This window comes from Camelus dromedarius, chromosome 21 (assembly GCF_036321535.1).
Source record: "Camelus dromedarius isolate mCamDro1 chromosome 21, mCamDro1.pat, whole genome shotgun sequence".
Lineage (NCBI taxonomy): Eukaryota > Metazoa > Chordata > Mammalia > Artiodactyla > Camelidae > Camelus > Camelus dromedarius.
In genome coordinates this window covers 26,333,316-26,820,902 of record NC_087456.1, presented here as the reverse complement: position 1 = coordinate 26,820,902, position 487,587 = coordinate 26,333,316, and the positions used below count along the sequence as shown (strand labels likewise).

Sequence of the window (487,587 nt, the reverse complement as noted above, 5' to 3'; positions counted from 1 at the left end):
AGAGACCCAAGAGGGTCTACCAGAGAAGGCTGGGCGAAGGTTTGGAAACTACCTAATTTGGTTCTTCCAGGACAGTCTTTCTCCACTGCATTCTCACCCTCAGGTACCTTTTTGAGAATGGAGTCTGAGAATCTCAATGTGTCAAGTCCTTTCCTGGTGATTCCTATGTGCTCTGAGGTTTGGCACTGTTTTAGAATATGTCCTCAAAAAGATTCTGGAAAAAGACGGAATCCCAAATTAAGCATCTCAAGCCTCTCTAAGGAATTTGTCATAGCATTAGCATTAGTCCTGGGCCAATGGATTCTCAATGGGTTCTGTATCTCCCACTTCTGTGAGAATAGAGGTATGAGAGGCCATGGCGGTTCCAAGGTCTTGGCGGGAATGGCCAGTGGTTCCTGGTTGATTTCCATTCCACTAGTAAGAAATTATTGAGTGCAGGTGGCTGAATTCTGTATTTTTGTTGTTTACAGGTTTTAGCTGAATGGATTTTTAAAAACCTTATTACTTGGAGTCATAGCAGAAGTTTATTATTAAGAGTATGCCCATTGATGGCTATGAAATTAGAAAGATTATTTAATATCATTTCTCTTTATTGGGAACTGTTGGCAAATTAAAAATATGTTAACACTTCTGACTTTCTCCCCTCAACCAGAAGAGTGAACAAACAAGAACAACTTATCACTGTATTAGAAACTGGAAAAGAAAAAGTTGTCTGATTTAGAGCAACTACTGTGTACCAGACACTGCTAGGGTATTTTATGTGCATTATTACATTTAACCCTAACAACTCAGTGAGGTAGTTATTATTATTTCTAACTTAAGCAAAAAAGCATGAAACTTTTGAGATTAGCCCCCAAATATACAGAAGGCATTAGGGCTGGGCATTGACTCTAGCCTGGAGTAATTCCAGTGCTTGCACCATTTATGCCACAGAATGTCAACACAACAGACGCAGCTACTGGTACAAGTGAACCTCCTTGTTTCTAGTCAAACCCTATCATTCTTCAAGGAGCAGCTCCAATCCTACCTACCCATGCAGTCTTCCCCGATATTCCTTAGAATTTTTTTCTCTGCGCCATTCATTTGATACTTATGAGCATATTTAATTAGTTTCTCACATTTTAGAATTTCTGAGACTGGGATGGCGGCATCTTGCCACGGGTAGGGGATCATGGTTTATCAGCATTTTCTTCCTTCCTTCCTTCCTTCCTCTCTCTCTTTCTTTCTTTCCTTCTTTCTTTCTTCCTTTCCTTCCTCTCTCTCTTTCTTTCTTTCCTTCTTTCTTTCTTCCTTCCTTCCTCTCTCTCTTTCTTTCTTTCTTTTTCTTCCTTCCTTCCACTTAAAATTAAGGTGCATCTTAAACTTGATGGCATCTTAGACACAATGAAATATGGTAGATGCTGCTTTGATTTTGAACAGTCTGGACATGTCATATTAGAACTGTGTAGGAATAGTATAACCATGGCATAAATAACCATGGCAGACGTAGTGCTCAGAAATGTCCACGTGCCCCCTACTTCCTGCTGCTTCCTTGCCCTCCTCTTGGGCCCAGGCGACCAGTTCTGGCCAGTGGACCCTGAACAGAAGTGACACGTGTCACCCCTGGGTCAAAGCAGTTAAGTACCAGCATGCCTCTTCTCTCTCTCTTTCCCTGCCACAGCAAACTTAGGAGCCAACAGGTACTAAATACTCATTGATTTAACAGATTCATGGTAGTATGTACTTACCTGATAAGAGAAGATGGAGGCGCCTTCTGCCGGGTTCCTATTAAGCAAAGACTCATCACTTGACACACCCAACACTTTAAGTGGCAGTTGTGGGGTGCTGCCCCCTGTTCCTTTTCATCTCCATGCTCTTTATTATCTGTGTGCTCGGCTAAACTGCTACAGGCAACACTCTTTAACAATAACAGGGACTGGGGATGGGGGAGAAATCATCTTAGAAAGAGGAACACAAGAAAAAGCATTTGGTTTCTAGTATCTAAATGTTTGGTGAGATTGCAGACGTGACCAGGAAAGTAAAAGTTCAGAATGTAGAACTGTTCCTCTGAACTGGAAATCTTTCTGCCTCGGTCCACTTGCTTCTTGAGAAGCCTTTAGGATGGACTCACCTCCAGAACAAGATAACGCTCTAGCCTCACGGAAAGCTCTCGTCCTTTTTCAGAATGCAATTCTGAATTTACTTTTGGTATTGTCTCAGCAAAGTCGTGTTTGTGAATATGACTCATGGTATCTCCCTGAATGTCCCGGATCTGAAAAAGTGAAGAGAAAGACTATTTGCTTTTATGTAATCAGATTCCCTGGAATTTAATCCTATATCCTATTTATGGCTGAGCTGGCCATTCAGAATTAAAATGAACCTTTCATCCATGTGTATCATAAATGGGCATTTATCAGGATTATATGATTTTGCAATCCATCTGAATACGTAACCTGAATTTGTTTTCTTTCCGTTTCACTATGTAATTACCATGCAACAATAACAAAAGTGACATGTTTGAAGAACAGATAAAATGCTGCAAATTGGCCAGTAATGGTGATATTTCCTCATCTTCTGAAAAACCCATTTATTCTCTCTCTCAACAAATCAAGGCATTGTCAGCGCCTACTCATTGTGTGGCCAGAGGGGCTCCACCAATTTCTCGACGTGAGTGAGTCCTGGAATGCAGATGAGGGCGACTAACGAAGGCTTTCAGCGCAGGCAGCTGGTTTTTGCTTGCCTCAATTTCTAAATCATCCATAATGGGGCCAAGACCTCCCAAGCACTAAAAAGAGCGAGCTGACATGCTGGACAAACTGTTAATTTTTTCCTGAAGAAGCTGCTATATTGCACATCTGTCACTGCAGCGCAGACAATTACTCACTGAGTGGGGAAGAAATCTGCTGCTTGTTTCTAGCTGAGTTGTTAAGGGACATCATGGAGAAACACAATGGGATGGGAGTCAGGACACGCGGGTGTCCTGGGTGCTTGTGATTGTTTCCTCATTTTGGAAGGCTGTCCTGTGATACTAAAATACGTGATGCAGACCAAAATGTGTGGAAAGGAATCAGAAGTGGTACAATAAAAGGACAGGTATTTAAAGATGGGGGCGGGTCAAGAACCTAGCCTCACAGATTACTGACCCCTGGGCTGGCTGCTGAGAACCTAAAGACACTATGGTCATTGTTTTAGGAATATTGTGGTTTTGTTCTTTAAGTTTCATAGCTTTAATGTGTGCTCCCAAGGGCTTCACATCCACTTAAAAAATTGTTTTGTGAATTCCTTACCTCCTATGTGAAATGTGGGTTATCTACAGTTTCCACCATCAATTATAGTCTTTAGAATTAGATGAGCCACACAGCCATCTAACAAAACCTTAATTCCCCATCACCCCCACCAAAATCTTTTGCTCATCATAGCTATGAAATTCTGGGATTTGAAGAAATTCACCTCAATAAGAGATATAAGAATTTGTTTGCTTTCGGAAAGCTTTTTTTTTTTTTTTTGCATATAATGAGTTAGTATAGTATTTCTTATCCTTTCTGCTTTTATTAAAGAATGCTGCCTTCAGGAAGAAATAAACATTTTCTTAAAATTTAATAGGAAGATGAAAACTGGTGGAAAATAATTTTGGGTGTTAATTTTTTTGCTTGGGATGCTGTCATAATAGTCTTGTCTCTACTGTTTTGTAGCCAAAAGATCAAGTATTAAACACACATTTAAAATGCTAGTAATGTATTTTGAATATTCAAACTAAGGGAAAAAAAAAACTAAAGAAACACAAAAATCACCTTCAATTGTTACGTAAGTTCATCCTTGAAAGATTAAGGCGGAAACACAGGACATTCTGATCCTGCAAGAGGAGTGAGGTCTGTGAATCTGAGAATGATTTAAACTGTCTGACAATTCAAAGACAGAAGACAACTCTAATGTACAGATAAAACTAAAAGTGGCAATAGTAGATCATACTCCTGGCAGTTAATGGCACTGACTCGCTAGAGACAAATCTGGATCTACTTAAAATGTCAGGTGTGTAAAGTGATGAGTCTTTGCTTAGGAGGAACCCAGCAGAAGGCGCCTTCATGGTCCACTTGTCAGTTGAATATATATTACTGCAAGCCTGTTCAATAAATGAGTATTTAATACCTATTGGATTAAAAAAAAAATCTACTAACTCTAACAACTAACAACTCAGTTTTTTGGGAGAAAAGATAAAATTTTGTCGACTTAGTGAGATGCTTCCTACAGCAAACAGATCTCCACAATTTAATTTGTATAAAATAGTTAAAGGATCGGAGCATGTTTATGAGGCACAATTTCCCAGAAGGAAGTGGAGGGACCGTGACGCGTACGATGCTGACTGACATCTGGCAAGTTGTCAGAGAGAACTTGCACTTGCTGCTTCAGGATCAGAATCTTTGAATGGTGACAAACCTGAAGCCAGTTGGTCTAGTCCAGCTTCAGGGAAGAACAAAAACAAAAACAGGAAAATGTGGTAGAACAGGTCACAATCAGCTGTGAATAAATGAGTCAAATATGTTTACCATTTTTTTTCTCTAGATTTTTTTTTGGACAATATTGAAATTTTTCAGGGCTTAAAGATTAACAATGAATTTAACTGCACTGCTAAATGTTAATTGTCAATGGGTAGTAATTAAAAACATTTAAAGTCCTTCCACTTTATTTTTTTTTATTACTTTAAGAGGGAAACATTTAAAGCACAAAGACAGGGACTGCTTATAAATAACATTCTTAAACATTACATTTATTCTTTCATTCTTTGTTGTATTATTAATATATCTTTCTACCAAAAGAAAAAAAAATCCAAAATATTCTTTGCTAAACAAATTCATTTTACAATACCAATTTAGATCACTTTTTTTTTCTTAAAGAAAAAGTACAGGAGGAAATAGTTTTAAGAAGCATGTCAACAGTGATTTTTCTCTTTTGTGAAATATCTGCTCAAAACAAAAACAGATTGAAGAGAAGCAACTGTCAGTTCAATTAATTGCAAGAATATCAATTCACAATGTTAAAATAAACATATCAATAAAATGCAGTATTTTGCAATCATGTCTGTATATTGCACACATATGTGCCCTGTAAACACACCTATAAGTATACATCAGGCATATCATACCTTTAACCCTACTGTCTTATCTTCTGTTTGATGGCTACGGTATGAGTTATAAAAATCTATGTATTCAAACACTGAGATCAACTAATTGGTAAATTTCAGTTAGCAATGGATTTTCTTTTAAAGGGGTACCATAAAATTTAAAAATAAAGGCAAAGAAATTTGAGGGGAACATAGCCTTAAACATTAGGGAAAAAGAAGGAAAAAAGGAAGGAAGGAAGGAAGGAAGGAAGGAAGGAAGGAAGGAAGGAAGGAAGGAAGGAAGGAAGGAAATGACCCCAGGACACAATCTGGTCAATATCAACTATAACAAGTATATAAAGGCAAAAAGTTAATTTGCTAATACAGCCACGCTCAGCCTCTCTCGGCTGCTGCTGGGCAATGGATGATTTGGAAGGTAACGGAAAGGACCTATACACTCTAAAATTTGGAGCACAAGCATGTAATTTGACATGAGGCTTTAGAAACTGTAGACGAGTGGCTTTATGAAAGCGAAGAGAAAAATCTTACCATCTTTTTAAAGAGATATGATTGATACATTCTAAAGCATGAATTCCTTTGGATGCTTTGAGTTCTATGGGCATAGTAAGTGGTCAAAATTAGCTATTACTATATATAAAACATACATTAGTGAACTTCATACCTTAAAAGATGTCTGACTGACATTAAAAATTCCATTTTTCCATTGTGTTTATTTCTCTGATAAAGTTCCAGTCCAAGCAGGACTTTGGGTGTGCCGTGATTTCCCTTAAGGACTGGAAGGTGAGGGGATGCATGTGCTCCTGGTGCAGGTCTGCGTGAGCGCACGGGGCAGCCTGGGACATCGCCACTGCTCTGCTCTGAACACTGAGTCTCGGATTCGATCTCCTTAAACACTTCCTTAGAGCAAGAAATATTTTCAGTCGTCTGTGAACTACTTAGAGGACTCTAGATATCAAGATTGAGGCCTTTCTTCTATTGAGTGAAACTACAGAGATGAATTATCTGGGGAGGGCAGAGACAGAGCACACCCAAGCTCAGGGAGGAGGCGCTCAGAGGGGTTGTTTCAGAAGACTAGCACCGTCCAGGAGGACAGTAAAAAGTATTCATAAAGCTCAGTATTTAGTTGAGGGATTCCCTTGTGCTGCCTGCTCTGCGCTCTGCTCTTTCTCTGTGAAAAAGGAGTGGGCTAAGTCCTCCGGAGCCTGGGGTCAGTCTCACGATAACTTCATTGTGTGTTATTGGTAGCTCCAAATCTGGCTCTTCAAAATGCTAGGATTTCAGAAGATCTTCAGGCAATGGAATTAGTTAAAAAAACCAAAAAAACAAAAAACCCAAAACACTTTTGAACAGATCCTAGCTCGTGATACATGACCACAAAGAAGTTTTAAACCAAAATATAGACAATCTCCTCCAACTTTGACCCCTTACGTAGATAGAATGGGCATTTAACAAAAATCATTTTTTAAAAATGGCAAATTTCTAAGTAATGAACGTGTAGAAAATAATCATACAAAAGGGCTACTTCATCCAGCAAGAATGTGCTCAAAGAGCAGCTCACCTGGTGCTCTAGTTCCCTAACCAACCTGTCCTCTGACCACAATACCTCTAGGAAAGAAGATAATTCTTAAAAGGGACGTGTACTTTGGCAAATCACCAAGCCTTTCACATAGCAGGCTGACCTTCCTTTCCCTCACTGGCAGTACTTCCTTTCAGGGACCACCTGGGACAGCTCTACTACATGCACAAATCTCCTTTCCCCTCTTTAAAAAAGTCTTGGGATTTACAAATTTTCAAAAACCTATTAGAGGAGCACAAAGGAATTTTATCACCATAAAACGCCTCTGTATGATGGATGGTGCATACACGTTTGTCCAAGCCCATGGAATGTTCAACACCAAGAGTGAACTGTAGTATGAACTGTGGCTTTTGGGGGATGATGACGTGTCAATGTAGGTTCACCAGCTGTAGCAAATGTCCCACTCTGATGGGGGACGCTGTTCATGGGGATGCTGTTCATGGGGGATGCTGTTCATGGGGAAGGCTGTTCATGTGTAGGGCAGAGGGTGGCTGAGAAGTCTCTGCATCTTCCCCTTAATATTGCTGTGAACCTAACACTCTAGAAAAACAAAGCCCTTAGAAATGTGATTCACATTGTGTTATCTTGGCCTTTACTCAACCAATAAAGATCATTACAAAGAGAATATTAGTCCTTAAGAAGAAAGATGGTAACTAACCAACATCTAAACAGAGCAGTTTCAAATCCGACGTAGTGAAGCAGGTGATTCAGACATAGCAAGACCAGGCACATAATAAGAACGATTTGTTTGGCTTGGTTTTAAAGTACTGCTTAAATGTTAGAAAGGGCAAAGCTGTACCATTCTTTATTTATTTATTTTTTTGTTCACCTTGTAAATGGTCTGGATCATTGCTAGAAATCTGAATTCTTGGGAGAGCCATTTAAATCTTCAAATAAATTGATTTGATACTCTAATTTACTCCAATAGTTAAAATTTAAAATCAGTTTACTACAGTTGAGTTGCTCTTAAAAAAATATCACCCTTTGGGAAGAAAGAGGTAGAAGTAAGTTTGGATGAACAGAATTTACTGTTCAGTCATGGTGAATTTAAAAAATACACTTCTTTTCTTTCAATAATTATTTTATGTTTTAAATGAGGTAAAATTGGTAAAATCTGCATTAAAGTAATTGTTGAGGGCACTCTGGTGATCATAATGATGAGGTTTATTTTTGTCAAAATGTCAGAGGGCAACATTAATTGCTGTTTGTCAGCTGTGAACTTCATACTCCACTGTCCAAGGATTGAAGACGCCCGGGTGACACCTTAACAAAAAAAGCCAATTTCAGGGAATATGAAACTGACCAGCCTCTCAAACAAAGACTTGCTTGGGACTTCACTGCTGTGGTGATAGGTGTCTACGGTTACAACAGACGGGGATGACGTGAGACACAACCCTTTCCGGCCGATCCCATTTCAGAAACCTCTGGAGGAGCTCGGGTACCACATGCGCGCGTGCACACACACACACACACACACACACACACACACACACGAGTGAATCACGCTAAACCTTTAGACGTTACTGACGTATGAGATCAAAATAAATAAGAGAAACGAGCTGTTCTTCATACCTAGGAGCTGGAATCACTGAAAAATGTGAAAAGGTAAAGAAAGGCTTTTACTTTAGCACCATGACCTGTGATGAAATCCCATTTCTATCACTGCGGCAGGACTCGGCGCGGCGAGGAAGCTAGAGCGACAGGGGCGAGGCGGTGGCAGATTTGTGCTTCGAACACAGAAGCTATGTTGCGATCTGAGAACAATGGGGTAGATGCGAGTAGCAAATCAGACTTGTAAAACATCTCTCCTGTGCTTCTCTGCTTAGGCGGATTTTCCTGAACTGGGGGCAGTGGTGGCGGGAGTGCTTTTTGGTAGAGGAAATCCGAGTCCTAGCCCTTTGGGCCTCTGCACGGCTTGAATCGGCTCAGCGAGCCCCTTGCCGTCTCGCCCGAGGCCTGACCCCGGTGTCCAGCCCATGTTCTGCAGCATTCGGTTTCCAATGTTGGTTTCGAGGATTGGCTGGGCATTTTCTCCTACTAATCCTGAAATTACAAAATGACCAAAAAAACACATTAGTATGAACTCAGGTGAAGATACTCTTTAGGTTAAGAAAACCACATTTTCCTAAGGTTTTCTTTAGCAAGGCACCCGGGAGGGCTGTTTATTCATCTTTGGATGAGTGGCTTGGTGCAGCAGAGGGATCAATGGAAAGAGGGCTGTGGTTAGAGTCTCAGCTCTACCACTCAGGAGCTGATTAAGTGATCTGCCCTCTTTGGGCTGCTGTCTTCTCGTCTGTAAGACAGGCGTTAATACAAAGCAATCAAAACTCAGTTACCGGATCATTTCTTGTGGTTACTCTTCCTTGATAATTAAGGAAGTGATGATCAAACAAACTAATAGGAGAGGCTGTGTGGAAAGAAAAGGGATGAAGTTATCTTAAAACAACCTTTGTCTTAGTGAGAAGATATTCAGTGGAGTCTCCTCTACCAGGGCCTCCCAAAAAGGCCGCTGTAGGACTCGGAGGCCACGAACTTACAGGGCTAGTGTCTGCCGGCCATTCCCTCCCCAGGCCTCCAGGGAGACAGGTGGCCCACTTTCCAGAGGTCTGCGGGATGCCTGCGGCACACCAGCTCAGTCCTGGATCCAGTGTATTTCTGCTCTGAAATGTGGGCTGTGTTTTCCGAGACCGTCTGAGGGTTGAAATGGGAAGTTGTTCACAAAATCACTCACTACTCTCAAAGGCTTGAGTCAGATGGCTCTCTGATCCCAACCCACATCGTCCCTCCACCTCTTTCCCATCATCATCCATCTCTGATTTGGGACTGTGACAGCACTTTCGACACCCCCCCCCTCCACCCCCCAGGATGGGGACTCTTGGTCCTACTGCTTCCTCTAAGACTGCGTTTAGGATGGTGATATGAGGCACCAGAAGGATCCTTGAACACCAATAATAGTAACATAAATATTACCTACAGAGGGGACTACAGAGGACAGCACCTACACATTTCCACATATTCTCTGGTGTAAGTCTTTCACAGTGAAAAATAAAATGATAATAAATAATAAAAGAAATGTCAAGGTTGAAGTTACACTAGGTTTCATCTGTCCTTCTGGGGAACGGCAAGTGGGTTGTTCCTCATGATTCTAACTTAGAGAATCTTATACCTGCAAAGTGCCAAGGACGAGTTTTACAACTGAACTGATGAGTTTATAGCTAAAACCGAAGAGTTTTATAACTGAAACTACGGAGCAATCTTCAACTGATTTTTGAAAGACCTTTCTTGAACATTTTGATAGTCTCCATTTTTGGTGCATTTTAAGACCGAGAATAGGGTACACTGCTGCCATCTGCTAACTTCATTACAGGGCGTGAGAAGTGGGTTGCCGCAATAATGAGTTGGTTTTGGATTTGTCACATTGGCTCTTGGCTCACTGAAAACAAGTATCTTCACATGTAATAGAGAAAACCTTCAATTGCGAACTGCTTGAATGGCTGGTATCAAAGAAAAATTCTTGACTAACATCATTTGCCTCCTTCCTGACAAAGGCAAAATACACCTATATGAAGATTTTATATATATATTTAACTATAAAATATGCATATAAATACATATAAAATATAAAAAAATCGTCCTCTTACCAAATAAAACAAAACAAAGAGAAGCTTTTTGTTTAATATAATAACAAAACAGCAATTAAGTTTTTATTTTGGAATTATGGTAACGGTGACAACAAAGACAGACCACCAAGGCATCTGATTTTTTTCAGAACAGCTGCTGATCAGGTATGTCAGGTTAATGGTGTACTAGCATTTTGCCTTCTGTCCCTAATTTTTTAGCGATTGCCATGAATTAATTTAATTCCATCTATAAGCTAGGATCAGATCAGAGGCCTTAATACTGCTTTAGCCTGCACATCTGCTTAATCATATTTTTGATACACAAATGTTCAGGTATAAAATGTGTTTAATAGTTAAGAAAAAAAATATGAGGCCAATTTAAAACATCTCTGTGAAAACTGCTAAACTGTGGTCAATTCTCGGTTCTGAAGTGAAGAGCAAATAACCGATTCACTATTATAATTTAAAAATGCTGGTGTTTCAAGCATGGTGGCCCAGACGTGGGTACCCTAGTCCTCCCATGCTTGGTTTTCAGATAGGGAGAAAAGACTTCATTCTCTTTCTTCTTAATGCTGGTTTCATTTCTTTTCTTGATAAAAATGAAATAAAATAAAGCATTATCTTTAAAATAAAAAAAAGAGTATTTAATTTCTCAAATGCTAAATCTTTCCCCATAGAAACACAGATTCCCGAAACAAACAAAAAACAGTGGCTTTTCTATACAACTTAAAAAAAAAAAAAACAGATACATCATTTTTCATGGAAAATGACTCTAGAGTGAGATCTACTGTTGGTCTCTCATCCTTCTTTTATGAGATTAAGACATGGGAGTGGAACAGCTCAGTCTCAGCACAGCATCCAACAACCATAATTTCCTTTTCTTTGGCTCCTGGCGGTGCTAAATCCTTTAAGTCCTTTCCTAGGAGGCTCTCCTCCTGCTCGGGCAATTTTAGCAATCCGTAGCCTGCTAACCCTTCCGCCAGCTCCCGCTCCCGGCCCCCTTTGTACTGGGTCTCTTGTATCTATTACAGCTGAGTCAGTCCTTTCCCCCTCAAATCTTCCAAAGAGTATTGTGGATGGTAATTCACTTGCGTAATTGGCTCAAGAGATGAAAATCTTGTATCGGCCTCTCTTAGCTGCTAATCTATCCAGCTGACTGCAGGCCTAATTGGCAGCTTGTTTAGTAATTTGGCTCCTAAAGTGTTGTATTGATGTTGGATAAACAGCCAATGGAAGGGGAGGTGACACATGCTGCTTCCCACATAACAGCGAGGGCACTCGCTTCAGGCCCGACCCCGTATTCAGAAGGCTTTTCATGGTCTGTGCTCCGTCTTTCGTCCCGTCCTCTCTCCCCATCACTCTACCAGCCAGCTGAAGAGCAGGGCTCCTGCTGTTATTGTTTGTGATGTCATTAAAATTGCAAGTTGCAATACTGTCCTCTGTTCTCAGTAACTAATTTAGGGACGTGGATCTTTGCTGTTAAGAAACAGCACTGAGCACAGTTTGAGACGTGGGCAAGTGGTAGGTGTTACTACTCTGTCAAACGTTTTAACTGTTTCATTTTTTAATATGGAAAAGCCTAATTCAGACCATTTTACACTCTGCAAAATTGCAGATGTTTTTCATGTGAATTCTGTTAAAATCAGTTCAAACAGTTAACTGCTTAAAAATACAAGGCACTTAATTTTTTTTTCTTTTTTTTAAAATTGAAGTATAGTCAGTTGCAATGTGTCAACTTCTGGTGTACAGCCCAATGTCCCAGTCATGCATATACATACATATATTCGTTTTCATATTCTTTTTCATTAAAGGTTATTATAAGATATTGAATATAGTTCCCTGTGCTCTACAGAAGAAATTTTTTAAAATCTGTTTTTACATATAGTGGCTAACATTTGCAAATCTCAGACTCCCAAATTTATCCCTTTCCACCGGTAACTGTAAAATTGTGTACTATGTGAGTCTGTTTCTGTTTTGTAGATGAGTTCATTAGTGTCCTCTTTCTTTTTTCTTTTTTAGATTCCACATATGAGTGATACCATATATTTTTCTTTCTAAACAATGAAATGTAACATTAGGTTTTTTTCTTCCGAAGTGATTAAAAACTTTGTACAGTTGAGAATGAAAGACATGGTCTGTATTGACATGTTTGGAGAAGGGAGTGTTTTTATTAACTGATGTTTTGGTTATACCGAAATATATTTCTTCTGGAATGATTATGGATCAAAGAATAGTGTTTTCAAAAAACTAAAACAAATCTTAAAACTGCATTGGTTCTGAAGGCACACAGGGATGTTTCTTTGCTATAATATAAAGAAGACCCTTCATGGTTTACCTACCACGTACCTGGCATGTGGTTTACTTGTTAGGCATCTGACATTTCACCATCTAAATTCCTTATTAACAACTGTGCAAGGGAGGAATTGTAATGGGTCTCAGAGAGATGAAGTACTTGACTGGTACCACATAGTGAGTAAACGGCTCTTAAGTTCTTCTCTTTGTCTTTGCTGTTCTGAAGTTTTACGATAGTATGACTTCATTTATATTTACTGTTTCCCCGTAAAGACTTCTGTTTTTTGAGTATGAAGATTCGAGTTTATCTTCAGTTGTAAAAATTCTGTCATTATCACTGAATTCTGTCTCCATTCTCCTGGAATAGGATATCTCCCTATTCTTCCTACTTTTTCTGGAAGTTTTATCAGATGAGTATTGAACTTCATGCTCCTTCAGGTACCTTGGTTATTCTCTTATATTTCCCATATTTTTATCCCTTTGTGCTTCTTTTAGGTAGTTTCTTCAGATCACTCTTAAAATTCTCTGATTTTTTTGGCTGTGTCTAATATGCTCTTCAACTCATCCAGTGAGTTTATCATTTTCAAGATTTTTCATAATAAATAAAATAATCTCAAAATTCTACATGGTTCTTTACCATATGTGTCTTTCCTTTTTCCAGTTATTCCCTTTCGTTTCTGCATCTGTTTTTATAACTAATTCTCTCAGTTTTGATCTGTGAGGTCATCTTCTGTAGGTTTCACTTGATTCTTGAGGCTTGAGGTTGAAGGCAGGCACCACTAGAGTGGTTCCGCATGTGCTTCAGAGACCAGTTTTTATGATCATTTTTGGCTCAGTGTAATTTTAAACCAGAAACTCACGTGAGGGTAGGCTCTTGGTTACAAATCTTCAGAGAGCTTTCTACTTGGAGACCAGACACCCGGTTTTTTATTTCCCTTTGCTTGTGGGTGAGTTTTGTTTCTAGCATGCCCTGTTCTGAAGGTAGAGCTTTTCAGAGGTTCTGGATTGATAAGGAGCCTTACACCCAGCTCCCTGGCTTGGTTCTCCTTCTGCGAGGGCACAAACCAACCTGTCTCAAGGTTTCTGAGGCTGGAATAGGCATGGGGGCTGCTTAGGACCATTTCTCTCTTTCCTTCCTGTAGTCACAACTATGCATCTAAAGAGAGAGTTTTTTCTCTTTAGATGAAATGTCCAGGAGTATTTTTATTAAGCATTTCCAGGAGTATTTTCAAACTGTTTAGTCATAAAAGATTATAAATATGAAAATAGTTGGAATAGCAATGATTTTCTATCTAATATGTGTGCTTATCCTCTGTCTAAGTGTTTCTTGTACCATATGGCAATGGAGGGCTGTTGAAAACTCTGAGACACATAACTGAAAGGTAGTCTGGTGGTCCATAGATCCAAAAGGGGGAGAGATATATATTACCTAGGCTTTTGATATGTTTGGATATAGTTTGGTTTCAAAATTAATAACAATAAGCCACCCCCCCTCCAAAAAAAAATCTGCCTGTTTTAAAATCCTGGAAGAGATAAGAAAACCTATAGTGGTCAAAGAAATCCAGCAATAAAAGAAAATAAAAATGTAATTATTGATAAGATAGATTTGGACAAATGAAGAGATACAGCACCTTGAAAAGGAGCCTGGGTACCCCAAATATCTCCTAATGATGCTCAGTATGACTTTTAATTAAAAGTTCACCTTTTCCAGTCTCCCAAGGCAATTGAAATAAAAGCAAAAATAAACAAATGGGGCCTAATCTAACTTATAAGCTTTGGCACAGCAAAGGAAACCATAAACAAAACAAAAAGACAACCTATGAACTGGGAGAAACTATTTGCAAACAATGTGACTGACCAGGGCTTAATTTTTAACTGTATAAACAGTTCATACAACTCAGTAACAAAAAACAAACAACCCAATCAAAAAATGGGCAGAAGACCTAAATAGACATTTCTCCAAAGAACACACACAGATGGCCAACAGGCGTATGCAAAGATGCTCAATATCACTAATTATCAGAGAAATGCAAATCAAAACTACAATGAGGTATCACCTCACACCAGTAAGAATGCCCATCATTCAAAAGTCCACAAACAATAAATGCTGGAGAGGGTGCAGAGAAAAGGGAACCCTCCTACACTACTGGTGGGAATGTAATTTGGTGCAGCCACTATGGAGAACAGTATGATGATTACTTAAAAAACTAAAAATAGAATTACCATTGGATCCAGCAATCCTACTCTTGGGCATATATCCTAAGGAAACTCTAATTTAAAAAGATACAAGCACCCCAATGTTCATAGCAGCACTATTTAAATAGCCAAGACATGGAAGCAACCTAAATGTCCACTGACAGATGACTGGATGAAGAAGATGTGGTGTGTATAAACACACACACACACAGGAATACTACTCAGCCATAAAAAAGAACAAAATTTTGCTATTTGCAGCAACATGGAAGGACTAAGTGGGCATTATGCTAAGTGAACTAAGTAAAACAGAGAAAGACAAGTATATGATATCACTTACATGTGGAATCTAAATTAAAAAAAGATACACATGAACTTACTTATAGAACGGAAAGAGACACATAGGCATAGAAGACAAACTTATGGTTGCCAAAGGGGAAGAGGGAGAGGGATAAATTAGGAGTTTGGGATTAGCCACATGACTATATATAAAATAGATGAGCAATAAGGTCCTACTGTACAGCACAGAGAACTACATTCAATATCTTATAATAACCTATAATGAAAAAGAATGTGAAAAAGAATAAATATACACGTATAACTGAATCACTATGCTATATACCCTCCAGAAACTAACACAACATTGTAAATTAATTAAACTTCAATAAAAAAAGCACCTTTTAAAAATCTTCACCTCTTATAATTTGCAACCTGCCTTTATTACTTTATATATTCCTAAAGATTATTTTATTATTGAAATATTAGTAGGAAGCAGAGGAAAAAAACAGAAAAGTCACAGAAAGCTGCAATGCAACCTTTTGCCAAGAACTTACACGTCATGAAGGCACAGTTACCCCGGAGAAATGTATATACCGAAATACTGACCTTCAGTAGGCATCTCTCTGCATAATTTAAAATGTAGAGAAAAATGGTCCACTAGTTATGATGAATATTTTCCCTATGAAAATATTTCAATGAAAGCAAAATAGCAACAGCAAATACTGTGGATAGCAATGAGTTTATTACTACATAGTGGACAAAATATTTTTTTAAAAATGTGGTAGCCACAATATCTCAATAAACATATTTAAATCTTTTTACTATCAAATCCTCAATAAGCTATGACTTCTACCAAAAACACAAGACCATAACCAACATTGCTGATGGCCTTTTAAAAACGTGTTGATAATATTCCTCCTATCTTTGCTCACTGCTTTTCTTCACCTTTACAGATGACATTTTTCAAACTATAAAATGCATTCTCCTGGCAAACCTTATTGCTTCAACAGTTCTTGATTTTATAATAGTTTAAGTCTACATCCTTAGCAACTGAGACATCCACTATCTTTTGGTATGTGACTTTGAATGAGGCAGAGAACAAGCCATACATTTAAAAATCAATACCTAACCTTATCAATATTCATTTTACTGTGTCAATACAAAATACAAAGGTGAAGAGCAGTAAATAAGCTAAAGCACTGAAATAAATTCGGTGTTCCTGTCACAATTAATAAATGTTAACCGATAACACTGCTGGCTACTCTACAGCCTTAAAAGGGACTCAAATTGTGCTTCGAAGTTACTGTTACAACAGGGCGAGTAAAATTTTCAATACACCAGCAGGTAAAGATGATCAGATTTGGCGTTATTAATTTCACAGGGGGCTTTAAATCTTTTATACGATATTATTTATTATAAATACAATATAGAAGTGTTGATCTTTAGCATCTTAAATTGTCGTATAAACCCAGTTTGGGATGTTCAAGTGCCTAAGTATAGTTTCCTGACAATTTTTTGCCAAATCTTGTTCAAAACCTGCTGTTTGACCACATAATATTTCATATATAAATCAGAAGGGATCGTTAAACAACATTCAAGCTGTCAGCCTTTTAACTCTTATTCCCGACTGCATATGAGAGTGTTACCTTCTCCTGTATTTTTCCAGCTTAGACTGAGTGCTGACTAAAGGTAGAAGGAACTGTGAAAATATATTTTAATTTAATGTGTGTTTTTTAAGGAAGTCTGCAAGGGCCTCTAAAACAGTCAGAATAGTTTCTTTAATTCTACACGCTAACTCCAGTTCAGAAGCTTGCAAATAGGAGACTGTTATGTGACTGACTATATTCCAGAATTTGAAAACCGTAATTTTCAGAGACAAGATGATCTAGGATTCATAACCTCATTATCAAAGTTTATTTATGCAAAAGCATTTCCGACTTGAGTCTTGTGTTTGGATGATAATCTTCACCTTAGAGTTCATTAGTTTTAGAAGATACTCTTTAAAACTGAGGACTTTTCAATAACCTCATTCTCTTCCTCTCTGAGAGGACCAGTTATGCGCGGATTTAAAAAAATGCGCTGAAAATGAGTAATATAAGTCTCCTACTCCAATACTATTTGAGTAATTACAAAAACGCATTAAATTTCTATGAATTATATCCTTTTAAGTAAAAAGTCCAGTAATATAATCAAAATCTTGAGTCTTATGGGAAGCACAACAGTTCTGAAATGTCCCAGCCGGAATACGCTGCCGTGAGATTATGAATGTTTTAGGGTAAAGTTTAATGTTTATACCCACATTCCGTATAAATGACTTCCTCTGATGCTACTGAGTTGTAACATCGAAATCACCTTGTAGAAATAATTATATTATCCTCTCCCCAACTATTAGGCATTTTCCTCCTCACTTCACATATGTGCAGAGTGTTCGGACCTGACCCGGACACTCTCTCTTCCTTATTGCTGGCTCTGAGGCACTTCAGTCACATTCCTAAGACTGTTCTTGTACTATTTCTGCCACCAATGTTTGAATCATTGAAAGATAAGAGAATTCAGGGGACCATTCAACCGGAATGGGAATATTAAAGAGTCCTACACTTGCCTTGTGAAAGACTTAAATTGAAGAACTTATGACATGTATTCGATCTAAAAGTGGCTCTATGTTCCTGTAAGAAGAGATATATTTGAAGTCCTCTAATGCATGTTCTGTATTTCTGCACAGCAAATTTAGATACATCTTCTACAGCACTTAAGATACATAATAGTCTGTATAAATACAAACAAATTATATAAACTGCATAATAGTCTATATCCACATATATGATTGCATAAAACATATGGAATAAGGTGGTCTTTACATATATATTCTTACAGAAAGGCCATGAGTATGTTGTCATGAAAAGAACATGGGTTTAGGCGTCATGCAGCTGTCGGCTTGAATCCTCCCTTTGCCCTTCAATCATTATGTCCTCTTGGGTAGCTAAGAAGAACCTAACACTCTGAATCTTCATTTTGTGGGCAAAGTGGTGATAGTAACACCTATGTTATCAAGTTGCTGCAAAGATAAAATCAAATAATAAGGTTCTGGTACCCTATTAAGTGGTGAATATTATTCTACATAAATACAAACACATTCTGCACACAGGTGTTTCCTACTTCCAAATTCTGAAAATTCAACAAAGTCGAGGATGAAGATCAGATGTTACACTTACAACTACACGCAGAATTTCACAATGTAGCACTTTATGTGGATGGAGCAACTGTATTATGGGTGCTCCAATTTTAAGTTATTCTTTAGTTTTTCTAGTGCTGAACTAGTAGGGATAGGTCTCCTAAATAGAGAATTTAAGCTTCACATCTTTTATTTCCTTTGAAATCATCATGTCAAGAAATACCTATGTATCTACATATATCTGTATCTCTCTATATTTCCTTCCCTTCTCACTGCTTACTCTCCTGTTGATATGAATCTTATTTTCCTATTCTATAATTAATCATGGAAAAAAAAATCACTCTTTCTATAAAAGATTTACCAAATGAAGTTGAGAGAGACCATTTATAAATTTGAATGGTTAAGGATCCCAGGCAATAAGCCAATGTTATAATAGCAGCATTGTAACTGATCAAGTATCTACACAGAAAACATTTGCTCATAGTTTGCGGCATCACAAACCCATTACAGTTAATTGTTGCTTATTCCTATGTGGGTGTCTACATTTTAATGCCCAGTTGGCTCCATCCGATCACAGGTTTTTATTTCTACCTCCCTTACAACACTGCTCCTGCATGAGATTTTGCAATGCATGCTAATCTTATTCATATAGTTCATTACCAAGCGTAGGAAGGCTTCCTGTCCCCTCTGGTATAATGACCTCTCTGTGCTCAGCACTTGTGGTTTTCCCTGGACCATGCTCAGTAGAATGACATGCTATTAGAATGATGTGGTTTTTGAGGTGGAAATGATGCAAATTTTTTTAGTCTAATGCTAACCTGTCTAAGTCAGGAAAGATGGATCTCAGATTGCTGCACACCTGGGACTGGAAATCAGATGGCCACATTCATGGCCAGGTGGCCGCCTACTACAACATGGGCCTTGGGTTTTGAGGCTGCTTCAATACTTTCGAATTCTTTACTATTTGTCTCTTCTGGGGTGATTTACCTTTTCATCTACTTATGCCTTGTTTTCCCAACAAGCTTGTAACTTTCTTGAGGCCAAAAACACCACCTCTGAAGTTTTTGTATCCTTTAAGACCTACACAAAGTCTTGCATTTGGGCAGGTGTGTAGGAGATACTTTTGTGATTGCTGCCTGAAAAACCTACACAAGGAACATACAACACATCCAGACACCGAAGGGAAATGATCTGCTTTTTTAGTTTCTTGGCACTGTGCCTCGTCCTCAGTGCAAGTGATTAAGGATTATCCGCATTTTACTCTGGATGCTTTATGAACTTTGTAGGTGTGCTCTGCGCAGAGCCCTTGTCTTTTACCTGTGGTAGTAGGTCCAGGCAAAGGTGCAGCTTTTCTTCTCCGTTTGATATCTCCCGTGCATAGGGATCCTAAGTGCATGCTTGTTTGCCTACAAGTAATTATCAGAAAAAACTATTAACAAAGGAGGGGAAAAAAATGACACATAAATACACAGCTTGTATAATCTGAACCTAAATCAAAACATTCTCAACAAAGATGGAGCGGCATAGTAAAACCACCAATCTTGTTTATATCGAAACATAATTACGTTTGTTGACAAGCGTTCAGCAGCTAAATGCGCCATCATAAATTGTTACTGGAATGAATAATATAAAAGGAATGCTTTTTAATTTTCAAAACTGGCAATCTTTCTGGCTCAACATAAAATCAAGCACTGTTGCTTCTGACAGGAAAATAGCTAAGATTAATTATTCTAAAGAGATCACAATATTGTTGCTAGGTTATCAATTGGTTACTAATGCTTTACTGTCAGAACAACATATATTACAGGAAAAGTATGATCAATTTCTTTCAGGATATTACGCAGCAGTGAATTCTCTCGGAACATTTAAAAATAAAAGGAAATAGTGATGTTCTTCCTTATAATTCACATGATTAGAACTCTTTAGTTAATTATGTATTAGCTAGGTGAGGAAACATAATTTGATTGCATTAATGCTGCTCTACTGATACTAAACGGGGCAACATGATATAGGATAACATTTCAAAGACATGTTGTATAAGAACTGAGAAGCAGATCTGCCAATTTTGAAGCTAGTCAGGATTAGATTGTTCTGTCTAATCATGGACCCCGAAATTTAAGAGTTTTGGAAAAATTAGAAATGGCTCAATTGGAAATCAAGACAAACTGAAGAAGAGGGAAGAGATTTAAAAATCTTCAAATTTTTCAAGCTATAGAAGACTGTGTGTTCATTTCATGGATCATAATCCCTGAGATGGGGTTGGGATAGTGTCCCGGGATCATGAAGCAGAAATAAACAAAGCGTGTTTATTAGAAAGCATTTTTTTTTTTTTAGTAATTCATGGAGATGTCTGGTAATATCCTGAAGTTTTATAGAACCCAATTTCAAAACAAGATTATTAGAGAAAAATTTAAAAGAAAAAATTAATTCAAGTAAAACTCAAAATATATACTTACACACTTATACTTAGGTGTTTAAATATAATAAAAAATTGGAGCTGGGTAGTAAAATTACTTTAAATATAGATTCTTTCTATAATGCACAAAGTAAAGTAAAATTAATGATCTGGCTAATCCAAGAAGTATATATAACCAAAGAAATATACTGTGAAAATCTATCAACATTGGTAAAAGCAAACGAGTTTTGTCTAGTTCTCTTCTCTTTGTATTGAGTGCATACTGTTTCTCTTTTACAGAATAAATCTTTATTATTATTAAAATATTTAAAAAATTAGTTCATTCAATAAATGACTAACTTTGCACAAATACGTACACATATCTATGTCAAAATGTTTATTAACATGCATGACTATAACATTTTTATTGGATTTTGAGGTGCAGTCTTGGTTTATAATGCCAAGAAAACATAAATGGTTACACATCGATTTTTCTAAAAAACTACATAGAAATTAAAAAAAATTTAAATCTCATCCTTTTTATAAAACACATCTTTTTTATAAAAATTAATAAATTCACTTATTCAGCAAGCACTTACTAGTATCTACTACTGATCAAGCATGAGACCCCATAGTGATGGTGCAAATGAGGAGAGTAGGAAAAAGGAGACGGAAGATACAAAGGAAATGGAATCTTCAATTTTTATTACTGGAAGAGTTTTAAGTCCATATGGGGAGATTAAGTCATAAATACATGAAATAATTAGGGACAGTGGTGGTAATGGCCGGCACCATGAACTTTATAATCTATTACTAGAGATTACATAATTCCGTCCTTATAACAATCCTAAACATGTTTATTGAAAATACCATTTTTCTTTGTAGGGAAAAATCTGTGCTTCCATGGAAAACCATACTTCTAGAGTATGGCTCTGTAGTCACCTGATTCTGCTTCTACGGGAGCTATTTGACAATTCTTATAGAGATCTGAAAGCAGTGGGAATAATTCTTGTCTATTGTAATCCAAATGGATTCTGTCCTGAGGAAGGAGGATCCTCCCTTCTATGGAAAACCCAGTTTGCATCCACCTGCACATTCCTTCAATATCTTTTACTCCATATACATTTGTGCTTCTTTGAACCCATTATAACATCTGCCTGGTTCCCTCATTAATCAATGAGTTAAATAAAATCTCACACACACATTCACTTTACATAAGTAAAAGAGACACGACTTTACCCTTTGGTACAAAATTATCCTTTAATATCTCTGATCCCTCTTGCAACCTCCCCCTAGGAAAAGGCTGGAGTAGTTTACCTCCTGCAGAGCATCTGCCAGACAGGCTCAGATACCAGAACTAGCTGAGGAGGAGGGGAAGGTAACATTCTGAAAAGGGGAATGAGGTAGGAATCTGAATTCTGCAGTGTGGCTCTTCTGTCATCGAGCTGTGAAAACCAACGTACGGACTATCTGCTTCTGATCCTCTTGTTAAAACATAATCTATATTCTTAGATTAAGCCACTGCTGGTCAGGTTTTCTATATTTGTTGCTGAAAGTATTTCTAAATGATAGAGTTTGTTCTGTTCAAAGACTTTTGAGTAGCTCAGGATATCTGGGAAGCACTGTTTACAGAAAGAACTGTATAATATGACGGAAGAACACTGGGGCTAGACCACATACGCCCCATGAAGGATTTGGAGTTTATATCTGATGTGGAGGCATTCAAGGTCATTTAGCAGAATAAAGTTGGGCAGATTCATGGGATGCAGATGAGCTGGTGTTGAGAGGGTAACTAGGTTTGTGAACAGTCCAGACACACAGTTCCTCCCAGTTCATTTTTCACTATTATAATTAGGAATAATACAAAAATGCCACGCAATGAAACTGCTCTGTGTTAACATATCTGAGTAAGGAGGTGGGCAGAGGTGAGAAGGCAGTCAATGAAAAGTCCTAACTCTGGATTATTTTAAAAACTAAGCCAGTCTTTATTACTTTTAGATTTATTTAAAGTTCAAACTAAGCTTTAAAAAAAGTAGCCAGGAGCATCCTTCTTAAGAAGTTTCTTTTTGGAAATAATTAGAAGTATTTGAGGGTCCAACACACAGGAGCTGCCCAGTGATGACTATTAATTAACATGGCTGGTTTCTACATCATCTTTGCACTAGTTGTATGAAACTGGAGGCTTCTCATTGCTTGAAAAGTCACTCTCCCAAGTCAATATTGCCTTTAAAACTTTATTAATTTTGTATGCTATTAAAATTTATGAGGAAGGCCTGTTTACAAAGATGGTGAAAAACAAAATCCAAGAACAACTCCTCCTTCTAAACCTTTTTCTCATCAGCAGGGCTGAAAACTCCCTTCTGGCTATCTTTACAGAACAAGTGGAATATAATGTTTTTATTCAACTTCCCTCCCCCACCCCAACATAGTTACATTAAAGGAAAAAGAGACAAACGTTCAAGGAGAATAAAGTTAAAGTTAATAAAGTCAGTACCCTGAACCCAAGACCCGAGCCATAAGAAAAACAGCGAGCTGTATTTTCAGTAATTCTATCAAGAATTGACTATCTGCTACAGCGCATCGAGAGATCTGGATTATTGATCAGTAAGATTACCTCATTTAAGTGTGTCCTCCCCCCTTCCCTTCAGACAGGTGCAATGGAGTTGCTACAAATAACTTAAATAAGGCCTACTCTGTTCTTTAGTTGTCACTCTTAATGTAAAACAGAGCAGTTATTTTTTAATTTAAAATCAATGAATGTCTCAAAGGCAGCCTAGGTGCTTTGGTCTAAATGAGTCACTTGTCTTTGCAAAGCAGAACACTTGGATTATTATTCAAGGTGAGAGATGGCAGTTTTGGTTTTCTGTTCTTTTTTGTGTGTGTGGTGCGGTGTTCTGAAGAATGACAATACACTGTCCTGAAACAGACCCGACGCTATTAAAAACTTAAGATCCTTCAGTAACTGTAAGGAAACTACCAGTAATGCTATCAGTCTGTTTATTTCAGTTAGAGCATGTGCTTGGATGAAGAAAAGGAAAGAAAGTCAAAACCTGATCCTTTTATAACTACTGACACCTTAAAATACTGGGGATAAATACACACGTATCTTTCACTGGGGAGGATAAAGAAATAATGCTGTTTCCTTAGGGAGTGATAAGCATTGTCACTTAGTTATGATTTGAAACATCGCTTCCCATGTACTGATTCTGAGAATTTTCCCCTTAAATATAAATAGAAAGCAGAGCTCAAAATGAAATCATTTTGTTCTGCTTTTGAAACAGACTTTGCTTGGTTTATTCCATCATCTTTAAATGATGTGGTGGTAGGAAACAGAGCATCTTATCTAGGGGGAAAAAAGTTAAAAAAAAAAGATAATAATAAAAAAACAAAACAAAACAAAACAAAACAGAGAAAGACAAAAAATCCTACCACCTTGCCTGAGAACTGGGCTCCCGACATGGGCTGACAAGGGTGAAGCAGGCAGTGTCAAACGCAATAACATTAAAGAGAAGAAAACAGGAACTTGTCTCCTCCCTGTACACGCACATTTACAAACAGAGGCTTTTCAGAGAATTAGGCCTAGTTAAAGCTGCCCCCTGGATAAAATGTGTTCCCAAGCAGCCTCAGACAAGCTGCAGAGGGGAGACAAACAGATGTGACTATGGGCCCTGGCATTTGGCAAGAACACTCACTGTCAGTTAGAAAAATATAAGCCTGGACAGGGCATCAGCTGCACAGAAATGAAGCGGGTCTGTGGTGTCACTGGAGGAGCAGGCGGTGGAAATCCAGCCCTACGTGAGCCTCCCCTTCTAGATCCAGATTACCCTCTCTGCCCCCCCGATATTCGGTGTCAATACGTCTCAACATATTAACCGAACGGGAAAACACCAGCATCCAGCTCCCTCCTTCTGAAATGCACGTTAAGTACCAAGTCCCGTTGAGCATAAATGTTTCTTAACTACCAGGATCGCATTAACTACCATTGTTTTCAATGGTGGTGTCCTTCCAGGCCCCTTCTGCTGCATGAAGAACCCTTTGCATTTGGTATCGTTGATCACACCCTGCCCGATTCTTGGTTCTGGTGCCTTCTCTGTCTGTGGCTTTGGTCATCGGACTTCATATTCTGTCTTAAGCCCATTTCCCCTCTCTCTGGAACAGTCCAGACCTCAGCAAGGGGTAGTTTAACACAGTGCACTGAATGCAGTACTTGTGTCCCGGTCATTGGGCCCTTGCTCTATTCTGGACGTATCCTGTCCCATCATAAACCTCCTGACAGCTGAGCTCTTTCAGATTTAGGTCACTGCCTGGACTTCCCCAGATGCTAAAATGCCTCTCTCTAATGCTGCGGGCTGACCTTGTCCAAGCGTCAGCTGCTGCCGGCCCCCACGCCTGTGCACTGCCTACCTGCTGGGACAGTTCTTTACTCTGCGTCCATTAGCCTGCCATTCCCTGCTGTCTGAGGCCCCACCCGGCTTGGATACAGTGATCGGCCTGCCAGTGTGCAGTCCCTCTCAACAGCTTTAGATGGATCTGTCCTGACAGTGCCTCTTCCATCTCATCAGAGTTCAAGTCCAGACCTACCTCTTCCTAATCTGCTTTATCCTGTTACAGGTAACAGGCGGCTGCTGCTGGAAGTAATGTTTACTCCGTTTCCTCTGTGCCAGGCTGTGCGACAATAAGCACTTCCCCCCCCGGAGCTCCCGGCGAGTGTGAGGGAGGGGCGGCTGGATGTCAGGAGGCTCCTGGGGAGCTCGGGGACCGGTTTCACTGCCCCGCCAGCCGCCAGCCGAGGACTCTCTAGGCTCCTCAGAGCAGAGCCAGTGGTGGCTGAACAAGGACAGAGATGGAGGAGAAGAGGGGAGACTTCAGGTGGTCCAGGAACCTCATGAAATCACCTGCAAAGGGTGTGTCGGCATACTTTTTTAGCAAAAGGGTCCATGATTCTTATCTGATTCTGAACCATTAACAGACATTAATACTAGACTCTGTAGATTTACACCAAATTAGTATTCATAATCTAAAATAGAAAATATCTATCTTAGAGCTTCTATGGAATGTTTAAACCATTCTGTACACACAGGCCACCTTTTCTACTTATAGCATCACAAACAAGAGAATTTAATAATGTAAGTTAAAAAAAAGCCTCATCCAAGTATCTGCACTTATCACATGTTGTCTCTAAAATGCTACCCTCTTCCTTCTGCTTATCCGGCTTGACTTTCTTCATAATACCCTAAATATTTCCAAATCAATGACCATGCATAGGTGTTTGGAGAAAGGGATGTTAAACTGTGCCACAAAATACTGGTGGCAGGGGTTGGGGGAGGGTATAGCTCAAGTGGTAGAGACTATGCTTAGCATACAGCAGGTCCTGGGTTCAGTTCCCTGTACCTCCTTGAAAAATAAGTAAATAAGTAAACCTAATTACCTTTCCCCTCCTAATGTTTTTTTTTTGTTTTGTTTTGTTTTTTTTTTAATTCTGAAGGAAAAACTGAATCCAAAATACTGGTGACGATCATCTCAGTGTGATGGCATTTTGGGGGAATTTCCTTCTTTATGCCTCACACTTATATTGGACTTTATTTTTACAATGAGCATGGGACAATAAAAAGTACAAATTATAACGAGATGAATTGGAAGACAGCGAACAACAGAATTAATAACCGTAAGCGGTTTTGGCAGCAGGAGGCATTCATCGTCAAAGGCATGGTGGGGCCGTTCACGCTGCGGACGCCGAGGTGTCAGAGGGAGCCGCGGTTCTGAGGGCTGATCCTCCCGACTCCCTGGCAGCCTCTGTGCCTCTGATGCAGCCATGTCTGTTTTCCCAACTAGTTCTCCAAAAGAGCCAACCTGTCACCATACTTAAAGTTTGAGAAGGATTTTTCCCAACCTTCGGCATGTCACTTAAACTCTCTTTATCTCAGTTTCTTCACCTGCAGCAACTGTGATTAGATTAGTATTTACCTCAAAGGTTTTTCTGAAGATTTTATTTAAAAGGTCATTCGTGTAAAACATCTGGCTCAGTGCCTGCACAAAGTAAGGGATCGACAACTGTCAGCTATTCATTTTACTATTAATATCACCTCCACCTTACAGATAAAAAGCCCAAGGCACAGAAAAGAAAAGTGATCTACCCAGGATCACACAGTCCAGGGGACGTGATGGTATATATAATACAGCCAGAAGAACGCCTACTGTGTGTTAGGACTAAATAAATACACGACAGTATAAGCTCACTACATTGGAACACTATTGATGCGCTACCGTAAGGGTATAAACGAGGGTCATTTCTAAACAACAAGTAGGTGTTTTCTGGGTAGTTAATAGGAAGGTTAAATTTTTCCTTAGTGTTTGATTCTGCTTGCCTTAAATGTGTCACAGCACGTAAGAATAAAGCACTCATTTTCATTTCAAAAACTTGCTAAAAACCCACGAAAGTCTTGCCAGTCTGAAACCCACTTGACTTTCTGAGGTCAGCCCACTGCCACAGGTGTTCTCTAGGCCACCAATCGGCACCTCCCACTTCAGAGATGCCCTGCTTCCTCCCTGCAATGTGTTCCGTGCTTTACCTAAAGCCCTGAGGCTCTGTTGTTCTAATGATATCATTTCTTCTGGGTGTTAATAAACACACACTTCAATATCCCTAAACAGCTCATTTAAATGCTTCTTCTTTTTGTACCTCCTCATTACTCTAAACAAATGGGACCTGAAAGGTGATGGTGGTTGCTTTATGCAATGCAGGTAGCTTTTAGAACATTCTGAATGTATGTGAATAAGGAAATTCTCACATCTGGAGAAAAGATAATCTTTTTAGAGAGCAAATTATCCAGGAAGGTTTCTAAAAGTCTATTTGGGAGAACTGCCATTACATCTTAGCTTCCATGGTACTGATACCATGCTTTCCATGTTTGTTTAATTCCTTCAGATTTTGTTTGAAGGAACTGCTAGTCACCAAGTCCACGTCTACGGGCTAACACATGAGCAATGTGTTCTGCCCACTTGAAAAAACTTTCTTTCCATGTTTCCTAATTCCGCCATCTTTGAGAGCCTGTCCTTTCTCCCTTCAAAGTTCTTCCAGCGCATTTTAATCACAATGTTCTTTCTCTTCTTTAAACTTTCCTAACCTCATTATCTTTCCAAGTGCTTTTTCTTTATATTTCTCATCAATCTGTGCATAGGTAGCTCTGTCATTACAGTTATCTGATTGCATGACCTCGAATTGCTTTCAGATTAGAGGGGCTTGTCATTTAAAATATACACTGGAAACAACCTGAAGCCAAGTACCAAGTCTAATTTGCAGAACTTAGTTTTGCCTCCATCATATATTAGAAGCACAATAAATGTTTATTGAGCCAAAACAAATCAAACTACTGTAACAAATGTTGCCTGAACATTTCATTCGGCAATCAATCATGCATTTTCTATCGTTAACACTTTTCTTAAACTGTTATTTAAATTCACTCAAAGACACTTACTCAGCAATTAACAAAACTTGACTATGAATCACATTTTACTAGATGTTAAACAAGGAACAGCAAAGGCAGCCCCTTCCATCAAGGGGCTCAGAGCCTAACGCAGGAGACACACATGAATAAGGCATTACTATACGGTGTAATAAATCCACACAGCGATAGGAGCAGGCTACCCTTTGGGGAAATTGAGGAAAATTCATTTCGCCTGAGTTCAAATTTTGATATTGTCTCTCCAAGCAGATTCTAAGATATTTGAGGCATCTTGGAGTATTCTTTTATTCTTCACACCATGGCACCCAGGACATGGCAGGCTCTTAGTAAACTGATATTGAGCCAATTTGCTGGATTCCTAGCTATTAACTCTACATTTCTGGAATCTGAATCTTAGTATATACAGTTTCAACAATAAGTTCCTTCGAATTTTCTTTAAAAATGGTAAAGCTAGTGTTGACCCTTAGGAGAGATTAATTACCCAAAATAAACATAATTCTTTTGGCTATCTCCATTAAGTGCAAGAAGGTATGGGTCTATATTTAAAAATTGGGATGTTGATCCTGATAACATCTTGCATCTTAACATTAAAAAAATAAAACCCATCAGATCAGACTATAGATTCAGATATAACCCCACATTCTCTCTCTGGTCAGACACTATGAAATGTCTCTTAGGATGGCCTTTGGTATTGCTGCCATATAAAATAATTAATACAATTATGGGTATTTCTAATATTCTTAACTTTTTTGAGTGAAGTCCATGTATTATTCATTTTCCCCTCCGCTTCATCCAGTGCAGCATATCTGAGTATGCTTGTTGAACTGATTTTTTTTTTACTGTGTTCTCCAGTTGGCTATTTCTGACTCTAAACCAAGCTTTACGTGCAGCAACATTTTGGAGCAGAAGTGCTGAGCTTCTTTCGCCAGCTTCAGGGAATGATGGGAGTTAGAAGGGCAGGGCAGAGATCACATTTTATTATTTTAAAAATTATTTTGTATACATGTCATTTTCTTAAGTCTTAGAATTTGTTATCTGAATTACCAGGAATATCCAAGCTTACCGAGTGTCAGCTATATTATGGCTATTATGCCAAACATCTCCATAGACTTTATTTTGTTTAATCCTTACAAAAACCACTACAAGGTCTGAAGAACCTGAGGTCCAGAGAAACGGTTCCTTGTCAAAGATCACATAAACAGAAAATAAAGTTCTCATATTTGAACCAATGAATGCTTGCCTCAAAAGAATCATTTTCCCCCCTATATCACACTACTTCATTCAACTTAGTTTATTATACTCCATTTAATAAACGCCTACTGAAACTGTAACGCACCCCATGCCCTATGCCATAAAACAGGGTTGAGAAATAAAAAAGATACAGCTTTCATTTGCTAGGGGTTAAAGTCTACCGATCATGTGGGAAAATGATTTCAATTCCAAACCAGCATGTAAGGCATTCTAGGCCCCTAGCTGGGAGCACATGTCTGAAAAGGCACAAATGCCTGGAGGTGCCCATGTGAGAGGCCGTATCTGGGGCTCTGTGAGCAATTCAGTACGGCGGGAGCCTGGACATATGAAGCAGTGGGAGGATATGATTTCTCTTTGTCTGCATCAAGTGCTAATAAATTCAACAAATCTGTCCATTCACAATTATTTTAAATTCTCTAGAAAAAAAAAAAGAATGAAGCTGCCTGTTTGATTGAATTAATCAGTGTATCGACTAATCTGATGACTGAATTCAGTGGGAAATGCCTGTCCATAATGTTTTGTAAATATAATTCTTGATTTGATCACAGCTATAGACAGAAGGTTACTGCTCTAATCAAGGGATGGAGTCAAATATAGATCCATTTCCAACAGATCCAACTTCCAAGCTCTGGAAGTGGAGAGGTTTTGATCATTCAGGAGTCTACAATTGACTCACATGGTTGGGTTGGCAGACACAGGCTTAAGACTGAGCTCAGCTTTGATTTCTGTAAAGTGTCCTGTCACTTTGCTTGTCGGGAGGTGACTTAGGGTCATGTCATAATTCTATGTGCTGTAACGTACATTTGCCGAGTATGACTACTGAAGAGCAAGGGAAAATATGGTTTCCACTTGTACCTCCTTATGGAGGCTAATGAGGACTGGATAGTTCAATAATGGCCAGGACGTCTTAAACTTCTGAAAGTTGTAAGGAGTTATTTCTACCTTGGAACATGTCAGGTAGCGTTACCGTTTAACGCAAACTTACTGAATTTAGGTTCCATTATTGCTTATTGGTGGAATTCAGCTGGGAATCTATGACGCAGTTAAAAATGCCACCTCCTTTATGCTGCCTTTTCTGATGGCCGTTGCCAGAATAATCCCTCATTCCTTGGAGAAAATAGTGTTTTCTACCATAAACTACAGCTATGCAGGCACATGAACTAATACTCCAGCTAGACCGTGTATTCCTTGAAGACCGTGGGGTCCACATCTGATTTACTTTTTTAAGTGAATTTCCCATAGCTCTTACAAGCCTCGCCAATTCAGACACTTACTAAATAGCTATTGAATGAAATTTAACAGGGCGTGCCAGAGTTTTTATAGTAACTTGTTTTAGGATAATATTTTTATTGAGGTTCCAATTTCTATAATAAATAAATGCTTACTTATGGAGATAGAAGACTTATTTGGGCCGTATCTTGGGCTTCCGGATATAAATATCTGCAAAATCAAGCTTGTACGTGTAAACCAGCTTTTAAAGTCCATGCGGGCACCTTGATAGGAAGGTGTTTTCCTTTCTACGTAGTTTTGCATTTCACTAAGTGAAACTTTGTGGAAGGAGTACTTTCAGTTCCTCCTCTTCTATAATAGTTTTTGGCAGATGAGTGAATGTTATGTACATAACATTTTTTCAGATTTGTTAGTAAACGTTTACTAGACTGTGAAATACACTGTAATAGCTGGGCAAGGCACCTGGAAGACTGTGATGACTCCACGAACCCTAATGTTCAATAATCAGGAGGAAGAGCACTTCAGGATTCTCCTAATTCATTTCAACTGGAGTTCCCAGCTGGCGTGCACTAGATAGGGATCGTTACAAATACATTTATTTATAGAATTAAAACTAAGTGCACTGGACTAAAACCAAGGCTAGTACTGCAACTAAGGAGACAGTACAGTATTGCATGGCTATATGTTCAGATAATGTACATACAGTACAAGGACCTAAAAAAATGGAGAGAGATAAAAACTGTATAGGAAAAACAGAATGAATTTGTGGACTGTCCTAAAGGTACTATCAGAGAAATGATTTACTTCAAATTGAATGGGAGAGGGATGAGAAGGGCAAGGAGGTTCCTAGCTTACTCCAGCAGTGCGCAGAGCAGAGGACTGACTGCAAACTGCCCCCCTCCCACCCCCAACAGGGGAAGGGGACTAGGGCTGGTCACCTCTGCTTAATGTAAGGAACCAATTAATTTTGAAAACTGGTAACTAAAGAGAAAGGATCAAGTATTTGTCATGTTTTTCCTACATATCTGTGTCTCAGAGTAATCAAGTATTTGAAGAGGCTAAGTTTTAAACAGAAGTAATCCAATTAATAAACCAAAGTGAAATGACAGAATTAATACACCACCATTCTGTAAGCCTTAATGAAAGAATCTGGGCAATGACCTTTCTGGCTGATAAACCACAGAAGGAGACATGGAAGGGGGGAAGTACAGGCCACCACCTCTGAAACAGTTTTGCCCAAACAAAACAACAAAACTGAATCTGAATCTAATCGATTCTCTAGATTGAAATGCCCATCACAGAAAGCACAAGGGACAGAGGAATATGTTAAATGACACCACGTGGATAAAATCAGCAACATTCCTCAGATGTAGGAAACTACACAGGACAAACAACTTGACCTCTTCAAACAAAAAATTTCAAGGAAAAAAACAAAGGGGGAGGAGAGTTCATAAGTCAACGGGAACTTGAGATATATACCAACCAATTTGAACAGATCTCATTTGGATGCCAATTCAAACAATGTGTAAGAGAAAAGATCATGAAATAACTGTAGACATCTGAGTATCAACTGTATAGAAACACACACATATACATACATTCATAGACATTGAAGAATTATTGCTTTTTTAGTAGATGTGATAGTAGTACTTGGTTTTTTAGGAGGCTGTTGTTTTTGAGAGAAACATACTGATATATTTCAGTTGAAATAATACGATAGATGGGCTTGGGGGTAGGGATATAGATGAAACAAGGCTGGACACACATAGTTACCTAAGCCCGTTGATGCGTACAGTGAGTTTATGTTTTTCTCTGTATTTCTGCATATGATGACATTTTCCAAAATAAAATATTGTTAAAAACTGCTTTTACTATCTTGGAATTATAAGTGAAAAGGCATCTTTTCAACTCTTACGACTGCCAATTTGAAGTCATTACAGGTTTGTCACATCTTAGTGAGATTTTCCATGATTTGTAAGTGATCAAATCTGAAATTAAATTAAGTTATCCATGAAGCCTATGTCATCTAGTCTGTATACACCCCTGGACTATAACTTGATGTAAAAAGATGACAGAAATCCCTGTCTGAGGTTTATTGTCCTCAGAAAGGATAGTGCATAGGTTTTATTCCATCTTTCTAATTAGTAATTTAAGCATATGTTCAGCATTTAACTCTAAATGTTTGCCTTTTCCCCAAGCTCAAAGACAGCTGTCCAAGATTTGAATGCCAGAAAACATTTAAATATCAACATCTGTTGAATTATGTTAATTTAGTATAATATAATTGGGCATGAGTTGGAATTGATCAAAAGTATATGAAATAAACAAAGGTAAATTCCCAACAATATCTTAGTATGCAAACAAATCATGACAGAGCGACGAAAAAATGTTTCTACAGAGAAGGGGCGAGGAAAAATACTGATCATAAAGAAATTGATTCGTTTAAAAATATAGTTCTAACTCTGTGAGTCTTTATTTTGTGATATTTGAATTTATTTTTAAACTGGCTCATCAGTGAAAGGTAATTAAAATTAGCTCAAACAAGCGATAGTTAATAGTTTAATATTTGAATATATGTACAAATTATTAGATGAAACATTAAAACACTCTAATTACCTATATATGCACTAATATTTTTAGATTGCAGGTGATTCCTGTTATATTTTGAGCAGTTACATACCTCAAAATCAAGAGTTGATGTAATGTCTGTTCTAGAAACACAAAATAGTATTTTAAATTGAATGTGTTTTCTATGTGGCAGATGGATTGACTAAATTTATTCTGGGGACTGTAAGATGTGAATTATCAAGTAGTGGCCTTGTTCATTGTATTGCTGATTTAGGATATTAATTTTTATAGCAATTTTCTTTAACAAGTTAGGAATGCTTGCTGTTTTGGGAGGTATTCTGGCACACGTACACACTGGATGAACAGATCCCCAAACGCCCCCCTCACAGAAGTTCTAACCCAGGCAGCAGGAGCAACACAAGCTGCTGTGACACGGCCCTGCAGGTGTACCATCACCATCTCCCGGGGGAACCGTCTCTGGGAGTTGAAGGTTAGTTCCATGTCTATGGCCATTTCATCAAAGGCCCAATTTGCAGAGTGCCAACTGTGAAACAGACACCTGTCCTAAAGGAGGTGGACTTCAGACGACCTATTTATTTCAGCCACGGGTCACTGGAACAGCTTTCACATGCTAACTATTCTCCATTATTAGTGACCACGGCCAAATTCACCTGCTGTTCCAGAGGTGAGAGACTGCGCATCCTTTAAGTCATTTGAAAATACCTAGTTCCTCTGTCAGATTTCAAGAAAGAGAGGACATGGTAATGAATGTTTCACCAGGGAGCACTTGATTGCTTTTTTGTTTACCACACACTGGACACATTACGTAACTTCGAAATGGCAAATCCTTTTTTTTTCCCCTGTGTGGGATATTCACATTAAACCAAAAAGCAATCTCTTAAAATTCTAGCTGACTGACAATTAATTTTATTTAGTGTAATCACAATTTAAAATAATTCTCTATAATCATTAGTTTATAATTATGTCAAGGAAGTTAAGAATTTCAGGATGCTAAAGGCACAGGCAGCAGGGGAACAGACTTTCTGAGAATAGAGCCTTTTTAAAATATAACGATTTGGTCATATAGAGTAAAACAGATTAATTAAATTCCTTAGAAAGCATTTCTGTTGCATATGTGGTATGTTTCCAATTATTCTACTCTAAATACTTCTATACCTAGAAGCTATTTTAATTAAAAAAAATTAGACCACATATGCAATTAAATGTATTCCAATTAAATAAATGTGGAATATATACATTCTACTTACAGGGAATATGTGAATACTTCCCAATTGTTCATTCACACATACAGATGAATGAATTAAAATAATCTAAATGACACTTTTGAGTAAGTTTTTTTTTAGAACAATAAAATTTAATGCTAATTTTAGGTTTGGAAAAAAATGATGAAGGACTAGAAATTTTATTTTTAAAATCAGTATTTAAAAGCAGTTGCAAGCCTATTTTGGAATATAAAGTACACAAAATACAAACTGTTGAGTGATATAACTTGCTTTAAAATATGATGTTGAATCATTAGTTTTGATATGACAAAGGATTTGTTTTAAATTAAATCTTAAATTTAATAACATAGAATAGATAATTCTTATTTAAAAAATTAAAATAAAGCATCACTTACTTCTGCTGATAAATTTAATTTTGTTGCTACACTTCTGTGAAAAGCAACACTAACCAAATACAGTCCATGTCATTAACCAGTACTCTAATGAACAGTTATCTTATTCCAATTTATTAACAGCTGCTCAAAAATGTAGTAATTAATAGTTTCATTTATTTTTGGCAAACGTGCAAAATGACAAATAGTTTTGTATCTGTTGCAAATTAGGTCTCCTTCCCAAATAACAGATGACACTATGGGGAAGACTGAGCAAACTGAATCTTTGAACATCTTTGGGTCTTTAGAAGATCAAATAAAGAACAGCTGTAATTCTATTTGTTACATCTGCAACAAAATACAGTGACTTGTACCACAACATGAGAACAAAATGTGCTCTGTATTAACGTAAATAGGAATCTTCTTTCTAACCTGATGGAAGAAGGCTGATACGTGTTTTTGTTTTAATTCTCTGATTAAATCTGTTGCCATTTTTTCATTTTAGAAGACCCTTTTTACTGCTAATCAGGCAAGAAGGGGACAGGAAAAAAAAAAGTTTATTTTTCTTCCTCACTATTAATTGATAACATAAGAAATTAAGAGCACAAAGTATCCAGGGATTATCAAATCATTTGACACTAAGTAGATGAAAAATGTAATGCTTCTAAAAATTAAGTAAATTAACAAACACATGTTTCTAAAAGACATTCAAAAATGTTAAGTAGAATTGAACAATATTGGCAATGAAAATGTTTTTACTTGATTTCAAATTACACATCATACTGCTAGATAATTTAGCCTTGGTGCGTCACAAAAATAAATGACAAAAATCACCTAAGTAAGGAAACAGGGCAAATTAAAAAAAAACAAAAAGAAACAGATCTAAAAGGAAAGACCTTACTATGACCTAAACTCAATGAAGTTGCTATAAACTATCAATCTCCTTGTATGGATTCTTAGAACAATAAAGAATAATCACGAACATGAAAGTATGCTGAAAAAGCAGGATCTTTGCAAGAATGGCTCATCACTTAGTATCAGGCATTGCTTAATGTATGTTTTATACACTTTCAATTGGAAAGGCTGTATTGAGCTTTCTGGTGCTAACCAAAGGTTCTGATATGAGAAACAATGTGAAACTATTTAATTGTAATTTTAAATGAAATGAAGGGAGAGAAAAAGATCTTTCGAATGTTGAGAAGTATAAAATTCTATTTAAATATTGAAATAAAAAAAAAAGGTTTGGATATCAAGTCTGGAATTTAAGAGAAAGAGATACATGATAAAGAAATAAAGCCAGATGTCAGCGGTACTTCTATTCATCACTCAGGTGCACTGCCCCAAAGGTTTAGCTTGAGAGTGCGTGTGTGTGTGTGTGTTTGTGTGTAGGGCACACAGCAGGAAGTCAAATAGGTAACAGTAAACTAAAACTATCAAGAAATAGTAATATAAGCATGTAATTTAGGTCAACACGGGAAGAAATGGCTAAAAGAGCTGACAGCAGTTTTCTTTGGAGTGTGACGTTAGAGAATGGGGAAAAACAGGGCTGAGGCCTGCTGTACTTTGTCGTCTTACAGAATGATTTGACATCGATATGATGTACCAGAAGACTGTGATAAAGAATTATATTTAACAAACGTTTAGGAAGCACACAGATGGAAACAACAATACAAAACTTTTAATAACAGCTAATATTTAAACTCTTACATCTTAACTGCTTCATAAGCATTAACTCGTATTCCTTGTGACGTTATTAGATAAGTACCACCATTTTCTTTATTTTGCAGATACGTAAATTGAGGGACAGAAAGGCTAAGTATTCTGTGTAGGATTCCTCAGCTAGTGAGTGGTGAAGCCGAGCTCAGCAGTCAGGTACTGTAATGGCAGAGGCTGCACATAGAGGCCAAGATAAGGGCTCAATCAGTGCACTCTACTGCCATAGAATGTTTCATCCTACAAATATTTTATGCATCTTAGGTTATTTGATATTTTTCTTGTTTTTCTGAGGAAGGCCTGTATTGCTATGAACTTCCCTCTTGGGACTGTTTTTGCTGCATCCTGTAGATCTTCTGTGGTTGTGTTTTCACAGTCACATCTCAAGGTATTTTTACGTTTCCTCTTTGATTTCATCATTGACGCGTTACTTTTTTAGTAGCATGTTGTTTAGTCTCCACGCAATTACACACCAGGATATAACACAACATTGTAAATCAGCTATACTTAATCAAAAAATACTTTACACAACAAATATTTATTGCCTATATAGCAGGCATTGTTTCTGGTGCTGGGGATACACCAGTGAGTAGAGAGAGCCAAGATCTTGCCCTCAGGAAGCTTAAAGCTAAAATTCTTCTAGCAGAGGTCTGTTGGTAGTAAATTTTCTTAGTTTTTGAAAATTGGAAACAGTTTTCACTTTATCATCAGAAGATGTTTTTCTAGATACACAGTTCCAAGCTGACAGTGTATTCTCACCCAGAACTCTGAAGGTGTGTCCACTGTCTTCTGGTTCCACTATTGCTACTCAACCTGATGATGTCTTTCCTCTATAGTAGTTCATCCTTTATCTCTGGATTCTTTTAAGATCTTTTTGTTTCTGGTCTGCTACAGTATACTACTAGGTGTGGATTTCTATGTATTCCACTTGGTATTCATTGTGCCCTCTGTATCTGTATCTATAGATTTATAACTTTCACCAGTCTCAGGAATTCTTAGCCAACATCTCTTCAACTTCATGTTTTGCTTTGCTTGGTTTTCAGCCTTCCTATGCTCTCCATCAAGGCCTCTGATTAAATACATCTTTGATCTTTCTATGTCTCTTAACCACTCTTCGTTTTTCCATCTCCTTATATTTGTATGCTATGTTCTGGACTATTTCTTCAGATATATCTCCATTTCACTAAATCTCTCTCCAACAATCACACGTCTCATTTTTAACAATTGTATGTTTTTGATTCAATTATGTCTGATCAATTCTAGCAACGATCTGATGCTTGCTCATTTTCTTTCTCTAAACATGTCATCCATCGCTATTTATAATCTATATAAAATCTATATAATCCATACTTTATGATTTTAGGATCTGACATTCTTAGGGGCAACTGTATTAGTTTTATGTTGACTATCATGGATGGTCAGTTTATTATATTTGACAATTTTGACAATTTTGCTAGACTGGATTTAAGTTCGCTTCTGTGGATACCTAGTGGGGTCTCAGTTGGGGTTAGTCTTTACAACATGCAGCTTTAAAGCTACACTGCTTGCTGGGGAGTGTTAAACACAGCAGCTAGCACACTAACAGTGGGAAGCCATGAGATGCAGAGGTGGTTGCTGAGGTTGATTATGTTGCTAAACACTGAGTAAGTGTAAATTGCAGTAGTTCTGATCAATACTCATACAGCCATTTTCCCCTAAATAAAAATGAAGTCTTTGGAAATACCACATGCAAAATCTGAAAATGTATTATCTAAAACAATAAACTGGGGCTAATTCTTTCTATTAAAAAATATATATATAACATTGGTTCAGCAATAGAAAATGAGTAAGAAGCCAGAAGCACTGTTAAAGAAGAGTGTATTTTCTACATACTTATTTATGTACTATTAGAATATGGATGTTGTTCTCATTAATTTAAGTACCATTTAAGTTTTGTGGAAAATATTAATTCTATTTTTTATAATTAAAAAATAAAACAATTAGTCTAAATGCTGATCAAAAATACGTTAGTTAGGGGAGACATAAATTTTTTCTTCTAAAAATTCATTCTTTATTTTCCATCAGCTTTAAAAAATACAAATAAAATGGTATCTTCCTATTCATTACTAGCAATCCTGACATAGATTCTAATAAATACATAAAATATTTTAAGCTGGCACTTTAGAACCAAAGGCACCCCAACAATAACTCACCATATTCATACTGGTATTGAAAAAAAAGTCACGTGATTCAATAATCAGAATGAAAATTGATTTTAAATTGCTTACCTGCTGGCTGTTTTCACAGAACAGTTTTTCTTGTGTCCTCTTTCAGCTCGGTTATCTCTCAGAAGCTGATGCAGCCAAAGTGTTAAGACAAAGTTGTAGAAATAAAAATATTTTCATTATATTATTTTGGAAGTAGAAAAGTATTCTTCTTATTCAAAGGGACACTGTTCACCTGCATCACTTTTTTTTAAAAAATGATTTTTCTTCAAACAAAGACAACTACTTTTGCTAGAGATGCCACTGACACACTTATAAAAATGTTAGTAAGAGTTGTTAGTGCTTTCCTGATGGCTAAACTGCTCTTACGGTCACCTAATACATAGCCCAGAGCTGGAGGCCTGGAATCTAGTTCTAATTCTGGTTCTCTGGAGTGGTCCTGCTTAAAGTAATGTAACCTCTCTTAACCAAATATTTCTACCATTGCATTCAGCTATGACTTTTTTGAAGCTCTGTCACCTACGATGACATAAAATACTTTCTCTGTATTTACTGGCCTAACATGGTAAAGAAACCCACTTAAAACACTCTTTTTCAAAGAAATTATTAGCTTGGAAATAAATAATTAGAAAAAACATATATTTGATTGCCTCCTCAAAATGCCTCACCATCCACTTCCCTTCACACTTGCTTTACCCTAACTAATTGGAAAGGAAAACAAAAAACAAAAAACAAGGAGTCAATATTTCCTATCATATGTGCATTCAAACTGTAGCTTATCTTTTTTATGCAGAAATGCGATTATATGCAAGACTGGGCTAAAGTGAAGTTGTACAGCACATCAGGGGCTAACTCTAACAAAAATAGGAATCTTAGACGCAACAGTGCAGGAGAGAGCTGGGTTCTAGTCCCAGCTGTGTCCGTAACTAAAACAAGTCACTAGGTTTTAAAAACGGGTCTACCATTTACAAGCTGTGTAACATCTCTAAGTCCCAGTCCTGGAAAGCAGAGGTAACGAGAATGTCCACCTGTGAGACTGCTGTGAGTATCAAATGAGAAAAACCACGTCAAACACTTAGCACTACGGCCGGAACATAGAAAGTGCTGAGTAAACGGTTCAAATGCTAGAATTATGACTTTAATTAATAGGCCTGGTTGTCAGTGGCTTTTTTCTGACCAGTATCAAGAACTTTTAATGAAATAACTGCTTTGAACTATTTAATGACATCATTTAGAATCAATTACTAGCCATATCTGGCCATCTTTGAGAAGGAACAGAACTTAAATTAGATCACAGAGAATGTGGTTAGATCATTATTTCAGGAAAGTCTTAACTAAATAAGTCTACCTTAAATTTCTCTTAAATATCTATTTCTTTCCATCTTCACTACCAACATCCTAGTCCAGACCATCATTTTCTCTCACCTGTGCCAGCCTCTCCAGTGCCTCCCTGCCTCCAGCCTCTCCCCGATCTAACCCATTCTCCACGCTGCAGCCAGTTTCTTAAACTAGATCTGATTACATTATTCTTTTCACATAAACCCAAAATCTTATACAAGGCTCTTGTGGCCCTTCATAATTTGATTGCATTTCTACACTCACAATTTATTATGCTTCCTCCTACCCCCAGCTCTAACCTCCTTACTTCTAATATCTCAGCCATTCTGAACTGTTTGGTGTTGAGTGTGTACCATATTCTTGCTCATCTCTGGCCCTTTGCTTCAGTTATTCAATCTCCCTGTACCTCCAAAGTACAATACGGTGTCTGGAACATTTTTAGTGCTTAGTAAATATTTGTTGAATGAATGAATGAATGAATGAAATAAAGAAAAAAGGAGTGAGCTCTAGTATCTGACATGTAGCTGAAGCCGTATCTCATTATTACTACTTACAGAAAATAGCAACAACTTATCCTAAGTCCATTAATCTGAAAGTGTTTCAATTTAGAAACACTTCGTACCATGAAAACTAAATTGTTTCTGAAATTAAAAAAAATTAATTACTTTGGCATTTCTAAGTCTAGTGCCTTTGGAAAAAAATATATACAAACCAACATTTGTGACACAGATAGCTAGGGGTGACATGATAAAATCTCTACCTCTGCCTTAAATTCCTAGTAGTTAACTTTTCTAATTTTTAGATAAAAGACAGATATGTGAACACTATTTCTGATATTTGTGTTAAAGCAGTTTAAACAAAGAACTCAAAATCCCAAACATAATGTTCTGAAATAAGAAAAGAATTTTACAGTTTAGTTTTAAAAAATGAAACTATAATGACCAAAATAAATATTAGGCTGTACCTACTAGGTCTGGGTAGTTCTCATCCGCCACCTGGATGAACTTAAATGAGCAACTTCCCTGAACTCTGATGTTAGAGCTCCTTCTATTAGATTCTTTTCTTTTCTTCCTCAAATTTATAGTTTTGATGGGCTTTGTAAACAAAAAGAGACAAATATTGGAATTATTTAATACAAAGCATCTATATTAAAAAAATCATCATAAAGTCACCTCACTTTATCAATAAAATTATAAGTCTAGGTGTAACTTTGCAAATTTAAAATCCGGCTCAGATAAAAAAATACAGAATTAGATCTCAGGGTCAGGAGTCTAACAAGTTAATATGGGAACCTAGATCTTCCAAGCGGTAAAGATGAAAAACTTAATCTAGAATGTTATTAAAAAAGAAAACATACGTTTGTATCTGAAAGGTTCCCAACATGCATCTGCTCTGCCCCAAAGAACAACAGCAACCAAAAAAAAAAAAAAAAAAAAAAAGGTGGCAGGGCAGGGGGTGAGAGTGAGAGGGGGAGAATCAGATCAGGAATTCATGATAAAAGACACGAGAATCCTTGAGCTCTTCTCTGACAACAAGTAGTTCATCAGATTTTAAGAAATTCTCCGTTCCTCTCACTGCTAACTTCTCCTGTTTCCTTGGACTCCTATCAGTGTCACAAGTGAGGTCAATTTTCAGGGTTCTGACTCAACAACGTCAACTCTGATTAGTAACAGAACTTCTTAATATGGTGCGAAGTGCTTCTTACCTTGCAACTCTCAGATTGCTGGACTTAGGCCAAACGGAGATACAATTCCCTTATTAGTGACCTGCAGATGTATATTAAAAAATGACTCACGTAAGAATTACATCAACGTTCATCAACACAAAACCTAGAACAATGTGAGGTTTACAAGGTTTACACAATTTTAAAAATTGCTGAATGAAGTCAGGAAGAGAAGTGTTCCTTGTGGATAATGGTTCTTCCTGTTACAGAAAGGGAGCTGAGAATTTCTGTGGCTACTCATGATATCTTAGAAAGATTATTAAAAGTTTCAAGTTGCTAATACAGGAGGAAGAAGCAAGGAGCAGACTTCTTATTCCACAGCAGCCCTTTTTCTACCACCTGATATTCAGAAAGCACTCAATCTCAAGAGTTTCCAGGTAACCTCTCAAATATCTACAAAAGAATTTCAAGTCTCTCCACACATGGCCTCTCAATGTCCTTATTTTAAAAGGAGAATTAAGTAATGCCTAAACAATGATCTGTCTTAAGATACTTATAAACTCAGTCAAGAGGTCAAACCATTAAGATACTCAAGGAGGAAAAGCCTCAGAATTAAAAAAGATGAAAAACTGAGGCTTCATATTGTAGTAGGGAAGAGTAAATCTGATTCCGTATTAGATCTGTTCCTTTAGCTCTAACCCTGTGCTCTGGTTCTGCACCTGCTGCCTACAGCCTACACAGAAATATACAGAACAGCCTATTCTCAAAGCTCTGACCTTTGAGGGTATAACACTTTCCCATTTACATAAAGATAAAAAGTTGCAGAATAGAAAATAACATTTGTTTTATTGGAGGTTTGCAGGGACACCATGATCTGACCTAGGTGGACAGCTGCAAAACCAAAGGATTCCAACACCAAGAAGTATGCAACAACCAGCTACACCCCCTCCCCTTCTTAGTATAAAAGGAGCCTGAATTCTGACTTGGGGAAGACGGTTCTCCAGGACATTAGTCTGCCATCTTCTCGGTGCTGACTTTCTGAATAAAGTCGCTATTCCTTGCCCGACACCTCGTCTCCCGATTTACTGGCCTGTCGTGCAGCGAAGAGAATGAGTTTGGACTCTGTAACATTATAGCTGGACCAACTTTCACATTTGTCTTCTGTGGCCTCTATAGTGCCCTCTCTGTGGTTTTCTCAAACATTTATCAACATACTATAATTACTGCTTTCCTGCCCCAGATTTTAACCACCTCAGAGGAAAAGCTACATTGTTTTTACAAATATCTCTTTCTGTAAAAATAGAGAGTACCTGATAGATAACAGCTGATGGATAATAGTTATTTCCTAAACGTGTATGAGAGAACTGATAACTATGTGTGGTGTAACTGGAAACGGGACCTAGCACTAAAGAACAGAAAGAGGGACCATGAGATGGGGGAAAGCAGTGAGGGCTGGGGTTTCACAAGTGGGATTAATATTATCATTTCTTTACATTGATAAGTTGGTATGGGGAAAAATAAAAGGTGATCATGCATGCTGACCGTCATTCATTCAACAATATACTGAAGGATTTTATACTTCTTCGTGGTCTTGCCTTTTGTCACTGGCACCTAGGTTTAGCCAATAGTTTACTGTGCTAAAGATAGGTCTAAGTTGAAATAAGAAATTTGTATTCCTCAAAATGGGACTACTGTGCATGTGTGTTTGAATACATACAGATTTGTGTGATTATTCCTCATTATTCATGGATTCTGTATTTGCGAATTCACCTATTTGCTAATATTTGTAACACCAAAATCAATACTTCTGGTGCTTCTGCAGTCATTTGCAGACATCAGGGTGAGATAAATTTGACTTCCCTGCAGTGCACGTTCTTGGCTGAGGACTGACAGAGTGATGTCTGTCTTGTTACAGTTTTCATACTGTAAACAAGTGTCTTTTTCATGATTCATTCAATGCTACTTTTTTTTTCTTTTTCTGCATTTTTGTGTTCTTGTTTCTATCTTCCTTGTTTAAAATAGCCCCCACGCATAGTGCTGAAGTGCTGTCTAGTGGTCCCAGTGCAAGAAGGTTGTGATGGGCCTTATAGAAAAAACATGTGCATCAGATAAGCTTCCTTCAGGCATAAGTTACAGTGCTGCTGGCCGTGAGTTCAGTGTTAATGAATCAATAGTATGTATTAAAGAAGGTGTCTTTAAACAGAAACACACCTCAAACAAGGATTATGTATTGATTAGTTAATGAAAACGTTGTGACCAGAGGCTCTCAGGAACCGAACCTTGTATCTTCCCTGGGAGCAGTTTTTCAGCATTTGCGACCTTAAGTGTTCTTATCAACTTTATAGAACACAGCCACCACAAATAACAAGAATCAACTGTATTCATTAACTAATCACCAATCGAGTCAAGATAAAAATCTGAAATGGTATATCAAAATTTAAGCAAAAGGCTAATTCAAAAATTTGTTTCAAAGATTTAAAAATTAAAAAAAAAACTGATCAACTTTCTTCTCTATATGCTGCTAGCTCTTTGTTAACGTTTAACTGCAGAAAAAGAGTTTGGCTGGAAGCAACTGGTTACACTATAATCTAAAGCACAAATTTATGACATCGATTTAGTTTCTCTCAAATTCTAGAGGGTAGAAAATAATCTTTAAAATATCTGATTTTGGGATGAACTATATCCTGATGTGACTTACTAGTAGAAGCAGAATCTTACTGTAAGCATTTTAGACAGAGGGCATGAGCCATTCGGGAAAGCACGAAGTCTAACTTTTTATATTCTGAATAATGAGATAAATACATTGCAGATATAACAGCCTAATTTCTCAAACTTTAGAAATAGTGGTATATATTCTATTATTAATGTGAGAAATATATTCAAAGGTGCACATCATTCTCATGGAAAAAGGCAAGTTTATTAAAAAAACCCATTAAAACTGAATTCACATAGTTTAATTAGGCTCATGTGTGTTAAGAAATACAGTATAGTTTGTAATGAAGTATTTGGCACTTTCCTTCTGTAAGAAAAATGAGCTATGGGATATATAACCAACTACAGACCTGCTGCCCAGCTTAATAAAACGTCACCAATACATATAACGATGTGACCAATTACCATCACCAAGCCCAGTTCCTTCTTCATCCACCTACCTACCTACCCCTCCGAAGAAATGATCCCTATGGATTTGAGGTTGTTCATTCGCATATATTTAAAGGTATTTCTTACATATTATATTATGGACCCACTTAAAAAATAACTTTTATAATCCATAATGAGAAAAAAAGCAGCTTAGCAAGAATGCAAAGCCTAAAACATATATGCTTTAAAACTTATCAAAATTTTAAGCCCTAAATTATCTTACCATGCTGCAGAGAGAGAGAACTAGTACATTCAACAAAGAAAGCAGACTACTTATTTTATGTGTAAAGTTAACCCAAATGAATGTCAAGTTCTCACTAAGTCAACTAATCATTGTGCTGCCATGAAACACGTAAGAAATTAAAAAAAAAAAAAGCCCACATCTCATCTAGAAACATAAACTTGTAAGAAACTATTATTACCTTCTACACTTCAAAAATAAAAGTATTTCTCTTGCTGGCTAATCTTGGTTAATAGAAAGGAATTTTTTTAAACATACGTACTATTTTGGTAACTTAACTTTGCGAAAAACTGATATAAATGGTGAAGTCCTACAAACGGGTGAATTCCCGAGCCTTTCCATGGAGGTGACATGTGTGACCAAGGAAGGGGGCAGTGAGGGAGAACTCTGAGGCTTACTGAGGACCCTTCATCTGGTCAGTGCACCAGCACCAGCACAATTAACTCCTTTTTATGTAAACTGGGATTTATAACCTTTCTCATAAAGCTGATCTACTACTATCTTGAAGGGAGCTAGTTAAATATTTGAAAGACTGAGTAATTTCCTTTTGGATTAGAATGTTCCTTACCTGGCCATGCTCTGTCCTAGCCCCAGGGCTAAACCAATGGCTGCAGAGGAAAGAGAAAAGGAGTTAGCAGGAACCTCACTAAAAGCACATGCTCTCATATGATCTGCACGTGCTGTAAGAAATATATTTGCCATCAGCAACAAAGCCTTAAATATGCTGTATTCTAATGGATATTTCATGTAATTCTAGACTTACACCAATTTTGACAGAAATATAAGAGTGCTCATAACCCAGTAATTTTCAATTTAATAAGCAAACTCAGAATTACATTTCCATTTAATTATGCTAACATAAACTGCTGGGACTCTATTCATTTTATGAATCAATTCTGGTTGTAAAATTTACAAATGCTATCATTTACCACAACTTAATTATAGCATCATTACAACAAATTATGACCTTTTGATTGTTGGAGTTTTAAAAAACATTAAAAATACAAGAATATTATGTCCACTGGCAATGCCCCCAGGAACAATCACACAAAGCCCTTAATGTGAACAAATGAACAAGTTCAGTAAAGTTACAGGATGCAAATTCAAGATACATAAATTTGTTGTGTTAATATATACTAACAACAAATTATCCAAAAGAGAAATTATGAAAACAATTCCATATACAACAGCATCAAAAAAGAATAAAATATTTAGCAATAAATTTAACTGAAGAGGTGAAACATTGATACACCAAAACTACAAAACATTGATAGGAGAAATGGAAGAAGACACATGGAAAGATATTTTGTGTTCATGAATAGGAAGAATTAATATTGTTAAAATATCCATACTACTCACAGATACCCATACAATCCACAGACTGCAGGGAACCATTATAAACATTCCAATGGCATTTTTCACAGAAATAGAAAAAAAATCCTAAAATTTGTATGGAATCACAAAAAATAGTGATGAAGAAAAAAGTTGGAGGTATCACACGTCCTGATTTCAAACTATCTTCAAACTATATATGCTAAATATATACACTGTATTATAGTAACCAAAACAGTATGATATTGGTTAAAAATAAGACACACAGATCAATGGAACAGAACAGAAACCATCAACAAAACAAAAAGGCAATCTATTGAATGGGATAAAATATTTGTAAATGATTGCAAATCCAATAAGGGGTTAATATCCAAAATAGACAAAGAACTAACACAACCTAGTATCAAAAAAAAAAAAAAAAAAAGGAAAAAAGAAAAAGAAAAACCACAAACAATCCATTAAAAAATGGTCAGAGAATCTGAATAGACATTTTTCATTGGAATATCTGGCCAACAGGCACATAGAAAGATGCTCAGCATCACTAATCGTCAGGGAAATGCAAATCAAGGCCACAATCAGATGTCACCTCCATACTTGTCAGAATGGCCATCATCAAAAGACAAACAACAACAAATGACAAGTGTTGACGAGGATGTGGAGAAAAGGGAACTCTTGTGCACAGTTTGTAAACTGGTGCAGCCACTATGAAAAACAGTATGGAGGTTCCTCAAAAAATTAAAAATAGAACTACAATACAGTCTTAACGATTCCACTCCTGGGTGTTTATCCAAAGAAAATGAAAACACTAATTCGAAAAGATATCCTCACCCGTGTGTTCATTGCTGCGTTATTTACAATTGCCAAGATATGGAAGGAACCTAAGTGTTCATCAATAGATGAATGAATAGAGACGATATGGTGTACAAACACACACACACACACACACACACACACACACACACACACTGGAATACCACTCAGCCATAAAAAGAATGAAATCTTGCCATTTGCAACACATGGAGTGGGCATTATTCTAAGTGAAATAAGTCAGAGAAGGACAAATATCATATGACTTCACTTACATGCGTAATCTAAAAAACAAAGCAAATTAACAAACAAAACAAAACAAAATCAGAGTCCTAGATACAGAGAGCAAATGGGTAGTCACCAGAGGGGAGGACAGTGGGGGCTGGGTGAGATAGGTGAAGGGGATTAAGAGGTACAAGCTTCCAGTTATAAAATAAAAAAGTCACAGGGATGTACTACACAGTAATAAGGCAATAACTTTGTATGGTGACAGACAGTTACTAGACTGTGGGGATCAATCTGTAATGTATATAAATGTTGAATCACTATGTCGTACAACTGAAACTGAAAGAAAATTGTATATTGCCTATGGTATACGGTAATGAGCCAAAATACGTAACTGACTTCAGGTTTTCCAACAAATATGTATTTAGAAGTAGAATTAACACCTAGAAATGTACCCAATAACTCACAAAAGCCAAAGCTTTACTTTTTTGGAATGATCTAGTAAATTAGTTTCTTTTATTGCTAAATGAAAATACATTCTGGTCCCTTCAGTTCATGCTGTGCAGGAGCAGAGGGTAGAGAATTAACGAGAAAAACAATCATTTACTCTTCCTTTCAGTACTTTAGAAAGGGTTGTGGGAAGAAGGAAGGAAGGATGGGTGAGTAGGAGAGCTTGATGCTACTTAATGTAATGAAACTTTAAACGTTTTAAGATACTATATGAATTTCAATTGCACGTGCATTTCAAATTCTATCCCAAGTAAAATAAAAGAATGACCATTTAAAAACCTTTCTTTAAATTTCTTCCATGGGTTTCATTAAATTTGTTCTTGCACTGCTGTCACTGGTATACAATATTTACTTTTTTTTAAGGTAGATACAAATTAAACCACTTCACTAGCAACACCTACCAATTTCCCAAAAGGAAGATGCAGAATGGCCCAACAAGATGATAAAAATACAATGCATACTCACTCATGGTGATGAGAATCTGGGGAAAAATGAACCATTCTCTTATTACTGACTGGCCCAGGAGTGGTCACCTGAAAGCAGATTAAAAACCAAAAATAGGTCACAGTTGAGTTCGTAAAAAGGCAGTGAATAATAGGGACATTTTCATTTGAGGACATCCACTCTGAAATGGAGAATAATTCTCAAATTCTCAAATTCTAAGGCACAACTTCATGGACCAAATATATAATTTAATTCCTGGTAAGAATACACTGCTTATTTTAGTCTACCGTAGTTTCTCCGTTAGAATTTTAAGACTATTTAAAAAGTGCCATTATAATAGAAAAACCCCATCTTTCCTAAGAACTAGACCACTCTCATTTCTAAATACTGTATATCTGCAAATATATTTAATTGTATGGAAAAAAAAGAGCTTTAGTTAATTAGATTGTCTTGAGAAGATGATATTCCCTAGGACCAACATATTTGTAGCTAATTCCTAAATGTAAAAAACATGTATTCTAATGCATACATTTAAATGCATACAGAAACTTAAGTCAAGGAAATAGCGAATCGTCCTTTTTATAGTTTTTCCCATAAAGTTAGGAATTCTGTGTATTTACATAGAACAAAATGTAATTTCATTTAAGAGAAAACATTTTATTCCTTTATTTCTAAATAAAATTAAAAATCTGATGAAGAATTAAAGGTTGGTTTTTTTTCTAATAGTGTAAGCTATTCCCAGAGCTTTAAAAATTTTTTTTAAGAATTTTTTTTTTTTTAATTCACAACTTTCTTATAGAGAATTCTCAGCTGGAACATAAACACAGCACCTTGCAAGAATGAATCTACCATCACAATGGACAGGACAGAAACTTAACAGCAAAAGGCTTTAAGTCATGCTCTGCCATATTACAAAAAAAAAAAAACAACAACAAAACAAAACTCTATAGTTCTAGAAGTGCCACGTTAACCTGTAGAATCAAAAAAGGTACAATGAGGCAAAAAGAAAAAAAAAACCCTGAAAAGAAATGAGCATTTTCAAAAACGTATTTCATCTTGTATCACTTGGGTAACAAGGATGCCAGCACACACTGAAATTCCAAGAAATGCAAATATTGCAAATATGCACAGATGATGACATTAATAACCCTACGGTTTGAGCACCACAGGTAAACATGTGGCCCAACTCCAGGACTACATCCTGCATGCATCTCAAAATGAGGTTTTCATGCTATTCCAGCGGGCATCCCTGGAACACAGTAATCCATTCTCTACACTGTGGCTCTGAGAAAAGCCCACTGTGCCTATGTCATGCTTTGTTAGAGGTCCATGATCACATTATCTCATGGTGGACCTGACACTTTTATTCAGTTTACAGTATGTTCTATGTACAGGCAACTTATTTCCTTTGCCAGGGCTGCTGACAACCTTTTCCACACTATATTAATCTTGTTTGCTGACTTTATCTTGGTACAAATATCAGAAAACTGAACTTTTTATCTCAGAGAAAGAATAAACAACGTGTTGACAGAAGCAGAAGCTATTTTCAGGGCTAAAATTGCTTGTTTACCCGAAGCTATACTTATGGAAAAATGTTTAGGTCTTTCTCTGGCTTGAAATACATAATCTGAAATTTAATAAATGAAGAAATTTCACATACACCCATGTGATAAATTGCCTGATGAAAACAATGCAACTGAAGACAATAAAACAGAATTTATAACGAATTTATACCACAATACAAATGTAAGCTTTCAATCTAGTCAGAAATAATCATACTACATATTTCTCAGAAATCATGTATATAAACTATAAGCAAACTATAAGCTCAATTCAATTGCTACAAATAACTCACAAGAGATTTACAATATCAAATGTACATGATTAAATGACTCTACGTATTTACTTAGTACCTGGCCCTTTAAAAAAAAAAAGAGGTGAATCTCCTTGACTGTTATATCAAGTCAATTTTGGTTTTACTTTGAAAAATATGCAAACGAGCATAATTTAGAATTTTTTTAATGAAATAAACACTGAGCTCCACACATGATGATCTTCCTCAGGTCAATTACACTGGTCTGTCTTAAGAGTAAGATATTCTTACAATGGGATCTTCTGCTACTTTAGTGACACCCTTACCAAAAATCTGAGACTAAGGTCTTAATACAGAATTCAGATTGTGGAAATCAGGACTATACTGAAGTTTCAGTATATTTTAAACTTGAAAACATGTTTTTAATGTGATTGATAATTAGTAGGTATTTTCAAGTACCATAAAGTGTCAAGAAACATTCTCATAGAATTTCTAAAACTTTGTAATTCGAGGTTAATCTTCCTAAAAATAAAATGAAGCAATTTAAAACATGTGGTCAAAGTATTAATTTCCAGTAAACAATTAAGTATGGTGATTATTTTATCTCCAAGGCATATTATTTTATGCCTTCTAGTTATTTCAGAAATGTCTTAAAAAGAACAAATTTAAAAACTCATATCTCTTTAAATATCCAATAAGATTTTCACATAGAAAAAGTAGATTTTATTTCACAAGCTTAGATAGGAAACAGGTATTTTGTTCTTCACGAGAGATAGCATCTCCATAGTCCAATTCTTGTTATTTCTTAATACGTGGGAGACAATCATTTATGTAATTAGCCAATATTTACTGATGACAATCTTAAACATCACACTATATGCCCTGAATTTTTATGATTCATTTGTTAAATGTTACTACATCAATAGTAATACAATAGACTGCAACCCTAAATAAAGTAGGCATAATTCATTTCATTATCTATGTTCACTACACAACTTATTAAATTTAAAAAACCCTCAAAGTTAGATAGGAATGAATGGTCTCTGGATAATACAGTGTTTACATCAACTTCTAGCTTTATTAGATTGTGAAATAAACTATAATGCTAAAAGACCACATGGGTCTCAGATTTTACCACTATTATTTACAATCAAGTTATCAACCTTAGAAAATAAGAATGCAGTAGCGATAGATGAAAATTTAATAACAGCTGTACAAGTACCATTATCAAAATTTGTAAGATCAGTAAGTACGAATGTAAGGGAAATTCAGCCTAACGATTTCAATGACAAAAGACTGATTTTTCTCAATTTTATTAGATCCATTAGAAGAAATTTCTTATTTTTTCCATCATTGATTTATTAACACTGATTTTATGACTTTCCGTTAAAGACAAACATAAGAGTTGGTTTTATATATCATTTTCATTTTATTATTATCAAAGCCACTGTGTCCCATCCCATTCTTCTACAATTAGATGGCTGAATGAAGTACTTCCCAAATCAGATAAACTCATCTGAGACACAATGGTCTTACAAGATTAATTATGAGCTTGTTCAATATGGATGATAGCCTACTTAGATTCTTAAGGAGTAAGAGTCCTTCTGTAAATTCATGGCGTGTCTCCAGACAAGTACAAGAAACCACCATCCTTTCTTCCCTGCCTCTAGCAGAGCCATTCTCCTCCAACTTTTCTCTCACTTACAATTGTATTTTATTTGCTTTCCAAATGCTATTCTGCTTCAGTGCCTACACTGACAAACACTTGGGGTGGCGGGCTGCCATTCAAAAGAAGGCTTTGCAATCTTGTGAGACCTGGTCAATCAAATCCACCTGGCCTCCAGGCTAGGGGGAGACACTGCCTGAGCCTCCCCGCCAGTTTGTCAAGACCCAGAAGTTTCCTGCTTTTCTAAGGACCATTATTAATTTGACTCAGCTTCTTTGAAGAAAGAAACAGGTCTTTAAAGTTTAGCAAGCCCTGCACAAAGCCCCCTGGTACATTCAACAAATATGCCAGTCAAATACATGTGACAGATATTAGGGAAAACAACTCAACAAAAAGAGGCCTAAACCCTAGGGGTAAAAAGTAAGGAGAGGAAACCAAAGAAGTGGAAGGAAACTTACTGTCGCTCCTGTTCTGTACACTTATCTTCATTAAAGAACAAGCCCAAGAAAATAATATTCTAAATAGTTCACAGTAACTGATTTTAATTCATAGCTGTTGACATGAATGTGTGAAATGTCGTCTATCTTTTAATCACATTCAGAAGAATACAGAAAGATTCTCTGAAAGTATTTCAAATGAGGGTAGCTGAGATTTCAACTGGTGCTCCAAAAACTTGTTACAAGATAGGTGGGAGAATGAATAAAGTATTTTGTGGTGTCATATATTCTCATAGATAATATTACAGAATGGCCAGAATTCACAAAAGGCACAATCTATTTGGGGATGGAAAACACTCAAGAAAATAACATTAGAATTACTTTTAAAGCAACATACAAAAAAGTAAAAATTACTTTAAAATTACTTTTAAAGCAAATACAAAAAAGTGACAATTCAGGTAGCATTATGGACATTGTTTGTAAGATTAAACGGAAACAAAGTGGTTGTCTGATTTAAGAGGAGTAAGGGGGAAAAATCACCTCCGAGAAAGGAGTTGTATGCAGTTTCTCTCTCCTTGCTCCAATTCATCTTACCAACTCGCCAAACTCAGCTTTCTAAATCGCTGCTTTTCAACATGTCAGTTTTCTCATTCCAGAGCCATCCATAGCTCTACACTGAGAGCAAAATTAAAACTAATGAGAAATGCATTCAAAGCCCTCTGTAATCTGATCCCTGCTTCCCAGTGCGATCCTTCTCTCGAGCTCCTTAAGCAGTAGCTGACTGCTCCTTGTTCTAAACCCCAAACTGCTCTACTTGATACAATTCAGTAAGTATTTACTAGTTCCCTGCTGTGTATGTAAAATAATGCTTACATGTACTACATAGTAAGTGGTACACCGTTCCCATTCAGTGGGGTGATTTCAGTTATATTGCTATATTGAACAAATCTTTTTGAAATCATGATAAAGTCGTCTGTAAGGGACTCCTCTAATTCCAAGGTACACTTTTAAAAAAGAAAGATCAGTAAATAATTCATGTACTAATTCATATTTCACCATCATTTGTTTAGATTTCTATTATAGACCATGTGAATTTATCCAGTAGACTATGAAAAATCCTCTTCACTGGCTACAAGAAACTAAAAGATAATAGGTGTGTGCAGAATGCCTGACGTGTGTGGCATAAGGTGTTAGACATGAGGGAGAGCTCACTGTCAAGTCCTTACCTGCCAGGAGTTCTAGCTTTAGACAATGTCTTCCTGGAAGGAATATTCAGGAAGGAAGACGATCTATTTCTGAGGACAACTGAATTACCTGAGATTTCAAAAATTGTTGTACCAAATACTAAATTTGTACACCATACCTTGGTTTTCCAACTAAGAAAATGCCTCAAAATTTGGGATTTTATAAAATCTGGAATCTTTACAGAATGATGTACCTGGTTTTCATCATGATTCGTATCTTTAAGTACACCAATATTCACAAATAGTCTTGCTCCTGCTAGCAGAGCTCACACTGGTAAGACTTGTAGGGGAGACACCTCTTCTTAGGATCTGTGCAGCATCTACCATTCATAGCCTCCATGTTTTCTAAATTATATTGCAATAGAAGTAACACAGCGAGTGAATCCGATGCTTTTTAGGTTGTCAGGGTTTAAGGTCCCACATTGATCCATTATATTTTTACTAGGCGATTTTTAATCTTTCTTGGAAGGATGTAGCATGAACAAACGAACAAAGAAAGTGTCATAGTGACTACCCACGACAGAACAAGAATTAATATAATTAGTAGAAATATTACTGTGATTGACGACAGTCGTATTGCTTATAGGACTTGCCTGCTCATAAGGTAACTTTTTTGCAGGCACGGTGGCTGAAGTGCAGACATCATTATCCTCAGACACTAGATGAAGAAACGAACACCCACTGAGTTGAGGGCACATAACACCCGGATTGCAAAGACTAAACAGGGCTCGTCTTGAACCTAAGTTGTCCTGTTCACAACCTACTACCTTTTCCCCTACAGGGGACCACACAAAGGAGACCATACACCAAAACAAGTGTTTTCTGTATCTGGCGGTTTGCCACAGGAGATGCTCGCCTGAATCTGGAATATAGTTCCGGAAAATCTTCAGCCTAGAAATACACATCCAAGGACATTCTGGTCTTTCCTTGTAACTTCAGGGTAACCTATGGGCTATTTTAAATATAGGCAAGAGTGAGCATGGCTGCTCAAACGGGGCTGTCAGCACATGTTAAGGACAGACTAACAAGAATATCAAACGGCTCCACTACTGGTCATCACAGCCAAAGCAGTAAAACATTTAAAAACTGCACGAGAGAGGAGCAAGCAACTCATGATGCGACTATGCGACAGGACCTGGAAAATTAGAGAACTTGGACTGTTCTTTTTTCCCTTTAAAAGCAGATAACAATATAAATGTGAGATTACACCTTCAAACCAGAAGGGTTTTATGAAGAATCAAAAAATCACAGGTAATAAAGCACAGAGAAGCACACGGCTTTCCTTTCAATTGAGGATTAGCCTTTCTAGCGGGGATCGTAGGTGTCAAAGGAAGGAGGCTAACCTTTCAGCTGCCAGCATCACATGAAGGAGTGGCTGAAGACAGACTTCAGGCAATCCGGAAGTAATCTCAGCACAATTTCAAGCAATAATAGCACATACACACATCTCTTTAAAAGAATTCTCAAAATGCAAGTTTTCCTATGCTGATTAAGGTTTAGAAGTACACATACATACATACGTGTGTATATATATGACAGTACTAGTGATTCTTCTATTTTCAGTCTAAAACTTAACAATGTAATTGTTTCAAATCTTCACTTCAAACAGTTTTCCCCCTATTAAAATAAGTCAGCATTAATAATTAAGAATTTAGAATTATTGGCCTATTAGAATAATAATACTTCTAATTATCAAGTGCATAAATTCTCATTTCTGGTCTACACTAATAATGAATGATCTAAATGTTAAAAGATTAATCACTATGTAATTAAAAAACAAATACATCAACAACTTTTTTTCCACACTGTTCCATGGTAATACTTATTTTTTTGAGTAAGAAACTAAAAATTAACCAGCTTAGAATGATGGCCAATAGTGATTAAAGAAAGAGTTTCACTTTGCCGTCCAGTTTTAGCAGCAAGCTGTGAGTGGCCTCTGCTGGCTGACCAAAGGCTTCCTAAATCATTCACCTATGATGCTTGCAATATTATGGGCTTCAAGAAAATAAGGATGTGTCCAAATATGTTTATACAAAATCCACTGTGCATAAAGATTTGCCTTTTGTAAGAGTAAATGCCAAAGTGATAAACAAAATGTGCCTAAGATGATGTAAAACCTTTATAATCTCATCCCTCTGCAACATACTTGGATTACACTCAAAATCTATACATCTTCTAAAATTCTAATTTATAAGCCATAAGAGTATAAATGTGGATTATCTTAATTGAATTCATACCAAGCAATTCACATCTACATTTAAAAATAAATATTTTCTTGTGGTTCAGTTTACACATCCATACACACACACACACACACACACACACACACACACACTTTTTCTCAAAATTAAGTGTATATTTAGGTTTGGCAAACTGACTTTTGCAAGGAAATACAAAGAAAGACTGAATTAAACATCTTTTAAAAAATTGGTAATTTAAAAAAAGCAGTAACATTTTTAATGGTTTATGAAGATACTATCCTGGAAACACAGTAAAGCAAAACAATTTTACAGATTTCTCTGTCATTGCACCTATGTTTGGCTAGAAGTAATTTCATATGCAAAACTTAAAATAGCAATTAAGAACTTGAAACCTGACCAGTTATTAACTAGGTAATCTTAATTCAGTAATCATAACAGAGAAGAAAAAAATGTTTCCATTTTTGCTTGGCAGTTTTCTATTAATAAATGTCTCCTGTGCGTGATAGAATTTGTGATTTTATTTATCTATTTAAACATACCATTATATATGATTCACTTCATACTCTGCTCAAGCTATCCACTTAAAATATGCCCCATTAAGAATTATTATCAAATATGCCTAATGATGTCAAAAGGTGACCACATTTATTTTAAAAAGTTATTGTTCTCACATGTGACAATATTCCAGTATATTTCAACCCTCATTTCAGAATTCAGTCCCATTATCTTGCCTGCTCAAAATTGTTCACAGGGTTAGCTAGCTGACATATAAGATAACCCTCCATCTCACCAGACACCGCTGGGATATGACACACTGACCCACAGTAAGCCCTTATTATTAGCCTGAAATATATAGCACGTAATGTAGCTCCTGCCAGGGAATTTGTTTATAAAAATCCCTTTATCTCTCTGGACATTCAAAAACGCTTTTTGAAAATTATGTTCAACTATTTAAAGGAATTTCAAACAATAAATAAAAATTCTAATGGATGCTCTGAAGCCTCCCCTCCCATCTCTCCAAATTCTGCAGAAGCTTAGAAAAAAAAAAAAAAAGAGTCACATATACAGAAAACAAGCTACAAAGGGCTTCCTTCCTGCAGCTTAACTTACATAGAGTCTATTATATTAAGAATAGACTTAAAAACAAAAAGGATACTTAATAATTCCCATTCCTACTGAGAATTACAACACACTGAAAGGCTTGGTACATGTAAGAAGATTTTTTTTTTTGGTAGTAGAAGAGGTCAAGAGGTAACATAGCAGTGAAGATAATTACAATTTAAACATGATTGATAATGTAAAAAATTATTAAGATAGAACAAAATTTTAACCCCAAACATTAAAAATTTTATGTTCAGAATATAAGCAGAATAGGAAAACTTTTCAGTGCTTAGTTATAAATTTCTTAAATTATTCTGATACTTGCAAGACATGATCAACATTTCAGGAGCTAAAATTATTTTCTTTCCTCATTAATTATTTGATAATTTATCACAACATTATCAGTGGTGCATAAGCCCTTTTGAATTGCATATTATTTTTCTTAGTTTGCAAACTGTTTTTATATACTAGCTTATTTCATAAGCTAGCTGAAACTGACAGTGATGTTGTACAGAGCTTAAATTTGCATCAAAAGAAAAAAAATTATCGCTGGTTTTGATGTTTAAAAGATTGCTTCTAAGAATACCAAGGATATACTGATAGTAATTTATAAGAAAAACACTGAGAGTCTCCACATTGACAAATGGATTATCTTAATATGGTTTATATTTAGCAAATATATTTTGCTAAAATATTATATTCCACACTTAAAATATTATATTCTACAAGCTGTTTTCCATAAGCAAGTTGCAAGGAACCACCCAATCTTGTGTAATGCAGCTCAAGATCTGACTACCAGACTTTGTTAATTGCACTAAAACATGTCTATAACTTAAAACACACACACACACACACACACACACACATATAGCTGTTACTTGAGAAAGGAAAAAGATTACAAGTACAAACATATGCAAACTGTTCTTTAAGGTACAAATAAATGAGTGAATGAATGAATTAAAAATAAACCAAATTATTAGTTAATAAATAACAGTCAAATCTTAGGATATTGCATACTATCTGTCTCAATGAATGGCTACACAAATGACAAATAATAACCTATAACCTTTAATATCCTTTGGCCAGTATGTTATTTCAAGTAAAAATAAAAAATCACAAAATCAGACCCTCATGATTGAGGCATATTTATTAATAGAATTAACTTTAAGTTGAAAGAAGTAAATATCTAGCTTAACTAGGGTTGCATCATAAAATCAATCAGCCAGCCAGACGTGGTCACATGAGGTAAGGCCCAGCCAACAAGAAGCATGTCAATTACTGAGTGGAGCCTCTAAGGGAAGTTCTTTCAGTGGAATTTACTAGCTGGCATGTACCTTTGTGCCCTTCTTTGTACTTCAGGTTGCCTGCGATGTAGGCAACAATATCCATTTTTTGACCAGGACTGAAAGACCAAAAGAATCAAAGGTTTCCACCCTGCCATCGTTCATCTCAATAACGAAGCCATCACATGCCTTCTTGTGACATGGGGGGAAAAACAAAACAAAACCCTCTTCTGTTCAAGACATCATTCTTTGAACATGCTGTTACATGCATCAGGCTCAATCCCTAATTAATAATAATAAAAAAATAACAATAATAATGCTAATTGTATCCATTAAATTATACATTTTTAAATCCAAAAAAAAAAAATACACGTTATTCAGTGGGTTAGAAATCCACAAAGAGAGAGGAGATATTGAACATCTATTTTATATGCCTAGCACTGTGCTAGGTGCTGTAGAAAATTCTAAAGAACTGTCTAATACAAACCCTGCTAGCAAATATTTTACAAACTTAAAATACATGAAACCAATAAAGACAAAACAACTGCTAAACTGTGTGCATTTAGTCATAACTGCAACAGCCCGTTAAAACAAGAGAGATCATTAAAGCCTGACTTCGCCCTCGTTTTTTTTTGGTGGAGATGAGAGAGACTTAAAGTGACTGCTGGAAATGGGAAGAATTTAAGCTGATGGAAGGAGGGAAATTCTACGCTAAACAGACATACAAGGTGTGGATCAAAAGGGCATTCAGACTGGAAATGAAGAAAAAAGCCTGACTAGACTAGAAGTCTGATGCACATAAAAGTTGAATAGGTAATAGTTTCAGAAATCTAGGAATTTGGTTCATTCTGTAAAACAGTCTATGTTCAAGTCTCCAAAAATGGAGGTAGATTTTTCTGGCTAGCTGATACTGTCAGAGTCCAATAAGAGAAGGATGCTTCAGATCAAAGTGAAACACACCAAAAAGGAGACGGTATTTTCATATTTTAAATCGCTGTATTTTCACCTCCAGTTAATCCCAGTCCCTGGTGCTTCTGGGTTCCTATAATCAAGAGCCTGGGAGATGCAAGCAGTTTCCTCTTCATGCAGCATGAAGAGGCAGCCCCTTCTGCCAATGGTGGCTAGGCCTTACGGCTCCTGCCTTCTCGCTCCTGTAGAGCATGGAACGAGAACTGAGGCTGTAACATATTAACCACTATTCTAACTGCCCTTAATCCTGTGGGGTAGGGCAGGGGACAAGACCAGACAAGTGTGGAGGAACTGAGGATTGTCTGCTTAGCTCAGGCACAGTTGGAGAGGAGGCAAGTCTCCAGGAGAGCCCCACATGTGAGCTGGCACTCTACCCAAACTCAAGTAAATAGACAGAATGCTACATCTGTGGAAAGAGGGGGTCAGATGGATAGCCTGAGAGAATGCTACTGGTCCCCCATGGCTTGAGTGTGCTAGACAGGCAATCCAGGAGTGTCAGTAACCTAATGGAGGGATCGGTGGATTTAACACAGTCTGGGGACCCAGAGAAGCACAAGGACCTGGAGATCAGAGACCAATGGCTGGAATGCATGGGCTTCAGTAATGGGTACCATCATGGTACCTCAAACGCCAAACAGAACCAGACTTACGTAAGTGAATGAACTGCCTTAGTTCAGATCAGACCAGGCAGCCAGAGGTCAGCGAGGACCAAAGAGTAGTGCATGGACAGCAGGATGCGGTATGGACCCAAGGTCCTCTCCTCCATAACTCCCGGGGCACAAAAACTTCCTACCGCCATCTCGGAGAGAAGCCGAACGGAGGGGGAAGAGAAACGCAAGACCAAGCATTTGTTAGGAAGAGACTAAGCTGCCCGAGGAAATAAATACTGAGATACAGTAATTGGCAAATCTGTTTCACTTCCTGACTCCTGCACCCCCCACCCATACACCCCTTGCCCCTACTGACCCCACACCCAGTACTAGTAAGTGAAAACTCATGAGAAATAGCACATACAGTAAATAAAGAAGCTATATTTTCTTTGCCCCACTGCACTTACAAACTGACATAAACTCTTTAAATATACTCATGAATAGAAGAATTATCCTGACATTAGAATAGATGGAAATCTCTCTATGCGATCCATCAGGAAGTAGGAAAGCATTAAATACTTGGCTGGTTTGAGCTTTTTTATTATTTTACAGCAAAATTCCACACAATGTATATCCTGTTTTTCAACCTGCAAGTTACAAAATCAACTGTGACAAAGACATCACTTTCATAATAAGATTAGAAAACAAAGCACTATGGAGTCCTACCAGTAATTCTTGCTGTCCATGCTGGGATCGCAATGGGATGTATCATCCACTTGGTTTAAAACAATAAACTAGAATATAGAGATTTCATCCATTTTCTCTTTTTCTCCAGTATAAAGCAGTTCTTAGGAGCAGAGCAGTGTAATGATCTAAAGTGTGGGCTACGGGGCCAGATCCAAATCCTGTTTCCTCTATGTTTCAGCTCTGTGTCTGCCTCAACTTCCTCATTTATAAAATGGGGATAAAGTCATACCTGTTTTATAGACCTGTTATGAAAATTAAATGAGATCATCTGTAAAACACGTAGATCAGTGTATCACTTATCATCATTTGTATTATCTCCAAGTCTAATGCAAGATACAATCTCAATAATAAGATGACACGACAAATGTTACAACAGATGCATGTGAGAGTAAGGAGCTTTTGTAGGACTGGTGGGAGTTGGGAGCAAGGGGGGTGTGCACGCAGAGCAACGGTGCAATGGGAGATGTTTATTATTGGGAGCAGCAACCACTTTTCAGTGAATTATCTGAAACAGTGAATTACTTGAAACAATTACTTGAAACAACTGAGCAACTGTTCCTCATGAGTATATGAGAAACACTGGTACATATTTAATATACAAAACACACCAAATTATAAAGGTTACTTTACAAATTAAGTTAAAACCACAAACAAGGTAGCCAGTCTACATCACAAAATTTAATTCAGTAATTTCCACAAAGACATTATTAGTGATTACATAAGCTGGTGCTTTTCTGATGCTTTTCAATTAATGTAAAGGTCATGAGTTGAAATGAAACAGAGTTAAGTATCTTATCTAGAATAATGGTCCTTAAATTGAATGTTTTACAGCTGATTTGCTGTTCTTGGCCAATTCTAAGGGCCTGAGAGAAACCTGAACTGGCAAACCATTCGAATAAATATTATTAAAGTCATAAAGGAAATGTACCTCCCCCATGCCCTAATTCAAACACACACACACATGCACACACATGCACACATGGTTTCTTTGATCCATACACAACAGATATATCTTCTCTCTGCACTCTGGATTCCTGTATTTCTTTTTATCTTTTTTATATCACTTAACAGGCTGCCTAATGTTAGAATTTATATGTTTGTCTCCTCTACAGGAATACATGTTTCTCGAAAGCAGTGGTTACCGTTTAATTTACTGTTGTATCACCAACAGAACCTGGTACGTTTGTCTACACTGAACCATGTGCTGAAGTAATCAAAAGCAAAAATATTGTTCACGACAGCTGATCAGGATTTGGTGATAGTCATAAAACTACCCAGTGTATACTCGAAAGAATTTACAAACAGATTAAATACCATAGTCTTTCAAAAATCTGGATATTTTGTCTCAGAAGCCACATTGCCATCTGTATAACTGAAACTATTCTAATACCAGTTTCATAAAATCCAATAGTACAAAAAACAAAACTTAGCAGGAAGTATGCAGAGAATCAACTGAAAAAGGAATATGATTTACTAGGTATTTTGTGTAAAGAATAGCTCACAATTTTTAAAATACAGAAAATGAAAGAGATGCTAAGGCTATCTTTAATGAATTCCTGGAACACTTTCACTCAAGTTGGTCAGGAGTAATAAAGAAAACAGAATGTCAGAAAAAACAAAGAAAACTACTCCATTATCTTTCTGGGGTAGCCATACTATTAAACAAACTCACAGACAAAAAGGAGGCTGTCGAGTGTTAGCATATACTCTGAGAACGTGGCAGGATATGCTCTTAAAGTTCATCCTGGGAAGAAGCTATCCATAAAGCCATGGTAGCATCTAACCATCAACACAAGGAACCACTAGCTATTCTTGAATTGCTCCCAGAGGTACAGACATTAAACCGCATGGGATCTGAAACAGTATCTTCTAAGATGGGCAGTTTGTGAAACACTGACATGACATTACTACAACCCAACTGTGGGACTGGCTACACAACCAGAATGCCAAGTAGCACGCTACACCGGACTGTGAACAAGTCCAAGTGCAGGGATACTGTTTTCTTCTTTTTTTTTCATCCTCTGTGATGAACCCAGTTTGTACCAAGTAAATAGTATCCCTTATTATCGATTTCAGCAAACACTGATTGAGCACGTGCTCAGTGGTGACTCTTAGAAGCTGCATGTACAGTGTTTCTACTGCTCACAACTCCGCAAGATTCTATTACCTCAAGCTCATTAATGAGGCTCAGAAAGATGAAACAACCCCCCTAAGACCAACTGCTTAACAAGTAGCAGAGCCACTATTGCCAAAAATGTCTGATTCATTTTCTCAACAAGAAAATATGGAGCCGGGGAGAGGGTATAGCTCAAGTGGTAGAGCGCATGCTTAGCATACACAAGGTCCTGGGTTCAATCCCCACTACCTCCTCTAAAAATAAAAATAAGTAAACCTAATTACCTCCCCCCTAAAAAAAAAAAAGTAAATAAAAATAAAATTAAAGGTATTAAAAAAAAAAAAGAAAATATGGAACCTTTATAACATGCCCTGGTCAAAGAAAAGGAGGAGATATCCTGGTGAACCAGGCTGAGGAGGGCCCTGCATTGATCTAGGCCGTGCAATTGGGTCTAGGGAGACACAGTGAATTAAAAACAAGCAAAAATATAAGAATACTAGATTGGTGGTAAATTCTATGAAAGAAATAAATAAGGAGAAGGTGGTGGGGAAGTGGAACCCCAGCTGAGCTGAGTCCTGAGGGGTGCGATGGAGCAGTCAAGCCAAAGGGAGGAGGAGTGGGAACATTCCTAGTCAAAGAAAATAGCACAGAGGAAGCAGGGAAGAGATGCTCAAGGAGCAGAATGAAGGTCGGGGTGTCCAAGGGAAGACCAGTCTGGCATGAGGTCGGAGAGTAGGAAGGAGCCAGAACACACATTGTTCTGAGAGGTGGTGCTCATTTCTTTATGCCAGCAGGTCTCAAACTTCATACTCTTAACAATGATGGAGGACTCCATAGAGTGGTGGTTTTACCTACTGATATCTGCTGAATTGGAAATTAAAACTGCTTTAATTTTTAAACCCAAGAATATATAATACACTTCCTGGAGACTCTGGGAGATACCACCATATACTTGTGAAAAGATGAAGTGAAAAAGACAAATAATGTGTTAGTATTATTATGAAAATGGTTATACCCTTGTGGACCCTCTGAAGGAGTCCAGGGGATTCCCAGGGGTCCGCAGATCACACTTTGAAAAATACTGCTGCGTGCCACTGTCATCCAAGTGTGGTCCTCAGGTCAGGTGTATCAACATCACCTGGGAACCATCACCTGAGAATTACACTAATTAATGCACGTCAAATGCTCGGAAGAATGCCTAGCGCATAGTAAGGACACAATAAACGCCGGCTACTATTAGTAGTGGTACAGTCTACATTTTACAGCCCCAATCTGTTTCACCAACGGGCTTGCCACGCCACCTCAGATCTTGCTGTCAGGGCTAGTCACTCCTTTGTTGCTGGTTTTTAGTTCCAATCCCCTGACTGAATCAATCCAAATGGAAAAATAACTTTTTTTTAGGTTGTTACCTCAATGTCTAGTATCTACCTACTTGGCTTGAGTGGGTGGGTTCTTCACACTGGGGTTACAGTCTGCTGAGGAAAAAGTTATTATTTTCTCTTTGGGCTAATGTGTAAAATTAAGTCAAAGCCAAAAAGGAAAGATTGTTCAAAATGCATCTTGTGTATCTAAAAGAAGACCCCTAATACTTGTTGAATGAATGAACGGGCAGCCGACTTGGGTTTTAGGTGGGTATTCAGTGCACTTGGAATTGGAACTAAAACCAACAAGGAAAGAGTAAGGGGCCTAACACAGGCCTAACAAACTCTAGGACTGAGTCACTTCATCGCCTCTGTTGATTTCAGATTTCGGTTTTGTTTTTTCCTTCTTTCTTTGCGTGGTTTAATGCAAACCCTGTAGAATTTTATGTTTGCAGAGTTAATCAGTATAACTCCTTATACAATTAATAAAATTTCAAACCCAGATGTCTATCATTATGCATGAAAAGATTTCTGGAGGGTAGATATAATTAAAGTATACATACAATTTGGTAGTTCACGACAATGATGCATCAGTATAAACAGAAACCAAAAAGCAAAGAAAACCCTGCCAAACAGCAAGACAAAACAAAACCATCATATCTCCACACACTTATTTCTTCTAATGCAAACGATCTCTTCCTGTGTTTCCAGAGTCGTATCTTTGCCCTTCATTCTGTCCTCTGTGTACTTAAACTTTCTGGAAAAGTACATCAACCCTTGTAGCTTAAATCATCATCTTTTTATTGACTGATCACACATATATAGCCACCTCTCATCTGAAGTTCCATGCGTCCAACAACCAGTCCCACTCTTCCAGTAACCCTCTGGATGTCTCTTTTTACAAATGCTATAATCACCTTAGATTCATTTTATCCCAACAGATTCATTATCAGCCCTCTTAGATTAGCTTCTCTTCATGAAGTTCAATTTTTTATATTTATTGTTTACTTATTTATTTTTGGCTATTAGACATTTTTCTAGTCTCACAAATGAGGAAATGTGGGACTCATTTAACTAACATCACGATATGGAAGAAACAAAGAATGAGTACTTTGCAGCAGGGATGAAGTGATCTTGGCTAGGCCACATACTAACTATGTCACCTAGCTAATAATTTCTCTGTGCCTCAGTTAGTCTCATCCATCAACTGGGCCTAATTCTGATCCCACAGGTTTTCTTTAAGGATTCACAAGAGAGAAAGCTGAGGAAAACAGGAAGCACATCACTCTGGCACAAAGCAGACATACACACACAATATTTCATCAAGACTTTATGCCAGGAACTGTCACTCATACTTCAAATTCATTATAGCCTCTTATTTCGTTTTTCTTTTATCTGCACTGTGTCTTTTAGACTCTCCATCTATCCAAACCTTAGCTACACGGAAGGCCCAATTCCCTGCCATGTTCTACAATGCATTCCTCATTTATACCAGCCTACGTTTTTCTCCTCTTTGAAATCATATCGCAATTATGGAAAATACTATACAATTTTGAGTTTAACTGCTGGCTTTCTAGTCATTAGGACGGTGTAGCCTAAATGGCAACCTCTATCAGTATACTAAATCCTTAATCAATGACTGTTCTACAAAGAAAAATGAGTGAGATGTATGAGCTTTGATAAGTCACTTCAGGTCCCTGGATCTCAATTTTCTAATCTGTTTTTTAAAAATTCAGTATTTTCTCTAATATCCTTTACATCAAAAGCATTCTGCCATTCTAAGTTGAGTTCTTAGATTATTTTCACAGAGATTAGAAAGAAAAGAAAAGGAGTCCTTTTTGGCTTTTTCCTTCTCTCTGAATTTCCTCCATCCTTTGTTCATTCCATTAATAAACACTTACCCGGCCACATTAAATACATGCTTACCTTGCTGGATAGCAAATCCCTCAACAGTAGGGCCTGTTTTAATTATTCTTTGTACCTGGGGTTACTTAAGAAAATAAATGGCACATAGTAGGCATTCAACGTATATTTGTTAAATTGAAATTAATTAACTTAAGAGGTTTGAGATGGACAAAGAACAGATAAGGCCATTTGCTTTGTAGAGAACATAGGAACTCTCTCTACAAAACCCTGTTCAGTGACCCCCACACCACCTTCTCACTACTATAGTATCTTGACATTACTCAAAATATTAAAATGTAGGAAGTCAAATAATCATCACCACAATAAATGCAACCAATTCAAACTTATATACTAATGGTGGAACAAAAGAGTCAAATTCATCAAAGTACAATTAAATCATTTAGAACTTCAATGTCCATTTAAGTTAAATAAGAAAAAAGGAAATGTTTAAATTAATAGGGTAAATACAACTTTCTCACTTATTTAATAATTTGGATACTTTCAAGAATTTCAACTTGACAATGATATAGGAATTTCATTCTTCAAGAATTTCACCCTTGCAATTTAATTTTTTAATTAAAAAATTTTTTTAATTAAAAAAATTTAAAAAACCAATAATCAGAATATAATATCTAAATACTTTGTAGATTTATTTCTTTCAAATGTGAACACTGGGCTCTAGTCACATAGACTTTATGTCTCCCTTATCAGGACCCTCTGTTTTCAGACTGTATAAGGATGACGTAAATATAAAAGCATTATCTTAGCCCTACCTTTTCATCATAAGACAGATTGATTCTGCCTTAGATGGACTCATGTAGGTATAAATAACTGAAAAGTCTACATCCTTAAAAAAAATCGAACTAAAGAAGTTTTGCAGGAGAATTTATTCGAGTCCCAGAGGCATCTGATACAGTCATTCATGATTCTGTAGCAGCTCTAATGTGGGTCACACACATGGAGCAAGTTCTTAACAAAAAACTGAGCATTCATATCTCAATGTCATCCCTAAATGCCATTACAACAATACTGTTTATGATTTGGAGATTCTATACATTTGGGGTTAATGTTACTAAAATAGTATTTTTATGTGGTGTCAAGTTTATTTTGGAGGCAGAATTCACTTTATAGCCATAAACTCTGGTCTTGTGTTTATAGAATCACTAATGGCCTAAGGGTCACTTAATATTTTTAGTTTTACTTTACTGGATTTTATAGGGAACATAATATGCTACGTTACATTTTCCCATTTGCAGTCCATGAATGTCTCAGGACAAATCTCTTGCAAATGTCGAGGGTCTACTGTAATTGTTTCCAGTCTGCCCACTGAAACTTAGCAAACGGGTAGTACCCTGGCGTTTCCATTCTGACAGTGACTTCGGTTGGAGGATTAATCGCCAAGAAGAGCAGAAGAGCTGAAGCTTAACCGTTAAGATGGGCATAAATCCTAACCCACATCATATGCTTTTTTACCAGTTGGCTTTGCAGGTCACTATGGGCCAAGTTATGCCCATCATCACTATACTTAGCAGTGTTGGACCCTAATTTTTCACACTGTTATGAAGCTATGCTAACAAGAAGCATGGGTATTTAGGGACAGACTCAAGCCCACGCCTTGGGCTGACTACCATCACTTCTTCCTTTATCAAATCACTTTCTAGAACTCTCTGCCCATCTAGAGGCAGACCAGAAGGTTTATCAATATGGACAAGATTTGCAATCTGGGGAGTGAATGTGGGTAGGGTGAGGGCATGGGTTAAAATTGAGAATTTTTGTGTGGTGAAAATTGAATAGTTCAATAGGTGAAAGTTAATAAAATTCATAATTCTCCCTAGGAAGACATTACAACAGATATTTTTTTCTTAGCAATTCAGAAAAAGAAAAATGACAAGTGTGAGTTCAAGTATAATATAAAGGCTAATTTCAGAATAAGAAGCATCTCAATACTCCTCCAAAATGTAACCTCTATGTGGAAATAACAGTTATTTTTTCAGTAAAAAAAAAAAAAAGCATCATTAATTTTAAATCAAGGAACAGTTTATATTTTTAAAACAGTATATATTTGTTCCATTTAATATGTGGAGATGCTATCAACAAGATTGAAACAGACCGACTACTTGAAATTTGAAAAGGGCAATGTCCACAGTGTTCCCCTGATACTGTAACAACGGCAGGTCAAACTTTTGTTCCTCTTGTCCTACAAACAATTTTCAAGCCCACGCTCAATAAATAAATTTGGTTTCAGCACTCCCAATCAGGGCCGCACAATCCCCTCAGTAGCAGACCTATGATAAATGGACTTATTTTCCCAAATCAAACACTTGAATTTAAATTCAGATGAGTTAATGCAAAGGTCAACATTGTAATCAGTTCTTTTGATCTTTATAGAATTTCTGGAGTAATACATAATAAATCTGAAACAAGGCAATTTGCAGCTCTGTATGTGTGGCTGGCAATAAAAATCTTAACGATCAGAGCCTTTATGTACTTAGGGAACGTTTTATAGTAATGGCCATGGTGAGAGCTTCAATGCATGGGAAACAATGACAATAGATAACCCTGGGAGACTTGATTTCTTGATTGTCTCTACAATTTATTTTATATCCGTATTTATATAAAATCTTAATGAATGCACATCTCTGCTCATTGTGCTTTTTGAAACAGTCCCTACTTTTTATATAAGCACCTAGTTTTGAGTTATATGTTGAACATAAAGATTGCTAAGGATAAAAATTAACATATCAGACTCAACCTAAAAAGTTTCCATGCTTAAATTAGAATTACATTTCCTTGGTTTTTTTTTTTTTTTTTAAAGACTGATAAGGAAAGTACAAACACAAAGAGGTTCAGGTGCTTTTTAAACTGAAATTTAAGAAAGGAAGGAAGGAAGGAGGGAGGGAGGGAGGGAAGGAGGGAAAGGGGAGAAAGGAAGCAGGAAATGGAAAGGAGAAAGAGACAGATGAACAGAAAGCAAGTGAAAGGACCCACAGCTAATGCCACCTCTATGACTGGCTACTGGGTGCCACTGGGTATGTGGCTTCAAGCTGTTCCCTCCCCTCATGTGGCTTAGAATCATCTAATAACAATTTCTCCCAAAGCATTAGAGTCCCTGGTTTTTCAGCAAAACACTACATGATTATGGGTAGAATAACATGAAGTTTTATATTGATAGCAGTGACGAATAAGAGCCTGTTTTTTTCATTCTTTTTTTTTTCCTTTGGTAATACAGTGGTGATTACTCCTCTCTAAACAGTAAACCCATTTTGTCAACATTATGACAATAAAGTGCACAGTGCCTGCACCACACCGCTAGTCTTTTGATTCTGACTCTAGTTCATGAGGATACCTTGAAACATTCTGGTGATAAAAGGGTTTCAATGAGTACTTTATTTACTTAACATTCAAGATAAGCCTTTAATGAAATGGATAATATAAAAAAGCATTCTGATTTGTAGCAGTGAGGGACCTACTGTCCACAACATTTGAAGCACTTATCCTCAAGGACTATGTAGCTGAAGAAGAAATTATTTTTCAAAAAGCCTCCAAGTGTCATTTAGTATGTGAGTTTCCACAATCTCTCTCTTCAGACCATCCCAGAGGTAATGACCCCCAAATCCACTCTTGTTGTAGCTTCTAACAATGAGGCTGAAATAGAGTCTCCCACAATGAGTTACGGTAATTTGATTTTCTGGCGAGACTCAACAAAAATATCGGTATTAAAGAGGCCAAGCTGTCCTGTGTCCTCGGGGCATGACACTTGCGACTCTTAACTGACCCAAACGCTGCACAGGGTTTGGCTCCAATGCTGGAAATTTTGCAGTTTGGAGGCCAATATATCCACAGCTTCTGCAAGAAATTCTTTCCTTGATAAGCAGATCGGATTCAAATCCACCAGCTCCTTCTGCACACCACTGAACTGTCATGACTTCTATCATTCTAAGCTTTGATCTTTTAAGACAGAGAAGAAAAACGTGACTTATGCTGAAAATTCTATCAATTTCTTCCAAATTCTGACTTTATTTCACCAACAGACCTACACTGCTTTGTTAATCTCTGATTCCACTGAACTCAAGACAATCCAGCAGTAAGAAATGACTGGGTTTCTGTCTTCCTACGACAACTCCGCAGCTCTCTGGTTTTCTTCCCCTGCAGTTTCAAATTTACAGTATACAGATGTCCTGTCATCGTAGTTAAAAAGTGCAGGCTTGAGAGTCACTAGGGGTCTGACAAGTTGAGTCTCTCACTGCCTGAAAATACAAAAAGTCCTTGGTCTGAGAAAAGGGATCATTCCATTTTTCTTTCCCCATCAAGTTTCTACCAGGCAGTCTATATTAAGAAAACAAGCAAACAAAAATCATGAAATTTAAGCTTCCATATTTTGTTCAACCTCATAATTATGTACCTTAGAAACTGGCAATAGTTAGATGCTCACATACAGAGACAATCCAATTCTCTTCTTAATCCATGCAAATATTTATTTATCCCTACTATGTGTAGGAAAATGGGTTGAATAACTCATTACAGCACATAATAATCTGACCTGCAAGTTCACTATACAAACCTTTCAGGTAAATGATGCAGTGGAAGTGAAGAAGATCCAAGTTTCATTTGAATAAAATGGTAAAACCTCTTTCATAAGTTCTATTTTAGGTATTCCGTCTGGGCAGAGGGAAGCAGTTTCCCATATAAAGACCAAACCTCCTGAGTTTTCTTACTAAGCATGTCCTATGGTCCAACTATATCATGCATGCTCAAAAATGATGTAAGAACTTTCTTTCTGGTAAAAAAAAAACTCTAAGGGGGGCTATATATCCTGAGGTCAAGAGAGTCTAGATTATACATATAAGCCTTGTTTCTTAAGGTAACACTGGCTGGTTTTAGGCTGATGGTGGTGAACATCTCCTGCTTGGGTAAAACTATCTATTTCTTCTTCTGACAGTAGTACCTGGTGTTTTCCGCATGAGAACACCCTTCTCCCAGCCTTAGAGAACGAGGTGCGGTGCGGCTGCGTCCACATCCCCAGTCCACACCTGGACAGTCACGGTTTCCATCCCATGTCTACTGTACTCGGTTCAGAGACGTGGACATGACAGTCCAAGTCATGAAGAATCAATTCTAGGATATTTTTGGAACAATCTGGAAGAGAAGATTCCTCTTCGAGGGGCGAGGGGGAGTATTCCAGAGGTAAGCGATAAGCTTCCGGTGTTCACAGCCGTTCTGCCTCTGTAAGCTGGGGGGCCTGCCTGAGGACGGAGTCAGCCCAGGGAAAGCAGAGCCAGGGGTGATAGGAGTTAGAGTTGGACCCAACGCCACTGCCGCGGAAGCCTCTGGGTCCAACACTGTATTTTCTGAGCCAAAAAGTTTCCTTCTTCTTAAGAATAAAGCAGGCTGAATTGGGTTTCTGTTTCTTGCAACGAAGAAAGCTTTAAGGATTAATACTAACTTCCTAAAGTGGAAATGTCTGATGTTGCCGACGGTCCAGTCTTCTCCTCCAGATTCGCCAACATGGTCTTTTACTCTGCAGGCTTTTCTACCTTTCTTTAATCTTCAAGTGTTTCCGTTCTCACTGGCAGCCCAGGGCAGAACTACGCAGTGATGTTAGAGAGAAGCAGCCATCTGCACGTCTCACTAAAAGGGTAAGCTGGCGCAGGTGGCAGCTGGGGACAGGAAAGGGAACTGGTACTGCTGAGCACCTGCCGCGAGCCACTCGCTGCTTGGCTTGCTTTATGTACCTCGGTTCATGCCACGTTATTTCCTATCTGTGTAGTTTTGGGAAGGAGAAAGACGCAAGGACGAAGAAATAGCTGGTCAGAGACTACCACTGATCAAAATTCAGGACAGTGATGGTTAGGTGTGTCAGCTCTGAGTCAGCTTTAGAGCTATGTCTCAGACGCTGCGTCACTGCAAAGCATGATAATGTGGTTGCTTTTAATCCTCTCTATGGCTTGGTTTCCTCACTTATGATGGAAAAGATGCTTTAACCCGACTTACAGGAATAGTGTTACATCAAAACCAGTTCAGCCCACAGCTTCACTGGCCATGAACAGGACAAAGACGTCAAAAAGTCAAGAAGAGCCACAATTACAACAGAGGAAAGAAACCAGATCAAGGCATGATTTTCTCAGCTTCACTAAGATTCTGTTAGCTCTGTAATGAAAATGGGCTGAAGTTAATACTTAGGATGTTAATACATCTTATTTGTATTGAGTATGTATAGTTACACTTGAGGACCTGACACCAAGCAGAACCCCACAGGGCCCTTCCAAGTAAAAAGGCCCCCAGGCCCCCGCCTCTTGTTAGCAGAGAAGCGAGGTCTCCCAGGCCTCCCCGAGTCACAAAGGAGCAGGCTCAAACAGTTAACGACCAGGACAACAGAGTCAGAGTCCCTTGGTGTCTGATGCACATCTGAGTTGTTTTACAGACAGTGTAACTCCCACCAGAGGGAAAAAGCTAACTGCATGATGAGCAGACTGCAGCCACTGCATGAGCTGCTCCACCTTGAGCAGGACTGAATCTACAGCCGGCACAAGTCCGAGGACTGGTCCCAAGACAAAACGGGGTCAACACTATCGCTCATCATAATCTGTATCTTTGTGGGCATCAGAGTAACTGTGGCTTGCCCTGCCCCTATAGTAAGCAGGCAACTAAAACTGTCAGCAAAGAGATGCTATAGACCCATGTCGGTATCCTCCACTCTAAGAATAAGGTGCCCTATGTCAGCATGAAGGAGTTGCAAAAGATGGATCTTCACCCATAATCCGGTAGAAATGGAATGATGACTGGCAGTGGGGATTTTTGTAAGCAGCTCTCAGCAAGAGGCCTTTTGTCTTGTCACATTAGCAAAGCAATATTATAACGAACCTTTACACCAGATGCCCCCAGGCTTAATTTAACCTCTAACCCAAGCACAACTTTCAAATCTTTCGATCGCACAATGCCATGCCTAACTTGTTGATTCTTTTCTTAGATTAAAGAATTAGAAGTGAAGAATAGTTAACAGATGACTAGATCTTTTCCCCAGCTTTCCCTTCAGTAATCTTGCCAGCTGTGTGTGTGAACAAGATAGCAAGAAAGAACAAGAAAGACCACAAGGAGTCACCAAGCCTGCACTCAGCAGGAGATGGTGAAGAATCTGACCGTCCACCTCGATGATTAACTGAGTTATCTTCCCCTTTTTCCCCTTAAAAACTTTCACGGCCGAGCAGAATCTTCAGAGTTGATTCCGGGACACAAGTCTGCCTTCTCCCCAGGTTGCCAACCTCCTGAATAAAGCAATCTTTCGTTTTCCAACCAACATTTGTCTCTTGAGTACCAGCTTTCAAGTGGCGAGCAGCTGAACCTGAGTTTGGTAACATAACTGTCTTTATGAAGTTCTGAAAAAATGAACTCCAGGTATTCTTATATTAGATACTTGAATAATTACATGTGCTGCAAACACTAAGAGACACCTGCTTCTCTGTATCTATGCAAAATAAAAAATAACAGTTGTAAAAAGAATACTTTGGATATTTCCAGCCTTTATAAAGTGGATTTAAGAACTTACTCATTTAATACAATTTTTATGGGACTTTTTAAAAATTTTTTGACCTAGATTGGGAGAGATCTCAGTTTAGTGATGTTCCTCCATTCTCTTTAAAATACAAACAAAACAACACTCTAAGAAGTTAACACCTGAGGAAGTCTAGCTGCCAGGTGCAAATAAACATGTGTCTTTGAATACAACTGCTTGTTCTTTCCCTCTTTCTACACAACCTTTATCTAATAGTACCTAAACACCTTCTTTCAAATTATTTAAGTTTGGGCTTAGTTTCTTCAGGCCTCTTCAAACAGCTCTCTGATCTAAGGCCAAAGTCTTTCAGTTCAATCATAGAACCATTTACTGAGTACCTATTATGGACCAGGCACCATGATGTATTAATTCAGCTCAATTAATGACCAAATGATAACTGGTAATGCGGATGAATACTTTAAGGTTTTTTTCAATTTAATTATAAATTTTTATTTCCCTTAAGGGTAGAGACTTTCTTCCCCCAGATATCTTGCTGCAAATATTAGAATATGTATTTGAAGACTGTCAGTCATGTCTAACATTTGGGAAATGAAGATGGTAAATGTTGCTTTGGGATGAAAATACTCCAGAAGCATTTAATATATTTCTGCTATAGCATCATATAGAAAGATCAGGATCCCAAGAGAAAACTTCATTTGATTTGATATCTTCCTTTTCCATCTTTGACCTTATGATACAAATGAATGGTTTCTTCCACCCGAATTACAGTTCACAAAAGACGGTTCAAAGAGAAACAATGAGACACTTCTGGCCTCTTGTCATTTGTTCACTAATTTGTTCATTCATCACTCAACAAGCATTTACTGGTCACTCGTATTGCTTAGTAAGAGAAATCTACGCAGAGATACGCATGAGGATAAACAAGGGAAGAGTGTATTCAGGTAAATCGAGGTAAGGAGTATACAAAAAACCTAGAAGGATTTCTTAACCAGCAAGTGAATCTAAGAACTAACTAGTCCTATGCAAATTTAGAGGAGTTCAAAACAAGGGAAAAGTTTCATGACTGAAAACTTTCATTGCATTTAGGTTCATAGGTTAGCTGGGTGCAAAACAATCATGCTTTACTTGGATGCCAATTGCTTTAAATTATGTGCAAACAAAATCAAACCTCATTTCCTTCTGATTAGTTCTTTAATGGGAGAGCTCTGCAAGGCATAACTGTCTATTTCCAGTTCAGTTTCCTATCTTCCTAAATGTCCATCTCAAAATGCCTCTTTCTTCTCTCCCTGAATACTTAACATGTTCCTATTGTACCCCCACAAATATCAGACTTTGAGGAAGCACAGCTTAGTGGCAAGAGCCTAGGTTCTGGAGCAGGAAGACAAGAACCTGTTAGCTGGACAGGGAGTGAGTTTTTAATCTCTCTAAGCCTAGGGTTCCTCAATGATTAATATCTATTTGTTTAGGCTGTGATGAGGATAGAAGACATGTAATTACCTAGCTAAAAGGACCAGCCATAGAGTTGATGTTCAATAAAAGACAATAATAATAATGATGCTAATTTCTATTATTTCATTTATATACCAAATATTTATGGATACCTGCTCAGTGCCGGGTAGTGATTTGACCGTAGGGACACAATGGTGATCAAAGTAGACAGTCATTGTTCTCAAAGTTGCCATTCCCATGAAGGGAGATCAACTATAATCACGTGAAAAAAAAATCTGAGCTACTGTTAAATATGAACAGATTATTAACTGTAATTCTTTTTAGTGAAACATATTCATCCACAATGGAAAGTCAAATTTTCTTGTTACCTTCTCAGTTTAAAAAAATGACTTAACAAAAATCTGATAAATAAAATGTGTTTAATAACTTGTTTTGGAAATAGAAACCCACAAAATAAAATTTATTTCCAAAAATAAGGTATAGCTTACTTTGTACCGGAAATAAACTAATTTTACAAATGTGACTTTAAAGCCATTTTTACTTCTATTGGCCAGTCAAAAATGACTGTCTGCTTTGTATAATCTTAGTGAACAAATATTTTCACTGTGAGCAATAAAATGTGATATTGAACTGTATCTTTGTAATTATATATTATACTACTATAATTATTTAAATACATGTAGGAAGGCAAGTAAAACTGTGATAATTAAAATATGCAATTACATGATTAGTAAGTGTAACTACATAGCATACAATCAGAGATGTTACAGAGAATTTTTGCTTACATGGACAGATAATTTTTCACGTACTTCTATGCTATATTATAAATCTCTAAAAAGATTCATAGTTTGAAATAATATTTTATTTTAATTTAAATCATTCTAGAACCCCCAACTTCTTAAGAAAATAAAGTAAAGAATTTTTCACTAATCCATACTAAAATAGAGAAGCAGGGACTAGTCAGGAGTACAAATCTAGCAGGTCAGACACAGAAAAAGATGTATGGTCAGGAAACGAAGTTTGCTCTTTGTAGGCTGTGTGGGCGTTTCCACTTGGTGCCAATGTTACCAAACAGCAAATGCAGGGTCTCATAAATTAGTCCATTTCCCTCTCATGTCAGTGAAAGAAGGGGTCTCTCTAGGTCAGTGTTCCTGGAAGCACTAGCATCACTTGGGAACTTGCTAGACATGCAAATTCCCAGACCCTAACCCAGACCCACTGAATGAGAAACCCGGAGGGCGGGGCCCAGCCAGTCCTGGTTCACCCCGCCATCCAGGGGAAGCTGACGGACAGAGTGAGCGCTCTGCTCCAGGTGAACGAAGTCAAAGCATCAAGACTGCTATTCCTTTCTGCTGTAACCTTGAAAACCGCGCCCCAAAAGCTCCCTTTGCCAAGTAGTTTAGCAATCTGAGCCATCAACTGAGAAACAAGAACACAAATGTAATTCTATGTTGTATTTGGAGCAATCATGTCTAATGATTTTTAAAAATGTTGTTTCGGAAATCATGTTAAAGAATTCATATTCAATAACGCAGTAAAAGGCTGTGAGAGAAGTGCTATTATTAACACATTTTACAAGGGGAAAACGAGGGTTTAGTTAGAGGAGTTTCATAACTTGTATACATGGCCAAGTGGCTAGGAAATAAAATAGCATGTTTGAAGATCACGAAATAACTACAATCATTCACTATCACCCACTTTCACTAATTATTTAGTTTTCAGTTAGCACAGTCTTAGATGACATTGGAAATATTTCTCAGCATTCAATGTTAAGAGCTTTCTTAAGAAATTAAGATCAATTCTTAAATAATATCTCATTCTCACATAACTGACACACCCACAGCCCAAACTGATGTGTATGGATAAAACTTCACATACTCTTTAGTTTCTGAAACAACCTGAACTAAAGGACCCCCTTTACACACACAGAAGACACAAACACATTGCTGTCCTTAGATTCTTAAGCAGGTTCATACAACGTATCCATACACATACTTAAACTCTTCTAAGTGTGGTCATATCTTTTAACTTAGTAACTTATTGAGATGAAGGTGTCTGTGGCCCAGTACAAACTCCTTACTCGTGCACCTGTTCCAGAGGCAGCAAAGGTAGTGAAAGAAGCCACAGGAGGGCAAAGGGAGAGGAGTCCACGTTCAACAGGGAATTTCAGCTGGACAGTGATGAAAAGTCCATATGTTACAGTGCGACCATAAATTATGTGAGAACGAATAGTCAGGTCGCAAAGGAGTTCCAAAAATAGGCTGAAACTGCTCATGGTCCAAAAACAAATTGCCTAAATTCCAATATGAGAAAAGAGTGTTCTTGACACATATTTTCATGTGGCCACTACTGGGTAAGGCTGGGTCTACAGAGATGAAATACAATATACTTTAGCTTTGAAACTGTAAGTTGTTATTCCATCAAGACACTAAAATGCACAGAAATCTGCATGAGTCGGGTGCCTCAAGGCTTACAGATTTATTATGAGGGCAAGACAAAATGAATGATGGCATGTCAGCTGGCCTGAACCCTGGGAGTGAACCTGCATTTTGGAGAAATGCAAACTTCAGAGGTCCTACCTTTTAATCATCTCAGGAGTTAAAGTGAATTTGAATTATATAATGATCGGTTTATCTAAAAAAAAAAAATATATATATATATATATATATATATATATATATATATATATATATATATTTAAGTGATAATAGGAATATCCTAAATCAAAAGCAAGAGAGCTTAAAGGATTCCACTGTCTATTATTAACAAGTTCATTTGTCTTAAAGGCTGATACCAGATCTAAAATGGTCAGAAATAGCCCAATGACGTTTTTCCTTAATAGGTGGAAAATAAACAGGGATTAAAAAAAGGTAATAGAAAACATACTAAGAGGATGCTTAGGTCTTTATTAAAGATGGCTGTGTTTAATAGAAAGGGAAATCAATCACCTAAATCTGCAGCTCCTAAACCTGCAAATGTTCATTTTAAGAACATCATAATCACAGAAGAGACAATATACAAAACACATAATTAGATGGTCTTCATAAATGAATGCTCAACAGACTATATTTTAAAAACTGGATACGCCTCTAAGGGGTAGAACAATCAATCCAAGAATAATATTATATTGATTAAGCTTATCACAGAGCTAAAATGTTGAAGGATCAAAGTGAATATGGCTTTATTTGAAATCAAACAGCATTCAGTTGTCAATTTTGACAGAAATGCCACAGGCACATTATTAGATTATATTTCAACAACCAGGTATTTAGGGAATATTAAGTGATGCTTTAAAGAATAATTTTAAAGTTCCAACAAATTTTTGCACTACCTATATTATTGTTTTGAAAATTAAAAGCAGTAAGTTGTATTATGTTGAAGGAAGTATATGCTATTATTCAACATAAACTCAGGATTCAGGACACAGATTTCAGCTGTGATTCAGGTCATATTAAAACTATGTTCTTATTTGGAAAGTCATTTGTTAACAACAGAAAACCGAAAAGTAACCAAAAGCTTTCAAACAGGGTAAAAATGTTATATTGCACTACCAAGAGAGAACCAAGCAGTGTAAAGCCATATTGTCCCACAGCATGAAGTGATCAGATACCTGCCTAAAATGATGGACAGCTCTGGCCTAGTGAACAGGCAAAAAAAATCCCATTTACTCTCATCCAGATGGGACCAACTGGACGCTTCAGCGCAAACAACTCATCCTTCTTCGGACCTTCTTGTCCAGCTCCGGAGCTAGCTCCAGCTGATAATGATGAATATCAAGGCTACAGTAAAGTGGGCGACAACAGAAGCCTTGTTATAGCTGCCAGTCTTCCGGTCTTGTCATTATTACACATTGAAGATTTATTTGAGTTTACTGTTGTGCACAGGGTCTAGCCATTTGCAATTCATCACTTACTACAGAAAGTTCAAGATAGTGGCTGAAGCTATAATTGCCACCTCCACCTGCTTCTGGAAATTATGAGGTCACTTAGCTAGGGCAGCCCAGTCTTCACTGAGCCCCAAAAGTCACAGCAGCCTTTAGGATAAAATACTGAGGCCCTCTCTTCACTTGAGCATCTCCTGAGATCACATTAATAATGCTACATTGCCTGGCAATTGATTAAATTGTATCTACAGTACAGCCGGCTCTTTGGCAAACCCTAAAAGGTTACAGCTATAGGAAAGAAAGAATGAAACTATTAGAGCTGCCACAATTTGAACATTATTATTATTGTAAATGCTACAGTTACCATGTGTTTGATTTAGGAATATACAAACCCATTAACAAGGCACATTTCTTTTATTTAATCTGATACAACCTTCTTATATCAGATACCAAACTAGTCTAAACTGCAAATCTGTTTTGGAAGCAGGTGGAATATAAATCCTACATAAATTTTTTAAAACACTAGCACTTAGGTAGAATTGGTAGGAGAGCTAAAATCACAGGTAAAGACATCATACTGTTTCTATTCAAGATATTTAAAAAAAAATCCTCATACATTTGGGATACCAGTATGTTAGATGAGTTTGACTCAGAAAGAAAAAAAAAAGGCCATAATAAAAGTAACCATTTTTATCTTTAAATTAAGGCTTTTCTCCTATATTTATTAGTTTTATTTTTTTAAAGATAAAAGCTTTTTAAATTTTACCTCCAAAATTGTTGGAAAACTTTCTGAGAGCTTTTGCTTGTACATTCAAGGTTTTACCGCTTCAAGGAGTAGAAACTTACATGATTTCCAGTCTTCTAAAATGTATGATTCACTCACCAGTGTACAGATGTGGCTTGAAAATTTATGACACCTGAATCTTTTCATACTTGGTATTATGCCACTGCTGGGTTTCTACATCCTCACTGTTAATGGATTTCTAAAACCAAGATTTATTGAGATAGGTATGTTTTTTGTTCCAGGTCCTCTTTTAAAAATCAACTTGGCAAGTAATACAGAAAAAAAGGTAAGCTAGCATCATAATTTAAAATAAAACCCTAGCTATTTATAAAGATTGTCTATATCTTATTTTATTCCCCAGAGTCTAATGATATCCAATGATTTCATTTTATAAGATTATAGAGGAATCAAAGTTCTAAGTGGAAAGTTTCTGTCTGAAAATTCTTTACAACTGGTTTCATATATACACAACCATAGCACACTGAACACAAGGTCAGCCTGAGGGGACATATTCCCCACTTTGTTCCTAATTCTCTGTCAGGGTATGAAGGTTTGGATGCAATGATGCATTTTCACTACCCGGGGTTTGGTCCCATTTTGAGTCTCACCCAGACTCACCTCAGCAACACTGTGAGGTGAGAAGTGGAAATGCTCATGATACTTCTTAATCAAATTGTTCCTCCAAAACCATAACCATAGCATCACTAAGGTAAATTAGCACTTCTGTTAGCTGTCCTGGGTTGTCACTGCCTGGAAGGCTGCAGAGATCTGGATGCTGAAAGCCATTCTCCTCCTCAGTTTCTCCCTTGTTTGACCACTACCTACCTATTCTAACAGCTGATAGGAAAAAAGCCAGATGGCCTGGCAGGAAAAGTTCACAAGCTAAGATACTTCTACAAATGTGATGACTAACAGAATAATAAATTAAAGAAGTCTTTGCTATCCACCTCATTTAGAGAATCTTCATGATTCAAAAAAGAGACACTTTTCATTTGCAAATCAGATCCAGCAAATAAAACTCATATTTTGGTTAGGTGTTAGCTAGGGCACTCAGCAACAGAGATGGGGGGCTGGAATTCTGATTATGTTACACAGATTAATTACATATGTTTGTTAACTAACATCTGCACTTCACCTAAACATTTATGAACTCCTTTCACGTCCTGTATCCCATTACAATCTTGTAAGGTAGGGATTACTATGATACCCATTTTACAGAAGGAGAGACTGAGGCTCAGAGAGGGAAAAGTTTTTCCCAGAGTCACACCACTGGCTAAGTGGTAGAACTGGATCCTGATCACAGGTCTTACTCCAAATCCTTTACAGGCAGAACAAAAGTCATTCAATTTGAAAATCCTTTGCTCTTTCCTTCCTTACACTGAAAAGATTTTGAGAGTATGCGACGAACGGATTTACAACTTTATATTTTCTCCAAGAAAGCTTATCGGTCCCCCCCACCCCAAGAACATAAATCTAAACTACTAATGCAACAGAAACAAAAACATAGAAGAATAACATACATCGTTTTGCTTTTTTTTATAAAAGCTGTGAAATATAGTTTACATGGTTTATATTACAAAAACACATGACCAATTTATGGAACAATAACCCAGGCCAAGAACTAGAATGTTAACAAATTCCAGATGCCTTGGTCTGCATTATCACATTTACATCTTCCCCCTTCTCCTGAGGTAACAGCTACCCTGAATCCTGATTAAACCATTCTTTCTTATTCATTAGTTTTACTACCAGTTTATGTATCCCTAAATGGTATTGTTTAGTTTGCCGATCTTTGAACTTCATATAAATGGAATCATACTGTATGTATTTATTATTCTACAACTTGCTTTTTCCTTCCTGTGTTATATTTTGAGATTTATTGATGTTGATGCATGGAGCTATAGCTCACTCATTTTCACTACTGACACAGTATTGGATACTATACTCAATGAATATACCATAGTTTATCCACTCTCCTGCTAATGCACACTTATAAGTTTTTTGTCTAGGTTTTCATCTTACTACATCTACTACTGTGAATACTTTTGTATCTGACTCCTAGCACCAAGTGCAAAAGTTTCTCTAGGGCATACACCTGTGGGCAACTGCAAATTCATGAGATACGCACTCTTTGCTGGCTACTGCCTTTTTCTAAAATAGTTATACCAGTGTACACCGAGAAGCAATGTTTCTGGGACCCCATGACTCCTTACCTTGCTAACAACTTGTGTTGTCTGTTTCCGAGTTCTGCCCGTGTCATGAGTGAGAGTTTGTATCTCACTGTGATTTCAATGACAGTTCCAATATCAAACTGCCCATAACTATACCTAAGGTATTATTTTGAATTATAAAATTTTTCAGTATATGATATTCATGCTGTAAAATAAGCAGAAGACAAACTTTACTACCATTTAACAAGTTAATAAGCTGAAGACACAAGTTAATCTGCAAAATGCTTCTGAATCACAATCCACATCTTAAGATTCCCAAACTGATGATTTTCTAATTCACTGACTTTTTCAAAGCATTTTCCTGTTATCTCAGCATCTTGAACTTAAATGGTACTGATGATATATAATGGCTTGAGATTATTGTGGAAAAAGCACAGACTTTGGAGTCACACACACAAAAATGATTAGAAACAGGGCTCTCTCAAGACTGGGTGCATAATCTTGGGCAAGCCATTTACCTGACTGAGCCTGAAAGTCACCTGACTGGTACACTGTGTATCTCTACTATCTTTAAAGGGTTTCTGTATGTAGGAGGTAGTATATTTAAACATGTAGCACTGGGCCTGACAGGCAGTAAGCACTAAATAAGTTATATATAAATTTTAACACTGAATACATATGGCTCAGATGTCTTTTACAAATAGGGTTTAAAATCAGACGTCAAATGTACAAATTTAAATTATCTGCTCTTGTGCTTATGTGCACAGTAAGAGTCCTTACGATGACTAAATGCATCCAACTGACTATCAGAAAGTCAAGAACCAACCTAAGGACTCCGACAGCCATCCTGACATGTAACTGACATTCTTTAGCATCTCTGCTTTTAAAAATCAAACTCTGGTGTCTGTCCTGTTTAGAGTTCACAGATTCCACCCCCATCAAACCCCAAAGACATTGTGGGCTATCATTAAAAGTAAACAAAACAAAAGACCACAATTCATCAACACCTATGCAAAAGCCTAGCTTCCTTTCACTGCATCTAAGTCTACCTGGTGGGAATCAAATCCTGTTCATCAAACCATTCAGTCTCTCTCAAGCACGTCTCCCTCCTCGCTTCCAACTGGCCGTTCTGCCCAACACTGCCACAGTAATATGTAAAAATCGTATTAATTTGAATAATTTAACAATTAATTAAAACTGCTCCAAATCTTGAAAGTTACAACAAAAATCCTATGAAACCAGTATAGTTACTTAAGAGCTGAGAAAACGGACAGATGAAGCAGTTAAATGTCATCTCTGGCTCATACAGCTTTAGGTTTATTTGAACTCCAGAACTGGAACCAGATCAGCTAACGCCTCGCACACCTCCCAGCCACCACGATAGGCCACGAGGTTATTATTCTAAACTGTAAACTTCTCTTATCTCCCTGCTGAAAATCCTTCACAAGGTGGTGAGAACTGATCTGATTCTGGATATATTTTGAACATACAGAGCCTTCAATGGCGCCCCTCTCCCTAAGACAGGAACAAATTCCCTTTTCTAATTCTTCACTGAGAGCTGGTTACCACCTTGCCCGAGTCCTATTCCTCACCATCTCCCACTTCACATTCTCCTCTCTGTTCTTAACAAAGGACCGTCCTTACCTTTATGATGAACACACGACGAACATACAGACTGGATTAAGAGAATGGAAAAAAGGGAAGTTAGAAAAACCTGACAGCCAAGCAGGATGAAAACAAGAGGGAGTGGGGTCCCCAGAGAGCCCAAGCTTGGGGGTGAGTGAGGCTGAGTGAGGGCAAGTGAGGCCACGCAGAGGATCTGGCACAAACCAGACACCATGCTTGGCCAAAGGGAGAACCAGACAGCGAACGCGAGCCCAAAAGGGAGTGAGAGCCGAAAAGCAGGCTGGCAGCACACTCGCCAGAGAGTCAGAGGTCGAGGGACACAAAGACCCAGAGACAAGAAGAGGTCTACACTCCCCAGTGTTCAGTGCCTGGCCTGCCTTTTCTTCTTTCTCCCACCTCCTGTTCCCGGTTACTCCTGCTTGTCTTTCAAGGTTCGGCTCTGAAACCTTCTGCCAAGTTCTCCCCACACCCACAGGGGGACACACACACCGCCGTTCTGCTCTGCACCCCAAAGGATCCTGTCCCCACTGCGCCCCCGCACTTAGCAACCGGTTTCGGAAATCTCCCTAGGGCTTTCTTCAGCATTCAAATGCAGGTTCCTTAGGAGGGCTTTTCCCCTCTTTAGTCACCAGCGTCTTGCTGATGGTAGGTTCAGTAAACTGACAGATTCTAGTTTTTCAATTTCTCTAGCAAATGTTTTTCATAGAGAAGATAGAAACACATGGTCCTAATCTCACTTATCACACACACACACACACACACACATTTTCTCAAACACATTTTTCTTTAATCAATATTCAGTGTTATCAAATAAATCATTAAATGATTGTATAACTCAAACATTCTAAATCTAATGGCCCAGCAATCATGAGCCATGGTTTCTGCACCTGCTGCATTTACAGAAGAGTTTCTCTACTGTCGTTGAAGGGACAGATAATTCTTTGCTGTGGGAGGCTGCCCCGTGCCTTTCAGGATGTTTAACAACATCCCTGGTCTCTCCCCACTGATGCCAGCAGCACCACCAATCCCTTGTTTTGACAACCACAACTGTCTGGTCTCCCAAGGGGGCAAAATTGCTTGTGCTTAAGAACCACTGACGTCTAGTAATTTTCATTTTCTTCAGGCACTAATCAGTTTACACTTTCTCTCCATATAGGATAGCTCCATTTTAAGACCCTAAATTTAAACCTGACATAGACTGTGGTATGGGCTTAGGAGACAGGGTAGGGGGAAAAAGCTCAATTAGCCCAAACTTCATTTCAAAAGGCGAAGAAATACCAGAATACCAGAAGTCTGAAAAGAAAGTTTTAAATGTGTCACTAGGTATGGTGATGGACACTAACTAAACTTATTGTGGTTACTGTTTTATAATATATACCTAACACTAACATGTTATATGTCAATTCTGTCTCAATGAAAGAAAGTTTTGATACCATGAGTAATTCCATGCACTTTTGGAAAAAACAGAAAGACACCAAGTGTGCACTATTTACACCTTTTTTGATAGCTGCAGTTTTCAAAGTCATTTCTGCGATACACCTGAGTTTTTCCTTGCAGGCAGAATCAAACTAGACGTTTAAAATGACAACCCAACATGGGGGTAAATATCTGCATCTGCTACGAAACTTAATAAAAGAATCACAGACACCACTGCTTTGCTGACAGGAGGAGCTTGATGTCATTAGAGCCGAAGAAAAGGTTTATCGAAAGACATATGCACAGCAGTCACCATAATAAATCTACATTTGGAGAGTAAAAAACTGAAAAATACGTGGCATTTCAAGCAGAGGGAAGATTTACGATGACATTTGTCCCTGGCATGGGTAGGTGTTTAATGCATTTCATGCAAGCCCACCGTGTTCGGCTGAAGTCCTTCTCTTTCCGTCCACCCCCCCCCCCGCCATTTTTTTTTAAACTGCATTACTTTTTTCAAATTTTTGATCTGTGCCAAGTTCATTTCCAGACTGGATCTCCACAGACTGGTATATACTTCCTCTTCTGCCAAAGGTCTTTCCCCTCCCCGTTTTCTTCTGGGAGAACTGCACGCATCTGGAAGGCCACTGAGAGTTTGAGTGGCACACCTGCAGACTGACACCCACCAACTGCAACATCATCTTTATTCTTGGCCCCTGACAAGTGTATGAGACAGAGCAGAGTGATGACATGGGGTGCTCAGCTCAGACACCCCTCTCCTGCAGGGTATGGTTACGTCTTTGCTTTGCTTTGCTTTGCTTTGCTTTTGAACTGTCCCAGAGGATCTTTTCAGGGCAGTGCCAAGCCCTTAATTAGGACAGAAAATTCCTCTTTGAGGACTGTTTCCAGTTTGGGTTTCTCCAAGCTGGAATACTGGAATTTCAGAAAAGAATCCACCTCTTCTACCAGGTATGCTGAGTCTGGACCCTTCCTGGGCGTACACCTGTTCCCCTCCACACAGGGGAACTCCGGCCACGCCAGTGCGCTGGGAACTGGATGACTCCGGCAGCTCCCAGTGACTGGAACATGCTCCAGTGTGGAGGGAGGGGACGAAAGGTCTGGAAATAACACTGCAAAGTGGCATCCAAGGATGCCTCTTTTTAAAATATATATATGCATTTTATACTAACTTTATCAGCAGCTGCAAACAGAGTACTAGTAATAATGTTATATGGAGTAAGTAGAGCAGACTATTTTATAATTTTTAAAGCAGTGGAAATTTTCCTAATAAATTCTTGCTCAGAACCCTGAGGCTGAGTGAACTGCTCTGACTGGCGGCAGGCTGGATTCCTACCCCCTGCCGCTTCCTGGCACCTTTGTTAGGCCTGGGGCAACTGAGGCTCCGGGGAACACAGCTGGAAAACCACTAGGACAGGAAAACACTGATCAAGAAAACGTCAGGCCTGGTCTTAGGAGCGTTAATGGAACATAACAGATGAGAGCAACAAAAACGGACTTAGAGCCAGAAGGCTGGTAGGCGAACCACAGGACCACGTTTACTAGCTGTCTAATCCTGAAGAAGTGGGTCAACTCACCCACCTGCCAACTCACCGACCTGCCGTTTGCTCATTAATGAACTCGACAGACGTGTAAGCCCAAAGCCAGGATCTGATCAGGATCAACTGAGTCACTCACTAGCAGTGTGATCCTGAATAAGCACTTCTCCCCTCTGTACTCCAGTTTCTTCATCTGTTAAAAACGGAGGACACGATCCACCTCCCATGATTATTGTTTAACGATTCACTGAGATACTAGGCATATACACAAATGGGAAAGGTTGGCTATTCCTTCTCCTGTTTTCTAGCAGTAACCTTTCTAGACTTTTATAGCATTTAAAATAAAAGTATTATAAAATATTTCACAACACACTGTTTTTGTTATAGTATTAACCTTTTGTTATTACTGTTACTGATAATGACCCTGGTTCAGTTGCTAAGTTGTTATGGGGTTTCCACTGAGTTCTAGTCTGCCCTTAGATTCCAAACTGTCCCCATTTATCTGTTTTTGTTTGTTTTTAACGGAGGTACTGGGGATTGAACCCAGGACCTCAGGCATGCTAAGCATGTGCTCTACCACTGGGCGTATGATACCCTCTCCCCTGCAACTTATCTGTTCTTGACTGTCAAACTTAAGCTATCCCATAGGGAAGGGAACCTCCCCTTTCAACTACTTTTGTTTAATAATCTTGGCTGGAATTCCTTTTCAGAATTTCACATTAAGCCAGGAGATTCTCCAACAGAGCAACAATTTGTCCATTTATCTGACTATAGTTACACAGCCGCTGAGTCTCTTCTTTGAGACAGTAAATTACGTCTAGTGTATCTTCAGGAACATCAACAATCACAAAAAGTAGTTACACCATTCAACCCTTCAGATTTTTACTAAACAGAAAATTTCACAGTATGAAATGCTGCCTCGTGGACGGAGTCACACACAGTTAATAAGACTGGTTCTCAAGTGAACAAACATCCTTCTTTCTACAAAGACCTACTATGGTAGTGAGACAGAAAAGACTAATCAGCACAGCCTTAGTATCCAAAAAAGGGGAAATAAATATGAATTGTAACTCAATTGACTAATGAACAAAGTGATTTTTTCTTATTATTTGAACTCTGACACTCAATTTTCAATACCTAAAAAAGCCTAAATTTCCAGAAATTAAAGAAATAAAACAAATACATTTTGACTGAACATAAATGACAATGTTCTACAAAATAAAAAGTAAATTAGGATTGCTATCTCCTTTAACGACAGTCTATACACATGTCAGAAGAGTGAAGAGAGATTCAAAGAAGGAAAAATGAAAAGGATAATTTATTCCAGAGTAATTTACAGATAGAAAAGAATGTTGCAAATTACTCAAACAGTTCAAAAAGTTTCTTTAATACCTTACTTGAAGTCTGATAAAAAAAAAATCCTCACTTAAAAAAAGGGTAACATTATTTGCAAACTGAGCAAGAGAACCCGATGATAGCCATATATAATCAGTTGTCACCTTGCAGCTCAATTAGCCCTCATGTAAAAACGAGGCATGTAAGGAGAAATGAGGTTTTGACATTATCTCTGCCAGCAAGATAATTACACAGCCTTCATTTAACAGTAGGGCAACACTACTGTAGCAACAAATTAACTCAGCTCCATTTGCAATTCATGGTGTGTTTTCTCATTTAATACCATTTGTCTTACCCCAAGTGAATGTTTCCATTAGTTTTCTCTAGCACAGCAAATACTCAGTTTGACTCCACACATTACATCACTGAGTCGATGCTTACCTCCCAGCAACTCTTTGAAAGTATATTCAAAATGCGACCCAATGTCCCGTTTGTCCATTTCAGCTACAATTTTTCTCTGGTTTCTGGCCAAATGTTACAGTAGGCGTATCTGTGTTCAACAATCAAGGACATAAAGTTCCCTATGCCTACAATTGATTTTAGAGGAGTTTTCCCTTTTCATAAAGCAAAGTCAAGAAAGAAAGAAATAAGGCTAAGTTCTAACCTGGGTACAAACATATATAAGGTTATTAATATATTTTTAAAAGACATTTTAGGAGAGAGAACTTTTTAAAAATGTTAAGTTTATATATATAATAACTTAAACAGATGAATCTGTAACTGTTTTATTTGCCTTTTCATATTTTACATTAAAAGTTTTCCTTGGCTTGAATTTAAAAGCCACTCTATGCCCATAAAAGCAGGGATGACTGGGGAAAGTTTTTTAAAAAAAGGAAGAGAGGAATGTTTAAAGGGTCATGGGCACAGAAAATAGGAACTCTATGTCATGAATAGGCCTGTCATTAAATTTTACGTTCATCTCTAAAAGGTAATACTAATTTGACTACTGATTCATTATTTGAGATTTTATATACCGAATTATTCACTGCTGACAATACAAGAGGCCCTAAAAGTCCTAAGAATCCTCGAGTCCCTAGAATTGCTTTAGTCCAAGAAGACACACCTATACAACGAATGTTGAGCTTCAAGCAATCAAATATACCAAGTCAACTGCATTTACTTATAACTAATGTATGTTAGTAGGAAAAAGAAGACAATTTAACTCTGTGTTATATGTGAACATATAAATACTCCAAAATAGGGAATTGCAATCTTTAAAAATAAACAGTCACTATTCTGCATGAAATTTAAGCAAATCCTTGAGGGGAAAAACAATACTTTCAAGACTTTGATTTCATTTATCACAATAGTGATTATCAAAAATACCTATGGAAAACCACACTGTTTTATACTCTCAAAGAATTAGAAACCAAAAAAAAAAAAAGTTTGCACTTCAAAGTTACATTGCTAAATGGTTACTTTAACATTATAAACTAGCAAATAAGTGTCCATGACATATTAGTTTTCTTTTTTTTTTCTTTAACCTTTAAAATAATTCACCAATAGCTCCATACTCAAGTACCGTTCTAAGGAATAGATTTAAGGCCTGAAACATAACTGATAAACAAGATACATAAAAAAGAAATTTTATGTCCTGTGTTTTTCTGTGTGTTCTAACCAGCCTTACATCTCCAGTCAAAGGGATACAAGTGAAAGCAGAAACACAGATGGTAGTGCAGATAAGTACTATGGAGAAAAACAAAGCAAGGCCGTGAGATGGAGAGCTGGGACAGGGTGGTGTGATTTTTTTAGAAAGAGAATGCCTCCAACAGGTGCAGGTGAGTGGGAAGTATAGCCACTGGAAGAACGTCACAGGCCGTGGGGACAGCTAGGTTAGGGGCATGAAGGCAAGGGGACCGGTGTATCTGTAGAGAAGTGAGCAAGGAGACAAGGAGGTCAGAGAGGCTGGAGGGAAGGTTGGGGTGGGGAAGGGCTGGGCGGATGTAAGGTCTCGTAAACTCCTGTAGGACTTCTGCTTTATTCTAGTGAGAAAGGAGGCCACCGGAGGGTTTCGAGAAGAGTCATGATGTGAAGGGACTTACTCCAACTTGGTCACTAGAAAAAACAGCACCACCATGTACTGTTCTAAGAAAAAGCTCCAGGAAGAACAGCGGTCAAACTTTAATGTTAAGCCTAGTCAGAAGTTTGGCAACACACACTTCTAATTAGTTAAGGAATCGGTTTGATTTTGAGAAAAATACTAGAAGAAACTGTATCTGAAAAAAGAATATCTTCTTCTGTAATTAAAAGTTTTCTGAATAAAAAACACGATGAATATTTTCAATAAGTAAGCAAATTTTACAAAGCCAACATTTAAGATACTGGATCCAATGAGCTCAGGCTTTGAAAGTACATGTACGCTACACGGAATGAAACCAAGGAGGAGCACAGAACACGGGCACAAACTCATCCCAGTACCACAGGGCCGGCAAGAGCCCAGAATACACGGGGGCTGGTGAAAATGCTAAAGGCAAACAAGACTGGGAGCCTAATTTACTTCTGGCAATGTTTGAAGCAAGAAAAGTGAACAGAAAAGGTACAGAATCACTGCTTGGAGAATTGGTATGGATGACAAAAGGAAGGTGGAATTTATTTCAAATCCTTTTTATCTTCTCCAAAAGAAAAATGGTCTTCAAACTAAGGAGGTTAGGAGACCTACTGCTAAGAGAGAATTAAAGTCCAAGAGACAAGAGATATTAGAAGAGAGCGCCCAATTCTTTTAATAAGTCAAAATTCTGGGCTTGAGTACATTAAACTGGAAGGTATTAAACACACTTTTGTATATAATTTCAGAAGTAAATTGAGGAAATCTTTTCCAAACAGGAAAAATGGCGTTGAATTGTCTTAACTAGACTGAGTTTAAAAACTGGGGAGTGAAAAAAGTACAGCTGGAGCATAAGAGACTGAAAGAGTTAATGTTTAATCAACTAGCAAAATTCTAGAATAAAATGTAAAGCTGCTTATTTGTGAGATGAGGAAATGCTCTCCTCCTGCCTCCCTTCTATGCGTGGCTGTCAGAAAAAGGCAATCAGTAAGAATCAACAAAAGTGTACTAAGAACATTCCATTTTTACATTCTTTCCTGTTTTCTATCTGTTTACTGTGGGCAGCCAGGTCAGTGGATAGGAACTGTACTTTAGAAGTAGTTTAATGTGAGCATGACTTTAGACAAAGTGTCTTCCGAGGTACCACTGGGGACAAGACAGGGTAATGCGATGCATTTTAAGCTAAGTTATCTAAAGAACAGCAACGAATGTCTCAGATTAGCCTCAAGGGAAGATCCTGGTAACTTACACTTGGCCATGCCTTTAGGAGAGTTCAGTTATTATTAAAACTAACAACGTGCATTTCAACAAACAAATATAAAACTCATATTTAGATAAGAACAATCAGTGATACACAGTGTGGTGAAATCTTCTTGATTGTTAATCAAGTACAAAAGACCTAAATCTTTCGGTTTCCGGTGGTTATTGACATAATAATAAAACAATTGCTCAAATCAGTGTAATCTTTTGATGTTTCAAGGGAGGTATAATTTACTGAGCACCTACCACGTGTCAGGGACTTGACTAAAAATGTACCAGGTGCTTCATTACAGGCTATCTAATTCAGTCTTTACAACAAGCCCAAAAGGTAGAAATTATCATCGCCATTTTATACATAAGGATAGACTTACAAAGGTTCAAGATCAATCCGCTGATGGGAGCCAAGATCTGTCCAAATATGAGGCTCATACTCTACTCAGTACCGTATCTTAATAGACAGAGTGTCCTGTCCAGCTCAGTGTACTCTGTAGAAGGAAAATCACATACGTGGGTCCAGGAGGTCTGGTCACACGTTAATGTGTGTAAAGAAGGAGATAAAGGACCGTGGGAGAATCATGGAAATCGCTGTGATGTAATGACGTCTTAAAGTTAGGAAAACAAGTGTGCAGTATGGAGAAAATAAATGAAAAGCTACAGAAGAAAAATACGCATTTCTGACAGCAGAACCCTATAAGAGAATGAACGTAAGCTCTGGAACTAGGCAGACTTAGGTTCAAATCTTGTGCCTGGGACTTAACCAGTTATGTGATTTTTGAGTAGATTATTTAATCTCTTTCATCAGTAAACACATAGGCAACGATATTTACCTTGAAAAGGTATTTGAGCAATAAATGAGATAACAAATACGGCTCAGAACAGGTCCTAGAAAGGGAAACTGGTGTTCTTTCCTCTTCCCTTCCCCAGCTCAGATGCCTCTTCTACTCTGAATGCTTCTATAAATATTGTACTCTAGGCCAGAGAAAGAAGAAATGTATTGTTTTTAAACTAGTTCAAATTGCCAGGATCACATAAATATTCAGATACTTCAGATATAATCCTGGAACTGCATTTTCTTTGCATCTATAAAATGTCAAGAGATTTACAAACTAATAATCAACAAAGTGATGATAAGTGGAGGTAAAACTCTATTACATTCTTAAAGACTTAATGAGGACCTAGGAAGAAGACAGTTATCACTAGGGGCTAACATAGGTGCACTGAGCGTAAGTCCTGCCAAGAGAATGGCATTTATTTCACTGGCAATGTGACTGTCCTGCAAGGAAGATGGTAAAAATATGGCATATTGTAACATCAAAAGGGGATTTCACAATGTCTTTAGTAGAATTTTTTGTATTAAGAGTAAACTCTGTGGCTGGTAAAGAGTTTAGTTAGGTGGAATTATAGAGTTAAGTAACTTTTGGTAAAGAAAATTAATTTAACAGATTGGAATAAATTTGCAAAGGAATTTCCAATAGCAGCTATACTTGACTTCTTCTGGTTAGTCAATAGCATTATCAAACTACTGGAATGAAAAAACAGAAAGCTTGTTTCTTAAACTTAATGGTACAAGACCACAGGAGGTGGCAGAAGAAAAGCAATATCTACACACACACACACACACACACACACACACACTCAATGCTCTAGAGAAAATGGGAGAGCTCTACCTTGACAGAAGTTTGTGTAAATCAGAGGTACTAGTTACAAATTCAAAGATATGCTCAATACAATGTTAGCTTAAATGTGATGTGACAGATCTCCTCTCTAGCTCCCAAATGAAGCATTTTTAGGCTGTTTTAAAGTAATTCATGTTCCTCTTCCAAGAGCAAAAGAAGAAAAATATCCCATGAATCTAATGGCATTTTACTTCTGGGTACCATATTTGAAGGACAGTAACATACAAGCACATTTATAAGAGAACAATCAGAAAAGTGAAAGGGCTTGGGAAAACATGAAAAATAACTAGAAAGAAATGAGCTGATCTAGAATGAAAAAGATAAGATGTAAAACTGTTTCAAGTATTGCCGTGTCTGTAATGCGGAAACTCTTAGTTCCTTTCATTAGGTGAAAGAACTGAGGCTTAGAGAAATTACACAGATAGCTAAACAGAAGAACCAGAATTTAAATTCAGGTCTTATGACCTTATTCTGTGTAATCCCAGAAGATGAAACTACAATCAACTATGTTGTGAAGACAGATTTCAAGTCACTATAAGGAAGAAATAAAAACAAAACAAAACTTAAAGTCTTATCTTATCATGTACAGAGTTTCCATGAAGCCTGGACACAAAGGCATATATATATGTCATTAAGAACAACTTTAATCTGTAAAAACATGTCTTCTGTGCTCCCAGACTTCATGGACACCTGGTATATGCTGAACCACCATCATACCAGCAGTTCCGTAGTCCCTTAATCTGCACACGACTCCAGTGAAAACACAGAATTGTACAAAACACTAAAATAACTTGCCCAAGGTCTCAGAGTGAATAAATCAAAAGCCAGAATTCAATCACAAGTCTTCTTGATTCTTTCTGCTATAGTTCTCCACACTGAAATTACCCAATGCTTTTTAAAAAATACCAGGAGTTCTGATTTAATTGATCTGAGATGAGGTCAGTTGTTGAGACTTGGACACGACTTCCCAACAGCTGGGCACAGATATGGCCACACAGAGAGAGAAAAGCTAGTTTTCTAGGGGAGGGGAAGGGGGAACAGTGAAAAATGAGAAGAAAATAGCCAATAGAGTGTTTAAACATCTTTATAAAAATAAAATCCAATGCAACTTTGTATCTGCTTAATCCGGACAAAATCCAGACATCCTGAGATCCAAAATATCAGGAAGTGCAAGAAGAAAGGCAGTCTGACACTAAAGTTCATGACCTACTCATCTAAAATATGCTTTTTAAACAAATAAAGTGACACTTTTAAAAGTCAAATACTGTAAAAGATTACTTGTCTTTTGCACAAGTGGCAGATCTGTTATCATTCTCATCATATTGAAAGCTTATCCAACAGATGCCCTCTCTGTACCCTCCAAATAGCTCTTTGTGCACTCAAAATTAACCCCACTATCACAGTGTTTCTTGGATTAACCAATGTAAGATATTTGAAGAGGGTCTTTGTTGTTGTAAAATGAGAAAAGTTGCATTAAAAGCATTAAAATAATTGTGGTCACTTGGAAGAAAAAAATCAGCAAAATACAGTGGCAGCATTTTATGTGAGCCATTCCTTACAAACAACTAATACAGTTTTCAGCTCTGTAATTAAAGAGATATTCTTTAAAATTGGGAAGTAATGTTAAGTTGAATGTCATCCCCTTTCTCCTAGAATGAATGACCTCTGATAAGTATCTGAACCATTTAAACACAAATACACATAAAATGTGATTTTTTTTTTAATCCAACAAACACGAACTTTGCAGTGGTAAAAGCAAAGCAAGAACGATTTTCTAAATTTAATTAAAAAGAAAAAGACAGAGCTGACAAGCAGAGGAGTTGTCTCAACAAACTTTACAAGCTAGATATTAAAAAAAAGGAGTGTCATTTTTTGTTATAAGAGCCCAAGGTGACTGCTTATGTTTTGAACTGCTAGTTAATTCTAGCTGGAGCACAAATCTTGTCTTCTCTCGTAATTAATTCTCAGTGTCAAAACCGCTAGATGTCCTTTTCAGAATCAACCTATCCTGGCTGTTAATTATATTACAGAAATATGTTCAAATAATGTTAATGGCCTGATTCTACTGCTCACAGAACAAGTTATAGGTAAGGCTCAATTAATGACTTAGCTAAATATGTTTACTTAATTATTTGGCAGAGAACATGAGAATGATTTGCTTTTCATAAAAATGATACCCAAAGAGATGATTAAAAGAAAAAAAAGAAATACATACAGTCTGGACAAAAGATAGGAACCACTGATTGAATATTAAGACAAATCCTGATTATTCTTACAAGTATGCATCACTGAAGTATTATTTCAAATGCTGAGAAAGTGGACAAATAAGAGAAATACAGTGACCAAGAAGAAGTCTTTTGAAGAGCAGCAATACAAAGTATGCCTTTTAAACATTTTTACATATTCTATCAATCACAATGGCCTTATTGCCTCAATGGTCCATATTTCCGTAAGCCCCAACCCAGACAGTGCTCCAGAAGCTGCCATGGAAATTTAGATGGAAACCAAGAAACCCGTAACTGCCCCAGGGAGAGCCCGGAGCTGACACAGTTGACTTGGAATTCCCCAGAGCCCCAAGACTAGTCTAAGTCCAGGAAGTGCCCTTCCACTGATGCCTGTGATGTGGAATGACATTCACTGACTGCATTTAATTTCTGGATGATTTATCTGCCTGTGGATAGCTGGCCTGTAACTTACTGGAGTGAGACAAAACAATAAACAAGAGTAATCACAGACCTTAAAAGAGAGAAGGGAAAAAACAAAATTGAACATTTCTGAGCATCTATGAGGGGTCAGTCATGCTGCTGGATACTTTACATATGATATATTCATCCAGCTTCTCCCATAAACAATAATAATAATAATACATTATTATTCCCATTTGCAAAAGCAGAAAGGTTAAGTAAATTGTCATTTATTGGCTCAGTCAATAAATGACGGGTCCAACCAGGATCTGAGTCCAGGGTCTTTTTGGCTCCAAAAAGCATGCTTTTATCTAGCAATGTATGAAGAAAAGCAAAACTCAAGATGACACTCAGGAGTAAGAAAAATGTAAAATTCAATCTCATATACACATACTCGGAATGTAAATGATGATTCCCCCTCCTTTAATTTCTGATAAATTTACACACATGTTTAAGAGTCTGGTACTTAACATGTGTTCTGTTTTGTTCTGTTATGTTTTTTTGAGGTCCGAGGAGTGATTGGATTTATAATGACTTCTGCACTTAGAAACATAACATTTATATGTCAAAAAAAAAAAAAAAAAAAAAAGAGAAAGTCTTCAGGCTTTCTGATTCTTACAAAGGATGAAACAAAGACATAAAATGCTTAAATGTCTTGCCTGAAATCACACCACTTGATTTTTGCAAAGCTGGGATTAGACCTCAGATCTGACCCATGGTCCTCTTCTTTTCTTTCCATTACAAAGTGCTGGGATTTTTTTTGTTTTGTTTTGTTTTTCTCCAGCTTTGGAAAAGGCTGCAACTGTTAGGTATCATAAATATATGATACAACCATGAGAATATCCGAAATATCCTCAAAATGAGCACATTCAATCACTGTCTTAAAAAGAAAACCAATCACCTGGGCTTATTTCAGTTTTGTTTTAAAAAATAATCAAATGGCATTAAGAAAAATACAAAACTAGGTAAGCTGTCTTAACCAAAATAAAATTTGGATTTATTGGTCAAAATTCCAGGTGGCTGCGATTTAAAATATAACTGATGTAAAAGATCAATGCATTATGACATGAGCAAACTGTTACTGATTCTTTATGTGCTTCCAATTTGATTGCTTTGGCCTTCCAAACAAACACATGGAAGTACCAGAAACCTATTAGTATGATAATAGAGCCTCCCTCCTGGATGTGTACAATCTCTCTGCCTGGAAGATAACAAACAAACAAACAAAAATCAGTGTCAAGATCTGCCCTAGATTTCGGTACAAGAATATTTGAACTAATTTAAAAATGTAAAATTTTAAAGAATTTTAGGATAATCAGATCGCCTCTTCTATCTTTAGGTCCTTACAGAAATCCACTTCTATACGTCTTAAACGGCAATGGCTTGTTATCTTTTAACCTACTGTTCCCATTTTAGTTCCTATTTTTTTCAAAATTTCAATTTTAAAAAATCCAAACTTAGCTTTAGGTTATTATCATCTACTACTATCAAAATTACAGTTGAGTATATTGGGTCCTATTACATACAGAAAATAGCACAGTTGATAGGAATACATTTATTAATCAATGTTATGAGCAGGGAAACTTTGAATATATAAAAGGTACATACACACTTATACACAGATGAATATATACACACATATGTACACATACACACATTTATACACATCAATATTTGGAATGCTTTTGCTTGCATTATATACCTTCCATCCTCCCAAATCAAAGTAGTTTAATAGTTTAAAATGCATTTTCTTGCTATGAATACATATTGTTCCTGTCACACGGAATGAAATTAACTAGAACAATCACGACAAGCTGGCTGGTAATAATTCAATAATCTATTCAAAGGAAAAGGATACTTTCCCAGAACTTAATATTATTAAATCATTCATGTTTCATTATCACAAATTATATAATAAAATACTGATTACAGAAAGAAGATGGGTAAGAAGTCTTCCTTCCTTTGTTCAACCTATGTGACTTTCAAAAAGAAATACATGTACCTATCTAAGCAAATGAGGTTCCCAGATTTTTATACATCCTATTTAGTCCATTGTAGCAGGCCACATAATTCACATGCAGAACTATCCCCCTTTGAACTAAATGAATTCTGTTATAATGGAGAGTTGAGACTTGAAAAAATTGCTTACAGTCGCACATACAAGTGAAAAAGATAGCTAAGTCTAAATTAAGATGTTGGCTATGAGGTTTCCAATAGGACCTTGACATGACTGGTGACCTACTCATGACATGATCACACCAGCACGGATTTGGAATTCTATTAGTATTACCAGAGGAAAAAAAGTCAGGGAGTCATCAAGAAAACAAATCTATATCTTCTACTCCATCAGCCAATTACTGTTGTTAAAGTGGAATTAGATGGGTATTGACAATGCGAAGGGGATAAGGATTAAGCAGATGACTGAATATATTGCAAGCAATGGTGATCATAGTTTGGATTTTTAGCACTATTTTGTTTTTGTTGCACACAGTTTTTAAAAATTCTAAAACAGGAATGTACAAAGTAGATTAACCACTGCTAATATTATGCCTGACAAAATACAAATTTTATTTGCTAACTGGATAATGCACAAATATTTTTCCACAAGGTACTGTTTTATAAAAATACATACTCAATAGCTTAGCAAAGATTTCACAGAAGTCTGCAGCTGTCTGAAAATAAAAGACCCCTGGAAAGATAAAAGATTTTTTAAACTTGCTAATATGTTAAGGTAAAAAATTCTTCAACTGCATTTTGAAAACTGTATCTTCTCTTAAAGAGTAAGGATAATACAACTCAACTGATTATAGCTATTATACAACCACTGCAGGAGGAGGCAGTATAGTAATCCTTCAAGTGTGATCTTTGACTTTAGAGAGACCTAGTTGCAGGTCTGGGCTCCAAGAGGAAATTACTTTACCTATGTCTTAATTTCTCAGTCTGGAAAACTGAGCAGTAATACCCATGTACGTGTTTATTATGAGGATTAAACAAGTGTGCTTGTGTTAAAAACTTAGCATAGTATTAGATTACTGTTAGCTTTTGCTATTATAAAATGTGCTATATTTTTATTGAACTCAGCCAGTTATTCTGTCTATAGATAAAATTCAATTTTGTTCATGATGATTTGGAATTCCTCAGGTGCTAAGTGGACAAAGTCAAGGAATTCATAAAAGCATTGGTTATCAATGCCAAGAGACTATATGCAAACTGGTTTTATTTTAGACCCAAACCACTCCTCTACCCAGAAAAAAAAAATCTAAAAGCATTGGGCAGATGTGATTTAACGGTGCGCCTAATTTGCAAAATAATATCATCAAGACACAAAAAATAGTTTTGGTGCTTTAAACAGAATTACTTCCTCTATAGCCTGATAGTCCACTAATTCCTGGTTAAAGTTTCTGCTACCATTTTTTGCCATTTCTTCCTGTGCCAAAGTTTTTACCCATTTACACACTATGCTTTACTGATTGAATAACACTGTCACTTTCCCCTTATCACATAATTCACATATTTTGATATTAAATATATAAATTACAGCCTCTGTCCTTTTAGGTTAACTTTAGATGGTATATAATTGATATGAGTATTTTTATACCAGTCTAAAATACCTACGTAAGATGTAATCTAATGAATATATCAGTGAACTTCGTGTTTACCACCACTTGATGCTACCATTTTCTGTTTTATTAGCGTGGGAATATAGAATGAGTGACCCTCTACTGAATGAGTGAGGGGCTAATGAATGAATGAATGACCATCTTAAATATATGATAACTGATATTCTGGGCTAGTCAAATTGTGTAAACAAAGTTTTCACTTATAATATCAAAAGGTGAGTTTATTCATATGCATACTTAGAAATTATGGTGAATAATACCTAAAAGTTTTAAACCCTCATGAAACTTTTGCTTCCAATGAGCTGAGGTAACTTTGCTTCACAGTCTGATTTTTTAAAAGGTGTAAGCTCTCTTAAAATTTACAAAAAAGTATATAAAGGAGCACAACTTAGTTCTGTGATTCAAATAAAATTCAAACAATAATATATTTCACAATAACATTATAAAAAATCCTAAGAATATATGTTTTAAAAAAACAGTAACAAAGAATGCTGAGGAAGTAGTAAGGAATGTCAAGGTTTCCAGTGGCATTTCTTCATGTAAGAGAAAAATTACAAGAAAAACTAAGAGGCATGAAAACGTGTTAAATAAATTGTAGCTTTTTAAAAAATAAAATTCTCATCAAGAGTGAAAAAGCAGAGAGATGCCCAAACACAGACAAGAAAAAAACCTCCAGCAAATCTAATAAATTTAACTTGCCCTGCCAGATCTTTTCAACTTATTGGAAAATTCGCTTGACTTAATATTGACACAGAGATGCGTAAATCAATACATTCAGAATGAAAGATATATTTTAATTTAAAAATGTTCAAACTGCAGCAGTAAATCTATGCACTTAGCACATAAAAATCATCAAGAGTTTGAATGCTGAGACACAGTACTGGGGCTAACCAACACCTAAAGGTGAATGCCAAATTCTAAATTTTTAACATTAAAATCACTTTTTATGGTATGTGAAAGGCAAGCTTTACAAAATTTACTGAAATCTATTTATAAGCAACAGATAAGCTGAATTTCATTGAAAAACCATCAAAGCCTGCAACCAGGGCACCACCTATCTGCTGTTTATAAAAAGTCCCATTTTTATATACAACTAGCAAGCTGTTGTGGTGTTTCCAAATGAAAAGAGACAAATAAAACAAATTTAAAAAGTATTCCCTAATCTCAGTGATTTTCTAAGCAGTCAAAAGCTTTAACCATGCTATCCAATATGGTAGCCATCAGCCATAAGACATGGCTATTAAATTAAGATATGTTAAATATAAAATACGTAACAGATTATGAGTACAAAAAATGTAAAATATCTCATATTCGATTTTGCTAAAATAATTTTACTATGACATGTATACATTGTCAGGGTACAAAACCAGAAATAATCACGTGTCTCACTTAGGAATGTATTTCATAAGAAAGCCAGACAAGCACAGGAATATAGTTTCTCTACTGCCTTAAGCAAATGTATTATACGTGCACAAGTTTAATTTGGCCAATGACGTCATAAATCTAAATGATCTTTAAATAGATTGGTAATCCCTATCACCCACATACTGCCTACCAGATACTATAAAAAGGATGGAAAACTAATAATCATAATTCTGATCACCGGTAAAATAGCCTTTCAACTTACAAATGTGAAAGTTAATAGGGAAATGTTACAGTCTAAAAAGTCCGTTTCAAACAAAAAAGAGTTAAGTGCTTATATTTACTGAAGTATATATGATGATAGCCAAAATTTCCCAATCATCTCAAAATCACAGCAAAAATATGGGCTTCTCACATCCTGCCTATAATTTCTCTTTATAATTAGTATATAACTTTGCCTTCAGTAATCATTCTTTTACTCTTAGCATCTTTCTCCTTTAAAATCTTTTCCTTCCCCAATTATCGTCTCAAGCTTTGCTACTTAAAAGAGTGGTCCTCAGACCAGAGGCAGCAGCATTATCCAGGATCAGGTTAGAAATGCAAATGCAAAGCCTCGAGCCCCGCCCAACACCTACTGAATCAGAGTTTACATTTTAACAAGACCCACCCCCACCATCCTTCAAAATCTGTCCAGACCAAATTTAAGAAGCACTGCTCCAGGCTGGCTGGAAAGGATTTCTACCTTCCCAGGTGGTTTCTTTTGTCCATGTCCTTGACAGGTCTTTATTGGTCTTCAGGTTAACAAGGTTACAAAACATCTTAGAAGCGACTGATTTCAAACTTTCATGTTACAGACAGGCACACTAGCAATGTGTATTAATACCTAGCACAAGAACCTTGCATAAAAAGGCCTTGATAAATGACAAGTTGTAAGACAAAGGCAAGAGGAGAATTTGAACTAACAGAGATCAAGGCCTTACAGAAGTTCACACAGCTCATTAGTTGCATGCTGATTCCAAGGTCCAGTGCTCGGTCCAATACACGAGGCTACAATAGCAAGATAGGACCAGAGTTGAGAAGAGATTCCAGTTCTCCTCACCCTTATAACTGGGTGTGTGTGCACACACGGGAACACACACGCGTGCCTAGCTCTGGAGTGCTTTCAGTGCAATGGATTTAACAACTGAAAGCAGAAAAATTCAGCCTTTACAAATACAGCATCTGTTTTTTCAGCTTAAGGCCAAATCTCCTTTTCTACATTCTTTGATCATCTTCGCTTCTGTCAAAATATAGCAGAGGTACCTGAGAGGTGGGAATCAGAAAGTAATGGGGAAGGGTCACGTGAGGTAAATTTAAAACACATACACAAATGGCCTGAGCTGGACTGGGCATTATTCTTTAAGATGCCACTATTCATTTTCCCCTATTACTTGTCTTTTACATTCCTCTTCCTTTTTGTCACCTTCTTCCTGTTCCATTGCCCATTCATTGCTCCTTTTCTTTAAGGAAAGACAAATTTGAAAAGTTACTTGTACATTGCTTGACACTCTTTGGGGAGAAAAGCACTACATAAATTATTACAAATCATAACTCACTGTTCTAAAGTGTTTTAAATTTTGCACCACATATTTTTATAAAGCATTTTCACATACATTTTCTTAAAGCTACCATAATACTGTAACGTCAAAATGCTTTTGATAATGACAGTGACTATGAAGACTAACTCTATATAAGAGCATTCTCTGGACGTGGTAAATCTGTTTACATTTTCTCAATTAATAACATACTATGAAAAGTCGTAAATGAGAAAAAAAAATTTGGGCAATAAACTCAAAGAACAGCAGAAAAGGAATACCATGGTTTTACTTTTAAAAAAACAAAATACCCAGTATTAAAATTGGTAAAAAAAAATTATAAAGCTAAAAAAATGTTTTACATCAAAATACTGTGAAACTAAAAACAATGAATTATATCATGTCTTATCAAAGACCAGATGAAGGTGGCAAATATGTAAGCTATGCATAGTATAACCAGCCAGAAAGTCATTAAACAGAGACAACCTTAATGATTAAACAACTGGCTTTGTGAGGGATGGGTATAGCTCAGTGGCAGAGCACATGCTTAGCATGCATGAGGTCCTGGGTTCAACTGCTAGCACCTCCATTAATAATAATAGTAACAAAAATGAGAATAAATTTATAATAATAAATAAATAAATAAATAAATAAATAAATAAATAAATAAATAAATAACTGGTTTTGTTACTTGTTCAGCCTTACTCTAACATCTGAGGATAAAATACACTTAATTGTGATTCATAGGAGCACCTGAGCTTGCAGGATTTATCCTACAACACAAATACAACTACTGAAATACACCATTCATTGTAAGCACACAATATACAGATAACTTCATTATAAAAGCTTTTAAAATTAGAATTTTTCAGTCTATAAACTCCTTCTTGGGTAGAATGCAGTAAATCATGAGTAAATTAAAGAAAACTAGCATCTCATAAATAATCACTGTTAAGTTTTTAGATTACTTCCATTAACAGAACAGCAGATTAAACACAGTTAACTGGAAGACAAGCCCAAAGAAATAACCCACAATGTGGGACAGAAAGACAATGAAGTGCAAACTAGGAGAAAAGGATTAAGAGACATGGATAATATAATAAGAAAGTGCAACACAGGTCTGTCTGGAATCCCAGAAAAATACAAGACTCACAGTAAACAAAAGAAAATATTTAGATAAGGGCTGAAATTTTTTAGAACTAGTTGAGGACAGGAATTACCAGACATAGAAAAGACAACAAAGTGGGTTAATAATTTCACATCTATACATCATGTTGTCTAACTACAGAACTCTCTCATTAGTCTGACAACTGATTTCTTAAAAGCAACAGTGAATGCCAGAGGACAGTAATGGAGTATTTCCCAAGTGCTGAGAAAATTATTTAACCCAGAATTATATAGACAGAAAAAAAATATTTTTATAAACAAGAGTGAAACGAATCCAGTTACAGGTTAAAAACAGCAAATTTATCAGTTTTATAACTTCACTAAAATATCCTCTAAGAGCATACTTGAAAAGGATCTTGCAAGGAAAATATGACATGTAAGACAAAATGGTAAGAAAGAATCTGATAAACCTGTTAAATCTAAATCAACTGTATATTAATACTAACGTCTAATTCATAGATTTATAAAACTGAAAAATTTGAGAGCAAGAGAACGTTTAAGTTCAAAGAAGTGTGATCAAAATGAGTGTTCTAAGGTCCTTGTATTGTATTGTCAGAAGTCCTGACATTACTATCTGGGTACCTTAAATTTAACACATAGCTGAGAACTCAGTATTTCTTAAACTAGCCAGGCATTTTCACAAGTCTTTATCTTAAGTTATGCTGAACTGAAGGCCTTGGCTTAGAACTGGATGGTCTGTGTTTGCTTGCAAAAGGAGTCCCTACAAAGAAATCCATGTCCATCTTCACAGGAAGCCCCTGTTAATTCATTCAATATCCTCACTGATGTATTAAGCTCCTACGATGTGTCTGAAGAGAGGGGCAAACAAGACAGACAACAGTCCTGGCCCCTACACGCGTACATGCATTCTAGCAGCTGGAGAGAGCAGACAAAAAATAATAATAATTTCAAATTATGTTAAGTGCTATAAAGGAAAGACAGAAGGTCTTATGAAGGAAAAGAGTTAAAAGATGGAGGGATATTGTGTCCAAGATTGCATAACAGTGGTGAATCAAACAAAGCTTCTTCTGATTCCATATCTCCTGATCTTCCTACCATACACCCTTCCAATTTTTTGTGCAAAGACTCAATCAAAGGCACAGCTCAAACACCCTTTCGATGCCCCCTAGTAGAAGCGATCATTCTCTTCGTTCTGATCTCGACAGTGCAACTGGTTTACACCTCTGTTGTGGCACTTACACCTTTTCTCTGCTGTGTATTAGTCTGTAATCCCAAACGACTGAAGGCCCCTTAAGGGTAGGGACATGTGTCATTCAGTGCTTTGGATTTCTGGTACCTGGCACATGGTATATCTCAGTATCTTTTTCTTCATCAATAATCATTTTAGTTTTAAATATGGTCCAAATAAGTACTATACATTTATATAAACTATATCTTCTTCAATGAAAGAGATGGGCATGCTTTAAAAAAGACAACAGTAAATAACAAAGTACAAAATCAAATTACCATAGTAATAACATGATGGAGATGATCAAAAAGGAGCTGAAATCTTCTAGAGGGAGAAGAATAATTGTAAAATGCAGAAAGGAAAGGCAAAGACTAGAATGAGGAAAAGGGATGTGGCCATAGGATATCTCAGAACTACCTCGGCGTGATTTTCAAACTGCACGCTGTCCCCCACTGTGGAGGCGGGGGGACTGAGCTATGAACTCCTGCCCATGGTTAAGAACTGCTACCAGTGTGAATCATCATACTGAGGTAGTGCATTACTACCTCTCAGGTATATTGGGATGGAGTAAACATCTGGCACCACCAGGCTAGAGGGTACATGGAGCTAAAAACCTAGCTGCCTTCTGTATAGAGGTAAGAAGTGAAAGGCATTAGAGCAAAAGAAAAAGTATAGATAGAAGAGATCTGGTTAAAAACAAAGACAAACACAAAACAAATATGAAAATGCCAACATCTACGATACAGAAAAAAGAGAAGACAGGTAAACAGGCAGAGAGGGAAAGCAGTTTTCACTAGAGGACCAAAAGAGAAACTATGGCCTATATGATTTTTTTTTTCAATCTCCTGCTTGCTTATTAGGAAAATAGCTTAAAATGCAAACATCTCATTTCCCACAATATACATTGAAACTTACCCATTTAAGTCATCCACTCACCCACTCACCCTCCCCAAACAAAGTTCATTAAGTACCTGCAGCACGCAAGGTTTTGTGGGGATGCAATGATGCTGTACTCGGCTTAGGCCTGGATAAGGGAGATGAAACACGAGGAGGCAGATGTATTTGGCCAGTAAACAGCTGTTTTTTTCCCCTTTTGGCCACCAAATCTTTAAAATGTTTTGAATGTGAATACCTCTAGCTCGGGAATGCCCTTCCTAGTGTGCAGCTACCTCCTTACCACTGAGCTGCTGCTCACAAACACGGATCTATTACCCGCCTGGCGCCTGAAGGCACCTGAGCTTTGGACTCCTGAAGTTAATGAGTAATAATAGTGCCTTTACAGTTCACAAAGTCCTATTACATACCTTATTTCATCTTATCTTTTATTATCCCTATTTTAAGGATGAGGAAACTGAAGCTCAGAAAGTGATTTCTCCAAGGTCACACAGCCAGTAAATCATGGATCCAAGAGAAATCATTCTGATTTCTGGTCCCATGTTTTCTGCTCGCACTGTACCAGTAGTGGCTAAAACATGGTTCTCTGCGTCATGAAGTGATGGCAGTAGGGATGGCAGGAGAATGGCAGGAGTGATGCCTTCTGGCAGGGAAATTTTCAGAAAAGATTTTAACGAAAATGTATTTTGATGAACGGGCAAGACTTCCACAGACTGATGTGAAACGTGCGGTGTTTCAAATGGTAGTAACAGTAGGAGCCAACTGACAGGAGCTGGAAAGTGCCAGACACATTCAGAACACGTCAAGTGTGGGGAATTAGGTCAGGAAGGTGGAAAGGGGAGTTGAAGTCCTAATGGCAAAGACCTAGAACAGGAAGAATTTTATTGGATAAACCAAGGGGAGACACTAAAAGGTTTAATGTTAGAAGTCAAATGGGTCCCAGAGATTACATGGAAATTTGAAGAGAGCTGATGATGCAGAGAAGGAAAGCAGAGAAGGAAAGATTAAACAAGGAGACCACTTAGGCTACGTCAATGGCCAAGAGACTGACTCGAGAATTGGAGAAAAATAAATTACTAATTGACCTCCTTGAAAACATTCCTTTTGCTTGAAAATGGTTAACGTTTCCCTGGCAACTCCTAAAACTATGGTTAAAAAACGTTAACAAAACTTGAGTCTCTAGCATGAATTCACATTCAACTAGAACGATTAGGGAGAGGCAGGTGGGGGAAAACAGAAAAGGACGATGGACTAAGACTCAGCCGACTGCCCCTGGCACTGCCCCTTAGTAGTTATGTTGGTCACTTATCTGCTCAGAACCTTAACTTCCTTGTTCGAAAGGTGGGCATGACAACTCTGATGTCCTCTGTAAAACTGAAGGCTACCATGCAAAGGTGACAGATGTGATCTTATTGTTACAATCTTTCATAACTGACAGCAATAAGAAAAACCCTAAACACTTAAACAATAAAACAACTCTGTGTCATTAACCAATGTTTATACAACTACCAGAGAAATACCACTAAAATCTATTATTGGTATTTTAAAAGAAAGGCATAAGCATTTCAGTGTATCATTTTTTATTTAAAAGGACATGATTTGATTTACTTTCATATTTAATGTAATGTGAAAATCAAACTGGGAGGTACACATGAGTCAGAGATTATTTTTAGGGTTTTTATAGCTAGCTAAATTTATTAAAACCTCCAATTTGTTAATATAGAAATTAATCTGGTAAGTACAAATGAGTAACACATTTTATATTAAAGAATCCATATATCAAAAAATTAATAATTTCACTGCTTAAAAAAAAACCACTATTTTTAGATGAACAAGTAAGACCTGTAATTCATGTCTGATCTTTGCCTTAGAAAACATCTGTTTTCTTCACTGTAGAGTTAGCCCAATTAATGAGTTCTATTTTAGCTATTCTGGCTATACAAATTACCTTTTTTAACTGCTAAATTATGGCATCTTAAAAATTAGCAATGACACAAATTTGCTAGTGAGTTACAGGTTTGATTCAAATTAATGTCACTGTCATTTCTAACAGTATCCATTCCAAAAAATCTATTCTAGAATTTTAGTTGATATAAAAAGTACAGACATACCACCAAGCCTCAGAACATGTTCATTGTAAACACATCTTTGTTAAATTTGTGGGAAAGTAAACTGATTCTCATTTTCATTTTTAAGTCATATAATAGCACAGTGGAGGTGCAGGTGGAAACAAAGAGAGATACCAACCTGACTTCACTGTGAAATGAGTAAAGAAAGGTATAAAATTAAAATGACAAGAGTCAGTGTTCACCACCCAGTATTTGAAACATCTAATTTAAGTCTAATGATAATATTAAGAGTATAAAGAATGGAAAATGCTCATGCATCAGGTATTAAACTAAAAAACAATACTGACTATACTGTACAGTGTGTATGAAAAACCAGTCTGATTTCACACTTAGGATACATTAAAAAAGAACAATCTGAAAATGTATACATAGAGAAATGGACACACTGTAACTGACTATACTTCAATTAAATATATATATCTATATTTTAAATAGATAGATAGATAGATAGATAGATAGATATCTTAAAAAGAAAAGTGTATCTGGAGATGAAGGGGAAGACCTCTGTGTCAGACATAGACAGAATCCAGACACTTTTGGGTTACTGCTATCAACAGAAAATAAAAGCAGGCTCCTAATATGATCCATATCTGATACTAAACCAAATGGGTATTTCCTCTTCTTTGTATCAAATACTTATATGAAATCATGGCACTACTCCATGTATCTCTTTTTCCCCCCTTTTTGACTCATAAATGGATCAATGACAACAATCATCTAACAACCTCCTGAGTGCTTGTTTTATGAATCTGGCCCTTACTCAAGAAGTTAGACTGAAAAGTCTTTTAATCCCCTTCTGAAAAGAATTTACTGGATTGCATTTAAGTTCAAGTTCAAGGGTATTAAAATGTACAAAGGAGAGTGAAAAAGGTGCTAGGTTATAGATTTTAACTTCTTAACTAGAAAACTGACTCAAAATAGATTTTCTAATTTACAATGAATCAAAAGAGAAAACATTAGACCATAGCAAAAGTGGCACAAATGTATCAAAAACCAAATGAATAAACATTTGAGGAGATTTATTATTAGAAATTGCAATAAATTTTGGAAAGATGAATTGATTTTAGTTAAAAGGTATAACTGACAATTTATTGGGCGGGAAGATGCATTATTTTCCAATTGTTATCCATCTACAGTAAAACTGATTTGTGTCCTATTGTATTTTATGGAAAAGGAGAGTGCAACTTTCAGTGATTTAGATTAAATGTATTAATCATAACCAGGCACTGTGAACTATATATCTACTATTAAAGAAGATTTTTGACATTTAATTCTGTAGCAATATTTTGGCTCTGTACCACTCTTCCTAAATCCAATTCCTGCTACAGTTGGCAGATTTCTCCCTTTTAATTTTATGAGGCTTAAAGTAGCATTTAACCACCCATGCGGTAAATAATGCGGGATTAGAAATATTTAGTGTTTTGTTTCCCTTTCAAGAGTGGTAATCCATCAAATCCAAAAATGTTCTCTAAAATTTTTCTATATTTTTGGCAATCTCTAATATATGATATCATAAAAACTATAAAATTAAATAAAATGCATTACCCTAGCCAGAATAGATCTGCTTTTCTACAGAACTGTGTTAACCTAAAAGAGCGGATAAAGATCACTTTGAACAGAAACATGAATCCTTATTAAAAAAACAAAGTAAAATAAAAAATATGTATAAAACATGATACGTGTACAGAATGTTTTAATTTTATTCCCTCAGGTAATGAATCTTAATGACTGAAATAATTTCTAAGCAGTTCAACATTCAATATCCATCTAAGCCATATACTATTGCAGGACAAAGTATTAGAGTTATACAGGAAGACAATTAGTAAACACCTAGATGGGCCAGGTATTTGGCTAAGTGTTCCATAAGTGTAAAAATTTTAAGTTTAGTACATCAAAAGATGCTCATTTGCCCCCACCATTAAACCTGAATTCATAATTTTTCCATACAAGTGAGGCACAAGGCAAAAACAAATTGATTAGCCTATATAAGTTCATATTTCCAACAATAATTTATAATAGTAACACAGTATTTTTACGTTTAATATGTGAACTTAAAAATATTTAAAACTGCAATCAAAAAATATATTGTTATTAAGTGAAAATATCCACCAGAAGTAAAACTGACTTTAAACTAAATCAAATTCCAAGTTTTAAATTTTAATTTATGTGAAATGTTAATTTTGGTTATTAATGAAACCAACTTATTACAATAATCACACTATAACTGCATGTGGTACTTTAAGATATATCACAGTAATAAAGTAAACTGTCAAATGAGTAATTATCTGTATTTAATCTATATATAAAACAAATGGCCCAGAAATGAGTAAAGTCTGTAATTCACTCAAGACACACTGATGCCATATATTCATGGTTAGAACATCTAATTTCTTCATGCATATTCATATCTTAATTCACTTTTAACAAAGTTTATGAGCATGATTGTTATGAAAATAAGTGTATGTCCTCAAAGTGTCTAAATGAAATCAAGAATCACCTACCAGCAAAAAGAAAATACGAAAGGAAAATACGCGTGTTTGCACACACGCGTGTGTGTGTGTGTGTCCTTTTTTATATATGAAGTGTCTGCTTTGCCCTTCTCGCCCTTCACATTGCTACACTGTGGAGCCAGGAGTTATATATTGGGAAAAATAGAAGCAAAGAAAACTCATCCAGTCAGCGAGGCAGCCAGCATCTCTGAGGAGCATTCCAATGGAAAGGAAAGGCATTTCAAGAACAATCATATGATACCATATATATAATAATGTGTTAAAATGTGTTAGTAATTTATACAGTACCTACAACCATTTGCTGAAGAAAGAGGTGACTCAGACTGTGTTCAATCAAGGAATAAGTTAGATGAATTGGCTTTTCCTATAAACAGATAATTCCAAAGACTGGCCTGTACTACTGTTTTAAGATGCTAAATGAGGAAGAGCTGATAGGAGGGATGGACAGCAAACTGACAAGATGGAATCTAATACATTGAAAAATAAAACATACATCCAATTCAACAGATTCAATGTGATTAACCAAACACGAGTAGTTATTTACCCACCATATTCTGTTCATTAAATTGACTAAACTATGCGACTAAGGTGCATTATTTTAGTGGGGCACTTGGTCTGTGCAATGTTTTATAAATTGAAAATTAACTGTAAATATATTTTTTACCCTTGCAGGGGAGGCGGTATAACTTGATGGCTAAGTCTTTAGGGAGCGGGCCACAGGGCCAGAGTTAAAATCCTGACAATACCAATTATTAGCTGTGACCTTGAGTAAGTCATTTAAACCATTTGTCCCTGTTTCTGGCTTATAATATGCAGAGGAGAATAATATTTACCTCAATAGGTTCTTTTTTTTTTTAACATTAAATGAATTAACATACATATAGGTATTAGAACACCACCTGGCAAATAATAAGAACTCAATAAATGTCAGCTAATACAATTAATAGTGATCAAATATTTCTGTCATTTAATATTAGTTACATAAAATAACTTATAAAATTATTTAATATACTAAAATGAAATATTATGCAGCCAAACAAATGAATAAAAAAAGAAGTATAGTTTATAAGTTCTCAGGCTTTTTTTAAAGTTTAAAAATCAAGGTGTAGATTAACAGATACTGTATTTGCACAGAACAATCAGAAACAGGGCAAAGACTTTTCACTGGATAATTTTTGTCCTGTTTGTCTTTTAAAACCTGTGAATCTAGATAAACAATAAGATCCTACTGTACAGCATAGGGAACTATATTCAATAGCTTGTAATAATCCATAATGAAAAAGAATATGAGAAAGAATATATATATATACACACGCACACATATATAACTGAATTACTACACTGTACACCAGAAACTAACACAACATTGTTAATCAACTATACTTCAATAATAAATAAAACAAAAACAAAACCAAAAAAAACCTGTGAATGTATTACTTTTTTAAAACAATGAAAATCAAAAGAACACTAGGTAGGACTTCCCAGTAAACATAATCCATTCACCATACATTTCAGCTGCCTCTCAAAGCCCCACCAAATGACAATAAACAATAAAAAGGTGTAACTTCACAAGGGCAGAGCACAGGAGAGAAGACACACCAGACAATCACAGAAGATACGACCAAAGAGACATGTGGTCACTCAGCTCTCCCTAGCACAGTGGGGTATGGGAGGGTGGCAATAAAAAGTAAGCTGACCTAAGCAGCTGACTCCAGAAAGGTTCAGACATTAGAGGCTTCAGATACTTCTTAAACAAGGAATTGGTGGAAAATCTATTTTTTTTAAGTTGACCCCTGATCCCAATCGTTAGCCACACAGTCATACTATGTTACCAGCCCTACTCTATATCCCAGCAGAAGCACAAAATGTATGACAGGACAAGTCAAACTAGAAAGAGGACATACCTATGGGCCACGTGACATCCCTTGACTAAAATTAAGAGAATTCAGTGTAAGTCTGCAGACCGAGTGCTCCCTGTCCTCTGCTTTGCAATCAAAAGATTGGTGAGTGGGGTCAAACACTAGACCACCCCCCACTCTACATGCCCTGAGGCGGGAGATTACTTATTAGATTATTTCCAAGGGCAATCCCTGTGGATAGCAACATTTAAGGATTCCCCCAACCAAAAGGTGAGCATCTGTACACTGGGCATCCAGTCAGGTTTTTAGTGCTGTATCAAATGGAATCTTACCTGTATCACATCATGAAGCACATAAAAAGACAAATTAAAAACAATGAAGAACTTAGACATTCATACTGGTAGGAAAGGATGTTACTTTAGGTTGCACTGGCAAAATAACGCGTGGTCGAAAACTCCCTAGAAAACACAGGGTAATACCCAGTGAGTCCCTGTCAGCATTTTAAAAATCCTTAAGCACATACTGTGTGTGAGGAGCTGGCCTCCTGTCACCGGGGTGCTACATGTAGCTGGGGATACAACACAAACATAACCAGCTGAGTAACAGGATAGAACAGAAAGGCCACCCATTAATGAACAAGCGTGGCAGAGAGAGTAGGTGCAATGCTATTTCAGAAGGTGGAGTAATCTCTGAAGTGTGTGGAGTTGGGGAAGGTTTTGAAGAAGAGGTGTAGTCTGAACTGCCCCGGAAGGACAGCGATCTGACAGTAAGAAGAGGGGCGCGTTTTTGTGGGCAAAGGTAGAGAAGGAGTGAACGTGGTTGAGGAAGGGGAAGCTGAAGGAGGGGTGGCGATGCTGTGAACCTAAGACCATCTGGAAGGGAGTGGAATGTTACAGGTCATAGGTAATCAGTGAAGGAAGGAGCAAACCTCAATGTTATGGTAAAGGTGGCGAGAACTAGTTTTTTGGCTAGGGTATAATCATGTTTTAAAGATGTTTACTTGGAACTACATGTGATACAAATTAGAAGGAGGAAAACCGGAAGGAAGAGAGACCAGGGAGGAGACTGATGTATAATCAAAATGTCAGGTTATGAGTAACACCAGGGCAGTGAGAGATGAACATTGGAAAGAAGGGGCTAATACGACAGATAGAGAAATACATAAGACTCAGACGTGTCTAGATGTGGAAAGAGTGGAGGGAGACAAAGCTAACACATAACAGTAAAATTTTAATTGAAGGATGAAAAACCACTTAGGCTCAATGCTTCCCTTAGCAAACATTAAGTCTCTTTTCTCTCGCTCTCCCTTCCCCAATTATTTTCCCTAACCAAACTGTAAGGTACCTGGTGACAAAAACTTATCTTACTTACTCTGTATTCCCTACCCTTCCCACAATGAAGGCATCAGAAGCCTTCATTACATATGTGTACAACTGAAACCAAGAAATCTATGGCTGAAAACACAATTAAGCAGGACATCAAGTTTCTGAGTCAGTATAACATATACTTATTTATTCATCCAACAGATGATATAAAATACTCCTTAAAAACATTTTCGTGGATCAGAAAATTAGAAGAATCTATCCAAGATATATGTAAATGAAAACAGAATGAGATGAAAGCTAATAACTAATTAGGTTTCAAGACTGTGTAGTTTTTTTTAAAGAAGTATTTCTAGATCACATATTTTAAAATCCATACAAATCTGAAAGACTTTAAAGAGATCAAGGTATATGCCAATAAATATTACTACAATTATACCGACCTAAAGATAAACCCTCCTGCAAGTTCAGAATGGTACTGACCTGGAACACTATAATGGTGAACTGTCTATAACCAATTTTCAGATCTAAATGTGAAATTCTAAGAGGAAGATGCTCTACTGTTAATGGTGGTTATCACTTCTTTCAATCATCAAACGTCTACTTTATTTCTCCATTAAGCACCGTTAAATGTTTTAGACAACTGTGATTTACCAATGAAAAAAAATTTACAAGCTTTATGGGCTCAAAATAGTTATAAATACCTGTTGGCATGAATCTCTGGTTGGTCAGAATCCTGCTGCCTGGATGACAGGCAACAAATATCTGGTTCACATTTGCTAACTATAGTGCAGGGAACTCTTTTTATTTATAAAACTTCTTTGTGAATTCTCCGTTGTTCAAATTGACCTTCAGTTGGAGGATTTGCAGGTGACTTCAATATGGAAAGCACTTGTTAAGTATTATTTGGAAGTGTTCCACCCATCATTGATTTTGAACTTTTCTCATATTAGATATCTGACATATATGAAGGCAAATTAGAAAACTGAGTTTTATAGACCATCAGAATAATTCTATCAGCAACATAAGAGGTAGAAAACCAGAGTGGGAGCTTAGAAGAAAGTGAAATGTTTGCAGCATTTTGGTTTCCCTGATTCTGATGAAAAAAAAAAAGAAAGAAAGAAGGAAAAATATTGGGAACTCTGTCAATGTCACCACAATTTTAAAGGGCAACAAGGAATGGAATCTAAAAGATAATACAACTGAATACATATACAAAACAGAAACAGACTCACAGACATAGCAAACAAGCTTACGGTTACTAAAAGGAGAGGCAGATGGGGAGGGATAAATTAGGAGTATGAGATTAACAGATACAAACTACTATACACAAAATAGGTAAGCAACAAGAATTTACTGTACAGCACAGGGAACTATATTCAATATCTTATAATAACCTATAATGATAAAGAATCTGAAAAAATATATATAATAACTGAATCACTCTGCTGTACACCTGAAACTAACACAGTACTGTAAATCTACTATACATCAATAAAAAAAAGAATCACAAAAGGATAATCAGCGTGATTCTACTTACATAAAGAACCATAGAGGAAAAGCCAACCTATTGTTTAGGAATACAGTGGCATGCCGAAATCTTTAATGTCCGAGGGTCGAGATACACAGAGGAATTACAATGTCTTATTTCTGAAGGTGGCTGATAAAGACTATGGGCATTTGATTTTCTGTTTTTCTGTAAACTATACATTTATACTACCTATTCTCCTATCTCTGTATGATATAGTTCTTAATAAAAATCATGCCACACATCAAAAAAAACCCAAAAAAACAAAAAAACAAATGCAACAATCAAGTGGGCCTTGAGTCTCCATTTATGGAGTCAGACAGTTACCAATCAGTAGTCTTAATTTCCAAAGAGAGTATTTAGAACATATTGCAAAGGTTTCTTAGGAGACAAAAAAGAAAACTTTTAAATGATAAGCATCATGATCTTTATAAGAAGTATTTTTTTTAAAAACCTCACATGTTTTGTAACCCAATGTTTTTAAGGAAGTTCATTAAGAAGCTCATAGATGATTTCCTCAAAAAAAAAACTAACCTTAAAATAAGCCATTTCTTTACTAATAAAGTGAATAACCTAAGAATTTGTATGCAAATACCAAAGTGAAAAAACGAGAAGAAGAAAGTATGGCATTTCAAGCATCTTTAAAAATGTATTAAAAAGCCTGGTTGCCCTGCACATTATTTAAGCCAGAAAAGCAGAATATTGTAATATTACAATGTTACATTTTAGTACATTATGATTTAATCTAAAGTAGAAAACTAAAACATTATATAAATATTTGGCACCTGCAAACTTTCTTTCAATTAAACAAAAAAATTCAAAAGCACCAGAAGTAATAATGTGCTTTATAAACAAAAGTGTCTTTCTTTTGCCATTTGCAGACCCACCTATAGTGACATTTAGAGCTGCAGTCAACCTGGTCAGGAATCAGGAGAGATGTCTAGGACATATTCCACCTCCTTGAATGAACAGGTATGAGTAATGCACACCCTTGTTTCTTTCCCAACATTATTAGTAACAGCAAAAAGAAAGGCATTACATGGACCAAGGCTGAATATTTTTCCAGCCTGCACATCATACAGTCTCCAATCACCTTCACATCCCGTAGTCTGCTGTTACATGACCCTGTTTAATTTTCTCCATGGCCATTTTTATTTACTCACCCTCCTTCTCCAATCAAGTTTATTTTTACTCACTAAAACAGAAGCTCCAGGGAACCCTGTCTGCCTTGTTCACAACTGGAACCCCTAAGGCCTAGGACGGTACCTAGCATATAGTAGGGGCTGAATAAGGATCTGCTGAATGAATGGATACTACCCAGAGCCAATCAGAATATCAGGTCCGGTAACAATAAAGGCTTCAGTCTACTGTGGATCCCACCTACTGGGGGAACAGGTAGAGAGCTTTAGGTTTGTGATACAGTTATATGCTCTATACAGCTGTCCACGTAATCTTTCAAAAGACAAATATGATTATCTTAACCCCTTCCCTGAGATTCCATCAGTTCACATGCATTCCCATGAACCACAAAGTCTGAAATGACCTAACTCGTGCCTACCTTGCCAACCAAGCCCTGTCTACAGCATACTCTACATAGGCATACCTTATACTTGACCAACACTGGATTCAGTTTCCCGAATATTCCATGCTGTTTCAAACTTAAACTTTGCCCATCCATGCTTTTCTTTCCGCCAACTCCACCCCCAATGAGTTAGTGAGCTCCAACTCATACTTGCGGTCCCAGCTAAAAGCTCTTCCTCCTGTGTGCAGTCTACTCAGAATTTTGCCAAGTTCCATTAGAATGTGGAGGGAGGGAACAAGAGAAATATAGAGGGTGCCATCATAGTTGAACTGAAGTAGAAATGTGACAGCTACTAGGCATGTTGTACAAGATTGGAGGGATAATGAGGAACTACAGAAGACAAGCAGGGAGAACAGGTCTAAAAGGAGAGCAAGGAAGCAGACCTGAACCGGACGATGTTAAGGATCAAGAAGAAGGTGTCACAAACTACCTGAGAAACCAAGAGAAGGATCAGAATGAAGAATGTGGGTCTAGCCATTAATCTGCTGGAAGCAGTAAAATGATTTAATGATCATTTTTATTATGGCACACACTTTGTGCTCACTATTCAAAACAGCAAAGAATGCTGCCAGGATTTCCAACACCATTTTGTAGGAAGGAAGGCTCTTTTTATGAGAAGAATTTATTTTTATTTATTAGCAACATGACAAAAGAATAAAAAAATGCAATCTGAGACTGCAGTAATTTTGGCTTGTCAAAGGAAAAAGAAAAGTGAAATGTAAAGTTGTAAACATTAACCTACGTTATAGGGCTATTCATTGCATTAAATGAATTGAAATATATAAATAGCACTGAGAAGTCTCTGGCACACAGTAAGCAACAACATAAGTGCTTCCTATTTTTACCAACATCCTCTTTGCCAGGTTCCAGATTTCTGAAGCATCACAAACCAAACAACAATATATGAAGTCAAGCCAATTCTAATACTAAGTTATGAGAGAAGCAAGCACATGGATTTTAAATATATGGGGAAAAAAGTATATGTGGTTAAATTTGGTAGTATTAAAATACCAAGAATGGACATACGTTCATGTGATTTTTCCTAAAGAATTTTTAAGACAAAGTATGGAGAAGAGAATAAGCATTTAAATACTCGTTGAATGAATAAATGAATACATTAAAGTATGTACATACTATTTAAATTTGTATATTTTATTCTACGTTTAATAAAGTATAATAACACTAAATATTGATATTAATATTGATACTATTTTAGTGAAACAGAATAAAAAAATCATTAGATTAATATTTTCAAATATTGATTATGGGTATTAAATTTATATGACACGAAATAAAAAGCTGTGAATAATTACATCAAAATAGAGAATTTTAAATCAAGCAAGAGACACTGTTAAAATGTCTTTTGTGAAAATATTTATTATGAATCTATTATGCAGTACTCTTCTATGATAACAAAAATCTACTCTATCTTAAAATGAATCTTAAGAAGAAATATCAGAATCTGGAGCTCTAGTTGACTTCGAGGTAAGATACAAACTAAATCATTAACATGCAGTAATGGATCAGAATATACGTGATATATATTTAGAATGTAAAAAATTCTAAATATATATTCTTTTTGTATTCTGCAAAGTATCCAAAAATGCTTTAAAGATACAAACAAATACCAATTCACAGAGATTATAATTAAGCATTTAGCTAGTGAATTCCATTGAGAAATACTAGATAACAAGTTGGCACATGGTAAAATTACAGTGGAGGACATATGCTAGGTATATTTTTAAAAATCACTTAAGGTGTGTTTTCTATTATAAAAGTTCTCCTTTATCTTAGACTAGGCTGAGAGAAAAGTTTATGCAAATCCCTCCGTTAAACCAAATACATTTAAAATGCCCCTCCTGTTGTAAAAGGCTGTAAGTCAGACTAGTATTCCTACTCCAGTATCCTGAGAAACAGTAAAACAACAGCTGAGTATGGTGTACAGAATAAATCGTTATGGTATCATCAATATGCCACTCACGAAAATTTGTCTACTATGACTTCACAAAAGGAGAAAAAATATAGTACTCCTTTTCTTTTACAGAATAAATTGACTCAAGATTCTGAACAGATATAAGCTACTGCACTGTTGAATATAAACAGTATGCTTACTTGTCCAGCGTGACAATTTAGATTAAGGATTGATGTTCACATTTTTTTCTGATATTTAAACCTGATAAACATATAAATAAAAAGTCAATGCAATCAGATTCATTTTCTTTGACAGAATAACCACCACCACTGTCCTTTTTCTCATTCCCACCATACAAAAAACTGGACTGAAACAATTACAAAATCTTAAGATAGAACCTTATAACCCTTGTGTACAATTCTTTATGTAATATTTGTGTTGGATTTCAAGTACTATCCTTTAAATGGAGCCATTTATTTCCTGATCTTTCAACAGACTATGCAATTTGAATGCTAATTTAGATAAATGTAATACTGTTGAGACCATCAGTTTTAAGAAAAAGAGGAAGATAACGATCTCTCACCTACAGAACACATGGATTAATCAGAATGCTTAGGGGTAGCATATCCTGGCTAACTTAAGGGCTATGCTTATATCAGGTTAATTGGATTCACTTTGCAAGTACAGTATCCCAAAACTGATTCTGGAATGGATCACTATTCTGAAGATCATTATTCTGAATTGTACTTGATGCACAAATTCTGGAAATACAGGAGATTCACACTGAAGTTCCTGGACAATGGCCCCAGTGTATTCTTTGGAATTAATTATTTGCTTAATTTTCCTAAAAGAGGAATATAAGAGGCTGGTTAGCTGGGCTCCAATAAACGAGTGCCTTATTCTAACAGGACAGCAGTAGGTAATTTCTCTCAACATTAAATTCTTAGAACTCTATCTGCATTCTCCCTTCATGTACATGGACAAAATTATTTCTAGGAACAAGATAGCTCTTTACCAAAACCTCCTAAATGGTCCCGGTCTTCCTACAAATAAATAGCTTAATGACTTGCAGGGAGAGTGTGGGGGTAAAGGAGAAGTGTTTAGAAAGACAGGTGTTTTAGTTTGCAAGTAAATTTTGAGATTTAATGCGATGGCCGTCAATCTAAAATTCATTCAAATTTATTCTTCACAGACCATATTAAAGACAAGGGCTAGCTCAAATATAAATGAGGTATAAAAGAAACATAAAAAGGCTGCAATCTAAAGCACTTTAAATATTAAATATAAAGGGATATTATATATAAAATATGAACAGATAAGTTTTAAAGTCAAAAATTCTGCACTTTGACCCCATAATACAAATGTTCTCCACATCATGAGCTTCTATGTTTAATATATTTAATAATAAGTATGACTATCATTTAATATACTCTATGTGTCACAGTGGGTGCTGGGACCATTATGTAAACATAATCACATTTAATCCTGACAACACTTCAGCAAAGTAATTATTGTCTCTATTTAACAGAAAGAGAAAATGATGTTCAAACTGTAATTACAAGTAAAAACAATCAGAGTAGGGATTCATCAACATCTGATTTCAAAATCTGTGAATTTTCTACACTCTGCTCTTCTACAAACTAGAGTCAATCCTCACTCCTATTTGTGGGTCCTACATATGCAAATGTGCATGCTCACTAAAATTTATTTGCAATCTCCAAACCATTACTCTTAGTGCTTTCACGGTCACTCGTGGACGGGGGTAAAGCAGTGAAAAACCTGAGTCACTCGAGGCACACGTGCATTCTCCACCGGGGTTAAATAAGGGAACACTCGCTTTCTTGTCTCAGCCCTAGTACTGTAAACAAGTGTCCTTGTTGTGGTTTATTTAGTGCCACATTTTCCACCTTTTTGTGCTTACTGTTTTGTCTTAAATGTTCCCCAAGCATAACTGCAGTGCAGTGCTTGAGTGTTCCCAAGCATAAGAAGGCTGCGATGTGCGTTATGGAGAAAATACATGCATTAGATAAGCTTTGTTCAGGCATGAGTTATAAGGCTGTTGGTCATGAGTTCAATGTTAATGGATCAACAATATACATTAAATAAAGTGATTTGAAATATAAATATACATAAAACTAGGTTATGTGCTGATCGACTGATGAAAATGCTGTGACCAGAGGCTCACAGGAACCTAACCCTGCATTTCCCTTAGGAGCAATGGTTCAGTATTTGTTAATTCACTGCTCCCACCCACTTTATAGAACATAACCATGGCAATTAATGAAAAACCTGATTGAAAAAATTTCCGCCCAAATGTTTACATTAATATTTCAGTAGAAGATTCTCCTTCTGTCATTGCCTTCAGAGATCATTATCACACTTGTATAGTCATCACCTACCTGCTTCAGAAAAAGAAACACTTTGCTGCCTTTCTGTTTAATCAGTTGCAGCTAACACGTGTCTGACTCTGCTCAGAAAACCGATCTCTCTTAAAAGCAAACTGGCTTTCTGATGTGAAAGTCTTATGGAAATAAAATTCACTTCTTATTACTGGAGATCATAGTTATTGTTCAAAGATGATAGTTCTGTGAGATCATGATTTTTAAGACTAGATTGTTACATGCAATATGGACAGGTTGAGCAACAACAACAAAAAGCTTAGCACAGGAATTTAAAGATATCAGCACAAATTGGAACTCTTACCTTTCTTGCCCAAGTCAGATATTTTATTGAAAAAAAAAAAAAAAAAGATTACAGTACTTAAAAATCCAAACAAGGACAATTCAGGATTGAAAGAAAGGAAACCTGAAGGAACCCATTGTCTTCACTAAAACTGTAAATACAAAAAAGGTGGACCAGGAAAACAGTTTATGGCCTAATGCACTAGTTCCATGATAAACACACATATATAGTATATCTCCATCAAGTGAAACTTAATCACCTTTTTTACAATTTAGAGAGGGAAGGCAGCTTTTACTATGGTTAAGCCATGTATCATCAAGACCATGAAGCTAGCCTATCAGTTGTAATAGCTTCTATAAAATACCACAGTGAGACTGCAATAAGCCTAGAAAATGGGCTACAAATCCCAGCTATGCTCAAGCAAGCAGTGAACCAAAAATAAAAACAGGTAAAACTGAACCAAGAACTAGATAGCATTCATCTAGATTCATGATTGGTAAGGCAAAGTTCATAGGCCAAGGTTTTAAAGTGACTTATTCAGATCTAAAAGACAGTCATTATACAAAATAAAAGCATTTATGTAATTCAGGAAAAAAAAATCATGACTTTTCACTTCAAAGGACATAGCACAAAAAAGCTTACTTACAATTACCAAGTACTACATTATTGTACCTCTAAAATATCACTTTAAATATGCAAAGGTAAAGAGACTCAAAGTTGCACTTTATCACTTTTAATCTCTCCAGTTTAGACAAGCAATCTAAAAGATGTCACACGTTCCTGCTTAATACATTTGCTGAAATCTTTCAGACTGTAACAACTTTAGGTAAAGAAAATGTCAACTTTAAGTTTCTTTCCCAATCATCATATTTAAATTAGCCATAAAATGCTGAATTAACAATCCATACAATAATATAAAAATACACATATTTAATAATCACAATTTTCATTGACTATTGGACTTAAAATATGAATAAAAATATGAATCATTTAAATATAACCATTTTGAAGAACTCAAATGGCCTGAATGTAATCTAGTGTCTAAATTATACCATCAATAGGAATTTACATTTTCCCTTCTGTTTGGTGAAAATGAGCTCATGCAAGTATTTTTGACACTCACAGTGACACACAGATCTGTCATTCTAAGGATTTGCAAGAAGCTCTCACTTTTAAACAAGACAATATGATTCAGAGTCATACAGTATTTGTTGAAATACCAGCTTTCACATGATTTCAATATGCTATAAGCCAAAATGATCATTTTGATTGGTTTCAGGTATCAGACAAAGAAGATAATTTAAAAGGTAAGAGTAAATGATTCCACTAGCACAGACTAGTTATCACTGTGACTAGCTTAAAATTAGGATGATGTTTTTTCCAAGTACAATAAAAACTATACTACAAAATACAATAGGTTTGCAATACAGAGCAGGTTATCCAAGTAGAAAGCAAACTTGAACAAAATACAAACTCTTAGCAGACTAACAACCTTACCTACTACTCATCTTAGCCCTTGTTAAAATACCCTGAGTAAAATGCAAATATTTAAATAATGCTGGCTATGTAAGATTTCTCTAAAAATGAACCATAAATGTCAATGCATCATGTTTTTTATTTACAACAGTCAGATATGTAAAAGTGAGCTCTTTAACCAGTCACAATATAAACATTTAGGAATACTTATGTGAGATCTGGAAGCTTTTAATTTTCTAGCTTTTGTTAGCATTTTGGCAAAGCAAGTGATACATAAATGGTTTCAATGTAAAAAAAAAATCATAAAAGAGAAAAATATAAAAATTTACAGTAGTTTCTACCCACCCTGGGCCAACCTAGGTCCCTAGAAAGCCTCCCCAACCAGGTTCACTTCTGACTAAAGGAAGAATGCCAGTCCTCCAGCAAAAACAGCCCCATCTTTTCATCAAAGAGGCTCTCACTGCAGTGATATTCCTCCAGGGGAAGAGGACAGGAGCCAGGTTCCCTCGAATGTCATTCCCCAGATGTTCAAAACGTAACTAATTTATTAGCATTAGAAGATTTGGTTTATAGGGGAATCTCACTGGTCCAGTTTGTAGCCTACAAAAAAATGGATTATTTTTGAGTATAACATTAGAATATAAATAAAGGATGAGGATGTGGCTTTTTATTCCATAGAAATGGATATATTTCCAAACATGACAATTAAACAAAAAAAGCATGCCTACCATTGAAGCTGGGGTCCCTCCAGATTTTTTAATATTCTTGGAAGGTATTCCATGAAGGCGACTGAGTCTAGCTTGGAAACCTGGAAAATCAAAGGCCTCAATTTAAGGAGAGTCAATGATCACTGGAGCGTAGAATAAGATCCTAGCACATCAGAATTTACTGTAGAGCACAGGGAGCTATATTCAACATCTTGTAGTAACCTATAATGAAAAAGAATATGAAAAGGAATCTATGTATAACATATATGACTGAAACATTATGCTGTACACCAGAAATTGGCACAACATTGTAAACTGACTACACTTCAATTAAAAAAAAAAAAAGTCAGTTGGAGGGGGCACATCTTGAACAGTAGTGGAGAAAAGGCAAAACTCACACTTAAAAGATCTGAAGCAATGCCTATGAGGGTTAATGGAGCCAGCACACAACTGTCAATTATTTAAACACTGAGGTATTAATCAGGGCTTTTCTTTCCTCCCAATTTATTTTTCTGTCATTTCAACATTTTCACCACGGGCCTAGCAAGAAAGCAAGACAATCTTTCCAATAATTTGAAAGCATGGTAAGTGCGGTAGTTGAAATACTGGTCAACATGTTTTTACAGCATCTTGCATCAAGAGTCTTTCATTCCCATGCAGGGCATCCTTTTTCAATGGCTATTCCTAGACTGACCACAAGTGCCAGCCAGCTAGGCAGTGCTACTGACCTCTTCTTCCCGGATGTGACATGAGGGGGAAAGAACCAGTTAAGATACTTTCAAAGACAGGATCTGCTAGATTTGTGTCTAGCTCGGTAGGATCTTCCTTCTCCCACCAGGGAATGACTCCAGTGATGCCACACGCTCCCCCGGATTCCTTCTCGTAAAACCAGTCACTCTGCTCATCGTCACCTGTGCAAATACAAGAAATCCCCCAAAGATTCAGTTTCATCATCCAAATAAACACAGTTGTCAGATTCAGATTTAAAAAACACAAGACAGCAATTAAATCTGAATTTCGGACAAATGACTCATTTTTAATATAAATATATAGTACTTGTACAAAATTTTCAGTATATGTCCAGATACTAAATGGGACATACTTATACTAAAAATAATTTACTTATCTAAAATTCAAATTTAACTGAAGATCCTGTATTTTATCTGGTAATCATCTATATCATCGCCAAAGAAAACTTTTTACTCTACGCCACAGTTTCACTTAAGACGTGTTTTTTTTTAACACTATAACAAGAACTGCTATCAACAAAAACATAAAATGTTATGTTTCAGAACCAATTTAAAAACGTGAAGAACAATAATAAACTGGTTAATCCTTTGGTAAAACCCATAGGGAAATCCATTTAAGTTACTACCCTTTCCACATTAAGGAAAAACAAGCCTTAATCTCCTGCCAGGAATTAAAAGGTATAAAATTGTAGAACCCATTCTTTGCAGCCAATAATGGTATATAATTAGCTTAATTTCATGATTTGTATGGAGTGTAAAAGGGGAAACAATGGTGAACAGATGTGACTAAATGAAATTAATCCGATTAAGTTCATTAAGAAATAGTTGTGAAAAACTTGATTTTAAATGAAAAGTGACATCACAGAGTTTAAAGAGAGACTATGCTGGACTACTACAAGCAAGGAATTTTTAAAAAGGAATTCTATTTGTAGTAAGTTTGACTTTGGGAATACCCATGAGTGCAACGGAGTAACAATCAATTTAAAATTCAGTTTGAAATACGCCCTTGGTGTGAATCAACAGTATTTTGTATTTTTTTTAAAAAAGTAATAATAAAGAGATGTATAAAGAGACAAAAATACCAGAGAAATCAGACTGTTTTGAAAAATAAAAGACAAATCACATTTTAAATATGATCTGAGATTTACTAAAATCTTCATGATTCTTAGAAAAACTACTAATTCTGGTTTCCAAGAGGATCATCACAACTGCCATAACTTTTTGCCTTTACAGAAGGTTTTTGATTTCCAAAATCTCTTATTACAAATGTTTTAAAATGCAAACTGAAAGAAATCTTTGAAATTCAACTGAAAATGATTTTATGGAAAAGAGCTGTATTTCAAATTATGAGGGCATGAAAAATTTAAAGCATTTGGAAAACCAAAGTTAGCAGTTTATTTCAATTGAGGAATTAATAAAAATTATTATTTTTTTTAAAAAATAAGCACAATTCAAAGCAAATATATATTAGCACTTTTATTGAGAGTTATATTAAAATTCACACATCAGATATAAGCATAAGAAAAGGCAGGGAGTCACCTGAAACAGTCTATTCAAGATCTCAACTCCAACTGAGACAACACTATCACAGAAAAATGTTTTGATGTGATATACAACTTTATTTTTAATAGGGAAATCAAATAGCTAAAGATTAAGACTGGGCTCTGAAGTCAGACCAATTAGAATTCTAGTGTTTTGTAACACTGGGGAAGTTACTTCAAATTTTTTAGCCCAGGTTTCATCATCTGACAAAAAAAAAAAAAAAAAAAGTGAGGGAGGGGGGATCTCCTAGAGTTGTTTTAAGAATAATGTAAGACGGGGGCAGGATATAGTTCAGTGGTAGAGTGCATGCTCAGCATGCATGAGGCCCTAGGTTCAATCCCCAGTGCCTCTATCAAATAAATAACCCAATTACATTTTCCCCCAAAAAAACTTAAGAAAAAAAGAGAATAATACAAGAACTAAAAGTAAATTAAATGTAAAAAAACCACTTAGGAACGTGAAACATAAAAGGCTCACAATAAATGCTAACAGGTTATTCTAAGCCATTCAGTGTTTCTCAAAGGCTTATCGAAAAGTTATTTTTAAAAGAAGTTTTTTCACTTCATTTTATTACCAAATTCAGCATTTACAATATAACTTTAGATAGACACAGGTATTTTAAGAATTTAAGTATATTATCAAGTTAGGCATGCTTACTCTTAGCCCCAAGGTGCTAATATATTTCAGCAAAATCTCTTGACTTTAAGAAGTCTATGGTCTTTAAAAGAGTCATGTACCTATTTATCTGGGGCAAATGGCTTATGGGTAAACAAAAAGGAATGATAATTTAATTTACTTTACTCATATTGCCTAGAGGAAGAATAGACTAAGGAAAAAACTGTGGGGCAGCTACTATCTTGTCCTTTTTTCATAATATCATTAAACTATTTATAATTAAAAAAAAAATCTGGATTTTTTTTCCCTTAGAAATTACTGCTTTCCTCTAAAGAGCTCAAGAAAGAAAGATAACACTTGTGGTAAGTATTTGTATGTTGCCTCCTACACCCTTATTAAGGTTTTCATATTTTATATTGGAACAGGTAGTTTCAAAATAATGCCATGTTAAAGTGTGAAAAGCTTCAGGAAAGTTCAAAGACAGAAAAGATGTAAGTTGTAAGTCATCACTGTTTAATAGTATACAATTCTGAATTCATGAAAATGGTCTAATGACTTACAAACTGGATAGGATGAATAAATGTCACAGCTGAATAAAAATGACAAATGACTTGCAAATCCACCTTTATTAATGCTTAAACAGAATTAAATACATTAGGAATCAGGTGGAGAATAAGAACCAGGGTCTTGTGAACTTGCTAAAAGAGACAAAAATGGAAAAGACGGAGGTATGTAAAGCTTTCTCAAGGAAGATAATCCTTCCTTAACATTATTAGCTTCACAGACTAGCTTTCAGAGATAATCAATTACATTAGGTTAGAAGACAGGAACTAAACCCGTCCACCAAGTGGTGTGTGTAAGGCAAATGGATTGCAGTCCTCAACTTAGGAAATAACTAACATTGAGCACAACTTCAAAATGAAGGAGTTTTTCCCAAAGAAATTTAAAAAACAGCATTTCAGTACCTTGTCTTCCCTCATCATTGGTAAACAAACCAGCATCAGTGCTGCTGAGACTGCTGGAATCACTGTAATAGGGAAAAGAAAAAACCAGATCAAAAGAACAATTGATCTCTCAGTCGTACAATTTTAAAGAGACATGGCAGCTCTGAGATGGAACTTAAGCCTGACAAAGATCTGAAAGAAAATAAGATGATTTTTTTTAATCAAACTGCAAATATCCTGGTTCCATTAACTACAGAGCGTATTATTTTTGGCACATAAAACCCACAGGAATCTAATGGGACTCTGACAGCAAGCCAGATGTGACTGCAACGAGGTGCTGACACAATTGATGCATTTTATTATCTGCCTTCATCAAATGCTTTCTGCTCCTTTCTTATTCCATGCAATTCAGCTTGAGCCCTGAACACCACTGCTCAATAAAATAGGGAAAGTCTCAATCAAAAGCAGTCTCAGCCTTTCTTCAGCACATGGAATAAGAAGGGGCGGGGATGGCATCACTTTTCATAACCACAAATATTCGGGAAAAGACATTACTTAAGAATACACATTCATAACAACTCTATCACTTGGCAAGGAAGAAAAAAGTTTACAATGGTAACAATTCATTAATTCAAAGTTAAGGTCCCTCTGAGCAAAAAATGAATATTGCCAATATTAAGGAGGAGGTATACCAAAAAAAAAAAACCACACAAAAAAACAAACAGGTTCTCATGACTTCCACAGAAGTTCAAGAATGTGATATAGAGTCAAATTTAATACAGAAATGAAAACAGAATGGTAAATATTCGACTGACATGACTAAACTGTCACCGTTAGTTTGATGAGAAGCAATGCTTCTATGAGAATCTAATTAGTTAAAAAAAAAACAAAACAGGAGAACAAGGTCAGTTAATAAGAGGTTTGGTCTCTAAAATATATTGAGTGATGTTCTTAACAACTCCCATATACTGTCTTTTTACTGTAATTCTTAATTCTAACCAATCAGGAAATTGCCCCAGGTTATTTTTAAATTATAATACTTTTCCATTAACAGGGAGAACTCTGTAATCTTATTAAAATAAAAAAGCATCCTAATCTGTTTTAAAATATTTCAATTTAAAGTTTAGGATTCAAACTATAGATGAAATTCTAAATCCACATACCTTTCCTGAGTTTAAAATATCACTTCAGTTTTTGTTTGATTTTTTAAAAATAAATATAAACAAAAATAATTTAAGTGGCACATTTTCCCAATGAATTCTGAATTAGTACCTTTTTCTTTAACTTTCTTCAAACGAAATGAATATATAAAAGTCCCTGTACTGCACAAGTGTTAATAAACACTTTTCTAAGAGCACCACATCCATATGTATTTTCTTGTTTACAAACACATATGCTCTTCCATGCACAGTGATGTCAGAGTTTTAAAAAAACACTGCAGAAACTTTCTCTGTCTGCTATTTAGCTGTCCAAACCACTATGGATTTTTATTTTTATCCTGTGACTGAGGAGTGATTTCCTGACTGTGCCCATCAACACAATTCTAATAAAGGGCCTTATACATATCTTGGTTTACATTCTTTTTCTGAAAACCTCAAGGCAAAATTATTTAAAATTCATACTTTTGTCACATTTTAGAAAGGTACATTCTAAAATGCCTAAGAGGGATCTAGGGAAGCACTTCAAAATCAAACATTTTAATATTTTTTTCAATTAAATGAATGACCCTCCACATTAAATACAGGTCAGTTTAGGTCTGGCCACAAATTAATTAGTTTTTCACAGCTTTCAGAAAACAGATTTGCAGATAAAGGATTGTGAATCTATGTGCCTTTTTTTTTTTTTTTTGGTATGATGATCTTCAAATCTGAGTTCAGATTTGCCTCCTCTAGTCTATTTCACATACAGTCAGGTTCATCTTTTCAAAACATAACTTGTTGACTAAAAAATGGTATCCTGGATGGGATCTTAGATAGAATAAGGACATTAAATAAAAACAAAGGAAATTCTAATAAAGTATTGATTTTTGTTAATGTGTCAACACTGGCTTGTTAATTCTGACAACTGTACCATCGTAATGGATGATATTAACCACAGGAGAAACTGGGTGCAGGATGTATGGGAGCAGCCTACAGAAACTCTGCATTATCTTCGAAATCTTTCTGTAAGTCAGAAACTATTCGAAAAGAAAGTTTATCAAATATACAGGTGCGTGTGTGTATGTGTGTATAAATAAGTCTTCTATTAAAAAATCTACATTTATTTCACATTTGTTGGATTAAATTTAGATTTCAAAGCTTTCTATGGATGGGTCCCACCTAAGTTCTGGCCATCCCCATCTCTTGTCCTTCTGTTTATATTCTTCCTTCAAGTGGTAATCCATCTCCTCTCTGTTTTCTCTCTACCTGCCACTCTTCTTAACAATGTAAGAAAATCAGAATTCCCTCCCTAAGACCAGCTCTTCGTCCTTAACGATCCTTGTCCTACTTTGAGATATTTCTACATGTGCTTTAAACAACATGCTTCTTTATTTACATTTCATCTAATTGACATCTAGCTAGTTGCTCCAAGTCTATCATGTAGTAGTTAGTGTGTTCAATAAATCAGAACAAGAATTTAAATAGAAGCAAGGCTTTTCATTTTCAGCAGCTGATGCCCACTATGGCTTACCTCCAAGGATGCCTCTTCCAACTTTTTTTGAGTATGACTTTCATAGCAAGTATTTGGAGAATATATTCCATGAATGCTTGTTGAATTAATGCATGTATACCAATCCCAATTCCCTGCCCCAATCTGTTCTTTTTCTGTATTTTCTGTTCTTGACATCTGGCATCATCCGAGAGTCCCCTTTCTCATTCACCTTCCCAAATACACGTAGCCAACCTTCCACTGACTCCAACTCTTAAAACTGCTCTCATATTTTTTTTCCTCTACTTTCACCACCATAATTCACCCGTCTTAAGGATGGACTGGAGGTCAGCCAAAACTAAACAAAATACTGTTGTCAAGATCAGGTTATCTTGATAAAATGTAAATTTAACTGAGTTTTCTTCACTGCTAACAATTCTTCACTGGCTCCCCATTACTTGTATGATGAAATACCAAACGCCATAGCACGTAGGCCTTCAAAACGTGCTTGTTGCTCCAGCCTCGGCTCCCACTTTGTACTGCAGTAACGATCAACTACATACACCTCTCCACAAACATCACACTTGCTCCTTGCTTCACACGGCGTGCCTCCGCACAAGCTATTCCCGCTACCTGGGAATGCCCCGCCTTAACTCCTCCAATATCTGAACAAGGCTGTAAATCACAGCTCCTTTAGGAAGTTTTCCCTCCTTACTAACCTTCCAGTCAACACATTTCATTTTCATCATTTGCTTGTTTGGCTATTCCAGATTATGAGACTGTAGAGAACAGGGCCTGTCTTATTAGTCTTGGTACTGTGAGTAAGTAAACGTGGGTTACTCAAATGTTAAATCACACACAGAGTGAAGTAGTTTGTTCTTATTGATAAATCAGTTCCAAGGAAATACAGAGCTTTTTATAGTAGGAAAGCTTTGGAAGCAGTCTCTAAAAATGCTTATATTTGTGAAGCTACTTTAAATATTTAGCAATATTCCCACAGAAGCTATACGCACCTAACTCTTAAGTGATAAGAAAAAAATGGTTATACAGGTAAGTTTAAAATAAGAGGGAAAAAATTTTAATTTATTCAAGAGTGAAAACATTCTTTTTGAAAATTTATACCTAGGCTGTTGACTGCTGGGTAGCCTGATCATACCTAATACTCATATTTTTTGCAATGAAAAGAAATGAGGAGAGTATCATCTCACTTCTAGTTCGGGGTTACGTGGCTGCCGATAAAAGGCAGACGTCAGAAAAAGGAGGGGTTTGCAGGATCAATCCAGAAAGCAGGTAATCTGTGAGTAGTCCAGAACTGAGTACTTATCTCCACTGCCAAAACCCTCCTTCCCACAGCAACTGAGCAAGATAATTACTTTTAAGTCAAGTTGTTTGGTCCTCAGTCACAATGGCCCAATACTAGCAAACAAATAATTCTCATTCTGGTATAATAATGACAATTTTCCTAGAAGAAAAGCAAGTAACATAAACTTTGCAAAATCTTCCTGAAACATCTGAGTAATTTGACTTCTTTAGAAAAATTACATTAAGTAGCAAACCATCTCTAATAAAAACTCCATTCCATAAATCCATACCAGGTCCTACACATATCTGCAATCACTTCTATAAGGGAAAATATATATATGTATATTAGACTCACAGCTCACAATCCACATGATTAAAATGATGCCAGCCCTACAAATTAAAAACCAAGTACTCTTTCTCAGACCATTTTTAAAGAATATTTTTTTCTTGACCATAGTTCTGCATTTGATTTTAAGGATGAACAGTGTCAATATTTTCTCATTCCTGCAAGTAGCATTAGTTCCGTGGAAAAAAAGTGACCACTTACCTTGTGATGCTATCAAAATAGTCCTTAACAACTATCATTGTGGTATACCTGCTTTCTAGAACAGACAGATTAGACTAACTGCCCAAGGATCATTGCTTCTTCCATTTGTCTAAAGACAAGATCAGGAGTTTCTAGGCTATAAACTGGGTTTTATAATTCAAAAGTGATCAGAATTCCTAGCAATCTACAGACTTCTTAAAATATCTAGCCACATACATTGCAGTGGTACCAACTTTTGACTCTCAGGAATCAGAATAAACTGATGAATTGTGACACTAAAAATCACCAACAGCTAAAGCTCTATAATTAAACAAATAAATAATTATAAATGCAGCTCTAAGAGTTATAAATGAGCTGTTCTTCAAAAGCGCATTCTTCCCCATTGAAAATCCATTTCCTTTTCTTTGTAGCTGAAAATTAAGTCATTATAACACAATCAAAAGACTGTATAAATCAAATAAGCAATTTTGCTTTGTGCTAAACATCGTAAATTATAAGTAAATATAACCATGGTTAAACAGTAATATCACTACACTATAATTTATAATTATTTTAAAATAGAATTAAAATCCAAAACACATTCAACCCCACGCCCCAGAGACACAAATTTTTACATTTAGAGAATGGAAACGTCACCTTTCACTCATGAGTTCATCTGAGACCTTTTGTTCTTCATACTCCATTTTGTCCTTACTGGTCTGGCTTATTTCCTCACTTTCTAAAACTACGCCTTCATCTTGGATTTTTGGTCCTTGTCTAACTATTTTCAGTTTCCTTTTTTTGACCTTGTTCTTGGTGAACTCTTGGTACTGGTACGCTCTGTTATCATTGTCCATGTCCTGATCTCTGGAGCCTTCCAGGGGCTGGGTCATGGTCCTTTTGCTGGCGCTGTCCTGGGGCAGGTCCACGGCCATGCGCTTGACCTTCCGTCTCCTGCGCAGAGTTCGGTTCCCGAGGCTGTCCACGGCGAAGTCCGACTCGTGCCACAGAGGTCTTTTCCCCCGCACGTTATTATTCAAGTTGGAGGATGGCCGGCGCTTTGCCACCAACATCTGGTCGTCAGAGTCACTGTGATCCTTCTTATTATTATTGTGATTCTCTCTATAGTCCTTGCTTGGTTCTTCTAAACTAGAATCAGAGCCTTCGCTTAGGCAGTGACCCGTCTCCCACGGGTGATGCACGTTATACGACCTTCGTTTTCTCCCCCTCCGCTTCCTCGCCTGGCGTTTCAGAGGGCAGGATATACTTCTAGAATGGTCTCCCGTTTCAGCAAAGCCACCTCGAGCTTGCTCTGAGCTCTCCTCCAACGCTGAGACGAGATCGTGAACAAGTTCTTCCATGGTTCGACTGAAATGCCTACGTTTTGTTAAAGAGCGAGAGAGAAAAAAATTAAATAGTCGGTATTAACTGTATTAACCTAATTTATTATAGCAAATAATTCACTCTAGAATTAAGAATTATTATAAGGAAATGTTTAAAACTGCTTCATTTTCCTATCCAAGATATCACAGTTTCAAATATTCTGATTCATTTTTAAGCTTTTTCTTGTATCAGTTCTTTTATTAAACACAGGAATTACTTCCAGATAGAGTAAGCATAATATCAGCAATGAAAGATTGGAGTAATTTTACATTTTTACTATCTAATTATGGAAAAGTTCTTGCTGCTTAAATCACCATACTTTGGCCTGCTCCTGTCCTCTTCCTAGGTCAGAAAGAGAGTAGAGAAACTTCTCAATCCCCCTGCTACCCAACTACACATACATACCTACTAATTTCTAAGTAAAGAAGGAAACATCCAACCCTCTACTCACCACATGCTCTACCCAGTCACTGCATGATACATGAGGTAGACAGAAAGATAGGCAGATCTGTAATTTATGAGATTTGTAATATATTGGATTATAATATTTAGGAATATTGTAATATATGGGAAAAGAAAGTTTAACCAAACACTAGGCATATATTTAGGCCACATGAATCTCATAACCCAGTGAAACAGAAATTATGTTCATATTCAATCTGGAGTCCCACTGGTCTAAAATGGCCCATCATTTTTCTTACAATTATTCTGAAGCAGTCTCCTAGGCCTTTAGAAAAAAAAAAACTGAACTATATTAGCAGTGAGAAAATCATCCAGGAGTCAGCAAGGGTAAACATTAGTATTTGTTGGGAATATTTATAAATTATATGGATCCCTTCCAAAGCCAACTTCCAAAAATTCTACCTAAGTTGTTGGGATACAGGGCTTAGGCCCTTGATTTTATTTTTTAAACATTACAGGTAATTCAAATATGCAGCTTTCTTTTGAAGATCGTAAACAATCATTTCTTACACTGAGTTCAGAAGCACCTAGGATCAAAATATTCTCAATTATAAAGGACTGAATAATTTCTAGAGTCTACAGCGTAGGTAGACACATTTTTCTGTAAAGGACCAAATAGAAAAGAGTTTACACTCCATAGGCGTGATGGCCAGCCATAGTTTGCTGACCCCTGGTCTATTCAGTCTCTACTCTATAATTTCAGGCACTCACAAGTTCCCTAAAACAATGGTCAACTTGGTCATTTCATTGAAAACAAAGACACGTTGTGATTTGACAGGATTTAACATGTACAATAAAAAGCACATATACGGCTTCTAACACTTGAGTACTTATTATGTGCTGGGCCCATTTCTCAGTGTTTCATATGCATTACCTCATTTCATTTTCACATAACAACCCTATAAGGTGGTAGATGATATACAAAGGGACAGAGAAGTAAGGGCAGCTTGCCCAGAGGGACACATCTAGGAAGTGGTAGAAACAGGGTTCAGACTATGGCAATCTAGTTCCGGAGCCTGAATGCTCACCCAGCTGTAGCCAAGAACAGCTACACGATCCCAATAGCCAGTTTGCATTATTGTGTATGATTGATTTAACAGCAAGAGATACTATTTATTGTTGAGACATATTTAATATACATGAGTGTAAAGCCAATGACTCACAGTTAAGCATTCTATTCTTTTAAACAGAAAAAAGGGATGGGAGACCTGAGTGAACATAAGGCACTGGGCATCAGTACAGGTGGTAAGAGTGAGCTGAACTCCGAGAACCAATGAAGTAGTCATCAGTAAAATGCACTCTGAGCAGTTAAGTAACAGGACAGTTAATGAGGGTTTCTGTTTTCCAGATCTATCTTCTTTGACATTCTGAATGAATAAACAAAAAGCCTATCTAGACCCATATTTTTCAAAAACATGGTGATTCAAATATATACTTTAAATGAACTAATGAACTCTGGAGGGCCACTAAGATTTTTTTTTTCCTTTAATGGGGTTCTATATATTACTCAGGGTCCAGAACACTGCATTTATTGAAAGAAATTATATCACATAGGAATTAGCATTAAGCTAATACAAGGGCTACAACTCTGACTACAATGATAAGCCAAATGGGTCTTTCTCCATTACCTAAATGTTAATAATTGCCTTTTTGTTTTCTCTTTATTGCAATAAATATTTTGCTCTTTTCCTTGAACACTATTTCTTTGGAGGAAATGAAATTTGAGAATTATCTCTGAATATAATACCCACCTTCAAAAAAATTCACTGGAAGCCAGTTTAACACATACTACAATAAAGATCCTCTGTCTAAAAGAAGACTCTACCGCCTGGTTCTGGAGCAATTTACTTTTTGAAGAGATAATTTTCTTATCAATGGGTGAATGACTAGCTCTAAATAGTAATATGAAATTAACTCAATGCACGGATATAATCTCCAACTAAAATTGTGGTTATTTTGGAAGTTACAGTTAGTACTTTACTTTAGATGAGAAAATTTGGTGGTCCTAGCATTAGAAAAAGGTTATCACATCAGATTTAATCCACTGAAGTTTGATACTATTCATTTAACCTCATTTAAATTAATCCATTAGTACTGCTGTAACTAATGTAGAGTAACAAAATATAACCAATAATTTTACTAAAAATGAAAGCAAAATCTATTTAATTTTATATTGTTTTACTCAAGAAAAAAATAAAATATATTTTAAAGATATTTTAACATGAAGACTCTAATTTATTCCATGATATGATTCAAACATGAATCAACTAAGAAACTTTTTTTAAAAACCTATAAAAACACAAAAAGAACATTTAATTTAAGTGACATTCAGAGTGCAAATCACTTTTTTCCCTTTAGTTTCAGCTAACCAGAGTCCTGCAATTCAATCTAAACCAAAACTCCAATAAATGAGCCAGGATTATTTCAGTTAGTCAAGCTGCTTCGCTTATACCTCTCAGGTAAAACTGGCAAAAACTCGCCTCACAGAAATAAAGTCATTATAAGAGACCATCACGTGATCAATAGCTCATTTATTTCCTTTGCCTTGGCAGTTATTGAAGACCAATGCCCTGAATCATTTCAACCAAAAGATATTGTCTTAACTAAGTCCTTTCCTACTAGAGGCAAAACTTGAGAATATATAACTTTTCTGTACAAAAATCTATGCTGATTAAGCAGCCATAGTTTTAGTTTGAATTAGAGAAAAATCCAGTGAATTACCACTTAGTTAATTTGAAACAATTTCCCTTTAGTGGAACTTACTGGAAATGAAATCTTCGGGGAATAGTTTATGCTGAGTACAACGTCTAAGATCACTCGCTAATAGTTTTCTTACACTCGTCCAATGAACAGAATCAAATTATAGTCCCACTATTTATATACAGTTGGATGTTGTAAAAGGAAATGACTTCAGTAGATAAGCATTTCATTTTTTCAAGTGGTATTAGATTATGCTGAGCAATATAAAATGTATGATCAACCCAGAATTTGATATGACAGTTTCAGGTGAGAATATTTGGCCAAAGGTAAAGTTTGTTTGTTTGTCCTCTTCTAGGCAATACTGGACACCCAGTAAAATCAGTGACTTGGCTCTCCTTGGCTTCCTTAATGCCAAGCTCCTATTAATTCAGAAAAAGGCCTTCCTGAAAAATGGATGTTCTAAAGCGAGGAAGATCAGTTAACGTCGAAAACACTGCACTGAGTTTTAGGCTTTTTTCTTTTCAAGTGTTTTTGGTTCAAGAAAGAAGAATCAGGAAGCTGCCCTAGTCCTAAATTACCGTTCATACGTCCCCAAAGAACGGGCAAGATGACTGATGATGAACCAAGGGCTCTCAACTGGCAGCCAACAATGCAGCGGCAAGTACAGCAGGAACTGAAGCCCCAGAAAGCCCAGAAAACAGATTCCCCCAACACCCAACAATGGACTATTCTGTCAATGACTACTACTTTTTTGAAGCCCGTATTAGCAATGACCACTATTTCTAAAAGGGAAAAATATAGCCTATATAGAAAAAAATCAGTCAGGGAATAATTTCCTTGCCTAGATACTGATAAAAATAACTATAACAAGAAGATAGACATGTGTGTCTACTGAAGAAACCCAAGTTCATCATAAAACATAGAAAACAAAAAACATAAAAAAATTTTCCAGTACAACTAAAGGGTAATTGACTAAAGCTATCAAATACCTAGCTAAGGAAAAAAAAATCAAATACTCCTTATCATCTCATACATGGGAAAATTCTCATCTTCATCTTTGGACTATCTCTCCCACAAAATTAAGTCATTTTAGAAGTGGAGTGCTAAAAATTACCTGCTGCTAAATACAATTGTTTAATTGGCTTCAAAAATTTAAGGGACTAGCCATTTATGTGTTAAGTTTTGTATGGATCAAAATTCAGTATATACAGAAACACTGAACTAACAGTACACAGTCAAGAACTACGCTGATGAGTGTATGACTATCACAAGCTTAAGAAGAAAACAGTCTTGGAATTAACATGCCTTGATATTCATGTTAGTGCTTATTTAAGATAAGTAAGGTTGGTTGGTCCTAAAAGCATATAGCAAACAGCCAAACAGTTCATATTAAAATGAACACACAATAGTGTAGACTGTGACAGTGGGTGTCTATCAGCAGGAAAATGATAAGCCTCAAAGATGCCACATCAAGGGCTAAACTTTATGACTAATTTAACAAAATACGATCCAAAAGAATTATCTTAAGTTTGATTAAGATTTCTGCTGCTCATAGGACTTTATGAATTTCCTTCCTTAATGGTAACATTATTTGTCAAAGTAAGTCCTTAACTCAGCCGAGTAACCTATTAAGAGATTGTATCTTCAATTTTCTCCTTTTATTTATTTTGGCGCAGATCATCTTAGGAACTTAAGAATAACTCTAACATTAAATGGTAACACTTGAGCTAGTTTAGAAATGCCTTGACCTATCTATTTAAAACATTAATCAGAAGCAATCTTTTCTCTCTTTTTGAAAAAAGCAGCAAGGGGGTGCAGGAATCTATCTTATTCTGAAACATGTAAATGATTAATTATAACTTTACATTGACACTAGGCAATAAATATGGAATAGAATTCTCTGGGGGTGAAAAAAAGGCTGAGAGGACACTGCAGAGAACATGAGCTTTAAGACTCAAAGCGAAAATTTGGAAGCTAATTGTACTATACTCAACAGCCATAAGACCTTGGACAAATTACTTATCTTCTGATTCTGTTTATTCATCTAAAAATGGGTACTTATGTGTGAGAGCTGTTATTTCACCTTTCAACAACCTCTACACACAAATAAGAGGAAATTGTCACTGAAATATCAAATCATGAATCCTGAGTATATAAAAATAAAAGACCCATCAACCTCTCTGAGTTCTTAAACCACTCTGAATGAGGGACAGAGAAGAGATAATAGACATTTGCAAAAATCTTGCATACAAGTTCAAGAAATTCATGTGCTTTCTGAAAGACTTTAATGAATTAAAAAAAATCTTAAGAAAAAAAAAAGTAATGCTGTGTATCTGACCTATGCCTATCCTAATAATATACAGGTATAGGGAAAAAAAGACGAAAGGATATCATCCTTCCAAAATAAGAGTCACAAGTTTCACCACCAAACAGAAGAGCTCATTTTCCATAATGGAAGCAAAAGCGCTCCTGACTTGAATTTAACTGGAGGTGCTGCTGGCAGCTGGTTCTTTGTCACTTTTGTCACCAGGGGACACTCAGAAAGCTCTCTTTCTTCCTTACTCTAGCAACTTGACAAAAAACAAATCCTTCATAGCTTTAGGGGGAAAAAAATCTAATTCCAAATAGTGCTTTAATAAAGCAAGCTCATTTATTATTTAAGTTTGAAGAACACTCTTTTGATTTTCTTTTTTACTTCATTTAACAGCTTTAAGAGTTATTCAAGCTTCTTTCCTTATACTCTGATCACTTTCAAAATGTAAACTATTGTTTTTAAAAATGGCCTAGGTGAAATAAAGTCAAAGTCTAAAACAAACAAAAATAATTTGGGTCTACAAAAAACTCATTCCAATTTTTATATTTTAAAGAGCATCGAGGCAATGTTCTAATACTGAGGAAGTGAGTCTCGATCATTACTCCTACTTGATGAGTACTCAATATTTATTGAATATACAATATATTCTAAATTCCTGGAATAGGAATGAAAAGGAAGACAACTGAATATTAATTATATGTGCCCAGCATAATACTTGACAGACAACAGATGTTAAAAAAAAAAAAGTCTGCTGGATGAACAAACCAATGAATGACTAAATGAACAAATAACAAAGGGAAAATAAGATTTGGACAATCCAGATTTCAAACTGAAACAGAAACTTGATTTAAAACAAATCCGACAGTATGGAATTGTGTTCAAGACAAAAGATCAAAAAAAAAAGCAGTTATTTAAAAAGCATATTTTCACTCTGCAGTTTTTCCAGACGCAAAGAAAATCAAAATACTAAATAGAAATGAAATTATAGAAGAAAGGTCCAGGATCAATAGTTTATTTTTAACGTTTTTTTTTTAAAAAGCAAAGCCACATAAAGTGAAATAGATACTAGCGCTCAATATATCAATGATTCAATAGTTTCATTATCAAGAACTAAACTTTTAAATTTTTAGTTCAACCTTTAAAATCTTTCCCCCAAACCCCTCAGAAATTGGCTTTAAATATAAATATAAATCACTAATAAAGTAAAAAGTAATAAAGAAAAGTGTACCTAAATTCTAAATGTGATTTATCCATTAAAGGAATCAAAATTTAAAAGGCAGGTTAAGTACTGAAATAGATACTTTTTGGACCCTACTTTCAAAACTGTACGTGAATGAGGAAGGGAACATAGACATTCTCAGTTATAGTCATCTTATAGAAGTATAATATGAACTACTTACAAGAATAATTTGAACATTTTAAAAAATATATTCATTTCCTAATGCACAAAAAAAACATAGAATTTTTATTATTTAATTGTTTAAAGATTTTCTTCTTTAGGCTTTTAAATTATAAAATAAAATATCAGTTCTACTTTTTAGAAAATGACTAAGGAAGAGATAAATCTTCTACATTTACCCATGTGGTGCCTAAAAATGGAAAAACCTTGATATTGGAGAAAAAGTTGAAGTCAAGACGGGAGTTATATGTATCAGAAATTCTAGACTGGTTAACAAATCAAGGCATAACTTTCTAGTTTATATATTCCTTGTGATACTGTATCTGATTTAGACACATAAACAGTATACCAGGATAGGTAAGAATTTTTTTTAGATAAGTCGGAATCATACTACAAATAGGGAATTTGGGTAAGTTATTTAAACTATATTTGCTCCTGTCTCACCATCTCTAAAATGTAAAAAAAAAAAAAAAAAAAAAAAAAATGATAGCATCTACCTCAAAAGACTTACATGAGATGATACATGGACTCAAAACCTGGCATCAAATAGCGACTTAGTAGCATTCCTATTGGCCCTGGGATTTCGTCATTGGGGTAAAACACAGATACACAGTACAGTACATGTGTGATCAATTAATGAGAAAGAAAATTCCTTAAAGAAATTTTGAATAACGAGATGATTGTGCAGATAAACTAGAAAATAAAGGAACCAAATTTCCGGAATACACTCATTCTGCCAAATTAAGCCTGATTTAAGAATTTCATTCAAAAGCACTATTAAGTGTCAGGCACTATGTTATACTCTGGTGCCACAAGAAAGGATGGATTCCATGCCAAGAAAAATAGAGAACTGAAGGAGAGTTTCTCCATATAACAAAGAGGTACCTAACCATGATTTGGTTACAAGGTGGAATGGTGAGGAAGGAGTTGAAAAAGTCATATCTTTAAATTAAAAAGTCATCTGTCCTACAAATCAGTATCCACCACAGCAAGAGCAGATCAATCTACACAGCACATTTTGTTATCCTCCCTTAACAAGATGTTGAGTGGTGAAATACTAAGAAAGGTATCCTGGGGCGATGGAAATGTCCTGTATCTTGTTTTGTGTGGTGGTTACACAGTATTTACAATTGCCAAAACTAAAAATACTGAACACTTAAGAACACTGTGTTTTATTTTATGCTACTTACAATACCATTAAAAAAATAGCTCAATAAAAAAAAAAAAAAGTACTCCCTACTTCTCTCACTGGAAAGTGTGAGCATTTAAAAGGAGCATAACCAAGATAATGGCTATAATTCCCTGTGCTACATAATATATCTTTGTTGCTTATCTATTTCATTCATAGTAGTTTGTGTCCCTTAATCCCATGCCCCTAATCTGCCCCTCCCCATTATCTTCTAATAACTTTAAATGGAGTATAATCTGTAAAAACACTGAATCATGTTGTAAATCTGAAACTAATATAATATTGTAAATCAAATACATTTAAATTTAAAAATTAAAAAAAATTAAAATAGCACAATCAAATGTATATTCATTATAAGATGAACTACAGAATGATCTGATCTCATTCAAAACATCTTAGGCAAAATATTCTTTTAACTTTTCAGTGATAGGTGATGCAAAAGAAATTCTTTGAGATCAAAGACTACTAGAATCCCCGAAATTCTCATTTGTTGCAGAATCCAGAAATGGACATACATATTTCAGCGGCATTTCACCTGTTGTTTGAGAATAGTCAGTGGAAAATGTGTTTTTTTTTCACTGCTTGCCTTGGGTATACTTGAAGAAAAAGGGCTTGGGAGGAAAAAAGGACCGGAACTACAGCGTTTTCAACTAGAAATCCAAAACCCAGCTTCTAGCTCTAGGACTAAAGGATGCATGGCAAAGTATTCTGTGCCTGTGATAATCTTCTAGTACAGGGCTGTCATAGGATAAGTGTATTAATTTGTCAGGACACTTTGAAATGTCGAAACAGTTTATTACTCCAAAGTGGTGTTGGTGATGATACTGTAGCCAAACCCCACATTTAATCCTGACATTTGTATCTCCTTAGGAAACACTCATACACATCACTTGAACTAAAAATGTAATGTCCAAGGGGCAGATAAAGGTAGATTACTCCGCCTACAAATAACTGGGTGGGAGAGCGACGTCTCCCCCACTACTAAACTTCCAGAAGTCTAGATTTCTGGGATTTCATCTTCCAAAACACCTGGTATAATCTAATAAATTTAAAAAGGGAAATGAGTAAATAAGGCCTATATTGAGATACGCTCTTGTGTCCCTCGTCTTGTCAACAATCAACGAGGAAATGAATTGCTCCTGGGGTACAGAAAGCCTTACTCCTAAATTATGGTGGAGTGGTAGACAAGCACTCAGCAAGCACTGACTGTATTCCTTCACAAATCTTTAGCACACACCTCAATGCCTTCCTCAAACTGCGTCCATCCCTGGCACGAGTGAGAGCAAGGCCTCAGTGTCTTCAGATCCCCCATCACAACTCCCTCCCCATTCCATTCCAGGTCCAGCGGCCTCCGGCCATCACACCCTTTCCTGAGCTCCCATCCCCAGGGCCGCCAGCCTCACCAGCTGTTCCCGGCGGCTGGAGCTCCGATCGGTTGGCGCCCGGCGGCCCCGAACATTAACGACACCCAGGAGCCTGGCCTCGAGGCTCAGGCCCAAGAACAGACTCCAACTTCCACAGCACCAGCGACTTCGCAGGAGCACTTCAGCATTTTGAGCTGAGCTTCCGGAAGCAGACGGGAGGCGGAAACCGGATGCCCGGAGCAACCATTAGTTCTCCTCCCCCCTCATCACCTCCTTCTCCTATAATCTCCTCTTTTTACTCAATGATGAGACAGAGGCCAATCATCTGACATTTTTCACGAGCAAAATTTCGTCGTTTTCTCTCTAGTGTTCCGGAAACTGAAGCAGTGCGGGGGAGGAAACGTGGAGTAAAAGAAAAGTTGAAGCCCCCGGGGTTGCGCCATGGTTTAGCCCGGTTGCCTAGGAGACCGAGAGTAACAGCCGCGGCGAGCGCGGCGCGCGGAGTGATGGCCACGTTAGCGCGGCTGCAAGCTCGCTCCACGAGTATGGGCCAGCAGTACTACTACAGGAACAGGTAGGCCTCCGCTCGGGGGGGCGCGCCGGGGGTGTTCCTCAGCCCGGTGTTCCTCGGCTGGAGCTCCTTAACGAATTCCCCAACTCAACGAGTACCACCGACTTCTCTTCATAACTTGCCGGCTGCAAACATCGTCGCAAATTTTAAAGTAGTGTTAGCACACAGAGGGGTTATAGATATAGGGGGCATGGTTATCAGCTGGGGATGATTGAAGTAAAAGCCCAGAGTAAGTAACATTGTACAATGAAGTGGTGGGTTTTTTTTTTTTTTTTTTTTTTTTGCATCATCACTTCTCAATTTGGTAAAACCTACGTCCTCCCTGTTGAAAGTTTGATGGTCTCACTGGAGTCACCCAGGCTCCTTAGCTGGGTGAGCTCAGAATGTCTGTCATTTACCTGGGGATCTGAGCCTCCATTATGTCACAAATGCCATTCAACTCAACTGTTCTGTGACTCATTTGTCTTCCCAAAGTGACCGTATCTAACCTCTTCTAACGAGGTAAACATTATCGATAAGTGAATTTATAAAAAAAAAAAAAAAAGGGCGAAGGAAGACACTAGCAGCCGTATCCACCTCTCTACACCTAACCTTCTCACTCAGGAAGAGGTTCATTTTAGCAATGGCCTTCTGGCAGCAATGCCCCAGGAGATGTTCCATCTTAAGAGAAACTCCAACAAAAGTGAATTGGGCAATAGTACAATACAGTGGCGTGTCAGACCAATGGACAAATATGTCAATAAAACACAATCCTTCTGAGCAGTTCTTATTCTAACATTTATCTCACCTTCTGTATTCTTAGAGCACCGTGCACCTCTCCTACAACAGTCACCACAATTTAATTTTGCATTCTGTTGAGAGATAATACATGAAATATGTATATATTGTCCCTCTTAAAGTAGAAGTGGGGTTTTGCTCATTATTATTTTAGTCTCCAGTGTCTGTCATAGTTCCTGATACATCATAGCTGCACAATAATTATTTGTCTAGTAATTCCATAAATGAATCTTTCAATCAGTCATTGGCCCTGGTTTACATAAATGTACTAAAAATAGCTAAAGATAGAAATTATTTATTTATCACATATATTATCTATAATTGTAAGTAAGTTATGTGGCGGATGCTCTATTTATGGCATACATATCTAAAAGAAATAAAATCCATTCATTTTATGTTCACAGACTAATATAGAATATAGGCATTTAAAAGATTATTGCAATGGAGTAAGCAGGAACCCGAAGGGAAACAATTGACGTTTCTTGGGGTCTGATTATATGCTGGGCAGTGCACTAGGAACTTTTTCATATAATACTCATTTGATTTTCACAACTTTACAAGTTAATGTATTCATACAAGTTAATGTGTTCATCTTTATTTTTAGAGCTTGAGAACAGTGTTCTAGAAAAACCTGGTGAAGTGCCACACAATTGCAAACAGGTCGTTTTTTTCCTACAGATTTCAGTGTTACTCTTTGTCCCCATCTCCTGGTTTTTGACAGTGGGTACAGTTCCCCAACACTGGAGATTGCTTGGAGAAAAAAACTAGGGCCATGCAAAGGTCGTGATGAGAATAGGCTAGCATGCCTTTTATTTCATTTATTATTATTCATATTTTCAGCATGAAGAAATGTATCTAAAGATCACGAAGGAATCAGAATTCCCAAGTTTGCCTAGTTAAAGAACAAAGCAAATATTGAGAGCTGTAGGAGCAAAAACCATAAAAAATGTTAATATATGAAAAAAATAAACAGGCAATTTCCTTAAGAAATTATCATCATTTCCCATTTGTTATTGACTAGTTAAGTTCTTTGCAAACTTCAGTGTACATCAGAATCCCCTGAGGATCTCATTAAAATGAAGATTCTGATTCAGTGGGTCTCGGTTATGGCCAGTGAATCTGCATTTCTCACTAGAGTTCCAGTTAGGCCCAATTTTGCAAAAATAAAGGGAGACATTGTGGGGAAAAAAAACCTGTGTATCTAATTCTTAAATATCCTACAAGTTATATATTTATTCCTTCTTTACATGAGGCAAGGAGAATGAGTTTCAGATAGATTGGAAACTTGTATGAGGTCACACAACTACTAAGTCTCAAAACCAAAAAACCTACCTCTAAGGCTTAGGCTCTTCAATACCACACTGGACAAGATTTCCTTCCCACTACACTGGTCTCATGAATTAAGTGACAGGAAGTATCAAGATCCAGAAACCCAAATAGCCTGAGCATGCTGTTCCAAATCCACTAGCATGTAGGCAATAGAGTTGGAGGAAACAATTTGACTCTTCTTGGTTTGTTTTAATGTCTTCCTTCTATGTTGGTACCAAGACAGTGGCAAAAATGTTTCTACCTAACATCTAGCATTGGAATGCCTCTGAAGTTAAAAGATGAATTTATTGGGGAAAATACACTATTACTAAGTGCTTGGATTGGCACCTGAGTCCTCCAGCGCTTCTCTGCCTAACATAGGGAGAAGATTTGGAACTCCCAAGAAGTGAGATGCAAATGCAGTCATAGCTGATGTGATGAGAGAGCTAAGGGGCCTGGGTAGGTTTGCACATTTTCAGACTAACCCAAATGCCCTGGAAAGTTACTCACACAAGAAATGTTTGGTGGGTGGTCAGGTTTTGGTCTACTCATCAAGGAGGCTGAATATTGTGTCGAGGTTGTTACAGGGTGGCATAGAGATATGCAGTTGTTATTTGACCAAGTACTGGTCTTTTTTTTTTTTTTTAAACTTTCACTGTTAATTTCTAGTGTTATTTCTGTTCTCTTTGTGGCTTATTTGTCATTTATGCTATCCCATTTGTGGAAAGAAGAGTTTGGTATGTGTTCATTAATCATATTATTAATTTTCCCAGTTTCCTTATTTAAATTTTGTCTGGTTAATCTGTCAAACCCCAATAGCAATGAGTTCAAAATGTTCCTCTCCCACTGGCTTCCACTGAGTCTCCACTGAGTGGCATCTTTTATGTTATGTTATTTAGCTTCTATGTGTGTACTGGTGTGTCTCTTCATTATTGGCTATATATTGGTCATTTTTGAATGTGCAAAGTATTTCACCTTTGGGTCCTACTTGTAATTTTAAAAAATTATTTTTATTATTTCTTTAAACAGATTTAATGTAGTAGCATCCAACTTGTAGTATTAATATTGATCTTCCTTTCTGTGACATGAGTTAATTGTATCATTTTGTATATTTATCTTCACAAGCAGCACATTTTAGGGTTTTAAATGATTAGAGCCCAGGAAGGTTGTGATGGGTTAAATTCATTATTTTGATGGATATATAGGTACTTCAGATGTTCATCCTATTTTAAGCTGCTTCTTAATTCTTGTCCCTCTTCTGCCATGACTTCTCATATATAAGCTGTATTTTATTTTATTTTAGATTTTAATATTATTCAGAGGGAACTTATTTCTAACATTTTTTCTGGGAACTTAATGCACTCTACTTAGATTCTCAATACTATATTTATGAATTAAATATTCTTTTATTAATTAAATGCTGGCAGAGCAGTGCTATGAGCTAAGGAATGTTCTGGGTATTGAGGATATAGCAGTGAACAAGAAAGTCATGAGGGAAACAGAACAGAAATAAACTTACATGTAATATTTTATCTTGGGGTGATTTTAACCAAAAAGAATAAAGCAAGGTAAGGTAGGCAAAGAGTGAGTAAACATCCTGTTTTAAATAGAGTGGTCCAAGGGCCGCTCCTCTGATCAGGTGATATTTGAACAGAGTCCTAAAAACCGTGAATGAGTAGACCTCCTAGATAGATTTCTAAGGGAAGAGATTTCAGGAACTGAAGCCACAAGTGCTGTAGTCTTGTTGTCAGAAGCCTGCATGAAATAAACATTGGAGGACAGGGTCAGACACCAGGTCATTTGCGAGTTTTAAGCTGTAGTAAGGATATTGGATTCTATTCTGATTAAGATAGGACGTCAGAGGGGATTTTCAACAGAGGAGTGACATGATCTGACTTCTGTCTGCAAAAGTAATAAAGAAAACTCTGACTTATTTTTAAATTGGATAGAGCGTTTTGATTTTGTTTTCTTTTTTTCTGCTTTTCTCCTCCAGTCCCATCACCTAGTCCCAAAGCCAGTGCCATATGTTTTACGTTGATGGTAGTGTCTACCATATTGTCTTTCAGTTTTCAAGTTTCATGTATTCAAACTAGTCAATTTATTTCTCTAGCTTTGTGGGGTTTTAAGCTATCTTTGAATAGTCCTTCCCAGCCAATGATTATGAGAAAATTCTCTGTATTTACTTATGATATTTTTGAAGTTTTATTACACTTTCCTTCACTCTTTATGCAGTTGTATTTCTGTCCATGTATTGTATAAGACCTTAACTTTTTCTATAGAAATATAATTGTCCCAACACCATTTATTGAACAATCCACACTTTCCTTACTAGTTTTAAATGTTCTAAGGTAAATAAATAAAAGGGGTAAAAATTGCACAGGAAGAACTGAAATTGTCTTTATTCATTGAAAACACAATTGTATGCATACAAAACTCTAAACCACCTACAAAAAATGTTTTGGAAATAAAAAGTGAATTTAGCAAGGTTTCAGGGTAAAATTCACAACACATACAAATCAATTGGTTTTTTTTAAATATATATAATAGCAGTGGGCACTTAACAATTTTAAACTACAAAAATAATACAATTCACAATAGCATAAAAATGCATATGACTTCATCTATTGACCCAACAGAAATATCTCATATACACAATTTGTGTATAAGAGCATTTTATGCATGGGGTCATGTATAAGGGCCTTCATTAAAGCATTATTTCTAACAGGAAAAACACAAGACTTGTATATATTTGTAACTAATCTTGCTAAATAAATAAAGGCATACGCACATGATGGAATATTAAGTAGCAGTTTAAAAGTGAAATATTTTATACATAGTGACAAAAATCTCTGAAACAAGTGGAAAAAGAGGCTGTAGAAAATGCTTAATACATTTAATGAGAAATTTGTATGTATAAATACATAGCGAAACAAAACTATGAATCTGGACTCATTTAACAAGCTGTTAACAATGATTAGATTTTGAAAATTGGAGGATACGGGAGGTTGAAATGGAATCAATTTTTTTCTCTATATTTTGCTGTATAGTTTAAAATTTTGTATTAAGCACTGGGTATTCATGTATTGTTTGTGAAATGAATAGTAAATAAATAGGAAAAATTTTGTTCTGAAACAATAATTTGGTTTTGAAAAGATAAAATTAAACATATAGAGTAAGTGTCCATGAAGATGTAACTGGTATAAAACTTGCTGTCCCACCATGAAGAATTAGAAGACTGAACAAAATATATGAAAATTATTTTTAGACATTGATACAACAGACAGTGCAGGATTAGAATCTCTGAAAGAAAGGAAACAAATGATATATTAGCCAGATATTTACCCCATCTCTATTGCTGGGGGTTAATTTCTGAATAAAATCCAAACTCTCAACAGCATAGCATTCATGGTGTCCAGGATCTATTCATAAATTATTAGTAGGGCAAAAATGTAACAGACTGAGACCTACAACAAGGAGGAAAAAAATCTGTTAATAAATACAGAACAGAAATACAAAGATAGTGAAATCAGCAGACAAGGATTTTTAAATAACAATTCAAAACATGCTTAAGGACTTAAAGGAACATCTGAGCATAATGAGAAGTTAAGTGGAATATAAAGAAGAAGCAAATGAAACTTTCAGAGATAAAAGAACACAATATCTAAAAGAAAAAATCACTAGATGGTCTTAATGTCATATTAAAGTGTTGCAAATAAAAGATCAGTGAACTTGAAGATATATCAAATACATATTATTGGGTCGAGTGTTCTATAAATGTCAGTTAGATCAAGTTGGTTGATAAATGTTCACGTTTTCTTTACTGTTTTTAATTTCCTATACAGTTGTCCTATCAGTTATTCAGGGAGATGTGCTGAAATTTCCAGCTATAGTTGTGGATTTGTCTATTTCTTCTTTCACTTTTGTCACGTTTTTCTTCATTTATTATGGAGTTTTATTATTGGGTGCATACGCCTTTAGAATGATAATATCTGCTTGCTAGATTAACATTTTTATCAGTATAAGATGATTATCCTTATGCATGATAATTTCCCTTATTTTTAAGTCTACTTTAAATATTAAAAATATATTTTAAACTATGAAAAATATTCAAAGAAATTAAAACAATATTGAGATGCTATTCTTCTGTGTGTGTGTGTGTGTATACACGTATGTAATCTCAAACTTACGTGAAAGTTGTAATATGGTACAGAGAGACTTCTTTCAAAAAATAAATGGGGTTAGGTGGCTATCTGCCAACCCACTGCCTTCCAAATTCTTTTTCCAAATAAGGATATTCTCTAACCACAATTCAACCATCAAAATCAGGAAATTAACATTGGTGTATTTCTACCATCTAATCTTCAGACTCCAGTCAAGCTCTGTCAGTTGTCCAAATAATGTTATGTATAGCAAAAGGATCTTGTTTGTCTTGTCTCTTCAGTTATCTTTAATATGGAACATTTTCTCAATGTTTCTTCAATTTCCATGACCTTGACACCTTTGAAGACCACAGATCAGTTATTTTGTAGAATTTCCCTCAATTTAGGTTTGTCTGATTTTTCCTCTATTAGATTCAGGTTATGTACCTAGAGCAAAATATCACGGAAGTGATGATCTAGTCTTCTCAATGCATCTGCCAAGTACTGCACAATTGTGATTTGTCCAGTTAGTGATGGAGTTCATTGGGATCATGTCACTAAGGTGTCATCTGCTATACTTCTCCACTATGATGTTCTTTTTTCCTTTGTAACTAGTAGGCATTTTTTAAAAGCAGGTAATTTGAAGCTTTATATGTATCCTATTCCTCATCTGAATTTCAATTTTTTATTTTCTCATTTATATCATCATAAACTCATATATATTCCTATTTTAGTTGATTGGTTAAGATCTATTCCTTTTATTATTTATTTTCATGCTGGCATTGTCCCAGACTTGTTCAATGGGAGCCACTAGGAGCTTTCTCTTTGTCCTGATCCTAGTAAGAGTTTCCTGCTTCCTGACACAAAAAAGTTCAGTTTTAGCTTTTACTCTTCCTGCCCCAGCTCTGGAGTTGCCCGTTTTTCAAGGAGCCCTTGTTTCTTTTAGTAGATGCCTGTGCCGTTGGGTGTTGCTGTTCTCAGGCCCTCTCAAGAGGGAACTAGAAAATATGTGCATGTGTGCATCTGTCCAGAGTTTATGTCTACATTTATCTATCTATCCATCCATCCATGTAGATATTGAAATCCATGATTTACATTGACAACTCTGTTTCAAATCCAGCATGACAAGGTTCATTCTAGTTTTTTTTTTCTTTTCCTTTTCTAACTGAGAAACCTGGCTTTCATTATTTTTAATGTATTCACTTATTTGACCAACCCCTCTGTATGTAACCAAACTCCTTTCACCATAATTGCTTTCCCTTTTAGGGATATCTCTTCTCACCCAGTGTGGGGTCCACCTCTCTATGTGAAACCTTAACCTCCCGGCCAACTTGGATACCCTTTTCCTCACTCTTGGGCTCTGATTCCCTATGCTGTCTGCCCTCCCACCTTACCCTTTTCTCGCCTTTCCTCAACACCTAAAGCCAGGCCTCTTCTCCATGGAAATAATCTTACTCAGACTGTGACACCCTACCCCAGGTCGCACCTCCCCCCACCCATATGGATGCCCATCTCACCCAGCACTGGTGCTGGTTCCCCACACTGACCCTGGGGTCTTCCCCAGCCCTGCCTCTAGCACAGATCTTTACTCTCCTTGCCCACTGCTGACTTCTTTAGGACTTAATTATTCAGGAAATGAAGTGAAATGAGAAGGAAGATGAAGAAAAGTAAATATAAAATATTCTAAAAATTCACTCACAATATAAATCTGCAGGACAAACTATGATAATTCCTACTTTACGATCTAACGCTTATATATTTATGACCTATGTTTCACTGAGCTGTGAAATTATAATAATAATAATGGAGACTATTAATGGAAAACAAAGCATGGCTTCTGCCTTCTAAACTGTCATCCTATGTATCGCCATCAAGTAGTTGTTGACCTCTTCTTAGTAACATGGGTGATAATCAGAACACAAAGTGGAAATTAAGCGTAATTCCTGCCTTTACGGAGCTTGAAATCCTTAAGACCTAGTAGTGAAATGATATGGGAAAAATAATTATTTTACACATCAATATATCTTATAACACAGGACAGCTAATATTGGAATTTTATTCCTAATGTCTAAACTAGCTACAACTTACATGATAATGAGAAGGAAAGAGTATTGGGTTTTTAATCTAGTATTTATTCAGGAGCTAAGGTCAGACTAAGCACAGTACGTTGATGTGTAAAATGCATAATTTTTGCATATTACTAGAAAAATACTTAACCACACATTTTTTATTTATCATCAGTTATTTCCTGGCCTGTAATGATACACATGAATATAGTGTTGGACAGGGTTATAGTACTTCTTTCTAGTTGATGATGAAGTGACTGGAAACTTCCAGCTTTTTCTCGATGTTTTATTACATTCCTGGTAGTACTTTTGGTCTTTCATCATTATTAATTCATTTAGTATTCATTGTGATAATGCTGATCATAATAAATTTATTTCAAATTCATGTAGATGTCATATTTTATTCACTGCTATAGGATTTTCATTATAATTTGGAACTAATTAATATACCATTAAAATAAAGTGTTACCCACATTTTTCATTTTAAACATAAAATGTCTAGCAGTTCATGACATATTGTATGAGTATTCAACATCCCAGTGGTAACCCAAGTATCTGTAAATTTCATTTTTAAGCAGTTAAAAAAAAGGGCAACAGAAAAATGTATATAGAAGTCAAATTTCAGCACATAAATTGAAACTTGGCAATAATTCAACTACTAGTTATTGTAAAACATTTCCATTTAATTTAATGTATAGTTCTAATTTAATGTTTACTTCTTATTAGCATAATATGTATGCTTTGATTTGTATGTTTAAAAAAAAACAGAGATTGTTAATAACTCCAAAAATAAATTACTTAATCTTCTTCTTGACTAGGTATATTATATGTTAGCATTATTACCAGGAGAGTTTAAAAACCTAAACTCAAGACAGATTAATTTGATTGCTTATCTTCTGCATTTCTTATGACAATTATAAGTAAGGGGTAAGCGCAAACTAATACATTAGTTAAAAAGAAGTGTATTTTTTCCCTTCTTTGTAAAGATCGTCAGTTGTTGTTGGCGGTAAAGGAGAGAAAAATGTTTTTAGTAATTTAAATAGAGCACAGTTGACGGTTGAACAACATGGGTTTGAACTGCCCGGGTCCACTGATAACTCAGATTTTTTTCCAACAAATACATACTACAGTATTACACAGTCCCTGCTTGGCCGAATTCCTGGATGCGGAACCGCAGATGTGGAGGGTTGATTGTAAAATTATATGTAGATTTTTGACTGCATGGCGTGTTGGTGCCTTTTAGTCCCATGCTGTTCAAGGGTTAACTGCATATTTAAAAATGAAAAACAGATCTACTATAGTCATATTAAATGTTAATAAATAAGGGTTAAATAACCATGAGAAGCCATTTTATCCCGTTATCAGGAATTTGACTTTACATCAGCCTTTTTTGAATGAAGTTTTTCTGTCCTTATCTTCTTTACATGCTGTCTTCTTTGAATTGCCTGCTCCAGCAGACATTGTGTCGCTTTATCTCTTCTATGTTTGCCCTAAATGACATTTTATATCCTGCTCTAGAATATCGTGTGATAAGATACTCTAAGGTGCTAAGGTAAGATGTTAAAAGAAACATGAAAGATTCCCGCTATCCGTGCTACCCCTTGAAACATTGGCCTTGTCTGCATGACTTTTTCATGGCATTTGGCACTGCTTAGTCGTGGTCTCCCTTCCTGATGCCTTTCCATTAACTTCTACAGCACTGCAGAATACTTGTCACTTTTACCAGGACCTTTTTTCCCCCTTATTTAACATCTTTCCCTATAAATGTCCTTGAACCAGAGACAGTTAAACTTTGGAGGTGTGCGGTCCTAGGCCACAATAATGAGATTCAGGGAGTCTAATATCCCTTTGTATTATACACAAAATTGTGAAACCTAGTTAAGAACCTTGCCATTTAGGTTGTTCTTATTATTTTAGTAGTACAATGATACATCATTAAAAAAATAAAATTCTTGAGTCATCCTGAGTGTCTTTTCGTGCTTTTTTAAAAACCCATTTTGTAAATTGAAGTTTCATTAAAGACACTTCAATGCCATCTGTTAGTTTCTTCAGTACTTTTCATGTTTTTCAATGTACATTGTACCCAAATTTCTATAAATAAATAACTTTGTACGTAAAAGTAATATCTCCTCTTTCCAGTTGCCTTACAGAAGAGTCAAAGTCATATATTTTGCAGAAGTAACTTTAATCAGTTAACTGTTGAGAACAAAATTCTAAATGTGTTTACCTTTTTTGGAACAGTGATGACATTTGACAGTAAAATTTAACACAGGTAACCATTTGTCAACCCTACTTCCAGCTTTTTGGCTAAAGAGACTTGCTTTCTGAAATTTTAAGGACCTTGATTGTTTCAGTGTAATTTTCCCTGAAGTACACATTGGCACTCGCAAGATGGTTAACTGCAGGTCTCAAAAGTGCAAATGTACCCAGAGCGCAAGGCAAGAGCTTTTAAAGGTGTAAGTCGTTTGTATTGTCTGTTCTGTACATTGCCTGTCTTTGCTGCTTTTCATTTGGGTTTTTCATTTTTTGAAGTTCCTTTTCTTTCCCTCAAATGCAGTGACAAGAGCACGAAGTCTTTGGTTTTCTCATTTATGGAATTCCCAGTGTATGAAGACAAGACAAATTTTAGAAATGTCCCCCACATCTGTCCTGGAATTTATCACTCTCATTATAGTTTTACTAAATGTGTATGTGTCTGCATCTCTGCTGAACATCCCTGATGTCTTGGGAGTTTTTCACTTTTCTGTATGTGTTCAGAGACCGAATGGTTTCCTTCCAGCCATATAGATGAGTGCCTATGGTACTGCATTCTCACAGTACTTGGTATAGTGAGAAATTTTGGGTTTTTTGGTATGGATGTTGGGTTTTTCCATATCTTCATCTTTCTGTCTATTTTATTGTTTTAAGGAGATTGGTGCTATTTTATGCCACAATGATTCAATATTTTATTTAGAAAATTTTACATGCATTTTTCCTCTTGCTCTTTTTTCCTTGATGCTTCTTCCCTCTTACTTCCCTCCTTTCTCCTTCTCATTCTTCCTCTCTTCCCCTTTAGGGTACATGATGGTTAAGAATGCCACCCCTGGAGCCAGACTACCTAGAATCAAATACCTAGAATCAAATCTCAGCTCTTACACCAGTATGTGACCTTGGGCGTATCGCTACACCTCTCTTTGCCTCAGTATCTTCCTCTGTCAAATATGCACATTAATTTACTTCATACAGGTTTTGAAAATGTTATATATGAGTTAGCAGAGTGGGATGTAAAAATGCTAGGAACAGTTGGCATATAAAGTATTAATTTGTTTAAGATATAATTATTCTTTTCTCTATTTCTTACAACAGACTCTTTCAGATTATCTGCCTGTCTTTTACCCATAATCAGCCCAAGATTCAAGTTCCTAGGGGCATGGGGCCACCCGTGGGGTCCTCAGCAACTCTGTCATCCTGAAATGGGGAGAGATTCCCATGTTGTGAAAGGTGCAGTGAGGGAAGCGTGCAAGTGGCATTCTTCACAGGGATTAAGTGTGCCAGTCGGCATGCTGCTCCCCCAGAGGATGCAGCTCTAGGAAGACAAAGGTTGAGTGTCAGAAATAACGTCTATTATCTTGGCGGAGCCACTGCGAAAGCCATGTGGGCCAAAGATTACTGCCTTTTGGAGCTTAGTTTGGTGGAGAGACCCTCATTAAACAATTGCACATGATGTGTTATATATTATGAAGAGCTATGAGGGTGTGTAACGGAAGCCTAATGTAGTCTGGGGTTTCAAGGAAGGCTCCTTGAGGGAAGGACTTAAAACTGTTCTCTCCCCCACGTGGAGTATAATTTGAGCCAAGAATAGTTTATACATGTTTCTGCTGTTATTTTGTACATGCAGTGTAAACAGACAGCAATAATGAAACTTTCTTCTCCCAGTTGTCCAGTGTGCCCTCACACACTTCATTATCTCCAGCAAATTTTACCACATTGTTTGGTAATCTTATCATGGTGCCTTCCATTATCCGGTAAAGTGAGCGACTCTATTCTCTTACGCAGTTTTTTTTCATTTTGTGTTTATTTATTTATTTTTATTGAAGTTTAGTTGATTTAGAATGTTGTCTTTGTATCAGGTGTACAACAATGTGATTCAATTATATGTATGCATATATATATTCTTTTTCATATTCTTTTCCATTATAGGTTATTACAAGATATTGAATATAGTTCCCTGTGCTGTATATAAAATAGATAAACAGCAAGGACCTCTTGTGTAGTGTTACAGTTTGTCCTTCACTTCCACTACACTTTATGCAACCTTACTAATTGGCACAATTTCTCACCGTGACTCTTTGCATCTGGGTCACCGACTTGATGCATCATTTTTGTTCCTCTCTTTGGATCCTTTTCAGTCAGTCTTTCTAGGTACCTTTCTCTCCTGCTTACCTGGTAGATAAGCCATCTACTTGTTTCTTCAGCTATTTGTCACTGACAGTTTAATTGCTAATCCTGTTTTCTTTCTCAGCCAACTTCATAGCATTATTTGAAGTATTTTTTCCCATTCTGTTTTTGTTCTAACTGTATAGACTTAGTGAACTCTATATATTTAATCTAACATACAATGAAAACAAATAAATAACATGTCTCAGAAAACAAATTCTTGAGGGAATTTTTTAAAAAGTAGAAAAATAAGTGACTAGTCATTCTTTATTCATTTAACAAACATAAAGCGCTAATTTTGTGTCAACCAGTGTTTTAGGAGAGAAATTACTCTGTATTCCACAGTAACTGGCCTAAGCAATATGATTTTATCAAATGGGGATGGGGGAGAATTGTAAGGACTGATAAAATTAAAATGGAGATCTGTCTTGACTAAACCTTTTCTTCCTGTAAGTCAGTAAAAGCTGAAGACTGAATTTCTTATCTCCTTATAAGGCCTGTGGCCTTGCCCCTTGCCTCCTTTAAGAACTCTATCTAGAATAGGCAAGATGATGGATTTATCTTACTTAGAGGCAGTTCATTTAGCTGATGCAATGAGTGAACTATGCAAGCATTTTAATCTTGCATGATATGTGTAGTGGCATTTAAACAATAAATTCAAATAATCATATTTTTAAAATAATGACAAAATACCGCATTGCTTTTTAAATTTCCTTATAAAAACCACTGGTGAATTAATTAGTTGCAAATAGGTGATTATAAAAATTAAAAAAGTAAAGCTGTTGAAAGCACATGGCCTCTTAGAGAAAGGTTAATTTTTAAAACACAGATCATAATTTCTGAAATACTTTCTTTATTTAGCATTTTAATGTTATTTAAAATGACATTTGAATTATAATTATCATTTTGGAGGAAATTAAAAATTAAGTGTAAAGGTTGATATGCTTTAGAATGATGTTAGTCACTAATGAAATGCTTTAAAAAATTTTTTTTAGTGTTGTGGATGTCTTTCGGAAAAAGGAGAATGATGCAGCAGTTAAAATCCAGAGCTGGTTCCGAGGATGTCAAGTTCGAGCATATATCAGGTATATTGATTTTGTCATGGAAACTTCAGATAATCATAAAAATAACACTCCTTAGAAAATGTAATTTATTCATATAGTTCTCATCGCAAATAATTTTTTTTTTATTTTACTTGTAATGAAGTTAATAAATTGCATGTCTTTTAAAGATATAACTCTTTTTGGACATATTTTCTTATGTATCAAAAAAACTAAATAATATTGGCTGTGTCTCTTCTAAAAATTATGAATGTCCTAAGTGTACTTGATCAGATTATCTTCAAGTTCCATAGGATGTGACAAGTGATTGCAGTTGTATTTATAGCAATGAATTCACTGACTAGTAAGAAAGAAAAACAAAACGAAACAAAACAAAGGAACCTATTCCAGTCCTTTCCAACATGTTGGATAAAGGCGAATGGTGAGTCCTTCCTAATGCGGAGAGACTGAATGAGTCCTTTCAGACTACAGAGAGTGAGTCCTTTCTGATTACAAAGAGACTGAAGTTTATCCCTGTCTTAATTGTTTCCACTTTTTCTTCAGTGCTTGAACTTTCCTTCAAATTCTCATCAATTCTGAAAAATATTGCCCTGGATAAGGTAGAGGAAGAATATGACTGGTCCATAGTAACTCAGATGGTGAGCTAGGGATTATGCTGTATACTACCTTAAATTAACTAGTGGGAGCCAGACATGCATATAAAAGCATGAAGATGAAGGGTTTTTAGGGAGTAACTATACAAACTAGGAACATGGCAGCAAAGAGAGTATTTTCTAATTCCGCAGACTAAACTGACATTAGATAGGATAGACTGAGTAATATAAGAATGAAAAAGGGACGTGCTACTTGACCTCACAAATTATTTCAGAGCACTTATAGTGAGTCACATCCACGGTGCCTGCCTGATTTCTCAGCATGTCACTATGACCTGTTTTATAGTCTTTTAAAAAATATCTTTCAATATTTCATTGCGTTCTTCTTTTTTTTTTTGATTTGTTTATTTTTATTGAAGTAATTTACAATATTAGTTTCATAGTGATTCAAAATTTTTATAGATTATGCTCCATTTATAGTTACAAAATATTGACAATATTCGCTGTGCTGTACAATATATGCTTGAAGCTTTTTATGCATAGTAGTTTGTACCTCTTAATCCTCCTACCCCTGTCCAGCCCTTCCCTGCCCTCTCCCCACTGTAACTACTAGTTCATTCTCTATATCTGTGGGTCTGTTTCTTTTTTGTTATATTTATGAGTTTATTTTTCAGATTACACATAAAAGTAATAACATACAGTATTTGTCTTTATCTGATTTATTTCGCTAAGCATAATACCCTCCAGATCCATCCATGTTGTTGCAAATGGCAAAATTTCATTTGATTAGTATTTTAATGTAGAGATAGATGGATGGATGGATGGAAAGATAGATAGGTAGGTAGGTAGATAGATAGATAGATAGATAGATTAGACAGATAGATTGATCAATTGATCGATCGATCTTTATCCATTCATCTGTTGAAAGACAGACAGGTTGCTTCCATATCTTAGAAATTGTAAATAATGGAGCATTGGGGTGCATGTATCTTTTCAAATTTGTGTTTTTGTTTTCTTTAGATATATGCCCAGGAATGGATTGCTGGATCATGTGGTAGTTCTATTTTTAGTTTTTTGAGGAACCTCCATACTGCTTTCCATAGTGGCTGCACCAATTTACATTCCCACTAAAAGTATGTTAGGGTTCCCCTTTCTCCACATCCTCAACAACATTTGTTATTTGTGGTGTTTTTGATGGTAACCATTCTGACAAATGTAAGGTGAAATCTCATTTTGGTTTTGATTTCCATTTCTCAATAATAATTATTAAGCATCTTTTAATATGCTTATTGACCATCTGTATGTTGTCTTTAGAAAAATGTCTATTCAGTTCTTCTGCCCATTTTTTAATCAGGTTTTTTTTTTTTTTGATGTTGAGTTGTACAAGCTGTTTGCAAATGTTGGATATTAACACCTTAACCATCATATCATTTGCAAATGTTTTCTCTCATTCAGTAGATTATCTTTTCATTTTGTCAATGGTTTCCTTTACTGTGCAAAAGCTTTTAAGTTTGATTAGGTCCCATTTGTTTATTTTTACTTTTGTTTCCTTTGCCTTAGGAGAGACAGATCCAAAAAATATTGCTATGATTTTATGTCAAAGGGTATTTTGCCTATGTTTTCTTCTAAGAGTTTTACATTTTTCAGTCTTACATTTAGGTCTTTAATCCAGTTTAAATTTTCTTTTGTATGTGGTGTGAAAAAAAGTTCTAATTTTATTTTTTCACATACAGCTAGCTGTTCAGTTTTCCCAGCACTACTTACTGAAGAGGCTGTCCTTTATCCATTGTATATGCCTCCTTTGTTGTAAATTAATTGACCATAAGTGCATGGGCTTATTTCTGGGCTCTCTATTCTGTTCCATTGATCTATGTGTCTATTTTTGTGCCAGTACCATACTGTTTTGATTAGTGTAGCTTTGTAGTATAGCCTGAAGTCAGCATGATATATTCAGCTCTGTTCTTTCTCAGGATTTTTTTGGCTACTCAGTCTTTTGTGTTTCCATAAAGTTCAAAAATAAAATTATTCTAGTTCTTCGAAAAATGCCATTAGTATTTTGATAGGGAATTTTTGGCTTGCTAGTGGATAGGGCCAGGGACCAGCCAACCCCAGGACTGGTGCTGGCCTCCTGGTGGGTGGGTGGGTTGGGTCCAGCTGTGGGGCTATGGTTGTTCTGGGGCTAGTGTCTGCCCACTGTTGAGTGAGGCTGGCACAGAGGCTGGAACAGATTCACTGGTAGGTGGGGCCAGGGCCCAGGGGGTTCTGGGGCTGGTGCATGCCCACTGGTGGGCAGAGCTGGTTCCAGAGCTGCTGGCTGCAGGGCCCTGGAATTCCCAGGTCTGGTGTCTGTGCACTGTTGTGTGCCCTTGGGTTCTGAGCCCTCTGTTGTGCAGGGCCCTGTCTAGGGGCTGCTGTAGGCGTGGGGGTGTTCCAGCAGCCTATTTGCTGTTGGATAGAGCTGTGCCCCCTCCCAGTTAGTTGTTTGACCTGAGATGTCTCAGTACTGGTGCCTACAGCCTGGCGGGCAGGGGTGGGGCTGGGTCCTGAGCCTAATAAGCTAGAGGGAGGATTCCAAAATGGCATTTGCCAGCACTGGTGTCCATGTGGTAGAATAGGATCCCCAGGATGGCTGCTGCCAGTGTCTGCATCCCCAAAATGAGCTCCAGCTGCCTCCTGCCTCTCCAGGAGGCTCTCCAAGATCAGCAGGTGAGTCTGACCCAGGCTCCTTTCAAATGTCTGCTTCTGCCCTGGGTCCCAGAGCGTGTGAGATTGTGTGCACCCTTGAAGAGTGAAGTTTCTATTTCCCCAAGGCCTCTGGCTCTCCCAAAAGCAAGCCCTTTGGCCCTCAGAGCCCAACATTCTGGGACTCGTCTTCCTGCAGCCGGAACCGCAGGCTCTGGAGCCCAGGGTGGAGCTCAGACCCTCGCTCTTTGGGTAAAACCCCTGCAGTTGTGATCCTTCTCCCACTTGTGGCTCGCCCACCTTGGGGTGTGGGCTTTGACTAAGCTGCAGCTCCACCCCTCCTACCTGCCTCGTCGTGGTTCCTTCTTTGTTTAGTTGTTGAAGGTCTTTTCTGGTCTCTTTCATTGATAATTGTTCTTAAATAGTTGTAAATTTGGTGTGCTTGTGAGAAGAGGTGAGCTCAGGGTCTTTTCTACTCTGTCATCTTGGGAGATCTCTCCTGTTTTATAGTCTTAACATTCAGAAATATTTTAGAGAATTATTATTAAAGAGGAATTAAAATTTAAAATGTTTAATCATAAGCCCCAAAGAAATATTGAATAATTATCTATGGCTTTTTTCTATTTCTAGGAATGATTAATACGATCACAGGATGATAACTGTCTTACTGTTTAAAAGTATATATAAACTCAGCTTTGAATTTGATTTCTTGAGTTGTCAAAGATATATTCCAGGCAAAAATTTAAGATATATTACTGTTTCAATGAAAGCATACTAATAAGCATGTTTTTCACCCAGGCACTTACACACAGTAGCAACAACCATTCAAAAATGGTGGCGAGGTTACCTAGGCAGACAACGTTATCAACTCATTGTCAAGGTAAATATTATGAAATTTACACACGTTAGCATCCAGATTATACTATTTGTTGTAACTTTTTCACTTCACTCACATCTGCATGTAGTTTTGAAGTTACTGATAATATTTATATAAGAACAAAATTGGGTTTAATATTTAGAATACGACTTCTGAGAAGCCTTTCCTGATTTTTTCCGTGCAGAATCGATGACTCATTTCTTTGTACCCAAACTATATCAGACATGTTATTTTTATTACAGTGCTTTTCACAGCGTATGCATTTGTATGTACTTATTTGTTGAAGATTCTCTCTACTCCTAGATGATGCGCTCCTTCAGAGTAAACACTGTAGCTTGTTCATTTTTGGACGACCAACATTTAGATTAATCCCTGGCCCACTGCAGTTAATAAACATTGGTTGAAGTGCCCCAAATTAATTCTACAAAATAACAACATAAGGGAATTATTCTCTGTGCTACTTATCATTCCCTTTGATTGACTCTTGGGATTTTTTGAAGCTTTACCTTAATAAATGTAGCAGTCTACAATCATCTGTATCCACTGACTGACTTACAGAAGTAGGTGATAATATGCCAACTTATACTTTTGTTAAGAGATTTAGGAAATTAGGAAAAAAAAATTCTTTTGATAATGGAATGAAGTTTCTAATCATTCGCCTACTTTGCTAATTTTCTGACTTGTTACTATGTTTTTTCTGTAGTAGTTTGAGCTTCACTTATTCTTTGTTAGGTGCATCTAAGTGAACAGAGAGGAAAAAGAAAAAGTAAATAAGTAAATGATAAGAGTTCACTTTTGGTGAGAAAAACTTAAAACATGTTTAATTAATACAGGGACCTCTTGGAGGAAGAGGGTAACTGTGTGTAAACCACTATTTCCAAATTTATTCTGCATAATTTTTTTGCATGATAGCTATATACAATAATAATAATGCCATATAGTGTATATTAGGTTATAAAATGAATGGTATAGGTTAGTGATCTTAAAACTAATTTAGTAACAGAACTCCTCCTTAACTAAAATTTAGCAACATTTTTAGCCCTGTATGTAAAACTGGTACAAACAGCACAGCTATTTTGGAAGCCGAGGAAATGCAACTGCGTGGTCTCTTTCCATGTTGCATCTGTTGTTATATTGAGCCACCAGAACATGATCTGAAAGCTACTGATTTAATTTGCTTTTCTGGGGAAGGATCACAAAAATCTAATGATATTAATTGCCTGGGAGGGTGGGGACAAGAACAAGTACTTGAGGAATAAACATAGGAAATAGACTTTTTACTGTAATTTCTTTGGTAGCTTTTGAATTTTAAACAATGTGAATATGTTATCTGTTAAATAAATTAATTAAAAAGGCAAGTCAATTTAAAAGTTACTCCCCCCACCAAACACGCATGGGCAGATAATATGTGCTCAGGTGGGAAGTTAATATCATCTCCAAAGTTCAAAGAAATGAGCCTTTAGCTGAACCGCAGGGAATTCAGTAGAGTGGAGGCTGGGGAGAGGGAAGGAACAGAATGGCATGAATGAAGTTTCAAAACTGGGAAAGAGCCTGGTGTACTAGTTCATGGTGAAGATGTTGATCCAGAGGGCTCAGAGGGTTTGAGGAGCAGCAGAAGGTTGGTAAGGAGCTGAATGTGACTTTCATACAATAATTTCCTACATTTTTAAAGGACTTTGTTGAAAAACATGTTTTACATTCACTGTTTCGTATTTTCCAGTAACAGTTTGTCAGGTAGAAAGTGCAGGTGTTTTATCTTCATTTTACAGATGGAGAAATGGAGGATCAGGGAGATTAAAGTGTGTGCCTGAGTTCTCAGTTCCTCCTGACTCCTCTAGATCCATATGCTAACTACTTACTACAGCTCTTCCTGGGATGTCCCTGAGGCACCCCAAATATGTTCCTCCTTGCATATTCCTTTATTCAGGTACATGGTACAACCATTTCACTGGAAATCCAGTCGTCCTAGAAGGCCCATCAGCTTCTTTTCCCCACTCTGTGCCTCTTATCAGTTGTGAAATACTTTGCATTTGCCTGCATACAAGTGTCTTGTTTCCAACCTAAATGTCATAATTTTACTCCCACGCCTACAGTCCTCACCATAGCATATGGTATAAAATTCACACTCTTCAGCATGACCTGCTGGTTTTTCATAGTCTCATGATCACTTCTTATCTAACCTCATTTCTTGATACACCTGAATAAATGTACTCTGGCCATGTTCAACCATTTGCCAAAATACGCAGCGTCTTCCAGGATTTTAGCAAATGCTGTTTACTCTGCTTGGAATGCCCTTCTTCACTCTGACCTGCCTCCTGTTGGTCTGAATCCGACTCATCAAGACTTTACTTAAAGATTATCCTTCCCTTATGTCCTGAGGCTGAGTGAGGGATGGTGGGAGACTGCAGATGTTAGGTGCACCTTCCTTAAGATTTGCTCCTGTAAGTGGGTGCGCATCACTGTAAAACATTTGTTTATTTACATCTCATTTAACTGGGAGCTCTGAATGGCAGTGACTGTTCTATTAATTATTTCTCACATATACGGTAAATGTCACAGAGAAAGCCTGCAGAACTTTTTGCTAACTGGATAAATTAATAACTCACGGGGCTCTAAGTTGGAAGACCCCACCATGGTCAGCATAGCTGGTGATGAGAATCAGTTTGGGCCAAAATTATTCACTACCCCCTTTCTTAGAAAGGACTGATTAAATCCATCCCATTGATTTTGGGCTAAACCATGTATTGTGGGCCATAGCCACATGGAAATTTAACCTGCATATAATGTGAGTGAGAAATAAAATTTTTGTCTTATAAGCTACTAAGATAGCTGCATTTTTGTCTTGGCAAAGCTGATTAATGGTTGTAATGACAAGAAAAGCATAGATTTTATAAGAAACATTCTGAATGGGACACTCAGTGAAACTTATAAAAATGTTTTGAGCTTTTTGAGTTTGTGGTGATGTTAGGACACCTCCATGTGGTGGTATCTTGTAAGGCGATTTTGCTATCGCTCAGCAGAGTGTCTGGTAAGTTCTAATTAGCACTGAACAAATGCTTATTAAAGTGAACTTTTAGATTAAGAGGCAGAGCTGGAGATAAAGATCTTGGAGCCATCATTATAAGATGACAGGATTTTCTACCTGATGGAAAAGTATCCGAACACTGGAGCAGAGGGCCAAGAATTAAGGCTTGTGGAATGCATAAGGTAGGATTCAGGCAGCGGAAAGGGACTTATAGGTAGATAACAAATAGAAAAGCAGAGATGCAGTATCTCTGATTTAGGAGAGGAGAAAACTATTAGAAAACTTAGAGTTGTCAACAATCTCAAATGTGGCAAAGGTCAACACAACGTGAACTGTGAAAAGACAGAAGTCCTAGGATATCTTTAGATAGGTTCTGTATTTTTAGACGGCCTCCCTCAAAATTCTGCTGGACCAGAATACTTCTATCCAGCTTTTAAATAATTCTCACAGTAACACCAACTGGCTTATCTAGTCCTACAGTGTTATGCGTTCTCCACCGTGTTGCCCTCACTAACCCACGATAGCAGAGCCATTCCAGCTTTCTTTTATGATCTCTTTCTTGCTTCCTGGATGACTGCTGTTATTGTTTGTTTTAATTTTCCACCTCCATTTCAGGTCTTCCTGCTGCCTTTCATGCCGCAATATCTGGCAACATAACCCACATTTGTCCATCTTAGGGGTCAAAGATTGTTGATTCACAACTTGAAAATCTTTCCCTGTTAGTGAGGATGTGCTCTGATTCATCTTCTTCTTCTTTTTTTTTTTAATTAACAATGAATTTCTAATCACATGGTTGTGTGCTCAGTATACGTCTGTTCCATACCTGCTGAATTCCTGCTATAATTTTACTGCAACCTGCTTTTCCCATTTGAGGTCAAATGGTCCTACTGTTTTTGTACCCTTCTTGTTTCCAACTGTACAATGTTCTTTGTAGCTTGTCCTTACTCCTTGCTTTATTTCATAAACGGTGAAGTGAAAATAGTCATCTCCCTAGGCAATAGTGCTGGAAAAAATTTCAAATATTTCATCTGCCTCTTTTGGAAAACTTTGAACATTACCTAAGTGAATTCATCAATAAAACCTATACAGAACAGCCGTATACATCTTGTTATCCTTTTAAATTTCCTTTTTTTAAATTATATTTTACTATTACATAGTTTATATTATGTTTAATAACAAATACACTATTTTTTGCCATCACACTGAGGGCAGCAAAGCATAAATGCTACCCTATAAACATGATTAATTCTATATGCATTATTATGAAATAAATATTAATATAACTATAGTTCTAAAAAGCTCAATGTTACTTTTTAAACTGAGGTCATTCAGTGAATAACATATATGGCAACCACATGAACAAAATTTAAACTTTTTGTTAAAGTATATGACTAGCCTATGGTAGAACTATTTAATTTATAAAGATAATTCGTATAAAATAGATTATTCTTCAAATTATAAAATAATTTATTGCTGAAAAGGGTCACAATATTTATATACTTCTTATCATTTTACTGCTCTGCTTATGAAGTTTTCATATTTGATTAGTATTTGAGAGAGTAGCAATGGAAAGAAATTGTATTAACTTTAAATGGAACCAAGGATACCATCTACTATCAAATCCCATTATGTGTTGTCATCATAAATACCGGCTGTTTTTTTTTTTTTTGGAATGGATAGTAAAAATACGTGAAATATCAGTTATTATTTTTAAGATAGTGAGATTGACAGGGTTGCTTGTACAGAACGTTTTTATTTCTCTTTATTAGATGAATGACTGTTCCTTCTGTAGCCCAGCTCCTTTTATAAATTTCTTTGTACAGCTTCCAAATGAGTTATAAGTTAATAAGGCAGCATTTATCACCCTTTAGTGTTGTAGCAGAAAACTGAAACATAATATATTTTTCCCCCTCAGGATCATCTGGCATTTTAAATAAATACCAAAGGCTGGATAACTTAAGACTCCGACTTCCTAATATTAATTTAAAACTTTATTAGCATATTTTAAGTATATGAATTCAGATTTAGTGCACCTGTGTTTAAAGATTATATTAATAACAACTGAGGAATCATATTATTGGCTTTTGATTTTTTTTGTGGAAGAAGAAAGGTTATTTTAAAAATCAGCTGTTGGTAATAACCAGATTAGTATCAGTAGCCAGCAAACAAGGCAAAGCATGTGCACAAAATACTCATGATTATTTGATAATAAATCATTTTAATGATTACACTCAAAATTATGAAATGAGGATGGCACTAATGTGGAAAATAACAGAGGTGCAGACTCTCCAGATCTGATATCCATATGCACATGGCTTCTAAAGGTTCCACTGTCATCACTTTAATGAAAATATTCCCTCTGTATTGCCCAGTCCAGCAAATAAAGCCAGTTGATCTGGTCAAGTTTATATAGATGTATTACTCAAATTTACTATAAATAGGGATTACTGTAAATGTTCTGTTTTTGAAAATGATTGACCATTTGCTCCTTGAAACTCATCTTTTCTTGGTTTCCAACCTGAATGCTCCACAAAAAGGAAAGATCAATTAATTTATGGCATGCTCATGTAGCAAAATACCATATAGCCATTGTATATACAAATGGGACAAAGAAACTCAACATTGAGGAAAAGGTACCAGATTTGTCTAAACTGAGATGGAAAAGCCATTACTAGAAATTAAGCCATCAAGGATTTAAGGAGAGGAATTTGCGTAAGACTTTTAAGAGAGTAACATTTCTGGTTCACAAGGCCTGGAAACATGGCTATAGGATGTAGAAGTCACTGAGACTGAGAAAGGTAGGCAATTGTGAGATTAGGTAACTGAGTGTGTTCTCTACATGAACTTGAAGAGTCTCAAGATAATGCCAGGAGTTGTGGTGAAGAGTAAGACCTTTAGCTTGGTGTCAGAATGTTTAGGACATATTATTGGAGCAGGGCAGGGGGGAGGCAAAGAGGCACAGGAGGAATGTTGGAGCATGTAACTTAGAGACCCAAAGAGGTAAGACAACGCCAGGAAGGAGGAGAGAGTGAACAGTGAGTTCTTTTGCTCTTTGGGGTTTTTTTTGGGGGGGGGGTGGTTTTTAAGGGAGTATTTCCTACTGGTTTGAAATGGTTTTATCCACTGGAGCTGAGAGAACGCCAGCTTTTTATTCCAGTTGCTGGTACTTGCGATGGGGGAGAAAAGGTGATTTCCCCTATAAATGCTTCAAAGGAAAACAGGAGAAGAGAGGATTTGGACAGCTAGAAAAGAATTAGAAGACATTTCAGGCAAAGGGAGTAGTATGAACATGGAAGTGAAGAAGAAAGGATAGTAATTTGATCAGATTCAGGTTTATAGGAGAGGGTGGTGAGAGATAATTGGAAAACAAAATTGGGACCTGATTGTGGTGAACTTTGAATATCACTTGACCTCTAAGAGAGCGGGTCTCATTTATTTCCCCCCTCAACCTCCACTGTAGTTCACCTGATAGAAAAAAAACTCACATATGAGTTGTGCTCCCATCAATAATCATGGTCCAATCCCACTGAATAGCAGCCCTGTCTAAAAGGTCCACATGAATATTAACCACTCAGAAAATTGTTTTTAAAAGGAATGCATCTTCCATAAAAAAATTTCAGAAGCCTTCTAAAAATTGAGCTAGGGGACATGACAAAGGCCGTACAGCAAGCAAAGTGGTTGACTTAGTGTTCCAGTGCTGTTTTTCATCCCAGGAAGTCTTCCTACTCTGTCTGTTGTAAATATGACGTATCAATTCTGTTTATCCTTGTCTCCCTCTTTTCTTTCTCCTGCTCCCTCTCTCTTTTCTTTCCTTCATTTATTCAACAGGCATTTGGGGAACATCTATAATTGAGCATCATGTTTTCATGACATTGAGACTGTCATCTTTCATGCTTGCTTTTCACCCCAGATCTTTTGTCTTTCCCTTTGAAGGAGACGTGGTACCTTAATGATAAAATAGGAAATTAGCATATAGTAAGGAAATTTTAAGAAATTTCTCTGCTGATAAATTACAGTGTGTGCTGTCATTCTTGGATATGTTATTAATATTTGGTACACTTTGCTTATCTAATTCCATGGAATGGAAAAAAAACTTTTTGGACAGAATCCTAGAAAATATTAAGAATGAGGGTTTTTTATGAGCTATAATTTAACTACTCATGTAACAAAAAAAAGTATTAAGATAACAAGTAATTATCACTGCTCAGAATGGAAATACAGAGATTAGATGAAATTTTACATAATTTTAAAGTGTCCACATGTGTCTTGTAGGTAGCTTATAGAGATGCGTGATTCATATTCACAAATGAGTTTTTAGTGTTGTTTAAAATTGTGATAAAGTGTAGCATAAAGCTTATCATTTTGACAAGTTTTAACAGTGCTATTCTGTGACATTCAGTACATCCATCTCCCAAACTTCTCTGTCATCTCAAAGGGAAACTCTGTACCCAGTAAACAGTAACTCCCCGTCTTCCCCCAGTGCCTGGTGACCACTTTTCTTCTTTCTGTCTCTCTGAATTTGACTATTCCAGGAACCTTATATAAGTGGAATCACACAATGTTTTTCCCACATGTTTCAGTGGTTCTTTCAAAAGCATCTTGGGCTGGAGAATTGAGAATAAACATCATAACACCAGTCTGTGCTTCACATAAGTTTGGTAACCTGGAATCAAAGTGCTTTTCCACCATTTAACTATAGAATTTGAAATTCTTACACTTAAAAGCTATATCTCTTTCCTCTTTGTTCAGAATAAAATTTAACCTCTTACACACTTTTAGCTACAAAATGTGTAACAGTGGTAATCCCTTTCCTAATGACCATCGAATACGTCCCACACGCCTTAAATACTTTATGTTATTTTATTCTTCACAATAACTCCATGAAGTATGTGATGTCCCATTTCTTAAGGACAGAAATCAAGACTAGGAGACTTCAGGTAATTTGTTCAAGCCATGCAGCTGGTAAGAGCAGTGTCAGGAATTGAACTCAGGTCTGTGGCTTGAAAACTCATGAACACTCACTGCTGCTAACAACAACAATATGAAAAAAAGATAATAAACAGTATCTTTTCCTGAACCCAACTTTCTCAAATATATAATTTCCAAAATGTTTCTTCTGTATAAAAATATACAATGGTTATATATGCTTCAATATGACTTGAGGAAATACAATAGTTAAGTAAATATTTTAAATTCACCTCATACACCAAGAATTACGCCTTGCTTGCTATAAGGAAGAAAGAGAATTTAAAATGAGGTAACATCATTGTGTTCATTTGTAAATAACATATTGCAGCCAACTGTTTCTTAATTGCTCAGACTGTTGATAAATAATCCAGCCCTGCTGCTCTCCACAGACAATTTGCTTTGGATCAGATCAGGCAATTCAAACAATACTAATTACAGTGCAACCCTTTTATATGAATTCCTGTTTGTTGCAGGGAAGAAAACCCCTATCTCAAAGGTTAAGGCATTTATCTCTGATTTTTGCTGAAACATAGTGGCTATTACCTAGGCTCAAGTTATATTAGTCGAATGAGTTTTGGTTAAATAAAAATGGATAAAGTTGTATTTTGCGTGGAAAAAATATGTATTTCAATGTTTATTGCACTGTCATGAATCATGTTAATTTTATCTTTTTAATTGAAAGAACAGATGTGGGAGTTTTATTTTAAGCAGTATTTTCATTGAAATAAGCTATGTTGCTAAGTGATTATTTACTATCACAGAGATTTGTATTTTAATAGACAAATGTGTCTCTACTAGGAAGAAACCAAGACTTTAGGAGGTCTTCATTATATCAGGGGATTTGCTGTAACATGATATCATTGTATTTATGATTTGATGGTGTTAAAATGAATATTAAATGAAACAAAACTCCCAAGGATTGCTCAGGAGGCAGCTGAGTACATAACATTTTGTACAGATGGTTGGAAGGCACAATTTTGCTCCATCACTGCATCCACATCCTTGAACGATTTCGACTGAAGACAGCATTTCTTTGAATTTTTCATTAAACCAGACGTCTTGAAATATGAATTCCTTTTATGTTTCTGTGAGTTTTGGCTAAAAGAACCCCAGTGAATAAATCATACAATACTACGTGTCACCAGCACTTGTGAATATTTCTGCTTTGTTATTCTATTCTCAGTAGAGCACCATTGATTATCAAACTCAGCGGAGAGCATTTTATGATCATATATCTCCATTAGCTCCTAGTTTGACTACCATAGATTTTTCTGGTTAAGCCTGCATTATGTATTAGGAAGCCTATCCCTTCAATGCAAAGTTTGATTTCATTTTTCTAAGCCGAGAACTCTTATTATGTATTATGTATAAAGATTCTTATCTTTTACATGTAAAAATAGCCTGCACTGTCTCTGTGTAAAACTGAAATTTATGCCATCTTTTTTTCCCCTTGATTCACAGTTAGCATATTATACTATGAAGATGAATCTCTACAATGCAATGGCTGTCAGGGTAAATATTTCTTCACTTGTTAAACAAATGAAAAGTCAATTGTGCCCTGAATTCGCTTTTAATAAAATGAGCAAACCCGAATAATGCAAATTTGATTGATATGCTAATGGTAAAGAGAGAAAAGAGTACATCGTTAAAAAGTTAGTTATACAAAAGAGTCTTGGCAGTATTAAAAATTAGAGTAAAATGTAAAACATGTAATTATCAATGCTTATGTTTTAGAATGTTAAATATCTCTGAGCCATGACTAGAGAAAGAATGTAAATATTAATGAAGCAATGTTGGTTTCCATATGTCATATAGAATATTGTAATAAATAGATGAACATGGTTCTGGAATGTAAGATTCCTGCCCAGTACAAATCAATCAGAAGTTATTCATACGATTTAGCAGTAATGAAGTCAGTTTCCAGCTTAGACGTTTTATTTATATCATTTCTGTGCTCAACTTTCATATGTTATTTGCCAAATAGGAAGCTGAATTTAGTGATTGTGAGGCTTCCTTGGTTTCTGCACAGATTTTGGGAAGAGCCGCAACAAAAGTATTATTTCTTTTGCATCAGACAATATGATGATAGCTTAATTGTGAAGCTGTTATAAATGGGAAAATGCTTAAGTGAATTTCATTAATGTTCTTAAAACCTATGTTGCCTTATTATATTCTCTTCCCTTAATCTATTATTAGTTCTTACTTCTGCTAAGCATAACAGATTTTGTTTTGGGTGAAGCAAGGTCGTAAAAATACCTTCTGAAAGTCTTGTGTTGAACACGGCAGTTAAATTAACATTATTTTGATGACTTAAAATGCTGCTTTGGGAAGGGGTTTTCCTCTATAGGTGTGAGTGTGGGAGACTATCCCAGGGACCATCTCCAGGATCTGTTCACTGCTCTGTGCTTCTGTAGTTTAAGGGGAAAAAACAGGAAGAAGTAGATCTTTTTTCCTCCTTTTCCTGAGCCAGAGGCTGATATCTAGCTGCACTGGGCTACTTACCTTTTTTAGAAATATAGTCATATAAGAAAATAATTTGTTTTTTCTCTTTTAATGGGAATACTTGAGCTTGAGTCTGGGAATTTAGGAGATTCTGATTCTCTGTATAGCTCTGCCAGAGACAACCTCTGAGCCTAAAACAGTATTAGAGCTTTTCTTTTCTGCATGCCCTTTGTCAGATGTGTCTGCAAAGTAAAAAGCTGACGGAGACCCAAAGCAGCTGATGACCAAGGGCTTTGATGTCCCCACAGATCACCAGAAGGGACAGAGGGACAGGAGACAGGGTTCGAAAAACGCATTCTCCTGTTTATTATTTAGTCCCAAGTTTTGTATTGAATTCTGATCTGGCTAGAATCATCAAGATTCCTTTTACCTTGACTACGCATGTCTAAGAAACCACATTAATCCAAGCCACTCAGAAGGCAGAGTTTTTGACTTAGTCCAACATCATGCTAAAAACTGTTTCCTTTGCCCAGCGTCACCTTGTCTTTGGTCAACATCAGCAGACAGTGCTGAACTCTACCTAATTCCTGCGATCCTAGAAAACAGCAAAGTTTGAAAAATCTCCCTCGGTCCAACTCTTTTGTGTTTCTGAAACAGCTTACTGCAAAAAAAACCACCCTTCCCCACAGGACTTAGATAAGAGGCATGGGTGACCCCTTGTTTACTTATGACAAAGCCAGACACAGTCTCTGAATTTCCCATTCTTTACATCATAAATGATTACATGAATTGCTTGTCTCCATCGATCAGTTGGAAAAACATGTTTTTAACCAAACTCTGGTTAAGTTTCTGTCTTTCCCCTAGATCTATGAATGTAGCCAGCACATAGCATCTCCTTATTACCTCCTGAACATGGGCTGGCTTCAGGTTAAAACATTCTCTGAGCTACCATCTGATTATGCCACCCTGTCATCCCACTTCCCCTCATCAGATTCTTTCCAGCCTTGTTCATACCTTTCAATAAAAGAAAAACTCTTTTTGCCTTATTTTTGGCATGTTTGCAAATCTTGCTGTCGAAGATTCTCTGTATTGCAATAGCCCACCTCCATCTATTGCAATAGTCATCTGCCCCCTTTTTCTTACAGTGATTCTTCCAAATCAAGTCTCTCCTTGCTATGTCCAGATTTGTTTTTTATCTGACACAGGAGAGAAGAGTAGAGGTGGGAATGCACTGGTCATTAAAGTGAAGGGAAGGAAGACTTGAGCATTTCCTAGAGGTTGAAATGATCCACTGAAGATACTCGGGAATTTTTGGAGGCTTAATGGAGTATGTAGTTACTACTGTAAGAAATTTATAATAGAAACACTACTCTAACAAAGATGTTCAAAGACTTCCTTTAGAGGTTTGAATGAGTTAATTTGGTAGCTTGGTAGTGAGGAATCATCAAGTTGGATTAACTTGGTGTTGAGGAATCAGGAATGAAGCCCACTTGCATAGAAGCTAATGTGATTGCCTAAGAAAGTTTTTTTTTAAATTTTGGGTGTTTTTTTTTTCTTATTTATGTATTTATGTATTTATTTAGTTTTGGAGGGTGAGGCAATTAGGTTTATTTATTTACTTACTTATTTATTAAATGGAGGTGCTAGGGATTGAATCCGGGACCTCATACATGCTAAGCATGCACTCTACCACTGAGCTATACCCTCCCCCCAGCAAAGATTAATTTTTAGCATTGGTTAATTGCATGGCAAGAACTGAACTTATTTGTAGGTGCACTTGGATAAACCTATTTGTAAGTGGATTTTTTGCAAGATGGTGCTCTGAAAACTTTGCTCGCTGCGGGAGTGAGAGGCTAAAGAGACCAATGTGTGGTCCACATACCTTCATGCTGTACATATCTGAAGATTGCAGCCCTACCTAAAGACCAGCAGCTGAGCTGTTTCTTCTAACAGATACAACTCTGCCTTGTCAGTTCAGAAGCTACCAAGTAACTTTGTTCGAAAAAGCCACCCTTTAAGTGATTTAAATATGGGTGGCTATGAGTGTACAAGAGGGAGAATTACTGAGAGAAACAGATAACTACCAAAAATCTATATGGCCATCAATATTCAGCCAGATATACTTTTATATATGTACCTAAACCATGCAGTCGAAGAGAAAGAAACTTTTATCTTACTTTGGCTCATAAACTGAGCCAGTCGCAAATTATATGTCTGACTATTGACTCCTAGCATGACAAATTATATTCAGTTGTCAAAGAGGTAAATGGAGCATTTCTGAAAAGAGAAGAAATTTTGAAACTTCATTTTTAACTTATACATCTTAAATAGATATCACTTTTTTATATAATGAAGAATAAATTATATGTGTGTGATTGTTTAGTGTAATAGGCATTCATATCCAGATTTGCTGTATTTTTTTTTAAAGGGTCACCTTTTCTCTAAAGACTTTATGATCCCCCCACCCGTGTGGGATAGATCACTGTCTTTTTTTATGTCCCTGTTCTACCATCGATACACTTCTGTATAGAACCTGTAACATTTTATTATCCTTACTAATTTACATGCCTGTATTTGGCACCCACATACACTGTAAGTCCCATGGGTCCCAGATCCTCTCTTCTTAGTCTTTGTATCTGGCTTATAGTAAGTGATTAAAGAGATGTCCCTGAATAAATCAACGAATGTTGGTTCATTCTTTTCTAAATAAGGAGTGAAAAAAAAAAGTCACTTGTTTTCAATACTTTTTATCTAAGTCCCTTAGTGCCCTTGTTGGAAATTATTTAAGCCTTTGCTGGGAAAACTTTAAGGCTTTTCCGAATAGTTGAAAACACTTGAGGCTAAGTGGCTGATGAACCGGACACGGGAAGGTGATATTTGGTCAGTGCAGTTTACACGTGAGTGGAAGACCTCATAAGCTTTGGGCCCTTGCCAAAGTGTTAGAAACACATACAGACTTGAAGGAATTTTGCTGTGAACAAAACTGCTATCAGAACCCACAGGATGCCTGTACAAAACCCCTGTTACTGATTTGTAGCTGGGCCCAGCGACAGTCAATTAATACAGCAATAAATTGCTCAGTAAATTTTTATCTTAGCTCCTGGGGCCCCATTCCTCCTGTTTCTCTGTGTGACACTTTATTGCCTTTTTGGTCTTTAATTTGAATTTACTCCAGATTAGGATTCTGCTTTTCCTCTAGCATCTTGGCTACTCCATTGTGGATCTCACTTAAATTTGGCCCCCAACTTTTTTTTTTCCAGTTCTTACTCTTTGAACAGCTTTTAGTATCGTATGCAGATACCATGAGCTGATTCATTTGCTCAAGTTATTTCTCTCCCTGTCCCATCTAGATGTACAGCTGTGTATCTTTTACAGTACGGTGTGGAATGGACCCTCTATCCCTCTATTTTTTTTATAGTGTTTTTTTTTACCTTAAATTTAAGTATAATCTGTTACAGTGTGTTGGTTTCTGGTGTACAGCACAGTGTCCCGGTCATGTATGTACATACGTATATTTGTTTTCATATTCCTTTTCATTAAAGGTTATTATAAGATACTGATTATAGCTCCCTGTGCTGTACAGAAGGAATTTGTTTTTGTCTATTTTTATATATAGTCGCTAACATTTGCAAATCTCAAACTCCCAAATTTATCTCTTCCCACCGCCTTCCCCCCAATAACCATAAGATTGTTTACTATGTCTGTGAGTCTGTTTCTGTTTTGTAGGAGTTCGTTAGTGTCCTTTTTTTCTTTTTAGATTCCACAGATGAGTGATATCATACAGTGCTTTACTTTGTCTTTCTGGCTTACTTCACTTAGAATGATCTCTGTTTCTGATGCTAGAAAGCATCTCCTTGAGCACTTGGGTGTCACTTCAGGCCCTCCAGTCATGGGGCTTAGAGAGTCAGTTTCCTGGCAGTAATATAAAGATGAAAGGCAAAATTACTTTATGGGTTGAAAGCCCATTAAAAAATATGCCCAGGTAGCAAAAAAAGTGCAGTTCAGTGTTATTATTTCATCCACTAGGTCTTTCCATCCAGTGAGGTCCCTTACTTGTTTCTTTCCCCCAAAACTTTGATGCATAGTTCTCAGTATTTGGTATTTTTATCTTGTTTATGGCTTTTGTTTACTGGCTGACTCCATCTAGGATGAACCATCTTGTATAGAGTGGCACATATACCTAATTCTTCCATTTCTAGGCATATAGACATTCAACTTAACCTGTATCTTTGAGGCTCCCACTTCCCCAGTAGAATGGTTCCCAATTCTCACACGTATTACCTGAACAAGAATGGATACAGCTGGTACCTACCTTAGTCAAACCAGCTGCCAGGAAGAGTGTGTGTCTGTGAGGCATATATGCAAGGACAAGATGGCAATACCACAGGTTCCCAAAAGTTGATAAGTCAGAACCATTGATAAGTAAAAAGAGTTAGCAATTGCACAGCAGTGACCACTCTCCAGGCACCATTCTAAATATTTTAAATATTTTAACTATTCCCTGCAATTCTCATGACCAGCTCACTGAGGCAGGCAGGTATCATTATGGTTCCAATCTGAAAGATGAGAAAATGGAATTGTAGAAAGTTGTCTTGCCCAAGGTCACACAACTAGTAAGTGACAGTGTTAGGAACTGAGCCCAGGAGGTCTGGTGCCCATATTCCTGTTATTTCTGGTCACCTGCAGTCTTACCTTCACTTCTAGTCTTCTTTCCTTCTCTCAGAAATCTAGATAAGAGCAACTATATGAACCCTGGGTCAAGCCCTTAGGGAAATTTTATTACTCACACGGTGGTTTTCTTGGCAAATGGACCCCATGGCCCTGGTAATTCATGAGTATTCTTACTGATACAGTCCACTCAGGGAATTCTAAATTCAGTGATAATTAGTAGAAATGGGTACGCAAACTCTAGTCTTCTCATATTGCATCAGGATTTGTCTTCCATCATAACCCCAGATGAAACACCTTTCTGGCTACAATTTTAAATGGCTATTTGTATAAGATATAGCAAATGAAAAAACAGAACCTGTCATTTCTTTCCTGTTTGGAGTACAAGGTGCAAATCACATAGATTTTTCTGATCCAAGAATTTCAATTTGGTTGTATTTGGACCTTCACCATGCCCATTTTGGACCCTGGAACATTAATGGAAGAGAAAAGGAGACTCTTAATTTCATTAAAAACTTTAGAAACCCCACAAAATTTTTACCAGCACTATGATTTTTCAACTGTTGACCCCTTTCTTTATACATTAACTCTTAGAATATACTGGTCTTTAATAAGCTCAACTTAATGGGGATATATAATCTGGCACAGACTTTGGAAGTTAACAAAAGTAAACTCTCTGAAAATTATTTATTCCTTGCAATGCCTGTGGAAAGCCTCCTTTGGGTCATCTCATACATCTTGAATCGCATTTGCTTGCCTGTCCTAGGACAACAGAAATAGTATCATATGAATGCAGATTTTGAGAAGTGCTAAGATTTGGTACCTTGGAGATCTCAAAAAATAATGTTCCATCAGACTTTTTCTTCTCATTTTCAAAGGTCTTTGAGGAATGGAAAATGATAATAATCTAAAACTTACAGAGTTTTAAAGAACTACAGATGTAATTGATTGTTTCAGGTAGAAGTCCTTTTACCCTGGAAACCTTGTCCACCTTATTGATCACATATACTTGCTTTTTAAAATTTTTTAAAAATTTAAGTATAGTCAATTACAATGTGTCAATTTCTGGTGTTCAGCACAATGTCCCAGTCTTGCATATACATACAAATACTCATTTTCACATATACTTACTTAATGATATTCTGCTGGAACAATGGGAGTCTCAGATGACCCTTTATTATTGCAGTTATTTTGAATAATTTAACTTGAAATTAGTGCCCCTAAACATTTTAGTTCAGGTAAGAAATCCTCACTTTAAGGAAAATAAAAACTGTCATAACAAGAGGACCACTAGACTAAAAGATCACTTAAAATAATCAATTTGCAAAATAACCATAACTTTATTGGCTCTTTCCTCTTAGAGCTCTGAATTTATGTAATCAAAATTTTTATTTACAAAAATCAATATAACTCAAAACATCAATTAACTATTTTCTTTTGTTTTGCACTTGTGTCTGAAGTATGAAAAGTGTAAGATTATATTGTAGCTTTAATTGAAAAATGGTTAAATATGTGTCAGATAAAGACCCATCTCAGTCTCCTATTTATAATCCTATTTTCATATTTACACCACAATGCAGTAGTTATGTTTAGAGCAATGACTCCAATATTAGATAGACATAAATAGGTAAAATAATTCAGGAAAAAACACTGATATTCTTTGATATACTAAATATTATACGAGGTTCTAGGAATACAACATGAATAAAACACAGTCTTATTCACACAGAAGAAAGTATCCCAAAACATCAGCCTAAGGAAGAAGAGGGGTAGATAAGCCCTACCTTGTGCAGAATGATAAACATTTAGATGTTCCATCACTATGCAAAATAATATTTCTTCTCTCCCCCTACTACCTCTAGTACTAATATCTTTGTGAAATGATGAAAGAAATTGTAGAGAAGGGAAGTATAAAGTCAAGTAGAGTGGGGAAACAAAATATTGAAGAGAAAAAAGTTGCATATGGAATAATTATCCAAAACCTAACTAACCATATATATGTATGTTTTTGACATGATAGTAACTTGACATCAATAGTGAAAACTTTGACATTACTGTTTTTAAGCACCCTGTCTTTGAAAATTTAGTAAACTCACCTTTCTGTGCTCACTGTATGGTTTTCTAGAATGTTGAACATTCTAATAAGTGAAAGTCTAATTATGAATAAGAGTCCTATTTATATGCTCTCATATGCATTTAGAGCATTAGTCCTAGATAGGTTATTACCTGTGAATTTGTTTTTTATGTTTTGATTTTAATTCTAGGTGAGAAGATTTTTTTTTCTCTCTTTTGATGATATTAAGATTACTGTGAATTTTGAGGAATAATAATAGACTCAACGGAGGGAAAATCTTTTCTATGAACAGATGGCTGATATATCATGGTTTTGCCATTTATTTTAGTGCTTAAAATAAACATTATTTATAAGACCACTTACATTTTGATGTTACTTAATGAGGAATATGCATCATTGATTTGACTAGCTTAAGAGGTCATTTAGAACTTGCCCGTTAACAAGCTGTAATCTGCTGAGCACACAATGACTTTGTTTAAAATTATCTATTCAGAGCTGATCAATGACAATAATTGTTTTATACCAATCACTTCTGAAAGTTGCTAATTACTTTGAAGGGCATGAATACTAGCCGTGTGCTTTGGAAGTCATAACCTGCTCACCTTGAAATTAAGAAGAATGTTGTCATCATGCTGCTTCTTGAAAGTACTTTTTTTAAAAAAAAATTAAAAGTGTCTTCACTAGTACTGGGATATCAACAGGAAATTTAGGCAAAATTTAAGATGTCATTTGTTCCTATCACAGGAAGTATAGTCAGAAATCAGCTATATTGTATCTTTTATCAATTAGCTATTGGTCAAATTGGGCTCCCTGTAACGTAAGAACATGCACACACTCTTTCTCTTCGTGGAGTACGTCTGACAGACGTTTTAGTGGGTTTTGGAGTGAGAGAACTAGGTGTATTCTCTGTCCTTTACTTTCTTACCAGTTATGTCATAACCTTGATCAAGTTACTTAACCTTAGTTTCTTCATTTTTAACATGGAGATCATGCCCTATTCACAAGGTTACCATGAGAATCAAAGCAGTTAGCATAATACCTGGTACATTCATGGAGCTCATAAACTTTAGATTCTTTACTTCACTGGATGATAGCATCATCATCCACTCAAATGCCCAGTTTCTTTCAGCCTTTTTATTCACTTACCTCTAACAAAACCCTCTGAAGTTTGGTTGATTATACTTTAACGTGGATGAGTTTTAATTTGTTATCTGACCGTCACTTACCTATTATGAGCTTTAGTACACCATTGCAAATACCCAGATTTGTCTTGAAAAGGAAAGTTAGCCTGCCTTTGGGTGGGTGTGTAGGGAGCTGGGCTGTTAGGAGGGTCTCTGAGAGCACGATGGTTGACGCAGCGAGTGCGGCTGGTGCTGTTTCTAGTAGCTGCTCAGTTAAAAGTGGCAAAAAGCGCACGCCACTGGGTTTTGTGAGCGCCCTTCCTTCTGACACAGATTCTGCAGCCGCTTTCCGAGTTTGCTCTTTCAGCTTCTCAAAGCGGGCAAAGCGCCATCTTCTGTCCTTCCTTCTCAGCTCCCCAGCGTGCGTCTTTTGTGTTTTCGGACCCATTTAGTCTTATTTTACTTAGAATTTAATGGTGTTTTCATGTGATAGGCAGTCTGTCCCTCCACACTATTTGATATCCTACAGTGTCATGTTGAAGGTACAAGACAACATTTTGTTTAAAGATTTTGATAGTACTGAATTTAAAAAAATATATTAAAACCTTTGATTTTAGTGATACCAAGTACAATTTTCAAGCCAGTTGGTTATGAAAAATAAAAAAATCCATTTGGTCAGGAAGTGGAGGTAGTAGGAATTGGTAAAGCAAATTTTTAAACTTTCAATAGTTAATTTCACATATAGTATTTGTAAAACAATGATAAGTATTATAAAATAAAGTATACTAATTTAGAGTATGTTTTTGTCTTTATAACATTTTATAATAAATCTTTTGAGTACAATTGATATTTGGACATAGATATACTGTTATTTTAGTGGAGAAGCCTGAGACTTTGATAGGCGTTATCTGTCATTACCTTGATTCTGAAGAACTATTAATGGTTTTGCTAAAAATGTTCACTGGCATATTTTATCTTTTGATTTCCTTCAATAGATTCAGAGGCGATGGCGAGGCTATAAGATTCGGAAATACTGCTTTAATTATTATTATTTGAAGGAGTACCTGAAAGCTGTTTCAGAGACCAATGATGCAATTCGGTGAGTGGTATAATCACTAGTCCACTAGTGAAAATTTTAGAAAAGTTACTCAATAGATGTTGATCATTATCATACTTAGGAATACTTTCTAAAACTAAGTGATATTTTAAGCAAAAATTTATTGTTACAATAGAGCTATATCATTCTATTTACCAAAAAAATTTATTTTTAACTATCTTGTACTCTTGACTATAAATTAGATTATTTATGTGTGTAATAAGCCTACCTTGGTACTATGCAAATAGTTCAGGTTCAGTAAAATTACCTCATTTTGAGGTGGATTTATCTGTAAAATGATTACATAGATGAATCCTTAAGTATGACAAACCTCAGATGTATTGTGAGAAACATGTTCAGTAGCAAAAACTTGCCTCTCAAAGAAGAAAATGTTAAGGAACATATTAAAATGGACTGCTTTACTGTCAGTTTTTTTTTTCCTTCAAGCACATAGAAAGATAACACCTGGATTTAGGCCTTAATGATGAGTCTTCTGTAGATTTATGCAAAGTAAAGTTACTGCAGCACTATTCAGTCAGATTTACCAAAGCTCTATGTACTAAGTTTTCATGTTACATCAAAAATCGCTAGTTTTTTTCTTCTTGTAATGTGCTCCATTCTAAAAACATATGTGACCATATGCTTATAATAGATTTAGATAAAAATGAAATAGTAATGAATCATAGTTGGTATTTATGCCATAGTTTTACTTTCAGTTTTCACCTGCATTATCTCATTTTACTCTTAACATTTTTCAAACTAGAGATAACAATTGACAATAAGTTGTTAAGATAAAGGTGTTGTCTGAGACCCTAAAATTATATACATCATAAAATATCTAAACGCTAACTCCCCAACTTTTAAATTTCTCACATATGTGACGTGTATGAAAAGGTCTTTGGAGATTAAGTATGGGAAATTTGTGAAGTTGATTTCTTTGGAAACAGCAATAAAGATTTGGGGAGCTTGGAATAGGATTTAGTCAGTGAGCGAAGTTGGAAAACTCAGAAACATGTGGGCCGTAGGGGACTGCTGTTTAATTTCTTCCTAAGAAATCCAATGTTCTAGCGATGGGCTGGCTATCTGCAATTGGCAGGCTTGAGCTTGTCAGGCGGAAGGAGCTAGTAGAACATGCAAGAGGGAGAATTTGAGCTGGACTGGGGTTCAGGGGAGGCAAGAGAGGCCCTTAAGACATGGAAATTGAGGAGGCACTCACTGTCAGGGTCGTGCAGGCGACTGCACTTTCCCAACCCCGAGAGTGTACCTTTAAACTCTGCATTTTAGAGTCCTCGCTTGCTTCACCTAGTTCTATCCCTGAACAGGAGAAGGGACTCAAGGAGACAAACACGTGCAAGGTGGTTTTGGAAAGGCCTGTTTCTTTTGTTCATCAGGTTTTTCCTTTTATCCTTATTTCTTCCTGATTTTACTAGGAATATCTCTAGCCACTAGAGAGCCTGGTGTATCGGTGCTCACAATTTGGTTTAGCCTGCTGGTCTTTATCATATTACAAACTTACTCTTTTGATTTATACTGGTCTTAGAATTTTTAAGGCAGAAGAGAAGTTGAACGAAACAAATGCTTTCCCATCATGTACTGAAATAAGATGATATTTTTCCTTTTTGACTTATTGACATGTTATAGAATGTGTTTTTATTAATAGACATATTAATATTAAACCATCATATACTAGGAATATATCTAACAAGGCCATTCATTGTTAATTATCCTTTTGATTTATTACTAAATAATATCAATATTTTACATAGGATATTTACATTCACTTTTATAAATGGAGTTACTTATAATTCTCTCTCTTGCATTGCAATTTACAGATATTGTTATCAGATTTTTGCTGTATTTATGAGATGAGTAGATTATATGGCATGGGGATTATTGTACTGAAAAGGAAAAACACTCCTCTGTTTTCTGTGTACTTAATACTCTACCCTCAATACTTCTGGTCACAAAATGGGTTTTTTATACCAAGCAATTCTCAGACTCAATTCGGATGCCCTCTACCTGGAGAGAGCATCAGATCCACAGGTTAAGGACTCAAGTCCCACAAGGCCTGTCCCCCGCAACCCTCAACTTCAGATGCCAATCGCATATCGTAGGTCCCCAGGTTATCCACAACTTTATGTCCAACTTGGCTACAAATCAGAGATTCCCAGGACGTCCTCCTCAGCTTCAGTCATTTGCTAGAATGGCTCAAGAACTCAGGAAAACAGTTTATTTACTAAATTAAAGGTTTATTATAGAAGAATACAACTCAGGAATAACCAGGTGGAAGAGATGACCAGTGCAGAATATGGAGTGGGGGGGGGGCATGCAGCTTCCATGCCCTCACTGAGCATGGTACCCTCCCAGCACCTCCCTGTGGTCCACAAGCCAGAAACTCTCTGAACTCTGTTGTTCGGGGATTTTTATGGAAGCTTCCTTATGTCGATACGATTGATTATATCATTGACCTTTGGTGATTAGCTCCACCTCCAGCCCCTCTCCCCCAACAGAAGTCGAGGGGGTGGAGCTGAAAATTCTGATCTTTTAATCATATGATTGGTACCCCTGACGACCAGCTCCCAACCTGAGGGAGTCCCCAGCTACCATTCATCTCATTAGCATGAAAAAAGACATATTACTTTGGGGGAATTCCAAGGCTTTTTGACCTGTGTGCCAAAAACAGGGATGAAGACCAAATATATATTTCTTATTATGAAACACAGTATCTACAATTATATTAGTATTTTATAGGATGCTTATATCCACGTTTGTAAGCATGATTCATCATAATTTTCTTTCTTGTCTTGATATCAGGTTTTTTCTTTATTTATTAGTTGAATAGATTATATGGCATGAGGATTACTGTTTTTAGAAGTTTAAAAGAAATAGTTTATAAAATTAACTGGGCCCTAAACCCTTTTGGAGAAGGCAAATCTTTCACATTTCCAAACCTCTACTCAGGTTTTAAAAAATATATTAAAGTCAGTTTTATTTATTACCAGATAACTATTCATCGATGTTTCAAAATATACTGATGTTATTTACAAATATTTTAATTAAAATAGTTCTTGCCTTGTTCCATTTCTCATTTCTAATTTTGCTTCTTAAAATTTTTGTCTCTTTGGTCTCAAAATTGTCAGACTTACCTATTTTATTGCTAATTTTTAAAGAACCACATCTCAGATTTTTGTCTTTTTTTCTCACTTTTCTGTTTCCTAGTTAAATATATTGTTTTTATACTTTAAAAACCCTTTATTTCTTTATTTCACAAATAATACATGTCCATTGTAGAAAAATTGAAAATACAGGTAATTTAAAACAAAATAAACAAAAACTCGTTTATGATCCCATTGCTCAGAAATAAATACTTGTAACATTTTTATGTGTGTTCTTCCAGACCTCTGCCACTTCTTGGCTGTGTGACCTTGGGCAAATTCTTTAACTTCCTTTTTCCTAAATTGCGTTATCCACAAAGTGAGGAAAATAATAGAATTACTACATAGATTTCTTATGAACATAAGTAAGTTAATACATGTAAAATGAATAAACAGTACTTAGTATATCCTATGCACTAAATAAATATTAGTTTATTAATTTATTCCTATGCTTACATGTAAATACCTTATAAAAATGGTTAAATACAATGTATTATGTGTGTCTCAATTAACAAAATATTGTGAATATTTTCATGGTAATAAATATACCGATATCAACATTCATAATAGCTTTAAAAAATTAATTCCTTATTATTGAAGTTGTAGGTGTTCCCAGTTTTTGCTGTTTTAAGCATTTCATTATTTTCTTTTTGTTACTTAATATGGAATTTCTTTTAGTTCTTGCCTTACACCTGGTTTTCAGACAGCTGCTGTCTTGTATCCTCACCTGGGGGAGAAAATGTTCCAGCCTCTTTCTCTTGTAAGAACACTCATCCCATCATGAGGTTTCACCTCATGATCTCATCTAAACCACTTACCTCCCCAAAACTCCACCTCCTAATACCATCGCACTGGGGCGTAGGGTTTCAATATATGAATTTGAAGGTGGGGACACAAACCTGCAGTCTGTAACAATCGCTGCCCCACTCACTGCCTTTGATCATCTGGCCTTCAAGGTTTTGTGAATATTTTTCCTGCTTTGGGAATGCCCCTGTGTTCTCGATCATTGCCAGGCCATGTGCACTCCACCCTGGTCTCTGGCTTTATCACTCTTTTACTGCATGCTCTCATGCAGTCCAAAGACAGCACCACGGAGAGGGCTGAGTCCAGAGAAGGTGGGCCCAGAGAGTCTCCTACATATAGACACAGACCGTCAGAATCAGCCTTCTCCCGTAAATCTTTTGTATTGCGCCCAGCACACAGTCCATGGAACTCTACAGACTTATGTTGAGTTACCCTTTATAGTATTTGGTATCTTTTTCTGGTAGCAAAAATCATTTGGGACCATTCCAGTTTATCTCAACAGAGGGTCGACAGTGAGCCTCAAAGTGAAATGGAATCTCCATTTCTTTTCTCCAAGTTTTTTTTTTTCTTTTTCACACTCCTATTAAATTGCTTAAAACTTCCTCAGTGACCCACAGTGCATATACCATGAATATATTTGGTAGGTCCTCTTCGTCAGGCTACATAAAATTTCTTTCCCAAGGTCAGGGACCCATAAAAGGTCTGTTCCTATCTTTCAGATTTTGTCTTAAATGTCACCTCTTTAGGGAAGTCTTTTCTAACTCCCTTCTTACTCTCCTCCCGCCTCCACTACCCTCCACCCCCAACCTCCGCCCACGTATACATCCGTAATTCTTGGTCGTTTTCTTTCTTGGAACTTATTCCATTGTAAGTGGTGTGGGGTTTGGTTTTGTGCTTCAGTTGTTTGCATAATGCCTAGCTTGCCTCATAACTGCCCTCCTCCTAGGCTCTACTACAGTTCGGAATGTAGTAGGAACTCAAAAAAATAAGTATTGAATAAATCATGTTGTAGATTTGAGGAAGCACATTAAATCTCACTGCACTTTCCTGTTTAAATTTGGAGCCCCATGAGAAATAAGACAAAATGATAGGGCATATGAGAGAACAAAATATCCCATTTGTGACTGATAAAGCTGATTGTATAGGATGCTAAAGTATAGGATAAAGCTGATGACATAGAATGTTTATGTGGACAAACAAGTGGCTCTTTGAATGCCGAGAGGTAGACAGACTTCCCCAGCCAATAGCTCAGCAGTGGGCAGCCGTCTCCTCCCTGCAGCATCAGACCCTGGCCCTGCCAGACTCTATGCCTGCTCCCACCTGAGTCCTCTGAAGGGGCGTGGGCCAGGCTTCCTATAATAGAATAAACATACCCCCGCATGAAAGAAACAGGAGAGGGGAAGTGTCCCCTCACTACGACAAGTAACATCTATGTCAGTAAACATAAATTTGTCTCAATTTTCAGTGCTTATAGTGTGTATGGGTATGATATTTATACCATAATTTCTTTAGGCAAATCTTTCCTATATTGATGGACATTCAATATAACATTCCTCCGCAGAGGTTTTTTGCATGTGTACTGTTATCTTTTTTCTGCATAGTGTTATAAATGGGACTTTTGCATGAAAATTTAAACATATCTTATAGTTAGATGCATATTATCCCATTCTCCATCCAAAAATATCAAATTATATTTCTATCAACAATGCATAGGCATTTCTGTTTCCTTCCCGAAACTGGATTTTGGCTTTTTATCCCCACCAATTTAATAAAGTGAACAATTCCATCTAAATTTTATTTAATTATTTTTTACTTTTTAGGAATTTGAATATCTTATATTGGCCATTTGTATTCTTTAATGACTTGCCTGTTTATATTTGTTCTATTTGCCTATTTTATTTTATTATTATTATTATTCATAATGGATTTGTAAAACTCCCTTTGTGTGCTAGGGAAATAAACCCTTTGTTATCAGGGATGCAATTATCTTCGCTTGTTTGCTGTTGTGTTTCAAACATATTTATGGAGATTTTGAGATATGATGACTTTTCAATTCTTTCCAGTTATATTTCTCAGTAATTTCTTTTTTGATGTCTTCTTTCATGACTTTTAAAAACAGTCATCCATATTTTGGCAATTTAGGGTTTCTTGTGTAACTTTTAAGATTGAATCCATCTGGAATCCATTTGATATAAGTAGGAAATTTGAAATCAAGCTTAAGATTTTTTTAAAATGGCTAGCAATTTATTCCAATAGCATTTATTAAATACTTCACTTATCTCTCACTGTCAAGTGCCACCTTCTCACATACGAAGTCCTCACATGTACTCAGGCCTGTATCTTGACTGTCGATGCCATCTGATCTCTCTCTCTCTCTCTCTGTATTCCTGTGTAGTATTTGTATAGTATTACATGGCTTGAGTAGCTATACGTTACTTTTATTTTTCAGCTGTGGCTACTTTCATTTAATTTTCATACAACTAAATAGTCATTTTGGTATGTCTCAAAAAATGGCAAGTTGGGATTTTTAAATGGATTTAAATTAAATTTGTAGAGTTTTGTAGGGAAAAATGACATTGCTATTTTCATAATTTGAGTTTACCTGCTAGGGAACGAGATATATCTCCTTATTCATGTGGATATTTTTTAAATGTCCATTTGTAAAATTTTGTTATTTTCTTAATACAGGTCTACATATTTTTTGTTAATTTTATTTCTAGGAATTTCATATTTTTCTGTTATATTTGCTAATGGTGTATTTTCTAAGTTTTTATTATTTACATGGAGGAAAGTAATCTATTTTGTGAGTAATTTTACACCTTACTAAAACCTCTAATTGGATCTCAGAATTCTTGTACTTTTTTTTAGTACTTAAGCTAGATATTGATGGTTGGTTTTCTTGTTCATTCATTCAAGTCTCTAATGACGGAGGGTCAGCTGGAGCAGTGGGCAGCTGTGCTCTGGCCACTGTCCCCAGGTCCTGACTGGCCTCCTGTCACTGTGGAAATCGATTTCACGAAGCAAGCTCAGCGTGAAGTCCCACCGCTCGCAGACTCTTTTCTTCCTTCAGTTTACTTGATTCAGCAGCTGTCAGGCTACTTTTCCCAGTTCTCCTCCAGCCCAGTTTTGCCATCAAGTCCCAGCTCGGTCGGAAGTTCTGATCAACCAAAAGAGAAGTTGTTTGGCTTCAAGTTCTCTCCTTTAGTCCTGCACCCAGTCATTCCCAGTCTTCGTCCCTCTTGGTTGGGGCACTTATTACGCTCTTCAAACGTGTTCACTCATTTCCCACATACACTGACTTTGTGACTGAGGAAGATACCCTGCACTTGTACTTTAACTTTAGTTGATATGACAGATACTCTTCATTTATTCAATTTCTAGTTATTCTCTTGAGTTTATGATGAGGGTTGTGACCGTTCCTTGCTTTTTTTCATGTATTTCTGTTTCTTTTTGTTCATTTGGCTGATCTCAGAAAGGCAAAAGAGCATACATTGCTAGAAAAAGCACACATAATTATTTTACCAAGCGCTCAATATTAACTTTTACTGTTATGGTTTCTTTAAGTGTGTGTCATTTCTTTACTTTTATTCAATCTTACTCTTTCTTCAAGGTGTGGAATCTAAATTGTTTTGCATGTATAAATGCATTTATAAAGTCTTTTTTAAATTGTTCATATACATGGCTTCTTTCTTAATAAAAGCAGTTTTATTTTAACCCTTGATTATAGTATTATTCAGATATGAAAGTTTTACCTTTATAATAATGTTAACCATTTTTCTATTTCCTGTTGCAGTTCTTGGCAGTGTTCATTGAAAAAAAGTCTGTATATAAGTAAATGTTGATGAGAATGCACAAATATTTTCAAGATATCATATATTCTTCCATGGTTCATAAATATTTGTTAAGTTCTATGTTATAAATTTGGAGAAGCCGCATCAGACTTTCAAAAGTGTCAAATTCTGATCCTCTTAAATTACATAATACCTTTTTTTTATATATTGTTCCATGTTTTACAATAAATGTATAATTAAGCAAACATTTACAATAATATTCTGAGATTATCTGAAATGCCATTTCACACATTTTACGTCCTCATAGGCTAAGACATAGATGAAAAAGCAGGTGTAGAGTCTTTCCAGACCTCAGCATGAACTACCCATTGAAAACACTAGGGATCAATCCTTTAATCAGATAGTGCTATTGCCACTCAAGCACATTATAAATTGGTAACATATATTGAGCACTTACTGTATACCAAGTACTGTGCAAAACCCTTTGCTCTCATTATTTCCTTCCATTTTCACAGCAAACCTGTGAGGTAGATATTAGTACCTACTCTTACACTTCAACTAGAGATATTTTAGTTTTGCTTCATTATGCCTAGGACTTCCCTCTAAGGATTATTTTAGATTCTTAATTGGGATGGAGATATCTGTATAGATGTTTGATAAAGAATGAATAGTTACCTTAACATAAGGCTAAATATAGAATATAGATACTGAATTATTTCATAATCATTTATAAAATTAAATAAAATCCAGAGTCCACACGAAGAATAATTTCTGTATTATACTACTTTTCTCTAATAAAACCCATCTGTTTCCTTTTTGAGAGAGATTTTATTTTAAAGCTCGTCAGTAAGACCATTTATTTTTACTTAACAAATTATTTAAAGTTAATGAAAACAGTGGTAGATTTTCCAATTTTGATATATGAAAGACAGTCGAATCATGAAAAAGTGGCTGTTTTGTAGATACATTTGGTAGGTGAACTGTCAGGTAGCCTCCATAAGTGGGCTGTCATGTTATTTCATCTATTTTTATTATTTGAACTCAAATTAACTCAGCAGTTTCACAGTTTATCTCTCGTGAATCTGAACGGTTAAGTGGGACAGAAGAAGAGGTGCAGTTCCATTAAGCCCTAGCACAGCACTGGCTGTCAGGTGAGCCTTGTTATGCTGTCCATCCTCATTTAACTATCCCACAAGATCTCTTAATGAAGTTAAGCCCCAAGTTCACTCCAATAATTCTGTGGCAAGAGTTTGTGCAATGTAACAATTCATCACTTGTCAGGAAGGCACTTTTAGTTTATACATTTAATAAGGGCATCCTCTAGCTTGGTTAATTAGAAGTGAACAGTTTGCATATTTACTAAATGCAGAGTGTCATTGCCACCACGGCCTATTGCCTACATGAATTATTTCTCTATCTGCAATAAACAGCTGGGTAATTATTACTGCCATAATCAGATAAATTCCCTCTGTAAGGCTTTTCTTACATGGCAATTCTTTGAACTCATCCAAAGCTGAACAAAATTTATGAACTCCAGCAGCGAGGCCACTTTTTCATATGATGGTGTCCCTGTTCCCTATTTCAAGGACATAAGTAGAACACCATAGGTATTGTGTAAATAAAGAGCATAAATATGATTAAAGATAACATTTCAATGAACCTCATTTTTAAAATATTATATTTTGATCTCAGCCAACTAAATGATCGCAGTTTGGCTTTATCGAGTTGAATCTGGATGACAAGCTCGCTCAGTAGGGCTGGCTTAAGACGTAAAGAAATAAACTTTTGTTTCCAAGAACCAAATTAGCCTGTAATGTTAACTATACATATATAATTTTTTTCCTATAGAATCATTTTGTATATGAAGCTACAATAATTATAGCAATTAATTTGGTAGAATTTAGATAATAATGCACTAGAGTCTCTAACTTAAAATACAATGTGTGTTCTTTGCTTTAAAAACAGTCTGTAACTTGTTAATAGTATTATGTTAATTAATGTTAATTATGTTAATTAATGACATAACCCATATAATCACTTTAAAATATGGCATGATATCAACTATTTGATCATAGCCTTTTTACATGTCATATTCTTAACAAGATTGTACTACCTTTAACAATTTGCTATTTCAAAACATTTTTTAAAGCAAAGTATATAAAAAGAAATAAAACCCTTTATTCCTGAGATAGAATGAATAAAAGGAAAAGGCATGTTATGTTGCTTACATACATATATTTAAATGTTTTTCAAATTTTAGTCCTTATACAATTAATTTCAAAAAGTTTACAAAAGATATTTATGAGTAAAAGAAATAAGGACCACAGTAAAGTAAAATACAGAATGATAACTCTAATGGTGTGACTGATCAGGTAATGTGGTTAGTTAAGTATATTTCATTGTCAGAATGGAGAAAACATTACTGCATATGCCAGGAAACAGCTTTTCTAGAAGCTTCCAGAAATTTCACATATAATATGAATCCGCAATAGGAGACACTGGGTAATGCAGTGAACAGTGGCTTCTGTAGCTTTTTTTTTTTTTTTTTTTTAACAGAAAAAGACTCTCTCAATTTCAGGTCTCTTTTTTTGTGGTGATATTTGAGGGGTTGGGGAGAAGCCAGAATGTAGCATTAAGTTGTTACTCATTTGAAAGCAAGGAACTCAAATATGTTGGTTTGTGGACTTAGCCTCATCGTTGTTCAACTCTGAGAGATGGATGGATTGCAAGTTCTTACCTCTCACTTATCCTAGCTGATCTTTTGGTAGGAGATGGATGGAAAGGTGTTCCTTTTTTTTTTTAATTCTGTATCAAGGACTGATAATGCTGTTTTTTTTTTTAATATTGCTGATTGAAAGTAAATATATACAGTGGAAATCAGATTTGGGTACTTGATATCTTAATAATAAACTTTTTCAATCATAGTTGAAGATACGTTTAAGCTGTTATGAAAATACATTGAGAAAATGTAACCATTGCTCAAAAATTATTTAAAGTGACATCCAGTGAACTATTTGGACTTCACCTTATTTGACCTCTTTGAAGCACATGACAATGTTGGTCACTTTTTTCTCTAATCTCTCTTGTAACTTAGATTCTCTGATGCCACCCTCTCCTGGTTTCCTCTCTACTTTCCTGATTGTTTCTTCTCCATTTCTCTTGTATACTTGCCTTTATTTGCCCGACCTTAAATATTAGTATTCTCTCTTTGATGCACGAGCCTTTTCACTCTATATCCTCTGGACAGTCTCCTCCACTTCAGTGACTTCTTTTACCACTTGTATTCTGATGATTTATTTATCTGAATATTCTCTAGCCCAGAATGTTTTTTATAAACATTTATTCAAATGCCTGCTAACACTGCCACTTGGACATCCACAGACAATCCAAGCTAAGCATATTTATAGATGAAGTAACTATGCTTTTCCCAAACCTCTTCTTATGGTAAATTGAGCCATTTTTCTTTTTGGTGCCCAAGCCAGAAACATGGGACTCACACTAAATTTCCTTTTCTCCATTCTGCTGATGACCAAGTGCTATCATTTGTTTTCCCAGTCCTCTATTTTCACTCTTCATCAAGCTGTCCTTCCTACTGCAGCCCAATGATTTTTCTAAAATACAAATTTGATCAGTATAATCTGTTGTATTCCCTTCCTTTTAAGGGTTCTATAGTAAAAGATGACTTAAAGATCCTAGAAACATAAAATATATACACTAGGGTTACATTTCAGAGTATCTTCTTGGCGTATGAATTAATCAAACCGAAAATAAATACTTATATTCTTAAATAGTTATAATGCTTAAAAGCATGGATCTTTGAGGAAAAAATGTTAACACATCTCTTAGTTAATGTATTATTGTAGAATGGGAGTTCCTAGAGTGTACCCTTAAAGAAAATCCCTAAAAACCCAGAAATTTTGTGATAAAGAGGAAATGTATGCAATAGTGTCATATTACAAAAGCAGTGGATTAAAAGAGTTTCACTTTTGAAGAAATTTTTTTTCACTACTCCTTTGTAATGCTTTTCAGCTTTTTCCATCTTGTTTTTAATCTATCCATTTCTTCTCTCAGGAGTGACATTGATTAGAATTGGGAAAGAAAATTACCCCAGTTTCTCTCTCTCTCTGTTCTTTCTACTACTGTTTTGTAATCTCTTCTTATCCTGCCTAACAATACATGGGCTAGGGAATCTGGCATTCATATGGAAGTTATATCCAAGATCAATTATAAAATGATTGGTCAATAAATAATTTCCCCAACTCATTAGATAATTTTCTGAAGTTACATGTTATATTCTGCTTGAAAATACGTTGGCATCATCTAACAGTAGGTTATTGCTTTATAGTAGCATCAAGATTAGTTTAGAGATGTCCCTGATCTGTATTAAGTGGATTGCATGCAAAAACAGCCACAATTATTTCTGCCTTAAAATGAAGTTAGCACATTTTAAATGAGAGACAATGTGTGACTTTGGAGTAAACACAAAGTAAGTAAGTCCTTGCAGTCCTCTTCACATGAAGTGGGAACTTTAGCTTCTCAACTCTGAACTCTACCTGAAACAAAACTTCAATAGCTTGAGCTTCATTCTCCGCAGGTGAATGAATCACTGTGAAGATTCATTCTCAAGGGAGACAGAATGTGATGTGCCTTGATCTACCTTTATGCAGGAAAACCCCCATGCGGGGACTAAAAGTCACCATCTGTATATCATTTCATTTCACAGAGAACCGGAACCTTGTTAATGACACCTGCCCCTTACCAACCTCAGTAGAATGTTGTGGGATGAATTGATGTCTATAAAGCACTCGGAGCTCCTGAAAATAATGTACTATGTCAATACATTTTATTATTTTGCCTATTATTATACCTAACTGTCACTCTCAATTATGTGACATCATATCTATTAGATGAAATTTTACTTCCTTTTACAGAAACTATCCAGAATAGCAAAAAGAAAAGAGTTTTCCAGTGAAATATGTGCATATTTTTAGAAAGAATACTATAAAAAATTCTTTTCAACTAAGTTTATTCAAAAGAGCCAGAAGAAAATAAAAATGATTTTCATGAATGATCTTTGAATAGCATCTTACTGCTTTTTAAAATCATGCAAAGTAGGTAAATGAAATAATGGAGCAATTGGATGATCCCTTTTTATGATCAGAGTGGAGTCATGGCATTGTAATTTTATAACATTGACCATTATCTTCTTTTTGACCTTTTTCATTCTCAAAATATCTAGTCTATAGAGTGCAAATTCACTAGCATTACCCTTAGAGAGCCCAATCACCCTTGGTCAGGAATCTTTTCTTCTGCTCCAAAGGGCACCGTGTCCCCCTTTGCTGTTGACGGATCAAGTCTACCAAAGAGAGCTGGAGTTTCTTATGAACAATCCAGCCTCGTTTCATTACCACTCCCCTCGGTAACAGCTCCCTCGCTTTAGTGAAAGCCTGCTCATTATTCAGTTCCCAGCTCCAACGCCTTTTTCTATCCTTCTAATTAGAAGCCCGCTCTCTGAACTTAAGCACCTTGTGCATTTCTTCCTAGATGTACTCTGTCTATTTTATTATTTGTTTGTTTGTTTGTTTATTTAATTTGCAAGCTACTTGAAGACAGGGACTGGGCTTTGCACAACTTTATTTCTTTTAGTATTTTAAACATACTTACGACTGCCTGACTGAATAAACAAATGAGGATTAATTTTCTTCATGATATTAACTCAGAGTAGGTTAGATGTTTTGAAGAGAAACTGATCTATACTGCAACAAAGGATTTTCAAGAATAACTAAAAAATGTTTAATGAGAGCACTTTTCTAAATGTTTCCAAAAAGTGAAATTCTCAACTCTAGATTTCAGATTAGAGTGTGAAGTTCAGGAGCAGCGTGAGTGCTTGAGTGTTAAGGACTGTGTGCTACAGAGTGCTTGCTTTTAAACTGTATTTTCTCTTTTTAAAGCACTGTTGTAATGAAATTTGCAGTACCTGTCCAACAGTTCAGGGCCTAGGTAACCAAGTAGATAAAATAAGTGGTTTCAATGATTGGACTGACTTAAAGTGAAGCTTTTATTTCAAATGAAAATGTTTTGGATGTCTTAATGACTTCCAGATCACCTGTTCTAGGGTTTTACCAGTCTCAAAATATTTTTGGATGCCACACACCAACTCCAAGCATGCGATTTGTTTTATTTGTGGTTACTATTTTCACTTGTATTTTAGGCTGAGCCTTCCCTTTTTTCTTTTATTGTCTACTTATTTGGTTACATTAATGTGGACTTACTGAGAGCTGACAATTATTAGAGATAAAATACAAGTACATGCAACAAATTTAACTAAAGTACTTTAATGTCATAACATACCACAGCAAAAACTAATGCTATTCAGAATTTTTATTTTCAAGGCTTCTTACAACAGAAGGGTATCACTGACTTTTTCTGCCATCAAAACAGAATGTGGACTCCAGAGAACTGTTTAAATCCATTTTCTTAGAATTATTTTTTCTTAAAAATGGTGCAGATGATGGTTTTCTGCTTTTATTTGAGAAATTATGGAAAATTAGCATTTTCTTCTGAAACTTGGGGCGTTTGTACTTTTAAAGCAAACTCATTATAATTTTAAAATTTCTCTGTCAAAATTATGATTTCTGTGAAAGTATTGTGATCTACCTATCCGGTCTCCTTTGTCATATTTCATACTGTTTTAGCTAATATGGGGACATTCATATTAAGATCATTAGCTGAATATAAATTTCATCTCTTCATGATGTCATCCTAATTAGTAGAATCAAGTCATCTTACATCCTCAACAGAGCTGACATTCTCCTGGCTGTATACTGGTGCTTCTCAAACGTTAGCAGGCAGGAGGTTGACTCGGAGTCCCACCCCCAGAATTTCTCATTGAGTCAGCCTGGGGTGGAGCCTGAGAATGAGTATTTGTAGCAGTTCTCGGGTGAAGCTGATGCTATTGTTCCAGGGACCTCACTCTGAGAACCACTGTTCCTGGCAAAGAGCCAGAGTACGGGTTCTAACCCCCTTCCCAAGAGACACTTTCTCAATGCAGCTTCTTCCCTCTTCTAATTAAACCATCAGACGTGATGAAATGTACTAGTAATCGGCTGAGAAATAGTTAAAAAGGAGGCTAGCCCCTAGTGTGTACAGGTATTAGGCCAAATACTTTGGGAGGGGCACACCAGTGAGTACAACCCTCACCTTCTGGACCTCCGCACGTAGCAGGGGGATGCAGAAGTGGTGCATGATTACAGGTGGTACCTGCTGTAGGATGCAGCAGACACATGAAAGGGAAGTGAAGGGTTGTGAGAGTGGGAGCAGCTAGAGAGGAATTAGTGTTGAGGGGACCTAGAAGCCTTTTTAGAGGGAAAGGTAGAGATTCCTGTTTTGTTGTTGTTGTTGTTGTTATTCTGGACTAGAAGAGAAAATAAACATTTATAAACACATTTTTTGTACTGTCTTTTGAAACAAATAAAATCAAACAGAATGGCAAAATATATAGCTTATTTCTGAACAGCATAGGTGGTTATCTTAATAATTGTTCTTACGGTAAATAAAGTATTACTGAGTCTGCTGAACAAATATTGAATGTGAATAATTCAGTCAGTGATATATAGAAGGAGATAATTCCCAAGTTGTAATTATGAGTATGGGTATTTTTCATCTTATAAATATTATTTGTTTCTGAAAATAATTTAATTTTTAAGCAGAGTGCTTCTTTTTCCTCAAAAAATAGTTTATGAAAATAGACAATTTTTCTTCTTTGGCTCAGACCTTAGACCAAATCAAGAAACAATTCAAAAAGAAGAGTCGTTATGACAAGAGAAAGAAAATGTGCAAGGCAAGAAGACATGAATTATTGCATGATAGGAAATAATCATTAGCTTTCATTTGGGCTTAGAACTGAGTAGAATCATGTGCTTCTTTTTGTAGTCACTTCTCTTACGTTGTCATCATCATTCATATACACAGACTTCCATCCTTACATGGAGACAATAGAGTTAATTCTTTACAACAGGAACTATATCCAACGTAATGGTCCTGCTGTCCAGGATTGTCTTTGTAAAAATCTATTAATTTATTCATTCAAATAGACATGGACAAAATAGCCATGGTCTGTATAGAGTTTGCAGTCCAGTGGGTGAGACAGATTAAATAAGCGAATATATGCATACATACATGGTTATAAACGTTAAGTTCCATAGAGGAAAAAACAAACTTACAGTATTATAAGTAAGACTAACAGTGAGAGAAAATTCAGATTGCTGTAAAAGGAGTTCAAGACAGAAAATACAATGTAAGTGAGGGTCCTGAGGTAAACTGTTTGCTAGGAAGTGAAGTAGGGTCATTGGGTAAATTGTTTGCTAGGGAATAAGGCCATTGTGACCAAAGCATAGTAGTCAGAGGAGAGAGTGGAATAAAGCAAGATGGGGAGATAAGCAGGGCCCCTCCAGATCGGAAAGGCCTTGTGGGTTTTTTTGTTCATTTGTAGTTGCCTTGGGCTAATTAACTTTTAAGCATCTTTTCAGTTTCAGTCTCTTTTCATACCTCAGTATGATGTACGTTAAAATTCTTTACATACTCAAAAACTAGCAAGTGGAAACCATGTGTTAAGGAAGAGAGGACATGTGTGGTGCAAACGCAAAACTGTGTGTCTCCTGTGGTCACATAAAGCTCCCCAGTTAGAACATTATGATTTGAGGATGAAGAGTAGTGACAGTTCATTTAAACTTTCCCCAAACAGAGCGCTTTTTCCTTTTGTGGACTTTCGGAAAATAATATGGATACTACAGTATTCAAAGTTACCCTCTCAGAGAAAAAGGTCTATGGATATTTAAATAAAATATTGGATAGTGGGGTGGGTATAGCTCAGTGGTAGAGGACATGCTTAGCATGCAGGAGGTCCTGGGTTCAACCCCCAAGACCTCCATTAAATTTTTTTTTAAAGTAAATAAAAATATTTTAAAAAAAATTGGATGGGGCAAAATGTATCATCTCAGTATTGCATTGTGCTAAGAGGCATGGATTTGGGTGTCAGACCTAGATTCAGATTCTGACTCTGCCCCTTTCTAGTGTGAGGGTTTGGGTGGAGCTTGAACCTCTGAGAATCTCATTTCTTGATCTATAAAATGGGAGGGGTAATATCTGCCTCACAGGGCTGTGAAAGGATCAAACGAGGGAGGGTATACGTCTTAGCCAGGAACCTCTTGGAAACGAAATATAAGTCAAGGATTAAACTGCTGATGCTTTATTTGAGTGCTTCTAGCCCAGGGCAGTGAGGGTGAGGAAAAGGGGGGGTGGAGCGTCATAGATGGAAACAGGCTCTGAGACGACGACTTGGTTCATGAGTGTTCTTTGGGAGCACCTTGGGGAGTAACATCTCAAAGGGAGTGGCAGAGGAAGGCAGGGAGAAGCTGAACTGCATCGGAAGTCTCAGTGCGTCTCAGGGAGCTCTGGGGTTTGGGTGGGCCTTTACAGTAGTGCCACACTGACACAGAGTATGGGTATGGGTCTGTGTACTCCTTCAATTCCCAGTCATTGGATGCGGCTTGGGGGAGAGGGTGACAAAACCTGGTTGGGACAGTTGATTTTCCCCAGCGGTATGCAGCTTGATGGCGGCTGTAAGACGGGGCTTTGATCCGATAGCGAGGGTGTGACATGATGAGCTCCGGCAGCCCTGGCCACTGCTTCACATCACGTCCCATAGCAACTTCACCTAGCGTGGCCTGTGTGCCTGCTTTCCTTAGGCACACAGGTGTCCCCCCGGTTTGCAAGGAGACCTCTCAAAGCAGCACGTGGAAGACAGAAAAAAGGGAAATGTATTTGCATGGCTCTCTTCTGTCTCCCATTTCCCACTGGTCAAGGTTTACCCCATGCCTCATGGCTCTTAGGAAGCCAGATTCCGTGCTCTGCACTCTAGAATTTCATCCACAAAGGGCACACTAATCAGGAGACAGAAAGGAGGAGATCGTTGAGGGGATTTAAGAAAGCATGAAAGACACATTCAGTTGAGTAGATAAAGCAGGTAGACCAGGACCCAACTTAAAGGAAACGTTCTTTAATGGAGCACCTTACGATGTGCCAGCCACTACTCTGAGTGCTTGACCCAGATTAATCTGTTTGATCCTCACAATAGCTTGGTGAGGAAGATGATACTGATACTGCATTTGCACTTTGCAGATGAGGATATTGAGGCTCAAAGATGAAGCAGCCAGTAAGTAGCACAGCAGAGATTCTATAACCAGGGGTCATTTCAGAGTCTGTGTTGTCTAACTGCTCTGTTATGTTGCCTCCAAGTGGCTATTATTATTTTTATTATTATTATCATTATTAGAATATGTAAATATTTTATTATCTTCTAAAAGGCGTTAGCAAAATATATTCAAATATGTAAAACGCTTTACAAAATTTTCAGTAATTTTTACCTTTATTTTTAAACTAATATCACAAAATGTTTTGTATACATAAAAACTGATGCAGAAAGTCTTGGAACCTATCCAAATTTCTTTAACTATACAGAAGAAAACAGGATCATAAAGTAGAAGAAAATATGTGTGAGTCATTGACTAAGAATATCTTCTGCATGGTATTTCTTGTATAAGGATGACTACAGCCTGATATGGAGTTAGAGAATCTGCAAATCTACGGATTCTAATTCCATTCCTGCCATTGACTGATTCATTATTCAGACTAGGTTATTTGATCTCTTTATGTGTTTCCATATTTGTAAAATAGAATATAGAGTTATACCTATAAAGTTATACCTGTCCCATAAATATCACAGGGTTTTTTTTTTTTGAGGATAGAAATAAAACAATACACCTGAAATAAAAAAACATATTCATAACAACCTGAAACTCTTTGAGAAAATGTTTTAAGTGTTTTAAAAGCATTCAAAAAATTGCTGGATTAAAAAATAGGTAAATTTTATATTTTTGTAGGGAACCCTAGTTACGATGGGTATCCATCATTTATCTTTAATGGGCTCATAATTTTTGCTGTATCCTTTACACTAAACCATAGCCTCATCTGTATTGCTATAACAAAAGCATGTAATTCAAGGATAAATAATTTATTCAGCGTCTTCTACTTGGTCATTTAACAAAGAATATTTAACATAAATATGATTGTGGTATTCAGTACAACTGTATACTTTCAAGTAAGGCAATAAATAAGCTAGGAACATAAGATTGATTTTTTCAATAGTTGTATGAATTTATCAATAATTTTTGTGTTTTGAAATTATCCCAGATTATTTTTTCTAGTGTTTTGTGAAGTTTCTTGAATTTATTTTTAGGGCTTTCCAATTCCTTCTAGGTTTACTCTGTGTTTTCTTTATATACTGGAAACTGACATTCTTGTACACCTCTCTGTTTCAGTTCTCCTAGTCAAACTCCCCAAGTACACATTGTTTTAATTTTACATTTCCATAGCCTGAAAATGGACTGTTTTTACTACTTCAAATAATTTCCACTCCTGATTTTGTATCCAGGTCCTGTTTATGTCCTTGTACCTTACCTGTTCATCTGTGTTCAATTTTATTGGGCTTTTTTTCTTTCTTATGTCAGATCTCTTTGTAGATGTGTTTTTTAATTTTTGTGATTGCTCAGAAAATTACTCTGCTTATCTTTGGAGTAACATAAAATTGGATACATGCATATCTGAGTAATTATCCTTACCGTGGCAATTCATTGGTTATTTTCAATTATCTTAAAGACTTCTAAGAGGAATTGTAGAAGAGGTATTTATTTTTTTATATAATATCAAAAGTAAAGATTAAAATTCATAATGTATCCACTTTTTTACGTAACATATGATTGTTATATTTTCCTGGTAAAAATTCTCATTTATTCATATGTAACTGTCTTGGAATTTGTACCTTAAGGACAAAGAAAGGTCACCAGTCCCTCTAACTCCTGGTTCTTTGTCAAAAATGGACACAATTAATGAGGTTTGTTTGGTACAGAACAAATTCTCAGACACAGATAGAGATCCTTTCAATGGAAACAAATTTGTTTGGCTTTACCAGGTTACTTAGCGATTAATAATAGCCTTGAGATGCAGGTCAGAAAGGTCATTGTGCCAGCTTGCCAGCACAATCTAAATGTGCAGCCAGCCCCACTCTATGGGTGCAGAAGCCCCCAAAATACTATGCATAAAGTAAAACAGGCTATTTTCTGATTCCTTTTTTCATATTAATAAGCAATTTTCAAGAGAAGGATGGCAAAATGAGGGCCATGCCACTCCAAGTAATTCATTTATTTTGCAATTTAATCTTATGTTGAAAAAAAGTAGGTCTGCTGCAATAGCATAGCATGGTGATTTTTAAACGTCAGTGTGTTTCATAAGTAACCTTGTATGGAGTATTGTATTAGCCTTTAACAGAAAATTGCAACAAAAATATTTCTAGTCATTGAAGTAGAAGTGAGAATCTTTTTTTTTTTTTTGGAATTTCCCCCTCTACTTTCCCTTGCTATCTTTGAGGGATGCGCTCTGATGATTTTGCTTGAAATTGTACTTAAAGAACTAGACACTAAGTTACATATCTATTTTTTAAAAGAATAAAATACCATTTCCAGACATTATTTTAACATGAGTAATTAAACTTGTTCTATGAAAATAAAAGATGTATTCTTCCATAATTTGATAATGTCTTATTCTATTTAGCAGGTATTTTTCACATAGTATATATTAAGAGCTTATTTTTTTGTTTAAATTTCTTAGATACACACAAATTGCTGATGAAAAGTTTCATTATTTTAATGGAATTTGTTATACTTAGAAAGTTGTGATCTTATGCACCCAATTCAGCTTTTATTCTAATTTTTGTTATAATTGAACAAAATGTCACCCTTTCAAGTACAGGATAATATGTCACCTTGTTGATATTATTTGAACTGTTAACTGAAAAACCTTAGAATAAATTAAGGAGATGTGTAAAAACCCATGACAGTTTTTAAATTGGCCTATTAGTATATAAAATAATTAGAGGTTTGTAAATACAAAATTTAAAGGAAATCAGTCACTCAGATGTTTTCTCAGGACATTAAAGTGTGTCCAAAATAGTCACCCTTCAGTCAAAGGAAATTATAGCGCAGTAATTCTCTTACTTTGCATTTGATAGATTTCCTTAGCTATTGAGCTAATTGTAAGTAGCATTTGATTTTCAAAATTTAACCACTGAAAAAATCACTTAAATGCTGTTTGAAGATTACAAAGATTCACCTAGAAGGTGCCAGTAAGATCGATTACAGCAGTGATTTTGATGGATGTGGGTGATGGTTGCTTCTCAAAAACTTGCTCGCTTCTCTTCAGTGACTTCAGGATCATGAATAGCTGCACACTTTTCCGCTGCAGGGAGGCACTGGAGGAGTTTGCAGAGATGAAGGACAGAGAGGAGAAGAAAGCCGACCTCGAAAGGGAAGAGAAGAAAAGAGATTACCAAGCCCGAAAGACGCATTACCTCCTGAGCACAAAGCAGGTAGGTCTACCTGTCCCTAACGGCTTGTGTCAGCCGCTTGGGTCCCCAGCCTGACAGAGATAAACTAGCAGGCTGAATGGGACATGACTTGTTGAAAAGCTATCACAGAGACACTACTTTGAGTTCAATTTCGCACCGCTGTGTAGGCGCACGCAGGCACCATGACTCGTCTGTGACAGTGGCTTCATAGTGGCCCCCTGGGGCGAGGCTGGCAGAAAGGTCCAAGCCAGCAGGGTGCTAACACAACACGAAGCGCATAACTCCGCTTTCCAAACCCATATTGAGTGGCTTCCTGGTGTGCTGGGACTTGATCAAGAACCAAGAAGTTACTTAGCGGAGGCTGCTTTCGTGTTTCCTCTGTCAATTGAGCTCAGGTTGAAACTAAAACCCTTCTTTCATCTTTTCTAAATTCCGATGCAAGTCTTCAAGTACAGTTTTTCACAAAACTGCTTGAGCAATCACGTGTTCGTATAGAAATATAAATGTGGAATTTGGAATACTTAGAAATGTCTTGTCTGATATGTGATAATATTTTAGCACCTCAGATTTGTCATGGTTGCCAAATATGTTGCATGTAGAATATTCTGCTCACAAAGAAGTATAGTTTAAAAAAAGCATGAATTGGGGGGGGGGAGTTGAGATGTACTTTGTTACTTGAGCTGTAGGCAGGAAAGTAGCAATTTCTTGGTTTGTATTCTTTCTCACGGACTTCAAGTCCAGTGTCAGAATTCTGGCTGAGTGACGTGTGCAGATGTCCTCAGACAGGGGCAAGTCAAGTCCCAGGGGTGGAGGGTGAGATCTGAGACTGAATGCCATCCTCAGAGGCATCCAAATTCAAAACCGCATTAAGTACTAGGCTGGCAGAGTACGTTTGGAATACAGACGTCCTGTGCCTGTGGCCTCTGTTTGATAGTCTAAATGACAACACTGTTAATAAGATGGCTATCTTAATATTTACTTGAATTTGGATAGCTCAGTTGTCTTCATTTAACAGGCAAGGAAACTGAAAATCAGATAATTATGTGACTGGTTTATAGGCACAAAACTAGTAGTAATAGCTCTGATATTCAAACCAAGGTCTTTTGATTCTAGATATTTAGGCAATAATTTGAAGACAATTTTTAAAATCAAAAAGTAAAAGTATTTTCACTTTTCATTATAAAATCCATAACAATGTAAACATTTTAGTTGTATGATTAGTGGGCTACATTTTAAAAATTTAAGTACAAAACAAAAGCCAAATGTGAATTGAGTGTTTATTTTGAAATGCTCGTTTCAGTTTTAACTCTCAATCTATGCAGGTATTTAAAAATTTACTGAATAAATATTCAAATCAAAATAATTTTTATTAGAAGTGTATTAGGACAGAAAAAGTTTTGTTGAGCTACTTAAAAGGAATAATTCTAGCAGTATTTTAGCAAAGAGAAAAACACTATTTCATTGGTGATTTCAATAATTATGATGTTAGTGTAGTTTCTAGAATATTGATTTTCATATTAAATTTTCATAATTCTACTATAGCTTAACTTAGACAAGTTGAAATAAAACATTAATTCAGACAAATAATGCTCCAGAAAAGGTGAAGAATTTTGTAAGCTAAAATTATACTTGTGAATTCATATATAGATAATAAATTAATTCGTGTTATTCAATGTATAGTTTTAGGATGATTATGTTGATATTACTAATATACTGACAACACAGTTTTTAAGTCAGTTTTAATCCTGTTTTTAGTACCAATCTGATGTATATCTTAAAATAATTCTAAAATCTATTACTAATTTTTACTGATATTAGTTATCTCATCTTTATGCAAGCAAATATATTAGCACTAATAGGAATTACACAAGTAAATAACCAATATTGCAATGAGTGAATTAATAGACCCCTCAGGGTTTTATTAATTAAAAAGTTCAAGTCATATTAAAGCACCTTTTATATATGTTTATTTCAATCAGAAAGCTGAACATGGGTAACTTATTTGCATAAATAATCAATCACCATTTACTAGTAGTAATAAGGTTAATTTGTTGCTACAGACATAATAGGATTAGTCAATTATATTTCCCTGAAAATACTGTTTGTTATGCACCCCATCACCTGTAAAACAGGATTGGGTTTAGCGCCCTTATTAAATGAACACATCAAAAAAAAATCTTTGTCCCTGTAAAAGTTTTATGAAAAGAAAGGTAATTTTAGTTGATTTGAATATGTAAAATGCGAACACTGCTTCCATTTGTAAATTTAATTTATCTTTCTGCAAAGATTGATTATTTAATAAAGTTATTTATTTTGATTCAGTAACCAGTCAAACTAAATCTAACACACATAGGACATATTTCCTTTGAAGAAAATCTCATTTGCAGATTTGTTTTATTCCAAATTAACAGACTTTCATTCCCTTGTCCTTGTTCTTGGGTAACAAATTATGTTGTCTGCTCCACCTACTGGTAGATATATGCAAAGGCCTATTGTTGGATTCATTAAAGGACACTGCCTCTGAAGTGTTGCCAGAATTTTTCAGCATCCTCCTGGAGATGAGCAAAATGACAGATACAAATGCCAGACTCAAGCTCTAAATCAGAAAAACGAACATTTAGAAATCTAGGTTATTATTTAAAATTATACACATCAATAGTTTCCTGATTAGTGAGCGTATTACCCTGTTTTTTAAATTTCAATGTGCCAATAAAAAAGGATAAATAAATACAAAATATACTTATAACTCAGTATATTAAAACTATGTGTATTTTATTTTAGTTTTGGCATTGCATATTTATACATATTCAAATTAAAACTGAAAGCTTATGAAATTAATTAGAATTTATACACATTTTTTGTGGAAGTAATTTTCATGTGATCTTCATATAATATATTCTATCTTATGTAATTTGCAATGTTTTTCCTTTAGTTGGTACGTCATATTTTCTCATCAACACTGAGATGACTTTCAGCTATTTATGATTCTTTTAAAAGACTCCATACTCTGATTAATATTGATAAAATTTTATTTTTAACTACTTTAATTTTTAGAGAAACAAATGGTTTCAGCTACTTTCTTTTCAAAATGGTATGAAATCACACTCATATACAGAAGGAAAATATCAGTTTTAAAAAGTAAATTTGACATACCAATAATTAATTGGCAGTCTGTTGATATGGACCACATCTTTATAAAACAAATCTTTTAAGAGGAAAAAATACATAAATTAGGAAATATAGTAAGTCCTCCAAATCATTTATTGCCCTCAACTCTATTTTTCCAGTATGATAAGTGGGAAGATTCCATGCCTTACCTATATTAAGTACCTAATATGTGATTGCTCGCTTTTAATTTGAGATGATGAAGTAACAGAAGAATTGTAGCCTTTCAGTGTGCATCTGCCTTCTGTGTGTGTGTGTGTGTGTGTGTGTCTTTGTGTGTGTCTTTGTGTATATGGCATATTTGGAAAGTACCTTTGGAGAGCCGTCTCATAAGGAATTGTCCTCAGGCAATGGTATTCCACAGCAGTGGTTAGGTAATTCAAGTGTGATGTCAAAACATACACCTGTAATAACTCTCCCAGGTTCATTTTAGACTTCTTGATTCTTATCTCAAAACCACTTTATTTTTTTACTTCAAAACATTAATTTTGTTCCTTCCTAATTTCTCCTGGACTCTCTTTCTCATGTGGGTTTATCACCATCCAGTTATCCTTCTTGAAAACACCAGCATTCTGGTTCTGTACTGCTCCTTGAGTTACCTTCAGTGTTCTTTTTACCCTTTCTCTAAAATGACTTAGAATTATAAGAACATCAGAACTGATTCTGAGTGTGTTCATGTACAAAGATAGAGAAAAACTAGTACCTGCATAAAAAAGAGTGAAGCAAGCCAGAACATATTGTAGATTTCTATGGTAGCTTCCTGTGACTAGCACAAAGCACTTTTAGTATATTTATCCTCACAATATCCTATAAAGTAGCAGTTATCTTTCTGGTGATGGAAATGCTATTGTTTGGAATTCATTTTCCCTCTGGACACTTGGCAGATTTATTCTTTCAGGAAAAGTATGTAGTAGATAAAGATCTGACCTGCGATCTTTGGGTCCGTAGTTTAAGAGGCAGGTCTCCAAGTTTGGTCATTTGTTCTTGGCCCCAAGTGGACAGTCCACATCACCAAATCATCACATAATTAGTTACCGTTGGCGATCTCTGTTCAGAAAAGGCCAAGGACTGAACTACCCTGGAGAATGAATTAGCTATTAACTTTTACATTTTATTTCCTTCCTCTTTAACATTATAGTTTTTATTATCCTGTAACGTATGAAAGGGATAAAATTGTCCATTGTCAGTACTCTTTGAAGAGACAGATGAAGTGGTTAAAAAATTATCTTATTGGGTCCCCAAAATGACTCCCTTTTCTGCTCTTCTCTCCTTGCCATCATTTAACCACCACACATCTAAGAAATGGACTCAAAAATGCGGATAGACATAAAAATAAAATCAAAATTAATTAAAAGCGAGATGACTTAGGTATAAAAGTGCCGTAGTTGCTTTTCTTCTATATTTTTTTTTCTTTTCAGTAAGGCTTCATTTAAAAAGTTTTTTAAAAATTACTTTCTTTTCCGTAAGGCTACATTTAAAAAGCTATTTAAAAATTTTTTTCTTTAGCAAACACATATAAATCTCTCCCTATACGTATGACCTGGGGCAGATTCCTGTGTTGTGGGGCTTGAAGCTTATTCATCAGTACATATATTCATTTTCATATTCTTTTTCATTAGAGTTTTAATAGAAAATTCAAGGCAGAAAAGATTTAGGACAAAATGTGTAACAGAAGTAGTTTCCATTTCCTACCTCGGTGTAAAAATATCCCTCCCTTCCCCTTGTATTCCAGCACAGCGTATGTTAAATTGCATTGTATACATTTTACATAAGGCAGTTGATAGCTAGTTAGTATAGACTTATTTCTATTGGTTTTGTATAAAATTAAGGTTGCTGGTAAGTTAATTACAATCAATCATCAATTTCTTCATTGATTAGAGAAGAGTGAGTTTGGGGAGGTTCCTTTTGATATCACTATTTATATTAATAATATAATGAAATCCAAAACCTAGATATATGAGGAAGTTACACCATGCTCTAAGTAGACCAGGTGCAATCACTGGGTCTGTAATACTTTGTAGGTTTAAGATTCATTCCTGTTACTATGACTACTTTTCTATTTTCAGGATGCTGCAGAAATACTTTAGATTAAGAGCAGTTAGATGCTGTTATAACTGACACATAATGAGGAGGTGGGGTTTGTCAGCTCATGATTCATTCTCGCTCTTCTGTGAGACCACAAGAATAACTTTATAGAGACAAGCCCTACTCTCCCTAAATCCTTAATGTTTAATTCACTCTTTGGGGCTGGAAAACGTCAGCAACCTTTCAACACAGTATCTGGGGCCAAATTTTAAAACCTTAGGCTTTACATAATTCATCTTCTTTCTTCCCTTCTCTTTCCTCCTTTGTTCTTCCTCCATACCTCTTTCCCCAGGCCTTAAACCCTATCATCAAACACATTATACTCTTCATACTAAAACTAGGGACATAGGGAGAGCAACTATACTTTCAAATGTTTCCTTAAAATTAACTCTTAACTAAGTCAATGATTAAGATACTCAGTCACTGACTAATGTTGCTGATTTGGTCATTAAGATAACCATAAAAAACATGAATATTTCTTAACTTTTGAGTTTAATTTATGGTCCAACACGAGAAATCATCTACAACCTAAGGTTTTATGCAATATGAAGTAGGTAAATGTTTTAAAAGATGTAGGAAAGTTTGCTCAATATTTTATGTATTTATTACAGTCACAAGAGAAACAACTAAAGAGAAATTACAGTTGTTTATTTTAAAAAAGTGTAAAATTAGCTTCATTTTGGAATGACAAGCATGGTTTTAAGTACGTTACTGTAAAGTGGCAAGTTTCCTGTATAGCTTGTCGATTGCTGTTTCTGCCTGCTGTTATCTTTTGACAGTTGGGGGTATTTCAGTCAAAAATGAGTTCTGTTGCCCACACGGTATCATAGCAGACAGTAAAATAAAGGAGAAGGAAATGGAAGGAAGGTGTGGAGAAGAGAGAAAAGGGAAAAATTTTCTCTTTATCTGAATCTGTGAATATCTCTTGTTCCTAAAATTAATAAGCTGCATGTCTTAATAGCTATTATTATATTGAAAGGAAATACTGGCTAAAAGGATGTCTCTTGCTTGGTTTGGAGACAAGTTATGTTTTCAAGATGCTTAGTCTCCTTAATGAGTTGAATTTCAAATTTTTTCCTTAAATTTATTTGGCTTTATTTCCCATTTACTTTTAAATTAAACCATAGATAGATAGATACACATACGCATATAATTTCAGTTCTAATATCCCACTGAAATAAACTGTGAATCATTACAATAATATAATTTTGTTGTAATCCCATTCATTATTTCTATTTATGCTCTATGTGCATAAGTTAACTTATGATCATCTATATTACTCTTGAACTCACTTCATTAAGATGATTCAATGTATTTCACCTGTATTCTGAATTATATAGCCATACCAAAATCAACTTCTCTGTCAACTATTATCTGAATGCTTTCCCTGACCTTCCAAGGCAGTCATTCCTTTTTCTCTCCCTCTATGTCTTAATATAACTTTTACCATTGGTATTATGGTTACAGCTACTTCTGTCTGATGTAGGTGAATTCATAAAAGAGAGCAATCGTGTCATTCTAATATCCCCAATTTCTAATACCAAAGTAATATCAGTTGACGAAAAAATAGTTTATATACATGTCTCCTAATTCTGATTTATAATAATTTTAGATCCAAAATAAGAAAGATAGCTTTTATTTCGATCTGTTATTTACTAGCTCTTTGCATTAAAAAGCTATTAAAAACGATTATTTTGAAAACTATAATAATTTTTAGTAACTGATCTCTATATTGCTGAATATACTTTATGTTGTTTTTTAAAGGACAAATCTTATATACAATGAAAAAGCATAGGGGAAGCTAGTAATTTTTAAAGTTCCTTATGTCCCAAATCAGATCAGTTTATACTACTAGATAGGGTGGAGCTGAAATTTAGACAGATCTGGCTGTCTTCAAAGCCATCCTTTCTCTTTATGGTATGGTTTGAAGGGGGCGGCAAGGGTCCTATCTCAAGAATATTTTCCTGGATGATGGCTGAAGTCCCATCTGTAAAGTTCTCTTTCTCTGAAGGTATCTGGTAGACAACATATTCAGTATCATTAGCCTTTAATCCTGTGTGAATGAGCTAATCAGTTCCTTTAAACATCAGGAGGCAGACAATTAAGTCTAAGATGCAGGGTCCTCTCACAGAAAGGCAGGCAAGCCCTCCTGGGCACTCCTGGGAGCTTTTAGACCATGCGTTTGTCTTGTTAGGAAAAGAGCCATGCAGAGAGGAGTAAGGCTGGGTACTTGTCATCTATTAAGTATTTTCATCTTTAGGGATCAGCTGAAATTCTGAAACCACAGAAATCCTGTTCAACACTGAGTTACACATTGTTTTGTGATCATATATTATTTAAGATCAAGAGATAGCTATAAGAATACAAATGTCTTTGTTATCTCACTCTTGACCTAACTACTAATGCTTCTTTCAATTAATGAGTACTCATGTCAGTGCAAGAGCTGGGCTTGTTATGTCCCAGATGATAAAACTAAAGCTGTATTATTGGTATGTTCAGCACCATCTGAGATGGCAGTCTGGTTAATGGCAGAAGTTAGGCACGGTATTTGCCCAAGCACTGTTATGGAAGAGTCAGGGCAGAAACTTGGCTGAGAAGGGGAAGGGAGATGACAAAGAGCCCAATGCCTAAACCCACTTTTCCCTGCCCGAGTTCCAAAAAAATTTGAGAGAAAGACAGAAAAAGCAGATAGATGAAGATCAAATGTATTAGTTTTATTAGTAATGAAAGCTGAATTGGAAGTTTTACAGTAGTGAGCTTGCTTCTACTTAATTTTATAATTAAGTCTACTTCTCAGTCATAAGCAAAGCAGGAAAACTGAGTCTATCCTTGTAAATCTTAAAGCACATGGGGACAAAGGATGTTTGGTTTCCCATAGATGGGCTGACTTTTAAGAAATGGAAGGAAAGGACTAAACTAGGCTGGATCAGCGCCTTTCCTGATGTGCCAAACTGAGAACTCACTTCTTCCTTGATATAGTGAAGGGCAGAGAGAGGCCAGTGAAAACATGAGGAATAGGAATATATACTCCCGCTGATTAGCTTTATAGGTTTGATGAAGAAACAGTGTTACAGGAAGATTTTTAGAAAAGTAGAAACTTACCTACAGCCAGCATAGTACTCAGTGGTGAAAAACTCAAAAGCTTCCCACTAAAATCTGGGACAAGACAAGGATGCCCACTATCACCACTCCTATTCAAAATAGTCTTGGAAGTCCTAGCCACAGCAATCAGGCAAGAGCGAGAAATAAAAGGGCTCCAAATTGGAAAAGAAGAGGTAAAAGTGTCACTATATGCAGGTGATTTGATACTATATATAGAAAACCCTAAAAGGTCCACACAAAAACTACTAGAAATAATCAAAGAATTCAGCAAGGTAGCAGGTTACAAGATTAACATTCAAAATACACTAATGATGAATCAACAGAAAAAGAACGTAAAGAAACAATCCCCTTTAAAATAGCACCCAAAGTAATAAAATACCTAGGAATAAATCTAACCAAGGAGGTGAAAAGTAGAAACTTGTACATGTTGACAAAAGAGCTTCTTGCAGAAGAAAGCTGGAAAATACAGGAGAAATGAAATCACTGAATAAGCAGAGACCCAGAAAAGGTGGGAGAGGATGTGACGCAAAGCACAAAGTCGTAGGCTGAAGCAGATGGAACGAGAACCGACTCTAAGTCAGGAAGGGAACGGAATATAAGTGCAGGATGGTATATGGGTACTTTTGCAGGGAGGGGTTGAGGTTGAAGTAATTAATGTTTGAGGACTTCAGTATTCTGGTTGATCCCTTAAAATACTCCTGAGAAGAATCAGAAACAGAGGGTTGTTTAGTGGCTCTGAGGGACCAGCTGGACTTGAAGTCCACAGATAATGTCGTCTCCAGCCTGCCTGGTTGTATGGTTTATTCCATCGGTATCGGCAGCCCGAGCTCGGAAGCATGCAGGATAATAGTAACAACAGCTAACATGTATTGAATGCTTCTGACTGCTTCACATGAATTACCTCTCTTAATTCTCATATACCGCCCTGTAAGGTGGACAATTATCCCTAATTCATGGATGAAGCACAAAGAGGTAACGCAGGGACCCAAGGTCGGTGTTAGTATGTGGTGGTCTAGTTCCAGGGCTCGTATTCACAATGTGTACATGATACTACCTCTTTTAAAAAGTTAGCATTTATTGAGAACTTATCCTTGTGTTAGGCACTGTTCGAAGTGCTTTAGCTGTATTAACATATATAAACTTATACATGACCTGATGAGATAGTTCTGTTATTTCAGAGGAGAAACCCATGGTACAGTGACGTTAAACAATGCAGGTCAAGATCACAGAGAAAATAAGAGAGAGAGGTGGGAATTCAGGTTTAATTAATTAATCACTAAGCTATACTGCATAAGTTGAATGGATTCCCATCTGGGATATGGCCAGGTAGATATGACAGGATAGTGGATGTTAAGACCCTGAGTAATTAAAATAATCAACCATGTGACTCAGATTAGTAGGGGGCAATGTGAGGGCAAAAAGGAGATAATAGATTAGGAAAAACTTGAGGGATCCCTCGACTTGAGAGCTTTAGGAAATCAGTCTTATGGTTAGCAAAAATAAGAATGTGAGAAAACGAGTAGACTACAAAGTTGTGCTCAGAGAGTGAGATACTGATGTTTAAGTCTATTGAATTGTTAACACAGAGCAGTTCTGGATGATGGGGGTGTGTGTGGTGTGGCTAACACTGTGTAAGGGTGAAAGTCAGTGAAGATGAAGGAATCGAAGAACGATAAACTGTTGGGATGGTCGCCCATCTGTATATGAAATCACCTAAAGTTATGCCAGAACACCTTGTAGAGAGGAACACTGAACTACATACGAAAGGCTGTCATGAATGTGGGGAGTAACCAGCTAGTCTGTGTATAATAACCACAAGAGGTGGGGGGCAAAAGAAGAGAGATTCAGATTGCAAGAGGGTGAATGAATCCTGGTTTGCAAGTGACACTGGGGACCCGAGATGATGCAAATCTATCCCTGGTCATTGAGATACAGGGGGATGCTAAAGTGTTTGGTCAGTGGGGCTGCAAGGGAAGTGGTGCTCTAGAGGAGAAGGAAGCTTCAGTTACAATTTTAAAAGGCAGAGAATGTGCTTACTGAGAAGTTTGAGGGCCTGGGGAAGTGGTTTAGCCTGGACAGGAGAGGGGGTCCACAGGGCAGGGCTGAAAGGATTATAGGCAGGGGAATCAGGGCTGCTGGAGAGAGTAAAAGAGGAGTTGAGGGTGGGTGTACTAGAAGATATGAAGGAGAGCAGTGATTAACTTAGCAGAAATTTTTTGGGGCAGAATCAATTTGACCAAAAACCACATAGATAAGTAGTTGCTTGATCCAGCTATCTCCTGTTCCGGGAAGACTTAAGTTGCTGTACTTATTCTTCATTTCAGTTGTAACAGACTGAAAGTGAATTATGGATTAAAAAGCATAAAGGAGGTATTATTTCCTCAAATTTTGGGAAAAAAATACATAAAAACTTATCAAAAACAACCCAATAGTACACCCAAAAAAACAGAGACTAGACTATTATTCATTTTAGACCAGATCAGTTTTTTGATCAAAATATTGATTGACTGACTTCTTTTCAAAAAAATTACTTCTCTGCTAAAATTATACTGTGGCCAAATAGTGTTACCTTCAGAATAGTGCTTCCCCCCACCACCCCCTGCAGAATGGTCTATTCCCAGAATGGGTGTACATTCATGTCAACATGAATTTCAAGTTTTTATAATTATTTATAACCTTATAACCTATCCAGGCTATCACTCAAATGAAAACACAGGAATCATAGCCAAATCTGAAGAAACTGCCCAGGGAGCAAACAAAAGAGAAGGTAGATGAAGTCATACTGGTGGCGGTGGTGGTGGTGGTGGTGGAGGGCGGGGTTGGCTGCACCCCTAGATAAATTACCTAAGCAAGAAAACAAGCAGCTTTCATCCAGTTCTTGCAGGGATCAGTAAAATAATGACCTGGCATTTACAGATAAAGAGATAAAGGAGTTTTTTAATGGGGAAGGTTTCCCAGAAAGTCTTTTACATGAAATCTTTCTCAGGTAGTCTTTCAAAATGCAATATAGTTAAAGGGAGATCCTGGCTAGGGGAAAATATATATATTCTTTCAGGTCCAAGATCTTCTGAGTCATCATGAAATTGCTGTATTTTGGAAACTGAAACCCATCTCTACTTCTTTTTCCTTCCTCGCATTTAGTGAATTATGATACGATTTCCACCATAGGAACAGAGTCGGCTTCTGCAAAGGTCCCCTGTCCCCTTCTAATTACCATTGCAGTTGTGCGTAGCGTTCTCATGCTATTCCACCTCTGCCTGGCATCTGATCCCAGTGACCTCCTCCTGGAAACCATCTTCTCCCTCGTGTTCTGCCTCCTCTCCCTCTCTGTTTTCCTCTTTCCAGTGCCCTTCGATCCATGAGCGTCTCTTCTCCCACCTACTTGCTATATATACACACTCCTAAGACTTTTCCCTAGGAAAAAAATCTCAATCTTTATTCTCCCCCTCTGTGACTCCATCCATTTTCACAGCTTCAGCCATTTTTATTCAGAAAACACTCCAGTTGCTGGCTGTGACCTCTTTCCCAAGTTCCAGACCTACCCTGACAACAACACACTGGACCTTTCAACCTGAATGCTTTGTGGGAAGTTCAGTCCTAATAACCCCCAAACAGAGGTTAATATTACTCTATAGCTGGTTTTCTTGCCACCTCACTGCTGGAGTTCTAGAAGCAAGCTTTTCTGTAACTCCACATTCTCTTATCTTCTTCTTAATTAACCTGTTATCAATGTCTTTTGTCTCTTTTCCTATAAAGTGTTCCCTAGTCATGTCATTCTTCTGTTTCCACTGCTCTTTTTTCTTACCTCTGAATAAGCAAGCTTCACCTTCTTTACAAACTTCTGGTCTTATATTACTTACTTAGATAAACATGGGTTGTCTAGTCTGAGCCAGGTATTGAGGTGGGTAATAAACCAGAGTTCTCAATTCTTCTTTAAAAACAAAACTAAACTAATGCCCAGACACACACCTAAAAGATTCTGATTGAGTTGGTCTAGGGTGGGGCTTGGACATCAGTAGTTTCCACGTTCTCCAAATGACTATAATTTGTAGCCAGAGTTGAGAACCACAAACTTAAGTATGTAAACATCAAGAAAATGGGTGCTATGCTTATCCAGATGGATCTTAAATTCTAGCTGGGGAGACAGACATTGAAGAACAAATACTCAATATATATGTATAATTAAATGTTATAAGTGCCATGAAGAAAAATGAACAGGGAACTTTAAGAGAAGGAACATGGTAGGACAATGTGTCTGGGGTCACCAAAGTTCTTTTTAAAGGAGTGATGTTTAATGTGAATTTTTAAGGGTGAGTATAATTTGGCCAGGCAAGGAAGCAGATGGAAGAAACATTTTTGATGAATTTGAGTCATGGAAGAGCCTGGCATGTTTTGAGGAAATGAAAGAAAGCCAACATGGGTGGTGTGTGTGAGGGATGGTAAGAGTGGCTTACATGAGCTTGGAACAGAAAAAAGGACTTAGTTGAGAATACATTCAATTTTCTTAGGTGCATCGAAAAGTCATTTATAGTCTTTTAGGGACTAAAACAATTTTTTTGTTGTTTGTAATTATTGTTCTGGCTTCCCTGTAGAGAGTCAGAGGGGTTCAAAACAGAGCAGATGGACAGAGACTAAATGTAAGTTTGAAGCTTGAACAACGGTGGTGGCTATGGATATTAACAGACGCCTATGGGTTGAAGATATATTTTGGAGAAAGAATTCATAGAATTTTTTGGTGGGTTGAATATAAGGGGTGGGGAAAGATCACTTATCATCGAGGATGATTCTCAGGTTTTTGGCTTAAGAAACTGAGAGCTGGTGGTGCCATTTACTTTTTTTCTAATAAAGTTTGTTCTAGAGAAGTATTAGGTTCACAGCAAAATTGAGCAGAAGGTATAGGTATTTCCATGTACCCCGCACCCCTGCACATTTCTTTATCTAGATTTGCATTTTCTGGACATTTTATATAAATGAAATTATACAGTATGTGGCATTGCATCTAACTTCTCTTATTAGCATAATGTTTTTGAGATTCTTCCATGTTATAGCAGGTATCAATATTTCATTTCTTTATTGTTGACTAGTGTTCTATTCTGAGTGACTATATTCAGTTAATTTATTAATCTGTTGATTAACATTTGGATTGTTTCCAATTTTGGCATCTACAAACAATGCCTCTATAAACATTGGCATACAAGTCCTTGTGTGGGCATATATTTCCATCTCTCCTGTACAGATTCCCAGCAATGAGTTTGCTGTGTTATATGTTAAGCATGTGTTAAACTTTTTTAAAATAGGCTTTTTTTTTTAAATCAGTGTTAGGTTCATAGCAATTTTGAGCAAGACGTTGCCGTATATAGTCAGTCCTCCATGTCCTCAGGTTCTGCATCCATGAATTCAACCAACTGTGGATTCAAATATCCAGAAAAAAAAAATCCAGAAAGTTCCAAAAAGCAAAATTTGAATTTGCTGTGCACAGGCAACTGTTTAAATAGCATTACAATTATTTACAAGTATTTACATAACATTAGGGATCATAAGTAATCCAGAGATGATTTAAAGTATACAGAGGGAGGGTGTGTACAGGTTATATGCAAATACTATGCAATATACGCAAATATTTTGATATCCATAGGTTTGGAAGGTTGGATCTTGGAACCAGTCCCCTGAGGATACTGAAGGACCACTATACTCTCTACACGCCACCCCCCCTCCCCAAGTCATTGTCAACTGACGTCCATAGTTTATATTAGAGTTCACTCTGGGTGGAATATTCCACTCCATTCTCATCTTGCTCGTATGACTTCTGAGGAAATATTGGATGTAATTCTTATCTTTGCTCCACTATAAGTGAGGTGTTTATCCGCTCTGCTTCTTACAAGACTTTTCATCTTTGCTTTTTGAAGTTTGAATATGATATGCCAAAGGGTAGGAGTTGTTTTTGGCATTTATCCTGGTTGGTGTTCTCTGAGCTTCTTGGATCTGTGATTTGATAATCTGACGTTAATTTGGGGAAATTCTGAGTCAGGGTTACTTCAAATAATTCTCCTGTTCCTTTCTTTCTTCTCCTTCTGGTATCCCCATCACATGGATGGTATACCTTCTGTAGTTGTCCCACCATTCTAGGACATTCTATTACATTTTCATCAGAGTTCTTTTGCTTTGCTTTTCCATTTTGGAAGTTTCTGTTGACATATCCTCTAGTTCAGAGATTCTTTCCTCAGCCATGTCTAGTCTACAAACAAATCCATCAAAAGCATTCTTCATTTCTGTTTTTTTTTTTTTAATCCCTGGCATTTCTTTTTGATTCGTACTTAGAATTTCCATATCTCTGCTGATTGTGCCCGTTGTTCTTGCATGCTGTCTACTAACATTAGATCCCTTAACTTACTAATCACGGATATTTTAAATTCCTGGTCTCATCATTCCAACATCCCTGCCACATCTGAATCTGGTTTGGATGCTTGCTCTGTCCCTTTAAATCATGTTTTCTGCCTGTGTTTCCGCTGGGTCTATTTCTGTGGGCTTCATGCACCAGTAGGGCTGGCTAAAGAGTTTACCTTCTAAAGGAGAGGGTGAAAATCAAGAGGTTCCCTTTCTATGTAGAATTAAGTGCAGTCTTGCAGCCTTCTAGAATTTTGCCCCAGTTTATCTTCACAAGCTCATCTGACTATAGCTTCATGCTTAAACTGGCCAAAGTGATGTTCGCTGAACAGTGGCCCTATGTTTTCCCACAAATATGTCTTTATTTTTACTTTTCCCTTAGCCTAGACTATCTCTCTTCCTTTAGAGCAAATCCACATACTTTTCCCACAGTTTTCTAAAGGATGCATACCTTTACCATAACCTTTGGTGAATACTTCCTTTACAACAGTTATTACAGGACACTTATACTGCAGGTCAGTTATGTTATTGCCAATCACAAAATCATTCTCCTAATCACAGCCTCCCCCACCGCCAAGAACGGCTTGATGGGAGTGATCACTTTTTCTTCATCTCTGTACCCACCTTAGAGCCAAGTGTGTCTTTCTAAGTTAGTTGATGCTCAGTATTTTATTGAATTAAATTAGTTATATAGAGGATGGTGTCTTATTCAGATTTCTCCATTTTAATCAACATTTCATGAGAATATTGTAACATACCTTAATATTGATTAGGATATCAAAACGATTTACAAAAATCATTTGTTAAACTAATAAAGCCGGCTGCATCTGGGGTCTACACTTAACATGACCCCTCTATAATCTGACTGAAGACACTTTAAAAATTTATTTTTTAGTGAAGTGAAAGAAGAGAAAAAACATTTGTTAGTCAATAATAGTTTTTTTTTAAATCTCACTTTAGATAGATAAATATATTCTCTATGAATCCTTAATGTTTCCATGGAATTGTTTTTCCTCCTGGAGTGCTATATCTGCGGGTTAACATGACTATGATCTGTATCTGAGGAATGACCCTGTTTCCTTTCGGTTCTCAGCAAGAGTAATCGAATGTAGAATATCTTACTAAACACTGGACTGTGACAGTGTGTTAACACTGACTATCTCCTAACAGCAGGGCAATTATTTGCTGAGTGGGGTTTTTATAAATCCCCTGGCACCAGTATGTCCTGATAATTATGATGAAGTGCACTGGTCAGTGTTGATTCAGCAGTCCCTACCCCAGCAAATATTTCATTCACAGTTCTTTGGCCTACTTTCACTTTTCTTGTTATTCAGGGTCTTTACTATGTTCTGTGCTTGCCTAATGTCTGATTTTTTTTTTAAGCATGTTTTATTAAAACTTAGAACCAACCAGACATATTTTAGCCAGCCGCCCTTTGAGAACTGCTTCTCTCTCACAGTATTCTGACTCACAGGGCAAGAAAATTCTATTTCAATTTTGTTTCTTTTTGTGGCCATCAGTGACTCCCATTTGCTGTGTAATTGTATTTGCAAAAGTAAAATTTGAATTTTCCCTCCCACCCTATCTCCGTAATAGTTTTTCATTCCTGGAATAAGCAGTTACTTTGAAATCATGAGAAATTACTGTTTCTCATCTGATAAAATCTGAAATTGAAGCACCGGTAATGGTGCTATGGAAGTGTAATGGTGCTATGGGAATTACAGGTGTACACGGTCCTGTTTCAGATTCCTTTTATTTTCCAGAAACTTGTGTTTAAAGTAAACCTCAATAACAAAGAGAAAAGGGAAAAAAAATTAGACTATGGCTTCCCCCAGGCAATTACAAAATAAAGGTCAGTATGTGAGTAGAAAATGACCGTAAAAACATTCTTCATGAAATAAAGCAGTGGCTGCTCCAAACATAACGAGTATATACGTTTGTTTTCAGATCAGTTGCCTTTTTAAAGGACTTTCTCGTACACTGCTTCAGTATAAGAATAGAAACTAAGAAGAAAAGAGCCAACTGGTAGATTGTTAGAAATATGGAATGGTTCAAAATATTGATGTAATGCTAAGGGTGACTGGGTAACAAATGGTACATTTGCTTGTTGTTCAACCTGACATAATTAATATTCTAGGTCATGCTTAAGTTCCCATGATGGAAGATCTGAAGGGGGGAATTCAAGAAAAATATATATCTATTATATAACTCATTGCCTTTTTTTTTTTTCCCCTTTTGACGAGTCAGAATCATAGCCTTTAAAAAAAATCAGTGCTTTCACACCTCATTTGCCGTATTCACCATTGGGCCACCAGTCAGCAGCCGGGCCCGATGCAGGGAGGTCAGTAAGAAGCTATTAGCAGAGTCCTCTCCTGAGGTTTCCTGGGTCTTATTGAGTTGAATGTTAGCATGACAGTACTGCAAATAACTCAGTTGTAGGCTTCTTTTTTTTTTTTCTTTAAACAGTTAGCACAGATTTCCCCATAGTGTTGGTCACTCTAGAAAATTATTGCTGAAAATGAAGTCCCAAAAGCTAGCTTGGCAGTAGCCCTTGTACGTTGTGAAAAAATGTGAAAACGGAAAAATATGTCATAGTCCCTGAGGGTTTACTTTGTCTTCTGTGGCTGATAGTAATATTTTTAAAAAATCAACAACAAACCATTATTCACAAGGTGGCTTGCAAATTAATGAAATACAGCAACTGAGATGAGAGTTAAGGTTGTTTTATTTACTAAAAGAAATAATAATTAAATGAATACTGTATTAATAGAAGTATATTTACTTCCTGTAGGGATTGAGGGGGGCTGGACTGTTTTCATTGACAAAAGTTAGCCAAAGGTATTCAATTAATTTCTAAAATACTGACACCTTGAAGATTTTAAATGATATATTTTAAATTCAATTAAAATATATTTTCTATCTATATGTGATTTAAATTGCAAAGAGAATACACATGAGGAGGTCTCCATATAGGTTGCAAAATATCATTTAAGAAAGCTATCATGTCTACCGATCTATTTGCATTTCCCATCTAGCCTGTGTATACATGTGCATGCAAATGTGGAAAGAGATCAAAGATTTCTAATGGGGGGAAAGTTAATAGCAGGTAGCAGTTATTCAGGTGGATATTTTTAAATGATAAATTATAATCTAGTTCAATTGTATGCATTTTACCATTTTAATTTGTAAGTTTGGAGAAACATTAAACTGGCTTCAGTTAATTAGATCATCGCTAAACAGAAAGGTGTTCTGTTACATCTCTTTCATAGACTATGTAGATTTCATTATGTTTGTGTGTGAATAGCCCTTTTAGTATCATATTTATTGTTTTTTCTCATTACATTTGACATATCCTCATCTTAGAAAATCACCCTAAAAATCATCTTAAAAATTACCATTCACTTCAAATGTACTATCCACTGAAAGCTATTTTGAATACCTGTGCATATATTTTTCTTATATTAACGTAATTAAAATATCTGTTTATGTATCCACCTTGTTCTATATTTAGTATCATAGTGAGATAATGTTAACATGATACTAAAAATGGTTTATACAATGCCTGTAACACTTTCAACACTTTTTTTCTTTTATAAATTGTATAGGGAAAAAAAACTCAAAGAGCAAATTCAAAAGTATTTTTTTAAATAGGCAAATATATTTAAATTAAATAAATAAATGAATTAAACTTTGTTTTATCTAATAAAATTCAGTCCCCAATTATAGCATAGAAAAGTTGAGTTGGAGATGAGTCAATGGGTCTGTGATAATTTAGTTCTAGATTGCAATGTATTCAAAAGCAAATTGAAACTGAAGTGTTAAGAAAGATAAAAGGAGTATAATCTATAACTTTGAAAGAAGTCGATAAGAGTTTAAAATAAACCTCAAACATTTTACTAAGATATTTATGTGGTTCTGGAAAGTAAGAGTGAAAGAGAGACTTTATGGGCTTTTCTGAACGGTGCATTGTTGTTCTAGATAAGAACTGAGCATTCATTTTTTGAGTGTCTGCTACGTGTCAAGCACTTTTGCTAGGCCCTACAGATGCAAAAATACCTAAAACAGAGTTCCTGTGCTCCAGCTGCTTGCTTGGGCAAGACCGGCGCACACAAAGATAATTAGGAAACAACATGAGAGGTACGGTGACAGTTGTCCCCAGGTTGCTGAGGAAGCATTAGGGGTCAGACACAGAATCTAGTCTCGGTTATTAGATGGAGCTTCATACTTACTGAGCTGGTAGACTGGAAATAGAAAATTTTCTAGGGTAGGTTTTCCAAGACACCTATCGTAGTTAATCATAATACTTTGGAACTGCTTATTCCGTGAAGTAAATATAACAGCCAGAAATACTTATGGATATGATGGTGGCAGAAGAAAAAAGCACATTTTTAGGAAAGACAGGTTTAATGGATACATTCCTTACATTAGAACGTCTGCAGAGCAACCAAACAAGTCATACTGTCCTTTAAAATATAACTTTTCTTCATGAATATGTGTTTGTATATATGAAAGCACAAAAAATAGTTCAATGCAGTTTGTATATTCAAACACCATTGAATGTTTCAGAAAATGGAATGCGCGAAACTTGAATGTATTTATCATGAATTTATCATACACACATCTATTGAACCCCTACTGCACAGCAGGCACTGGTTAAATAAGTCTTGACTATTTTGATGCAATGTGTGACAAGGTCAATGATAGAACAGCAAAGGGAATGTGACACTATAGAAGTACCCAACCTAACCACATGAATGCAACTCATTAAATATGGGATGTTATTTTGAATGATTTTATACACACATACACACATATATACACATGTATGTATGTATAGATGTGTGTGTGTGTATATATACCAGTTTATTATTATAAAGTAAAGAACTTAAAGTGGCTGCCATTTGTTGTATAATGAATATTCATTCAAATAATCAAATATTTAAAAATTCTTACTTTGTACCTGCAACTGGTTCAAACATTTGAGTTTGTGTGAGTGAATGCATGACTTACAGATATGGTTAAGCATGCATATACACAGTTAATGGTTAGAATACAAAATGAATACCTTAAGGTCATTCTGGGTTTTTTCTTCTTAAGTACAGTTTAGTTATATAAAACTGTTATATATAGTTATATAAACATGTGTGGCAAATAGAAACTACAGCTCCACATTTTTTAACATGTTTAGTCTTTAACTATGAATGATTCTGAAACCGTTGGTCTGAAGTGGAGACAAAGTGTGAGTATTCCATAATCTCTTTGGGCAAATCTGAAGTCCACCTCTAGTTAAGAATGAGAGTTGTAGTTTAAAAACAAAGTGCAGTCCTTAAACGTATTGTATGTTTAGTCCAGTGTTGTACATGTTGTACATGTTGTAGTTAAAAAAAAACTTGCAGTCCTTCAACATATGAAAATTTCTATAGTACAACTTTATCTTCCCTTGGTTTCAGGTGAACACTGAAGGTAAAAATTAGAATTATGTTGCTTTTCCTTAGATTCCAGGTATATACAACTCACCATTCAGGAAAGACCCTGACCCGTGGGAGCTGAGGTTACAGAAGGCAAAGCCTTTAACGCACCGAAGACCTAAAGTTAAGCAGACGCACTCCGTCAGCCTTAGCGACTGGCTGGCTTGTACCAGTGCCCGGTCCTTTCCTCGGTCCGAAATTCTGCCACCCATCGATAGGAAACCATGTCAGGTACTCACTAGTCCTGTATGAGAATTCTGGCAGTGATTGTATTCTTGCTGGGTTTTTTTGTTTTTAAATTTACTGTTGTTTTGTTTTGTCTTTGTGAGAAGGAAGAAAGGAAAATAATTTTTTTCCAGAATCTAATTTTAAATAATAAATATGAAGTACATGTAAAATAGATACCAAAGAAATAATTAAGTATTTCCTTGGTATTGAATTTTATCGATTTTGAATATGAGGTTAGCATATAGGATTGGGGCTAGGATCTAGCCTTTTCATGTAACACTATTGTAATAACAGTACTTGTTATGACCTGTTGTTGCTAGAAAACCCTTACGCATTATCCAATTTATGTAATTTAACCTCTCATCTGATGATTCATATAATTACATACAATTGTAAACATAGTTTGGAGGGGAGTAATTTTAGAAGTATAAGTTAGAGAATGAGAGAGGACCCAAAACAATGCAAGACCCAAGCAAAGGCAGATAATCTTCACTGTGGATCGGAGAAGAGCAGGATTGGCCAGTGACTTCCTAGGGTGAAAGGGTGGAGTGGGAGAGGTCAGGGATGATTGTCACTGTCCTAAAGGCAGAGAGAAACACTTCTATCATCCCCATCAGTATTTAAACTGGACTAGACAACGGCCACTAGGTACATCCACCGGGAAATGGACTGATTTTGGTGCACACAGCCAAGCTCCCAGAACTCCCACCTATGAGCTTCCGACACGGGCTTGCCTCTGTGTGTCGGCTAATAAATTAGTCCAAAGCCAGATGCTTAAACCAACACACATTTCTTTTCTCATGGTTTCTGTGGGTCAGCGTTGTAGGCACAGCACTGTAGGTACCTCTGACTCAGAATCTCTCATGAAGTTGTAGTCAAGGTATCAGCCAGGACTGTGATATCATACAAAAGCTCAGCTGTGCAGATCCAGAGCTTAAGGGCTCAGTCCCACAGGACTGCCCCCACATTTAGCATACCAGTCACAATTTCCAGGTCTCCCCTACTTCTTACTGACCAGATGTAAATGGAGGGTTATCATGATCCCATCCTAAGGTTTAATAATTTGCTAAAATGGCTCACAGATCTCAGGAAGAGATTTTATTTACATTTACTGCTTTATCATAAAGGATGCAACTGAGCAGCCAGATGAAGACGTACATAGGATAAGGTTCAGAAGCATCCAGAGTGCAGGTGCTTCTGTCCCCATGGTTTTGGGATGCACCACCATCCCAGCATGCAGATGTGTATTTCATTCAGAAACTCATCAAATCTCCTTGTTGCAAGAGTTTTTATAGCCCTTAATCTCCAGGCCCACTCCCCTCCCTGGAGATCAGAGTTGGGACTGGAAGTGCCAGACTTCTAATCACTTGGTCTTTCTGGTGACCAGTCTGTCCGAGGCTATCCAGGGGCTTCACGAAGCCTAAGTCACCTTACTAGCATAAACTCACGTATAATCTTGTTATGAGTAACAAAGAATACTCCTATCATCGGGAAATTGCAAAGGTTTTAAGAGCTCTGTGCCAGTAACCAGGGGCAAAGACTAAATATATTTCTTATTATATTACAATGGTGTATATATATAAAGACACATGGAAAAAAATATATACATTAATATACATAAAGATACACATGCATATATGTATGGAATATACATACTTCCATACATCTGTATGGAAGATTTTATATATGTGTAAACATACACATATACATACACACACGTATGTATGTAGACACACACATACTCGTAAAGTACATTTCTCTAACATTCCACAAAATAATTGTCCCTCCTGATTGTTTTCTTTCCCTTTCCTTCTTTCCCTGTCTCCTTCCTTCCTACCCTGGTCCTCCTCCCTCCCCACCAACCTGTCATATCCTCTCTTCCTTCTTTTCCTTCTTTCTCTTATCTTTCCTTTTTTCTCATTCTTCCTTCACCCATCTTCTCTTCTCAGCTTCTCTTATATTCCTTTGACTTCTTCCTTTCTCCTTTTCTTCATTGTTTTTTTTTTTCCTTCTTTCTTTTCCTGTTTTCACAGGAAGGGATTTTTAGTGTCGCAATTTTCTTTGACTGAACCACATTTCCTGTACACTACCCAATAATGAAAAGGTACAAACATCATTGGGAACATTTGAAATTATACATGCAGCAGTCAAAGTGATAATAGTTATACTCTATCTGTACTTGAGAGGTGAATTTTTTAAATGTATAAAACAATAACAGCAAGTTTAAAAAATAACTACTATTATCTAAGCTTTGAGAAAAGTTTAAAATACAAGTTGATTAGAAAGTAATGTGGGTTATTAAAAATATGGAAGAATATAAATAACTTTACTATTATCTAAACTTCGGGAAAAGTTTAAAATACAAGTTGACTAGAAAGTAATGTGGGTTATTAAAAATATAGAAGAATATAAATGTATTTGGCTCTTCTAATAGGACTTGATTGTAGGCAAAGAAAGTCAAAGACTGGAAAACTGTAGCTAAGAGTCCAAGAAGACTTACAGGTTCAGGTTGAATCCTGGATGGTCTACACATTTTAGGATTTAATATTTGGAAGTGAGTACAATGAGCAGATCTGAATTTTGAAGCTTTGTCCAAAATTTGGGATGCCATGTCACTCCAGGCATGACTGGTGTACATGATCACTTGAGATCTAAAAGAGCCTATCAAAAGAAATAGAAATCAGTAGAAGCTTTGGCATAAGAGAACCCTGACAGTAGATGCCAAGTTTGCTAACCAGGAAGGTGGTCAAAGGGAGGACATTAATTGTCTAACATGTAAATGTATGGAGCAGGCACTGAAAGACAAAGAGGTGGACATTATTAAAGGAGGATTGTGATCACGAAGATTATAGAAGAGTGGGTCTATTTTTATTCTAAATTATGCTGCTCAGGTAGCGTTCCTCCTCTCTCATTTCCTAGTCATGTTGGAAATGGCAAATTCCGAACGAGGAGCGGAGTAAGCCTACGAAGGGGCATGTGTTACACGGATACACCAACAAAGGTTCAAAGGTAGAGCCTGGCCACCGAGAAGACCGTTACTCCTCGGAAGTGCCGGCCTCTTCAAAGTCATAGCCTTGGCCATTTGCCCGTGTATTTGATGCTACTGTTGTCCATAATCTTTTTAAACTCCTCTGGAAACTAAAGGTGATAGTTTGATGCTAATAATAATAAAGCCATGAGTGCCACTTTTGAGTATTCACTAAGTTCTAGGCACCGGGCTAAGAGCATTAACTGCTATTGCTCTGCATACCTTAAAGGCAATTTCGTAAGATAGTTTCTATTCCGTTTTACATATGAAGAGAAAAGGTCTAGAGAAGTAATTTGGCTCTGGGTAACACAACCAAATATTAATTTTAAACCACAGAATCTGCCAAAGTGAAAGAAAAAAAATCTATAAAAATATTTGATTTCTTCATCGTCAACTTGGAATCATATTACTGTATCTTTAAAAAATAAAGTTCCAATAAAAATCCATTAACTACTTTCAAATATAGCAGTCCTCCTGTCCAGCTGTGAAGAGTACTAGATGATACTTATTTGCCATTTGTGTTATTTACGGTCCGTGACTTTTATGGTAACTGGTTCCTATTATTGGTTTCTATTAATGTAAAACATAAGTGAACATAAATGAGGCGTGAATCGTTTCTTTTTATTAGCCCCACAGTCTTCACCCAGTGCTGGCAGTAACTCCAGCTGTGGCTTGTTAGTGATAACCTATTTAAAGAAGAGATCTTTAAGGATAGGGAATATGATTAGAAATCTTTGTCCATTTTATATCACTTCTGTCCTGCACAACGATGGTGGTGAAAGCAAGATGTAATGAATGGCACAGCAGCACCTCGGGCCACCTGTGACCGGTATTGTGCTTCATCTGATACTAACTAGACAACCAGCGGATGCTAGTAACTATGATAAGTAACTACTAATTTAAAGGTAGGATATGTTGTAAACCACCCCACACAGTTACAGCTTAGGGACTTTCCTCTGCTATGTATTTGTGTCATCAAATGGTAGCTATTGTATTGGAGTTATTAAGCAATAGAATTTAGAATTTTAAATAAGGAACACTTAAAATAATTTAAAATATGACTCTTCTATATTTGGGGGCGGAACCTGTTAAATGTAAGATTTGACACTCACCTAAAAGCTTTATTTTTTATTTTTTTAAATTTTTTTTTTAATTTTGAGGGGGATAATTAAGTTTGTTTGTTTGTTTGTTTAGCAGAGGTACTAGGGACTGAACCCAAGACCTCATGCATGCTAAGCACACACTCTGCCACCGGTCTGTACTCGCCCCTCTAAAATCTTTATTTTAATTAAAAAAAAAAAACTTGCTGTCCCATTTCTATTTATAGAAGGGCTCTTTGAATGCTGTGCCTAGGATCTTTTAAAATATTTTTGCTTACTCAAAAAAGGAGAGAATTTCTTTTAAATTAGAAGATACATGCTTTTTTAAAATTAGAAAACAAAGCAGCTTTTATAACTACAAGTTTACTAGTTCTAGAGTGAAAACTCTTGATGTAAGTGGGGAAGTGTTTGCTTAATTTAAAACGTCTTTAGTTTTAAACGTGTACTTGCGTGAGCGTTTCTGGAAGATGTGATGCTCTTCCCTCCAGTGCTTTCAAATTCAAAGAAGAACAAATTGTTCTTTAAAAATAATTTAGCAAATACTACTTCCTATTCTTTGTTAGGTATTCAGTAGCCTTGGTCATAAATAATAAAATATTCACCTCATCCTTTCTCGTCAGGGTCCCTTCCGCCCTGTCGCCGAAGTCCTGGAACAGCGCTACCGGCCCCTGGAACCGACGCTGCGGGTGGCAGACCCGCTGGACGGGCTGAAGGAGGCCAGACGGGAGGTCCAAAGGCAGGAATGGGCGCGGAATGTGAATGACAACATGTGAGTTCTTAGCTGAGAAAAGGTAGCTGCACCGCGTTGGGTGCCTTAACTTTTTTTTAACATTTTCTATTTCCTAATGTAGAGAATCTTTTATTTGTGAGAAAAGGTAAAGCCACCCCAACCTATTAAGAAGCAACCATTTTTCAATATTCAAGTGTTTTAGATAAGGTTGATGTTGATGATGTGTATATATATGTATATATATATAAGGTTGATATGTGATGATATATATATATATATATATATCATACACACACACATACACACACACACACACACACACACCAGTTACTCAAAGGGAAAAAGAAAAGAATGAATAGCATTTCAAGGTTAAGTGACCACCATCCATGCATCTGTGAAGATAGTTTCCTTAATTATCTAGTGACGTATACAGACTTGTATACTGAATCTTCTAAGTCAAGATCCAACAGAAAACATTTTTCTTCGTATGAACTAAATTATTTGTATACATTGATAGACATTGTAGTTTTAATAAATCTGGTGCAATGAAAGAGGTTAGTTTCCTTACTGCTGAGGAAGATGACTGAGAAAGATAAAGGCCAATCTGATAGCATATACAGTTTTAAATTATTGTATTAGCATCATTGATTTGGGTCTCAATTTATACATCTTTCCCTAAGTCACTTTCTCTCTCTTCAGGCATTTGTCATCAATAGTTACATGTAATTTATAAACAGAGCACTTAAAATCTAGAAATGTCTTAAAAAATGATTTTTATCCTATAATGTTATAATTATCTTTATAACATATCTTATAATAATTACTTATTATTATTTAGTATATATATTTATTTAGTATATAATTATATTATTATAATATAAATTATTATTATTATAATTATTTAATATAATGTATTATTATAAATTATTATATAGTAGTCAACTATCAACTACAACATATAAACTGCAGTTACCTATCATTTCAGATTATACATTTCTGTACATATTATATATTTCTGTACTAGTCGTATTACATGTTATCTAATAATAATTTATATCATAATAATTCCAAAATATATTAAAAAGTATGTTTTGTTATATAAAGAAACTAGAATTACCTCTTATCCAGCACAGTAGGTTTTGGATAGTTTTATCAGTCAGAAGGGATATATAATATGCTTTATTTCAATCATGCATTTTTGAAGAGACTCTTGAAAAATAAAAATTTTTGAGCAAACTCATATGAAGATAAAATTGGCAAGGGACTCAAGTAATTCTTACAAAGTTTCTCATTTTATAGCAGTTACTCAAAGTAAGATATTAGTTATAAAGTATTCAGCAGATTCTTTCAATAATTGTCAAGTTACCTAACATAGCATGAATAAGAAAATAAGAAACTTTTTTTTTCCAATGAGTTTGAGTAGGTAGATTTATTTTACAAAGAGATTATAGAAGATTAATGCTGCTCAGACTTAGTCAAGCAAAATATGCAATTTAGTGATGAATATCTGAAGTTACGTTACTTATAATTATTTTTCAATTTTCAGTGATGTCAAGGTTTATTAACTTCTCAAACAAATAATTGACCACGTTGATATTTCCACAGAAATCATTGTGCATCAAAGATACTGAAGTATCCCTTGATTAGCCTAGAAAGAGCCGATACCAGTGTTATCCCCCCAAAAAGGTGCTCAGCCTTCACTTTGTGTGGAGTACTTGTAAATATCTTCACCCTTTGTAGTGTTGCTGATGACCTTTTACCCTGAACTTTCAGACTGAAAAGGCTTTTAGGATAACCAACCAATGAGGAGCAAACCAAGCTGGGAATATCTAAAGAAGTTGCTTATAGATTTGAAGCCATCATATTTTTAGCAAACCGTCTAAGCAATTGGTTTTAACAACTAGCCTATGGATGACTCACTTTTCAGAGAACTGAAACTATTGTTTTGTAGCTTCCTTCTGAAACCATTTTGGCTTCAAGGCCAAGGATTTGAGGGTTTTTTTGTGGATAATGGAGAACTATTTAGGGCTTTTGAGTAAGAGGATGTTATAAAAAGAATATGAATCTGGGAGACACATGTACCCGAGAAGAACTGTGCAGCAGGGGAGGAAACGCGTTGGGAGAGTATTGCAGTGCTCTGGGTGAGCAGTAGTAGGAAAGAGCTAGAGTGATGGCAGGATTCAGGAGTCAACTCTTTTTCTTTACTCTCCTCTCCTTTCTATGCATGATCTATCTGAGTGATCCCTTCTGTTTGAGAGACTTCAGCTACCACCGCTGGGACAATGATTTCCACTCTGAAGTCTCTAAGATCTTTCTCCTACACTCTCGATTTATAGTTTCAGCTGCCATCTTTGTGTGCACCTCCCCCAGATGTCCCACCCTCAGTACATCCCACACTAGCCTCCTCCTTTTGTCTTGAGTTTGAACTGCAGCACCAACAGTCTGCCCACGGTAGGGACTTGGCAGTTACCCCGTTACCCTTCTCCGAAATTCCACTGGTCCCCAAATCCTGCCTATTCTACCTTTTAAATATCTCTCAAATTCAGCTTCTCTTTTCCTTTCTACTACCGATTTAATTTAGGATTTATAATATCTTCTTTTAATTGCTATAAATCCTATCTGATCTGCCCAGTCTTGCTCACGTTCAGTGCATTTACCACAATAACACTAAAGAAATTTAAGCATGCTATTATTCAGCTAATATACTTTTTAATGGCTTTTTATTAACTCCAAGATAAATCTTAATTCTTTGTTGGATGACCCAAGGCCCTTCAAGATCTGAGCCAGGCTTATTTCTACAGGTAATGTGCTGCCACTGCCCAATAGAAACTCTGGGTCCAGAGCCACTGAACTGTTTTCATTCCTTTCTCTATCCGTGTTCTCTTCTGCTTCCATTAAGAAATTTCCTACGTCCCTTGGTTTACCCAGTCTGCTCAGATCCACTTAAAACCATAAGAAAGGATTTTTCTTTACTTTTGGAAAAAATGGAAACAGCAACACACATATATTTTAGGGTTTTTCAGAGAGCATTCTAAGAAATATTTTCAGATGTAAAATGGGACCATGCAAGTTGCCTAGATGAAGTGGGGAAGGAAGTCATTATTGCTAAGAGGTGGAAGAAATGGAAGGCCACAGCACCAGAGCTCTCAAAGTGAATGTTTAACTTACCCACTGAGGTGGCAGAAATGGAATGGAATGGTTGCTCATTAATCAGATGATATCAACTTCACTAAGGTCTTATGAGAGGAGCTAAGATCGTTTATGTTTATACCTTCTATTAATTGCAGACACCCTGGCTCAATACAGGAGACTGTAATTATACAGACTATAACTGTATCCAAAATGGAGTGGATTTAAGACATTGCCATGGAAGTCGGCACCAGGCTGTGCTCTGGCAGGCGGAATAATGGCGCCACACAGAGTCCACACCCTAATGTTGGAGCAGGCAGATAGCTAGCTATGAACAGAGAAAGGGGACACGGGCCAAATGGCAGGAATTGGGCAAAAAAAGGAGAGGGTCATGGAGCCAAATGCAGGAAACCATATATCATGTAAACAATAGGGGTCCCTGGGCAGACAAAGAAAAGCAGGAACCTCAGGGCTGTTGAGTGGTCACACATTTTGGAGTGACAGGTGGCCTGAAGGCCAACAAAGAAAGATGGGAAAAGGCAGGAATGTCCACTGTCTGAATGTAACCTTTTGCTCATTATGCCCTCATTTCAATAAAATTAGCCTTGCAGATTAGAAGTACCCATCATCCACCAACGCTGTGACACTTCCCATCCAGACTAAATAAAGACAAAAATCTCTCCTCCTCCCCAATGAATATTCTACCCATTCATTTTTACACTCTGTGTAAGCAACTTACCAAAGAAACGCAGGGCAGCCACTCACCTGAGCCTGCTCACTCTCCCCTTGAGAGTGTACTGTCTATCCCTGAATAAATCCCCACTTTACTTTCTTAACCTCCGTATCCATCTTGTCTCTGAATTCTTTCTGTGACAAGACAAGAACCTAATTGACGGCCACACTAATCCCAGGAACTTGTGAATATATTTCCTTATATGATAAAGTGGACTTCAAAAATGTGATTAAGGATTTAAAGATGGGGAGATTTCCCTGGATTATCTGGATGGGACCAATAAGAACATGGTTCTTAAAAATGGAAAAAGGGATGTAGAAAGAGATTTGACTACATAAAAGATCAGGGTGATAAGATGTGAAAAGGACAGCTCATCTTTGCTAGTTTTGAAGATGGAGGAAGAGGCCACGACCAAAAACTGCTGGCAGCCTCCAGAAGCTGGGCAAGGTAAAGAAACAGATTCTCCTCTAGAGTCTTTGGAAGGGGTGCAGCTCTCCCAGTGCCTTGATTGTAGCCCAGAGAGACCCATTCCAGACTTCTGATCTCCAGAACTCTGAGACAATAAATTTATATTCTTTAAGCCACTAAATTTGTAGTGACCTGTTATAGCAGCAGTAGAAAACCAATACAAGTGTTCTTCAAGTCAAAGAGCTAGCTTTCTAGATCAGACTTTGGTGTGTAGATTAATTATAAACCTGAGCTAAACTTGAGGGAAGTCCTTTGATCTCAAAAGATTCAAGATTCTTCTGTGGGTCTGGGCTATGGACATTCAGAGGATTAAAAAAAATATGGCCGTAGCCTGGGCTTTCCTATGAAAGCTGACTTAATTACATTGTAAGGATATTATATTTTAATTGTGTCCAGGCTTTCTTAGGAACCTGAGTACAGACAGCTCAACAGCCATCTCTACATCTTTTTGAAAAGAGGTGTTAATTTTCTGATGGTTGTTGTAGGAGAGGCAGAGTTTTGCTTCTGCCCACTTAGGGTCTTCAGCTGGCTTGAGGACTAAATTGGCATTAGATAAACAGGAGAAAAGCATACAGATATGTTTAATATAATTTTTACAAGACACCGGGGCCCCTCCTAAAGAAATGAACACCCAAAGAAGTGGCAAACCCCAAGTGCTTATATATTACGTTGAACAAAGAGAAGGAATTGTAGAAAAGTAACAAAACTATATGGAGAGTCCAAAGGAAGGTAAAAGTTATTTAACAAGATCTGTTTGCACAGAATTCTCTGTGCCTTGGCTTCCCGTCTCTGGTGACAGGAACGTTTCTTCCCTCCTGGTATAGGAAAGGCGTCTTTCACATGGGAGTGTCATCTCCTGATTTTAGGAAGGAAAGGGGAGGTGAGATCGCTCTTCTTGTACTGTTTTCAAGTACCTTTAGCTCGAAATAATCCTTGGCCAAAGTGGCCTTATTTTGGGGGTGTGCCATATTCTGCTGCCTTCATTATTCAGAGTAGGTGAACAGTAGGTAAATGAAACAGTTTTTTTTTAATTTTTTTCTTTTTTGGTTTTTTTTGAAAAGTGTTTTTTTGTTCGTTTGTTTTGTTTTGTTAGGTTTTCTTTTGGCGGGGTGGTGGTGGGGGGAGTAATTAGGTTTATTTATTTCTTTTATTTTTAGAGGAGGTACTGGGGATTGAACCCAGGACCTTATGCATGCTAAGCATCGGCTCTACCACCTGAGCTATACCCTCCCCTCTAAACAGTTTTTTTTTTAAAGGGCATTTAAAAACTGCCATATATATACATGAGACCTGGTTATATTTATCACCGAGAACAGTGATAAGGAAATTGAACGCATCTCAAAACTTTTTTGACTTGCGTGATTTTTCAATGCTTCAGACCTTTCCAATTTGCATATTTTCTGAACTGTTATTGTATTATGATAAATAGGGATTATCCTACGTTTTCAGATAATGTTTTCTTAACAATTCAACTTTTATTTGTAAGTCTTCCATTTATTTTAATTACTAGCACAGTGTGCAACATTTATTAATCAGCAGAGCCTTTTTAAGTTAAAATACTAAATTAGCTAACCCCATTAACACAGAATACTCCAAACAAGCAGTAATAGGAGAGGTAGTTACTGTGCAAATCGTATTATACATGCGGGTGCTCTAGGGCACGGTTAAGCGTGATTACCCTCTTTTGATCCAGTATTCCTCTGCCTCTCCCAGCTAATTTCCAGTGGAAATTTACAAAGTGCTGCCTTCATTTTTCCAGCTTAATTTTTCTAATGAAGTTCTGGTACTTTATAGCACTGGGGATACAGATAATAAGCCTGTGTATAATTAAGAAGTTCTAGAATTTGTCTGCAAAAGAGCCCTTTATTACTTCGGCTGTATAGTAAGAACTGTGCTCTCTTTTTGTCCACCGTTTCCTTGAAAAAGATGGCTTTTTAAATAAATGACGACAGAGTCCTAGAATTCTGTTCTTACAGACATCTAACTCTAAAGAAGTTTAAGATGGATACCATTGGCATAATGATGATAACTTGCAGTACTTTTCTGATGACATGAAAATATTATATACACTTGTGGTGTATGCAATCAGACGAGTCTTAAAAACACATCATTAGTCTTTTTAGTTAAGTTTTATCATTTGCTAAGAATTCTTCCTAATACGGTGGCTGACATATGCTAAGTAAAGTTTTGCCAATTAACTTTTGATCAACTTACGAGGCTTGTGGAATTTCTTTCATGAAAAAAAAAAAAAAGATGGTCATCTCGTGCCGTACTCACATTCTTATATTGGTTTGGCATTTACACATCACAGACTTTCCTATTGCAGTTTAGGGTTCAAAAGTGTGTTGGGGGTCAGAAGAGACTTGAGGGCTGAACAGAAGTTTGCTAGGCAGAGCAAGCAGGGTGGCACAGAGGAGGTGACCTGGACAGAGCCGTCTCTATGGCAACAAGTGCATAGATCATGGGGGTTTCCATTTGCCTTCTGAGGTATCTTGTGACACCTAGCTCAGAGCTTTGGTGCCTCATGCAAAGTGGCAGAGATGAGATGGAAAGTATACGTGGAGGCAGAGGAGAAATGAGCACGCGTACCATGATAAAGTGTGTGGACTTTCCCATATAAAAGTGTAAAACCATCGTGATGTTTTATTCACTGGAGTGAAAGGGTCAGATAGCTTAGAAATACCACTCTACCAGCTCTGTCCATGGTTAAGAAGTGAGAATCACTGGGGACAGAGACCAGTAGGGTACCGCTGCGATAGTCCAGTTCAGAGGACTTGGAATAGAACAAGGAAACGGGGAGTGGAAGGGAGGAGAAAGGCTGAGAGACCACTTTACAGTTAGAATCCTGTAAACTCTAAACCAGAATTCGGAACCATATATACAGTGTTGGTGGTGTGGATGGTGTGGATGGTGTGGTCAGGGGCATAGGTGCCTTTAGCATCACTGTCTTAGAGCTTTCTTAATTGTAAAGAACAAAGATCTATGCAGCGTAACTCAAGAAGTTAAGGGTGTGTTTAAAAGATGCACTGAAGAATCTTAGAGAAATAAAAGGAGCCAAAGAAAACCTGGACTAAGGTGACTCTTGGCGGCTCCAAGGACATTGTTTTCTCCCTCTACTGGCATCTCTGCCCTTCCCTGCATTCCCGCTTCCTGTCTTCTTCCTACTGACTAGCTTTCTCTGCAGACTCATAGTTTCTTTCCCATGAATCTTCAGCTTGCCCTTGGTTATCACGGCCACTCAGACCTGATTCAGTATAACCTTCTAGCTCTGGAACACACAGCTAAATCTGTTTTTCAGTTCAAATTCCTGAAAGAGAATCTTTTTTGCTCAATTCATATTATCAAACTCGCCCACACAAGTTGTAGGCTGGAAATGCAATTAATACTTAACAAATACGTGTTGAGTTAATGGACATGTTAAATTAATGTATAAATGGATCACAAATGTGGTCTGGGGAGAGTGTGTCACATTGTATCAAATACAGTGTTTTATGAAAGCATGGCCACGAGCAAGGACTTCCTCAGACTGAGGGGTGCAGAGGCAGGAGGGTCCTCTAGTGCCTTGGCTTGGTGGCTTCTGACTGAGGTGACTGGCTAGGTAGTGATGTCTTTACTTAAGGAAAAACAATGTAAGAACTATTGGCTTGACAGGGTGGAGGTTTGGGATATGAGTTTAATTTGGGGGCAGCTCTATTTGAGATATCTGTTGTATGACTAGGTAGCTATTCCTACTGAGCATTTAAAAATACTAGTCTTGAATTAGAGAAAAACATTGTATATAAAGAAAAAAATTAGAAATGATCAGAGGGGATATTTAAAACCTTGGTGGTGGAAAAATCTCCCAGGGAGAAACTGTCGAGAGAAAAGATGAAGTACAGATTTCTGGGAGTTGCTTTAACATTAGGACAGTGGTTCTTAATTAGATTGCTTACCTAGTATCACCCTGAGGTTTAAAATTATATACATGTGCATTCCTGAGTCTCAATCACATCTATTTTGACTCAGTAGGCATATGTTTTTGAAATATATGCCCATGTGATTCTAATGCACGCTTCTGGTTAAAGTAAGAGTCATTAATTTGAAGTATTGGCAGAAAATGATGAGTCAGTCAGAAAACTGAGAAAGCAAGGAAGAGTACCCAGAGGGACTGTGCAAATCAAAGGAAAAGAGGATCCACTGCAAGGGCTGGATGAACAGCTTGATGCAGAGTTCAAGTTAAATGAGGACTAAAAAGAATGTATGAGATTTGGCTGTTGGGAAGGCATTCATTGATAGCTTTTGCTTCCTCCTCTAGCACCTGGCTCCTATTTCTCCCATATTCTTAAGGATCTCATAAAACAGCCCCTCAAATTCTTTGTCCAGCTTCACATGTACCATGTTTAAAATTTTACTTTACCCATAGTGATACATATATTTATATGTGTTTCTATGTATTTATTTATATATGTATAAAAGATTTTAAATTTGTATTTTAAACATTTAAACTTACTTTTAAAATTTAAAATATTAAAATGTAGACATATTAAAATATTAAAATAGGACCAGTATCATATAGAGATATACATATATATATCAGCACCACTTTTCTAGAATTTAATTTTAACCTCACTTTAATATTCCATTTCTCGAATCTTTATGGAATTAACATCAGATTAAGCCACCTATATAGTATAGAATCTATATTCTTCTGTTTTTAATGTCATTTCCGTGTATCTTTGCTACATTCAGAATTTCTTAAGAATAACTAATGATGATTTGGTGGTCTCATCCCAGGCCCTGCTCAGTAGTTTGAGGGAGATACAGTGTATCTCGGTCAGAGACGTTGAAGTCATTGGCAGAGGCAGATGTTCACTTACAAGTTCTAAACCAGAGGTTGCAAACTAGTCGTTTCTGCGTTGCATACAGCTTCCAGGTGTGTTATATTTGGATCCCACAATTTTCTAAAAATTATATTGATTGAAAAGTCATTAAAATGGTAATTATATCTTTTAAAAGTCTAGATTTTTCAGTTTATGTTAAAAATTACGAGATCTGGAAACAGCAGGCCCACGGTCTCACATGGCAACAATTGATTAAAGCTTGTACTCTTGGTTTTTACGTCTGGCTTAATATGTGCTACCTGCCTGGCCCTTCCAGACATAGAAATTGGAGACTCTCATTTCAGATGATAAACTCCTCACAAAAGAGCCCAGGGTTCATACAGGACGCTTAGCACAATGCTTGACAAACAATAAGCTTTCAACATTTTTTTTTACATATGGAGCTTGAGCTTGGACTAGGTTTGTTTGTTTTGTTCTAATCTGTCTGATCACCAAAGTCATTCTCATTGAAACAGAAATCAAGCAAAAAGAAATGAATTCAGTTGTGACTTCTCTGTGATCTTTATGAACGCTACTCTAGCAGTCCTGGTATTAGGGCAGCCGTTACTTCCTTTTCTTTTTTTCTGACTCAGAACAGCATTTTCCAAACTGTGTCTCTTGATCTGTTTCTGGAAGATGTTAATGAGTTTTTTGTCAAATAAACTTGGGAAAAATTACATTTAAAACAGTTGTACTTTTTTTTTTTGGCATTTACAGGGCTTCTCAGTCTTAAATATATTTTTATTTGGTGTGAACTTCAAAGAGAGGGCATATAATATAGAGCATTTTGCAAACTTACTCACTTATTTATTCAACAAATATTATCACAACCTATGGTGTGCCAGGCCCTTATTAGGTACTGGGCACAAAGCAATGAACAACAGAGAAGAGGTCTCCTGGCTTCATAGAGCTAATGGTCTGCCTGCCCATGGAATCCCCACATCCACAGATCATGGTTTGGAATATGCTGCTCTGATATAACTCAACGAAGAACATCTGAGTTTCCTTAGCAATTTTTTTTTTTAGTGTCAGCTTATTTTATTCTTGTACCTTCTTAAGGATAATTGTACATTTCCCACAGCCTTATTTTTCTCCTTAAGTATATCTTTATATCAATTAGACAAGTCCTTAAAATATCTGAGCTTAAAACATTTAATGTTGTAAATGGCCTACTAAAAGAAGAGCCTGTATGAATGCTACTAAGCTGGGGCATTTAAATTTAGTATCTTTCAGGAGAGATTTTTTTTTTTTTTGGTAATTTTTTCACAATCAACTAGTGGAAAGTAAGGACAATTTTGCAAAGTATGTATCAGAAAGTTGTTGCACCGATATAATTAAAGAACTGAGTCAGCATGCCTGGAGATTGTTAATAAATATATCCAGGGAATTCTATTCCTCTTAAGCTAAGAAAAATGTAAGGAGAAGGGCAAAATATGTCTTTCCATTTAAATTTAAAAGCTTGTAATATAAGCGCACTGTCCAGTTGAACAGATAATCTTGCCATTTGCAGTCTTTATGTCTAAGTGTTATATTTGTATCATGACCCCAGGGGAACAACTTGTGTTACTGATAATGCTGCTTAAATACTTTATGAATTTTAAACTTCTACTGTGAATTCTACTCTAAGTATGAAACACTTTACGTATCAAATGCTTATTGCAATGGTTACGTTAAAATCTCAGTGAAGGCTGTCCTCATTTATAAATGAAGTCTGTCTGATTCCTTTTTCAAGTCGCCGCTCATTTTATGAATATCTCTTCAAACAAAATTCTAGTAAACTAAAACATCTTGATACATGTGTAGACTGTGTTTGGAAATCTCTCTATTGGTATTAATGAGCTATTAAGTTTATCTGGAAATTTGGATTGTTAATACATACAGTGAAAATACTTTTTATTTCTCATATTGAAAGTAATAAAAAGAGACTTTTTATTTGCCAAATTTATTCTAAAACTTACATTATCCTGTATTATAAGGGAAAAAAAAGAAATATTCAGTATTTTATGGCCCTTTTTTTATGAATTGGATAGTTGACCTGTCTTTTTTAAGAAGGGCTAGAATTATTCAGTATTCATTTTAGCCACTTTTATTGAGATATAATTTACATGCGACACTGTATGTGTTTGTGTACAGCACAATGATTTCACTTATATATGTATCATGAAATACTACTTATTCATTATTGATTCATTATATTAAGCCAATATTCATTATTAATTACACATACTACAAATTTAAAATATATCTCATCCTATTTCAAATATAATTGACACAAATAATTTGTATATTTCCAGTTATGTGGTTTTTCAAAATGCTTTATCTTAAATTAAAAAATGCTATAATTGATTAATGAAACTAAGGCATCTGACAATGAGACCAGAACTGAACTGCTTATACCTCAGCCTGCAAAACATTAAATTGACTATTTCTGTATTAAAACAATGATTAAAATATTAGAGTCTAATAGAATACGTTCTTTATGAGCAGGTGTACTTTTATGATAACATGAACATTTTTGTTTGTTGATTAGTTTACTAGATTAAATCGACTTGCTTTGTTCACATTTTCTCTTCTAATTCTTTCATCTGCTCCTTTCACACTTTTATACTAAGTGTCCTTGCTTGTCAGATGAAGTTTTGTAGACCAGAGGGAATTTCCTCTGGATGGGAGAGAATTCCTTCTCCTTAATTATCCCATAGTGGATTTTTTTCCCTCCTATTCTCCTTTTTTTTTTTTTTTAAACCCCCAATTAAATAGCTGTTCTATTTTGAGCATTACAAAGCTCTTAATCCTTCTCTCTCCTTTTGCAAGTATTTCAGATGGACCTTTTAAGCAGAGATCCGGGGGTGAATCACAGCGCTTGACTCCTGTATCCCTGGGTAGACACGTCTGCCCTTCCAGGCTTGTTAATGATTGAAACAAGAGGGGCTGTTCAGACACTAAGAGCTTTGTTAATGCAGCTTGTGATTTTTTTCAGCTTGTTCTACAGTTCTGTTATAAGAGCAAAAAAAATAGTAATTGGCATGTTTCCCCACTCTGTGTAGCATATACAGTAAAACTGATAATTGATTTTTCTGAGAGAGTCTTTGGTCATTTATTACCTCAGTAGTTAACAAATAATAGCATCTTAGGGTCGGTCTTAAGATAGAAGTAAACTACTGCTTGAACATATGAAATTCAATTACTCGAATATTAAGACAGTAAAATTCATATGACTTTATTTGCTATACTATCATCTCATTACATTTTATTGTCTAGAAAGTGTAGGGGGCAGTTCAAAACTTGGAGACTAAATAATTTTATACGTAGTCTGAGATGATAGAAAATTATTTGTTTCTGTTTCTTTTTTCCCAAATGGAAAGAGTAAGTGTATTAATAATCACTTACGATGTCAGAATCCTGTATTTCATTTTAGAATTCATAAGGAAGAAAAGAAACCTCTTCCACTAAAAAAGTGGGAAACGTCAGACAAGTTGGGTGTCACAGGATCACACAGCATACAACTTAGCGCCATGGTTTTTAGAGAGACGGACAGAACACAGGCCACCCTTCTTTGATCCCCAGTGTTTATTAGCTTTTGTCATGCTGTGGTCAGTCTGCCCCCAGGGAGAGGGGCAGCACAGAGTCCCAGTGACGGTGACAGAGTTGGCTCTAGCATCTGTGAGGAAAGGATAAAGTACCTGGGGACAGTACTCCATGGAGATGTTGGGTAAGGTGAGCGAAGACTGCTACACCTGCTCTGATAGGAGCCAGTGTAAGTACCCTATAAAGAGCAGCCTTCCTAGTTTTAGAGCCAATGAACTACATACATCTAAGACCGCACATATGGGCTCCAAGCTTTTCCCTCTGAGCATGTGCTTCTGCTGGTTCCCTACTCAGTCCTCTTTCTCAATTTTCATTCAAGTAATGACTTGTTTGTATATACCACTATATCTCCACATTGTATTTAAGACATTCTGCCAGATCTTTGATGTGATTATAAAAATTAATAGGCAAACTCATATCATCTTCTTCTTTAATATAGTATTCAGTTAATTGAATGGAAAGGTGTTTGCTACAAGCATAAAGCACATCCGAATATATATTTAAAATTGGTAAAAGATACCATTTTAAAAGTAAAATTGGTAATTATCTAAAATTTTTATTGTAAACTCAACTTGAAGTTTAGGACTTTCATAGCTGTTTATAGTTTTATAGAGAAAATTCTATTTGAAAATTAAATAATTTCTTCTTAATTTGAAGATAAGTATTTAAATCATATTTCTAAAACATCTAAATATTTTTCAGTGTGTATACATACATATGCATACCTATGTGCACTGAAGGAAATACGTTACATCTTACTTTTTAGTGCAACATTATGGCTCAGTGAAAGTAAAATTAATTCATTTACAAAGAAATACCTAAGTCTTTCAGCTTTGTCTTCTCAGCTATCCAGTCCCTTGAGAAAGCAAATTTTATTCAGACACAAAAGAAAAATGTACTATTAAAATGCAATTCAGAAGTGATAAAAACTGTAAATGCAGCAGCCGGCTCACAGCACCTCCTTTGTGTACTCAGGGACGCTGGGGCCACATTAATTTTGTGTGTGTGTGATGTCCATCCCGTGTGCAAATTAGCACTGGAAGGACCATAATCTGTCTTATATGAGAGCTCTTTTCCCAAGAGCATATATAATACATGCTTGTGTAGTTTTGTATAATTCAAAGCTTTGTGTTCTGTTTATTTTTTATCTCAAATAGGATTAGAGAATATTTTCTTAGGAAAGATATTTGAAAAGAGCTTATTAATAAACATTAAAAAGAAATTATAGAGAAGTGTGAAAACTGATGAAATAACACCACTTGTCTTAAGCATATTATTTTTTAAATAAATTTATGAATATAATGGCCAAAAATTTTCAATTGAATTGAGATTGAAAAAAATCCTTCCTTGTGTTAATTAAATGAGATAGTATATGTGAAAATATCAGCATGTGCTAATAAATTTGTGCTCAATAAATTTGTTGAACCTCAACTTTATTTTTTCAGTCTGAATCTCAAAATATTTTTCTTAGCAGAATATTTAATTGAGCTGTATATGCTTGTTTCCCAGAGCTTGCTTTCTTTCCTCTGTTTCTTGTATTTAAAAACAGGATCTAGCTCTAATTTCATTGATACTATGTCTCCCTTGATTATAGTAATTAAATTTTTCTGACGATTACTCCTGTCTCCTACATTATGTATTTCCTCTTGGTTATCTTTTATGTTTACACATGTGTTTTTCTTTCATGTTGGTAGTTCCCCCAGTTGATAATTCATTCTTAAATTCATGTTCAAAAGGAGACTCTAAAAATTGTATTAAAAAGTGTATCTGTGTGTGAGAGTGGTTTTTTGACTGATAGACTTTGTTACACTGTTGATATGACCTTTTCGTTAAGAAATCTCCAAGTACTGGTGTTTGAAGTTCTTTCTCTGGGAGCTCTCTGTATCTTGTGAGAAATACAGTTAGTCTTCTGAAATCTATGAGTCCAGCTGCCAGTTCACTTAGAGATGAGCTAGGGTAGAATTCAGTGAGTAGTCTTTGAATTAAAATTTGTATATTCCATTTGGTACCTTACTTCAGCCTTCCATAGTATCTGCTTTCCCTGAGACCAGAACTCTCTGGAATAGTTTTCTGAGAATACACTCTTTTAATGGATACATGAACTGTGAGAGGAACCTGGGGATTTAATTATTCTTTGCATAGACTTTTCATCTGTTTTCAGCTTTATTCTTCACTCTCTCCCACTGCAGTAACTGTAGCTTCCATTCTGAGCTTCTCCAGGATTTTGCAGGACAAATGGTCTTACTTCTTGGCATCTCCCTCTTCCAGAACTTAGATTTCTTTTTTTTAATTTTCTGTCTACTTTCTATCTGCCAAAAATGTGATAGCATTTTCATCTTGACTCTTTTCTTTTGTCCTCTTTCTTGTGAGTTTATAACTTTTTTTTAGCTCCTTACTCTTATTTCAGGTTTTGGTGAGGGATTAAACAATTCACCAGGTTACATTAAAATACATCACAATAGTAAATGTCCTGTGAGTTTGTATGGGTTTTTAAATTCTCAGTTTTATGTTGATTATAATGCCTTAAATGTAATGATGGTGGTGATGATGATGATGATGATGATGATGATGATGATGATGATGATGGTGGTGGTGGTGGTGATGGTGGTGATGGTGATGAGGGTGAAGAGGGTGATGATGGTGATGATAAGAGCTTCGACAATAAGCTGCTCTGCTTTAGCATCCTCATTATTTATTGAACACTACTGTTTTCAGCCTCTATGTTAAACTTTGTATATATTAAGTTGTTCGTTCCTTACAACTTCCCTATATGGTTGTAAAATCTCACAGAGGTCAAGTAATAGCATGAGGGAACACAGGTAGCAAAGACAAAGCTAAGATGTGAATATAGCTCTAACTGACCCAAAAGCCTCATTATCCATAACCTGTACCAAAAATGTCTTCATTATTTGGGTGCATTAAGATTTGAAGAAAGTCCGTTTCAATGAGAGTTGCCTGTGCTAGCCGTCATTTTCATCTGGGGATACTATTTTAAAATTAATGACATTTTCACTTATGTGATGAGTTTTGAATTACGTGGCATCATCAATTAATAAACTTATTATTGAACATTTTCTATATTTATTTAGAAAATGTTTGAGACTCAAAAAATACTGTGAAGTTTTACTATCTCCACTTGCAGTAGAAGATTCATCAAAGTTAATAGCAGAGGTAGTCAGTGGCAGAGATTAAAGTGAAAACCTGGTATTCTTATGTGAAGCCATGTATTATTTTCACTATCATTTACTGCTTCTCTAAATTCTTTTTTAATAAAACGTCTCTAGAAATCAAATTAAGAATATCAATGAAATGTTCTTTCAGGTTTTTGCCGTTTTCTTCCTACCATAAAAATAAAAAGTACATCCCAACACTGCATTTATCAAGCAAGTATGGTTCTGATTCTTATGGAAGGCAGCATTTCCGAGATGAAAATCCTAAAAGATGGATCTGTGACAAGGTGAGTTGATGCAACATTAAAAACAAAATGATGTTTCTTTTAAAAGGCTAAAAATATGCAGTGATTACAGCAAATATTAGAACTAACACCTTCATGGGTACAAAATTATTTATAACAATTTTATGTGAAGATGGTGATGCTTATATCAGTAGGAGATTTAGGGGATTTTTTGGGTGGTGTTGTGGGGTTTTTTTTAGTGTTCTATTCTTGTGTTTCATGGCTCAGCTACCCTATGATCAATGGCATGGATCATTAGCTTTGGCAAAGCCAATTACGGTCAGAGCATGAATCTGTGGTCACAGAATAGAGTTAAGCTAACTCTCAGGCACAGAGATCAGTGTTGGCCTGCTTTCTCTCAATCTAAGTGTGTATGTAGACAGGTAGATATAGGAAGAAAGGGAGGGAGGGAGGAAAGGAAGGAAGGGAGGAAGGGAGGAAAAAAGAAAAGAAAGAAGTAGATAGAGATATAAGTAATAGCCTATCTATTTATATGATATAGAAAAGAAGAAAGCAAATAGATATTTATTTTCTGATTCCAGAATAGTATTTCTTAGTACTTAGATAAAAGGGTCTAAATTGGGAAAATGCCAGTGTGTCTTAGGCTATAGGAGGTGAAAAGGAAGGTACTAACTATGTGTTTAACCTATTGTCAAGCAGTTAGAAACTATAACTCAATAAACAGCAACACCACGTAGATAAAATGAAGGGGAAAGTGATTTTCTGGAAAGGGGGTAGGGCCACCGAGTTCCATATACTGCCCAGACCTATTGATCTAGTAATCATTTGTCAGTATTCATTGACACAGTCGTCTTCCAAAAAGATTTAAGGCACCTTACCAAAAGGTCATGTGGTCTAAAAATGTAAATAAGGAGAGATGGTCTTAGATGAGAAGAGCATCTATGCTTACAAAATACCGGGGGGGTGGGGGGGAGCGTGACTGGTGGTGAGTGACAGGAACTGCAGCTTGCAGGTGGCAGAGATGAAGAGACAACAAGTTCAGAGGCATCCTCATTACGCCAGAGGGAGAAACTTGTTCAGTCTTTAAGAAGAATGAAATCTTTCTTTACCAAATTCTAAGGAAAATTCTTTTCTTAAGGATATTGTAAATATGGGCTTACCATAGGGAACTCATGCTGAGGAGTAACTTGGATTCTTCAGAAAGTGCCTTTATCTTTTGCAGCTACTAAGTCATTTTTGTTTAAATGGTCTTTTAAAGCACTCAATGGTAATTCCATGGCATAAAGAATATATACAATAAGTAGTTCAATCTGCTTTACTGATTGACAACTCTAAAAGTTGATGACGATGTTATTTTACAAAAATCCACAGTAGAACTATTCTAGGCATTTGTTTTTACCTCATGTGCAACCATTCAGAATACAGGTTAAGTATGATTTTTGAATCATTTAATTTCATATTTTGAATGTACATAATATGATCTACATCTCATTTTCTATTTGACATAATTTTTGTTTGTTTTTATGCTTGCCCCATTCTATTTAATTCAAGGAAGCACTCAATTCTTTAAACTATGAATGACTTATCTTAGGACATTAAGCTACTTCAGAGTAAGAAAGATCCCTTTGCAGATGTTCCTTTTCTATAATAATATGGTACTTTTTGATTTTATGCAACAGGTTTATTCATACATTCTGACATGTTCCAAGACTATGTGTTTATCTAACTAGAATAAGCAACTAATAGAGACTCTTGGATACTCACTAAAAAATAAGAATAATATATTTTATTGTTTTGGAGGAATTATTTTGTGCCTCTGTATACTTTTAGGAAGTACACATACTTGAAAAGTTAATGACAAATAATTGTTCTTGTAGACCCTGAAAAACTGAGGGAGAAAAGTGTAGGGATTCTTTAATTCTTAATAAATCGTTAGTCCACTTACACAAAACCAGGTGAAAAAATACTAAATACAAATTTACATTTCCCCCTTCCTTAGTTCCTTCTTCCCCCTTCCTTCTGATCTCTTCAAATAACCAATTAAATAAACAAATTATTCTTCTATATAGCTGATATATTCTGCACAATACAGGGGTAGTCATTCTGTCATTTACACGAAAGTATTTTATACTTTGATTTGCTGTTAAATTATTTGGGTAAGACTTGTTCCCAATAAATTGCTAAAAGCAGGCTTATTTTTCTTTATTTTTTATAAAACTTTGTTTCTTGATCTTGGAGATCTGAGACCACAGCTTATTCATTATTAGGAGATTAAAGACAGTTTTAGGGATTTGTTGAGTTCAAAATGTGGAAGATGGAAAAGACTAGCATAGTCTTATGCTTCTTCTATTCAGAAGATGGACTATTTACAAATATTTAAATGCATATAAGAGTTAGTTGAATGCAGTAGATTGATGTCAGCTAAGAAAGAGCTCAATTAAATATATTTGATTCCTGTTATCCACTCTTTCCATCATGTTTTAAGATTGTCTACATGGAGAATTGTCTTTCTCTTCTGTCATCTTTAAGCATGGAGGTTATAATTTTGAAATGATTTGTTACACAGTTGTGATAAAGGGTATCAGTTGAGACAAAATCAAATGTTTCCTTTCTCTAATCACATTCACTTTAAATCAATACTGAAACATTATTTATTATTTTGTTTTATTTTTAATGCCGTTAATACAAAGAACACTATACAAAGACATCACAAAGTCAGCAGATTGAGAGCAAATAATGTTTTCTGAAAGTCTGAAAATCAATAATGAAAAATAACATGTATCATTTTTGAAAGGATGGAAGTCAATCCTAAAATAACATACATCTCATGTAACTTACTCTTATATTTCTTATCTATTTGTAAAATGCCCCAAATTAAATTGTTGGAGTCTAGGTCTGTGTCTTAAATGGTCAAACTTTTTTTAAGTTCAGGGAAATACTTTGTATGTATAAATTCTTTGCTGTGCTGATCTCAATATTTAAAACAGAAATGAAATTAAATAAGGAGAATCTATCAGTCACTACTAATTTAATCTATCTGGCTAGGTCTGAAAGAGTTGGACAATAAAAAATTCGGTATGCTAAAAACATTCTTTTGATTGTCAAAACATTCACATACGTTCGTATTTACTGAAGCAGAAATGATACTTTAAGGCCTTTATCTGCATTAAAATGAGTATCATATGCATTTTAGACAACTGGTTTTAATGGAACCATTTCATGATTTTCCTTATTTGCAAAATTCAAGAGGAGACTTTTAAGATGGTTCGTGTTGATAAAGCCTTCCCTCCTATGCCTTATTATAGGTGAATTACAACAGTTGACAGCCCTTTTTTGTTATTTTCATGTGCATTTTGGTCCCAAACAGGATTTTATAAGCTACAAAGCATAAAAATATCTAGTAGTCCAAAGAATTAATTTAGAGAACCTAAGCATATTGCACAGAACATAAAGTTGACCTTTACCGTCTGCGGCTTTTGGAATGGAGTGGGATGTGGAACACATCATGGATTTAATGTGGCACATCGCTGTCTGCAGAAACTTGGGTGGGACTGTGACTGCTTGCCCACTGCACCCGGTGATTGAATCTGCTGTCACCAGCATCCTGATAATAATGAACATTCAGCTTAACGACTGTGATTATGATTATGATAATTGATGTGCAAGTGCAGTGTGTGCGGATCATCCCAGCTGAACTGTACAGCAGAGGAACATGCCTCAGTTATGGATAATTTTACTTTATGCATTGATTGGGATAAAATACGCCTTTCTATTTCAACAGACCAGCTTCATATAATTTTAAGAATCTTTCTGCACATGCTGATGGATGATGATGTGCTGGCTGAAAACAGCCCCTTACAGTTGTTTGTTTTGTGTTGTTTCATTTCATTAGTGAATGTAAACAATTAAATAATTAGCTGTAATTGAGGGAAAATATTTTGCTTAGGAGGATGGCCTTCAATAATCAATTATTCAGTTTAAGTGCTTTTTCTGTCTCTCGCACGATATCATCTGGGACTGAATTTCTTCAGTTTCCTTCGTCTGATTCCCTTTGTATCAGTCCACCTGAGGTCAGTAGCCTTCAGGAAAAGTATAAGCTTATATGATTTTTTATTATAAGTTATAGGATCATTTGTTGTGCGTATATTTATGTATATACTCTATTATGCATTTAATTTGACAGAGCCAAATATTGAGTTACATTATTTATTAAAAATAATGTTTAACCTACAGAATAGTTTAGATGTGTAATGTTAAGATATATAAATTTACACTGACTTTGCTCTTCAATCAATTTCATTTTGAATAGGTTTGTTACATTGTGTAGTAATTTTCAATTAGAGTTTTTAAAATGGGTTCAGAAGAGTTTCTGATTTGAATTTTAACTTGTGAATGAAAATAATGTGTGCAGTGATGTAGCCAAGATTTTCAGACCTTGTGCACACCAAGCACGTGCTCTACCACTGAGCAATACCCCCCACCCACTATGGAACACAGTTTTAGAAGAAGCATGGTAAGCTATTTTTAAAAAGCCTTTAGTAACTACAAGAAAGTCTGAGGTTGAGAGGTCTCCCCATCAGATTATTAATAACTGTACAGCTCTAGAGAGACTATGGCAAACATTTCCTTCTGAGGTCTGTAAAATTTACATCACCCCAGGTAAGTTGCTTGCCCTAGATGTGCAGCTGTACACTGTGGTGTAGGACAAAATCTGCGTTTGACACAGAGGTTTTATAGCTTGCCTATAAAATTTTCTTTCTGAAAGTTTTTAGTCCCAATGTGATTCCTGAACTTTATGAAGAATTCCTCTTGAAGTCTGTCTCTCTGTATGTGTATTGTGGGATTATTTTAAAGGGGAATGGTTCTTGCCTAAGATATGCTTATAAAGTCCTTTTAATATTGAAATAATTATTTGTTTCTTTTACTACGTTATTGCAGTGTAAATTTCTCTTGAAATTTGTTCTTATATAATGATGATTTAATTTTACATTTTCCAAAGAGGGGAGGGTATAGCTCAGTGGTAGAGCACATGCTTAGCATGCACAAGGTCCTATGTTCAATCCCCAGTACCTCTGTATAAATAATAGACAAATACATTTAAAAAACTAATTACCCCCCCCAAAAATTTTTTTTTAATTTTTGAGTAAGTAAATAAGTTTTAAAAAATTTTACATTTTTCCAAATAACTGCTGAGTTTTCTTAATACTGTTTATCATTTTTCATTTTTAACAATTCTATTATTTTTATTATTCACTTCATTTAGTTACTATTTTATTTGCTTTGGGATTTTTTGCAAAATCTTTATTGTTTTATATTAACTATTCCTTCATGAACCAAACTTTTGTATATTGTATATACATTTTTCTGTTAAATACATTTTTCTGCTTTTAAGGCTTTTTTTATTGAAGTATAGTTGATGTACAATATTATATAAGTTACAGGTGTACAATATAGTGATTCACAATTTTTAAAGGTTATACTCCATTTATAGTTATTATAGAATATGTGCTATATTCTCTGGGTTGTACAATCTATCTTTGTAGCTTATTTTACACATAATAATTTGTACATTTAAAAATGTATCTCGATTATGTGTCAAGGTGATACAGAATACCAGAATATTATTTATGAAAATAATAATACAGTGAACTCTCCACCTGGCTTAGAGAGAGACCATTCCTGTGGCACTCAGTGATTCTATCTGTTCCATAACATAAAAGTTCAGGATGATCAGCAGATGCTGATGGAGAATCTGCAACAACTTATTCAGATCTAGCTAAGATAATAAAGATGATTACACTAAGCAACAGATTTTCAGTGTGGATGAGATATTCCTTATATTGGAAGAAAATGCCATCTTGTATTTTCATAGCTCAAGAGGAGAAGTCAGTGCCTGGCTTCAGATTGTCAAAGGACAGGCTGACTCTCTTGTCAGGGGCTAATGCAGCTTGTGACCTGAGGTTGAAGCCAATGCTCATTTACCATTCTGAAAATCCTAGAGCTGTCTACTCTGCCAGTGCTCTCTGAATGGAGCAGCAAAACCTGGATGACAGCACTTCTCTTTACAGCATGGTTTACTGAATAGTGTAAGTCCTCTGTTGAGACCTACAGCTCAGAAAAAAATTCCTTTCAAAATCTGATTGCTCGTTGACAATGCACCTGACCGCCCGAGAGCTCTGATGAAGATGTATGAGATTCATGTTGTTTTCAGGCCTGCTAACACAGCATCCATTCTGCATCCCATGAATTGAGGAGTAATTTCGACTTTCAAGTCTTAGTTTTTAAGAATACGTTATGTGAGGCTATAGCTGCCATAGAGGGATCTTAGCAACGTAAATTGAAAACTTTATGGAAAGAATTCGTCATTCTAGGAGCCATTAAGAGCATTTGTGGTTCATGGGAAGAGGTTAAAATATCAACGTTAACAGGAGTTTGGAAGAAGTTGATTCCAGCCCTTGTGGATGACCTTGAGGGGTTCAAGACTTCAATGGAAGAAGTCACTTCAGATAGCGAGAGACTGTAGTTAGACGTGGATCCTGAAAGAGTGACTGAATTGCTGCAATCTCATGATAAAATTTAAAAGGAATAAGGAGTTGCTTCAATGGATGAGCAAAGAACCTAGTTTCTAGAGATGGGAGCTACTCCTGGTGAAGATGTTGTGTAGATTGTTGACATGATAAAGGATGTAGAACATGACAGAGTTAGCTGATAAAGCAGTGGCAGGGTTTGAAAGGATTTACTCCAATTTTGAAAGGTCTACTGTGGGTAAAATGCTATCAAGCATGCTATTGAGAAATCGTTCCTATGTACATTGCGTTTTTAGACATAAAGCTATTACACACTTAATAGGCTATCGTATAGTGTAAACATCACTTTTATATGCACTAGGAAACAAAAAAACGTGTGTGACTTGTTTAATTGCGATACCCACTTTATTGTGGTGGTCTGGAACCCAACCTGCAATATCTCTGAGTTAAGCTTATATTTAGAAAGTAATAATAAAATCACATTAATAAATTGAGTGAGCCCTGGATGATTAAAATATTAATTTGCTTTTTATTAATTTAAATTTACTTCCCTTACTATATAGTTCTTGTTTTAATTTTATAAAAACTAAATATTGAAATTTAAATATAGTAAATATCTAACTTGTTCCTTCTTTCTTATTTTTTTATTTTAACTTTTTTTAAATAATTGAGCTTATTTATTTACCTTTTTAAAATGGAAGTACTGGGGATTGAACCTGGGACCTCATGCATGCTAGGCATGTACTCTGCCACTGAGCTACACCCTCCTGCCTTGTGTTACTGCTAAGGCAAATAGATGAAAGCTTACTGTCAAGTCAAATTTTAATTTATAGATAACATTTCATATCCTTTTGTATCTTCCAGCTGATTTTATATCAGAATATAAAAATAGAACTTTGAAGATTATTTTTGGTAAATTTCCAAGTTATTGCTTAATTTTTTTAAAGTCTCACAAAAAGGCAAAGGGAGCCACTAGCAACACATACCATAAAAATAAAGGGCAATTCAAATACTTCCCTTAATTGTGTTTCCCTTAATCACTTCATATCACTTTACATACTGTGCACCACAGAGTGTTCAGGACTCTATTCATGGGTTTCACGGACTGGATTTCCTGTTTGAATATTCATCTGAATAGACTGTTCTGTTGTGAAAATAGTTATTTTGGATTTAACTTATTTTAACATACTTAACTGCATATTTTCCTAATTATCCTAAATTTAGTATGTTTTATTTTAAAAGCTTCCTTCGTGGTCTTATTTAACTAAGCATTCATATTCACCTTAAAAAAGTGCTGGAAGCCATCCTACCAGACTGATTTTGAGAATGCTACAATTTGTGATTTCTGTTACGTAAGTGCCAGATTGATAACTGCGTTATTAACTCTGGGTTAATTTACAAGTTACTTTTCAGGTGGCTATTATAAGGTTATGAACTATTAGGGAAAAATTTAAATCTGCCAGCATGTTAAAAAGTTTAACAACTATGAAATAGTAGAGGACTAAAAAGTGATAACTTGATAATCTGGGCAGCAGCTGACTTCAAGGAGAGCAATTAAATACTCTAAAGGTACAAAAGTAGTAAAATTACTTCACGTTGTGATTGTAAGGATACAAATCTTGACCTTACTTTCTTATTAAATCGATTCCAAGAGCAATTTGCAAAGAGTTTGCCCACAACAATTGGAATATTTAATAAAACCTAATTTTCCTCCTCTGTAATTCCTCCGTTGGAAAATGTGGTCCCTTGATGATGATCTCGAGCTATGAAGAATAAATGGATTTTAAAGAGAAAATTAGATGGTACTTATTGTGCTGTCTAACTAGCAATGCATTGTCATTTGTCTGTTGTATTATAAATGTCTTGCTTTCCCTATCTTCTTCTTTTAATCATGTAACTCGCCTGTAAGCAGCATTAGAGAAAAAAATGTTGCTGTGTTACTCTTTCAGTTGTTTTATTTGCTTATCCAAAGAGAGCTCCCACTTTTTATGTCCAATGCAAAACTCTTTTGACTACTCTCTGGCACTCGGTCTCTTCTAAATTCCTTCCAGCCACGCAGTCACTTATATGCCAGATACCAGGGAGACACACTAGTTTTCTCCCTCTCCTCCTTGGGAAAGCTTTTCCAAACTATATCCATCTCCCAAGTGAAGTTATATATGACTGGCAAGTTTAGTATTTAAAAAAAAATTAAATTGTGATATAACAGTTATATCCTAGCCCAAGATTAATTTTCTTATGGTAAATAAATTTCTGTGTATGTATTCAGTGCTTTATTATTCTTATTATATATTATTTCTGAATATGTTTTTGGTTATGAATCTAATTATTTGTCATTAGAAGACTGGGCTGAAAGCGTGTCTGTCCAAATTTCTTTGTAGCTCACCAACTTACTGCCATATATCAGTATGACATTTATTATAGCAATAATGAAGAACAAATAGCATTAACCGTTTACATTTTTCCTTCACTTTATGTCGTGTGTGCTATTTTAAGAAAATGATTTCCATTTTTGTCAACATATTTCATGGAAACTCATTTATATTGCTAAAGTCTATAAGCCATTAAAAGGTTAAAGTATTTTTTTCAAACTTGTATTTTTATGAGAAATAATACAAACTATTTAAATTGAAACTATACTTGTTTGAATATGATTTTTGAGACATTGCATATTGTTTTGCTAATTGAATTCAGAAGTATCTGTCACTTATGTTTTGATATTTAATATACATAAATAATATCCAAATAGTGGAAGCAATCTAATCTGCAAGTTACTGCAATATCCTTTCTAGTTCTGGTAGCATAATTAAGGAAGTAAAAAGTACCATATGTAAAATTTTGTTATACTTAGTTTTGAGAGTAAGTTTCCATATCATGGCTAATGTTACTTAAATTTCAAAGTACAGTAAAATGCTAAAAATATTCCAGAAAAAAGATAAACACATTGGTAACTAACACACATGCTTTTTCTTTTTACCCCAAAACATTACTGATAAAAATTTCCCATGCTTCACCTTTCTAACATTCATATTACTGATCTATAATAGATAAAATTGCTAACAATAAAAAAGGATCTGAAGTTGCATGAATTTCTCAGATTGAGAGATTTTCAAGTATCAAATGTTAAGTATTGGCATTCTATTAAGAAAATCATCTCAGAATGTAGCTACTGTGTCAATATAAAGTTATGACTTAATAGCATTAAAATAATGGTAAATTTAAGGATTGACTTTTGCTAACATGGTAACAAAAAAATAAAGTGCATTTTCCTAAATACACCTACTTCTGACCTGACTCAGAACTCTTTCTGCTATGATCTCAATGTTTGTGCCCCCCCCCAAATTCATATGTTTAAATCTTAATGCCCAATATGATGGTATTAGGAGGTGGGAAACTTGGGAGGTAATTAGGTCATGAGGGTGGAGCCCTCATGAATGGGATTAGTGCCCTTATAAAAAAGATTCAGGGAACCCCAGTCCCTTCTACCATGTGAGGATATAGCAAGAAGTCTTGACCTGGAAGAGTGCCCTCACACAACCATGCTGGCACTCCAATCTTAGATTTTCAGCATCCAGAATTGTAAGAAATAAATTTCTTTTGTTTATAAAAAAAAGTGCATTTTCAAGAAAGCTTCATTCTACTATAGGGTAAAATATAGCTTAAAATATAGCCTCAATAAAGTCTGTTACTCCAAAGCAAAGAAATACACTTCTTTTCAAATATTTCCTCTCTTTCCAATATATATTTTTTAATTTGGGGGAAATAAATATTTTCATTACTATTAATATATTGTGACATCATAGGTGATGACAGTATACTTCTTTTTATTTTATGTAGTCAATTAAATTATTTTTAATGATGTAGTCAGAAGGATAGCTATCTTAAGAACACATTAACTGGATTATGTCTGCTGCATATACTCAAGGTTTGTCTTTGCCCTGTTGAGCTCACTAGTCCTTTTCTGCAAACTAGGAGCACACACTCACATTCAGGAAAGGCATCATTAGATGGGGTGGAAAGGAGAAATAACTGAAGAAGTAACTCTTTTATATTGCAATTACATATAGAAGTGTTGTTCTATTTATGATGAGTCTTTCCATGGAAGTATAGTTAACAAGAGTGATGCAAGGCAAAGAGTCCATTACAAGTGCCTGTTACCTGATTGTGGGCTGGGACATTTGTGCTCAAGACCTGTCCACCTATACTCACCAGATCACTAAAATAGGTCAAGTCACTAACTTTTTTCTACTTAACCACATGGTTTTATTTTCCTTCGTAGGAAATCATTTTGCCTATCTCATTTCTCATATTTATTTTATGTGGGACGTTTGATTTAAAATATAGAGTGGCGTTTTATAATTGCCATCTTACATTTAAGTCTTTAAGCCATTTAGAGTTTATTTTTGTATGTGATGTGAGCCAGCAGTCCAGTTCAATTCTTTTACATGTAGCTGTCCAGTTTTGCCATCATCATTATGGAGGAGGCTGTCTTTTCCCCTTTGCAATTTTTGCCTTCCTTGTTATAGATTAGTTAATCATATGAGCAGGAGTTTATGGGTTTATTTCTGGGCTCTCTATTCTGTTCCATTTATCTATGTGTCTGCTTTTGTGCCAATAACATACTGTTTTGATTACTGTAGCTTTGTAGTGTAGCTTTAAATTAGGGAGCATGATACCTCCAGCCTTGTTTCTCAAGATTGCTTTGGCTATTCAGGGTCTCTTGTGTTTTCACACAAATTTTAGAATTATTTGTTCTAGTTCTGGGAAAAAATGCCTTTGATATTTTGATAGAGATTGCGTTGGATCTGTGGATTGCCTTAGGTAGTATGGCCATTTGAACAGTATTAATTCTTCCAATCCATGAACATGGTATATATTTCCATTTGTGTTGTCTTCAATTCTTTCATCAATGTCTTATAGTTTTCAGAGTACAGGTCTCTTACCTCTTTGATTAGATTTATTCTCAGTATTGTATTTTTTGATGCAATTGTAAATTGGATTTTTTTTTTAATTTCTCTGATAGTTTGTAATAACAAATAACAAAGTGTATGGAAATGCAACAGGTTTCTGTTTATTAATTTTGTGTCCTGCAAACTTACTGAATTTGTTTATTAGTTCTAATAGTGTTTTGGTAGCATTTTTAGGATTTTCTATGTATAATATCATGTCATCTGATAACAGTGAAAGTTTTACTTCTTCCTTTCCAATTTAGATGCCTTTTATTTATTTTTCTTATCTGATTGCTGTGGCTAGGATTTTGAGTACTATTTTGAATAAAAGTGCTTCTATTGAGATGCTTCTATTGTGATGATCATATGATTTTTATTCTCCAATTTGTTAATGTGGTGTACCACGTTGGCTAATTTGCATATATTGAACCATCCTTGTATCCTTAGGGTAAATCCTACTTGAGCCTGGTGTATGATCCTTTTAATGTATTGTATGCTCTTTGTACAGTCTTTAGCAGGTTTTTTTAGATCTGTTTCCTCAGGCAAGGGAAACAAAAGCAAAAATAAACAAGTGGGATTATGTGAAACTAAAAAACCTCTTGCTTAGTGAAGGAAGCAAAAAGGCAGCCTACTGAATGGGAGAAGATATTTGCACAATATATCCAATAAGGGGTTAATATCCAAAATTTACCAAGAACTCATACAACTCAACATCAAAAAGTGAGACAATCTGATTTAAAAGTAGGCAGAGGACCTGAATAGACATTTTTGCAACAAAGACATACAGATGGCCAACAGGTACATGGAAAGATGCTCCACATCACAAATCATCAGGGAAATGCAAATTAAAATCACAATGAGATACCACCTCACACATGGCAGGATGATTATCTTCAGAAGGATAACAACAACTGTTAGCAAGGATGTGGAGAAAAGGGAACCCTCATGCTCTGTTGGTGGGATTGTAAATTGGGGCAGCCACTTTACTGCTCAAAATTGGAGATTCCTCAAAAAAAAAATAAAAATAGAACTGATCCAGGGTGAAATAGGTGAAGGTGATTCAAAGATACAACCTCCAGTTATACAATAAGTAAGTTATACAATAATACATTACAGGGATGTAATGTTCAGCATAAGGAATCTGGTCAATAATACTGTAATAACTTTGTATGGGACAGATGATTATTAGGCTTAATGTGGTGATTATTTAATAATGTATGCAAGTGTCAAATCACTATGTAGTACACCTGAAACTAACATAGTATTACACATCAACTGTATTTCAATAAATATTAAGTAAATAAAATACAGAGTGGCAAAGTAGGTTTTCAGTTTAATTCTGGAGAGTGCTGCTTTCTTCAAAAATAATTTTAAGAGTTTAAATTAATAATTTGATACTTCTTTTTGATATCTAACTTTCAGAGAATCGAATTGAAGCTATGGGCCTTCTCTGTAGAAAAAAGGGCAAATACACAATGCACACATTTGCATGCTATCATTTTGTTTTATTGAAAATCAATTTCCTTCACAGAACAAGTAAACAAAAGTTTTTGTTAACAAATATTACTCTTAAATATCTATTTTTTTTAAAATGTGGAAATGAATAACAAATTTTGCAGGTAAAGAAATGAAATTGTATAAAAGTAAATTTCAACGAAAACACTACTGTTTCTACTTGAGTTAAAAAGTTGAAATGTTAGGGCAGACTTTTAATATGGCAGTGCACTTATCTTTGACATCAATTTGATTTCAGTTTTTTGTTCTAACGGCAACAAATGTTGAAAGTAATTCTAGAATGTAGTGTAAAGTAGAACCAGAACGCTCATAACTTGCTTTGTCGGAGAACAAAGGTCAGGGTAAGGGAATATAAAGGTCTTCTGAGAATCTCTATATTGAATTCATGTCATTTCATTTCCTTTGTCTTTAAATCCATTGAGATTATGTGTTTTGGAGTCTTCATTATCAATATAGTCTGTGACAACTGAAAGTCACGAATCCATGTATCATTTTAGGGACACTGAAGCAGAAAGGAACTTCAGCAGAGATTTGTAATGTTCCTGGATGTTCAGAGATTTCTCCCTATGCAGAAATGAACAAATTGTCATTTTCCACTTCAGCATGCTGAAGTTCTTCATCCGGAATTAGAGAGTTGGCATAATTATCTTCCAATAATCTTATTTTTCAGAATGAGAGCTTATTCAAAAGAATTCATGACTTTTCAGCATCATGCATACTACAGCAGTGGTGCATTAAAGAATAATAGTAAAATTATCTAAGCAATCCAATCTGATTGAATTCCTTCTTATCAGATTGCTTTAACCATGGCTTCCCATTTCTCCCAGATATTTTGGAACTTCTATTTAAAGTTGACTCCTTATCTTCAAGACACTATTTCATATCCTGCTCTCATTTCCTTACAAAAATTCTCTCAAGTTGACTACTGAAAAGGAGTATGGAAGCCTCCATTCAGGACTTTTGGGCAGCATTTTGGCAGTAATTCATGCTCATTTAGAAAGTGATCAAGGTGGCATGTGGAAATTTTTTCATCAAACAGTTAAACCAGATGTGTTTTCAAGGAGTGCAGATATTGTGCCTACTTGGGAAGTTTCCAGATTTTCTCCCCAGTTGAAGTTATGCTCAACAAAAGAAATCTTAATCATTTTGAAGACAGGAAAACAGCCTATATGATCTCCAAAAAGGGGCTCACAAAATAGAAATTTTTCTATCATAATGTCAGTGGGACCATACCAGACCAGATTCATGAGTCTGTTGCTCTAGGACACATCCTGAATCATGCTAGAGGAAAGTGTTGCCTCTGTTGTTTACCCTATGACACGTTCTAAAATATCAACTGTTTGGGAGAGAATGAAGTGTTTGTTATATTTAACGCTTCTGTTCTAAGTCGCAAATCAACGGCATTTCTTTTCCTGCGGCGTGGTTTCTCCCCTGTGGTATGCGGCTTCATCTCTTTGCATTATGAATTGTTTCCAGGCAAAGATCTTTGGATGGAGCAAATCATAGTTTGGTTAACTTCCAGCCTTCACAAATCAAGCCGCGTTTTGTGACAAAAAAGCCCCATTCTCTGAAGTACTTTTACAAGTGGCAGAAGTGCTCCAGCTGTATTTAATTCATGTTTTTAATGGTGAAATCGTCACTATACTAGAAGTTATTTATTTTCTGTGCTATTTTATAATCTCTCTCTCTCTCAAGACAATCTAAATCTCTCTCTTTGTGTTACAATATTAAGGTGAATGATTTCAACACAATTTTGAATATACGTAAAACTATAAGAGTTATTTTGAGTATATCCTTCACTGTTTAAAATTAAATCAAAGATAAATAGTAAAGATATAGAATTATGGAAATAAAATAAACCATCCCCACATTGCAATACCCAAACAGAAATAAACTCTGTAATATCTTTTGAACAGCAAATGGCTTGGCAGGCTCAGTTGAGATTAGTTTTCTTAAGACTTTTGTGTGGCTGTTTAGAGTCATGAAATTTAGCTATTTTGGTTCTGAGCATATTTTCTGAGATTTTAAGAAGTAATTTGATGAAAAGATCAAAAACAACAATATGGCTAAATTAACCACAGATTTACCAGATAAATAAGTGTGTTTAATATGCCTAGCTAATTATGTATGTATTATAGGCATGAATAATAATAAAAAGTATTTGCTAACTATACTTCACAGATACTAAACAATCAGAATGGTTTCCGAGGTTTCCTGATGGGATATATGGTGACTTCTTAACTGCTTGATTGGGAAGGCTGTTTGAGGTAGTGCCTGGATTGGTAGATACTTATTAACAGACATTAAAATAATGAAAGCATTTCCAAAGTGTGTTAATAACCAGTATGCCCACACTGATACGTGCTGGCTGGATCTCACTTCTCGATACAGTGTGGATTTTGCTTTAATCATGCATCCCTGCCCTAGGAATGGGCAATATCTCTCTGGCCCTGAGTGTGTCTATTCTGAGTCTCCACTATGTGCATGACTTGTTGATTTCTTAGGTCTTACATCAGCTTCATTGATTGTTAGGATTCTTATAATCTACTTGCATTCCATCAGTGTCCATTATATTAAGATAGAAGGACTTTTTATTGTAAGGAGTTGATTCAGCTGCTTTTGCATCTGTTCATATAGATCCACTGATTGTGTGTGTAACTCCATAGAATTCCAGAATTGCTCTGTTCACCACATAGCAGAAAAACTACTCCAAGAAGGCAAGCTCCGCATTCTCTAAGTTTGTGTTGTTTGATACAACAGCCAGGTGGCTATTGAGCACTTGATATGTGGCTTCTCTGAATTGAGATGTGCTGTAAGTGTAAAATACCCTGGATTTCAAAGATGTAGTACCAAAAAAAGTAACACATTCATATTTTTATATTAATAACATAGTTACACTGACAATAGTTTAGACATATTAGGTTAAATATTTTATTGTCATGCAATTAATTTCACCTATTTTTTGTTACTATTTCTAATATGGCTACTATAAAATTAAAATTACATCTGTGGCCCATATTGTATTTCTATTGGACAGTGCTGCTCTAAATGATACATCTAACCAAATATCTGGGATAACAAGGCCTTGATTTTAATGGAACCTGTGGAGAATTTCATTCTGGAGACTCAGACAAGCGTTTTTTTTTCTCTGATGTTATGTTTTTTCACTTTAAAGCTTTTTCACTATGATGTAGTGAATTTGAAAATACCACCAATTTCTTTGGCTTTCGATACTTCCTCCACTAAATTAGTAAATTCCTCCTATGAGTTCATTCATTGCAGGTCAGTTAAAGGAATGAGTTTTTAATTAATTCATTTATTTTTATTGAAGTATAGTCAGTTTGCAATAGTGTGTCAGTTTCTGGTGTACAGCATAATGTTTGTCATACATGCACATATATATATTTGTTTTCAGATTCTTTTCATTATAGGTGACTACGAGGTACTGATTCTAGTTTCCTGTGCTATACAAAAGAAACTTGTTGTTTACAGGAGTGAGTTTTTTAGACAAGATACATTAAGTGGAAATTTTTGACTTAAAAATAATCATCTGAATGCAAATAATTAAATGATAATCAAATCAAGGGATTAGAAATTAAGGCTTTGGTGAAATTTTTAATGACACGGTAGCTATATCCTGTTGATTTTGGATTAACTTTGCCTATGGCCAAGGAACTGAAAGAAATCACTTCTGTTCCATGGACACTAAGTAGGAGTCCCTTCCTACCTCTCTTTTAATTAGATTTCATGAATTTTTATTGTGAGAAATCAGGGTATATTTCCTTCATCCAGGGATAAGGTTATAATGCTATGTTTGCAAATATAAGTAAAACGAACATGACTTTATAGGTTGGTTAAAACATTTGTAGTCCTAGAAGATTTGTAAGCATATTTAAAAGATGTCACTATACAATCATAGAAATACATGAAGCCACTCTTTAGCTGATCTATAGTTAAGGCAGGAAGCCATGACTTGAGGCCAAGTACATTAACAAAAATTCTCAGTATTTTAGAGTTTCTTTTAAAATTCTGATACAAATAAATAGATGTGAGTCTTGGACCCAGAAAACAGGAAGAAAAAATCAATCAAAAATACCCTGGATATTAAAGCCGACTTTGTGCTGTAATGTGAAGCTACTTGATTGAGTAGTGTGGTGTCAACCATATCTTTCTTCTAATGCTAAAAGTAATGCACACAGACAGAGTGACAATCACAGCACAGCCTCCCATCAGCAATAATTAATCTTTTAGTTAACAGAGACTAGAAAAGCCTCTCATCAGCCTCTTCTGAATTCTGAGGGACCCTGTTTTTTGATGTTTGCATTCTGAGGAAAATTGTCCCCACCAGTTCTAACAAATTGAAACACCAGGCTAATTATGGCAGCTAATGAAGTGTGTGGAATGGTCACAGCTTGTCGTGAAACTGTTCCTTCAGCTTGGATTAGAGTTTCATCAATCACTTTTTTAAACTGATCCAGAATTGCTTCTGCCCGGCGCTTGGCATTTTTAATGCTGTTTCTGTAATTGGTTTTTTCCCTAAAGCTTAGACTGTTTTTTGAAATATTAGTCTCAGGACAGGAGTTGCAAACTCTAGTTTATAAAAAAAAATTTATTAGTAGTGATATCAACTGATCAAGTGGTAGAAAGCTAATAAAAGGACCACCAAAATAAAATTTGATATACTCTTTCTATCCTACTAAAGGTAGCAATAAAACATATCTGTGTATAATCTGTGTATATCATTTTTTCAAATGTATGTATAATACAATATAGGAGAATCATAGTTGGTGGTTCCACCAAGAGTTTCTGTGAAATTAATATGTAGATGTTAGTTTCTTGTTAGAGGAGGATAGCTCTCCATTTGTCATCCAACTTTGTTTTAGAAGATGTCTACATTTTGCATTGAGCCCAGCATTTTGAAGCATTAAACCAAAGATCTCTAAATTCGCAGTTAAATCACTCTGCGTAAATCTGAAGTTCAACTCAGAAAATCTTGTTTAAAGTTTTGTTTTACCTAGGAAAAAGGAATCAATTATTTTGCAGGTGTGACTGCAATTTTTAAGTAATTAAATCTCATTTTTAATGTTAAGAGTTCATCAAAGCAACTACTGAGCACCCAAGATGTGTAGAGTACTACCTCGATTCGTAAGACAACTCAGTGAAACGGAAGTATTAAGTTCTACTCACATAGGTTATGTCCTTTGAAGTGATATGAAGAATAATTTTGGATGTTTTCTCTCTTGCTGTTCCTTTTTTTTGGAGGCAGGCTGTATGAACAGCAAAGTTGCTATCTATCTTTCAGTCCTCTTTATTGATAAATTATCTCAAAGTTAAAATTGTTGTTAGCAAACTGACAGGTATTTAGAAAGAGCATTAGGTGTATTTTCACTTTCAATTATCAGAACTAACATAGGATGTTGATATTAACATTTCCTCTCATTTTACAGATGGAAAAATATGAATAAATAAAGCTCATCATTGCCAAAGACTGGGGTATTAACCATTTATACTTCACTCTCTCAACTAGTTCTTTAAACCTACTTTGTCCTATTGTATGCCATCTTCTAAGGTTTCATCAGTTCTTTCCAGATACTTAGAGGATTTACTGATAATCATATTATAATAAAATGGCAGAGCTGGAGGTCATGTTAAAAATAATTTAGCTCTGCTTTATGAATTAAAAGAGAAAATATAATTAATATAGAGACATGTATGTGTTATATAGATAGTCACATATATACATACATATTCATGAAATATTAAAAATGTATTACTATTAATTTTTGAAGTAAATTTTCTTTGCATTGCTATAATTCTTTTACATTGTTTTTTGGTTTAAGTGATAGAATATTGCACTAACCATGCAATGTTTTTTATGAATCATCTGCTAAACAATATGCAGAAGTGAAATAATGTACAAGATAAAGTTTCTAAATATGTTTGGTTATTTACCTTTAGTTTTTAGTCAAACATTAAATTATTTTCAGGGATAAGAAGGGAAAATTAGGAGAGATCAAGAGAGAATGATAAAAACACTTATGGTAATAAATATGCCTCTCAAAAGGATTTTGATTACATTTGCTAAATTATGGCACTTTATTTTCTCAGAAAGAATCATATAAAATTTTTAATTATGAAAAAATTTACACATGTCTACAAATGTACATACTACAATACTTAGGTACATAAAGAATAGCAAAATATATTGGTTCCACTTTGATGGTGGGTACATGACACATTTATAGTTTAAAATATACATAAGTGATGTCATACTTTGTGTATTCTTTTTTTTTTTTTTTTACATTTTTTTATGGAGTTATAGTCTTTTTAGAATGTGTCAAATTCCAGTGTGGAGCACAATTTTTCAGTTATACATGAACATACATATAATCATTGTCACATTTTTTTTTTCGCTGTGAACTACCACAAGATCTTGTATATATTTCCCTGTGCTATACAGTATAATCTTATTTATCTGTTCTGCATATGCCTGTCAGTATCTACAAAGTTTGAACTCCCAGTCTGTCCCTTCCCACCCTCCTCCCCCTTGGGAACTACAGGTTTGTATTCTATGTCTGTGAGTCTGTTTCTGTTTTGTATTTATGTTCTTTTCTTTTTTTTTTTTTTTTAGATTCCACATGTGAGCAATCTCATATGGTATTTTTCTTTCTTTTTCTGGCTTATTTCACTTAGAATGACATTCTCCAGGGACATCCATGTTGCTGCAAATGGCATTATGTTGTCGGTTTTTATAGCTGAATAGTATTCCATTGTATAAATATACCACCTCTTCTTTATCCGGTCATCTGTTGATGGACATTTAGGCTGTCTCCATGTCTTGGCTATTGTAAATAGTGCTGCTATGAACGTTGGGGTGCAGGTGTCTTTTTGAAGCAGGGTTCCTTCTGGGTATATGCCCAGGAGCAGGATTACTGGGTCGTATGGCAAGTCTATTCCTAGTCTTTTGAGGAATCTCCATACTGTTTTGCACAGTGGCTGTACCAAACTGCATTCCCACCAGCAGTGTAGGAGAGTTCCCTTTTCTCTACAGTCTCTCCAGCATTTGTCATTTGTGGACTTTTGAATGATGGCCATTCGGACTGGTATGAGGTGATACCTCATTGTAGTTTTGATTTGCATTTCTCTGATAATTAGTGATATTGAGCACTTTTTCAAGTGCCTATTGATCATTTGTATGTCTTCCTTGGAGAATTGTTTGTTTAGGTCTTCTGCCCATTTTTGGATTGGGTTGTTTGTTTTTTTCTTATTAAGTCATATGAGCTGCTTATATATTCTGGAGATCAAGCCTTTGTCAGTTTCATCATTTGCAAAAATTTTCTCCCATTCCGTACTTTGTGTATTCTTTTGAAAGTATTTTTACCTCAACTCTGACTTTATATCCAATGATTTTGCTAAATTCCTTAATAATAATTATAATTTGTCTAGATTTTTTCTACATGCAAATTCATGTTTCTGTAAACAACAAAAGTTTATTTCTTCCTTTCCAGTCATTTCTACTGTCAAGTGAATACTTTTACTATTTTTTCAATAAACATGTTTTACCTACTTTATCATATTAAAGACATTTACTTTGTTTCTATTTTGCTAGATTATTATTTTTAAAATCGTAGTAAATATTAAACTTTATCAAATGCTTCTGTTTCTATGAGATGATCACATGATTTTTTTCTTTATTTTGTTATCATAGTGAATTACATTAATTTTCCTTTTAAATGTTAACCCAACCTTCTACTCCTAGCATAAACTCAACTTGATCATGAGATGTTATCATTTTTATACATCACTGCATTCAATTTGCTAATATTTTAAATATTTTGCCTCCTGTTTGTGAAATAGATTGGTCTCTAGTTTTCCTTTCTTATAATGAGTTTGTCAATGTTTTGGTATCAAGGTTATGGTGGCCTCATAAAACAATTTGGGTAGTGTTTCCTCTATTTCCAATTTTGGAAGAATTTGTGTAAAAATTTGCTGTTTCTTCCTGGAAAAATTCACTAGTGAACCATAGTGGGGTGTTCTTTGTGAGTAGGTTTTATGTATTGATTCAATTATTTTAATTTATGTAGGACAATTCAGAATTCTATTTCTAATTGTGTCTATTTTGTTAAGTTGTATTTTTTTCAGAATCTGACCTATTCATCTTAGTTTTTCTTTACTGGCAAAAAATTGTTCCTGATCTCCTTTTATTATATACTTAATGCCTGAGGCATATTTAATGATGTCACCTTTTTCATTTATGATATTGATTATTGTTTTCTTATCAGTCTTGCCTAGAGATTTTTCAATTTCATCTGTCTACTTATAAAACTAACTTTTTTACTTTGTTGATTTTCTCAAGAAAATGATGATTTTCTATTTCATTAATATCTACTTCTTGTTTTTTCTTTCTTTGACTTCGTGGGTTTAATTTGCTGTTCTTTCTGTTACTTCTTGAGATAGATAATTCATTTTCAACCTTTGTTTCTAATATATGCATATAAAGCTATAGTTTTCAAAATATGGATTTTGTGACAAGTTATGGTCATAAATTTCAAAATGTTTTCTATTTGAACTCATGTTTTATTTATAAATATATAGTTGAATTTTCTCACATTTGGAGATTTCCTAGTTACAGTTTTTAAAATTTAATTTAGTTTAATTTCTCTATGGTCAAAGAATATCCTCTGTGAATTTAGTCTTCTGAAATTTGTTGAGAGTTGTTTCATGGCCCAAGATACGGTCAATTTTGATAAATATTCCAAGTACATTAAAAAGGATATATTTTTTGCAGTTAAGTCTGCCATTGTAGTGCTAAAACAATCACAGCCCATACAAAAAAGAAGGGGCATGACTATGTTTCAATAAAACTTTATTTAAAAATTAGAAAGTAGGCTGGCTTGGGTCTGTAGGCTCTGTTATCTATATAGGGTATGAGAGCTCCCCTTCCTGGTCTCCAAACTCTTATTTAACTGAGGTTTCTGTTAATTAATTTCTTACACATAGCACAGAGGCCCAGCATGTGGTGAGTCTTTGCAGAACCAATATAAGGCATAGCCTACAGCTTGGTCTCTGTAGCTTAGCAATTTTGTATTCTCCATTCATTATCCTGAGCCCCCCTGAAGAGACAGACATTTCTCTTGAAAAAAAAAAACACTGACCCAAAAGAAATCTAACTTTAATGCTTGTGATAAAGTCAAAAGAAAGTAAGGAGATAACTGAGAATTATCTGATATTTGAAAGCCTCAGAAGACTTGCTAGTATATCTGTCTGAGCCCCAGATCCTTTTGTGACGACTTTTCAGTTCAACCATGAACATTGACATTAGCACTATAGTTGTTACTTACAATTTTCCTCCTACATTCTAAGCCGGTTCTTCCATGTGCTACTGATGGTAGAGATGGCAAGGAGTTTTCTCAGGCTCTAAGTATAAGATTTCTTGGAAGAGGACATTTTTTTCTCTAAGCTAATTAACTAGCCCCCATGATGAATAAGAACTTAATGGAACATTGTGAGGTTAACATCTCCTAAATCATATTAACAGTTTTGAAAATGTGGATAGACCCTAACCATATGGTAGGAGAGCAGACAAGACTAATTAAAATACTTTACCATTAATTTCCAAGCTCTTGGAAACTAATGGGTTTCTAGAAATATCATTAATGATAACTAACATTTATACCATAATCTATAATAACTAAACATATGTCAATATAAGGGATATATAAAGTATTATGCATTAATATCCTAAACTACATTGCTAAATAAAGAATATTTGCATAAAAGAAATCTACAACTCATAATTATTTCAGTCTAGCATATTAATATTGCATTCATGATAAAGTAGAGTTTTAAAGTGGCTTTTCAATATGAAACAATTCGTATAATTCTTTTCCTTTGTTTTCCTAAGTAAAGTGAATTTATACTTATCAAAATTTTACTTCATATCATTGAATAAAGTCAAGAGCTTTCTGGCTATTATTTATTTGTTAAAATATAGTATGAATTACCTCTGAAAGATTTTGATTTGTTTGGAACTCTTTTAATCTATCAATCTTAATTCAGGGATGTTTTCTATTAATAATTCATATTAACCTTCAAGTTACTATGTTAATGACCCAGCAGACTGTTTTAGCATGTTCAGAACCAAATCTGTACTACTTAAAGCTTAATGCTATGTGCTTCCTACTTTTATACTTGTTTTATTCTTTCTTATATTGAATCTGTTTACTATTTCTTATCAAAAGGATTTGTTAAATAGAATAATAATTTAACCAACATTATAAGAGTTGTTATCTACTTAACAGTTCTAAGTTTCTCAAGTGTTCCTAAGTATCAACTGCATATAATTTGTTTACTAAGAATAAAACGTATATTAATGATTTAATTTTAAAAGTACAATTAAAAAGAGGTATCAACGAATTAGCAGTTATTATTTAATGGCCATGGTGAGAAATAGTTCTTTTTCACTTTGTTTCTGATAAATTCTTAATTGCAGAACAAAAGTGGTATAAGTCAAGACAATAAAACACAATTGAATTTAACTTTATTCAAGAGTTTTTTTCCTCTTCTGTTGTGTGATTAGGCCAACAGTAGGTTTCAAAAGGCTGTAATTATTTAAATTGTTCCATTTTTATATCTTCTCAGTCTTTAAATAATTTTATATTGTTTAAAAATAGCTAATAATATGTTAAATACTGAGATTAAATTCTCATATTTACCATATGCCAGTTTTATTTTAAATGACAGTTTTTCACTTATAAACCTTAAATAAATTAGGTGTTATATGTAAATGTTCTGCAATAAATTGTACTTTGCATAGCAAAAGCAAATAAACATTAGTTAGTATTTTGAATACCAAAGTATTTTACCTGCACATGTTTTTTAGTTCAGACTCAGTAAAGTTCAAGGGCATCCAGGTATGAAATAGCTTCTCAGCAAATTTACATTGCTTTCTTAATTTGATTTAGTTGGGGAAAAGGACACTAGTTCAGAAAATAGATCATCATCTTTAATAATTTTGGTTCAAATAAGACATAAAGTAGTGTACATAGACTAGTTAGCATATGTATAATTTTCCCAAAGCTTGTAAAGAGAGTTGGCATTATAAAATACATTAATTTCCATTGACTATCTTATCTGCATTTAAGTATGTTTTATTATATAGACTTGCTTATGGGAAGCATTGTTAAAATGCTCAGAAAGGGAAATATGGCAAAAAGCAACATATTAGAAGTCATATGTTTAGGTTTTTAGAATAAATGTAACTACATATTTTATGTAAATGATAAAAGAAAAAGACATCAATTACTGAGAAGAATGAAGTTGATAAATAATTGTCCAAGGAGAAAGGAAACTTAATTCTAGGAAAAGTAAATATTTTGATGCACTAATTATTTTCTACAGTATTTATATCAAACATGGACATAGTTTAAGTGAAGTTAAGTAAATTCAAAGATTTATAATGTAAAGTGGCATACTCGTGACCCACTCCTCTCGCTCTTCATGTCCAGTCCTCCTTTCCAGAGATCACCACTTTCAACTCTTTTATCTTCTAGCTAAATAATATACTAACTCTTGATTTTTCAGTTTTAGATGGTAGCCACTGACATTCAACTATGGAAGATGAGAATTCAGCTCTTTTATATTATTATCTCCATGTTTTCTTGGAACACAGTTACAAGTTTTAAGCCAGCAAATAGTCAAACTTTTTATTTTTTTAACTATGGAAAGATTGTTTCCTATTAGACTAAAACATGTTCTAAGATGATGTTTCCTTCTTGTACAACTTCCTGTATTTCCTGAAGTTAATAATTGCCATTTTTCCTCATTTGCCCAATTTTCTTTCACACCTCTTGGCAAGATTCCCCCTCGCCTGTGACAGCCTCTCAATATAACTTTTATTTCTGAAAATTCTCTCTCACAAGTAATTGCTATTGATTAAATATAGAATTTTAAGTTGAAACATGTGTCCACTCTGTTTTAAGCCATTGTTATCTGTCATTCTGCTTTGGGACATTTTTCTTGCATTCTTTCCTAATTCTTTTCTCTTTGTTGTCTCAGAGATCGAATTCTCTGCACGGATTCTCAACTTTTATTTTTTTAAATCGTACATTTCCTATTTCTATTTCATTGTCCTTTTGTTTTACTTTCCAGGAGAGTTCCTTGATGTTAAATTCAAATTTTTCTAATCAAGTTATTTTTTTCTACTTTCACATTATTAATACACTAAATATCTTTTTAATTAAAAAATTTTTAGTGGCAGACTATAGTCGATTACTGGATGCAGTATCCCTTCTAGTGTCCCTTAGAAAGTTTGTTTTAGATTTTGACAGTACTTTGTTCTGTTTCTTGCATTGTCTCAACTTCATCTAAATTGTTTTTGTTGTTGTTGATCTATTTCACTGTCTTTTTGATTGGAGGTTTTTCTGAAGCATCTGTTGATCTTTGGCAGTTCCTTCATATTTAAAAATGAGGCACTGAAGTGACTTTCACTGTAGAAGTGACCTTCTGTGGAGGGGCCGCTACTTATGGCCATTTCGTTTTTCCAACAAAAAGTTCTCTAATCCCCTGCCAGGTGTGCCAGTATCCGGGGAGCTGGGAATGAGGCGGGGTGTAGGGTGGCGTTCCCACCATTTAGTATGAAGATTTCCACTGAGTTCTCAGTGTAGTGCCTGACCCTTGCCCTCTGCTATGCCTGGATGCTCCAGTTTTCATTTTTCAACTTTTTCCCTCAGATAACAAACCACCTGAACCTGGGGGGAGAAGGGAAGAGAGGTTCCTTCAGGGGAATTTGGGGAGGGGTCTTGGAAGTTAAGTGTTCCTTACAGAGACTTTCAGCCAAGCCTTGTGCTTCACCTTTGCCTTCTGAGATACCTGAAGATTTCAGTGCCTGAGGGGTCTGGGTTTGGGTAGGAAGAATAGGATGGGATTTTATTGGTATCCTCCTCGCCCAACAAAAAGGTGGCTGTCCGCTGTTCCCTTTACGTCTGGCACCACTCCATATCTGTTTCTCAACATGAGTTACAATTTGAGGTCATTGTTGTCTCCTGTTTTCATTGAAGACGTCGTTTTGTAGAGTTTTATACTTCTCTATATTTGGGGGTGCCATTTCAGAGAATATAAAATAGGGCAAGAAATTCAGTGCTCTTCCATCTTAAAACTAGAAGTCATCGAAACGAATAATTTCAAAATACAGGTCTATACAACCTTTTATAGCAAGGCTTTTGAAATAATAGTGTTACTTCCAAAAATATAGCAACCAGAACATTTTATTCATACTGATAGGTTTTCATTTTCAAGTATTTTTGAATGTGATAGATGGAGAATACAAACACAGAAGGCCTGGCTCCTACCCTGGGGACCCTCACCCTCTAGTGGGGAGAGGAAACATGTAGGGGAATTACTGTCACAAACAGGAAATAGGAAAAGGCTTCAAGCAAGGTATGATTATGCACCAAAATCGTTCAATGCAGGGCAGTTTAATTTGCATCTGAAGAGAGAAGGGTTTCCAGGAGGAGGTAGCATTTTTATATGAGACTTAATGTCTGGGTAGAACTTGTCCCTAGTAAGAGCTTAATAAATATTTGCCGAATATAATTAATACAGTTCAGCCTTGGTGGTTTGACATTTTTCTTTCCACTTCTGTTAATGGTAAATGTTCTTTACTTCAGTGCGGTGTATCAGCAGCAATCAGTTTCACTTATTCTTGTCTTAGTTTTCCTGGGAGGAATTCACAAAAACATTTCTGTAGAGAAAACTCAGCACTCAGTGACAATTATTGATATATCCTATAATTACCAAAAAAATTCTTCCTGTGAGAATTCCATCACATTAATGATGCATGTATATTATTAAGAATTAGAAATATTGAGTAATAAAGCTTCAAGTTCACATGTTCCCAGATGTTATTTTGGGGCTACAAAATTAGCCATTTTTCAAGAACATAAGCAGTAATTAGAAATCTTTCATAATTTCTTTCAGAAACAGCACTTGATTTTCTTTCATTAAAAAAAAAAAACTTGTAAGAAGAAAACTGTGTCAGATCTGTTGATGTTTTTAGAGCTTGACAAAAATGAAGCATAATTAAAATGAAATATTTGTTGCATAAATTAAACTGCAATTAATATGTTTTCTGTTGCTGCTTGAAGGATAAGATGAAAATGGTGTTGCTAGCAGACTCCCTGCTGCGAGACTAATTTCTTGATTTTTATACCCCACATTATCACACACAGTAGAAGAGTAAACCAACAAGTAGAAAACATCATAGTGGGAGACGGGAGATAAAGCGGCTTTTATAAGGGCAAGGCAATATTACTTTTTTATTTTAAGATCTGATTACTAGTTGATCTTGAAGGTGAGATTTGTACTTTCAGAGCCATTAAAATAAGTAGCGAATTGCCCCTCGTTTCAGTTAGCTATGCCTTTAAATTATGCATTATGTTGTTTCAGGATGTTTGCTTTTTCAGGAGGTAATTAGAAAATGAACAACACATGTTGTGCAGAAGCCCTCCCCTCCCCAGCTATCCAAGGAATAATAAGTCCCACCACAAAAACTTAGATGCGAACAATTTCAAGAAAAGTGGAGAAAAAATACATTATGTTAGTACTTCTCTTAGAGAAGGATCACTTTTTTCATACAGAAGCCCACAATCGCAAACAAAACAAAATAAAACAAAACACAACACAGGCCTTAACGACAATTCGTTACTGCTGTCCTAAAAAAACTCTCCAGCTGCCACTTTCCCAGACAATGCGTCAAGGATTATTTCTATGTGAATTTTTTTTTCCTGGCTGATTACTTTTTGACATCAGACACAACTTGTGGTATCATTGAAAGAAATAGGTAATCATCATTAATAGTCTTTATTTCTCCAAATGTCTCTGTTGGGCAGTGAAGCTGGAGGGATAGAAGTGCATGAGTGGGAATTAGAAATTATGGGCGCAGCCCCATTCACTGGCTGAACCATGGCACACCTGACCCTCGGGGGCCAGGGTGGCGTCAGTTCCCCTTGTCTGTGGGTAAGGATGTGGCAGCACCTGCTGAAGTCAGTTGGTGGAGCTCTGTTTATATACAACAAAGCCAGGGCGCCCCTTTCGGGCTGCCCACAGAGAAAAGGCTGTGCTTTTTCACTGTTGGAGGCTTTCTGCATTCTGCACTCTCAGTGCCAAACACACTGACAGGTTTCAGACACGGGGAAGTTTTGCCCTCCAAAAACCTTTGAGCAGATACATTGACCTTTCTTTGTAAGGTAGCTTAGCAGGTTTTGGTTGCTTTAGTGACACGAGTGTTGTAGTGACAAAATTGGTGGCTGTAGTTACCCTCTCACAAGTTACCCTTGTTCATGCCAGTGTCACCTCAGAGCAGCCTTTCCTGACCACCTGATTTGAATCTCAAGCCCTGTCTCTAACTCCGTCGCCCTTCTCTCCTACCCTGTCTTATTTTTCTTCGCAGCACTCCTTATTACTTGAATTACTTATTTGCTTATTATTCTCTGCCCACTAGAAATTTAAGTTTGAGGAAGACAAGGTTTTCTACCTGACACTCATTGCTTTATCTTCACTGCCTGGAATAGTGCTTGGCATAAATAGATACTCAATTAATATTTCTTGAAAGAAAGGATGAGTGAGTGAGTAAATAAATGAATGTTTGGAAGCCAATTCTTCTAAAAGGGCAGAAAGAAATTAAACAAACATAATTCCTGGTGGTAATATGCAAATCTAGGTTTAGTAGAGAGCTGTGAGAATTCTGTTTATTAAAACTTCATTTATACTTCATCTTATGTTTCCCAGAAAAATTATCCTGAAACCTGTTTCTTATAAAACTGAAATTTCAGTTTATAATCTGTAATGTTTAGTGTTCATGAAGAGTTATTTATAACCCACCCTGTAAAGAATAGTGAAGTTATTTTGAATCCATTAGTTCATATTTGTATTCATGTTCTCCTTCATTCATTCACTGGTTCAGTGTTACTTGTGTCCTAGGAGGCATGATAGTTGTAATAGTTGGATAAAATATGCAAGTTCATGTAACAGTGAGTGTCCTGACAGAATTCGACTATGTAACAGGTCGATTCTTGTCCTTGTGATGGTGGTGTTCTCTGAAATCTCTGGGAGCACTCAATCAGCAAATACTGAACCTTTGCTCCTAAGGGAAATGCAGGGTTAGGTTCCTGTGAGCCTCTGGTCAACGTTTTTGTCAGCCAGTCAATACACAACATTGTTCACGTACGTTTCTATAGAGAAAATATATTTAATATGCATTGTTGATTCGTTAACAGTTAACTCATAGCCAACAGCACTATAACTTAAGCCTGAATGAAGTTTATCTAATAAACATGTTTCCTCCATGAGGCACATAGTAACCTTCTTGTGCTTATGAACAGAATGAACTGGTCAGACGAGAAACCCCATTATTCATCCTTCCGTTTACACATCCGGCCCACCATTTCCCACTTGTGCTTTTATAACCAAGGCTGTAAAGAAGGCAGAAGAGCATGAACTAAATAAGAAAGAAATAGATAAAACTATTAAGGAAAAGAAAGATATATAGAAATGGAAAATAATTAATAGAAACTCAAATGTATAATTTCAGAATTTAGAGGTACCTAGATTTAAATAAAAATAGGAATGTGTGTATACTGAAGTCAAATATAAATGACCTTTGAATAAGCAACAATTTTGGATCATTCATCCACTACTATTTTGTTTTAGAAAAGATATCTGAGAGTTTCTTACTTGAAATTAGCTAACACTAGTATTTGCTATACAACAGACACTGCTGTGTTTTATTCTTATGAACTCATGTAATCCTTGTGAACAACCCTGTAAGTAGGATGTTATTATTTTTATATTATTTCATCTCCGTCGTTCAAATGAGGAAACAAGCACTATAGAGGTTAAATAAGTTGTCCAGGGTCACAAACTCTTAAAAACAAAGGTGGATTTCAAACGCAAACCCAGCTGGCTTGGCTCCAAAGCAAGACTGCCTCAGAACAGAAGTCGTAAAGTTTTCAAACAACCCTTGCAAATACTATCAAAGAGACTCTGAGCATAATGTAGTATACAAATGAACTTGGTTTCCTTTCTGGGTTCAGATTGACAGCACATCATCAACTCAGTGTCAGCTAAAAACGGTTTCTTTGGAAACATATACAAAAGGTTTAATTGAAAGAAGAATAATAAATCCTGAATTTAGAGATTGAAAAGAATACAAATAATAGAGAATGCTTTAGGATGTTTTCCTGAAAACTCAGAGTGAACAGAAAGAGAGTAACTCCTGCAGCTCTTAGCCATCGCCCCGTATGTTCTTTTGTCAGATCAGTGGAGATGTTTGTCATCCCAGAATTCTCTACAGATACTGAGAGCCAAGTTCGATCATGCAGGAATGACGCCAGGCGATCTGTTCAACCTGCCTAGTAGCTCTCGTTCGTCGACTATGGAAAACCCCAGGTGCTGGCCAGACTTAGCTGTGGTCTTACTTGGGAAATATTTTCAGTTAAAATAAACTTTAATATGCAGCAAATTTCTTGCTACCCTCCTTTTTTGTTGTTGTTGTTTTAGCTCTAAGAGAAAAATCTTTGCAATACTTTAGACCTACTTATGTAAAACATTTTTAAGCTGAGCAATACGTGCGTAACCTTCGATTTCCATCCTGTCCTTCTAATCTCAGAGGTTTTGTCTGCTATAGCATAACTACTCCGTCCTGCTTACCAGCATTGAAGCTGGTTGCGAGTATCTGATGAAAAGCCTTAAATAACTAGATAAACAGTACAGCTGCCAACCTCAAGTAATCTTACACTTAGGGGGTGAGTGGCCCAGGAAATTTGCTCTTTGTCATTTTGACTTGGGTTTGAAAATGGACCTGGGCTGCATTCCAGCTCAAAGAGCCATTCACTCCCAAAGAGTCCTAAATTGTCCCAAGGAGCTCATTTTGGCAGTGGATTATTTGTGTTTGGCTGGGCATCCTAATAGCAAAAGCTGTCTGCTCTGGCAAGCAAAGGCTGTGGCAGGATTTAGAATTACCATCCCCAGTGTTTTTTTCTTGATGAGGTTATTTTTCAGAAAGGCAGTCCCCCACCCCACCCCCACCCCCATTTAAAAAGTGACAATGCACCAGTGTTGTGCAGGTGGTTTTCGTCAGCTCACCACTAGCTTCCCATGGCAGCGTGGCCCATTTTGTGTATTCAGGGCACATTTTAAACAAATAAGAACAAGCACCAGATCTTTTCCAAAACCAAAGCTGTCTTAATGGCATATTCACCTCTTCCTATGTCAGAGGTAACAGTCATTGGTTGACTAGGGCCAAGTCAGAATGTGAAGTTTTAAATTAAAAAAAAAAAAATATATATATATATATATATATATGAATGATAAAGAATTTGTGACTTTCTTTTAGGGATGTGGAGTGTAGGTACTTGAAGAGTCAGTCCTTGTTGATCTACTCAACTATAAATGTATTGTCTGACTCTCCCATTAACCTGTGAGGACTTCTGGGAAGACACAACTAAGTTTTGGTTACCGTTAGTTGGAAGCGAGCTAACGTATCGCTGACACACTGCAGATGCTCAGGTGTTAGTGGAGTGCACAGGTGAAAGGGTAACACAGAAGTAACTATTGTTCCATTCATTATTTTAGAGGAGCCCGAAAGTAAGTACACAAGAAGATCCAAAGGAGTGAGGGAAGAAAACAGTACAATTTCTATTTATTTTTACCTCATTTGTATGTTACATAACACAGCATTTTACTATTATCTTGTAATAACTTTTAATGGAGTATAGTCTGTAAAAATACCGAATCACTATGCTGTACATCTGAAACTATTATAATATTGTAAATCAACTCTACTTCATTTTTTAAAAAGAGGAAAAATTAAAAATAAATTTTAAAAAATATCCAAAATGATCTATTATATTAAAATTAAAATATAATTAATAAATATCAAAGTCTAAACTAAGATCATTTGAAAAAAACTAACCTTTTCATTTACATTTTTGAAACCTAGGTTAATTAGTTACACGTGTATATTTATAAAACTTACACCACTCACAGTTCTAGACTTAACTGTTCATCAGGTATCGACATTAGATAATCAGTATCATACGTCACACATATGCCTAACTTTATACATTCAAATTTAGGACTAATATGAATTACTTACTATTGCAAAATGTTCCCAGTATGTCATGTGTGACTGTTGCAAATACTATGTTGATTCCTGAATACCTCTAGAATCACAATTTCAAATAAAAAGAAAGCAAGAATATGGATTTCAGCACCACAGGGAAATAACACTTCATTCTATAGAGTTCTATTGCATTCATGCTATCCAAAAGGAAAGATTTTATTCAGATTAATGGATTTGTCTTTTATCTAAGCATTTTTGTCACGCACATTCTTTTCGTCCTCCTGGAAAGCAGTGTCTGTTACAACCTACCGTCCTTCATGTCACTTGGGCTTAGTCGCTTTTGTTTGGTAAACACAAAGCAACCCAAGGGCCGTTTTCCCCCCAGGCCAGGATGACATTATTCAGAAAAGCAGATATTTAAGGCTGGGGCTGTTGGACCAGAGTGGAGAGCCAGATCCCAAGTGACAGAGGTTCCTGCATGTCCTTCAGTACATTTATTTTCTGTGTGTTGGTAAGATATGAACCCTCTAAAGAGGGTGGCCCTGGGCAGAGTCCTCTCCTTCCAAGGTTTTCTTAAGGGGAAAAAAAAAAATCCAAAATCATTTCCACTGAGGCTAGGCCTCCTTTACAAAGGAGAAACATATACTTTTATACAGTCCGACCATGTATTTACCATATCCGCTGTTGATTTAGTCCTTTACCTCTTTAATGACTTTGCCTGGATAACATGCATGCAAAGCATTCATTTCTGTCCTCAGTCAAATGCTGCTTCTCTGGTTACTCAACGAAAAATGATTTGTCATCTCTTCCCTGAACTTCTTCAGCATTTGTTTGACTCAGTTCTGTGATACGTACCACAGGTGGCTGACTGTTACAATTTGGGTCTAACATCTTTCCCTTTTCATTCATTCAGTCAACAAATATTATTTTGCTCAAAATAAGGTACCTCATGCAGGACACAAAATAAATAAATATATGGTATCAAAGAGTGCTAAACGCCAGAAAATAAAACCAGTTAAAGTGATAGAAAGCTTCAGGGGTGCTGTTTTGTGTCCAGGTGGTCTGGGAGGGTCTCTTGGAAGACAGATGAGGTGAAGGGAGGGAATGAACCGTGGGAATAACTGGAGAGAAAGCCGTCTAGGAGCAGGCATCTCCAAGTATAAAGACTCTGAGAGCCAACGTGTGCCGTAAACAGAAGTTTTGCCGGAGACAATTAAACGAGGGGAAATGTAGAAGAAAACTCAGGTCAGAAAAGGAGCCAAATGCACCATCATCAAAGTCAAGGTAAAAAGTGTAGATTGTGAGCTCTGTGGCGACAGGTGGCTGTGTGTGTCCAGGAAGCCACCCGCAGCTCTGAAAAACTGTGTGTTTAAGAAAGAGTCAGTATATCTGGCTTTCAACTGATAAAACTTATCTGCCAATTTTGCTTTATTTGAGGGGATGATGGAAAATTTGAACTGCAGTTAACTGATCTCTGTCTACCAATTTGACATAATATAAAACATAACAAAAGTAATACAAGAAGTCAGTAAGATCTCTTTGGTAATCGTTGATCTTCTTCCTCCTAGGATTTCCAAACTGTATTACCATCATTTGATCTCTTCTCAAAGTATGGAAAATTATATTCAAAAGCTGGACAAATTGTGTAAAGGTATGCATTTTTGCTAAAATACACTTCCAACAATACTGTATTTAATTTAACGTAAAAATCGAATGAGACTGGCTTAACTATCAGGCATTTAAAAAAACATGCTATAGTAACATTTATATGTAATATAACTCCATATATTTATCTCATGCTAGTCTAATGGTTTTGAACATTCAAAAAACATATATTTTATCTTTCAGATCTCCAAAATGAGCTCAAAATATGTTAAGAAATAAAACTGACAATTAACTGAAATACTCTTTCCCTTTAAGTTAATTAATATAATAAATAAATAGTTTTACATAATATATTGAAAAAGTATTGATGGTACTCAAAAGCTGGACTGTTTCTTTTTCAATATGTGTGTTATTTGAAGTGTGAGGTGCCTTGAAGGGATTCCAAATACATACTGTCTAAGGTCTCTGGTGACCAAAGTTTATAAACTACAGAGCAGAGATACTCACATAAAATGCAAGATCACAAAATAAACCCTCAGTGAATGCTGTATCTAATAACGAAGGCATTTTAGAGTAGAGAAGTGATTATAAATAAGGGAAACTCATGGAGGTTTTCTGATGTTTTCAGCCAGATTTAAAGGGGGTATTGGATGAAGACAGAAAAGATCACTACAGTTGAAGGAAAAGAGGCAGGAATGAGAAGTCAGACTAGTTAATTTCCCAGGGATCCTCGCACACGAAGAACCAGGGGGAAAATTCTGGTCCATTGGAAAGAACACAAAGCAGATGCAGGCAACTTAACGTTCCTTAGATTTAGTTAGTATCTCCTCTCCCCCATTTATAACTTTGGGCGCTTCAACTAGAAGTTGGTATGTTAAACGCAGATAACAGTAACCACCTTTTAACTCCTCCAAAGGAATGTATGAGGGGAAATATGAAATGTTCTGAGTTAATGGGGAAACATACATATAATGCCAAGTGGAATGACAGTTTCATAGGTTTAGAAAGTGTCATTACCGATTGGAGCATTTATGTAGTATTTGTGACTCGCAGCATGAAGTCGTCTAAATAAAATCTGTCATAGTTGTGTGTGACTTCAGACTTCAAATCAAAGCTAGTATCCTGTTCATAATGGGGAAAGATTGAAAACAGCTTGAAAATTCATTAATATATGTTAAGTTAAATAAATGATAAGACAAGTAAAATGCAATATTACGAAGACATTAAAAATGTTAACATAGACCTTTCCCTATTAATTTGAAAAATGCCTACAATATATTTCTAAGAAAAGAAAACTGGAATCAAAGGAAACTGTATAGTCTGATTCCATTAAAAAATGTATATGTGTGTATACACATATATAATGTGTACGTAGGTACAAAAACACACTTGCAAGTGCTCATTTGTGCGTTACATATGTATGTATACATTTGTATAAGGCACACATGTTAATGGAAGTGATCACTTGTTAGTGAGATTATGGATACCTTTTCAGGGAATACTTCTTTGTAGACTCAGTTTTTGAAATTTTTATCTAATCAGACAAAAGCAAATTATTAAACAAAATACTCCAATAGGAACTACTTGCTTTTCTCTACCAATTACAAAAACATCTTGACTTTATTCAGTCATAATAATTTAGAGGCAATTATCTTTTTTTCTGAAGACAAAATAATGACTTGCTAAATTATTTATACGCAAGACAAGGATGAGTAACAAATGTTTCGCGTTACTTTTAATTAAAAGGAGTGCACAACGCACAGATAGAAATATGTGACAGGCATTTTTAAAAACTCTTTGCTAACTCTTCTCTTGGATTTTTAACTATTTTGTGAATTGAAAATATTATCAAAATGTCATCTCCTCCTCTCAGAAAGGAAATTGATGTGGAGTGTTTAATTTTAGTAAGTGAAGGGAGCAGCCTTAGCAGAGGCTCTGTTAAGATTTAATTTCACCAAATACAACAGAGTGCTTTTGCTCTTTGCAAAGAAGGCCAGGACAGGGACGCTCGCACGCAAGTGTTGAATAAAGAAGCCGGGATACTTCTGAGAGCTGTCTATTTGATTGCATCAGTTTCAAAGTAGTTCATTGCTTCCCTATAATTCACCCGACACTGCCTCACACACCCATACCACACTTTCCCATCAGTCAGATTAGAAGCAGTGATGCCTTGATCAGATTAATCTTCCTTCCCTTTAGCATGTCCGAGTTTAGGATAAACAGAGCCCACACCTACCCATCTTGATTAATGCGCTAAGACTTCAGCCACTGAAATTGCTCAGAGTGAATTGGATTTTAACCACACACACATTTAAAACATCTGCTCCCTGATGAGGATAGTATATGATCCCTTTTAATTTCTTTATTTTTCTGTACAGTCGCTGTTGGAACTTTTGATAGTTTCCCAAAGGCAGCCGTGTCTCAATAGGAATGTGCTAGATCCTGTCAGGCCGCTCTGCCATCTTTTCTCCTCCATTCATCTTTCCAAGCAGAAGAATCTCTTTAAAGATTAGAGTGGAGAAAAATTAGCACCCTAAGGTGAAGTCATTGGTTTGGCCAACAGCAGTGTGGGTTTTCTTGCACTAAGTGTGTCTCCATTTTCTCACATTCTTCTTTGCAGTGGGCTTTGGCCCAGGCTGTCATTCTGCTAAAAAGGGGTTCAATTTTTTGAGGCCGGATGAGATGAGTTTTAATGGAATTATTTGTTATGCATGAAAAACAATGTCCTTGTTTCCCCCTTTTCATAGGAATTTGGTATATTATGACTCAAATAGCTGAGAAAAAAATTAAAATGAAAATAAGTTTGGTCAGTACCTGAACTGGGAAAGGAGTGAAATTCCATTGTCTTTTCCCGGAGGAAATAAGGTCTCAGCATCCGTGTGAGGAAAAGGAAGATACGCGAGGGGAGAGTATTAATCAGACATATAAGCTGTATACGTGCTTCTCGGGGGTTACATTTTTAGTACAAGAAGAAAAATTTTTATACCTTGTCATTCAGTTTGGCACTGTATGAATTTATAACCCTTTTCAGTCTAGTCTTGGTGAATTATTGACAAAAAAAACAAAACAAAAATCAAAATAGCTGTAGTATCTTTCTCCTTTGAAGAAAGATGATGTAACAGCCCACCTGCCTCTGGAAGGACATTCTGCTGTGTTGCTTTATGACTGAGGCAGGCGGGCTGAACTCTATGTGACCAGCAGCTCGCACGTCGACGTTGTTCGTCGGGACCTGCAGCGACGGAGACAGGGATCAGAGAAGAGGGTAATTTCAGCAGGGCAAGCAATGAGGCATCCCAGACTTCTAGCGGAGCTAGCTCTGAGTGAGGAATATTTGAACGGGGAATTTGAGAACTCATGTTATTGGGCTCTTTTTCTTCTTTCATTTTACCATTTTGTTTTTAGAAAACAAGACGAAACGTAAAAATGAGGATGCAGTGTGAAGTGAGTGTTACATAGAAGACCCCACTGCCTGGAACCCTGGATCCTACCTCCATGGCTGCTCAATGACCTTGACACAAGTCTCTAAACCTCTGAAGTGTTTCCCATTCTCTCTTTCTCTCCCCGCCGCCATCTGTCCAAAGAAGAAATTGGAACCATCTCTGGTTCATTCAAAGCTCCATACGGTTCTAAAAGGAAAATACAAATGAGGATCGTACAGAAAATGCACTTAAACCATACTTTTTATTATGATTCAATAAACTATAATATTTTATGGCTGATTACTCATGAGTTAATTACAGGGTGAAAACTATATGTAGTGTGTGTGCATGTGACTAGTAAATCCTCTCCTATGTGTATGCCTAAAAGAGAGAGGTGTATTATATGCTCACTAAAAGATAGATACAAGATGTCAATCAAAGCGCTATTTGTTAACAGCCAAAAAATTAGAAACAACCCAATTTGCTACCAGCAGTACAAATGATAAGTAAATTGTGGTATAATCATAAAATAAAATTCAATAAGAAAAATTAACACTACGTTCCTCTCAACAACATAGAACAATCTCATAAATGTTGAGTAAAACCCACCAGACATAAGCATACATACAAATAAATTCATCCATTAATTTAAAGCGAAAAAATAGACAAAACAAATGTGATAGTTTGGGATGAAACCATAGTGACTGATAAAGAAGATGTGGTATATTTATACAATGGAATACTACTCAGCAATATGAAAGAATAAAATAATGCCATTTGCAGCAACATGGATGGACCTGTAGATCATCATTCTAAGGGAGTAAGCCAGAAAGAAAGAAAAATACCAAATAGTATCACTCATATGTGGAACCAAAAAAGAAAGAAAAAGAGAAAAAAGAGGGCACTAATGAACTCATCTACAAGAGAAATAGACTTGCAGACATAGTAAACAATCTTACAGTTACTGGGGAAAGGGGGTGGGAAGGGATAAATTTGGGAGTTTGAGATTTGCAAATATTAGCTACTATATATAAAAATAGGTAAAAAACAAATTTCTTCTGTATGGCACAGGGAACTATATTTAATATCTTGTAGTAAACCTTAAAGAAAGAATATGAAAACAAATATATGTATGTATATGCATGACTGGGACATTATGCTGTACACTAGAAATTGACACACTGTAACTGACTGTACTTCAATTAAAAAAAAAAAAAAAGGAAAATAGCAAAATTGGGACTGGACCCAGGTCTAGTATGAGTCGTCAGCTCAGGCTCTTAGTTGTTGCATTAGAATGATGTCCCTCGTGATGGTGGTTAACAGTCCTCCAAAGGCCACGTGCCTTTGTCTCCTGGCCAGGAAACAGTCTGGAAACCAAGAGTCCACCAATCTACAGATCAGTGTGGTGATGGTGATCTCTTTGCTGTATTTTTAAAGGTCCAGGCCCAGCAAAGTCAGCCTATTTCCTTGTGCCTCTGTCATGAAGGAAGAAAGTGACTTTTTTTTCATTGTAGTGAATTATTTCATTCTTGTAAGGCAGAGCAAAAAGACAACAGCAAGAAAAGAACCATGAAATCTCATTTGGGGATAAAGAAAACAATTGTTTCAAATAGTATAGAATTGTATATAAGTAAATGTGTGTGTGTAATAAAAATGTAGCGTATAATGAAAACATTTGAAATATCTCAGCAAAAAAAAATCACACAGAGAAATTCTGTTTCCCCCATCTGGTCTCAAGCCACTGGCTTATTATCCCACAGCACCCCCCCTTTAAGGAAAAATAAGCAGAAATAAAGAGAGCAGCTCAGAGTCAAGAAGAGAAAAAAGAGAGAATAACATATTGAGAACAGAAACTGCAGTCTAACTAGTGCCTCCCCCCCTTCATTACCATCCTTCCAAATAAATCTCCCTGCTCCTCTTGAGCTGGCAAATAAAAAAATCAACCCACAAGATATATGTGTGTGCTTCTCCTGATGAGCATCACCATCCATCTCCAGGACGTCCCACATGCCAGTTTGAAGATGGGCTAGAGGGAGAATTAAAGACTTCGGAAAGTCCACAGCATAATCAAGAAGGCTTTTTTCTTCCGACTACACAGCTTTCATCTCTGTCTTGTGTTATTTTCTCCCCATCTCCTTCACTCTGTGGCAAAGATCCTGATTGCTGATGGGACGTTAACTGATCATATAACTAACCTTTCAGGGCAACCGGTTGATTTCAAATATATGGCACAAATGCCTTTGACAAGTTTCATTTTGGCAAGGACGGTTAATTCATGTATATCCACAGTCACCTATTAGATTCCTGAATTCTGAGATTTTAGAAGATGATGTCCAATTTCAAATGTAAGTTTTTAAAAATTTCAAATTAAAAAAAAAATCTTTTAAAGTACTATGGTGGTGGACAGACATTGCCTCAGATTGGGGTGGAATTTCAGTGAAAGTACTAAATAGATTAATTTATCTCAAATGGTTGTTTTTCTTTGTTTTTAGTCCCAACACAAGTCCCCTACTCTAGGAGGTGATTTTTCATTGTTTGAGGCTAGATGACAGATGGTAAGTTCCCTCAAAAAATTATTCTAACTTCCCTCGCCTGCTGGAATTCTTGCTAAGATATCCTTACCCCTGCCTGAGCACTTCAAAGTCCTGGGAATAACTGCCCCTCTCGAGACAGAGTTCCATTTTGGACTTTGAAAATTATTTAAGAATTCTTCGTTACACGGAGTTTGTGATTTCACTTACTGGTACTAATTTGGTGCTTTAGAATTAGTCGATTCCCTTTTCATATGGCTGGCCTTCGAGCATTTGGAAAAGATCCCGAGACTCACCTGAGATTTCTTTCCTCTGTGTCAAGTATCCTCAGGTTCCAGAACTTCACTGTCTGGTGGTTTTTCCCCCTCTCTCTCCAAGGCAGATACTGCTAGTTACAATCTTCATTTCTACTGACCTGAGCTCAGAATCCTTCTCCACATGGCTCTCCAGACAGCCACTAGGCCACTTGAGTTGGAATGTGAGTTGAAACCTATTTACCATCCTTGGTATTTTGGTTTCAATGCATTACAGTTCAGTGAAGATGGAGATGGGGAGTGGATTAAAACTCTTTAATAATTTGAACATGCTCTAGTTTGGGTACAGGTCCAAGGCTGATGTCAGTGTTTCCTCTACTTCAAATTAAATTAAGGAATTATATAGGATGTCAACTATGCCCTTGATGATGCAGATTCCATTAAAAAGAACCGTTTCTGAGCAGATCACTGGGACCAAAATACCCGTATTTGGCATGATCCTCAGTGCTTCATTATTAAGAGAACAAGGCAATAAAAGTGAGTGACTGAGTAATATCTGTAAACATTATGTTAGAACTTCTGTTTGGCTTAATTTAAAAAATGATTAGCTAGCTTTGTATTCATTTTTATTCAAGTCCATATATTTCACAGCTTGTGTCAGACACCTAGAATCCAGAATATCCTTGTTTGACAGCAATATGTGCATTCAGTTCATGGCAGGCTTCACTTAGGAGTGCTCTTTCTTTATAAAATACTTACAAAAGGTTTTCAGAAGAAAATATTGCTTAGAAACCGAATCTCCTTTTACACTCATCATCACCTTCTGCCAAGAGAACTGGAGAATGTCCTATCTTTGTTGCATGAGATCAGACGCATCTACTGCCAAACTTCGGAGAGGCCACCCAGAGTACATGTTTCTCCATCTGTCAGCACCAGGAAACCACTGACATTTTATGGATGGAATAACCATCAATACAATTCTGTGGCGCTTTCTCTGGGTGCAAGTTTTGGGGAAGAAGTTAGGATGTGCACATATACTGCCTACCTGAGACAAATAGTGTTAAACTTGTTACATTTCAGTATTTTTTTAATAATCAAGTTGCTTTCAAATAATAACAAAGCACTTCATTTCTCTCTGCTTGACCTATATTCTATATATGCTGATGGCACAGACTGAATAAACATCACACATCTCTGCTTATGGCTAGAATTTGCTGTAGTAACAATTTCCTTAGAATGATGGACCAAATGCCTTTGCTTAATAAGAATGGAAAAACTCTTACTTAAATTAATCTTCCAGGGAAAATATTAAAAAAAAAAAAATAACTCCAGGGAGATTGTTAGGTAGATAAAAGAAGGCCCTGGTAGTGAAATGGGTGAGAATTCTTGATGAAGAGTCCTGTTGACTCAGAGAATGTTGGTGCCGCGTTAATCTTGGGGAAGAGCCTGGTTCAGGGGGGGAAGATGATTAATTCTGAAATAAATTCACTTTGAAGTGAATGCATGATGGTCTTGTAGAATGTGAAGTTACGAGGTTGTGGTAATGGTGAAAAGTCAGGACCAAAAATATAAATTTTGGCATCAATCAGGGTATAGATTAAGTCTGAGTCAACAACAGGGAATTAGTTCACCAAACTGGTTAAAAATGAATAGAAAGCTGGGAAATTAAGCCTAGGAGAATAGAAAGGAAAGGGGGAAGAAACTGGAGTAATAGTAGAAATCTTTTTAACGGTCACAGAAGCCTAAGGAAAAGAGGGTTCACAGAGGCCATGATCATCAGCTTCAAACGCTGCCTGTGAACGTGATGTCAAGTGGTTAGAGAGAGAAAGTGCAGCTGAACTGACTTTCCTTATCCCTGACTCCTTCGTTTGTTCCTGGCTTCATCCAGTCACCAAACCATTCTCAGTGATTTTTGTAACGTGCTGCTCTTCGTGGTCATAATTAACTAGGTCACCGTAGCAGGGCATGAACTTAGAAGGGCTTCTGTGGAAGAAGTGTGATGGTTGCATCGTCTCTGTCTCCTCATGGCAGCTGTCAGCTACTGAGCAGAGGCTGAGGAGGAGTACTGGTTATGGAAGGAAGTCTGTTTCTGTGTAACGCTACTTGACTGTATAAAAGTAAAGTTTAGGACTTTGGGATTATTCATATAATACCATGATCAACTGTGCTAACTAGCCTAAACATTTGATTGAACTTGCATTGTACATACTGATTGATTGAAAGCTAGTTTATTGCATTTGAAGAAATATATGTTTCTACAGAAAGAATAGAGTTCCTTTTAAAAATTGGTTGTTACCTAAAGAAGATGTGGTGTGTGTATATATGTCAAGTGGACTATTACTGAGCCATAAAAAGGAATGAAATAATACCATTTGCAGCAAAAGGGATGGACCAAGAGATTATCATATTAAGTGAAGTAAGTCAGACAGAGAAAGACAAATATCGTATATGTGGAATCTAAAAAAAAAAAGTATAAATTTTATTTACAAACCAGAAATAGATTCACAGACATAGAAAAGAAGCTATTGTTACCAAAGGGGAGAGTTGGGAGGGAGGGATTAAATTAGGAGTTTGGAATTAACAGATACACATTACTATATATAAAATGGATAAGGACTCACTGTGTAGCACAGGGAACTATATTCAATTTCTTGTAATAAGCTATAGTGAAAAAGAATCTGAAAATATATATATATGTATAACTGAATTGTTTTGCTGTACACCTGAAACTAACATTGTAAATCAACTACACTTCAATAAAAAATAAAAATTTATAGTAAAAAAATAAAAATTAAAAATAAAATACACAAATAAAAAACAATTGGTTATTACCAAAGAGGAAGAAAGAAAAGGCAAACATGCAGAATGTGATTTCTTCCAAGTGACTAGTTTAAGGTGAGCCTTTTGCTCCTTGGTTATGATGTTGATCCATCTTGTGAAAACTGTCCTCATGAACGAGACAGAAGGCCCAGTAAACTCTTCCCCTTTTTGTTCCCCATCGTGGCTCTTCAGTCTTGCACTTGAATGCCTGTTCATCATGCAGAGATCAACTAAATTCTCGGGAACAGATGGTGTTCCCGGTACCACCACCTTATCCTTCTGTAGTTCCACGGCTGGCAAGGCCAGATGCATTAACATCCTGAAATTAAACTTTTCACCAAATTCTTGTAAGTAAGCAGACATTTTATTAATACGGACTTCTGGATGTGGAACAATACACAGAGATGATAGATTAGAAACTCTAATTAAAAGCAACAGTGTGGAGGAACTGAAGCAGTGGGCTCATTCTGAAAATTCTGAAAATTAGCATATTTATATCTTATACTCTTTGAGTAACAAAACTGAGCCAAGAATAAATGCATTGTCAGGGGGTCGGCCAAATGACCATTGCGTGCTTGTAACTTGCATTTATTCTCAGAAATCTAAAACTGTCTGTGGCTAAATCCAGCAAAAATAGTATATAGTATATTAGGTCTCAGGAGCGTTTTTTAATTTAGGAGAGAAAAACTGAGGTGCTCTCAAACTTCCCTGAGGTCCACTGATGTTTCATCATCCAAAATTCACTTTAAAAATCACATCTAATGATATGCTTATATTACAGGAACCTGGCGAGCTTAATGAGGTGCTTCCCCTACAAGAATTAGAAAGAAAATATATCATCTATATACAACAAACTAACACCACCCCAGAGCAGAATGGAAATACCCAAAGCTACCAGCTGGCTTCATCTGGGTCATTCAAGTCACAATTCAAATATCAGTTTTATCAGCTAGACCTTCCTGGACCACCAACCATCTCTACCCCTCCAGCCATGGTTACTTCAGCACTGCTTCGTTCTCTTGATGGTTCTTGTTCCTACCTGATGTTCATTTGTTTGTGGAATGTCTTTCCCCGGAAAGTATTCCTAAGAACTGAGATGTGTCTGTCTTGTCTCTAATGGAATCTTAGCCCCTCAAACGATGTCTGACACTTACTAGGCACTTATAAATAAATAGTTGTTGAATAAATGAGTGGATGAATACAGAGGAGGTGGATGATACCTGGGCTAGTAAGTCTGCCCCGTAATGATGTTTAATGTATTAATGTGTCTAACCCTTACGCAATAGGTTAGTTTGAACATGGAGGCACAGAGGCAAAAGCTTATGGTGTTCACCAGGAACTACCCAGAAGAGGGGGCGCCTGGTCATCACATTGCCAGCAGTCCTACAAATGACAGGAGTCAGGTAGGCTGTGCTTTTTGCCCTTAGACATCTTTCTCCATCTTTCCTCCATGCAACTCCTCCTTCCCTCACTCCCTTCCTTATAGGAAATATAAAAATGTACTAGAGCCTAATTTCCTGGTTCAGTCTTTTTTTTTTTTATTGAAGTATAGTCGATTTACAATGCATTAATTTCTGGTGTTCAACATAGTGATTCAGATATATATATTATATATATATATATATATATATATATATATATATATATTCCTTTTCATATTCTTTTTCATTATAGGCTATTACAAGATATTGAATATAGTACCCTGTGCTATACAGTAGGACCTTGTTTATCATGTATAGTAGTTAGTATCTGCAAATCTCAAACTCCCAACTTATCCCTCCACTCCCCCATTTTCCACCCTGGTAACCATAAGTTTGTTTCCTTTGTCTGAGTCTGTTTTTGTTTTATAAATAAGTTCATTTGTGTCATCTTTTTAGATTCTACATATAAGTGATATCATATGGTATTTTTTTCATTCTCTTTTCTTGCTTCACTTGGTATGACAATGTCCAGGTCCATCCATGTTGCTGCAAATAGCATTATTTCATTCTTTTTTGTGGCTGAGTAGTATTCCATTTGTGTGTGTGTGTGTGTGTGTGTGTGTGTGTATAAAACATCTTCTTAACCAGGCATCTATCGATGGACATTTAGGTTGCTTCCATATCTTGGCTATTGTAAGTAGTGCTGCTATGAGCATTGGGGTGCATGTGTCTTTTCGAATTAGAGTTTCCTCCTGATATATGCCCAGGAGTGGGATTGCTGGGTCATAGAGTAAGAGTCTACTTTCAGTTTTTTAAAGAATCTCCCTACTGTTTTGCATAATGGCCGCACCAAACTACATTCCCACCTGGGTTCAGTCTTGCCTCTCCTACTTACAAGGTGATCTTGGGCAATTTACTCAGCCTGTCTCTGCTTCACTTTCCACAAATACAAAACAAGGATGATCACAGTCCCCAAATATGCTTTGAATATTGAATGAAGAAATACACGTAAATACCTCATGTGTAGTTCAGCCGGAACAGCGTCTAACTGCTCTAGCTCATAGTAAACATTCAGTAAATGCTGACTGTTATAATTTATCTTCTGCTGATTTCTGCTTCTGACATACAGTAGAAACGCAAATATTTGATTTACTTTACTTGAACCTATTGTTTCCAAGGTCTACCACCTTTTGCTTTAATGACCTATCAGTTTTTTCCCTTGTCTGAATGTGTTCTGTACTTATTTTTCTCCCTTTAAGTGTCAGGATGTGCCATCTGGTTCTATTGTTTTAGCGTTTGGTGAACAATCCTAATCCACTACATCCGTGCTCTTATTTCTTTTTAATTCAGGTGCATCTCTCCACAGCCATCTTTTTTAAACCTCAGTTCACACAGAAGCAACTCTAAATCTGCTACTTTGCCTAACTATTTTCTATCCAAGATGTATATGGTGGGCAGAATTCTAAGACAGCCTGCAAAACGTCCTGCTCCCGCGTGCCTGCACCTGGTATGATCTTCAGGGGTGTGACTTGGGTGATTTAGGTAATGCTATATGGCATAGTAGGGACAGTACACAGGTTGGCCTGACCTAATCACACGAGCCCTTTCAAACAGAGCTCTCTCTGGCTAGTCACAGAGCTAAGTGAGATTCAGAGCATGAGAAGAATGTGGTGCATTGTTGCTGACTTGAAGGTGGAGGGAAAGATGTGGCGAGGAATGTGGGTGGCCTCTAGAAAGTGAGAGGCCCAAGAAGGAAGCCAGCAAGGAAATTAGGGCCCCTGTCCTACAACCACAAGAAACAAGTCCTGCCAACAACAAGAATGATCTTGGAATTTGATGCTTCCCCAGAGACTGACTCCAGAATAAAATTCAGCCCGGCCAGGACCTTGATTTCAGTCTATGATTCCCAGATCAGAAAACCCAGACACACTGTCCCATGTTTCTAACCTACAGAACTTCAAACTCATGAATGGGTGTTCTTTTAAGGCCCTAAATGTGTGGTAATTTGTTACCCAGCAATACGACACTCATATCATGTGTTTCCCTCGAGGTGTGCTGACCAAGTCTGTATTGATTATTACAAATGCAGCCAAATCATGGTTAAGTACCAGAAACACTATGAGCCTAAGCTAGCATCGATCCAGATTACCGAAACAGAGGAAACTCGCTATCAAAGGGCTAACAGGAAAGAAATTGACTTCAACGTCCTTCACGTTCCTTTACAATCAACCTAAATTTCAACTTATTTCTGAGATTTTAAACATTTAAATATGTAATACTCTTATAATTTTTTGAATAGAGTGATTGTAACATAACCATGTAAAAAGAATACTCTCTATTAGTAAATTATTGAATATGTCCAAAACCTGGCATTATTTTTCTTCATTAAATAAGGCTTTAGATAGGTGAAGGTAATTGATCAAACAAGCTGTCTATTCACACAACAGTTTATAAATAAACAATATTTAAACCCATTTAAGAAGATTTGCAATTAACCCAAGGTCTGGAAGAAGTCATCTGTTTCTGCCTTCTTAGGATGCAAGTACGTTTCAGCCTCTGTAAGTCTCTAAGGCATGAGCTCTTACAGGCTCACTCAGAAGGTGCTTTGGGGGATATGCCCACATCATTCCTGCCATTTCTGCTCCTTCAAACCTTTATTACAGATGTCAAGGAAATTTGAAGATTTTTCAGATGTCTAATCTGCCTGTCATATTTAGACTTCGAGAGGTTGAATTTAGACACCTTTATTTCACCCTATATTTGCTCAAAAGAAAAAAAAAAAAAAAAGCCCAGGACGACAGCCGCACAGAGACGGAAGATGGAAAAGGGCAATGAAAGTGCTTTTAGACTTTGGTGAGATGAGAGCGATTAGAAGAAGAAAGGAGGGGGAATGAGATCACTTTCCCAAAGCTTTACGTGCTCTCTGATATAATGCTCTCCAAAGAGGCTTGTACAGTGAAGTCATTTTGGCTTTGGTGTTTTGTTTACTGAAAGCCATGGATTTGAAGTAGCTTTCTGAATAGAGCTCCATAGAAATACATCAATAAACCTGACCTGTCATTTAGAGTAGCATTTTTAATAGCAGGCTTGGAGAGGGAAAAAAAAACTTACAGATTACATAGCTACTTTATTTCATAAGAAAAAAAAATAAAAGCAATTATGCAAGCCATCATCCCTGTGATATAAATTACTTTGCAATGACTCATAGAAACCAGAATGTATCAGTCATGGTCCAATCAGGATACAAAACTACATAGTAACTTGAATGTGGAAAGTTAAACACAAAGAATGAGTAACTCTAACATAAGATTGGAGTCCCGAGGGCTTGGCTAGTAAGAAGTACAGGGAACTCTAAAGAATATGGGAGTAGCAGACAGAACAAGCAGCCACTAGCCCGAGAGCAGACACACAGCATCTAAGGAGGAGCTCCTGACTGCTGGGACTTTTGGAGGACAGGGCTGTGGCTCACTGAATGGCAGAGAAGTCACTGTGGTGATGCACCAGCAGAACTTGCTGTAAATCTATCCTTTAGGGTGCTGGGAAAAGCTCTTCAGAGAGTGTCTCTCGAGCCCCTCTGCTGCAAAACTGCCCGGGGTTGTGGGGGATGCCTGGGGGATGTTGCTGCCTGGGGGAGCTGCTGGCTGCCGCACGCTGCAAGAATCCGGCCCTGGAGAAGCTGCAGTGCAAGAGCTGGGTGCTATGAAAACTGCACACACTGCAGAAGCCAAGGACTTTTTACAGCTGCCCATCCTCCAAGAACCAGATGTTGAAGAAGCTGCCTGCACTGTACACTATAGGGGTCTGGCCAGGAAGAAGTCGCACGCGCTGTGGAAGCCTGAGGCTGAAAGGTCTCCGGAGCCAGGCCCTGGAGACACCACCCCTGCTGGAGAAGCAGTGTACACTGCAGGATCCTGCCCACGGAGCCCTCTAGACCAGGGAAGGAAGCCCCTTCCTCCCGATGTTTCTCTAGTGCCCTCTACTGACCACACTTAACATCCGGCCCACTGACAAAATGTTTCAAGAACCCAGATCTATTTTCATAGGTTAGGCAGGGAAGGTGGAGGTGGAGCTGAAAGACAATGGACTGATAAGCTGCTGAATACATCCTTTAAGCAACCCTATACTTGGTGTAGTGTTATTTCATCTGTGAAGGAGTTCTCTCTGATGCTTGGACCTGAATGCTTGGGAGTTTTACCCTCTATTAGCACCTCCAACCATCTGAGAATGTTCACATTTTTATTGTCATTATTGTATTTATATAATAGGCTGGTGAATCCACCCAACTCTTCACTTTCTTATCTGTTAACGCAGACCTACCCCATGGCCCAGGTTGAAATTGTCTGTAAGTGATCATAGGTCCAGGGTCCAGGTGACACCAGGTGCCAGCTTCTAGTTGTCCTTTCCCAGTGGAGTCTTGGGGACAGCTCTTGTTTTTCCCAGCAACAGTGTGTGCCAACACGCCGGAGTATTGGCAACCAGAAAAGCTCACTTGAGACTTGCTGTCCAGGGTCTTTACTGGGGGTCAGTTTCACAGACAAGGCTGACCGCCAGGTAGGGGACCTTACTCTCCAGCCCCTCCAGAGGTCAACCTGATACCATGTGGCCCAAGGTCTCCAACATAAATCACATTGTTAGCATGGTGATGCTATGCTAACACAAAGTGCCGTGGCTCAAAGCCCCTGGTACATAAGGATAGTCTCATCAGGCAGGACACTCCACGGGCTTATAGGTCATGTCTCGAGAGTCTAGCCAGACCCAAAACTTCCCTTGAGATGAGCAGAGTGTGGACAATGCTGAGTTAATCCGCTACTGTTTATCATTTGACCTCGGTCTTTGCCTAGTTGCCTTCATCTATAAACGAAGGCAAGATGGACCAAGGGAACTCCTCGCTCTAAAAGACGGCACTGATTTAAGCAACACAGCAGCAGAGTAAGCTGTAAAGACCATTCTAATTCCACGGGCTGCCCACCAGTGTGCAAAGCAAAGGCACTTTTTTTTTTTTTTTTTTTGGTATATTTCTTACAATTAGGTAGCAGTTCTCTTTATCTTTGCAGTCAGCTGGTAATTCAAGTGGCATTTTTTTTTTTCAAGCCACACTCCCTTCTGGCCCTTCCACCCCGCCTAAAATCCCCGCCAGAATCTCTGGAAAATGAGTGCCTCTCAGGAGACTTTGAAGATTAGTGCAGGCTAATTGCTGCTGGAGAAGTAGTGTTTAGCAGCTGTTTAAAATAAGAAGAGAAAGGGAGATGGGTTTATTTTGCAGTAAGAAGAATTTAGGTTCAGTTTAAGGACGATTGGCTAAGAAGAACATGAAAAACTAAAATAGTTATCAGGTTGATGGAGTCGCCTCGTCTAGAAAAAAAATCAGAACATGAATTCCTTTATTTTTCCGGACAGCTCAAGTTTCGATCTGACCTTACAAAGATGTCAGGGTCTTGGGGGGGGGGTTGTTGTAACAGTCCTGAGTTCAGAAGCTAAGCCACATCCAAAATAAACTCAGCAGATCAAGCTGCAAAAACAGACTAGAATGTGTTAGTAGACAGAGCAAATTTACATCTCTTCCCATTTCAGTTTAAGCTCAGGTTGAAGACGGATTAATTTTGGAGTGCTGTACTGAGGTTATTTGGGATGAGAAATGCTAGAACACAGAGGTAAGTTTTGAGCTGGTATTCCAGCTCCCTGCAGGAGTCCAGGGAAACCAAAATGAATTTGAAAGCCCCCATGGCCATGCCTTCAGAGAAGGAGATTTTCTACTCAAAGAGCAAGGCATTCGGTACCTAGTTGAGCAGGTAAGTTTGACTCAGCACCGGTCAAGGCCAGTTCACATCCACTGCGTGCCATCTCCTTCCCCTTGATTGGTACTTCCTTCAGTGGTTTCATAGAGTGGCATCTTTACAGATGGTGTAGGAGTCCGTCACAGGAAAGCATCACTCCCGGAGTGGACTAGCACAGTGGATCACAGAACATCATCATGGAATGTGAGAGGCAATGGCCATTTCACAGTTTATGTAATTCTAGAACAATCCCATTAAGTTAAGAGCTCATTTATTAGGAAAATGAAAGAGAGAGAGAATGACAGGATCTAACCAGGGAAAATTTGCTTTTGGTCTAAGCAAAATTAGCATTAAAGCCACTAAAGGTAAAGTTCAGGACACAAAACAGACCATCAGAGATGCACGGAGCAAGAAACAGTGAATATGTTCTTATTATGAGCTAGGTGACTAATTTTTAGAAGTTGGCAACTGCTACAAACGGAGTGTGAGTGTCCCCCCTTCCTCCCAACTCAGGTGTTAAAACCTGTTCCTCAATGTGAGATGATATTTGGAGGTGGGGCCTTTGGGGAGGTGATTAGGCCATGAGGACAGAGCCCTCATGGGTGGGATTAGTGCCCTTCTAAAAGAGACCCCAGACAGCCCCCTTACTCTTTCCACCATTTGAGGACCCAGCAAGAAGGCGGCTGTCTGTGAACCCGGAAGCAGGCTCTCACCAGACGTTGAATCCGTCATTGCCTTGATCTTGGACTTCTCGACCTGAAGAACTGTGAGAAATAGCGATCTACTGCCTAAGTCACCCAGTCTGTGGTATTTCTGTCAGAGCAGCCCAAAAGGACGGAGACAGCACACCCCCTAACCAGTCGCATGAAACAAATATCATGGTTTAAGGATCAGAAAAGTTTCCCGGTTGTCCTGACCTCGTGCTCCCTGGGGTCCAATTATCAGCAGCACCCGTGTGGCACCTGGAAGACCGTTAGGGATGCAAACCCAGGCCGCAGTGTAGACCTACAGAGCCAGGTTCTGCATTTTCACAGGGCCCTTGGGGGATTCACATGCACATTCAAGTTTGAGAAGGGCTGCTTGCAAATGTGGCCAGCTGCCTGTTTTTGAAGTCGTTTTATGAGTCAGCCTTTTCCAATTATGTACTGTCCACGGCTGCTTTTACAGGACGATGGAGAGATGAGTACTCGGGACAGGGACGGTGTTGCCCACGAAGTCTCAAATCTTTACTATCTGGCCCTTCACAGAAAAGATTTGCTGCTCCCTGTAGGTCTAGAATATTATTTCTCAGCTTTTTTGAGATCGGAAGGAAACTATCCTTTATTACCTGTGATAATGTAGGCTTTTAGATGTAAGTTTTATACCTTTCTTACTTTGAATTTTCATAATAATCATTTTTGCAGATTGAGTGAACAATTTGTTCAAGATCCCATGACTAGTTAGGGGTGGAACCAGACCTCAGACCAGGTCTGTGTGACCCCAGGGACTGTGATCTGTTCACCTGCACCACGACTTGCCCCACAGGAAGTCGGGAGTCTCGGTGTTTTGCTTAGCCAGGGGTTAACCAGCCCTGGGAAAGAGAGTTGATTTTGCCCTGACTCGCACATGATAGAATTACTCCAGAAAGTCCATTTCCCAGCCCAACCTAAGAAATCTCTCTGCTGTGCGGACCAATAGATGGCAGGTGTGCCTGAGAAACCAGATTGAGGACAGAAGGAGACTTGGAGGGCTTCTGGAGTCAGAGCTCAGCTGGGCTCTGCCCTGATGGGCTCCTCCGGGCATCTGCACTGACCAGGGCCCCCGTCTCCCAGTTCCTACTGGAGAGTAGAGCCTGTTTCACTCCTACGTTCCCTATTTTCAAATTCCAGTGATTGAGTTTCATGATATCAGCTGTGTGTTTCAGAGAAGTTCCCCAGTTGTGGCGAGCAGAATCACTTACTCAAAGCACTAGAAGTAAATTAGTTCATGATGGTCCCTGCTCTCCAGAAACTGACTGTGCACTCAGTTAGAACTAAGAAGAAGTGGTGTTGACAATGGAAAGCAGCGAACACTGTCTTCGAATCTGGAGCCTGGGTCCACCTGCAGGACTAGAAGTGCACACACAGCTGTGAAGAGCTTTGTCTTCATCCTTTGGTCCAAGTATCTCCCCCCACGGTTGTTTGTTCTCTCCTTTCTTATTTAGCCTCAGTAACTCCCCTAATCTACATACGGTCACCTCTCAGGTCTAGGAGCACTACTCTTTTCCCTCTTCTTTCTTCTCATTCTTCTTCTTTTAAGTCTTCAAGATAAATGGAAGAAAGAAGATTAAAAGTAATTTGAGAATTTTTGCATTGCAGAGTAAATAATGCAGAAATATTTTGACTGATTAGGTCATCATGTTTTCTAGATTCGAGTGCAAAGCACTGAACACCACGGACCACACTGCACACTTTTTAGAAGCTCCTAAATTGCCCTGCATGCAGAGGGTCATGGATACGTTTTCTTTTCCTTTTCCAAGCCCGGAACTTTAGATAATAGCGTGCCCAATGGCCGAAGTCAATTTGCAATGTTCTTGTGTTGTTTTCCTGTTCTGAATGCAACTCTCAGCTTTCTACCAAGACCACAAGACCCTCAAAGCTAAGTAGTTTACTAGTATTCTTGGAGTAGCCCTCTTTAATATTTGCTGGGCTCCAAATAAAATTCTTGATTCTTGTTTGAGAGACGGCATTTCTGGGCCCAAACACGGTTCCATGTGTAGAATAAACACGGAAGAAACCTTTGCTGTAGAATCCCTTTGCAAAAAAAAAATTAAAAACAGAAGCACAGCCCAATGAAAGTCAAAAAGATCTGAGACTCCACGCAGGATGCACTACACAGGAAATGGGACCTTTTTATGAAAATGGCCCACAGAGCAGGGTTTCTCGTCCCCCACGGAGGTCCACGGGCGTCCCTGGCTGGCCTGCCATCCTCCAGCCCACACTTGTCCCGCTGCTCTTAGAGACCATGTCAGCTCAGATCTACCATCTCATCAGCATTTATGAATATGTATTGTTTGTTAGCTACCAATATACCCCCCCCCCAAAAAAAAGCTTTATTCCAAACAATGTTGACGTTAACTCGGGCTCATGACTTCTTCCAGACACCAAATGTTCTGGGCAGCCAGATGGTAGCCTGATCTCAAGGTTGGGGAAAAAAAAATTGATGGGCTTTGATTTCCATGTACCTTTCTGCCCGAGAGTCAATAGAGAACTTTGCAGAAGATTTCACTGTAAAGGAAGGAGGGTCGAGAGACAAAAAACAAAACAAGTGTCTGTCCTTCCTGACATCCCCAGCAGCGGCGGGCCTGCTGTTCTAAATATGTAGCAACCTCCACAAATGACAGTCTAGTCCTCATGCTTAGCCTTGAAGACATTTATTAAAGGACTGTTTATTGCAAGGGCTTGTGCAGTGGGAACTAAAGAGACATATCTATCCTCTGCCTTTGGAAAAATTACCCTAGGTAGGGTCATTTATTTGTTACGTCCAATAAGTACGTCTTGGGTGCCTACTACCCTGTTCTATATACACTGAAGGGAGAGCAGAGAGAAGAGTAAGCCCAAATTCCTAATCTCATAGAACTTACATTTCAGTGGGAGAAACCATAAAGAATTAGTACAGATGAACGGTGCGTGAGGAGGTGCTAAGGGGTAAGAAGGGGCGAGGGGAAAGGCTGGGGTTTGACATCGATGTCAGGGAAGTTCTGCCTGGGAATGCCGAGGCTCGGAGTCTGCCGCCTGAGACCTCCCTGCGGAGATGACTGGTTCAGGAACAGGTAAGCGCACAGATAGGACAACGGAGAAAATCAGAACAGCAAGAAATGGGGGGGCAGGGTGGGACAGCAGACACCGGCCTCGTATCAGCCAGGGTGTTAGCCAAAGGGGCAAGTGTCAGTGTCGGGCCGGCACTTAACGATGATGGTGTCAGAGAGGAAGTGAGATTGGAGGAGCTCCTTGAAGAAGAGAAGGCTGATGTAATCTGACCACATTGTAGAGTTTCTCTGCAATAATAATTTTCTCAGGACAAAGAGAGTGTCCTTTCCATGGAATACATCAGTTGAGGCTTTAAAAGGCAGCAAGGTAAGTGCACACAAGCCAGTTCCCCCTTTCCTTACCCCCCACCTCCGTCCCTTTCTCTCCCTGCCCCTCTCCAGGCCTCAGGGAAACCAAGCAGGCTCTTCTTAGGTCAGAAGATAACAAATAATAGAAACAACTTGCTATGTCACATACTCTCAATTCTCCTTCTGCAAAGCCAAAAGGGACCACAGAATGTTCCCCCTTTGACGACAAAATGTCGATCTCCATTATCAGCTGGTGCTAGCTGGGTGCCACTCCTGTCTCCTATTGCTGGGAGGCACATCTGGCTGTGTGGCTAGGACCCCACAAATCATCCAGGAAGTTCATTTTTATTAGGAGCTTCTGCTTAATTAAGAGATGCACCATGCTCCATCAATCAGCTTCTGTTGCACTCGAGTCATCTGCAGTCACTACACCACGGATAGATGTAGTTCTGGTGCTTTAGCAAAAAGGAGAGATCTGGGGCACCCTGGCCCCAAAGCCAAGGGAGTGATGTCTGGCAGCTGCAGCACTGCTGTGGCCATTCCTTTAAAACTAAGACTGCGACTACAGAGGCAGAGAGTGGGTGACACTTTGAGCGCCTTTACTCCTCAAAGATGTGAACTTTGATTCATTGGACCAGACGCCTGTTAGATACAAAGTGCTTTAACACGTTCATATTAAATACTCAGTTGTATCCAATAAAGTGAACTCTAGTGTTTCACTATTTAGGAAAAGTTCATAGTGCTAGATATGCAGAATCCCATGAGGCAGAGTAGACGGACAAGAATGGAATGCTTATATATGTTTAACTCTTTTGCCCCCATTTAGATGCCTTATTCAAGGTAGGGCTCTAAGTCAAAACTGCTCTTTTATAGCATCTTTTCCAAAAAAGGTTCCAAGTACAGTCTATTCTCTTTTTTCATGGATTCTGTATTTGTGAATTCACCTACTCGCTAAAATTTATTTGTATCCCCATGATTTTGACTTGAGTTTGATTGATACTCCTGACCCTCTCACTCTCATTCGTAGATGTGCTCAGAGAGTGGACAATTGGGGTCACTCGATGGTTCACCTTCCCAGCTGAGGTAGAGCCAGGTGAAGCTCTGCCTTGGTTCAGCTCTCATGCTGAGAGGTGACCAGTAGACATGACGAGATGGGGCGGAGCAGTGCAAGAAGTTCCCGCTCAGGGGCCAGCCGGCCAGGTTTTGAGTCCCAGCTCTGGCACCTGTCAGTGGAGTGCCTCAAGCAAGTCACTGTAACGCCCGGAACCTCCTTTTATCTTTCGTATAATAAAGAAAATAGAATGTATCAGAATGAGTTGTTTTAGGACTTAAGATAATAACCTATGGGAGACATGTGTCTATATACGTACATATTTCCCCTAGGAGCAACGGTTCAATATTAGCTAATTCACCGTCTGTAATGACTTGATGGAACGTAACCACCATAAGTAAGAACTGACTGTATTATCTTCCACTGGTGAATGAGAAAGGCAGAAATTTCTCATGTTTACATTAAAAAGACATCTTGATAAGGAAAATATTCATTAAAATTAATTCTATAAGAAAACACAATTTTAAAATTGGCAAAAATATATAAACGGACACTTTAAATTAAAGATTTAATGATGGCAAATAAGTATATGAAAAGATGCCCAAAGTCATTTGTCATTAGATAAATGCAAATTAAAACCACAATGAGATGCTACTACACACCTATTGGAAGTATTAAAACCATAAAAAGTGACAGTACCACATGCTAACAAGGATGCAGAGCAATGGGAACGCTCATTCACTGACAGTGGGAATGCAAAATGGTACAGCCAGCCTCTCTGGGAGCCAGTTTGGCAGTTTCTTACACAGTTAAACATACACTTAACATATGACCCAAAAATCCCACTCCCAAATCAATTGAATTTGTTTTAAAGTAAGTATATTCACCCAACTGATTTGAAAATAGCCAAGTTATCTTTCAACAAGTAAATGGATGGCACAGCCATAAATGAAATACTACTCAGCAATTAAAAAAAAAAAGATAACATGCAACAACATGGATAAATCTTAAGTGTATTTTGCTAAGTGAAAGAAGGTGAAGCCAAAAGGCTAATTCCATTTATCTGACATTATGGAAAAGGGAAAACGCTAGGAATGGTTTCCAGGGAACAGGGGAAGAAGGGTTAGATATAATACAGCCACACAGGGGAATTTTTAGGGTCATGGAAATCTTCTGTATGATACTGTGTTGGTGGAGACATAACTTTATGGATTTGTTAAAACTTGTAGAACTCTACATAACAAAGAGTAAGTCTTTCTGTGTATAACTTGAAAAAACAAAATCAGCTAACATGTTGGGAATCCCAGGATAGAATGAAGATTGTACCTAATTTTACTGTTAAGTGTATGGCACAATAAAATGGTATGCGGTAAAGGAGCCAATCTAAGTAAACAGGAAAATGGTGTTTTGACCGGACACTATCAATCTAAAGAAAAAAAAAAACCTATGTATAAACAGTATACTCTGGTCGATAAATTTTTTTCTCATAGGGGTATGGGTAGGGGTTATTAATTCTGAAACTAATCTCCATATATAGGAGGGCTGGACAAATAAATAAACTAGAGTTAATGGAAACCAACTTTCTCAATGTTAGAGGAAAAAGTTACAAATAAACAAGCAAGGAGGAAAGGCTAGAATAATGCCTGGGGTGGTGGCTTAGAGTTGGAGATATCAGTATGATTTATTTAACATGTATACAAATAGATAAACACAGTCATAGAAATATCTGTTTATACGTGGATTAGTATGCATACATATATTCTAGCTCTGTCTCCTGACACAGCCTTGAAACAATGATAGGTCGGTAGCAACGAGCATACCTTCTGCCCATATCTTGGTTTCTAAACAGCACTCTCAGATTTGCAAATGTTAGCCACTATATATAAAAAAAAAAAGGATTTTAAAAAAACAAGTTTCTTCTGTATAGCACAAGGAACTATATTCAATATCTTGTAATAACCTTTAATGAAAAAGAATATGAAAGTAAATATATGTATATATATGCATGACTGGGACATTGTGCTGCATACCAGAAATGGGCACATTGTAACTGAGTATATTTCAATTAAAAATAGATAAATAAATAAAAATAAAAAATAAACATCACTCTCAAACAAAAGAAACCAGGTACTCTTGGAGAAATAGCTAATTCTAGGCTTGAGAAAAAAAAAATGTTTTTGGACCATGTCAAAAAAAATAGGAGTCAACTGGAAAGAGCTCCTAAATGCCAAAACTAGAATGATTTGAGGGAAAAAGTAATAATCATGATGCTGGGACTATAACCAAGGAATACAATACTTATACACAAGTGCATACTGATATAATTACATCAATGGGGAAGAACAAGCAAATCTTTCTTATAGAAGAATCTAAAGTAATATGAGTAGACATTGCCCCTTCCAGGAGATGAAGCTTAATCCCCTTTCCTTCTGTTGGCTGGACGTAGTGACTCATTTCCAAAGAATAGAATATGGAAAGGGGAAAAAAGTAACTTTACAGTGGAAAAAATTGGCAGACACCACCTTAACAAAATATTCAAGATTAACATCACCTGTGGTAATTATATGGCTCGCATGTCCTCCCTGATAGATATGTACGTTCCCTCTCTGGTAGTCTTTCCCCAAGCCCTCAACCCCATTATAAAATAAAAGTGAGGGACATTCTATAAAATTCTTGATCGGAACCCTTTAAAACTGTCAAGGTTATGCAAAAGAAAGAAAGACTAAGAAACTATCACAAACTGGAGGAGACATGATAAATGAGTGCACTGTGGGATCCTGAATTGTAACAGAAAAAGGACATTCGTGGAAAAACCAGTGAAATCCGAATAGTCTGTCACTTAGTCAGTGGTATGACATCAGTGCTAATTTCTTAGTTTTGACAAATGTACACAATTATGTAAGATGTTAACATGAGAGCACTATTTAGGCAGCTTTTCTGTAAATCTAAAAATTGTTCCAAAATAAAGAGTTAAAACAAACACATACATACATACACACATAAATCGTGTAAGATGTTATTACAAGTTGTTCATTTTTTGAACAACAGAGGAGATCAAAAGAAGGGGAGAAAGGAATCAAGATTGTTTCTCCTAATCTACAAATTCTATTCACATGTTCTCCACTTTAATTTTATAGAGGAAGGAAGACACAAATATAAAAGATGAAAAATAAAGGAGAAAGGGAAGAAATCAGAATGTAAATATAATTAAAACTTTCAGAACTGTACAAGCCAGAGGTAGTTCTTCCTAGCGGCTCAAGTGTCAATATGATCCAGAAAAACCGAAATAATGAAAGTCAACAAAACCATGAGTTTCTCAGAATCTGTCTGGAAACTCTAACGCTGAAACACTAACTTCAACAAGTCCTGCTTTGGCTATCATTGACCTGCCTCCCAAGTTCTGTTTATTCACAGAAAAAAGGTTGAGCTTATCTCCCAGAGGACCGGATACTTTGGATCAGAATGGCTATTTTTGTTTTGTGACTATTTAATTACAAATGGTAATATTCCAGATATTTTCAGGGCGGCACAAGTCAGTGATAACATCACGTGAAGAAACAGCCAAAAAATGTGATGGAAAGTCTGCAAAAAATGACATGAGTCTGTCCAGGGTTAAATTTCGCCTGTGATACATTTGGCACAAGTGTCCATAACAACATGGCCACTTAGTCCAATATTCATCCATGCTGAGTGGGGCTAAGCCGTCTTCAAGGCATCCCAACACTAAAAGGTCTGCTGGGAGAACTGTTCCCTGGAGGCCAACGCACAGTTCACTTGAGAGGAAAATCGAATTCTCTTTAGGTCCTTGAGCAGCAAAAAGATGTCACACTAACCCCCTGCATTCTTTCAATAATGAGGAAAGTAAGTTGAAGTAATACTGTGCAGTCAATGGGAGGCTGCGTTGTCAAAAATCCACGGGTCATGCAGCAAGGCCCTACTGTATTCACTATTCAATATCTTGCAGTAACCTATAATGAAAAAGAATATGAAAAGGAATATATCTTTTTGTGTATGGACGACTGAAACGCTATGCTGCTCACCAGAAACTGACCCTGTACACTGCACACTGACTATACTTCAATTAAAAAAAATAAAAATAAAATATAATTTTTGCAAAAGGATTTCAACTACCCGAAATAAATTAATTAATTAAATTAAATCAGAAAAAAATGCATAGGTCAACATTTTTCCCTGATGCTTTTTCACGTTTTACCCTCTACCCATTTTATTATGATGGTGGTTATTTAAAGGGCTCAATGCACTGTATGGAAAATGTAAAAAAAAAAAACCAAAAAAAAACAGCAGCCAAACATTGAGTAAATATTTTTAATAATATAAATAAAAGGTGTTACATTGTTTTGTGTATATCATTATGTACATTCTTTATTATAATAAAGACATGAAGGAAGTTTTATACCAGCAGGGCGTCATCTGCTGGTATAAACGTCACCCCGTTTATTGTTAGGGAGAATTTTTTCTCTCATCGACTGTATTAAAAAGCTTTGTGACTTTGAGGGTTAATATATATAGGTGGTATGATGTAGCCTTAAGCTTCCTCCACTTGCCACTCTTTGCGAATTGAGTTGGATTATGTCATTTCCTCTGATGCCCTATAATGTAGCCTTAAGAATAATGACCCTGCAGTGTGGCTCTGCTGAAAATAGCTTTTCCAGTGCCAGAAAGAAGTGATTCATACTTGGCATATGAGCCATTTCTGGAAACTGCCAGAACAAAGAACAGAGATAATTCACTAAGGGGCTCCATCATCATCCAACTCAACGTGGAAACGATGGTACATCACTAAATACAAACATTCCAATGGTTAGATTTACATTTATGCATGTGTGTGTAGGCCAGGTTCCTATCTGTTTTGCATGTATATATTCATACCACAGATGCGTTTATATGTACACATATAGTATGTATTGGTTCTAAGGGCAGAGATGCAGCAAGTTGTAGGCTACAGTTATTCCCCATTCCTTAATTGTAATTATGTGGTCTGAGATAGTTTGAATGACACCAACCTGAAAATAGAAGCTTGGTTGAAATTATAATTCTGCCACCATACGTCATTTTGTTCCCGGAAGTTACTAAAATCACACACACACACACAAAAGGCATACATGGTGGTCCTGCCCACTTCTACGTCAGCCACCAACTTTCAAGGAGCTTCTGGCCACCAGGATTGAGTGACCAGTACTTCCGGTGACAATGCTTCCCACCACTTCTTGGACAGGCTGCATCCTCCGAGCCCAGAGACATTCCTAGAGAACGTCTTCTCAGCAGTGTCTTACATACCTCACTGGATGACTCAGTTATCATATTTCTCCTTGGCTATGTGTCAAACTGCACATTTATTTTTCTTAATCTTTTCTCAAAAATCAATTCTCTGAGCGCTTAATCACTTTTATTGATCTCAGTAGAGTTTTCTCTAATCTGATGGCACCGATCTGCTCCTGAACTACTTTATGCATCTTTACCATTCCACCTGCAGCTCCAGCTGGGTACCACATAGTATAGATGTGGAGAATGCCAGCTAATTTCTGTCTCACACACCATCCACTTCCCACCATTTTGTGAGACTCAAAAATACATTATAATTGAAACCTAACAACCTGCTGCTTGCCCCCCGTATAGTGTCTTCTGTGGATTTTTCTAAATCAGATTCTGCTATGAACGTGGCCTCCCATTACCAACTGTTTAGTGCACTTTCCAGGTCACGATTCTCTGAGTGTCCAAGGCCCCATGTCTAACTTTCAAGTCATAATTCTACTTCCCATCTCTTTTCTAAAATTCACTCTATGTCAGCTGAAATTTTGAAAAACTGCATTGGAAGGGGACTAAAATACAGACCTTTTTTTCCCAATTATAAATCTCCTGTTTTGCAAAGATGATAAGCTAGCTCTACATGCAAAGAATTCATCTGATAAGCAGCATAGATTACCTGGCAGATAACACAAGAATCTCAGGTTCATTGTTAGGTCACTGGATTGTGGGATCTGGGGGAGGGGCAAGTAAAATTGTAGACTCCACCCCGGGGGTAGGATTGATGAGAAGTTGTGCACGATGATGGTCGCTGCCATTTCCTGAGTGTTTGTGAGGTATCAGCTGCTACTCTAAGGGTTTTCCATGTATTTCACTTAAACTTAAAGCAAATATTGGTGAGATACACAATTATTATGGCTATTTTTACAGATGCAGGAACTAAGGCACAGAAACACTTAAAAACATGCTCAAGTTCAGCCTGTGTTATTTACTAAGTTGGCAGAGTGTGGGATTCAAAGCCAGCCAGTCTGCTAAACGACCTGCAGATCTGTTCATTTTTTATTTTTTATTTTTTTATTTCTTTAAAAATTTTTTATTTATAATCATTTTACAATGTTGTGTCAAATTCCAGTGTAGAGCACAATTTTTCAATTATACATGAACAGATATATACTCATTGTCACATTCCTTTCTCTGTGAGCTACCATAAGGTCTTGTATGTATTTCCCTGTGCTATACAGTATAATCTTGTTTATCTATTCAACAATTTTGAAATCCCAGTCTATCTCTTCCCACCCCCCACCCCCTTGGCAACCACAAGTCTGTATTCTATGTCTATGAGTCTATTTTTGTTCTGTATTTATGCTTTTTTTTTTAAGTGTCCCAAACAAGCAGAAGATCCAGGTAGAGTATATATGATGTATCTTCGCTAGCGCTGATGATCAAAAATATGTGTGTGTGTCATATTCCATTGTATAAATACTCCACAACTGCTTTATCCAGTCAACTGTTGGTGGACATTTAGATTGTTTCCATATCTTGGCTATTGTAAATAGTGCTGCTGTGAACATTATGCTGTACGCCAGAAATTGACACAACATTGTAAACTGACTATACTTCAACTTAAAACTGTGTGTGTGAAAAAAAAGAATGTGTGTGTGTGTAAAACTTCCTTTGAGAGTCAGCAGTGTTATGTCAACTAAGGATTGTTCAGGGAAGCTGATAATTCTGGTAGGAAGACACTTCTAACTACACGTGATGTTTAAGGAAAAGCTTTTCTTTGATTAACTTCTTCCTAGTAAACAACAAAAATTCAGTACTTTATTGAAGCCTCCTTAAAAATTCTTCCCCTGGAGATTGACATATTGACTCTCATCCAAAAGAATATTCTTATAACTCTCCTAGATCGTCACATCTTTCTCTGTGAATTTTGCTTCATTTTTGTGCATCGAGTTTCTTCACCACTTGTTTGTGCAAATCAACCACAGAGGGAGGACAAAAATGTAGCTGGAAGGGATCAATTCAGAGGGAAAAGCAGTTGACCATCAGGTTCTTCTCAACCTCTGGTATTCCCTTTGGGGTTCACTGGAAAAGCAAGAGTGAGCCCCCATCTCCCGATCCTAAGGGAGGCCAGCTCAGTTAAGCTAAAATCAAATCCATATTCATCAAGTCTCCCCGTTTGGATCACTTATTATGTTAAAACAAAAAGGAGCCTTGCAAGGAGATTCCATTTATGTTCCGAGGGACATAAGAACCATTCTTAAAATATGAACGATTCTTGCAGTGAATTATTAGTGGCAACCTCTGGTCAGATCTCTTAGAACTGTTCCAAGGAACTAAAGATGAATTTCCCATTTCTCATTCCCAGAGTTTAGAGGCCTACAAGAATGAGTTTTTTAAGCTATGACTTACTGCCTGTTACTAAGGGATTCTGGCTGTGTCAATAAATTTGTTCACAGCTCTAATTGTGTTAATGAATTGAACATAATTAAACTTACAACATGTCATGAGTTTCTTCTGGCAGAACTCAGTAGATTTTTAAAAAAAAAAGATATCTCAGTGGGAAAACAAACAAACGTGCTGCACAACTTCCGCCGTTGTGCATATAGTCTCCGTGGAGAAGAGACTGAAATAGGGGGTTCTGAAATTGACTTTTTGATGCATTTTCCTCTCTGAATAAAGTTTATTCCATTTGCAGTGAGCATGACCTGTCCTTTGATTAAATTTACTAGGTCGCAAACTCCCTTAGAACAAAAAGTATGTATTATTTTAACTTTATCTCCAATACTTAGCAGAGGGTCTATTACATAAAAACGGATGGTGAGTGATTGTGGCCATGAAAACAAAGTCACTCTAAATAGTTCCGTCTGGGGCACGTGGAGGGAAGAGAATCAATATTTATTCGGTCATCTCCTACTGCTGGTCACTGAGCTGAGAGTGCTAGCACTCAAAATTGTATCTAATCCTCACAAAACCTGCTGAAGGAGATACAATTCTTCCCATTTTATATGTGAGGAAGTTACTTAAAGAGGTTGAGTAACTAATCTGAGCTCAGATTTAAGTAAGTGGGAGATTTGGGATTCCACCCACATCTGTCTGACTCCAATACTGAGCCCCTTCATGACCCCACCACCACCACTGTCCTTAGAAAATCATGTGTGGGGTAGGTGTGCTTGTGGGGCCACTGGCTGACAAACATGCTCCATGAAATTTATCAAGAGTTCTCTGGCCCCAAAAACTTTGCCTAATGATTTGCCTTCACCTTAATCATTTTTTTGAAAAAATAAAATTAGTCGGCAATTAAGAAGTGCGTGCAGCTTTTCTTGAGATATTTTATTCACACGTTGTCTTCAAAGTTAAGCATCATGTAAAAATTTTATTTACAAACCAGAAATAGACTCAGGGACATGGAAAACAGACTATGGTTACCGAAAGGGAAAGGGGTGGGAGGGGTAAATCAGGAGTTTAGGATTCAGAGAGACACACTATTATATAAAAAATAGATAAATGACAAGGATATACTGTATAGCACAGAGAACTATATTCAATATCTTGTAATAAGCTATAATGGGAAAGAATCCAAATATATATGTATGTATATGTGTACCTGAATCTCTCTGCTGTAGACCTGAAATTAAATTGTAAATTATTGTAAATCAACTATACTTCAATAAAAAATAAAATTAAAAAAATGGAAATAGCAAAAAAAAAAAGTTAAAGATTGTGACTTAACATTTCTTTTCTATCTGCTGCAGCACAAGGCCTCAGTCTCGCACACCTCAACTGCTTAGTAGGTGCTTACTGGTGACAAATGTCTCATTTGAATTGTTACTTTACGAGAAGCCACTGCCCAAAGAGCACTGCTTTTAACTTACGAGGCCTAAAAGCTTGTTTGACAAATAAGGAAAGAGAAGTCAAGACCCAGACAGTATTCATTACTTACGGGCATGAAAAAGGGAAAATCCCCAAACCTCTGGTTGAGTCAGAAGATTTATAGCCACTTCCGTTTTGCCAGAACCATTCACAAAAAAATTTTCGCGGGGTTGAGTTTTAGCTGTTTTTTCTAAGAGTGAAAAGCCTCAAGTCAGAAAGAAGAGAAAAAGAAAAGAAGCAAAGGGTCTAAAGGGTCCAGATAAGATATAAGAATCTTAATATTTATTTACAGTTTGTAAGTTTCTCCAGCGTGCTCCACCCTATCGCCGCCTAATAAGAGCAGCCCCGTGAGGAGGGCAGGCTAGTTACCACCGTTCTCATTTCAGAGATGCAGAGGTAGAAAAATTTAACATTGTACTTGGTTAACTCACCCCGCTTCCCATAGCACCCTCTGAAGGTGAGTCTGCAGTCGTGGATGCTGGGAAAGTGCTGAGTTCCAGGCAGGCTAGGACCACAAGGTGCAACACACAAGGCAGACAACGGGCCCCAGTTCCTCCAGCAGATCCACCCCAAGAAAGCTAGGACGGGTTGCAAGGAGCTTGGGGACTTCCGTGCACTGGGAGAGGCTAAAAGAATGGGAATGTAAAATGCATAATTGAGGGCAGATCAGATGGCAAAACAGCTCAATTCGTCTAAGGAGCCAAGAGAAATGATACAAATTAGACAAGCAATCAATAGCCGCAGATATCCAAGTGAATATTGCTGAGCCCAAATCTCCAGCATATTTAATTCTGTCCTGAAAAGCTTTCCTTTTGTACAAAAACAAATGATACTTTTTTTTTTTTACCGGTTTCTTTTTGAGGACCTGTAACAACAATGCCTCAGTTTTCATCAGCATGCCTTTTCGCATAAAGTCCAGTTAATCCTCATTATTTACCGATTCAGTATTTGTGAATTCAACTACTCACTAAAATTCACTTGTGAACCCCAAATCAATTCTCATGGTGTTTTGTGATCATTTAAGAACACGCACAGAGCGGTGAGGAATTTGGGTCACCTGCATTTAGACAAAGTGACAGTTCTGCCTCCTTGTTCCATATGCTGTAAACACGTGTTCTTTTCATGGTTTATTTCGTGCCACCTTTTTTCACCTTTTTGTGCTTTTTTTTTGACGAGTTGGCTGTTTCACATGGGTCCCAAGTGTAGTGCTGCCGTGTTGTTTAGTGTAAGAAAGCTGTGATGTACGTTGTGGCCATAGGCTCTCAGGAACCTAACCCTGCATTTCCCCTAGAAGCAAAGATTCCGTGTTTGCTAATTCAGTGTTCCTGGTGACTTTATGGAACATAACTACCACAAATAATGAGAATCAACTGTACATTTTCAGAGTTGGTTCAGCGAGGGTCTAGCAGTGAGAGTTGAAGCTGACTGGTAGCATGGCATATAACGGACACTCAACAAATGTTTTAGTGAATGAATAAATGAAGCTGAAGAACTTGCTCTGTGTGGCTTGGGAAAGATGTTAGCTAGAATCTATACCAACTGGGCTGTTAACTTTCAGACTTTCATCTCAGTAAATAATATTTAGTACCAATTTATTTCTAACTGTTCTGCTATCCTACAAAGTACACTGGGAAATAAAATTAATAAAATGAGCATTTCCTGCTTGTGCAGAATCAGTTAATGGCCTTGGATCTGTGAATGAATGGCAATTTGTAAGCCTAAATGAGATGGACAGCTTAGATGATACAGGTCAATACTGAACAGCGAAGTGATGCCCAGTCATCCGCAATGATGCAAAAGCATCGTCCTCATGGCAATGACTGATGACTGACTACCCACACAAGCCTATGTCATTGCATGTGAAGGCAGAGATCTCCTAGGGTCAGAAAGCGTGCCCTGAGACTTCTCTGCCACCTTATTCCTCTATAGTCACATAGGAGCTTGAAAAATATTTTCTGATTGTGGTGAGAATAAATAAGTCAATAATGGTTTCTGCTTGGAAGTTGTATACAGATAATGGCTGGTGAGTTCAGTATTCAAAGCTGCATCTCTGCCTGCACTCAAATAACATGCTTCTCTGTGCCGGTTTTTAAGCACTTTCTCTTGTGTATAGGAGATGGAACAAAGTGTGGGCGGGGAAGGGGTGAGTGTCTCAAACAGTAGGCTTTCAAAGCAAAGTTTGGGCAGGAGGGTTGGGGATGGAAAGACTTTCCCAGCAGAGGCAGGGAAGGGGAAGCTTGGGGGATATTTGGGAACAGCAAACGTCCTCAGAGAAGAGTACCTGTTCCATTAGAAAGGAATAGTAGTTTTCAACGTAACACTTTGTGATGATGCTCTCCCCCGTTTCTCCAACTTCAATTCCAGAAGGCAGAGTGAAACCAGCACTGGCCGTCAAGCTGCTAAGCCATGAGTCTGAGTTCCAGCTCCACTGTCCACTAACAGCATCTCTGCCTCACCTGGGATGCTGTGAGGAGTCTAGGAGAGAACACAGGTGAGCGTGCTTACGAGGTGCTGTACAATGTCCCTGCATTCTGTAATTCCTACTCTGCGTCTTCGAGAGCCCTAGGGGACGACTGGGACAGGTGTCCTGTCATGCTGAACAGTGTAGACTTTTTGGGGTGGGGAGGAGTGGCAGCAGGGAAAATTCTGCCAAGCGGCCAGCAGCCTGAAAATGTGCCCTGTTTTTGGACATTCTTTCACTTGTGTCTACTCCAAGGGAAGTTTCCTTCTCTGCGAGCGAGAGCCAGTCTGTCACCTTCGCTCAGGCACCCTGCGCTCACCGTCATGTCCGTCACACATATGGCGCCTGGCGGGGGGCACCTCCACTCCGAGGCCCTTTCTGGAGAGCATCTGCTAACCCTGCCAGCCTGATGCCTTCCACCCTCAGCATCACCTTCTCCCAGGTTTCTTGCTGAATCAACCAATTAGCTCGAATCGTCTCTGACTGCTTTGAACTGTGTCTTGTTAAAACATGGGTGGATGGGGACCTGGTGAAGTCCAAAAGTCGCTTGGAGAGAACCAAGCCCCCTCATGCAGCCCTGGTGCTGGAATCTCTGTCTTCTGCTTAACGTAGTTAGAGGTCTCTGCGCTTAAGTTGTCAGCTTGACTTGCGGAAGTATCTCTGTAGGGGTTCTGGGCAACGCCTTCACAGAAGCAGTCCTCAGGCCATTTCCTCTGGGATCTTTCTGCGACTTAAGAGCTAAATGGCATGATTTATTTGGAAAAAAAAATAACTGACTCTGAGCTCAAGTGATCAATGATATTTCACAGATTATCTTTCCTTTAGCAGCTGAACCTCAGCTCAGAGAATCCCTGTGACAGTCCCGACACCCGTGCCCCAGAGAGTCAGATACTCACACTGAAGTTTCAGCAGCTCTGGGTCTGATTGCTGATAGGATTGAAATTCCTCTGAGACAACAGAGTTCCTTGCACGTTCCCAAGGAAGGTTGCCATCCGGGTACCCTGCCATTTTGCAAACCAGGTGGAGATGGGAAGCAGAGATGTCCTGTCATTCTTGCAAAATCTACCAAAGTGACCTGGCATTTTGCCTTCTTTGGGGTTGTCTTCCTGCCCTGATTCCAAATACTTGTTTCAGTTCCTATAATTCTATTGAGGAAAGTGCAAAAGCTAAGTAGGAACTTAATATTAAGGGAAGCCAATAAAAAACATGCTTTATATAATACGTGAAAAACTTCCACAAGCTCCAGAATGGCCCCTTGGAGGTTATTTAATCTTTATAAGTGAAATAGTTCCGTTCATAGATTATTGTTCACCACTAGTGATGTTTGTTCTTCTCCTTGAGAACTATTCTGGGTTGTTCCACGTGGGATGTGTACATAGGCGGCACCAAGCAAGTCTCTCAGTCAGTTGCTCCTGCAAACCCCTGAAACTTCTACCAAGGGAACTTCCACCAACACAACACAAACAAAGCCTGCATTTTTAAGGGTGACATCTGCCTTAATTACTTGCAAATTGCTTTGATATCACAGGTGACATCACTAAGGGGCTGAAGCAAAAATTAAGATAAACCAAGATTTTCTCCATAGATAAACTATTTCTCCTGACCAAGTGGATTATTTTAGGTTTGTTCGTGCAGTGTAATTAGTGCATATGGTCTGGCTGTGAGGAAATAGCTCTGGCCTCCTAACTTATTATTAATTAGGCTCATTAAAATGCAAGTAAGAGAACGTTGCCTAGGTAAACAATACCTTATGTCAAAAAGTCATTACTTGACGAGAGCTAGTCTTCCTAACTAAAGTCATTACTGATATTTTGTGGAGGGTTTTTTTTTCAAGGCACCGTGGGTGCCAGTTAACTACTTCTGACTGACATCAAGGACAGACGTGCAGAGCTGGAAGGAGCCAGTGGTACCGCACAGCAATACTTTTCACATCATTTCAAAAGACGTCTGGGGGAGGTTAAAGGTTGACAGCCCAATGACAGGCCTTCTTCAGCCGCCGTGGTGTCGCAGCAGGAGTGTGTCAGGAAAATTTCCTCGGCCCCTCTGAATTTCTTACATGTTCACAGTTCTCTTCCTGTCTCCCAAGTAGGGAGGGATTGGCAGCTTCGTGACAAACACCCGGGAAAGAGAAATGTGCATTATCCCGGTTAGGAAGCCGGGGGGTGAGGAGGCAAAGACACCTGAGTTCAAGCGGGAAGTATCTCCTGATATTTTGCCAAATCGGAGGGGACTGCAGGCTACACTGGCCCAGGGGGACCTGGCCCACCGGCCTTATGTCCTTGCTTTTTGGGCACTTTTCCAAGAAAGTGGAGAGGTTAGTGGTGGCCTCTGCCCCTTAGAAATGAGGCTCCCCTGCCTCATAACTCAGGAATTCGCTTCGCTGACTTGATGGAGGCCTTCCCAGTCTGATGAGCACCAGACCACTGGCCATAGGCCACACCAGATTTGAAAAATGAATGTTGGATTTGGAGAGCGCCCGGCTTCAGTGGCAAACAGGCAGCAGGATCCCGGGGGATCTTAGAGCTCATTGTCCCCCAGGTCTGATCTCTCTGGGGTTCTTTGTTGGAAAGCAACAGAAACAGCCATCCACACGCCAGTGAACTCCTAGAGTTCTAGAAATGTTCCCCTGTCTTTGAAAGTCCACGCACGCGTCGGTATAAATCACTACCGGGATGCAGGCTCTGGTCTAAATGAATCAAAAGAGGCTATTGACAGATGCTGAAATGAGTGTCTACCTTTAACACCGGGTCAATTGATAAGTGTCTGACCTAGACTTTTGACTGACACGAAGAGCTGCCAAAAAGAAATCATCTTTTACAGTGATGACAACGAGGCAGCAGGAGAGGAGAGAGAGGGAAGGGAAACCCAGAGGAAGCCCTCACTCCCTGGCCGACACACTTGTGTCTTCCCAGGCGCTCCTCAGGCAACCGCACGACTGGATAAAGGAGTCCAGTTAAATCGGTGAGTTCCAGGAATGAAACTCGGAACAATCGCAAATCAAATAGAACACCCTTGCTGATATTATGTTACATCTCTATTTCAAAATTATTAAAACAAAATTCAATTTAAAGCGAAGTTTTCCTATGTGAGCACATTGGAAAATTTACAATCTTTAACAAAAATGTGCACTGGGATGTGAGACTGGTCCAGGAGCACCCTGATCTGTGCTGCTCCGGTTTCAGGATGTGGACATATGACTTCTCCAAGAAGGATGTCGTTAAGTGTATCCTATTTCTGAAATCTCCTTTATCCTGTATTTTAATTCAACTAATATGTGCAAAGCTATGTCATTTAGGTGCCTTCACATGTCCACAAGCTGTGATTTTATTGCTCAGTCTTTCACTTTTGAGTTGTGAGGCTGTGTCCTGACAAACAGCAAGACTCCATTGTTAAACCCTGGTGCTACCCGAACCCAGACTGCCCTTTTCCCAGGGGCTGTCGTTGCCGCTGCTCCACGGAGATGCCTCTTCCCCAGCCAGATCCTGTGCCCCCATCTCTCCCGCTGACTTCTGGTCCTCATCGCAACCTTGTCAGGTCAGCATTATCACCACTGCTTTACAGCTAAGGAGCCCGTGGCTCAGAAGGGTGAAGTAATTGTCCCTAGGACATGTACTTGCTTTTTAATATAATTGCTTTTTAGGCTGGGGGGCAGGGTGGGAAGACTTGAGTTTAGACTCTGCCATATGGCAAGAGGGGCCATGAAAATGTGTAAATCAGGAGAATGACAGGGTCGAATTTTTGCTCCAAAGAGATTCTTCCAGCCACAATGTGGAGGCTGCCAGAAGACAGTCCCAGAGGGAGAAAGACTTGTTAGCAGCTTAAATAATGGACATGAGGCCTGGGGTTGGAAGGAGGGTTCCAGGGACTGGTATCAGCAAGGAACGGTCCACTTTCCCCGCCACGTTTTATCTCTTGAGTGTGTTCTGATCGTCGGTCCACGCCATGCCTTTTCCCTGCTCCCCATTTGACAAGACCAAGAGACTAGAATATAAGGAACCACCAAAGCAGTCAGACTCTGAGGACCCACAGAGGCAGATTCTCATGAAAACAACCTGGAAATTACAGAAACACAGTCAACCAAGGATTTACTGTGTGTGTGGGCGTGCACGCATGTGTGAGGGTGGGGATAAAATTGGGGAGGGAGCAGAAGGGCATGAGAAAGGTTCATTTCACTTTTCAGTTTCTTTCCCCCTTACTTCAAGCCTTTGGTGATATTTGTACTTTTGGGAACACACCAGTGAAATTATGTGTAAAATTTACCACAAGGAAAACTTTCAAGAAGAATAATATAAAAGAACAAAGCTTTCAGGGTCCTGGGGTGGGGAGGGGCTTCACACTGGGAGCAACAGCACAGACCGAGCTGGAGACAGACAGGCTGGGGAGGGGGGGTCCTGCTCCTACACACACAGATCCTCAGTCCTTGGCTGTCTGTTTCTAAAATTAATGTTCTAGGAAACAAAGGCCAGAATCTCACTGTGCAGGAGGAGCCCAAAGACTAGGGAAGGCGATTTCCAGGCTTGAAGGGGAGAGGGGGTGTGGGAGCCCCGGACCACGGGGTGAGCGGCCACTAGAAGAGCCCGTGTTGGAAAGCTCCATGGTCACTCCTCCCCTCCGTGTCCTGTCCCACAGCTCTGACCCCTCGGGACTGTAGCGATGGGCTCCATTGCCCTTGGCATCCTGTTGGTCCCCCTCACAGAGTCCTGGCACAAAGCCGGGGAAGGAGGAGAACGAAGCCACAGTATGAATTTTCCTCGTTCCCCACAAGTCATCTCTGCAGAAGGTCATGGTTCTTCTCAAGAAGGCCATCTCTATAAGACTCTCCCAGTAACTTCTCTCTCCTCTCATCCTTGTGAGCCTAGAGGTGCTGACAGTGCTGTGGCAGCTAACCCCTGAGTCTTAAGGTCTCCCTCGTGGTCCTACAACCATCACATTCCTGTGATTCACTCCTTGTAAATCTCCCTGGGCGGCCGTACCATCTGTCCGTTGCCCATACAGGGCTCCAGTATCCACATCGCCTCCTTGCATTCCCCCCAAATTTACTCTGTTTCCATATGGAAATCAGACAGGGCCACAACAAGGGTGAGTTCTGGAGGTCAAAATGTCCAGGCACTTCCCTCCAGCGGCGCAGGTGTCAGCAAAAGCCCAGACTTCCCTGGTGCCCGAGAGTGTGAGCCTGGACAGCTTGTTACTTAATGCCCACCAGCACGTATTATTTTGTCTAATTCTTACAACACTCCTCTAAGGTAGGTATTCTTTTCCTCCCATTTTATGATTCAGGAAACTGAGATGAAGGTTAATAACGTGTCTGAAGTCACACAGTTAGTGGCAGAAATGAAAGTGCCCAGGGTGGTAGCCCCGAAGTGCGTGGGCGAAGCTGGCAGTCCGTGAATGTGGCGGAGGCCGGCATGACTTACAGGGCGCTCCAGAGACGGCTAGTCCTTCGGTCTTCCAAAGTACGAAGAGCTTTAAAACAGTTGTTCCACATGGAATGGTAAGTCCCTGATGACACCAAGGCTGGCTGTTATAAAGGCTTGCATATCTAATTGTGGCTTCACATCTCCGCTTGGGAGTCTAAGGGGACCTCAACCTTTCCATGACCCGAGGGAAACTCTACACCACCCTCACCCCACTGCAGACCTGCTCCTCCTGCAAGCCTCCGTCCCAGGAATGGAAACTCTGTGCTGGTGATCATCTCCGACCCCTCTCTTTCCCTCCCACCACTCACTCATCCTGTCTGTGGTGGACTGAATAGTGTTCTCCCCAAGTCCATCAGGAACCTCAGACTGTGACCTTACTTAGAAATGGGGTCTTTGTAGATGTAATTAGTTAAGGACAGAGAGGAGACCCCACAGGATTAGGGTGGGTCCTACATCCAGTGACGGGAAACCTTGTGAGAAGAGGAAGGAACACACAGAGACACAGAAGAAGATGATGTGAAGATGGAGGCAGCGATTGGAGTTGTGTTGCCCACAGGCCCTATGAAGTCTGGCCCTGTGGCCTCCTTGGCTTCCTCTCCTAATCTGTTGCCCCCTTCTCACTCTTCTCCGGCCACACCAGCCTCCATGCTTCTCCTCTGGCATCAGGTTGACCCGTTTCCAGCGCCTTCCAGCCTCTTGCACTGGCTGCTGCCTTTGCCTGGACGCCTCCACTTTCTGAGTTGCTCAGGGCTCCCTCCTCCATTCCCTTTAAGCTTTGGCCAGAAGTCGCCTTCGCGACTATTTTAAATAACATCCTCCCCCAACACACACACACTTCCTTTCTCTCATACTCTGCTTACTCCCCCTCAGCCCATAGCAGTCATCATATTCTAACATACTTGAGAATGGACTCACTCACTGTGGATAACGACACTGTCCGTCCCGCCCCGCCGCACACTAGAGCGGAAGCTCCGTTAGTGCCGATGTCTTCATTTTGTTCATCCATTTACTCTGCATACTTAGTAGGGTGCCCAGAACATAGAAGGTACTCAAAAATGTTTGTTGAATGAATACATGAATGAATGAATGAGGGAAAGAGAAGTAGTAAAGGAGGATCTTAGATGTCAGGGTCTGGATTATGTAAAGGCTTTTAAACTCTGGGAAGGGTTTAGATTTCATTGTGAATGAGACGAATGACAGCACCTAACAGGGTGAAGTAGTTCATCCTTTCTCCACTACCTGTGGAGTTAACGCGGCCCAGTTTTCTCCGCCTCTGAACAGGGGCACTGGAAGAACCCTGAGAGCTTATTGACAGCATCTTAAAAGATCCTCATATGTCAGCTTGCTTCATATATATATATCTGTCTACCTGTCTCCAAGAGTTTGTGTATTTGCCTCAGGGGTGATAACTAGATAATTAGTTAAAACCTTTGAAAAGGATGACAAATTTAGGAGCCATGCAGAGAACCGGTAAGCAACTCTTCATGGCCAGGGAGGAGACTCTTGCTTTATTTGTAATCAGAAGGGTTCAAATGACAGTTTAGGGAAAGGAGCAATTAGCTTCTGCACCACATCGGTATTTGGCAGCCCTGTCCGGCTCCCTGGCCTGTGCCCCGCAGTAAATGTTGTCACTCGAAGACAAGGCTGTACTTGGCCAAAGACATGTTCGGTCGTTGAGATTCGTTTCAGACTTGGCTGACATCTTTTTCTGTTTGTTCATAAAACATTTGTGCCTTTGTCCCAGAGGGGGGAAAATTACCTTTTAAAGGCCTCATCTAACTTTCCTTGGAGCTAAAAAGGTCCATTTTCCTCGGAGCTAAAAGGTACGTCTCCAGTGAAATTTGTTATCATTTTCCTCTTCTGTTTTCGGGCTGCAAATTTCTTATCAAAATGCTTCCCTGACCTTCTCCTTCCCTCTCCATCACACACTGACACATCGAAGCCTACATTTGCGTCTTGCATCACCTCGGGAAACTCATGGCTAATTTCATTATTTGGGAGAGAAAAATGCAAATGAAGCCAGACAGCTGGTGCTTTCCTCGCGGCTGAGAGTGATGGAGGGGCCAAGGCCCACCTCATCAGAGGCCCTCACACGCTCCTGCTCAGACAGGCCCTGGAGGGGGAGAGCAGAGAGGCTGCCGGAGCAGCAGGAACAGATGGCCAGGAGGGGAATGGGCTGGAGAAGCCCAACTTGCCGGAGCGACTGGGTAAAGGGGGAGTGTCGGTCGCCTGGGCGGTCAGCTGGAGCACACAGGACACAGGACGGTCCTCACACACTGCCACTTACTTAAGGGCAAACAGAGCCCAGGATGCTGGCTATGGGTGTCGTCTACTGGCGGCAACCGGATTCCTCTTTTGTGGCCTACATGGCCCTGCCTGTGTCATTTTCTGCGTCTGTATTCTCAGCATTGGCCCTGTCCCCAAAAGGAGTGGCTAGAGATGGAGATAAAGAGGAAGGAAGGCGGAGTGAGAGCCCATTTCTTTCGCCAGGAATGAATCTCAGTCTGCAAAACCCAAGCATACAGGACAACTGTTATTTTTCTATCACTGAACTTGATGTTGTTTTCTGGTCATGCCCTGATGGAATGATGGGCACTTTATTTCATGCAGCATTCTCCCTTCCTCTAGAGTTCACTGAGGTATGGAGACTAGGACAGTCCAAGGGAGGGCATTAGTCCTTGTGTCACGTGTCCACAGGGCTCTCTGCTGAGACATCCGTCATCCCCTTTGGCCTCTTGTCATGAGTCCACACAGTTTGCTGCTGATGAGGCCCCACAGGCTGCTCCATTTCTTCTTCTCACGTCCAGGTCCTTCTGGCACCCACAGCTCTCAGGGCCGTGCCAGGCTGGGGACACTCTGTGGGCTGTCTCAGGCTTTTGTCACTCGGGTTCACAGGGATCATTCTGTTCCTGCCTTTTTTTCCTCAAAGACACAAGTCAGGAGGCAGGTTCCACCAACACCCACACACCCTTCACTTTCCTGCTTCACTTTGTGCTCACTCTGTGTCGTCCCAAGATTTCAATCAAGACCTGCACTCAAGGAAAAAACAAGAAAACAAGAAGAAAAACAAACAAACAAAAAACACCCTAAAATACAGTGATTGATATTTCAAAGGTACTTATCACACAGAAAAGAGGAAAAGACTGGCATGGAGAATGGGGGCCACCAGCCAAGTCTAATACAAGTTTCCTTGACCTATTTGGTTAGCTGATGGGGTGTCTGAGGTTGGGGATGGCCACCTGGCTCACCCCACAGTCCCTGGTACCATATACTGGCTCAGAGGCCCTTCAGGTCCTGGGGATTTTGATGACATTCTGGTCTGGGGAGCACAAGGGGGTTCCCATGCTCCAATTTGCACCAGGGTGGGTACCTAAAATCCTGAAAATATTGAACGCAGCTCAGACTGCAGGGACAGCATCATTGGGAAGTTGGGAGACAGGAAGGGAGGAGGAGCTTGAGGCAGAGATTCAATCACGGCCTTGAAATCATCCCACTGACTACAGAAAGCCTGGAGAGGCCTGGCCAGGGACCCATAATCATGCCTTTTCACTGCACTGAGCTTTTCACCTTTCGCAACACTTTTGCTTTGGTTGTCTTGCTTTGTGCTCACAACACCTTTGTAAAAATAGGGTTGTTTTCAAGGCCAGGATCAAAGCAAAAGTGTTAAAAGGTGTAAAAGGCCCAGTGCCAGTCCCTAGTGGCTCAGCTCAGCTTCCTGGGTCTCCTGATCCCCAGGTTGGGTTCTCTTCTTGCCCCCTCCCTCCTGCAGCGCACCAGGATGCCCAGTAAACTTTCTCGTCTTCCCATTACATTAGTTTGTAGGACCTCCTCGTGTTGGCATGATCTTATCTCACCCCGTAACTAGTGAGAAAGTCCTTCCTGGTCCCTGATCCTGGATCCTCAGGACAGGAATGTACTGCACCCATGCTGAGTCCCAAGGTGGCCTTCATTCTTTCCATCTGCTAAACATGCTTTGAATGGCTCTGGTCTGAGAAACTGACCAGGCTGCTGGACATCAGCTCCATTTGGTCTTTTGTAGGAACAAGGTAGGAATCCTCCCATTTCTTTAATCCTTTTGGAGCATATGCAAAGCATAAATGCTGGCAGATGTCTTTAGATGCGTACCGCAGTTTCTGTAAAATGATGCCCCATCCCACAGCGAAAGGCTTTTGGTCCCTATGAATCCTCCTAATATTCAAGGGGAAGGAGAAACGGAGGCACAACAGATGTCTGGGCTCAGGGAAAAGAGCCAGAGTTTGCAAATTCAACGATCTTAGTTTTGGTATCTTTTTCCTTTTAAATACTTTTCCCTCTTTCACACAGTTTTTTGCCCTATCGCCTAGGATGCATGTTGACATGAGTTACCATATTAGCATCATCCACTTTTTCCAGGTGAGGACAGAGAGGCACTGAAAGGTTAAATAGCTTGGACCCTCGACCGCTGCACATCAGGGCCAGTCCGAGCTGCGCTCATTGGCTTTGAACCTCCCTTGTAGGGAAAAGCAGCTGCGCAAAGTTTTGTAAATGCGGTAACAGAATGTGTTAACCACTTCCACGTGACTTTTAAAGTAAATGTCAGCCTGCATTGTAACAGGGCGCTAACAACACGTTAGCGGTTCTCAACCTCATTTAATTCACTTTCCCAATCCTGACGTTACTGGGATGCCTGCAAGGACGGCCACGTTCAGTGAATTACTCGCCAGCTGGGCCGTTTATTTCTTCGATTCTCCCCTGCTGCCTCCCTGGGTGGTTTTTGAAGTTTAGTTATCGCTGTGCTTTCTCTCGCATGCTGCTGTCCCTGGGAGACTGGAGCAGCTGGTTTACGGAGTAGTCAGATCTGCATGTTCAGGTCACTGTGGTAAAAGTTGGTCCCACTCTGGCCTGGTCACCCAGGTTCCTCTGCGCCGCACCCCCCACCCACGCCCCGGCCCCCACCCCTTCCCTGCTGCTGTGCCCATATTCAGAGCTGAGACCACGGGCTGCTGCTGGCTCTGCACCTCCCTTGTCTGACACTGTTAGGGGTTGAACTGTGTCCCCCCTGGCCCCCAGATTCATATGTTGAAGTCTTAACCTCCCTCCTATTGACCTTATTTGGAAATAGGATCATAATAGACAGAATTAGTTAAGACGAGTTCCTACTGGAGTAGGGTGGACTTGTAATCCAGTAAGACTGTTGTCATCAGAAAAAGGGGACATTTGGACCCATAAACAATCCCACGGGGAGAACTCTGTGTAACGATTGGAGTTATGCGACCACAAGTGAAGGAGCTCCCAGTGCTGGGAGAAAGGCTGAGAACAGACCCTCCTCCAGAGCCGTCAGAGGGGACATGGCTTTGATCTCACACTTCTGGCCTCCAGATCTGAGACAGCACATCTCTGTCGTTTAAGCCACTCATTCTGGGGTATCTGGTCACGGCAGACCTAGGAAACCATAGACACTGTGATCTGACCCGCACTACCCCCATTCCTCACGCCCAAAAAAAGCCTCTGAAAGAGCCCCACGCAGCCAGGGAATCCCTGGAGCTCTGGGATCCAAAGGTGGGCTCTCTGCCCTCTTGGCCAGTGCCCAGTGCTGGAGTCTCTTGAAAGAGGGAAAATCCCAGAGTTACCTGGTGGGGCTCTAGAGTTTTAACCTAATTACATCTACACTGGCTTGCACTGGCCAGTGTAGACTCCTGAGGCAGTGAGGGACTTGAGGGAACACCATGGCCATGCCCTCCTGCAGCCTGGAGCCCCTGCACACTTAGACAGTGAGACTCTATTCTGCCTCCTGCCCAAGGTGGTGCAGGCTCCTGGGTAGCAGTGCACGGTAGTTATCATTACATTATTTTATTAGGCCCATTACTAACAACCGTAATAACAATGACATCAATAACCACCACCACAGTGACTCAGCCATTTAAGAGCATTAACCACATGTCAGGTCCATGCTTTATCTCACTTCCTTGCTAGGTGATCTCAGGCAACTCATTTAACCTTTCTGTGCCTCAGTTTTCTAATCTGTAAAATGGGGTCAATAATATATAAAGCATTTTAATATGTCAGCTATTATTATTATTAATATCATAGATGAGAGAGGCAGGGTTTTCCCACTCTAAAGATGAAGAAACTGAGGCTAGGGAAGGGTAAACAACTTACCAAAGGTCACCGTGAAACAAGTGACACCTGTTACCACCTCCAGAGGAGGAGCCCCATTGCTGGACTTGCAGGTCTTGGGGACCCCAAGAAAGACATGGCTTACACCAGCACCAGATGGAACAACCCTTCACAGAAGAGACAGAGCAAGATCATCTTCAACAGCGAGCACTGGTCCGCCATGGCTGTTGGGTCCCACCCTGCAGCCAACGGGGGCCAATGGTTGCACACATCCCTCTTGTGCTACAGGTGGAGGATCCTGTTTCCTCCCCGACAGGAACAGATAGAGCAGTGAGGTTGACCAGATGCTATATGACACCCATGAGTAAGCAGGACAAAGAAGGAAGCATCCAGTCTGGAACAGCGAAAGATACTCCCCAGACAAAGAGATGTGCCCAGGACCTGTGGGCTCTTTATCTCTTTGTAAGGAGATGTTCTGGGTCCAAGGCACGTTCTTACACAACAATACATGGGGTCAGAAGACTGCATACACATGACTTCCTTTCCCAACATCAGGCAACTAGAAACTAACAGCCTGGACTTGAACTCAGATCATTTTTCCAACCATTATATGTTGACTTCTTATTGTGTGGGAGGCAACATGCCAGGCACTGTGAGGTCTACAGAACTTTTTCAGACACACAAGTCAAGCTCTTCCCCCAGAAGTTTACAGTAATGGAGAAAATAAAGTTATATTCACTAAATAAAACAGTTTTTTAAAATTATAAAATCTCATCCTTTAATAATATATTCAGCATCTGAATGTGGAGAATCTGTTAGTCGCAGGTACCACACCAGGCACTGGGACACAATGGCTCGAAGAGCATCCTTACCTGCAGAGCTGACTGCAGATTCACAGGGCAGCAGGCAGGCAGGGGAGTGAGTAAACACAGCTGTGTGTGGGCACTATGCTAGGCCCAAGAGATAACAATTGAAAAATTTTAAAATTAGCAAATAAAGAGATATATTGCATAAAACAAATTGCTTGTTGAACTCAAATCAATCTGGCTTACATAAAATGAGTATTTTAACTTATGTAACTGAGACAATCAAGGGTTAGATCTTGCTGTGGGCAGGACTGTATTTAGAGACAAAATCCTTTTTGTGACTGATGAGAAGTGGGTTTCCACCGCCTCGTATCTGCAGCCATGGATGGTGTGTGTAAGGGAAATGCACAAGGATGTTTATATGGTCCAGGGTCCTCAGAAAATGTCCACAGGCTTGAGACAGAAAGGAGGTCAGAAACCACAGGCCCTTAGCAGCCTTAGAATCACTTTTACCAGCCCTGGTGGGCATTTAAAGTACTGGCTTACTCTTAGTCCTCAACGGAAAGCGAAGCTAATTGATGTTAGACGCTGAATCTCGTGGCAGACAGACAGCTCAGGTAAAAGCTCACACTTGTGTATCACTCAGGACACAGAGATCACACGAGTAACTGAAATAAACCTACTAGTAGAAATTTATATTGTTTGCGATAAACCGATAAAGGACAATTGGAGGGTTCCTGAGGGAAGGAAGGAATCGCCAAGTTAGAAGTTTGAGACCAAGATGCTCCATTAAAAAACAACAGTAGAAACATGTTTAGAGAAATACATAGACGATGCAGATTTCTCGCTTTTTAAAAGGTTCCCTTTCCACATTTCCCAAGGAATTATCGCTGTGGTTTTAAAAATACAAGGCTGCCTGCGAAAGCTGGGTACCAGACTCACTGGCACCCGGGCGCCGCGGGGGCGGAGTCAGCCGCCGGATCCGCCGCGCTCCCTGCCGCCCCGCGCGCATGGCCAGCCGCGCAGACGCCGCCCGGAGAGACAGCGAGAGGGCCAATTAGTGCAAGCTGTGATGTGGGGCTGCGTCCTCCGAGGACCAAAATCCCTCCCCGTTCTCTTGGCAGAGGCCACTGGAAGGGCCGTCAGATGTCAGCAGCTTTCCATCACTCCTGCCCGGCCCCGGGGGGAGCTTCCCGGGCACCTGGCCCCCTCAGCCTCGCCGCAGTCCCTCACCAGAGCCCCCACCGCCCTCGTGCTGCGCAGTCCTTCAGAGCCCGTCCTGGAATTGGAACCAATTGGATAGTGGTCCTCTGCGTTCTTTTCATCCAAGGCAGGGCTCTGGAAGTGAAGGGAAGCACTTTCATGAAGTAAACATATGGCTTTCTGGCCTTTTGGCAGAATAAGGAAATACCCCTCACATCCTCGGCGCCTCTTGTTTTGAGAGCATCGGAATGAAATGACGCATGTTTGTTTCATGCTTGCCCACGCGCCTGTTCATTACACCCTAAAAGATGAATTGCTTTCTAACTTTCCCAGTGTGGATAGATGATCAGATCCTGCAAAACTGTATACGAATCACAAGATACAATAGGAGATGCTATACGTTTCACATACCTAAAAATTGTTTTGGTGGGGAGGTATAGCTCAGGGTACAGTGCATGCCTAGCATGCAGGAGGTCCTGGGTTCAATCGTCAGTACTTCCGTGAAAGTAAATAAATAGATAAACAAACAAACAAACCTAATTACCTCCCGCCCCCAAGACAAAACAAAACAAAAAATTTTTGAATTATTTTAAGGAGAACTTGCTTTGTACAAAAGATTCCCTCTGTAGTATTTGCTGACAGGTAGATAACCGGATGACTAATGGTGTTTTTTTTCCCCCTTTGATCAGCTCTTCATTTGGTTAATTTCATTTGAACTGAGAAAAGGACATATAATCCAACAAAGCCATGAATTCAAAAGCCTTTTGACAAGCTCAAGAATATATTACATAATTTGGTAAGCAACAAACTCCTTTCCTAGTTACGGCTTGATTAAACCAACAACAAATTTATGCAAGCATTTCAGCTGTTTTGAGAGGTGAGGCAGTTCAGAAACTCCAGGAAGCAAAATCAGGAGGCTGGTATAGAGTAGATTGTCCAACTCTGCTATAAAGGAAAATAGATACTTCAAAGTAGTGGGTGATCTAAATGCAGTGTTGCATGCTGCAACTTGGAATGCAATATTTATGGCTTTTTTTTTTTCTCCCAGGCAAGATAAATATAGATCTAGATATATCTTATAGTGTCCTCTGAGGGACAAGAAAAGGCACAGATCTTGACCCCAACTCTGTCTAGTTCCCTAACTCACATAAAGTGACACTAACCATACAAGAAAAGACAAGTTTGAAAAGTACGTATGAATACAACTGGTGACATAGGAATTCGGTGATAAATCAGATACGCACAAAATGGCCAGCTTTCCAACTTTCCAGTCTTGTATTAATGGACCTCATCCGCTCCATGGCCTTAACCTCCCCTCCATTTCAGGAACCCACTTTGCCTGAAATACTCAGAACTACTCCATTTTAGATGTATTAACTAAAATTCACCACTCTCTTAGCCCAATTTTCTTCCTCCCATACTATCCTCTGAAGGAGTCCTTAACCCCATCTGTCTCCTTAAGCCCCTCTGCCTTCACTCCTTTCTCTCTCTAACCAAGTTCTTTTTTTCCTTTGTTCAATCCTATCTGACCTCTGCCCTTGCCCCCTTGTCGAATGCATGCACAGAAACCGTAAAACTTCAATCCATAAGTAAAATATTTAATTGAAGTACTTGCCTGTGACCTTTCCTGATTTAAGCAGCTGGACAGACAGTCAACTACAGCATTAGAAAAGCCGTCATGGATGAACAGCCCCGGTTTTTATCTGTTTTGTTCAAAAGCCTCAATCCAGGTATGAGATAGGAAAAAAATGGAGAAGACATGTGATCATTTAGAATTTACTTTTTCTTGCTGACCTCCAAGAAAAAATTCCAGCTGGAGAGGAGAGAAAAGGAGGATGGAAAGGAGAGAATGAGATTTTGAGTGTGTCTTGGGAGAGGCAGAGGTAATAACTCCCTTGCTTTAGGTATTTGGGGATCTGAAGGCAGAGGGTAAGTGCCCAATTTCCATCAAGAGCCCTAGGAGGGCGTGAGTCTTGCATGGGTGCCTTACAACCAGAATGGGCTCAGGGCAGTTGAACAGTGATGTCTGAAGGGTTCTAGGGAGTAGGGAGAGGGCTGAGCAGGGAGAGAGTCTCCTGAAGCCCCCAAGTAGCCAGAAAGCATTTAAAATTTCCTCTGTCCCTACTAGCCCAGGGAGAGCTGTGAAAGCTGAGTCAGGCTGGTAGAGCTTCAAGGGCATGTGCAACCAGTGTGAGAGAGGCTGAAAAGGAAGAGACAGCCAGGACCAGCCTGGAAAGGCCAGTCATTATCTCTCAACAGAAGCCAAGTGGAGATGACACGCCTGACAAACAGATGGGGGTGGGGGCAGATGAGTGAGCAGAGCTCAGAGGATTCTTATACTTGGTGTGATACCATAATGATGGATGAAGGTCATCCTATATTTGCCTGAATCCATAGAGGGAATAACACCGGGAGTGAAAAGTAAACTCTGGACTTTGGGTAACCATGACGCACCAGTGTAGGGTCATCAGTTGTAATCCGCCCTGGTCAGGGATGTCAGTGTGGCTATACACATGGAAGGATGGGCATATGTGGCAAATCTCTGTACTTTTCTCTCAATATTGCGGTGACCTAAAACTGCTCTAAAAAAAATAAAGTCTTAAAAAAAAGAGAGAGACAGTTGGGAGAAGTTACGTCTCAGTGCAGCACAACATTAAACTGAAGGCCCCAACTGTTGACCAGACACCCCACCTCCACTGGAAGGCTGCCATGACCCTATGCCAGCCCCAGGAGCAGGAGGAAGGAAGGCAAAAGTAAATCCCCAGTTTGCCGGAATTTGGAGCTAAAATGACCATGACTTAACAAATGAGCAAATTTCACTGAGTTTACCTGGAATGATCAGACCAAGTTTCCTGCCAGGAAAAAGGAAGAGGGCATTCAAGATACCAACTGTGTTTAGCTATAGAAAAAAAAAAAAAACAAAACAAAACATGCCTCGTCACATGCCAGCTTTGGGGACTCGAATCTGTACTTACTACACCTCATGGTCTCTGATGCGCTCACTGACCCTTCTACACCTCAATCTTCTAAATTCTCTGCTTCTGTTCCCAGGCTGCTGAGCCCTTGGGGGGAAAAGAACATCCAGTGAAGGAGGCTGAAGTGCTGGGAGGTGAGGAAGGTGGGTTTTAAGGTCTACCTTCCTTTGATGGGCAGGTTTTGACAGGTGAAGGAAGGAGGGGCAACAAAGTCAGAACAGCCGTATGGGAGGTTACAATTCACAAAAAAGGCATTTTGTATGCATTATTGCACTCAATGCTCACGATAATCTGGGAGGGAGATAAGCACCCCTTTCTGCTGTGGGTCATGACATGCAGCCTATCAGCAATGGAGCCGAGACTCGACACTGCTTTTCTGACTCTAACTCTCACGTTCTTTTCATCTTCCCACACTCAGGATTCTTTGGTGTCCAGGAGATTGCCTTTGGTTGATACACACGTCCTTTGGCTCACTGGATGACAGGCTAGCTTTCACCTTCAGAATCCCATTTGATCCTACGATCCTACGACTACTGCTCCCATTTTACAAACGAGCAAACTGAGGCTCACTTCCTTGTTCAGGGTTACCGACCACTGAGACATCGAGCCTCGACTGAAAGCTGTTTTTCTGCTTCATGATTCAGTGACCTATCCATTATATCCTGCTCATATTAAGCTGCAGTAGCACAAGGTTAAAGTTCTATTTTTAGAGAAGCAAAATGCTGCCTTCTTCAGGGGAAAATGGATGACTCGTTGAACTTTTTCCCTTAAATTTTTATGTGTCACGTTTACATCGTAATCCAAAATAGAGTTCTATTTGATTCGATTTCCATTTCCTTTCAATAAGCTTCACTAAAATTACATATTTTAACCTGAAAAATTGAGAAATAGAAATGCAATATTTGGGAAAACACTTGAAGTAAGCAAAGCATTGCTCTCAGTAGAAATTGTCTCGAATCAAATGCTTATTATTGTTAACAAAACCAGTTTCTCAACATTAACTTTGAAATCAGCAGCAAATTTGCCATTTTGTCATTTTTTTAATTTTTAAAATTTTTAAAATATATTTTTATTGAAGCATTGTCAGTTTGCAACCTTGTGTCAATCTCTGGTGGACAGCACAATACTTCAGTCATATAGGAATATACATATATTCGTTTCATATTTTTTTCACCGTAAGTTACTACAAGATACTGAATATGGTTCCCTATGCTATACAGTATAAACTTGTTGTGTATCTGTTTTACATATAGTAGTTAGTATCTGCAAATCTCACCAGTTTGTTTTTTAAATCATTTCTCACTGGTTTCCTTTCCCTCTTTTGACCATTTTGCTGCACTTGCAATTTGATATCTCATTCCTGGCCCCCCTGTCTGCAAACTCTGTTTAGTGCAAAGCTTTGCAGAAAAAAAAAAAAAATCTCTTATTTGACCATGAACTTTCGATGATCTAGTTAGCGTTACTGTCAAGCTTCCCGCGGTCTTTTTGAAAAGCAGGACTTGTCCGTGGTGCCCTCTGGCCAACTTCAGTGGGACTAAAGCCCTAGTAAGAGCCATCAAACTGCCTGACGGCTTGTCACCAGCGAGGCTCCATTAATTTACACACATTTTCCACTGTTTGGCATCTACCATGATAACTCTTTTCTCTTCCAAGCAGCTCCTGTTTGCATTTAACACTTGGGTTAATTTTCATCAGAGTTTAAATTTAGCCATCAGTTATTTCAAGGGAGCTGTCAGCCAACATATGGAGAGAGGAAGAAAAAAAAATTCCTTCTGAATTTATAATAAAGTGGAATCTGTTGAATGTGAAACAAAAACCAACTGCAATATAGGGAGGCCCCGGTGGGGAGAGCGGGGTCAGCAAAGAATTGCAGAGTGGATTAGCTGTTCTATTCACCAGAGCCGCATCTGGGCACCTCCGAGCTACTTGATATATCAAAAAATGATGGAAAGACACAGTTCAATTTGTCCCCCTTTTATAAAGGATAATTAACCTGTCAGTCTTGCTACTTTAACAACTTCATTAAATTGGAGGCGAAATGGGTGCTGAGAAGTCTTGTCTTTATCCAAAAGAAACACAGGGCACTTGTGTAAATGGGGGAAGAGGAAGGAAAACACATACCTGCGCACCCCAATAATACGGTCTGCTTCCTGGAAAATGGGACAGGCTTCTTCCAATTACCTAATAATCCTGCCTTTACTATGACCTGCTGAAAGTAATTTTCTTAACTCGGAAGGCAGAGGAAATAATGTCACAGCCCACGTAGGCCCGAGAAGCACACCATTGAAAGATTGAGGTTAGAGGGTTTCAGATGTTGTTGGGCCAAACTATTTAGGACCTAGAGTGATGGCTACTAAAGGTGAGCAGCATTTCACAAGTAATAAAAAGAAATGAAAACAGAGTTCCCCCAGTCCTCAACCCCTCCCCCTGTCACCCCCACAATGGCTGCCGGCATCTGCATCTCGGCAATAAATCCTTTCTTTACTGCTACAAAGATTCTAAACTTTAAAATGCATTCATTCAAGAAAGAAAGAACACAAATCATCTGAGTGTCCGAAATCTTAAAGAGCCTTCACTTTTTCTCTCTTAAAGCTAGCATTCCGAATATTTCAAGTAACTGAAATAGTATTGTAGTTTAATTCAAATTACCCTCTTCTCCTTAGAAATTCTAGGCTGCCTATAAGTACAGAGGCAAGTAAAAAAGTTAATTATAAAATATTTCTCAAATTTTAGTCAAATCAAAATTATGTTATTTCCAGTTGATTAAAAAATCGTTTTATGTACTTGGTAACTCTATTCTACAGTATCACATTTAATTATCACAAAATAATAATAAAAAATTTCAACTTGCTATAGTAAGGATAAAATGTAATATGCTTCTTTGTTAATACATTTAGGAGTTCTAGATGTGATCATATAATTTTCCAAGAAAGGATTTTTTTTTAATTCAAAAAATACTTTGGATGATTAAAACTACAAATCAATTTATATCCTCTCAATTTCTTTTTTTGTTAATTTTTTCATGAGATTAAAAAAATTTTTAAAGCTAAGATTACCTCTTTAAAGTTTATAATCCCAAACCAAATTTAATTTATAATCTTTATGCACCATGATTTTTACTCTTAAATTCATTTAAAATGTTTCCTTTTTAATAATTTTTGAATATACCAGGAAGGCAAAAAGAGAAACTCATACTTATTTTAATAAATGCCACTTAGATGAAAATCTTTCCATTTTATTACAAGTAATTTTTAGGAAAGGGTGACAGGGTTATTCACTAAAATATTTACATGGTTTATTTGATGGAGATGCCAGAATTCCAGCATTTTTTTGTCTTATTTGAAACAATACTTGATACAGCTGCTAAAACAGTAAAACAACTACATCAGCTGTGCAATTAATATTTTATAGCATAGCCATTCTCTTTCATACTTTTTTTAAGATGAAAATTGCCTGGTTTCGTAGAAACAATCATAAAAACAAAGAAAAAATGATGACACTTCTGAAGTGACATTCAGAGATTTTTTCAGAGCACATTTGGTTTTATCATATCAACTCTTCTATTTCCGTCATTTATCTAAGGATTGTATTTATCATAAAGAAGATAATTCATTTTTGCCACAGTTTTTGGAAACAGAGCTGCTCCCCAGTTGTCTCCAAAGTGACTTTTTCCTGTTCCTGAACTTGCCTGTCTCTCTAGTCAGACAATAATTAAGATGATACATTTTGTATGGTTCTGACTTAGACCTCTGTCTGCACGCATTTGCAGAGAAGAATGAAAAGCTTTATTAGCCTTTCCCCCACAGTATTGCAGAAAGGGGGACTGTGATTCAGAGTGGCAAATGTTCTTGCCACTGGTGCTTTTCCGAGTTGTGCATGATCTCAGAAATTGTGGTGGCAGACATGCAACACCATGAATGCTTTTCTGCAGCAATGACACCCACCCTTTTATATATAGCACTTGGCATGTTTGCTCTCTGTGTCTTTTAGAGGAAAGACCCAAGGGCCATTGAGATTAGCAGGCACCTCAGCCGTGTCACCCTCTCCAGCTGGTCTGGCACCAGCAGCACTGCTGACTGAACACTGAACGACTGTGATTCGTCTGCACTAATCCTGGGAGACTGGGAATGTTACGAAGGAAAGAGGCATCAGTCAGAGCCTGTTGGACATTCACTGTAGGTAAATGAAAGGGAACAGGGAGAAGGGAGAAGCTTTTGTGAGATTAAATCCTACTTTCGGGTCCAGAGGCAGGTCATTTTCCTGTGCCTCTGAAAGAAGTTATAGAGTGACCCAAAGTTTAACTGTAGAAACGAAGTGCCTCTGCTCACCCAAATAAAATATTCCAAATGGGAAACACGACTGCCTTTACGTCAATGTGGGTTCGCGAGGCAATCAGCTCTCTCACAATTTGGAATGTACACACACATCCGACTGAATCAAACTTTGTTTTGAATGAAAAAAGAGTTTTAATTCAGCTCTGCACAGCCTTCTTATTTCTTATTCTCAGACAACAAAGCGCTGCTAATTTTCAAGAGGGGAGACTGAGCCAGAAGCTAAAATGAGCAGCTAGTACCACAAAAATAAACATGGGAAGAAGCTCAATTTTCTATTGTAACAACATGTTTAAATTGCCTCAGATTCAATCACTGTAATTTAGTGGTTTTTGTGAATGTCGATCAGCCATTTGTTGGTAGTGATGTTTTCATATTTAGAGGGCATTTTTTCAATAATACTGTTCAAATTCACAGTCAATTTATTCCAAAGAAGTGCAAAATTATCAATGGAGCATAAATATAATTGGGTCTTTTTGCACGCAGCACAAAGTAGATCTACAAGGAGTTCTCTGAGCCTGATTTTAAGATCACGTCCTCACAGTTTGTGCCTGCATTAGTAATTGAAAACGAAGTGGTGATGGTAACAGAAATTACTTGGGTGTTTGCAGAAACTGTGAAAAAAACTGTTATCTTCATTCCGTAGTTTTCTTTTTCTTATGTTATCACCAAACTATGTCACAAAATTTACCTCTACCACCACCCCAACAATAAAAGTAGAGATGTAATCATTATCTGAGTAGTTTAAGTAAGTATATATTGGGCTAATTATCTGGCTATTTTTAGGAAAATTATTCATTTGGCTTTGTGGCTACATGGAGATCCACACAAAGCTATGAGGCACAGAGGGACACAGCCTGTGGGTTGAAATCAGTGTGTCCTAATACAAATTGTAATGGAAATGCCTACACTACTTCCTCTTTCTTTTACTCACATTTTAGAAACAGAGAAATATTTTGAAATCAGGTCAGCAGCTCTCCTGGGCAGTCCTAAAGTTGCAAGGACAATGAATGACTCACTTCCTTTTGGGAAGTGGGAGGTCAATTAGCATATCCCAGGGGTGAGAGAGAAGTTACATCTCTTCCTTACTGGCAGTAGAATGGCAGGTCAGGAACTCACGTGGTTTTGAATCACACAGAGTAGTAATGTAGGAATTTGCCTGCGACATGTTTCATAGCTTTGGAAGGAACACATTTGCATTGTTATTTGAGACCCCGGTTTTCGGAAGCCTTGCATTTAACAAAGCTGAAGCTAGATTGCTGTGAAATTATGATTAATTCACACATGTTCATATTTTGGATTGGCGAAAGGCCGATTTCTCAGGGCACTAAGTTCCGCCTGGTTCCGAGGGTTTCTCTTTGCTTCATTTTGTGACAAATAACTAAAATTCTACGCAGCAATACAGCGTCCACCTTTTAGGTAGGAGTTTTAAATTCTATTCTAGGGTTCATTTCTATAAATTTTTCATGTTTTTAATTTCTACTTTTAAACTTAATTTTATTTTTTAAATTGAAGTATAGTGCTGTACAATATTGTATGTTACAGGTATATAGTAATTCACAATTTTTAAAGGTTATACTCCGTTTATAGTTATTACAAAATATTGGCTATGTTCCCTGTATTGTGTTGCACAATACATCCTTGTAGCTCATTTTATGCATAATAGTTTGTACCTCTTACTCTAGGGCTTATTTCTATTGATTTCTCATTTTTAGAAGTGTTTCCCAACTCACTGTCTGTTAGCCAACCTAGTAAGTGCCATGGGGCATCTTTGTTAATGGAATGTTCTAGATAAATAAGCACTGCTGTCCCCATGTTTTCTCTCACTAGCTAGTTATTCAGGTCCTGTGAGGCCACCACCTATCAGTGAAGGCCTGGTGATTTCCTTCACCCGATTCCTGTAACGAGTAAAGGTCACTCATGTATATTCAAATATGACTTCCTTCTGCTGGTCATCCTCTCTCAGTATGGACTGGTCTTAGCTCCATGGGCAAGCGTCCTAGAACACATCCAGTCCCGCCATCTGGCAGGCTCCCAAGTGGGCACTGAGGTGACTAGTCTGTGTCATCCTCAGAATCACATGAGGAAAGCAATATTGTTAGAGCAGGCAGATAGCTAGATATGAGCAGAGAAAGGGGGACACAGACCAAATGGCAGGAATTGGGCAGAAAGGATGGGCACAAGCCAAATGCAGGAAAACATACATCATGGAAGCACCAGGGGTCCCCGGGCAGAGAAAGAAAAGCAGGAACCTTTGGGCTGATAAGCGGCCACACCTTTTGGCCTGGAGACCAACAAAGAAAGGTCAGAAAAGGCAGGAATTTCCAGTGTCCCAATGTAACCTTTTGCTCATTCTGCCCTCATTTCAATAAAATTAGCCTTGCAGGTCAGAGGTACCCATCATGCGCCGATGCCGTGACACCTCTGATTCAGACTAAATAAGGACAAAAATCCCCCCTCCCTTTGGGAAGGTGGAGTTGGGATGATAATCAGGGAATACAGCCCCAAGCCCTTCCCTCCTCAATGAATATTCCACCCATTCATTTTTACACCCTACGTAACTAACTTGCCGAAGAAGCTCAGGGCAGCCGCTCACCTGAGCCTGCCTGCTCTCCCCTTGAGAGTGGACTGTCCATCCTTTAATAAATCCTCACTTTACTTTTTTAACCTCTAAGTCTTGTCTCTGAATTCTTTCTGGGACGGGACAAGAACCTGGAACATCGGTTGGATCCACCGGCAACAACATGGCATCCATTTTACAAATAAAGAATGAACTGACGAGCAGAGACATGGAATAACTTGCTCATGGTGACCTAATTATTCAGTGATAAAGTCAGGATTTGAAGCCAGGGTTTATGAATTTCATATTCCATGGTGCCAGTCTACGTGTGGGTCTCGAACCCAGGACAATCAATGATTTCTCTTTCTGTCCCTTCAGAGAGCCTGGTATGGGGCTGTTGCTCATGGGAAAGACCCACTAACTACTCTGTGATTCCATAATTTCCTGGCATTCCTCAGGTAGAACGCCTGTCCACGCACAACTCACCCACTTCATCTGAACCATTTGTTTACCCGTCTGTCCCCTGTATAAGTTTTTCTCTTATCTTACTCTTCAATTTACCCTCAGAGTCTGAAAAATGGTTCTTTCTTAATAATCAAAGGGTCTAAGACAGGGGAGGCACCCAGAAAGGAGAGCAAATGCAAGCAAGTGGAGAGGGGATAAGGCCCCTTTTGTGGGATTTGGAAAGATGAAACTTAGTAGAAAACCCCTAATATTATCATTAAGTTTTCTGGTAAAGAAATAGAGGTTAAAAAAAAATACTAACCTTTGTCCTAGACCATAACTGTAACGACTATGAGATCAGGTAGAATCTATGCAGACATCCCAAAAGGCCCTGGGAGTACTTGCGTCTGTTCATTTTTGCTGAATCGCTAATACTAGCTTGCTTTGAGTGGTCAGTTATTACTTTCTCGAAATCGTTAGAGAATTTTTTTAAAAGGCTGCTTTCCAATTTTACAACATACATACATCAATCCAAAATTTCTTAAGGTGAACCCAAGCCTCTTTGTCTCCTCTTCCTTCTCTAAAGGAGTCAAGTGTTTGACACAGTCCATTTAGGCACAAGAAGATAATGCTTTTCTGCTTCACCCCACCTTCTTTTTCTTCTTTTCTCCCATTAGGATGCTCTCTTTTCCCCAGTGAAAACACCTTTAGTCTTTAATGCTTCCTGCAGTTTTTTTCTTCCACTTTGGGGTAGGTCTATCTTCTTTCCCCAATCCGATTGTAAACAACTCGAGAGCACTGAACAAGTTCTTTCCTTAATTTGGGTGCCTTCTAGAGCTAACAGTGCTGACCACGCTTGAGTATTCAAGTAATGCCTAAAAAAGAACATTGGATTAAATGAACTGAGTTATCGAGTTTTCACCAACACAGAGAGCCTGTCTGTAGTGTTCCTGCTTTCACAGCAGCAGTAGGAGGAATAGTAAGTCAATCTGGGTGGATATTCTTGGCAGGATAACCAAGGCTGATACACTCATGTCAGTGGCAGGAGCGGCTCTCTGTCTGGTTTCTAAGGCAGGCCACTCCTTCAGACTTGTGACCAGCGATAAATCATTCACCTTTGACACAAAGCATTTAGCAAAGGAGTTTCAGCTTAGAAACTAGGCTGATCCTAAAGGTTGGAAATAGGGTGCATATTACAAACCTTGTGCAATTATGGGCACCTAGTAGGCACCTCATAAATGCCTGTTAACAACAAATGGATGACTTTAAGGCTAGAGCGCCATCAGTGACAATTGCATAGAGCATGTGCCATTCATCTCAATAAGCCAAGTATTATTTTTTTCTAATCTTTTTGTATTCTTAAAAAAAAAGAAGATAATTAAATTGCCTTCCAACAGCTCTCTGAAATATGACTCGGAAAGCTGAAGTAATTTTCTTTAATGTCCTAATCTGAACCCATGTGTTCCTTTTAGAAAGAGACATTAAAAGACAGCCACCTGAACACAAAACAGCACTCTCTTCTCTGAAGGCTTCTCTGCCTTTACACACTTCTCTGAAATCACAGGCTCTTCGCTGTCCCCTCCGCTGACAAATGGTGATAAAGTGACATCTCTCTAATTATCCAATAGCTGAAAGATATTGATATAGTTCACACTGTTGGAGCCATGTGCTCTGGGTATTTGGGTTGGGGGTGCTCACTGATGCAATCTGCATACGTTGCCTGTTAGTTGCTGGTGGCCTTTTAAAAGTCCTCTACGTAATGTTATGTTCCTCCTCACCGGCTCTGTCTTTCCTTATTATTTTCCAATCTGGAAAAGAAAATTCTACATATTTCGGGAGCAGCTGCCGCACATGTCTTATTCATCTCATGCCGCCGTGCTGTTTCTCCAGCAGTCTGATTGCAAATTTCAGTGATCACATAGGTAATGGGGCATTTGGGATTTCTGGAAGAAGACTAGCCGTGTCCCCATAGCACCTAGCACCGGTTCTCCCCGGCATCCTGATACTATATTCAGTTGGCTCTTATCCAGATGGTTTTAGCTGGCGTTTCTTCAGCTCTTTCTTGGGTTCACCCTGACCTTGCCTGAGGGACTTCCCCATGGCCTCGAAGGCAGAGAGAATGCATTCCCCCCCCCACCCCCCAGAAAACTCTCAACAAGCTGACACTGCTCCTGCACTTATTAGGAGCCGAAGTAAAGGAGTAAAGTTGATTACCTAATATCTCATTCTCAACATAGCCCAGGAATACAATTACACAAACACACACACACATACACCACACTAACAGGGGAATTTACAAATTCTTTACATCAAGGTCCGCCTTCACCTGTTTCCCTGACAGTCACAGTAAGCTTCTTACACTTACACAGATCAGCATCTCCTTTTGAGGAGGAAAAAAGGAGACACAGTGGCTCCTCTCCTTAATATGGGGGAGCCAAGGAAATGCACCTGTAGTGGAGAATGAATATTCTAATGCTTCCGAACCTTTTGGTGAAGGTGAAGGGGGCTTGTTGAAAACATTGCTGTGAGCAGATGGACCCCTGAAACCATCTGCTATGAAGCAACTAAATGTTCAATGATGCATTACAGAATTATTTAGCTCTCAAAGAGCCTGAAAGTAGTTAGTAATGATGGCATCTGTACTGAGAGCAAACAACCTATTTATATATGATCTATTACTTCATAAACTGTTCGGAGACCCTCCCTTCTTAAAGAAGCAGCAGCCTTCTTGATTGCAAGGTATAAGATTGTGGCTGAAAAAATTGTAACTTACAACCTTAAAATTCACATCTGTTTTTCTCCTTTGGGTTAAGGCAACTTTTTGCTGACCCCAATTTTTTCTCATTCCTCCATAAAAGTTTAGCTGACGGAGATGGTTTGATACCACTTAAAATGAAACAAAGTATATTTTCATTTATCCAAACCATATCCTTTGGATAGTTTAATATCTATATAAATGTATCATCTTTTCCAAAATAAAGTTTTCCTATTACAAAAATGATATATGCCCTTTATAAAAAAAACGAAATAAACAGAAATGGAAAAAAGGAAAGAAGTTATTTACCAAAGACAATCGCTTTTGGTGTATTTTTTGGTGTATTTCTTCAGGTTTTTTTTCCATACTTAGTTTAAAAACAACCCAATTTAGTTCAATAATCCTTGCAAAAGTCTTCTCCTAGAGACCGGTTTTGATTACATGTTCTCTTTATTCATGGTCTCATGGAAATACATAAAATTCAAACTGGTAGTATTCCATCATAGGAATGATACTCAGTAAAACAGAACAAAGTAATAATATACACAGCGACATGGATGAAGCTCAAATGCACTGTGCTAAATGAAAGAAGCCAGACCTAAAAGGTTACATGCAGTGTGGTTGCATTTACATGACATTCTGGAAAAAGCAAAACTGTAGAACAAAGACCAGATCAGTGGTGACGAGGGGTTAAAGATGGGGAAAGATGTGACTAGGATGTGAAAGCATGAAGGAGTCTTTTGAGGGATGAGAGCTTCCTGTGCTGTACAGCAGGTCCTTGTTGTTTATCTATTTTATATACAGTAGTGTGTATCTGTTAATCTCAAACTCCTAGTTTATCCTTCCTCCACCGCCCTTTCCCCTATGGTAACTGTTAAGTTTGTTTTCTATGTCTGTGAGTCTGTTTCTCTTTTGTAAATAAGTTCATTTGTATCACTTTTTTTTAAGGTTCCAAGTGTGATCTTAACTTACATTAAAAGGAGATTAGTCTGGTTGCTGTGTGAAATAGAATGTGTGGTTTGGCGTAGGGTGGGGGGAACAAACAAGGGAAACCAATGAGTAAACGAGAGCAGTCCATGAAAAGACAAGGGTGGCTTGGACCGAGGTGGTAGTGGCAGAGCTGATGAAGAGTGTTTGGATTCTAGATACATCTGGAACTAAAGGTAATGGGTTTCATCAAGGAATGGATGTTGAGTGTGAGACAGAGACCATCAAGGATGACTCAAGGGTTTCTGAAAGATGGATTTGCTGTTAACTGGAACGGGAAGACTGGAGGAAGAACAGATTTGGGAAAGAAAATTATGCATCCGAAATACGCCTTCCTTTTTGAATTGGTTGCGTTTGAAGTGGATCTCCAAGTGGAGACGTCTGGTAAATAGTTTGATATATGAGTTTCGAGTTCAGGGGAGACATCCAAGGAGGAGATATAAGGTGGGTGCTGTTAGCATGTAAAGATGATGTTTAAAGCCATGGGACCCATTTGAATCATTTTCACAAAGGAACCCCAAGTGCCATAGACGTATCTGAATGCTTCCACCCTTACAAACAGAAAACAAGCTGAAGTTTCCATATACTGTCCACCAGCCCCCAGAAATCTCAACAAGAAGCCTGAAGTGAGCTTTTCCAAACATTTTGCCTAAAGTGAGAAATCAGCCTTCGACAGACAACAACGGAAGCTCCTTCCCCCTTTGTATCGTATCCTGCTTCCTGAGGTTTTCCCTGTGTAATAGTCCCTGTTATGCAAATACCACATATTAACTGCATCAAAGGTAGACACATACCCAGCAGTGACTTTATTGTGAAGTCACCTAGGAACTTGCAGCGTCCATGTGCTATATGTATATTTGGAAGTGATGTTTGATTTCAGGTAGTTTCTAATTAAAATCATTTTCATTTGGTTATGCATAGGATTACTTAGAAGCACAAATATATCAAGAGCTTGGAATTTGCACGTAAATAAAATGCATACTGTGTAACTGTATAAAGTGTACATTTACACAAATAGTTTTTGTATATGAGAAAAATGAGCTTTTACTTCTGAACCAGTAATTAACAAGAACTTTTCAATTTTATTCATTTTTATAAATTAGATATGTCTACAAAACCTAGTTTTTAAAATTAGTAATTTTATGTGTATCATCCCCAAATAAAATTCTGTACCGTGAAAAACATGGGAAATGCTGTTTGTTGAATTAATTAATGATTTTTATTTCTGCCTCTCCTGAGCTTATAAAATAAAAGTGATACTTTTTCTCCCCCACACAATTTGAATGTGCTATCTTTTGCTGAGATATAGCTGAGAAAGTTTTCTCTGCTAAGAGATCATCTGTATTTAGTCACTAAAGATTTTTCCAAGTTGGGGCAAATAGTTCTCAATTTACTTAATCCATCAAATATTTATCAAGCAACACCTGATAGCTCTGACACCCAATTGCCTTGCATTTGCTTCTTGTTTTTGAAATTTTTGTGACTATGATTTTTCTCCTTCCTGCGTTACCAAACACAATACCTTTGTGTTAGCAAATACAATCATTTCTCAGGTGTCACAGAGTTGATGCTTTGTTTCAATTTTTATTAACTTGATTAACGCATTTGATTAAGGTGTTCTAACATAACAAAACATTCTTCTGAAATCTTTAGCATTCACCATTTTTATCTGATTAGAAATAAAGAACTTATAAAATTCAACCCTTTAACTGAAACTACAAACTTGCCTCCTGGTATAAAGGCATTGCAAAGCTACAGAAGAGTTAAAAATAATCTTCAACTAGCCTTCTCTTCACTGCCCTCAGAATTAAACTTAGAAAATATCTCTTAAAGGAAGTAAATATCTTCTCCCCCTCCACCCCTTACCCCCAATTTGTGTGATGGGTCTGTGTTTTATGTTATGTTTTAGTTTGTATTACATCGCCTCCAAACAAAAGTTCCTGAAACACAGGTGATAAATCTGGAGGGAAGTACATGTGTGTTGCCTCAAACAGGTTTCCCCAAACTACAGAGGTGAAGCACAAGCTCTCCCCGTCTCCCTGATGCAGGCTCCATCCGGCTCCACCTCACCTGTCAATCCATCACTAGTGTTTCAAGGAGAGAGGCACCATTGGCTGCTTAATGACAGCCAGATGGCACCTGCCTTTCCTGACCTGTGTTCCCAAGTGAGAGTCTGCCTGGGACTAGACTCAGGGTTCTATCCGCGGGTAACGACGAGATGTTTTTGTATTCAGTGTAAGCTGTAAAGGTTCACACCTCTGACAGCATGCTCTAGCCCACCCCTCCGTGAAGGTTCTCCAGCATCCAGTGATTTGACATAAACAAAGTGGTCTCTGGTCATTAAAACAAGCAACCTCACCTCTTTCTGATCCGATTTCAGAACGATAAAGTGTTAATTGGCTGTGCGAAAGAGGTAGGCAAATTTGAGGGGTAGATAGCCAGCCCGCATTTCCAACAGCTGAGAAGCAGGGCTGACATTTAAATACGGACTGATGCGCACTTCCTCACCCGGGTGTACCAGAGCTTTCAACCTTGACCTGAAGGGAACACCTTTTCTGGAAGTGACAGGTAATTTAGCCTTCTTGCTAAGTTCTGGGGCTCTCTGGTGGTGAATTATGTATGGTGCTTCTATGATACAGACACCTGTCCACTAAGAGCCAAACCAAAGCTGATAGATTCCTCTTAAAGACCTTAGATTAGATATAAACTACCCTTTTCCCCCAAGAAAAGTCGTCATGATGCCAGTCACCTTGCCTTTCCTTTGCTCCCATGATTTCAGCAGTCTGAGAGAAGCCGAAGACAAACTGAGCAATGTTTGCTTGTGCAAAATGGTTCTTTGGAGACCACTCCAGTTTCTCTCTTCTTTTCCACTTTTCGGAAATCAAAAAAAAAAAAAAAAAAAAAAAAACAACTTTTATGTTGGAACAGTAAACTTGTGGATTGTGAATTACTGATATTTGTCCCCCCTACCCCCACCCTGGCTCTTAAAATAATTCACTAACCTCTATCAATAAGTGAACTGTATTAATTAAATCAGAGTTTCCAGCCAGTTCAAACACAGCTCTGGGACTGAAAAAAGCAAAATTACATCGCACTATGTACTTGGCGTAGGTTATCATCTGAGACGGGAAAATCAAATGTTTTGGAGTTGGAAAATGGGAAAAGAGTAATGTCAGTGGTACTGCAAACATCCTGGTGGATGCAAAGAGAGGCGAGATAGATAGACATTCATGAGATAGTTTAAAGCTCATCTTGGGTAGTGGGTAAGATGGAGGGACGGGGTTCTCCTGAATAAACTTCATGTTTATGTGTTGCTCCAATGACCCTTGGCTGGCCAGTCTTTGGTCAGGACGTACTCTGGAATCCAGGGAGCCACCTCAAGGGCAATTGAAATGGTTCAGGGAATGTGATGCTCTGGGGAAAGCCCTTTGAAACGCTATTTTTTTTTTTTTTTTGGCTCACTATTATAGCACTGATGGTAAAATGCAAAAAATATAGCATTTCACACTGGAGCAAATCTCTTTCTGAAACATGATTTAAGACTGAAAATTTGCTTGGCGCTCTTGCCATGAGCTGTTCAGCTGAGTACTCACTTTTTGTGCTCTCCCCCACCCCACTCAGAATTGAAAGGAAGTCTGCCCTTCCCTGTAGCAGTGGCCGCTTCCCCACTTCCTGCCCAGGAGAGCCCAGCAAGGGAAATATGGTCAGTGTCTGACTCAAGGGCAGGCAGGTCCATATCCATTAAAGATGGGATGTAAATGGGGGAAAAACCTCCTGAGATGAGCCCCGCCCACTGCCACCGCTCTCTGGGACCCTTGCTGGAGCCCAGACAGAGAATCTCATTAGGCCTCTAATACAATAACTACATGTAGATCTTAAGGGTAGGGGTGGAGTGCAAATCAAATTAGCTTCATTACTCTATTCTGCACCTCACAGCGCTTCTGCCAGTGGACAATTGCATTAGATCAGCGAGGAGATCAAAAGGTAGAGAACTCCTTGGAAATTCATTGTCTGAAGCAAGACTAGGGGGCGGAGGAGGATGGGGGGAGAAGGCAGGAGTGAACTGTGTTGACCCAAGACATAAATTTCGTACATCTCCCCACACTGGGGCTGGCCCTTTGCTTTGCTTTTTCAACTCCCTGGTCAATGTCTTCTTTGATGTTGGCCTTGGGAGGTGGAACAGACCAACATGAGAAGCCAGAAAACAGTGTCCCTACCTCCAACTTGGCACTTAAGTCATTTTGAGTTTTGAGAGTTTTCCTTTTTTAATACTCTCGACATTTCAGAAGGCCCTGAGAATTATTTAAGTAGATACACAAAAATGTTGCAGAAGTGTCTCTAGACTTCTTGCCAGTAACTGAAATGTAGAAGGAGACATGTTCAGGAAGGGAAATGGACACATATTTGGTCAAAAAAACAAGTGGCATGTGTATCTTGACAAGAGAGAAACTACAACCAGAGAGAGTTTTGTTTTTGCAAATTAAACTGCAGGTAAATATGACCGTGAAATAAGCTGCACTGTCATTCAATACGTACTACAGTCATTTAACACAGAGTTAATTGAGGTACTAGGAGTCAGAGGCGAACCAAAGTGAACGACATGTATCGCAAAGTAAGGAAATGCTCAAAACAACAACAACAAGAGGATGGAGGCTCACCGAAAGGTTACAGGAGCCAAGTGAAAGGATTCCAGTGATCAAAGCTGGAACAATCTGAGCAACAAAACAAAGCACTATAGGGTTATAACCCAAGGTACAAAATAAGTATCTAATTATCCATGAGTCCATACTGATACTAATTAATAAATAGGGAAGAAGACACGAATATCCTGCGTAGCAGAATTCCCAATAACTGATGCAGAAACTCCATCCTCAAGGAAGTACAGCATAAACTCCCCACTCCATGAAGTGTGGGACTTAAAGGGACTTCCTTCCAAAGTGGATAGTAAGGAAAGTGGGAACAAAAGACAGATTCCACAGTGGCGAAATCTGACAAACATGACCTCAGCCGATCGATCTAGGTCAACATGGATAGTGACGTCACATTGACAGGATGTCCCCATAATATGATGCGATGAAAATGACCTATTAACTGTGTGACCATTCTCCTAAAACACATACCCCCGTCTAATCATGAAAGAAACAGATGTATTCCGATAGATGGACGTCCTACAAAATACCTGACCAAAACTTCTCGAAACTGTCAAGGCCAACAAAAACAAAGACAGTCTAACTGTCACAGCCTGGAGGAACCTAAGGAGACAGGATGACTAAATGAAACATGGTGTCCTGGATGGGCTCCTGGAAGAGAAGAAGGACATTAGGTAAACTTAAGGAAATCTAATAAGGTATGGACTTGACGACTGGAAAAAAAAAAAAAAGCACAACCTGAGAGTTGTGACTTAAGTTTTTTGGGGGCAGAATGAGGACAATAGCTTGGGAGACAGCATCCCGGATGGCTCTGCAGAACTGCTCTGAAGAGGTATGGGGGAGGTCAGCACCCATGTGATTCCAGTGAAGAGGGTACATGCCGTCAAGCACACATTTTTGCAGAGGGTTGCTGCTAGTCTTGTGAGGGTTACTGCCAGTCACGGGGAGCAGATGTCTCCGTTAATCATTTTAGTGCTTTTCTGCATCTGAGAAGAGGCAAGAATTTGAGCTCATAAAATCTTCTCCTGAAAATATCTATCTGAAGGCCTGTTCTGCCAGTTTTCCCAGAGCACAGAGCACCTCATTCCTGATCTCCACCCTGAGCTCCTTTCAGGGTGTGTTGAAGGTCAGTGACTGCAGTGGCTCCCGACTTCATCCCTGTAGAGGCAGATGGCAAGTGCCGAATCTTAGTTGGCAGACTTTAGTTAATAACGATGTATGAATATTGGTCCATTATTTGTAACAAATGAACCATCACAATGTAAGAAATTAATAATAGGGGAAACTGGGTGCTTGGGTATACAGAAAAACTCTGTATCCATGTCTCAATTTTTCTGTAAATCTAAAACTGTTCTAAAAAATGAATACCATGTCTGTGCTCTCAAAGAACTTGCATTTAAGTAGGAAATAACCCAGAGACCTCCACGATAAATTCCTTTCCCTGTAGAGCTGGTGCTCATCAGAAAATCAAACCACTAGAGTATGGCCAAATTGAACTTATGGAAATTAATCTTAAGATTTAAAAAATTAGGGAATAGTTACTATTGACATCATCTGAAACTACATTATTATTTTATTCTATAATTGCAGAAGAAAGGTTGTAAACATTCCACTGAGGAGGTGTTTGTTTGTCTGTTTCTATTTTTGTTTTTGACCTAGAGGTATGTCTCATTTCACGGTGTAACTATGAATGGACCACTCTTTCTACAAACCAATAAACAGCATATAGTATTATCCACGTGCGTTTCTCTTTCTCCCCCTTCTTCTCATTCTCACGCATATATGACACTCTATCCCCAACCCCTTCATTTGACTCTGTGAAGAGATTTGTAGTTGATCCAGTCACCTCTTGGGTCAAAGGCCCGTCTGGAATTCCATGTAATCCATTCATCTACAAATCAATAAGTATGTACCGAGAATCAACTTTGTGCAGTTACTGAGAGCAATACAAAAGAGAACAGAGCATAATATCAACAGTTAAAGAAAACTGTAAGACAAAACAGAAATTGCCACCCTTTTGCGGTTATTTTCAAAGAACTGGGATCGCCGGTAGATATCACCATCTCCGGACTGTTTGGGGGCACTGCAGCCTCTTATTTCAAGGTTTTACAGAAAAAAGATGAACTTGAGCCAGGCCCCGGAAAAGTGTAGTTGTTTGAATAGGGTAGGAAACTGGGAGCACGGGGTGCAGAGGTGTGGGAAAGCTGTAACGTAAGAAACATTGACTATCGTGGCTGGAAGAGGGTGGGGGAGCTCTGTGTGAGAAGGGGCAGTTGGAGCTGGTATTGAGGGAAGACTCTGGAGGCCACCAAGAAGTTCTGACGATTTTACAGGCACTGGGGAGTTATAATTTGTGGATCAATCAAATATCAACACCATACCATTAAGAATTCTGTGGTTGGACCCTGCATAAACCAGATTGGGGCAAAGTTGTTTCTCAAAGGACAAATTGTCCCATGAATATATGTATATATATATATATACATATATACACATATATGTGTGTGTATAGATAGATATAGATAAAGATATATATAAGCTACATAATTTGGATGATAAACCTTTAGAAACTCATATTATATTATATTATATTATATTATATTATATTATATTATATTATATGGCATTGAACTAGCCATTCCAGAGTTAGTAATCTGATATATGGGGTGTCCCCAAAGTGTGCAGAACCCAGGACAAGTATTTTCATGGGGCTTCTGTCCATATAAACAATCTGATTTGAAAATTCATGAGCCCATGTGAGATATAGCTGTTTATAAACAACCATTTAGAATGATGGATAGGGAAAAGTCACTTCCGTCTTTGTTTACTGTTCAATCAGTGCCCATGAAGAGTCCTCTAAGTGTGTAGGTAGCATCCATTCCTGTTCAAGTCCAGAAACCATCGCTTTGTGTTCTTTATCATCACGTCCTCCATTCTGAGCTAATTCCATACCCAAAAAGTGGCAATGCTTTTATTACACGTAGCGCCATGGCTCTTTGGACCCTGTTTGTATTGACACAACATAGATCATTTTTGCTTCTGCAGTTCCCTAATAGCCTGTATTCAATGCTTTTCACATCATCCATGGATGGAGATCAACATGGACTCAGACATTGTTATTGTGCTTCCTTGAGGATGACCACAAACATAAGACTTACAGAGAGTAGGCAGGAAAACACGAACATATTTTATTTTCTGGTGATGTAAAATTTACTAATCAGAATTTTACACATACACAGATCTTCCTGTCATGATTTCTCTTGAACCTTTGTTTGTCATTTCTTCATTGGGAGAATGTAGTCCTTCAGTATTGACCACCCCCCTGCCTTCTTTGCTGCAACCCATGGGCTTTGCAAGAAGAGCGATCCCACACCCACAAGGAATGTCTTCTGTCGGCCTCAGAGATCAACCGGGGAAGGCACGCTATTGGGAGAGCCGGTTGGTCTGGCTGGGCAATGACTACTCCAAGATTGCCTGGCATGTTGCACTCATGGAGCCTGTGGAGAGGTGGGTGACCATCCTGGGTGCCGGCAGCAGGGGTCACACAGGACACCTTGACCTTCAGCCAAGAGGGGTTAGGAGACTATCTTTTGTAGCCCAGAGCTGTTAGCTCCTCCTTGTGTCCTACGTGACTGAGGGTCACTGCAATCAGCATGTTGTCACCATGCTGGCCACCCAGTTCCCCAGGTGGAGCATTAGAGAGCATCCCAGAGAGGGAAGGAACATGAGTCCCCTGCCTGGGCTCAGGGAGCCCTGAGTGCTCCCAGTTAGGAGAGTTAGACCTTGGAGATTTCGAAGAGAGCACCTCCAGGATGGGACTGGGGAAGCGCTGGGATGCTGAGGGCTGGTGGGTGGGGTGGGGAGGGCGAGGGCTCCCCTGCTTGGGTCTAAGGATAGAACAGCTGAAATTCACAACCATCTTTTAAAAAGTGGTTTAATAGCAATAACTGAAAGTGTACCATGGATTTATTGATTTCATTGTGGATTTTGTCCTGTATGAAAGTGTTAATTTAACCCTCAAAAAGGGCCGATTTTTGTTGGGTTTCACAGAAACATTGAAATTCAGGCAGAAATCAGTGGCTAATGCGAAAATAATACACTGAGTTCGGGTGAAGGGCATACAAGGATTTCTGGATGTGAGCGAGGACATATGTTGCCCTGGTCGCTGTCAAAGCCATCCTGACCCCAAGATGAAGCTGTCTAAACACGAAGCCAACACACAGGGCAGAGCTTGGAAAATTCCAGAAAAAAAGAGCTGGTTTCTTGATCACACTGAACTTTAGAGGTTTGACTTAACCTCTGGACTTTTAAATTATATGAACTGCTCCTGGATCCTGTTTAATCCTTAAGCCAGTTCGAGATGGGTTTGTTTTACTACTTAAAATCATAGAGCCCCTAATTGGTAAAAGCACTGACTTCAAAAACACCCTGAGCTAGAATTCTCATGCTAAAAGGAAAACAGAACCTCCCCAAACTCTGGAGACAAGGGAGAGGCCCCTGACATCCTTTATATAATGATCCTGACCCAGCCAGAAGGAGATGAGTATGCTCTGTACCTTTACCAAGGTGCCACCCGCCTTCATTAATTAAATTCTTTCCCTGCCAATTCTTTCTTTCTTGACTGTTCCTAGAACTCATCAACTGTATTATATTTGGGAATTTGATTAAATGTTTCCTTTTCTTTCTCTCATACTGCTCCAATTTATTGTATTCTTTCTCTGACTAGATTATAATCATCCGGTATCAGGGTCTGTGGTAGGCAGCTTTCAGGGAGGGTCCTCAGTGACACCCCTACTTTTTTTTTTTTTTTTTTTTTTGCAGGGGGAGGTAATTAGGTTTAGGTATTTTTTTTTTCATGGAGGTACTAGAGCTAGAACCCGGGAACTTGTGCATGCTAGGCATGCGCTCTCCACTCAAGCTATACCCTCCCCTCCCCTCCCCCGACTTTTGTTCACAACCTTGTGTAATCACCTCGTCTTGAATGTGGGCTGGCCTGGTGACTTGATTCCAACCGACAGAAGAGAGCAAAAGGGACGGAGAGCCACTTCTGTCTTGAGTTCTAAAGGACTGCGAGCTCTGTCTGGCTGGACTCTCGCTCTAAGCAGGGAGAATGAATATCCATCGGAGCTGGCTGTAAAATGCAACATGAAAGGAAGCATTTCAAAAATAAAGGCCATGTGCTGGCTTCTAAATGATAATGAAACCAGACTGACAAGCACTGTCGGGCTGTCCTTAATTCCTCTTTCAGTCTGCGAGTGAAAAGATCGCCTCTGTGGCATAAGCCAGGATCCCCCTTTGCTCACACCTTGTGATTGTGCCTTAGGGACCGGCTCAGGGGCAAGCACACATTTCCCAGTGTCTCCCCCTGCTTTCTTCATTCCTTTGCCTCCCCCTCTCCTCCCCCGCCTCAATGCCCCGCCCCCCCAAAGCGTCACTCCATCCCTGCGTTTGGCTGTCTCTTAACTTCTGAATTGAACTTCTGAAAGAGTTTAAAGGGGAGATGAACTGACAAGGAGATTTCCTTGTCTCCAAGCCTGGCTCTGCCCGCCCTTAATTAAAAACGGTATTGATTTTTCTCTGTTCTAATGATAGGCACTCGTTGGCCATCCCTGTGTTAGTCACTGACAGTTTAAGTATGAAACAAAGGGCATTTATTCAGCACTTAATGTGAAATTATGACTGATTAAAAAGTGATTTATCATAAGAACTACATCTGTGTAGGCTTTTTTTTTTTAATGTTCACTTTAACCAGAGTTTGGAAGGATAGCTGGATGATTAGAAAAATTCTCTTCTCCTCTTGTTCAGTCCTCCTTCCCTGGTCTTAGCACAGAATGAAAAACAAAATTTCCACTGAATTCAGAACCAAAAAACATGGGAGGGGAAAGAATTTTTGAAGTCAGACCTGAGCATGTCCCAGATGTCAATTGGTAAGTTGCCAAGTTGCCTTCAGGGAGCAAAACACAGAACTTGTCCAGGACCACATTCTTCTGACACCCACTCCCTTACATAGTGTTTGACACTGTAGAAATTGACCCCACATCCAAGATGAAAAAAACCGTGCTAGGAGGAAGTTTGCAAGGAAGATGTGAAAGCAAGGGAAGGAAGGTATGTCCACATGACGCAGTCAACCATGTCACACGGTCAACCTTCATTACCCTTTCTGATTTCGGCTCTTTTCCAGCCATGAGTAGGCCCAGTCTGCTCTCCTTCCTGGGAGCAACGAATGGCAGTATGTCTTTTTTTGGTTAAGGACATAAGCTTTTCTGTAATGGAAAAGAATCTGAAAATATATACAGGCATGTATAGGCAGACCTGAACCGTTTTGCTGTACACCTGAAACTAACGTTGTAAATCGGCTACACTTCAGAAGTTCTAGAGCCAGACTCTCAAGGTGCAGATCTCATTTCTGCCACATATTAGATGTTGGCCATGAGCATGTTATTTAGTCTTTTGATGTCTCACTTTTTCCACCTGCTGAATGGGATTAATAGAATCACCACCATGTAGAGTTAATGGGAGTATTAAACAATGACAGTATTAAGAAAAACAGCTAAGCGCAGTGTCTGATGTGTGATAAACACCCCCCAAACATTACTAGGGTTCATCACAGATAAGACACTATCATGAGATACATCTTCATTTCACACATTAACATTTTTTTTAAAGTACCTCTTCGAATTAATGAAATACTATAGGTAATTATTGTCGATAGTACTGGCTTATTTACAATGATGGCCTCTAGTCAAAAAGTGAAAAGATATCCAATGCTGTGGACTTTCCTAAATATCCATTTCAAGCAGGGAGTCACTGGAACCTCCAATCTGTAGCCAGGTGGTCAGGAGCACAGGTGACAACTTGGGCTTGTCATTGGTGTCTGAAATAGGGGGTGTGTGGTGGGGGGACTGTCTTGTAGGACGGAGCCCTTAGCCTGTGGGGGAAAATTCCCCCCCATCACCCACCACATATACCCATTGGAATTGGCACTAGAATAAATCATTTTTTCTAAATATCCTAATATTCTGGTCACTAAAACATATTCTTGCTTGAGAGAGATACATTGATCACTGCACACTTAACACTGGCCTTTCCTTCTCTTGGACCATCTCCTTTCAGTTACATCCTTTCTTAATTCCTCATTACTAACATTACTTTTTAAAGTCTCAGATCAACTCTTTAAGGCAAGTAATAGCAACACCCCTATTGTATAGGTAAGGAAATCAAAGAAGAGAGAAGTTAAACAACTTGTTCAAGGTCTCATAATGAGGAGGAGCAGAGCCAGAATGTGAACCGAGGCAGCTCCAGAGTCCAAACTCCTAACCATGGTGTCGTTCAGTGAACTATTTATCCTTCAAAACCCAATTCAAATGTCACTTCTTTTATGGAATATCTCAATTCCATCAGTCAGAGTTGGAGTTATAATTCCTTGGTCAGGGATCTAATAGCACGCTGAATATCCCTTACCATGCATTCAATTAACATATTTAATTTAAAATAAATTGAACTTTTACTTTTAGCCTGTATTTGTGGTAAACTTTTCAAAGGCAGGGACTGCACAATGAATCTGTGTATCCTGCCTCATAAGTATAATGCCTGGCACATAGTGGGAACTTAATAAGCATTTGTTGAATTGAGTTAAATTTGAATAAATTGAAATAATTTATCAGTGATTGTTAGGGTGCAAAAACAGTGTTAAAAGGAAACACCAAACTCCAAATTAAAAAATGAACAGCTTGCAGTCTCCAAAATAACTATCCACTAAATAAACAAACTACTAGGTGGAGAAATCACAGGGACCTTCAATTGTACAGGCTCCCACCCTCCTACACTGCAGATAGGAATGTAGTTTGGTGCAGTCATTATGGAAACAGTATGGAGATTCCTCAAAAAACTAAAACTAGACCTACCATATGCTCCAGGAATCATAATCCTGGGCATATATCCAGCGGGAACCTTAATTCAAAAAGATACATGCACCTCAATGTTCATAGCAGCACTATGTACAATAGCCAAGGCATAGAAACAACCTAAATGTCCATTGACAGATGACTAGATAAAGAAGTTGTGGTATATTTATACAATGGAATACTACTCAGCCATAAAAAAGAATAAAATAATGCCATTTGCAGCAATATAGATGGACCTGGAGATTGTCATTCTAAGTTAAGTAAGCCAGAAAGAGAACGCAAAATACTATATGATATCACTCATATGTGGAATCTAAAAAAAAAAGAGACACTATGAACTCATCTACAAAACAGAAACAGACTCGCAGACATAGTAAACAATCATATGATTACCAGGGGAAAGAAGGTGGGAAGGGGTAAATTTGGGAGTTTGAGATTTACAAATGTAAGCAACTATATATAAAAATAGTTTTTAAAAAAGTTTCTTCTGTATAGCACAGGGAACTATGTTCAATATCTTGTAATAACCTTTAATAAAAAAATATGAAAATGAATATATGCATGACTGGGACATTGTGCTGTACAACAGAAATTCATGCATTATAATCCACTGTACTTCAATTGAAAGAAAATACAGGTTCCCAGACTGTGACATACCTTAGAAGGGCTCAGCCAGCAGTTGCTATTTTTCCCTCTGAAAGTGAGTGGGCCTCTGGGAGTGGAACTGAAAAGACCAGTAAGTCATTTCAACGCTATACTCACATGCCTCTTCATCTGCTATCCAGTAAGGGCCCCCAGTTTTTGGGTTTTGTGTTGAAAAGGTGTCCCTGCTGCTCTCACTCTCCCAAAATACCTACTTACGCTCCCTCAAATAACAGAATTGCTCCCGTGTATCCTCAACTTTGTCTGGAACTGATGCTTGCTTACAAGTATATCACGTTGGCCATCTTAATGCTATTTTTCTTTCCCTTCTTAACAAAGAGTGGCCATATGGACCACAGTCACTATGGACCACAGTCACTATGGACAGCAGTAAATTTAGAAGAACTTGGTCGGTCAAAAGATAAGGAAAGCATGGGGCCCCCATAAGAGTGAAGGAACCCTTTCTTTTATGTATTTCCAAAGCTCACGATTCCTCCACTGTGCTAAATTTCTCCAGTCTAGTGCCCATGCAGGTAGGCTATCATTACATCCCAAAGTTCATATTCTGCCCTTGCTAGTATCCATTTGGGAAACAAAAAACTGTCTAGGTAAAAAGTTGGCCCAGGTCCTGAGCAGGACGGGCGTAGGCTGCTCTGTAAGCAACTGTAATTTGAGGAGGCAAGTAGATGATCCAGTTTAAGAGTTTCCTAGTATTTTTTTACTTATTTATTTGTGATTCACTCACTACACGCCTCATAACTCAGCCAGGCGATGGGGGGCCCTGTTGTGTACAACACAGCCCCCACCATGGTGGGGTGCAGTCTCTAAAAAAAAGAAAGCAGGTTTTGAACAAACACTTCAAAATAACTACTCACATAATTATAAATGTACTAAGCTAGAAGGGGAGGTCCTAGTTATGAACAAAAACCGTCATCACAAGCAGGTGACCAATGCCAGTTGTGTAAGATGTGTGTTTGATGTAATTTTGAAAAGCAACACAGAAAGCCACGGGTTTCTCTTTGGCACAATGGATTGAGCAACGGCGCTCAGGGCTTTTCATACACTGTTTATCGGATCATCACGGCAGTCCTAGCCATCCATGTTTGTGATGACGGCAGAACCAGGAAGGAAATCCAGGGGTGACTCCAAGGTCTGTGCTCGTCACCGCTGTCAACGTTTAGTAAGTGCCTTTAAAAAAAGTATTTAAACAAGGTTAACTCAATAATTTAATGAGAAGTTGCAGATCTTTCTCTGCTATGGGGGAACATCACCCAACGTTTCCAGGAAACAGCTGCAAATTCATGGATAACCCTGTAGTTGAGGAAAGCAAGGATGCTGGGAACAGATGAGCTGAAACATCCGCTCACCTTGAACCTGCTGAGCCTCGGTTTCCTTTTTAGAAGAACAGAAAGAGGAACGTTACTTTGCTGGATTGTATGGGGAATGACTTCATCTGTCCTTTCATCTGTCACCCACTTCGATCATCTGCTTTGCAACAGGTAGTGTAATAAGATGCTAGAGGTACTGAGAGGAGTGAGGCCCATGCCCAGGATTTAAGACGTGTACTGTGTTGGGGGGACAGACGCCTACACAAACAAGAAGGCATGTAAGTCTGTGTGAGGGCGCTGAGGAAGGATGAAAGTGTGCGAATTTCATCATAGTTAATAGTCAACAGAGTCCCCTCCCCTTCACCATGTTATGTTAACACTTCTATATATCTGCCACTTTTCATCTCTGGTTTTCCGGAACACTCCGTGTCCCCTACAGCTGCCAGGAGGAGAGCTGGCCTTTCATCAGAACCTCACCGCGAGGGGCAAATGCTCCCCTTTCCCACACGCCTCCCCTCCCCTTTGCTTTGAATGGCCCGAATGCCAACCAAGGAATGGTGTTTCATAACACCTGCCAAAGCCCCTTCCCAGCCGCTCTTTGCCATCTTTAGTTTCTGTCAGGACAAGGTCTCTTGGCAATGGTACCCTGGAAATCTGAGGCCAATTTCTCACCCATTAGACTGGGAAGTCAGAAGTCGGAAACATCCAGATTTCTGCTGGCTCCCAGTCAGCTGTGCTTGAAGATGGTCGCCCGCATGGGACCTGATGGCTCAGCCAGCCCAGAAAGGCTTCCTCCAGCGCCTGACCCACCAGCTCATTTCCCCCACGGCCAGGGGGCGGCCTTCCTCCTGCTCTCCACCCAGCGCGGGGAGAACGCGAGGACAGGGAGGGGAGAGCCCGGAGATGCTCCCAGGGTGGCCCAGGGGGAAGTGGCGGAGGGCATCCCGCTCCGAGGCGCTTACACGGAGAAGCTCCCAGCTCCGGAGAAAGTGGCCCGGGCTGAGGGCAGGAGGAAGGAGCCTCCTCTCGGAGTTCTGCTAATGACCTGCGGGGAAACCGCACAGCAGTCATTTCGCAGATCCGATGGCAGGTCATGGCGACAGATGTTCCCAACATATGTGGAGAATTAATTACCCACTAGTAAACAAAATCTGTGATGCGGAGAGTCATTTTGTCCAAATTTCTTCCGATTTTGCTGTTATTAGGAGCTTAATTTTTCTTGATCATCTAGATCCTCCTGGATTACAGCACTCCTTAACGAGCTCCGAGGAACTTTCCAAAGAGGAGTAAGGGCCTGGCGGGCTGCAGAGCGCGGGAGGAGGAGGAGCGGGAGGAGGAGGAGGGGGAGGAAGGGGAGGAGCGGGAGGAGGGGGAGGGGAAGGGGAGGGGGCGGCGGGGAGCAGGAGAAACGGAAGCAGGTCCCCGGCAGCTGGAAGGCTGGAATTAACCGAGGGGCTGATTGGAAGGCTACACCACACTGAGTGATTAACAAATTATTTGATTAAAACATTGGATGCTAGTCATATTTTTTTTTTTTTAATATTCTAATGGTTACCTCCTATTTAACAGCGCTTACACTTAATTTAACGGCGTGCTGTGGAACAGCTGGAGTTTCTGAAAGGAAATTGCAACATTCTGACAGAAATGGGCTTTCAGAAAGGTTTTCTTTCTAAGTTGCTTTTAGAATTCGGAACCTGTTTCTGTCTCAGGTCATGGAAGCAAATTCTGGTATTCATCCTTCACGAAAATAGATTTTCCTAAAAGGGGGGATGGAAGAGTTGTTTTTTTTATAATTACTTCCTTGGCCGTTTTCAACAATCACAAAAATTATCAAAAATTCAGTGATTCTTTAAGTAAGTAAACCTGGAATTTGTTGGAAAAAAAAAATGGTTCCCTGTCTCTCACAAGTGTGTAACTACCCTAAATCTTAAACCTAAAAGTGTCCCTTAACTGTTTTATTTAACAAAGTAGAAATAATTGCTTTAAAAAATCATTCGTTCCACCAGACATCGTCTAGAATTAAGCACACACACTTCTGGTTTTCTCATTTGTTCACTTCCTCATTCCTTTAAGGAACATTTGTCGAGTTAGGTGCTGGAGGAACAAAGATGACTAACATAGGGTCCAGAACTTCAGGGACTCACGCCGAAAACAAACATGCAATCAGACCGTTACCTTGCTCCATCTAATCGCCTTTGGCTGGCTGACTACATGCCAATAGCATCTCCCTCCCCGTCACTGTGACATCCCGTATGTCCCCCAGAGGGCAGATTGCCTCTCCCCCAGTCCTAGATGAGAACCTTAAGTTTAGTCAATACTCAGAGTGAGTCTGGAAAGAAGTGAGCCAGAGGTGCTTCCGGAATGTCAGTGAGAGCCTCCAAGGCTGGGGCATTTCTGGGGCACGTGGACAGAGGGAAGGGTCTATGGATGTGGGGATGAAATAGGAACCAAGTCTATTGATGCTGAGATAAAAATGGAAGGAAACAACATGCTTAAGACAAAGCCCACTTTTATTGCATTTCTTCCTCTAGGCATTGATTTCCTGTCCTTTCCTCCTACAAATTTGACCCATCACAGGAAACAAAATTCTTTGTAAAAAGGTGTGTGATATATAATATCAGTTTGGTATTCATTTTTGTTGCCTGTCACCGGGATCTGACAGTTGAAATTTATTTGAGCAAAAGCTCCTTTCAAAAATAAAAATTGCTTCTTCTACTTTTCTCAGGAATTCTGAATCTCTTCCTGAATTCCCAGAAATCTGAGAGGCAGGTCAGGGACTGCGGTGAGTTTTACACGGCAGTTTCATGAGTTAGAACAAATGAAGCCTGCTTCAGGAATATTTTATGAGGTAACACTACAGTTCTGCTGTTTAACTTGTTTGATGCTATATGACTCTCACGACTTCAACCTGTGTTTATAGTGGTTGGTATTAGTCCACAATAAACACCTAGTAACCTACCATGTTAGACAGAACAGGATAGGTTTGGGCGAGTGATAGCATAGTTCAGTATGTCAGATATTTAGCAGGAGACCAAAATAGACCTAGTTCAAGAGACAGACGTAGAGTCTTCAGCTGCCGTAATTTGTTATTCCTTGCAACAAATGATTAAGCCAATTCTCTGATTAATCAAAACTGTCCTTTGGAGCTAGCTACATGAGACCAGAATCTTAAATCATGTTATGCAGACTGTAGCAATATAAAGAACACGATTGAAAAATTAATTCTATAAGATATATTTAGTAAATAAGCATTAATCTTCTTTCAGACTTCTTGAAAGATCAAAGCCACACTCAAGCAAACTTTAAAATATATGCCTTGCCAGACACCAAGGAAAATGTCACATTCTTGTAAGAGGTGAGCAGTGTTACTATATACCATCTCTTTCCTCACCACCATTTCTGGTTACTGTTCGTGTCCTGTTCTCAGAACTGAAGGAAAAGACTGGAATTCTTCTTATTTCCCATTGCTACTTCGACAAATGTAATTCAATAGCACTCCCTCATTTGAAGTTAATATCACTTAATTAGACCACCTTTTCCCCAACCTCCTGTCATCCACTGAGTTCCGTCTTCAATTCTCCTCTTTCTCCAAGCTTGATACGGTTTTCTTTTCTCTTCTATCTGTGCTCTCGTTAGCTAATGAATTCATTCACTCCTTTAATCATCAAACATTTACCAATTATTTCCTAAGTGATAGAGACTCTTAAGTGCCAGGAATACAGAAATAAAATTAAGATATAGATTTTGCCCTTAAGGAGCTCAACACCCGGGAATAATCCCAGTGGCCTTACTTGAATGGGGTGTAGACAGTGTCGCACAGCATAATATGACCCTTAACATCCCAACCTATTGTCCTGGTATATGAGAAGAAAAACATTAGCTGTACAGAACTGGGACATGCTAGTATGTGATTCAGTAACATAAACTGTGAATGTACATGTCGTTCTATTTAGCCTATGGAAATATACATTTGTGGCAAAATATAAACTAAAACTAAAATAATGAGTGCTAAGTAGGCTGGCTATGACTATCTCATCCACCACCAAGCTCTCACCCCTTAAGTGTTCTTTCCAACAGAGAGGAAGCACAAATAGTAAGCTCTCCATCCCAGCAACTGTATCAACCATAAGTCAGCTGCCCACCTCCAAGATGAAAAATTCAGAAACTGACCTCTTTTACCAAGAACAGATTCTTTTCCCAGGTACCTTGCCATATTTCCACCGAACAGGCTCTTCCTTCTCCAGTCATCTAACTGACTCTGTTCTCAGATTCTTCAAGTCCTTCCTACCTTCTCTAGTTTGGCTACTCTAAGCCATTTCAACTCTTTCATCAACTGCACTTTAGGTTACTCCAAATTTGTGATCCTAGGGCATACATCCCATCGCTAAACAAAGATTCATGCAACTCAAAATTTTCTTGCCTTTTCATTCTGATCCATTACAGATTACTGGTCAAGTGTATAACTGCACAGACTGGGTTCACTGTGGGCTAATTGTATAAATATAAGCTGGAGCCACAAAGTAAATCCTCAGATCTTCAACTTAGTCCTAAACACTTGCACCCTCTTCCATCCCCCACCAATGCTCCATAGAAGTTACTTTGAACTTTATTAACTCGACTGAAACTTCCAAGAGAAGAGAACAAGGTCATTTGAGAATTTTCCCATTTTTCTCTCTCTTCCATAATAAATATCTCTATGTCTCCTCCCATCCTGTTGTCTATGTTAGAGGATAAAACGACCTCACTTGTTGTTTGAGATAATCTATTTGGCTGTGTTCTTAATACAGTGAAGATTCCTTCCCTCTCCTAGGAATTCTGTCAATTATTATATCTCCTTCCAAAATTTCCCATTTTTCAGGGTCCCTTTTTTCCTTTCCTGACCCTGGCCATTCTTGGGATGCCAAACAGGAGACAGGAGAAAGTTGTTCTCCAATTTCACGATAGCTCAACAAGTAAAGAGTTATGGCCATTAATGCAGACTGATGGATCATTTCCTTATTTTCTTTCATATATAACATCATAATATTGCAGTGTAAATGTTGATCTTTTTTTATCGATAGATACATTTAGTGTAAAAAATCTATTTCAGTAGGTAGGTAGACAATGTCCTAGTTACTTCCAAGAGTAACTTTCATGACCACTATGTGTTTATTTTTTCTTAGCCACAAGTTAAAATATTCCTTGTGTTGTGTGATATTTCAAAGTGCAAGAAGTTTTGAATAACTAAATAAACATATTCTAGACCTATAATTGGGCTAATTATAAAGCGGGCAAGAGGAAAGCTCTACTGTGACTGGCAATTAAGAATCTTGGGCATTGCAATTAATTCAGTTTAATTCCCTAATCTAAATGTACTGACTTCATAACAAAATTAACATTTAAAAAATTAAAAGACATTTATAAAAATTATGAACAAAACTTGAAGGAAATTAATTTATCTCTAATTGCATTAACAATAATTACTTGGTATCTCAAGCACAACTAAACTCATATCTTGTTATGAAATGTTGGCTTTTTTTTCTTCTTATGTTAACTGTGAGATCAGTGCTTTTAGAATGACTAATGCTTTTATAAAGCATTAGTATTATTTTCTAACAAATACCAAAAGCTGGCAGTCCCAACTGAGGGGCATAATGCAAGGATGGAAATTTCCCAATTTGGGGAAAGAGGTGGTCTAATTAAGTGACATTAACTTCAAACCACCCTCCCATCTCAAAGTTCTCTGTGCGCTTTTTGCTTCTTGTAACAAATACCTGTTAAGCATATGCCTGACACTGCTCTGTATAGTAAGCAAGACAGACCAAGTCTTTGCCCTTGTCTACAAAGACAGTATTTATGTGCAATATTCTCCTAGATGACACCATATCAGCATAAGGTAAACTCCTGGTAGTGCGCATATAAGATCAGTTCTGGTACACGTATAATAATGAACTGTCGCCCCATTGATAAAGGGAACTGAATAAGATAAAGGCCACAGCAATGGGTCACAGGGTTAGGAAAGGAAAAAAGATCCTGAGGGATGGGAAATTTTGGAAGGAGGTAGAATAGTTGATGGAATTCCTAGGAAAGGGAAGGAATCTAAATTGTATTAAGAACACAGCCAAATAGATTACTTGGAACCACAAATAAGGTCATTTTATCCTCTAACATAGACAAAAGGATGGAAGGAGACATAGAGATGTTTGTTACGGAAGAGAGAGAAAATGAGAAACTTCTCAAATAACCTGTGTTCTTCACTTGGAAGTTTCAATCGAGTTAATACAGAACATGAGCTGTATTAACACAGCCGAGAAGATGGCTCGGGACGTCTGTACTCACTCCTTAATGCCTTTCTTCATCACTACCTACCTTCAGTGACCTGGAACGGATTGTGCTCTCGGTCACCACTTAGCACAGATTATCTCCTATTCTTCTCATCATCCTTATGAAGAAGGTTCTATCATAGTCTCTGGTCTAGAAATGAGGAAACATAATTTAGAGAAGGTAGACAGAATGCCCAGTTCACACATCTAGTGAGGAGCAGAGTTGGTAATAAATCATGGTCTGATTGTAACACTGGCTTCTCCTGCAGTAATATTATCTTGTGCTAAATAAACATTGGGGAATGGAAAACGGACAACAACACATAAAACAGATGGGCAAGTAGACGTGCCCTCTTATCCCCCCAAAACAACCAGCCTAGTAGCTGCTCTCTTTAGCCCTAAGAGTTTCTTCAGAGAAGGCCTTTTTTGGTTGGCAACAGCAGGACAGTCTGCTTTCCCTTAGCAAACTGAACTTCCTGTGAACTTGAATGTATGCTTTGAAGTTACGATGTTTCAAAGAAAGCTCAATCTGTGACCAAAAGCCTCCACCATCATTTACAGGTTGTTAAGCTTGTTCAAGTATTTGTGTTTTGTGTTTGTTTTCTAGTGCAGGAACTGGGGATTGAACCTGGGACTTTAGGCATGCTAGGCATGCACTCTACCACTGAGCTATACACCCCCCACCCCTCAAGTATTTGTTAAAATCAAGTTAGGGAAATTTGATTAACATTTTTTCTCTAGACTTTAAGAAGGAGACAACAGTTTTGATCGTCATATCAAAAAAAAAAAAGTGATAAACTGGGGAGAATGGTGGTGTTTCCCCGCGCTGACTCTTAACTCATTTTGTCTGAAAATCTATTGACTTAATTTGCAATGATTTTGTGGAGTAAGTGGATTACTGTCCATGTGAACAGTTTGTATGTGCAACTTTTATCCCCACAGCAAAAAATGTTGGCTAAGTTTCCAGCACCATTAGCTGGCTGTGTTTACAATCACCCAGGGAACCACCAGTGAACAGCCACCAAACGAGGACAGCTTTATGTAAATTGAATAGTGCCCCTAATATTCTGTTGCCATTTAGCATTCAGCTTCCAAGTGTCAGGGTGGCTTGAGCCAAGTTCTACTCTGCGACCCGAATAATGATTCATGAATCCCTGTTAATGTCATCAACTATTATAACAAAAGTGTGAAGCTGACGTTGAAGAAACCAACCTGCTAGTGGTGCCTTTTTCCTTTTTTCTTTTTTTTGCTTAATTCTCCCCTATGACACCTGCTGTCTCATTCATTCCTAAAGAATATTTATGTGAAGCCAACTGCAGTAAGGGGATGGTAGAATCCTCCAGCTAAACCTTTTAGAGCAGCTACATTAGGTGTGATTCCTGGACCAGTACAAGAAGGAGAACATAAGCCCTATTAAACCATTAAGCAGAGGAAGCCTGGGTCAGAAATACGAAGGTCATAGATGAGGAGGAGGGAAGGGATGAAACTCAAAGTGAAATCAAGAACACGCTCAGAGAAAGGCTGCACAGTTATCATCAAAGATGGAAAATCAGCATCTGGACTGGACTGAGGAAGTCCCTAAACGCACGTCTAAAATTGGTAGGGCCCAAAACAATAGTAGAGATGGGGGTTCAAAGCTCATGTCTTATGTTTAAAAGTGATAACTCAGGCTCTGCTCAAGGCCTAGCGCATCTCCCTGCCCGGGTGCTCCAATCCTGGGGCCCTTAGCCCAGTCCTAGGGGATGCCCTGGTGAGGCTGAGTGGCCACATGGATCTGCAGGACAAGACCTGGACCAAGGCGCCTGGGCAGGGAACAGCTCAACCCCAGAGCGGAGAGTGACCAGGTCCAGCTCCTGCGAGGTCCAGGAGGGACAGGTCCCCTTCCCTGCTCTTTTCTGCCCAGGATTCGCAAGCAGTTCTAATGCCTCCCCAAACAAAAGCCTAAAGTACAAAGGAGGGAGGAAACACAGTATTCAGAGAACCTGGTCTGTCTGGACACCCACCTTAGAGACTGGAGCAGCCAAGTTTAAATAAAATCAGCCTCTTCCTCTGGTGGGCCAGGATGGGGCTGGGCCTCCTCCCTCATCAACCTTGCACGCTCTTAGCTCCAGGCTCTGGCCTGGGGCATCTAGTACCAGTTCCCCTAGAAGGCACTTCACCTGCAATGCCTGTTTGCTCATTCAGTGACAGATTCTTCAAAACGCCTTCTTAGGAAAAACAAAACTGGTCTTGTATGTCAGTGTTTGTGATATACAGTGCCCCCTAACATGCAGACCCAGAACCCCCTTGCCTGGGTCTAAGCATTCCACCATTTTTCGGTCTGTAGGTCTGTTGCAAACCAAGAGGAATATAATTGATCGCCTTAAGTGCCTGGCGTTCCCTGATGGTGGCCCTCGCTCTGCCTGCCCCAGGTTTGGCCAGCCAACCTCGAGAATCCTGGTGGAACACCCTCCCCTCGAAAACACTCAGGTTTAGGAAGCACTCGGGCACGTCTTCTAATAATGGGTCAGAGTCACCAACTGCAAAAATCAAACTGTGAACAGATGCGTCCAGTCCGGCACGTAGGTTTTAGAAATAGAGAAATTACAAAGGGGCACAAGCTTTGGAGTAAACTTTCACTCTATATGGCAGCTTTTTAAAAAGTAATGGCAGGTGAAAATTATAACTCCAGTCTCAGAAAGCTTAGGGGTAATCTACAATTTTTATGAATCATACTCATACACAAAATTATAAGGGACTCAGAAATGTCACTTTCAATACACATCTCATAAATGCCTATAATTTGTGCCTTGTTTAACTTATGAGAGGGACTAGATGCCAAGGCAAACGGACTTACCTAAGGTACCACAAAAAGCCTAGGACACACGAGTGGAGTGCTAACTACTGAACTTAGGAATTAGCCTAATACCAACACCCGCCAGAGGTCTGCCCTCAACTGAGCCTCAGTAGATGCAAAACTACAACGAATAGGACTATCTTAGACCTCAAACTAACAAGCATCAGGCTTTACTAATGTAAATAAAATTTCGAGCTGTAAATAGGTAGAGCTCTCAATATTGACCTCATCACTCTCCACTCGTCACTCAACCAATGCCTCAGTTTAGTCAGTGGTCCCATCGTGCATTCTCATAGCGCGATGATTTTTATCCTGTAGAGAGGAGGTAACCACAAAAAGTGCTTTAAAGAGCTGCCATATAAATTCTTTTAGAATATTTTGAAAAGATATCAAGGAAGTCTCATTATGTTCTTTGCCCTAAGCAACTGGTTTTAATAACGAGTCTTGAATAAGGACCTGTTGAGGGATTCAGAAACCCTTGCTGCTTCAGATCAAAGGCGCCCTCCAAGGAGAGCCCAGCTAGGCTCAGCGGGGAGTAGTGCCCTCAGAAAGAGCAGTTCTGAGCTGTAGGGTTGACAAAACTTTGCAGAAAGAACAATGCAAATTTACAGACACTCACGTGAAACACGGAGAAGAATTTTAGAACCTTGCTAGCTACCTTCACTTGGAATAAAAATAAGCTAAAGATAAATTACTTCTATTTTCTTTGAAAAACTGGCAGCCCACCCAGAGAGAATATGCCTGGAATGTGCAGGATCACACGAACGTTCTCTCTGTACTTTAGACAGTAAGTCTTCCTCTCGAACTTCGGAATAGGACTCACATTTTATAAGATGCTTTTAGTCCACTGTGAAGTCTTTCTGGGCTGTGTTACACCAGAGCAGTCAGAATAGAGGGAGTTTACCAGTGGGTTCAGGCTACATTGTACGAACTGTCACACCCGCCTTAACTGCCCGCTTCCACGAGGAAGGACAGACCAGCTGTCTATCAATCTATAGAAACAATCGGTCTCCGTATTCTCTACCGAAGCTCACACGTGGAGGGTAACTTGAACAATTTTCCAGTACATAAAGACAATAAATAAATAACAAGGCAACCTGGTGCTTAATTTTTTCTTTCTTTCTTTCTCTTTCTTTTCGCTTTCTAGCTTCAGGCAGCAAAATGCTTAAGCACTGAAATGGGCAAAAAGCCGTTTTAAGAAGATAGGTCAGGACATTAATATAAATTTGATCACCTCTTTTTTATTCTCTACCATTCCCCCACAATAAATCAGCTGGTTTCCCTCCACCCCCTCCTCATACACACTTCACCCTCGCATCCTGCTTTCAGATCGCCGGATGGAAATCTGTGACAAGGGTATCTATATATAATATTAATGGTGCTGAGGAGGGCTGGTGCGAAGTGTGAGCGCTTGCCAAGAAAGGAGCGATGGAGCCCAGCCGTTCGTCGTCGTCTGCAGCTCGCTCTACATCATCTGCAGGACAAATGTAACATCATCAGGGGGAAAAAAAAGAGAAAGAGGGAGGGAGTGGAGAAGGAGAGTAGCTGTCCTGCAAGGAAATGGCTAAGCTGGAGGTTCCAATCAATCTAACTAAGCCAGGTTCCCTGAGATACCGTCAGCTGCCACCGACACAACAGATTGCAGGAGAGATCGCTGAGAGTCAAACAGACAAACCAACCCCAGACTACGGAAAAACAGCAACTTTGTTATCTGAGGTTTACTCGAGTACTGGTTGCATTTTAAATCCATTTGCCAGCTTAGCCCTACTTCACATGCCCAGGAAGGAGAAAGAAGTTTTGCTTTATCTTTATTAAAGGAATGTAAGCAATCAGCACTCTAGGGGGGTATTTTATTATAGTTTGTAGGCACCTATTGTAGATTAAAAAATGAAATTATTGCAGATGTTTTGTGAGTCAAAGTTTAAGGAAGAAAATGCAAGAACAATAGAGGAGTTTAAGTTTCCATCTTTATTTGAGGCCAAAGTCTAGCTCATGGGTTGGTGCGTGCCTGAATATGTTACGGTGAAAAGAGATTCCAGTTCTTCTGGCTGTTGAATCAGTTGTCTGCATGAGGGTTGTTCTAACTAAAGATCTGTAGGCAGAGAAACTATTGACTATATTCTGGCCAAGTCCCTGCTCGTGAAATGAGGATTATTTATGCCATTGTATTAAATCACCTAATCCACGGATAACTAAAGTTAAGAAACCCAATGCCAAGACAAAACAATGAACGGGGAGAAAGAAACTAACACATTGCCCTAAATTATGGGAGCAGGTTAGATAACGTCTGAGTTCCATTACCTACCCCTCTGATTCCACTTCCTCACCTGCAGCTTAATTCAGAACGAGACAAGTTGTTTTGATTTATCATCTAAACTGCCGCCAAAATCCATACCCCTGAGATATTTAGTTGCAACTTGGGTGATTTTCTCTTACAAATAATTTTAGCATTTCCACTTTGGATGATTCCTGTGTCCTTCTATCAAGGGTCAGAGTAGATCTGAACCCAGGTCAGAGTTTTCAGGTCTAATAAATCTTACCCCAAACCCAACAACTTTAGTTACTATTGATCAGTCAGGTTTATTTCAACTTTTAATGCATGAATACCCGGGAAAACTCAGAAATTAACTGCTGAATATTTTAGAAACCAGCCTCCCCCCTTCTACATTCAATATCTTTTAAAAGTTTGTTCACTAAGAGTTTAAAAGAAAAGAAATCAGGTGCTCACCTTTTAAAATAGCCTTGTTTCCACATTATAATAAGCAAAGTGACTACTTCTGCCAGCCATTTAAATTAGGGTCCTGTTGAATCGAAAAGGTGACATATGGGTAGGTCCAGACCTAACCTAGTGCAAAGAAATAGTACTTAATGCCATCAGACTAAGAAAGTGCAAGATCATTTTTAACTAAGATTGATTTAACTAAGATAAGATTTAACTAAGATAACAAACTTGATTCTTTAAGTTCTAACAGGATTTGATCATCAGTAACTCATGGAATGCTGAATTTGTCTAATAATGATTCTTCCTCCTTCTATGAATGACCATATCTTGTACTTAATTTAAACTGAGACATAAAATTATGGTGATGGTTATGAAAGAAAGTCAGAATAATTTTTATTTTATTAATAGGAATGCACTGGGTGAACATAGTATATACAACTATGCAGATACGTACAGTGAGTCTTTAAGCAACACAAAAACTGAAAGCTATTTAAAGAGAAACTTGACTTTGACACACATAGCCCATTATCTAATTCTGACTCCAGAAAGGAATGTCCCCTAATCATAATTATCACTGCACTAACAGTTCAGCAATCCTTTCTGGAAAAAATAAACAAATGGCAGAAGTAAACAATTAAGGGGGTTTTGCATTTCCCATTATGGTCTCTCCTGTCAAATAAAGAGTAGATGGACTGAAACCCGAGGATGGAGTCATGAATGAGAATTACTTTCTTATTCTTAAAACAAACAAGCAATGGGTAAGCAACATCACATTAATTTAAAATGAAGATATGATGCATTTGCTTATTCTGTTTAATTTTGTACCACTTATGTAATGATGGAGAAATTTGCAAAATTAGAATAATGTTACAAATATAATTTGCTTCAGATGATCTCAGTGGGTCATTTTTTTATGGGTCATCTCCTTTAAATTTTAAATTAGTAGGAAATTCATTTATTTACTAACATTTAAAAATTCTCTATTGTCTCTCCAAAGGGAATCAATCTTCTGTTGCATTTTGGAAGCTTTAGAAAACATATAGCACACCATGATGTTCAGAATTATTCTTTTTCAAAAAATACAGCTATGACTTATTAATTAAATATGTCTGACATCTTTGCCAAGTTATTAGCTCCTTGTGGGATGAGCCTGTCTCTCATTCATGGTTTTATCTGGAGCACTGACACAGGGCTGAGCCTTCACGTGGAACTGAATTCTGTGACTGTGTACAAGTCACTACCCGTCTGAAGGCTTATTAACTCTTTTACAAACTGGAGGCTTGGATGAGATGATCAGCACAACTTCTTCTCACAAAGAGAGCTATGATTTGCTCTATCGAATCTTAGTAGTTGTAGGTCTTTGTAAGGAAAAATCATGTAACCGAATAGCACTTAGATAAGACAAAGGAAAACAAAGAATGTGACGGGCAAATTACTGGGAAGAGCTGGTAATCATAATTCAGGAGCGAAGCAAGAGTTAAAATGAAGAAACCTTTGAGCTGAGTCATTTCTGGTAAGAAACGAGGAGAGAAGGCATTTATTTCAGGCTAAGAGAACAGCAGCAGCAAAGGTGATGTCTGTTTGGAAAATGGCTCATTAGCCCAGCGTAGCCGGGGTGCATTATAGGTGAGCAGATGGAATGGAAGGTAAAAGTAATACAGAGGGTAAGAACTAGGATTTGAGCGAAAGGAAAAGGAAGATCAGGTCATGGGGCAGAAGAAAGCTTTAACAGAGGAGGGGGGATTTGAGCTGAACCTTGGAAAATGAGTAGGATTTGAAGAGGAAAAGGAGAGGCTAAGAGTGCATTAAATGTAGAGAAAAGTATATTTGATAGATTTATTTAGGTCGGGAAAACAATGTGATTAGAATGAAGTATTCATGCGGAAACCAAGACTGTAAGTGGAGATCAGGAAGATTGTGGGGAGGACAGAGACTTCCAGGCGAAAGAATTTGCCTGTTTCTTTTATCTTGAGTAATCTTTGCTGTTGTTACGTGTGGAAGAATCACATAATGATAGCATCGGAAAGTCCTGGGTGGCAGAGGTACACTGGGAGACCTAGAGAACAGAAAGACTGGGGTGGGGCACCAGTGGGGAAACTGTTACCCAAGTCCGAACATGAGGTGATACAAAAAGAGAAAGAACCTGGGGTTGACAAGATGGATATGAATGTGAGATAGAGAAAACTTTCAAAGAAGTTATGAGAATGTGGTGCCTTCAGCGCTGACACGTAGAACCTATAGAAATACCTCACACATTTTGAGGGATTGTATTCTTTACATGGAGGATTGTTGCAAAAATGCAACAGGCAAAACCAGATCCACAAAGTAACACAGGTTACTAATTGGGAAGTTAAAAACTTGGAAGTAAATGTGTACATCTGTTGAAAACATTCTCCTGCATATATAAATCTATTGTTCCCTTAACTAGTCACCATAAATACTGTTTCCCTCCCCCAATCTTTCTTTACCTTACAACTAAAATGATCTTAAATCCTTTATGGCTTGAAAGACAAAAAGCAAATCCTTAACCTGTCCAGCAAAGGTGAGGCTTACCTGGAAGGGTAACAGCTTTCCATGTAAAGCGACCTGGCACAGAGACCTTGAGATGAGTGTGGCACATCCTTGGACCATTAAGAAGGCCAGTGTAGCTGCCAGGGAATGAATGAGGGAAAGATGGCAGGAGACGGGGGTGGTGGGTCACAGATTTTAAGGGCTTAGAAATTTTACTCCAAATGAAGTGGAGACCATAAAGTTTTACTGAAGAATATTAAGTAGATAAAATTAAAAGCAGAGAACGATTTTTTTTCCCCAGGATCAATATTCTCAAGATGCAATTTCACTTCATAGTAACATATAAATTTAATACAATTCCAAAAAGAATCCCAAAGAGTTATTTCTAATATTTAACAAATTGAATTTTTAAAAAGCTTTCTGGAAGAATACACACAGGGAAATATCCTAGAACACTTTGTATATCGAGAATAAGAAGGAAGTACTCACCCAATCAGATATCAAAATACATCTCATGGTACAGTAGATACATACTGGTGGTACTGCATAGGAACCGATTAATTAGCTAGATAGAACCTCAGGGTGTATATGGGAATTTCCTATATGAGAAGTGGTTGTTATAAATCAGTGGGTAGAGAGGATAGATTATTGAAAAGATAATATTAGATCAATTAATAAACATGAGGAAAAAATCAATTTAATTTCCTATCTCCTACCATATTAAAAAAATTCCCAAAAGAACATAAACTCTTAAACCATAGGAACACAAGAAGAAAATGTAGGATTTTTTTTCTAATTTAAAATCTTTCACTATGTACAGCTTTTCTTATCATGATACCAATGAAAGGAACTAAGAGATAAATAACAGAGATAGATTGTGTTGAAATATAAAGTATCTGTATGGAAAAAAATTAAAAAACAAGCCACAATTGAAAAAAAGTATTTTCAACGTACAGGACAAAGAGATACATCCTTTAGTGATTGTATAGAGACCTCAAAAAAAAAAAAAAGATTAGGTTAATGCAAAGGGCAAAAAAGCATTTATGCTTTCAATTGACAAACATTTACTGAGCACATGGCTCCTCACGACCCTGAACAGGGTGCTTATATTGAAGAAGATGGAAGTGGACGATAAATACATGAGACAATAAATAAATAAGCTGAGGTTTGAATAGTAAAAAGGAATCAGCCACTGAAAAGCTGAAGGAAAATTCTGGGAAGAGAGATATACCCTAGGGTATGATGGAATTTGAAGTCTACAGACGGAGGAAGAAGGCCAATAGGAAGAGGAAGGAAGGTGGGAAGTTGAGTCCAGAGAAATAATCAAGACTGGTTAGGTGATGATGCAATGAAATTATAATGGAGCAGTCACCATGTAGGCTTGCAAATATGGAATTGGGTGGCCACTGAGGATGGTCTCAGACATCTTCGCACACTGAGAACTTGAACTTTCTATGAACTGTACAGACCCAAGGACACCACCAGCTGTATCCAGAACAGAATCCACCAGGCCACAAACTTGCAGTCTCCAGTTTGTAACTGTGCAACCGTTTAGGCCCCTAACCAATCCTTACTTAACAAGCACCCTTACTTCTTGCCAGTTTCGATGATAATTCTTGATAAACAATTCATGTAACTAACTGTAGCTTGGAGGTTTTTCCTTTAGCAGCCTCTCCAGTTGTGCAGGTCTTCCTGAACCTGTGTTTCCTGAGCTGCAGTCCTAACAGACCCAAAATAAACACCTTTTGATTTCAATTAAGTCTTCATTTGTAAAATTTTGGTCAACATAAGTCATGGGAAGGGGCCTGGGTTTTACACCATCTGCAACAGGAAATCATTGAAAATGGTTGGTGGATGATAGAATCTGGTACTCATTCTTAAGAGATCAGTCCTTCTGAAGGATGAGGAACAGACGACAGGGAGTTAAGAGCAAAAGAGAGATCAGTTGGGAGGTATTTGCAGTAGTTACATACAGAAAGGAGTCAAATTTGACTCATCCTGCAGGGGGAGAGATTCTGAAAAGAGAAACGTTTGAATTGACAGTTACACACATGAAATATTTTGCGAGATACTGCCACGTTGCCTTCTGAAAAATGGAAACAACTCTTTGAGTGCTTATTTCCCCTTAGTTTTTATTAATATTAGATAGTATTACTTTTTTGTCTTTGGTAATATGATAGACAAAGAAGTATACATCTTTTGAGTGTAATTTATTTGAATAATAGTACATCTCTTTTACATACATATTTGACATTTGTAGCTTCAAAAAAATTGCATGTCGATTTCAAATGTCAATTCTGACTTTATCTTAACTGGTCCCCCAGGAACATTTGACACTTGGATCACCTTCTCCTTTTGAAACACTTTTCTTCTGCAGGCTTTCTAGACACCACAAGCCCCTGCATTTCCAGTTCACATTCTAGTCTCTCCTCCTTGGGCTCCTTTTCCAGCTCACCTTTGCCAAACCTCTGAATGTTGGAGTGTCCCAAGGGTTTTCACCCTATTTCCTATCCATGCTTCCACCTAGATGATCATATCTCATCCTATTTGAAGACTTTCAGTACCATCCAGACACCATGGATTCCCAAGCCTATATCTCCTCTCCTACTTTCTCTGCAAGGGTGTGATGTATGCATATTTCCACTTGTATCTAGCAGGTTTCACAAATTCAACCTGTCTGAACCATATTGACTTGCAAAGTTTCTCCTCCCTGTTCTTCTTCATCCTTGATGTATGATGTCTCCCTTCCCCTAGTCGTTCTATGCCCCCTTCTCACTCCCTCCATCACATACTGTAAATACATAAAATGAGAGCCAAAGTATAAAAAGAAGAATGTGTACTTGACATTATTTGTAATGACTGAAAAACAGAAACAAACTAAATATCCATCATAAGAGAGTAATTAAATCATGATGCCATTGCTGAATTGGAAACTATGAATCCTTCACAAATCATGAAACAGATTTACTACTAAGTAAGCAATGTCAGGAGAGTTGCAGAGCAGAACAACCTCAGACTGGGAGAACGGAAATGGAAAGTTTTCCTCGGAAGGAAGGATTCCAGAGTAAGAGCTTTGCACATTTTTATTTTGTTCAAGTTTTTAATGAGAAGTACAACCATTTTTTATGATATGAAAACAAAACTTTGAAAAATAAGATTGGCAAAATGGAGATAAGTGAAAATTAATGTACAGGGTTATAAATGAAATTTTTCCCTGTTAAATTTTCATAGGAAAACCACAAACAGGGGTAGGAGAGATGGAGTTGGAGATCTAAAAGCATTTAGCCGTGGACTACTAACACAAAGCAGTATCAGGGACGTCGATGACCTCACGCTATTTTTAAGTAAAAAGTCTGGAGGCATGTTTAACAAAACAACCAAATGAAACACGATTATGGGCGTTAATGCAGTGGCTAGGGCATATACCCAGCAATTTAGGTATTCATTCTTTAAGAATTTGTTACTTGCGTAATCATTAAAAAGTTACCTTGAGGTTTTTGACAAGCAGATGGAGAGCATGGCCTCGTGGAAGAGTACTGGTCCAGGAGCTGGGAGAAGTCATTTATTCTTGGATATGCCACCTCCTGGGTGACCATGAGTTTGACGTTTCATCTCCCAGCCTCAGCTTTCTAACTGGCACAGTGAAGTTATTGTATCTGCCTCTCTGCCCTGTGAGTTCATTGCCAGGATCAGACAAACTAATGAATGCAGCACCACACAAAGAGAAGACTAGTCGGTACCTAGGAGGATCTTAAACAAATTTGTTTGAACATCAATTATACTTATTTCTTTCCTTCATTGTCACTGTTATAAACCTCTTCGCCTGATGGTGATAATAATTTCCAAAAGGTTATACTTGCAATTTGTTTTCAAATGCTTCAAAAATTAAGAGGGATCATGGACAAATAGAAGAATGGATAGCTATGTTACAAAGCACGTACAATAAATACAAATGATAATATCGAGGTGGTGGGTGTACAGGTATTTGCTGCAAAATTCTTTCAATTTTTCTGTGTGTTGGGAAATCTTCACAGGAAGATGTTGCAGGGAGTATTCATTAAAAAGAGGAATATACTGTTTCCCTTTAGTCCTATAAAAGCAGAGGGGTGAGACTCATTTGCAGAGAGCACCCTATATGGATGGAGGAAGACTAGGTGTATTATGCTCATTTTTATGCCAGCAGTTTCATGTCAATTAATTATGTCATAAATGCTAGTTAGCAATTACAGCCAAGCCAAGCCAAAGCACGACCTCCCCTGGTCCCCCAGCACCAACAACTGTTCCAGAGCTGTTTAAACACAAAGCCAGGACGTAGCTGCTTGCAGTCGCCTAGCATCTCAGGTTTGCATCCATATTGCTGTGTGACCTTGAGAAAAGTATTCAACATCTCCTTTCTTGAATTGTTCCATTCTGAAAATGGTGGCTGCTATTAATGATCCCAGGAAAGCTGAGGACGTTGCAGAACGATTTTTAAAGCCCTCAGAAACACCTTAGACAAATTAAATGACCCCCTCTTTCCTATTGATTTCACTTTTGAGTATTTCCCAAGAATTTAAGATAAGCTTCCACGTGCACTCCCAGCCCCATCCTCCAGGGCCTAGCATAGTGCCTTATACATAGTAATCACTCAATAAATATGTATTGATTTGATCTGATAACCTAACACTGTTAGAATGCATTTATTCAGAAAACATACTCATCATTTGATCATGACAACTGCCTCATGCTAAAGAATACATCACAAACCTTGAGACTTGTCTGATGCAGCAGAAACTGAGCTCAGATACTAATCCTGAAAGACCTTGAGGCGAAGGCAACATCATGTCCGGGGGCTGCTTTTTCTCACAGCGATACATACCACAGAGTTGAGAGAAGAGATAATAAATCTAATTGATCGCCACGGACGTTATCTTAACACAGAGTCAGGCACAGACTCTACTGCAGTATTTAAATGAAAGCCGCACAGAGTCAACCCGATTCCAGGGGAAGAGAATAGACTGATATTCTTAATTCTGAAAAACCGTATTGGTAATCAATTGGAATGCGAGAGCCATTGAAAAGCTGTCCAATTTTCAATTGCCGTATATGTTGGGAAACAATTTGAAAATAATAGCTCATACAAAGAGTTTTTGAGGCAGTCAATATGGACTTCGTGTGAAGGACAAATAGGATTTTGGCAACAGATGCCACGTTCGGCCACTGTGTGTCGGACAGTGTCTGGATCACTTACGGAAAGACCCTCCCGTTTTCACAATGCGAAATCCCCCGGACCGTGGCTCTACTGAGACTCTATCAAATGGGCCACTCACTGAAAAGGCATTTCCCATGAAAGCGCATTAACAGAACTGTGAACATTCGTATTAGCACACAGTCCTCACAGATGTATTTACATATGTGGTTTACTGAACCGGTTCCCATTAGAAATGTTGATCTTATATCTTTTACGCTGTGTCAAAGACTACGTGATTTGAAGAAACACAACAAAACAAAAATCTGCATGTTGTTGTTTATGTATTTACATTAAGAAAACAAAGTTCTCTGGCTAAATTTCACCTTATCACAAACTATGGAAATAAGATAAGTTTATTGAACTCAGTTACATATTTGACTTCTAGGGGATTACACTTTTTTCTTTCCAATGCTGGTTTAATCTCAGTAGATCAAGTATAACTAACACAGAAGACGTCCACCCTGCTTGCTCTTTCCAGATTCGGGGTCCTATTAGGCATTATACTCCGCATGACACATATTGCAAATGCTTAATACCGTTGAAAGAAAGACAGCAGCTAATTGATTTAGGTGTCACATTCTGCTGTCAAATGAGCTTTGAATCCAGTTTTAAAAATAATGAGTATTCGAGAATGAATCTCCTATCAGACTAAAAATTTAAAATTCCACACCATAAACTGTTTTTTTTCTTATATGCATAGGTTGTTTTTTTTCTAACCCTCTTTAGAGCTTTATCCTTTTCTAACGATCTTAACAAGCAGACTAACGCCTCCCTCCGGGTTGCTTTAAACGTGGCGCGCCTGAGGGTGTCCTGGATGGCTTCTGAGACTCCCTTCTAGCCAGGAGGTTTGCTATGTTGATAGAGACACGTTTTCTGAGGGCCTCATTTACATCCCCACACAAACCCGGAGCAGACAGCTGTTTGCCCACACTGGCTGCACTCGTACCCACACAGACATGCAAATTAAGTGATGCATACTTAGTGCAGTTGTGTGTTTATTAAATTTACTTGCTTCCTAATAGGCCCGCCTGACAGAGGCTGAAGGAAGACCTTTTAAATGTTGATGTCGAACGTCACAACAAATGAGGTGTTAAGTCTTTAAAAAACCATCTTGAAACAACATAAATTAGGTGATTCCAGAGGCAGATTTCTTTAATCTCTAAATTTGGTGGCTACCTAAATACATTTTCCCCAAATGGTTAAAATGGGTTGCAGTTAAACAACTGTGAAATTTGTCACTGTAAATAGCATAGAACTTTTCTCTATGCTCCAACTCATCTGCCATCACTATTGAGTTATTTATTTCAAATTTGAACTCACCCCAAAAGCAGATTTTCTTCTCCACTGAAGATGATGTTACACTCTAGAGGGGAAGAAGTCTAAAAGAATAATTGTCATTTTCTTTAGAACAGAGATTCCTAACTCAAGGACAAGGAGTCCCTGAGGGACCCTAAGGAGTTCCTACCAGTCCATGAGCACCAGTAATGCCTCCAGTGTGAAGTCATAAAAACTGGCTTGATGTGTGTATGTCAATATTGTGATTAGGAAAACTTAAAAATTCATTTTAAAGTGTCTACATTGTATCTACACAATCATGTCATGTCCTCTACGTGCTCCTCAAATAAAGAGGCACTAAAATGTAATTGCTATTGTGTGCAGGTTGTATAAATTTGATAATTGTTTGTTTAAAGATTTCCATCCTCAAACTGATAAGGATTATGAACTACCACTTGAGATAACCTTTGCTTCTCTCCTTTCTGTTATTAAAAGAGAACACATGTAAGAACAAAAATCAAGACTGCCTAGAAGGTCCCCAAACCAGGGTGAAAGTAAGAATAATTGCACCGCTTCAATGTCTTAGAAGTCCTAGATTTCCTCCCAAACATCAATTCTCAAGAGCCTCGTGAGGATGAAGATCTCCCTAAGGCTCCTCAGTCACAGATCTAAGAAGCACACGAAGGTTTGTATGTAGCTTTTGTGTCTCTGTTGACTATTTTAATTTTTAGAGGAGGAGAGGGGTGAGACCTTTGAGGAAAACTTACTACGGAGTGTGCAACCTATAAATGGGAGAGTTAGACTAAACTCACTGTTCAACCAGCAAAAATCAAATTGTCCTTTCACAATTGATACTCTTTCACTGGGAGACGTTTAGCTAACTTCATAATAATCTTGTTTGCAAAGCCAGGAAGGGACATTTTCTGTCTCTTCTTTTGACGCTAGACAGGATGACATTACAATCATTCTGGACCAAAATGCATGACTTCCCTTCTATTTTCAGAGCTCTCCAGGGAAAAAGAGTTTCAGACTTTTTCTAGGCATAAACTTCAGTATTTACAAAGATTCTTCCCTGTCCAGGTCCTCTTTAGGATTTCTAACCCATCCCCTTCATTCACTTTAAATTTATCCCCTCTTTTCCCCATCATGGTGGAAATTGTAACTACTTGACCACATTCTAATTAATCCCTTATAACTTCTTATATACTAGAATATCAATCACAAATCATTTCTTGGCTTTCATGTCACTAAGCTGGGCAACCCAAACTTCGAAAGTTTTTGCCATATGCCTAATTTTAACATCCTTTTATGTTTCTGTGACTTTCCTGAGAATTATCTGTAATTTTAATTTATCCCATTTAGTTAAAGATCTTGAAACTAAGTCCTAACCATTGACAGTATAATGGGGTTAGTGAATTATTTCTTTGGGTTCTTTCATTTGTGCTCTCAAGATCATGATCTTGTAAAAATGCTGCAGGACTGAATTAGATTTAGCTTGTGAAACACTGGGAAATTGCATCCCTTTCTTCCATATTCTTGCATGTCTGCTCATTTCTCAGGATTTTATTATCCCAGAATCATCTATAATAAAGAGAAAAATGCTTTGGACAAAGGTGTTTGCTGTGGCTACACTCTATGAAAATACAGCGTGTCTTACTGGAAATGCGTCGTGCATGTTTCAAATAATTTTTTTCTTTCTTCATCTTTATTTTCAACAAGGATCTCATTAATATCCTTGGAAGTTTGGCATTTTTTAAAAGACTCATCTTAAAAGTATTTCTATTGATGTTGACATAATTAAAGAAATCCATGGGAGGAAGAGGAAAAATACATTGAGTTCCAGGACCTTGGTGATCACGGCACTTAAAACTTCAGTTTTGATCCTAATCCTAATTTATTGGCATTTAAAGTTATAAGTTTTCATTGTTAGAGCAAAGTATTAGGATAATCAACATTCCAGGGGACTATTTTCCTGTTTGCTAATAACCAAGATTTTAAGACATAAAATTCCCCCAGTAGGATTTTAAGATATAGTCATCATTCAATTATGACTATTGTATTAAGCGGGTAATAAATAATATTAAAGCCTTAATAGATGCATGGAAGGAAACATACCAATGTAACTCATCTATTCCTAGCAAATGTTTTATCCAAGCGGGCTTTTATTGCCGTTATCACTTGGCTAGCTGTCTCTACCTCCAAATGTGCATTCTTCAAAACTAAGAACTCATTTCCAAGTTTGCCCACATAAAAGGGGGAACTAGCATTTACTGAGTGCCAGTCCTGTGTCAGGCTTTCTGCTAGTCACTTGGCAGGCATGATCTCATGTGCTCTTGAAAACATCCAAGCTCTCTACTTCTCCTACCACAAATGAACTTTTCTCCCATCGCTAATCTCTGCCTCTTCTCTTTTGCATGTCTTTTCCAAATCTCACCTCTGCTAAAATAGAGAATGGAAAATGTGCTGTCTTTTTCTCCATCTTTAGTCTTCAGCAGAAGAAAGCTCGGGTAACTGTTCAAAGAGATTAAGCCTTTTGGAGGAAGCTAATGTGTTGGTTTTAATTTTACAGGTTGACATTATAGAGTTTTCCCAAATAGTTGTGTGTCTTCCCACGACTCACGAGTTCTATGGAGCTCGAGGGCGCTTCCCTATGCACCTGCTTGAGCAATAACCAGCCATCAACATCCCTACAGCATCGAGGAAACGGCAGTGATAAAATTGGATGTAGCATTAAATAAAACCCTCACTCTACATTTCTTTAATGAAAGGGGCTTATTTTTTTTCCCTTGGAGTAGTAGAACAAGGTTCATTCTCCAGGCAAGAATGGCTGGGCTTTGTTAGCTGATGGCTTGTGACATAATTAGCTGACAGTCTGGCATCGGAATATGACGTGCAAATAGGACAACAGTGCGAGAGAGTGTGGTGAGGTTAACCAATCTGGAAGCCTTTTAACATGAAAGGAAACCCTGAGAAAGTAAATTATACCCTGGTGTTGAGCTTTGAGGCTAAAATCAAGTTGAGTCTTTACGGCTGTTCTAGAAGGAATGATCAGTGCCAATTTGTTACTGGTTTAGAAACATTTACCAGAGCAAATGCAAAAACTCCAGTTTGTTATCCCTATTCCTTCCTTGATAGCAGTTGAGGAGAGTCTGAGTAAGTGATAAGTTAATGATTATTAGATTAGGGACCTGGTGTTTAGGACTCACCACACGGATACCCACAGCCAGTCTGCAAGCTCCGTGTTGCTCCCTGGGAGATTTTAGTTATTTTTCTCTCTGTGACTTTATCTTCACATGTTATTTTGGGGGCAGATCTCCACACCTCTAAAATATGTGATGCAAACGTGAAAATTGAAAGAGGGAAACGAAAAAACAGGGAGATGGACTCTTAAGCCACTGATCATCCTTGTTAGAAAGAGAAAAAAAACCCTCTATTTTTAGAAGAAAAAAAAACTTAGCTGCATGTCTTCAGTAGGTTGGTTTTGACATTAAAAGTGAAGTCTGAATTTCTCTTTGAAAGGCAGTAAACTGTTCAGTTGCTGCCATCTTATGTCTTTTTCAATAGCTTGTCTTTTTTTTTCTTTTTCTTTTCTCTCCTTTTCATTTCCAGGGTGGAGTTCCTTCTGTGGCTGTTTCGCCACCTTTTTTCTCCTTCTAGGCTGTCAGATTTCTAAGGAGACCTGGAGGGAGAAAGCTTGAAGAACTTGTTAGTCCACAGCTGCCTCTCTGTCGAGGATGGTGGGTTTGATTAAAGGGGAGCGCCCCCCTGGATTTCACAGATCACATCAATCACGTTGATCAGCCCCCGAAAGGCAACATATTGTCTGGGACTCGGCCAAGGAGGGGTATCAATTTCACAATTGCACTTATGTCTTTCCGCCAAGAACCAGTTTATTTTTGGCTACTGAAGTCTGAGACTCACTTTGGAGCTGCGTCTACACTTTCATGCTTTATGCCAGCTTCTCAGTGATAACTTTCTCTGTAGTCAAATCAGGGCATCTTAACAGAGCAAATTAGCTCTGCTACATATTCCTTACCTAAGAGCCTTGTTTTATGTTTTGACAGAGTTTTGAGACTTTTTCCTCCTCTATTATTCATTCTTACTTCCGTAGAAAGAGATTTCTTGGTGGAAGGAGTCTCCTTTTAAACAAAGCTCTGGGAAAACAGCACCATGAGAACTGGCATTATTCTTTTTTTTCTTTTAATTCTTATTTTTTATTGAAGTGTAGTCGATTTACAGTGTTCGTTTCAGGTGTACAGAGAAGCAATTCAGTTATACATATACATACATTCTTTTTTCAGTTTCTTTTCCATTATGGCTCGTTACAAGAAACTGAACATAGTTCCCTGTGCTATACAGTAGGTCCTTGTCTATCTGTTTTATATATAGTAATGTGTATCTGTTAATCCCAAACTCCTAATCTATCCCTCCCTCCTCTTTTCCCCCCTGGTAACCACAGTTTGTTTTCTATGTCTGTGAATCTATTTCTGAGAACTGGAGTTATTCTAAGAAAATTGGAAGAATTGGTGAATCTTCAGTATCTGATCAGGCTGATAGCAATAGCGATAATGGTGATGATGATGATGATAATAATAATATCAACCACAATATGAGAAAGTTGGCATTAATGGTTACTTCCATTTTTAGCATCAGGTACATTTATGTCTTAATGTATTTTAAATGATTTTTAATATTATACTTTGCAAATTGTGGAGGATCATTTATATATCACATCTTAGCACCTCATCAAGATTAGAACTTGTTTGCTCACATGAAATTCTGACCTGTGATTACTTTGTATTATCTCTTCACCTTTAAATATAAACACTCTTTTAAATCCATTTATTGTGATTGCTTTTCCTCCTCGCCTATTTCTCATCTTGTATCTTTACTATTCTTTTCTGGAATTCTGCCTCATTTAAGGAAAAAACTGATTACCAGGAGATGTATTACAATGAAAATTAGGTTAATCACTGGAACAAATATTTGCTGACAAAAAAAATTAAACTTCCTAAATAAAACTACATTTTCCAATGACTGTAAATATCTTGCAAAACATTTCAGGTTAATAAATCAGAGCAGATAACTAAAGCATGTTATCTAGCCATTTTTGCTTTGTAATTTAAATAGCAAGTTACAGAATTAAATTCAAAGGCTTTTTAAAGACAAGAACCTTCTTGGTTTTGATATTCAAGAATTTAAAAAACAAAGTAAAAATCAAAAGCTGAGCACTGTTAAATTCTCTTATAAAAATAATGTCCTTGTAATCTTAATGCTTAGTGACTACAGTTTCTGTACAAATTCTTTAATAATAAATGATTAAATACTATGACATTATCTGTAAGTAATGTTTATTCTAACTTGACATAAATCTGTTATGAGATACTTTTATTTTTTACTTTGAAACAGATTTTTAACGCCAGTTTCACATACTAAATTTAATATATTCCTTGAATAATTAAATAAAATAGGTCCAAAGTAGAGCTCTGTTTAGAAAACGGTTTGATCATGTTTTCTTTTTTTGAATCATCAGAAGTAGGTGATACTTTTTTTTTCAATTATTTTTTCAAATAGCAAACCATAAAAAGACATCATCGCAATGTGTTCCTGAAAATTAACTTGCGATCTGGGCTTCTGTTTTAGTGTGATTATATTACAGGCATTTGGAGCTGTAATAAATGCTGAAACCTTATTGTGTTTAAATGAGGAAAGACATGCTAACTACTGTCAGCACTAACTATCTTTGAAATATGCTGCTGGCTTCTTTAATTACCTTTAAATGCTTTCCTTAAATGATTTTAAAACGCTTCCTTTTTTGGGTTCTGGAAATAGAAGCAGATCTTTTTCAGCCTATGTTTACAATTTAAACTTTATGTCTATAAACAATCTTGTTTAATTTTTTCGGCATGGGGTTATTTGACCTTGTATTCCTTTTCTATAGATATAAAGTACTGCAAAAGCTGGTTTTAGATTCCATGCTTATTATTTCTCCAAAGGAGACTGTTGTGCAGTCAAGTTCATTTTAGAGGGCAAAAAATGCTAATTAACACTTTCATACCAACCAGCATTCTGATAAAATCTTTATTTTTTAACCCCATGCCTTAAATCTGTTTTTAAATGTGAGTGAGAGGGATGCCTTTCACCAGATTTCGTATAAAAGAAAGATAAACAATTGATGTCTCTAGAGTGATCTTACTCGTCATGGTGAGATGCTCTTGAGAATACGCAGTGCATCCTATTTCTCTGAAACTTGGATTGTATTAAAGTAAATATTTTTATGTAGTTTTAATTAATTCCATTCATAACATTCCTATCTGTAAATTAAAAGTGTTTGTTTCTCTTTAAATCATATATTAAATCTCAGAATGGAATGTTAAAAATGGAGGAAAGCTATTATTTGCCTAAGTGAATTTCACAACCTGTGATAATTTATCATTAATTTAACTGAGTTCCTTGACTTTCTTCATCTTGATTTTCCTATTAGATATCTACTACTTCAATGCATAGCCAATATTATCATGCACTGAACTAAGTCAGCAGTTTTGACATCTTCATTTCAATGTCCTTTTCTGTACCTTCAGCAATGTTAATGTTACAAATTATAGGAGGGCATATTAATAGCCATACCCAAGAAGCAGAAAGAAAAGTGCATTTTTTTAAACTAAGTACTAACTTGGGATTTCCCGGGCCCATTGTCAAGTCAGCCGAACCCACAGCTCCTCCATTGTGATGATAATGGATTCCGTGTTGTTGGCGCAAAGGTCGTGAGGTCACCGTAAGCTCCTTAATGGACTGTGAAATAACTTTAACTGCATTAACCTCTCTGGATCACATGGGTGGCACCAACAGCCACTCCTGAAATTCTCATTCGCTTATAGAGACAATACCATTAGATTATTATATTTTCCATTTCGAATAGGAATGGGCTCAAAGCAATTATGCAGCTAAGCATTTCCATTAAGTGAATAAGAACTTAAAGAAGATTAACTAGAACATCTCTTGTATCAGATATGTGGGGGTAGGGGCGGATACTTGAGAAAATTTCACTGGACTTTCAGATACTTTAAACTCAAACCTACCTTAGGTTTTAGGCTATTAAGTCATTGGGTGAAACGAAAATCTCTTACACATATTACTAAGCCCAAATGGCTTCTCCCTATCCTAGGTCGAACAGTACATTTAGAGGATAAACATTTCCCCCATCTATTGATTTTTCTAAATGAAAGAAATTAGCTCTGAAACCAAGAGAACTGAGAACCAAGAACTTAAGCCAGAGTAACCCACACTGGAAGCCATATGTTATCCTTTCCCTGACTGCGCGTAACAGAGAGATCCTCTTCCCTGGCAATTTCAGCGCTGGTGTTCTGATTTCTGCCTGCTGGTTATTGTGTTTAAAAGGCCAAAATGCTTTCCTTTGAAACCACACAAAGCTGGGAAGCCCTTATTATCTGAAGGACAAGAATAATTGGCATTGGTTTGCATAGATGTAATCAGACATCTATTTACCCACAAGTTAAGCCCTGTTGGATAAGTATCCAAGCGAGATTTAGAGAGTTCTACGGTCATGACTATTATCATTAAAGTACCTCATTGTCATCTTAATATGACATAACAGAAAAACACACCACATTAAACATGTGTTTTAAGTGCTATTTGATTTTCTAGTGGGATAGCATGAACTGGAAAATGAAAACAAATAGACTACATTTCTTTGCTTTTAAAAATGCAGATCTTAATATTTCCAAAATGAGGATCCAGCTTGCAATCAATTTTTATATTTACATCGTTTTTTTTTTTAAATTCTGGGAAAATGTTATAATTGAAATTATAAACATCCTTTCCTGAATCTTAATCTGGGGGTGTATGTTTTAACCTTGGAGAAATGCTTTGTAAGGGTTAAGTGGGAGTCGGTTATTGTTGTTCTCTACAAATGAGAGAAGAAATTTGCAGTACGGCGGCTTGGCTTTGGAATGCGGAACGATATTGCTCATGTTATATAAGAAATCTGACAGAGGGGTAAATTACACTTCTGCTAAGGCCAAATACATCAAAATCTATTATTTGATCACAGTAGCTAATATTATGAGAAACAACCTTTTGTAAAAGTCTCTGCCTCTTTCCCTGGGAGCTGCTTTGCTTTACTTGGTCAGAGCCTCTGACCACTGCCCACCAGATCGATCGGGGAGCTCACCATTCACTCATTCAGCAAGCAATTATTGCACGCTTTCTGTATGCTAAGCATTTTTGATATGCATTCTATTTATGGAGACTGGCAAGTAAATTAGTGTGATAAGTGTTATGATTGAGGCCTAGATAGTTTGTCACTTCAGCTCAACCTAAAACTACCCAAGAGGTTTCGAGCCGCTACATTCCCTGAACGTGCCATGCTTACTTCACTCCCCTTCTAACTTTCAGAACTGGCTCTCCCAGCCTCCCAATCCATGTTGAGTCTAATGCTTTCCATATGAAAAGCTGATGGATGTGCTCAAGGTACCAGACATAACATGTGAGTTGCTTGCTTCTTTCATGACCTAATTGCAAAAACATAGACCAATCAATTAGTATACAAATATGTCAGAGCCTGTACGACGTAACAGCAAGTTACTGACTCAGCTTCTTTAATCAAATGTGTTTTGAGATTTGGGTCAATAAGGATGCAGTAAACTATCACTGACTAAGTGAGCTCCTTTGTAATCTTTAAGGAAGCCAAGTCTTTTCAGTAATGATCAGGGTTCAAGTCAATAATTTTAACGTATTATAATAAACATAAGATGCAGAACCTTCACTGTAATGCCTGCATTTCTCTTGCGGCATCATCCTGCCAAGAATACAATCACACTATATAGTGGATGAAACCCAATGTAAAGTCTACAGTATATTCAGTACTATAAAAAAAAAAAAATGTATACACCATGACCAAGTAGGATTCATCCCAGGGAGTAAAGGTTGGTTTAACAACCCCAAAGCAATTAATGTAAAATATCACATCAATAAAATAAAAAATAAAACCACACAATCATCTCAATAAACACAGAAAAACATTTAACAAAATCTGATACTTTTTCCATGATAAAAATACTCCACAGACTAGGGATGTCTACAAAAAACCCACAGCTAACATTATACTTAATGTGAAAGATTGGATACTTTTCCCTTTAGATAAGGAGCAAGAAAATGATATCTGCTCTTGCCATGTCTATTCAAAATTTGTTCTGGAGGTTCTAGCTAGCGTAATTAGGCAAGAAAAAGAAATAAAAGGAATCCAAATTGGAAAGGAAGAAGTAAAACTATCTCTATCCAGAGATGATACACATTTGTATATAGAAAATCCTAAGTAAGCCACTAAAAAACTATCATAACTAATAAGTGATTTCAGCAAGGTTGTAAGATACAAGATCAATACACAATAGACAATTGCATTTTAGTTCACTTAAGATGAATGATCTGAAAATAAAATTTAAAAGGTAATTTTATTAACAATAGTTTTAAAACTAATAAAATACTTATGAATAAATTTAATAAAAGAAATGTAAAACATACTATAAAAACTACAAAACATTATTAAAAGTAAATAAAGAAGACCAAATAAATGGAAAAACAGCTCATGTTCGTGGACTGGAAGACAACATTGTTCAGACGGCGATATTCCACAAATTGACCTACAGACTTAACTCAGTCCCTATCAAAATTATCCTGAAGAAGAAGAACAAAGTTAGAAGACTTACACTCCCTGATTTTAAAACTTAATACAAAGCAATAGTAATCAAGACAGTGTGATACTGGCACAAGAATAGGCTTATAAATCAATAGAATAGAACTGAAAGTCTATATATAAACCTATATATCTATGGTCAACTGATTTTCAACAAGGGTGCCAAGATTACTCAACAGGGAAAAAATAGTTTTGTTTTGTTTTTTTAACAAATGATGCTGAGACAACAAGATAGCTGTATGCAAAAGAATGAAGTTGGACCCTTACCTTACATCATATGAAAAATTAATTCAATGGATCAAAGACCTAAATGTAAGAATTAAAACTATAAAACTTTTAGAAGAAAACATAGGGGAAAATCTTTACTACCTTAGATTAGTCAAGAGATTCTTGACCAACGACACCAAACTGTAAGCAAAGAAAGAAAAAAATAGATACGTTGGATTTCACCAAAATTAAAAGCTTTCACTTTTCAAAGGACAACAGGAAACTGAAAAGAGAGAATGAGAGAAAATATTTTCATATTGTATCTCCATGAATGGACTGGTATACAGAGTATGTGCAGTTCACTTATAATTCAATCATAAAAGGACAATCCAATTTAAAAATGGGCTTAAGATCTGAATGAGCACTTCTTCAAGGAATATATGTAAATAGCTCATAAACACATGAAAAGATGCTCAATGTCAAAGATATTGTGATATCATAAAATATACATTATTATTTACTAAAAATTTTTATTGAGTTATAGTCAGTTTATAACGTTGTGTCAACCCCTGGTGTACAGCACAATTCTTCAGCCATATATGAATATACATATATTCATTTTCATATTCTTTTTCACCATGAGCTACTACATGATTGGACTGCAACATAATTCTTGTTCCATGTGATATTTTCCAGCTCTCAGGATTTGTATTACGCCTCTCTTCTCTCTGCAGTTTTTGAATAATGGCTAATCTCCTCTATAATAAGTGCAAGTGACAACATCCTTCTGAAAGCCAGAAATAGTATTATTTTTAATTTTCTAAAACGGGGCAATATTTAACAAGTAAGTGTATGACCACTTCAGGATAAATGCAACCACTAGACTCCAAGAGAGACCCTGCAGTTCATGTTTTGTCCTTGTAGAGAGGAGAGATAATGGGTGAGGGTGTCTTTACGTAAGTGTTCTCACTGAAGTTTATTTGCTTCAGGTCCCAAGGTGGCATTGCATTTTGCCATGAAGGCTCTTGCAGCCTTCCATTGTGTGTTTTACCTTCACAGGTCTTGCTCCCATTAGCACCCAATGAATGATGGATTTTTAATCCACACGGGCATTTTTCATACATCAGAAGACGATTTTTAAAAGCCTGGAGATACCTATATTAATTTCACACCCTTCAAGGACATTTCAAAATTCCCTAGAGGACTGTTTCTTTTTCTCTCCGTAATGTACACGGTCCAGGAAAATATTAAGCACTATCATTGAACACTTGGCCTTTCGTCTTTAGGAAGGGATGATTCAGGAAAGCCAATGGGGTGGTTCAGTGAAGTCGGCCTGGTGACTCATGTCTGAAGAGAATGACAACATCAAGACCCAATTACATGGTCAAGAGGCTAGGTCATTCAGCAATTGTGTACTGTATGCCTTTCAGGTGGAAAACACGGAGCCCCCAAGAGCAATGAGGGAGATGGTGCACACATCAGCCACCGTGTTGGGCTGGACAGGGTCAGAGTCTTTGAAAACGTACAAGTTTCTGTGGGAATTCAGAGAGGAGATCATGTTGGCTTCATGGAATTGGTGGGATTTGGGCTGGAACTTGAAGAAAATGGAATTTCAACAGATTAAAGGAGTCATGAGCCCATGAAAGAAAAAAGGAAGCAGATAAGCAAAGAAAGACAACTCTTGGGATATTTTAGACAAAAGGCAAATCATTATGGATGGCTAGACCTTAGGAAACTAATAAGAAAGAAGTCGGGAAAGGAAGTTGAAGCTAGATCATGAATGAGATTAGAATGCCAATTTATGAAATCGGGACTTTTGCAAAGGTGATGCCAATTAGGAGACTGTTGCAATGAGTCCAGACATATATTAATGAGGGTTTTCAAGACATATGAGAGTTTTCTAAGATACAGAGAGAGTGGTGTTTTAGCAGCTCAATCCATAGAAAAGTTGGAGACTGATTGAATATAGCATGTGAAGGAAATGAAAGAGGCAAAGATCATTCCTGGGTGCCAAGGTTAGGATGTGGAATAGAATTGGGAGTATGAATAGAATGACCTAGTTTGGGAGAAAGATTACAAGTTGGGCTTCTGAAATGAGATCGAACATATCAGGGCATATCCAAAATGTGATCTGGGGCACAGATGGAAGTGTGAGATTAATGCATGAAAAGATGCATTATATAATCAAGACTATAGATTATAGATGTGAGGTCTACCTGCCCATCAACGATGCTCTAAAGCTCCTTGAACTGATAAATAAGAAAAATGTATCACATATAAAATAAAATAATTCAAAAGACATTATTAGGAAATAAAAGGGATCATTAAAGAGGAAAGCATGGGCAAACCCAGAGACAAGCCAAGGATGGAATACTGAGGACATGCTTGTCTTCAAGTCAGAAAAAAGAAGAGGAGTCCAGACAAAGGTGGTGTTGGAAAGGGAAGATAGAAAGTGGAAGAGAATTTCAAGGAGAAGTGAGAAGGCAGAGGAGGAACAATGAAAAACTAGTGATTTCATAGTGAGGAAGCTATTTGGAGAGAAATCAGCAGACAACAAAATTGAATATATAATAATAATATTATTAACTTAGTCATATCATATTTTTACAACTTTTCAAGCACTTTCAAAACTTCTGAGCAATGTAGGAAATTTTACTAACAAAGTTAGTTTTGCAAAGTTTCAAGCTTAAATGCTCATTTGCAGCAAGTATGAAACCAATGAGAAGAGCAGCGTTAGATCAGAGAAAAGGTTAATTATCATTTACAGTGTAATTAATGCACCTTATAATTAATTGAAAGAGACTAACCTCAGTGAGGCCCTTAAATTCCTACATCATTTGTAGGTGGATCAATTTTATATAACCGTCTCATATGAAAAAGCAAAAGTGACCAAAGTTTTGCATTTGAAAAGGGAAAAAAATGTAAAGGTCATCTTTAATCTTTATAACTGTAATAAAACCGAGACAACTTGTTACTAAATTCAAAGGTTAAATAAAGGAATCAAGAAAGAGAAAAGATGTGTCCAAAGCAATCATTTTTAAATTCCAGAAGATTAAATAGACTCAAGAGATAGACTGTAAAACTATACAAACCTCTTTTCTCCAATAAAAATATTTACCTTCTATTTTTTAAGGATGTGTTTCTTTTTTCTAAATACACCCCCTGGAAGCAACTTAAACTCAAAGTTCTAAAATGGAAAAACTGCAAATTTAGCAAGTTGTTTCCTATATTATTTTCTAAGTGAGTACCTCCAATATTAAAGGCCATTCCATTTGGCTCACGGGGAAGCCCTTCTGTTTGTTAAGGTAACTATATTTAGTTAGCGGAAGATAATTCTATAACTGCTTTGAAGGGTAACCTTGACTGTTCTGATAAAATATCCGGTTACACAGTCTTCAGTACCATTACTAAAAATGAGCTCATGCTCGAGGAATGTGAATGAGGAACACTTCCCAGTGGCACCAGATTCGTGGAAACTCTGTGTGTCTGTTTACATTGTCCGCTGAACCATAGGATTTCTATGTTTTGAATATGTACGGACCTTCTTGTCTCCTTAAATGTGTAATATTTCTTACAACTTTTCTTAGGACTTTTCACAAGACTCAGCTCACCTGATTCTCTTAAAATATCCTAGGTGGTGAGCAACATAGAGATCATAATGCCCATTTCACAGATGAAGAAAATGAGTCTTAAAAGGGGAAAGGGCCAACGGGAGGACTATTGCAAGTGAGTGGCAGAACCCTGCCATTCAGGGTAGGCGGTTACACTCCTGCTTGGTCACTTAGGATCTGCTTTCCACACAGGAATGGAACCTCCCGGAAGACTCTGTCGCTCATTGCTGCACCCCTGCATCTAGATCAGGGCCTGGCACGTATTCGATGCTTAATAACTGTTACTTAAAAAAATGAATGCCTAAATAGTGATGTGCTCAAATCAAATAGGTGAACATCAATAATGGCCGCATTCACAGCATGAGGACAGGATCTGAATTACGGAGAATGTGTGAAGCTTGCATCAGCATTATAAAGACTGTGTTCTTTACTTTTTAGAACAGGTTTATTCAGGTATAAATCACCTGTTTTAAAGGTACAATTAAATGACTCGGTATGTTTACAGGATTGCGCAGTCACCCCAGTACAAGTTTAGAACATTTCTGTCATTCCCAAAAGATTGTTTATGCCCATTTTCAGTCATTTCTCATTCTCACCCTGAGCCTCACTAATCTACTGGAGTTGCTTTTGGGGGGCGGGCATTTCTTATAAAAGGAATCATACAATAAGTGGTCTTTGTATAGGATTTCTTTCAGGTAGTATAATACTTTGAGGGGTTCAGCCAAGTTGTAGCCTGAATTAGTACTTCATTCCTTTTTACTGCTAGATAATATTCTGTTGTTTGGAGAGAACACATTTTGCTTATTCATTCACCAGTTGATGGATATTGAGTTGTTTCCATTTGGTTGGACATCAGCTGACCATAAATTTAAGAATTTATTTCTAGACTCTCAATTCCCTTCCATCGATCTATATAAAACATCGTGTTCTTGGTTGTACCACATTCATTCATTTGCTTATTCATTCGTTTAATACATGTATTTCAATCTCTGTAATACACCAGACATTTTGCTGTGCAGTGAGATTGAATAAATGACATGTCTTTATCTCTAAGTAGGGTCGAAAGTAAAGGGTTAGTAGTGAAGTCTACTTTAAAGATAATCAAAGCAAAGTACAAATTTCTGTTGGGCTTTTGATTAGCTATTCTCAGCAGAGACACAGGAATTACGTAGGGTAGGATGATGACTGTTAGAACTTTGAATAATCAGATTTCCGTAGGTGCTTAATTTTATGATCCTCTGTCACAGCTTGGGACTATGTGCTTGTTTTCAGTGGAGAGCATGGAAGGGCAGTGCTGGAGAAATTGTGCCTCCTCTGACAATCAGGCTGTAGGGGAAGGGGGTGAGGGAGTAAACAGACTCTCCAGAGATACTGTGCATGGTGGCAGCTCGTGTAAGGAGAAGGAGCGGTGTCTGGGGTTCTGTGACTTGCTGCCAGAGAGAAAACAATGGACAACTGGACTGTCCCTGAGAAGCGGCTCCTGGCCCTAGCAGATGGAAAGCCCTTGGGATGTTCTCCAGCTAAGCCAGTAACACAGGAGGAAGCAGAGATCTGAGAGCAGAGATGGTATGTTCATCTCTCTGCATGCAGTTTTGAGAGAAGTGCAGATTCACATCCTGACACCTACTACCTGTCCTTATGGCCTTAGACGTGTAACCTAAACTTCTTTGAGCCTCAGTTTCCACATTAGTAAAGCAGATATATTACTATTACAGTTGTGAAAATAAATAAGTTAGTATATGTGGAGTAGTAAATATTACCTACATGTTATATATTATTATGATTCATATTTATTCATCTTGTAATGTCTGGGAGACAGAGGCAAATACACGACTAGATTTGGTTGCTCCCCAGAATATATAGAGTAGGAAGCTTTCCAAGGACATAAAGAGGAAAGAACAAGGAAGAGACAAATAGAAAATATCTGACTGGCTGGGGCCACAGTGTCAACATTGTTTGGGGGGAGCAGGAACAAGGAAGTAGGTATGAAGCCCAGAGATGGCTTGGCATTTGGGGATTGGCAGATGGGATACACTCACTTCTGGTCAAGGGGACATTCACAGGAACACAAAAGTTATCTACCTTTTGGGTTGGAAAGGCTCCATCTTGAGCCTAGGAATTTATTTCAACACTACGTATGTTCTCTATCAAAATTTTTACTGGAAAATACACTGATCAGTAATGTCAACGAGTCTTCAATAGTTTGTGTGGCTTCAAAAGGGGTCAACTATAAAGATGAATAATTACCAAAGTGGACTCTCATAACCATGGGACCATGTGAGAGTAAGCTTGAATGGCTAAAAATAATCTTACATAATTTTATTCATTCACATCATGAAAATGTTTTTTCAAAACTTTTAATACTAAAAATGTCCATTCCTGACCCTTATCTAATGGAACTTAATGAAATAATTAGAAAAAAAAAGCTAATAAGTGTGAAGTGAGTTAAACAGGCCTGCCTTCTTGTGAGTCCTCTGCTCTTCCTCTCAGTAGCTCACGTGCCAGGAAGGTAGGGGTGGATTCTCCAAGGGGAGTCATTCTGCTCTGATTGCAGCACTTGAAAGTCACCCCAAGAAATGCCAAATTATAAGGAGGAAACAGAGAAGTGACTAAGAATAAGAACCAGAATGGAATAGAAATTCTGGAGAGGTTGTGAAAATCTTTCTGACCCTCAGAAAACACCATCCATTTTAAAAATTACTTAATTATTGATTGAAGTATATATAAGTGGTTTACAATGCCATGTTAATTTCTGGTGTACAGCACAGTGATTCAGTTATACATATATATTCTTTTTCGTATTCTTTTTCATTATAGGTTATTATAAGATGCTGGATGTAGTTCCCTGTGCTGTGCAGTAGAACCTTGTTCATCTGCCATCCGTTTTAATTTCACAGGAGTTTTGGTTCTAACATCTCATAAAACCTGCCAGAGGGAAGATTGCTTTTCTGAATAATCTGATACTTCACTAGACCAATGAGAACTGTAGATTTCCTTTTCTTGTCTTGGCTTCCAGGAAGCTTAAAGTGAGTTTGGTGACCAGTTGCTGTACGGATTGCCAAGGTTTTGTTTTGTTTTGTCTTTACTGTATTCGTATTCTAAAATTTCACACCCAAATGATTATTTTATCTCTGCTTTTTTTTTTTTCAATTGTAAGACATCTCAATTAAAAAAAAAAATCAGGCTAGAGTACAATCTTTCCTAAAAGAAAGAATTCTAAGTTTCTAGATCTCTCTCCAGGCAAAAACTTCTCTCCCTCGCTACACTCTCACAAATTATTACCACTCCCAACCTAAAACTGCATAATCTAAATGGTTATCTTGTTCACCAATTAAAAGGAATCTTATTTAGAACTAGGGATTTAATTTTTTTAGTATCTTGTAAATCGGTAAGACCGATGATTTTGCTTGTTTATTTTTTTTAATACAGTTAAGCGCTAATGGAGAGTCAGTGCAGAGTTGAAAGACAGCATCAGTGTATAAAAATGCATATTACGGATTCTAAGATCAATTTTGCAATGTACCTTGAGAAAATCCTTCTTAAGGAACTGTTATGTTCAACGCAAACTTTTTTTTTTTCCTTTTTATCTTTTCGCTTGCAAAGAGTGCATCATCTTCTGGTCTCATTTCATTCAAAATATGAATTCTAGCAGAACAAGAAAGACTGCGCCCAGCATCTCCAGGAGCCATTCCAACAGGACAGCTGTTCAACAATGGTTTTATTATAGCGCAGTAATATTAAAACCTATAGAAATGTGAGATTATACATATAATAACTATTATATGCAATATATGATATAATAAATCAATAAGTATGTAGTCAAAACCAAAATGAAAGTGGCATTGCATGATCATAATTAGATAATATTCTAAACTTTGGCTGACAGTCAGAAATACATACCCTTGGATCCTGCCTTGGACATGCTGATTTGTTAAGCATGGGATGGTGTGACTCTGGTGTATAGTCAGGCTGAGAACCTAAAATCAGACCACAGTACATCAGGACATCCTAAGCAAACAATCAAAAATATGCATAAAGACATCTGTCACTGAATTATTTGCAACAGCAAATTAGTGACTTGCTATTATAGTAAATTAAATAAATGTCACACAAATGGACTAGCATGTGGCTATTCACAATTATGAATATGGAGAATTCAAAAATGTAAGACATTTTTGTAATATTAAGGGTTTACTAGAATGTAGCCTCCACAGAGGCAGAGGCTTCTCTCTTTGGTTCACTGCTTAAATAGATCTGACCCATATTACGTGCTCATTAAATACTTGTTGAATAAAAGAATGAATAAATAACTTTAAAAACAAAATGCACATATATTAATAGTTCGGTTATATTTAAAAGTTATTTTAAAAGTTGAATAAAATAGTCTGTTTTCTACTTAGAAAAAAGAAGACAAAAAATTTTAAGTGAGAATCTCTGCTCATTGCATCTGTTAAGCGATCACGTGGCAAGGTAATTCAAATTCTGACTATGGAAGTTGGGGATTCATGAAAACATTTACTCACATATTCTCCTAGATTAAAATCTTAGAATACAATCAGTCAGGCAAGAGTGTGGAGATTGGTTTTGGCAGGAAAATGCCAGAGGTGGGATGCAAAGGAGCCTACAGACAGACCCTGTGTGTCTCTGAAACACCTGCGGTTACAGCCTGCACCCCCATCAGTGTTTCCTAGAGATTTAATCTGATTCTTGACACTTTGCTGTGCTTCCAGCTGATGTGGAGGGCGCTCTGGCTCTTGTCTGCTTATCCCACAGCAAAGGAGGCCTTTTGGGCATGTCAGGTAAGCACGGATGCTTGATGATTGACTGGTTGATTGGAAAGAGGCAGATAGGAGTCTGGAGGACAGACTGTCAGTTCCATATGGTCCCCTGAGGAAGAACAGGAGGCGATCCAGGAATCTCTGCCCCAGAAAAACCACAGGCTGTCAATTACATGCATCAAGCACTGTTGAGAAGAGGTAGAGTGGAAGCAGAAAAGAATGAAGAGGTTATTCTTCTTGGATGTATGGCTTCCGCGGTATCTTCAGTTCACCTTTACCAATTTGCAGGATATTCCTGGGAGCACTTGGGTCCACATACAACCCCCCAAGTGTCTACGCATCTCCTCGTGTTTCAGGCGTACTTGAAGTGAAAACAAATTGGCTTCATGATTCCATTTCAGTGGTTTTTTTTCCCCCAAGCACCATTCTTTGAATAATTTTTCCTCTTTTTTTTTTTTTCTTGAAAAAGTTTATTTGCTGCCAAAGAGAAAGTGTGGGTCTTTGTTATTAATGTTGTAGAAATACAAATATGTCCACCTCGGAAAGGAGTCTTCATTAACTCCCACAGCCCAGAAAATTAAGGCACGCCTCATCAGGATCTGAGCTTGCTGTCGACTAAATTGCAAGGGACTAGTTGAGTTGCTGGGATTCATAATGCTGATAGAGCGGTTTCCACGTGAATGAAGGATAAACAGCGATTAATTTCAGCCAATAAATAATGGTTTGAGGCCCACATTGAAAGAGGAACAATTACTTTTCCATTTTTCCTGCCAAATGAGCTGATAAGAGAAAACAGGGGAGTTGGCCACGTAAATCAGTCTTAATTTTATCTTCCCCATTAAAAAGCAGCCATTAAGACCATCTTCGGCTCATTTCATCCTCCTCTTGTTTCACTTTTTCAATTTGCACAAAAGGGGGGAGTTTGCTCGTCATAAAATTTCACTTTGGCCAACCTATCATTTGCATCTGGGCCAATAAATAGCAATTAGCATAAACATTTAAATCAGGAACTGGAACAAATTCTTGTTCCCCCAGCAAGCTGTTAAATTACAGTATTTTACTATATATAAGAAGCACTAAACAAAAGATCTGTCGGGCACTGTTATCCTCTTCCAAATAGGACACGGTTGAAAGAGAAATGATAACTCCAGCCCCACAAACTTCTCGCTCAGATCCAGGGTGTCTGTCTCCTGTGGTCTTGATCTTGTGGTCTTGATCAGCATTTCTTTGTCCACTGGTTAAGTTCTCACCCAAACGAGTAACTTGTAACTCAGTTTTGTGAGTTAGGAAAATTGCAGTGCAGACTTCTTTGGAAACATAAATGCTTTGCGTAATTATTAAAAGATGCATCAACAAGAGTTGTTCTGAGCTCAAATCAAAGTCCCTTACACAAAGCGCAATGAAACACATACAATAAAGAGTTAAGAACTCGTGACTTTTGTGATTAAGGTGCCCTCTTGAGTTTAGAAGAAAAAACCATTATTCTGTGATCTGCATCTTGGTGCAAAAAGGTTCAGACCCACAGCTCATCCTCCCCAGGGTTTGTTTCTCCCAGTGGCCCCTGGAGATGGTTGATTATAAGAGATTGACTGTCTTTTATACACTATTCTTAAAGACAGAAATGCACCCCCAATTTCTTTTTATCTAAACCTAGCGACATTTTTGGCCCATGCTCTTTCTTGACACATCAGGTTATGATGAGATTTTATAAAGTGATATTAAGAGGAAGAATACAGAGATGGGCCCTAGATGACTGTCTCCAAACCAAGCATTACGCTTGGTACCTTCTTTCTCTTTAAGCTCTTTTTATCATCAAGCGAAACTTAGTTCATTATTTATCTATGGCTCATTGAAAGTCAAGGTGAGTGCTTCTCTTGATTAGGCCCTAATTAATTTTGGCTGGAAATCCAGAGTGGAACAGAGTGAGTTTGATGTTCTTTATGAATGCCTTCATTGGGAAGACTTGGGTTTACCAATGAGACGTTATTAACCATTTCCAGTTTGAGGATATGTGAAATGTTTACTGGCAATTACATAGCTTCCAGTGAGAAGACACTGAACATTTGAATCAATTGTTACTTACTTCTGTTTTTTTTTATATATTCTTTTATTTTTAACCAAGCATTTAAAAAGGAAAAAAAAAATTGCCTGACTTCTAAGGAATTTGAACAGTCAACCTGGTGTCAACTAAAAATATTAAGAGCAATGCCTTCACTGTCTCTCCACTTTCCAAATGTTAGATGACATTGCTTCTACTTCTTGCAGGACATCAAATAATTGCTTAACTTTTAGCTTTGAGTTTATAATTTATCAGTTGAGTTAAGAAATGTGCATATCCCTCCTTTATTTTCTTCTTTTTCTGGCCTCCACTAAACTACCCCTTACCTCATTACGCCTATATTTGATGGAGAGAAAAGGGAAGAGTCCCTTGTGTTCTACCCCAATGTTCAAGAGAATGTGTAGAATGAAAAGCACCAGGAATCCAAAAGCATCTTTCCTTCTGTCTCAACTCCCACCTTCCCAAACAGACGATGATAAAAGCATTTAATCTACAAATAGATGTTGGGGCCTGCTGTGTGCCAGACCCTTGTAAAATCATTGAATGGAAGGCCTGTGGCCTTCTCACTGAAAATTTTGGGTTAAAAATTTTAACAGAACAAGTTAGAAATGTTTTCCAGACTATACTTACACTGGTTTACAAAAGCACATTAACTGCCCTCACTCTTACCTACTGTCCAATGTATTGCAGCACCATAATCAAGACAGCTGGATTATTGTCCAGAATTAGGGCAAACATTTGAGCAGCCTCTGATTTGTCTGGCTCACTGGTGATGAAAAACATTTTACCACATGTTCAATATTGTCTAAAACTAAAAGAAAACCATGTTGAGATAGTTTCTCAAGAAACCCAGGTCTGGTAAACAAACACCCTTTATAAGTCTCAGAGAATGTGGCCAGTACAAGTCTATGTGTTGCCTCACCAGTTTCTCGTGTAGGGCACACAGCAAAACTACGTTTCCTGTGCAGTAGGGTTGTGGCTGGGTAAATTCTGGTTAGTGAAATATGGGCAGAAGTTACGTGAGCCCTAAAACCATCTCATCTTAGTTCTTTCTTTCCTTTCTTCAGTAAACTTGGAGCCACAAGTTTCAGATGGAGAAGTTACCAGACGAAGAAGGGCAATATTAAACTGAAGTATGAATGGGAAAACAACTTTTTAGTATGTTGTACCACCAAAATTTCAGAGTTTAATTGTGTGGCAGCCAGTTCATTTACCCTGAATAATGCAGAGTAAGGAGAAAACAAGTAGGGTGACAAAAAAAACAAAAAAAATCTCTCTCTGATTGGGACAGCCAGAGGTTAGATTTGCAGAACACCCAAGGACTACAGAACGGCTCTTCCTCATGAGTTTAGAGAATAACAAAAATCAAAGTCGGGAAAATTAAATAATAAATGAGGGCAGAATAGGGCAGACATACACTCATTGGGATCAAGGGGGAGCAGAAGACAGTGGGTCTTCTAAGGAAAAGAAATTAAATGAGCAGTGAAGGAGTTGAATATAAAATTTTTTAGCTCTCTGGACAAGCTGCCTGGGAAGTGGAGGAGGTGAGGGGGTGGGGGAACTTTCAGACAAAGTTAGGGAGAATGGATATCAAAAAATGTCAAAGTGCTTAAAGTGAAGTAAACTGTCTTTGGAAATTATAGTGATTAATAATATTTTAAATAAATATCATTATAGCACATTAATGGATATACTGCATAGCAAACCACGTTCATCAACATAGTTACATATTTGGATTCTTACTTGTTTTATTATATTTGTTGTATTATATATCTTATATATTATAAAATGAATCTGTTTGAGGCAGAACTATTCTGCCTCATTAATCTACTTGTTGATTTTTTTACAATAAGACAAAACAAACATTAAAAAAAAAATCTTTATCCTCTCTTTAGTGGTTTGAAGATTACAAAAATACACATTTTATTGCAGAATATTTAGGAAGTAAGAAAAGGAATGAAGAAAAATCAGACTCTCCTACTATTTTTCTCCCAGATAACACAGTATCATTTGTGTGAATGTATGTGTATGCCTATTTTGCAAAATATATTTTAGCCAAATTGAAAGTACTCTTCATATTGAGCTTTATTCCATGATTTTTTTTTCCTCCTCCTATTTGTTTGTCATTAAAACTCCCCATTGGTCTTCCATCTCAAGGACAGCAAAATCTAAATTTATGTGCAATTGGGGCCACTGGGCTGCAGGTGTGCCCAGATGTTGGCTCCCTCAGCTAGTAGGGCTACCTACTTACTTACTCACGCCGGTGTGTTGTAAACATACCATTATTTTCTCTGTTTATTGTGACATCAAAGAGGTTCAGGGACACTGAAGACCATTGTCTTCTCCCGTAATAAGAATTTTTGGATCTGGATTACATTTGTTGACCACTTACAGTGATTATTTGCTATGGTCATGCATTAGCTCTGTTAAGCTTATTTCCATGCTTATTACCATCCCTTTATATTGTATCCTTCCTATGTTTAAATCCGTTTTTTCATTTTGCTGGCATTCTGTTTATGATTTTTTTTTCCCCAGACAGGATACAGAAATGGTCTATTTTTGAGCCCTTTTTACCTGAGAACCTCTTTACTTCAACTTAGCACATGAGTGATAACTTGAGTTGGTATTTAATTCTTTTATGTCAAAATCTGCTTCTCTTAAAAGTCTGTAAGCATTGCTCCTCCACCATCTTTGATATTCAGGGAAGATTGAATACTTACAATTATTTTATTTATTCTTAAAACCCAACTTTTCCCTATTACATAGGTCTCTAATCAAATTTATCTAGATTTTAGAAAGCGCTTCAAATTCTGGATTAATATTTATTGAGCTCAGAATTTTTTTTCTATTATAACTGTGATTAATTCTGTCCTTTTGTTCTGGTTTGTCCCTTTAGAATACAATTAATTAATTTAGTCAATTGTACAAATATTTATTGATTACCTACTATGTGCCAATCACTGTGCTGGGAATGAGTGAATACAACAGTGAACAAGAAAGAATTGTTGCTTCCTTCATTGATATTACAAGCTTGATAAATTAAATTATTAATAACAACTAAGGAAAAGTACAGGATCCTCACTCTTAAGAAGATACATATTCATATAATTAACATGGATATTCACTCTTTATTCTCTGTGCCTGTTTCTTTTTTTGTTTTATATCTTTGTCATTACGTTTGCTGTTTTATGTTATTCTTTTAGAGTTTTTTTCCTTATCTCTCCTAAAATTTTCTCAGGTTTCATTTTTGCTCTTAACCATCTTCAATGAAAACTAATTCTACTCATAGTTTATATCTCATAGATACTTTCTTGTTACACCTCTCCCCCCTCATCACGTTCTTCCCTCCAGTCTGTTCAAAAGTAAGTTACTAGTTCCTTTATTCTAGAGACAGTGCCCTCAGAAATGTTTTCCCCCAACTTAAAAAAAAAAAAAGATATAATTTACATACCATACAATTCACCATTTTAAAGTATACAATTCAGTGGTTTTTAGTTTATTTTTAAGGTTGTGCAATTATTATCACTGTAGAAATCTAATTCCAGGACATTTTCATCAGCTATAAAAGAAATTTCATACTTTCCAGCAGTCAATTCCCATCCTCATGTCACCCTCAGCTTCTGGGAACCACCAGTCTACTTTCTATCTCTATGGATGTGCCCATTCTGGACGTTTCACATAAATGGAATCATACAAGTGGTTTTTTCTGTCCAGCTTCTTTTACCTAGCATAATGTTTTCAAGATTCTTCCATGTTGCAACATGTGTGAGTACTTTATTCCTTTTTTTAAGCCAAATAATATTCCATTATATGGATAAACCATATTTTCTTTCTCCACTCATCAGTTGAGGAACATTTGGAGTGTTTCCACTTTGCAGTCTTTGTGTCTAATGGTATTACCAAAGTATGCAGACAAGTTTTTGCGCAAACATATGTTTTCAATTCTCATGGGCATATATCCAGAAGTGGAATTGCTGGGTCATATAGTAAATCTATGTTTATATTTTAAAGGAACTGCTGTGGTGTTTTCCACCACAACTGCATTATTTGATGTTCTCATCAGTAATGTATGTGGGTTTCAATTTCTCCAACACTTGTTAGTTTTCTTTATTTTCTTTATTTTTCAGTATAGCCATCCCACTGTGTGTGAAGTGCTATCCTATTGTGGTTTTGATTTGCATTTACCTAATGACTAATAATGTGAACATCTTTTCATGTACTTATTGGCTGTGTATATATCTTCTTTGAAGAAATCTGTATTCAAATTCATTTTTCAACTGGGTATTTGACTTTTTGTTTTTGAGTTGTAAAAATTCTTTATCTATTCCAGATACCAGAACTTTATCAAGTATATGATTTACAAATATTTTCTCCCATCATGTGGATTGTCTTTTTACTTTCTTGACACTAGCCTTTGATGCACCAATGTTTTAAATTTTAATGACATCAAATTTATATATCTTTTCTTTGGTTGCTTGTGCTTTTGGTGTCATAGCTAAGGAACTGTTGCCCTAAACCAAGGTCAGGAGAATTTATACTTTTTTTTTTTAGGAGAATTTATACTTATGATTTCTTCTGAGTTTTATAGTTTTAGTTCTTTCATTTAGGTCTTTGATTCATTTTGTGTTCATTTTTTTAATCTTATATGATGTAGGAGTTCAAATTTATTCTTTTGCAAGTGGATATCCAGTTGTCCTATCACTATGTGTTGAAAAACTATTCTTTTCCCACTGAACTATCTTGTGCCCCTGTTGAAAATCAGTTGACCATGTATGTATGGGTTCGTTTCTGGTCTCTTGGTCCATTGATCTACATGCTGGTCCTCTTGATCACTGTAGTGTTGTGGTAAGTTTTGAAATAGGGAAGTGTGACGTCTATAACTTGGTTCTTTTTCATGATTGCTTTGGCTGCTCCGGGACCCTTTCATTACCATATGAAATTTAGGATCAGTTTGTCCATTTCTACAATACAGACAAAACTTTGATAGGTATGACATTGAATCTGTAAATCAGTTTGGAGAATACTGTGTGCTCAATAATACAAAGGCTTCTAAGCCACGACAGAGGCCATTCTGTCTGTGTAGATCTTCTTTAATTTCTTTCAACGATATTTCATGGTTTTCAGTTTACTACTCTTACACTTCTCTGGTTAAATTTATTCCTGATTATTTTGTCCTTCTTGCTTCTATTATGAGTAGCCTTGACCTTTTATTTTGAAACTTCGAACTTACAGAAAAGTTAAAAGAATAACTAGTACCATAGAGCCCCATACAGCCTACCCTTCACCTGGATTTGCCAATGTTAACATGTTGACATATTCACTTTTTCTTATTTTCTCTCTTCCTCCTCCTCTCTCTCCCACTCTCCTTTCCCTCCTTGAAAAAAATATTTCTGAATTTCAAAAACCTGACTTATAAATGAACATTTTGGACAGTAACCTTTGTATCCTTTGAGAACTGCTAATTTTTAAAAGAGCCACATTAAAAAGATGCTGCTTGGTATTTCTGATGAAACAGGGGATCCTTCTGCCACCTGAATATTATTATCATTTTGCTGATTATAATTGTTTGGACATGAAGGACAGGATGGTTAATCACACCTCCAACTCTCAAAATGCAGATAAATTGCTTTCTACTGTCACCTATTCCAGTGCCATGCATCCTGGGGCAGGAACAAATGTTAAGAAATAGAACAGAAGGCTTTTGTGGAACCTCAAAGGTACCTCTTAATTATGGCTACAGTATTAAAGGGGAGAACAAAGAATGAGTAAAGCCTGTTTCAGAAAAAAAATCATGTAGTTTTATTTATTCCTTCATTTATTAATAAACACTGTTGAAAGTCTGTTGTTATCAGGTAGGGTGCCAGGAGCTAAGGATGCACAGACGTAAGCAGACTTGGTCCCTGCCTGATGGAAGCTATAGGCTAGCAGGGTGATAGACCATGAGCAAACAAATACATAGATACAAATCTATCACATATTACCAATCATTTTGCTTTCTATAAGGACATCAAAACAGAAGGCATTTTGTCTGAAAAACAGCAAGTGCTTTCATAATTCAATTAGCAATGAAACCTGATCTATATTGATATAAAGCTGTATTTGTTTACTTCTCTGATGAGGGAAAGAAGGCCATTTTAGTGGCTGGAATTTAGTATCTCTTGCTACTTTGGGATAGTGGGGAAGGATTTCTTACTTAATCCATTCACAAAGGTGGGTCTACCTTCCCAGCTCTTTAAGCAAGAGCATCCTAGCTGTGCTGTGAGAACATGCAGGCTGAAGGCTCCTGAACTTACCCCTGCCACAGAAGGAGTGTTCTGGAATTAGAGACTTCCCTGACTCTTTGGAAAACATCTTAGCAGACTATAAACGTGGCACTCAGCTTAGAGCCTCCTGTCAGGCAAAAGGTTTTATTTCTCTGCCCAAACAGTGAACGTCCCACTAAAGACGAGTCATAAAAATGACTTGATTAATAGCCAAATTATTCCATTACACCAAATTTTGGCATCCTAATTACAGGGCTTTTTTCACAGTCCCCAATCTCAGCCCTTCTCCATAAATAAAGGTATTTTGTAGAATTCAAGCAGAACAGTTTTGTATATATGCCTGATATTGAATTTGGGCAAACTGATCTGAGCCCATAAAGAAATGAACAAGACTAGGGTAATCTAACAAGTTTCGCCACTCGTGTTTTACAGAGAGGCGCCGAATATCACTTCTTCACTTTGTAAAGACCATCTCCCAGCCAGGGCAGAGTATTTACCCTGTGAGAGTGGGGCCAACACCTGGCAGTTCCTGTGTGGACAAGGACAAGCGTTCAGTAAGAGGAGATTTTTGAACCTGATGATTAGAAAAAAAATCTTAGAACTCTCATAGTCCTGGCCCAGGAAATTCTCAGTTCTCACCGATGTTAGGTGTGTGGGGTGGCTGGACTTCTGCCCAGATAACTGGACAGAGTGAGGCAGTGATTTTGAGTCGTGAATTGCAGTGCAAATTATTTCTTCTCGTGTTGAAATGCTGTTTAGGAATAGATATTTCTTCATAATGATTAGAGGTCCATTAAAAAATTATCAGAACATAAGAAGTAGTTTGACTATGTGCCACGTTTTGAACGCTCAGAAAATTAAAAAAAAAAAAATACTGCTCTGTTGTTCCTGAATGTCTCTAGGGAAAAAAAAAAGTTTTTACATGAAGTCCATTGAGTCTAAGTGGCATTTACGTGATAGCAAATACTGGATTAAGAAGAAAACTGTGTTATCTGAACGTTTATTCATATAACGTCTACATCAGCATAATGGAAACTAGCTGATAATTGGCCAGATGTTTGGCTTTTCATTTGATTGGTTGTTTTCAAATTATTTTCTCCGCCAACACACCTGAGGGTTGCAGCACACCCCATCAGTTAGAGTAACTCTCAAGGGAAGAGGGGGCCTGTTCAGCTCTGGATGGAGGAAGGGGGTTGAAAAAAAGTCCCTCGGGTGACTCGGAAATGTGCCCCTGGGGGACCATCCTGTGGCAAAGACTAAGTAGAAATGAGGCGTTTTACGAGTGAGCTGTTTCGGTGGCATCACACTGAAAATGACATCATCAATTATGGTATTTAAATCTTCCATTTTCAAAGATCAAAAACTCTAGACCAGTTTTAAGGCTAGGCTGACAAGAGCAAACAGAGAGAGAAAACTAGTTAAGAATGACAGAGGGGAACTGGTCAACTTTGACGTGTGTGTGTGTGTGTGTGTGTGTGTGTGTGTGTGTGTGTGAATATCGAGACCGAACTGCTACCCTCGCCGTCCTTCTAGCAGAAGCAATTTGGGGTGCAGGAGGAGAGAACTGCTTATTCAAGAAATCACTTCCGTTGTATTTTACGTACCTGTTAAGTCATTCAACGTGCGTTCTGGCTCATCTATGTTCTATTGGGTTCTACAATATTTTTTGTTTGTTTTTGTGGGGGGGAGATAATCAGGTTATTTATTTATTTATTTGAATGGAGGAGGTACTGGGGATTGAACCCAGGACCTCGTGAATGCTAAGCATGAGCTCTACCACTGAGCTCACTCTCCCTACTGCTCCAATTTCATATTGTATAGCCCGGTAAGTTGCCAGTTTCTCAGGTATTTTTAAAAAATCCTGAATTGCTTTCAAAAGAGATGCAGTTCAGCGTTAGGAATCTAACACTGTATAAAAGCCAGTTTTAAATTTGAAAAGTGAGTTTTTTTCTATGTTCTTTTAAAAAGCTACTTCTTAAGTAGTTTTCCAGTTTCGTGGAATATATATTTGTGTAACTACATCTTATATACATGTTTCTACATGCCCATGGTACGCAGACACACACAATTTAACTATATTAAACCAAAGATTAATGTCCAGAATTAGGTGACTAATATACCACATGAGCTTGGCCATTTAATTAATATCAAATGTTCAAACATAAAATAAAAGAACTCTTACCCTCACTTTAACATATAATTTACCTAGACAATTAAGAAAGATGGAACCACAGAAGTATAATATGCTTATAACCCTGTTCCCTTTACCTTGATTAATTGTTTTGTTCCTGGCCATGCCTGAGTGGATTCCCAATCTCTGAGGCACCACTGTATATATATCCAAATGTGGAGGACTTTCTTGTTTCTTATGACTCAGAAGAAAAATGGGCACAGCCGTATCGATGAGGCTGAAAAGGACTGTCAGTCAGCTGCAGAAACAACCTTGACACCTTCCACTGACAAAATCTACCTGCAAGCTTTTGAGAGATGCAGAGTTCTGCTACAGATCCAGTTACAAAACAAGATGTTGTCCAAAAATTACTCCTCAGAAAAGCAAGTCGCCTTATATCTGAAGGCTCCAGAGGTTTCTCATGTCCAAGTTTACTCTCAGTTACTTCATTTTGAAAAGCAACACACCATTTCAGAGCTAAAAATAATGGAATCACCTCAATTATATTGCTGGTGGAAACAGCTGAAGAAGAAAACAGTGTCTAAGAAATAGAACGGGTTAGTAATGATTCTGGGAGTATGCACCACCGTTACAATTGTTGTCTGCTATTATATAATCAAGACCTTTAAAGATCATTTTCAAACTATACCATGAGAAGCACAAATGTACACTTGCAGGAGGAGAAGAAAACCAAAGGCTATCCAAACGATCCAAATGTAATCAGCATGGTCACCATGGCACGGGATCATCTTTTTAGTGACACTGTCACATACAGATTTAAGGGTGTTACATCTCAAACAGCTTAGAAGGAAGTGCAGGGAAAGCCACTGTAACTGATGACAAATGAGGCTCAGTGGTGATAAAGATGTTGGTGTCAAAGAAGCCAGGGAGGAGTTTAACTAAAACTGGGGCATGAAATGTGAGTGTAGACAAAGCAATTATTTTGAAAATTGGTACATTATGCTTTGTATATATAAATCTCCAAACTTAATTATAGAAGAACATTTTGACTATTCCAAATGTATCTCAACATTATTTATTTTCACGTTCAATAATTATTTTAAAAAGCTTAACAATGGAATAAATGAATCTTGCTTTATATTTGAGCTCACATTATATGCTGGCATATACGGTATTATGTTTGTACCCTTAAATTTCAAAGTTAAGGATGTTAACTTGTGCCTCAAATAAGTGTTTTGTTCAAATTAGATACAGCATTATTACTTATCATGTAATAAAAACTTCCTGTGAGTTGTAATAGCAGGCTATATCAATTTTTTCTTTTCTTTTCTCTTACCTTTGCAAGTCTATGTTGTCATTGTAGTCAGAAGATTACGTGTTGGTCACTTGAAATTGTAATGTTTATAATATGAAATTTTCCTTGGAGTAACATTGTCAGATTTAGCAAATAAAATATAAGATGCCTGGTTAAAATTCAATCTCAGATAAACAATGAATAATTTTTAGCACATACTTGTCCCATGAAATATATGGTTCAAATATATACTAAAAAAAAAAAATCAGCTGTATATCTGAAATGTAAATTTAGCTGAAGGTCCTGCATTTTACCTGCAACTTTTCCTAGAGTGAATTAAAAATTGACTTTTGTTATATTTACAAGGAATGAGTGGGGGAAACTGTGAGTGGGGTTTTCAGTATGACAATTTTATATACATATCTCTTTTACTTTTACTCTGTAGAGCTATTTCAGACACAAATTGCACGAAAGACACCAGCAAACAAAGCAATGTTGTGCAAGGTGCTGGAAAGAATTGTTTGAGGGGCTGCACGTTATTCCAAAGATGGAAAATGCTTGGTTCCTCTAAGGTGTATTCCAGAGACATATAAAGAAATCATAAAATTCAAAATTCTTCTTATCATCTTTCCAGCCTTCAAAAAAGGTTTTTAAAAAAAGGGAACACGGAGGAAGGACCCGGTGTTATTTCTGCACGACATCGGTGCCCATTACTGATGCACATTCATTATAAACATTCCACAGGGTCATCCGGAGCCCTGCAGTGCAAATTTTCATAAAGCGATTTATTCCTACCCAGCGGGTTAAACCTCCTTTGTGTATAGGAGCAAAGTGTGGTCCAGTGGTAAACAGCAGAGAGAGTACCAGCTTGTCTCTTTTCTCCCCCGCAAGTGCAGACCTCGGTGGATCAGACGAATCCATCCTCCCTTTTGCACCAGTGACCGGGTGCTTTGGCACTAGTACAAAAGTCACACTACTCTGGATAGTCCGTTATTGGTTAACTAGACAAAGCCCAACAGGTCGGGTGACCTATTTTTGCTTTTTGACAGTGCAAGTCAAGTACTTAACTTCAATCACGATCTCATTTACCAACGCCCCCCCCACCCCCAAAAGAAAAAGCATGACAGTGAACACTAATATGATGGTAATTTCATATTGTTTCTGCTTATGAATTTGTCTTTCCCTTATTAATCATCCAATAAAGTCCTGACACTGCAGAATCCTGACATGGCTCAACAAAGCATAGACTAAGGACAGTGGCGCCCTAAAGGAAGAGGCTACCGGAAAACCGGAGAAGCGCAAAGCTTTTATTAACACCAGAGGCCCATTAGAGTGCTCTCTGTTCACCTTCAGTGGAGCAGTAAATGAAGAGAGCTTCACCGGAGAGGACTCCTACTGTCTTTGTGCTGGTGATGCACAGCCAAGCTGTAGTCATGTTGTAACGCTTGTAAGAAACAGATGTTCCTTCCCTGACAAATCTCCTTTCTTGATTTATTATTCATTTGCTCAAATCACAATGGAAAGTCTTTGGCCCATTAATTAAATTCCAAGCAAAATAAAATTTGCAGCAGAACTCATTACTGGTAAATGACTTTGACACTTCATCAGATTTGAAGGTAAAATAGGCGACTTTAGGAAGGTAAAGGTGGAGGGAGCCTAGGCCTTTTCTGCAACCACTGCAAGATGATAAAGATTGTGATGAAATTTTTATGTTAAGTACTGATCTTGGAAAGTTCAATTTGCTCCCCCTCAACCCAAATTCGTGCCACGACCCGCCCCCGCCACGATCTACTTTCCGGCTTCTTTTAAAGGCGAGTCTGAAGGAGACACTTAGATTTCAAATATATTTATGTATGTGGGTATCATGTCTTGTTCCAAATACTAAAGCACAGATTTTTTTTTTTCAGTATGCAGAGAAGCTTGGCACATTGCATATTTGATATATTACCTTTTGAATAAAGGTCCAAGGGAAATCTAATAACCATGAATTGCGGCATGAAAAAGGAATTAAAACTAGGACTTGAGAACAGAGCAGAGGCAATTTTGATATCCTGATCCAAATATGCCAAATTATTTTCTACAGTGAAGCAAAAATGTGAGCATTTTAAGCCATGCATGAATTACACCAAATCACAAACAACGCAAAGCAAAAGAAGACACTGCTTTCAGAGGAAGGGCAGAACTCGTGGTTTTCTTCAGAAATAGAACACACATTGAAAGTGAAATTTTGAAAATGTGACAAATATAACCAGCTCTACAATAAAGTTTGCTTGCATAGGAAGTTGAATTTGATTTCTGTTTATATAATGTTAGTTTTAGGTGTGAGTCTTCTTAATGAAACCTGTCTGGTCCCAATAATTTAAATATACCTTTCCCAGGCAATTGTCTGTTATGACACTGCATTTGGTTTGCTACTAAGGGCATCAAACATTAAGGGTATTTATTTTTTTAGAACATGTTACATCTTGAATCGAGGCCACAAGAAGAGGAAATATTTATCTAAAAACGCCTATGTTATGGAATAAGACAAGTAATATATTTTTACCACTTGAATCGAAATATCCATTTCTGAAATAAGAAGTGTGCGTGAAGATCCCCCTCCCCCCAACATGGTATTGAGTGTCGCTGCTCGTCCACTTTAAGCAAACTTCTAATTATGAAGCTCATGAGAAAATAGAAGAAAATAAATGAAAAATGGCGGCCAACTTGAAGCAAAATGTTGATTCATTTGTATGATTTCAAGGATAATATTTATCATTTAGTCACTGAAAATTAAGCTAAAATGAGGTTGATACCAGACATAGTTAAGTTTTTTAAAGAACATCAAGGTCTCAGATGAACAGAATTCAGTAAGTATGCCTCGGTTACGTCCTCAGAATGTACACACTTTTAACTAAAGATCTGTGCTAATTCAGAAAGCCAGCCCTGAACTTGCACACCGTGTCACACGGTGATTGTTAGAAGAATTAGATGCCACCCAGAGGGAAGGGTAATGTTAACCTAGTCCAGAAAATTATCTATGTTACCTGAAAAGATTGTTAAGATGATACAATTTGTTTTCACCAAAATTTAAACGAATCCACAAGGTTTCCAAATGCAAGGAAAAACACAAACATATTTTACATATACTAAAAACAGCAGCTACATTTCTGAGTCTTTCTCACTCATCAAAGCTGCCCTTGTCTCAGCTGACAGTTAGAATCTCTGTCTTCAATTTCAATCCTCTCTACTTGCTCTGAGAACTAAAAATACAAGAAACAAAGAAACCCACGTGTGAAAACAACACAGTGAAAGACACAAATGTGGTCCATGCAAACCGAGGGCCAAAGAGAGCCAAGAGACTAAGTCTAAAGAAGGAAGCTGCAGCCTAGTCCTTGGTTCTGCAAAAACCAGCTGCCTCTGTTCTGGCCAAATGCAGAATCCTTTTGGTCTAATACTAGATAATAAAGGACTTTACATAAAGGTGAAAGAAGTCATAAAAATTAAGAATCTAAATCACATTTTTAATTTAACAAACGTACCAGTGTCTTTCTATTAAATAAGTAACTGTCTATCAAAGCGGTGTCCTTGGTTGACTACCTACTAGTTCAATGACACTGCCACTGCTCAAAACCTCTGTAACTCCAGATGAAATGCCTTGAGTCATTAGTGTCATTTAATTAGAGTCAGATTTCTTTTTAGACCATGGGTGATATTATACCTCTGATGATCAAATTATTCATCCAATGTTATGCCTACATGTTATTTGCCTATTTCCAAAAAAGAATAACAATTTGCTATGAATCAGAACATTCTCAGGTTCTTGAGGTTATTTCGAACAGGAGTTACAAAGTGTTGCTGCATTAATAGAATTTATGTGTATATTCCCAAGGTGACAACTTTTAAGGGTCACCATTCATTTGGATGAATTAGTTCTAGCTTATGAGCTAAAATGGCATGTTACAGACGTACAGAGCTCTAGAGAGTCAAGAAAATGGTGTATAATTGTCTCTGTCCCCTTATTTTTGTCATGTCAATAGACTGACAGTGGAGACATGGATGTAATTATGTCACAGGCCCCATCAGCCTCAGCTTCTCCACCTTAAGTTTAAAAAATATCAGTTGCCAAAGGCGTCCCTTGTATACCCCAAATAAAAGCATGGGGAGAACGCACTGTTAGTTCTTCTGACGGGATACGGTAGATGTTTGGTGCCTAAATTATTACGACAAAGCGAAGTCTTGAAGTAACTAACTGGCCAAAAAAAGTACAGATGTAAATAAAAAGATGACTTTATACAAATGAATTGAAAAATTGAAGAATACCAGGACCCAGACGTCAGTCAAGGAAATAGCAAGACCTCTCATGGATGATTGAACAAAAATGTGCTAAAAAAGAAAAAGAAATAAATAAAGAAGGAGAAGGTGGAGGAGGAGGTGGAAAGGGTCCCGGCAGTGGAGAGTTTTCTTCCGTAGGTTTGTAAAGGAGGAGGGGTCACAGATTCCAGATGTTAAGGAAAAAGCCGAGAAAGGATACACCCTGCTGTGCTCTCCCCTGAATGGAAGCCATCCGCGCTGTGAAGTTTGGTGGCCTAATCACATTTCAGTGGTACCTTAGTGTCTTTTTTTGGCTGGATGATTTAGTTGCTTAAAACAGTGGGCTTCAGGCTGTGGTTAGAACTTCTATTACCTTGTTTTCTCCCCCTGGCTCTAAACTCTACCTGTAACCCCACACGGCCTCCTTGGAAACAAACATCTTTTTGAAAGAGGTTGTATGAGTGAAGTGTATGAGTCAGTACAAAGCCGTCCCCATTACAAAGGCCAAAGGGCAATTCACAGGCGACTAAGCCCTTTCGAGGGACAGGTAACTGTTACTCAAGCCTCTAAGATCAGCAGATGAATCTATGACGTGCGTGATGATAGACATAAGTAAAAACATAATGTGGGGGTTTTAGGTATGTGTTTAGGGGAAAAAAAAAAACAAAAGGCAAAAGTCAAAAACAAAAGGCATGTTACATGCTCCCTCACGTTGTGAAATAAAATATTGAATTTAAGAAACCTCAAATATTGTCCAAGGGGAATTCTGGTTAAATTATTAGAATGAAAATAAAGGCCTATACAAATATTTGGAAAATATCGCTACACCTGCTTAACAACAGAACATTTAGAATAGAATTAAATTTGAAAATTTTTGTGTTTGCAACTAATGTTCCAAAGACACACATTATAGTGCTCTAAGTTTGAGACTCATCACTATGTATTCTCTGGACAGCAGTGTGATATTAGGGAGTCAGATGGTCACTTTTATGAATGAGAGCCAACCAGACCTGGGGAGCATCAGCGTACTCGAAGTCGTTTCATGCTGAGATGCCAAGGAAAAGAGTTCCCCTGTGACACTGGCATGTGGCAAGGCAGCAGAAGGCATCCAAGAAAACACAAACATATCAAATCGGAAGAACCTGGGATCTCAGTGCTGTAGAGGTAAAGAGCGAAAGGACTGGAAACACAGCATATTTGCCATGAGGGCATCTCTGGCTCAGAGGATCCCACGTGCATCAATGGTTCAAAATATGGAGAAAGGGGACCATTTGATCTTTATTCTCTGAGCTGCCAGGACTTCTTTTCCTTTCCCTTGTATATTTCCACTCTCACTGTTACACGTGTTTGGCTAGATTTATGCACATAATATGCCAACATGAGAAGTAAGGGAAGAGAGCATTGGCCACCAGAACGTGGACGGAATGGATTGAAGCCAGATTCACAGACTGACCAAGATTTTCAGTAATTAGCCCTTCACACAGAGCTGGCTGTCACTGGGAGTTTTAACAACCACTATTAGAAAAATGAGCAATGTGCTTGGAATCGAAATATGAAGACTTGAGTCCCAGCACTGGTCCTTATCAGCTGTAAAACCTCGGGTATTTCAGATGCTTTGGTCTCTTTGAGATTCAGTCATCTCATCTACAAATCATCGAATTTGTAATCCTAAATTCCTTCCAGATCTAACATTCCCGGGATTCTATTCGTTATTTCAAATTGATTTCAGTTCTTATCTCAGACTCCGAGCTACATACTTAGGAATGAGTCATTTCACAGTGCAACTGTAAAAACTGCTCAGCAAGTGCTTATTATGCATGAACACTGGGGTAAGATATTTCATGTATATATTGCTACTCTTTCCAATGATCCTTAATCTCGTTTTGAATATGAGAAAAAACAGACCCCCAAAGATACTAAGGAACTTTCCCAAAGCCACATAGCTGTTAAGAGGCTGAGCTGGTATTGAAAATCAGGTCTTTTAAAATTCCAACATCTACACTTCTTGTGTGATACCACACTGCCTTCTCCTCCAGGGTCTCTATTATGGGATCTCTTTTAAAATCCCACAAAGGTATTTTGGCAGGGGTGGAAAAGTTGAAGATGAGAACATATCCTGAGCAATAAAGGTCAAAATTTAACACCAGTGATCACTCACACGTGCACGTGCACAACACACACACACACAGCTTGTACACCTAACTGGAAGACCTTGTAAGTTAGATCATCAGGAGAGAGAATTTTCCTTCTAACATTGAAATAGAGTCCAGGAAGGAATCTGAATATAACCCCAAACAGTAAACATCACTAATCATTTGTTTATTTGGTTCAACAGACATTTTCTTGAGGATCTGCTAAGTGTTAGACTTGGTGTGGGACTCTGGAGAAGTCTTAACCAGAGCTAGCCAACTCTAGATCAGGTAACATTGTGGGGGGTGCAGAGCACGGTGGAGGGGGAGTTTCTAGTCCAACTTGGATATTAGGAAAGACTCTCAGAAGGTATAATGCAAAAACTAGATCTTGAAGAATTCATACAAGTTATACAGAGGACGTGGCCATGGATGGTAGGAAACAACAGAAGGATGCAAGAAGGTAACTCAAGTTTAGGAAACCTCATGTTCATGATGGTGGGAAAGTCTATGGAAGGGACTCTGCTTGGAGTACAGCTTGCATTTAGGAGCATGGTTGAAAACAAGGCTGGAGAGAAAGGAATGGGCCACATCATGAAATTCTAGAGTTTGGGTAAAGAGATTTGACTTTGTCCTGAAGGCAACTGGAGCTATGAAAGAATTTTAAAATGGAAAGTAGTATAATGAGATTTTTGTGTAGAAAGCTGACCATGAGAGTGGTGTGAAGGATCTGCTAAAATAAGGCAAGATACTAGACCAAGTGTAGCAATGACCAAGTGTAGACGTAGCTGAGATGCTCAGGAGAGATGTGCAGAGTTGACCACACAGAACTTAAAGACTGGCATGTGCTATAAAGAAAGGCGTTGAAAGATTACTATAAAAACATGACCTATGCAATCATACAGGGCCCCGTGCACAGAAGGGCCCTGAACTTAATGATCTGCTGTTGGTATTTTGTGTCTTGGAGGCAAAGTTCGCTGTTCCTTGACATCCCGTTTGCGTATAGTGCTTGCAGTGCCCCGTGAGCGCAGAATTCCCGTGGACTCAGGATGTCTACGAGTTCAGCAAGATTCAAAGCAAATACAAGGTTAGTATGTTTTCTCTATGATTGATTAAGCAGGGGTGTTGACGGCCACAAGAGGCTACTTTCCATTTGAACCAGAAATGTTTCAACACAGAAAGAAGGCAGTGCTATTCTAAGAAACAGGAATGATTGGGGAACTCTGTGGTGTCCTTACCTGAGCTACCTCCTTGTGTCAGGGAGGGCGAAATTCATCCCCCATCCTTCTTGTGTTCTCTTGGCTGGTCTAAAAATTCAACTGACGCGAGACAGATTACCAGGAGGAAAAAAAATTAATTCGTACATACAGAGCTCTCATAGAAACGGAACCTAAGAAGGGGCCAGAGCAGGCAGCTTTTATACTCTTTAGAAAAAGAAACAATAAATTTGTGAGGAATTAACAGGACAAAGAAACTTAGGTTTGGGCGCTGAATTAGAGAAGAATGGAAGCAGAGTTTGGGCATGGGGAGTAAAGGAGTAAGAAAGGCTTGTTTACAAAGGCTTCTCAGCCCTGAATCCCCTGTCTGGTGCCAGGGAACCTTCTCCTGGTACAGAAAGGTGACCTTTCTCATAGGAGATTTGTTTTCTGCTTTCAGGGGGGACCAGAGTGTGAGAGGGGTGTCCGAATTCTTTTCTTTCACTTGCTGTTTCTCAAGTAACCTTAATTCAGAATACTCAATATGCCACTGTGGCATCCTTTGGGGTGGCCCAGAGCCCAGCATTTATATCCACTTACGCTGAAGAGGATGAGATAGAATAAAGGAAAAAGAAGGGGCAACTCATAGTACCTTTTCTTTTCAATTCAGTCTTGCCTTTCTTGTCTTCAGTAAGTAAAGGTAGGGAGTATTAACACAATATGTGAGTATCAAGAAGTGAAGTTAAAACAATTGAGTTCATTTTGGGCAACATTTCCACTCTTCTGGTGAGAATGAAAGATACGCATAGTTGAGCTATAAAATACGAACTACGTGATTTTGCTGATTCTGCCTGTAATTAAATGCTCTTATAGTTGAACTTAAAACTGGCATTGCACAATACAAGGATGAATGGTAAAATTTGTGTTAATAACTTTAAATTTTCATTTTCTTAGAAGACATTCAATAGCAAATAAAATAACATCATGACAAGTCAAGAGACCATGGAAGGAAGGAAAAAGGTTTATATTTCAGTATGTTTAATGTCACTTTTTTCCTGTTCATTTTGTTTTGTTTTGAGTAAAGGGCCCTGCATTTTTATTTGGCACTGGGCCCTGCAAATTATGTGGCTGGCCTTAGCTCTAGGTACACGGAGAGACTCAAAGAGATGCTGCAAAACACACGTGAATATTTTCAAGTAGAGGAAGCTTAACTGTGGGTATTGACAGTGTGGTCCATGACCTGGAGCTGGTTTCCAAATTGTTTGTTCCATGATGAGATATTAAGATACAGCAATTGAGAGCCTTTAGAAAGATCACAGCAATTTGACAGTAATTTTATGTCTGTGGAATCTGGTTATAAAAACATTTGAGCCTGTGTTCTGTATGCATTTGGATTTTTCAGTTAATTTTCTAGCAATGTATTTTTTCCTGTTTTATAAAAATACCAGATCACAACAGCTTGGAAATGAAAACAAACAAACTGACAAAACCTGCTGTTTCCCAACAGCTAGTTTGAGAAGCCCTGTGAAAGGACTCTTCCTTCGCTATAGATTGTACGTTTTGTCTATGAAATTCTTTTCCTTATAGACAAATTATTATATCTTTGCAGAGATAGGATTATTTCTGGGACAGATGTTTGATTCTTTCTAGAAACAGTGACATGAGGTTAATATGACTGCCCATCTATTTCTGGAAGGGATGGTCCCATAAAAATCAAGAGTGCTCCCATTCGATCACATCTTCTCCTGCTGTCTTTCCTGCCTCAACTTCTGCCCTGGCCCCAAATCTGGCTCCATGGAACCTCCATCCTTTTCGATCCTCTCAGTCCACCCATCTACCTTCATCTGCTCTCATTTGTGTTTAGGAAACATTCACATAAGCCTTTGATTGCCTTCCTCCTTCCTCCTCCACTTGAGTTCGACAAGTTTGGTGGTTTTCAAACCTGGCTGCCTATTATCATCCCTGCTGGATCCTTTTAAACAAATTTCTGGTCCTCACCCTTAGTCTTTTTCTATTACTCCTTTGGGACAGGTCCCAGAATATAGTATTTTTTTAAAAAGCTTCTCTGGAGAATCCAAAGACCAGGCTAACCCCAACCCTTGGAAAATTCACTGTTCATCTCCTCTGCATCTGTCTTCGGGCTGCAGAACAGTGCGGAAGGATTCCATGATGGGCGTCCTCAGGGCTGCTGGCTGTCCCCTTTGCCTGCAGTCAGTGGGCAGATCTCAGAAGAAAGTCTGCAGATGGCAGAGGCTAAGAACATAGATTCTGGAACTAGACTGCCTATGTGATGTTGACTCTGCTGCTTACTGGCTGTGTGACTTTGGGCAAGTTTCTTAGTGACCGAGTACCTCAGTTTCCCCATCTATAAGATGAAGGTGATGATAACACTTAAGATTGTAAAAAAGATTAAATGAGCTAAAATTGGCAAAGTACTTTTATTACAGCGCCTGGTACATGGTACACACTATATAAATGCTTGTTAAAAATAAGAATAATAATAAATAAATCATATTTTTTACAGGACCTACTCCAGGGCACTCTGCAATCCCTATTCTCAGTTTCCTTCCTCTCTTTATCTTAGTCTCATATTTTATTAATAACATTTGACATGAGCTGTCTTGTTTTCTCTCCCTTTCATTTAAACATTTCTCTAATTCCATCCATTCTTACTCTCCTTCTTGCCAATCCCTAAGGAAGATACATCTTTTTTTTTTTAACTTAACTGCCCTCCCCCATATCTTTGCTTTCATCCTCTGCTGCCCATCCAAGGCCTTGCTCCAGCTTCCTGGTGATTGGACGGCTCGTCTCTGCATGAAGGCCAGCTCAGTTCTCTGCTCTCTGAAATAAAGCCTTCCTTTTATTCTGTCCGCTCCTCAAGTTGCCATCTCTTTTTTTGGGAGGGGAGGTAATTAGGTTTCTTTATTTATCTTAGCAGAGGTCCTGGGGATTGAACCCAGAGCCTCGTGCACGCTAAGCACGTGCTCTATCCCTGAGCTCTACCCTCCCCACAAGTTGTCACTTCTTTCTTTTTCTCCACCAAGCTTCTCTTTGTATTCTTGCTAAAAGTTTCTACTAACGTTTCCAAATTCAAAAAACATACACCTTTTAAAGATGACTTTGTCCTCATTAGTCCACCACCTCTGCTCGACGTCACTGGATTCAGTGGTTTCATTCCTCTCGGTGCGATGTGTCTTATTTGCAGTATTTAACACATTGACCACCTCCTCTCATTGAAAAGCCCCTCCTTTCCTCGACTTTCTGGATTCTCCATGCCTCTGCTTCTTACTTACTCTGCTCCTGCTCTATCAATTTTGCTGATACCTCCTCCTTGGCCCACTCTCCAAAGTTACCTAAAGATCTTACTTGCATTCTGATCTCTTCTCTTTTGTCTCTCTCTTAATAACCTTATTCAATTTCTTGATTTCTCGAGGTATGAAATGGAATTTTCTTTCTCCATCCCAGCTTCTATTTTCAGCTACCAGCTGGACCCCTGGGCATCTCTCTACCACAAAGACACCTCAGACTCATAGTGAATAAAATTCAAATAACCCCTTTCCCTCTCTGGGCCTCCTGTGTCTCCTAATTTTATCAAATGCATCATCTTCCTGCCAGTAAAACAGACTTGAAACTTCAGTGCTTTAGCATGACTTCCCCTCCCCATGCTTTCTCCTTTGCAACCCAGAATGAAGTCTATCAACTCTGTCTCTACAACGTCTTTGACAGCCACTTTCTCTTTTCTATTCCCACAGCCAAAACCCTACCTCAGGGCTTCACTGCTTCTCAGCAGAGCTACCTCAATGTCCTTGAGTCCACCTCTCGGCTTCCCATCTTGAATTCGTCCTGGACGGTACCACTACAGAGCTCTGATGATGTCACATTCCAAACACCTCCAAAGTCTTTCTATTGCCTAAAAAGTAAAGAATTAATTCCGTAGCCCAGTGTTTGAAGGTTTCCATGATCTAGTCTCAACCTACTCTCTAGTCCCTCAAGCTGGAGTCAATCCCAATTACTCAGTATTCCCTGTCCACACACTGAAATATGCTCCCTCTATGTTTTCACCCACATAACTTCTACCAAAACTCAGTTTACCTAGCTACTCTCAAATTCTACTTGTTTTTCAATGTGAGTGCCTTGAATGGAATTTAGAATCAAACCCAGAGGTTTGCCCTCCCTAGATAAGGATTGTTTGGCAACTGTAGATGGAAAGGTAGACGTATTTCCCTTCGATCTTCACCGTGACAAGAGCACAGTGTTCTAGAGGCCCTCTCAGCCTGGATTAATGATTTAGTCTGTGCCCTGAAGAAGGTCACAAAATTGCAAGGGTGAATAATGACCATAGATCCTGAGAATTTATCTGTAACAGAAACATTCTAACTAGCCTAGTACATGGATAGATGAAAAGCTTACACACAATTACATGCACACACAAACACACAAATATAAAGCACTTATTATAGCTGCTAATGCTGTGATTTAGGGATTTAAAATAACATAAAAGACATAGGAATATTTGGACTTGATGCCAAATGAATAGTATCTTATTACTGGGGTGGAAGACATTACAGAAATGGAATACCTGAGTTGTGCCTTGTTCCAGCTTTGTCCCGGCTTTCCTGGACTCCCTGGCATGTCATGCCTTCTCTTAGAGCCTCATTCTCTCTACACAGGGAGGACCAAACAGCTCAAGAAGAAGCTTGACTCAAAATACAGCCCCCCCTCCCTCCCCTCCTGCACAACTTCGCCTTCCACCACAAGTGATACCCACTGAAAATTTATTTCCAAAAACATGGTTCCTTTGAGAGAATAGATATGTATCCTGATTAACAATGCCTTTATAGTTCAATTGATATCTGAGCTGTGTCTCTTTTCAAAGGGGTTACTTTTACTTTGGTAGGAACTTTGTAAGTTTTGTCAATTAAATGTCATCTAAATATCCCAACGGTTGGATAGGTGCAACAGTGGGGCTGGAAATGAAAAAGGGGGGAAAAATAAAGACAAACACAAAGGGGAGAGAAGTGAAAGGAAACAGTGAGTTATGGAGATTAAACGGAGCTTAAATCGTGTATTGACTTGATACCTTGGACGAAAAGGCAGTGAACTGAGTTTCTTTTGTGTCCGTTTGTCACCCACAGCCCAGCTGGGCCACACACTTCCTGCACTGTTTAGGTCCAGACATTGCAAGTCAAGGAGACACACTCCCTGAGAATGACCGCTTGAGGTCTCTTTGCTACAGGCCAAACTTACAGCCTCCAAAACACCAAATTACATCTTGTGGTTAGAGCCATGAAGCCTTGGGCTAAAATTGCTTCTTACAAATGGTTCATGATATAAGGATGTGACTTATGCTAATGCAAGAAACACAGAGGCCACAGTGCAGGGATAATTTGGGAAATACAAAAGTTGACTTCAGGTGTGACCTTGGAGGAGTCATCAAGCCTTTGGTCCCAAGTTTTTATAACATGGAATCATAATTTGGATTTTTGTGAAAACTCGCTGAGCAGTTCTCAAAGCCAGCAGATGAGAAGATATTTTCTCAGCACCAAAATATTTTCTGTAATAAATGATGGCTTTATTTTTTTTCATGCATGGAAGGATAGACACAAATATTAGAGATCAGTCAGTGATTAAAGTTTTCTCCTGCATAAAACAAGGACGCAAGTAGCCAGAATACACAAACACACAGAAGCCAAGTGTAATAATTCTATCAAGGTTTAAATACTCAGAAGCTTTCCGTGCAAAGCTGTTTAAGCATCATCAGAAACACAGACACCATGAGCAGCAAACAGCCCTCTTTACATTTAATTAGGCAAAGAAACTCCAGCTGAATGGGTTAAAAATTGCCACTATTTCACAGTAAGTGATTTTCTTAACCCCCAAGGGTTCAAATTACTTTGGCAGGAAAAGCAATTATGCAATTAATAGGGGAAAAATCTCCAGAGCTCTGTAATTTGCAAAGAGGTAAAGGATCTGCTGTGGCCTGCAGGGGACAGCTGAGCTCTGAAGCGTTTTCCTTTTCCTTTCTTTCTCTCTCTCTCTCTCTCTCTCTCTCTTCTTTTTAAAAATTTTGACCACACCCGAAATAAAAACCAAGGATATTTTAAGGAGTAGGAAAGCACAACGGCTCAGATAAAGTCCCTGCCAGTATATTCATTACAGACTCATCAGAGTGGATGCCTGCAATCGGAAGATTAAATACCCATTTACCAGGATCAGAAGAGAGTTTGGTTTTATAACGTATTGTCCTCTATTCCCCGGGAGGCTGCTTTGTTTGATAAAATGCTGAGAGTGGTGTAAAAATATCCCTCTCTCTGTAATTTGCACTCCTCTCCATTTAAAGCTATTCTTGCTGCAAACGAGAATTGAAAGCTGCTAAAATTAAGTGGTGTCAGTTCTCAATGACACTTTAATGATAGAGCGCTCAGCAAATGAGATGAGAATGAATTCCAGCATCTCTGCTAAAGATAGTAACCAGCCCCAAACACTGGACTGCTCTGGGGCCACACTTCACCTGCTTCATTCATATAGAGTAGAAATAAAAGTGGGAAACTATCATTTAAATGGCCATTAAAAGAAAGGGACAAATAACCAATGGGGATTCGGTTCAAAGTAATTGGGAGTTTGGGGCTGTGAATTTACGATACTCTTTCTGACCGAGCACCCTACTTGGGTACCAAGACACTCTCTCTCATGGATACAGGACATTTTATTTCAAGAGATGAGTGTCCCATTGACCAAGAAAATCTTTTCTGGTATGGTGACCAAGAGGACATGAGGACCTGATTCACTTTATAGAAGGGTCTGAAAATGCTCATTTACATTCCTGGCTTGAATTTCCTGGTACTGTCACGTTCTGACAGACTGGAGTGTCTGGGCACTTCTGTATCACCATGGCCTCATTCACGGAGAAAGAAAGGCATCACTCATGGACATGGCTCCCCTCTCACTATGGGTGGAGAAGGAGTCCTGGGGCAAAGGCAGCAATGCTCTGGAGGTCCCTCATGCATCGCCACAAAAGAGGCTCACCGAATACAACAAGGACCTAATTGAATTGCACTTGCAACCCAAGTTCAGGTAATATCATGTTTAGAGTCATAGGAATCTAGACTTGAAGGCAAATGCGTTCAAATGTTCTTTCACAACATGCAACTCAATAAAATGATGCATTGCAGAGTTTAAGACTGCAAAGCTCACCATAGGAAATTTTTTTAAGTACAGACAGAAAATAGTATTTAAAATGCTTACAATCTCCTTAAATGAAAAATTAAACAATTATGAAAAACCTAGACAACTATTTATTTCAAAGGAAGACATAGATACATCTTTATGAACAAGGCACAGATCTCCAGATGGACAAGTATAAGAGAAAAAGGCCATTTTGGAAAGGGAGAGGCTTTGATGAAGAACGGCTTCCTGGAGGAGGTGACCTGGGAGTGAGCTCTGAAGAAGTTACAAACCTGGTCAAGTGGAGAAGAGCAAGGAGGGTGTTCTGGCAAGGATAAAACATGGAACAAAGATGCGGAGTAACCACTCCAATTACACAGCATTATAAGGAATAATAAGAGACAGGTTTGTTGTCTAAGGTGCCTACTGCATGAATACCTTAAGAGCTCATCTAAAAGGTGTGACTGTGATCTGAGCAGTACCAAGGAGTCCCCTGAGCACCTGCTGGGAGTATTGTTACAACTAGATGAGATGACACATGGGAAAGCAACCAGCACGGTGCCACCTGGCAGGTAATGCACAATCAGCGTTAGCGTGTGGTGGGGTTACTCCTGAATGCAGGTGAGACATAGCCTACAGGATGCTGCCGGAACAGTGCTCTGTGCAAGATGAACCAGAGGCAGGGAGAACTGTGGCTGATGTGGCAATCTGGCTACAGGGTGACCAGCACACCTCACCACTGAGAATATAGAGCATATGTCAGTAGATTTCAAAAATGCCTCCACCTGCCACTGTGCCGGTCTGCTGGACCTCCGCTGCCTGTACGACGCTGGCCAGGGACTTCTGGGCCGTGTAGCCTACTGTAAAATGTAGTTCGCGCACGCTGCTTAAAATTGCATTACAGTTTTAGAAGCAGGCAGATGCGGCACGCAGGAAACTGAGGGCAAGAGCAAAGCCATGTTGCTCTTTTACGCCGGGCTTCATTAACGATCTCCTGGAGAACACTGGAATTCCATATGGCGTGCCATGAGTGCGGAAAATGCTTCAGAGTTTAAGAATGAAGAGCTATTTTTGCAACCAGAATAGAAAAAAGTGAAAAAGAGTCTTTCCCTACTGAGAAGCACTAGTGGTCTGGTCGCACAGCAAGGTTAACGGCCATCACGCGAGCCTCCTCTGGGCTCTCATAGCCTTTCCCATCCAGCCATCGACTTGGCAAGGATCGAAGAAGGGCGTCGATGCATTGTGACTTGATGGTGCCTGGAGGTACTCACAATATGCTTGATACCAGCCGACCTGCCTATGATTTTTCACTTTAAACAATATTGGTGAACAAAGTAGTTACAAGTTCTTTTCTTAACTTCAGAAAGTTAGGGACACCCCCGTGAATTGTTCTGTTTTGGTTTCACTGAATTGTCTATAGTTTCAGTTGATTTTGAACTCATAGCGATTTTCTATCAATGTCACTGAGGTATAATTTAGGTAACGTAAACTGTGTTTTAAAGTACATTTTGTGTGTACAATGCACTTAAAGTATATAGTTGAAGCATATAATTCAGTGTGTTGATATTTCACATATACCCCTGAAACCAACACAATAAAAAATGATTATTTCGGGGGGAGAGTATAGCTCAGTGGTAGAGTGTGTGCTTAGCATGCATGAGGTCCTGGGTTCAATGCCCACTGCCTCTGTTAAAATAAATAAATAAAAACCAAATTACCTCCCCCCTAAAATAAAATGAAATAGAAAATGAATAAAATTAAATTTTAAAAAATGATTATTTCCTTCACCCCCAAAATACTCCCCACATTCCTTCACAGCTGGTCTTTCCGTCTGCCTTCAGTCCTAGGCTGTGGGTCACTATATATTAGTGTCAGCACATATTAGATTGCAGTTTTGAAGAATCTTATATAAATGGAATCATACAGCAGACACTCTTTGAGTCTTGCTCCTTTCACTCAACATAGTGATTTTGAGATTCAACCATGCTCCTGCATCATCAGTAATTTGTTCCTTTTTATCCTTGAGCAGTAGTTCATTATATGGATAACCAAACTTTGTTTCTCTATTGACCCACTGGTGGGGGTGTTAGTTTCCAAGAACTGCCTTACAAAATCACTACAAACTGAGCGGCTTAAGAGAATAGAAATTTATTCTTTCATGGTTCTAGAGTTTGAAATCAAGCTGTTGATTGGGCCACACTCCTGGAGGCTCCCGGGAAGAATCTGTTCCATGTCCACCTTCTAGCTTCTAGCCATTGCCAGCAATCTTTGCCACTGTCGATTCATCACTCTCATTTCTGCCTCCACCTTCACAAGTTTTTCTTCCCTGTGTCTGTGTGTCCAAATTTCCCTCTTTTTAAAGACACCGACCATATTGGATTTAGGGTCCACCCAAATCCAGTGTGACCTCATATTAACTTGGTTACAGCGGTAAAGACCAATTTTCTAAGTAACATCCCATTTACAGGTTCCAGGTTGACATGTATTTGCTGGGGGAGGAGAGGCCACTGCTCAACCGAGTGTGGTGGGTATTTGGGTATTCACATTTTTGACTGTTATGAATAAAGCTGATATATGTGTTGTTGTAGAAGTCTTTATGTGCACCTGTGTTTTCATTTGTCTTCGGTAAATACAGGTATGGAGCATCTGGTTTGCATGGTAGATGCGTATTTAACTCATTAAGAAACTGCCAACAATTTTCTACAGTTGCTGTACCATTTTATTTTCCCACAAGGAACATAAGAGAATTCAGTTGTTGCACATCCTTGCCAACACTTGATATGGTCAGGTTTATGATTTGAAGAATTCTTTGTATGACTGATACAAATCCTTGGCCAGACATATGTACTGAGAATATTTACTTCCAGTTTGTGGCTTTTGTTTTCTAAGTGGTGGTTTTCTAAGAGCAAAAGCTTATAATTTTGATAAAGTCCAATTTTCAATTTAAAAAAATTTTTGTGCTTATAGCCTAATGAAGTTACCTACCCCAAGGCTGCAAAGAGTTTTCCATTTATTTTCTTCTGGAAGTTTTGCATAATTTTGACTTTTACATTTAACTTTGAACTCCTGCTATTTTAGGGGGAAGTTTCATAAGTGGTCTACATTTTTTAAAAGAAAGTATTTCTGCTGAGCCTCAAAACTTTAAAGAACATTCCATAGTTCACTTTTATGTTACTGTCTTTTGGGTGATAGAAGTAATACACGTTTGCTGTAAGCAACTTTGAAACTAGAACAAGTATAAAGAAAATGAAAAAAATCTACAATTGCACTACTTAATATGTTAACTGTTGACATTTTGATCCATATCTTCCCATATTCTTTTTATTCCCAGCCCACCAAATTAGGATAATGCTGTATATATTTCCTTCCTTTCTTAAAATTATATAAGAACATTTCCATATCATTAACTCTTTGAAACCATTATTTTCCATAGCAGAGTACTATTCTACTATTTGAATATATGAAAGCTTATTTAATCTTTGGGGCAATTTTAGCTTATTTCTAATATCTTGCTAGTCTAAAGAGTGGTGTGGAAAACACTTATCTAAATCAAGACTTTGATCACTTATCCAATAATTTTCTTAGGGAAAACTGCTAGAAGTAGAACTATGTCAAAGATGAGCACATTTTAAGATTCTTCAGATAGATTGTTAACTGTATTCTCACCATCAATGTGTGAGAGTTCCCATCTCACTGTGCTATCACGAGCATTGATATTATCACTTAAAAGTAAGTTCAGATATTTGATTTTAAAAGTCCCCAATGCTCCTTACTTTCTAATGTCTACACATTACTAATGAGGTTAATTATTATCACATTAATCGGCAAATTGGATTCCTCATTTGAATTGTCAGTTTGCACATCTAGGTATGTTCTACTAGGATTTTGTATTTTTTTAACAGTTTATGAAAGTTCTGATTTGGTAAGATATAGTAACTATGATTCTTTGGTAAATGCTCAACATTGACAGAAAAATCAAGGAAATGGAACAGATTCTAGTGTTAACTTGGAACTTACACTCTTGACAAAGGAAGCATCCAAAAATAGTGTGAAAGACATTAGTTATTCAACACATAGTACTGGGAGGTCTGAGAGCAACTTGGAGGTAGAAATCAAGTTATAGCTTCATCATGTCCCGTACCCCAACACACAATTTATTTAGATTAGAAAGATTTTGTTTTTAAGGAAATTGATAACATCTAGAAGAAAATATATGTAAATTCTTAACTAAGATTGGAAAAGGATTATCTAGGCAGAAAAACACAGATAGAAATTGCAGAGAAAACAGAATTAAGAGTAGAATAAAATTGCTAAAACTTGCATCACTTCTGACATAAGAAGAGAAGTATCTGTGGTGGATTTGAGAAGGCCATGAACACTTTGAGATTTCTCCTGTTGAGAGGTGAAGTCCATATCCCCTGACCTTGGATCTGGGTGGGCTCTGAGATTGCTTTCATATGGTAGAAGTGACCATGGGAGCTCACCGTGAGCCCTCAGGTCCAGGTCCAAGCTGCATATGAATGGGGAAGAGCTCTGCAAGACCTAACAGAGAGTGACAGCTGCAGGACTGAGAGCCAAGTGTTGAGATCAGAGTCGCACAATGCTGGGAGACATGTGAGGTCCAGCTCAGCTAGGGAAGAGACACATAATGAGCTTCTTGTGTGTTGGGTTGAAACCCTTCAAGAGCCACAGTTTGGAAAGAGGATATTGCCACACATGAGGGCTAAAGTCAAAACCGAAAGAAATTCACCCTAACAAAAAAATTAAGCCAAGTCTGACAGGTTCAGAAAAAGTTGCCAGTAATTTGTCTTGCAGAAGAAAACCTGAGCACCAGTCAGAAGAAGCCAAGACAATACAGAATCCCTACAGCGTATCTTCTGATATGTCTCACATAGAATTCTTCTAAAATTCTAGAGATGCAGGAAAATGTGGCCCACCATCAAAAAATAAAATCTGCCGTGCATCAAGTATTGGAATTGGTAGGCAGGGACTTCAGAAGAGTTATTATGAATGCATTCCAAGGCTAAAAGGAAAAGATAGTCATTGTGAGTGAAGAAAAAGGAATTCTTAGTGTAGACATGGAAATGACAAAAAGAAAACCAAATGGGAAAATCTGAAAAATAAAATATCTGAAATTTAATTTTTTAAAAAGTAAAGCACCGAACGGGTGTAACAGCAGTAGGAAGACAGCAGAAGAGTCAGTATATTTAAAACTGTATCAATACGTTTTACGTGTTCTAAAGAACACAGAGGAAAAAAATATTAAAAAAAAAAAAACAACACCAAAAAACAGAACCTGTTCCCTGTGGGGAAATACATGGAAGTCTAACATACATCTATTTTGAGTTCCAAAGGGAGAGGGGAGATGGAGCAGGAAAACAAAAAAACAAACAAACAAACAAACAAAAAACTTTAAAGAAAAGTGGTTGAAATTTTCCAAAATTTTCAGGAAACTACAAAGAGAATCAGTTAGGCACATTATAGTCAAGCTGTCAAAAACCAAATATATAACAAAAATGATATAAGCTTACACCTTAAGATACCTTAGAAAAAGAAGAATAATTAAACTCAAAGAAGTAAGGAAATCAGGATAGCAAATGTCAATGAAGAAAGAAAAAAACAAATTAACAAAGAGAGAAACTGGTTCTTTATAAACAGTAAAAACAAAATATGAATTGCCAATATCAGGAATGAAGGATACACTAAAGACATTTAAAGGATAATTTTAAAATATCATGAATAATCAACACATTTGACAACTTAGATATAGTGGACAAATTCCTTTAAAAATACGACTAACCACACAACATTGTAAACTGACTGCACCTCAATAAAAAATTAATCAATTAATTAAAAAAAATACAACTAACCAAAATTGACTCAAAAAGAAATAGAAAATTCAAATTGCCCTGTATCTATTAATGACATCGAATTTCATCATCAAAAACATTTTCACCAAGAAAATTCAAGGCCCAAATCATTTCATTGGTGAACTGTATCAAATATTTGAGAAGGAATTCATATCAGCACTACACAAATTCTTTTAGAAAGTAGAAAAAGAGTGAAAACAGCCCAAATGATTTTATGAGGTCAGATAACCCTAATACTAAAATCCCAATAAGGTAATTTCAAGAAAAATAAATTATGGACCAGAACTCTCATGAATACAAATGCAAAATAGAATGAACTGCTGATTCAAACAAATCTATAAAACTCAAAAACTTGTTGAGTGAAAGAGACAAGACAAAAGTATATATCTTATAATTCCTTTTGTAAAGAGTTCAAGAAAAGGCAAACTGAAATCTAAAGTGTTTTTTTTTTATGGGGTTGGGGAAAGAAATGAAGACTGGCCAGGAAGAGGCATAAGAGTACTTTCTGGAATGCCGGAAATCATCTATATCTTGATTGAGATGATGATTATAAAGAGAAAGAGAAAGAGGTGATAGGAATAAACAATAGAGATAGAATTTAAAAATTCATCAAATCATATAATTAAGATTTGAGTATTTTTCTGTATGCCTATTTGACCTCAGGTTTTTTTTTTTTTTTTTTAAGCTGTGTAGGAGACAAAATGATCAGGGTTTGATGGCCAATTCCATATGGTGAGTGTGCAGAGAAATGCAGTTATGATGAAGTAGAGAGAGATACTCAAGAAGGAAAATGAATTTGAGAAAACCTTTCTTCTTGTCTTCAAACTGCTTAAATTTCTCTACCTAGTACTATGTACAAAAGAGAAAGGATACAGGAAAAAGAAAAAAAAAAAAAGGATATGGTCTTAAAGGACTTTCAAACCAGTGAATGAGAACAAGTTCAAACATGATTCCACCAAAATCAAGTAACAGGAACAATTTTCCACAGAAAATAAAGGACAAGGCAAAACTGATGTTATTCTTAGTCTTATTAACAAAATCTGGAATGACAATGAGAGTTAGGAAGCTGGAAAATCTAAGCAAGAAGTAGCCTTGATGATGAATAAAATGAATGAATTAGATGGAAGGGAAAACACGGAGGGAGAGGGGTTGTGTAGTTCTGCATTCATGCCCTGGAGACAATACCATGCGTATATTTAACTTCGCTTCGCTATCTATATACATTCTGCTCACTCCTTCTGCTTCCCTTATTTTCTGCTCCTTAAACGTACTATTTAAGCTACAGTTACTGCCTTAGAGTTATTCATTAGCAAAGTTAAAAAGTTTCAGAGAAAGTTCTGAAATTCTGAAGTTGCAGATGTCTCTCGTGCATAATATGTGAGTATTCCATAAACGCTGCAGAGAGCTGCACATTAAAAACAAAATGACTTTGGTGTAAACTATCATTACTTACCTATTTTATGGAAAGTCTCAGAAAATAATCCTGCCACAAAACATATTCTAAAAGGGAAAAATTATCACATGTTAATAATAGCTTAAAAAGCACATCTTTAAGCAATGAGTAGAATGGTATCCATTCAATTTCTAATATTAAAAATTTTTGTCTTAGAATATCTAATCAAATGTATGATGAATAAAACTTCAGGCACAGTATCCTGAGGTAATAGGTACTAAATCACTTTGCTACCTGCGTTATACACAGGGTGAAGGTAGAGTCTTGTGAACTTGATCATTGCCAGCTCCCCCATGATTTAAAACATCACTGTGCAGATATATCCAGCCCAGAACTTTCTGGGGATTCGATGTGTTTGTGTGTGTGTGTGTGTGTGTGTGTGTGTGTGTGTGTGTATATATATCTCCAGCATTTGGTACATCTCTGTGTTGAGGCCCCGTCTCAAAGGCAATACTGAATTCAACATCCCACTCCCCATGCCCACCACCAGGATACCCTCTCCCCTGTGTTCCCTGCCTTGGTGTATGGAACCCCACCACCTCTTTGTCCTGAGGTCTTGCTGTCATTCTTGACTTCACTCTTCTCAGCAACTCTTATCATGTTACCAAGTCTTGAACTTTGTACGACTGAACCTTTCTCTAATGCAACAACTTTTCTACATACTTTCTGTCTTCACGTCTTCACCGTTATCCTCCCTCCTGGGTCACTCATGTACTCTACCAAGTTATTGTTATGTTTTTCATCTTGCCACTCCAAACTTGAAAAAAAAGATAACCCAAAAATCCAGTAAATGAGTCAGAAACATATAATTCTGATATAGGCAACTGTGGCACATTCATCTTATAGCTGAACTATAACAGCAACCTACAGGAAATGGAATGGGTTGTTGATAGCCTGTGCTGTCAAATATATTGCTCTGAAGTCCATCCACAGTAGATTACCCTCACTTTTAATCTGCACATACTGGAGGGTTTTTTTTTTTTTCCCTTTGGCAAATAAGGACATGGACATGGAAAAACGATTATTGCAAAAGAAGGGAACACCAAAGGAACAAAGGGATGCAAATAGCATGAGAAAGCATTGCTTTATAAGTCTACTACATTGATTGAACTGGCATTTCTCAGGCTCTGCCACAACTGCATTATAAAGCCGTCACTGCACAGGATATTGATGAATTCTCTCAAAGATGCAAACAGTGGGAGAGAGCATTTTTCACAAAGTTTTGGTTAATGAGAATGACTTGAGTCCCAGAGGGAGGGGACAGGGAGAGGGGTCAGGCTTGACGTTCATTCAGAAGAAAGCCATGTCTCCACTGCTGCTCTTTAGAAGTTATGATCAGTGGCAGGAGCTCTCTGCCAGTGTCCCTCTTAGTTTGGGGTAGGGTTACATGCCCTGCCCCTCCAGCTAATTGGGGGAGGACACGCAGAATCCAGTTTAAAGAAAATTAACAATTTTATTCCACAAAAATCCACTGACGAGATGAATTAACTTCAACACATTTGAATTCATTACAGCTTGTAGTTCTCTTAAAAAAAAAGGTAGTCAGGGATGATACATCTAGTGTTCCATCAATACTAGTAGAGTTATGAGAGGGTAATATCATTTATAGGCCATTTTTGTTCATATAAAGTGAGGTGAAATACAATATAATTTTTTGAGAATGTAAATTAAGTCAATGAACTTACCTAGATATCCCCAAATATTGTTCCTTTTAGGCTGAAATTGTTTTAGAACAATAGACCCAGATGCATAAATTAGGATACATGTATCTGTATTTCTTTATCATTATAAATAATGCTGTTTAATCCTCCTTCTTTCTCTCTCCAGGTTTTTGTTGAGTTAATCTAGAATTTCAGATGTGGATTTTAATCATTAATTTTTAGCCTATGTATTCTTCAGAAATTACTTTGACACTTGCATTGTTTCATGACTGATGTGAATAGAATCCCATGTAGATATGCACTGTGTTGGCACTGTTTAATTACACGTTTTATGGTTCCATTGCTCAGCACTATTTTTTTTTTAAACTAATTCTTCTTTGTTTTTAAGTTCTTTGTTACGACTCATTTCTCAGTCTTCTACAGTTTTCCTTTGAGAGATTTTTTTTTCCACAAAAGTTTGAGAACAATATATTTTTATTTGTTCCTTTCATTCCTTTCATGTTGGAGAATCTGTCGATTGCTTTTGCGTGTAAGTGAAAAATGAGCAAGATATAGAATTCTTGGATGGTGGCTCCTTTCATCAGAATTCTGGGAGGTGTGGTTCAAGCATCTCTGGTTAATTTAGTGCAAGGAGAAATCCAGTGCCAAGGGGAATTATTTTTTATTCTTGCAGGAAATATGTTTTAATTATTTTTCTATTTTTTATTGCCTGTATGTGTATAGATATGTTTTTCTTTATCTTTTAAATTCAAGCATCTCACCAGCTAGGACAGCAGTTGACACATGCATGTCTTAACAAGGAGAGAACATATTAGTGACAAATCTATTCACAGACTCTGTTCTTCTCATTACTAGCCTAGTTATTTATGATTTTTTCCATTTAGACATTAGGGGTATCATAGGAGAGTTAGCAAAAATGGTCTTCAAAGAATTCCTTAGAATACTTGCATTTATAGAAGACAGAGAACAGAACTCCATCTTTGCTTAATCAAGAAATAAATGTGATGGCTCATGTCATGGAGATGTTCAAGGTCATGGAGATGCAGCTGGGTCCAGGACATACACACACCAACAAGTACTCTTTCTTCCTCTGGATTTGCCCGCTCTCGTGTTGGGGTCACTCTCGGACAGATTTCCTCGCGTGGTGGCAAAGAGCTCCATTGGCCACTTTCAGGTGACTGGCAGGGAAGGAAAAAGAGAGCTGCTTTCTTGAGAGCTCCAGTGAATGATTTCAGGGGAGCATGGATAGCACCTGGGTCATGAACCCATTTTCAGAGCCTGGGAGTAGAATCAGCCCTACTTGATTCAAGGAGCATCATTTGCCCCAAAAGATACTAGTCTGGCCAACAGGATATGTCTATCAAAGAGGGAAACTATGGTTATACCACACGATCTTAAAGACCTTCAATATCAAGGTTAAGTTAATCATTTCCATTTACCATTATATTCCATGGACTTTTTCCTGTTGGCCAGAATCCTATGGAAGCTCAAATGGAAGGAAGTGATACAGTTGAACCAGAAAGTTTTGTGCTTCTTGAGACACGTTACTTCAGTCAATTCCAAGTATATTTTTTCAGGTCTTTAATTTTAGGAAATGTATTACTGTCTTAAAAAAAAATCTTTGGAGTTTGATAAACTGCTTTTGCATTTCATATTATGATCTGGGCATTTCTTCTTTGTAAAAGAAAGAATCACCTTTGAGATTTGGATTTGACCTGTATTGATCACTCTTAACTCATTATCCTACGAAGATTCAAACTACTGCTTAAGAACCAGGCTATTCAGATAAATCATTTTCATCCTGGTTCAAGATAAGGTGGGATGAATCTCACTTAATATTGGAGTAATATTTTAAGAGCAAAAACCAGGAACCATGTTGAATTTTGTGCTTCAGTAAGCCAAATTAAAAAAAATCGTTTAAACCCAATGGTAAGACTTTCTCCATACCTGTCACTCTTCTGATTTTCTTGAAAATAATCCTCCCCTGTTTGCCTGGTATCTTTAACCTTCAAACTGTCCTTCCTCCAACAGCCCCACTCCTTTAGAAGATACATGTTTACTTAGAGAAATCTAATTTGTGTTTTGTTAATGTGTGCTGTCTCTACCTGCTATATTACATTAAACGAGAAATAGAGTTACCCCCCAAAAAAAAATCATCTTACTTGAAATCATTTATAAGCTAGCAACCTGGGAATCCAGATACCAATTTCTTTTTTGCTTTATAACCATCCACAGCACTAACTTGACCTTTACCTAAACAGGACTATAATTGCAGTTAAGATTATATAATTTACAATAACAACAAAAAAATTACTTTGGACGAACTGCTGCTGGGCACGAGTGTCTCCCAGCCATTAACTGTATCATTCATCTTGAGAAGAAAATTATTCTCATCCACATCGACATTTTTAACATAAACTGTAGTACTCTCGGTTGGCACTTTTTTACGTACCCATTAATCTCAATAGGAAAGCCTCAGTCTCACCCACCTAGTCTCTGAAGTTTGGATGTCACTACTGTGTACAATAAAAATTGTATATTCATGAACTCCATTTGTTTTATGTCCTTCTCTCTGTCGAAACCTCCCAAGCAGCATATGCTTTGCTCTGTGGAGAATAAAATCAAATTTGTCTGTCTTGTCATATTGTCATCAAAGTGATAGTATCACAATTAGATTAACATTTTGTGAAGGGGCTGAAGGGAGGGAAATGAAATAGGAGCACATTATAATAAAATCCACTTAACCCTTTCAGTCACAAATCCCTTTCACTCTCGCACCCGGAGGCAAAGAAGGCAATCAGACTCTAAAATAAGTGACACTGTCAAATTATTATGATCTATGTGGGAATCAAATAGGTCAGTTACTAGGCCTGCGAGGTACGTTTTCATTTGAAAGGACCATTAAGATTTTGTGACAACAACAATCTTAAGAAGTAAGACACTTCCTGGGGTTCTTTAATCAGTTTGGGATTAAGTCAGCCAGAATTGGTCAGCGTGGTTGGTGACACTAGTTGACCCTTAAAATATTATCACTCATTGAAGTCTTAGGTTCCAACTCAAGGAAAAATTCATAGCCTGTAAATGGCTTAGTCCTTGGAAATGTATTGAATTATAATTTCTGTGAACAGCATAGAAATTTTATTTTTGTTATTCTGATAACTTAAAGACTCTGAGTTTCAAACAGCAGCGTGAACAACCTCCCCAGAAGGGAGACATGAACTACGAATGGGTGGAGATTGGAAAACATTCTAGTGTTACTTATTCTTCTGAGTTTTTCCTCCTTCCCATTGTGTAGAGAACAAAAGAACTCACACATGCAAGAAAGGCAATTAAAATGGAACCTGCATCTAGTCTTTTCCTTTGCAGAAAAAGGGGGAACTATCTTCACCCTAGGCTGCCTTCACTAAGGGCTACCCCGAGGGATGGCAAAAGTCATTGTCCCACTGCCCTCAGTAGTGCTGAGTGAGAGCTTTCGAGTCCCTGGGGCTGTCATGGGCTTCATGACCTGCACTGATGTTGGAGCATGGTGACCTCTTCATGGCCTTTTTCCAGAGAGGGGGGATGTTTAGAGGGTTGAGTCACAGGTCTTGGAGTAGTCATTTCCCCGTCAGCCTCTTATATAACCTTTCCTCATCCCTGAGCCATCTCTTGTCTTCAACTTCTTTAACATCACGACCTTTAACAAGCAATCTTCCACTCAATCATGTACTGTGTGGTATTGTTCTCTCATTAATTTTTATCAATCACTCTTGCCTACCCCCCCAACAACATCCCCTATCACTTCCTGACAAGCCCACAGTTCACACTGACTACTGCCCTCGTCTCATATCTCTGCCCCTTCACACAAACCTCTTATTAGAACACCCTTGCATTCACTTGTCTTCAAGACTTGGCTTAAGTGCTACACCCTTAAGTAAATGTCACATAAAACCCATTTTTGGACCTTCATGCCCCCTGTCATAAAATTCCCCATAAAATTGTGATGATGACCTATATTTCCTTAGACTTTAAAAAATCCAAAACAATAATTTACATCGATTTCTTTATCTCAAATACATAGATCTTTACCCAGCTCATGGAATGTACTCATCAAAACAAAAGGAAGAATGAATTCAGGGAAAGTATTAACACATTTATGAAAGACAGTGTTCTCTAGCATGCCAGATAGTCACAGAGGAAAAAGTCATAGATAATGCGAAGTTGTTTCATGTTTGGGTTAGAGTTGTTTGCTTCTATCAGAAGAATACATGGTGCACCTTGATTTGAGCAATGCATGTGACAAGAACTCTCATTGTTTCCTTCTTGGAAGAAGGAGACGGACTGAGTGCTGGTCCAACTGGATAGATTTGTTATTTGCAAAACGAGTAAACTCAAATAATTTTGATTATTTGATTATTGTTTCCTGGAAAGCGACTTGTAGTAGCGTGTGTTGTGGTGTGTGGAGTTTGGTCTTGGTTTGGAGTTTGTCATTATCTTAAAATCAATTTATTGAATAATAATAACAGTGTTTGAAATGTTGAGAGTTTGTAAACTTTTCATGCATTAACTCATTCAGTACTCAGAAGAACCCTTTGGATTAGATATTATAATAATCCCCATTTTATAGATAAGGAAACTGGGTCACAGTGTATCTAATGACATTCTGATCATATCTTGATATGACATAAAGCTGAAATAAGGAGTTATCTATTGGATCATAAAAGCAGGCTTTCAACAGAGCTCAGTAGACTGGAATAATGGATGAAAAATTCAATTACTATGGAATGGGGAGTCTTTGACAGAAGTTTGTTTTAAAAAAGAGGGAGAGAGCTTTTATTAAAAGCTTACAAAAGATCCCAAGTAATGGTGGTATTCAACGTTAGGAAAAATGTCTTAAGTTTATTTACTAGTTCTTCTTAAGTTTCCATCCCTGTCAATAAGAGCCAAGTGTATTTTCAGTATCACTCCTTCTTGGATATAGGACTCAACAATTTGACGCCAGATGCGTCAGACACTTCTGCACGCAGAATTACTGAAGCCAGTCCAAGTGCTATTACAACATTTCATTACCATATTCCAGGATAACCTGCCAATTTCACCTCTTGTCCTTCAACTTTGTCATTTATCATCCTTAATGATGCAGTTTCCCAGTCTTGGAAGGAGCAGCGGTTAGGTATAGACTAGGATCCCCCTCAGTTAATTCTTCTCAGGTGGGATCGCCTCACTCAAAGTGTGTTAGATAAGTGAGGCAATTTACAGATAACCAAGTTCAATACCACTTCAGCATCATCATTTAGATCACACAGACAGGAGTGTTTGGAACTTTTAGGCAAAATTTGCAGAGAAATTTGTAGCCATTCTCTACTTCATATTTCATGAGTAGAAATGTCTACAAAATAAGCAATTTAGAATAAATTTCCTATGTGTTTTCAGTCCAGGATCATTATTACAGTTACCACAATGATCATATTCTAAGAAATGATGCACTGTGATCCAGTTTCCTTATCGATAAAATGGGGATTATAAGAAATATCCCTCCACATCTCCATCTCTAGTGAGGCCTCCAGAAACCTTATAACAACAAAGAATGATGAAAACATCTACCCAACAACTCATTTTGGAGTAATGAGAGAAGATGGTGTAAATGCTTATTTATTTTTCTTTCTTCACTTATTATGCACATATTTTTGTGATCCCCTTTATTCTCCTAGCATTTTTAAAAGATACAAAATTATATAAAACAATAATTATAACAATGTATTCCTGGGTTTGTAACATACATAGCACATATAAGCAATATGAGTAACATACATATGTTAATGTATTAATAATGTATATATTACACACACTTCTATGCAATATGTTTAAAAATGTTCTAAAAAGGAGGAAAGAATGGGAATCATATGGAAATAATGTTTCTAAATCTTACTAGAGTTAATATAAATCTGAAATAGATTTTTATAGGATAAAATGTATTTTGTAAGCCCCAGAGGGGTCACTAAAAAATAACTAAAAAAATTTATAGTCTCTGGTCTTTCATTCCCAATAGTGATAATTCATATTTTCTCTCTTTTCTTTTTCCTCAGAGTATGACTAGAGGATTGTTAATCTTTTTGGATAACCGACTTTCAAATGTTGATTTTCTCTGTGTCTTCTATTTCATTGATTTACATTCTTTATTATTTTCTTTCTTCTACTTATTTTGGGTTTAAATTAAATTTTTCTCTGGCTTCTTAAGGTGGCAGCTTAGGTAATTAACTTTATGATTTTTCTCTTATCTAAACATTTTAAAGTAATAAACTTCCTCTAAGCATTTCTTGAAATGTTCCCATAAATTTTAGTATGTTGTTTTGATCATTCAGTAAAACGTTTTCTAATTTGTCATTATTCCTTCTTTGACTTGTTGACTATTTAGAAGCATGTGTTAGCTAATTCCAGATTTCGGAGAATTTTCCAGTTTTCTTTCTATTACTGATGCTTAATTAGGGTAGATGAACACATAATTGGTATAATTTTATTGATAATTATTTCATGACCCAGTGTACAATCTCTCTTGATGAATATTAGATGAACTCTTGCAAAAAAAAAAAAAGATGTATTCTGCAGCGGCTAGGTTCTTTATTTATTTCAATGTAGATAATTTTATTGACTCTCTTCTGGTGTGACCAATCTACTGTTAATCCCATCCAGCCATTTTGGTAGCCTCTTTCTTCAGTTGGTGAATTGGCTCAAAGTGAATAAATTTTGGAAAGATATAGACCAAGATTAGAATTGTAGCTCTAAAATTTACTAGCTGTGTGAGTTTGAATAAGTTCGTATCTCATAGCATCTATATCCTAACCTGCAAAATGGAAATAATGTTTATCCACCAGAAGTGTAGGAATTAAGTTAATTAATGCATGTAAAGCAGCTACTATAGTGCCTGATACACGATGTTAGCGCCCTTCCCACCATCCAATATGGTGAGCCATACCCCCCCAAAATAATAATAATACAAAATAAAAAGCTTCCCAGAAAAAAGAAAAGTTCCAAAGGCCTTTCATACAATTTACTTGTTAAAGACCATAGAATGTTAAGCTCTTTGTTAGAAGTCATCTTTTTCAACTTTCTTGTTTCAGTGGTGAGAAAACAGATACACAGTTTTACTCTTCAAATGACTATCAACCTTACCATAGGAATGTTCCTAAATTCTCAAGGCCAAGTGCAATGGATCCTAGTATGTGATGGATAAACATGTATTAATTAGCAGAATGAGTGTGTGGATGTACGAATTAAGCATCACATGTTGTAATGACTCTAAAAATGCCATGCATCACGAAGATCTACCATTATTTTATGTACCACCAATAAAGGAAAAAAACACTGTCAGTTAACTATATATGCCACAGATAGGTGCATTCTGATTTCATAGATATTAAAAGATGACCAAATATGTCTTGGAATCTGTGAAATAAAGGGTTAATCAATAATGGATAGATTCAGATCTCCTGATTCCCAGTCCAATGCTTTTTTTTTTAAACAATACTTCTTGTCTCATTCATTCAATAAAAATAGTTTTTATTCTCAAAGATAGCTTCATTTTCAAAAACCATTCCCTTAAGGCTTGACGGCAAAGATTTTCCTATTCAAATAAAAATATTTATAAATCCAGATGAGGTCATACCTAGAGATTATTTTTTCTTTAAATAATTTTCAGATCAAAGCAAGACCAAAATAAAACCAAAACAAACAAACAAAAATCCTTGTGAATGTGGAACACATAATAGGCAATTAAAAAAAAAAATAAACTGAAAGGATACAGTCTGGAGGTGGGTGGTGAGAAGCAGGTAAAGGAAAATTGGGAAACTAAGAAAAATACTCTGCCGACTTAATTTATGTCTTGGTTGTTCTTGGTTACTGTAATTTTGTTTATCACAGAGTCTGGAGGTAGAGGAAATTTTTCTTGATGAAAATTATTTAATAGCCTAGGGAAACTGGTTCTGGAATTAAAATTGCTTCTTTTTCTTACCATTGATTATTCTGTGCCAGCCATTGTTTTTAACTGGAGGCCAAAAATATATCCACAGTTGTATGGATGCACTAAAGAGTGTTTACAACTGCAAAGGTTATAAAAGGTTGCAGACTAATCCGAAAATGTTGCTCAAGGGGTCACTGGAGAAATCAAAGTAATAAAAAAAATTTGAGAGGGAAAATTCTATATGCACATAATGAAATCAAATTGTGTTTATTCATTCAGTCTAAAATCAACTGGTATAACAGATCCAGAAGTGTCAGGAACAACACAAGGCACTAGATAGTCAAATGAAAATCAAATGTAATTAAGGCACAATTATTGCCTGAGAAGCCCATGTCAGCAGAGGAGCCAGACACAGGGACAAAGAACACTCGTCTGGGACACATGTTCCTAGAAAACAAGAGAGAAGCACGAGAATAGACATTGCCCCCCAAGTGCTATTGAAACAGAGAGGAAAGAGTTAATTCTGCTACCTTAGGAGATGGAGTGAGGACTGACAAACTTGGGAAAGGCTATATTCCAGATGACTCTCAGAAGATGACTAAGTGTTGGTTAAGTTGACAAGATGGGAGGTATGAATCTGGTTTTTGGTTTCCAGGTCAAAATTTGCAAATAAAAATATGGAAAGCAGAGGGCCTGCATTCTTGTGATGCATTCTTGACAACTTTTCTTCATTTTCAGTCTCTTGCTATTTGCGGTATTCCTTCCTCTTAGAAAATGTTAAAGTGTTTTGGAAATAGTTCCTTGTGCTACATTTACTGGGTGTTCAGGGGAAAGCTATTTTTCTGTGCTCCATCTGGGTCCTTGGACTCAGTGACCTTCTTATAAAACAAGACTGCCGGGATGTTCTAATATCTACTGTCATCACTTGGCTCCTCTCACTTGGGATCTTGGTCACTAGCATCACATTTCTGGTATGAACCACTAACTCGATCTGTACCTGAAATGTTCAAGGACATGCTGTTGACACAGTGGTGTCTAGAAGCCAGATAGACGGCTTCAGGCCAGGGAGCTGCTGTGGAAAACCATCCACATCTGCCTAAATTAGAACTGACAACCAGCCCTGGATTCATAACACAAGATTCCTCAGTTTGGAACATCGGAACCCAGCTAGAAAAGACAAGAGCACAAACTGAATTTTTCTGTTTCTTTGTTTTGCTTTGGGGCACCTCCTTTGTTGTCCTTTGTATAAATGTCTCTTTATTTTAAAGAAAAATACTTCTGATGTTCAAATGATTAATCAAAAGTAGTTACTCTGTTGTAATGTCCAAAGTGACCTGAATGTAGCCCATGGTTAGTGTATGTGTGTAGAAATAGAATAGTGCAAAGACTTCTGAAGTATAAATTACCCTCCCACTGACTTGGTATACAGCTTTTGCTGTGTAGAATTTATGTTGCAGAAAAAATTTGGCTAGCTCTGTCTGACTTACTTCACTTAAAATGATAAAGACAAATATCATATGATGTCACTTATATGTGGAATCTAAAAAAAAAATTACAAATTTTATTTACAAACCAGAAATAGATTCACAGACATAGAAAACAAATGGTAGTTACCAAGGTGGGGAGGGGTAGATTAGGAGTTTTGGATTAACAGATACACATTACAATATATAAAATAGGTAAACAGCAAGGACCTACCATATAGCACAGGGAACTATATTCAATTTCTTGTAATGAACCATAATGGAAAAGAAACTGAAAAAAAAATATGTATGTACATATATGTTTAACTGAATTACTTCGCTATATACCCGAAACTAATATTGTAAATTGACTACACTTCAATAAAAAATAAAAATAAAAAATAAATAACATCTAATAATCAAATTTTAAAAGTTGGCTATTATCACGTAAGACACATTTATAAATTGCTCTCTCTTAGTTTATGCTGATGGTTGGCTGTTTTATTTTGGTACCATTACTTTTGATAGCTCTACGACTGGTAGGTAGTCTCCAGAGAATGGTGCCTGTATCTGGAGGGTTTGTGAAAATCCTTTAGGCAGAGCAAATAATAATAATAATAATACAACTTGTATTTATATTTATTTTCTGTCTAAGTTGTACTAGGTTGTAAGCTTTACTGATCTTTAGTATAAGGATTCAGCTGCCTACATCTTTGGCCCTTGACGTGCAGAACCTAATGTATCCTGAAAGAAAAGTCTAAGAGCTATACAGTGGAGGAGTCGACAATGTATTCCTCACATCTTTACTTTTCAGCTGTAGTACATTGAAATTTACATGTGATAGGATATGTAGTTAGTTTTACCAAAATGAGTCCTTTTAATAACTTTAAAAAATTTTAAACAGGTAGTACCTTCATATTGTACAAAAGTCAAAACACTTGAGAGCATGAAGTATGAAAAGTCATCCAATCAGTCTTGCTTTTCATCTTCAATACTCATCTTGGGTAGGACAGAGGTACCAAATTCTCACGAATCCTTCCAGAGACACATCGTGCTGATACAGCAACCTGGCTTGCTTCCGTATTCCCCTTCCTATCCCCTCTCTTTTACAGTAGAAATTGTGGTAACCCAGGTAACCCACACACATTTTGCCCCTTAGGTGTTTTTACTTGCTATGTCATGGAAATACTTCCATATAGTTCACAAAGAGTTTTCCTGTTCTTTTTTTATGGCTACACAATATGCCTTTTTATAGATATACCATGATTGATGTACCAGTCCCCAAGTGATAGATATTTATATGGTTTCCAGTCCTTTGCTCTTGCAAACAGTGCTGCACTGGATAACCTTTCTTGTGTGCCATTTTAAACACATGCTAGGACCCATTAAAGTGAACTAAACATACGATTTATTTATTAAACAAATACTGAGTTCCAGCCAAATGTTCTATCAGATACATTTTTAAGAGGTTGGATATCTAAATCAAAAAGTGTGTGCATTTGTGATTTTGAAAGGTACTGCCAAATTAACTTCATAACTGTTGTACCAATTTACACTCCCGCCAGCAATGCACGAGACTGTCTGTTCCCCCACGGTCCTGCCAACAATAAATACCTTTGCATAATTGGAGCTTGGGATTGAAAAATGACTGTCATGATTCAGTAAGATGAGCCAAGAATGAACTTCTTCCATTTGGATCTTTCTTTGTAAGGTGTCTCTTTCCAAGCAATGGCATTCTTTAAAACTCTGTGCTAAAATAAAGACCTTAAAACCAGACCTTCAATCACTATATTACAAAGCATTAACCGAAAAATTTCAAACCTAGTGAAGCATATTCAACAACAGTTCTGATTACATGGTGCTTTTTATATCATCGATAAATAAAATTAAAGTATTTTTTAATACTGTTGATTTCATCTTTATTTTAAGCCTTCTAAAATAGGCTATATGTGCACACACAATAGATATGTGTATATATATATTTGTAATAGAAATACTATTAGTATATCACAGTATTGCATAATTTTTGAGTAAAAACGTTTACATATGAGGTTACCTAATAATTTTTTGCTCATGGGATCTGGGATTTTAGAGACCACTGACTGGTCTATATAATCTGATGCTCATCAAGTAAAGAAAATGTAAAATTAACAAGCATTTAAAACATGCAATGCTTTCCTGTTTAAGCTCTTTCCCCTGGCAACATAATTCTGGCTGGGAATCTGAGCGCCAATCTGTTATGATCCGTCAGGCCCCACCCAGAGGGCACTTCCAGTATCACTAGATTTCCAGAATAAAAACACTTTTTCTCTCCTCAGAGAGGAGTATAAGGAAAAATCTACAGCCTTCAGTCTTCCCTAAGATGACAAGTCGAGGAGATAAATGAGGACAAACCCTCTTCATTTGAATGATTCCATTCATGAGGAGGATGGAGAGATTTGATGATCTTCCTGCATGAAGACTTCATGCACTGATCCCACAGCAGGCATTTCTCTGAAACGATGAGGAAGGCTTCCAGCAGCTGCTCCTGGAGGCTGTGGCTCTGGCCAAGGCTGCCTTCCCAGCAGCAAATGTTTCCCCTCCTGGCAGTGGCTCCTGACCACAGCTCCTACCAGAAACTAGTGTCTCCTCTAGAACAGCTGATGGATGCCTCAGATCCTGGACACCTAAGCACGGCCTCTGGAGAGCATCTTAGAGGACTAACCACTAAGAGCAGCTCTTTATGGTCACAGCTATTTAAAAATATTTCTCCTGATTTTTAAAACTTGGAAAACACAGACAATAGTAAAGACAAACTTAAGATTGGGAGAGTGGTGGGTATAGCTCAATGGTAGAGCACACGCTTGGCATACATGAGGACCTGGGTTCAATCTCCAGTGCCTCCTTTAAGAAAAAAAAATAGATAAATAGATAGAAGGCGAACAAGAACATTGAAGATGCTCAAACATCATTAGTCATTAGGGAAATGCAAAATAAGAAGAAAAAATTAAAATTAACCACAGTTGAAAAAATTAATTTACTATAATATTGCAATGCTATAGTAAATTAATTTGCAATATCGCTTTTATCATAATTCTTTCCAGTCTTTTCTCAATATAAAATACAGTATTTTGTAGAATGGAATTATATAGCATATACAGTTTTGTATTCTACTTTTGCTCTCTATGGAATGCCACGAATATTTCCCACACCATTAAAAGCACTTTCAAAGTACCTTTTTAATAAGTACTTAATAGATCATTTTATAGTTGAACCTTATTTATCTCTCCCACCACTGTTGGATGTTTGGGTTGTTGGCAGCATTAGGCTCTAATTGTATCTAATGAGCATCTTGGTACAATGAATCTTTGCTAACAATCCTGAATTCAAATTTCAAATTGAGTTCTTAAGCTGAATTCCTGGAAGTAGCCATGCTGTACTGACAGCCTTTGAGCCAAAGTCACTGTCCATTTCCACCAGGAGTCCTGTTTCACCCCCCACACATTCATTCACTGCATATTTATGCATTTTGAATAAACAATGCTAACTTGATAGGGAGAAAAATAACTGGATGCTGCTGTAACTTGTATTTCTTTAATCACCAGTTAGATTGAAAAGTTGCTTATGTATTTCTTAAATAACTTTTGTATAACAAAAGTAGTACAAACTCACTGTAGAAAATTTGGAAAATAGAAGAGCATAAGTAACAATTGTTTGTAACTGCAGAGCTGAGAGAGCTCATACTCAGTCACATTGCTTTTTATTGTTCAGCTCTTACTCCAATGAGGATTTATTTACATATATTTAATGTAGATTTGGATCATGTGACATACATAATTCAGATGCCTTTTCATTTACAGCATTTTTTCTCTTCTTAAAAATAATTTGAAAATGTAACTTTAAATAATTACATAACTTCCTATCCATTGAATATACAATAATTTACTGAAGCATTACAATTTTGTTAAACATCTAGTTACGATCTTTAATTACAAATAATGGGATTTTCTTGTTTTTTAATTGGCGTTTATTTGATTACAGATAAAACTGAATTTCATGACGCTTACTGGCTGCTGTACTTCCGCGTCTATGGAGTTTCAGTTTGTATCCCTTCTCTCATCTTCTAACTGGAATTTTTTTTTCTTTACTTATTCATAACAGTTTTTTAAAGATATTACCCCCTTCTCAGTTATATTTATAACACATAATTTTCCAATTTTGGCTGTTTTATTTCCATTTATTTAACATGCAAAAGCTCTATATTTTTATTTGGTCAATTTTCTCCATGCTTTCATTTGAGACTGTGTTTATTGCTTTTATACATTAAAAAAAAGTCTTTCTCAATTCAAGCTCAGATAAATATTCAACACTGTCCCACCCAGTATTTTTTTTTTTAGTTGTTTTATATTTTACATTGAACTATTTAATTTATGTAAAACTTGTTTTGGAGTATAGTAATTTTTTTTTCAAATAGCCAACTTTTCTTATTTTTCTTTTGTTTGGGAAATTTCTTTCATACAGGGGAGTTATTACATATGGTGGAACTCATGTAAAGCCAAAATTACTCTTGAAAAATCCCTTATGTAGCCCCCAAAATATTACATGCCAAGAAATAGCCTCTCTGTAAGTTCAACACACAGCCACTATCTTCTCCAGTGTGGAAACAATTGATATTTTTTAACATGTGGTACAATGTGAATGTATTTGTTTAGGCTGGTGTTCTTTAAGCTCTTGAATAACACACAGTGTGAGAGATTCTCATACTACAGATACTGGAAGCTCAAAGGACCCAAGACTGAAGAGGACCCAAGACTGAGGGGTCTCTTCCAGGCTCACTCAGTCTAGAGCGCGTGGTCAAAGAGTGGAATGAAAGACAGGGAGCATCAGCTGATCTACATAAACTGTATTCCCGCTCCAGTTCAGTCTCTGTGTTTCTGTTTCTCTCCCTCCAGTGTAAGTTAAAGCTGCATATGATGTAATGCTGCTGTATCTTCCCAGCCATCTGTTCTAGTCCCTCGAGCTGTGGGCTAGCCTAACCCTTCATGCTGTCACACTTCTCTGCCCTTTTTCACTGTTCCTGAGTTGGAACTTACTCTCCCCTTTCTCAAAGATAAGCCCTAGTGGTCCTTCAAATTATCCTCCAAACCACAGAATTCCATCCTCAAACCCATGACTTTCCCTGAGTGTCACTGTCCAGTACCTGGAGAAGCACTGTCCAAAGGAAATATCATACAAGCCATATATTCAATTTCAAATTTCCTACTAGGCACGTTTTGTAAAATAAAAAGAAACAAGTAAAATTAAATAATATATCTTATTTAACCCAGAAGATCAGTCATCTCAACCTGTAAGTAACATTAAAATTATTAATGAGATATTTTACAACCTTTTAAAATCACTAAGTCCTCAAAATCTGGTGTGTATGTGACACTTGCAGTACATCTCCATTTGGACGGGCCATGTTTCATGTGCTGGAGCACCACATATGGCTAATGGCTGCTGTACTGAACGAGGCAGATCTAAAGGGCTTGCAAACAATCCTAAATTCATCATGAAACTCACCAGCAGCCGTATGTTTCACGTAAGTGTTCTGGATAGCCTACATTTTTCAAGCCACGTGGAAAAGCTAACTCCTCAGTGACCCCATGCTATGCCATTTAAAAAGTAAGTCAGAGGAAGAATGAGTGGCTGCTTGTTTGTTTTTCTCATCTCCTCTTCTGTGCAATCCATTTCTTTTCTCTGTGTCCATGTCCTTTATATTCCATGCTTTCCATAATCCTATCACTTTGTGCTGGTAACAGGCAACCCTGGATCAAGGGAAATGAATGAGTCACTAAAATTCAAGGAAGAGAGCTCTCAGTGACAAACATATGTCAGAAACAATAAGACATCTTCTTTCCTTGGTGACTTAAAATCTATTGCTCCCAATTTGTAATCCTTTATCCAATTCCAAGAGGATAACAGATATAATTTCATTTTTAACTGATATTTGTGAAAATCTACATTTTCTGATTGCTACTTATTTTAAGATTGTAGGCATTGAGTAAACACAGAATACATACTTTCTATGGTGGCTGATTTTGTTTTTTTTAAGGAGCATGCAAATGTGGCTTTTTCAGGCATTGTTTTAAAGGGAATAGAAAGCTCTCAGTAAACTTTTACATTATTCTGCAACATGTTTTGTTAGAAAAGCCTGTGGTAGTATCTAAAATTGTGTAAATCATCAGTTTTTAATCTGGCAGGAAGTAGATAGTGGCCCATTAAACTTTCGTAATTAAATTTTCCCTGTACTCCCCCATAGAACCATTATCTGAGTTTTCTAATTAACACAAGAGGAGGGAGTCAATTCAGATTGATGGGACCTAGAGCCATCCCCTTTCATTTTAATGACCTTTAATAAACTTTTATTACTATTGATATTGATAATTATAATACACCCTTTAATTCTGCAATGTGAGTCTAAGGACCTTTTCAAAAATTGCAAAATTCACCTTTAAAGCTGGAGTAGGCAGAATTACTATATTCCCAGATGCTGAGCATTTAAGACAATGACTCTAAGTGAGCTGGAGGGTAACAGGCATCCTGTTGGTGTTTCCTTTTCTCGGCCCATAGTGCAGGACCTCAGTCCTGACAGAGGCTCCGATTTTCAGAGCACAGCTCTCCTCCAAGACTGGCAATCAGACTGAATTGGAAAGTATTTCACGATAAACAATCCATGGGGGGCAAGGTAGAGTTTACTAAATTTGTTTTATTTTCAATTGGAAAGGCACTGAGACCAGGAGGCTAGAAGCCCAAGAGGATAAGTCGTTAGGCAAGCTAGGCTGATTTCCCAGAATGTTTTCATGTTATTTTGCCAGAGTTTTACATAATTCTACATCCTCTCAGAGCTGCCACTCCTGTCATTGGAACTGATTCTTCCATGTGAGAATGTGAATCTGCCGCCATGAACACATGAGCACTGAGAAGAGCACTTCCATCATTACTTTTCATTTACCTTGGACACCGGAGTATTGAGATGATAAGTTACAGGGGTCATGTGTTTAGTGCATGATGGACCTAGGATTTAGCTAGTGCTTTTGCTCATCAAGCTGTACTGTCTGCAAAATCATCATGGACTTCTCCTGTCTTGGTTAACGAAATCAAAAGTTGTGAAGTTGAAATCTACCAAGCTCATTGATAGTTAGGGGAGACAGAGTCCAACGGTCTCATAATCTCCTCATCTATAAAGTGGAAACTAAAATACATTTTATACCATAAAATATTTTGAAGATTAAATGAGATAAGGTATATAACATGCTTAGCACAGTGCCTGGTTCAAAAAATATTACCTCTCATTTTTATTATAAATATTGTCTTCATAGTACCTCACCTGGTTTGGTTTGGTTTTGTATTGTTTTAACCTCATCTCTTTTCTTTCAAAATTCAGGTGTTTGATGTTTTGATATACCAATGTATGGGAAAAAAAGTACATATCAAAAAATAAAAGTCTAGGCTTCCCTGAGATAAGAAGTAGCAAGGATCTTCTCAAGATTACAAATATAGAGAAAGATGACAATTCAGAAGAGGAAGGAAGACGATGGAGAGGAGAAGGAGGATATAGAATATATAACAGCGATTGGATGTGATCTGCAAAGCTTATAATATTTACTACCTAGCTCTTCATAGGAAAAGTTTAATGACCCTGCTCTAGACCTACATTAAAAAGTCTAAAAAGCAATTCCTGAAATAATCAAACTGATACTCAATTAATTAAACATTCAACTAGATCGAAGTCTAACATACTTTAAGTAGATACAATAAAATCTAGCACCTAACAGCATAAAATTCACAATCCTCAGCATCCACTTAAAATTATTGGACATGCAAAGGAGCAGGAAAATGCTACTCAAGATCAGGAGAAAAATCACTAAACAGAAGCTGACTTGGAAGTGATAGAGATGATGGAAAAAGTAGACAAGGATTTTAAGCAGCCATAATAAATATGTTCTAGATTTAAAAGAGACCAATAATGTAAAAAGGATAAAATAAAGGGATATATAAATGAACCGAATAGAACTTCTAGAGATGAAAAATACAATATCCTAAATGAGAAATTTACTTATGGGATTCATAGTAGATTAGATTCTGCAGAATGAAAGATTGGTGAATTTGTGTACATATCAATAGAAGTTATCCAAACTGAAGCACAAAATAAAAAATAGTCTGAAAACACAAACAGAGCTTGCATGGCTTATGGAACAACATAAAATGGATGAATATATGTATAATTAGAATCCCAGAAAAGAAGGCTGGGGAGAAAAAAATAGGTAATGAAATACGGTTGCAACTTTCCAAATTTTATGAGAACTATATAAACTTACTGATTCAAGAACCTCAATAAACCCTAAATAGGTTAAATACAAAGAAACCACACCAAAACAAATCATAAGCAAATTGCTAAAATTTTGTGACAAAAAGAAAATATTAACAGGAAAAAAAGACCCATTACATACAGAACTAAAATAGGAATGACAGTGAGCCTGTTGTCTCAAACTACACAGCCATATCCTGAAAGAAAAACTACCAACCTAGAATTTTATATCCACTAAAAGTATCTTTCAAAAAGGAAAGTTTATGCCAGCAATGAACAACTGGAAGTTAGAAATTTGAAAAATACTATTTACATTGGAATTTGGGGTTGGCAGATACAAACTACTATGTACAGAATGTACAGAACAGATGAAAAACACAGGGAACTATATTCAATGGCTTGTAGTAACCTGTAATAAAAAAGAACATGAAAGAGAATACATATGTGTATATATATGTATATATATAACTGAATCACCATTCTGTACACCAGAAATTAATACAACATTGTAAATCCACTATACTTCAATAAAAAATCTTTTTAAAGAAAAATATGATTATATGGAGCTCAGAAATCATAGACTCTAGGGGGGATTTAATAAAACCATTCGGACATATGCATTTTTAAATAGATTTATTTGGCATAGTTTAATATTTCAGTACTTTCTACGTCCATAAGTGATCTTTAGCAAACATAAAGGACAATGATAACACTGTTATTTTCCAATCCTCCAACCTAAAACAGCCAGTCTGCCGGGATTATTTTCCCTCATAACAATCTACTATTTTCCTTCACAACCCTTCTTACAATCTGGAATCACTTTTCCTCTCTTTGTTTATTTATATCCATCTTCCCTAATGTATACTCCATGAGGACAGGAATTACTATATTCAACTCCTATAAACATGGCCTTTATTTGGAATATTGTAGGAGCTCAAGAGTATTGGACTATATTAATGAATAAACATAAATGCATGTGTTAGGTATGTGTTGTGCTTTGAAGTTGACTTAACTCTGACAGTAAATTTATATTTTCAGCAGAGAAAACCAATCAGGAAATGTTTTAGGACTCTGTTCACCTTCTGTCATCAACTCGAATTATTTACCTTTTTGAACGTGTCAATCTTGAATAGGGTCATTAAGCGTCTGTGAATGAATGATAATATACTTGCATTATTTGAATGCAGTAAGTTAGAGCTTATATTTTTAATGGATTCTATTCTGATCCCTCCAAATGTTCACACATTGATAAAGGCACAGAAGTTGCCCTAAAATAATATTATCTATGAAACTGAAATATAAGCAGGAAGTCAGCTCTTGAATGTCCCCTGTTTATCCTTTTGTACCATGTGTATTTCCACTTTGGATTTTGTGTCTGAGGCCAAATAATGTTATAATTTTATTTATTCTTTTGTGTTCTTTATGATATGCTTGATCTTTCATATACGATTCTAACATCTTCCCTTTAGAAGAACTCCCCAATTAACTCAGTGACAAAGAATGGGCAAAAGATTTTTGCTATTGTTGACTTGGAGATCATCTTCGACCAAATCCACATCTACCTTGCTAACCTTTGAATGAGCACCTGTGCCCCCTCATTAAAGGTTCCCAAGTAGAGTTGCTTCTCCTTTATAGCAAAAGCACCATGACATGAGCATTCTCATGCCTCGCGAGGGTTACTGGAGGAAAAACTGACAAAGAATCATATGAATTCTTCATCACAAGCTCTCCATCTGGAACAGTCCTTGACCGATACCTACTTTTAAAACTTAGAGCCCTTCCCCATTTTTGGTGTATCCTTTCAAATCCTTTTGAAAGTCATATCTCCCAAAGGGAGAAGAAATCTGTGCAAGTTTGATGTGCCATTCTCCCCTTTAGTCTAATTTCAACAGGTGTGGGGCCTACTTCCATTTCACATGATACTTTCCTACTTCTTTAGATGATTGTCTGTTTCTATAATGATTTTACTTCTAGTTCTGTTGATGGCTTTCAGACAAAATGGGTTGATGCCTTCTTTAATGGGCTCACTGGTTATAAACCTCAGTAGAGCAGAGATCTGTGGGCCTTGTACCAAAAGTGAGAGTTAATTGCTTTTACAGTGATACGATGAGAAATACACTTTTTAAAAAATTGTTGGTACCCTGGGCTAAAGCCTTCCATATAAGAGAGGAAATGCTTTTCTAAGGCCACTGATGAGTTACTTCGCTTGTTTTCAGCATGATACCCAGATTTCTGCGGACATCTCTTCAGGAGGTGGGTCCTGCCCATTGATACAGCCTGGTCCCCCTGCAGTCTACCAGGATTGTTGTGTTCCTCTGTGGCTGGCGACGGGGAAGCGGCTTTTCACACATCTTTGCCTCTTTGCATGCTGTTCCTTTTGCTTGCTTCTCTGGACAGCAGTCTCCTACTTTATAGTATCAACTCCTTCACAAAAGCCCTTCATGATAGGCTGGTAAAGTATAGCTCCCTGACTCCTACTCTCAGAACACCCTGTGCTTACTCATGTTACTGTATTCATCACTTAATCCTAAGATGGTCTCATTACTTCTCTGGTTACTGCTTTAGACCTTGAGCTTCTGGAGCAGGGTTTTTAAATCCCCAGTTATCACAGAGCCTGCAGAAAGCCCCTGTCGTGTCTGTTGAATAAAGCAAGCAAGCAGGAAAGACATCAAGAATGTGGCAAAATCAAGTGTATTTCTTTAGTGTTTTAGTAGATGTGATTTCCTGCAACTTGTCTACTCTAGTGAGATGAATTGCAAGAGCCTGAACTTACAGGTTCCTGCTGTTTCTCTTTAGCCATCTTAATGCATCATGGCTGATTGGACACAGAGAAACTCTCAAATAGTCTTGTTTTGCCATGGTGCACACAGCTCTATCCAGAAATTACAACAAAAACACCACACAGCTGCCTGATATTGTAGAGGGAGAAGTACCATATCTGACCCTGTAATCTCAACATATGGAAGACTGTTACCATTTGAAGGACTGTAAGCCTGATATATTTCTTTTGGGAATCCTCCAATAGCTCCTGTTGGAGGAGGCTAGGTCTCTGTGTGCTGACTACTTGTAATGATGCTTCATCAGGTAGAAACGAGGAAGGGGTATTCAAGCTATGGTGGCCAGAAGTTAAAGGGCCAAAATGGGAAACTCAAGAAAAACCTTAGAAAACCACGTTGACCTCTTTTTTAGCATTAGTCAAAAAGCTTAGAAAATCCTGTTCTGCATAGCACTGAGTTATCCACTTGCAATGCTTTGGTGAGCTCACCTCCAGTTCTGAAGGAAATTTAAAATCAAACAAATGAAAACAAACTTCTTGTCTTCCATATCACGTCTGTTCCCCACCCCAGAACTTCATCATTGCTTGGCTAAAGCCGATTTCTCTTTTTCTACGAAAGGGGGCTTGTTTTGTGGCACCTAAGGACACATGTGAAATTTTATTACTGAGAAGAAATCAGAACTCAGAATCAGTAGAATAATCTAAAACACATGACAATTATTTTGAATCTCATGCCAGCTGCACCGTGCCACTTGGTAACGTACCAGATATGAGAAAGGGGGTCAACCCCAATTAAGGTAAAGGCTCGAGGCTTACTTGATATGTTGTGTTGACCATATAGTGACTAAAGGGAATGATCCAGAAAAAAACAAATGTGGAAGCAAAGTAAGATGGTTACTGCCATCAGGATCCACAAAGCATTTCCACCAACACATTTGATTTGAAGTGAATGGGATTCCTAGCAAAGATTTGTGAATTAAGAATTAAATGCACTAATATATATAAAAATAGATAAACAATAAGTTTATACTGTATAGCACTGGGAACTATATTCAATATCTTATAGTAACTTATGGTGAAAAAGAATATGAAAATTAATATATGTATGTTCATGTATGACTAAAGCATTGTGCTGTACACCAGAAATTGACACAACATTGTAAACTGACTATACTTCAATAAAATATATATATATATACCAAAGACAGAGAATTAAATGTAGAATGTCACAATAGACATTCGATTGACTCTCCTACAGTATTTCCACGGAGAATAAAATTTATGTAAGGTGGAGTTGGAGGGGTTTTGAAAATTATCTAATTTGTGAGAGGCACACATGGGGGCTTAAACGGGGGACCCAGGGAAACATAAAATAATACATACACACACATACACACATACATGCACACAAGGGAGGGTATTTTCCAGGATCTATAAAGAGGGACAAATATCCAGGGTGACTTAAAGACAAATTGTATTGAATCAAAAATAAAATGCTACTATTTGACACTACTTGGATATTTTCTAATGCTTGAAAATAAGGTTGTGAGCAATATCAAAAATGCTATGAAAATACTCTTTAAAGCCACCTATAACTAATATATTTTCATTTATACACTTTTTTTCATTTTTGCCCTTCTAAACTTGAGGTTAAGTCATTAGTTAAATCAATGGCAAAAGAACGATAGTGGATAATAGAAAGAACGCCTTTTATTTCCATCACTTTCCTTTCAAGAGTCTAGGCATTTTTGTCGTTAGAGCCGATGCTTAGATGTGAAATTGTTTTTACTGAGTTATTGATGACTGTATCTACACAGAGCCTAAGTCAAATTATAGTGTATTATGGAAGCAATAGCTTCCTTCAATTTTTTGCATTATTGTACTATAAGAGCTACCTAAGCCCATTACAAAGCTGCCATGAATATTGCATCTGGACTATAAGTCATCTAGGTTTTAACCAAATTAAGTCCCCACTACATGACTCAGATTTAGTATCTTCTGTATACAGCAATGTAATCTGTAACCACGGAATTATTATAAGAAAAAAACTAAAACACAGTGCCTTATACACAATGGGCGTTCAATAAATATTTGTTGAACTGAAGATAGGACCTGGAACTACTACAAATCTCTATTTTTCTCTTATAAATGAATTAAGAGCTACCAACCTATAACATTTTTATCATGTCATCAGCCTCGGTATATGAAACGATACTCCTAAGGAGAATTTAGAACTCACACCAGACAGAATAGGATAGACTAACACACATCTTCTGAAAGAACAATGCATGCTTTTAACCTACACCAGCAGGTAATCAGTTTCTTAGTGGTAATCAATATGGGTTAGACATTCTTCTTAAAGCCAACATCACTGGCAAGGATTACTCCAAGAATATTCACAAATAGGCTCAAGAATAAGTATTTTTAAACAATAAGGTAAAGAGTGAATTCCATTAGTGTTTAGAAAATATGTCATACATTTAAATTTGTTTTGCTTTCTTTTTTGAGGGGGAGAAGTAATTAGGTTTGTTTACTTATTTATTTTTAGGGGGATACTGAGGACTGAACCCAGGACCTCTTGCATGCTAAGCATACACTCTACTCTACCACTTGAACTACACCCTCCCCCCAATAGATCATACATTTAAAGGAGAAAGAATAATATATTTTGAAGTCTAAACAATGAGCCCTACTTTCTCTAAATGTCTAGATGTTTACTTGGCAAGAAGTCTCGAATGAATCAAACCAGTAGTATGTTTTGTATCACGAGCATCTAAGGGAATTCACTTCCATCTATGAATGCTTAAGATAGACCTAACCATTTAATTTAAAAGTGTCCTATGTGGAGATAAATGCCCAGCTGCATTTCATCTCCACCCAGAAGACAAAGAAGGAGGGAAGGAAATGGATTTCAATAAACGAATAAAGAAAACTAGGTTAGGCAACTTGAGTCTCTTTATGGATCATTCTTCTATTTTAATTACTTAAGAGGCACTTTTCAGAAACCCTTTTCTGGAAGAATTTAAAAAATGAAAAGTCTGTTCTATCTCCATGAAACTACAGTAAGGGGGTCTTGTCTGAAGGTAGGGATGAGAACAAACTTTATTTTTTGTGTAATGAAAGTTTCGTAAATTGGAATGCAGTTTGCGTTCGGATTTGTGATTAACATTCTCCACAATCAGTTAATCGGATAGGTTATGTAACTAAAATCTCATGGTTTTTAGGAAGGCCAAGATCACCAGTGTATCTCTATTTTTAATACACATTGTATATAACTATATAAATATTATATATGTAATTATATGGATCTAAACTTACAACTGTAAGTTCCTGAAATAATCAAAGGGGCTCAGAAAGGAAGGATTATATTTGGAAAGCCTTGCTGTTGGTTTTTTATTTTTTCCAGAATAAGCATTCATATTGGTGAATTTTTTTCTTTTTTTAAAATTCCCTTATGTACTAGGATCTTTTGTTTCAAACCCAGCCGCAGAGAGTCTGGAAGAGGTGTTTCTCATGAGATCCCTGTTCAATCTTCTAAATTCTAATGGTCAAAACATATACCAGTCTCAATAACACTGTAAAGAAGGCAAGATACTTTGCTAAGCAATGATCCAACACCACTGAGCCATTTGTCTGCCAGGGTGTGTGTAGAGTTAAATGCAAAACAGGAGAATTAAAGTTGAGCGGTAAAAGCAGTAAGTGTTTTACTTCTATCTCATTTGGGACCTCCTAAGGGAAGGAACTAGTGAGCTATGCAGACTTGAGGGGAAATAAAAAAAGAAATTGTCCCAATGCTATTCAGTAATCAATTGGAGAAAAAAAAATCAGTCAGTATCAGGTAATAAAATATGGAATTAGGGTAGAGCACTTGCCGGAGGATATATCCTGTAGTAAAGGTTATTTTTCATGATTTATAAGGGTTTTTAAAGAAGCCTGCGGAATGCCACCGGAGCAATGAAGACTTCGGAAAGCTTTACATTGTTCTGCAAGAGCTTTCATAATACTTGTTTATGTTTCAAGGTGGGGGGGTGGGGGAGAAACCGTACAGTGAGGTGGAACGGTTATTGACCAGATTGATCATGGGAACAAATCTGCCGGTGGTAACCTTGTTTAATGATATGTTGCTGGGCTCAGCACCTTGCTGAGGCTGTGATTCTTCACCGGCTGGGGCCGCATGATGGATCGCGGCAGGAAGCTGATGGTGCAATCACTCACCGGCCGTCACTGCCACCGCACCGCCTGACACCGGTCCCCAGTCTCCGCTGAACCTGGCGGCCAGGCTGCCCCGCCCCTGGGAGACACGAGGGCCCCCGCAGAAGAGCACGCGGGGTTCTCTGTCCACCCCGCACCTTCCTTTCTAGGACATGCCCTTTTAAGTTTTGGTTTATGTCTTTTTTGTTTTTTCAGAATGACTTGAGCCCCCAACAGCTAAGGCTTCATCCTCACACCCACAGCTCATAAGGGTTTGTTTTCATGTGGCCAAACAGAAGACTAAGCAAGCCCTGGAAATCTGAAAAGATAGTCCCTAAAGATTTAAAATTCAGGGAATGTAATTATTTTGTAGAAAAATATAAAATCATATTTTTCTGTTTTTAATAAATGCATTAGTGTGGTCGTTTGGCATGGTGTTACCTGGACCCGCATTGTTAGGCTAGCAACTCCTTAAGCGCAGGCTCTTTTTCCTTTATATACCCAGCATCTCACATTTAACTGTTTCCTAAAGAAAAAAAAAAAAAAAAAGACGTGCCATTGGTTTGACAAAAAATGAAGTAGTATAAGTGAATACTTTTATCCTGTGACACTTTCACTTAACCCATCTGTAATAACTTCCTACTGCTTATCTCACTAAATCTAAACTGGTCTCTCCTGTACAAGGTGATGCCAAAAACCAAACTTAATTCCAGTCCTCTCTAACATGAGAGCATTGGTTTTTTCAGGACCCATTCATTGCTCCCATTATTCATGCTCATTTTTGACTTTATGTTTGCTTTTTCTTTTCCCCTACTTGGAATATTTTCTTTTTTCCCCTCTGTTTATCAGCTCTTCTAGAGCCAGCCTAGTGCCACCTCTTACAAGAAGTCTTCTTTGATTACTCCAGCCTTTATTTACCTTTCATATGAGATGTTTGTTGTCTGCCTCCTCATTCTCCATTTCCCCCTTCTTAAGTCCCACATTCTATTTGGCAAGGCTTGTGGTTCCAAGGATGCTAACTCCATCTTCAAGTCTAAAAAGAGGACCTGAGACCTGGAAATTTAATTAGTGCACTGAGTTGCTTTGATGGCAGAATTTTTTAAGGAATTGGCATACATAATTTACTAAGGTTCTGCTAAAATGCTGGGACAACAATGTTCTCTTTTCTTACTGCACAAACAAGCATGTAGGTCTAGGAGCTTTTGGAAAACATCTTGAGACTGTAAGCAAGCTAGGGTTAGGCCTAAGTTAACACTGCTGTAGATGAGATAGAGAGAAAAAAAGAAGACATTTGGTGAATCACTGAGACCCTCAGTTAGGCCTTTCTGATGCTAGCGAGCAGTCTTACAAACTAAGCAGACTTTGGGTTTCAGTCAGTTTCTCAAGGATTCTGTAACTTGCAGCTAAGAACACTGCCATCTTCTCTGAACTCAATTTGCATTTATGATGAATAGACGTTGCTTGTTTCGGCTTTCTGATTTTTTGAATAAGCAAGCAACCTCTCTTCCACAAAGCTGAAAGCTTCTTGAGGGTACAAAGACTGCTGTGACTCTTCTGTTTCTCTGCTTGATAACTGGCACTGTGCTGGAACAGAGAAGACGCTCATGGTTGCATTCCTCATTGACTGACCCATCCTCTCCTCAGGCCGTGGTGCCTCGTGATTTACAACTTGCTGGCTCCACGGGCAGGGAGTGTGCCTCTGGACTGCAGTCTAAGAGTCTCTGTTATCTCCTGTGTCAAGGAGATTCACAAACAAAAGAAGCGATTCAGAGGTCTCTAAGCAGATTTTCACCATAGTCCATTCAACAAACATCTATTGACCAGATCTCAGTCACGTTACCTACTCTCTTAGGGGCATCTCAGTCTTGACTGATTAGCTACGGTGTTTCCCCCAAAATGTCACTTGTTATTTTTCTCAAGCAAACAACCATCACTGCCCAGATAATTTTTATTTCTGCTGTTCTCCGGCCTCCTTTGCAATCCAGGGTGGGAAGTGTTACACCCAAGAGACTTGTACCAGAGCCTCAGAAACCCCGGCTGCTCAGTCCGACCCTTGAGGGCTACACAGATTATCATTAAAAACGGAACCACCAGACAACTACCGCATTTAGCTGTAACTACTTAACACACTTATACTTTATGCTGTTAAAACTAGTATCGGAAAGCTTACACGTTATACGTATGGGAAAGTTTGTATATTATCTCAACTTTAAAGACTTCAACTTAAGCAAATTCTAAATGGAGTCTATCAACTTAATGTAGACAGAGGATCCAAATGTCTAAGACTTTCTTATTAGTCTCATTTTCTGTATAGGAAATATCTTCTGATATAAAGCATATTTAAGGTATAAACTATTTTGAGAAAATACATTTCTGAGAAACACTAAGACATCCTGCCCTGCTCCAAGACAGGGCTCTCAAATTTTAGTATGCATAGGAATTACTGCGAGCTTGTTAAAGTACAGATCCCTGGGCCCTACCCTTGGAGAATCTGACTCAGTAGGGCTACACTGGGGCTCCGGGTGATGGGATCTGCTGTGATGCTGAAATGGCTGAGCCACATTCAGCACTTTGAGTGGCACCGCTCTGAGCAGCACTCTGCCTCCCGGTAGCTGTGAGTTCACATTTTCTCTGTCTTTCCGCCCATCTCGGTTACTGTTGAGGCAAGTAAGTTGCACTCATGCAACCGGAAAATCCCACTTCCGCCAAAATGCCTTTGATTTTACTCAGTTTCTCTCTGCAATTAAGTGTACCGCTACTAATTTTTCTAAGTCACTTTTTAGCTAAAAAGAAAATTACAAGACAGAAATTCTGAGTTTATGCAGTGAGTTGAATTGAAACCTGTAAGCTGACTTGGTTACATGTCTTCTTCTCACACATACCCTTGCTTCTATCTTTCTTGTACTTTTCTATGTTACTAATTATATTGCTGTCACCTGAGGAATATTCTACATATATTATTATTAATCCTCTTACTAACAAAACACTATGCCAGTCTACCTCAAAAAATTGCATTAAGCTATGAGCACAGTACTTTACAGGGGGAAAAAAAAACTTGCCTTATAAGCCACGAAGAATTAAAAGCTATAAGACATTCAACAACAGCAACAAAAGCCTGAGCTGGGATCTCCTGGAGGAAGGGGGCAATGCAGAAAAGTCAGAACTATGGCTTTCCTACAGAGATCTCAATTGTGGTCTGGTTTCCTTAGATAGCTAACTCAACTCACTAGCTCAGTTTGAGATTTGTTTTTTCCTTTTCTTTCTTTTTTGCTTTTGGTCCTCAGAGGCAGTGGATCTGCAGAAGAGATACATTTTTAAAGGTGTTGTCCTCGCTTTCAACCAAAAAGTGATAGCCAGTTGCTGCAGCCCTCAAGAAGAAAAAATTCAAACAAACAAAAAAATAGTGTGACATTATTCATGCTAATCAAAAACATTTTGAAGCTCTAGCTTTTGATATTTTTTGTGTTCTTTTTTTTTCTTCACTTTCACCAATGTGACACGACAGTATTCTTTGAAGACTGCCTCTGTGTGTGTGTTTTGAAAAATAGAAATCTATAGATGTTTTTATTCACTGAATAATATCCTCTATCATTTAGAAGTAAACCCTCTCCACATCTCCGCCTTCTGAGGTGGTCTCAGCACAAGCAAGCTGCAAAAAGACCATGCAAAATTCCACAAGGCAGACTCTGGCTCTTTGGCTGACTCACCTAGCGGCCACATTGGCAGCTTCTGGTCTGCTTTTGAGAACATGTGTGTATGTATAAAAGCAAAAAGGCGTTAACTTGCTGCCTGTGTGGTATCACATTTTGACTTCTCATTCAATCTGGGGGTCTATCTCTAGCCTTAAACAACATTATCCAAAAGCCAATGTGTAAAGGACCAACACACACTCAGACCTAACGCCAATCAAAGTTTCTTTCACCCTCTCACAAAGTTTCTGTTTCATTTAAACATCATCGTCTTTCAATCTGGATCCATTTTATTTTAAAGTTGTAAGTGTAATTCAAAGCAAAACTGAAGCTTGCGAGTATTCAAGAAAACAATAGGTTTTCTCCACGTGTACAGAAAACATTTCTTTTTGAATAAGAACCTTAAGATAGTGATATTGTAACATAAGGAAGAGGACGTTTTTCATTTGATAATAATAGATGACCTGCTAAAGGAGCATTCTGGATCTCGAACACTTTATAACTGTTGGTCTTGCATGACGGTTAACATGAAATGAAATGGGCAGAATCAACTAAGAAGCTCCTACAGCCTAATGCTAATTGCAGTAAAGTAGTGTGCATTTTAAACTTGCTTCTTTGTATTTGAACATCTTAAAGTGGACTATTCTAATAGCTACAATACTTAAAGGCCATCTAAATAATACTTAAATGTTTTGGGAGGGGGCTGTTTTTTAACACTGCTCCACATGAAACTAACGCACAATTTTTTTTTTAAAAAGAGTGGTTGACATTGTACTTACATGTGATATATCCACAAATACAGCATTATGCTTATATAAGTAATCTCTATTAATTTTCTAGTCAGTGTTAAGTTTATTAGAAAAAATTAAGAGATTTTGTGCCCCTTTTCACCCCCATTCTATAAAAAAGAGAAAATGGTGATATTAATTAATTTTTATTAATCTAGCTTCATAAATGTTCTTATATAAACATTTTCCCTAGGTGATGGATTATTTGGGCCATCAGATTTTAGACTGTTGTATTATACCAGATAGTTGCTAAAATAGGTGATATATAAAATAAAAAACATTTTCTAGAAAGGCATTTATGAGCTGAAATGTTCAATCCATATATAAAGCATGGGTTTATATATATAATTTCCCAGTATAAGGCAAATACACAAGCACAAATTAATGTTTGGTAACATAATTTAGTTGGCCAATTTTAGAAGAAATTTCATAATGTTTGCTATAATTACAAAATTCAGATGTATTGATATAAAAGAATACTCTGGTGTCCAAAAAAAAGTGGAAACATTTTAAAGGCTGTTTTTCCTCCACTCCTGTTCTATCAGTCTCATCAGTCTATCTATCAGGCTGTATGTAAAAAGCCCATGAAAAAATATTAAAGCATCGCAGTGGATGCATGAACATCTGTGGACATCATTGAAAGCCACTTAATAATCCCAATGAAAGAAGTTTTACATTTTAAAATCTGAGACCTCCTTATGCAAATCATTTTGCCTTTAGCCATTTCAAAAAGAATTGAAGGACCTAGAGGATTTTACAGTTTTACATAACACTGGTGAGATGGTTGTCAACTTTGATCTTACATTAATTAGTTAAGATCTTTACTGATCATAGCAAAAGCAAACTCAAAAATCTGGTCCCCAGCTAAAATGAGGTACAGCCACAATCTCTAATGATAAAAATTTCTGCTTTATCTTATATTATATTCTCTATGTTTAGTGTATTATTGAACAGCATGTAACAACACAATTCATTGTCTATGTCTAAAGTGATTCATGATAAGGACATTTTTAACCTTACTGTATAGACATTAACCTCAGTATTAGGTGGTTGTGTACTTAACCACTGAGAGTATAAACCAAACATATTTTGATGGTTTTTTTTCCTATTTAAAGACTAAGATTTGAAAAAAATAACTTTACATACTTAATGTAATTAGGCGGAATTATGCACTGTACTCTGTAACATGTCAACTTTAAATGAAATGAAATCTCTTGTATTATGATCAGCACTTTTGTTTTGTTTTGGTTTTTTTTGCCCACATAAAGTTTATGCTAAAATAAAGCTTAAAGCTATATTTAACTTTTAGAAAATATGACCTTTCTATTATAGACGAGGAACTAAAATTTAAAACTCACGAAACAGCCAATCCCTGCAAAGAATCTCCTTTTCCCTACAGGTAGTATGAAATGGAGCCCAAATGACAGGACCCCATCTGAGCCCTCGCAGCTCCCCCAGTCTGCACAAACCCACTCTATCAATCATGGCAGGATAATGCATAGTGGTTGCACCTGTGACAGCAAATGATTGAGTGCTGAACACAGGGCCTGCTTCGCCTGTCGCTTTGTGCATTTGTATTTCTCCAGGGCCGGTTTGAAAATTTTCAGAACTTGGGGGTGGGGAAGGAGGGATTCCCATTGTATGTTGAAAAAGAAATAATAATGCATTTTGATTATGAAGACGTAACACAAAAGAGAAATTAGGCAGCAAAACGCCCTGGTCGGTCTGCTCAGGTGTGTGAGTGCACCGGGGCAGCGCGGGATGCAATATTATTAAGCTGTAATTTAGTTTAGATAAGTAGAGGATGCTGACTGTGGCCATTCTTTTAAAGGGAGATGTCTCACTGAGTCGCAAAACAGACATTTCTTCCTTTATGATCCCATAAAAGAAAAAGAACAAAAAGTCAATGCTCACCTATTGTCCAAAAAGACTGTACCATCTAACTTAGTTTAAGATAGCAGGGCAAAAAATTCTTTTTTCATCTTTTAAGCTCTTCCTGCAGTTTTTTTCAGAAGCCTCTAATTTTATATCACAGTCCAGTTAAATGGTTTAAGTGCCATAGTCAGTTAAGAAGCTGAAATTACAGTATACACAACTTAAATCATTTTCTGCTAATTCAGCCATTTAGCGAAAATATATGTGGTAAAAATACTTTTTAAAGTGCCTCTTTTACAGCATTCAATATTTCATTTCAGTTGATTCTTCTGTGTGGAACCATGTGTGTTTTTCTATGACAGAAGACTAAAATATTCATAGTGTATTTATTTTATTGTGTACATTGCTCACATAGTTCAAGTGTGAGCTTCTTAAGTGACTGAATACTTTTATTAAAATAATATTACCTATTAGAAAAATCCTGGAGGGCAGGGAATTAAAAAAAAAGTAAAAAACTCACTACACTGATTGGAAACTCTCCTCACCAGGGGGGAGGGGGGAAAACAGTAACAATACAACAAATCTGGATATGTAAACTGTTTCTTGGGTTAGAATCCACATTTTTGTTTGAGCTGCCATTCTCTGTGCTACAGGGCCCCGTCACAAGCTCAGACTTCTATTAAAAAAAAAAAAAGTGTGAGAGAGCAGATTGTTTGCCGGGCGCCCTTTTATTTTTCCTATTCAGCGTCATTACCTTCCGCTTTCCTTAAATATAGGCAAATAAAATGACAGAGAAATGAAATGACCGCAGCGTTTAGAGGGCTGGCTTGTTCTAGGACAATCGGATCTCACTGGGTAACGTACACGCAAACACACACGTCCCGTTTATTTCATTGTTTCTACTGCGGGGAACCGTTCTCGCCACTCTCCACGCCTTTGTTGACCCAACGCCAGTAAAGTTGCGTGGCTATAAATAGAAGCAGCGGATTAAGAACTAGGGGAAAACAGATCTTCTCTGGGTACCTACGGATCGGATCGATCCCCTCCAAGAGGGTAGAGGTTGAGAGGGTGGAATAAAGTGAACTGCGGGGCACTTGGGCTCTGAAACACAATTCCTTCGCCCCAGAGCTCTAGTGGCCAGATGTGCGCGACTCTCTAGACCCGAAGCCTTTTTTCGTCAGCCAGGGGTCCTCGCCAAACGCAGGAAACTGGGTGGGAGATCTGGCAGGTCCGAAATGGGGCAGAAATTTCGGGCTGATCAACGAGCCGGTGTTCGGGGAACACTCTAAAGCCTTTGGGGCGCTCCCGCGTAAGCGCCGCTGGTTCCGGCCAGGCGGCGGGTGGCTCCCTCCTCCCCACCTCGTGGCGCACTGTCCCCGGCAGGGGGCCCGGGCCGAGCCCCGCTCCTCCCGGCTCGCGCCGGCCAGGGCCCCTCCCCCGCTGCCCAAAGCGCGCCCGCTTCCGTGCGCCCCAACTGGGGGTGTCTCCTCCATCACCCGCGCCCCAGCCTCGCTGCAGAAGTTGGTCTGCGGGGGGTACGGAGACTCGCTTCCCCAGCTGCTGGGGCCTGGAGAAGCCAGGGTGCCCCGGGATGCGGAGTGGGGGAAGAGGTCGTGCGCCCTCCCCTCCTTCTTCGGGGGCTCCCCGATCTCGGCGGCGTGGAGACCCTGAGATGCCCCCCAGCCCGCGCCCCTGCCGGGACACCGAAGGCGAAGGCGTCTGGGGACGGCGCCCGGCCCGGGGCTGCGGGGCCCTCCAGTGTCCCGCCGCTTCCTCTCCCGGCGCGGCACCCGCCACCCCCGACAGCCTCTCGGGGTCCCTCCTCCGCACCCCGTGTCGTGTAACTGACCAGAAGCCTTACTCTAATTGCAGAGTTCAACATAAATCACTAGGTTCAAAGAAACCTCGCCTTCCTCCCACTCATCAGCTGGAAAGGGAGGTCGGGGAAACAAAAGACGTAAAGGAAAATTAAGCTACTTCTCACTCGGCGCTGAACTTGGAGGTGGGGGAGCGGCGCTGGGCGCGCGGAGAAGGCGGCCGCGAGCAGGGTTTCCAAACGAACCCCGAGAAGGGGGAGGGGGCGGGGGAGGAGGAAAGACAAACATCTGGGGATTGGACCATATGCTGAAGCTTTGTCTTGTCCTTCAAAGTTCGGCTGCCCTTGAAGTGATTTGTCAGGCGGCCCACGGGTGACAGGGAGGATGTTCGGCGGGGAGCGGGGGGCGGGAGGCGCCGGGGGGAGAGGGGAGGGAGGGAAAGGAGTGGGGGGGAAGAGGGAGAAGCCGAGGAGGGGGGAGCAAATTGACCCCACCGCCCGAGGAAAAGAAGAATTCAGTATCCGCGGAGGTGCGGAGCCAAGACTGCGGAAAAGAAGAGGGAAACAGAGGTGCCGGGAAAGGAAAGCCGAATAGAGAGAAAAAGGGGAGGTGGGGGAGAGGAAATAGACGGGGAGATAAATTGAAGATAGTAACTGAGGTGTCTTTAAAAGGTGCATGTCTCCTATTTTAGGAAAAGTGTCTTTGAGCTGCCCCCCCAACACACTTTTTTTCTTTCTTTTTTACCGCCAACCGCTGAACTGATTAGACTGTAATTAAGTTCATAAAGCCCTCAGATTATCCACCTGTTTATTCACTAAAGTCGGGGTCTCATCAAGCAAATTAGCTGCTTCCAGGCTACACATTGGGCCTCGAGCTTGCCTGATTAATGAAGTTTATTGGGAGCTGTTAAAAACATTAACTGGAGAAAATCTCAGCAATTCGTCATATTTAAGGGATGGAAATTAAATCTTACTATGCAAATGAGAAAAAAATTTAAAGCATCTTTAGGGGTTCCTATCTGCATATTATTTTTCTTTAAGATTCTGTTCAGGAAATTGGATTTAGAATATGAAGCCTTATTTGGACTTGTCAAGAATATTCGGTCCCACTTTGGCCTTATGATGAGGAGTGAAAAAGAAAATTAAGACCTACTCCAGTTCCCAAAGCAAAGAAATTTTTAAGACATCCAATCAAAGCCAACTCTCCCAAGAAAGCCAATTTTTAAATTAAAGTTAATGTATCCACCTAGAGAATGAGATTTGGGGGTATTCTTTCAAGGGGCTTAATGTTTGATTTGGGGGAGGGCTGGGATGAAATCAAAAGCTAACTGAGAGAGGAGGGGAGTTACGTAAGTCCCCTTAGAAAGGAACAAATGTGAGAAAAACAGTAGAGTGACCTGAAGAAAATCACCACAAATCAAAGAATATTCTTATAAATTGGCTACAGAAAATATTTCTGTACCCAGTGTTTGCAATCATAAATGCTGTGGCTCTTGGACAGGTCCCTGGTGTGATTAAGAATTTTAATAGGAGAAGAGGGAGACATATAACCAAGTGGAAAGAGGACATGTAGTGCAAATTGAGAACATAATCCAGAATTTGTAAAGCAGTATTTACTTTGGGTGCTGCTCGGTGATATTGTCACACAAATGTTTATTAATGGTTGCAATTATAGAAGTGAAGGGAGACTGATTTCAGGATATTAGCTATTCTTCAAAAGGGGGAAATCCTTTCTACAAGAGTAACAAAAGTCCATGGATAAATATCTCCTATTTCAGCAAAATATTGAAAGTAAAAATGTGTAATGAGTAAATATTTTTGTCAATGAAAGGCTTCCGGAAATGCAATCTTTGAAGAGTTACTTTTAAATCTTTTCTAATTTTTTTCTAGAGACGTTTTAAGTATTAGTGCAGTTTGAAATGTTTGCTTATGTAGTCCATTATGTATTTAAGGGCAGTGTTGTATATTTTATAATTTCTGTGAAATATATAATATATTAGAGTACATAAAACCTAAACTCTATATAAGACAAGGGACAGGCATCATTAATAGAAAATTCGATAACTTTTAAGAATATTTACCTCACCATAATAGTCACCTTTTATGGATTCAATTCTAAAATAATAGATTTTTATAGTTATTCTTCTTATATTGTCCTTCAAAATTGATCTTCTAGGTAATGCTAACATTTTTATTTTAAAAACTTAGTGTTGACATTAATTTCTCTCACCTTAATGAGGTTATTTACAATTGACTAAGGAGAGTAACAGTAATCACTTACATTATTTCTCTTTCAAAGGTCCAAAAACTTCCGATTTATGTATTTCTCTCCTTTGGTGAATGTAATATAGCTTTGTGGAAAAAAATGTAAATTCGATGTCTGGAAAATTCAATAAGAACACCCAAAAGCATAGATAACCTTGAAAATCATCTTCATTTGTCTTAATCTGTAAAAATCTTTATTTGTTTACTGTCTCTCCAAACTTTAATATATTTGAAATATAAACCACAAAAATTCCCTTTTGCTCTATCAATACTATATATAGCATTATTTGGTTTACAATATGATTATTTTGTAACAAATGAACTGTAAACCTTTTTACTTAATATTGGAAATAAAATAATCACTTAAGATAGTTCTGGGTAATGACTAAAAATTCTTAATAAATGCATCTGATACTGTCCATTGAGTTATTTAGAATGCATTTTATACTTATATTCTAATTATTAAGGGATTATTCAGTAAAACAACATTAATTTAATTTATTATTGTTCAGGTAAATACAGATTTAAACAGACTTATTTCTCATACAATTTTAAAGTAACATTGAAGGAAAACAATTATCATTTGTGCTGAAGAGTGGTCATTTATTAGGATTTGACTTAAACACATAAATGAGAGAAGGGACAAGTAGATTCTCTGAGGGTATTTAAAAGTGCATTTGCTATAAACACAATTTAGGAAAGATTTTGTCTCACATTTTTAATATCAAAACATCTTAAAATCACATCATACTGATAGAATATTTGTCATCACGGCATCATATGTTTAACAGTTCAGTTAAAATATGAATATTTTTGTACAAAGATGATTTGCCTTCAGAGTGTACAGTCAGACAGTGGGCTTCTGAGCTGCTAACTAACAGGCATCAATTATTATCATTTGTATTTCTGGTCTCGAGAGTGGTATGGATAAAGAAGGTCAAAATGGTCCCCGATGAAAGGAAACTTCTAAAAACGTTTGGAAAAGTTAATGAATTAGATTTCCCGTGCACTTGACGATATTAGGGTTGGGAGATCAAGACTCCCACCAGCCAAATCAAGAATATTCACAGGTGGCAGGAACGCTCCAAGTTTCTTTTTCCCCCCCACCGGAGGAACGTCCTCCCATAGCTAGAGGTGGTAATATTTATTTCACGTAGCCCTTCGTAAGTGCCCGGCAATGCTTTTTGTAAAAATGTCCCTTTCACTTTATAAAACATGCTTTCTGCTGTGAATAAAATTACAGTGTTAACAAACCATAATTATTGGGTTTTTTCTCTTTGCAACAATAAAGTTCAATGAAATGAACAAAGCTAGAAAAGATGTACCACAATCCCCTATTTTCTTTAACTGCCTTTAAATGATTTATGAAATAAAAAATGCTCCTTCAGTGTGCCTTTAATAACCAGGGCTTTCTTCACCAATTAGTCTCTATCTTCTTAAATATTCAAAATATTAGGATATAAAAGAAGCTCTCTTTAGGATCTACCGCGTTTTTATCAAAGCCTCCCAAAAATGGAAAGTGTTCTGATGCATAGCTAGCATCAATTGCTAATTGTTTCTAAAATATATTTTATTTGTTTTTAATAAAATAGTACTTGGAATAAAGAAATATGGCATATAGCTTTAAAGAGAAGCCAGAATGTCTGTAATATTCAGCAAATACATTTCAAATGCTACATTTTGTATTTTGTGTTCTTAGAACTGAGAGCTTCTCTGTAGAGACGCTGACTTAAATGTTAGAATTCACAGTTCAAAACTGTGTTTTTGTCACTTTAATGCTGTAAAATTATTAAGGGGAAAATAGGTACATTAGGATAATAAAGTCGATAATATTTTCATTCTCAACTATGCAAATGTTGCTCAAGTGAAATATGTTTTATTATTTTATATTTCCAGGGCAACCTTTTGAGTCTGGAAAGGTCAGTACTAGGATTTTATTTTGATGCATGATATGACCTAATTCTTTCATGTGTTGCAGAAATCCAAAGGGGGTAGAGTGTGCCTCTTTTTTTTTTTTTTTTCTCTTTGATGTAAGTCTAAATTGCAACAGTTAAAATGCATCCCATAATTGTAATGAGATCAGTGGGTTTTAAGTATGAAATGAATCAATTATTGTAAGCAGAGCCCCTGTGTAAATCACTGAATGCCAAACCAACCTCAGGATTATAAAATGAATCTTTGACAAGTATTCAAGGTTTCAGCATAGTCTCCATAATGAGGATTAAGTACTTACTATCCAGTGAAAGCAAAGTTTTATTCACTTACGAAGGCATATGTGCATATGCATTAAAAGAAGTCAGATTGAAGGAAGCTTTAAAGCAGCAGTGAAGGTAAAAATCCATGATAAATCAGTCTAGTTTATGTTTTTAAAAAAATCCCAGAAGCATAGTACATGAAATGGCAATATAGCTGTGATTGAGAAATAACTATGTTAACAATGAAAAATAATAACATAGTTTTAAAAATATTTTTATTTTAATCAAACCCTTTAACAATAAAAAAAAAATCAAGGGATTGTCATAAAAGAAATCAGGACTATCCACTTGTCAGTCTTAGTAATTCGTGGAATTTGATATTTTTCAACTGGGAAGAACAATAGAATGTAAAGTTTTAGCAGAACTAAAGACAGAGGAAGATACTAATTTCATTATTTTTGATACATTGATTCTAACAGGGTAGGGAGATTTGGTTTAAATAAAATAGTTCCCTCATGCCCATGTCCTAGCTGAGTCTCTTCGCTTTCCTTTCTTTTCCTTTCCATTCCTTTTAGATAACTGCCTTCTGTTAATTCACTATAACTAGCTGTCTAGTAACTTTACAACTCACTGTTGGAAACGGCAAGTCAGAAGCATCAGCGGCATATATGTGTGTCTTTAGCGATTTACTACCATACTTGAATGCTTATGCTTATGATAGGGTTTATGTGTTTTGTTTTTTTTTTTAACATTGTGAATGACGGCAACAAGATACATTTTCTCCCGGTTTATCCTGTCCCAACTACACACTTCTTGAAATTTTTTAGGTTCTGCATCACATAGAATCAGAAATTAAACTATCAAACATTAAACTTAAAATTTTAATAAACAGAAAAACAGTAACTTGAATGTTCTTTGATTGTTTTTACATATTGTTTCTTTTACTATATTTCTATTTAAGCATTCCAGGCATTATGCAGGAAATTAAAAGCATGGTTCTTTAAAAACATGGAATAAAGTCTTACACTAAATTAATTCAGTATTCTCAACACTTTATAACTCAGTGAAAGGATAACTGTATATTTTAATAAATTTATTTGGGCCCTAGTATATACAAAATACAAAGAAAGTAGTCTAAATTTGCCGGATAAAATTATGTTGTATTAAGTATGCTCAATCAAATTATGCTTATTTCGCTAATGAGAAAATTAGAAATTTTGGCATAGATGTAGATATTTGTGAAAAAATAACACCTATGTAACAGTAAAAATATAATACCTAAATAGTATTTTCCTGCCACATTTTTCATCAAAAATAAACTGTATCTTGCTATTCTTAAATGTTAATTTTTTATTTTCCTCTATTTTGTTTCAAATATATTCCTATTGTCCTAGCATGATGTGCCATTTTTAAGACTAAGAGATTTATTATTGATGCGCATGTGTGAACGTAAACAAGAATCTCAAAATAAATACAAAACTCACAGAAGTGAACGGAAAGAGAATCCTTACATGGAAACTGTGTGTGCTTGAAACAGCTAAAATCAATGTCTACAAATTCATATTCAAAGGCAAGGATTTAAGTCGTTTGCTTGGATTTGAAAAGAGAAATGATTTCAAAATAGTGAACATTTACAAATAAAAAGAGAACAGTGTCCACCGGGCAAGGAACGAGTTTAAATTTGCAGTGAGAGTCTGACATCTGGTGGTAAGAGGGAGGAGCATCAGACAAGAAGGAGGCTATTGTAAAGCATCTTCCGCCTTTTATACAACAAAAAATAAATTAAAAATTCTAAGAATTTTTTATCTTTTTTCTTAGACATTTTCATAACATTTTTGCCTCCTCCCAATGAATTTACCATAAGTCCTATTTTATATTTACATTTCCTAAATATCACTTGTGTTAAAGATGTTTTTCAGTAGGATAAAAATAATAGTCAGCAGTTATCTTTAAAATAATAATAAATATGCACTTAGAAATAGTTTGATACTTACTAAATCAATTCATAGAAAGTTAGTTTTATATTACATCTTTGGAATCAAAATGAACCTTTCCTAAATCTTCCCAGTAAATGATAAAAAAATTAAAAATTCACAAAGAAATATAACTCATTTTTAACGAAGAACAAGAATGACAATAAAAAGATTTTAAACATTCAGTTGTTTAAACATTAAATATTAAAAAGATAAAAGAATAAAACTATTGATAGATAATACACTCTTAGCCCATAATACTATTTTTTATTAAAATTATCCAAAAGAATCATAAAGTTGGTACAGCAAACTATATTCTAAGGCTAACAACTTATTACAGTGGAATATGTTTATATTATATGAAATTAATCTTGCTTAAATTATGCACTAAGTAAATTAAAATGACAAGTAAAAATAAAATTAGTAATATTAATGTTTCATAAAGTAGATTTTTGTGTTATTTCATTTTATAATTTTAACATGTCCTTCAAATAATTTTTAAAAGCTTTGCTGTACCAGAATAACAATAGGCTTTTTTTTTTACCCTTAAATATCAAAATACAAAGCTGGAAATTTGCACAGAATTTTGGCATCATTATCTGCATATTCAAATGAATGAAGTAGCCAGAGAGGAAAGCTTCTTCATAATTTTATCTTCCTTAAAAATCTGACCAAACAATGTGAAAATTGTTGGTAATTAAAAAAATCTATCGCATTAATTGCCTCAAATCTCCATTTTGCTCAGTGTACGTAGGCAGTCTTAATTTGACATTAGCTGTTTCTGGTGTGGCTCTTTTGACGTCTTCATCTAAGAGGCTGTGCGTGTGACACTTAGAACAGAGAATGCTGTTGATCTACGAAAAGTTTCCTGTCATTGTAGCATCTCAAAAATCCTTCTGTAGTGGCAGATAAACAATAGAATCCTAAGATCAACATCTGATTTGTCCTCATTTCCCCCCCTACAGCTTTAAATTGAATTAGTGCCTGGGGTGGATGGTCATTGGATGGGTTGGTTATTGGTCTCCCTCATTGATGCCATTAGTATCGAGCAGGAGATGGAATTCATTGTCTATTGTGAATTTGCTGAATGAACTTGCCAGGAGGGTATTTGAGATACTCGGAAACACTCAGTAGTATGAGTGGGAGGCATTCCCCTGGACCACTGTAATCAAGGACATAAAAACATTTCTATTAATTTACTCATGAAAAGTTGATATCCCCACAAATTAATGAGAATCTGGAAAGAATTTTTAAAAGTGAGAAACACTTCTACCATTACCAATGAAACATTTCTCTGTAAAGCCCTGGTGATTTTAGGAATGCTTGTCAAATAATAGAAACCATAGTGGGTTTTTTTTTTCCCTTGGAGATAATTCATTTTATTCTTACAGTTTTTGGTGCAATTATATTATGTATGAAAACTCTCTCTCCAAGTGCTTTGAAGATAGGACATCTTTCTTAGCAGAGACTTGTGAATAAGTAATGCAAGGAAATTTCAAAGCATTTTAGGATAAAAGCAACTCTGTATGTCCACTAATAAATGTTGCTGTTCATTTTCCCCATAAAAGTACCTAATTTTTCTTCATAAGAATGAATATAATTTTGTTCCAGAATATACTTTTTTGAGAGCTCTTTGGATGGGGAGCCCTTGTTCTTCCCTCATAAACACTCTGGCTCCCCATGGTATGACCTCTCTGCTATTTTTATTGGTCTGAGAAAAAAGATGATTATCAGTTTTTGCTGGCCTTCGATTTCTCAGTGCCTGGCATAAAGTCAGATTTCAATGATTTTTTAAATTTAGTTTTTAAATTTAAGTAAATAATGAACAAATGCAAAAGTGCTTTTTCCCCCCTCCAATATCAGTCATTTTCTTCTAAAAGAGAACATAAAATTCCAATATCATCTATCCATGCTTGAGAGAAAACAGCATGATAAGTTATTACAACACGCACACGGTCACATTATGTGCGAAGGCTTTGAAAATTCTTTTCTTTGGACAAAAAAAAAAAAAAAAAAAGAAAGAAGGAGATGAGAACCTTCACAGTTAAGCAATCCTTGGGGTCCATGTTATAGAAGTAGGTACATGAAGGAGGTAACGTTCTAGCGGCTAATATCTGCACTGATAATGTTTATACAGTAAGATGCCATCTGCTACGCGAACATTTGCACACATTAATGGGCCCTGAGCTTGCAGTGATATATTTTACATGCAGAAGCATGTCAGAAATTTGTAACAGATCAAATATGTGGGCCCGTAATAGGCATTCCATTATCATGTTAACCATAATCTGAGCATTTGGTTTCCTGATGATTTTATAATAAAATTATATATTTTTAGAACTCTCTTAATTTCCCCATCTTCCCTGGTCACTGCTGACCACGTTATTTTTTCCGTTTGATTGTGTTCTATAATATTTACTCTCTGTGCTTCTCATGTGCAATTAACAACCCTGTTTAACTATTTCACTAATAACATGGTTGTCTTTCCTGAACGGTTGGTTAACTTCTCCAGATCAGAATATGTGTCTCCCTTCTTTGGTAACCACATACTTCACAGAACCAGGGTTTTCAGAGATGATGTTAAGTTTTGAAGTGACAGTACTAAATATACCCTGGATCTTTGTTTTTATAGGAATGCTATTAAAATATATGAAATATACATTTTATTCAGACTATATGCAATATAAAACGTTTTTTGTTAGCTGATTCACCTAATGGTATCTGGACCCAACACCAGTTAATCTCTGTCCATTAGCCTATTTTTCCCCCCGTGGTGCTAATCACTATCTAAAATTAACTTGTTTGGGTTATTTTTTCACTTTTTTTTATCATCTGTCTCCTTTACTAGAATCTAAACTTCATGAGGACAGGGACCTTTCTGCCTTCTTCATAACTCTGTCCTCAATGGCTAGAACTATGTCTGCCTGTAACACATGCTTAAGAAGTGTTCATTTTTCCCAATACACTCAATTTATAATTGATAGCTTACTAGGATTAGAGTCACAGTGTTAGAGGGAAATTTAGAGTCTGTTTAATTTCACTGTGTAACATCTCTGAGAGATGCTCATGTGACTTCTGCTTGTGTTTTAATGACAGAAGGCTCATCACATATGGAGGCCATCAGAGCCATTGTTGGACAGTTCTTGTTTTTAAAAAGATCTTCCTTACAATGACTTGAATACTGTCTTGCTGATACATTCACACCAGGTCTAGTTTTGCTCTATAGAACTACAAAAACAGGTCAATTTCTACATAATTACTCTCCCAACATGTTCACACACACACACAAACAATTATTTTCCTCTTTGAATAAAACGTCACTCTGTAAGGTGTGCTAGACAGGAATAGTTCCCATTTTCATGTCCACATAGTCAAATGGGAGAGACAGATAATTAAACACATTATGTTCGGAACACATGTTAAGCACAATGCTTGAATAAGAAGTACGAGATCAAAAAGAACCAAAGTGAAGTCTGGTCCAGAAGAGAGGCTGCCCCAAGTTCTGATGACTCAAACAGATGTACAATGTAATACCCTCCTGCACCCCCCCCCCCCACAAGATGTACATTGCACAGAAACACTTCTGAAATTGGATTTGTGGGGTTTTTTCTAGATATGATAACATAGTGAGTATGGCCTCAGAAGAGTCACAAGGCAAGAGGAAAGTCTACCAAAGAGAGCACATTGCGTTTGGCTTACTTATATGTAAGATTAAATGCTACCATCATCTGCTGGAATCCCATTTTGTTCTAATTTTTTGTGGTCTCTTGAAAGATTGAATGGGCTTTCTAAATATGGCTTCATATTTTTTCCTAATTAAAAAAATGCATGATTTTCATAAAGTCTTCTGTGTTTCTAAAACTTGCTTATTTCTAATATGTACTTTTAATTTCCTATTACAAAGGTTTTCTTTGTAAACATTTAGATCACTAATCAAATAAGTATCTTCTTTAAATAATGTGTGTTACCAGCCATATCACACAAAATTGTTGATCAAAAAATTTTGAGTGGAGATGCTTCAATGTTATGATATATACTTATAACTAGATTTGATCAGTTTGCAGGGTGAAAATTAACTGCTCTTATAAAGGTTGGCTCTTAAAACATTTTCCCCAAGTTTGTTGCTTACCTTCGATCTTAATAATTTTTTCAAATATGCCTGCCACTTCTTATCACGCACACTGGAACACACCACTGTCTTCATATTCTCCCAACACAAACTCGTGCTCTTTTACACCATGATTCTCTTCCATCCTCTCACTTTCTGGAATTTGATCCTTGATATGGAATCCAAGTGATCCTGAGCAAAATTATATACCTCCCTATATATGCAATTGGTCATAAATAGGTCACACGGCACCCTGTAACCATTCGATGGAAAGAGTTAGAGGACCACTATGACTGGCTGAGACCCAGTCGAAGATATTCCAGGGAAAAGGTTCACTCTTACCTAAAGCGTGTAGGAGAGACATAGTCACTTGAACATACTGGGGCTTTTCTAGCAAGGATTCCATGAGAAAAGGATGTTCAGTAGATAACTTAGAAGTCTCCATATGCAGAACTTATAAGAATACTTTGTTATTCAATTTATGAAGACTATATAATAACATAGATATGTCTTGGTACATAATGTTAAGTCAAAACAACCAGGATTTTTTTAAAGTATATATAAAATGATCACAAGTAAATATTTTAAAACCTTGGCATAGTCAAAAAGACCAAACAGTTAATACTAAAATGCTAGTAACAGACTGCCTGTATACTTTCAGTGGTAGAACTATTTGTGTATTTGTATGTTCTGTTTGTTTCCACTTTCCCTTTAAATTTTCTTTAATGAGCTTCTTCTTCAAATAGTTCTTTAAATAAAAAATAATTTCTTGTCAGCTGTGTCCAGTTACATTATCTACTGCCTAATCTAAATCAAATAAAACAAATTTATGGAGCCTGAAGTTTCCCAGTCTCAGATCATAGCAATGACAGCTTTTTTTTTTTTTTCTTTCAGTACTTACAGCTCAGCCAAGAGACAAGCAATTTTCAATAAAGGAAAAGAACTCCCTTGCCAAGAATCCTCAGGTCAATGATCAGGAATATATGATATTTTAGAGTTTAAATATTTATCAAAGATTAGGATGATTATAAATTCACTAAATACATATTCTTACAACTATACTAGGTTTTCACTAATATCTTATGTTTGAATTAATTATGATTCACCAGAAAATCTATTTTGTAGTATAAAGAGAAATAAAAACCTTTCTTTCAAGCACCCATATGCCTGGAGCCTACTAAGTCCAGGCCAAAAATAAACTGTATATAGTTCATCCATCTCTCCTTCCCATTACTCTTTGGTTGTATGAGGGGTTAATTACGACCATGCAAGCTGCTGGGAGACACACATTCTCTTGGGAAGACAAACTACGAGGCTGAAAGGTACCAGTGCTTCTTTCTACCACTGTCATCAGAATAATCCACAAAATACACTCAGAAGTGTTTGCAGGATAAAAAAAAAATGAGTATCATAATATCTGAGTAGCACTAACACACTCATTATCTCATTAGCAGGGCTCAATCTAAGACCTAGAAAAAGTAGTGATGGGAGGTGAAACATTCAGTAATTTGCTTTTTAAAGGTGACTACCTATAAAACAAAGTCTCGATGGCAAATGTAAGTTGATCATCTCTTGCACGCATCTAAAGGACAGAAGCCCGTATCTAGTTGTATCTAGTTGTAGAGACGTGTTAACTGTGGACCTTTCAAAACTGTTTGCAAAAGCATGGTGAGCACTGCTTTTCCCTATCAGTTTGACATCCAAACAGCTCAGAGCTGGTAGGATTCTTCATCCATCACCTTGATCACAATGGCTGTATGGACAGGGAATTTAGGAGAGCTGATCTGCTCTGTCACGTTGGGCTACAATTTGTTCTTTTTTTTTTTCTTTCTTACTTTTCTTTAGGCCATCTCATCCATCAACTGAACTGCACAACAATTGAGACCAAAAACTAAAACTACATGTAATGACACTAGGTTAAATGATTGGGCACTGCTAGACCCACAAGGAATCGGACTGACCATTCTGTTTGATTTAAAGAATCAGTCCGCCAGTTGTGAGATACTCATGCAAACAAATGAGAATTTGGCATCACGCATAAATACTATTTTGAATAAATCAAAAAGGACATTGTTAGAAAAAAATGAATACCAATATAAAGCTTCTGGTAAGTGAGTTTTAGAATGTGGACCACGTGCAGGAGTTTGTAGCCTACAGGTTCAAGTATAAGCAGTGGGAGGGTGTGTCAGCCCAAGATGTAGTGATGCCTCATGAGAAACACACGTAGCAGAGTTTCTGCTGGCCCCAGGGACAGCCAGGGGGTCTCTGAAGACTCTAACACCTTGGAGGTCACATCTCCCTCTGCATTTAAAGGTGCCTTACTTTGCCTTTTCCATCAGTGAATATGATTAAACTCCCGCTGTTGTGCTAAATTTCCAAGATTGTAAAAAGTCCGGGGAATTAAAAAGGTCGCTGCAGTATTTCATTTCACTAGCAAATCTGTGGAATAATGTTTCAGGAGGACATAGGAAATTGCTTGAAAAGAGAACCTGTATCCATATTCTGGAAAAATCTGAGTGGGAAAACCCAGGTGGGAAAGAGAAGATTCTTTTAGGTGTTTCAAGGACACAATGACACTCCTTACTGAATGGTCTCAGTCAAGAAAGTTAAAATGCCATTTTAATAGCAAGAGGAGGCTAGATTCTGGTCACTTAACATGAAGATTTGCCAAGAGTGAGTTGTAATATCCATCTTTCTGTGAACACTTCAAATTGTTTATGAATTTAAAATGTTGACTTTATACCTTAGAACCACAAAGTAACTATACATTATAACCCTTCCTGTTTTAGTACAATACCACTATTTTATACAACTAGGAGAAAAATGTTAGATGTAAATATAAAATTAAGAAATAGTGAGGAGGGAGGGTATAGCTAAGTGGTAGAGCTCCTCATGCCTAGATGCATGAGGTCTTGGGTTCAATCCTCAGTACCTCCATTAAAAAATAAATAAATAAACCTAATTACCCCCCAAAAATTGAAAAAAAAGAGAAATCAATTGATCAGTCACTGCTGTCTAATAGAAATATAAAGTGAGCCACAAATATAATTTAAAAAAAAAAGAAATAGTGAAATCAACAGAGATAGAACATATACACGAGTGACCAAGTCATCACTCATTCAGGACAAAATGTAAAACACTGCTTAAATCTCTAAGATGAAAAAACATTCATGATGGCCTATAATAAAAATAATTTCGATGCATGTTAATGCAAATGTGCTTTGAAATCTGCTGAGTCCCAATATGATACTTTGTGACAGTTCAAAATTCAAGGACAGATCTTAAGCAGATCCACCCAAAAAAACTGCCTCAAGTTTACCCTAGTTTAGTGTTTGCATAACATGAAATAGGAACATGGAACATCTTCAAAATAAGCTAATAATATTCATGATGTTTGATTATGTAAAACAAAAAATCTGGGGACAGAATCGTTTAGGTTCTCCCAGGGAAAATGGTGTGCATTACTAGTAAACATTTATTAAATTCATAAAATATGTCAGACAAGTGCTTTATAAGGATCATCTCATTTAATCTTCTCAAAAATCCTATGAGGTAATATTATTATTCCTATTTTACAGATTAGAAAACTGAGATACAGAGAAGCTAAGGAACTTGGATGAAGTGTATGGTGGAGCTGGAAGACGAACCCATACCCCAGGTTCTTACTCAGTGCACTATTCTGTGTAGACATGATTTAAGCCACAAACCACAAAGTAAATTCTCAGTAAATTCTGATATTCCAATACCATGATTATGAAAGTAGTTTGATGACATTCATGTTAACAATTTTTTGGACTTACTGGAATTTTTTAAACCTTTAATTAATCATAACATCAAACTGTTAACCATTAAAGATTATATATTAATTCTACTGTTTCATACATCTTTGCAAACACAAGCACAATAAGCCATACGATCTTAAACCAAGATGAATTGAATCCTGTTGTCATTGTGAGCAACACAGGATACACATTCTTTATAGATAAAGCCCCAATATTATCCATTTTTGTCTCTGGTCACCTCATAACCTACAGATGATACAAGCTATTCATTGAGAAAACCGATAGATTATTTTTCACAACTACATAAAAAGAATCAGAGCAAGACGTCCTTATGAGAAGAGAAAATGTGAACAGAGACATAGAAAGAAGAACATGTGAAGACACTGGGAGAAGACATTCATCTAAAAGTTGAAGAGAGAGGCTGGAAAGGACCCCTACCTATGAACTTCAGAAAGAACCAGTCCTACCGATACCTTGATCTCGGAGCTCTGGACTTCAGAACTGTAAGAAAATACATTTCTGCTTTTTAATCCAAAAAAAAAAAAAAAATCCCCAAAAGAATCAGAGCACAGGTATGCTCTTTGAATTATTTTTCTAATCTATCCATAGCTTTATTTTCCTGGGACTAGTGACTTTTATTTAAGAGAAGGAAGATTTGTCCAAAAACAAAGAGTAAAGAACTCTGAAGTCATCTAGACAATACAGGAGTTTAAACTAGAATCGTGACCTTATTGCTTCTTTTTTTCTTTTTGACTTTAGGACATCTCATCCATCAACTAGGTGTGCGGATTCTCATACAATCCATGTCCAGTGTTTCAGACTCTTTTAACTTGTTGAGGCTTCTGAAGACAAAAAGAGAGAGCAGCAAGCCTGGTGAGTCCTTCCTCTCCATGCTAGGAGAACGGATGGATTGCTGGGCCTGTGAGGCTAGCATCCTGATGTGGGGATGAGAAATTAACTGTAATATTCAAATCCCCAGATGTCTTCCCTAAATTTCCACATCACAGCATCAGAATAATACAAGCTTTGTGTTAAAACTTGGGGACTAATTGGTGTCCTGCTTTTCCCTTAGTATCCCCTCCCCATTGTTTACATGAGCGGTCCTTGGTAAGCAGACGCTAGACCATCACTTCCAACTCTCCCCCCTCCTCAAATTCCTTTCCTGCGTGGCTAGCAGATTCAACATTTGTGATTAATGAGAGCCAAACCCAGGAACAGAAGCCAAGTATTCACCCTAAAGGATTGAGTTATCTATTTAAATAATTTGTCTACAGATATCTCAGGCAAGGGAAGGGAAAAACCCCTACATTTTGAAGGCCGTTTTAATGAATATTTTGTTTCTGTTGAAATACAGTGGCATTTCACAGAGACATGTATGCTCAGGTTTATCCATTTTATTCTGAATTTTTTTTTCATTTCTACACAAAGTGAAACAGTAGATAGAAGGAAGTAGAAACATAACAGCAATCATTATAAATGTTTATAGACATAAGTAAAGCCTTATCTAAAGTTCATCCTGTTTAAGGACATGTTTTATGTTGTACAATTCCTCTTAGAATATCAATCTAATAAGCACCAAATGAGGCTGAAGACAATGCTGTTATAAAAAATGGAGAAAAATGATTAAAATATGATAATTATACTGACAGCTTATATGCTCAATCTAATCAACCAAGCTTCCAATTTGTCATAATGTACACTCACTCATACATTATTGCTTAATTATAGCAACACTTCTATTTGGAAAGGTTGTCAATCATGTGAATACCCATCATTATTCTTCTTTTTTTTTTCCAAAGAAGGGGCATATTTTAAGCAAGGATTTGAAGCCACTGTGCTATTGATTTAACCCTTTAAATACTTTTTATGCAAAGACTATAGTTCCCATTGGATAGTTTTCTTTATACATATATTAATATATTTATATTATGTAACATCATTCTTTTATGTTAGAACTGATACACCACATTCTAAAATGAAATTAAGTAGTGGCAGAATGTGATGACTTTATGGTTAAGATATCTACGTGCTTGCACTAGAAGACAGAAGGTGTGCTTTGTTTTTAAGAAAGAGAAAATATGACCAGAGTGTTTCCCAATTTGTCTGTGATCCATATTGATTAAAAAATGGCAATGAGGGTGAAATTTAGATAGCTCTTTAAAAAGGACATGAACGCTTATGTAAACAAGCTTTACCCATAGCAAATTAAAAATTTCCTGTATCTTTTATGTCCTCTCTTCTGGCTCTGTTATTCTTCTTCCATTTGGTAAAAATGTTTAACATTTTGCTAAAACAATCATATAAATGCGTCTGCCAGGGTCACCTATGAAGAGTTTAGTAACTTAATCATATAACCAAGTCTTCTCTCGCAAAATGAAGCAATAAATTGAAATAACTACTTATATTATAGAAAAGACCAAAACTATGTCTCAGTCAATTATTTTGAATCTATTATTGACTTTAAAAGATACATATGTTTGTGTATACATGCACACAGATCTATATGTATATATAGATTAAATATTATCTCTGTAAATGTATAGGACTTATATGTGTACAGTATACTCTCAATTTTTTAACCTAGACTGTATAACAGATCATTTTGTCAAGCTGGTCAGACTATTAACTAAGAATTTAAATACATGTACTCTTACCAAGTGTGGGCATTTGGGGTCCTTAGGTAGCTGAGTAATTGGTTTTATTACTCCATTCAACCAATATGGTAGGGAAATCTATGGGACCTACTTTTTATAATTGGGGGTGGGAGGACAGAGAGAGAGACATTTGATTTCTCCTTAATTTCTGTAAATATTCTCCTTTGAAAGCATAAAATAAATAAGCAAATTTTCACATTTGCAAGTCTCCATTATTCCTTAAATCTAGTTGTGTGCTGATGAGATACACTGATACGTACAATTGCAAACATGGAATTCGAACCCACATATCAGTGGTACCACTTTTCTATCACTTTCATAAATTACTAACCCAAACAATCATATCAAATGTTTATTCTTTAAGGCCTTAGATTAATGCCAGCTATATCTAAGGACTTATGAACATTTGGCACATGCCTTACTATTTTCAAGGAATTTATTTAAAAATTCATTACAAGTATTAAAATATAAAAACCTAAAAAGCATACTTAAAATTGGATAAAGTTTTACATCACTTGGAACTATAATATTGTTTGCAGTCTTTGGCGAGTCGTCTCTCTCCCGGGATGCAGAGGCTTGTACCACAGGTCAGATATTATATCCAGTTGTTTTCATTCCCTAATTTAAACTTTTGTTTACTATTTTTTTTCTAAAGTAGATATTTTTATCTAAAAATTATAGTCCGTGGAAATTGAAACAGATGACTCCATCAGATAGATATGGATATTACATTAACTGTGAACTAGCAAATTATGCAGTTAATTCTTAATGTAAATTATTTTTGATACTGTGTCAGATACTAAGTGAACAAGCGTATTGCATTAAAAACCTGGAAAGGTAATGTTTCAGCTTGAGAGATATCAGCCAGTAAAATATTAAACCTCCTTTTGGTTGCATTCAGGTCTGGAAAATTTATTTTCATAGTTTGCTCCAGCACCTACATATGCATTTAAAATAAATTCCAAACGGCAACAGGTACAAGCACCTACAACTTACTTTGAAATGCATCCAAATGAGAAAATGCAGGTACAGTAAAATGTCAAATGTAGAATCTAGATGGTAGGTATGTGATATTTTTCACTACATATTTCTTTAGGCTTATCTGTATATTTGAATACACACAAATTTTTTTTCATATAAATTGTTTCTGTGATAAAATGTTGAAAATAAATTCAACAATATATCATTAATTTCTTTCTCTCCTAGAAAACAAAAATCAATGTTGGAAAAGAATTAAAATCTTGACATTGGACCCATTTTCCATACTGTTTGGGCTGCCTATAGAAACGGTAAGAGTTCAGCCCTAAAGTAATAAATTCAGGCAATTCAAGATGCTGTACATTTCATGGTAATGAACTATTTGAGTAGGTCACTTGAAATCACAGGAAAAACTTTAATGATATCAGTGGTGTCATGAAGAATTTTTTCCAAGATCTCATATAGAGCACCTTCCCCTCCACAGCCCACATATATTTATATGGAAAAGGTTTCTTTGGTGGGGGGGCATTGCTGGGAGGAAACAAAAGAACAGTGGTGGTTTTATGCTACCCTCTGACAACATATAAATGTGTCTTCCATTGATCATTCATGCAATAAAATCTAATTTCATAAAATCCATCATTATACATTTTTTCAAGAAAGCTGCTTGAGTGAAAGGGCTATGATCACAGATTCACTTGATCCAGCAAATCAATATTCAATATTCAATATTTGCACTGGAGTCTGATAACGATGCTTTGATATTATTCTGAGTTTTAGTATTTATATACCATTTTTTTTTACTACTCCTTAGCATGCAAAAATCTCTTTTAAGTCACTCACCTATTTTTATAAATCACCGTTATTATAATTCTAATTAGCTAACATGTATTGAGAGAATAAATGTGCCAGGTACTATTCTTAGCTCTTTAGATGTTTTACGTCATGTCTCCTTCATAACAACTGTGGGATTGGTATTATTATTTATTATTATTATTTATTATTTTCAATTGAGGAAACTGAGGCACAGAAAGATTAAATAGCTTGCCAGAATTATTTACTAAATATTGGAAAATATTCAACTTGGGATTCCTAACTGAGTTTTTTGAGGGCACCAACAATAATAAAATGAGAAATTTGGGGGAAAAAGTGAAGGATATGCTTCTTGCCTTCAGTGTAGCCTCGCTTTCTCAGCTGCCTCTCTGCCCCAGTGGTGGGGGCCCGCTCTGCAGCCTCCCTTCCTCCTGGCCCCAGGGAGCTGCGTCACCCAGCTTGATTGTCCCACTTCCTGATGACTCTGTTTTGATACTTGACTGACTGCTCCAGGGAAGGTTCCAGGTCCATCCCAGAACAATGGCTTAAACCTTGCATCTCCATCATTCATTAATCTGGTTGCTTCCTGCTGATATCATATGTCTATGCAAACCTGGATCTAAGCATCCTAAGGAGAATTTGTAAACTGTATAATTATGTTAAACAAAAAGCATGCTTGTACATGGAAGGCAAGAGGAGGAGTTTGGGGGGGGGCGGGTACTGAAATTATCCAAAGAAATGATATGTTTTTCTTTCTTTCATGTCATTACACAGCTGAAAGCAACCTTTGCTCACTATGAAAGGAGGCAGAAAAGATTCAGGAGAGTACCACACTGTTAAACTCAAAGGAGGGTGAGAATGAAAGGTATCTGAATGCCACAGAGTTAGATTGATAACTCTTTGCTGATCCACTCAGGATCCACTGAGCTTTGTTCCTGGGTGTGAACTCAACAGAGAGTAGAACAAAGGCATTTTAGAAATCAAGAAGTGTATCGTGGGGGAGGGTGTAGCTCAGTCGTACATACTTAGCATGCACAAAGTCCTGGGTTCAATTCCTAGTACCTCTGTTAAACAAACAAACAAACATTACCTACCCCTGCAAAAAAAAAAAAAAAAAAAAAAAAGATTTAAAAAAAAGAAGAGTATCATAAAGAATGTAGGTTAGACATAAGGTAGAACAACCTGACGTGGAGAATATTTTACCATGTCACTAAAATCTCAAATAAATTTAGATCAAATTTCAACCAATCAGATTAAGAAGAAAAAAAAATCCAACTGGGACATGTATGGGGCAGTATTAGATCTACAAAGCCTATTAATGAGTGATTGAATTCTTTATTGACTTGATTAAATTTACCACACAGTTTGCTATCAATATGGATGTCATTAGGGACTAAAGATTATCTATAATCTCATTCCATGGAGATGCTGAAAAAATAACTGCCTTCCTGTCTCAAAGAAAGAAACGAACTCTTTCTAAAGAGAAAAGAATACACAAGTTCATGCATTCAAGATTTTTTCTAGTTCTTCTAATCAGTAACTAAGCATATACAGATGTAAAAACCATATAAATCATATAAATTTCAGGTTAAGGGAAGCAGACATGTTGAACTTTTTTTCTCCTCTAGTATAGTAATTAAAAAATTCAACACACACTTATGGCAAGGCTACTATGGGCCCAGTGTTGTAAATATGGATTTCCATGTCCTCTATCTTACTTAATATTGTTATTAAATAGTCGTTTTTATTTTCCTTGTAAAAAAATAAATTCTAATCCCTCTGGAGCCTGAAGGAAACCATTTAACCTTTACTCTTCAATTTTATTTAAAATTGAGATGATATTATTTACCTCCCTAGGTACTAGGAATACTAATTAATCAGCTTTGGCAAAAGACTTTGAAGACCAAAAAATATGAAAATCCTAAACCCAATATTATCATGTTTTTATTCTTCATGGTGCCATCAATCTTATTTTCCTTTTTTATTCCATCCCCTATCAGTAAGTATCATTGAACTTGAAACAATATGACATGGACTGTACCTACCAGCTGTTATCAAGATTACTTGGCTAAAGAAGGTATTTATGCAAATGTTCATAATATATACTGAAATAGATCTACTTGTTCACTAAAAACAGGCAAATTTGAGTGAACATAATATGATGAAATTCTTTTAACATTGGCTCCCGTATGATTTCAAATAGATATAAATACATAAAATGGAGTATGATGCTCTGTTTTTCATATTATCAGTGATATGAGATGCTCTGAAGTAGCTTCACTGTTAAACAAATGTAAAGGATAGTCACCTGCTCTTTTCTAATGGAGATCACTTTCTTTTAGGATAGTCTCATATCACTGAATATGCTTTAGAAATACTCAGAATAGTAGTCTTAGTCTTCTGAAGCTTATTTCACTATAATTAAGTAGCAATTTTATATTCTTAACCCAAGAGCAAAGCTCTTGAAAAACTACAATTGAATTATTGTACTTATTAAACTTCTCTGAAAATAATATTAACATTTTCAAATATGACGTATTTTATATGGAATTCATTTGAGTCACACTACGGTTTCATTCCTAACATCTGTAGCAATGAAAGGACCTCAGGAGTACTGAAATAAAAAGGAATGAGTTTGCCAAAGAAGTAGAAAGAGCATATCCATGAATTTTTACAGTGCTTTTCTTCAGGCACTATTATATGTTATATTTTAAAAAGAAAATAAAGGAAAAAAACTCTCTTTTAATTTCAGTGTCAGTGACGATCTGTCTCTCCTCTTCCTTTTCTTTTCCATTTCCTGCCCAAACATATATTAATTGTGAGGTGATCCTGAAAACAAATTATCTTCTTATTTAAGGCAACATATTTGCCTTAATTTCTTCCATATTCTGGTATTTTAAGAATTAATTTAGAAAACATTTCATAATCAATAAATGATTGATTAACTGCCCACCTTATCAGACTCAAAGAAATTCCATAACCACTGTCAATATAACACAATATTTTATGTATAAACTTTTATATACTGTCCAAGGTACAATATAAAACTAACACAATAGACAAAATCTGTAAGGAGCTTGCAATCTATATTAAACTTGTACAGAAAATAAAATACTATTAGAATCTAAATAAATTGATGTAAAGATCAAAATTAGGGCAAAGGATGTATGTATATATGACCTTGGAAAATTGACTTAGCCATCTTAAGTTAAGGCAATGACAGTATACTAGGAATTAAAAATGAGAACGTAAGTGAAATAGTTTTAAACTTCTATGCAAATGGCAGATGTTATTGTAATTATATAAATCGACATGAACACAGAAAAAAAATATGTTTAACTACTCTGTGTTTCAAAAAGATGGGCTAAAGGAAATGATGCAACCCTATCACAGGTGGAACAGTTTTCACTGAGTGACATTACAACACTTTAGACAAGTAAATTACATGCTTAAAGTCCATGCTTAATGTGCATGCTTAGGAATATCTCATGCTTTCAGGGCAAAGTCTCCAGAATGGGAGTAGAAGGAACAATCCCAGAGGAAACTGGGATCTTGGAAATGAGGGAAATCATGTTTATGAAGGAGAGATGGTGGTTTGTTATCCAAGTGTTTGCTGCCTTATTTCTCCAGTTTCTGGGGCCACCCTTGCCTACAACTTTAAAATAAACAAACAAACACTTTTGCACAATGATATTTAGTCAATCAAGATGTAGAATCTAAAATAATCAAACTCATAGGAGCGGAGAGTAAAATGGCGGTTACCAGGGGATAAAGGGAGACAAAGGAAGGCGATGGTCAAAGAGTAAAGTTCTAGTTATGCAATAAATAAGTTCTGGAGATCTACTACACAGCATAGGATCTATACAGCTAATAATACTGTGTTCTTTATTTAAAACTTACTAAGAGGGTAAATTTTACATTAAGTGATCTTGCAACACACACACACACACACACCCCAACCCCCAATCCCCCCACAAATAACAAAGGGCAGGAGGAAGCTTTGGGAGGTAATGAATATGTCTACAGCCTTGATGGTGGTGATGGTTTCTTGGGTGTAACCATCGAGTTTTGACATTAAATATGTACAGTTTTTTAAATGTCAATCATATCTTTATAAAATGGTTTTTTAGAAAAGAGATGTATACTTCATTGGGTTGTCTGGAATGATGATAACTTAATATAATCTGATTATTATATCTAAGCAGTGAGATACTTTTTACCAAAAATTACTTTTATCTTTGTAACTGAATTTCTTATAATAGGCTCTTACATTATTATGAAAAATCATTATTCTGCAAAATAATTTGGGAAACTAAGTACATGGTGAAAGAAAGCTTCACTAGTAATAAAATGAGTGAAAACTTTTTAAACAAGCTGTCATTCTTCACTTATATAATTAAAAATCATAAAGTCTGACAATATTATTAAATGTTACTGAGGGTTCGATGCAATAGGTATCTTTATACACTGCCAGTAACAGTGTACATTGCTATGACTTATCTGAAAAGCAAGTGGGCAATATGAATTTCTAAAAGGGCACAGCCTTTGACCCAGCAATATGACTTTTGGTACCCTATCCTACAGAAAAGAAAAAATCAGAAACACATACAAAGATACAAAGATGTATTATTTATAACAGAAAAATTTTGGAAACAGTCAAAAATTCAACAATAAGGAAATGACTAATGAATAATGGTATATCCATTAAAAATCATATTTAGGAAACTAATGACCTGAAAAAATGCTTATTACTTCATGTGAAATGAAGAAAAGCAGAATTCAAATTTTATACACAACAAGGTTTCAATTTCACAAGTCATGCATTGTGGGGAGTGGGGAGGAGGAGAAGACACACATAGGAAAAAGACCATTGGAGTAAACATACCACAGTGCTACTAGTGTTTATGCTTTTAGTTTGTAGGATTGTACATTATTATTTTTATCATCAAACCTTTCTGTATTTTCAAGATTTTTCTACAACTAGAATAGATTAAAAATCTCTCTTAAAGATTAATATTTATTTTATCATTTAGGAAAGTAATATCCCATCTCAAAATTTATCCTAACAATCAGCACTCAACTTGGAGAACTAATTATGCACAAAGAAATTTATCACAGAATTATTCATAACCTTAAAAATTGAAGGAAAAAACCTGTAATGCCCATTAATAGAAAGAATAACTAATTTGTACAGCATATCTACAAAAAGTGTATCACATTAATTTACACCAATGACTAGGATGATTACGTAAAAACAAGGAAGTCATCAAATGGCATGCAAAGTTTGGTTTAAACTGTTCAATAAAATAAATGTACATGCACATAAAATACTAGAAGAAAACTTGCAAACACTAATAGTTGTTAGGTTATTTCTGGGTTCCATGGTGCACGAACTTTTTACTTATCTACCTTTCTTTTCAAACATTTGTGTAATATGCCTATTTCCTTTATGATAAGACCTATTTAGAAGAAAATCATAATTTCTTCAAAACTGAATCAGGAGAGAACACCTAGTACACTCACTCATTTCAGTTCTATTTGTTCTTCTTTCTTAATTTCTAGCCATTTGTGTGAACTCGTGCCCTCAGCCTCATTTTAGACATTAGTGTTTGTCAATGAAGCATTATTGGCTTTAATACTGAGTTTATAAAGTACTGAATTAACGTGACTCATTGATTTCACATTTAAGGATATATGCATGACTAGCATCCTTCCAATGTCTACTTGTCCTTTCGGGTCAGGGGTGCTGGTGCTCTGAATGTCTGTGAGGCATGCCTTTTGTAGGCATCTTCAGGGTCAGAGACCATTTGTAAGGATGACACACATTTGCTTATACAGGATCAGATTAATCTGCTTTAAAAATCGCAATCTTTTATAAGAATGCTTCATATATGTTAACATGATGAGATACAGATTCCATATTTTATGAGATAGTTTTATTCTATGGATAGGTTCTCACGTAAGTTATCTAACCATCAGCCTTCCCAATGACGGTAAATGTATGCACTGGCATTTTCCTCTGCTATAAAATTCAGACTTCATAGAATAAGCAAAGTTACCTCCTTTTGGAAAGAAGATTTTTGTCTGACAATAAGTTTCATTTCTTCACTTAAGATAATAAAATTGTTTTTGAAACTGTTCCATTGGTGGGGAGTGGGTGGGTAGGTCAAGAAAGAAAATAAAAGTAAAGAAAGCAACACATATGATGGGGATTTTCCTCAATGAGGGGAACAAAGTCTTCATGGGGTGGGTGGGTTCCTTTAGCCTAGTCTTTGGACTACGCTCTTTCCTTGCCAGTGTTAGTGCATATTCTCCATTTCACTTCAACCAATATCAAAAAGTGGGAAAGGAAAAAAGAGAACATGAAGAATGACAAATTGAAGATAAAATATACATATATATATATAAAACCTCATTGGGTGAAATATATATAACGAGTTGGAAACGTCATTTTAATTACTGCCTTGCGAGTACAGACGTATCTGACTCAACACTAATGATCTTGATACTGGCACTGAACCATAACTAATGTCAAAAATTTGCAAAATTTCAAAGAAGAATATTGCCTATAATATCAATGTGTCCTAACATCAAGGTCACTCTCCGATGATGAGGATTTTATCCACTTAAATAATTTATGTGTAAATGAAGAAAATGGATGCTTCATGTTTCTGAAGGAAAAAAAAAAAAAAACTTCTACCAATTCCAAGTTTCTGATCCCAGGCAGTGCTCTTATTAATATAATTCCAAATGATATCACATTTCCAAAAAAATCTCTTGAGAGGGACTGGAGAGCTGCACCACTCTCTCTAAGAATTACCAATTACTGTATTTCACACTTCCTCCTGAGCTGGATAAAAATTATCCACCTCCAATTTATCAGCAAATACATTATAGTTCTAGGGCCAAGAGTAAAAGAAGCTTTTCCTTAAATTGGCAGCTCTCGGAAGACTGGCCTTTTCTAACGGTTGGAAGATTGAGCTCCATTACCTCAGTCTTTATCAGTCTGAAGACTTTATCTGAAGCAGCAGTCCATCTGCTGTCCTCTTTACCTTGGGTGACAGGGTCAGTTAACTGTTTTCAATCCAGGGAAAATCTGTGTCTTTCAAGTTGGTGTCAAAGTACTCAGATGGGATCATGGGAGGGTGTGAAGTAGGGTCTTCTAGACTCTACATCCTGCAAAGCTTCAGACGCCTTTTCAGTGAAGATGGGGGTGAACATTAGGGTAGGCTTGCGGATTGAATGAGCCTCCTCTGCTTCTGCTTTCATTCCATCTGGTGTTTTAGGATCCACTGTAAAACTGCCGAAGCCCTAACAGCTAATTGCCAATAGCAGCAGGTGCAGGGGGTGGAAAACCCATTTGTTAAATTACTAGGGTAAAGAAAACATAAAAGTTCCACGTGCAGAGGTGCCTCCTCTATGGTAGATACACACAATCTCACTTGCTAATTTTCACTACGATCCTAGAATGAAAACTGTATTTATCTGTATGATGAAGATGAGAAAACTGAAGCTCAGAGAGGTTCAAAAACTTACCCTAGGTCACAAAGCTTCTGAGCAGCAGAGACAGGATTAAAACCTGGGTCAATTTGTTACCAAGACCCCTGCCTTTTTTTTTTTTAAAACCACCTATCTAAGAAGGAGTGATAGCCCAGCATGTGAAATTGTGTGTTCTCACTGGGAGGTCAGAGAATAAAGAAATCATTGAACCCCTGAATTCAAAAGCTCAAACAGGGTCATTATTGTAAAGAACGGAGGAAGTTATATCCTGCAATGAATAGTTCTGTGCATTGGGGTTTTTTAATGGGAGGCACACAGGCAGAGCAGAGGTGAAATACAGGGGTTGGGGATGGGAATAAAGATCAGAGACCCAAAGAAGCAGAAGATAAGAAATACTGTGATGGGAGAGCAGCCTGGAACGTACTCTGCACAGATCAATGCAGACCAGCTCAGCTCCGAATGGGGCTTTCAGTCCTTGTTTAAAGCAGCCGCTCTCAGGCTGCAGGTAGTCACAGCCAAGTTTTCACCTTCACATTTACACCCGGCTCTTCCCCCAGAAGATCATTCTTTGAGATGAAAGAAATAGGAGTCAGGAGCTGTGCAGTGGTGCATGCCTGCTCAGCTTATTAAAACATGGGAAGAAGGCAATATTTCACCCCCCAGAAATAAAAAAAAAAGATAGACAAGTGAGAGCAGCTAATCCATCGGAAGAAATTAGCAGGCAGAGTATGTAGCTGTTTGAAATGATGAACGAGGCTGAAACAGCTACACAGGCTAACATCCAGTGGGATAATTACTCCAAGCTCTCAGGCTAAAATCTGTCTTGGAGGAACTGGGAGGCTTTGATGACTCAATTTCAATGGGCATGCTTATGAAATACATAGTGAAACCTATTAAAATTGAAATTGTTCTTGGTAGGTATTCTGTGACTGGGCTGCTGACCCTGTCAGGCGGCTTTTAATAAGGTACACATTATTTTTATTCTCCAAAGTGGCATGTACTTTAGCTGCCCACATACTCAGTTTTAACCCTGTGATTTTTTCCATATGTGTGTGTTGTGTGTACTTGTATTCTTCTTACATAAAATGGTGAGTTTCCAAATGAATGTAGACATTGTTGGTTTTCACTAAAACAGAAGCTGCTTTCCTTTATTCTGTTGTCGACTAAAAGATGTACAACCTAAAAACTGAGTTATGTTTTATTCGGCAGACTTTGAGAGAATCTGAACCCGCGAGGCAGCCTCTCAGATCACTCTAAGAGACTGTTTCAAAGAGGCAGGGGAGGAGCCAGGACATAAAGGAGTTTTGCCACAAAGACCAGGTAGTCGGAACATCAACATTATCACCTCACACTAGTCAGAATGGCCATCATTCAAAAGTCCACAAATGATAAATGCTGGAGACGGTGTGCAGAAAAGGGAGCCCTCCTGCACTGTTGGTGCATCACTGTTGTAGTTTGGTGCAGCCATCATGGAAAACAGTATGGAGATTCCTCAAAAAACTAAAAATAGACTTACCATACGATCCAGCAATCCCACTCCTATGCATATATCCAGAGGGAACTCTAATTTGAAAAAATACATGCACCGCAATGTTCACAGCAGCACTATATACAACAGCCAAGATACAGAAACAACCTAAATGACCATCAACGGATGACTTGATAAAGAAGTTGTCCTATATTGATATGTAATACTACTCAGACATAAAAAGAATACAATAATGCCATTAGCATCAACATGGATGGACCTGAAGATCATCATTCTAAGTGAAATAAGCCAGAAAGAGAAAGAAAAATACCATATAATATCATTCATGTGGAATTTTTTTTAAAAAGTCACAAATGAACTTATATATAAAACAGAAACAGACTCACAGACAGAAAACAAACCTATGGTTACCAGGGGGAAGGGGGTGGGAAGGGATAAATTGAGAGTTTGAGATTTGCAGATACTAACTACTATGTATTAAATAGATAAACAACAAGTTCCTTTTGACTAGCACAGGGAACTATATTCAATATCTTGTAGTAACCTATAATGGAAAAAGAATATGAAAACGAATATATGTATGTATATGTATGACTGAAACATTATGATGTATGCCAGAAATTGACACAATATTGTAAACTGACTATACTGCATTTTATAAAAAAAATTACTGTTAATTAAAGAAAACCAGATATCCCAAGTCAAAGAATTTAGCGCTTTTCTACGTATGGGAAGGTGCAAAGATCTGGACTCATTGAAATCGTTCCTCGGATGTGCACCTGGCTAAGCAGGGCCAGTAGCCAGTTCTTTCCCATCTTGACTTCCTTCAGGGGGCACCTTGGGGGTGGCAGCAGAGGCCAGGCTGTCTGCTTCTCTGCATCCAGAGTGCCCTCCACTTGCTGTCGGGGTTGGCAGTAGCCGCTGTGACTTGATGGCTACAGCATCCTTTGTTTACTGATATGGCAGGTAATATTTTTCATTCACAATGTCAACCAGTTTTTCCAGCTTCAGAGACAAGGATTTGTTGAGGGGACTGATCCTATTTGACATCCAGGGA

General features: G+C 37.3%; 2 protein-coding genes across 5 annotated transcripts; one reads left to right on the top strand and one right to left on the bottom strand.

Annotated features, from left to right (window-relative positions):
- Positions 1-4,669: 4,669 nt before the first annotated feature.
- Positions 4,670-142,115, bottom strand: GPATCH2 (G-patch domain containing 2). Of its 4 annotated transcripts, none has more exons than XM_010993064.3 (10): positions 141,924-142,115; positions 131,731-132,450; positions 126,639-126,700; positions 123,496-123,678; positions 122,789-122,868; positions 48,392-48,459; positions 45,621-45,660; positions 38,733-38,797; positions 19,548-19,636; positions 4,671-8,717 (listed from the first exon to the last, which is right to left on the bottom strand). In XM_010993064.3, the coding sequence occupies exons 1-10, from the start codon at positions 141,977-141,979 to the stop codon at positions 8,497-8,499; spliced, it is 1,584 nt and encodes a 527-aa protein (XP_010991366.1). In that variant the 5' UTR covers positions 141,980-142,115; the 3' UTR covers positions 4,671-8,496. The 4 variants fall into 4 exon arrangements, with proteins under 4 accessions (XP_064333354.1, XP_010991366.1, XP_064333355.1 ...); XM_064477285.1 differs by lacking the exon at positions 4,671-8,717 and adding an exon at positions 17,906-18,113; XM_064477284.1 differs by lacking the exon at positions 19,548-19,636 and having other exon boundaries at positions 4,670-8,717.
- A 246-nt stretch (positions 142,116-142,361) lies between these two features.
- SPATA17 (spermatogenesis associated 17) lies at positions 142,362-279,901 on the top strand. The gene is made up of 11 exons (XM_010993050.3): positions 142,362-142,458; positions 156,157-156,246; positions 160,296-160,377; positions 169,829-169,879; positions 179,668-179,771; positions 200,875-200,998; positions 221,209-221,412; positions 226,158-226,306; positions 242,363-242,498; positions 276,136-276,218; positions 279,575-279,901. Exons 1-10 carry the CDS (start codon positions 142,391-142,393, stop codon positions 276,214-276,216), a joined length of 1,089 nt encoding a protein of 362 aa, XP_010991352.1. The 5' UTR covers positions 142,362-142,390; the 3' UTR covers positions 276,217-276,218; positions 279,575-279,901.
- The last annotated feature ends 207,686 nt before the right edge of the window (positions 279,902-487,587 follow it).

Bases quoted from the DNA above. Each gene is read 5' to 3' on its own strand.
- GPATCH2 (XM_010993064.3), bottom strand. From the start codon at position 141,979: ATGTTCGGGGCCGCCGGGCGCCAACCGATCGGAGCTCCAGCCGCCGGG. The intron at 126,701-131,730 runs GTGACGTTTCCA...TCCCTATTACAG, and splicing joins GATGAACTCATGAGTGAAAG to TGATTCCAGCAGTCTCAGCA. The intron at 123,679-126,638 runs GTACTGAAATGC...GTATTTGCACAG, and splicing joins CAATGATGAGGGAAGACAAG to GTGACGATGAGCAGAGTGAC.
- SPATA17 (XM_010993050.3), top strand. From the start codon at position 142,391: ATGGCCACGTTAGCGCGGCTGCAAGCTCGCTCCACGAGTATGGGCCAG. The intron at 169,880-179,667 runs GTAAATATTTCT...TTCCTTCAATAG, and splicing joins ACAATGCAATGGCTGTCAGG to ATTCAGAGGCGATGGCGAGG. The intron at 226,307-242,362 runs GTGAGTTCTTAG...ATGTTCTTTCAG, and splicing joins CGGAATGTGAATGACAACAT to GTTTTTGCCGTTTTCTTCCT.